We start from the raw sequence: 507,146 nt of genomic DNA, 5'->3' as shown, positions 1-507,146 counted from the left end.
ATTTCCTAGAATAGTTAGCTGGGTGGAGGCCCGCTGAGTTAATAACTAAACCCAACCCTCAAGTCTATTGGCAAAGGGCATGTTTAAGCTTAATGACTCTGTATCCACCCGTAAAGATAAAGCCGGCTTTGATATCCTGCTCAGTTGATGGGGAAGAGGAACGTGACTCATTAGGCACCTGGGACGCTGATTGAGTGGCCTCCACTGGAAATATTTTGAAAGGCGAGTTGAAGCACTAAATCAGCTTTTAGGAGACTGCACCACGTCAAGCCTGAGGCAGATGATGATTCAAGAAATAGAACTTATAAAAAGAGAGAAAATCTTGTGTAAGACAAACATAATCTTTGCAATTAGGAACATGTGAGTCAAGAGTTATGCTGGCTTAGAAAAAGAAAGACTAGATACCTCCGCAACTTTAGAATGTTTCCTACCTGTGTTCTTCAGTGACCTCAGCTAAGTAAAGCACGTAGCCCAGTGTCCGGCTGGCACATAGTGTCACTCAAATATGTTTCTTCCCTTCATCTCTTATCTTTTCTCTTTATTTTACTTTTTTTTAAGAGAAATAGTACTTTAAGATGATATAGCTTCATGTAAGTTCATATTTCTAGGACACATGTTTCTAGTATCTAAAGTCTAGTTCTCTCTGTTGGTTTTACTGTTAACAATAACCAAACATGACAGCAAATTTAGTCATCTGTATCGAATTTCTGCCGCATGGTCCAGAATTATTTGGGGAAACATTTTGGAAGGAAGACTGTTAGCTCGCTTTGGTATACTTACTATGATTTTGCCAAAAAACCCTGTACATATAGCCAGAATCTGAATCTTAAAATATCACTGGTAATTTCATGTAGGTACTCATTTTTGAATGTTAAACAGCCAGCATTGATATTTTAAATTTGGAACCCATCTTCGTAGTTCTTTCCCTGAGAAAATAAATGATGCTCTGAAATATTAGCAAATTAGAGCAAATTTTCAGCTCTCTCACAATAAATTATTCCACAGACTAGAAAAAAGTGATTCCAGAAGTACCATTAAAAATCATTGCATTCTGTACCAGGATGACAAACACCCTCACACGTAAAACCAAATGAATGTGATGAATGAACAGTCTAAAATATTCAAGTGCTCCTTTTCAACTCCACCCGGTCACCTAGTTCACCTTTACCTAATGTGTGCAGGTATTGATTCTATAAATTTAGGACGTCATTAAACTTAAGTGTGTGAAATAACCTCAAAATAATTTTTGTCAATAACATTTAATCATACATCTCTCACTTAATGATATTTTACCAAAGTTTTTCTTTTATAGAATATGCTAATATCACTATCTGCTAGAGCGAAAAATCAGTAGAAATAATCATGAGGATTTGCTTGACTGAGTATATATAGAATTTTGACAGGCTGGGTTTGTTTTGTCTTGTTTTGCTTTGCTTTGCTGTATTTTGTGTTTTTTAAGACAATTTTTGTTGGAGCAGTTTTACGCTAAAATTGAGTGGAAGGTACAGAGATTTCCTATAGACCCATAGATTTCCCATAAACACAAGCATAACCTCCCCCATTATCAACATCCCCCACCAGAGTGGTACATTTTTTACCAAGGATGAACCTCTATTGACACACCATAATTACCATAGTCCGTAGTTTACCTAAGAGTTCATTCTCAGTATTGTACATTCAAGGGGTTTAGACAAACTGGTCACAACACACATCCATCATTATAGTATCACACAGCCAGCCCTGGGGGTCTAGTGGTTAAGATTCTGCCCTCTCACCACGGTGGCTGGGGTTCACTTCTCCATCAGGAAACCACACCATGTGTCTGTCGGTTGTCACGCTGTGGTGGCTGTGTGTTGCTGGAATGGTGAAAGCTCTGCCACAGGGATTTCAAATACCAGCAGGGTCCCCCATGGTAGACAGGTTTCAGTGGGGCTTCCAGACTAGACAGACTAGGAAGAAAGACCCGGCCACCCACTTCCAAAAAAAACTGGCCATGAAAACTCTATGAATAGAGGTGGAACATTGTCTGATAGAGTGCTGGAAGGTGAGAGGATGGTGGAAAAAGACCAGGAAGCGTTCTGCTCTGCTTTACGCAGGGGTGCTAGGAGTCAGAATCAACTCAATGGCACTAACAACAAATAGTATCATACAGAGTATTTTCACAGCCTTAAAAGTCCTCTGTGCTCCAGCTATTTTTCTCCCCACTGTCAACCACTGATCCTTTTATTATCTCCATAATTTTGCCTTTTCCAGAATGTTGTATAGTTGGAATCATACAATATGTAGTCTTCTCAGTAGGCTACAACTTTTTTTTCATTATTTTAAATCTTTATTTTAAAATTACATCAGGTGAAAAGTATACAATTCTATTTTCTAAGTTCTTAGATTTTTCCACATTGCGATTCTCCAGATTCCAGTGTATTTCCTGTTATGAGATTATTCAAAGTACATTCTTCTTCTGTTAGGCAGCTAAAAAGTGTGTATTATTATTATTTCTTTACTGTGGTCATAATACATTATAACATTGTGAAATTTCAGTTGTACGTTAATATTTGTCAGACACCATGTAAGTGTGCCCCTTCACCCCTTATGCCCACACTCCACCCCCATTCCCCCTGGTAACCACTAAATTGTTCTCTTTGTCTGTAAGTTTGTTTATATTCCACACATGAGTGAAATCATATGGTGTTTGTCTATCTCTGTCTGGCTTATTTCGCTTAACATAACACCCTCAAGGTCCATCCACGTTGTTGCAAATGGGACTATTTTGTATTTTTTTTATGTCTGAGTAGTATTGTGTTGTATATATATACACCACATTTTCTTTATCCAATCATCAGTCAATGAGCACTTGGGTTGCTTCCACATCTTGGCTATTGTGAGTAATGCTGCAGTGAACATAGGGGTGCATAAGTTTCTTTGAATTGTTGATTTCGAGTTCTGTGGATAAATACCCAGTAGTGGGATAGGTGGGTCATATGGTAGTTCTCTTTTTAATTTTTTGAGAACTCTCCATACTGTTTTCCACAGTGGCTGCACCAGTTTGCAGTCCCACCAGAAGTGGATGAGGGTTCCCTTTTCTCCACATCCGTTCCAACATTTGTCGTTTTTTGTCTTGGTGATTATAGCCATTCTAATGGGCACAAGATGACATCTCAGTGTGGTTTTGATTTGCATTTCCCTGATGATTGATGCTGAGCATCTTTCCATGTGCCTGTTGTTCACAGGCTGGATTTTAACTCTCTTGAGAATCCACTTTCTTATTCCAACTCACTCCCTTTCCCCACGCCCCTCTGCTCCAACACACACCCACTGGGGCAAGTTCCACTTCAACAGATACAACCTTGTTGGGCCAGTCTGTCTACAGACAGGATGTAGCTTGTAAGAAGGAGAAGGACTGAGTGCCAGAAGAATGAGGCTGCCAGCTGAGGTGCAAGTCAGCCTCTCCCCTTTGCTTTGTTACCCAGGGTACGCAGAAGTAGGCCACCGTAACTCAGGAGCATGAGGAGCTGTGATTGACACCAGGCTCTTTGTAAGGCAGTAGGGAGAATGCAGGATGCAGGGTCATTGAAGGACAGGAGGGGCTCCCAAAAGGAGGAGAAAAGAGCCCAAAAAGTGGTTTGAAGACTTCAAAAATCTGGCAGCTTCTTCTTACCTAGGGGCAGAGTGGGTGAGTGTGCATCCATGGGTGTGTGTGTGAGTGTGTATACAGGAAGAAACCGGCATTGTGAAATATCCCCAAGCACCCCTGGTCAGCCTGCCTCTCTTTGAAAACAACAATAAAAATCAAACTACTTTGAATAATCTCATAACAGGAAATACACTGGAATCTGGAGAATAGCAATGTGGAAAAATCTAAGAACTTAGAACAATAGAAGCTAAATAATTTATTAAAATAGTATGCATAATGGAAGTTGAGGATAAATAGAAAGGAAGTTGTGGCATCCAGTTGAGTTTACTACGCACTGAGCAAGGTAATGAAAGCAACTAAGAGTCAACCATTTGCCAGGTTTTCAAGTGTATCAATAGGACTTTAATACTTTCACCTTGAGATATAATTGTAACATGTTCTTTTTGCATTGCAACTTCCTTAAATTCAAATAATAGTAGTAAAGAACTGACAAAAGATTAACTGCATAGGTTTCAGAAAAGCAAAAGTGCTGGTAATTAGAAAAATCTAACTAGTAAAGATGAATGGGTTATTGTAGAATAAGACACATATGTTGTATTTCACTTTAGTTAAATTAGAGCAAGTTTATCCTACTATTATGAATGGAGGTGTCATGTGTGTGGCTGCTTATTAGAGAGCCACTGGCTTTTTGTGATACCATCTCTACTAAGAACACAATTCTTAAAATCATTTATACCCACATCTAACCTAGACGATTCTGGGAGGAGGATGTGGAAAGTCAGAATACACCACACAAGCAAACCATGATGAAAGGTGTTAAGGAACAACGCTCGTTCCCATAACTTCTAACTGGTTTATTCTTTCACATCAATCTCATTTCAAGACCTCTATTTCCCGTTTCTCCCTTTAGACACAGAACGCCTCGGTTGTCTTATCACGAACTCTTTCTCCCTTGGCCTTTGACCTTTTTTCATTGACCTGCTTTGTTTTGAGACAGAAAGTCAAAGAAGGGAGGAAGTGGGGAGAAGGCACTTGAAGACATGCTGCTGCTGGAAGCATATTTCATCTAGTTTCCAGTTTTCCTGGTGGAAGCCCCCGCCGGTCACTTGTGCTCCCTCCAGAGTCAGTGGAAGTGCATGAGAAACGAGAGCCCGGTGGCAGCTCTTCAGAGACTCATTGTTCAGAGTTCGTTCATTCTGGAGAACTGGCCTTACAAATTTTGTTTATAAAATGCACCTTCCTATTCTTTTTTTTTTTTTTTTAAAGATTTTATTTTTTTCCTTTTTCTCCCCAAAGCCCCCCGGTACATAGTTGTATATTCTTCGTTGTGGGTCCTTTTAGTTGTGGCATGTGGGATGCTGCCTCAGCGTGGTTTGATGAGCAGTGCCATGTCCGTGCCCAGGATTCGAACTGATGAAACACTGGGCCACCTGCAGCGGAGTGCACGAACTTAACCACTCGGCCACGGGGCCAGCCCCCACCTTCCTATTCTTATATTAATTCTTTCCTTGTCACTTTTCCTCATTCTCACTTTTCTTGTTTGCCTCAGTTTGATTCATTATTCTTCAGTAATTTGTCTTGTCCCTCAATCACTGACCCATTTTTTCACTTTTTTTTAAGGTATGATTTTTGTTGAGGAAGATTGGCCCTGAGCTAACATCTGTTGCCAATCTTCCTCTTTTTTTTTTCTCCCCAAAGCCCCAGTGCATAGTTGTATATCCTAGTTGTAAGTCATTCCAGTTCTTCTAGTGGGATGCCGCCACAACATGGCTTGATGAGTGGTGTGTAGGTCCGCGCCCAGGATCTAAATGGGAGAACCCTGGGCCACTGAAACAGAGCATGCTAACATAACCACTGGGCCACGGGGCCAGCCCCAACATGTTTTTTATATTGACGATTGCCTCCTTGGAAAGAGGAAAGGTAATGTTTCTGTCTATTAAGGAACTTTACTATGAATCCTGTGCCATAATGTTGTTTTGTGAAATGGTTGAAGTATTTAATAAATTATATCCTCAAAATGATCATTGAAAAGATTACCTATTTACCTATTTACACACCTATTTTCACCCAAAACACCTTACAACAAACTACTGAATGCTAAAATTGAACAAAAATGCATTAATCTACGTGAACTACTTGAAATAACTAATTCTAAAATATCCGGTAGCGCTACTCTATGAAGGTTTTAAATCGCTCAAGTGGAGGATAAAAAATCCTCCAGACTTTTATACTAAGGATGAAAACTCAGGTACGAGGCTGATGTTTCTGTAACCAATCCTTGTACTTTATATAGCGTTATATATATTCAGTTATGGAATCTTTTAGAAAGAAAGGATATTAAAACCATAATCTTTCCTTTCCCAATGACTACCTTACACGGTAATCAGCATATTCAAGCTTCCTTCTCATTAGTTTAAAAAAATTCTAGGAAATATTTTCATTGTATGCTATGAGAGGTTCTATTATAAGATTAAAATCCTTTCTGTAAACAATAGGCACATGAGTCAGGGACAGGTATTTTGTGTCATAACCTAGCGCTACACTGCCAGATAAATCTTGAAATGGACTACATTTCATTATTTTCTACTTTGTTTTATGGTAAAAGCAGCCATGTTATAAATTTTGAATGCCACGTCTTACCTCAAATTCTCCATCCCGAATCTACCTAACCATCAGGTTCCTACATCCAGAATACTGGAAACGTTGCTGGGAAAAAAATTCTGCAAAGACATTTTGTTTACTTGTAATACTATAGTTTATACTTTTCATTCAATGTCTGCTGGGTCCTCAACATGGCTGTTCTTTTGAGAACGGACACCTCTGGCTGCCCTCCTACGCTACCTGTTCCTTACCCTTACTGCTGTACCCACTTCCCACAGGTGGCCTTGCTCTTACTTTATAGACAGAATCCAGGCACCAGGTTGGAACTCTTTCTAGCCTTATCAACTGCAATCTACAAACTTACCTGCATCTTCACACCTCCTTACAGTTTTCGTTCCCTCTCAGTGAGAGGAGCGTCCTCCTTTGGATGAAGGCTAGCCCATTCATCGGTGCTCCTCCTGCAGGCTCTCCTTGTGCCTTTGCCCCATGTCTATCCTCTCCCTCTTCTCGATTTTCCACTGGTCCCTCATCACAGCCCTTAGTCCTCTGCCCACCCCATTAATAAGGATGTGCCACAGGTCCGTTCTCACCCCATTTTTTCTCTCACGTGCACATCACAAAGGAGATCTTGCCCACAGCCACAGCTTCAAGCTCCCATTAAGGACATCTCTACCTGCCTTAGCCCTGACTGGTTTGCTGCTCGAGGTGCCCACAGGACATCTCTACCTATCTGCCCAAAGATACTCAATCTTAAAGTGTTCAAAATGAATCCTTTACAATTGGGAAAATTTTTATAATCTTCTCTTCTGTATCCTCCTCAATAATGCATGGCACTATGATCATCCAATCTTGAAACCTAGGAATCATTTTTGTCTCTTCCCTCTCTGACTCTCCCACCTTCAGAAAATTATGAAGCTCTGTTGAATTTAATAATAGCTAATAGTGCTTAATATGGGCCAGGCATTTTTCTAAGAGGGTTAAATGTATCGTCTCATTTAATCTTCAGAGTCACTGTATGATATGGGTGGCTATTATTATCTCCATTTTAAAGCTAAGAAAACTGAGGCACAGAGAGACAAAATAACTTTCTAGGTCACAGTGTAATAAATGATAGGGCTGGATCTAAACCTAGGCAGTTTAACTGCAGAGCTGACCTTTTAGCAACCACGCTATGCTGCCTTCCAACGTTAGGATCCTAAATCTCCTTTGAATTTATTTCCTCCTATTCTTTCTCATTTAGGCTGACTCAGTTCATGTGCTTCCTTATTTCTTGCCTGTGTAACTTACTGCAACTTCCTGACCCAAATCCATTTTCTAGGAATGTCTGATCAATCAGCCCTAATCAAATTTTCTGGAGTGTTGGCTAAGCTCTGTCCTTGGTGTGCATAGATTTGAATCTTTATTTCAGGAATATTTGCTCAATTATATACTTGATTTTTTCCCATTCCACATGTTCTTTTCTTCCAGAACAGTGACTATTGCATGGTGTCCATATTTGCCATCTTCTTATAGTTTTATCTCTTTGTTCCTTTCCATTTCATGTTGTTTTTCCTCAAGCCTGTCCTCTTGGTCCCTGACTACTCTTTTACCCATTTCTGTTTCACCTTTGATAGATTCTAATGAGAAGCTCACCTCTGTAACAATTTCATTTTGTTCTTCAAGACATTCATGAGCTCCGTAAGCTCACTCCTCATCTCTTGTTCTCTCTTCATCTCTTTTTTGATTTCTTCTTGGTCTTTCAGGCTCATTTTTTCAGGAGGGACAACTTGCTTTAAGTTTCTTTGAATCTTGGGAGAACTATTTGTTTGAAATTGACCCATTTTTCTAGGAAAGGTCTTAAAATCCTGTGTTCTTCATTTGACTTGTTTTGTTTCTTGCCTCTGTATTTTCCTTCAATATCTATGTTTCCTCCAGGGAAATGGAGGTATCAGAAAAAATAAAAGATGAATACAGGTGATAGCTTCTGAAATTAAAAAACAAGTGTACACAAGAAGTTTTGAGAGACAATTTTATAAATCCCTACTCTTTCTCCTTTAACAAACCAAGGGCTCCACCTGGATGACCTAGCACATAGACTTCTCAGATAGCATAGAAAGGATACCCTTTCAGCCAATGGGAGCAAAAATTTTTATAATTTATAAGCAGGAGGCTTGCTTTCCAATAGTAGAAAGAAGTTGTGATATAGGGAAAGTCAGAGAAAAGGTTGCCTGTTTTCCAGCATGGACAAGTGAGGGGTGGGGTAGGGAAGAGATTCAGGATGCAGTGTCCTAACTTCACATGCATTAATTAAACAAGGGTGACAAAGAGGTGACACACCAGGGGTCTCTTGCCTCTGTTTCCTACTCAGGATCCTGGGTGAAGCTTACCTCTCTGACCCCCTGCAGAAATCTGGGCTATGGCTGCACCAGCCTGGGCTCAGCAGGATCCCTAGTTAGAGGCTTTTGGGTTTAGTTTCCCTGTTGTTTTAATTTGTGTCCCTTCAGAGGCAGACCGGAGGAAAGGATTTGGGTAGAGGAAGATTTATTTGGGACATGTTACCTGGGAACAGCAATAGGTTAGTGGAGAAGTGAAATGTAAGGAAAGAACGCCAATAAAAGTGTTGTGCTGGAGAAACCCAGTAGTCTTCCTCCCACAGAGGGAAAAATCCAGTTCTCCCTTCTCCTGTGTGTTCCCTTTACTGCTCACACAGAACACTTCCCTTTCAACACTTTGGGTCACCGAATGTATTGGGGGTTTTCTACACACCAGGCAATCCTCCATGATACAGCTGGGTGTCCGACAATTTAACTCAATTCTGACGCTATGTACCTGGAGATGGTGTCAGATCCCACAGGTTAAGGGCTCAGTCCCACAAGACTACCTCCCTAGCCCCTAGATACACGTAGACTTCAGACGTCAGTTGCAAGCCCAGGTTGTCACCTGTGCTTCTGACCAGCTGACTACAGAGCCAAGGTTCCAATGACCCCTCCATGGGTTTGATTAATTTGCTAGAGCTGCTCACAGAACTCAGGGAAACACTTATGTTTACCACTTTATTAAAGGATCTGATGAAGGCTACAGATGAACATCCAGATGAGGAGATACATTGAGTGAGGTCTAGGAGGTTAGGCGCAGGAGTCCCCATGGAGTTGGCGTACGTCACCCTCCAGATGTGGATGTGTTTGCCTCCCTGGAAGCTCCCTGAACCCCATACTATTGTGAGTTTTAAGGAGTCTTCCTCACATAGGCATGATCAATCTTTAACTCCGTTTTCATCCCTTCTGCCTTCTCAAGAGAGTGGGGGGCAGGGCTGAAAATTCCAAGCTTCTAATCACGGCTTCATCTTTCTGGTGACCAGCCCTCTGGAATATCCAGGAGCCCACCCAGAGTTGCCTCATTAGAACAAAAGACATTTCTGTCACCCAGGAAATTACAAGGGTTTCAGGAGCCCTGGGTCAGGAACCAGACGCAGAGACTAACATATATTTTCTGTTATCTCACAGATGTGCTGTCTAACAAGTTACCATGTGGGCAGTGGGAGTCTAAGCTTGCTGAGCGCTCTGAGGAATAGTTGAGAACAGGTACCTCAGGTTATCCTGCACCAGAGGTGAAGGAACCGGAGTGCTTATCCACTCTCTCCCAGACAGTCATTGGGTGAGGGCTGCTCCCAAAGGGCATGAATTCCTTGGCATTTCCAGCCTGTCGTGTATTTAGACTGAGTAGCCACTGGTGACCAGAGAAAGCCTTCAGGCAAAATGTCAAGGCTTTGGCAGGTGGAAGTCAGGCTGGTGCTCATGGAGATGGGAGTGTGAGGGAACATCGGGTGGGCACTGACAGCATCTCACACACCTGGGCTTGTTTCAGCTCCCAGGTGGCAAGGATGCTGACTCTGCATGGCATCCTGGTGGTTAGGCTCTGCGACGTCTCAGCAGAGGCAGAGAGAGGACCAAACAGAGACTTGGGGGCCTGCAGCCAGGAGGGACAGAGAAGAGGCTGTGTCAGCATTGCCTGAGCCAGAAGAAAGAAGCAGAATTAGTGGGGTTTTTTTTTGTTTTTTCTTCCCAAATTCCCCCAGTACATAGTTGTATATTTTAGTTGTGTGTCCTAGTTGTGACATGTGGGACGCCATCTCAACATGGCCTGATGAGCGGTACCATGTCCGCACCCAGGATCCGAACCAGCGAAACCCAGGGCTGCCAAAGTGGAGCGTGCAAACTTAACCACTCAGCCAGGGGGCTGGCCCCCAAGAAGCAGAACTTAAAAGCCATTTAGTGTTACATCGCAGCTCAGTTATGCTGAACGTATGTAATTTTAGAATTTCCATCTATACCAAGTCTGGTCTCTTTTGAAGCCTCCAGTTTTTGATAGTAGAAAAAAATTAATATTTTAGGCCTATTACATTGAAAACTTACTTAGCCCTATAACCTGAACAGTCCTTCCAGGTAAAGTTCAGTCCCATGGAAGACATGCTCAGGTCTTTGGTAGCTTCCATTCCCACATCTCCTAGCTGTGACTCCTCCGCAGGTGGAGTCTCGGTACCTGGAGAGAACGGTGTGCCTTCCTTGACCTCCTAAAGGTGGAAGAGTCGAGGTCCTCAGGTGTGGCATCCTCTGCATCCTCTGGTCTTAGGGTGCTACCTTTTATATCTGTGTAGGATTTAGCTAAGAGATTTAGTTCATTTGACCACAATCCCACTTATGAAATTCTTTGCTGTGTTTGCACACACTGGTGAATATTTGTTATCTGTTCATTATTTCTTCCCCTCTTCTCTGGCAACAAAGCCCCTGGTCCTCTGGCCGCATAAGTGGTCACATGACTCAATCAGAGTGCTTTCCCCGAGGGTCACAGTGATGATTCATCTAAGGAATGGTCTTGTAACTAGTCTGGCCTAAGCAGAGTCCCTATCAGGATTTTTCCATCTGGAGCTGAGAAGAAATTGGAAGGAAGTGAATCTGGAACTACTGGCAATAGTGTCGTTTCCTTGGTGGAGAAGCGGTTCTGAGAATGAGACCAGCATTCGTTGGGAAGGAGAAATGAGAGCTAGAGACAAAGCCTTGATGAAATTCAATTTCTGCTTCCAATCACGCCAAGGCCAACTCTGCCTTTCCCCCTTCCACAGTTTGGTTATGTGGGCCAGCCATTTCTCCTTTCAGAGTTTGCCTCTAATACTTGTCACCAAGAGAACCTACAAGGGAAAGTTACTGTTGTTGCTTTATTTGTAACTGAATAAGTGGAAATGAAAAGTAAATTCAGACATTCAAGAATGTAAACTCATTCAACAACCTGGGAAAAACAATTTGGCATTATCTGCTAAAGCTAAAGGTGTAAACACCCAGCATCTAGGAATTCCGCTCCTAGACGTGCACTAATAAAAACCTTTTGACATGGGCACCAAGAGACATGTCTAAGAATGTTTACAGCATCATTTTTTGTAATAGAAAAAAAAACTCAAACTGGAAACAACCCAAATGTCTTCTGGATGATTATAAGGATGGATGTTTTATGTTTTTTTTTCATACAATTGAATATACAACACTGAAAATGAATGAAATACAGATACAGATACATTTATCGTATCTAAATCTAAAAAATATAATGCTAAATAAAGGAAATTTATTGAAGACTATTACTACATGATTTAACTTATATAATGCTTAAAAACATGTGAAACAAAACAATATGCATAATTATATATACCGCATACATGTGGTAAAACTGCAAAGAAAAGCATAGAGTGAAATCCATGAAATTCAGGAGAGTGTTTTCCTCTCACGGGGGAGAAAGGGATCAAAGGTTTTGGTTGTGTTCTATTTGTTAAGTTTTGAGGGTACATGGCTGTTTATTATTCTTCTTTAAATTATACATATAAAATTATGCTCACTTGTTTGTATGATTTATTTTATTAATGAATATCTAATGAATTAATTTTGAAGTAGCATATTAATAAGTTATGCCTATTTTCTGACTTCAGATAATAAATCACAGGAAATTAGAAAAATTTTAAGAATTTAGTTGCATGGGAACAGTTGTCACTAACTCTGACACCAAATTGTTTTTATTTTGTTTCTAGTTATTATACAACTTAAAACAAGTGGTACAACACACATTGGACATACTATCCAAAGCCATCTTATCTGGGTGTCAAAATAAAGCTAGTCAATTCAAACAGTGGAGTGACAAACCTCAGCCATCGATTATACTTTCACCCTCCAATGTCTTGGTTAAAGTTTTAGTGTAGTCTCTGGCTAAACATACTTAAAGCAAAACTAATGCAGGGACATTTCCAAAGTGGCAAGAAGACAACTTTTGCCCTGTGAACCCAGAAAATTACTCATCTTCCCCTTTAGGACATACATTGTGTCTCCATATGCAGTTGGGAACCATAGAAACTATGGCTGAACACGTTGGAACAAGCAAACACAACTATGTTTAAGACCATGGTGATGTTGGCTATACTAGCACTCAACTAGTGAGTCATATGGAATTAGACAGGCCATATATTTAGTGTCGAATGGATCCTGGCAACCTCTGCTCAAGTGCCTTTCAATTAAACATCACAGCGCCTCCAGGGGGTGAGACCTCTGGACGGGTTCATAGATAAATATTTGCATGAACCTGCTGCACGGCTGTAGTCTCTTATCTCAACTGTCCATGCAGAGAGACAACTGAAACAGCTGTAATAGGAATGCCTACTGTCTGACCCTTCAGACGTTAGCCACTAAATTTGTCTTTTAAAAAATCTTTTAAAATTTTTATTGTGATATACAACATACATACATAGCCATGCATAAAACACAAAAATAGACAATTATTTTGAAGTGACCCCAAAGTAACCATACCCAGGTCAAGCAATAGAGCATCCCAGCATCCCAGAAGCCCTGTGTCCCTTCCTCCTGGCAACCCTGCTGTACCCTTTAGAGAGACCCACTATCCCGGTGTTTTTGTTAATTCCTTCTTTGCTTTCTAGTTTCGCTTCCTGACTGTGCATTCCCAGGCAATACAGGTTAGTGGTGCCTGTTTTAATCTTTAGGAAGGAGTCACAGCGCTCATGTTACTGAGTCTTACTTCTTTTGCTCAACATTATACTCCATTATCTCCATCTGGGTTATTATACGTAGATGTTCTCTTAAGACTCCTAAATCTTTATTTCCTCTCTCTGCTGTGCTCTCTGATTTCCACAGCACCCTAGTGCTGAGAAGTATCATTAATTCTACTTTGGTATGTAGGTAATTGTGTATGTAACTTGTACTGTATTGTATATGTAATGGTCCTCCCATCATATAATACTATTTTTAAAAATTATAACATATATTGAGTATCCGCCATGTGCTAGGACTGCAGGAAGCACTGTTCATGTAATATTGCTATGCTCAAGACAATTCTGGATAGTACGTAGGTTTAACATACTGTTGTTATAGATAAGAAACTGAAGTTCAGAAAGATTAAGTTCAGTGCGTAGCCTTCCTGAGATTTAGTTATCAGGAGCACAAATCTTGTTTTCATTTTTTTATGGTTTTAGTCACATTAAGTGAGTAAATGAGTAAACTTCCATTTCACAGTAGTTTTTGTCTCTCTCTCCAGGCTCTTGGCGCTTTGCCTTAATGTCGCATTGGTGTTTGCATCGTTTGTACTCCCCTCTGGTGAGAGTCTTTCTTCAACTATTCACGCAGTGGTGACTTCCTTCTGGTCTATGGCACCGACAGAGTGCTGTCTGTGAACTTGCCTTCACGGGAGTCCTAGGGAGGTGGCCGCCGCTATTGTCAGGACCCAGGAGGAGGGCAGTCTAACCCGGCGGGGTGTCAGGGCGGGAAGCGCACAGACCTGAGAGTTAGGCTACATCACTTCTGCACTCGATTGTCATTCTCTATGGGGCTCAGTTTCATCATGCGTAAGTGAGGGAGTTGGTGGGTAATTTTCAAACTGGAGTTCAAGGACCATCCTGAATTCTTGTTTTAAATGCAGATGTTTGGACCTCATGAATACCTTCCAGCGTGGGAATTCGTATGTTTAACACAATGCCCAAGTGATTCTGATGCTCACCATGAGTGAGAGCCAATGAAACAAGTGATCGCCCAAGTCTCGTCTGATTTTAAAACTCTGGGATAGAGTTTGAACTTTTGGTACCTTAGTATCTTTCATCAGAGTTGAGTGCCTACTTATTTCAGAGAGTTGTGTTTGCTTTCATTAACAAAAATAAACACAAAGGCGTTAAAATTTAAGATGCTAAATAAATACTAGCTATCATCACTATGAGTAAACAACAACAGAGGTCTAGGGTACTAGTCATCAAAACAGCTTGGGACACTTTGATGTTCATAAACTGAAAAAAAGTGACTGCCCAGTGGAATTGTATCCATATCATCAAGAGCTATTAATACATAGCAGGAAAGGGCAGCATCGCCTGTCCAAAGGACGCAGCAGCATCAATATGATTGACAATGGGCAACACACAGAGTGGCCAAAGTCTTATTAGGAAAACTAAATAGTTGTTTATACTCTCAAAACAATTTTAAAAGTCAGCTTATTTAATTATGAAATATGCTAAATATATCACCCAACAGATTGGAGACAATCTGTTGTCTGCTTTATTTTTACTTTGATATTGCATTCCTTACATATTTTGCAAATTTTTGTGTGACTACTTTGATGGGATAAAAAAATCTCCTTTTATTATTTAATACTTTCCTGGGGCTATTCTTTATATTCTGAGAAATGGAGTCACCCAATTAATTGCTCTCATTTTTTGTGTTTTCTTTCTCACTGGGAATAGCCAAGCTGAAATTTTGTAACAGTTGTGCCCTTTCCCACCCAACATACTCTGCAATGCTTCTCAAACCCATCGCCCAGCCAAGGGGCTCACTCGTCAGGGAGAAGATCACCAACCAGGGATTCTTGGTTGGGGCGCTGCCCTCGAGGGAGGTGACAACAGCATCTCCAGGGGGTGCGTGATTTCTAAAAGCTCCCCAGGTTTTTTTTTTCTGATGCTTCAGTTGCAAAGCTGTGTCCAAAATCTGTCAAATAGCAACTGTTCATATATTTAATAGTAGGCTAGAAACCTTTGATAGAGGAATTGATCTGCTGCTGCAAAAGCAAGACATTACTATTTGAAGTAAGTAAGAAAGTTCAGTATCAAAAGTATATAAATGCACAGTCTGGAATGATACTATTTTCAAAATCATATGGTCATTGACCTCTACATTAATATAGACATTGTTATTTATTTTCCTTTTTTCTTGTTTTTTTTTTTTTTTAGTGAGGAAGAGTGACCCTGAGCTAACATCTGTTGCCAATCTTCCTCCATTTTGTATGTGGCTTGCCACCACAGCATGGCTTGATGAGTAGTGTGTAGGTCTGCTCCCAGGATCCAAACCTGCAAACATGGGGCTGCTGCCACAGCAGTGCGTGAACTTAACCACCATGCCACTGTGCTGGCCCATGTTATTTATTTTCTTTACCAGTTTCCCCTTGTCTTTCCCCCTCCCCTTCTTTCTAGCCCTCTGAGGTAAAATACATACAGTTGTTTAGTAATTATCCTCACTTTCTCCTCCTCCCCCTTCTTTTTCATGGGAGGCTTGGAAATTAATGTGATCCTTGAAGGCCGGGTGGGGTTGATTACCTAAGGAAAGGCAGATGGGGTATCAGTCAGGAGGAGGAGCTCAGTGGCTTGGAATGTAAGGACAGTGAGAAGTCCATCTTGGCTGAAGCAGGGGAGCAGGTGGTTAGAGGATGTACAGGGAGGGTCAGCTGGTCAAACGTCAGATGTCAGGCTGAAGAGGGAGTAAGAGAGAATGAGGAACCACAGAGGTTTTTTCAGTGAAGACTCTCACGAGGTAACTGGTGTTCTAGATTAATCTGGCAGCAGGATGGGGTATGGCTAGGAGACAGGAACAAGCAGAAGCAGGGAGAGTAACTGGGAGGATTGGAAGCAGATCAGAGAGTGACAAGGCTTGACAAGCAAACAAGGAAGGGAGAGGTGGGTCAGTCTTGAGAAGAGTTTGAAGGAACTATCAACCAGACATGTTTGCTGATTGGATGGAGAGAACAAGGAAGAAGAACTAGACTCAAGGTCTTCAGCCAGGGGTGCGTCCCTTGACCGTGCCTCCTGCACAAGCTGCCATGTTATTTCTTTTCTTAACTTCCAAACGTCTTAAAGAGTTATGCTCACTTATCATCTCTGCAATCTTACTTCTGCCCCCATCACTCCACCGAAATGGTCCTGGCAAAGATCGCCGATGAGTTAACTGGTAAATGGAGTGGCCTCTTTTCAGTCTTCATTCTCTTAGCCCACTCTGGGGCATTTGGGAATGATGACCTGTCTCTCATTCTAAAAATATTTGTTTCCATTGGCTTTTATAATATTGTATTTATTTGACTCTCTCCCCACACTTTTGATTACTTTTCAGAATCTTTTCATGCCTCCTCTTGCTCTGTCAATGCCTTAGATATTGTGGGTCTCCAGAATTTCATTCTTAATCTTCCTGTCACTTCATTCCCAGAACCATCCACACCAATTCCAAATTCTAACTTATCAACTTTTATAACTTCCCTTGTCGTCTACAGCAAATCCCAAAGTTACAGTGTATGCCCATTCCTCAGTAGCAAGACAGAAATCTGAAATTTTCTGAGCACTCAGATTCAAGAGGATTGATCCATATCAGTTAGACTCATGGCATTCATGTAAATATAACTTTGAGCCAATTCATTAATTTACAATGAGAAGCATAACTATCGAGCATGTTTTAAAGTTCACGATCACTAGTGTGGGAACTCACTTCTTCCATGGGAAGCTGCATTATAATCAGGTTGTTCGCTGAGTGTGGAATTAGTGCAAGAAGACTGAGGTGGGTGATTCTAAGGCTGTTGCCACCAAGCCAAGGGAGCCTGATGCATCTTAAGGACACGTGCCAAACAGAAGGGCAGACTGTGAAAACAGCCAACATTTTGCCTATGTGGAGCAATTCTAGAGACAAAGTAGAAAAGCCATTTTCCCCATTTTCTAGACTGCAGAGCCCACTATGTCCCTCCCGTTTGGTCCCACATCCTTTCTCTACAGACATGATACTTGAATGTCTCAGGCTTTTTTAGTTGTGATTATAAGTGTAGTCGTTGTGATTGCAAAGTTTCTGATAGATGCCCCTGCCTGCCCCAGCCCCCCTCAAGAACTTCCAAGAATGCTCACTTGGGTTCGTGTATCAGCCTCGGTCATCCCCCTCTGCCGTAACCAGCTGTATCCTTCAAACCTTGGTATTTCCAAAGAGGAGCAGCTCCAATTTGGAATTCTGCTGCCCAGGTATTGATGGAGTTGCACATCTACCACCAATGACTACAGTCACCGTCCTTTCTTGCCTGAAGTATAGCATCTTAAAGGTCTCCTTTAGTCCACTCTTACCCTCCTATAATCGCTTCTCCATATAGCAGCAGAGTAATTGTTCAAAATCATGTCCGATCATGTCATCCCTTTGCCCAACACCTTCTAATGGCTTCCCACCTCACTCAGAGAAAGGCTCATCTCTGTTATTCTCTCCCTGGATGACTCTGCTCCAGCCACGCTGGCCTCCTTGCTGTTCTGTGAACACACCAGGCAACCCCCACCTTGGAGCTTTACTCCAGCTGTTTCCTCGGCCTGGTGTTCTCGTCCCCTCCTCTCTTGTTGGCCTTCCCTGCTCACCATATTTAAAGCAACAACCCTCCTCTCTATCTCTCTTCCCTGCTTTATTTTTCTTCCCAGCACTTATAACATTTAACCCGTTGTATATTTGTTTATTTGTCTATCATCTGCATCCCACCACGAGATGATTAACTCCACAAGGGCCGTGGTTTGTCTCTTTGTTCCCTGCTGCATCCCCATGAGGGTGGAGACCGTGCAGGTTCTGCCTGTGGTGGTGCTCCATAGCGTTTGTGCAATAAATGCATACGAAGTCTTTGCCTTCACTCTTTTCATGGAGATGCAGACATTTAAAAGTAATCGTAGGAGAGGTATTTGTCTTTACGTCATTTTTTAGGAGGAAAACTTGCTAAGGCAAGAGAGAAAGTATTTCTTTTTGGTTCCTGTATTAGTCAGGGTTCTCCAGAGAAAAAGAACCAATAGAATGTGTGTGTGTATATAGATACATAGATACAGATCTATCTATATATCTATATCTGTATCTTTATCTCTCTCTCTCTATAAATATCTGTCTCTCTCTCTTTCTCTCTCTCTCTACATGTCTCTCTCTCTCACTTTATCTATATCCTTGTCTATCTATCTATCTATCTATCTATCAATCTCTCGAGAGATTTGAAGGAATTGGCTCAGGTGATTCTGGGGGCTGGCAAGTCTAAATATGCAGGGTAGGCCAGCAGGCTGAAAACCCAGGTAAGGGTCAATATTGTAGCTTGAGTCCACATGAGACTGCAGACAGAATTATCTCATCTCTTCTTCTGGGAACCTCAGTCTGTTTTCTCTGAAGGCCATCAACTGATTTGATAAGGCCCACCCACATTATGGAGGATAATCTGCTTAACTCTAAGTCTACTGATTTAAATGTTAATACCATCTAAAAAATCCCTCCGCAGTAATATCCAGACTGGCCCTTGACCGAATATCTGGGTGCCATGGCCCAGCCAAGTTAGCACATAAAATGAACCATCACAGTTCCTCACTCCTGGCTTTTCTCGTTCCCGCATCCACCTGGGATCTACTGAGAGAGAACCATTGTTCACCCAGCCGAATATTGTTGGTAGTTCCTGTTGAACCTTGTGTTTGCTTTTATTTTTCTGTGTCAACAGAAAATGTATTCATTTACTAGTTACTAGTTTATTAATTACTAACTTGCTCCTACCTTAGCTCACCCAGTCTTTTCTGATCAAAAGCTTGTTATGGTTCCAAGAGCAATGAATTCTTAACTCACAGAGTCTTATAAACCATCTTTGATACAGATTACTTTTTGCGAGGATAGACTTTTAAAATACACATAAACAAAACTTTAAAAATATGTTCAAAATTATTTCACCAAAAGCTATCTGAGGTTTAAAAACAACAACAAAAAAGTATTTTGGACGTGAACTGAAAGCAAAGATTTATTTTATACTCTACTATTTGCTGTCCAAGGTTTCAATAATATACTTTTATTTTCTGAAAGACTGTTCATCTCATGATTATTCTTGAAAACTGCTTGTATCTGATGGCTATTGGTTGATTATAAACTCTTTCGATTATAGCCCAGCAGATGCCAGGGTCAGGGGTTCGATTCCCATGTTGTCTGATTTGCCCCACTTTGGGGTCACAGCACCACTCTGAGGCCGCGTCTGGCCATTGTGCAAATGCATCGTTTGGGCCCACAGAACGCTGTGTAAAAGAATGGATGATGCGTGCAAAGCTGAAAATCAGCTGGAAGTCCACCACCCTATTATCAGTGACTCAGTAGCGGACACAAAAGCACACTGAAAAAAAGGGTGCTTTTAAAAATTGGTGTCTTCAATTATTTATTTGTGCTTTTCTCTGCAAAAACAGAAGAAAAGAATTCCAAGGGAAATTTCCTTTTATATTCCGTCTCCTAGACATTCTGAAGATTTCTCTAACATTTCATGTACTTTTTCAGAGCGACCTTTTTCCTCATGAAAGTCACGCTTTCTCAGATTTTCCTTCTGAACACCTTCAGTGACGTAGGCAAGACATTTGTAAGGTACATGGAAATAAACATGACTTTATCTTGTGCTTCTAGAACATTTTTAGATTAGGTGCTTCTGGAAAGCTTTGAGATATCTGGCACAGAAGTAAGTACATTTCTCACTGTTCTTTTTTCTTATCTTTTCTTTTTTAAACAGTGTTTTGAAATCGTATTAATATTCTGATAAATGGTTGGGGACATTTTTGGTTTGATGTTGGAAATTTCAGGCACTTGTTGTATACCTTAAGGTGGTTTGAAAGGGGTGATTAAGAAATGAAAAGGCGGATAATGATTTGGTATTTCAAGGTGAGGTTGCGTTCTTCACAGCAATTCTTAGAACAGATCCCTGTCATTCATCATTTCCTGTTTGTTCCACGCTAACTTATTGCGAGAGAAGCACCTCAGACTTTCAGGGGTTGAAGCGGGGGTCCCTTATCAGTTCTGCCACTTCAGCTAATCTCATACCAATTTTCTGACAAGGACGTGTTTTCAGGTTTTCTCAAGTTTGAATGAAAAAGAGCTCAGAACAGTTCGTCTTTCGTTGAGACCTGAAGCTCTCATGGATTCAGCACTCTCTATTTCCTGCAGCTTGCCCGTTTAGCGGTGTTTGGGTAGATCTGATCCTGTCCCACGTCAGTGAAACTACTGACTGTGTGGACTTGCAGACGTTTTGCATCCCAACTTGGCGGCGTGAATGGAAGACTTCAGCCGTGATTTCCGTAGGTTCACAGGTTGGCAAACTGGGCAACATTACAGCCTTGTCTTTTGCTACTATTCGCACAGTTTAGCACAGTTTCTGATGAAGTTTTTTCTTCTTTCATTTTCAAGTCTTTCTTCATATTTTCCTCAAATAATTAAAAAATATGTTTACTTATGTAAACAACTCATGAACATACTCTTGTGAAAAACCACATTCAGACATTTTAGCTAACGCCACATTCCTGTGACCTCTCTGGTTCCCTGACGGCTTCTCCAGAGGTCATCGCTGCTGTCGTCATTGGTGTGTCTCCTCGTAGCTCTTTCTTTATGAATTTATGTCCACATCTGTACAGGATGGACACACTGAGGAATATAGGATGTGTGGGAATATACGGCTAAAAAATGTATCACACTGTCCTTGCTTCTAGTTTAGATCTTTTGGTGCCCAGAATATGTATTATTTGGGTTTTGCTTCACTTGGTTAAATTTGTCTGTGGACTTCGTCACATTCCGGACTTCCCTTTCCTTATCAGGTTCCCACACGTTTCTAGCGAGAGCCCTTCATATTTTCCTCGTATTTGGGCGCCATGATATAGCACATTGTGATCACTCGCTTGTAACACTCATACACCGCATCTTATCGCCAAACATATTCTAATCTCAGCTAGCAAATTAGGGCTGGATCAAACAAAATTGGCCAGGAAAACGTATTTTCTTGCAGTTTTCACTCTTGGTTTGGTGACCTTCATAGAAGTTTTGAGTGGCACGGAATATTAGTTAGGGATTTTTGGAAAAAATAGTTGTAACTTTTAACCTTCTTCCCTTTCCTGGAGTCACAGAGGCTTTATGACCTTGGCAGTCATCGCCATCTTGAAAGACTCACACTCTGATGCAGAATCATTGTTTCCTTGAAATGGAAAAGAGAGGTCAGTTGGTCAGCAATGTCTACCGGTGGCCACCCTCCAGCCAAGCCTTGCAGTAGACTTGTTCCTTGTAAAGGTTATGTTAAAGCCCAGTTTGCAAACGGCATCATATTTTAAACCTAGTAGGGAAGCGTCTCCACCAGCAATTCTGGTTGCGAGATACCCACCCAGACCATGGGATTCTTGAATTCTGAGTCTGTGCGCCCTCTCCTGTCTGCTTTCTGATCTGCCACTTTCTCCTGCCTTTATGTTGGTCTTGCCTTGCCGTCCCCGGCCCCAGCCAGCCACTCACAGTTTCTTCTCCCCCATAAGTGCAGCATGTACTGCTTTATTTTGCTGTGGCTTGGATTCAAGTTCTTTCTGCACAAGCTGTTGGGTCTAGAACCTAACACAAGTGGACTCTCTTTGTCTTTGATCTAGCAATCCTTTGATCTGCCAATAAATTAGCCAGCCATGGGCAACCTTGGTCCAATCACGGTGTCTTGGGGGTGGGGAATGAAATTACATGGTACAAACATGGATATCTGGGCTGGTTGCTTGGGTGGGATTCTAGGTAAAGGCACTTTGCAGAGATAGGCTGTGGATGGGCAGGTACCCTCAGACATGTCTGCCACTAGGGGCACACACAACTGTTAAATGAAAAGCCTTCTGATGAATATGGCAAGATTGTTGATTTTTTTCTTTTTTCTTGGAACAATATTCCGTACTAGTGCATTTGTACGATAAACTATGTATCATTACGAGCAGAGGCATGGTGTGATTAAAATTGTTGGAATGCACAATCTGATATGGTGATGGTACAATTCTCCAGAGGAAGAAAGAAGGAAACAGCGTTTTTCTTTTCTTTTAATTTCAATCCTGCGAGGAAATTTACATTTTGTCTTCTGTTTTACAAAAATACAAGTATGAATTACATTTTACAATTTAAGACCTTATTTCATGAATTTAGCATTTTTCTTTCTGGTGCCTGTGTATCTGATGCTTCAGCAAGGTCTCGTGGTTCTACTTCTGAACATACCCTGAAGCTAACCACTTCTACCGTATCCACTGGCCGTATTATTTCTTTGCTGAAAATCCTCTGATGTCAACTCGCTGCAGTCAGACTAATACACAAACTCCTTACCACGTGGCAAGAGCCTCCAGGATCACCCCTCATCCCACCAGACTCCATCTCGTCAGGCTCTCGCTTCCATCACTAGGTTCCATCCCCTGGAGCTGCTCTTCTTCCCCCAACAGCTGAGCTTATTCTCATCTCCATGTATTGTCACCTGCTTTGTTTGCTCCCTCTGCCTGGAGCTCTCTTTTCCCAGATCTTGACATAATAGGCTTCTTGTCATCTGTTTTGGCGTAAGTGCAAATGTCGCCTTCACATGGAGACCTTTTCTGACTCCCTGAGCCAAGCAGCTCCTCCCCCACAAATCTCTATTTTATCTTCCTTTTGGTTTTGGATTTTCTTCATAGCTTTTTTCACCATCACAAAGAGCTTATTTTGTTTTTAGGGACCTATATTTCTTACTCGTGTCTAGTCTATCCACTACCAGGAAGGGCTATGAGTGCAGGAATTTCGTATTGTTTATCGATGCTTCTTCAGTGCCTAGGATAACGTCTAGTATATAATCACTCTCTATATATTGCTGAAGGAATAAACAAAAGGAAGAACAAATGAATGGCTGTGTCATCTGTCACATTCTGTTACGTTTCTCACAGTTATATGTGTATTTCTATTAAGATATTGAGGGGAGCACATATTTTGAAATAGGAAGTCTTATATGTCCCTGGTCCTCCTCAGTGTTACCATTAAAAATCTAAATCCTGTCTATTTGTCTATAGACACATGTATTAAACGTTCATTGGGAACTTTAATACAATCACTGCTATCTCCAGAGGATGTAATAAAGAGGCCAGCAAAATTGTCCTTGGGGTCAGGCAGATCTGGGTTTGAGTCCGAGTTCAGTAGCTTACTAACTGTCACTTCAGGCCAGCGGCACGGCAGGTGTGAATGCCTGGTACACTGCTCAGTGATGGGTGTCAGTTGCTGTCCTCATTACATGGTACGTCACTTTTATTAAGTAAGGGTATAAGGCATTTATGTGTCCTCTGCAGTTTCTACCAGCAGAGTGGGTTCGAGTTTGAGAAACAGCACTCATGATAACTTTTTTAAAATGTCACGCAAATTTGACCATTTAGTCAGATCCTGTTTTAGTATAGGTAGTCTTCTAAACAAGTTGCTAGTTGGTAACAATTTTTATCAAGAGGCAAAATAAATAGATAGAAATAAGAATTTAGTGAATTTAACAGCATCATGTCTTATAAAATTTGACAGTTTTATAATTCGTAAGTAAAATGTACAAAGTCAAAATGAAGGTAGAGATGCACAAACAGGTTTTTGAAAAAAAATAAACAGGTTTGTATGTTTATTCATTAATTTATCAATTTTTTTTGGTGTCTGTTAAGGCTAAGCCTAGCGCTATTTTGAAATCACAAACTCACTTGAAAAGTATAAACGAATAACCTTTGTCTGTTTGAGCCTCAGTAAAGCATCTGTAGCAACAACTCTTAATTTTACTTTCAAACACGGACAAATTATTTAAGATATAATATGCTACTTGGACCAAGACAATTCAACAGTTGGACGATAATAGTCTTTTCAACAAGTGGTGCTGGGACAGCTGGGGATCCACCTGCAAAAGGATGAAGTTGGCTCCTCCTTCACACAAACGAAAGTTCATTCAAAATGGATAATTGAATGTAAGCGCTACAACTATCAAACTCCTAGGAAAAAACGTAGGAATAGATCTTTGTGAACTTGAGTTAAATGATGGTTTCTCAGATATGACACCAAAAGCAAAAGTGACAAAACTAAAAAAGGAAAATTAAACTACATTAAAAAAAAACTTTTGAGTTGCAAAGGATACCTTTAAGAAAGTGAAATGACAACCCTCAATATGGGAAAAATATTTGCAAACCATAATCAGACAAGAGACTTATATCCAGAAATATATAGTGAACTCATTGAACTCAATAATAAAAAGACAAATAACCCAATTACAAATGGGTAAAGAATTTGAATAGATATTTCTCTAAAGAAAATATACAAATGGCCAATAAGCACATGAATAGATGCTTATCATCATTCTGCATTAGGGGAATACAAATAAAATACCACTTCACACACTCCAGGATGGCTATAAAAACAAACAAGCAGACAACCTCCAGAAAATAGCATTGGAACACTTGTGCGTTGCTGGTGGGAATGTAAAATGGTGCAGCCGCTGTGGAAAACAGTTTGGCAGTTCCCCCAAAAGTTAAACAGAATCGTGTGATCCAGCAATTCCACTCCTAGGTATATACCCCAAAATTTGAAAACAGAGATTCAAATAGATAATAGCCAAAAGGTGGAAACAACCCAAATGTCCATCAACTGATGAATGAAGAAAATGCGGTATACATGTTGGTTATATAATAACACCAAAGTGGTATACTAAGTATTATACATTTTCAGCCATAAAAAGGAATAAACTTCTGATACATGCTACGGCATGGATGAACCCTGAAAACATTATGCTAAGTGCATGAACCCAGTCACAAAAGACCACATATTGAGATTCCCTTTGTGTGAAATATCCAGAACAGACAAATCCATAGAAACACAAGTATATTAGTGCTTGCTGAGGGGGTGATAGACGGGATGGGTACCAACAGCCAATGGGTTCAGGTTTTTTTAAAGGAGACAGATGTTCTAAAATTAGATTGTGGTGATGGTTGTACAACTTTGTGACTATACTCGAAAATATTGAATTGTACACTTTAAATGGTTGAATTGTATGGCATGTGAATTTTATCTCAATAAAGCAGTTAAAAAATGTTGTTTGGAGTGAAAATTACCATTGGGATTTATAAATAAGGGGCCACATTTAAAGGCATTTAAATTGCTCAATATGCCACCAGATGGTTTCAGTTTAAGTTCAACTGATTTATGAATCTGTAAGTATATGGTATATGTTCCTAATAGTGCGTACACACCTATATGTGTTCATTCCAAAGTGAGTAGAGGGGAAAACCATGGGTTTTAACTTCTATTGTTCTCCATTATTGCTATTCTGTTGTAACACTTATCATAGGGAAAAATAGACAAATTTCAGGGAAAACATTTTTGTCTTTCACCACCAGTTTTCTTCCCTACTCCCACGTGTGCCAAATCGCAAAATTCTAGTAACCTAAATTTTCATATGGGAAAACTAAATCTGATGTAAGGAAAAACCCTGTCTTAATTTTTATTTTCTTCTTTGAGCCCAAGTATTAAAAGCTGTTTTTTCTCTATGTCTATCATTCCCATAAGGGTTTTGTGTTTTGTATTATTTTGTTTAAACCACTTTTAGGCCAAAACTGACTCTCCCAGTCTCTGCCACCTGGTGGCATATTGAAGAATCGGTACCTACACACTCGGCTCGAAATGTGCAAATGTTGGTAGATGTCCAAGAAATGTTAAGAACCATCAGCAAATTAGTGACTAATCTTTATGTTTACTCTTTAATTCAAAGCACTGAACTATGTGTTTGCTTACATTTTTATGACTCTATAGGGCTTTTCTTTTTATGTTGACTGCCTGAAATGCAAAACCTGGGGATTCAGGACATATTAATTTATTACGAGTTTTGAACCACTTACAACTGAAGGAGACTGGATTTCACGGAAACATGTCTATTTTCAGTGTAAACAGAAATAATTGAAGAATTGGCTAATTTTTGTCAGTACTATTACCTATATTCAATCTTAAGTTCTGATATACACACATAGTAAACGTTGGTTATATTCACTGTTTTAAGTTAAACTTTAATTGATTGAATATATTTTCCCCCACTTGTGCATGGTGACGAATCTCTATATCAGGGGTTATTAATATAATGGATGAAATTATGTCTGTCACGTCGGAAGGAAAGAATAGGAAGACTCACTCGTTAGAATATGTAAAATGCAGTCTTGGTGATTTTATCTACTGACAACATTGTAATGAAGCTATTTTAAAGCCATTTTATAATAAGCATATTACATTACTCATAGTAAGTTACGCTTATTTCAGAGCGATCTACTTTTATAAAATTGGCAGTATAAAATTTGATTTGGATCAGCTATTCAATGACAGAAAAATACTTCTTTATTAAAAGTAGAAAATGGCCAAGGTTAGTTTAAAAGGTAAAATAAAGTATAATTATTTAAAATAGAAATGAGGTGATTTGTCTGCATCGTGAATTCTTTCTGGCTCACTTCTGGGTAAAAGTTAATTTACTTTTAGAAAAGGCACGTCAGACATGTAGGCAACATATTCAGTAATAACTTGGGTAGGGATTTTAATAAATCCTGCTTCCAGTTACTCAGCTGCAGCATTTATATTCAAATGAACCCAAATCTTATTATTATGGATGAATTTAGAGAGGACAAGCTTAGAACTTAATCCCCAATTGATTATGCAATTTGGAACAGACACTGGCAGGCTGTGAATCTTTCCATCCCTCTAGATAATAGAATAATTACTGTGTGTGTTTGTAAATTGTGGAGTTGTTCATTCTTGATAGGGTGGCACAGGGGAGGGGCGCAGAGGCTGGTGAAAACAGCATGGCTACTGCGTCCTCTTTTTGCCTAAATGCCATTGATTAAGTGGTGCCATGTTCTGCTATTGCTAATATTTTTCGCAATCCTAAAACCACAGATGGCTAGAGTTTTAGGACTGGAAGGGAACTTAAAGAAGTTGCCAATTCTGGCCCCCGTATTTCTGGGCCCAGCAGCATTGGGGAGGAAGAGACAATCTTTTTTTTGTTGGCAAACCCCACTTCAGGGCTACATGAACTGGGGTGGGGGCTGCCATGGCAAACCCTTTGCCAAGCCCACAACAAGCCCACACTGAGACAATGCTCCGATTGCCCCTATTATCTTGGTTCATGTACATATCTGCCTGCTCTTTGGGTGTGACAAGACATCATTTTTCCAGTTTTGAAGAATTTCCAGCAGAAGTTTGCTGGACACCCACATGGGAAGTAGCATTTTAATTTTCCCAGAAAGATCTACATGATTTGCCCCTGAGGGGTCTGGATCTTACACTCTGGTCATTTGAATGCCAGGGCCAGACAGCCAGCTAAACTGTTAACTCCAGCCCAAAAGTCTGTATAAATAAGGATTGTGGAAAGAAAAGAGTGAACAATGTGGGAGTGTAGAGAAAAGAAAATGTTAGGTCTTGTAGTGGAAACCTGTAACTTCCCTTGAGGCTGTTGCTTGAAAGTTTGTAAGGGGGTGATTTTCCCTTAGGAGTGAATATATGAGAAAGAAGCAGGTGTCCTCGAATTGTCTCTTTGAAGATGCCCATTATTAATAAGAAAGAAGAGGAAATTCAGGAGAGGACTTACAGTTGTCAACAGAGAAGTTATGAAAGAATCCAGGAGAGAGAGTTGTCTCTGAAGCCAAACCAGGGTACAAAGCAGGGAGAGTCGTCATCACTTCCCAGAAACACGCAGAAGCCAGAAGGGAAAGAACAGAGAATAACCGGTTTTGAGCAAGAGAAGATTCTGGTGACCTTGGATTCTTGTCCAAAGGATGGGGCCACCAGAGTCGTTATCCCTTGATGACAGAAGGGGGCAGCAGAGGGCTACCAGGGTGGCCTGGGGGACTCAGTCACTTTAGGAGATGAACGCACAGGAGCAGCTGGAAGGAGAGCCAGAAGGCCTCCCAGTGATGGAGACAGAAGCGCCGGCCAGGCTGACGAAGAGGTTCAGGGCAGTAGAGGAAGTGCCAGCACGATTCTCTAGCCCTGGAATGCCTTTCCTTAAAGGCCCGTTCAAATACCCTCTTTGGCTTGGCCGGGCCACGAATGGCTCAGGTCCTAAGAGGGACACCAGCCTGTGGGGCTTTATCCAGAGCCCACTGTCCACATTTAGCCACACTAAGAGCACAGTGCCAGTGGTAATATCAGTCGTGGCAAGTGAGCCTCTGCCTGTCCACTGGCTGCTCACGAATGTCACCAGCTTCTACAGAGGCTCCTCTCGATACTCAGCGCTGTCTCCAGGTGTCACACTCGACACTGATTTCTGCATGACTGTTGCTGAACTTCCCTCCGCCAGATCTCAACCTAATTTCAGAAGCAAGGCTGGACAATTTAAGTGCTCCAAAAAGAATCCCTCTGTTCGTTCTGGCCAATGCTTCTGTCACACTTGTCTCTGAAAGTGTGATGGACATCACCACTGTCGGGACCAAGGTCAAGTGCAAGCTAGTGAGCCGAGGCAGGGAGGGGCAGGCTAGTGCTACTGGGCTGGGAAGGTGGGGTTTAGTCCTTTATATTCTTCCACAAAGGGCAGCGCTCGTTAGCGAGATAGATAAACTATTTTGCTGTGTCTGCCGTAAATGAGCAGCCCTGGCTCAACCGTTGATGAAGGCAGAAGGAAGTTGAAGGCTCATAGGTGGTGGTTGGTTGTTGTTGATGGATTCACTGGTGCTTACTGAGGTCAACTGGTAGTGGTATGTTTGAACCAGCTCGTATTGACTCCTGAGAGCCGGCTGTCAGCATCTCAATTCTATCACGTTGATAGCTTGAAATTGGCCATGAAGGGAATATTTACACCAGAAATAGGAAAACACTACAAATGAGCTTCCTGCTTCCCGCCCTGAAGGCTGGTTGTTTAACATTTCCCTACGCACCACTCACTGGTGATGCTGGGTCCTGGTTCTGGTATGGGCAGAAATGATAGGGTAACCTCACCCTCTTCATATCTTGTCTACTGTTTTTCTTATTAGCGTCTCCAAAGCTACTCCATCTTATAATCTACGAAAGTGAAAGATGACCATCTTCCCACCTACCTTCTGACTCTGTGGTAATTGGATGGCTTTTTTCTGAATGTCCTTGTTCCAAAATGAGGCCAAATGGTTTGGATCAGGTAGTAGAGATGGCTGTGTGTGGCGTATGAGCAACATCAAACATAGCTTGGACCAGCAGACAAGAAATGCATGTTCACTTGGCCATCAGTTAGCTTGGATGAGACAAATATCCTCCCCAGACCTGAGTTTCTTCATCTGTAAGATAAAGGGGCTTGTTCCAGCAAACTCTTTTATTCCTGCTCTAACATTCTCAGTTATAAATCTAATTTTCTTTTGGAACGTCAAGGATCTACATACCTAGAGAGGGTTATCAGTCACCATCTCTAAATAATTTTTGCCCCAAGCTTCTGTTTGTACTAACCCACGTTTGTTCCCCCAAACATGCTGTGTCAAGTCTCTGGGCCTTTCCATTTGCTGTTCCCTTTTGTGGAATGTCCTGCCTTCCCCTCTGTCCATCTGACAAAATCCTGCCCCTCTTTGCAAGGTCAGCGTTCGTGTGACGGCCATGGTGCAGCCTCATGGACTCTCTCAGCACACTGCAGTGCCCCATTTTGCTGTTTTGCAGAGTCTGGCAGCGCTCTCCCACTGGCACAGCTGGAGGCTGCGTGGTGAGGTACCCGGCTGCATGTGGGGGCAGCCAGTGTCTCTACTGGCTCCATTCTCTCCTGTTGATCCTCCTGAGCTCATTTGTTCCATTTAGCTTGGCTGAGCTTGGGTCTCTGCTACTGCTTGTCACTTCTCTGCCCACCACTTGATGCGGTAGAGGAGCCCTCTGGACATTGCTCCCATCCCCCTTTTGTTCCTGACCCCTCAGGGCCATTTCTTGTGCCACTCTCACACCTGGCTCTAATTCCTGAAATACCCAGCCTGGTCACAGACCTAATTCCACACCTGCCTGAGAGGGGAGTTCTGATAAGAGCTTGGACATTCTTCCAGGAAGAAATTGCTCTTTCATCCATCTGTCTTCTGTGCCCATGATCGTGTCTGGGCCATGGAGGTGCTCAGTGAATGGTGGTTGAGTGAATGCACAGATGAATGAATAGGGTGAGAACTAACCCAGCAGGAGATCTGACTTAGGGGTGACTAGGGAAATTCAGCCGTGATGTGATCTCACCTCTTGAATGCTGGTCATTGAGCTTGGATTTTACCCTACAGTTTGGTGATTCTCAAGCATTGTTAGGGCCTCAAGGAAGATACAAAAAGACTGGATATTTTTACCAGCAAAATAACGCACAGCATATAAAAGTTTGCACAGAACTTCAAAAATCCCCTTGAAGCCCATCCATGAATGCCATGTAAATACACCTTCTTGTACACAAGGGCGCTGAAGGTGTTAAAGTCTGGGGATGACATGACGAAGGTGATGCTTTGAGGCGGTGTGCAGGATGCACTGGGAGACTGGAACCCGAAGAGCTAGAGGGTCTGGGTATGAAGAGATGAGGGCAGGACCAGAGTGTGATACCGTGTGAGTGGGAGAAATGGGCAGACATGAGAGACGTTGGAAAGGAGGGATAGAGGGCTTGCTTGTCGGTGGTACGGAGGAACCAACTCAGTTATTCTGTGCTCCTAACAAAGATCCCTGAAGAAAGTAAAGGCTGACCTATTGATGAGACAAGGGACAAATCATCATTCCTTGTTTTTAAAGAGTGACACTGACACACGTTAAATGAATTAACATTTCCAAATCTATTGACTCATCTGTTGGGAACAGTAAGTTTGTGCGCCCAGTTATCCACTAACCTGGCCATGATTGGTTTAGGAATTTAGTGGGAGAAAGCGGAACTAGGAGGAAGGGGTATCTTACAACTTACCCAAAGTTTAGAATTGGCACCTTTCCCTCCCTCCCTGCCTTTCTTCTTCTTTTATATAAAGCAGAACACACTTTTCTGCAAATTACATTTTTCCAACTAGTTATTATTTCAAATAAATATACCTTTTTCTTCTGTTTGGTGCTCAGTTCAAACAGAATACCTTCCCGTGAAACCTGCGCACAGTGCTGTTGTCCTTCTGTTGAGTTCAGGCTGGTAAACTCTCTCGTACCTCAGCAATTCACAGCCTTAACTTATGATATTGCTAGCATGCATGGAGTGTGAGTAACTGCCTGGAAATGCACTAAACGCATGTAAGATTTAGAAGAGATCAGGCTTAGCGTAAATTAAGAATAGGTATTAAGTGTGGTCTGTGGGAATAAAGTTGAATAAATTTAAGTGTGTGAGAGAAGATTAATGCAGGCTCAGTCATTTGGAAATCCCTTTGATTACACCTGTATCAGAAGATGGGCAAAGTGGTGCATTTTGCTGTTATTAGGTTTTCTGCAACTTTTAATCATTTCCCCTCTAATTTCTGACTTTCCTTTGCTCTTGTCTCTGAGCAAACACTCTTTCCAAGACTTAGCTCTTCCTCAGTGTCTTTAACCTTAGTCCTTCATTTCCCTCATGAAAGTGGATCTGTCTGCTGTCTCCTTGCTTCTTACATCACCATTATCTATCTGTATTGGCTACTTCTCACCTGTGTACAAACAAGCTTGAGTGGGCTCAGATGGGCTTGCTACCGCCTCATGCATCATCCTACATTCCTCCTTCCTCTCACGGTAAGAACCAGTGTAGCCTACCCTTCTTTGCCTCACCTTCCAGTCTATCTTTGCATTAATTAGGATGCGTGAAGGTTGTGCTGTGATAACAAACTAATGCCAAATTCTCAGTGGTGTAGCAAAACAGTGATGTCTGTCCCTTCACATCAAAGCCTGATGCAGGCTGGGTGGGCAGTTTCTCTCCCAGTGGCAACCCAGAGACCTAGCCTACGTCCAGCTCAACACTGCCATGTTAGAGTTGAGTCCTTGGTTTCCAGCCACATGGCCAAGGGAGAGGGTATGTGCAGAAGGTACACTTGATTTTCACTGCCCAGACCAGAGAAGACACCTCATCTCCCCGTATGCTCCATTGGCGAGAACTGGTTATATTCCCCCACTTTGATGCAAGAGGGCTGGGATACGTTGAGCAGCACGTGGGTAGTCAATGAGCACTAACGGTCTCCACTCTATCCCCAACTCCTCAATAGCACCTTTCTGTTCCCACCTCTTGGAAGGTGTGAAAGGGCAGGTAGTGACCTGGGTACATTCCATGACCTTCAGGCTGCGTTGGGCCTGTGCTTTGGAAGGCAAGATTGTGAATAGTAAATCCAACATCCCATTTTAAATTTTCAACTGGCCTGCACTGGATTGGGTTTTTTAATATTCAGGGTGACCAGAAAGCTACGGGATCTGCCTGAGATGCTGTTAAGGGTCAGGAAAGGGAGATTGGACAAAGCATATGTAAAAGCAATGACTGGAGAAAAAACAAAACTGTTTAATGTTTGCACCTTATGGGGTTCAAGACCTTCCAATATAGAACCTGAGTTTAGTTTAGAGAATAATATCATTAGATATAAATAAAACTATGCAACATTTTATGGTTAAATCTAAGCTGCATGAAAAACCCAAAAGCTAATCAAGTTACTCTTCTGTATTTTAATAAGCTTAAACAATGACTTTACTTCAGTTTAGATAACAGAAAATGGTAATTAATCACATTTTAAATTAAATTCAAAGACAGATCTTCTAAAAACAATTGAAGTTTGGTGAACGCCTTTCTGCTAAGAGTGCTGTGAAACTCTCCTAATTAGATGAGTGTGTTTAATTACCCTGGAGAATTCCAGCGAGCGTGCACCAGCCTGAATTATAAAGTCCATCACGTCCATACACAGTGAATGCCCTTAACGTCCTCGCAATGACCTCCCGAGTGGGGTTTTCAAATTCTCATAGATTCTCATACACGTTTTTAGCTTCAAGGGACTTTAGCATGAATTATGATTCAATGACAGAGTTTAATTAATAATGTATGTCCATGGATAATTAAAAAGGACTCTTCCTTTATGGAAAAAATACTTTAGGTGTGAAGAAAGTGTCTCAGATAATGTCCAGAGGGCCGGAACGTGCCTCATACATCATCTCCACTCTCTTCTTTCTTAAGCCATCCCACTGCGATCTACTTTGTCTTTAAAGACCTCTATATATTTCTTAAAGCCCAGCCAACTATGTTTTACAATTTTTCTTACTTATTAGTACTTATTTGTATGAATTCTTTTTTTTTACTGGGGAAGATTTTCCCTGAGCTAACATCTGTTGCCAATCTTTCTCTTTTTTGTTTCCCCCTCCCAGAGCCCCGGCACATAGTTGTAGATTCTAGTTGTAAGTCCTTCTAGTTCTTCTATGTGGACCACCACCACAGCATGGCTGCTGACAGACGGGCAGTGTGGTTCCACAACTGGGAACTGAACCCGGGCCACCAAAGTGGTGAGAATGCCAAACTTTAACCACTAGGCCATCAGGGCTGGCTCTGTATGGATTCTTTATATGTGAATAATTTCAAGTCCTTTTCCCCTATGGAACACAGCCTTTATTTGCTATGAAATACCCAATTGTTGGGATCTAAAATAATGTTGGGACTGTAAAGATATGTATCACATGATTTTAAAATTGAAAGGGCCCTACTGGGACATCTAATTTTACCACCTAATTTTGAAGAGTCTAAAGAACTCTGCAAGTTCAGTTCACTAGTGGCAGAGTTGGGACTCAACTGATTTTCAGGCAGGTCTTTGTACCTTTTGTAACAATTTCTCCATTGTGTGTACCTCTTTGTGTGGAGTGGTTGGAGTGGATGGAAAGGCTGATTTAGGGTCTAGGCAAGCAAGATTAATAGTAATAACTAAAAAGTACTCTGGGCAAATTTCATAGAGGATACAGACAAAACAAAATCCAAATTATTGTTTGTAATTATACACTAATTTATTTGATTATTTAATTAATATTGGTCTGACCCACTAAATTGTAAACTCTGAGACAGCAGTAATTAGATTTTAAATTATATTTTGATAACAGGCCTATGGTTTATGGTTGTCCTTTTTTTAAAGAGATATTTGTTTTGGCAATTTAAATTTCTCTTTAAGTATTTTCTCTCATATTATATTAGAAGTCCCACAGATGATTTCCAAAGTCTGAATTTTGTGAATTTTATAAACTCTTCTTTTTCATGAAGTCATCCTTTAAAGTGATTGCTGAACTTTACATCTATTTCTAAATGTCATCAGAAGAGCCACATCTTAATATGCTTTGAATTTTTGATATTGTTCTAAAGGACCTTTTTACTGCAATCCTTGTTAAGTGCATCACTTTAAAGTAGACAAGTGGATCAATGAGGCATCTTACACATTGAGCGAATACTGATGAAACCGTCCATCGATGTCTGTTATTGATGGCTCTTTCAGCCTGCAGTTGGTCCAGTTCTGGAGTTTACGAGTTAACTGAAGATATCACCACAGATGAATTATAGACCTTTTCTTTATTTGTTTTCAATTATAAAAGAACACAATATATTCTCATATAAAAGTTAAATAAAATAGCAGTTACAGAGAAAAACTAAAATTCTTCCTTAATAATTACATTAGTTTGCTCAATCTGCCATGCAAAATACCATAGACTGGGCTGCTTAAACAACAGAAATGAGTTTTCTCAAGGTTCTGGAGGCTGGAAGTCTGAGATCAGGTGCCAGCACGGCTGGGTTCTGATGAGAGCTCTCTTCCAGGCGTGAAGACGGCCCTTCTCGCTGTGTGCTCATATGCGAGAGAGCAAGCTCTCAAAGGACTCTTTTTGTAAGCACGCTAATCCCATTGAGAGGGCCCCACTGTCATGACCTCATCTAAACCCCATTACCTCCCAAAGCTCCATCTCCAAATACTCTCATAGTGCAGCTTCCGGCTTCAACCTAGGAATTTTCAGTGGATACAATTCAGTCCACAGCACTAATATTGATGAACATTTGCATAGCGCTTACTAATTTATATAACGCGTATTATGTGTCAAGATCCTCCTAAGCAACACTTGCTCACATATACACATTTTACAGATGAGGAAACAGGGGGAACCGGAGAAAACACACTGCTAAGAAGTGGCAGGGCTGGGATTTGGATTAGGAGGTTTACCATGGAGTCCGTGCCGGTAAACACCACTCCACAAGATTCTCTAAGCCCTTACTTTTTCCATATAACCCTCCCCAGGGATAACTGCCAACAGGTGGTGTGAATTCTTCTAAGCCCATTTATAGACCACTTTTGTCTTTGTGTTTTTGATCACTGGGCTCATGGGGAGAGTAGTGTTGTAGCATGTGGCTTGCAGAACAGGACATGCTAAGCACGCTTGGCTGCTCTCCCCCAACCCCTCATCTCATTGATGCCTACCAGTCCTTCAGATTTGCACCAAGCAGCACTTCGTCATGGAAGCCTCCCTGACTCCCCACCCCTGTGATTCTAGAGGAAGAAAGTGAGGTCCAGAGAGGTCAATGGATTGCCAAGAGGCTACCCAGCTATTTGGCATCAGAGCTAGGACTACAATTTGTGCCTCTTGATTTAGCTGAGGGCCCTCTTTCAGCACATTGCTTGGATTTCCTGGAGCTCAACTCACCACTTATGACTCAAGGGAGAAATTCGTAAGAGTACTACAGTCTTGTGATTTGGCTAATTATGCAGAAGCACGTTTTAGATCATGAATCTGTAAACTGATTCTTCTTTTAAAAAGCAGCAGCAGAATAATACAGAACATTCCAGCTTCCAGCACAAATAAATGTTTGAAATTATTTCTGTGAAAGACAAAACCATTTAAAATGATTTTTTGTTTACAAGTTACATGAAGGTACGGAGGCATTATTACTACGCTATTAGAAAAGCAGACGGGATCAAATTTTTATAATTTAAGTCTAACTGCGTAAGTGAATATGTATTAGTTGACTGTTGTTACCAGCAAATTATCACCAACGCAGCAGTTTAAACCAACGTAAGTGTATTATCTGACAGTTATGTAGCTCACATGTCCAGCGGGCTCAGCTAGTTTCTCTGCTCTGGGTACCACAGGCTGAAATCTAAGTGCCGGTCACCCTCAGGATCTTACCTGGAGGCTCCAAAGGAGAATCCACGTCCAGGCTCATTCAGGTTGTTGGCAGAATTCGGTTCCGCGTCCTCATAGCGCTAAATTCCTCATTTCCTCGCTGGCTGTTTGCTAGGGCTGTCCTCTGCTTCCAGAGGCTGCCTGCATTCCCGGCCTGTGGCCTTCTTTCTCCATCTTTAAAGCCAGCAACAGTAGGTCCCGTCTTTCTCATACTTCCCTCCCTGACCTCCCCTTTTGTCTCATTGTTCCTGCCTCCTTTTCTGCTGCATCTTTCTGATTAACTCTTCCATTTTCCTCTCCTACTTTTAAGCACCTTGCTTAATAATATATTGGCCCCAGCTGAATAATCCGGGATAATATTGCTATTTTAATGCCATCCCCATAACCACATTGACAAGTGATTAGACTTTCTGTTTTGCCACATAAAGTAACATTGTTCAGGAAATTAGGGCACGGAAATCTTTGGGAGCTCATTACTCTGCTTATCACAGTCCACTTTAGGCCCTCAAAATTCATGCCCATCCCGCATATCAAAAGACAGTCGTCTCATCCCAGATCCCCAAAGATCTCATCCCACAACAGCATGAACTTCAATTCAAAAATCTCATCAAAGTTCCATCACCTCTAAAGCCCGGATCTAATCACCTAATTCATCTAAATCAGGTGTGAGTGGAACTCTGGGTATAATCCTTCTTGGGGCACAATTTTTCTCACAAAAACTGTGAAACTAAAGAAACAATTTATTTGTTCCAAACACGCAATGATGTGACAGGTATTGGATAACAGTTATAGACGTTCTGGTTCAAAAGGGAGAACATGGAAGGATGGAAGGAGTTGCTGGTGCCAAGCGATTTTGAAATCCAGTCGTGCAAACTCCATTAGATTTCAAGGTTTGGGAAGAAAAATCCTCTGTGGTTCTTGGCTACACCCTCTGGACTCTGGGTCCCTTCCTCTGAATCATGCTTCCTGTTTCTTGGAAGGTAGCACATGTTTGCAGCTGAGCAGTTTTATCAGCCTGTTTTCCGCAGGTAGAATTGTGGGGGTTTGATAGCCTCCTTCATTTCATACTCTCTGCCTCTTCCACTCCTAGCAGGCTGTGTTTCTGTGGTCATCATGTTCTCAAGAATGCATCACGAGTTTGCCACGTATGCAGTGGGGATTCATCTTGTGCACAGATCTTTCCCAGATAATCTCGTCTCTGTTTACGGCTTCTGTTGATATGGCTGAAGGGATCCATGAATCATACCTTTAGTCTCTTCAATAGCCCTTTGTGCAGCTGAATATTCTGACCTTTTGAGCTTTCTAAGGTGTTAGCAAAAGGTTTTACAGACATACCTGGGCTTTTCCTCCGTATCATGTCTTCCTCACAGGAGGGTCTCTTCAAAGCCAGCAAGGGTGGGTCAAGCCCTCCTCAGGTTTTGAATCTCTCTGATCTCCCCCTCTGCCTCTTTTGTTTTCTGCCACATCTCTCTGACTGACCATAGCCAGAAAAATTTCTCTACTTTTAAGAGCACACCTTCAGAATCCAAGATAATCTCCCTATTTAAGGATTCGTAACCTTAATCATGCTTTCAAAGTCTCTTTTTCCTTGTAACATAACATTCACAGTTTCTGGGGATTAATTAGCATGTGGACATATTTGGGATATCATTATTCTTCCTACCACAGATTATAATCCCACACACCTATCAAGTCACGGTCAGAATAAGAGAGGGGAGCTGGAAACTGAAGAGAAAAATAGCTCCTGGGAGCCAAAGGAAAGTGGAAAGCACTCGGAGTCTTATGGACCTCAGGTCTCAGAGTAGCTACATAGGCTGGTGGCTTGGAGCGCTGAGCAATCGCTTGGAAGCCTGACAAACCCAGAAAAGCCTTTCTGGTTTGAACCAGGAAGGTAAGCTTAGGAGCAAGGAAGCCCAAGTAGAAAAAAAATTGCCTCCATCTGTAGCCATCATGAACAAGTCTGATCAGGAGTTTGACAGTATGAGAGTCAAGGGGTATGGTGGCCTCATGGACCAACACTGAACTCTGCTCTTTTACGTTAACTAAGTGTTTTAATTTAGTTCTGTGGTAAGAGTCCTAGCATGCTTGTCTCATACTGCAGATATTTTCACGAATGCAAGGCTTGGGTGGATAATAAACAGGGAACATCAAATTCCTTGATATGATTTCCTTGGAGAACTCCTGTTGGGGTGTTTGATGGACCTTTACCCGGTCGGAACAGAGTCATAACAGCTACAGTCACGGAACAGTGTGGTAACGGCATCTCTATTTTTTCCTGCAGTAGAATTATTCATCTGGATCATGGGTCACGCTCCCTCTAAGCAGGCGGCTCTATAGGAGTAGCAGATATCCACAAGCAAATCATATTAAGATGGGCTGTGAGACTGAAATAAGAAACTTCTGAATCCTAGAAGAGTGTGCAGGAATCTATTTAAGGACTCTGCCATTTCCGTCTGCTGTAATTTAAATTACATTGCCAGTGTGACGTTTAAACGGTCTCGTGCTAGAAAATCAATCAGAGAACCTCATTCATTTCAGTTTGCTTTTCTGCACTGTTGGCTCGCGAGTACAGATGTATGATGAGAAGCGTATTGAGCTCAGCCCACAGGTCACGGTTTCAAGGCTCTCGGAACTAAGACTGACCTCAGTGTGCTCATCCTCCACTCCCTGCCCTGGAGGCCTGCTTTCTAAACGGGACGCCTTCCAAATCCCTTCCACAGGGGCAAATGAAAGCAACTGAGAGTTTGAAACAAGCCAGCATCTAGTAGTTCACACAATATGTTTAATGAGGAAGCTAAATATTAAATTATAATTTTATTCTAATTGTCAAGAGTTTGGACTTAGGCCACAGTAATAACTGGAAGATTTCTCTTTTTTTTTTGGTGGTGAAATGAAGACTGTGGTCTGGTAGTAAAGCTCCACATGTGCGTGTGCGTGTGCGTGTGCGTGCACGTGCGCGTGCGCGTGTGCCTGTGCGTGTGCCTGTGCGTGTGCGTGTGCCTGTGCGTGTGCGTGTGCGTGCGCGTGTGCGTGTGTGTGTGTGCGTGTGCGTGTGCGTATTGGCTATTTTCCCTGTTTAATGTCTTTCTCAAAGCTGTGGTACTTAGTACTCGTGTGTGCTGGTGCTTACTTCCTGGAGCACTGTGTTTGAAGTCCACTCCTGAACACCATTTAGTCCTGTGTGAGTCACTGTTCTTCACGATCCATGATCGCCTGGGACAGCGTGGACCCGGGCGGGGGCGTGGGAGAGAGTTTGTCTTTTGGCTTACCTAGATTTACGCCCATCTAGTTTTATTTCTTCTTATTGTTCCGTGGGGTGGCGTCCCTACATTTCCTACCCTATGTCACAGATAGAATAGTCTGGTTTTACTCTAAGATGAAGGAATTTAAGGCACGGGCCTCAGAGATTTAAGAATTGTGACCTCCGTTTAGGACTTTGTTGGTGTCAAACAGTCTCACCTGGTGCCACTTGTCATCTGCTTCTCAGCCTGTGGCAGGGACCTCTCCAGTTGTCCCCTAGGTACCTCGGCTCACAGCTCACGTGGGCTGAGGGGCAGGAACCAGAGGCAACTGGAGAGAACAAGAAGGTGCTGACAGATTTTTAAAGTTATTTGCAGAATGATGTGAGAGGCGACCTTTTCTCATACGTGCTCACCCACCCACCCCACCACAGAAACCTTCAGTCAGTTCTATTAATCATGTGAATGTTCTCTAGGAGTGGGCCTTTTATTTTTGGTGGAAATTGATGAAAGGTTTGTATCTTCTGTCCAAATTGAAGTAGAGATACATTCATGGATGCAAGAACCAAAAAGCAGAGGAGGCCTTGAGAATAGAATCAGCTGAAAATCAGCAAAGTCCTACGAAGGGCTTTGGACTTGCACAGACCAGGCAATTTCATGTAGAACTCAGGGAATGGGGAGACCCCAGTTCCTGTCTGCATCATGCTTGTTAACACAATAAAGTGTTTAAACGTCGCCATCAAAACCTTTGCATCACATGTAGGTGTTAGTTGAAAGTTGAGATCAATAGAAGCATTATCTCTTGCAAAAGGACACAGCACAAACGAGATCTTTGCCTTCTTGACAGAGACTTCCAGATCCGATATTCCAATCTGGGAGGACTTGGAAAAACCAGATTGGGGTCGTCTTCTGGGATCTCTAAACCTAATTCCAACCTTCATACCATTTCTTCCTTCCTACTCTTACTGCAGCCTGTACCTGAAAATTACACAAAGCCAAAGGAGCTTTCCTGACAGAGGTGGACCACTGATGACAGCTCGCTCCCACTGACGGGGGGCTGGCTGCTGGGCAGCCACGTGGAGGATGATGCACCCACCAGTCTTTGATATCACCTTGGCTATTTCCCAAACTGTGGTCAACGTAGTCCAAAATATTCCAGGAAATCTGCCGTTCCAAAACTGAAAGCTTGCTGTCTCTTCAGGATCTGTGACCACACATCTGGGAGCAAGGGGTCTGCTCCTTATTTGCGCTTGGGCAACTGTACAGGGAAAAGTTGTTTTAAATATGAAGGGGGTTCTGAGTTTTTAATTTCTCACTGAAAGAAAAGCTTTTTGATCCTTGCCCTGACCTACTTAGACCCTACCAAGCAGACATTGCTGGACAAACAAGAGCCTTCCTGTCTACTGCGAGAGCCAGAAAAATGATGCGAAGAGCACACCAGGTCCATTTATAACATAAAACTGTTTAAGCCGCACCTAGGAGCATTCCAATTGCGAGTTTTCAGACTTCGTGTATTTCTGTAACATTTGAAGAAAGATGGTGGAAATTTCCCTGAACTCTTAAATTTTAGATATTTTATCATTTGGTACTGTATTTAAGATATAAATAGAGAGAGAGTTATTAAGTGTGTGAGAGTTACTGGTTTACTTGAATATCACGTTAAGAAATCTTTTGAAATGTGTAAAGCTGCAGCTATAAACATGCTGCTTAAGAGCTGGATATGTCATTGATGGGCCTGCACATCTTGAAATAACTGGAAACAGGATTTCCTGAATGATATATTTGTTATACCTAACTTTCCTCTGCTGCCAGGTACTGAAAATAAGGAAAGAAAAACACGGTACTAAGAAAGACGGGGTGAATATATATCATATATATAAATATATATGTATAAATTATATATATATATTTTTTGCTAACAAGGGTGCAACTAAGAAAAAGAGAAGTTGGCAGACTGTGCTAAGATGAATTTCGTGTGTTTTTTGAATCTTGGTGGAATCACTCTGGGTTTGAAGTCCTAAATTTTGATGGTGAACAAATTTGATTTGGCTCAATATTTATTGGCTCACCTAGCATAAATTGTTATAACTTCACCCTGTTTTCTCCAGTATTTTTCTCCAGTATTTCCTAGAAGTTAAAAAAAATTTCCCTTGCTAAAATATTGCTTTAATAATAACTTAATAGTAAGATCTAACATGTATTGAGTGCGTCCATGTGATGGGCACGTGCTAAGCACTTTAATGCATCATTTCATTTAATCTCAGAACAACTCTGTGCAGTAGTGTCATTAACCCTGTTTTGCAGATGAAATTATTCAGGTTCTGTGAGGTTAGGTAACTTGACCACAAAGCTAGTAAATTGTGGAATGGTATATAATGATAATCGCTAAGATTTGTGTAGTAAATAATGTAACACATTAAATCTTCACATAAGCCCAACGATGAGGGAAAGAAGAGTGACAGAGAATAAGTAGTGAAGCCAGAGGTGGACCTTGTCAGTTCGACCGCAACTCTGAGTATTAAGTGTTTGCTATGAGTGTTAGGTTATAAAGATGTGCTGTCCAGTATGGTAGCCACTAGCCACATGTCACAATTCAAACTTAAATTAACATTTTTTAAAAAGTTCAGCTCTTTCGTCATGCACTAGCTACATTCAAGTGCTCAACAGCCTCACACGGCTGGTGGCTACCATATTGGACAGTGCCGACTACAGCACACTTCCATCATCTCAGAAAGTTCTATTGAACGGTGCTGCTCCAGAGGCGCTATGCCAGTGTTTTCCTGATGAAATTTTAGTGAAATAATGTGGACTTCAGGAAGAGATTTGGGAAACACTTGCGTTTTATTGCCAACACATGAACTAATCATCATTTGAGGTGGACTAATTTTACTGATGGCTCATCTAATTAATTTTATTTTTATTCTTTTTATCACAAATTCCCTGGGAGGAAAGTTTCTGATTTTGTCCCTAAATTCTGGAAATTTTGGATCCTTATTTTGGATCTGTCGTTCCCTTGTCATGGGTTACACAACTTCTAGTAAATTTCCATTTGGGAATATTATGTGGCAAAAAGATTTTCAAGGAAACAAGAGGTGCAAGAGAGTATTAAAAATCTACTCTAGAAGTTGGAATTCTTCCGATATATAAATTTACGTGTTCCTTAGCTAAGAAGAATACTGCTGTTGAAATAAACCATTTCATTCTATTTAGTCATTTGAAACATCTCGTCTTTTCTGAATGGCATATGTTGCTCTATTTTAATGCTGTTTCAAGAATAATCAAGAAGAAATATCCTTACGTTGAATATCTTTGTATTTTCATGTGTATCTAAGTTGAGTTCTTCTCCCCTCGTTTCCTGTATTTAAAATAATTAAATAAGAGGAGAAAATGAAGCTTACTGCCTAAACGCTGACATTCTGGGTACCTGTTGGAATTATTCCAACTTATGAAGGAGTTCAGAATGATAATTTCAGAACTTATTGGATGCATTTCAGATGGAGACCTATTTCTATGGTAACATATTAGGTTTACAGACTGAAAGACTATTACAAACAGCATTAACTAAAATTGCACATGCACAGGATGACTCCCCTCCTTCTCTAGAAAACTCATTGAAAGAAAAAACAAAGCTAGGGCAGACTGAACCCACTCCCAGTTGCCTGTAACCATTCTCTAGTCACCTATAGGTTGTCCTACCCAGCCCTAGAAATAATCAATTTCACAGACAGTATGTGCTATCTGAGGGGAGGGGTTTCCTTATCAGGGCAGTGCTGGAGTCCCAGTACTAGTTAGGTAAGGAAGTGATTACTGGCAGGTTACTTGTGGGAGCCTCTTGCCAGGCGGCATCAGCTAGGCACATGAGTCAGAGGTGAATCTAAGATCTGGGGCTGGGAGTGAGTAGTTCAGGCACCGGAGGAAACAAAACAAGATTGAAAAGAAGGACTAGACTCAACATGGAGAAACCACTGGGGAGCAGCAGGGAAAAAATGGGGTAATTTGGGCCTGGGGTGGTGAATGTAGAGTCTCTGAGGAGGATAGTGCTGTGCTGTGCTAAGCTGCAAGTGGAGATCTTTAAGGAAAGGACCATGAGCTTTATCTAGTGTGGAGTTTTAGGTCCTGGCCAGTGTTGAGAAATAATTCTCCATGAGTCTCTTAAATTTCTCTACATCTTATGAGCAGAGGCATTGACTCTCTTTATTCCAGATTATATTCTCAAGGATGATGGTATAGTGAACAGCCTTGGAAGACAGAGACGGCGTCTCTATCCGGAGTAAGGGTCGGGTTCATTTATGCTTCGGTGTAATGAATATGTCTCCCTCTAGGATAAGGTCTGACAGGCTTACTGGCCATTGGGAAAGATTTGGGTTTCCTAAGTTCTCTGCAACACGCCCCACTACACGTGCAGGTGTTACCTGGCCTTCTTCACATCACCCTGTGGGAACCGGGGCCCAGGCAACCAGCACAAATGCTCATACTCTGGCTACAGCTAACTGTCCTTTGTCTCTGACCCAGGAATCTTTTGTCTTCTGCCACCACCTCTGAATCTGTGAGAGCCTATCTTGTTAGCTTGCAAGTAGGGTAAAATTCTGAGCCCCTCACAGTCTTCAACAGTCAGTATGGTTTGGCAATGATCTTCATCTTCCTCAGCTTGAGCCCAGAAATACTGTAAAAGATACTGTTATTACCCGATGCGTCCATAAACCCTGGGCCTCAGCTTCCTTATGCTGTCCTCACTGTCGGGAGGTGCAAGGGTGAGAAGAGCCTGTGACTGTTTTGACTAGGATCCTGGAATCTCTTGCCGCCCTGTTTCCCAATATCTCTAGTGTAAACGATGGAAAGAGAGAATCTGTAGTTACCCATATGTGTTGACTTGCACTGGATTTTGTGTTTACCAATAGCATCTAGTTTTAATCTTTTTGTCATGGTTGTATTTATGTAGAAGCACTATATAATAATTTTGTCATTTTGTTTAGATTGCTTAATTTTTATCACTAGTGGTCTCTATTATCTCACGTGGACACTGACACCTACCTTGAATTGGATTTGCGTTTCCCCCTCTTCCTTAGATTTGGCTGCTGTGACCTGCTATTCAGTACATATTGTATGGCTTGCCTGGGTGTGACATCGTGTTTGATGAGCCCCTCTTAGGAGATTGTTATGACCCAACTAATATGCAGGATATGGAGAAGATATTTATGTCACAACTGGGAAATATTAGAATTTTAATTATAATGTGAAAGGAAAAAATTATTAATTCTAAAACTATTTCTTGTTTTGTACTCTTGCAGAGGATCAAAAAAATAGATGTGGGGGGCAGGCCCCGTGGCCTAGTGGTTAAGTTCAGCATGCTCCACTTCAGTGGAGCCTGGGTTCAGTTCCCAGGCACAGATCTACAGCACTTGTCAGTGACTGTGCTGTGGTGGCAACTCACATACAAAACAGAGGAAATTGGTACAGATGTTAGCTCGGGGCAAATCTTCCTCAAGCAAAAAGAGGGAGATCGACAACACATGTTAGCTCAAGGCGAATGTTCCTCAGCAAAAGAAAATAGATGTGACTTACATTTTGCCGTTAGCAGGTCTAAGATGCTTTTGTGACTCTTTCCACCTGGTTTTGACTTGTTATTGGTGAGAATTCCAAGACACTTGAGCCAGGATTCTTCCAGATCACCTCCTCACCTACCTCGCGCCATTACAGCTTCACACAATGTCTAAGTTTCTAGGGGAAAAAAAGATGTGTGTAAAAATTTCTACCAAATGGAAACTGTAAAAGATGACTTCCCTTCTCAACAACTAGCTTGAGAGTTATTTCTGTTCTCTTCACATTCAAGTTCCTATGTAATGATGGGACCTTTTCAAAAATACACAAATTAGTGGTTTTAATTTGCAATTTCATTCACACTACAGAAGTATGGGAATTCTAATGGCACTGGCAATTAACATGTCCATTTGTGCCCAGTCTTGTCTTGCTAATATATAATGATTGGTGTGGAAAAGAGCAGAGCATAGGTCAATGGAGACATGACCTATAATTTCTAATCACGCATGTCTGGTGGCTTGCACTGAATTTGTAGTTAGAAACAGCACAGAGCTCTAATCCTTTGAATTGAATTTTTAAGCAAAAGCACTATTTAACTATTTTAGAGGTTTTTCTGTTTTTATGGCTTAGTTTGTATCACTATTCAAAATGTCCATCTGTTCTTCTTGAGTACCGAGAATAAAGTGAAGTTTGCGTGTTGCTTATTCGTGCTGCTAATGAAGTAGAATATAACTAAAGAAGGAAAACATCTGCATATTTAGCAGCCAAATAAAAAAAATGCAGTGCAACCACCAAGACTCTCAGGAGCTTGCAGGCATTACAGTTATAAAATTTGTTTTGCTTTTCTTTCAGGTCATTCTCTTCCATTTTTTTCCTTTGATAGCACAGAGGAAGCAGTTATAAAGATTTTTTAAAAGATCTGGCAACGCTGTTAGATGATGCTAAATCCCTATAGTACCTAATTTAAAGTAAAAGTAACCACGCCCCTTTCTCCTACTCCCGATTCTTTATGTTTCTCAGCAGCTGGGTGAGGAGTTCCCCGCTCTGACTCTTCACGCCCACAGAGCCGAGCATACGTGCTGTGACAGCCTGTCGCAGTCGGTTTGGGCTGCTATAAAAATCAGCATAGACTGAGTGGCTTACAAACAGCAGAAATGCATTCCTACAGTTCGGGAGGCTGGGAAGGCCAAGATCCAGGCACTGCAGACTTGGCGTCTGGTGAGAGCCCTATTCCTGGTTCATAGACGATTGTCTTCTTGCTGTGTCCTCACATGACGGAAGAGACAAGAGAGCTCTCTGGGGTCTCTCTTAGAAGGGCGCTAATCTCGTTCCTGAGGGCTCCACCCTCCTGACTTAATCACCTTCCAAAGGCCCCACCTCTGAACTCTAACACACTGGAGATTAGAATTTCAACATATGAATTTTGAGGCCCCAAAATTCAGCAATAGCAGAGTCCATTTAATGACGAATAAGTTCAAAGGAAGTCATCCTTGCCACCAGGAACTTCTGCACGTCTCTTAGAGAATAATCTGCAGAGGCAAAGTTACATCCACACACTCTACCATGGCCAGTTGGTAAAAGCTGCCCAGGAACACTTGATCCATTTCTGATAGAGTATAACATAACGGTGAACTCTCGTTTCCATGCCAGCATAAAGGCTATCCAGGTTTTCCTCAGTAAAAGATCTTTACAGCTCTGAAATATGCTATGTCCAGAACTTCTCTGAGAAAAACATATCCTAGAAATGGATGGAAATGATATCCTAAAGACATTTTATTAAACTGCTCTGGAAGATGTCAGTAGTGTTGGTAAACCACAATATTGGACTTTGGAAACAACTGAGACCCTGACAATTTTAGGGTTGATTGTTGATTCTGCCACTTGTAATTCTGATCGTCTGGCCACATTTAAGAGTATTTAAAACTTTTTTAAGTTGTTGAACAACACTAAGATGGCATGACGTAAGAGCAGGCATTTAAAAAACAATCAGTTAAAGGTCAGCACCAGTCTGCCTGTGTGCTCTTCTACTAAGAGATTCACCTGGGGACCCTGCCATTAGCTGTCACGCATCGTCAAGACTCACTCTTAGTAACACTGAAGGAAGTCAATTTCTTTTCTCCATGCGTAGCTACTGGAAGGAAATCTCCTTTGACAGGCACTTTCCCAAAGATCCAGCAGGAGGGGACAGATAATAGGACTGACGCGTAGAGAGAAATTAGGAGTATACAAGAATCTCAAGTAAAAAGCTGCAGACATGAATTGCTTTAGGAATATCCTTGCAATTACGGTAGTCCAAAAATATGTGCTGATTTAACTTAGATTTAAATATATGCTGAGAACAAATCCGCAGAGTTAAGATTTAAATTATAAATCAAGAGTTTCTTGCTTCTTTTAGACAGTTCTTAAATAACAGCTTTATGATCCTGTTTTTCTTTGTAAGCATATAGGATAAATCAAAATGCAAAAATTTAAGCAACAAATCATATTTACACTTGACATTATTATTCACTCCAAGGAGAAATAATTAGGAAGAAATTATTTCACGCATATGAATAGAAAATTCTTTCTGCCTAAGGCCATAACTATTTTATTTGAATACATGGGAGGATGTTATAAAGAATCTCACGCATTTGACTTTGGGCAATTTTAATCCATCAATTAGCTGCTGGTTGTCTTTTTTTATGCCCTGTATTTGATTGAATTCATATAGATTCTGACATTTTGTTTGTTATTCCATTCTTCCGCTGTATTTTATTGCTTAGTTTTGCTTTAACTCTTATAAAATCTGCTCTGTGTGGGTCTCTTAAAATTTATTATGGTTGATGGATTCCAGAATGCAGGAGGCAGAGAGTAAAATAGACTGAGCGCAGGCTTTGAAGTCAGACAGGCCTAGGCCTGGACCTCAGCTCTACCCCTCACTACCAGGGGGGTCTTGGAAAGGTTGCTTGATTTATCAGAGCCTCGATTTCTTTGTATTATAATATTGGGACAATGGTAATTATCCTGCACAGTCGTTGGGAGGGTTGCAGATGTTACATACAAAGCACGGTAGTAGCTCTTACATCCTGGCAGGTTGCATCAATCCGTTTTCTTCTGCACGTATTGCTTCCCATCGGCAGGAAAGCACACCTGGCCTGAAGGATGGGTCCAACAGCTTGAAGTCTACTCAGACTGGACTCTGATTCTGGGTGTTTGTAGGGTAACCAACCATCCCTGTTTCCTTGGGCCTGGGGTGGCTCCCAGCACACCAGACTTTCAGGGCTAAAACTGGGGAAATCCTGGGCGAGCCGGGATGAGCCAGTCCTCCTAGATGCCTTGTCTGTATGTTAGTGAGAATGAAATGTGGACTCTCTGCAAAGACAATGTGTGTGTGTTTGTGAGACATGAACCTCAGCCTAGAGGTTTTATAAGACAAAGAACCACTCAAACTGAGTGTCACGAGAATTGTGTCTCACTGCCCTCCTTGTATTGCAGGAAAACAGTTCTCGCACTTTGAGGAAAGGGTCTCAATCTAGTTGCCTACCCTGAAAATTAAACCAACCAGGAATTAAAAGTAACTGCAAACACGGCCAAGCAATTGAGTAGAGACCACTGATGCAGCGAGCGCGTAATTACAACTTTGAAGCATGATTTATCTCGGTTGATGCCTCTAAATTGGGACGTGATTCTTCAGTTTTCAATAATAATTGACAGGTGAAAGTTTTCGTTATTTTAAACATGAACATACTATGTTTAGATGACCTATGCATTGATCTCTTACATACTTGGAAACTAGGACTTGAAGCAAGGAACGGCTTTCTGTATCCCAAGGCTCCCCACGTATCCTGCTGTTCAAGGCCAGAGTCATACAATCTCTTTGACTAGAGATTTCTTTGAAGTGCTATGTCTTGTCCTAATTATTTTCAACAGAATATGCTTCTTTTGCTTTCTTGGCTCAGAGTCTTATTAGCGTGTAAGATAATTTTCCCTCCCAGATGACTTTGCTACCTCCTGGGCAAGTTGAGTGATGCCACATGCAGCTGGTGTAAAGATAACTAGGTCAGGCTGCTTGGTTGGGCCCGTGAGAAGCCCAGGGAGTGCTGTTTTAGTTTAATATTTGTGCGCCTGTTTGTAGGAAAAGAAGACATAATTTGGTAAATAGGTTTGATTCTCTTTTAACCTCAGATACAATCTTCATCTCAATTAAAAAGAAACTAGATCTAGAGTGTATTCCAAGATCCAGTGAGGATGCATATGTGTTCAGCCACCCCTGAAGTTTTTAGGTTTGGGAACTGGCTCTATACCGCTGGTCCTCAACCTGGCTGCTCGTTAGACTCGCTGGAGGTGGGGGTAGAGGTTGGGAGGGTGGGGTGGAGGAGGGAATTAAGAAATACTGAGGCCCAGGCAGGCGTCCATACAAGACCAATTAAATCTGAATCTCTGTGGGTGGATCTGAGCATCTGAATTTTTAGGAAGATCCCCACGTGATTCTAAGAGGCTCTTTCTAACAGCTGTAATGTCTCTTACGGATCCAAAAATTCAGAGGACAAGTAGTCCCAGAATGTCAGGCATGGTGTGGCAGCTTTGAGAGAATCACACTGAGCGGAGAACTCACATTCTATTTGAGGGGGTTCTCTTTCCACTCTCCTCTTGGAACCCCTCTTCCCCGTGCTTCCAGGGAGGTGCACACCTATAACATGTCCTTCTTTAGTGAGTGTGCACAATGCAGGTCCGCCGGAGGTCCACCGTATGCAGACAGGCCCGACGCTTATGTCCTCTCCCCGTGGGACTGTCTTCTTCCCAGACGAAGCCCTCCTGGGCTGGCGATGGGACTCAGAGCGGGAAGCTGCGCATGTAGGCTTCCTTCCTTGAACTTTTAACGTATGGTATGAGGACCTAGGGGACGGTTCTCGTAGGAATGAAGAGAAACATGAACTTCAGGGACGGGTTTGCCAATCGGGAAGGAGGAAAAAGGAAGGAACACAAAAATATAGAAAAAGAGCCGCTTTTGCTTTCTCTTCCCTAAATAAACAACAGCAGCAATCACACCACCACCGCCAAGCAAACGACATTAAAAACCTACAATTTGAAGGAAAGCTAAATTACTTTAAGATTGAATGTAGAAGACTACAATATAATGTATAACTCACCTTAGCCTGTGAAAATGGCAAGGAAACAAAAATGACAGTATGCTCAAATGATTACCTGGATACCAGGCCCGCTGCAGGGGAAAGGCTGAGAATCCCAATGGGGGAAAATTAAGCGCCATCAGCGGAGCAATCCGCCGTCTGGCTGGCCCAGAGGAGCATCTCTATTTTCTAAGGTCTGTAAGTAGTGGTGGGGGAGACAGGATAACGGAAGGGGGAGAGAAGAAAAGGAAAAAGACAATAATATAGGGGAGTCAGTACACGGAAAGCTAAACTTGGGGCAATACTGACGAGGTCCTGGGTTTGGTTTGGTTTAATTTTATTCCCTTTAAAAGACACACACACACGCGTGTGCACACACACACACACACACCCCCAGGTGCTGGATGGTGAGGGGAAAGGAGAAATAAGGCACCCCTCCTACTCTCAGGGAGCTAACTGTCTTATTGGAAAGCTTATTTTTACATAGAAGAAATATAGAATGATTTAAAGACAATATAAATCACCAAAGTGATTGCCTGTTTTCCTGTTTAATTTCCTGATTATAAAGATGATAATGCCTATTGTAGAGCAGTTAGGAGTTAAAGAAAAATGTAATGAGGAAAACACTGGTGGTCTCATCCCTGAGCTCTTCCTCTGTCGAGTTCTGCACTGGCTCCTTGCCCTCAAACGTGGGCCGCCCTCCACCCTCTGTCCCCGCATTGCCGCAGCGGGGATGGCCTTGCCCACCCTCACAGTGGCCGCGTGATCAGATGACTCAATATAGGTCAAATGCTTAGAACAGCACCAGCATGTAATAAACACCACACAATTGTTATTTTTAAAAATGATTTTAAGACAAACAAATAAACAAACAAGCTTTTGCTAGATCCTGTTGTCCTCCAACGGCTGCCTTGGCTTCTCCCTCTCTTGTCTCCTGACCTCCACTGACGCTCGTCTCTTCTCTTCCACTGTGGTTAGCTCTCCGCTGCAGCCGTGCAGAAACATAATCCACCCCCAGTCTCTCACTGGGGTGCTTTCTCAGCTCAGCTGAATCTCCACTTCTTCCCAGCATCCATCTGCCTTACAGGGTTGGTCAATCTGATGCCAGATCTGGTCCTTTTCACATCTTCTGGAAATAAAAATAACAGTCTTTGGAAACGGATCCTAAGCTCTGACACCTGTCAAGCTCGATCCTTGAGCATCTGGGCCTGAGTCTTCTTGTCTGTTTATCCACCCAGACCTGTTACAGTGTTTATCATCATCTACCTTGTATTGACATTGTTGCTGTGCGTCTGACTTCTCCCCAGACAGGTGACAGTGACCCATAATGTTTATTTTGTATCTCGAAAGCCTGTTTCATGAATATTTGTCAAGTTGAGTTGAAGTCCTAAGGTGTTACTCAAGGCACTTACTATTTACCACCGTGTGTTTTAATTACTAAAGTATTTGTCTTCACTCCTCTACTGCATTTTAAGGTCTTTTGAGTTGATAATTTGCCTTCTTCAATTTTGATTACTCGGCTTTTTTCAAACCTGGGTCCTGCATATAAGGGGTGCTTCCTAAATACTTCTGAAATAAAAGCACTTTGTGCTTTGCACGTGGATTAGCTCACTGAGTCTCAGAGTAAGCCTCCAAGCGACATCCCCGTTTGGCAGAAAGGAAGCTGTTTCAGTGATGTCACAGGACTACCGACAGGACACATGGTGGGGGACCGAGGAAGAGCTTGAGTCCAGGTCTTCCAATCTTAGATGCTCCTGCTTTCTCTACTATACTCTTCTGCTTGTGAAACGGAATGTCACGTCATTTCATTAAATGACTTTTCCTATGAGTGAGGAGAATGGAGACCATCTGCCTGGAGGGACGGGGACTTCGAGGAAGGGGTGCTTGCTGAAGAAGGCCTCGGAAGTGTGCCCTGGGTGGGGCGCGCAGTGTGGTAGGTGAGAGACGAATGGTGTTTTGGAAGATGTAGCACATGAAGAGAAAGGTTACATTTTATATTAAATATAATATTTTATATTAAAATATTATATATAATTTATATAATATTTTATAGTAAAACTGGCATCGCTATTTCTCAGCAGTACTTAGGTCTGGCAGAAAGCGAAACCTTAACTTTTTAAAGGAAACACATGAATCGCAACTATGCAAATTATAGTTGAATTTGTCTCCGGTGTAACTCTGGTCACAGAGCAACAGGAATGAATGTGGTGGGCTCTGTAGGCAACACAGCAAAACCCCGAGGCTTTTTATAATCTTTCAATTTCTTTAAAAAAGCCTTTTTAAGGTTATTTATAATCCAACGAGGGTCACCTAACTTGGTGGATTTTTTCTTTTTAAATAGCTGCTCACAAGAACACGTCAAGGGTCTCTTATTTAGCCTCCAGATATAACACTGAAGTTATTTATTTCTTGCCTTCTGTATTTATAGTGTGTATTTGTGGACAACTTTATTATGGTACAAATCTGTAGCCAAATGTCATTTCCCAATATTGTACAAGAGACAGAGTTCTACTTGTTACTCCTATGATTCTTATAATAACAGTTTACAGTATTAACATTTTCTGGCTTTCCATGGTGTCCTCTCAGATAAGAGAGCTTAGAAGAACATCTACAGTGATGAAAGCCTGTGGGGCTGCAGTTTCTCTACATCAGCTTCTGAAGGCAACCCCATGTAGCGAGTTGTCCTTGTTGAGGCCGATAATTCTAGGTCATTTATTCTTTATTGCTTCTTTACTATTTTGTTCCGCTTGACTGAATGGGTTTTAGGAAATACACCACGGGCATGCCGATTCCCATTTGAGTTTCTCCAGATACACTCTGCCTCTTTCTGCCTCCCTTCTGAGCTCCTCTGGAGAGCTCATCTCACCATTCAGAGCAACTTCCATTGCAAATCTCTCCCCTGCACACAACACGTCTCCCACTCTTGGCTCTGTGCCTTCATTCTTGTAGCCTGAAGCCATCACTGAGTATGTACCCAGGATTCTCTTGGACCTCTATTTTTTTAAGTAATGTGTATCTTTATTTACCGATCAGCTTTCCCCCAAGGAAATGAAGGCATTGCCAGCTGCTGATGCCATCGACCCTTCCTAGCAGCTCACTTTAGTCAAGCTTAGTAGCCTCTTATTAGTATTAATGGAAGAAATGAATCGTAACGTCAGTGGCAGTATAAAGACCTCTTGCCTCTCTTCCCTTGCTGCTGGCCTCAGGGCACCTGGTGTTCCTGTGTCTTGACGGAATCCCCAAACTGAGAACCCTTTGCAGACAACAAAAATGTTCTATTAGAACTGTGCCACTCCACAACTGAAACCCTTCTTTCTACGTTTTCCACTGTAGCAAATGGATTGCAGATTCGTTTTTCAGTGACAGAACATTAATGCGGTAGGCAGCCGAATATAAGATAGTCTCAAACATTGTCAGACCCATTATTTATTTATTTGCCAAACGCAGTTTAATGACACTAATGTGCTCAAGCCCTAGGTTACCTGTGACACACAAATAATGTTTTCACAAAGCTAAGTTGTGTCTTAACATCATTAAACACACTCCGTGCATTTTCACGCCTCTGAGGTTTTGCTCATTGTTCCAACTGCCTTGTAACCCTTTCTGCCCTTCTCTGCTTGGAAAATACCATTCATTCCTCAAAGTCAAGGTCAAATGTCACTTGCTCTGTGAAATGCTTTTGAATCCTCCTGGACAATACCAGTTTCTCTGCCTTTCTGTCTCCAGAATGCTTGTTTATGGTTCTACTTATTTTCTTTGGGGGTCCTTTTAGGCCAAAGTGTGCTTCACAGTTTTGGGGTGTGGGTATGTGTGTGTGCATACGTTGTGTCCGTCTTTGGGAGCAGATAGGCATCACTTGGCTCTGAAAATTTCCTTAGTGCCCAGCAATGTGCTCTAAATATGGCGTTGGTTGAAGTTTGGCTACTGAGAGACATACAATGTGATGACTGCAGCCGGTGAGAAAGTGTGGGAGGGATTATAAATCCTCGAGGTCCCTAACTTGCGGGAGTTTAGAACCTGAGACAAATTTTGATACGGATAGAACCACAGGAAAATATATAAAAGACTTTTCCTACCACTCTTTGTAGCTTTTAGCAAAGCTCCAGTAAGGTAAACCTTTGGCCACAGCTCGCTCAATTAGGGCACCAAGTCGGTGACCAGTACAACGGGAAAATCTTATCAACTCTCTCTTTTTTTTATTATATAAGTTTCAGGTGTATGATATTATAATTCAACATCTGTATGCGCTGCAAAGTGATCACCTCCAAAAATCTAGCTATCATCTATCACCCTATAATTGACTCCCTTCATCCCTTCTGCCCACCCCTTCAACCCCCTTCCCTTCTGGTAACCACTGATCTGTACTCTGTATCTGTGAGTTTGTTTCTGTTTTGTTTGTTTGTTTTTTCATTTGTTTTTTTTTAGATTCCACATATGAGTGAAATCATGTGGGGTTTGTCTTTCTTCTTCTGAGTTATTTCATTTAGCATGATACCCTCAAGCTCCATCCGTGTTGCTGCAAATGACAAGATTTCATTCTTTTCATGGCTGCATAGTATTCCATCACACACATATACACACCACATCTTCTTTATTCATTACTTCATCAATGCACACTTAAGTTGTTTCCATATCTTGGCTACTGTGAATAATGCTGCAGTGAACATATAGGGGTGCATGCATCTTTCCAAATTAGTGTTTTTGTATTCTCCAGATAAATACTCTTTCAGGAGTTCTTCAGCTTGATAGTTTAAGAAGAAAAGAAAATAATAATGAAGGATTAGATGCACAGTGAAATGGAAAATGTACTTAAGCACATCATGCATTGTGTGTGTGTGTGTACTCAGAAACGATAATTATGGGAAGAACATTGGCTTTGGTGTCAGATAAATCCAAGCTTAGTTTGGCCTGTCACTAAGGAGTTTCTCTTAGTGAGTTCTCTAACGTCTTTGAGCCTCACTTTCCTCAACTGTAAAATGGCAATAATAACAGTCATGAGGATTAAAGGGCATAACTTCTTTAAGTAGGAAGCACAGTTCCTGGCATGGTGGAGGAGTGGGCCTCTCCCATTTCCTTCTTATATCGCACTTCTAGAAAAGGTCCCAGAAACCCTGGTGGAGCCGTTGGCCATGACAGACGGGGATGATAGCAGCAGTCCTGGTCCTGAGCGTCCGTCACCATCCTGGCACTCCCTGTCCACTTTTGCACCCTTGCTGGTCCACCCTGGACTGCTCGCTGCCTGGGACCCCTGGGTGCTGTAATGGTGGGGCCCTTGCGGCCTGTCGAGGCTCTGCCTTCAGTCCTGAAGAACACAGGGTCTCTCTCACCTGCCCACGGGTCACCGTGACGCCGTTCCTGGCGTTAACTGTGGTTTCAGGGATGTTTGAAGTGCAGGAGTGGTGGCAGGCAGGACTCCCCTGGGGCTGCCCTTTGGTGCCTCTGGAATGTCCACACACGCCTCTCTGCTCTGTGGTCAGTCGGTGGCTGTGAGTTCACAGCCCCACAGGGCTTTGGGTGAGAACAAGGACGTCTTTCAAAAACCACAAGCTGCTGGAAGAGCCTCCCCCACTTACTCAGATGTTTCTTTCTCTACAGTTGTTTTCTCTTTCGAGGTTACAGCAGTCAGAATTAAAAGCTGTAGCCTTGACTCCAAGGCAGAGTTCTTCCTCCCGGGGTCTGCGGTCCATTCCATGCGTGCTGGATGATTGCATTTAAGTTTTCTGAAAGAAAATGCGCAAGTCCTCTGAGTGATGTCTATCACGGAAGTTGTAAAACTGTGCCGAGTGTGACCACAGCTTGTGCCTAGAAATGGACTGAAGAAAACATCCTAAAACGTTCACAGCGAGTTGTCCCACTGAGTGATTCCTTTTTTCTACGTCTATATTTCTACTTTTCTGTAATGTTCCCATATTATTTCTAAAATGAAGAAGCCGGTTTTATATCCATGTAAGCATCTTGTTCACAGTGCTTGCTTGTTCCACAGTGATTGGTGGAGTCGCCTGATCTTGTGTCTGTTCAAGCCTCAGTCAACAACCTGGGAGGCCTCTTCCGTCACCAAGTCACCGTGAACTCACACGGCCCTCCTGCCTCTTCCTCTAAGCTCCTTCACCAGGAGAACTGATGGTCACATCTACCTTGTTGGACTGTCATGAGGTACAAATAGGATGGTGATGATAAACGTTCTTGAAGAACCACAGAGCATCGTGAAAGAGAAGGTATGACTGTGGGTGAGGTGAGCGTCAAGGGCTTGTTAAGGGCAGCTTTGCGGGAGGGAGAATCGTGCGAGTAGCAAACGACCAGAGATGTGAGTGTGGACGGAGGAGCGGGCTTCCGATTGGCTGGCCTCCAGAGCTGCAGGGGGGTCTTCCCACTAGCTGTATGTTGCCTAAGGGTTTCCCGCCTCCAGCACAGAGACCTTCTTCACCTGTAAGGAGATCTGAACGAGCCACCACTTCCTGCAGCAGAATGGGACAGAGCGGGAGAGTTAAGTAGGGGAGAGCGCAGCATAATAGCAAAAAAATGTGTCGCTGAACTTCATTGCGCTCCAGGCACCATTTTAAGCTCTATTTTAAGCATTCATTTTAATTCTTGACGTATGCCTATAACATGGCTACCTTTATTATTCATGTTTACAGATGAGGAAACTGAGTCACAGGGAGGTCAATTACCTCTCTGGGGTCTCCCGGCTAGAAAGTGATGGTGCTGAGATTTGAACCTAAGCAGTCTGGAGAGTCCACACTCCTAACCAGGGGATTTCTCTGTTTAGTTAGAAGGCTCAAATGGGCGGGGGCCTGGGAGGACGGAGGGAATGGCTCACCTACCAGGGAGAGGTAAATTTAGTCGTTCATTTTGTGTCTTTCTTCTTCAATAGACTTTCATGAACAATCAGAGTGCATTGTGTTTGCACATTTATTCTGAGAGCAACCCTAAAATGGAATCAATTATGATGCTTCAATATTGCATAAGGAATAGGGAAAATAACCAAGAATGGAATATTTTCTTAAAATCAAAATTATCTGGAAATCAAATTCTAGTCTGACTCCTTAACTTAGGTTTCGAATTTCAGGATTACACTGCCACCTAGTGCAGACAAACATTTTCGCAGAGTGTGAAAGCTAGTGAATGCACATAAAATTTCACAGGATGCAACATAAACAATGTTTATTTAAGGGTTCTTTCATAAAACAGAAAGAGCGATTTCAGAATTACAGATCTCTATCTATGTGTTTTTTTGCTGAGGAAGATTTGCCCTGAGCTAACATCTGTTGTCAATCTTCCTTTTTTTAAAGCGAGCTGCCACCACAGCATGGCTGCTGACAGGCGAGTGGTGAAGTTCTGAGCCCAGGATCTGAACCTGGACTGCCAAAGTGGAGTGTGCCAAACTTAACCACTAGGCCACTGGGGCTGGCCTCTATGCTTTAATGGTAAAGGGTAACATGGAATTCAGGAACACACTTTAGATTTCTTGCTTGATAAATGAGCATAGCGCAGAGAGAAGACTTGGGTTTCTGTACTTCATTCTGCTGAGTAAATTTCTTGATACATGTCTAGTAAGGAAATTAGTACAATTTTTTCATGAGCACAAAAGTTCCCAGTGGGTCTTATGCGTTCAGCTAATAATTATTTAAAAAATTTATGCAGCAAATACTTAACACGTACACTCTGAAGGTCAGTATCTGTTGTAACAAAGGAGGGGGAGCCTAACGGAGTAGAAAACGTGAGCTTTGTGAGCCGTGGTTCTCGCTGGACCAGCAGCCCAGCGTCGCCTGGGGGCTTGTTGGAAAGGTGAGTTCTCAGACCCGCCGGGATCTCCTGAATCAGACTCTGGGGCTGGAGTCCAGTGACGTTTTTAACAAGTCGTTCAGATGATTCTGACGCAGTGTGGGAAGCACTGACAGAGAAGACGTCCTTCCAGGAGGGGAGAAGCAGGCTGAGGGGTCACACGAGGTTAATCAGAAGAAGGGGAGGCTCAGGACGCCAAGGGCTGCTGCAGACTGACGCTCCACCCACGAAGCAGCGCTCCCGGCGGCAGCTCCTGGAAGCTCCTGGTTTCCGTGCAGGGGAATGGATTCCTGTCTTCCGTGGGGAAATGGAAATGGTCACATTTTAGGAGAAGCAAAAGTGATGCACTGAAAAGCCTGGGGATGGGGTTTATCTTAAATACACATTCTTCTATTAATGGTCTGTGGTGTGAACACATTTGTTTGTGAGTGATTCCAGAGAGAAATGGCTACTGTCATGGGCTCTATTTGCTTGCTTTATACGATTAGGCTACAATTACAAGTATAGGACCAAAATAAGCAGATTCAAAGTAGAGCTTTGATTGTGCTGAAATGTCTTTGCAGTAAAACTGAACCCAATGCAAAACTGGGGGTGTCCTAGATTTAGCAGCTCTCTCTTAATCAGCCTCCCAGCCGGAGATCTCCGGGATAAATTTCTGCCTCGAGCTGTGGCTAATTTGCAGCATCCTCACACAGCTGATATGTGTCACTAGGAACTTTGGGTCTTTTATTTCTAAAGGTAAGATAGACAGAAGAAAGCTTAAAACTCCATATTATTACAAAGCTAATTTTTAAAGTGCCTCTTTGTTTTAATCTATAAAATCTATAAATATGAGAGTCATGCCATGTTTAATTAACACAAGTTTATGGCAATTTCACTTAAAAAGAATATTTTCTAAAGACTATAGTTGCGTTAAAACCAAGGAACTTGCCCCACTATTCTGTGAGTTTTATGGCGCCTCCCAACCGTTGTGCCCCGTATCAGGAAACAAGAGAAAATATACCTCTTTGCATTTCTAGAACCTACTGCATTTTAATCCAATATTTTTAAAATCATGGGTTGCAACCCATTAGCTGGTCCTGAAATCAAGTTATTGAGATGGCCACCATCACTAAAAAATGAAATAGGACAAAACAGAAAGTAGAGAGCGCCACCTTCAAGTGGGTAAGTGTTGTCTTCTGAAACTGTGTTTTGTGTACGTATCTGTATTGATCAAATCCAGTCGCTCCATCTCTCCAGCAACTTCACATGCACCTTTCTGAACACACTTCTAGAGAAGTCCTCCGTGCCCTCAGCCCCTTCACCCAGTTCCCATAACAGCCAGAATAAAGTCCAAATTCTTTCACGGGTTTCAAGATCCTCCCTCATGTTCCTTCCATTTATTGTTTCAGAAAACGACATCACCATCTACTCAGGTGCTCAAGCTCAAAGCCAGGTAGTTCTGCTGGCCCCACCCCTTTTGTGGTCCACCCTGCCGGCTGATCTTTCTTCTTCATTCTTGCCGGGGTCTAGTCAACAGGTACCGCCTCAGAGGAGCTCCCTGACCCCTCCGTCTGGATCAGCCTCCAAACCTACCCCTGCCTTTCTCTAGCACATGTTGCCCTCTTTTGTATTTTTTAGTAACAGTTCCAACTGAAATTATCTTGTTTGTTCTGGCAAATGTATCTGGTATTGCTCTCCCCACCAGCGTGGCAGAGACCTGGTCTTTCTCTGTCCTGTCTCCGTGCTGACATCAGTTCAGGGCTTCTGGTAGAAGAGTCACCAATAACTATTGACCCAGTGAAAACGTTCCTGAACTAAACTCGTGCTTCCTGAAATATTCTCTTCTACCTTTTTGTCATGGTGCCTGCTGTTTCCTCTGCCCAAAGGGCACCATATCCACTTGTTCCCTTGGCAGGCTCCTATTCATCCTTTAAGATTGCACCTGCTCTATAAAAAACTTCCCGATGCCCCTGGACTGAGCTCATCCTTGTTCTCTTGAAGCTACAGCCCCTTTCGCTCACCAAATGCCGTTGTTTTCATACTGGATTTCCCTGCTGGGCTGTGAGCTTCCCCAGGGCAAGGCTGTGGGCACTCATGCTTTCTGTCTCCTCAACTCCTCACATGTAATTCATCCATACAGTTATTCAGTAAATGTTTGTTGATTGAGTAAACAAATGTAAGAAAGCAGATGATCAAGAAAGATGATTATTTGTGATGATGTTCTCTGATTTCAACTATAAGCAAACAAAATTCTAGATTTAAGGAAAGGGAAAGATAAGTCTGTGTGGATGCCATATAGAGCAGTGTTGGGGGGAGGGAGGGAGTAAAGAGGATGAGAGCATAATTATTCTGTATAAAATAGGTCTATTCATAACACGGACCATTTTAAACTTCAAGCTGTCTGAGCGCATTTACAATCCGATACAGCCGACAGGTTTCATTTCCTCACGGTTTTTAGGAGCAGACGGTGAGGTGAAGTGAGGGAACAGCGTGAACGCTGAGAAAGCTCATGTGCCCGTGGTTCCAGGTGTGGCCTGGCCCGGCCAGGACCGTGGGGGTCCGCCCGGCTCCCAGTGAGAGTCTGAGATCCTATGAGGAAATGTAATAGAAAGCGGGGGTGGAAAGAAGAGGAAAAATGTCCTGAAATATATGTATATATAAATGAAATTTATATATAAATATGTGTGTAATAAAAATATCTTGTTTTCCCTGGATTTGCGTTTTCTCTTAATAGAGCTGTTACCTGCTCTTCACCATCTTAAATAAAACTCACCAGCTGGAAAGAAGCCAAACCACTTACAAGCAAACCTATTTTCTTTGCTATCCTTTTATCTTTTCCTAAAAGGCCCCCCTCACTTGCCTTCAGATGCCAGCTCTAGAGGGTTCTTTAAAGTGGGAGGGAGAGGGGGCAAAAGCAGAGGTGAGATCTCTAAACCACCTAACTGTGTAGGAAAATCGGCCTCTCTTCTTTCTTCCCAGAGTAAGTAGTAGGAGAGGGTCCACATTGCCCAGGGAGCTTCAGGAGAGGGGCCCCTCTGGCAACGCCCTTGCCCTGCGGGGCTGGGGCTGGCTCACCCTGCTTGGTTTCAGGGTGGCAGGGAGGACCCAGCTGCACGGTTTCTTCTCTGAATCCCGTTGTTAAAGGTTCAGTTGTTTGGGCTAATAGACGGCTCCACTTAAATAAGCCCTGGTCCACTCACAAGCACAGCCCGGCTGTGATTGTGTAATTCTGTGACTCAGCCAAAACGGCTGCCCTAGGGAATCGTAATTTCGAGAGATGGAAGAATGACAGGGCCTTGCAGATCCCTGGTGATGTAGGGAATTGGATGACCCCATGCCAGGGGGAGACTGGTCTTGATTAGAAAAGGAGTGACCAGCAGACGGTCTGGACGCCCAGGTTCACCCGGGTCACAGCTCATCAGGGGAAACTCTCCAGCCAGCCGAGGGAGGCAGAAGAAAGGATTTTTTTATTTTTAAGAAACAATCAAAAAATAAGAAAGAATAGTTTATTTTATAATTAAATAAAAAATTAATTTTAAAATTAAAGAAATTTCAGAGGAGCAAAACTGCTTTACCCTAGATACCGTGACTTAAAACTGTTGGATCTTCTAGAGGCCGACCCGGTGGCTGAGTGGTTAAGTTCACACGCTCCACTATGGTGGCCCAGGGTTTCACCGGTTCAGATCCTGGGTGTGGATGTGGCACCGCTCATCAAGCCATACTGAGGCGGCGTCCCATATGCCACAACTAGAAAGACCCACAACTAAGAATATACAACTATGTACCAGGGGCGCTTTGGGGAGAAAAAGGAAAAATACAACCTTTAAAAAAAAAGATCCTGAAGGTCCGTGTTCTCAGACTGGACACTCATGTCCCCCAAGATGGGGCCAGGAGCAGCCCATCCGGGGTGGGTGGGGTGGGGGCTTTCTCTCTCTGCTTAGGTTCTGGAGGGAGGGCGGGTGGGTAGGTGGGACATGGGGCTGACAAAGTCTCTTTCTGCAAGTCTATGCTCCTAGCTTGCTCTCGACCTGCTTATGGAGAATAATATACTGCTTTTTGCCAAGGCTATTCCACTTGGCTCTGGTAATTATAGAGTTTATGAAGAAAGAAGAGCTAGGGAGCTTGATTTTACATTTTATAAGATTTCCAGCCACGAGGTAGAGAGCTAACATGAGCAATTATCTGTGCAAATGTGGACAAGTTACAAGTCACTTCGTTTTCTGAGCCTCAGGTTTCTCATCTACAGAACAGCAGCGATTTTAGTCTTATTTTATAGTGTTGTAATCATATGCCACTCGTCCTCCAGCATTTTCAACCGAGGGCACGTAGTGAGTGTTGGCTGTAGAGAGGATAACGAGGGGAGTAACGGCTATTCTCCTGAGCCAGGCACAGACTCTCCGCTTTGCTATCTTGTTTAATTCTCAAAACAATTGTTTAAAATAACTATTTTCAACCCGTTCTGCAGTTAAGGCAACTGAGTTACAGGCATATTTTAATTTGCCCAAGGACACACAGCTAGCAAGCTTCAGAACAAGTGAGGATTCAAACCTAGGCTGGCTGGGCCCCGAGGCTCCACGAGTCCCACGTCTCTGCCGCCCAGCGAGCCCCTTGTCACCTCAGTCCTCTCAAAGCTTCCTCTGTGCTCCTATAGCCGTTCTCAAAGCTTCCTCTGTGCTCCTATAGCAGCCAGCCTGGGCTTTTGCGGTGAATTTCTCCACATCCTGATTTTTTTTTTCCTTTCAGCAAACTTCCCTCTGCTAGTCCCTCCTTCGGTGTAACCTCGTTGGCTTTGAGGACACGCCCCTGGAAGGCCTGGACTTGCAGGGCCACCTCTCCCCACCCTTCCCTCTGCTTCGGTTAAAGTGTCACCAGATGCCTCTGGTTCACTCCCTTTGCTTTTAGCCCTCACAGGGGCCAGAAGGACCAAGGCTGGGCCCAGAACTCATCAGTCCTGGGGTGGCAGTGAAGGGGTCTTGTGGGGGCACTGACTCCCCTACAACCCCTTCTTTGTTGGGTCTGTTGGCAACAAAAGAAAACAGATTTGGAGAATGAAGAACTTCTGGTAAGACCTTGACACTGGAAGGAGTGGCGGGAAGACTGGGCTGGGGGCGCTCAGAACCAAGAGTCTGTGTTTTTGCAGAGGTGATAGGATGAGGAGGTGAGGGGAGAGGTGAGGGAAGAGACACAGAGAGGGAGAGAGAGACAGATGAGAGAGGGAGACAGGAAAGAGCAAGCTTGAGAGACAGAGACAGAGAAAGGGGGAGAAAGAGACATCGCCTGAAATGGAGAAGCAGAAAAATGAAGATGGAAGAAAACAGAGACAAGGACATAGGTACAGACACAGTGATAGGTAGATACAGAGAATGTGAGATAGAGAAGCAACAATCTCATGATTGTTTTAGAGTGGGAGCTGAAAGCGTGAGAATTCGTTAAATCTCTCAAGAAGATTTCAAAGTCAAAATGGAAAAAATAGACTATTCTGAGATTTGATCACCTGCATCAATTAGGTTTACCACATTTAAAAATATTAAAGTTGTCCCTGTCTGGAGGGACTCCTGTTTGAGTCATTTTTCTTTTCTCCTCTTCAGGAAACTTCCGGTTTTCTTCTTTGTATGCAGTTTCCTGGGTCCCCGGGCACGTGCGGCTGTCAAGCGTCGCCCAAGTAAGGGCTACAGTTTCTCGATTGTGAAGTATGACTTCTTCCCAGAAAGGACCAGGCAGGGCTGTGGCTGAGTGAGGGTGCAGAGGCCCCCGTGGTCCTTCACACCCTCCTCTTCCATCCTCTTTGGCCGCAGGTGCAGCCTATGTGATGAACGCTGGGTACGGAGAAGAAGTCCTGGCTGTGATCAGAGTTGGCTGGAAAGACAGTGTGTGTGCTCCAGTGCCTAGCACAGTGCCCACCTGGTTCAGGTGGTGATGGGTAGAGTTGCATGGATGGATGGATGGATGCACAGAAGCCAATAATATGGGGTCAGGGGAGGTGTAAAGAGTTTGTTCGATGTACTGGGATGCTGGGCGAAAGCTTTGTAACTAGGAAATGCTTTTCCTGAGGTCTAGGAAGTCTCTGCGGGAAGGGGAGTCTCAGCAGGGCGCTGGAGTTGGACTGTTACAAGAAGCCTTCTGTAGTGGTGAAGAAATGTTCCCTTCCTACAACTTTTCACTTGTGCAAGGAGCACCCAATTTCATTCCATAATTTCTCATCGAGTTGAGGGTTGAATTCCTCAGGATTCTTTTCTTCTTCTCGTTACTCTTCCCCATTTTAGGATGCTAGCCATAGTCTAGTTGGGACCCTTATTTGATCTCTTGGAATAAACTTATTAAATTAAAAGCATCCTTTATATTTTACTTAGGGTGAGTGAATCCCAAGAGTCCCCCGAACCCCTTCTGTATTTGACACAGATTCCTAAGAACGCCAATCTCCAGAAGTCCCACTGAACTGGCTCAAGGCTGGCTCTGGATTCTCTTAGGAATTCTAAAACTTGTGGTGTCTAAGGAATATTTTCTAGCCCAAACCACCAGAAGTTTTCCAAGCAGACTTCTGACACTGTGCCATTCAGAACATTGTGCAGCTCTGGTTCCAAAAGGAAAAAATTCCTAACTTCCCCCAAAGGAATGCTTCCTGGGCACAAATTATTTGTGCCTTGCCTTACTTCCAAGATGAGTCGAAGATGAGTGAATTATAATCATAAAGTCATAGAGTTAAAGCCAAATACACGACTTAAAAGCAAACAGTTTGGTGTAATACTGTACTCTAAATGGTTGCTCAGCTCTTCTTATTGAAATGTCCCCGCGATCCCTGTAGGAGATGAGGTAGGATGACACTCTCTCTCTTTTGCAGGGTTCCCTGTCAATTCAAATTCTAATGGTGAAAATGAACTCTGTCCAAAGGTCAGGATTGGCCAAGATGATTTACCAGGTGAGTAGCAGTGTATCATATGGAAAATGCCTGCTTTCTACAAACCCAGCTGATACATTCTTTTATTGGGGAAGGTTGTGGACAGGGGAAAAACCAATCTCACTGTGAACTTTTTATTTTGTGTTCCCTTTCTGTAGGGTTTGACCTGATTTCTCAGTTCCAGGTTGATAAAGCAGCATCCAGTAGAGCGATCCAGAGGATCGTGGGATCAACTGCATTACAAGTGGCTTACAAACTGGGAAATAATGTAGACTTCAGGATTCCAACGAGGTAACGTAAAAACTTCTACCTAATTCCGTGCCTCGAATGTATCTTAAAAAATGAAAAGATACCCAATGTTAGAAAATCTTCTCATGCTCACTGTTTCTTGGATCATGATTTTGTTTAAAGATGAAGGAATGTATTTACCTATCTATCTTTAGTGCCTGAATATGTGAATGCTCCTCATGTTTTCAGTATGTAATTTACTTTCCATTCCAGGAAAAAAAATCACTGAGACCATTATATATTGATTCAAGACATGTTCTTATTACTTTGCTCTCTGTTTTTCTATAATTTGTCTGGTTTTGACTGAAAGGACCCTCTGTGAAATGCGCCAGAGGTTAAGCATAAATTTACCAAGGAACCACGGAGTGGCTAGAAGGCTCACAATGGTGCTGTTCAAGCTTCCTGGTGCTGAAATGGAACCACACATCCAGTGCTTGGGCTCCTGGCAGGAAACGAACAAAAGTAAAACTAGAATAATGATAACAGAAACAACGGCAGTGGTGATAATTTAAAAAATTCTCCACTTCATTTATCTTTCTTTGGAACTAAGGCTTTTACTCCTTAGGTTATTTGCAACTGAGGTGCTTTAGTGCACATGCAAGGGTCGAGTCATGCTGTTATGAACCAGCTCCAGGGTTTCAATTTTATATCACCTAAATACCTGATATGTGATTATTATGGTTACCGTATATTTTAGTGCACTGCAAAGAAAATAGAATTAAGATTTCTTTGGTAGATGAACAAAAAAATTAGGACATTGATAGAAATTAAGGTGTAAAGATAAATAATGATTAAATAGGAAAGTAATTGGTCAAATTAGAATATTCTGATATAGTGCCAGACTGCAGATAGGAATTCATGTTTTGAACATACTGTATTTTATAAAACAATAATAGTGCACTATATAAGCTCTTTTTATAAGTTTACTAATTAACATTACATCTCATCCTCATCATACTACTGTGGTGGGGACGTTATCATCCATGTTTTATAGAGGAGGACTCTGAGGCCGGAAAGTGGAAGTGACTTGCACAGGGTCACAGGGTTGGGAGGCGCTGGGAGGACTGAAGCCTAGGTAGAATGGCTTCAGAGGCTGCGCTTCTGACCCCTATTCGGTACCAACCCTAAAAACCCTTCACTTGGAAAGACTAAAGGTGTGATAACAGCTGTTGAAGTTTTTTTTGCTTATATTTTCTTTTCACGTACAGAAGTCCTAGTTGTGTTCTTAAATAATCTTTAAAAACCTTTCATTTTTTCTTTAATAAAATAATTAAACATGACGCAAGACTTCCAATGCTGACATAATTATCTCTTCTATAATTTAAGGTACAATCTGGACTGTCATTAACTCTAAATTCAGAGAGCGATCAACTTGAGGCCACAGCCTCCCTATCTCCTGCTCTGCTTTGTGGCTGTTCTTCTCTAAGCGCCTAGAGCTATCACTTAATATTTTCCACAGGCTACAACCAATGTCCCTTATCCTCTGTTTCCTTGACTCTCTGCCCCTACGAAGACTAAAAGCTCCTGTTTTACTGGCAAGGCTTATTAAGAGATGAAGAAAGAAGGAAGGAGGAAGTAGAAGATAGAAATAAAAAGTGAAGGAGGAGAGTCGGAGGGCTGAGACAGATGGAGTCCCAAATAGGAAATAAAGTCTACTCTTGGGAAAGTTACTGAAGCTATCTTTGCTTCAGTTCCCTCAGTTTAAAATTAGGAATAATAATAACTATGTTACGGAGTTATCCTGAGGGGTAAGTGTTAATAAGTGGAGAGGGCTTGAATCGAGCCTGGTACATGGTGGTTTTAGATAAGTGTTCACTCTAAGTAGCGGAGAGAGTGCATTCAGATGGGGTCTTTCTCCTTAGCGGAGTCTTTCTTTTCAAGCTGCCCTCCAAGTGTTACTCCTTCAAAAGCCAAGTGGCAAGAAAGGCAGAGACTTGGATTGTCTCAGACCACTCAGGGAGCTGACTGTCTTGGTTTAAAGGGAATTTCTATGCTGGAGAATATAGGCTCCAAGGGGTGAAAAGAAACCATGAACGGGATCTTCATGAGGGTGGAAAGAAGAGTATGGCACGTGGAGCTAACGTGATAGAGTTGCAATTTATCCTTGTTTATCTTTTCAATTTTTTTGAAAGACTATAAGACAATTTTTTGCTGCTTTTTATTCTTTATTTTAGGCATAATAGTTTCAAATTCTCAACTCATACTTACAAACACGTTGTGTTTGTTTGCCTAACAAATGCAATCGTTAGCTTTTCTTTGGGCTAAGGTCATAAGCAAATCTTTCAAGGTCTAAAGAGTTCTTATCTTTTATTCAAACCCTTATGGTTCTCCTTTTAAGGTACTCTGTGCAGACTGTAACATAATGAAATAGATCATTTATAGATCTAGCTTCTTTTTAAATTATGTATGCTGTCAAGTTTACTTATCGATGTGCACAGCATATTGCAAGAACAGAATCTCAGGTATTCCAAACAGACAATGGGACTGACTGTTCTATAAATCAGACTTCTGAGGACTTTTAAATGGTCTTAGGTATATACAAACACACATATATTTTATTAATTTCAACACCAAAAGGAATTTTCTCCTCTTACCATATTGACATGCTGTATTAGCCTAGTTTCAAAGATAAATAACATGATAACCTTGATTATACCTGTATACACACACACATACATTATCTTCATGTATATGGAGAAAGAGAGACAGATGGATACCCTTGTTTTAACAATATGTCTGTAAATGAGTTGTTCTTCTAGCAACTTCAACCACCACCCCATTTTTGAAAAAGTTTTTGACATTGTATAAACAAGTCAGAGAGAAATGGGGACATTATGTCCTATCCTACTTCCACATAATCTCTGCTCATTTAGAGGGAAAGACTGGACGAAGCACAAATTGGGAGAGATTCCTCAGTTAACCACATGACGTCTTTGCAAAGAGTCACTTAAGCAAGTTACTGAGATTTCTAGAATAAAAACAAAATAGATTTGTTTTTTCTAGGGACTGATGAAATTCTACAGGACTGCTCAGTATATCTGTAAACAAATATATAGGCAACATAGATTTTAAAAAACCTAGAAAAAGAATGCTTTAAAGAAGGGAAGAAGGCAAAACACTGGGATTTATCTTCCTTCTATGAAAACCTCACATCTCCACAACAACCATCTTGGATAAAAAAGATGAATAAATTCTTTGAGCATCTGGTTAAATCCAGATCATTAATTAAAAAGAATATTCTAAGGAATCTATTCATAATTTAAAGGAATACTTGTCAAATTCCACCATTGAGTAAAACTTTAAAACTTATCTTGTAGCTCCAAATTAATTGAGGTCAGTTAAATGAGATGCATAAACTTGCAAGAGGTTTTATAATTATACAATAGGCAATATATTATACTGTCATTAATGAACAGGATTTCTTTTCTAGAGGTGATTCTGGTGTCTGTGTATTCTGGAAAATCTGAAGTCAAAGAAAATATGACAAACAGCATCTATATTGAAAACACGTAAAAATAGATGTGGCAGACATTTCCATTCTGGGAAAATAGTTCTTGTATCATTTTTTCTTCTTTAGCTCCAAACAGAATCTTTTAAAATGTACGTGTTAAAATTCTCCCATACACTTAACAGACATAAAAGATATTTAGTGAATTGAAAACTTTGCAATGAGTATAGTACACATCATCAGTGATCATTAAAAATGTGTAGTGACAAAGGAATTCACCCAGTATTATACATAAAAACGAAAATTTGAAAATAATGGCTGAAAGAAGTACCTTGATGATGTAAGTACTCAGATAAAAAGTTTCACATTTTTTATTTTTATAAAACTAACAAAGCAATGAAATTTGTTGACATAATTGACCCATTTTATTGAAGGTTTACAAAAATATTTGCAGTGAAAAAATATATGTTCCTTTATGTTATTATAAGGGATGGTAAAGTTTTATAGTTAAAGTCAAAGTAAAGATAGAAAATCTTAGCAAGTTAAGTAGTTTCCCTTATTGCTAAACAATCTTGGATCAAAGGAATTTTTTAGGTTAGAAATTCTTGACCCCTCTAATATGGTTTAGTGTAATTGGCAGCAACACATCGGCCAATGCAATCACTGTATGTGCTGTTTGTTTTAGTTATAACAGATTAAATCAGCATCCACTTAGATATTTCTTCTTGCCTTTCTCTTCTTCACTCCTCACAAGAAGGGGGCTATATAACAGGAATTTGACCTGAAGGAAGGTTATTTGGGACTTTGGGTCCTGGTCCATAACCGTTCTCAGAAATGTCAAATTTCGTTATTTAGCAAACAATTTGCATCCAGTTTTCCTAGCATTTCTTCCTTACTTCGGCATTTTTCTATACTTAGAAGGAGAAAAGTACAAGGATGTAACCTTCAAGCTGCTGGAAAATGATGTTTACATTTAACATGTCCTGACTTTTTGAAACGTCCATCTTCAGCCCTCAGCAGCTTGACTTCCGCAGAAGAAGATCCAGGCAGTTGCTGCATCTGCAGCTCAGTTCCCACGTAGACTGGAGACACCTTAGGGACAGCGATGGTCTCATGCTGCCATTTAGCAGTAAAGGAAGGCAGTAAAGGAAGGCAGCAACGAGCCAGACCTGGTTGTCAGATTGAGGAACAACTCGGTCAGAGCAGGGTATTAAGAACTGGTCACCTTTCCTTTGTCACACCTCCAGTGACAAACAACCAGCTGGTACATTAACATCACACTTTGAACTCTCTGCAAAAGATGAACATTCTCAGTGGGAAGAAGCTTCTCAAATCTGCACGGTCACTGATTCTCAAAATGCTTGTGTGGGTCTCAAATATAATTTGAAGGGGAATACCAAGCAATTATGGAAATAGCAAATAATCCTAACATGTTACATTAAAATAAAAAATTTAAAAGCTGATTTAATTAAATGGTTTCATAAACTAGCGGAGCTGATTTGGATTCCACATGATCTCTTTTTTTTCATTTGTGGAACAAGTGTTGCCAAGAACTTTGCAGGAATGTGTTTTTTGGCTGAGATGGAATTGCTGAATAGTAGCTCTTTAGGTAGCATAAATAGTAATATTGTTGCAATTAGGTGGCATAGGGAACTCTCCCCAGCCATGAGGGAAGGTTTTTTTTTGGATGTGTATTTTAAGATGAAGCGTTAATGTACATGAATGATTGGACTTCTGTGAGGGTGTTTATGAACATCATGAAAGAACAAATAGTGCATAGTTTTTCACACTGTAGCCTTTCTCTAGGTCTAGAATCTAAAATAGCATAAGAAGGGAATACGGTAATATGCATGGGTACAGAAAACAAGATTTAATTTACTGTTTTAAATTTTACTCAGGCATTTATATCCCAGTGGATTGCCTGAAGAATACTCCTTTCTAACTACTTTTCGGATGACTGGGAGCACACTTAAAAAGAACTGGAGCATTTGGCAGATTCAGGATTCCTCAGGGAAGGAGCAAGTTGGCGTGAAGATTAATGGCCAAACGAAATCTGTCTCATTTTCCTACAAGGGATTGGATGGAAGTCTCCAAACCGCAGCCTTTTCGAATTTGCCCTCCTTGTTTGACTCCCAGTGGCATAAGCTCATGATTGGCGTGGAGAGGAGTAGTGCTACTCTCTTTGTTGACTGCAACAAAATTGAGTCCTTACCCATCAAGCCGAGAGGCCCAATCGACATCAACGGCTTTGCTGTGCTGGGAAAACTCGCAGATAATCCTCAAGTTTCTGTTCCAGTAAGTATAAAACCATACACTGTGGTAGATTAAAATAAAACCAGATCGCTAAAAATTAATACTTCAGACATCTTTGATAATCATTGAATGTCTTAAATAATGAGCAGTTATTCATTTTTTAAATTCATTCATGCACTTTTTCAAAGAGCCTCTAGTGCCTGTTTTGAGCATAGCATATACCAGATGGAATGGGGAATCAGAGGAAGCTGAGTAGATGGCTCCTGGTCTTGAGGAGCTTAAAGTCTACTTGGAAGGTGCTACACGTCTGCCTAGAGCATCCAGAATTCTTCTGAGGCCACTTAAAAGAAATCTATCCTGGTGTGGTACATATTGTATGTACATCACTAATGAGAATGTATGAGGTAGGGTTGCGATGGGTGGTAGATTCAGTTAGTCAAGAACCCCATGCTTTGTGGAAGCAATGCACCTTGAAATGGAAGGATTTGAATTGGCAAAAGAAGAGAAGAAAGTGTATTCTAGGAAGGGGCATTAAAGGAAAAAGAAGTAGAGAATGAGTAGGCCACATCCAAAGGTCTGGAGACTGGCTGGTTTGGATGAAATGCGTATGTGTGTACATGTGCCCGTGAGGGGCTGGGGGTGAGGGATGCCAATCAGTGTAAGAGACGAAGTTAGCAAGCCATACGCTGTTTGATTAACAAGAATGAAAATTATATGGATAGCACAATATTTATTTGTTAAGAAGTACATAGGTCTTGCATGGCATACTATAAAAGGAAAGGAATTTAGAGTTCTGTGCATGATTCTACTGTGAAGATCCAAGGATACAAAGGTAAGGAATTATATAATGACACAATAATTATGTGAACTAATACCATATAGTTCTACCATTTTGAATTGGTAAACTTTCACTGAACAATCCTTTAGAAGGAGATTTTATAATATTATGACAGGAATTTTGAAGATATATCTTAGAGGACAAGTATTCTTTTGGGAGAAACTAAAGAATTTAGAGCTCAATAAACTACTGATGCTTCTCTCTCTCTCTCTCTCGTATGGAGGTGTTAAATTCTAGTCACAAAGCTCATATCATGGAGTGTAGCAGGGGTGATACAATGATTTTGAATGGTTTCTGTGCATTTCTCCAAAGAGAAAAAGGTTATCAGACATCTCAGTAATGGAATTGTTCAAATAACTTATGTTCAAGGGAAGAATTGTGATTAGTGTGAAGGGTAGTGTGAAATTTCTATATTCTGTGATGGACAGGAAGCAATTTGTAACTGCCACATCACTGCCTTGGCTTGTAGAACTTGAGAAAGTATTTCTTCAAGTAATGAGTTATCACACCTCAAGTGGCTGGGTTAGAAAGCCAATGCGCCATCTTGAAATTTTGTGCAGCAAGATCTTTGCAGTGGCACTGGAGTGGTTTTCAGACAACACTGAACTTCTGCAACACATGTCATTTCTGGACCACAGGTGAGAGGGAGGAGACCCTAGGGTACCTCCTCACTGTGATGAACGTCAATCAAGTGCTTGTAAAACTGATTATTAATTCATTGGCCTTGAAAAACATTTCAAGTCATGATAATTCTGAATTCTAGGATGCTATTAAATTGTCTGATTGACAGAATGGTAAAGTCTCAATATTACTCCATTATATTATAACCTAGCCAATAATATTATAGCTAATCATAGGTTTTCTGCTTTGCGCTGTCTCACATCACAGTGGAGACCAGTTGGGGCCAGTTATCTTCTATTTTATTCTGCCACATGCAGGAATGCCACAAAGAACATGGCAGCTGGTGTTAATTTTGCTTCTGGTCCACCAAGGAGCTTTTCAAAGCCAATGCGCTGTTTGCTGTTGTTAGTGCCATCCTATCAACTCTGACTTCTAGTGCCCCGGTGCACAGCAGAGTGGAACCCCGCCTCATCTTTTTGTGCCATCCTTTCACCTTCTGCTGCTGTATCATAAGATGCTCTGCTGCTATTCATAGGGTTTTCATGGCCAATTTTTCCGGAAGTGGGTGGCCAGGTCCTTCTTCCTAGTCTGTCTTAGTCTGGAAGCTCTGCTGAAACCTGTCCATCATGAGTGACCCTGCCTGTATTTGAAATCCTGGTGGCTGAGCCTTCAGCATCACAGCAATACGTAGCCGCCCCACTATGATAACCGATAGATGAGTAGAGTGGTTCCTTGACCAGAAGTGACCCCGGGCCATGGCAGTAAGAGCACAGAATCTTAACCATGGGACCACCAGGGCTGGCTCAGTATGCTGTAGCCAATGTTAACACATTTGAAACAGGCATGGAGAAGTTTTGTCCTTTATACTGAATTTTGACTTCACCAAAAGGGAGCATGAAAGAGGCTCGAGCCTCGTTAAAGTTCCAGATTTGATGATGTGGTGGTGGTCTTAGTGACAATAACTGAAATAGATCAAGGTGATAGGCCAAAAAAAATCCTACTTACATCCAAGGACTGACAGTGACAATGTCAAAGTCAAACTTGTCACCAAAACGTATTCCTCAATTTTCACCCTGTATAAGATGAAGTAGAAAATTCTATGTAAGTAAAGCTCATATATGCTTTTTTAGTATCTTAATACCTTTAATATGCCAACTGAAAGTCTTTAAAATACTTTCATTCCCGTTAACTTACTTGATCCTTCCAACAATTTTGACAGCAACCACAGACAGGATTGTCTCCATGTTTCGGTGGAAGAAGTGACCTCACATAGGTTTCTTGGCTTGTAAGAAACAGTGTTAGGCATACAATTTCTAACCTGTGTTATTTTATGCTATGCCAACTAACTTTCCTTTGAGAAAGACCAAAAAAACCCCCTGTATAACCCCATATTTTTCCTTATAAAGCATCTCATCATTCTCATTTTGGAAGGTATTTGCAACTTGCATAGATTTTTCAGAATTTACCTTGCAAGACAAACAAAATACATGCTTCTTTTTAAAAAAAGAAGGAAGATTGTACAGTATAAAACATGTCCTCAGACGTTAACCCTACTTATTTATTCATTTAGTACACTTTCATTTTGTGCCTATGTGCTGGGTAGACAGAGTCAGATAAGTTACAGATCTTGTCCTCTTCAGGCCAGTCTGCTGAGGGTGACGGTTAAGGGAGGGAAACAGTGACAAGATGGGAGGATCAGGGCTGTGACAGCGAGGGGGCCTCACGGGGAAAGCTCCTCACTCAGGTCAGGGCTGTGAAGCCTACGAGGGGAGTTCAAGGAGGCTCCTGAAGGAGATGATGCCTGAGAGGAACGTGGGGGCTGAGTAAGACTGGTCCAGGGGAAGATGAGGCCGGTGTTCTGGGCGAAGGGACTCTCATTTGGGAGTCCCCATGCATGTCAGTTCTCCCCTTTTCAAGCTTTATTAGCCTTCCCACGCTGCTCCTTACTTTTCTGGACTAAAAATAGTCCAATACCCATACAAGTCCCCAGACAGAGCTAAGGGCCCACAAGTTGTCCCTACGCCCTCGTTTTTATTTTATGGCCTATAATCGTCTCGCCAGTTTTTGGCGAAATCTGAAGTTGCTGGCAATTACCGAAGACCAACAGTGACTCCTGTCCCTTGGCAGACTTAGAGAGTGACGAATCGTGGTATCCATGTGTCCTGGGAGGTAGAAGACGTTCGCTAATAGGGCTCCCTTGTCTTGATTTAGAGACAGAAAATATTCAACATTACTCTCTGAGAAATTTTACATTAAAATGTGGTGTGCCAATAGCATGAAAACAATAAGGAACAGTTTATGTTTTCAATTTTTCTTAATGAAATTAGATTCATTCTAATCTTTGACACTCTACATTAATTGAGTACTTTTTTCAGGATCAACACTTGCTTTTCTTTAGTAAATAAATCAAAAGCAAACGTTCCTTCTAAGGGTATTAACAGAGGTCAAAAGGTAGCCCTTGGAACTGCATAATGAAAAGTGCACCAGAAAACAGCATTTGATGGAGCACTAATGCTGAGAGACTCATTTATATGGTGCTTGTTTGTGATTTCCCCCATCCATCTTATCTTTCCTCTCTTTTTCTTTTCTGAACTGGAGAAGGAAACCAATCTGAAGAGGTTTTCATATGTCTTGCAACAGAGCTGCTCACGTGGTCTACAGCTCAAGCACCTTCTCATCCTTCATAGTTATTTAGTGGGCTCAGAGCATTTTATATTTTTTCCCAATGTACTGCTGTAATACATTGTTAGTTTGATTTTAAAGCAATAAATCCCATATTTCCTATTCTCCTTTGTGCCCATGTTTTAAGATGGAGCCATTTATCCCACTGTGGAGCTCAGTTCTCTGGCAGCAAACCATAAAAACATGCTATTTTATGCCGGGTTCTTTACGGTGTGTTGTTTGTGTGACCGCCTCCGAGAGTTGTTTGGTACAGCTCCGTCAGAAAACAAAGCTAGTCCTTCTTCCTTTTCAGGGATGTACACTAGGAGTTTGGGCTTGTTTGACAGAAGATAAAAGTTTATGTGGCTTTACAAATACATGATTCAACACCCCCTCCTACTTTTTTTTTTACCTACGCATATTCCAAACAAACCAATATGCAACATGATGAATCAGACAGATATAATACCTTTAAAAGTATATTTCAAATGTGTTGCTCTATGTCACTTTCGTTAAATTCAGAGAAAATTTGAGAGCAAATAGAAAGAACTGACAAAACTGGTGATGGAGAAGCTCTCTGTCCTTTTCTCTAACCCATAGAATTAAGCCATACTAACCTCCAAATGTAAAAGTAGTCAAAGTTTCATGAGTGATACCATAGGAAAAATCAGTTACGAGGTTGTGATTAATATTATTTCAATGTTTGAGAAATATTGTAGGAAAGTTATGTTTTTAGTCGCTTAAGAAATGCATAACATCTAAACTGTTAAGTTTGCTTATTAAGTTGTTTTTGACAAGTGCTTTTTACAAATACTCTTTCTCTTGGAAGTATTAAATAAATACAAAAGAAATGGTAGTGTTATCTGCACATACCCATAGGAGATACTTTTTATAGTACTTTGGTGTGATTTGATCAGAATCTTGTTGAACGCTGACTGTCCAAACAAGTTTTTGGAGATAAACTCTAGCCTGCTGCATTGTAGGCCACCTCAACAACACCAGCTGGATTTTCCGCTAGGTGGCCATGAAACGAGAACACATGAGAAACGGCTGCTAGCACAGGAGAAGGCGGGGCTGAGGGAAGGGACTCTGCGTAACTGAAAAAAAACTAAATGATGGTCAAACTTGCTTTTAATGGGAAATTAAAAACACTACAATATTTTATTGGCCTTGGCTGCACCCATACTGTAGCAATTTAAAAAAATCAGGGCGATTAGTGTTTCTATATTTGTCAAAATGTATATGGGGGCGCTAAGATCTTAGAGAAATCCTTGTTATGCAGACCGGGTGGCTGTAAGGCAAGATATGAATTCAGCGGTGTTTTTCCTTCTCTTTATGTTCATCTCTGTATGGCTGGTTTCTGTGGTTACAATGTGGTGTCAGTAGAATCACGGGCTTTCAAAGCTGGAGGAAACTTTGAGTATACATAGTTTAAACCTCTCAGTTTTCATGTGAAGAAATTGAAACCCAGACAGGGAAAGGGGCTTACTCCAAGTCATAATCAAACCAGAAGGCAAATACTATCAATTCTTTCTTTGCTGTATTTCTTATCCATCTCTATGTAGTCATTCATTAACATTCAGTAGCTATTTATTAAATATCAGCTTGGTTATAGTCAGAAATTAAATCTTGAATGGAGCTTACATTTGCTCTGGGGAGAGCAGACAGGCACAAATGCACAAATGAGTAAATGTGTAGTATAGAATGCTGAGTGGCCATAAACACTATGGAGAAGAATAAAGCAGGAAGTCAGAGTGCCTGGGGAGGGGGCAGCATTGAGAAAAGTCATTTTAGCAGAAACCTGAAAGAGCTGAGGGAATTAGCACGTGGCTATCTCGGGGAGGAGGATTCCGGGAAGAGGGAACATCAAGTGAGAAGAGGCTGGTGTTGGTGTTGTCTGCCATGTTTGAGGAGAGCTTGGAGGCCAGTGTGGCTGGAATGAGGCAGAGAGAAGCAGGCAAGAGGCTGGAGAGGTAATGTAACAGAGTGAGGGAGGGGAGACCCCATGCTGTGTGAGATGGAAAGATATCAGATGGTTCTGGATAGATGAGCAACTTGTTCTCATCTGTGGCTGCTGTTCTGACAATATACTGCAGGGGAAGAAAAGGACAGAGCACTTAGGGACATCTTAAGAGGAGATCTTAGGAGGCTACTGCAGTAATCCCAGCAGGGATGGTCTTGATTTGGAACAGAATGGTAGAGAAGGAGGTGGTGCAAAATGGTCAGATCCTGATATATTTTGAGGGTTAAGCAAATGAGGTTTTAAGTGTAAGAGAGAAAGAAGAATCAAAGATGACATTGATATTTTTTGGTGTGAGTCATTGGAAGTAGAGAGTTGCCATTCATTGAGATGGGAAAGGGTCTAGGAAGAGCGGTGACTTAGACATCTAAGTGAAGATGCTGAGCAGGCAGTTAGATATGCTCTGGAGTTCAAGAGACAGGTCCAGCTGGGAATAGAACTCTGAGAGTTGTCAATGCATATATAGTATTAAAAGCCATGAAACAAGATGAAATAACTGAGAGATGAGTGTAATAGAGAAGTCCTAGAACTGAGCCCTGAAACAACCAACATTTAGAAGTTGCCGAGATGAGGATCATTCAGACAAAGAGACTAAGAAGAGCAGTTTGTGGTGCAGGAGAGAGCCAGGAGATTGTGGTACTCTGAAAGTCAAGGGAAATAGTATGTCAAGGAGGAGGGTATGGTCAACTCACTCGAATGCTGGAGATAGGTCAAATAAGATGCTGACTGAGAGTTGACCACTGGATTTACAAACCATGAGGGTGATCTTGAGAAAAGACCCATTGGAGTGCTGGGAGTGAAAGCCCAGTTGGAAAGGTTCAAGAGAGAATGGAAGGGAGAGGAATTGGAGGTGATGAACATAGACAACTCTACTGAGTTTTGGATGAAGAGGAGAGAACACAGGATGGCAGCTGAAGGGGCATATGGCATGAGACGAAGAGTTCTTTTTTTAAGTTGGCAGATAACTCAGGACGCCTCACCGTTGTTCAACGTGTGACACTTCTCGATGATCTATTTCAGTAGCCTCCTTCTGCGTCAAGAGATTAGGCGTTTGTTACCGCATGAATCTCCTTGAAACGCCATTTGAAATTACGCCACCTTCCCTCATCCCTATCCCTGTTGCAGAAAAACCTTTGAAAACAACTCAATAGTTATCAACCCAATAATATTCAAATGCCTTAGCTTGGAATTCAAGGTGAAAAAACTCTGGTGTCTATTCTTTGCCACAGTGAATCTGATCTCTTCTTTATACATCTCTTTCCACCCTTGTACCTTGTTGTTGTCACTTCCTCTCGTCGCAACTCTATCCTTTATCCTCTCCATCTCTGCTTTTGAAAATCTTAAATGTGCTTCAGGGCTATACTCACACGTTAGGTGTTATATGGTCTCCTTGTTGGTGACCTCAACCAGAAATATATCTTGCTCAGCTCAGCGGCTATGGTATATGTTGTTGAAAGCATTTTTCAGCTTAGATACTGTCCCGTATACTAAACATTTTTGTGTCTTCCATAGTATCTATCTCAAAGCACCTGAATGTGTTATGTAAAGATGTGTTGAATAGAGAGATGAGTAAATGACTGCATGCTGGGTCTGCTGACTCCCAGCCTCCTGCTCTCCCTTTCACCATCTACCTCCGCTTTTGCTGTGGTTCAGATGAGTGTCACCTACTCACATTTAACACATTCCCAGCGCTATGTCTGGAACTGCATGGCTTAGTCTACATAGAGTTGGGGTAATTTCGGATTTTGAGACAGCTCAGAGCCTCCTGCTCAGCAACCGGGAAGCTTCACTTAGACGACGTCCCTTTTAATGGTAGAAACCAACAAGCCATCATAAACTGAAAAGAAGGAGGAGATCTGTGAATTCAAGTATTTCTTTAAATCTTTGTTGCCACTGAGTAGACAAAAGCTTAATGAAACATCTCTTCTGTTAAAGAATTTATCTTTGAAGAGCTAGTTTTTAAGCATTTTATACTTGTAAAATTTAATCATGGTCCAGTTTGCAAAAAATCAAGCCTTGAGTCATTCTCATTAATATTGAGCCAAGTTCCATAGTTTGTCATTAGAATTCTCTCTCTGAAGGAGAAGATAGTTGTTTGCTATTAGCTTTTGTTTAGTTCTTATGAAGGGCTTAAATACCTTATTAGTTTTTCCCAACAACCTAGTAAAATAAGTAGAAATCATTAGTCCTGTTAAAAGAGTAGAGAGTTGGGGCTAAAATTCCTTGTTTTAATGTGTTGTCAGCTAGATACTACTCCAGCTTAGAGGAGGCAGTCACAACTTAGTGTCCCATAGGAAAGAACTGGATAATGCCAAATCTGGGCGGAGGTAAGGCATCTTACACTCACACAACTCACTTCTCCTTGAGACAATGGACAAGTATTTTATGTTGAGAAGAATGGATTGTGCCAGGGTCTTTTATGTTCTGTTTAATAGGTTTAAGAAAACCTTTTTACTTTTTATTTCTCTACTTGAATTTTTCTCAAGTCTCACAAACTGTAAGCTTATTGTGGGGAGGAGAACATCTTTGATTTCCCTAGAATGTTTCCTTAGTCCTTGGCTTCTATTAGGACTTCAAAAATGTTCACTGAAGGACCAAATTAAAATATTTGTCACGTATATTTTGTCAGTAGGTATTCAAAGAGAAGAATGATTCCAGGTATGAAAATGAGAAATATGTGGAAATCAGCATTTTAGATATATAATGAAAGCGACTTTTACCAAAGAACTTTGCCAATCTTCCTTCAAAATAATTAACATGCAGATTGGAATTCATATTGCACGCCAAAGAATGGTTGTTGTATAGATAATTATTAGTGCATCGGTGGTGTTGATGTGGATGCACAGATGTGTTCTGAAACCTCTGATCTATGTAGGACTCTGAACAACCCAGCCTGTATTCACAGATGAATTACATTTCATCTCCACATTATCCTGTACCACAACTGCATCGCACACAAACAGGTGCACCAATTTATCCAGAGAGAACTACATTTTTGAGAAAAAAGCTTAATGAATTACTCTGTATTTTCAATAAGTAACTTTAATGAACTTTCTAAATTAAGGATGTAATTTTACTGGTTAGCCATATAATTAAAGTTTTTCAAGGGGATTAAGGTATGAATTATTTTTGAGAATCAAAATATCACATGCATACAACGCACGCCTAGTGTGAGTTACCAATTCACAAAGGACTTAGTGAATATAATTATATGAGTGGTCTTTATTATTCTGAAAGTTAGGGTGGGGGGGACATCTTTTCTTATTCTGATAAAACTTTAATCTGATCGTTGAGGAAAAAGAATTATAATTCTCTTTCTTATGTGATATTTTATCATACAAAAGAATATGTAACTGCATATAGAAACAGCTGTTAGTTTTTGGAGGAACTCTAGAAATTTTGCTTCTGGATGTATTTCTATAACAAACATACAAATAGGAAAAGTTTTGAATTCTTATGAAAGTTCTAAAGTTTTCCAGTAGATGTTGGAAACAAGCTTACACAGCTTTAATTTCTAGATCTCTCTTCTTTTCTATCCATCTTTAATACAAATGTTCAATCATCAAATGCCTTGGTTACCTGATTAGAAAACCATGATTCATTCGCAGACAGGATGTGCTCCTCAGGGAGGCTGAGCGGTGTAGAAGAGAAAGCTCTTATTTCAGAGTCAGGCACATTTGGAATGCCAGCTCTGCCATTTAGTAGCTGTGTGGCCTGTGGAAGACGACTTAACCTCTCTGCCCCACGTGACCCTTGTGGGACCCGCCTTGGAGTCGTTTGCGGCTGTTCTGGGTAGTTAGGAGTTATTCAGGAGAAGGTTGTACCATTCTTTATCTTCCTTTTAAAATTTCCACTGCAGTTTAGAACAAAACCAAAATAAAATCCTTCCCAAGCAAACAAGATTACTCTGATAAAAATAAAGTGTTTGATTAAAGCGGTTTCCTTAACTACAAGACACTGTGCGGTTTGGAAAGCAGCTCTTTTGCAGGATGTCCGTGTATTATTGTTATGCCTTGAATATGCAGATGAGCATGATTTTCATCCAATTCATGGATTACTTTCCATCTTAAATATGTCTTGATTTAGGTGCTCACTTTCTTTTCATCCCACTTAATTCATTTTTCCAGATGTCCACATTTTCTGGGGAACAGCATGGTAGGGTTGAGAGAAACAAGAAAAATGGGGAAGGAGGAGAACTCCAGCACAGGGAGAATGATGTGAGAAGCGGTGCCGACTTGGGAATGTGAAAGCTGCGTGTCTTATTTCACCCCTTTATAAAATGGAAACCCCCTTTTGTTTAACTTTCCCTTCCTTTCTGGGTAGAAGGGCAGGACTTTATCCTTCATCCTCTCCAAACCTGATCTTCCGTCCAGTAACCTCCAACTCTGGGTGTTTCTGTAACAATGGAAAAAATGTGCCTAACGATTCTGGATCCATCAGATCTCGAGTCCATTTGGCAGGTGGGATGGAGTGCAAATCAGGACTGGATGAAAGAGGAGAGACTGCCCTACGTTAAGTTACATTCCATTTAGATTACATTCCATTTAGATTTGGGACCTGGATACTTAACTAGACATTTGCATAATTCCAGGAGAATCAATTGACCAAGAAATATGGATCTGACTTGAAATGCCTAGCAAGGAGCTTCCTGATTGAGAGGGGCGCAGCTTCCTGTGGGTACCCAGTGGTTTCTGACCTGGTTGCCCTAGGCTTTCAGAGTCAGACCTGGCCATTCTTCCTTGGTGCTGTTTCTTTCCTGGTCTCTCTTCTTTCTCCTGTAACACCTGCTGAGATGTAGGAAGTTGTCAGGATACATTCAAATTTCAAGTGTCTAGAAATTTTATATCTCTTCAAGCAATGAATAAGACTATACAAAATTCGAATATTTTTTGTTATCTTTTTTTCCCCTGAGTCCTAGATTTCTCTCATTCCCTCCACTTCTGGACCTTCCTACTTCCATTGTAAGCTGTGACCCCTCCATAGAGAATGTCTTCTCCAGCATGCATATTCCTTCCGGGACCAGGTTGTCTTCCCTCTGCTTTATTCTTGGCTGCCTCTGTCTCTAATCTTCTCCCATGTAAACTCAGCACATACTCCCTCTGGGGAGTTCAGTGGGCCTGGGTTCCAATCCAGACTCAGACACTTACTGGCTTGTGACTACGGCAGGTCCTTGTTCTCTCTGAGCCTCACTTTAACAGAATCTACCTCTTGAGCTTGTGGTGAGGATGGAAATAGAAAGAACCAGTGGTCTGTTTCCTGTCTAAGGACATCTACGTCCCACCATCAGACGAACATGGGAAGGGCTTCCAGCCCATTTCCATTGGGAAAATTTGTATTCAAGGAGCAAGAGTCCTGGTCTGCTGAGATCAACCAGTTCGAGTTGGTCTCCGGTCACTTAACAATTGGACCACACTAACAAACTCATCTCTTTTTCAAACGACCTGCCTCTGTCCTCCAAAAGAACCTGAACTGACTGTCTGCTGTCTTTCTCCAGTTTGAACTTCAGTGGATGCTGATCCACTGTGACCCACTGCGACCCAGGAGAGAAACGTGCCATGAGCTGCCAGCCAGGATAACGGTGAGTCCCTTGACCACCTGCAAAGGCCACTTTCACCCAGTTTACCTCTCTCCACTTCCCAAATTCCTCACTTCTCCACTGTCTTCCTCTAAAGAATCCAGACTTTGCTGTATGGACCAGACAGATCTTAAGGAAAGACAGGTCCCACCCACGGCCTGGCGGGTGGAAACCACCTCAGGGAGTCTGGCTCTACCTTTGGCAGCCTACGACCCTCGCTAACTTCTCTCCAAGAACGCGGGCGGCCTGGTCGCCGCCCGCAGCGGCACACAGGCCACCTGGGGGGCTCTGAGGACAGCGAGAGGCCTCCGGGGGCGAATGGGGCGGTTGCAGAGCCCCGCGGAGGGGCCGCGGGGAAAGGGTTAAGGGGGACTGTTGTCATTCTATCCGTCCTCCAGGCCCGCCAGCTCTCCTCCAATCCCCAGGACCCTCTGCAGGGCCATTCATAAACAGCAGGAACGTGCGCCTCCCCGCCCGGCACCTCCGCCGCCCCGAGCCCGGGGGCGCTCTTGCGGGGAGAAGGGCGCTGCGCGCGGCGGCGGCCGGCGGGGATTCGTCCGGGGTGGCGGGCATGGCCTGGGCGGCGCGGGGCCTCGGGGCCCTGGGGCTGCGGCTGCTGCTGTCCGGGCTCTGCTTGTGCGCCGCTCAAGTAAGTTTTCCGGGCGTTCAGGGGGGCGCCTCTCACTCTCTCCCCATCTTTTCTTCTCCAGACAACTGACCAGGTGAGCTGGGCCGAAGAGCGTTTGCATTTTTCAAGCGCGCACGAGGAAAGGTGGGAGCGGCCGCGGGCAAGGCGCCGAGCATCCTCCGGGCCGCGCGCCCCCTCCAGCCTTGAGCACCTGCGGCGAGTGCGGTGGGAGTTGGGCCTAGACGACCTCTGGGTCCGGGAGAGGGCGCCCCCCGTCCCGGGGATGGGGCTCTAACACGGCAGGCTCAAGCGCTGAAGGCCAGCGGGCTCCGCACCCGGGTGTCACTTTTAGCCGCGTTGCTTCTTGCTGCCCCCCACCCGGTCCCAGCCCGGAGGCCTGGCTGGAGAGCGCGGGATCCAGGCCGGCGGCGCTCTCGGCTCTCCCGCTGCCCAGCCCGCGGTGGCCCCGCGCCCCGCGTCCTGCCGGTGGTGCCCGCGGCGGGGATGGGAGCGCGCGGCCCGGCCTCCACCCCCGCGCCTCCCAGGAACTTCCCCCGGGCGCGGCGCCCCGTCCCTCCCGCGGACCCGACCGGCGGAGCTCGAGCCCAGCGCGGTGTGAGGTTTCACGTACAAAGACCCCATTGTAACCCGTCTGGTCATTCGAGTTTAGAAAAACAAAGTTTCCCTGATGAAAGAAGCTTTTTTCTTTCTTTTCTTCTTTTTAATTCAGAAGGGGGAAAAAAGCCCCACATTCCCTAAGCAACGTGCTCATACTGTCAGACGCCAGCATTCCCTCTAGTACCATCTGAGCTTAGCTGTTTGCAAGCGATAAAAGGACTCACGCCCAGGGTCAGTCTGAAATTGGGGGTAGTTCTGAAGCGAGGTGCAAAGGCCTTGTGCAAGACAGTCCTGCAGGCGGATCTGCGAGGCCGGGCTCGCGGGGCTTCGCGGCTCTTCCGCCCCACGCCCCCCACCCACCGCCCAGTCTTTCCCTCAAGAGACTCCCTCCGATTTCTACTGGACACAGAAAGATTTACAAACGATCCTGTACTTGATCTGACGTGGAGCGCCTCCACTCTCAGCAGTCCCATTTTGGTCAAGACACTGACCCGCAATTACTGATTAGATCGCGGGAGGCATTGAAGGACCACCATTTTCATCACTGAGCCCCTTTTGTAAAGAGGTGTTAGGCCCCTTCGTGCACTCCTCTTTGGTTCAGTGCTGGAGAGCTGAGGCCCGGTGACCCCTCCCCACCTGGGGCCCGGATCCGCTCGGACCCCACAGTTCCGCCCCAATCTGAATGTGGTCGGGCCAGGTGAGCCTCCTGAGTTGGCGCCCTCGCGGGGCGGAGGTGGGGGGCCTCGAACCTTGCGCCTGGTTCCTTGTCGTTGGCCAGCGGCGCCGCTAACCCCTGTGTGTGCTGTTCTTAGCAGATAGGCCCCCCGGGCGAGCAGGGGCCCCCGGGGCCCCCGGGCCCCCCTGGAGTTCCAGGCATCGACGGCATCGACGTAAGTGTCCCTCTTCAGGGCCGGTCCACCAGCCCGGCCTTTCCTGCCCTCCCTCCGGCGGCCTGGGTGGGTTTTTGGAGAGGGCCAGATGCCCCCACCCAAGGCGGGGTTGGACTTGGGCTAGAGTTGGGGTGGATCTTGGAAACGGGGTTTTTGGAGGGGGAGGTGGACGTGTCCTGTCCCTGAGCGCACCATTCAGACCTGTCCCTGGTCGCCCTGAGTGGGAACACGCGTGGGATTCTCCGAGTGGCCCCAGCGCCTCGTATTCACGGATGCTCTTGCCTTTTCTCCTGCCTCCAGGGTGACCGAGGTCCGAAGGGTCCCCCGGGCCCCCCGGTAAGTTGGTCAACGCGTCCCCTCTCCCTTCCTTTAGACGTGGTTTGCAGCCACGTGCGTCCGAAGGGTCTCAACTTGGAGCCTTTTTCCTCCCACTCAGGGTCCACCTGGAGAGCCGGGAAAGCCAGGAGCTCCGGGCAGGCCGGGCACGCCGGGCGCCGACGTGAGTAGGCGGGGTGCCGGGGCGCGCGTGTGTGCGCGCGAGCATGTGTGTGTGTGTGTGTGTGTGTGTGAGAGAGAGAGAGAGAGAGAGAGAGAGAGAAAGGGAAGGTGAGGGGAAGGAAGAGGAGAGGAGAGGAAAGGAGGGGGGCGGGAGGGAGAGACAGATACGTGGTGCGGGCGGGGCCGGCGCAGCTGAAAGAGGGCTGTGGCCCCGGACTTGGCCTCGCGCTCCGGGCGCGGCGCGGCGGCGGCAGCTTGTTCAGAGGGGCCCGGGAGGGTGGGGATGCGTCGCGGCCTCCCGGGGAGAGCACCAGCGCGCATCTCCTCCTCTCAGAGAACAGTAGTGGGTGCCAGTTCCCGCCTCCAGCGGCCCACCCCTGCTCACCCGTGGACTCAGCCCCACCACGGGAACAGGGCGCTCGAGGAGGAGGACCCTGCGGGCCTCTGCTGGGGCTTTGCAGCAGGTAGTCTCTGCGCTTGCCCTTTCATGGACACTCTAGATTAATTCAGAAAAAGAACTTGCAGGCAGAGGCTGGGGCAGAGTGCTCCTAAATCCCGAGGAAGAGAGCAAAGAAAGATGCGCTCGAGGGGAGGGCCCGAATGAGCTGGGATGTGTGGGGCGGGGCGGGGGCGGGGAGACGGCCCGCACCCGTCCAACAGGACATTCACAACTACTTCGCTCTCTTTCCACGGCGTTTTCTCGGTTGGCATCGCTGACAGAAAACAGCTGGCTAGGGTTGCTTGAAGGTCGGGAACCAGCATCCTTTCCGGATTCCCTTGCACTGCGCCCCACCCTCCCCCGCCAGCTGAGGGAAGCTCTGAGGCTGAGTTGTATGTTAAATCTAACACAAAATAATATTTCTTCAGAGTAAAATGACTTCAGGACTCTTAGCTTCTCCTCTCTCCATGCGTTAGACTAATGCTTATTGAGGTCCCACTGCAGGCCAGTCCTTGACTCTGTCGCTGGGATGCAAAGTGAAGTGAGACTGACGTCTGTCCTCAGAGAACGTGCGGGGGTGCCTCCCTCAAGTTAGCGCTTTGTGTGGCCTCCAAAAACGGAAGACTTTTCTAAATCAAAGAAAGCACCTGAAAACCTGTCATTATAATTTCCAAGAAATTTTGTCTGGAGTTTAAGACAGATCCTTCATTTTGAGAAAAAAAATATGGCTACATTGAGGCAGCCTTGATGGCCTAGTTAAAGCTCAGTGCTCTCAGGGCTTTGGCGGCCCTGTTTGTTTCCCGGTGGTGGAACCACACCACCAGTCTGTCAGTAGCCATGCTGTGGCAGGGGCTCACATAGAACAACTAGAAGGACTTACAGCTAGAATATACAATTATGCACTGGGGATTAGGGGAGGACAACAAAAGGAGGAAGATTGGCAACAGATACCAGCTCAGGGTGAATCTTTGCCCCAAAAAAGTGAGATTTTGGTGGTTATTCAGATGTGCTTTCTTTATCAAGATGCCCATAATGAGGGTACTTGTCTATACTATTAATGCTTTAGGAGAGAGACTCTGTTTCAAGAGCCCCTAGTCTGAGCTTCTTACATATGCACAGTGGCAGTGCATGAGGCCCCCCAAGGACTGATTTTGGATAATACAAACTGAATATCACACTAATGTGTGTATAATACAAACTGAAATTATGTAACTTGTTGGCTGTCAAGCTCTTTGAAACACTGTGAATTCCTTGAAACTGTCAGACCATAATAAAAAAGTCTGATAAATACAAGGCTGTTAAACTAGTTGCCCAATATATTGGGCATTTATTTCTGCATTCCTTTGAAATCTGACCTGCCTTTTGTTTGGTGTGAAAAGAAAATTTGTGATTAAATTATTATTATTATTGATTTTTGTGGTGGCTGAAGCATGAACCAGTCGCCTGAAGTCTTGTCTAGCTGTTGAGCTGCAATAATTTCAGACAGAGGGCTAGACTTATCTGCGCCTCAGTTTAATAGTGATTTGCAGCAGGCTCAACAAATTATTCTTTATGTTTTACCGTAAGGTCATAAAGATGATGTCTAGTTTTGCTTTATAATTTCTCTACTTATACAGAAATTTTGGATAAACAAATGAAAGTGCTTCAAAATCTTTAGAAGTACAATGCAAATAACAATTACAAGCAGGTTTTTTTGTTGTTGGTGGTGGTGGCAGTACCATGATGCAGAACAAACCAGATTTCCAAAGTTAAAACTGTGAAAGAGCGAGGCTTCTGAAGTCATAGAGCTCTGACCCTGAAGGTTCCCAGGGAAAACCGGTGAGGGCATTGACCCAGTCTCCTGGGATTGCAAAGGAAAGCAAGAGAAAATGAAAAAGAGAAGGGAAGAAGAGAAAAAAGTAAGAAATCCACGTATGTGCCAGTATTTTAGGCATTTCCTAGAACTAAGCAAAAAATTTGCATTTTTTCTTAACCACAGTCACAAACATTATTTCCTTTAACCTTACAATAACCTGGAAAGCTGGTTTGGCTAGTGTTATTCTCCACAGATAAGGGAACTGAATAATTATGAGGACGAGTAGTTTCTTCAGGGACCCAGAGTTTTTAGTCGCTAAGAGTGAAAGAAACCAAATTTCTTGATTTTTAGACTCTCTCTCCAGATAGATTTGCCTCTTGCGGGTACAAATGAGGTTCTTAAATAGATGCATAATTGGAGAAAATAGGGAGAAAAAGAGTGATAGTGGATTTTTAGCATCTGAATTATCAACCAAGAAAAATGATATGGATAATTCAATGGATAGTAAAAATAATTTATAATAGATATTTTACAATTGTTTGTAAATATTGGTATGGTTCATATTCCCCACCTTTTGGAATGGAGCCACCTGGGACTTAGATTCTGAGCTGAAAAGTTTTCTTACTCCACTCTTGGGCTCATTTGACATTTTAAACAAATCTTTTCCCTTAAATTGAGACTAGACATTGGGACTAATGAAATGTCAGTGACTAGTTCAGAGTTTGTCCCTGGATATAGGGGCGCTCAGGAAGTAGGAAAGCGTCAATAATCTTTTCTTGGTCGGTGGACCTTCAACTTCCAGCCTCTGTCTTCTGCTCTTTGGTTCATTGCACAGCTGTACTTTTTCGTAATGTTGACAAATTAATCAGTTGATGTTTGGAAGAATCTGAAAGGAGCACAGTTTAAAGGTAATTATCCTGAGTTAACTGGATTTTTGGCAGGAAAGGAAAAAGAGTCATGGCAGCTATGCTGGTAGAGTTATGTCTTGAGTCTCAGGAGCCGCGTGGTTGGAATGCTGGAAGGAAATCACTGTTGAGGGCTGGCATGAAAGTTCAGGCACAGTCAGCTTCAATCTCAGCCCAAATAGAGCTTTATCTTCATGAACACCCACATGGAAGCAATTCTTTCTGCCACTGGTAATATTTCCCTGTGTCATTTCTTTGACAAATAAGAGCTAATGCAAATTGGAGTTGTGTGTGCGTGTACGTAAGTGTAAATGTGGAAGATTACATATACATGTGTATGTGTAATCTCTCCTTTCCTGCTAAGACTTTAGTTTAAGTTTTAAGGTTCTTTTCCCTTATAGACTTGTAAAATCAGAGAAGTCGGAGCTTTGTTATAACCTTGCACCCAAAGGACAGTTGTGTTATTACCATCCACAATATCAATAGAGATATACTTATAGGCCCTATTTGCTGTGATGTGCTCAGTGAGCTCTGTAAAACAGTATTTTGTTCATTCTTATAGCATCTGTCTAGGATAGGCAGAAGAGGAATTAGAATTAAATATAGGAATTATAGTTAAACCATGCCACTTTTTCCGGGAATGAGGTTAGAGCATCCTCTGAAGGTATACAACTATTATCTCTGGCTGACGCTATATGATTAGGATAGTGAGTTGTTAAGAAATTTTTCTGGGGGCCGGCCTGGTGGCATAGTGGTTAAGTTCATCTGCTCTGGATTAGCGGCTGGGGCTTGGCGGATCCCTGGTGTGGACCTAGCACTGCTGTTCAAGCCGCGCTGTGGCAGCATCCCACGTAAAGTAGAGGAAGACTGGCACAGATGTTAGCTCAGCAACAATCTTCCTCCAGCAAAAAGAGGAAGATTAGCAACAGATGTTAGGTCAGGGCCAGTCTTCCTCACACACACAAAATTATTCTGAGGGGCCAGCCCCATCGCCGAGCGGTGAAGTTTGCATGCTCTGCTTTGGGGGCCCCAGGTTTCGCCGGTTTGGATCCTGGGCACGGGCATGGCACTGCTCGTCAAACCATGCTGAGACAGCGTCCCACATAGCACAACCAGAAGGACCTACAACGAAAATATAACTATGTACTGGGGGACTTTGGGGAGAAGAAGAAGAAGAAGAAGAAGAAGAAAAAGACGGTTGACAACAGATGATAACTCAGCAGTTTTAAAAAAAATCATTCTGAAAGTTGAGTGTAAGTGGAAATAGTCAGGCATTGAAAAAATGTGAGGGGCCCTGAAGTACAGTGCCCGTGGTTAATATCTAGGTTTGTTGTTTGTTTGTTTATTTGCAGGGCTCCTTCTGAATGAGGTTCTAAGCTCCCAGAGGGCAGGAAACATGTCTTATAGTTCTTGTGAACTCTTCACAGCATCCGGAGCATGCTGACCATATAATGATGACAAGAATAGGAACAGCTCGCATTTATTCAGGGCCCACTGTGCCAGGCACTGTTGTAAGCACTTTGTGTGTAATATCCCATTTAATCTTCAAGATCACCATATGAAGCAGATATTAATGTTATTCCTATTTTATAGGTCAGGAGACAGAGCACAATACAGTTAGGCAACTTGTCCATGGCTGCACAGCTAAGTGGCAGAGTAGGGATTTGAACCAAAATGAAGATGATGTGGAGGGACAAGTGTAACACCCCCCGACCTAGCAGGCCAACCTAACTGCATTCACTGGTGGTGCATAGAGCGGGTGTCAGATGCCAGGGGAACTGCAGGATTGTAACAGGCTCGCAGGCCTTGTCCTCAAGTGGCTTAAGCTTCTCTACATGACAATTTCATTGCAGAGCTCACTGTAGCATCTGCAGCAGAATGTATTTTCAGTTTAATTCAAAGAGCTTCTGCGTGACAGACATAGTCTGTCATGTCTTATGGGAGACACTTTAAAGAAGTGGGCTGGGAGCAGCCTCCAGGTTCTCCGACCATTTACTTGGTTCTGCCTAATTATTATGCAGCTGAAATTCCACCCTATTTAGTAGCTACTGTCCTCCACTCATGTCAGTCATTCCAGGCACAGGTTGAAGACGCTTAGTTGGCTGCATGTGTGAAAACCGAGCAGGTTAGTCTTGGAGGGTATGTATGTGACATGGGATTTAGAGATTCCTTTACTCAAACATGTAGTGAGGTTTATAAACTCTGTGTGCCATGCACACCTCCAGCGATGCTCCTGGGTGAGTGGTTGGTTTGCTGAAATACAAAAGCCAACAGGCTACAGGTGCTTAGTACTAAGATGTTGGGGCTTGTTCCCAAATTAAAGCCTTGTAATTAGTCTAGGGTGATTGAAAATCAAAGACAGTCTGTCAAAAATTCTATTGTGTGTGTTTAATAATTTCCTTCTTTGGTAAATTTCCAGTAATTAACATTTTAAACTCATTTTTTCCTACTTCCTTTGATTCGCTCTTTGGAGTTATGAGGGAAATTAATTGATGCAGAGAAATGTAAAAATGTTGGCCAATAAAGTAGTTTTCTATAAAAATTCCATGAAAGCATTTTATTGGTATTTATCCAGACTATGACCAATTAAATAAAGATTTCAGTAATCCATTTTTGAGTAGGGCTTTTGTATTTTCAAGCAATCCCTCCCTTGATTAATATAATTTGAGTCTTTTTCAAAATCTTGATAATAGAAGTTTTATGAGATATTTGTGTTTGTATATGTATATGTACACATATATACAGATACATATATTTATCTTTAGGAAGCTGTAGTTTCATGATTCCAGTTTAAGTGACAACATCTAAAAGTGTCAAAGAGTAAAGAAAAAGTTAGAAAATAAAAATGCATCCTCACTAAATATGGAAATTCAGTGTATATGTAGTGCTGTCATGCTTCAGTATCTATTTTATGTTGAGGATGATGACAAAATAAGTACTGATAGGGAAAATGAGGTGTTTGGAAGATATGCTTTAGTACTACACATGGGAGTTATGAATGTATTTTATAGTAGTTGGCTTAAATTCTACATATTGAGTGGCACACGTGAAAATATATACTTAATTATCACAATTTTTACTAAGGAAAATACCATAGCAACATGCATGTTCTCAACATTTCAACTTTAAAGTTAATGTTCTTCAGTAAGCAATTGTCACAGGAAGAAGATGGTCAGGGGGCTTTAGGTGGCTATAAGGCAATGATGAGATTGATTACCTTTAATTCCTATTGAAGAAACATTTTACTAGAGAGATATAGAGACATTTAGTACTTTTATTTTATAAATGAAGTCAAGAAGGTACAGAAACCTGGGTAAGTGGCAGAGCCAAGACCTGTTGTCCCATCAAACTCGGCTATTAGAACTCTGTAATTGTTATATTGCGTTTTTTCAAAGCAGAGACAAAAAATACTAATTGAACTCAGTGATAAAACAATGCAGTTAGCAGGAAATTAGCAATATGATAAAATTTATCAACAGAAAGTAACTAACAGGCAGATCTCATGTTAAACATGATCTTTGAGTAAGAATATAGAAAGGTATTTCTTTATAAGTATTTACATCATACATAGGTAACCATCCTGTACATAATTAATAAATAAAATTGAATTATCCATTGAGTGGTTTGCCCAGGGATGCTGTAATAGTTCTAACACCATCTTGCTTTGTTAGGGATTAACAGGACCTGACGGATCCCCTGGCTCTGTTGGACCAAGAGGACAAAAAGTAAGTTCGCCACCTGTATTAATTGCTGGCATTAATTAGATGCTGAAGTATACTCTAATTGTAGTGTTTGCAAATCAACTAACAGATTAATTGTGAAGCAGTCGAAATACACTTGTTCAACTAAAATTGTGTTTTAGTTAAATTAAATTAAAACACCAAGATGGAGTGTTCTAATTATCTCAGTTATTTATGCAATTTGCATATTTACATATTCATGCTACAAAAAGCCAAGTACAATGAAGTTATTTTTATTTTTAGGGAGAACCTGGTGTTCCTGGATCTCGTGGATTTCCAGTAAGTAAATATAAAGTGACAGAATTGAAAAATCTCCTCTCTTTAGGTAAAACTCTGCCTTTGTGAAATTTTTAACGCAGTTTTCTACATAATACACACTGTGAAGGAGTTTATGACTTATCTGGTATGGTCAGCATTCCGACTATGAGTAGAATAACTTTAGAGAAATTTGAATGTCAGTATAAAATGCATGTCTGTTTGCAGGTGGTATTTCCCTACAGATAACGCCTCCTCCCTCATTGATAGAAAACCTTTCTTGCATAACAACAGCAAATCTAAGTAGACCACGGCATCATACCGCTTTCTTCACAACTGGTTGCATCTCTGATGAAATATCAGCCATCAGATGGTATTGCCTGTCTGATTCCCTGGCCAGTCTTTTCCTGCGATGCACACTCTAGCAGATTTGTGTATTTCTATCTCTAAGAAGACGAGGTTCTCAGGCTAGTTTTCCTTTCTATTTTGCTCTTCATTCCTCTTTTGTTCTTGTCATTAATCTGTATTTTTCTCCTTGTTTTCTTTGCTTTCTTTGCCATATTTCAGCATCTGTTGACTTTTCCATTATAAGCCTATTTTCAGAAGTGAATAGCTTGCTGGCATTTCTCCCATATTTTTCAACTCAGAGCTCAATATCTTATAAGATGACTTTTTTTTTATTTAGTGAAATTTATCAAACATCTAGGTTTCTGATAATGAAATAACTTATTAATTACTTTGGTATTTTCAAGCATAAGACTTATTTCCCCGAATTGATCTACATATTGAAATGTTCACATGGGGTAATTTTTCAAAGAATGTCTTGAAAAAGTCCCGCTTATCATTTAAACATGCTGCTTATGTGAAATTCTTGCTTGTTTTGTCTGCCTAAATAATTAGAAATAATAATATTATCAGAGGGTATACACTGATTCCACTGGATGCTTTGCATATAGATATTAGAAATAGTCTGGAATGACAAGCTAAATGAATATGGTGTCAGAGAGAGCTGTGAATAAGGCTCTTCAAGCCAGTGCAGGAGAGAAAAGAGGACTGAAGAACCCCAAGGGGGGAGAATGAAACTGGAAAGCAGCGAGAGAAAGGGGTTCAAGGCAGCCGATGTTCACTTCATTAAGTTCAAAAACATATAGTCAGGGTTTATTATATAATAGGCCCTGTGCTAGGAATTGAGGACAGGAGGATGAATAAGATGTGGGTTTAGTCCTTGGTTATATGCACTTTGGTGTTGCTAAAGAATGGGCAGTGTAAAGGAGAGGGAGACGGAATGACTGGCTTTGACGTCAAATCCAGCATGAAATGAGGATCCCATCCTAGGTCATTTCAGGAGTGACGCCATTTTATTGTCAGTAGCTACTGGATTTGGTGTCTGGAAATACAGCCCTACTTGTCAAAGGAGGTGTGTTTTTGACTCTTTTTCTCCCCTGTCCCTCTGTGCTGAGTGTTTGTTTGGGGAACTTCCAAACATCACACTATAAATTGTAAAGCAGTGTATTGTATTGTTTCAATGTAGGTTTTTTATAAAACACAACAAATAAAAAACTCAAACTGTCAGTTCTTGATATATCTCTGTGAGTGATAGCAAGTTCTCCTGAGGGCAAGCATGGATGGCTTCTTCACTTTGATTTTCTTGAAAAAAAGAAATTTGGAAAAAATATTCCTGGTTAGCTTGGGCATCAAAGGAATATCTGAGGAGCTGAAACAAGCTTCTGCTACCTTTAAAAGCAGAGCCAGATTTGCTTGTCTTACTCAGTGCTTTCTTTAGAATGAGCATCATGTATTTATTTAGAGATAGATATATAATTTGTTTTTGAACTGGATGATGCCTGTGTCGATATCTATACTACGTAACACTTTTTATTTTACTCTTTTAGGGCCGTGGCATTCCTGGACCCCCTGTAAGTACCATCTCTTGTTTTATTTTTAAAGTCTATATAAATGGCCTATTCCTCAGATCTCAACCTTACTCTCCAGCTAGCACTCTACCCAGTCGTGTTTATAGTGTCCTACCTACGTGATCTTAGGTGGCTCCTATGACAGCACTCCTATTCTGATAAACAGAATATTTTATTAATTTAAGAAATTTCTGTTCCATTTTAAGTAATTAAAATTTGGTCAAATGAGTTATTGTCTCATTTGGAAAACAAAGCTAGCATAGATACATACTTCTAAGTTGGTTGTTTATCGTATTTTATATCATTTGTGGTAGATTGTAAAAACATCCATCCATTACCATGTGCTTTTGATTTGTTGACTTTAGGGTCCCCCTGGGGCAGCAGGACTCCCTGGAGAGCTTGGCCGCGTTGGGCCCGCGGTGAGTACCGCAGTGCATTTGGATAGGCGTTTGTGGTTTGACAGAAGATGTTACTATGGAAGGCAGATGGCCCTAACTGCATGTTTTCTCTGCAAATCCAAGAAATGGCAGATGAGTTTCATTCTAGTTCATATTATTGATGGGATCAGGGATCATAATGGTGCCTCGTTTTGCTAGAGTGATTTTAATTTTTTTCCCAAAGTTTTCAGCTAAGCTTTTCTTCTCACCTTCCAGAATTAGTGATCAAGTCAGGAAGTGTCACCTCCATTTTACAGACTCTGAGCCAGGACTGGGGTCCAGTGTCTTGTATTAGACTCTCTGCATGAAATTAAAGTGAACAGCCTAGATTAGTACCACGTATATTCATGTTAGGACTGTCGAATCATAATCGAGCCAACCGGAACTTAACCTCAGGCAATAAAGAGCTAAACTTCATTGAAGAAATTGCTGGTAGTAAGTGCTTCATGTGAATATTCAATAAATTTTTCAAAAGTGTTGAAATAGTGACGTCATGTGAAGAATAGGTAATTGTAAACTCATTGAGAGTAGGAGCCACGTATTATATACCTTCTTGCTCCTCTAGACACGCTGTTTGACAAATTCATTTCCTGAACAAGTGAAAGAATGTGAAATGATTGTTAAATTAATTCTAAGATGCTTTTGACTTCTTGTGGCAGAACATGAAGAAGGAAAACGTATGCCAGGAGTAAGCTCTGGGTGTTCAGACTAGGTGGAATCCATTTTCTTCGAACGGCTTGTCTGGACTTAGCATCTTTGCTGTTTCCTCCCACTGGCGAGAGAGTCCAGTGGCTGACGGAGGGATGGCTGTGGGCGCGCAGCGCGCCGCCGGAGGTCCCTTCCAGCCCAGCGCAGGCTGCGTGCCGCCTTCTTTTGCTGCCTTTAGCTGGATGGTCCTAGTGGCATGGGCTGTGCCAGTTCCCCTGGAAATCAACTAGGAAAATATGGCGTGTTTCCAGTTTGTTCTCGGAGGAGATACAGTGATCATTCTATAGAGAAGAATTGGCGTCACTCTTTCCCCATCTCCCTCTGCCTTTGGTCAGACTGGAAGTCCTTTATGCTTCTGGTTTTGTGGAGCTAATTGGATTACGGGCCACCCTTCGATTTTGGTGGCAGGTCTATGCATGGCTGAGCTCTGTAGGGTTTCTAGCAACATCTTCCTTTCATGCCTCACCAGTTTTAGGTACTGTGTTTTGACATGTGTATAACCAGTGTTCACAATTTTCAAATAACTTAGGGTGACCCTGGGAAAAGAGGACCACCGGGCCCCCCTGGCCCCCCAGGACCCAGCGTAAGTTATTTTCAGCTTGAACTTCTCTGTGTCTGAGAGTCGGGATTAAAGAAACCTAAGAACCAAAAATGGAAGTACCTGTTAATCAAGCCATTGTCCTAAAATTCCAAAATGGCTACCAATTTTTTCCCCCATTCAGAGAGTGGGTCTTTTTAGGCCAGAAAAGTAGAGGCATCATAATAACTTAAAAGGTGAATTCACAGGGACTGGCTTACTCATAGTATTTGAAGTCCTTTGAACTTGTGATTTCCGAAATGCTCAAAACTTGGGTGTATAAAAGGAATATTTTCAAATGAACTAGTTTTTACAAAGAAGTTACACAGTAAGCAATTTAAAAAATAAGAGTTTAAGTAGGAGATAATTCATATTTTAAATTCATGATTCAGAGTTCCCCATTTTTTCTGTTCGGCCTCTCATTTCATCTGCCTCTGCAAGAAATAATCTGTGATTTAGGGTTCTCCAAAAAGAATATGCCCATGAGTCAAGTTTTTAGGATATTAGCATATTATATGCTGCTATTTGTTCCTTAAATGTTATTAAAAAAATATATTTATTATGTTTTACCCAATGAACTTTCTATTATTGGTAGGTTTGAATTAAGCTTTGAACTATATTCTTAGCTTTAATATCCTCTTTACTTTAGGGAACAATTGGCTTTCATGATGGCGATCCATTGGTAAGATGACTTCCTTTGAAAAAAGTACAGTTTTAAGTCAAAGACCGTGTAATCTTCAGATGAATTCTCTTTAAAATGATCTCTCTGGGATATGTGTCTTTCTGTGTTTTACTTTACTCAGATGGCAGAGTGATCTGTAGCACCGGGGGACTGGTGCTTGTGTACACTCAGACTGAAATGGATTTTCTTTATAGGAATATCTTTGTTTTTCCACAATCTTTTTACTTTATGACTAAGGCATGCTTTTCACCAGAGCACTGCAATTTTAGAAGATAGAAATCAAGTCACTCCCTTTGAGCCTTGTTTTACTTACAGACTAATATTCAGATGAGTGGTAAACAGCACTAGATGCAATTTTGGCCCGGTTGATGAGGCATGTGACCCTCGGGACAGAACTGTTCCATGCAGCGGGAGGGGACAGGGATCAGGTGGTGGCACAATGGGTTGCCTAGAAGCATTTTATTTCTTTGACAAATTAAATCTTAAATAAATATGGCAAAATACTAACATTTGTTAAATGCGGGCGGTGGATACATGGGGAAAGGTTTCGTTATATTCTTTTTACTTTTCTGTAAACTAGGAATATATCCAAGTTAAAAAATGAAATAAAAAAAGAGATAGTTAATGAATACAATTGCATTGGGGTTCTGTGGCTGGAATCCCTGAAAAACATAACATTTTATCATAAAGTGGAGGCTCTAGCTTGTGCACTCTCTCTCTCTCTCTCTGGCAGTGTCCCAATTCCTGTCCACCTGGTCGCTCAGGATATCCAGGCATACCAGGCATGCGGGTAAGTGAACAATTTCAGAATTTTATTTTCTAGAGTGTTATCCATGGAGAAAATAGAGCCTTTCCTTTAAACACTGGCCTTCCTGGTGCAGAGACCCCATGTTGATGGATTAGGCAAGTCTGTGTTGGCTTCGTCTGTGGCTTCGTCTGTGGTCCCTATTCAGTCCTAGAAATTCCAGCTGGTGCCCGTGACGAGTCCTTCCCCCGAGATCCAGATGTTTGATTAGACAGGGCTTCTGTTGTTCTGGGAAGAAAAACCAACAAAATGTATCGGATTGAGAGACTGTAGAACACCAGACTAAGGTTCAGAGGTTTGCCTCCTATGAGGGGAAACGCCAGGAGATTGTGCACATAATGTGTGTGAGTGAAACTGTTTTAGCTAAAAAAAAAGTTGGAAAAACTGTGCAGAATAGGTCAGAAAAGAAGCTTTCCAAAAGTTTTTTTCTTGCTCTGCCATCATAATTACTTCAAAATTTCCCATAAAAATAAAATAAATAAACACCAAGTGCTGGGGCTAAATGGCTTTCTCTCTCTCGTCTGAGTCTGAAGTGATTTTGAAAAATTCCAGACCAGTGGAGTCCTGCTGTGATCTGAAAGGCCCCACCCCCACGGCATGGTTTTCCAATTATGGTTTTCTCTAACGTTAGTTTTGGTGAATTCCTACAACTGCAGAAGACTTGGGCTTAGATTGGTGTCTTATTTCTCACAAAGACTTGCAGTCTTGGAACAAGAAGGGCTTTGAGGGTGAAAGCTCTGATGGATTTAATTCTGGAATTGCCCGTTTCACATCGGCCTCATGTTTCTGCCCAAAGCACACCTGTGCTTGGGACAGGTGGCCTGATAGGAAAAGAAAGGAGTCTTCTTCTCGTGCTGTGCAGCCTTCACGGACTACCCTTTGTATGTTTCCCTTTGTACTTGAAACCGCGTGCGAGAAGAGGCAGGACGGTGTGCATCTGGGGAACCACTTCTTCCACCAGCCCTTCTTCCACCTCGGGGGAGGGGATGGGTGTCGAGGAGGCAGAGCAGCCTGCAGAGAGCAGGGGGTAGATAGCCAGTTGAACTGGGTCAGGACTGTCACCTCCAGAAAGGAAGTTACCGATGCTGGAGAAGACTGAATGCTCTCAGCACAACTGGGAGAGGGAGTTTGGGATGGAGTGAACTAGGGATCAGCAGGCAGTGAGTCATGTTGCTGAACCAGATAGTGAGCTCTTATTATTCTAGAACTGTGTTTTTCTATTAACTAAAACTGGTATTTGTCATATACAGCACTCATGTTAATGCACATGGCATTATTAAGGTCATTTGAGGCAGTCATTTCCTTTGTGACATAACCTTTTTCTTAGCAGCACATGGACACAGATTTAGGGAAGCGAGATGACTTTATGAGCCTTCTGACCACTTTCTGTGCCAAACCCAATACAATTTATTTGTTTGTTTTTGCATTTGTTAGGGTCATAAGGGGGCTAAAGGAGAAATTGGAGAACCTGGAAGACAAGGTCACAAGGTAAGGAAAAGGAACATTTAGTGGGTAAATTGTGATTAGGAAGTGGTGGTCACTTTCATTTTAAGGAATTCTAAGGAATAATAAAGCACGATATTTTACCCTTCCTTTTCAAAGGATGATTGACAAGTTCCCCACAGATGCACCAATATTCTGAGCAAGCATAATAGCCTAATGTTGCTCAGTTACAAAAGCACAAAGAAGCACCACACATCTTATTCTTTCCTGTGCTGCTTTCCTCTTCAAATCCATCACACTCAGCCCTTTTCTTTGATGCTTTTAATAGTCAAATGTTATTCAGCTAGTCTTTCCACTCCACTAAACAAGATTTTATGACAAGTGTAAAATTTTATGACAAGTTTTGCTTAGACTAGCAAACAGAGAAGTTGGTAATTGGCTGACAGCTTCTCATCTCAAGTTCTGAAATAATTGATCTGTTTGTTTCTGGCCTCATTTCCATATAACTTAGATTTTGAGGAGTCTGGAAGTTAGCGATAGAACTTATGTTATTATCTGGGTAGAATTATGAAATCCATAGCATGACTTGCACTGGGGCTGGCATGTCTGCAGAGAAGCCAAGGCTGAAATGTAGAGCTGGGTGACCTGTTTGCCCCTTTTTCATCCACTAGGGTAAATAACCTTTAAGCATCTAAGAACTTGACTTCTCTTAGAGTAGAATTTTTGTCCCTGTTAATTCTATAATATTTTACAAAGTCAGACTGTTCTTATTAATGTGGGTCCTCTAGACTGTGTCGACTATGTCCTTCCGTACCTTTATGGGGTAGTGGCAGAAGGTCACTCTTTTTCTTTGGAAGTCAAGAGCTGGAGAGGCAATTCATTAATATGTTCAGGCACTAATATCCTTGAACTCCTTAGCTAAAATCAGTCTGTTGAACAACCTCAGATAATCAGGATAAAAAGCCTATTCTCTGTACCCTATTACAGTTTGGACATTTATCTTAAAATTCTTTTATTACTTAGGCTCTGAATAATTAAGGCATTTTATTTATCTAAAACAAAACGGCTGTGTTCTTGATGTCAAATTGGAGAAAATTAAAAAAAAATTTAGTATTTTGGAAATTTTTCTGCATTCCTCCATTGAATCTTAAAACTTGTAATTTAAAAAATTCAGTAAATATTTATTAAGTACCTGTTTGTGCGAGGGTTTATCCTAAGTGCTAGGGGCACAGAAGTGAAAAAAAAAAAAAGAAGTCCAATTACAGGGGACTGGCTACATTAGATATCACATGTCCATATAATAGAATATTATCTAACCTCAAAACATAGATGTGTGAGAATATTAAATTACACCAAAAAGCTATTCGTGAGGTAGTGGGTGCAGGAAAGCAGATGTCGTTGACTTCTGTGTCTTTTGGTGTCATGCATCCTTCCTCTTTCTTTGGAACTTTTTCAGGAACTTTCACTCCCTCATCCCATGGGATTTGTGGATGGAGCCGTCAGTCAGAGTATCTCTCCCCTCTTCCCATGGAACTTATATTTTTGATATCTATACAAGTTAGTTATTTGGACTAAGTTTAGTTTGGTCTTCAGTTAGGAGCTTGCAAATATTTTTAGTGTGTCAGGTAATGGGCCAAAATTTTCACTGGAAGTTGTTGAAAACTCCTTCAATTTATTTCATGTTTATGTCACTTAAAAGTTTCAGTGGTGCCTTTGAAAGTGACATAAGAAGATGGGATGACAACAGCTCATTGAAGAATGAGCCTCCAAAGGGCTAGTAGATGCACTGACCTGTGAACTGAAAGCAGAATGATGAGGCACGAAGAGCCTGGAAGGCCTGAAGTTTGCATTCTGGTTCACAATTCTGCCTTGAATTTGCTCTACAAATTAATGGAGATTTAAAAAATTATTTATGAATCGTCAAAATCTTTCAGTAAAACGGTAATAAGTTGCTACTCCTGAATGTGTCCTTTAACTTCATGGCTATTGATTATTTGTGTGCTATTCATCTGCTGGTGAAATATTTAAATCAATTATATTACTCAAGTTTTATCAAGAATCTATGGGAAAATACCCCAAATCCTGCTAATGAAAACTTCAGTGGACATATCCATCACTGTTGGTTTGTTTGTCAGGTAGGGAAATGCAAAGAGCATTTAATTAGACACATGTGTTGATTACCCCATGAACTAGCTTCCCATTGAGACTGCCTCTCCCCACTGTCAATCATATGTTCTTATGGGATACAATCTGAATATAATTATGAGACTAAAACCACTATCTAAGACTCCCATAATTAATTCAAAAATCAAGTATAAATAATTTAGGCAAAACCTAGCTTTTGCATTATATGCCAAAATGTTCTATACTAATACTGCTGTTAAATTTTCTGTATTTCCTTTTGTGTTTGTGCGTGTGTGTAAATCTATAAATGTAAGATATAGTTTGTGGAGCAAGAACATGGGCAAATTGAAACATGTAATAAACAATAGAAGTGGGGGCCAGCCTGGTGGTGCAGCGGTTAAGTTTGCACATTCCGCTTCTCCGCGGCCTGGGCTTCGCCGGTTCGGATCCCGGGTGTGGACATGGCACTGCTTGGCACGCCATGCTATGGTAGGCATCCCACATATAAAGTGGAGGAAGATGTGCATGGATGTTAGCTCAGGGCCAGTCTTCCTCAGCAAAAAGTGGAGGATTGGCAGTAGTTTGCTCAGGGCTAATCTTCCTCAAAAAAAAAAGAAAAGCCCAATAGAAGTGGATTTTTATCTAATATTGTGTATATAATATTAAAAATGAGGAATTTTTCTTATGATTAATTTCACAATTTAAGATCTCCTTGGGGCCGGCCGTGTGGCGGAGTGGTTAAGTTCCCGCACTCTGCTACAGCAGCCCAGGGTTTCGGTGGTTCGGAGCCTGGGCACAGACATGGCATTGCACTTCAGACCACGTTGAGGTGGCGTCCCACAAGCCACAACTAGAAGGACCTGCAACTAAGATAGACAACTATGTACCGGGAGGATTTCGGGAGATAAAGCAGAAAAAAAAAAAAAAGATCTCCTTTAACGCAGGAGGTGCATGGCAGTATATCTATTGTAAAAAGTAAAAACCTTGTCAGAGGGAAAATAACTTTTTTCAGAGTCAATAAAGTCATCTTCCTGTAAGAAACAGCAGTTGGATCTTTTTAGAATATACTAACATTTTAAAGTATATCAGAGGTATAAAATTAATATCAAAAAGTCAAAACAATAATTAGTTGGAAAACATAATGGAAGAAGATTCCATTGGCGATAGCTACCAAATAGTCAAAATTCCTTAGAACAAACTTAAGAAATGTTCAAGACGGATGTGAAGAAAAAAGCAAAACTTTATTGGTGGAAAGAAAAAGAATAGATTTGACTAAATAAGAAGATACACTGAGTTCCAAGATAGAAAGATTCAATATTGTAAAGATTCTAATTCTCACCATATTAGTCTATTAATTTAATGCTGTCTTAACACAAAGCAAGTGGTACTTTTGTGAAGATCTGAACAGCAATTCTAAAGTTCATCTGGAAGACGAAACGTTTATGAAAAACTGAAAAATAAGAGTAACCATAGATGAAAAATAAAGGTGAAAGAATTCTCTCTACCTGAGATTAAAATGTATTATAAAATTTCAATGATTAAAATGTTGCGGTATTGGCAACATCACACAACAGATCAGTAGAGCAGAATAGGAAGCCTATAGACAATATGTTTAACAATTTAGTAAATGTTAAAGATGAATTTTCCAACCTGTGTGGAGAGAATCTGTTATTCAGTAAATGATATTGGAACAACTGGCCAATTACCAGGAAAAAATAAAAAGATGGATTTCGACCTTGTATTTTACATCAAAATAAATGACTGATAATTAAAGATTTCTGTGTAAGAAATTAAACTATAAAACTTCTAGAAGAATGAATGAATATTTGTATATTTTTGGGGTGGAGAAAGCTTTTCTATAAGTGACATCAAAGGTATAAGCTATGAAAGGAAAGACTGATGTGAACACATTTAAAAAATTTATACAATCCAAAAATTATAATAAGTTAAAAATGAAAATCATGATTAAATAATATTGCAGTTATGGAAAAGTCTCCACAGTGTGATCATATTTTCCTAATAATACACACCTTACAGCACACACACACACTTGGTGCATGAATGTGGACATACTCGCTCCCTCTCTCCCTGTCTGTCCCTCTTTCCCTTCACCCCCTTTTCTTTAGAAAAGCATCTAAAATGTTACCTGTATTTATCATTGGAAGATGGGATTTCGCTGACTTTATTGTATTCTTCTCTGTATTTTTGGAATGTCCTACAATCAATGTGGATTACTCGTGTAAAATAACTTAAGGAGATGTACTACAATAATCCGGGGATGTCAAATGAATCTAAAGGGGGCTGAGTAAGACCGAGCTTATTTCTTGTTCATTTGCTAGAATGACATTTGTGTGCTTTTCTGTGCTTTTCAGGGTGAAGAAGGTGACCAGGGAGAACCGGGAGAAGCCGGAGCTCAAGGACCTCCAGTAAAGTCTTTTAAAAAGATATTGAACTAGGATATGCAAATAGTCTTTTTTCATGAATTTTGGAATATCTTCTACTCAGTATTTGGATTAACATCATATCCTCTATTTTTCCACCAAGCCAGCATTGGGAGATTACTATTTTTTCAAAAGACGAAAGGGTCCCCATTGTACATTCAAGCACTGTTTTAACAGAAAAAGTTTACCTATAATTACAAACATTCGATTACTGGATTTCAGGCCTAGGCAGTCTGAAAGCAAGGACTGAACACAGGAGGAAGACGTGTCTTTTATGCTCTGTGGTGCTATCACATGATATAGTGAGAAAAGTTCTTGCACCCTGAGCATGCAGAAGGTATACCATCCCCTGGATTTAACGTAGCTTATGCCAGCATGTCATCATTATAACCAGAACATTTGTAATTGCTCAGGGTTATGTCTTTTAAGAAAAAATTGGTCCCTTGTGCTTTGGCAGATTGCTGCAATAATATGCACAGTAGGGTAATTGGGGGCACCGACATACTTAGATTGAAAATGTTTTTTAAATCAGAATTTCCACTATTTTTGTATATTTAAGTGGAATTTTTCACTTTTTTTCTTGTCATAACACATAATAACAATTGTGGAAATAATAATTTCGGAATATTCATTGACCATTGCAATGATGCTAGCCAAGGTATGGACTACATCAACGACAAGCTCAGGTCCTAGTCTCAGAAACTAAAGAGTAGGGAAGACCACTGCGGGCCTACCCTTTCTTCTTTGCTTTTCCCTGCACAACTGACCTTTCACAAAGGGTTCAAGAAGGTGTGCAGACTAGTGCTAACCTGGAGCTCCAGGGAAATCAAGCTAAAGGAAACGAGTCAGAGACTCTGTAAGAAATGGCCTCTGCTTTGAAGCCTCGTGAGAACTTTAAGGGAATCTGGGGGAGTTTGAGGTGTTTGTTCAGAAGCTTGCCTTCCCTGAGCCTTTGCTATGAGACAATAAGGAGATGGACTCGTTTCACAGGTGGGAGATAGAGATAAATAGTGTAAGAGACATAAGCTTTTTTCGATCTGACGAAAATTTGGTAGGAGCTTCAAGTTATTTTAAAAGCCATTCCCGAAGATCCTCTGTCAGGATTTTGCAGGCAGCATTTAACAAAATGTGTTTTTATGGATTAAGGATCTTTGATGGGTGCCACATGGGTCAAGTGGTCCGCTGGGGGATGTTGTTGGTGCTTGCTGACCTTCTGGTGTTTGGGAGTGGATATGTTAAAATGTTTCTGTAAAATTCACAGATTTTCACTTTTTAAATGTTCATCTATAAAGTAATGCACAGATTTTTTTAAAAATATGCTTTTTGGAACGTCTATACACAAACTCTGTTCTTCAAAGTAGTCACATAGAGGGACAATATGTGTCATTCTATGTCACTGCTACTGACTCGAGTATTTTTGGAATTCTTTCTGTAGAATTACCTTCAGAAAGAGCAGTTTTAATCTGATATGGCCACCTCCCACTTTATGTCTTAAGAGGCTATCCTATGCTGGATCATCTTGCACATTTGTATTTCAGGTCATTCCTAACTGATCTACACAGAATTTGTGACTAACACTTCAGTACTGAAAGGGAGCCTAGAAATCACACCCCACGCCCTCGTTGTTGGGATCACCCACTCCTGAGCTTGAGATGGGCTGAGATCTGCTGCCCTGGGCTGGAACTCAGAATGCCTTTATCACAGAAACGATGTGATGAATAGTGACTGCAAGTCTAGAGTGGAGACTTCAGTTCCATTTATAGGTCATAGCTTTCGTGGGCTAGTCTGGGAACCTGAAGGCCTTTGGTGGCATACATTGGCAGGGGGCAATTATTCCAAGGTTTAAAATCACAACCGTGTTATGCGTAACCAAGTTACAAACCATGAAGCAGGTGGGAATGGCAGTTTATTCTGCCTGTGAGTTAAAAGATAGGTCAAGCACATTACCATTATTCACTTATGCTATGATATTTACTTTTTTGTCATCAGTAACTGTTCCAACTCCAGGCTTGTGCAAGTGTTCAGAATTTTAAAGAAAGGTTTACCATCAGGATAATTCTCCTTGGATTTTTCTTTCTAAACTAGAACAGTTTGTCTATACAAGGTCACTCTTTCCTAGTGTTGCCTTTGGTCTTGAGAACATCCTTCTTCTGGATGAACCTGTGTGATGAGATAAACGAATGTGCCCTTCCGCTAAAATAGTTCACTTGTCTTTTTCATGTTTCCAGGGAGCTCAAGGACTGAGAGGCATCACCGGCGTAGCTGGAGCCAAAGGAGAAAAAGTAAGATGATGATGATACAATATCAAAATGTCAGAATATTTAAACTTTTGGCCATTTAAAAATATCTTCTTATTGTCAGGACCATCACTTTTTATTTTTTTATTTGGTTCTTGGTAGATGTTTGTATAACATTTCTGTTATAAACATAGGTGATAGAAATGAGTGGTATGCGTGATACTTGTCCAATATTATATGTGTTAAATTATCTCCAGTAAATAGGAGTAAGCAGGGCAGTTTTTGTCATTATCAATAGTTGAAACTGATAGCACTGTCGCAAGACCTGGAGAGCAAGGGAAATGCAGGGGAGGGTGGAAGGGAGACGTGAGGGAAGGCAGGGTGCCCCGAGGACGCCAGGGATGTCTGTGGCTCTCCTGCTTGCTGAACACTGAGCTCTGCCCACAAGGGATCACACGCTTGTGGTCGGAGTTCATCAATCTGTCCTTATCCTGGTCTCAGAGACCAGATTCTCCTAGCATTTCCATAGCAAGGCACACTGCGAGATGCTGAGGAGACTCAAGGAGGAATAAAGATTTCAGCAAGTTTGTTATTTATTGGGAGAAACGAATACGTAGATAGTTAATAACTACAATACAACAAGAGAGACATAAACTTGAGGGCAAGTGGTATGAGGGGTGAAGACGGAGAGGCTAGTCTTGATAGGGGAACTGGGAGGGCCCGTGACGGAGGCGGCATCGGAAGGGTGCCAGGCCCAGAAGGATGAGGTGTTGCTGTTGGTGGAGGATGGGGGCCCGGGGACGCTGGGCTGAGAGAATATGCTGAGCGAAAATGCTGGCGAGCTGGATGTTGGTGACGTGCTGTGTGTGTAGGCGGTGGCTGACTTCTCTATCAGATTTTAAGAAAATGGTTGTCACTTCTTAGAAAGCATGTTAGCAAAGCCAATTTGTAGGCCCCAGAAAATAAAAAAAGCACTTTTGCCCACCCTCTCTTCCGACCTTCACCTCGTTCTGCAGAACCTCTCTGGCTGGTTTGTGTTGTTCCGCATGGAAGCACAGAGCCTGTTATTAACAATCACACGAGAGCAGCTTGACGTTGTAGGCGCTCAGTAAATGAAATTAAACCTCTTTTTAAAAGAGATGCGTGGTTTTGTTCACAAAATAATTCCTTCAATTTCATTATTTTCCAGCCTCTTTCTCTGTCTCTCCTAGGTATTCTCATTCTGCCTGCCTTTCTATTCCGTTTCCTCTGGAATATTTCTTTTCTAAAAACACCATCTTTTAAAAACCATATTTCATATTTCCTTATTCATATTACCTTAACTAACATTCTGTGAGCATCTCTTCTGTTATAAAATAATGAACCCAAGTTATTTTAAAGTTGCTCATACTTAGCCCTTTTTGTTTTTCTGGGTTTAGATTGTCTCCTAAAAAAGACGACTCCTCATTTTGAACCCAATTACTGTTCTTGATTTGCTCTTTATTTCAGGTATTTTTCTACTTGGTATTTTTTCAAAATTTCTCATTTCCTCTGATTTCTGTCAAATTGCTTTCAATATTAAAAAAGAAAGTCTGCTCGTGAACTCAGACCCATGGAGTGGTTACCTAGTAACAGCAGTTTGGGTCCGAGCTCTGCTGAACAGCAATGAGAGAGAGAGAGCGAGCATCAAAGCCCTTCCTATAATGCGGAGGCCACTCAGTCTCACAACACGAGGTGAATGATGAATTCAAGGTCTTTTTCAGGCCTTCCGAACCCCTTCCTCCATGCTGAACGAGGAATGCCTTCTGCTCTCTCCTAGTTTTTAGGGATCAAATAATTTTAGGGCTTGGGGGTGCCTCTGCTTCAGTTGTGTTTTGTCTTTGATTCTGCCTGTGTCTGAATCTTTTATCAAAAGCTTTCCAATTTTTAATTCTTACTACAGATGCTGTCCGCCTGGTTTTCTCGACCTGACATCTATCCACTACTCTTCACTGTTTTCCATTTGTTTCCTCATCTCCCATCTCACTCCTGCTCATGAGGAGGTGGCCCTTTCATTGAGTTGCCCTTCTGCCTTCTCATTCACTGGGTAGATGAGAAAATGATTTAAAGAAGGGGGTTGTATTTTGTCGTGTAATATATGTAGAGAGCACTGAAAAAACACCATGGTTTTGTTTTAAAATCACATTTTGATTCTTATAACAAAAATAAGGAGGTGATATGTATGATATGTAACCAAGTCAGAGATAATAGACAGATCTATAAAGCTCCGTAGTTCTTATGCCATCGCTTAGTAGGGTGAATCTGTTGTTGAGAAAATAGATCGATTGCTTTATGCAAACTGAACATAATATCTATCCAGGATGAAAGAGGGGATGCTCAAATCATTGTAATGCATTCTTCCCAATCATGTGGCTGGACTTCTGGTTCTAGATCTCAGTGGAAATCCAGGGTCCCAGAAGCAGCCCCGCAGCTGCGGCAGCAGCAGAGTCCATGGCAGCCATTCTTTCAGGGCTCCGCTGTCTTTACCATTAATGAATTCCCACGGGAATCCTGAGAACCTGGAGGGTTCTATAGGTTTATCAAGCTCTCTAGATAGGTTTTTCTTTCATGTCAGCAATCAGGAATAGATGCAGAGTTAGATTAAAATATCCAGAGTGTTGTCAAAGATTGGATGTAAGTACTTTTGGTGGGATGAGAAGATGTAAACTAGTGTTTTCATATCTGAGGGGTCTCATTAAATACTCCTCGGGGGTCACTGATGAATTGAGCAAACATGAAACCTCCTTTTTATCTGGCTGTTAAAGTTCTTTAGAGAGACTGATGTGCACTTTCACATACATGACTGATCTCCGTTTCACGTCTTTGTCTTGTTTTTGGCAGGGCGCTCGAGGCTTCGATGGGGAACCTGGGCCTCAGGGCCTTCCTGGTGCACCTGTAAGTAGTTTTCCTTCCACGAGATGCAGTGATAGCTTTCTAGCAATAATCAATGATAGAGTTTTTGCTACACACATATGTGTGCAAGTGTCTTTTACATGTGAATAATTAAAATGGAAAAGTGGGCAATAGTTTTTATATTTATTTAAAAAATTTTTAATTAAGACAAGTGTTTCTTTCTTGGGTACAGAGAAATGTTTTTCTGACTTGATGTGCATTTTGTTTTTCTCATAGGTGAAGTCAAAATTGCTAAGTTTTTCTATTTGCTGTGTTTTCCTTTTGTTTCGGTGGCCAGCTTGCTTAGAGTCACAGTAATGATCTCATTTCAAGCTTTCGGGCAGTTCTAGCCTCCTCTTTTTCTAGGATTTCTGATCTCAGTTTTCCATATTCTGACTGCCATTATACACGTGTCATTATTGTAGGCTGCCTCACGCCTTTTCTGGAAGTAAATAAGCTAAAAACCCATTAATTAATAATCATCTATACCACATAAAAAGTAGAAAACGTAAAAGTGAGACAGATTTTCCAACTATCAAGGTGCTGTGGTCCAGTAGGAAAGATGGAATGTAACTGAACGATGCATTATAAGACCAGGCCCCAGAGTGAATGGTAGGTGCCCACGCATGTGGACCTTAGAGGAAGGTGGTCTGGAGAGCCATTCAGGTGGGAAAGACAGCAGGGTACAGGTGAGGAGGAGCGCTGTTGGAGGGGATGGGGGCGTGTGCTGTCAGAGGACTGTCACTGCCTGGCGTGGAAAGTTTTTGCTGAGAAGATGAAATTGAACAGAAAAGGCAGAACCACACTATGGAGAGTTTTTAATGCCAATCTGAGCAATTTGAACTGGTCTAGTAGCTACAGGAAGCCATTTGAGGTTTTATATTAGTTGAAAATTCAACAAAAGCCATATTTTAGGAAGACACATCCTCTCAACTGTTATCACCTATGCCATATAACAACATTAGCTGGATAATTTTGACAGAAGCCATTATTATTGACTGAGGAATTAAATAGTATGGACAAAAGATTGGCATGCAATCCCAACCTCAACCCATGATGATAGCCAACGAGGTCAGTTCATATGTAGACCTAGTTACTGATGTCCAGGTTATCTGCAGTATGGACCTTCATTTTATTATACCCACACATCGAAGGAGCACAGAAGCAGTGTGCACTTAGAATGAAATCAAAAGATGTGTAAGCCTCAGTTATTCCTATGGCAATATCAATTATGAAGACAATAGAATTTTTATAAAGAGATTTCTTGAGCTAGACATCGGTGATGGAGCAGAGCCATTGGGATGGAAGAGCAATAGTAAGTAATGTGGATGGTGTTGTATCATTTCAAAAGTCTATCAATAAGTAACTTTTGCTTATGTTAACAAAATGTTATGTCACACAGGGTGACCAAGGACAGCGAGGGCCTCCAGGGGAAGCAGGTCCCAAGGGAGAGAGGGTGAGTTCAGATTAATCACTACAAGCATGTGCTTTTCAGTGTCACCTGCTGATTACGCTCATTGCCTTGTCCTGAGTATTGTGATAATTGAGCGTGGATGTCTGTCCTTTCCCTTCTGCCCTGCAGGGGGCTCCAGGTTCTAGAGGGATTCCTGGCCTCCCGGGGTCCAAAGGAGACACGGTATGTCCTCAGCTGTAGTCATCAAGGACATTTTTCAAAGTGATTATTAACTTGTAATAAAACTTCAGAAAATAACGAAGGGAAGAAGAATGTGGCCGTCCCTCAGAGACAGCGTTTCTTTGTGTGTCTTTAGGGCTTGCCCGGTGTGGATGGCCGTGACGGGATTCCTGGGATGCCGGGAACGAAGGTACCATGGGCTTTAGTCCAGCAGCCAGTGGGGCGTCCTTGCCTGGCCAGCCACGCATGGCATTTCCATTACCACGTTCCTGCAAGATTTATTTAGCTGGTTTTGGCTTTTTTATTCCTTTTAATTTTTTAATCAAGTGTCAATTCAAAATACTTATTAGAATAGTATGTTTGCTTGGTTCCAGGAAATCAATAAAATTGCCCCCTTGATGAAAGTAGACTGAAGGAAACTGTGTATTTTGATAGACTGTATGTCCTCAGTCCTCTCCCACCCCCTGCCCTGAACAGGGTTACATCATAAAAGTGCGTGTAAGGTCAGATGTGGGGGGAATCCTTTTACTTAGAAGGTCTGTGTTCTTCCTTTTCTTAAAAACGATACTGCCGTTCCCATGGGTTCAATGATGCGATGAAAACCTTTTTTTCAGGGTGAGCCAGGGAAACCTGGGCCTCCTGGTGACGTGGGACTGCAGGGGTTACCTGTGAGTATCTGATTCTCTCAGTGTTCATTGGTTTATATGCATGTTTTGAAGATACGAATTTTGGGGAGAAACATATTAAGTGTTTCATATTAACATATCATGTATTCTTGGCTCTTTGGAGGCAAAAGTTTCAAGTTAATAAGGGATCTTGGTAATATTGAGGACTGGCCTCCAGTTTAGTATATCCAACACTTTAAAAATGATCAGTTAGGGAACATTAAGACTCTCGATAGTACTGAATCTTGGTTAGATGTAGCACTTTCCTGCCATTCTGTTTTTCTACTTAAAGCTTAGCGTTTTCGATGGGTCCTCATTTTGTTATTCTGAACATGAAATCATGCCGATTAGAACTCCTGTTGACCTGAAAATGGTACTGGATTCTGATTTGGAAGTTCATCCCTAAGGACAACTTTAGTTTAGAGGTGGGATTTGCTTCAAGAGTGCTCCAACTTGAGCCAGATACAGTGAAGCACTCCCTCCTAAACTGTGGACAGCTCTGTAACTGACTGCAGAGTTGGGAACTAGAAGTCTCCCTCACACTAAAACTTTGAGGTTGTCACATGCCCTCAGCCCCTTGGCAGAGTGCAGTGGGCCTGGCATCTCACAGATTCTCAGACGAGTGATTAAACCCACGGCCGTGTGCATTCTTTCAGGGCGTGCCTGGAATTCCTGGTGCAAAGGGTGTTGCCGGTGAAAAGGTAAAAGATGAAAACTTTTAAATTTATACTTTTCTTCATTTCCTTATAATTTGATTAATATATTTTATTTATAATTTTTAATATTTCTAGCCTGCCTTTTATTTTCTATTTGACCCTAAGGAGAAATCAAAAAGGCTTTAAGGCCTCAGATGCTAATTTCTTTCTCAGCTCCGGAAAGAATACTTTGACAAAGTATTGCTGATTCAACTTCCTTCTTGAAAATGTCTTCCTTGGCCGGTATCAAACAGAGAAAGTTTTATTATTTTTTACCACTTAAAGTAAGGAATATATTAATAAACCGTAGAAATTATGTCAGTGAATATTAAGATGATTTAGCTTAAACAAAAAGATATTAGGCATTGCGTTCTCATACTGATCAATCAGTGCTTATATTCTAGTAATTAAAAACAGTAGGTGGAAGAAAAAATTAAAGGGATACAATATAGCTTTACTTTAAATAAAATGGACAAACTGCGAATAGTGTAGACACTGGTCACTATTAGGTTACATGGCTACAGCCCTCCAATCACAGTGACCCACAGCATCCTGAGCTGGGACAGTCTCGAATAAGTGGATGGCGGAGTTGGCATCCCCAGACACTGCTTTCCCTGCAGCTCACTGACAGGGTTTTCTCAACAGCACATCCCCCTATTTCCCCATGTTGACCTGATTCTTTATAATTTTATTAGTGTCAATGTCAAGTAAAAGGGCTCAAAGAAGGGTATTGGAGGTGGAAATGGTAAAGGAATGACATATATAATTGATATTGTGAAGAAAGAAAAATCCTCTCACATTCTCGTCTGGCTAAAGACCTTCATTTTTTGACATTTTTGACACCTTTTACTACTTCTGGGAATAACAAAACAGTGTCCTGAATCTGAAGGACTTTGATACATCCGCCAAGAGAGAGACTCTACATCCTCCCAAATTCTCCAAGGGAAGTCAGGAAACTAATGCTTTTAAATGTGAGAGATGCCCAGTCTGGGTCAGACAGGTTCGTGGTTGTGTTTACTTGCTGCGTGAATTACTTTCAACGTCGCATTTCACCTTCAGGGCAACACAGGTGCTCCCGGGAAGCCTGGCCAGTTGGGGAATTCAGGCAAACCGGTAAGATGCCGTTTTGCCTTTTCATAAGTTATAACCTTTGTAGTCACTAAGCAAAGGATTAGGGAGTAACTTCTTCTCTCCCTGCTTCCTCATGACAGGGCCAACAGGGGCCACCAGGAGAGGTGGGACCCCGAGGACCCCGAGGTCTTCCTGTGAGTATGGATTCTCTGTAGAACTTCTCCCGAGGGCCTTCTTGGGGCTTGCTGGGTGGGCCTCTGTTCATTCATCCCTGCGTGAATGCCCTCTGATGTTTGAGTGTGTGCTCATCTAGACAATGAAACAGGGGCTGCTGTTTAGATATACAGTAGGTTTTTTTTTTCCAGAAAGTGGAAGCAGAAATGAAGTATTGAAAAAAAGCATGATGACACATTCTGCTCTCATCCCATGTTGAAGGAAATATTTTAGTGTGATAACAACAACTTTATTAAGATATAACTTGTCCTATATAATTTACCCATTATAGTGTACAATTCGTTGATTTTTAGTATATTCACAGAATTGTGCAACCATCACTACAGCCAATTTCAGAATATTTTGATCACCCAAAGAAGAAACTCTGTATCCACTTGCAGCCATTCAACATTTCCCCCAGCCCCTCAGCCCTAGGCAACCACTTGCCCACTTCACATCCCTATAGATTTGCCTGTTCTGGAAATTTCATATAATGGAATCATACAATATGTGGATTTTTCTTGTGTTATGATTGGCTTCTCTCACTCAGTGGAATGTTTCAAGTTTCATCTATGCTGTGCCATATATCAGTACTTCATTCCTTTTCATTGCCAAATAATATTCCATTGTGTGGATACACCATATTTTATTCATCCATTCATCAAATGGACATTTGAGTCGTTCTCACTTTTTTACTGTTGTGAATGATGCTGCCATGAGCATTTTTGTACAAATTTTTGTGTGGACATATGTTTTTATTTCTCTTGAGCACATACCTAGGAGTGGAATTGCGGCATCGTATGGTAACTCTGTTTAACCTTTTGAGAAAGTGCCAGGCTTCTTTTAGTATGAGTTTGTAAAAGTGTCTACTTTCCAGCAAATATGGCAATATGTTTCCTCTTTAGATATAGTTGAATCCTTAGAGAGAAACTGCTTAGGAAATTAAACATTTTGCACTTAAATTTAACTTTCAAACATTCTCCATGGCCTTCAGTTTACATTCTTATTTTCAAAGTCTGCTGGGTGAAAAGAACTCCAAGTTAACAGAGAAGCATTTCCAAATATCATTGTTACTTCTTTCAAAGCATTTCTTAGGCGCGCTGAATGAGGATTCTCATGCTTGAGGAAAGTGAACTATTCCAGGTGTCTTACAGAGTGGAGAGCGGAGTTGTTCCACTTCTCTCAGATGTTTGTCAACTGACCGCTACCAGGTGGTTTCCAGAAGTTTATCTGCAGCCAAAGAAACTAGCTACTGTTCCTCATTATGCTCCTTGCCCACTCCCCCCTCACTTACTCTTTTCTTCTCTCTTACTCGAAGGCAGGCTGTGAATTTCTAATTAAAATACTTTTCTTCAGTTGACTGTCAAAGCAATGAGGTTGTAGCTGGATCACGTTTCTAAGACAGTGAAGATGCTACATGACCAGTCCAGGAAGATTTAACAGTGCGGGAGAGGGCTCTGGAACTTTGAGAATGTTTACTATCACGTCTGGTATTCACTTCATAGAAAGAGCAGAAAACTGAGTATTGTTGAAGGAGCGCTGACTGAGCACCTGCTGTATGCCATGTCACACAAAGGATGACGCGGGTGGAGAGGGCTTGACCATCACCAGTTAAGTGCCATGGGATGTGTAATGGAACAGACTAGAGGCAGAACCACAGAAAGAGATGGAGGGCATTTAATTCTCTTATGTGAGGGGGGGCAAATGGGAGGAAGTTATGCCTGCACAGGTTTTGAGCCTGATGTAGGTTTTCAGTTTTGAATTTCTGTAAGAGTCCAAATTCTTCCATTGCTCCTATCACTGAGGCTCAAAGCCTTGGTGCTTTTCTTCCATCGTATTTCCTGCCTCAGGAGGACCTGTTGAGTCTACAGCCATCTTTTCAAGGTCTCTTACATTTGATCTTTTTCTATGCCCTCTCCTGCCTCCTTGGCTGTTGCCTGCAGTGGGCTCCTGGTTTGCGTTCCCAGCTCCAGTCTTTTCTTCCCCTACCAGTGTCACCCAACAGGGGACGCTGGTGTGTTGGTTGGGACAGTTCTTTGTTCTCTACAACTCTCACACATTGCAGGGTGTCCAGCACCTATAAGCTCTGTCCTGGAGCGCCAGTTGTGTCCCCACAGTCAGGTGACAAGCAAAAACGTCTAACACAGTTCCAAAGGCCTGGGGAATGGCAGTGCTCCTGGTCTGCACGCTCTGCCATATTCTTTTTTCCAAAGTACAGCTTCTATCATCGCTTCTCTTCTCCATTTAAAAATCTTTGGTGGATCTCCATTGACAATAAAAGAAAGTCCAAAATATTAAATTGTCTGTTTACCCCCTTGTTTTGCTTCCCACTTCTGCCTTGCTCAGAGCCTGTATTCAAGTCAAGCCAGACTCCATGCTAATTCCCAGATGCTCTCTGCTCTCCTCAGCCTGCCTGGTTTCTCTTGTTATATCTTCATTTACACAGCTTTCCTCGCCACGTCTCTGACTCAACATCCCATGTGCTCTCTTAGATGTGATCAAAATGTCAATTCTACAATGAAACCATCTCTGACCCTGCCCCAAACCCCAGGTAGAAGTGGTCTCTCCTTATTCTGAACCCCGTAACCCTTGACCCCTTTTGGCTTCTTTTGGCCCCATGTGGAAACTGCTGGGTCTGATCCGCCTTTGTGATTCTGCATCTCTTTACTCAAGGGCCGCTGTAAGGTAGTGATCAGTAAATATTTCTTGAAATGAACTGGAGGTAAAATAAATCCTGCTATGCTGCTTATGTTGGAAATAATTGACTTCTCACCTACTATAAATTTTTCAGAAAAATGTCAGGAGAGGTTATAAATATTATAGTTCTGCATCAGAGTTTTAACACCAAATCTACTTACTGAAAGAAACATTTGTTTTTTCATTTTCTGTCATTAATTTCAGTTTCATAGCTAAGTTTACACATTTTCAACTCTTCCTCATGAGTTTGATCAGTTTTTCCTGCAAATCACAAATCGAGAAGCTGAGTAGAAGGGATAAAAACCTATTTCTAATGTGTCCTACTAATGGGCTAATTGGAGCAAGTCTTTGAAATTAAGTGGTATTGCCCCTTTCCCCACTGTTGTTCCATCAACTTTTGCCAACACCACAGCAAAGATGATTGGGGTTTTTTAGCACTCTCAGTGATGACACAGGAGCACGTACCTTTACCACTTGGACGATGCTTCTGGCTTTTTCCATCATGCTCTGCTGGGGTTATACCCGGGTCTGGGTGACTCTTGGTTTAGAGCAGGCAAGTGGCTGGGGCCTCGGGATTGGGCTGCCATGCTGTGGCTCCTGGTCCACTTCCCTCTCCCAGGCTTCTCAGAACTTGCTAGAGCTTTTGCTGAGTGGGTTGTATTTGCTCTGCCCTCGTGGTTCTGACTGGGGTGAGTGCCGTGCTGTCTGCCTCCAGTGTTCTGAAGCTGACATGCTCCTGGAGCACAGAGCCTGTCTCACTCTCTTCAAGGTGCCCACTGCCAACCAAAACCCTCAGGCACAGACGTTCCCACATGGGGTGTTGTTGAATGATCTAAGCTGCCTTCATACCCCACCCAGGCCCTGGAATGTTACCCCTGTCATCGATAATTTGTGAAGCAGCCATTAGTGATGGTTATGTTTTAGACGGGTTTTGATCTGCTTCTGTGCTTGAGGGAATATGTAAACCTACACTAGAGAGAAATACAAACCATATCATGCTGTAAAAGTGAATAGAGTTTTAAAATAACTTTGTGGCAAACCTAAAAATTATCATGTAGCAGGACTAATATGATCTTCTAATGTTAATATGAAAATGAGATTGTAAAGGCAACGCTCTATAGAAATCATAATTAATCTTCCAGGTTGATCAGCATCCTTTATGCCAGAGACAGGTACTTAGTGTATAATACAGACTAAGTATAGCGATTTATCATTTCCCACTTTTAAAATTCGCAAGGTACTAGGATAGTGTTCGTTCTTTGGCTAGTTACCATTTTGTGTAAACAGGCAAATACAACCACCATCACAATCTAGGGCACAATGGAATAAAATCCACTTTCTTTGTAAAATAATTATGACAACAGAACTATAATGAAATTGATTTTTTCTATGATATTTTAAAAGTCTAATAGTTCCATTTAAAAGGGAGACTTCCAAATTGAATTATTTGTCTGTATTTTTTGAAGTGAGTTTCACAAAGCAGCTTCCGGTACTTGTTTATAAAGAATGTGCCTTCTTGGTGATCAATGGTCTTGACAGAAACAAGGACTTCAGACTTGTTTTTCCAAGCGCAACTTGTGCTTTTAAAGAGAATTGGGATATTTGAAAGGCAGAGAACATTTAGTTAAACATTTGATTAAAAAACATGACTTTGATTTCTTTAGTCCTTTGAAATAAATAATAACTAACACTTCTATAGTTCTCAGTATGATCCAGACACTGTGCTAAGTATTTTGTGAATCGATTCAGTTCTCTCAGAAGCCCTGAGATAGGTACTGTTTTTATCCCCATTTTATACATGAGGAAACTGAGGCACAGAGGGGTTAAGTTGGGTGCCCGCAGTTAGCTCATGCACAGCAGAGCCAGGCTTCAGAGCTGGCAATGGGGCTGGGTGTCCGCACCCTCATTCTGCCCTCCTGAGGCCCTGACAGTTCAAGTCAAGGCTCCACAGGATGGTTTTTATTTGAAGTTAGCTTGCCAAATTCCAATGGTATAGACATATTTAGCAATTTTTAAATTTTAATATTTATGGAGCTTTTATAGGGAGCATTTAACAAAAATCTAAGTAAAGCTGGTGAAAACAAACCAACACAACATAAGCCCAGATTCTTGGGTCATGCCCCAGATCTACAGAATCAGAATCTGGGAGAGAGGGGTGGACCATGGAGGGAGAATGGGGAGATGGAGTAGCGGAAGAGATCCAGTGATACGTATTTCTAAAACACTCCTTGGGGATTCTGCCGCACAGCCAGAGCGGGGAATCACTGGTGGAGGGTCTGCCTCTCCTTTTACAACCTTGACTGGCTTCCTGACTAGGGATGAACGGGCAGGTGTGTCTGAACATGTTGGAGAGACAGGTGATGATGGTACAGAGCAGCCAAGAGAAAACAGAGCCTCTGTCCTTGCGTTTTTAATGGTCGGATTTTGCCTTTTTTCTGGTGCCTTCCAATTCTCTTGTTGAAAATCATAACTCCTGTTGTCATGGGTTTGTCAATATTAGCACTGGGCGGAATAGCCATTTTTCTACCAGCCGCCCTCACCCACGTCTGAGGATGTGGTTATCACCACAGCTGTTGAAACCCGGGAGACTTGTGATTTATTTAGCACCCCGTGGTTAGCAGGTCACGGTTAATTGCTCCCTCCAGAATGTGTTCAGTTTAATTTACGTTTTTAGAGATTCCTATTTATATCTTGATTATTCCTGTTCATCTTAATTGCAGGTGAAATTGCAGAACTTAGAGAAGAATGTGCATGTTTTTAGAATACATAGAAATACGCAGAAGAATGGCCATCAGAAAATCTTGCCCTAGCACTTTGTTCGTGGCTATTTGGTCATTGTTGGGAAAATAAACATTACCTTTTTTCACACTGAGAAGATTTCTATAGAAATACCTAAGTTTAGAAGAGCCAAGCATTTATAGGATCGAAGTGAAATAAAAATGAGGAGCCACATGCTCTTCACTGCAGTAACGGAGGAGTAAATGGCCACAGCTTCCCCCATCCCTCCCCCGTCCCGCCATCCCTCCCCCGTCCCGCATGAGTCGGGCTCTCATAGTACAGAAGCTCAGCAGAGCAGGCGGACTGTACTAGGGTCCTGAGCCCTTCATATGTTTTATCAGGGGCCTGCCAGTGGCTGGAAAATATTTATGAACTGAATAATAAGAGCTCATGAAGGATAGAGGAAATAAGATTCTAGCAGAGAAAATCTTTGTCTTTGACTGGAAAGATAATTAATCTCTCCAAAAATAAATGAAAGGTTATATAGTCCTTTATTTTAATTTAGCCCTTTGGTTTGTGGAAGAGAGAAAAAGTACCTTACTCATCTTTATTTTGCATGAGATGGCATAATGGTTCATTTATTTAGAAGGGAATGCTTGAGGTTGTGTCAAGATTATTTTTCCCACCAATGGTGACTAATTGTTCTGTGAATTAAAGTCACGTTAGCCTGATGACATTTATGATCTCAGTCATGATGCAGTTCAGAAAATATTTGAACATTCCATCAGAGCAGATATAGTAAAGAAAATCTGAGGCCGGCCTGGTGGCGTAGTGGTTAAGTTTGTGCCCTCTGGTTTGGTGGCCCGGGGTTTGCTGGTTTGGATCCTGGGTGCAGACCCACACATCACTCATCAAGCCATGCTGTGGCAGCATCCCACATAGAAGACCTAGAAGGATGTACAACTAGGATACACAACTATGTACTGGGGCTTTGGGGAGGAAAAAAAGAAGGGAAGATTGGCAACAGATATTAGCTCAGGGCCAATCTTCCTCACCAAAAACCATTAAAAAAAGAGGATCTGTCTTGAACTCTAAGTGCTGGGCCAAATTAATGGGGTGGAACCCCATCTTTATATTTATAAATGGATAGAAAACTCTATCGCAGAGGTTGGCTTTCATCTAGACTTACATCTTTCCAGCATCCATCCTCATGGGGTGCTGCTTCTGCCTTCCAAGCTGCTCACTAGGGTTAAGGAGCAATGTATTGTCCAAACTCATACACTACATGGGTTGCTTATGTAAACATTTTTGAAATGTATTTAAAAACATTTGGTTTAAATCACCTAGAAGTCATGTGAAAGCACGCCAAGAAATTACAGCTCATAGCTAGAGACTTGTAATGTGGCAAACGTTTCTTAATCCTGTAGAGAAATTGAAAATTCAGAAGGTTTGTGGATCTTGACACCTGGTTCAACTTATAGACAAATGAGTAGCGTAGGAATCAGATCAGGATGATCTTCTCAGAAACATTTATGAATATTAAGCATTAATATGAAGTTGTGTCATTTTAAAGAAAAATGCACTCAAAAGACTACTTTCATTTTTATATACATTGTCGAGGAAATGTGATTATTTATCCCATAACCTCAGAGTTCAGCTTAGTTGAACATGCGTTAGAAAGAAAACAAGCTTATATCAGACTGCATAAAACTGTACAAAGTTCTTGGGGAAAGAAATCGAAGATTTGTGTGTCTCCCTTTTCAAAGGGCTTAAGAGTTTCAAATAAAAAATTGAAATTGGCTCACAAGATGAAATTAGAATGTTGCTTTTGGCGTAACGTCATTATAAATTGTGCTTTCCAAATTCTATTTAATCTTTGAAGACATGCTTAGAACAAGAATGAGTAGAACAAAGAATTTTTTTATCTCAGAAGCTTTATAAATTCCTGCTATGTATGTCTTTTTGAAGTTGCAGTAGTAATTTAAGGGCAAATGTCTCTGTCCTGTGTCTCTTTTTTCACTCCTGAAGTTCAACATCGTTTGCCAGATGTTGCTTTCAAGTTTCCTGTAGACCTGAAATTTACTCTTGAGTTTTAGGCATTATGTGAAATTCAAAATTAACAAACCTTCATCACCTCAAGAACACCTAGTGTGTATGAGAGGATAACACACGTACGCAGATAACTGTAAATAAGTTCAATGCTTAAAATTACTACTTGCCGCATCATCTGGATACTGTTTCTATCTAGGGGTCTGGACTCATGATGAACAGCATTAGAGTGCTCGCTGCACGATGAACACGGAGGGGGCTCAGGCCCCCTATGCAAGGGTCTCTGCCTGCAGTTGAGGACGGGGAGAATGCTCTGATGACTTTTATATTTAAGCAAAACCCAGGGAGAATGTTATTTTGTTGACATAGTGCTTAAGCATTTGAGTGTTGGCGAACTGTCCAGGTGACAGTCAGGTGTGTGTTTTTCCAGGGCAGCCGAGGAGAAATAGGACCAGTCGGACCCCCAGGCCCACCAGGTAAACTGGTAAGTAATATCTCCAGTCTCCAGCACTTTCTGGGCTTCATGCAAAGCGCGGTGAATTTTAAAAAATAAGCAAGGAGAGGAAAACAGCTTACAAAGGGCAATTTAATCATCTTTACTTGACTTCTATTGTGAGGTGAATGTGTGAAAATGTAAATATGGAATTTCAGATTACACCGGGGGGACCCTCAGAGCGTATTTTAATCCGTGTGGTCTGTAGCGTGCATTTTAAAGCCGGCAGAGACGCGAATGGCTGCGTTTCGCCTCTGGTTGTTCTTGGAACCGGACAGAGCTGTGCGTGAATGCTGCCTTTCACTTCTGCAAACACAAGCGCTTGTTTACGCAGCCGGAGCAGCTGACCGTCCGCGGCAGGGGCTCCGCTGAAAGGGCCGCTGTTGGGAAGGACCGCGCTCGCGACGGGAAGGGGGCTGCTCCCGGGGAGGGTGGGAGGGCAGAGCTAGGCCGACCGCGGAGTCCACACACCCAGGGCTTGTGTGCCGTGGCTGCTGCAGTAACCGTCATTCTGGGGACTCGTGTTTGCTTTTCAGGGTTCTCTCGGTAGCCCTGGCCTCCCCGGCTTGCCTGGCCCCCCTGGACTGCCTGGGATGAGAGGTGACAGGGTAAGGTATCTACTCCTCCAGGAAGTCCCTCATCTGGAAGGGTGATTTCTACTGCGTGGAGAAACCAAGCTCGCTTTTGGCCCAATGGAGAATTTTTCTAGAATTTATCATAGAGTGCTATCAAGAAAGGTATTTTAAAATACTGAGAGTTGAGATTAAGAAGCAAAAAATCTATTAATATTACTAATTTTTCGGAAAGAAAAAAACCCCGAGAAAAGCAAATATTCAAGTTACAGTCACTCATCCTATAGTTCTAAATTTACATTCCTACTAGTCAGATTTTATGTGGATGTGATCAGAGAGAGCCCCAAATTGCCAGCGATGTTTGGACCCTTGTCAGTTTCTCCATCTCTTACCTGACTCTTGGTAGGTGGGGAGGCAGGGAGTTCTCTTCCAGCACATTATTCTTACTTGTGCTTATCCTCTAGTCCGACAAGGGGAGTTGGTTCATTTGAAATTATACAGTTAAAAATCCCAAAATACTGACAAAGCCTTATATCTTGTTCATTACAGGGTGTAGTCGGTGAACCTGGTCCAAAGGGTGAGCAGGTGGGTGGCATCATTTGAATCCTGCGAATTGTGGCGTTTGACATGCATTAATGCGCCTCGCCAGCTGGAGGCGCTGGCTGGTCTGTGGGTGTCAGGGACACGGTGGAGGCTAGCAGCTTTTCTCAATATGCTCCCTAGTGAGTGACACCTAGTTTAGTCGGTCTATGGCCTTATCTACTATTTTAAGAAGCTGGCGCTAATGATGCCTCTGCCTCCAGGACTCACATTGTCCTTCCCTTGAAAAGAGTGGCCCTGTCTCTCTCATTCACCGGGTTGGTTTACTCGTGTCTGATGGAGCCTTCCATAGCCACATCGTGATGTTTTAAGTTTTTCTTTCTCAAGACCTCAGCAAATAAACTATGCATGTGAATTCAACTTAGTCCTTTCTCTGAGTTCCTTTTTCTACTGTGAGTGCCCTTTTTCAAGGATTACCTAATTATAAAATTGCTGGATGCATGCATTAATTCTTAACCTTAGCAGAAACTCAGCCTTGCCTTCTGGCTTTTCTCTGGACTGTTTCTGATTTGGACTGACAGCTAGCCTGGAAAGCCATGGAGAGCATTTCCTATTTCTGCACAGTCCTGGGAGCGCTGTGGGCGCTTGTGAATGTGTGTCAATGTTGACTGGTTAAAATTGAGCTAAGAGGCTACAAATTTTAAAATGTGATTTTTAATCTTAATTTTTAGGGTGCCTCTGGTGAAGAAGGTGAAACAGGAGAAAGGGGTGAACTTGTAAGTTTTTTTTTCCTGGTTAATCTTGGAGCCTTACCAGTTTGGAACTGTATTAGAAACACAAATTATTTCTTTTCTCTGACACTGTTATCCTCATTGCCTGCTTTAAAGGCAAGATGTTTCTCATATAAACTAACAGATGACTCCCCAATGTTACAGCCAAGGTCAGGTAAAGCAGAGGGGACATACCCCAAAATTGATAGGCCTGGCCTTGAATGTTGGGAGAACAAAGTGTTCCCTTATAGATGGCGAATTTTCTTGTGGCCTTACATCTAGACATTCACGCTGATTCTTACATGACTAGAAAGTCTAAGAAGAGTGCATCTCATGGAAACGAAATTAGAATTTTATTCTAGTTGGAAAGCTGTGGCTCACAGTGTGCCCGTGGGCATTCTCTCTGGTCTAAAACCTTCCCAACAAAGGACTCCATCTCCAGAAGATGCTGCTAAGTCTGCAGGCAGCAGGAAGAATGGGAGAGGCCATCTTTACTGCAGAACTGCTCCAGCCATCTGCTGGCTCTCCCCAAGGTTTCGACGCAATCCGACAGGACCAGCGTGGAAACCGATGTCTGCTGCTTTGGGGTGGGGAGGAGAAATTTCTCATGAGATGGTTTCAGGGAGCTTTTAGTGCAGGAAGAAATTCTGGTAATGTTTTATTCAGATTTTCAGGATTTAGAGTTACTATAAGTGTAACATCTGAATTAGGCAAAGCTTCCTAACTATTAAGTAAATTTTTAAAAAAGATTATTTCAATTTACTTTCTGTTAAAATTAGTCATTTTATGGGCTAAGAGCATGTTTTGAATCATTCTGCTTTGTAGTGGAGATGAACTGATATGCTAAAACTTGAGCTGAATTCATGTCTAGAATTAGTGGTGGGAGATTTTCAGGTTTTTTTCTAAGCATAAAAACATGCATATTTGGTCGCATAAACTTTTGAGGGATGAGTTTTAAAATATGGTTAGAGTTTCATAATGAAGTCATCAGGTTTAAATTCTGTTATATTTCATTACAGCATGATAGTTTAATATCTTCCTATTTACATATTTTAATTGTTATCCCCTAGCATTTTAGATCTGGATGGAGCCTTAGAAAGCTCTGATTCAACCCTCTTATTTCACAGAGAAGTTAGCCAAGGGCTGGAAGGTCACAGGGCTCACACAGGGTCACAAAGTTAACTAGCAGAACTAGGACTAGAAACCAAAGTTCTAGAACCTACTGGGTTTTTTTTTTTTTTTTTTTTTTTACGGTGCTAGGGTTTGTTTGTTCATGGTTTTCTATAGATTTCAGCAGCCCAATAACCTTTTAAATGTTTTTAGTAAACTTTCAAATGTGAATACATTGTTCTAATATAATTTTGTTTTATTGATTTAGGGAGATATAGGATTACCCGGCCCAAAGGGATCTGTAAGTATAATGAACAGTAATGGTATAAAAAATAAAAACATCAGTAAAGCTCTAGAAAATGCAGTGCTTTGCTTTACAAAATCATTCTAAAATTCAATTCTTAAAGGACTTACCTTCAAAGAAATTAATGACTAAATTTATTCTTTAAGTTATAGATTAATCCATTCCCAGGGAAAAAACCTCACAACAGTGTAAATGGATCTGCCTTTTGAACTAACCACTCTAAAGGACTTTTTTTCATATTATAGGAGGCTCAGTGAGTATGACATGGTAATTTCTTCCACAAATGGGTCATTTTAAAAGAACTGACTCATGCTTTGTGGGCACATGAGTATAAGCACATGTCATTGGCAGTTATACCACTGCCATTATTTCAGTGATTTTCTTAATCTCGTGTGTGTTCTAGGTGGGAAAGTAAGATAAGGGCATACTGCACAAGAAAATAGAGAATTATTAGAGCTCGAAGATGATCATCTCATTCAATTCATCATCTTACCGAAACTAAACTGATGTCCTTAGAGAAGAGATGTATTTAGAATTATAGAACCAATTATAGCAAACCTGGGATGATTTTCTCATTTGAAAGGAATGCCCATCTAATAGAATAAGGAATTTAAGATAGTAGAAGGAGAAAAGATGAAGCTCAGACCTCCATCTCAAATGCCACTACCACCAGCTTCCAGTTACTCTCTCAGTCCATCCTATTTCTGGAATCTCCCTCACGCCTCTCTGTCGCTGTCCAGCATATCCTCGTGGCATCCAAAGTAATCTCGATAAAAAGATAAAGCCCACTATTTATCCATTCTATGCTTAAAACCCTTCAAGAATGATATTTTATAGACTAAAATCAGACTTTTAGCAAAGTATACAAAGCCTTCGATGAAGAGGTCTCCGCCTCTCCAGCCTCATCTCCTGCCTGTAGAACTCCCTCTGTCTGCCATTTTTCTTGCTTGGCTGGCTGCTCTGTAACGCCCTGTGCTGTTCTAGCCTGGAGCATGGTTCCTCTTGCCTTAGAGTAGCCACCTCTATGTAAGCATTCAGCGCATCCTCAGCCCAACTTTCTCCAGGAGGACCCACCCAGACTTGGTTACAGTGCGCGGGCTCCTCACACACCAGTGAGATGGAAATTGTTACATTGTATTAACTTACCTATCTACAGAGGCCTCTAAACACCATGTGGCAGTCTCAAGCTCAAGTAACATCTTTATGCCTGAGAATCTTTGACAGAATGGTTTAAGATTGAGAAAAACGTAAAGAGTAAACATTGATAGAATTTGGTCATAGAAGTCCTACTTTACTATCCAGAAATAATCAGTAATGTTCAATGATAAGAATTCAAGCTATAAAAGAAAACAGTGAATGAACAATGCAGTGGTCAAAATGAGTTAATTTCATTTAAATTTGGTTACAATACTAGAAATTAGCTCTTGATTTATCACCCCTCCCTTTCTACCCCTGTTTTCTCTGATGCAGCCCAGGTAATCCTGATGAAATTGCAGGGTACTGTCCCAGAATCAGGAGAAATAGTTACTAACAGAAGGACTTTCTCTCTCCTTGGTGATTTCAGCAGACAGACTTGATGAGCCGGTGAAGTCTGTGCCAATTTCTGCTACAGTGTCCCATTCCTCAGTGAAGGAGTCCTTTCCCAAAGAACAGGGCCCTTCAGAGGGCCTGCCATGTTGGCCCTTGATCTCTTCATCAGAAAAGTCCTGTCGCTCGTTCTAGAAATTTTCCAGACGTTGCCAGCAACATCATGCACTCTGATTGATCTCCTTTGTTTTCTGCCAGTTCTGAAGTGCATTTCTGACTTCGTTCAGAAGATGTCACAGTTCTGCACCCCAGAATTCCCCAGCCTTCCATAGACATCTAGCTCTCCCTGCTGACACTCTTTCAGGAAGTTGTTTAAGCCGTAATTTCTTCATAGAAGCAATTTGGGCAGGTTGACTTAGATGAGTATCAACGTTTTGCATAAAGAGAGATTGGGAAAGCGCCCTGGCTGAGCCTCGCTTAGCTGTGTCTAGTGAAAGCATTGCTTCATCCCCTTCTTCCCTTCAGTTTAGAGCACGTTTGGAAGAGTTGGCTCTTTCTAGATGGATGAAAAGAAGCAGCATTGGGCTGCTTCGTGAGCCTTCCAGTCCTGCACACCAGCACCCCTGGCGCCGCCCGTCCTTTCATCTTCTCATTCTTATTCTGTAAACAGCAGTACGTTGTAACTACTGTGCCACAGATGCCACCGCAGGTGGTTCAGCAAAAAGTGAATTAATTTAGTCTCTTTTAAAAGCAGTTATTGTAGATGAAGACTTTTAAAAATGCCTTTAGTGGCTTGCTTTCAGGAAAAAAAAAATCTAACTGGTATATGCTTTTGTGCTAAGGAAACAGTTTATTTTTAACCTTTTCAATATTTAGATTTTTAACTTCCTCAATACTTAGATAAATGGTGGACTCACTCTTTTTGTTCCAGTATTTTAAATGCATTAATTTTAAAGACAGCATTTTAAATGTACCATTTTAACTGTATTCATTTAGTTTATCTTAGTATTTTACAGTTCCTGGATACATCTGCCTTCCTCAAATTCTCCAAAGAATGTTATAAAAGCTAAATAACCTATACTCTTGGAAATATCTTTATTTTATGTTTTCTTCATTGATGATATGCAAAGCAACGTGTCTTGTATGGACTCGGTGGCCTTTTTGTAGCCAGAAAAAGTTAACAAGTCTTATTCAAAACTAACTTGCTCTTAGGAAGTAGCTTAAAGTATGACAGATGTGGTTTTAAAAATGTGCTATTCCAGTTAACGTTTTGAAGTAATAACCAAAAAGAAAGAGTATTTACAAGTTTACTAGAACTGGAATTCTCAGAGACCCAGTCGTTGGGTGGCATCTGTGTCTTTACCCTGAGGATTTGTAACCCCTGAATGTAGCTTCTTAGCAGACAGAATGTCAGTAAACCGGGAGTTTCATGTGAGAGCTTGTGTTAATGTTAAGCAGACGCTGTCTGTGTTACCCTGGGTGTTACAATGTGTCGTTTTATTCTAGGCGGGTAACCCTGGGGAGCCTGGCTCGAGGGGGCCTGAAGGAAGTCGGGGGCTTCCTGGAGAGGAAGGACCAAGAGGACCTCCCGGACCGAGAGGCGTGCAGGGAGAACAGGGCGCCACCGGCCTGCCCGGTGTCCAGGGCCCTCCAGTGAGTGGTGGGCAGCCCTGGGGTTTCCCTTTGGAGACTCCATCCCATGGCAGCTGGGGGTGGGGCTGACGGTGAGGGGGCAGCCGGGCTGGACCAGACAGCAACTCCTCAGCAGCAGGGGCCAGCTCTCCTGCAAAGCCAGCCGCCGGGTCCTTGCTGAGCCTGTCAGTTTAGGAGGTACAATGTCCTCTTTGTGGTTCCGTGTGTGAACTGTCTGTCTTCTCTTCTGTCCCAGGGTAGAGCTCCAACAGACCAGCACATCAAGCAGGTTTGCATGAGAGTGATGCAAGGTGAATAACGCACAGTGGCTTGACTTGCTGTATGCTTGAAAGGGGGAGATTTTGCATAATAGTAATGTCAATTCTGTTGTATCCAGTTTGTTGCCATCCACAATAACTCAGAGCCTCAAAGAAAAATATTACCTTTCTGTCTTTGCCTGGATTTTCTTTTTTTTTTTTTTCCCAAGGGGGTTAATTTACAAGAAGGTACACACACATGCACACACAGACTCACATACAGCTTTTTTCTCCCTTTGGAACACAAATTCTCGGGATCTTTCCCTCCTTAACATCCTACACACAGTGGATCCCTGGCACTGACCTCGAATCTCTCTGTAGACTGTATGAGAAGGAAAGGAGGGACTCTGTGCCCAGAGGAAGCAAAAGGACATTCTCTCTACTCGTGAACCGCAAATGTAGAAAATCAATAGCTAGTATTTTACCAAAATGGTGATATATTTTCACATTTGTTAACCTTTATCTAAATTCGCCTGTAGCTATGACGATTGCTAGTTGTCATAGCCATTTTGGAATCGATCTAGTTCTGAAACCACACAGTCACGGAGGATGTGTGAAAACACCGTATCACTGAGTAGAACCTGTAACGGGGCCTTCTAACAAATAATTGTCTTAGTCTGGTCGGAATTGATTCTATCATGAAGAAATACTCTTCTTCTGTATGTTCAGGAGATAGTATAGTTTGTCTAGTAGACTTGCAAGGCTTTTCATAATGAAATTGTCACCTCTATATTTGAAAATTAATATTGCAGACGTTTTGTCTTGAAAGGCTATTTCAATTTTAGATGTTACATATCTGGAAAATTGATTTTATGCTAACTCTTACTTACATAAGGCAAACTCAGACTACTCGCATTTAAACAATTTAAAAATGTTGGTTAGAAATGTGCTTTCAATTCATATTCTTCTCCACACCCTAAAGCTTTAAAAAATATTACACTAGACTATTTCCTTAGAGTATTTTAATGGGAAAGTTTTCTTGTTCTCCATGGTTTTAGTGGATGGTTCTTAATCTATTTACTGGTTCTTGAAAAAGCCCACACAGTTATTAATTTTTAAGTCAGACTGTGACCATTCCCAAGAAGCAGGCTATTTTTAATGCCTGTTGTCTATTCCAAGCATGAAAAAACTTTTGAGAGGAGAATTTATAAGAAGTCACGAATCCTCAGGATATTTCAGGTTACTTATTCAAACTAAAAATGTGAGGCTAGGTCTCAAATGGTGTGTCAGTACTAATTCTGGGCAACGTCCTTGGCTTTTAAAAAGCTTCTGGACATCCACTTCTACCTGTGTTAAGAAACTCATTTTCTTCCTGTTCTGGGTTTTCAGCCAGGAAGCCAGGATTCAGGTGGCGCACTCATCCTTTTAGAACACCGCTGACCCCTAAGCCCTGCTCTCTGAGGTTTTTATCCCCCACCCCTTGTCTCACAACAGCAGGACCAAATATTTCCAGGGAGAGCTGAGTGCACAGCACCAGTGAGCTTCCTGGCAGAAAGCCCACAGAAATAGGATCCATTTTATTCATTGCTCACCACCAATTCTGAAACTCTGGTGACACATTTAGAAAAAAGGCACTTGAAATACCTCTCTTTTCATTTAAATTACTTTCATGTTTCTGACTTTTCTGGACCATTTTGTTTATTATCTTTTAGAGCATCTTGCTGAGATGGCTGCTAGTCTCAAGCATCCAGACTCCGGGGCCTCTGGCCTCCCTGGCAGGCCTGGTCCCCCGGGTCCCCCTGGACCCCCTGGAGAGAATGGTTTCCCAGGCCAGATGGGACCTCGTGGCCTCCCAGGCATTAAAGGGCCCCCCGGCGCTCTAGGTTTGAAGGGACCTAAAGGTAAGTCATTTTGCCCAGGTGGAGCCAAGGAACACGCACTGTCCTTTTTCAGATGCATTCGCGTGTCCTGCCAAGCTCCAAATATCCCGTGAGATGAGAAGGTGCATTGTTCTCTTTAACAGCGGTCGTTGTAAAGATTAGAAAACTGTTATAGGATATGCTCTTGACCGTGCTGTATGACCACAGTAGACCATACTAGAATCAAGGTTCCTTGACTTTTAGTACTGATCTTTTTCAGTTACACTCTGCCTCAGTCACAGTTCAAAATAAACTTGACAGGATCTGGTAAAGGATCACTCAGCTATTTTCTTTTTGAGACCCTAAAATCATTGTAGAGCTCTTCTAAGATGATAACCAAGCTTAGAATGTTTGTATCGTTACTTGAACTAAGTCAGATTTGTTAGCATGACGTAAGAAAAATTACTTCATGAATGGAAGCTGCATCCCTCTTCTTTTAAAAAGTGACACTGGATATTTAGTTTTGGTGGGCTTTTTTTGGCTCTGAAATATAATGTAACTTTATTCCTTCCTTAACATGTGAGAGGGAGAGTTTGTTTCCTCCCTTTTATTTAAAGCGTATCTGGCCTTTGCGTCCAGTGTTTTGCAGAACAATAGGATTGTGAGTGGGGTGGGTCTTCAGCAGGACTTGCGGAAGGACTGTTTGCTGCAGATGGCGTGGGTAGTTGGGGCGAGTCAGTATGTCAGCCTGGGGCTGTGTGTCCCGGGTAATTTACAGAGAGGACTGAGTAGAGTGAGGAGTCTGTATCCTGATGAGTGACTGACAGCTCTCTGGGGAACTTCAGAAAGACGCAGCATCACGAACACGAGAGGGAGTTTTATTTTTTAAACGGTGGTGCTCCAATTAGGGATAAACATTGTGGTGTGAAGGTCAGAGGGCAGGCAAGCTGCCTTTCTGGATCTCTAAATGAATTGCTGATGCATTTGGCTGACTACGCTCTCAGCTGGAACAATTTTGTTAATTATATTTGATTTTTTTCCTTTTTTTTTGGCATGTGCAGAGCTGCATGTTAAAAAACAAGCCGTAATTGGGGCCTCTTGTAAGCTTGGCACAATTTCAAGGTTTTCAGAGGCCAGATGAAGTCAAATACGGGGAGAGCTCAGAGTTCATCTTGAGGAGAACTGGATATTTTCTCTGAAAGAGGCACACAGCCACTCACGTCTGTCCTGCTTTCAGCTACTAGTTCAGGAATCGTTTCATAGGCTCGCTCTGTGGTTAGTCACCATTTGCTTTGTAAACCGTTTCTCAGACACTCTGCTGCCTCGGGCAGGTTGTTGGGCTCAAGCCCACTCCAGGCTTTCCTGAGCTCACTCCAGAGCAGCATTTCCAACACAGTGGGCCCTGGAGCATCAGTGTCGTCCGGGACCGTCTGAGGCGTGCAGATGCTCCAGTCCCCAGACTCACTGAATGGGAAGCCTGGAGGCGGCCCAGTGCTCTGTGCTCTGCCCAGCCTGCCGGGGGTTAGGACATAGCTCATGTGCTGGTGTAGAGCACCCGCCCATCTTCCCATTGGAAAGGAGCACCTTGCATGGGCTATCGAAATCATAGCCCTCATTTTTGGCTAAAAGGAAGTCCCTTTATTTGGGGCAGAGCTTAGCTTTGAGTTAGTAAGAGAACTCTCTTGAAGCCCCATTTTATTCTCCGAGAAACAAAAATGTCTGTCTACTTGCTATGCCAGGAGAGTGCCTACAGCTGCGTTTCTCAGCCTGGGCTGCTCTCCGGAATCACCTGAGGGGCTTCAGAACTCTCCAGGTCCGGGTCCCCTTCCCAGAGATTCTGACTTAACGGGTCTCAGCGTCAGGCTTTAAAAATATTCCCCAGGTGACTTTCATTTGCACCCAGGGCTGGGAACCACTGGGAACCAGGTGACTGTTCCGGGCGTTCTGGGACGCCCTTGCAGATGGAACAGCGGCTGGTGGGGTAGCAGAGGAACCTTATTTTGAAGGGAAGAAAAATGTATTTCTATATTTGGAAGCTGGATGATGTCTCTACACTGAGTTCATTCATCAAGATAGTTTGATCGTATGAGGGACTTCCCCTAATTTTCTACAGTATTTATGGCATAGTCTAGAATCTAGACGTGATAGAGTCCTTTTCTTTTTTCTAAAGGGCTTTGTCTCCCCACCCTCCCCTATCCCTGTCTTGTCATGGGGTTCTTTTAAAGCAGCATCTTCTCTCAGTTTTACTTCTGATCACTTTTTAAGAATTTGGGGTGTGGGCAGAAAGGAGTGATCAGATTTTCTTTATCCATCAACGCTGTCACACATTTGGAAATACGTGATTCTAGGTGACTTGACTCACCTTTCTTGTCCCACCACATGCGTTAACAGTGGTATTTAATAGAAAACAGATAGAGTTCTCCTTTCCAAAGGTTTTAGATCAAATTTTCCCTGAGAATAAACACCCCACCATTTGAAATTTAAATGTTTAGCCAATTAGAGAAGGAATGTGTTTTGTTGTCCCCTGTGGCCTTTTTTCATGCCTAATAAAGAAGGATCTGTCATATAGTCACTTTGAGAGTCTTTTTCCAGAGAAATTGCTACATAAATAACAAACAAATAAGTTTTACTAAAGCTTTTAACAGTTCAGGCTATGTCTTAATCAAATCACTGTTTTCCTCCTAAAAAAAATTACTCTGAAAAACACAGTGGAACGTTTTCAGTAGGAGCTAGTAGAAATGCCCCTCAAATCACACTCAAAGCTTAAGTCATAATTATTTTTGTTTTTCATTGACATGTTTTATACAGTATCACACAAATGTGTTAGGGCCAAGGCCCATGCTGCGTGTCATTTTATGTGCTTACTCAAGCAGAAACGTGAGAGGCATCGAACTGGCTCGATGCTCACTTTGCTTAGCATTGCTAGTCTTTCATGTCAGAAACACTGTTTTTAAATATTCAGGGTTTGGATTAATTTTAAGTCCCTTTGAATAAGGCTGCATATCCTTTTAGATATTTTAGTGTGAGTCGAATAGACGTGTCAATATATAAATGTACGCTTGAGAAAGTACACATGTCATAACTGTGACCAACACCTTTTAAATAGTAATCTGTTCACAGGGAGATGGAACATCAGTTACAGCTTTCAAATAAACGAAATAAATAGCAACTATGGAGCAATGAGAATTTCTTGAGTTTTAGCTACTTCATTCATAATGAGCTGGTTTTCTACTCAAACTGCATATTTTCCTTCATGCCTTATCTAAAGCCTATTTTACAAGCTTTTTATGTGTACCTTGTGACTCCTTGTGTATGTGTATTATGTGTGTTTTGTATTCATGTGTCCACAAAGGCGGACCTTTAGTTCCTTGAGCTGGTTTTTGTGCATCTTAAAAGAAGACGTGAGCAGGGTTTGGAGAAGTGGCTTAACCTTGGCGATCCAGGGAACCGGCTGCGGGCACGGTCTGCTGTGGAGCAGCCTGTGGCTTCATCTTGGAGCCCGTCGGAAATGTGTTTTTCTATGACCGATAACCAGAGGACAGCATGACAACTAAGACAGCCCTCTTATTCCTTGCAGCCAGCATTTCCAAGCTGGTGTGGCTTCACGCTGAAATGTGTGTAACTTTCACCGTTAGTGTGAAAGTTGCATTTTAATTTACAATCTTCGTCTCATAGCTTCAGAAAATATGGCACATTTAAAGATTCTCTCTCATTGCCAGCCTCCAGAATTACAGAGATATGGCATTTAAATTGCTAAGTTAACAGGAGTGCTGAAGCCGTTAGTTTTCAAAATGCTAATTGTCCTATCTTCCTAATACAGCAAGGCCACATTGATGATGAGCTTAAAGAAACCAGCTTACATGCATATGAGTTCACCCGGAACTCTGTATCCGTATACAGTATTTTATATAGATTTAAATTCTTCCGAAAATGTAGTTGATTCATCATAAAAATATTCATACAAGGACATTCATAGCTAAAATCAAAATATGGTGGCTATTTAAACATTCACTTCACAATTAGAGATTTCTGACTGACTAATGTGCGTTGTACGGGTAGTTTTCCTATTTTAGTTGCATACATGTCTTTGTTTTTTAGACGATAAACTTGACTCCATATTAAATGAGGTTTGGCTGATGGGGATGTTTGGAAAAAATGATTTTGTATAGAATTTGTTGTAAAATCATGGCACCTTCTAAAAGTGTAATGAGATAATGATGGGATACTGTGCTAATGGGGTAGGGGAATTGAGCCTCCTGCTAGAGCAGCTAACTAAGGAGGGGCCGCGTTGTTAATGAGGCTGCGGTTCCGGGTTTGGTCTCTGCAGGGGCCAAGATAATTAAGGCAACTTTGTTCCATGGCTGCTGAATCCCCAAGTTCAATCAACTGTCTTGCAAATTCACATGGTTGGTTGTAATCCAAAGCATATTCCCCATAAATAATGAGTCAGTAGTGAAATGTGGGCACTTTTGACAGCACACTTCAGATTTTGAAAATTCATTAATTTATTTTTGGTAGTACTAAATTTACATTGTTCAAGAATTTGAAAATGTATAAAAAGATATTTGATGACGGGTTTCTCTCCCCGTCGGTCTCCCATCTGCCCAGCTTCCTTTGTTCTTCCCGTTAGGTGATCGCTGTTGCTAATGTCTTACGTATGCGTGCTAGTGATGATGTACAGGAATATATGCATATATGTTTTCCGGACATCCTTTACAAAATGAAATCACATCGTCCTTTAGTAAGCGCTCTGGACCTTGCTTTTTTCCCTTAACAATATGTCTTGGAAAAGAGACAATACGTCCTTTCAAAGAGAGTCCTGGTTCTCCACAGCTGCATAGTATTCCGTTCTGTAGATGCACCATGAGGTATTTAACCCTTTAATGGACACTTAGATTGTTTCCAGTCTTCTGCCGTTACGTCAAGGCTGCAGTGAAAACGTTGTCTACATTTCACTTTTGTATAATTATCAACATCAGCTCTATATGTCTAGGATAAATTCCTAGAAGCAGAATTGCTGGGTAAAATGGTACTTCCATTTGTAATTTTGATAGGTATTGTCTAATTGCCCTCCAAGAGACTGTAACAATTTAGTCTTATCCGCAATATACAATAGTGTATTTTTCCACAGACTTGCTGGCATATGTTTAATTAAACTCTGGAATTTTTGCTGATCTTCTAGGTTAAAATAGCATCCTGTTATTCTTAATTTATACTAATTTTGTTTTGAGAGTGAAGTCAGGAAAGCCGCTTTTATTTCCCTTTAGTGACTTTCTTGCTCATGCTTTCTGCTTATTTGTTATTGTCATTGGCCTTTTTGTATTGATTTGAGTAACTCTTCGTATTTTGAATCATACGACAAAGGCCGACTCAAATCTGAGGTTATAAAATAATTCTCTTTTGTTTTCTTCTGATTTTTAAATTACATTTAATATTTTATCCATTTGTAATTCATCCTGGATTATGGTGTGAGGAATAGATCCAACTTTTTTTTCCAGTTGGCTACCCACTTTTTAACTAACACTATTTATTGAATTATTCAACTTTTTCTCACTTTAAGGTGCCACCTTTATTACAAACCAAACTCCTATATGTATTGGGCCTGTTTTGGGGTCTTCTATTCTGTTTTACTGGTCTGTCCATTCATGTCCCAAGTACCACAACGTTTTCACTGGTTTAGTATCTGGTAGGGTTAATTCTTTTCATGTTGCTTTTTCTTTTGGAGTGTTTATGGCTACTCTGGGTTATGTATTTTTCTATACAAACTTCAGAATCACCTCTTTGGCTAAAAAAATATGTATTTTTATTGGGATCATGATGAAAATTCGGCTTAGGGAGAACTGACAACTTTTTATGATGATGTTCCATCTAAAAATATTTTCAAGTCTTTGTATCCTTTAGAAATGTTGATTTTTTTTCATATTGGATTTGTGTATTTCTGATTAAAGTTATTCCTAGCTATTTAATATTTTAATTCCTATGATAAATGAGATCTGTTTTTACTACATCTTATTACTGGTTCTTGTTCGTATATATGAAAATTACTGATTTCCATATATTAATTTCTTACCTTGCTATTTTACTGAATTCTCTTATTGTTTGTAGCAGATTTTGAGTTGATTTTCTAGGGTTTAAGATATATACTCATATCACTTGAAAATGGGGATGCTTTTAACTCCTCAAACCAAATGATAAATGATAGCGCTGGAGTGGGCATCTTCCTAATGTTCTGACTATGGTGGAACTGCCTCTCGTGTCCCCCTTAGGCATGATGCCACCTTTGGGTAGAGGTGGTGTCTTATTTCATGGTAAGAGGGTAGCCATGATTCTTATTTTATTGAATGTTTATCAGGAATGCATGTTCAGTTTTTTCAAATGTCTTTTCAGCATCCATGGATATGATCACTTGATTTTTCCCCTTAGATCTGTTAGTATAATTAACTTGATTTCTGCCCTGCTACATGCTTACTACAACCTAGTTTGTAGCAACTTCATGACCTTTTGGTTTCTAAATTTTGGCTTTGGTTAAAGCTTAAAAATATGGAACTTTATTCTAATAGATATACAGAAAAATAACATTTCTCTACTGAAATGCAGGTGACTTGGGAGAAAGAGGGGAACGTGGCCCTCCAGGAAGGGGTCCAAAAGGTCTTCCCGGAGCTACGGGTCTCCCAGGTAAGCGTGTGGTGTATGTGCGGGACGAGGTGGAGGAGTCGGTAGAAGCGGGTAGTCTGAATTGGGTAACATTTAAAGAATTCCTCTTTGTTTACTTAAGCATATTAAGTGATACTCAATAATGGCTGGCATTGATTTTTCAAGGCCAACTTCCGTGAAGAGTTAAATGATCTATAAATCATGTCTGTATCTTTTGTGAGAAAATAAGTATCAGGACTTGAATATTAATTTCTTGAATAAGTAGATGCTTTAAAAAAATTGTGTCAAGGTCCAGCCACAGTGCACTTGTTATAAAGTTCTGAAGGAATGGGGCCCTATCCATTTCCAGCCCCACTGATAGTTTCCTGTTTATTTTTTTTAACTGAAAAGTCAGAGCAACAGGAAAATTAATCCAAGTTTACAAACTATTCATGTTGCACAGGGAGTAACTGGAATTTTATTTTAAAAGCTCCTGTTGCAGACATGCTGACCTTCCAGAAACCCATATCCCCCAAAATAAACCTGAACATTCCTGCTCGGCCCCATGGATACACGCACAAACCACAAAGCGCAGCTGCGTCGGCTGAGCGACAAAGGAGCCTGTGTGTGGAGAGCCTGGGTTCCCTCACTGGGCCTCTCTTCTCTCCACACACTGGTCCTCTGTCGCTGGAATCGGGCTGCAGCAGCCTCTCCACCGGGCACTGACTTACAGCCCAGACGCAGAAGCCGCAGGCAGGGCCGCGAGCCAGGCCTGCTCAGAGCAGGAAAGATGTGCAGCCTCCCAGCAGCTTCTCTTAGAGCTGCTGAGGCGGTGGCTGGGGAGCTCCCGCGCCCTGGAGCTGAGGAGAGGGGATTCGAGGGGTCGTTCAGGAAGGGGGTGTACACGCATTTCCCAGTGAATTTGGAAAACTTGGTTAAGGGAAAATTAGAAAAAGAAATGATCATCTTCTGATTCTGCCAGAGGCTTACATATTCAATCATGGCTATAATTGCAGCTCCAAACATCATTGCTTTCTAATTATCCATTTCATTGCTCTTGGGGATTGCTTTCTCATTAAATATTTTTTAAAAAAAATATGAATACATTTGGAGATAGCTCAAACACTGCATTTCTAAAACTGTGATCCATGGGCCTGTCAAGATGTTTTCACAAACTGATAAATTTTTATGATTGGAAAAGGAAAGAATATCTGGTTGGAGCTAAAGGGAACCAAGAGAGGAAGATTTTAGCATATGGTGAAGTCTGGAGTCACTGATGGATGTTCAGAAAAGAAAAAAACAAAACAGACCTTACTGAGTGCTTTTCTCCTTTATAAATGGTAGCAGTAGGAGGTTTTAGAGCTGATAAAATATCATCATTACAATTTACTTAATTATCTCTATACCTATAGGATAGCCTTACAATTTCTCTTCCACCCATTTTGTTGACAAATCACTTAACATCGACTTGCACTATGGGCAACATTTTCCTTTATCAAAAATCGATAATGGTGTCTGGGGACTCTTATTTGCAAAAAATCTGTTGATAAACCACATTATAAGTTTAAAAATGGGAAGATGGCAGAGGACCCGCTGTGTGTGTGCAGAGTCCCAGGCCGCCACCAGGAGCGCATCACCGCCCACGGGCAGCCCTCGGAGCTGCCGCATCTGCCCTGAGCCAGGAGAGTGACAGTGCTCCGCCCGCCCAGGGGCTCTGCTGATTTGCTTTTAGGATGTCAGACAAACAGGTCCAGGCAGAATGGCAAGGTAGGACAAGCGCACCAGTGGCAGCTCTACCTGGCCCTCATCTTGTCTCCCTTGTGAAAATTGAAAATTTAGAAAAATACATATTATAGCTGGTCTTGCCTTTAATACTTCAATCTGATTTGTTAAAAATGTTATGGGCTCCCTTCTCAGGACAACGAAACCCTGCCCTGTGCTTTTTCTTTCTGCCTCCTGCCCGTCCTTGCCCCTCCATTCCTGGTACCACTCTGAAGTCTGCTCTTTCTTTTTCTGTCCTCTGGTTACATTTTTTTTTTTTTTAAAGATTGGCACCTGAGCTAACAACTGTTGCCAATCTTCTTTTTTTTTTTTTCCTGCTTTTTCTCCCTAAATCCCCCAAGTACATAGTTGTATATTTCAGTTGTGGGTCCTTCTAGTTGTGGTCTCTGGTTACATTTTAATTGAGAGGATAGTTGACATTATTGAGGGAAAAATCTGAGCTCCACATTATTTTTTAAAAGTTTAGGCTACCTTTCCAGAAGGTGCGATTTCTCAGTGCTGCAGCTCTGGGCGCAGGTGCGCGGTCGTCTCCCTCTCTGAGGGCCCGCGGGCGCTTTGCTGCTCAGCTCGCAGGCTCCTGTCCGCACTGCGAATATGCGCAGCCAGTGATTTCTCGAATCAATCAAGTCCCTGAACAGGAGCTTTTGGGTCATTCCTCCCCTAGAGCCAGTTTCTCTGAAAGTGGGCTATTTTGAGTGTGGAGTACACAATTCAGGCATCCTGGCTCAAATCTTGACTCTGTCACTTACCAGCTTTGTGACATTGGGGAAGTTACTGAATTGCTCTGTGCCTCAGTTTCCCTATTTATAAAATAGTGATAGTAATATCTCCCTGATAGTGTCCGAGAATTAAAAGAAAATGGATGTAAAGTGCTCAGGACAGTTTCTGGCCATGGTAGGTGCTCAAGAAATTTAGGTTATCAATGCTGTTATTAATGTAACAAATCCACTTCTGCTTTTGAGGTGAAGGAAGGAGAGATGGGGGCAAAGCTGGACCCTGGTTGCGCCCTCGCAGCATTTTCCTCCTGCTCTGGGTCAGCAGGAATATGTTGTTCCCCCTAGAGTCAGCAGTGCCCCCTGCACCTCAGACCTCCCCTTCCAGAACGTCTGCTTTACTTCTGATCACAGATGCCAGTCCTGGTTGGCAGCGAATCATTCTACTGGCTCATTGTCCTCTGACAGGTGGACCAGGTTTAATTTCCCTGGTTGAGCTGAGAATGTGATTTCTGGTCTCTCACAAACCTAACAGTTATAGGATTTTAGGAGCCAGAGGAAACTTCAATAGGACTTTGTGCAGGAATGTGTCCAGAACCTTCTAGATAAATATACATCTTACCTGAAAGCAAGATCCTGCAGAACAGGATATTCTTCAACCTTCTTTGTTGTAGCTATGGTTGGATTTGAGACTCAAATTCTCCCTAATAGAAAAAGTCCATTTGATCATCCTTCTTGGTGCTGACATATCTATTTGAAAAATGTAACGAATACCTCCTTGTTTACCAGCTATCGGAGGTCCTTTGTTCTTCCTGGACAGTTTCAGTTCTCGCTCCCCCGTATCTCTCAGTCCATTCAGTGTTGAGCATCATGTGGCCCCTTGGGGTTGCCATACTGAGTTCCCTAATCTGGGCGGAAGGTGACTGTTACAGCCATTCCGTTGGCTGTCATTTGGCTGAAGTGCTCTATTGTGGAAAATGCACACAGAAAACATCAGTTTGCTTCTCACAGCCAGAGCAGGGGGCGGGTGTTGAAGGGGCCGGGGAGAGCCCTGCTCCCCCATTGCTGTCGGCTCCCCTGCTCACAGCGCTTCCTTTGCTTCTCTGCAGGACGGGGCAGTAACCAGGCCTGCTGCAGAGTCACGCAGGGGATCTGTGTATGTGTTAATACTTGCAGAACTCAGACTGGTGCCTGGCACATGACAAACCTCCTGCAAATTTAGCTGTTGTGATGATCGTCATTCCTCTTTTTATATTTGGGAAAATACAGACTTACAAGGTCCCTGGCCCTGACAAAGTCTCTCAGGAAATAAGTGATCGAGGCAAATCTTCATGCTTCCTGAGTCCTAGTTCACGTAGTGGACAAGATGATGGGCTGGCTGTCCAGAGTAGGATTCATTTGTCCTTGCCACCCAGCCATCTGACTTTGGCAGTTGCTTGATTGGGTTGTCTCCAGAAGAGTTACTCTTTGTGCTGCTGCCGCCACGCTTGCCCATTTGGGACCAGTTCCTTTGTACTCTGAGGATTTTGAGGAAAAATATTTAATAATGGGTCCTGACTTCCTCTTTGTGGATTCAGACTCACGAGGGAAAGGAGTAAGTTAAATGAGGAGTCGTGTGTGGCCCCAGGAGGGTGACTTGTGAGCTAAGATGCTTCCCTTCTTGGACGTGCAGGGCAGAGCCAGCTTTGCGCTGGGCCACGCTAGGCCACTGGGCTAGGCAGGTGTCTTGTGCAAAACCTGCATACAAGTGGCCTTTGTTTGTGAATATTGAGTGGAAAAAACTCCCCAAAACAAACGGCACACTCAGCTTAGGCTTCAGTTTAACAGTAGTCATTTATCCTATTTCCATTACTATTCCATTGCTGCTATTTTATTTGGCTGTGGGGATCTTATGTAAACCAGCCTCTTTACACCAATTCCTGAAACATATATGCTTTGTCAAACACCACCAGAGTCAGCTCAGCATAAGGAAATATAAGAAAGTCCCCAGACATACAGTGGATAAACTGTCACAAACCCTATACAATGCTGAGAATCATTTGCTGGTTTTATTTTTTTAAGTCTGCACGCACAGTCCCTCTCATTCTGCAGCAGGTATTAAATCCTTCTGAATGTGCCCATGGGGACTGGCCTCCTTTGATGTAACATGACTCCCCTCTAGTGTTTGCACAGAGAATGACAGACATTCATTTTTAAAAATCATGAACTGTGTGGCGATAGTATATATATTTTTTTAAGGTACAGTTTTTGGAGAGGAAGAGTGGCCCTGAGCTAATATCTGTTCCAATCTTCCTCTTTTCTTTTCCTCCCCAAAGCCCCAGTACATAGCTGCATATCCTGGTTGCAAGTCATTCTAGTTCTTCTATGGGGACATCACCACACCATAGCTTGATAAGTGGTGCATAGGTCTGTGCCCAGGATCCGAACCCGTGGACCCTGGGCCACTTGTCCACGGGGCCGGCCCCTTGGCAATAATATTTTTATACATCCTCGAAATTGCAGAAAACAGTGTGGTCATTAGGCGGTTAGTATGGCTAACCCACTGTGAGGCCGACAAAGCAGAGTGAGAACGCTTTGGATCCGTGCCTTCTCTTCTTGTTCAGAGTTGAAAGTAGTTTATAGGTGTTTGCTGACACAGCTGCTGGACTTCTTGAATCACCTGGACTGTGACAGTGTTACCCCAAACTAGGCTCCCACAGAATAATTGTGGGGCACCTTTGAGAGCAAGTGCCCAGGTCAGGGCTCCCGGAAGCTGACGGTCTGCCACGTGGAGGTTCTCTGGCCGTGTCTGCAGGACAAACCCTCAGGAAAATGTCTTTAGTTTCCTATGGCAGTTAGAGCTCCACAAGAACTGAGACTAACTCTTGGCAATTGTGCCTCTTTCTACAAAGAACACCACCAGCACAACACATGCACACACCCTCAGCAGAGTTAGCAAATCAACGGGTGTGGAGATACAGTTAGACTGGAGTGTGGTAAAGGGCCCTCGTTTCTAACTCCACCACTGTCTGGCTATGTGACTATGGACAATTATTTAGCTTTCCTAACTTTCAGTTTACACTTGAGGAAAACAGGATCAATGATGAGCATAGCGCATGGTGCACGGCAAAGTGGAAGCATTTTCTAAGTATTGGTGATGATGATGATGGTGGTGGTGATGATGATGGTGATGATGATGACGATGATGACTTCACCCAAAACTCCAGTGGGTAGATTGTTGCGTTTGCCAAAGGGAGAATTGGGTGAGATGTACTTTACTTAAAATAAATCAGGGGTAGACAGGATGGCTTCACCAACTGTTTCCTCAAAGGCTGAGCAGGAATCTGGAAGAAATGCAGCCAGTGACAGAACCTCTCCTGGAGCGGGTAGAAATGGGGAACTAAACATGAACATCTAGAAAGCTTTCCTCTGCTTCTAACATTGTTTGTGTATTAGAGAATAAATTCCGTTAAGTTCAAGATTTTAGGCAGGAGGCTGGCTCTACAAAGGTTAAATAAAAATTTGAATTAGTTGCTAACACTGAAAATTGAGAGAGGTTTATTTAAAAACTCAGCTTCCTAGCTTCCTTTGGGGGTCATCAGAGGTTCTGGCGGCCCGTGTTCCCTCCCAGCAGCTATTGGTGGAGCTGAGCGTCCACTCTCCAGGTCAGCACAGGCCTTGGTCCTCCCTGTGTCTCCCTGACATGGACGTGGGACATCAGGAGCCGATTTTCATTACTCTTGTGCTGTCAGTTTTCTTCTAGTAAAGACAGCAGGGAATTTCTTAATCCAGGGCCGTTTTTTCTTACTACATTAGGGGTCAGCAAACTTTTTCTGTAAAGGGCCAGATTTGTTGGCTGTGAGGGCCGTGTGGTCTCTTTTGCAGTTACTCAACTCTGTGCTTGTGGTGCAAAAGCAGCCATAGGCCATATAAACCAGTGACGGTGGCTATGTCCTGATAAGCTATCTACAGAAGCAGGGGTTGCCCGTGGGCTCCGGTTGGCCCACCTGATCTCTATTAACTGCCTCTCTCCTGTGGTCTTTCGGTTTGTGGCCTCTCCTTGGGGCATTTTCTCCTCCTAATCTTGATTTGATTTTGTTAAGGCAGACCTGGTGTGTCTCAGTGGGGACATTGCTGCTGATAAGGTGCGTGAACATTACCTCTTATATGTATTTATATCTGGCCTATCTTTTACACCTTAGAAAATCAACCTTTATCAGCCCCCAGGGTCAGCAGATCTGACTCGGCTCTGCCCAAGGCAGGATTCTGCCAGCGCCCTGTCTACAAGTGCAGTGGGTTAGGGAGAAGCTTTCTCCGGGGACTCGTCTTTAGAGGAAAACACACAGACATCTCAGTATAGTCGAACGAAAGCTTATGGGATACATGAGGGATAAAGCCTTGAGATGGATAGAGTCAACGATAATCATTCTCTTAAAACTTACTGTTGTTTTATCCTATGATTTGAGTGGATCTAATTGTAAACATAACAGGAAAAATGAGATGTTATACGTCAAATGGGATCTCTAACCTACCTTCCTTCTAAAAGTATGTGAGGTATATGTGCTAAGACCACTTGATAAGACCAGACCACTATAATAAGACCAATGAAAGACATCTGTAAGAAGACCACTAAATTAGGAAAAGAAAACTAAAAACCGCTGAGAAAGAAGGAAAGGGGCCCACCCTGAGCAGGTGTGTAATTGGACATGTGGACCTGGCTGTCACCTTTTTGGCTGAAAGGCCCAGTTAAGATGGCTGAGATGGAATGAGGGTCTCTGTAAACTACATTATCCTGGCAAATACAATTTGTTTTACACTGATTTCTTATCGCCACCCTTGCAGTAATGTATGAAAGCACTGCTGGTGTGATGGGGTCAACTGTCAGCAGAAATTCCTCTTTGGTCGGGGGTTCCATGTTCCATTGAGGGGACCAAACAACCTCTGAACGTGACACAAGGATGAAATGTCGCCGGGGAGCTTAAGCCATGGTGAAGTTCATGGAGGGGTCAGCCCCTGATGAGAAGAACACCATGGACCTTTGTAGGGCACATTGCACAGTCTCCTAAAAGACCTTAATCAATGATAGCCTCATAATTGTAATGATAGCCCCCATTTGTCTGGTGCTTCCAGGCATGGAATTTAATTACAAGGCAGGCAGTATCCCACGTTGTAGATGAAGAAACTGAGAGATTAGCGACTTGCTGGTGTCACCTATTCGTAAATGGAAGAGCTAGAACTTACAGCCAGCTGTCTGTCTCCAAAACCCTTTCCTTCTAACCACTGAGCCACACTGCTCCCTGTCCAGAGACTGATCACCTATTACAACTAGGGGACAATCCTACCAGAGTGCTGTCCAAAAGAAATAGAATGTGAGCCACGAATGTGAGTTGGGTGTATAGTTTTAAATCTGCTAGTAGCCACGTTAAAAACATTAAAAGAATAAGGTGAAATTAATTTTAAGAATATATTTAACCCACTGTGTCCAGAATATTATTTCATCATGTAATAAATACAAAAATTATTAGTGTGAAAATTTTGAATATTTCATTGTCTTCCAAGTTCAGGTGTGTTTTCCACTCGCAGTTCACCCCAGTTTGACTTCGACACATTTTAGTGCTCAGTAGACGTACATGGCTAGAGGCTACCATATTGGGCAGCTCAGCTCTACCGACGGAAATGTGGGTTAGAGATGCTGAGGTCTCCTTCACTTTTTATTGCTAAGAAACCCAAGTCCACTGAAGAAATTTTATCATCATCATCACCCATCATTTCACATGTGCCATCTTTTGTGTGTTTCAGGTGACCCAGGTCCTGCCAGCTATGGGAGGAATGGCCGGGATGGTGAGCGAGGCCCCCCAGGGGTGGCAGGAATTCCTGGTGTCCCTGGTCCCCCAGGACCTCCTGGCCCTCCTGGTTTCTGCGAGCCAGCCTCCTGCACCTTGCAGGCTGGTCAGCGAGCATTCAGCAAAGGGCCCAGTAAGTGAAAGGCTGCCTGGCTGTCTGCATAAACCACGCCTGGCAAGGGAGCTTGAGGAGAATCACCGCCCAAAGCTGAGGCAAATGACTACCATGCATCACCTTCACTGTCATTACCCAAGTCCTACTTGACAATCAGATTTAGAACAATGGTGCTACTCGATAAATCCTCATTGCTTTCCCTTGGAGGGGAGAGAGCAGAATCGGTGGTTAAAATAAAATGAACAAAAACCCTCCCTTTAAATAAATGTATAATCCTGTTCCCAGGACCTTGAACTTTGGTGTGTTATACATAAGTGATACAGTGTGGGCCTCTGTGCCAATAAACAAAACAACTGTTTGGTTTATCTCAGTTGAAGTAGTTATTTTCATTCTTATTTAGATGTTGTCCTCAACTGTATAGAGGGTTCCCAGACTAGTTATGGGGAAACCCCACTACAGTCAATAGAATTGGTGCTTCGTGCTCCCTCAGGAAAGCACACCGAGTGACTGCGTACATCACGTGCTGGTTTGTGTAGTCAGCCGGAATTTTTGTTGAATTGTACTGTATGCCAAACCTGTTAATACTTTAAGCTCTTCTATGTGAAAACAAAGAAGGAATTTTAATATCCTGCCATGCGTTTTATTGACAAGATTATTTATTTTAAAGGTTTGAGGTGACATCTCTGTACCAAAGAAGAAATAAATACGGTTTCTTAATCTCTTGCATGTTTTCTTATAAATAATCATGTTCAATGAAAAGAAGCTTGTTTAGATTAGTGTTTAGTAAACACTGAGCTTGTTTAGATACATTTAAAAAATTTTAAATTCCTGGTATCTCTACAGGCATATGTTTATAATATTAGTGCTGTTTTCTGCAGAGAAATTAAAATGCCCCTTCTGTTCCCCAGAGGGTGTAACTATGACAGAAGTTCTTTGTGTGGATGTGTGAGGTGGTGGGGGAGAGCTTCACGGACATTTTTGAAATTCTGATGAAAGCTGTGGGCCCATATCCCAGAAAAACACACAAATGCATGTGTGCCAATGTGTCTGCAGACTGCTTCAGAGCCTTCGTGGTCCCCGAGTCTGGCCTTGCTTGGTCTCTAGGTGAGGAACCACTGCTTTCGTTTGAGTGGTTGGTTCGCTCCTTCCTCTTCCCAGCTTCACTGCTGCAGCCATGGTTTCTGTTTCACCATTTTCCTTAGACGTTCTGTAAAGACAGCTCAGCTAAGGCCCTGCCTTCTTGTCAATAATGTAGGTATTGCCTGAGCACTCAAGCAGTTTATTACTATTTACATGGTCACATTGGCTTGTTGTTTCATCAACAGCTATATAAACTATCGATCAGACTTAACAGACTCATTTTATGTCACAGTGCATATGAGTGACTTGTCCTGGGGCAGAGCACAGTGCTCAAAACAATCAATATCCTCAGTTAGTTTATAGAACTCGATTTTCTCAAGTTGGGGGTGGAGGGGGGTGAGCTCTAACTGGATTTTTGATATCAGCTTTTTTTCTCGTATGTACTTTCTATCCATTAAAAAATTTTAGCCCTGTTTGTTTGGCTAAATCAATTATTATGTAATCTGTATTTGGATTTCTTGAAAACTGCTTACAGCATCTAGTTCTGTGCTGCTGGCATGGACTGTGCTTAAGGAGAAAGATCCCAACCTGGCCACACAGCTCAGTGCCATTTACGCAGACTGAGAAGGATGCTCTTCCTTCACGTGCAGTACATCATTTTTCGAATTAGAGATATGTGTTCTAGCTACTTAAAATGATCTTTATATAAATGGCAAACTTTTGCAGGTACTGTGACGTATAACCAAATAAATGCAAAGAAACTGCCTTGTCTTTTCACCAAAGTGATTTTATTTTAACTGGTGTGACATAACCAAATACAACAAAAGGAAAACTAGATAACCAAATAAATACATTTCTCAGTTCTATAATATCATATTCATAAGAAAATTAAAAAAAATAAAATTTCAAAGAACAGTTAACTGTTTTACAAATGATATATAAAAGGCTGTACAACAAGCCCCATAGATACCATAAGCAATGTTGGAAACAACCACTTACAAATAGATTAATGCAAAACTACCACATTCCAAATGGTGGGAACAATCCACTATAAATTCAGTTAAGTGAAATAGTTTACAGAATCATTAAATACTTGACTGAGATATTGCAAAGAAAAGTGCCAGCAAATTCTCTCCATGAAAGAGAGTTGATAAATATTGAATAAGACCAAAATCGCTCTCTCTAGCAAAGTAGAAATCTCCAAAACCTCTCTGAGATGTTGTTAAAGTTGGATCCAGCGTCACCTACAGCACTTGCCGAACGAGGAGAGTGCGAGTAGTTACGGTTGGTTAGAAACTGGCTTGTTACTCAAGGGCAAATGGTTTCTGATTTATTCCTAGTTAGTGCTTCCTTGGCATTTTGAGATGATTTTCAGCCCAAGTGTCTGACAGGTTGGTTAAGAACTCAGGCGATCACCTCCCAGTCTGACCGAGCACATGCCGTCACGGGCATGGTCGGGATGACTGACATCTGTCCTGCACAAGGGTGTGAATGAGCAGTCCTACCTGTTATGTGACCGATGGATTTACAGACACTTTATCTTTCAAGCTGACTAAACGGATGTTGCTGTTCTTTAGCATCATGAGTCAGATCTGATTTATTTGCACCCGGACAGAAGCTTAGTATAAACCCTTGCTGTAGAAGATCACCTCTGATCGGATTATTTAGTTTTTTGGCTATTGCAGTGTCTCAACGTATAATATTTCTGAGTTTAAAAATAAACCGCTATTGCAGGAAGGCCACTAGAAACACATACAATCATACCAATATCAGGAAAGTTTCTATTAAACATTTCCTTGTGGCCCTGGAAAAATGAATGAAAAAGCAATACTAGGAAAAAAACCCTAGCAAACCAGTAATTTTGCTGTTTACAAATGGGCAATGGACATAAATGATTTTACATACCGTTTTTTTAAAAAGAATATTTATGATCAATAAATATAGATCAAGTCCTTTTTTTAATAGAGTGAAATAACTACTTTTCAGTTGTGTATTTAGTCTATTTTAGTGAGTTTCTGATCTAGGCTGTGGCAGTATTGAGTGCATATGGCTCAGTACCTGTTAGGTTAAAATTGGTTAACATAATGATGTATGACCATCAATAGAGGTGCTCAGATGCTCTTCAGTGATCAGCTAGAGGAAGTGTAACATTGCATAACATGCCAGATCTGGTTACCAAAGAGAGAGTGCTGACTGATAGTATTTTTAGTCTTAACAAACGGCAATCTACAACATGCCTTCACATCATGCCCTTGACTCCAAGTTTCTAAGAATAAGAGAGAAGACATGAGGGAAATTGGCTCCAAGAAACTCACTTTCTTTTTAAGATTTATTTGAATTTGTCTTTGACCTCCAAGTTGAAAATGTGTGTGTGAAAGACATAAGAATATTTCTTAGAGAGCCCCTATGTAATTTACTGTATCTATATTGTAAGGGGACCTGAAGATGAGAACAGTTAAGAACTATGTAAATCATTTCCCTAAGTCAACATATAAATCCACTGGCATATTCAGATGTAATTAATTTCTGTTAAGGAAACATGCCATATGTCTAAGTTCTTATTGCCTACTGTCTTATGACTAACGATGGAACAGCTTAGATTTATGAGAGAAGTTAACTGTGATATCTCTGATCTTGCCCAGGCCCCTCTACAGCAAGAAGTCTCAAATGATTTTAGTGAGATCACTCCGTGGGATAAAAGTCACAAAGGGCCACCTGTTCTCTGACTTTTGTTTCTTATAATTCTCATCCAAAACCATTAGACTGGGCTTTTTATGAGTTGCCAGGGAGATGGGTTATAAACCTAATTATTCTGAGCGAAGCATGGATTCGTGTAACAAACAAAAGTATAATTACCAGCACAGTATAAACACGAACCCTGCAACAGACTGGTCTACAGGTTTCTTGAGCCTCGGTGTGGCTCCTGCACAGCATGTGAGTAATTTTGGAGCATCCCGTGGTTGAGACCTAGCAGGATGGAACTGAAGCATGGAGCTTCAGCCACAAGAAGATACAGTGTTAATAACTGCACCTTCGAATTCCCTGGTTTAGAGTCAAATCCTTTATTGCTGGATAAGTGACACGCTCATTATGCGTAATGAACATATAGGAATCAAGACCTCAAGGCATTATAAATCCACGTGGGATTTAGAATAAAACTAGTGCCATTCCACTTAACATGAGTATGTTGTATTAATTGAATAGTTTGATGAGGTATGATAAAGAACAAACAAGATGGGGGAAAATGCACCCTGTTATTTTTAAAATAAATAGTTATAAAATATGCCATAAAACAATCTGAATTTAAATATATTAAGACTGTGAAAAACATTTATCCCTAAAATATACGTTAAATAACATAGCAAAATAAAAAGTTGCCATTAGCATCCTTACATTCGTAAGCTTGTGTGGTTAAATAACACACACCCCTCTGATAAACTTAAATCTTACTGAACTACCCCCTAAGTTTAGTGAAATCCCCTACTTTATTAGTATTCGCTTTTGACAAATTCTGGAAGCAAATAGCTAACTCCTTGAGCTGTACCACACATCTTTCACTATTGGATCTGAACATGAAATCTTTTCCATTTAGATTTTCTTAGACTTTGGTTTTACAAGCCTGCCTTATCTTTGAGGTGAATTTTTGCTGTTCTGGGCCTACTTGTCTGAATGAGTTTCCTCTGTGCTCATGAGGTTCAATTAATTTAACTAAACTGACCAGTTACGCTGGCATGATTTTGTTGAGTAAGATGTCTGTGTTATAGCGCCAGCTACCCCACACAATAGAACTGCAGATGTCTACATGTCCTGTTTCCCGAGACTCCCAGTGTTTATGCAAATTTAATGTAATTAATGCACCTTTACCTGCCAACTAATAAATGAAAACAGTTCACTGGGTAAGTCACTTTGAAGTACGCAGCATAAAAGATCAAACTCCTTTTCTGCATCGCTTCCCCTTAGAAGCCTGTGTAATCTCTGGGAGGAAATGGTACAGAAGTGGGTACACTCCTCAGCTGGAGTATTCGGAAGGAACCCTGGGGAACAGCAACAAGAATACTGAGTGTCTGAGAAGGCGGGCATGGAGAATGTGAAAAACAATTTAAGAACAAGGGCAATGAACGAATCTGCAAGACTTTTCTGAGAATTCATTGAAAAAACTTAAGCACGTAACTTCACCAGAAATTCTCAGTCTCAGGATATTATTACCAATGCCAGGAAAATTAAAATGGTATTTTGAAAAATAGCATTTCTTATCTTACTCTTGTAAATAGTGATATATTTCTAGAAAAATATAAATGTTATACAAATCTAACTGTATAATTTTAAGTACCATGGACAATATGGAGATTTAGACATTGTGTAGTTTTAAAAATGGTCTACTTCTTGTGATAAGCTAAATACCTTTTACTTATCTGTCAAGAGTCTCTATCCTCTCTAAAAGGGAGGATGACTACTTAGGTGTTTTCACAGTAATCAGTGAACTACGAGTGTAGTATGCAAACTAACATTACAAAGAGTAAATTTTCGAGTTAACTAGGTATATAAATCCACCAAAAAAATAAAATGGAAACAGCCAACAAATCAAGGGGTATTGTGCCTGCTTCATAAAGGTACTCAAAATGAGGAAAAACAGAAATTAACAAAAAATTAACAAAACATAAGTTAACAAGAAATTATTTACAAAAGTGAAAAAAAAAAAACTAAGTGCAAAGGTGAGGGTGTGATTTAGTTGTCCACTAACTGTTTCTAGCCTGGTGTTTCTCAAGTCAGCTCAGTTCTTCTGATTCAAACTGCTCTACACACCATCTTGTGGACAAGAGGAGGTATATCATAGTTCTCAACAGACGAGAAGGACCGAAGAAAAGCTGCATCTAACTGAACTCCTAAAACATATTCATAAAGAATTATTTTATAATCCAAATATCAAATGACATCTTTTGCAGACAAGATATCTTAAGATAATTACTGAAGTTCTATAATATAAGTGACTAAAATTTTAAAGTTTCAACAATGTCATGAAATATAGAAATAAGCATATAGGATTACTTTAAAGTCATTAACTAAATTACTTTGATTACAAGGTGAAAAATTTCAAAGGTTAAGACTCGCCGTGTTTCTGTTACGGTTAGGGAAAACTGGTTAATGTCTTCAGTAGGAAGGAACAAAGAACAAACTCATGAATTAGTCTTCCATTTGTCTTTAGATTCCAGAGGCCATAAATACTCATTGAGGTCATATCTTATTCTTTGCACAGAAAGAATTCTATCTGAAAGTGTTAGCTGATCTCGGTATAAAATGTTAGACTGGAATTCAAACGTATAGGGCAAACACAATTTTAATTATTAATTATCATCAGGGCCCCAAACTATTTTATATTTTAAACACTTATGTTGTCTGGAATCCAAACAAGAGATAATTCAGGAAATTTGATAATTATTCTCGCCTGCTGTGGACATCACTGACATATGTGTGAAACTAAACAAATGCTTCAGAACGGAATAAAATGGTACAAGAGGATTGGCACCACTGAGTAATTTAGGGGGAAATTTCCCACCCTATTTTGGGGCTTAATAATGCACTTTCTTTTTATTAAAGGAATTAGGCCACTGTCAAATCTCCACTTTATTTGGTGTTGTATTAGCTGTACCAGGCTCTCTTGTTGCTTTCTGTTGCATATCATGTGCACAGAGGTGAGGCAAGAACGAGCGGTAGAGGGCAAATTTCCCAGTAGGGTGAGGGGGCTCATTGAATGTGGACACAGCCCCGCTTCTCTAGTTCTGCCAAGGGTGGCTTTAGTCACATGTGTCAGCCATGAAAAGCGAGCTTGAATCAGTGTGACAGCTCTACTTTGTAATATGCATCACATAACATTATATTTCCCCTCTCTCCTTAAATCTCCTGAATGAGTCCTAATTCTTGAAACAGGAATAAACCAGTCCAGCATTAATGGAATTCAGAAAAAGAAAGGTTCCTAAATATACAATTTGTAAGAAAGGATGCATGACATAGTCTTTGGAATAAACGTGAACAGAATTTATAAAACAAGAGAGTGAACTGAGTCTTTTTATACATATGAAAGGATTAACCCAAAGAAAACAAAGAAAAATATGTTGATGATCATCAGCAAAAAAGTGCATAAAAACATTAAAATGGTAAAATAAATACTTCTGGATTAGCAAAGAGGCAAAAGGGTAAACAACCTACTAATTAATATGAAAAAATAATCTTTGAAAACATATAAAATGTTTTGTTTTATGACAAATTCAAGTAAATTAATGAGTAGCAGATGAATAGTAAGCTTTCAGAAAATTTAACAAATTAAAGTTTGACAAATTAAAAGCTCAAGATATACACATAGCACCAGATTTTAGATTTCTGTACATTTTTTTGGGATAAATTATCATTTCACTAAGAAAATGCATATGTATATTCCAATTGTGTAAGTCTAAAACACAGCACCATTGTAGGTATTGCACAGGAAAGACAATGAAGAAGAAAATCAATTTAAAGTTAAAAACACTTGAAATAAATAAAATAACCTTGGAAAACAAAATAAATAAACTTAGAATTGAAATATACAGCATAATTCCATACGAAACAACTAAAAGGTTGCATGTATGCACAGCCATATAGACAGTACCTGACCAGCAGTTCATTATCTAATAATGAAAACCAGTTCAAATTGTGGGTGCGTTTGCAAAGAGCCCGCCGGAATCCAGGCGCGCTCCCTGCACCACTCCATTCACAGCTTTTTCCAAGGTCAGTGGGTTGCCTTTCTAAACTCATTTTTAATCAACAGATAGAAGCCAGCACCCTAGTCTGATTCAGCCAAATTGGAATCTGCACTGCTTCTTGAAGAGGTCTGGCCTCCCCATTTCTGTCATGGGAGGGCTCTGGGTGGCACGTTCTCAGCATCTGTGGGACCCGCTACTTAGATTTCAGCAACATCCTCACGCCCAACGTTCTAGAATGTCAGTTATTTTCAACCAACAGTTTCTCAAAATAATGTACAGCTAGGCAATAAAAATACCATGTAGTGATTTGGTTGGCCATCCCTGTATCTTCGTTCTCTGGTGGAGGACACTGCCTTCAGCGCCTGCTGTTTCCCTTGAAGTGGAGGTCATCTTGGGCCTGAGTGCTAGCTGCATCTTCCGTGCCATGGCTTCCTCTGCTGCCCTGTCCCTATGGCCACAGCTTCTGGAGAAACACTCTTCTCCGTAAGAGCCCTTGGGCTTCACCTTGTCCACATGCATCTGCTGACACCACACATTCATCTTTCAGAGCAGGAGGGTTTCTTTTCCAGTCGCTGCACATCCATCCTGTGTTCTGATGACCAGCTCTTATCTTAGTTTGAGAGTGATGAGGTCAGAAGGTAACGGATACCAGGGCCCAAAGACCTCACGAGGCCATTTGAGCTTCAAAAGTACCACTCCCCTGGGTGCCTTCACCACCAAACACCTCTTAGGGAAAACAGCTCTGTTTCCCAATGAGAAGCTCAGCGAAGGGATCACAGCGCTGGGTTCTTCTTCCGGAACTCGTGTGCTGTCAGACTTCATGCTCCCTTTGCACACGGTTTGCGTTCGCACCAGCACTGATTGCTTTGAGTTGAGCTCCTTATGCAGAATTAACAAAATCATGTCAGGAGTTGGCTATGGTGGGTTTTGGGCTCCGTGATAAAGAGCCTCCTGGGTTTTTTCCAAAATAAATGTTATGAAGTGAAGCTTTTATTGCCTGTTTCTAAGTAGGATGGATCTAGGATGGTATGAGAATTCTTGAGCTATAAAAAAGTAGTCAGAAAACATTCCGCTGGTGCAATGCACTCTATCAAAAAACTTGATGAAATTTTTAGCAATGATAGTAAATTTAAACACCAAGAAAATTTCAATATGTCTGAAACTTTAAAATTAAGAAATCAAAGGCCAAATACAAGTTGATGAGACTACGAAATGTACGTCACCATGAGCCTACTAAATCACAAGTTGTAATTTCCTTCAGAAGAAGAACTAACAAGATTTGCTTGTGTACTTCATAGAAAACTCTGAACAAAAATCATAGTAATGGTGAAGCAAAATATATGGAATGAATTTGGGAAAAGTCTAAAAATGCTCATATTGCAATTACTATAGGATTAGGATTTCAATTGCTTTTAATGTCTGGCCTACACCAGAAAAAAACCCAAAAACCAAAAATCAACGCCCTCACATCATGAGGGGCTGACAGTATTAAGACAGCTCCAGCTCCAGTGGTCAGGAGATATGACAGGAATCGTCTTCCTCAGGTGTGTTATTTCCCACCTGTCCGCTGACGGGCATGAGACACGGGATAGAGGCAATCTTCTGGGTTACATCGTCCACTAGGTCCTGGGGGGCCCTGAGGCCCTGGGGCCCCTGGTGAGCCTGGCAAACCCGGAGCTAATGAAATAAAAGACCCCATCAGAAGGCAGATCACATATGGCTCTTCCTCCCTCACTCCAACCAACAACTGTGGCAACACCTAAGGGCCACAGGGGAGAAGGCCTGGTTCCTGCTTTTAGAGGCTTGCTCGTGTCATGAAGATAACATCACCATTACCTGAGGTCCCAGGAAGGCCCGGGCTCCCTGGAAGCCCAATGCCAGGTTCCCCTCTTTCTCCCTTCTGTCCTCGGTAGCCTAAGTGAGAGACACATAAAAAGAGAGACACAAAAGTAAGAGTGTTATACGGCAATGCACACATGCAAGAACTACGCTCTTAGCCTGTGACATTTCTGTAATTCCTGCTTAACATGAAGAGTATATCAGTTGTTTTGCATTAGCACATATTAAACTTACATATCAACCAGATCAGGTGCAATAGGCAATGAGGATCTTAGAAATATGCCACTACTATAAAAAGTTACAAGTTGAACTCTTGACAGGGACATTTTTGGCACTGAAAATGATACCTAAATAACTCAGTCATTTATATCTTCTTTCAGATAGTTATGACAAGGTGTGCGAGCTCTCTTCCATGTGAATTCTAACTGGAGGGTGGGTACAGACTAAATATAAGAGGTATACTGAAAGAATTCTGCTTAACGTGAGCACAAGATAATATGACAACAAGAACCTGGACCTCAGTCCAAGAATTAAAGGGAATGAAAGGAACAGAAACTCATGATTTCAGTAAATGACAGTAGGTGTGTGAATATACGTGAATGCACCCATCTCAGGAGTCAGTCAAGGACAAATCCGGTCTTTGTTCAAATCACTGACTATAACAACTTTATATCCTCTCTAAGTAAAGTTAAAACAGCGACCCCATGTTTTAACATGGTGGTTTGTAACTCCAAAGGACCGGGAGCTTCAACAATGCTAGAAAGCAAGAGGAGACTGAGGGTCCTTCCAAACTCACTTCCCCAGTTTAAGATGCTTTAACCAAAATGAATTAGGTTTAAGATCTGTATCCACTTTAAGAAAAAATCATTCTCATTCTTGACTATGCTTGTTGTTGCCTGAGCCAGAGCAATTTGTGCCTCTGGGAGCCCTTATCCCTGCTTCAAGAAGCATAGAACACTTCCATCTGTGTTTTATATACTAGCACCCGTGTTAAGACTTCACTTGAAGAAAAGGTTCTGTGGCTGGAAGAGCTTCCCAGCGATGGTAAATAGAGCTTTAATTTCCAACTTTTTCACACTTAAATAGCAGCCTAATGATTGCTCCTAGTCCCGAATGAACAGAGCAGTCACACAGAATCATGCAGACACACAGCAAGGATAACTGGTAGGAGAGCATCTCAGTAGGAAGTGGTAGGTCCTGACTTAGTGGTGTCTTTTATGAAGCTGTGTTACTGCAGCAGAACAGGAGAGGAGGCGAAAGCTTAATACTCTCTCTGAACAGTACGTAAGACAAATTATTCCCCATTATTGTTGATAATTAGACATCAGTTCTGAGGTTACCATCCTCAGATTTGACTTGACCATACACTGTACACATTATTATCCAAATGACATTAGCAATGTAATCACCACACAGTTACTTCTTGGCTTTGGAGGTGTGACCTGACCATAAATGTGAAAACAGTGGGAAAAACAACATGCATTTGGGAAATATTTAGATGTGCACACTGGAAATACATCCAGGGGAATATTTTCACACATTTCTATCTGAAAACTATGTTACAGATATTCAGTACAATCCCACACCCCAGAGAGAACTGTGGCCTGGCCACGCGGAACAATACCCTAAGTGGATGCACATTCCAGTTTGCAATATTATGGGGATCCCTTTTATAGGAGTGGCTTTCACTTAACACAGGTTAACAACAAGGAAAAACGTTTGTACTGAGGGTCATTTGAAAGCACCCTTCCAAAGCCACTGTTTAAATCTTTCTGTAAAATAACATGTATTACGTGAGGTCTACTTGATAGTTCATCTAGCTTCCGTGGTTACGCAAAGATTGTAAAGTTGACCCTCAAGCTATCGCAGTGAGCGCTTAAGATCACAGGCTAAAAAATTAAGAAGGAAGAAAAATAACTAAAGATACATGAACTCTGATTAACAAGAGGTTTAACAAGACTAACACAATTCCCAGTGAAGAACATATTTGCTAAAACCTTCATATTTAAATTCAGCTCTCAGGTTTTAATATAACGCAAAAATATATTATTCCGCATGGATTTCAGTGCCTAGGTATCACAAAACAAGAAACAATAATTTGTATACCTGTATGGTAGGGTAACATTTAAACTTCTGTCAAATGCAGTAATTTATTTGTACAGATCTCTCAGTGCGTTGGGTTAATAACTACCTACTATTAGTAGATACAGCTGTTGAACTGCACAAGCACACGAGAACTTTCTCTCAAATTTCCTAATAAAGACCCCAGCTCATTTCCTAGGAAGGCCGCCATAAAGCCATAGGGTCTCATTTTATAATTGTTTCACAGAAAAACTCAGCCAGGAATGCTAACAAAGTCATGAACAGCTTTCCCATTTCCTAGGATTAAGCTTTTCATCCCTTTAGGGTAGGCCTCGTCTGAAGTTTGGAAAAGGCTGGAAGGCTGGTCTGGCAAGTTGTTGGGCTTTCCAGTTCCACCTGCTAATTGACAGCAGGGCCCTTCAGTCACTTTGACACACACACGCACCCCATTTCCTACGGTTCCTGCTGCTAACAAATTTGAAGGTCAAATCTACATCAGTCACACGAGCTACCCTATAGGCCACTGGCTTATGAATAACAGAAGGTTTCCTTCACTATAAACCAATGACAGCTAAACTTTAAAAGTTTAAAGGTAAGAACAACCATTCCCTATATTGTTCTTCCAAAACTGACAACGGCACCCTGGAGGGCTGCATGCTTTCTCCTAGGAACTCCACACCCACGTGGCGTGTGGGGTCCTTTCTGAAACGGATGGGGCTTTCAAAGGCGGTGTCCGTTCTTCAGGGTTTTCACCAGGGTGGAGAATCAGCTGTCTTTGGAAAAAGTTTAAACGAAGTTCTTTCTCGTGAAACTCGCCAAAGAGGCTAAGTCTGTTAGGAGAACGCGCCTCTCTTATTCCTACATGGGAACCCAGCTGGATCAGGCTCCTGAGGGTGCTCTGGTCCTGATGTGGCACATTCTCCCTCACCCCGCAGCACGAACACTCAGGCCAACACCGCAGACCCGTGGAGGGAAGGGGGCACCCCCAGCGAAGGGCCCCTTAGCACACGGTTGGGAGGCAATGGTCAGAGACCCAAAGGATGGTTAAAATTGAAACCTGTCTGGAAAGGCTTTTGAATTTAAAGAAGACATCAACAGTCACCTCTTTGGGGCATTTAGGAAAAATGCAAACGAGGTGACCCAACTCAGAATCATACTGGTCTCTTCTCGCTGCAAAGAGGTCAGGGTCCCCGAGATCTGGTGATCAGAATCTGGGCAGGCGCAGGGCTTCCCTTTCCGCCTGAACCATGTGCTTCCCATAGTCTCATGTCACCTTTCTCCTTGCTCTCTGCGTCTCCTGTTTCTCGGAACAAGCACAGGAAACTTGTGAGACCCTTTAAATTTTTGTCCTTCCCTAAAGATAGAAAGATAAGAAAGCACTTATTCTATAGCGCATCCTTATAACCAAACCACTTCATTTCAAATGAAAGTGGATATTTTTCCTGAAAAAAAGGTCTCAGAAATTTCAGAAGAGCCACGATCACGCAGAATCCATGCATGGGCCGCCACCCCGCGCCATGCTCCATGCTCGGCCTCTGTTTCCCTTCCCTGCTGTATCCTCACTTCAGCCTCCTCTCAGACTCAGTCACTGTGTCGTGGTGAGGACCAACAACCAACAGCAGCTGAGGTTTGCATGGTCACTCAGGTAAAAGTTTTATACGCGTTTCTTCTTTCCTTTTCGGAAAAACTTTTAAATCTAGCGAAGCAAAGCTTTGAAGTTACATGAGAACTTCATCTTCCGAGCACTTCATGTCTACTTATCTTCCAGAGGAAAGCCCTTCCATCCTTTGTGAACTCCTGGGGAGGCACCAAAGACCACCCAGCAGACCCGCATTTTATTTTTTATAGTAAGATTTCTTCGTGCCTTTAGACAGGATTATCAGTACAGCATCACTACGGGCCAATATTCCTTAAAGACAAGTCCCATATTTTGCAAGTTTTATTTTTCTGCTGCATTTCTGGCATTTAACAAATACTGAAAAGGAGATATCCTGTGAAAGTTGAGGAGACACCTCACTGAGTTACAGGCAAGATATGTCTGTTGTCAGAGACCCTCTGGTGGGACGAAAGCTTCGTCAATTTTACTAAAAGTTGGTTTGAAAAAAGTTAGAAATTTTATAGGAAAGACTTTGAAATTCAAGAATTGCCTCCAAAAGTCCTAACAGCTTCTGCTTTCTACTTCCTACTTATAGAAGTAATTTATAAGATGTCCTCGCAGAGTAAGTGAAACCCATGAAATCCTGCGCAAAACGGAAAGGAAATTGAGAGGTGAACAGAAGCCTTGTTTCCAAAGCTTCAGGAACACTGTTGACTCCGCATTGCCTCTGATGGAGACCTTCCAGATGGCCTCCTGACCCGGGAAGCGAGCCCGGAGACAGGCGTTTGCAGGGACAGGTGACTCCAGGTCCAGAACCCTTTTCCTGGATACCCTGACTTTCCATTGCTCCTGTCCTCAGACTGCGGCTGGATGACGCTTCTGTCCAGGGTTTCTCCTCTTGGTGTTAAGAGTCCTGGGTCTTCTCGTGGCTGGAGGCCTCGCGTCTTCAGTTGGGCTTTCCCGCTCTTCGTGCAGGCTCATGGACTCTGATCCCAGAACAGAGCCGACTAGTGAAAGACGATGACTAACCACCCTCTACACAACCGAGTACAAGCAGAAGGCCAACCCGATTCTACGCCTTTTCTTCCTCCTATCTGCCAAACCTCTGTGATCTCCAGGGAAGGGAGAATAAATTGCTGTTTAGGTGAACAGAGAGATCTGCCCGTTGTTGTTCTACCCTCTGCTCACTAACCACAAGCATTGTCCGTCTCCGTCGCAAGTTAGGACCCTGACAGACCCTGTGACTGGGGACAGTTGTTGCTCTTCAGGTGAGGGAGGGCGCAGAGGTCACTTTGGGGCACTTCCAATGGCAAACGAGGCTTGAGGTTACAGAGAAGCTGTAGGAAGGAAAGTGCAGTTGGGAGAGAAAATTCATTCTCTGCATGTATGGCATTTTGGACTATATTCCTGTGTAATTTTGGTGTTAACTTTCTCTTTTTCTCGTCTATACAAGCTTTTGATTATTTCAAGGAGGGCCCTTGAGTTCTTCTGTGGTAACACATGAAAAGCAGTTTCCCTGGTCTTACCTTTCACGTATGTGCTCACTGGATTTACTGTTTCCTTGTGGGAATTGTGAACCTTCCAAACCAGGGTCTCCTTGGCCCCGTTGCTGACTGCTAGGCATATTCCTAGAGAATGGCCTTGCCAGCTTATTTCCTCAAGCTATACTAAGATCACGTCTCTTGTCAAGCTGACATCAGTAGAACAACATTTTTGGTAATTTAAGTAAAGTCTTGCTTTAAAAGTTTTAGAAACATTTGAGAAATACTCAAAAATTAAAAAATTACCATCCACAAGCTCCGTTTGAAGGAGAAAGATTCTAAAATTTCTAAAAAATATATTTTGGGCTCATATCACTACTTACAGTAATGTCTCAAGACTTTTTCCTCAGTTTATTTAAGATGCTAAGATGGTGATTCTTGTTCTACTTACATCAATAGGGAGGCATAAACAACTCTGGGATTCCCAGATAATAGTGATATATAAGCACATATTATTGCTGTCATTACTGTAACAAATATTATTATTAAAATACATTTAGATTAGTAGATAATTATCAGCTTTAAATTTGAAAGGGTAATAGTTAAAAACCTGCTTCTAGAATGTCAAATATTAACGAGATATTCTATAACAAATCATTTTATGTATACGTATATATACTTATATACATATTTATTTATTTCTTGCCTTACCTAGGATTAGCAGGTTATAAATACTGAGCGTTAAAGAACTGGTAAACAAATACTATACTTGAAGACTTACCTTGGGGTCCGGGGTCTCCTGGTGGCCCAGGTAACCCATCCTTTCCTGGTGGCCCAGGTCTCCCATGAGCCTGAGCGGCCAACATTGCTGCGGGTAGCTTGAGCTGGGACAGGAACACAGCCATCCTCTCTTCATTGATGAAAGAGAACACAAAATATCATGTTATGGAAATACTTTTTTGTCAAAAATTTCCAAATATTTTTTACCTGAAATCCAACAAAAAAGCTATTTGGTTTTCAATTTAAGCACATCTAATTTACCAACTGGTCTAAATGCTGAGAGAGTTTTCTTGATTGGTCAAATAAAATGGGTCACACAGAGTTATATGAACACAGATGCAGACCAGCCCTATTGATCACAGGGTCTGAGAATTTTCAGCACCTCAGAGATGCAGCCGACCTAGTGGACAGAGCAATACCCTAGAAGCATATGAACCCCTGGTGATAACATGTGGAGAGGATTTACATTCACAGTAAAAAATGGTTTCAATAAGAAATTTAAGCCACTTTCTAGCAATGTTGTGAATGGTGGTGTGGTGATTTAAAATATGTTCACAAATTCTCTGACACTTCCTTCCAAATGGAATTAAGTGGAGCCTAAATTCTTTTTTTTTAAAAATAAAGATTGGCCCTGAGCTAACATCTGTTGCCAATCTTCTTTTTTTTCTTCTTCTTCTTCTCCTCAAAGCCCCCAGTACATAGTTGTATATTCTGGTTTTAGGTCCTTCTGGCCCTGCTATGTGGGATGCCACCTCAGCATGGCCTGATAGCAGTGCCATGTCTGTGCCCAGGATCTGAACCAATGAAATCCTGGGCTGCCAAAGCAGAGCGTGCAAACTTAACCACTTAGCCACGGGGCTGGCCCCCAAAATCCCCTATTCTTGAGTGTGGCTGGACTTACTTTTCATTTCTAACGAATAGAAAAAAATCAGAATTGACAGTGTGCAACTAGGGAGACTAAGTCGTAAAAGGCATCATGGGTTCCTGGCTGCCCTCTCTCTTAGACTGCTCATTCTGGAGGAAGCCAGCTGCCAGTAGTGCAGACACTCAAGTAGTCCAATGGAGAGACCCACACGGGGACGCACCGAAGCCACCTGCCACAGCCATGTGAGTGAACCTGGAAGCGCACTTCCAGCCCCAGTCGAGCCTTCAGATGACTCCAGCTCTGGCTGTCATCCTGGCTGCAGCCTCCCTAAAGACCTTGAGCCAGAACCACACAACTAAGCGACAAGTCCCTGACCCGCAGAAAGTGTGAGATAACAAACGTGGTCGTTTTAAGCCACTGGAGTTTTGAGGGACTTTCGTATGCAGCAACAGATTACTCATACAGCACGTGACCCTTCACATCCTTGAACAAAACTGCATTATTAATAGAGAGGTTTACTTGTCGAAAAGATGGTCATTGGTTTCATATCCATTATGATTTCACTGTTTAATTTCAATACTGGGCAAATATTGTCCTTCGTCAACAACTCATTTTTGCTTTTTAAAGAAAATGTCTTATTATACACCCTCAATAGTATTTATGTTTTTCTGGTTCGATTTTCAGTTAGTCTGTCCCAGTTTTCAGCCAAGGTTTTAGTAGGAAGAATGTCTAATTTGACCAAAGAAAAAATTCAGCATTGGTGCGGGTGGGCACGCCCTCACTGAGTTCCAGTTGTAGACAGAGAGAACACAACAAAAAGTTTCTCTACATTTCCGTGGACCTGAAGAAAACGCTGAAACTAAGAATACATAAGTTACGGGCAGTTGATAAATTATCCAGGACATCTAAAAATGTCAAAAAAATTTTTTGTAAGTGTTGAGTGATGTGACCTTTATGAATTGAATACTTCCCAAATAAGCAATGCTGCCTTCTCAAGGAACATAGCATTGTCACTTGCCCTTTTCTTCATCCCCCAAACTGCCTGGAGCCCAGCACTCTCTGTCTGGGACCTAAAGAAAGAGTCTGGGAGGGAACAGAGGACTGTTTAAGAGGCCTCCTCAAGGTGAGCTCGGTCGTCAGGCCATGAGAATATCTTCATAGGTGGCATGCAACTATTAATACCTAGAGACTTATTACTAAGTCAACAATGCTTTTGGACAAAAGTGAGTAGACATTATAGAACATTGGTGTATTAACAACTCATGAAATTTAAAGGATCTGGAAAATGAGGAGTTCAAGGAAATGTAAATATGAAAATATAAATAAGAATTTTCATGGGGCTGGCCCTGTGGCCGAGCGGTTAAGTTCGTGTGCTCTGCTTCAGCGGCCCAGGGTTTTGCTGGTTTGGATCCTGGGCGTGGACACGGCACCGCTCATCAGGCCACGCTTCCGTGGTGGGAGTTGGGGAGAAAAAGCAAAAAGAAAAAAAGATTGGCAACAGTTGTTAGCTCAGGAGTCAATCTTAAAAAAAAAGAATTTTCACTCAAATAAATTCCTAAACAAGACATATTATTAACTAAGTTAAATATTCTCTGTAAGTGCCCTACGTTGGGCATTTTATCCTTTCTGCATTAAAGTGCTCTTGTTCAGGAATCATGAAGAGAGCCTGAAAGAGATGATCATTTCAATAAGAACTAGTATCCACGTCTTATAAGCCCCATATACTGTAAAGATTATCTGCTAGTAAGCTTTATTTTATGACTAGAAATCTGTATATAATATAATTGTAAGACATTCCTTCTCAGAATTCCTTTTTTGAATAATCATTCCAGGATTACACACATTATTATAGAATTCTTGGTTATTAATTCCATATAGGCCGTGGTTCAGTTAAATTTTACCTCAAAAGCATGTTCAATATTTTACCACTCTGTGGAATTAATTTTGGTTAAGTCATTAATGCAAATTCACCTAAAGTCTGTTATAAATATGCTATACCATGGATTTTTTTATTTAAACGTGCATGGTGTTTATATTTTGTATATCTCACATTTAACAAATCTAATAACTAGATATATATAACACATAACTAGATTTAAAATAGAAAACTCGAAGAAGCCATCTCCTTTCCATGACAAAAAAAATTAACCACACTGTTTCATTTTTCTTCTTTTCCCATATTTTTCTTCAAAAAGCAAATTCAAATAATTTCATCTGTAAAACTAACAATTTTTCAAGGATACATTCAGTGTGTAATAAGAAATAAATCTTAAATTTGAAAAATTCAGCATAGGTTTGGTGCAGACAAGTCTTTCAGAAAATGTTCTTACTCATTAAATTAGTGTTTATTTTGCAAGTAAGGACCAAAGGAGACAACATTCTAGAAACTATAGCTCAGTTAGAAAAGACAGAGGCCCAATCGTAAAGACCATATTAAGAATTGCTTCAATTTTCTCCAGTCTTTCCACTCACTTTAGTTCATTTAGTTGAACTGTAAAGGCACATTTCACTTAAACGGATATGTATGTTTTACAAATTTCTGATAAAGAGCAAATTACTCCCGAGCGAAATTCTATTTTTCAATGAGCTTTCAATAAAAAATTTGTTTAAAAAAATGTAGTCCATACACTGCTTAAGAAAGTAAAATAAATTTTTTTCAAATGGAATTATTAAGGGAAAAGCCCCAATAAACGTGGAGTATTAGCTGTAGTTGTCACAAGAGTGATCGCCCTCCACTCACCCTCTCAAATCACAAAGCAAGCAGACTGAAAACATTCCAACATCCACAGGGCCAGGATCTCCGGCTGCAGACTGATTGACAGTCATGGTGGGAGACCAATGGGGATCTTATGAATCATCGCTAAGAGTGATAGTAAATCACTGCCCTTCCAGTAAAACTTACTACCTGACTGTCCACCTGCCACATGTTTGGTTGATGTTAATACATTTGTTTCCAGTAACAATAGATAAAATAAATTTGCAATTAATGTATAGTTACAATTTTGCAAATCATCACACTGAATGTAGATATAACACCTTTATTACATTAAATTATAAACTGGGTTTTTTATGAACAAATATGAACTTCAGTGATCACAGTTTGAAACTTTGCATACTATTTGTGGCTTTGCACTTAAAAGAGAAATATATATTTCAGTACAATTTTCCTTAATTTGAGACATATCTCTTCAAATACCTTTAATGTCTAAATGCAAATATTCACAGTACTGATTTTTCCTCTTTAATATATGGATTGAATTTACAGGTGATTTGCTTGGGTGATTTTTAATATTTTGAGTAAAAATAGAATATTCTTTTAAATAATTACATCTAGCTGTACATTATCTAGCTTCAAGATACACTCAGAAATAGTCATTTAGCATAAGGGTAATTACTTCTTCTGAACCCTGCTCTAATGGTCTGTAATTTAAAATAAAATGTTTCTGAGCCTCTAAATGATTTGTAAAGACCTGTATTCTTAATTGCCTTTCCTCTATTTTTAGGGATCTTTGGTCAATTAAACTGTTTTTGGCTATGCTTTCGAATGAGGCAGGAAATTGAAGAGTTCGATAGGAGCTTGCATAACCAAACACACACGTTCCGCCTGCCAAGGCAAACCCACAGCAGTCATTCTGACAAATAAGACCAACGGCTTGCCTTCTTTGGAGAATGGGCTCGTTAATATAATGCAGACATTAATATTAAAGTGATGAAAAACTATATCACACAGAGAAGGAAGGGACATTCAGATGTCATCTGGCCCATGTCCACCTTCTATTTCACAGATAGAATTTGTAAATATTTTCAAAGAGAGAAATTCATCTTTTTCTCCTAATGCCCATTCAAAGGCGTAATTGCCCTTTTTCTTGGTACAGCTTCAACTTATTTTCTTTTGTTAGCCCATTATGGAAACAGAGTCAGTAATGAGTGCTTCCTTTGGGAAATCAGTCATATATTTGATAGTATTGTTACCTCAGCCTTCAGGTTAAATAACCTTTACTCACAGGTTTGGTAATTTGTTTTGTAAATCACTTTTTGGTTCCACTATTCCAGGACTTTTCAAACCTCTATTAAATATGGAAGCCAAAATTAGATACAGTTCTCTCCCAAGGGGCAAAAATATAAGAATAATTTCCTTTTGTATCTTAATTACTTTCTAGTTCATTTTAACCGTCAACTCAACAGAATCATTTGGTGGATTCATATTCCTTTTGCGGTAATCGTGGCCCAAAGGTTCTTACTGCTCCCTTTATCTCTGGCTCAACCCTCTGCCAGCTTTGTAAGCATGTTGTTTTGAAATGTTATTGTGGGTACAGATGGTGGATTGAACACACGCGTGTGCTCTGACTCCCTCCTGAATCCGTGTAACACAACAGTAAGATAGCTTTAAAGGCATAACACCACAAGAATGGGCAGAATATGAAAGGAGGAAACAGAACACAGTTTGGGAGGCTGAGAACCAGATAGCCGAGCGACAGGTGACGTAACAGACTCAGGAAAGCCAACCCTACGCTAGAAGAGAAACAACCTGGTCCAAACCACAACATCCTGCAAAGTCTCAGAATTGCAGTACAAGTTACACTGGAAGTGGAGATGGAGGGGGGACCTGAAGTGAGAATTGGTTGAAAAAGTCATCTCGGGAATCCCTGTCTCTGTTCTATACAGCTAGCAGTGGCCCCACGCAAGCCCAGCGAAGCCTGCAGGTTTATTAGCTGAGAAGCGTAATTAGATCGTCTCTGCACTGGGGGCCCCGGACTCCACTGAGTCTCAGGCTTCCCTCTGAAAACAAGGAGAATAAACAAGCATTTACACGCTCGGAGCTGAGGCCAGGCCCTAGTCTCCTACTTCGCTCCCCAAATGCTGGCAGCCAGGCAGGAAATGGAAGTGTTTCCTCTGGGGAAATCTGGCCAAAATAAGAGGAAAGACTTAAAGACACTGAAACTGAGGGTCTTTCAAGTAAAAAGCACAGCTAGACCACCCGACAGTGAAGCTTACAGTTGGCAAGCCCCACCATTCACTCACAACCGCCCATCAGTTTTTAGCACCCACTCTTTTGTATCAGCAGACAGCCAAGGATTGTTGGCCCTGAGGAAATCCTATAAGTTGAACGACAGACCAAAACAAAGAAGCAGAACCAAGCAAACTGGAAGAAATGGAGACTGCACTGTGGAAAATATTTTGAAAAATTATATTTCTATCTTCAATACGTGTATTTATCAGATGATGTGTATATATACAAATATGTATACACATATATAAATATAAAGTAATATCTTAGTTGTAAAGATCCAAGTGAAAATATTGCAACCTTTAAACCAGAGAACAGGATGATACATATTCACACATGTTCACACACATGTCTATGAAACACATGTAGGAAAAATGGAGAAAACATAGGTAGAGGGGCTTTCCCAAACATTAGAAATCTGGAGGCAGAAATATTCTTCAGGGACACTTAGCCCTAACCTTCCTTCTCTCCCACAGTTGCAGGTTTGGTCTTGTTGGTTCCAAGTTTGTCTCAAGAACTGAGAGAGCCGGATGTGTGTCCACATTCCTGCACAGGTTGGTAAATTCCTCCTGCACGGTGATGTAATGCCGAGCATAGGAGGGTGATGTTATAGCAAGAATGAAGCTTCTCAGATCTGGCAAGATCCTAACTTGTGTGGGCAGCATCACTGGCAGCTGCAAAGCCCTCACAAAGCCAAAAGAAGCCAAGCTGAGACACATGGCATCTGTCCCCACTCTGTGTGGCCACCTTGCTTGCAAAAGGATTTGACCTGTTGGCCAATCAAATTAGGAATTTAATCTAACTTTAGATTGGGTGTATGCTTGTGCATTGCAATCCACCAGAAGCCCAGACTTGTGGTTGGTGGGAAAACACCTTCCTCACCATGGCTAGGTTTGGGATGGGGCATCAGGATGCTGACGGAGGGCTTGGGTGGCCTGGGGAATAGCCTCTGTGGGAGGTGCTGTATCAGTGGGGTCACCTGGGAATCCCCAAAGGGAGTTGGAAAGCTCCAGGAGGAGAGCCCAAGTTTTGGGTCCTGGTCCAGCTCTAACTAGAGGAGCCAGTGTGGACCCCTCGGGTGATAAAGTGGGGCAGGATCTCCTGAGGACCCCCTCGAGCCCCCGCTGGAAGTCCATGATGTGATGAGTGGAGACACCCGCTCCTGAGGCCGTGGATGTGCAGAGGTGAACGGCACAGAGACGAGCATCAGTTGCCGCTGACCCAGCTCTCCTGTGAAACGGCTGAGAAAAGGAGAAGCACGTGGGTGCAGCTCTTCACGGTGAGTGTTTCAACACATGGAATTTAACCTTTGCTTTTACAGAGAATGCTTTCTGAAAAGGAGAACTGTGACCTTGGCGCTCTAGGATTCGTGAAAATGGAGCTTTTCTTTTTTCTTTTTTGTAAATGGTGTTCAGAAGCCATGGAAAAGTGACTTGTAAATGGAAAATTGAATGGACTGAATTGGAATAATCTTGGGACAAATGGACTAAAGTGCTAAATACTAAATTCTGGCTATCAGGTACAATTTTGTTTGGGAAAAGACAGTCTTGCTGGACTGGTGCCAGCAGAGATAAAAGGAGAAGAGTATCAATTCGAAGTCTCAGACTCTAGAAACCTCAGGAAAAAAAATCTCCTTGTGGCTACTTTAGAATATTGCCTTGAGGTCAAGACATCTGTGTCTTCTGAGGGAGCACTGGCCACTCATCTGGACCTGGCCAGGCTGGAAGAGACGGAGAGAGGCAGTAGGAGAGATGGGGGTGCAACCAGAGGAGACCTGGGAGGACTCCGCACCCGCCAGCTTCCTGGCAGGCAGGGAGCAACTCCAAGAGGGAAAGTTGGGGCAGGAGTGCAGAAAGGGAGCTCACAGACTTAGAGGAGGTGCCAAGAAAGTACAAGCCACGGGGCCTGCCCCAAGACAGGTGGAGAGCACCCGATTCCTCAGGAGGCAGAGAGCCGTTCACGGAAAAACCACAGAATGGCCTGGGAGCGGGCAGCACGGAGCCTTCTGCAGGTGGAAGGAGCCAAGTTCTCCCTGCTGAATGCACAGGGCAGGCCACCAGGGCCATGCCTTCATCCAGTGTCCACTGGGCTTTCAAAATGAACACTTCCCATGTCTCAACACATCATATTTTTCTGATAGCGCTTGGTTCTATTTTCTGGTATTCTTAACCAGCCTTAAAAAGTTAGACTAATTAACTAGTGAACTATTTAATATACGTTTTTATCTAAAGTCTTTTAAGGAATTGAAGGTCAACATTAAGCTGCCTGAGATAAAAGATAATTGACCCTGGAGCCCATGGAAATTAAGAGATACAAGGGAATTTTAGATTGCAATTCAAAGACAGAAATTTGCTGGCATTTCCCTTTTGGTGATTGTGGTCTGTTAGGCTGTGGATGCTCTCTGAGGTCCTGGATGTCCTGTGTCCAGGGCTGGCTCCATGGACAGGCACCTGTGCAGTCACTCAGGGCCCCAGGCTCGGAAGGCCCTACGCTCCGTATAATGTTCTGCTGTGGCTGTTTCATAATTCGTGATCTTTTTTGAAGAAGGGCACCTGCATTTCCACTTTGCATTGAGTCCTGCAAATCAGCTGGCCCTGCCTCTGCCTCTATAGTCTTCAGTGGCTCCTGGAGAGCTCAAAGTGCCTTTTCCTTTTTCAGACACTTGGTGCTTGAGGCACACTTGTTGAGGGCGAATGTTTGTATTGCAAAGTGTGGAGCCTATTCCATGATGCTTGATTCAAAGGTCAAAAAACAAAAAGAAAAGGAGGTTTCTAAATTTAAGGGCAACATTAAAACTATAAAGAAAAGACTGATAGCTCAAAAAAAAGAGTGGAAAATTGTATTAATAAATTATCATGTCAGAGCGAATAAAGACACTTAGTAGACAGCAAGGTAAATTGAAATCAACACCATAAACTTTTATGAATTTTTAGAGAAACACCTTTTTCTATTTTATCACTGAAGTGCTAAAAGTCCCTGTGTCACTCTGCTCTACCTCCAGTGCTCATGTGAAATAAGATAATGTGCACTCAGGCACTGAGATTTGGGTCTCTAATACTAATTACTGCTTAAAACAATCAGAGCTTCTTGGAGAGCTGCTAATTCTGTGCTTGCGGTAGAAGGATTCACAATGAACTTGGGGTACCTTGTAACCTCACTCCTTGCAAAATTCAACAAAGTAGTAAAGAAGGACGCTCTGGGGGCTGGCCCCATGGCTGAGTGGTTAAGTTCGTGCGCTCCGCTGCAGGTGGCCCAGTATTTCATTGGTTTGAATCCTGGGCACGGACATGGCACTGCTCATCAAACCACGCTGAGGCGGCGTCCCACATGCCACAACTAGAAGGACCCACAACGAAGAATATACAACTATGTACCAGGGGGCTTTGGGGAGAAAAAGGAAAAATATAAAATCTTACAAAAAAAAAAAAAAAAAGAAGGACGCTCTGCAAAAGAAGGGAACCATGATAGCCAATGTGGATTTATTTTCTGAAGACAAATAATTCTCACTTTGTTCAGTTCATAGCTGAGGGGAGTGATCTTGATGCTAGCAAGTCGTTTGACAAAATCATGCGTTATCCTTGTGAACAGATAAAGAAAGGTAGAGTGGATTTGATGACAACTCTAAGGACTCAGAGCTCACTAAAACATTAGGTCAATAGACTCTTTACGGGGGGAGGAGGAACACAATGGCATTTAGAAAGGCCTACTCCTTCACTCTTGGCTCTTTTTGATTCAACATTTCGATCAATCATTAGAATGATGACATGCTTATAAAACTTGGAGATGACACAAAGTTAGGATGGTCAGCCAACTCGCCCTACAACACAACATTCCACAAGGTAGGGACAACATATGAATACGAATCACTTGAAATTTAGTAAGGAGAAACATAAAATCACACAGTTGGACTTTAAAAATAGACACAGTGTATAATGAAAAACACCTAATTTTACCAAGTTTATGTAAGGAAGATCCAAGGTGGTTAGTCAAGAATCAACAGAGTGAGATGGATGCTTTTCTAAAGGATGGAATGCCGTCTTTGGCTGCATGGTTGAGGTGTCTATATCGGGGTCAGAGAACTTTCTCTGAAAAGGGTCAGAGTAAGCATTTCTGGCTTTGCAGGCTGAGTGGTCCCTGTCACAGCTGCTTAGTCCTCTTCCCTTGCATGAAAGCAGCCAGAGAAAATGCAGAAAGGAATGAGTGTGACTGAGCTACAAAAAACTTTACTTATGGACACAAATTTGAATTTCAGATCATTTCACACGTCATGAAATATTCTTTTGACTTTAAAAAACCATTTAAAGATGTATCCTCTGCCCCCCAAAAAGTAAAAACCATTCTCAGCTTGTGGGCCATACAAAAACAGGTGGCGGGCGGATTTGGCCGGTGGGCCATAGTTTGCTGGCCCTGGTCTCGATCAAAAGACACTGTCCTCAGCCCTGGTCAAAGTACTCCTGGATGAATGAGGGTCACTGAACGATTTAGTATCTCTCAAGGGTGATGATGGGGGAGGAGCTGGATACACTGACTCCATGGAAGAGAAAGCCCCACGGATGCTGAAAGATACTCGAAGGGCTGTCGCGGGAATAGAGCAAGACCCTTGACCTGTGCTATTTAGCGGACCAGGAGGGACGAGAGGAAGCTACAAGGAGGCAGATTTAACTCAGCGTGGGAAGAATTTTCTACCCAACAGAGCTGCTCCATCATAAAATGGGTTGCCTCTCAAGGTTGCCGTGGCACAACCATCTTTTGAGCTTGCTGCTGAAGGAATTCTCCAACCTGCACAGGAGGTGGGAATCGGCGAAAAATTCAGAAATGTTTATCAAGCAAATCTAACCTTCAAAAATCCTTAGAACCTCTTGATTAATATACTTCTTTATTTCTTCAAATGAAACTGCATCAGCCTAAAGAAGGAGAAAAGAAATCTCTGTTAAAATGGAGCACAGCATGGATGAATCAAGAATAGAAATACCGGGTTGGGCTGCACCCCTGAACTTCCAGAGAGGTGCATCTATCAAGCAAAATGCTTTGGCAATTCAGTATATCAGGCAATAAATATCTTTTGTTCTGATCAAATTTGAGGAAGAAGCTGAAGTGCATAATTGCTGTAAAATCTATGGGCTGGAGTCATGGCCAGCGATATGAGCATGTTTCCTGGTCAGCGGAGAGACATGGCTTCACACGGTTAGGACAGACATTTCCTACGACTTCGTGCTCTGAAGTCATGGAATTTGAACAGTCTGATCATCATGTTAATATCCCAGGAACAATTTAACTTCTAACCAATCCCTGGACGCTGGTAAAGCCAACATCTAACTGAAATATCTTCAAAGGAAGAGGACTCCACGTGTGCTGGATTATTCTTTAAAACATTTTACGCATGGGATACAGCTTACTAAGCTTTACCTGTTTCATGGTAAAGTTTATTCTGTAACTTACACATCGCAAGCACATATGTTTAAAGCAATTTTTTTTTTTGATAGAAAATGCTGTGGGACATGGTAAAGGGAAGGAGGTGATGTTAGTTGAGATTTTAATCCCTTGACAAACAAATATGCATGAGTTTGACAAAGAACCTAACATTTGTAATAGTAATTTTTTACTATAGCACCTTGGTATTTGTAGAAGGGAGCGATTATTTTTCATGATGGTTAGGGTTTCAAAGTATTTTGTGACTCTTCTCTGTATGTGGTGGTTTCTAGCCAGGGGCACATGTGTGGCATTAACGACAACATGATGGGCTCAGAAAGGGAGGATTTCTGTAGGATGGAATATTTCCAAGAGTGCCCTATTTCAACATTTTATTTTCACTGTGTATGGGACAAATGAACTTAATTAATGCATCTAATACCAATCACTGACACAGCGCTAAGAGCTTGTTATACAGGCGTTATTCAAGCAGAGCTCAGGGAGAGCTGGTGAAAGTGAAGAAGTGTGAAGATTGTGGGAATGCCCAATTCGTCCCTACATCTGGCGTTGGCTGATTATCTGAGGACGGCATGCCCTTAGCTCCCCGACCTCACTCCAGGATGCCCTTCCTCACACGGACGTTTTCAGGTTAAGCTCTTCTGTGGAATGGTCATCCACCATGCCCCCTGAGGACAGTAATAAAGATACACCTTCCTTAACCAACACTCTTTCTTGGCCCAACTGGTTTCCTCTTCAAAGCACTACTCAGGGCAGACTTGCTCTGACATTCAATGAAACGGAGTTTTCCCATGAAACAGACACTGGTGTTTCCTGTGTTGGGTAAGGAGACATTACAGATAGTATTTAAAAACATGGCTTTGGAGTCCGTCAGACCTGGGTCTGACCCAGGAACTAACTGTCACCTGGGACAAGCCGGCTCTCAGTTTCTGCACCTGCAGCAGTAAGATGCAAAGGTTACCCATCCTCCCAGGTTAGTTGTGAGCACCCAGTGAGGGGAGGTATGTCAGGGCTTAGTGGAGGGTCTGAAATAAATGACAGCTGTTGCTACCCTCTCAGAGCCACTTTAGGTTCATCGTATTTATTTTGAAAGGATTACGATTGCTTTCATGGTAAAAGGGCTGTGTGTCAATACCAGCCAGGAGCTCCTGGAGCTCTCAGCGCCACTTACCAGAGAGCCGGGGGCACCTGGATCGCCGGGAGGGCCTTGGTGCCCGGGGGATCCCGTGGAGCCTTTGCTTCCTGGTGGCCCCACAGGCCCTATGGCCCCCTTCACGCCTGGAAGGCCTGGTTTTCCCCGTTCGCCTTGTGGGCCTCTGTCTCCTGGGATTCCCTGATCACCCTGTTAGGGAAAAAATTAATCATAAAGAATGATGTCTTCTAAAACCACATTAGCTGTGGGTGACAGCAAAGGCTGTGGATTCATACTGGCACCTACCAGCTGTGGGACCTTGGGTAAGTGAATTAAACTCTCTGTGCCCTAGCTTCCTCTCCATGAAGTGAGGATGTCAACAGTATCCACTAAGTAGAGGATGCTGAGAAATGAATAAGGTAACTCAAGAAAGGGCTCAGAACAACGCCTGGCACGCTGGAAGCACTCAACGAAAAGTCAGTTACGGTGTTAGCTGTACTCACTGCCAGTCTAGAATGACGACACTTTAGAAAGTGCACAGCAGCTGTCACTCCAGGCCCGGGTCTCCTTTGCAATGATAAAGCAAGATTGCCAAGAGGACTTTATCCCCGAGATTTTTCACTCAGGAAAACTTCAGGACGCTTGAAATTGCTCCTAAATCAGGTGCTTTTCTTTTTTTCTGCTTTATCCTGTATGTTGGACTTTATTAGACTCTGTGGGTTGGTTTCTGTGCTGTGTTTTATGTGTGGTGTGTGTGTATGCATGCACACACGCTGTGCCCTAAAGATACACAACTCAGGGAGGTGAGAAAGGAGAGCTGTGAAGAGGATCAAAGCAGGTAATTGGGGAGGAGAGTCGTCACTGTGGTCATTTGCTCAAGAACATAAATGAACTATGAGAGAATTCGTCGAGTAACGTGCCATAATAAATCAGGTGTAAGATTATATTAGATATGCCTGAATCTGATAAGAAGCTTCTTTAATGCTGATTTTATCCTGCAAGGTGTCTATTACTGTGTTTGTGCCTGAGAGGATAGGAGAGAGAGAGATCATGGGAGGGGTGTCAGTCATAGATACTTCAAATGTCCGGTTCCACAACTCCAGGAGGTAATGCTCACACCAAACAAGTGGCATGGTGCATTGAGGCTGCCCTGTACTTCACTGTATTATTCTTTTATTTGTGACTACTCAGCAAAAGGAGAAACTCTCCCTTGATTTAAAAATAATGAAAACGAAGAAACGATTTATGGAGATTTATTTGATCATGGAATGAAGAGTCTGTACAAAGAAGCCATGTAGAAAGAAGAAAAAAGCAGATGGATATAATTTCAGTGCTACTGTCTTAGTTATAAAAGTGATCTGCACACAAGTGTATCAACCCCGCTCACATGTGGAGAAATATCTCAGATGACTAAAATTTAAAAAAGGAAATAAAAGAAATATTAGCACACTTTGATACTCTGATCATGTGCAAAATAAACAACAGTCTTTAACATATGAAAATTATTTTATAATTTAGGCACAAGGATGTCCATTAAAATGATGTTTATTATTATGAAAATTGAAAAGAACCTAAATACTCAGAAAAGGGAGACTGGAAAGTGAAACAAGGTATCTGAAAGCAGTGGCATAACACAGCCACTAACAGGTAGATTGAGATCTATGTTACTGACATGGAAAGATGGTCATTATGTGTCGTTGGGCGAAAAAAGTTATTTACGGGACAGTATGAACCCATTTCTTGAAAAGCATGTATTCATTTGCAGTGATACATTAAACATATGTGTGTATTATGTATAAGAGTGAGAGAGATGGAAATATATCCAAATATCAAAAGTATTTATCTCTGTGTGGTGTGATAAGGTAGACTATTTTCTTTTTTTATTTAAATGATCTCTATTTTCATATTTACTTCAGTTATCATGGATTATTCCTGTAATAATAAGTAAAAATTAGCAAACTAAACACCAGTACACAAACACACATGTTCATGTGCACACACACATACCCCAGCAGCCCTTTCTAGAATTCCACGGAGTAAAAATGTTTAAGCAGCCTGTTGTAGTGGAATGGCTCTAATTCTAATAGAAAACGTTAAGTTTCCTTAAAGAAAATAATGGGAAGTTGCAATAATGATATCAACAACATGAACAATTCCAATAAAAGCGTCCACCATAAGCGGCATTGCTGGTACCTTCACATGTTCAGTCCCTCTTTCCATTTCTCTACCCCGCACACTACCCCCTTCCTCAGTTTAATATTCCACCGGGTCAAGGGTTCTCAACCAGGGCAGCTTTGCTCACCAAGACATATTTGTATATTTGTTGATGTCTAGAGACCTTTTTGGTTGTCACAATTGGAAGGAGGTGGTACTAGGGTATCAGTGGGTAGAGGCCAGGGATGCTGCTAAATATCCTACAATACACAGGACAGGCACCTACAAAGCATTATCTGCCCCCAAATATCAACAGTGCTGAGGTTGAGAAACTCTAAGTGAAAAGAACATGGGTGATAATTAGAGTAGGGATATGTGTCTGAGACAGGAGGGTGACAAAAGCTTTCCAAACTGGAATAGCAAAACACACTTAGCTGTGTATACAAGGCCAACCATACAGGTGTACCTGTCACATGACCTGCTTCTGGGCCCTTTAATTGTCATGTTTTATGCCTAGCAGAGACCTTGGATCACACACATCGTATCCATTTTATAGTGGGAGATTTGTAGGGTTCCACATACATAATTGTGCAACTGAAATGCTGGGACCATTGAACAGACAGACTGAAACAGCAACCACAATAGCAATATACGTACACGTTCTCCTTTGGGGCCTCTGTCTCCAGGCTTACCCATGATGCCCTGAAAAACAGATGTCAACACTAAAAACCACTGCTTGTCACCATTTCCCATCAACCTGATTGATAGTGTTCTGGGTGCGGTTTTGCACTGGAAGACTTATTTTAAGAGGTATTTTCCATACCTGGGCACCTGGTAATCCATCTTTTCCATTTATTCCCTATAAAGACAAAAATGATTAATATTTCTACTTCTGCATTAACGACAGAACAAAGGGGTGAAATTTTAAGGACTTAATCATATTTCTACTGAGATTTCGGTGAGGCAGTGCAGTGAAGTGGAAAACACCAGGCAGCCCTGAGTTCAAATTCTAACTTGGGCATTTACTAGCCCCGTTTACTTAACCTTAACAGCACCAGCTTCTTCATTTATAAAGTGAGGGTGAAACAATGGCCTTAAAAGTAAGGATTTAGTGAAATAACAGAAAATGCATAGCCCACTGTAAATAGTCACTAGGGTTATTTTCCTTACTTATTCTATTAGGTACATTCTGAGAAATGAGAAAGCGCCCCATGGTGCCAGGTGGCTGGTATATGGCATTTATTGTTACCTTCTAACATGTTTTCCAGCACAGAGTCATTCTCAGTAAATGGTCCCAGTTGCTGCTGGGGAAATTTCATAACATGGCCAGAGCATGGTCGTACTACGAAATAAACTGTCAGCTGGAGAACAATTGTTATTTTTCAGTTGGAAAATAGGAAAGGAAAGTAAGAAATCTGTGATCATGGTTTTTGAAAGTATTAAATAGTGGCTTTTTATTAGAAAACAGAAAGTTTCCTGCATGTTACAAGGCAGTTCTGGAGGTGGTAATAAAGCTTGGAGATTTATAAGCCCAGGAGAGCTATTGGCTGGGAGGTGTAAGACAGAAAACACCTGGAGCGAAATCGGACCCCGGAGTCCCAGGCAGATGTGTTTTTGAGATTTGATTTGAAGAGGGAGACCAAGAGGAGGAAAACAATTTTGTAGCCAGCAGGCAACTGCATGGATGTGCTCTCTGAAAAGCCCAGGAGACTCCGATTGTGCTGGAACGGACTCCAGGAGGATGGAACTGCTGACAACGCATGTTCTCACAGCTGTAAATTACACTGAAAACCGTCACAGCTGATAACCCAACCAAAGTCCCCCAGCATCTCTGAAACATCCTGGGAATTATAGAGAGAACTTTAACTAAGAACCTGTTACCTGAGGTGTACGGTTCAAAGAACTTATTACATCCAGAAACACAAGCAGAAAGATAAAGCTGATTAAGGAGAGGACGTGAAAGAACCAACTGTGTCACTTGAATAAAAGAAGACATATCGAGTGTAAAAAAGTAACTCACGTTTTTGGTAACAATATAAGAAAAGAAATAACCCTATAGTCTTTTTTTTTTTTTTTATCTCTAGTAATTCGCTAAAGACACGTGTGCTCTCTTTTGTGTATGAATGTGTTACTAACTTGCTTTCCGTAGGGGAGAACTGCTTTCAGAGATCTTTACAATAACCTGTACGTGTTTGCTCTTCTTCCCTCTCGTCTCACTTATCTGGAAGAACCTCACTCCTGGGTATAAACAACTTTCTGTGGACTGTACATCTGCATCTGAGCAGCTGACTGTGGTTGAAGAAAAGTCCTTGCTCACTGCTCCAACCTAACGTTCCACGGTAGACCGCAAGCAGCCCTCTGCACCACCAGCCACTGTCCTGTGTCTCCTTCTCTCTGAAAGTACTCTTGCACCTGTTTTCCCGTCTCCTCAAACCTCCAGCATCAGCACCCCACTCCTCACGCTCAGCTGATGACTTTGATTCTTCTTTCACTGAGAAAATGAACAGGAGAGAACCACCGCACCTTGCCTCCACCGGGTCAACCAAGCCACACACGCTTGCACTCCGACTTCCGCCTCCCTCCCTCTTGTTAGGAAGGAAGAACTGCCCTGCTGCTCGTTAGAACCAAGTTCCACTGCGAGTGGAATACCAGGCTTCCCTCCTTCCTCAAACTTATAGCTTCTTTCTTGTACTATCAAAATTTCCCCTCTCAATTGGATCCTTCTTCTCAAGATACTAACATGCTGTAATCTCTCCCACTGAAGACCTCCGCATTTCTCAATCCAGTGGGGAATCACCAGCTCCCATGTTATTTATCTGTTTCTCACTCCTTTCTCTTAAAACACTTAGTTCCTTGACATCTGGAAACCTCATTGACCTGATTTTCATCGTATTCCATTGGCTGCACCTTCTCTGTCTTGTTGCTGGGTCTTCTTCCTAACAGTTCAAGTGCTCTCCTCCCTTTCTTATCCACAGTGACTCCATCTCATCCAGGTTCTGGCTTAAATACCCAAACCATCCTCTCCAGTCCTGGCCCCTGCATTAATTTCAGACGCTTGTCCCCTGCTTACTTGACATTTCCACTTGCATATTTACTAGAGCTTCAAGATGAACATGTCCAAAACAGAGAACTCTTGGTTTCCCCTCCCCAGCCCACCTATCTCCAGTCTTTCCCATCTCACCAAAAGCACCACTCACGCATAATTGCTCAGAACCCAAATCCCAGCTTTGATTTGTCTCTCCCTCACACTCCACATCTGCTCCATCGGCAGGTCTTGTTGGATGTCCCTTCAACATGCATCCTAAATTCTCCTATTCTCATGGCCTCCCTGCTCCCACCACCATCTCCTCTCCTGGGGGTTGTGGCGGTGCCTCCTCACTGTTCTGTCTGCTTTCACCCTGTGCGCCACGGTCTGCTCTCCACACAACAGGAAGGCTGATCCTTTAAAGTGCAGTCCAGCCCTTCTCCTTCCCCGCTACAAACGCCCCAATGGATTTCCATCAGGCTTCAAATGACATCCAAACTCTGTTCACAGCTCAGAAGTTCCTCGTGCCTGGCCACTGCCGACCTCCCCCTCACCATCCTTCCCCTCTTCTTTAGCTTAGTTCATTCTTTCTTGACTTCATGCCTTTTGCTGTTCCTACAACACACCAGGCTCTAGAGCCATTTCCTTTTCTTGAAACAAGAAACCCTGACCTCCTCATCACTTGATCTCTCACTTCATGCAGGATTTGCTCAAATGGCATGCCCTTTTTGATGGCCTTATTTATTTATTTATTTATTTATTTATGTGAGGAAGATTGGCCCTGGGCTAACATGTGCTGCTGTTGCCAATCTTCCTTCTTTTGCTTGAGGAAGATTGTCACTGAGCTAATATCTGTGCCAATCTTCCTCTATTTTATGTGGGATGTCTCCACAGTGTGGCTTGATGAGTGGTGCTAGGTCTGCACCCGGGATCCAAACCTATGAACCCCCAGCCGTGAAGCAGAGAGCACAAACTTAACAACTAAGCCACCGGGCCGGCCCTTGATGGCCCTATTTAAGTGCTATCTAGACTTTACCCTGCTCAGATCTTCTTCTACCTGAAATTGTGTGTTTGTTTGTTGTCTGTGTCCCTACACTAGAATGTAAACCCTAGGAGTTGCTGGGACCCAGAACAGTGCCTGGCAGGTAGTAGGTACTGAGAAATACTTGGTGAATGAACACGTTCCTTTTTGCATAATGCCCTGGGAGCCCAATGGCGAGCAGTTACCAGGTGGCTTACAGGGGCTGGGAATGGGGCGTTGGTAAGAGGAGGTAAAGGGGAGGAAGCGGATGAAACCAGTATTCACCGAGCACCTCCCAGGGCCAGGCCCTGGAGATGCTCACCATATGGCTTATTACTTAAGTGACTCACAATACGCTTTGAGTCATAATCCAAAGCCAGGTCTTTCTGACTCCTAAAGTGCAGATCTTTCCCATTTTCTCAGTTGCCTTCTCTGGGGGGATGGCAGCCAGGGAATACACTGACCCTGAAGGTTTCACAGAGACACTAACCAGCCGCGCGAACTCCGTGTTGCTCGTTCACTTGCAGCCCCGTTCTCCTCATAGCACTGCCTTCCCCCACACACACAGTAAATACACAAGCCAAGGGAGCAGTGACCCTCTATAAAGAATAAACCTGAGACTGGGGCATGTCTTCTTCATCTTTGTAGCCCCTCCCCCAGGGCCCAGCACATCCTTGGCAAACAGCAGGGACCAGACGAACAGGTGCCAAATCTAACTGAATTAGTAGGAATGATTGTTACAACATCACATCAATACAATGTATCAGTAGCCAAGAGCTCTTTCAGGACCCAGGGGATAATATATTCGGCAGCAGCAATTTATGAAGGTGTCAGAACAAGGCTCACAGATAAAGAAGGGAATCTGAGACAAAAGCTTTTGCTTTAGTTTTTAGCTTAACACCAAGCGTTATATCTGTGAGTCTTCAGCTTCTTTACATTTTAGGAGGTGATAGGCCATTATATTTTTTAACTCCAGTGAGAACATTAGACTTAAGAAATAATGAGTCTAATTTCCTGATACTTAAAACAAAAAAAATCTCACCTTTCTCACCACTGTTTAAGACATAAAGATCCCTCACAGACATTCAGTGAGAAGCATACCCCAAAAAATCGATTTGCAGAATCTGCTCCTACTTGCTTGGAAACTACTTATTCAAATCTCAGATTTTCTGAGGAGATAAGGGAAGAGATAATACTTAGAATACTTCTCAAACTGGCAAATTTTAAATGGTAAAAAGTACTTACTGGCTTTCCTGAGGGTCCTTCTGGTCCAGGGAAACCTACATCTCCAACAGGTCCTCTCTCACCCTGTAGACACAGCCACAGACAAACATTAAGTGCCAAGAAAATCTTCAAAACTGCACACGGTACAACACAAGTACAACTGTTATGTAAGTAACTGGCAACTCACCGGTTCCCCTGGAGCTCCTGGGGGCCCGGGGGTTCCAGGTTTTCCCTGGGAAGTGAAATCAAGGAGAAATATTAGGAGTCTAATTACTGAATGATGCCACATGCTCCTCCCTCCCCCCTACCCACCCCGTGAGTTTATTGTGCTCCCAGGGCTGTCTCTCTACACTGAAATGACCTTCCTAATGGGACAGAGTCCAGGGGACCCATACTTGATTCTGCGGCTCTGAGGTGCAGACTGGAGTGCTGTTCTCTGAAGGCACATATGCGTGTGTGGTGGGGGTGGGAGGGGAGGACAATAGTTTTGAAAATGTGAAACAATGTATCCTCATTTCTGGAAGTCCCTCTTGTGCCCATTGGCACCTCTTCTTTAGTTTGGGGGGTGGGAGGGCACAGGGGGTCAAAGAGGTCCTGCCTAGACTTGGAGTTTCATAAGAGGGTTTTTATGTTCATAGTAAGATAGGCTGAAAAAAGTTTGTTTGATTTGAAAAGCAGTGTTTTGTTGAAAGGGAGAGGACAAGGTTGACCTGTTCCAATACACATCAATAGATGTGTCCTTGAGGACTGACCACAGGGAAATCCCGGGGTCAAGAGACCACAGGGAGGGACAAGAGAGGAAGATGGACCAGCAGAGACTGCAGGTGGGGAAGCGCTGAAGGTTCCAGACCAGGCTGAGAGACATTGCCTTTGAGAAGGAACCACCTCCTATTCCCCGGACCTCACATGGTGGGGAAGACAAGCCACATGGGGTAGGTTGGGGCTGAGATCAGAGAAACCCCAGGGGGTTGCCAGGGAAGCTGAAAAGGAAGAGCTTCTTCCCACTTGCTGTTCAGAATTCTGGGAGGAGCCTCCCTCACAGGATCAGATATGGTGAGCGGAGACCCAGGCGGACACGGGCCTGAGAGGGCTCCCTGGCTCCCTGGCTGCCTGCAGGTGCGAGAGGGAGCTCCTGAGGCTCCTGTGTGCCTGAGGTGGGGGGTGTGCTGGAGCTGAGAGGGCAATGTCCACAGGGTCTTGGTTGGGGGCCACAGGGGTGCAGAGTGCCTGGGCCCTGAGATCTGAGACGAAGGATCAGGACACTGACAGCAGGTAGCAGCAATCCCACAAGTCAGGTAGAAGCAGGAGAAGCTAGGGGAGGAGGCTGACCAGAGGCCCCGCCCACTGCCAGCCCTTACAGACTCCTCTAGACCCCACGCCATCCTGGGAGGAAGGGAGAGAAAGAAGCCCTGGAGAACCCTGGAGGGCCTGCATATACTGGAGAGGGATAGATTGCCGAGGGAGAGCACGATGGGGTCCCTTTGGTACTCAGCAGAGTGACCACGATGCACCTGAGCAGGAGGGGCTCAACCCTGTTGCAACCAGAACAACCATCTTAAATTTTTTATTGTGGTAAAATACACATAACATAAATCTACCATTTTTGCCATTTTTAAGTGTACAATTCAGTGGCATTAAACACATTCACACTGTTGTGTAACCATCACCACTGTTTTGAAAATCTTTTAACTATTTTACTTTCTGAGCCAGAGTAAGGTCCAGTTATAAAAAATTAAGCTGCATTTTCAATTACACAGTTACATGTTGGCAGTGTGCAACATTTTTACCCCTTCTCTATTTCTGTAATGTCAGCTAATCCTCTTAATTATGAGATAGGAAAACTGCATTTTAGGCAAATGTATCAGCTCTTAGACATCCAAATAGGTGGCAGGCAAGCCCCTTATTCCAATCACGCTGCATCCTTCAAAAATGTCTTCGGAATTCTTCATTTGGATTGCCTTTTAACCTATCATCTTTTAAATACTTTGATGGTTGCCAATATTTTTTCTTCGAAAGTACACTTAATTTAGGGCAATAGCCAAAAGTAATGTGTAGTCACTCCTGGGTGAATACAGTGGGAATTACGCTTCATTATATGACATGGAAACAAAAACAGGGTTTGAGTATTGGGCGGCCGGTTGTACCGGGACTCAGGGCAATTCTGGAAACAGAGTTGCAAATATGTTTGGAAGAAGGGTAGTAAGTGAGGGAAAGGGAGGAAGGGAATTAACTGTGAGCCAACTTCCAAGAGGGATACTTTCTTGTATAAAAAATTCTGAAGCGCTTGCTAAAGAAAATATTTTCTTGTTACCTTTAAAATAATACTAATATTTAACTTGAGCTAGAGTAGCTAAATAAAGGGATCTCATCCGCTATAAAGAATGGTTTCTATGGACTACGGATGGGTGTTTATTTTTTGTTATTAGATTCAGCAACTGAACAGAGTGAAGTAGAGCGGCTACTGGCCTTTTCAGGGATGGGGCTGGTGGGGGGTGGCAGGTGGCTCTGGCTGGTGCTGGGTGTCAGTAGATGTCAGTGGGTAATGGGTGGTGACGGTAGGCTCCTTTCTTATATTTCTCACGTTCCTGTGATTCAAGCAGGTGGTTTCTATCGACTCTCCTATCCTGGGCCTACCCTGCAGGGGCACCCAGCAAGAGGATAAATGGGCTGGTATTCGTAAAGCATGGCCACAAAATTTTAATTAGAGCATCATGAATGAATTTCAGAACGATCCCTCAGGCTCAGAGAAATGATTTCAACCTTTCCTGGAGCACTTCCTATTCATCTGAAAAGACCTCGATGAGATTAAAGCATTTGACACAAGAGAGCAACAAAAATGATTGCGAGGCTTGGAGGGCTAGTTTACGAGGAGACATTAGCAGCGATAAAGCTCTGCTAATAGCACGGGGCTGAGGGAGAACTCAGGCCGACTGCGGCCTCATACAAAGAACCTGAAGTACAAGCCTGACGGTGAGAACTTTGTGTCTTGAGGATTGAGAAACCTTGAAATATGACAAGAATAGAGAAACAAAACAAGCTTTTCAAAGCTGTGCTCGTATATCAGTGCATCGTCACAAGCACCGCTTCCCAGGTAAGTGGGGGGTCTCAGGAGCCGAACGCCTCAGGAGTCACAGTGTGCTCCCCACGCGGGTTTACTGGGGAGACAGAAGCGTTTACCTGCAAAGTAACGTGAGATAAAACGGACTCACCGATATCCCGGCTATTCCTGGGGGCCCTGCTGGGCCTCGGTCTCCCTGTTGGGATTTAAAAAACATTGCTACTTATAATGATATCTATAAAATCTTTACCTATAAAATTAATGCTCAAATAATCATTTGGATTTGGTAAAGTTTTTCTTTGGAATTAATAAGCATTATCAATATCAGCTGGTGTGAAGCTAGAGGGTAGATAGGGAAATAATAAAATGAGCAGCCATTTGAACCTGTTTACAGCTTTCTTCATAAAACTAAAGCAATCTTAATGAAAACAAGAATTCATGTTATCATTTCTGTGACCTATTTTTAACAGGACTCCATACATACCTATAGCTAAAATTAGTCAATGTTTTTATTACACATATTCAGAAGTAATTCATTACCAGCACTACAAAGACTAAGCACGTTGAATGTCTTCTGACAAGCTTTTCCTGTAGTTGTCTCATTGGATGTGCTGCTAGAAAACAGTGATTTAGAACAAGGGACTTCACAGTTCTCCTCGGGAGGCCCAACAGAAGATCCCTGGAATTGCTCTGAATGGTAGAGTGACTCAACTCTTTCCAAAAGCAATATGGTGTTTTCAGCCAAAGCTGACAATGCTAAAAATACTCATGATCATATACAGGACAATAAAATGGCACTTTTTGTGGAGCAGAACCTGCATTAAAAAACTTCATGACTTCACTCAGGGACGTAAAAGAAGACTTGATTAAATGGAGAGAACGTTTCATTCTTGGAGGGTGAGGCAATGTTGTAAAAGTGTCATTGCTACCCAAACTAATTCATAAATTTAGTGCGATTCTTACGAAATTGCAGCTTGATCAAAGATATTACATTTCACCTAGGATAATAAATAAATGAAAGGATAAAAGAAAAAAATTAAAAGAAGGATAATAAAGGGATTAGCAATACCAATATTTAACTATGTAATAAAGCTATAACAATGAGAATAATGGAATATTGGCAGACGGTTAAGCAGTACATCAGTGCTATATGACGGAAACCTCCGAAACAGACCAACACTTATAATAGGGTTTTAGTAAAGAAAAGGGTATATTATTCAACAAATAGTGCTAATAATTGAATAATTTCTTTGAAAAAAATTTGATTCCTCCTTATATTATACTCCATGTAAATTCCATATAGATTAAGTAAAAAATAAAGTATGAAGCATAAAAGAACCAGAAGAAAATATGTGACTCTCTGATTCTGATTGAGAATAAGAATAAAAGTCATTTAGTGCATAAAAGCAAAACAGGAAATGATAAAGAGAAATAGTTTTATATTTGACTACATTAAATTTATATTTACATATACAGTAAGATTAACATAAAATGAAAGGCAAAGACCAAGTAGGACAAAAACGCCAACATATAAGATAGAAGGAATGTCTTTAATATAGAAAGCAAATTTACAGTCAAATAGAAAAAGAACTAATAGAAAAGTGGGCGAATGATTTAAACAGGTAATTCTTGTCAGTTTCACTCTGCTCCTTTTAAATTAGGAGATTTTTACCCTTGAAATGAATAACAGGAACTTTTTATTCAATGGAAAATTTGCATATCTGATAAAGATGGACGTTAAGAGGCCTTCTCTCTGACAAGACAATCCTTCCAACGTTCGGGTCTCTCAGTTCTTCGGACTACTCTCCTCTGGTGATCAGCCACCTATTTCCATAGTTATACCTGAGACCTTGTCAATAACAGTGACTGCATCCTCTCCATAATCTCGTGCATTCCAGCCCTGGACCACTATCTTCCCTGTTCTAACTCACTTCATTGAGTACCTTGGACTCCCCAAAACTTTTCTGCCACCAAGACCTCCAGCCCATTGATGCTACAAATTTTTCATTATCCTTCCCTCCCTGGATGGCCTCTCTCCCTTGCTTAATGAGTTTAACTCCCACGGTCAGTGGTTGTAATGACTCCCTTGTGTACACATGCCACTGACTCTCTTGCCCCATTCTTGCTTCTAGCACTCACTTGTCGAAATGGGAACCTTGCTTAAACTAACTCACCTCCTATTCTGTGCCTTTACCTGTCTGAACATGGCTGGAGAAGATCTCGCTGACTGGTCTCACTTCTTGACCATGAACCTCAAGCAGGCCCCTAGGCCTCACACTCTGTGGTCCCTGGAGGGGTCCTCTCTCCTAGAAGTCCTTCTCCTTAAATTCCTAGCCTCTTCTCCCCACCTCACTCTCAAATGATGGCCTTGCTTCCTCCATCTCTGAGAAGATTTAAGCGACCAGAAAAGAACTTCTATAGACTGTAACCAATTACTCTTCCCACATATCAGCCTCTGCACCCATCTTCTGTTTTCCCACTTGTTACCATAGATAGATCCAGGCTCCTCTCTGAAGCCAAACCCTCCGTTTATGCACTAGGTCCCCTTCCCTCTGAGCTTCTTAAGGACATCACTCCAGCAATTCTCCCCTCTCCTCCTATATCATCATTCCCCTTCCCCTTTCTACTGGATTATTCCTTTAGCATACACACATTCTGATATTTCTATGGTCTTAAAATCCACTTTAACTAGGCTTCCTACTTCCTCCAGCAGCCACTGGCCCATTTCTTTGCTTTCCTTTGCAGCAAAACTCCTTGAGCATTATTTATACTGTATTTGCTGTCTCTAATTTTTTTTTCTCATTCTCTCTTAAACCCATTCAAGTCTAGCAGTTGCTCCTACCAATATAGTGAAATTGTAATAATTTATTTGGTGATAGCTGACCTCTATATTGCTAAATCCACTGGTCAATACTTGGCCATCCTACTTGACCCCATCCCCATCATACTTGACCTATTTGCAGTGTTTGAGACAGGTGATCACTCTCTTCTCCCTGACATATTATCTTCACCTGTCTTCCAGGACACCAAGTTTTCCTCCTACCTCCCTGGTCACTTCACCTGTCTCCCTTGCTCTTTCCTCCTTTTCTTCCTGATCTCTGAATGTTGGAGGGCCTCAGGGCTCAGTCCTTGATCTTCTTCTCTTTTTCAAAAATCTACTGTCACTCTCTGGGTGACCTTATTCAGTCTCCTGACTTTAAGACAACATCTATATTTTTATGACAACCAAATTTACATCTCCACTTAGATTCCTTTTTCAAACTCGACACAGACTGCCTATGCAATATGTCCACTTTGTTGTCTAACAGATACTTCCAAATTTCACCTCACGTCCAAAAATAACTCCTGATCATCCTCACCCTAAATAGGCTCTGCCTATAGCTTTCCTCATTTCAGTTGATGACCACCCCATTATGCCAGTTGCTCAGGTCAAACAACTTGGTGTCACCCTTGACTTTATTCTCTCATACCCACATCCAACCATTCAGAAAATCCTATTGGGAACTAGGAGTTGTTGACTATATCTGATAAGGGGCTAATATCCAAAATATACAAAGAACTCATAAAACTCAATAGCAAAAACCAAGCCATCTGATTAAAAAATGGACAGAAGATCTGAATAGACATTTTTCCCAAGAAGACATACAGATGGCCAACAGCTACGTGAAAAGATGCTCAACATCATTAATCATCAGGGAAATGCAAATCAAAACCACAATAAGATCACCCCACACCTGTTAGGATGGCTATTGTAAAAAATAGAAGAAATAACAAGTGTTGGTGAGGATATGGAGGAAGGAGAACCCTGGTACACTGTTTGTGGGAATGTTAATTGGTATAGCCACTATGGAAGACAGCAGGAAGATTCCTCAAAAAATTAAAAATAGAACATCTGTATGATCTAGCAATCCCAATTCTGGGTATTTATCTGAAGAAAACAAAAACACTAACTCCAAAAGATACATGTACTTCCATGTTTACTGCAGCATTATTCACAATAGACAAGATATGGAAACAACGTAAATGTCCATTGATGAATGAATGGATAAAGAAATTGCGGTAAACATAGATACAATGGAATATTATTCTGCCACAAAAAAGAATGAAAGCTTGCCATTTGTGACAATATAGATGGAACTTGAGGGAATTATGCTGAATGAAATAAGTCGGAGAAAAAACAAATACCATATGATCTCTCTTACAAGTGGAATCTAAAAAAAGGAAAAAACCAAGCTCACAGATACAGAGAACATATTGGTGGTTGCTAGAGGTTGGGGGAGCAGGGGAAAAGCAGGGGGTAGAGAGATGGGTGAACTTTTTTTTTATTAGTTTAAATTTTTAAAAATGGACATAATGCTAATAAGAAGTGGTGGTCACCCCAACTGTGAGAGTTGTAACAGGATTGGTGAGAAGTCGCCGACCTCTAGATAGATCGAGCAGGTGAGATCCAGGGGAAGGTAACGATTAAGCTCAGGTGGGTGGTAGAGGAAAAGGAAAGTGAGGATTGTTACCTAGTGTTCTGAACTGACATACAAGGTCAGCAGTGATAGTCGTCAAAGATAGGGAACAACTGAATACGTAAAACAAGCTGTAATAAAGTGTGGGTAGGGAGGTGGAAGGTGAGGAGCTTGGACAACTACACTCTGAGGCATAAGTGGTCTGTTCAGGGGAAACACCCGAGCAGCTTAGTGAACACAGGTCTAGAATTCAAGGGTGAAATCTCAGCTAGAGATAGACATCTGGGACTCATCAGCATGAGATCATCACTGAAGCCACTCCCTGGAGAGAACACAGGGTGAGAAAGAAGGAGAAGTAGATTTCGGAGGATTAGCAACATTTAACGGCTGGGCTAAGGAAAAAAAATATAAAATCCTATTGGTTCTACCTTCTCAATATATCCAGAATCTAGCTACTTCCTTCTGCCTCCCTGTTTCTGCTCTGATCTGAGCTGACATAATTCCCACCTGCATTGTGGGAACTGTCTTCACACTGGCTTCTCCATTTCTACCTTCTCCTCAGGCTGTAGGCCCTGACACTCTTGCACTCAGAAACCACTCCTGGCTCCGTACTTTACTCAGAGTCAAAGATAAAGTCCCTACAATGGCCAATAAGCCTCTTTCTTAGCACTTAAACTCTGTGTGGTCAAGGAGCAGTTTATTTACTTCTTTCTTTATTTTTTTAACACATCAGGAACAAGATGAGCCTACGATCCCATGTTTGGATATCATGGAAAGTCAAGTTGCTCTACAAGTGTTCAATTGCTTCCTCTCAGTGTCTGCTCTTACCTGGCTGCAGAACCCCCACCAAAGTGCCTGTAGACTGGCTGGTCCTGTCCTGGCCACACTGAACCCCGCTCTGTACGACCACAGGCTGGGGCTGCTCCTCACCTCCACCTGCCTCTCCCCTCACCTCCCACCACTCTCCCCACAGGCATGCCCCTGCTCTCCTTGCATGTGGCTGGAGCGCTCATGTCTCAGGGCATTTAGACCTGCTGTGGCTTCCTTTTTTCTTTTTTTGGTACATATTTAAGGTGTACAACTTGATGATTTGATATATGTATACAGTGTAAAGTAACCCCCACAATCCAGCTGGTTAACATCTCCATCACCTCACAGAGCCACCATATTGTTTTCTTAGCAAATTTCAAGTGTACAGCACAGTCACCTTCCATCTCCAGATCCAATGAGGGGCTGGGCTAACTCCCCTTCACCTCTTTCAGTTCTTTGCTCAGATCTTGCCTTCTCAGGCCCCCTTTTTAAAATCACCACCCTGCCTTCCCTGGTGCTCCTTAACCTGCTCTACTTTTTCTTTCTTTCTTTCCATAGCACTTAACAATATTAGTTATTAATGTTTATTCTTTTAGTTTCTGTATCCCATTCCTAGAAAATCAGTTCCAGGAGGGCAGTGATTTTTGTTCTTTTGTTCCTTTCTGGATACCCAAACCTAAGCCAGTTCCTGGACTAACTGAAGGTGCTCAGTAAACAATTTTGAATGTCGAATCAGTGAACGCATTTCTAACCTCTGTACTTACCTTTATACCTGGAAATCCTTCTAGTCCTGGCAACCCCATTGCACCAGGTTCTCCCTGTTAAAAACAAACATAAGAAATGCAGGAGCAACGATCAAAAGGTTTTTAAGCACTGGTTTCCAAAGCAAAGATATTTTTTGCCCAAAAAAATACCCCCTCAAGCATTGACAGGTAATGTAGCAAGCAAATGGTATGCTCTATTTTCAAGCATCTGTATTCTTGCATTCGGCATTTGAAAACAGTTTGAGAATCAAGCTATTCCCTGGAGAAGTATGAGTGTATTTTCTGGTTAATTGTTTTTATTCTGATTAAGAATCTAATCAGAATGAATCCCTCTGGTCAGTGACAAGTCCAATTTCAATAAGAATCAGAAGGAAAGGCTGGGTTTTAATAAAGTTTGCCAATTGGTGAGGTGCCTGGGGCTGCTAGAATCCCAGAGAAAATGGCTAAACTCTTTAAGAGTAGCTGAAGATGGACTCTCAAAGCAAAGACCTCATCCCTCCCTGCTTTCTGCAGCTAGACGGAATTGTGTGGTTCAGAGAACGGCCCAGGAGCAGCCTGTCCGCTGATTCTGAAAGCTACTGCTCAAGCCGATGGGTCCCTGAGAGGAGACGGGTAAACATTCCATTTTTAACAATCTTTTACATATTCTAGTGTATGGGCCCAGGCTAACTGGGGCCGATAGGTCCCCAAGGAACACATTAGGAAAGCCAGGGTGATGGAAGCTGCCAACCTTGAGCAGATAAACATTAGGGCTTTTAAATCAAGACAGAAAACGTGGGTAGTTGTTGGATATCTACTTGTTAATGAATTATCATTAATATTAATGTTAACTGCAAATATTTTCTTAGGACACTGGACGCTTTCAACATAATCACATAGAAAAGGGAGCATCCCAATTTCATCAGTAAATGTATTTCTGCATGCATAATTCTAATCTGCTTCAAAAATATCACAAACACTCTGCCATTGTTATTTATGATATTGTCCTTATTACAGAATACTTAATGAACAAGCGTATGAATTGATACTTTTTATGCTTCAGAAATCTTTTTAAATGTCCACTAATACGTAAACTGTCAATCAGAAAAACAAAGATGTTCAGATTCTGTTTGACACAACGCTCTGTGAAGGAGGTCCTGGGTTACTCACAGGAAACAAGCTCTGTGATCCTCTCTGTTTACATTCTCAACAATCCTTGGAACAGAGGAAGGTGCTCAAGCAACCAATCAATATTTGTTTGAAAGTAGCTAATAATTAAACATTTAATTGAAAGCCACTTATGAATTGAATACCAAAGGAATGAAATGGAGCACTTTGGAAGATAATAAATTCAATTAAGGGTAATTTTCATCAATAAAGGTTTACTGAACAGATTAGAAACAGTGGTGGAGATCCAGCGTCATGGGAATCGAAGGATGCTGGAAGAGTAAACCTCCCGCACCCCCCTCATCATGACTTTTCCATTTTGTACTCTGTGACCTCTAATTCTACCATGCTGGCTTATTTCTATGGTATGGGGCGTTATTTCTCCACACTGGGCAAGTGGTGGGAAACGGAGTAGCATTTTGGTGCTGACAGAGAGCCCAAAAGAATAACTTCAAAGTTTTATCTAAGATAAACCTGAAGGTTCACACAGTATTTAATTTCATGGTTCTACATTTCTGGTTTGTGCTTCATCCACTTAACTCACATCTCTAAACTCAAGGAACGTCCTTCAGTTGGTTTTTATTCTTCATGTTTTGTGGCAGCTAAGAAATTTGAAGCCTAATGTCTTCAAATTCAACTCAAATCTGTCTACATTTTTGTTGTCATTCATTTCCCAGTCCAAGTGAATTATAATTCACCCTTTACTAGGATGCTTTTTTAAAAGGTTTCTCATCTTCATCTGCAGTTATTAATGAAAACACTTGAATATTTCAGAGGGTCAGTGAGAAGTCTGGGTGCCCCTGTGTGACCCAGGGGGATGTGTTGTGTGTAAGTGTGTGCAGGAGCAAACTTTTATCAACAGGATGACAGCAAACTGAAATCAGAATGAGGGATATGGCTGGTGACACCACATCAAGAAAGGGCACCACGTGTAACAAAACAAAGGATACCTCTGAGTGACATATTTGGGGTTCAGAAAGTGCTATTAGTGGGCTGAAATCATGCTTTTGGGGGGAAAACAAATTGACTTTTAATACATATTGCCCAACAACAAAAGATAAGCTCTTTAATGCATCTCCTCTGAAAATATATTTAGATGTAAAAGATTACTTTTTATGGCTTGTTGCTTTGCTCCTTTAAAATGTATTCATCTAGTTTCACCAAATTGTACTGCCATGAAAGGGCCTTAAATTTTGTCACACGGCAGTGGAAAGTGGCATGAAAGTTTATTTCAGTTTCAGGCACATCTGAGTTTCAAGTACATACACAAAGGTTAAGAGGGTGTACAAATAAAATACGAAGGCTGGGGCATATGCTTGAAAAGGACACGACAGGAAAAATTGCCAAGGAAAAAAGGGAATCTAATTGAACTTGGCAGAGTTTTACAGTGAAGCTCCATGGTTGAGAGGGATGCTTGAGAACAATTATCATCACTTGGGCGGCTGGAGGACATGATCTCTTTCCGCGCTGAGTGTTAATCTCGTGGTATATTACTCCTAATAAGCAGGTTTACAACAGCACACCACATCTCCTACGGAATAATTGCCTGAGACATTCAAAGCAAATAAACAGTCCCTTTCTTTTTTTTGTAGGGTTGATGGCAGATGTACTAAGGGATTTCTTCCCAGTAAGTATTTCTCTTCCACAATCTAGTTAACGTTGAATGAATCATCAAAGTAGACCTATCAGAAGAAAGTGTCCCATTTATCAGGAGCTTTTAATGTGCCTTCCTCCATCACAGGGGGATTTTTAAGACACACAAATCAAAGAGACAAACGTCAAGGGTAGTGACAACATCAGGACTGATGCATCTTAAAAATGAAGAGCCTGCTGCTGGCATTTCTTTGGTGGCCTGCCTGCCGCCTCCAGCATGTTAACTGACAAACATCTAAGATGGCAGAGCATCTCTGCCGGATGCTGTTCTTTCAAACTTTAATCAAGACATTTTCTAAATGACACAAAACACGCGAAGGTACCTACCGCTGGGCCAGGATCGCCTTTTGGACCCTATAAGAAAACATGGGAGGTCATTTTTAAAATAACAACTGAAGCAAACTTACAGAATATGAAAGATTTTTTCCAAACAATTTGTATATTTGCTTTAATGCACATAAAAATATTTGCAAGTTTCGTTTTGCTACATTTAGATTTGAAGAATAAGATGAGGCAACATAACTTGCTGGATCTCCTATGACAGTGATTGCCTGAACACTGACTAAGTTCTTAGACTTACAATGCTAACAGTGACACCGCTATGAAGAATGCTATTTCCCATTATTTTGGCTGTGTATATTTTCTCAGTTTTATTATAATTGATTCCATTTATTTCCTCCTACATAAAATTTTGGTTATATTTGTAACAAGTATTTTTCAGTGTACTCAGGAGTTGTTTTTTTTTTTTGTGGCTGTTCAGCTAAGGGATGAAAACATGCCTGGTGATAAACAAGTGTACTCACAGCGGGGCCGGGTGGCCCTGGATAACTGGGAACATTCACACCTCCCTTCAAAAAAAAGAAAAAAGGTGAGAAGAATTTATAGTCATTCATAACTGAAAAATGATTTTACATAATTATAGAAGTAAATACCTGGATTTTATATAAATTGCTCATTCCATTTCCTTCACTGAATGGTACACCCTTAGGAAAGAAGTGAGGCATAGAATTATTCCTTCAAGTTAATAGTTAGTATCTCCACCTTTTCTCTTTTTACCAAATGATATTCTTCCCATTCTATGTTAGAAAGTGGGTTTAATACTATAAGTAAAATAATACAGTGTTTCCATTTTTGGCTTTTCAAAAGCAAATGCAGAGGCAAAAATGAAAAGGAGCATGAGCTACACCTGGACGCACAGACGCTCTCAGTGGATGCAACAATGTCCAGGGTTGACAGATGAGACACTAATGCATTCAGGGGAAAATAGGATTTACTCATTAAAATTCAGCTTCTGAATTGCCAATTTATGCTAACTGTTTACAGCCTGCTGGCCTGTGAGCTACAACACGGCAGTGCTGATGAAGACGTGACTGGGTAACGATTTTTTTCCCACAGTCTCTTCATACTAAACAGAAAATCAGAGTAAATGGAGGAGATGAGGTTACTCACAACCTGTGTGGATGTTTCTATAAAACATATTCTTCACAACAACAGGGAACAAGAACTTCCTAATAAAATTGACCTGTGGATGGAAAGTCCCAGAGTAGCTAACACTTAAGGAGAACTCATTGGAGAGTCTTTAAAACTCATAACATTTTGGCAATCAGGAAAAATCTGCATATGAAAATTTTAGTTAGGATCTTTTATCCTTCTTTTAAAAAATTCCCTTAGAGTCAATAATCTGCATTTTCCTCCTTGTGATTTCCACATTTCAGTTGCAAAATTGAAGGAGCCATCATTTCACTGTTTTGGGGACAATAGTGGCCAGTGGTGCTTGGTGAACGTGATTTGCACGCATCTTCCAAACACTAGTGATGGAAGGAAAGACATTCCATTCGTTGGCTCCTTTGTTGTTCCCCCCATTCATCTGATGATTGCTGAATGTCTACTATATTTTAGTGTGCTGAGTCCTAGAGAGATGAAGGGTGAGTTTGTCTGAGATTCCCAGGGGAGATTTCCCAGCCAAGACAACATGTAATCTGTCTGGAAGAATACATGATTTTGGAGAATTCAGGGGGAAGAGGAAGATTTCTTAAGCCCATTGTAATACATAGGTCCCTTTTGTGAGCTCTTGTTATATTTTGCTGTTCTGTTCGCTGGGGAGAGAGTGCATTATAGGATTTGAGCCCCAAATACTTTCTGCCCTGTTTCCTTGTCAAGGGAGAAGGTAAGTAAACAAAATGAAGAACAGGTTTAGGAAAACAGAATGCAAATCTCTTCATTTATGTGTGCAAAGCATGCAATGCACACTGACTAAGAACATATCTTCCTTGTCTTTAGAAAGTCACAGGCAAATTCTGCCCCTTCTTGTGGGAGTTTGGCTTCTTCAACTCTTCCTATGAGGCAGGGTGGAAAAGAACATGTGGCCTGAACGGGAGCTCTGCTGCGATTTGATTGTGGCCCCACATGAGGGCAGACTTGCCACAGAGAGAGGCAGCCATCCTGTCTGCAGCCTAGAAAGTGCACACCTGTCTCGATGGTGAGCGTGGAAACGTCCACGGCTCTCATACATTTCATTCACTGGCTGCTACAGAAACAGAATCTCCTTGCCTCTCAGACATCATGGATGGTAATGAACACACATAGCGTAATACCGACTTCTGTACCAACTCCCATTGCAGGAAAGGATCTCTTTTTAAAGCCTCTTTCTTTTCTGTGAATGAGCTCATTGAGGTTAAACGCCTTTCCCAGGGCCCCCCAGGCAGGAAGTGAAAGGAGGGGTGGGAGCAGGGAACAAACCCAGGTGTCCTGAGTCCACGGTAGGGAGGCCACAGTACGCTCAGATTTGCACATGGGGCTGAGCTAAAGGGGAGAAACCAGGCCTCCCCAAAGCTCCATCCACTGTCATTCATATTTACACCTGAGACGCAGATGACTTGTATCTTTGAGAACGTCTAGACAGAGTCTGACCCCTGAGATATAAAAGTCTTAAGTAGACGTGTGAATTTAAGTTTTAATCCTGAAGCAACTCACGGGTGGTCCGGGTGGTCCAGGTCTCCCAGGGGGTCCCTCGCTGCCCTGCAAGGGATATACAGACCAAAATCAATGGCGTGGACATTTCCACCCTGGGTTTATGGAGCAGATTGTGCTTGCTCAGAGAGCCGTATTCTGAAATCAATATGACCTGTTGTTTTGCTTCTGCCTTGCAGAGTCTTACTCACCTTGGCGCTCTCCTAACCTGGGGAAATACACTTCTAGACCACAGGAAGGATAAATGCCTTCTCTCACGCCCATTCAGATTCTCACCGTGTGAGCCCAGGGACGAGGCTTATTTCTAGACAGAGCCAGACAACCCACGCGATCATGTCTTGGATTCAAGTGCAGCCGGGGACTCTCTCCCCACGTGGGGGCGCAGAGCAGAGTCCCTGCCAGCAGGGGCAGGCTCTGGGGTACGGCTCTCTCCGTCAGCCCCTCACTTTTCCCCTCACTGCCACCATTTTCATCTTTTGGGAACTAGAGGGTGCACCCACATATCTTGATCAGAGTAGAAAATCACAACCTGTGTGGCGTCTGCAGGAGGAGAAACTTCTTTCCCTTCCTCAGTTAATATTAGATGTTACAGCCCTGTCAGGCAGGTCCGCTGGACAGAAATGTTCTACGCAATTTAAATGGGCTCAGATGTGCTGCCGACAGGCAAGGCAGACTGAAAATGGAATTTGTGAAAATGAATTCAAGTTGAAAGTTGACAAACGGATTTCACTTTCACTTTCATAAAACATAGACTGCTTATCGGTCCATAGTAAGCAGATGGACTATAGTCTCGTTGGTGCCTTAACCACTTCTTCCTGTAACTGCTTTTCCTTTAGAATAACAGCCTCATAAAATTTTTTAAGTCCCTCAAACTCAGGGGCAATGGCAAGAAATGGTTAATTAATGAAAAATCCAGAGAGAGTAAAATTCCTACTTACAGTACCCAAGAATTTTGAGGGATTTCAGTCCATTTCCACAAATTTGATGAAAGATTTCACTCCAATCTCCCCATTTTTTTTCAGTAACAAGAGAAAGTACCAAAAAAACCTTTCTGTTTATATCTTTATCAATAAAAATAAACCGTACAGTGTTCTTGCAGTGTAGATGCCTGAGAATGAGTGACAACGAGCATATTGTCTTTTTGCAAACGGCTTTGATGGTGCCTTTGCTCTCAGACATGTCACATTCTGCTGACTGCTGGCAGTGTCCCTCAGAGAATTATGTCATAGTTCTCACGAACTATGAGAGGACAACAAACAAGGAAAAATATGTGCCTATTGAAAAGACTTTTTTTTCCCCTGGCACAATTAAATGTCATATTTTCATCCTTGATTGTGCCCCAAAGCTCATCTCAGTGTGGAATGCCCATTAACTTCAAAAGGCAGATCTCTGACTGAATGATTTCCATAGAGAACAGACAAAAAAGGCTGGTGGGGTCGGGCAAGGTCCTCGGGACACCATCAGAAAAAAATGTGCTGAGACTATCTAGAATAAGCACATTGCTGCCTTTCAAAGTTTTCAGGGTTCCTTTGCTCCTTCGGGCCATCATGCCCCACTTTGACGAGCCTGGGTGGCAGCTGCTCATCACCGAGCAGCTCAGTGGACTCTCGATACTTATTTCTGCAACCTGAAGAGCTAGCTTTATTTCTCTCATTTGCTGCCTCTGTCTGCACTCACACCATGGGGCCAGTTGAGATCCTACATCAGGTGAACATGTAGGGCCCTGCTGTCTTCCTGTTTGAGACCCTCTTGCTGCTGGTCCTCCCTTCTGACCACAGCAACTCATCTGTCCAATCAACCAGACTCCCCAGGAAACAAGTTGTCCTTGTTCCTGAGTGAATTTCCCCCGTGATCCTCAAAGCACAGAACTTCCAGATTTTTCTCAGCAAGCCCGTCATTTATGGAATCCTGGTCCTGCCAGCCAGCATGCTGTCTGGAGCCTTGGCACCTGTGGCTGGATCTCCCCGATGCAAACCACCTTACCTGTGGCTGTCCAGGAGGCTTCCCCACCCACCCCTTTCTTCCACAGAGCTAGTTGCCTAGGACCCTGCATCCAGCTTGGATTCTGCTCCACGGCATCAGTGCTCTAGTCGTCCGTCCCCTAAAAGCACATCTCCCGTATTCAGACGAGTTGCTGGACCCACGTCCTTCCAAGCCCACTAGCAGAATAGCTATTCCTGGACATCATTCTTACTTTCAGGAATTTTGATTTTACGGATTTCCCTGCAAATGGTCGCACCCTGCCCCTACCCTAAGTCCCAGTTCGGACAGGGAGTGAGGCTTTTCCTGTGTACCTTGTCACCCTTTGCTCCCACAGGACCAGGATGTCCAGTTCTTCCCAACAAGCCCTGTAAAACACAAAACTAAGTTTGTTATGGAAACAACAACTAAATGAGCACAGGGTATTGAAGTTGGTTGCTAAAAGTGATAGATTTTGAAGGTCATTTGATCCTAATTAAATCAGTCCTACAAGCTTCTATTTCTTCGGGCTGATACAGCAGCTGCGTCCTGCTGATAAGCCCCTGGAAGGGTAAAATCTGTATTCATGGTCGCTTTTTCACCTTGGCCAACCACGTTTAATGACCTTCATTAGAACCTTTTGATACACTTAAGAATTTAGCCTTGCTGTTTAAATGGCAATTTACATAATATTATGCCTTCCTAAATGAGCTATAATTCTGGTAGTGATCAACATTTTAAATACTTCAAGACACAGCAGAATTAACAATGTGCACCTTGAGTTATGCGCTCTGCATTTTACCAACGGAAGATAAAATTCAATTTTAATTCTTCTTTGAGAAAAGAGTTAGCCATAAAATTTTCATGGTTCCTTTCACAACTCTTTCTCTTGACTTTTAATTTTAGTGGACAATTGAAAGCCAGGTTTGTTCTACATAACTGTGGTAAAAGCACACATGGTAAAATTTTAATTATGACAAACCCATGATTCAAAACATTAAGGAACAGGATTACATTCCTCCTCGTGTAGTGAATACTATCTGCTTGGCAGCTCTGAGGAGTGGAGGGTTGGAGAAGGTGAGCCTTGAGTTGGGTTGCCAGATTTAGCAAATAAAAATCGAGTATTGGGGACAAACTTATGCTAAAAAATTATTTATTCATATGAAATTCAAATTTAACGGCATGTCCTGTATTTTAACTGGCAACCCTAAACTTGAGCTCCACTTTAATAAGACATTGGTTTTAGCCATTGGGAAAAAAAAAGATTCTGTTTTAGGAAAATGGGATAACGAAAACCAACAACCATGACACTGTGTCTGAGGGACAGAGAAAAAAAGTGCTGACTAAAGTAGAGGGTATTTAAATTCATCAACAGGAATAGAAATAAATGGAATCTGATAATCCTGGGCCCATTTTCTCCCTCTAGAAAATAAATTCTTAGTTTATGGTACCAAAGAATGTAACGGTGTAACCATCTGAATCTCTCTCCCAAAGGTTCATGCCAAAAAATTATAACTAAAAAATAGAACGCTCTTTACACCCAACTCCCATTCCAATAGACGAGCTCAATTACACACTGCTCTGGTCCAGTAGAATTCTGATGACAAGTCTCCACGACCCTCAGCAGCCTTAAGTGATAATAAATTAAAATATGAGATGCGGGATGTTACTTTTCTGGGCAACAGGTGGATAATCTCCATAGAGGCACAGAGGACAGAATGAGGAACGTCACCTCATCTTGCATCATCTCAACAGATACGAACCGTGAGTGGAACAGTTTTAGCAAATACTTACAGGGGGTCCAGTTGGACCTGGAGCACCTGTAATGCCTGGAATTCCTTGAAGACCCTAGAAGAGATAGTTCCTACCATAAAATCGGTTATATTGTTGGAAATAAAGCCTTTTAGTTAATCAAATATTTTGACTACTGAAAATTAAACATCTATATTAGCTAAGCAAGAAACATGATATATGTCACATACAAAAACCCCTCTTAAAGGATAGTGAGCTACAATGCTGTGACACAGACTCTGTAACATAATTTAATGTGTTTGGTGGTTCACAGAGGATTTCTGATCTCACAGAGCCACCCCACCAACAGCAGCATCACTGAGAATCTGCATGGCTAAAGCATGGAGCTACAATTTCAGATCGTCAGAGTACCATCCAAGAAATATATGATTACACTAATGCTCCATTCAGCTGGAGGAAAAAGGGAATATGTTTCATGATATAATATTTAGTTTAGCTGGCCAGTTTGTTATAAGAAGAAATTTGGCTCACGGCAAATTTAAATTTAGAACCCTTTAATGGCTTAAGCATAAAAGTGAATGGCTATCCCCTCCCTCCTCTCTTTGGGTTTGTAGAATAACGCTAACTATACCGGATAGGGTTTAAGATGCTGATAATCTATATATTCAAAGAAGAACCGGCAAGTATAACTGGTAACTTGTGTCATTAATTTTTTTCCTTTACCAAGTGTGTCAACAACAGAATATTAGCTAAATAAATAACATAAAATCCATAATATGAAATATTTTGCAACTAATAAAATCATGTTTCAGCAAACTATTGGATAACACGGAAAAATAAAAGTTACAAAAGATACATAGAGTAAGGTCCAAATTATTAAAAAATTATAAATACACTTCATAAAAGATAAGAATGATAGAGGTTCATAGTGCCCTATCTGGAAACTTTAGTGTCAGATGTGTTTCAGAATTCTGCATTTTTCGATCTTTTCTAAAGGTGACACGGTGCCTATACTAGATATTGTGTCACCCTCTCAGTGGCACCTGAGGCAGCACCCTCTAAAGACATAAATAGTTGTGTAGCAAAACACATGATACTCTCACCAAACGGGATAAATAGATAGACCTGCTCCATACGAGTTCAAGTCAGATTTTGCTGCCCAATGAATTTGCTGCAAACTTGGCAAAAATTTCCAGTGTTTTCAAAGGTTTTTGAGCTTTGGAACCGTGGATGGGGGGTTGTGGACCATCATGCTACTATTACCAACAGTCCCCCCTTAACAGTGCAAATAGAGGTAACTGATCATTTTAGTGCTTTTGTATATGTCCCAAATTTTCTATAATGAACTCAGATGGCTTCTATAATCAGAAAAATAAACTTATAAACGCTCTTTTGTTGTTTCAGATAACCATATGCTGTATCAAGTTCTAGATTGAATGGTTCTCCTGTTTCAGGATTTAATTTTGTTTACTAAGTAATCTTTCTATATTGACAAGCCATTCATTGTTATAATAAAATTACTTTATTTTTTACTGTGATGAAATATGTATTTTTATACATATTATAAATATTAGGTGAAGAGACCATGGTGAAATTACTGCCTATTTATTTATGAGAGCTCTATGGGACCAAGGCTCTATGGGACCAAGGCTCTATAGGACCAATGTTCTATATAACCCAGGCTCTATAGGACCAAGTTTCTTTGCATCAATGAGATCAAGAACTAAGCCCTGTCAGACCTGTCCATCTAATGCCAAATGGGATCATATGCTACTTCATGTTTTTTCATGTGATATGATGTGCAGAAACACTGAACAGAATCTCCTTGAACATGCTGAAATTCCTCAAATAGTAAGGACCAAGGGCAAAGTCTTATGTATGCTTGTGTTAAAGACTGTGGACATATTCTTTCTTCAAGATGACGTCATCCTCACTGACAATGCTGTGGTGTGTATGTGTGCACATGCACTGTACACGTTACCATGTCTTATTGAATCTTTTTATTCCCCCACCATTAACTTGGTTATGGATTTATAAGTGTAAAGGAAACAAATTTCCTTTGGGAATGGCATCTCTAAATGTCTGGAGATTATAAACGCTATACCACAAATTGCTTTATCTCAAAATACCCACATCTCCATAAAATTCTCTCTCTATGTACATGTATAAGATATGTTTGTCCATATGTAGTCTTTCTTTGCTACTTTTAGTCTCAACATTGAATCAGTCTAGAGATGCTGAGTGAGTCTTTAGATAGTCTAATTTATAAGCTTGGGACTCATTAACCTTTGATGTCCACATTAAACTTTGAAATAAACCTCAGTCCATAAATAAAAAAAAAAGTCACCCTCAGCAGTCTTTCTCTGAACAAGCTGAAATTTTGTAGTGAGGGTAAAAGTTACTACGGATGCATAAAGGGCAATAAGATAATTTTAGAAGACAAGATAGCCATTAAAGAAGACAAATACATATTAAAGAGGAGGATGGTCAATTTAGCATATAGTGCCAAACTAAAACACAAATTAAAATTTATTGCACAGATAGTCAGGGATCATTCGAGCTAAGTTCTTTCCCTGCTCTGATATTTTGATTTTGCAAGTCTTAGCTCAGTTGCAACTAAGAATATTTATTTTTCCATTGCTATAATTTATGGCTGACAATATTTTTCATGTCCCATTTATCAATTATTATCCTGAAATATTGCAGGAAGATCCTCATTCCAAGCAAGAATTCCCTCTAACTATGAGAGGCGAGTCTGGGTTCTTCAGCATCTTACAGGTTGCTACTTTGAGTTGTAAAACATGTTGCAAAAAATGTAGAGGATAACATCACATTTCTAAGAGCAATGAGCAACAGGCAGGTCCTCTCTCTAAGTTCCCAAAGGGATTAAACTGAAGACATTATAGAAGTCCTCAGAGATGGTGCTCCTTGTATCTGTTTACCAAGAGTAGAACAGACATTTGAGATTTTGTTCAATTAGATCTCATGTACATATCAAAATAGTATGGTTGATTGGCCAGTTGGAAATGCATATGTTCTTGGTCAAAGATTCATTTGCTTAAATACATCAGCAAATAGTAATTTCAGGTGGTCCAGGTAGCAGACAAGATGATATTCACTCCTTCCCACTGTCTGAGAGGGAGAAGCTGCATCGCGCCATTCCCCACAAAAGGCCAACTGAGCTAGTGGGCCCTTCAGGCTTATTCATATCATCCATGTGATCTGAAGAAACAACTGAAGAATCTCCCTCTGAACTTGCTGGAAATCCCCACATAACAAGAGTTCTGTGCAAAATTTTGGGTATGCTGTGTTAAAGAATCCATAAAGAGCACACTAAAATAGCGGAAGGATAAAAACGATGGATTTCAGTTCACTAAGAGAGCAAAGTATCCCATAGAATCAATAAAAATTAACTTCTAATACATTTAACTTGGAGTCACTTATAAAAAAACCTGAAGTCCAATTATTTCCTGATTTTTTGTTATTATCGTCTCAATTGCCTCTAAAATTTCTCTCTTGAATCTGGGCAGTTAAAAGCTGTTAGACTATTAAAATCAGATACTGTGCTTGTACTTTATTGAAATTTCTGTGGAGTGTGAAAAAGCAAAATTTCTATAACTCATTTATTGTGAAAATAAAACACCTTTACTGTTTTATTTATGGATGAAAATGTTGTATTTCTTTGTTCTTTGATTATTAACTTGGAAAGAAAACAAGCCAATCTTCATGATTTTCTAGAATAGAATCAATAGTAGTTAAAAAAAATAACACATGATAATTTATAACGCAAGATATAATTCCAACTAAAAGATTTTCTCCTTGATACTGTCATGATTTTCTGCACTAACTTCAAGGTTAATATATGCCAGATGGCTTACTTACTTTCATTAAGAATTATTAGTATCAAAACTGTTTAAACTAACAACAATTTGTCATCCTAATTGGTTTTTCTAAGAGTTAAGGTGAATTATGCAGGAAAAGAATGATACCCTCAGCATCAGCATGGCTTAGAGTCAGAAAGTTGTACCAATGTCTCAAAAGTACATTTGATTTTGAACCTTAGCCCGGGGTTGGCAGCTGATCTAAGCTAGTCCAATCAGATCCTTCCGATTTTTTTTTGTTTTGTTTTTCTCTCCATAGTTTGAAAGTTGAGCAGAGACACAGACAAGCCAAGGTCACGAAGCTGCGCCATGTTACAGCAGGGGCCCAGCGGAGTTCTACTGAGGTCTGGAGCTGCCCTCATCCCTAGGCTGGATTGGATAGAATTGAAGGCTATTCCTTCAGTTCTGCTAGCCACCTTGGGAATCTTTCTGTAAACCTCTCCTTCCTCCAGCCCCTTGCTTCTATCGTGAGAAAGCTGGAACTGCTTTCTACTACGTAAAAACAGAAACTCAGTAACTGACACGTTAACTTTGTCTCAAAAGTTGTCTGGTGTCTTCGTCTCAAAAACTGCACCACTGATAATAAACATCAACATATTATTCAAAATGGGTTAACACTTGAAAAAACCTACTTAAGTCTCTGTTTTTATATGTTTTAGCGCTGAACACTGGTGTGCTTCCCCTGTTGAGCCACTAAAGAGAACCGATAGGACGATATCATCCGAGAAGCCCCTTTTACCTCGTCGCCTTTCTCCCCAGGCATCCCAGGGTAGCCCCGCTCTCCTTTGCTGCCCTAAAAAAGACAATAAATTCAGCGAGTACGCGCGACCATTTTGTCATCTTTCAAAACAACGAAAATCTCTCTTCTCAGGACACTTGGGGCGTGACATTTGGACAGAGTCAGAAAACAAATAAATGACATTTGCAAATGGCTTTTACACCACTTTTCCAAAATATTTTTAGAAAAAATAGTGTATTACAAAACGGATTTCCTTTTATCACACTGAACTGAAGGTCGCACAGAGGAGAGTGGAGGAGAGATTTCCTTACCTTTGGTCCTTCTCTGCCTGGGATTCCTGGAGGACCACGGGGCCCTGCGTCCACCTAGAGGACAGAGCAGCAACAGGTGAGAGAAGGCACCTGGGTGACCGATGGGCCCCCAGCACCGGCCGCCTGCCTACCTTCCGGGCCGCGGAGTCGTACTTCCCAGGCTCTCCAGCGTCTCCTTCTTCTCCTTTGTTGCTTTTCAGCCCAGGGACGCTGGTGTGGCAGTTGCCACAGAAGTTCTAAGGAGTATAAAGATAAGGTTCCTGAGAGATTCACCAAAGTCATCTAAAACAGGTGAGGTTTAAAAGACCTGAAGTTCTACTCAAACCTTGGTCAGAGATGAGCCATATGGCATCGCTGTGTCACTCTGCTTTCAGAAACCTGATTTGTCCAACTTGAAAAGACTTCTTTTTATGAGGTCAAACTATTTATGAAGCTGATCAATGATCTTTGTTTATGATATTGGTGAGCTTCTATTGTAAAAATGTGTCTATGATGACATTTAACTTGAAAATTCCAAATAAATAAGGAAAAGATACATAAGAATGCAGACTGAGTTTCAGCTGCTTACTAGCAAGTTTCAAAAAGGAGGTAATACAGTCTGGAATAACCAGCAAGATTACAGAGCTGGTACAGCCAATAGCATGAATCATCAGAAGAGAAAGAACAAGCTGTGAAGGAAGGATTTCTTCTTTTGAGAGCAAAATTAGTTGGAGGGCCCTATACACAGTTATTAACATTTTATTTCTCGGTGGAAGCACCCGTGTGGGAAATAATTACTTCAGTGACTTGGCCAGGCTTCTGTGTCAAATCCAAGTGCAGGGAGAAAATCTAAGTGGAATTACCTTTCCATTGCCTTCTCTGTAACCTTTAGTCGATCTGGAATGGCTTGAATTTAAGTGTCTGAGCTCACAAGATAAACTTCTTACCACAGAGATAAAGAAAAAGTGTCTTGAAAAGCCCTATAAAGGCTTATTTTTAAGTAAATCATTACAATAAGAATATGATCAGGAAAGGCATGGATTAGGGACCATGGAGTGGGCGAGATGGTTTAATTTGAACAGTCGACAGAAGGGGAGATAGTATAAGCCTCTATTCTTCCATCCTTTTCACCCAGGGGAAGAATCCTTAAGCAGGAAAAGGGAACTGAAGCTGGCTACTGGTGAGAGGTTAGCAGGAAAGCCCACGGCTGTTCAAGTTCAGTGCTTTTCACACAGTGAGTATCACCATAAGTCTGACTTCCAAGAATGCTCCTTGAAAGACTAATTTTGTATGATATTGAAAAGGTTCTGAGGCAATTTGTCTGCAAAATGCTGGGTTTAAGAGTTCTCTTCACAGGGTCCTTCTTAGAGTTGGAATATGTAAGAGTGCTGGAATGTGCATATTTCCCAAACCAGTTTTACCACTAGGATCATTTCACAGAGCTAATGGGTTGGTAGGGGAGTTAAAAAAATACACATAGAATTGTAGAAACCATCACTTATAATATCTGAAAAACTGTGAACATAGAGAGATGCCTGAGGACCTAAGAGAACCAAATAGGTTTCCATACTTCAAAAAGTGTAAAGAAGATGAATTATTGTGTCTGTAGACATGTAAATGTGGCATATCAATATGGAGCAAAACTTTGTCATGTCAATATATACCAACATTTTAGAATGGATTATTCTTTTTGTTTTTAAATATTTATTATTTATTTATTTTTATTTTTTGAGGAAGATTAGCCCTGAGCTAACTACTGCCAATCCTCCTCTTTTTGCTGAGGAAGCCTGGCCCTGAGCTAACATCCATGCCCATCTTCCTCTACTTTATATGTGGGATGCCTACCACAGCATGGCTTTTGCCAAGCGGCGCCATGTCCACACCCGGGATCCGAACTGGCGAACCCCGGGCCGCCGAAAAGCGGAACGTGAGAACTTAACTGCTGCGCCATCAATTGATTGTTTCAAGAAGACATTAAAAATGGTAATCATTAGGAATCGATAGAATGTTCTAAGAGCCATTTCAAACTGGCCTCATTTTCTTTAGGTTAGGGTTACCAGAATGGTAAATTAAGGGAAACTGGACTTCACTGAAGCTCTTGAAGAAGAAGTGTTAAGATTTTCTTATGGAGAGAACAAATATGCGTCAATTATTAGCCAACGCACAATCTCATTCAGAGAGGGATTGATGCACAGATCAACCTAGAGAAAAGTTTGGAAGGGATATCATTTGGGTCTGGAATTATGTCAGTTCTTTTCAACACTTTAATCAAAGATATTTTTGAAAACAGAAAGCAGGAGGATCAAGTTTGCTAAAGACTCAAGACAGAGAGAAAGTCAATGTGTTGGGTAACAGGACAAGGATTTAAAGACATCACTAGGTTGGTCATAGATCCAATCCCCAATCTAAATTCCTGTATTTCGATTTTGCTTTGGAAACGACATGCTTCCCCTCCTGTTGAATACAGCGTGTTGGGGGCCTGCCCACCTCTCGCTAGTCGGTTCTCCTGGAACTCAGAACCTCCGTGAGATGACGGGGGGATGGGAACAGCGGCTGGGCGCGTTCCTTAGAGAGATGCTGCCCTGGTGAAACCACCAATTACCTCCTTCTGAGACCCGGAGCCCCGGCCCCATCACCCTGTCAGAGGCTCTTCATAATCTTCTTGTCTGTTCTGTGAGCCCCTGCATGCTCTGTTGGGACTCACTTCTGCTTAAGTGTAAGTTTTTGATCCTTAGAGTAAAGAATCCTAATAATTCTGGAATGAAATAACGCCTACAATCCTGCCATTTCCAACACTACTGCCCTTGTAAAGAACCTGAGACTTAAGGTCTGAGGACCCGTGTTTCTGTGTTAATGTCATACTTAACTAGCTGTGTGGCTCTGAGCAAGTTACCTAACTGCTCGGAACTTCAGTCCCTCATGTACAGGATGGGGAAAGCACCGCAGCCCAAACGCACAGAGTCACTGTGAGGATTCAGTGAGATTATGCAGCGCGTTGCCCTGCACGGAACTGTAGCTCAATAAACATGAGATCTTTCTGAAACCCTCATGAATATTCCCCTCCAACTTCTAAGAAAATGTTGGCTTTTGCAGGTCTTAAAAACCTCTAATATCTTTTACTTTCATATTCATATTTACATTTATATTTATTCTCAGAACTTTAATCACTTAACAAATACATATTAGAATTCTTGAGTCTTTTGAATTCAATTCCACAAATATTCCTACCTGCCCGCTATTATGCAACTCATTGCACAAAGCATCGGGCTAAATGCTAGGAATATAAGATAAACCACATACACACGCCTACAGCCTGAGGGGGGGTGTGTGTGCACACACATATATGCCGTCCATTCACAGACAAGACACTTAAAGTTTGAGTATAAAGTAAAGGCGCAGGTTTTTATCTGGGTTCGTTCAATCTTAGCATACCATGAAGAAACATGCAAACACACAACCTCACAGGTGTACCATTATTATTCTCAACCATCTGTTTTACAAATAAAATATAGGGAAATATTAGAGAAAAAAATGGTAGCAAGATTAATTTGCTATGAGATGGATAATAGGGGAAGATAATGTTTACTTAGCAGGGTAACAGGTGTTAGGCCAATTGTTGGCTCTGGAATTTTGTAGCTCACTTTGTAAAGTCCCGTGACGTCAAAGTCAGCTTTGTAAGCCAGCTGTTTATTGAGCAGCGCTGGTTTTCATCCTGGGACTGGCCAGGGCAGATACAATGAGAAGGATTGGGTTTCACAGTGGTGAGCCAGGGGCAGTAAACACCCGTTAAGAGAAAGCTCTTTCTCCAGAGAGAATAACTGATTGCAGGGAGTCAGTGACCCGTCCTTCCCTGCAGCTCATCCTAGAACTGCCCCCTGCCCCCACCCCTCCACACCCCAAATGAGAGGAGAGAAAGAAGAGAGGGCAGGGACCAGTATAAACTGCACAAGACATGTGCAGATACACGTTCCTTTTTCTATCTTAAAGATGTTTTGCCATTTAAAAATTGAAGTTTGGTTTGGGGCTAAGCAATCAACTCAATTTCTGGTAAAGATTTCCTGTCTGCTTTTTCCTGGAAATTAACACATAATTTCTGACATAGCAACAGAGTACCTTAAGCAAAGCGCCGATGTCTCCCAAGAGGGGCAGCGCAATCTGCGATTAGGGAGAAAAACCAAATACTTAACATTTATGCACATGATACGATGCATACATACAATACAAGGGGGATATTTTTCCTCAAAATGCCAGGCCAGCTGAGATTTGTCTTAGAGCCTCACTTTCAGAATGGTTGGCCTAACATTATGTTTCAGATCAAGAAATGGACACATGAGACTGACAGAGTTTATAAATATTTGCTATTCCTCTCCTGTGAACACACAAACACACGCATATTGCTGTTTTGATTTTGCGGCTCTACTTTTATCTTCTCAGGACATGGTGACCTCTATGCCAACCCTAGTATATTGGTTTTAAATAATACGTAAAGGTAAATCATTTATTCGAAGGGAACCACTTCTCTGTCAAGCAAATTATCAGACTGCTGAGAAATATGAAAAGTACAGGATGAGTTTACCTTCAAGTTATTTCTCTTAAGTTCAAAAGAGCCTGTAGGTGCTGACGTGACGGGTGAGGTGCAAACCTAGGGAACCGGGGCAGTGTTTCGGCCTCGTGTCTTAAAAGGTCGTTCAGAGACACTGTCAACCCAAGGAATGCCTTACATACAAGATTCCCGGACGCTGCCCACAGGATTCACTCAGCGATGGAGTGAAAGCAGGGCCGTTTTGAAACACGCCCCTGCCCGTGGCTTATAGGGACACAGAAGGCCCAGACCGGGTGGGAGGTGGAGGATTTGTGAGGGTGAGAACTGAGAGGCCAGATTTGGGTTTTACTATACAAAATTCTTCATACAATGTCATGTACCATATGGCCTCTCAAGTCATAAGTGCTGATTCTTACGCTATTTAATGGGATCTCACTGTCGCACAAAGCAAGGTTCAACCTAAAATAAAACTTTGGGACACACATTTAGCGCCTAAACCCGTTTTTTAAAGAGCTGACTCAAGCCAGTTTTTGTAATTTAATTACATCAGCGTTTTCAAGGCACAGAATCAAGGGCTATGGACCTTACTGTAGGCAACCTACCTACAAAACTTCATCCAGAACAATGAAATTCATTTGGCCGTTAGCATGAGAAAGGATAGAAATTGTGGCTATATATTTTAAGTCAATTTTCCATGGGATTGAGACATTATACGCCAAGGCTCAGCCCGGGGCATAATTGTACACTGAATTCTACCCTTAGGAAATAAGGATTCATCACACACACAAAAATGCTGACACAGCTGGAATTTTTTTCCTCTACAAAATAATGGGGATAAACAAAATCGCCAAGCAGTCACTAAGAATTCTAATTAGCCTGGGCAGCAAAACTTGCTCGGTAGGCTGTTGGCTTCTGGGTGCATTAAAGATGCATAGATCAAGCTTAGTCTGTCGACATACCGGGTCACCTGGGGGGCCTGGCAGGCCTGGCTTTCCATCCCTCCCTGGAGCTCCCTGAAAACAGAAGCATTGTGTTCAAATCTTTGCACATCGGCACAGGTGCAGATTAAAATGGGGGTGGGGGTAGGTAGAGATGGTCCTTACATCATTCCCGGGGGTCCCTGGAGCTCCTGGCAACCCAGGGAGACCTCGAGGACCCTGGAAAAGGGGGAAATAGTTACTTATGAGGACAGTCTTTCGATAATTTCCTCCAAGAAAGCAAGCTGGATTTGCTGTGCCAAATAACCTGGCGAAATAGATTACCTGAATCCCTGGCTCTCCAGCTGGTCCTTGGGAGCCCTGAGTAGAAAGAGATTCAAGGATGAGAATCCTGGCAGGAATGTCCACAAACTACCCAAGTGGGATAAAGAGCTGAGTATTGTAATTCACTTTAGTGGCACAACAGGGCTTGCCACCACGCACACCCTGAGAACACCCTGCAACGTCAACCACGACTTTCGGGTGGCAGGTGAGCCCTGCAGCAGATGCCTGTTGCTGGAAACATCAACGTGACTCTGCTCAGGTACCTGGGATGTGCCTCTCATGACCATTATCTGTCCCTGCCCCTTCACGAGCACACAGACAGCACATCCCAATTCTATCTGTTCAGAAACTGACCACCTGGGTAACTGGCTCAGGGTTCCTTTCCGTTTGGCTTTCTACTTTTTCTGTTTGAAGAAATTGCTAAAACCAGTATTCACTGACAGGAATAGGAAGTAAACATCAGTCAGTCACTCTTTGCTACTTTAGAAGCTTGGGATGTGGGTAACAAAACGGGGCTGGGAGCCAATCAGTGAACCTAAGGTTGTAGCTCTGTCCCTGTTACACAGCCACGGAGCCCCAACTGCAGCGGCCAGCCGGTCTCCCAGCAGCTGCCTTCACTAACTGCTCCAGACTTTTCCTTTCTAGTTTTTGAAATAAATGCTCATATCATTCGTATTGTCAAAGCTACTTTTTGCTCCCTTTCTATTTATACTGTCCTTCAGTTATTTCCTAAAAAGGTTTTTTGCTTTACCTTCTTCCCTCCTCTAATAATTTCCTGATCTAATTTTTACCTCATTTCATCTCCCATCTCCAGTGTCTTTTATATTCTTGATTCTGGAAAATCAAATACCCGTCCACACAACATGCCCAATCACCACTGACACCTTCTTTTAAGTGTCATGATAATTTCATGACAAGGCCAACTTCCCAATCAACGTCATTAAAATAACCACGTATTTCCACTTCTCTTGTCCCAAAGTCTTTTATGTTTCTTTGTACTAAATAAGAAAATTTATCTCTCATTGCCATTTAGTCAACAAGTGTGTACATGTGGTCATTATTATCAGGCACTGTTCTAGGCTCTGTCCTAATAGCTAAAACAGATCAAAAAACTGTCCATTATTTGTTTCAACCATTCAAAACACCTTCTATTCTCTCTTCTTTAAGACATCACCTAGAGATTTTTATACCATCTCGTGAAATACTAACTTCTTACTGTATCCCGCTTAAAAACAAATAGTAATACATAACAACCTGATATTAGGTATGCTTATACTCTTGTATTGTACAAACATGTGTTTGTACTTTTAACATATAGAATAGGGGCATAAAGGGTTGAATAACTGCTCTGATCCCACAGTCAGTGCAGGTGTGATGAGCGTCTGTAAGTGATGGACCAGTGAGCACCCTCTCTGCTAGGTGGTGTCACCTCAGTGCCCACTGATTCTCCCCCTCTGACGATTATTAATGTGCATTTCCTCCCCTGACCTTTTTACTCTTTTCTCCTTATTCAAATTTGTCACTGGATTTTGTTTCACAATGTTGGAATCAACAGGGTTTCAAGATTCGATGGAATTTCACTTACCGTTCGGCCAGGAATTCCTACCCCTGGAGGGCCAGCCTCACCTGGGGACCCATGGACACCGGGCAGGCCTCTCTCGCCCTGTGCAATGAGATGCTTCTGTTAGTGCAAGGCTCAAGGGACACACAGTTGCTGACTATATTAATGATTAATTATTTAAACATTTCTGTGGTGTTTTTGTACCTTTGGCCCACGTGGACCAGGCGCTCCAGGATTTCCGTCTAATCCCTAGAAAGACAAAAGGGAGGCAAATACATTTCTTTTTCTAAAAAGGTTAAGAACATCTTAGAATTCATTCAAAAATGTTTCATTGCTCTTCCTCTTACTTTAATACGCCTTTTTTTTTGCATAAGAATAAGGAACAGGGAATACAAATTGCAATGGGTTATAAATTTTATATAGTTACTTTAAAATATGTTTTTAATCTTTAAAATGAGGCATCTGATATTGAGAATTATTTTATCATTATTAATTAATACAAAAGGTCAAAGGGGATGAGAAAAAAGGGTATATGAGACTGGCATGTTGATTATTTAGATTTTCCAGATAATCCAGTTTTCTACGTCCTGGGAATAGCCCAGGCCACAAGGATATTCTGCAGATGGCTGCCTATGGCCGTATCGGCAGAGCCTCTGGAAGGGAAACTTCGGGCAGTTCTGTTTCAAGACGGTGTCCTCAGATGGCTCGTGGTTTAAAACCAGTGCCTCTTACTCGGCTCCGTAGATCCATAAAGAATCCACGCAGAAGATTCCGCGGGGCCTAAGTCTTCCAAATCGCATGTAAAATGGTGTGCGTAGGTGCATTTTCTTCAGAAGAGAGCCCTTTGCTTGCACCAAATTTCCAAAGATGTTAGATCTCTGATCTAAATAAGACGAGTATTTCTTTTTCTGCAAAGCTAAACTTATACTTGTGATCTGCAACCAGGAACACGTAGACTGTAATCAATGACCTTTCAGGCGAAAGATTTGTAAAAGAGCTGGTACTTACTGGTTCGCCAGGCAGGCTGTTCCCTGGAGGCCCAGCCTCACCTTTCGGACCTGGAAGCCCGGGAGGGCCCACAATCCCACCTGGATCTCCCTGGGGAAAACAAGGCAAGACCCTCACTTCATTGCTAAGTCCAAGGTAGGAGGCGAGGAGGCAGTAGTTCGCGTTGTTTCAAGTTGTCATCACAGCCAGTCGAACTTCATTCTCCCTTCATTCAATCATTCATTCATTCATTCGCTCATTCAACAATGTTTACTGAGAGCCTAACTCAGGCCAGCACTGTTCTAGTTACCCTAAACGCTTTGAGACTCTGCAGCGAGTTACATTTCCATAAGGTTAGCAGCATCACAAATCATATGCACATGTATAAATATATGCACAAAAGGGCACATCTATTCATAAAGTTCTTTAGATGATCTTCATGTTTTCTTATTTCCCAATAATGGTCCAGTATTAATATACTATTTCCACGTAGACCTCAAGAAACAGGTCCTGACAGATTAAGAGACTTCTCGGGTCTATACTACAGTTGAGCAGAGCCTGAAGCCCACTTTCCGAGTGCTGAGATCTTCATGTCTACCTCAGTTCCTTTGGTCACGTTGTGTTTCTATGACAGAACTGGGGCTGCCACGATGCGCAACTGCAGGGGGTGCCATCCACACTGTGGTTTATGGGATTGTCCGTCCCCCACGCAGTCCTGGCTGCCTGTCCTGGCCTGTCACTCCTCCATGCCCTATGACCCTCTGTCTCTCATCCTACCGCTACCTAATACATGAAAGAGTAAAATGGAAACTATACCTTTTCTCCTTTGATGCCTTGTTTTCCCGGGATACCGTGGTCTCCTGGCAATCCCTAGAAAATTCAGAATTAAAGGAAAAGAGCCATTAGAATAACACTTGTATCTGTGGGTCTTTGTCCGCAGAATGGAATTTTAATATACAAACTATATGGGGAAGCGTTGATTTTGGCCTATTAGGGAAAAACATTAGTGTAAATATGTGGCTTGTTGTCTCAAGTGAAGCGACGTAGATATAATGGGAAAGAAACTAAATCAAGGAGAATTGAACCCAATGCCCCATCCATATCATTGCCAGGAAGGGGTGGAAGGATGGTGGTTGGTAGAATCACGATTCAGGACAGTGGAGTAGACAGGAAAACAGGCTTTTATGATGTTCTGGCAACAGTGGCTCCTTCCCTTTGGATTTTATTCTCTTTTTTAGCTCCAGCTACTATCACTTAATCTCATTTCTTGGGCATCTTTTGGCTCCTTCTGTGCAGCTGGAATTGTCTTTCTTTTTGTAAGATCTCTCCAGGACGTACACCTGCGGGGCCTCACTAAGTGGCTTAGAGGGAGCAACAAAAAGCTTTGCTCTATGAACCAAATGCTCAAAGTACCAAGGAGACCAAGTGCACTGAAAGACAGACCGCTGGAGGCTAAGTCAGGGGGCTTGGAGAACAGAGCAAGAGGTCAGGGAGCTGCTCCCGAGAGGACGGGAACAGGAGAGATTCTAACAGTTGCATAGAGGGTTCCTGAATTGTGGCCGGACAGAAATTAGTCTCCAAGAAGCTATGGCCAAGCATTTTTCTTGTTTTGCTCATGTGGACTGACGGTGAGTCTTAGCTCCCAAGTTGTCAAACAGCTAGGAAGGTTGTCCAAGGGACAAAAGGCTGGCCTAGGGGATAGAGAGAGAAGTGCATTTAAAGGGTGTGAGGGTGTGTGTGTGGGTGGAGGGTGGATGGGAGGAGTGAGTCCACTAAAACTAGGTTATAATACAACCTGAGGACCTTTCTCCAATTGCATTATAGAAATATTTTCAAACAAAAGACCTGCTCTTCTTGGAGGCTCTTTCAAGAAAGCAACAAGAGAAGCTGTGCAAGTGTCTTTCTTGGATAGAGAATTGAACCAAAAGGCAAAGCCTTGCTTTCTCTCTCGGTTTTCCTCATTTGTTTTGATGTTTTCATTCTCCTCTACCATTAGCACATCACTGACAAGCATGTCCAGGATGATTATTTACTTAACTTGAGTTCCAAAGGCTGATTTGTAAGGCTGATGTCCAAAAGGACATCACATGACTATATGAAGGTACTAGCTTCCCAGTAGCTCCTGACATCAGGTGTGGTCAGTTTTAGTTATAGAGATGATCCATGTCTCTGGAATTGTGGTATAACTCAGTCCCATGAACAGATGTTACACTCTTTAAAACACGTCTCAGTCTCAATTTAATTTTCAAATATCAATGACACCTGTATCTACTATACATACAATGTCTCCTGGTGGTCCTCTGGGTCCCATAGAACCTGCAGGTCCTTGCTGACCCTAAAACAGAAGTGATACGTGCTTTAACTTTGCTAAAAAATAGAATGTATCCGAATACATGTAAAACGTGCTGCGAACTTTATATGAGAAAGATTGGCTTTCCACCACCCTACCTTCTCTGTTATAATACTGAAATGTGTTTTGGGCTTACAAACGTAGTTTCAAGATGTTATCATTTAAATGGGTCTCTTCTCACCAGCAGGTGAGGCCTGGAGCGCATCACGTTAATCTCGCCTGCACCTCCCCACAGCTGGTCTTTCTCGGGACACTCCTGTGGAATCCCACGTGGGGAACTCAAGCATCTCAGGGCTGCATAATATGGGCTTAGAAATTGAATCCCGAATCCTGCTCACTTTAAGAACAGAGCTCAGGGTCACAGATCTAGCTCACATTGTTTACTCTCAAAGCTTTTAGGGATGCTATTGTGAATATGCTCTGAAAAAGACTTTAAAATTCCTATTGTGAACTAAAAGGCAGTTACTATGTGTGTAATAAATGCAGCCAATGGGGGAAACATCACCATGGAAACATGAAGTCTCTGAGAACACTTGTGAAGAAAATGGGTGGCACCCCAGAGCACCTGGTTTTACCTAAAAATGGCTATAACTTCAAAATCATTTCCTAATTCATCTCAGTTATTTCTTCCATACCTTTAGTCCTGGGCTTCCTGATAAACCGGGGGGACCAGGATCTCCAGGTTCACCCTAAACACACCGGTGGGAAGGAAAGTGAAACGGTTGCTTTCGTTTTCAGTGTCATTTGGTTGGAAATGCAATTCAAGGAAGTTCAGGAGCTTACCTTTATTCCCTGTGATCCAACTATCCCAGGTTCTCCCTGTAAGTAAAATAATCACCATATATGTAACGCTTAAGTTCAGATGGCGATGAGCAACTCTAATACTTGAATTCATTTGAATTTCCACTAATTAAAATACAACAAAGGGGGTAATTATGGAAGACATGATGAAGTCAAGGAGGGTTCATTCTAAAACATGATTTAAAATACTTATTGCTAATAAACAATAATTTCTTATTTTCTTTCTGCTTTCTAACAGTTTTTTCTCTAGCATCACTTCTGACACTAATCACCACGTTTGATTAGCAATCACTGCATTCTCTGCTTAGCTGGCATGGTTAGGATTTGCTGCCAGCTGATCTTACATCTCAGAGTATTAAGACTTTAGATGAGACGGGAAAGAAAGAGTAGAGCTGAAGTTTCTATGTCATGGGAATTCCACCTAACAGGTACAGTGATCCCCCTTATTTGAGGTTTTGCTTTCCAGGGTTTCAGTTACTTGCAGTCAACCGCAGCCTGAAAATATCAAATGGAAAATGCCAGAAATAATTCATAAGTAGCATGATGAAATCTTGTGCCATCCAGCTCCATCCTCCCGGGATGTGGCTCATCTCTTTGTCCAGCAGATCCACGCTGTACACCCCACCCGCCCAGGAGTCACTTAACAGCCATCTTGGTTATCAGATCGACTGTCATAGTATTGCAGTGCTTGTGTTCAAGTCACCCTTATTTTCCTTAATAATGGCCCCAAAGCACAAGAGCAGTGATGTTGGCAATTCAGATATGCCAAAGAGAAGCCTAAAATGCTTCCTTTAAGTGAAAAGGTGAAATTTCTAAAGAAAAGAAAAAAAATTCTATGCTGAGGTTGCTAAGATCTATGGTAACTTATTATAGTATATTGTTATAATTGTCCTATTATGTTATTGCTGTAAATCTCTTATTGTGTCTAATTTATAAGTTAAACTTTATCACAGGTACGTATAGAAAAAACCTAGTATATATAGGGTTCAGTACTGTCCATAGTTTCAGGCATCCACTGGGGATCTTGGAACATATTCCCTGAGGACAAGGGGGGATGACTGTATATGTATTTCATGAAAAAAAAAACAGAAAAAAATTAAATTATACAAAAGAGGACAATATTGGCTATAATGAGTCTGTCTTTCTTATTTTTCATGACTTATTATTGACCCTTTTGATAAAATCATCCTGTTCGACAAATCCAATTTGTATTTTTAACAGAATTTTTGAAAAAACTGTACTTTGTATTTTAATTTTGTATTTTAGATATCCTAAGGGGATATTTTTCCTAATATTCAGATTCAATTACTGATAGTAATTGGTTAAAGAAAAGATATACTACCCAAACCAAATGTTAAACATCATCACATAACACAACTTAACAAGGTTAACGTTTATCAAAATAAAAGAGTCAAAATTCATGGAGGAAAAGTACAATGATCAGGGAGCTTATTTTATCAAATCTGTTGGACTCCACAGTAAACACAGCAGAATCAGATCAGAAGAAATTAGCAAAGCAGAAACCCGCGCAGAGCGATAAAGCATCTACTTACTCTGTCTCCCTTTTCACCTTTGAGGAAAGGTTCCCCCTAGGAAAATGGGTAGAAACAGAATCAATTATAAACACTTTTGGAAATAAACTCTCCAAACTGGGTGTGGACGTATCCTGCAGGACAGACTCAGACAGACCTCCATCGCAAACAAGCCTCTCAAATGATGCAGAACGCCACAAGTCTGCCTGGGCAGCTTAAAGGGAGCACGTGAGACCTAACTCAAAAACTCTTGCTTATTCCCAAATGAACAATGTTAATCACTCAAATGCTCTCTGGAGAATCCTGAGTGGTTGACAAATTAGAACGTTGCCCGGGGCCAAAGCTTCCTTTGCACAGATTACGTAGATCATCACACAGGCAGAACGGGTGTGAGGACAACAGAGAGACAGGTGGAGGACATTCACTTGATCCTCCCCATTAGTTAAGCTGGCGTTTAAAAGTAGTCAGAGTTTAAATTAGTGCCTAAAAACTCAGTATTATTCTTTTGGAAATATTTTACTAAATTTATTTTTATTTTAATGAAAATGACATGAAGGGGTTAGTTACTGGGTGAATAACAGTGCAAGTCTGTGAAACCTATAATGTTATTGTTGGGTTTAGGTATGAAGGCCCTGGGGAGAGACACAAGCTTTGAAGGGCTGTCTTTATAAGCAAAACTCTCCCCACTGTCACTGTGTAACACTAACACCACAACTCAACCTTAACACACACACACACACACACACACACAGGCTGTCTCTTTTCAGCGTCTGTTCTTGAAGTCACATGTACACGATCTCATTTAATCTTCCCAGCAGTTCTGAGGGGAAGATATTGTCCCATTTCAAGCACGAGGAAAGAGACTCAGAAAGGTTCTGAGTAATTTGGAGTTATTTCCCCTAAAATAGCATCCACCCACTTTATGTTTCCTTGTTGATCTTGGCTATAAACTCTGTGAATGTAGGGACATAATCCATCTTGACCATCATAGGCTCTCCGGTGTACATTGTTGGTGCCCAATAAAAGTTTATTAAATTGGAGAATTTAAAGTCATACAGATAGAACAATAATAGCTAACAGATTGAATTCATACAATGTATCAAGCACTGTTCTAATCACTTGATGCATATTAACATAGTTACTCCTCACGTGTCAGTGGGGTAGGTGCTATTAGTATAGCCACTTACAGATGAGGAAACTGAGGCACAGAGAAGTTAAGCAATTTCCCCAAGGTCACATAGCCAGTAAGAGGCTGTTCAGGATTTAAACCCAGGAGGCCTGACTTCAATCTTAGGTTTTGCTTGCTCAGTCTGTTTGATTTGATTTGCAATTTGATTTATTTATTATTTGAATAGAGTGAATTGACAATAAGATGGAAACCATAAATTTAAAAAAAATTTATTTTGCTTATGAAAATCAAGAGAAAGTGTGAGAGCCATTACGGTGGACAGCACTACTCTCCAAGGCCCGCTTAGGGGCTGCCGTTCTCTGGAACAAATCCCTGACGGGGGGTGAGTGTTCCTAAGGGAAGCCCCAGGCTCGCACTGCCCCGCCTGTGCCAGCGACTCTGCTCGCTTGTCTCCCTCATTTCCAGCTGCCGCAGTTACGTGGGCCCCGTAGCCAGCCCTGTGGTGGAAGTAAGCAGAAGTGACATGTGTGCTTGCAGCCTGAGTCCAAGAAGCCCACTCATGGTTCTGCAGCCCCGCTTCCTCTGCAGTGGTGACTGAGAAGGTCGCGTACACCAGACAGCATCGCTGCCTGGTGGGAACTGAGCGTAGTCTGGGGCACAACACCCCCTCCTCCCACCGAATCAGGCTGGGCATGCGGCTTGAGCCAGGAGACTCTCCTTTGGGTTGATCTCAGGGTTCATTTGTTACTCAGCATCACCTAGCCCACTCTGACTAATGTGCCCCACAGCTTGCCAACATGATTAAATCTTATTACTGGTTAGTTTCTACACATGAGATCTGCGCTTTATTTATATTCTTGCTTTTCAGTCTTGTTTCTAAAATATCTACTTGATTTTTAAGGTATTAGAAAAACCAAGAAGGGAAAATAACTTCAGAAACTGTACTAAGAGCAGCTATTTGAGCAGATAGATAACTGTTTCTAATTTTTTGGATAAATTAGCCCCACTCTTTTGACATATTGATTTTATTATTCATTTTAGCTATGATGTTTAGTTATAGCAGGGCAGCTTAGTGATTTTTTAAACTCTAGACTCAGCCTACCGAGGTCTGATTCATGGCTCCAATACTTACTTGCTGTGTGAGCTTAGGCAAGTTACTTAACCTCTCTGTGCCTCAGTTTCCTCATCTGGAGAATGAGGTGAAAGTAGCCTATCTTATATGGTTTTTTTTTTTTTTTTTTTTGCTGAGGACGATTTTCCCTGAGCTAATATCTGTGCCAATCTTCCTCTATTTTGCACGTGGGTCGCTGCCACAGCATGGCTGCTGACGAGTGGTGTAGGTCTGCGGTGTAGGTCCATGCCCAGGAACTGAACCTGGGCTGCAAAAGTGGGGTGTGCCGAACTTAACCACTAGGCCACGGGACCAGCCCCTCATGTTTTTTTTAATGGATTAAGTAAGTTGATACTCGTCAAGGACTTAGTGCCTCGCATAGAGCACTTGCTCAAATGTCTGATTGACCCTTGTTTGCCACACAGGGCAACAAACGTGTGTGGAATTGGGCTAATTAGGAAAAGGATTTTTGAGCCTATTTTGGGGTATTTTTCCTCTGCCTCAAAGCTAAAATACTTACAGATTCTCCCTTTTGACCTTTAGGGCCAATGGACCCCGGAAATCCTGGTTGTCCAGTTTCACCCTTTCAAGAAAAAGCAGAAGAGAGATGTGACGTGAGGTGGGACGGGTGCTGCTGTGGCCATCAGATTCAGAGAGGTGGCCGTGCCCCCTCCAACCTCGAACTCATCTGTCACGTCTAAGAGACAATGGAAGTTCTGAATCCACTTAGACTATTTGCATAATAAGGTGTTGATGCGTTTGTCCGCACTTCACAAAGCCTTTAGGTCTTTTAGGATCCATAATATCCATTATGATATTTAGAATTAATATGAAACAAAAGTTAATTCTTTTTCAAGGAAAGAACATCAAGAGGAGAAAAAACTATAATTTTGCTCTGCCATGCAGAAAAAAAAGAATTTTTGTGATCTGGAAGACATCACGCTGTTTAACTGACACAATCATCCAGACACATTTTATTTCAGACACCTCTTTTTTCCAGGTTGGGGGAGATGGAGGAGTGAGGAGCCACATGAAGAGAGATGAGTCTCGTTGCTGTTTCCAGCATTGACACTGCGCTTGAATGAACGACTGCGGACGGAAGGCATTCTGGCCAACGTGGTACCAGACAGCAGCAGCTTAGAAACATCTAAGATGTTCTGGTCAAAAGTCTTGAAGAGAATTTGTATGTGACTTGTAAAGAGCATTTTGAGAAAACGCAATTTTAGAAATGATACTTATAGAAAGGAAATATATCATTAACCAGTTTCAGAGGAGTCCCAGCATTGCGCTTCTTTTTCACATTTAGCAAGATCCCTGAATAGCACATAATAGTTAAATCAAATGTAGCCACTAAAACTTATGCAACGTTGGGATGTTTTTCCAACCTCAAGAGCATCTTTGAAAACAATGTTAACCATTGCATTTCTGGGCATATACCTTTCTTGCCTATCATGTCTATTTTTATTCAAAAACAAAGAAACAAACATAAATTCGAGTGTGTCAAACCTCCAAGCACCTGAAATAAAATAGAACAATTTGTAATCAAAGAAGAAATCTTCTCTATTTCCCCTTCTATTCCTGCTCCAGAAGGGGCCTCTCTCATGAATTTAGTACTTATCTTTCCAGTCTATATTTTTGTACTTTTACTGTATATGTAGAATCAACAATATATTATTCCAGATATTTAAAACAAATTCCATAAATAGCTTTATCGTGTGTGTAACACTCTGTGACTTTTTTTCCACTCAATGTTGTTTTTAATATCCATCTCTATTGATACAAATAGGTCCAGTTCATTCACTGTACCTGCTGGACAGCCTTCTGCAACGTTAATGCAGCAGGGTTAGTCCACGCCTCGGCAAGGCGCATCTGGATTGTCTCCAGCTTCTCTCTGTTATAAACAAGGCTGCCCCAAACATCTCTATACCTGTCCCCTTGTGTGGGAGTTTAACTGTTTATTTTGCAGCCTCAAACAACAGTCTACCCAAAATACTTCAAGTACAAATTATACATAATCATAAAAACGTTGGCTCATTTCTACATTTCTATCCCAATCAGTGTCTTGTGATTTTTAGACAAGAGGAAGAGGGAGCTTGTCATATGTAATGGAGAGACAAGATCACGTTTTTATTAAGAAGTCTTCTAGATTTGTGGAATATATTTTGTAAATTTAATCTTGATTTTATTAATATTTGCCCTTCTAAAATCTAAGCATCTAGTGTCCCATCACTCACATACTTACCGCACTGCAGGAAAAGCCATTTTTTTCCTAGAGATAATAAATTCTATCCAAAGTAAGAAGAGGCAGAAACTGGTGGATACATTTAAGGGAGGATGGCTGTTGGTTTGAAAGAGGAAACAGACAAGTGGCCTTGTACGAGTGTTAGAGTATGCAGCGTGCCCTTGCTGTTACCCGTCTGGTAAGGTGCCAAATCACAGTGCGCAGACGCGAAGGGAAAATATGCCTAGTACTTAGACTCATCCGCACAAAATAAAAGTAGAAATCAGGCAAGGGGTCTAGAAATTACCATAAAAATCACATCTGCCCAGTACCAAAGGCCAAGGGGAGGGGAACGGACCCAGAGGACGAGGAATTATGTCCACAGCTGTGATGTACTTGCACCGATGTGACCAGGTCTCCCCTGAAATGCAGAGGAAGGACCCGACAGAGGCCTCGGTCCACCTCTCTGAGTGGTATTTGGGTGTGACCGGGCCTGGAGGAAATCTTAGGAACCAGTTCCCTCACATAAAATTCTGCAAACAAAAGCATTTTATACCTGAATCTTAGACACACATGGAGTTGTTTTACATGTTTAAGATGGATGTTCAGTGATTAGTCACTGAACATGTGTGTTGAAAGACAAGTGATGAATTTACTCAGGATCAGGAAAGGCTGTCTTTCAACTTGACACGTTCAAAGCCATTTGAAAGGCCTGGTGCTGCTGAAGCTCCATCTTCTCCCTCTGACAGTCAGCCCCAAAAGACACCTGTTAATTTCGCAGGAGTCCTAAGATATTCTGCTACCTTACTCCACTGTCCCTGTAAAGGAGCAGTTCTCCTCAAGCAGCTTGCAAGCACAGCATCCCTCGGCCACGTCCTGTCAGTCTCAGGCAACTACAGAGCAGAGAGCATCACTTCTGTACTGGCAGACGGAGCCGGTGGTGCTGTGGTCTCTGGTGCCATCACTGCCATTTATGTGTTGAAATTGTACTTCTGGTGAAATCTTTTATGCTACAACATAAATTGAGTTGCTTCTCTGTTATAATTATGGTTAGAAATGCAAAGTTGAGCAAGACCAGGTGTGAAGGATGGTAACTATAAATTAATACTGAAAAGATAAATGAGACCTCAGGAGAAGAAAGAAAGTTTGGAGTGGACGAATAGAAGAGAATAAATCTTTGGTGAGGGCTTAATGTGTGTCAGGTATTGTCCTTTGGGTAAGTTCATCTCATCTCAGTTGATTTTAATGCTACCATCAATTCTTTGTGTGGATAGGAGTAGGCCCATTTCACAGATGAGGAAACTGATGCTCAGGGAGATGAAGCAGCCTTCCCAAGGAGACGCAGCTGGTAATGCCACAATCAACTTAACGGTGCGATCAACTGTTGACCCCAAAACCCATGCTCTTTCCCCCACTCAATGGTTTCTACTCTGGCTGCCTGTTAGAATCCTCTGAAGCACTTTTAAACAATAGTGATATGCACTCCACTCCAGATCAATCAGAGATACGGGCTCCGCCCCAAATCAGAGTCTCTGGGGATGAGCTTGAGCATGGTGTTTTCTAAAAGCTTTCTAGGCAATTCCAGTGTGCACCCAGGGTTCAGAACCACCCGGGTCCACCACAGGCATAAGCAAAGGTCTGTGGGAGCAGCTTGCAGGAGCTTAAAATTCTCACAACAGCAACCCATGAACAGCGTTGTAAGTTAAAAGACAAACGTACTGATTCAGAACAGAAACTAAGTGGATGGGGACAGGCAGAGGTGATGTCACTCTTCCAGCAAGTGCTATGCTTGTGTTTGTTAGTTTATTTTATGCATTATTTATAGGCAGAGTCTTTCTCCTGTTAATTACAATTCTTACAAATCATTTCATATGTACATTTATCTCAGCTACTGCATCAAGCGCCCTGTAGACTCTTGCAGACTGTTTCTTTGGGTGGGAGGAGGGAACAGTTATGCCACTGGCTATTTCTAATTCCACTTAAGATTCTGAAGCAATTAGAAAAGATTTGGAGCAATAGAAAAAGTCCTTAGAGTTTGAAATACACCTGTTTTACAGAATCAAATTTCTCATCATTGAGGTCTTAAGAATTCCAAAGTAACAAATGTTTCCTAATGAACACAGCAAGACAGAAGCCAGCTGTTTTGTTTCAAGAAATGAATCATCGCTTAAATACTTTAAAAGTGTCACAACTCTATTCTTTGCTCAGCTGTCCTATGTGACAAGCTTTGTGGCTTTCTTTTTCTTTTTTTTCCCACCTTAGTCTGCATGCATCCAGCAGTAATTGCTTAAAATGTAATATGTTCGTTATGTGGTGTGGGAATTCTGTAAGCTATTTGGTTACAGGAAACAATGCTAACGTACTGGCAATACAATCTAAGACACATAATTGACTTATTACTGCTGTATGATCAAATTTTTTTGATGTCTTTCAAAGAATGTCAAGGTTTTTATTTATTGATATATTGCAGAAAATTTCATTTCCAATGGTCAGTCTATAAGAAGCTCCTAGCTTCTGTTGAGACATTTCTAGCAGTATTTTCTAGCGATAGATGTATGTTCTTTTGAATAGATTGGCTGCACTGATTTATAACACACAGAAGTCATATTTTCTTGGATTTGTGTTGAAATACCCTGCCCTCAATCAAGAGAATTTTTACTGGGTGAGTGAATGAAGGTAGCACACAGAGGCCACATTCCCTCAGAGTATTTTCAGACCTAGTCATCTCTGTCTGCAGATTCAACATCCAGGGCTTTTCCCTGACAATGGTGCATTCACACTGAATCCAAGGTCATCACAATTTCAGAACCAAACCCGAGTGAAACACCTTTGTGAGCGGGCAAGTGATTCTGTCATCTCCACAGCTAAGACAATTAAACCTGTCAACGGTGACAGGGAGAATGCAATGGAAATTCATCAGTGTTTTAATTTCAAAACTGTTTTAAATAATTATTTGGTTAAACCATGGCCGTACCTTATAAAAACCCTACCAAAAAAATGCTTCATGACAGCTTATGTTTGGGCACTTAAGACACAAAGGGGTCTTCAGTTTGTCTTTGTCACCTGTACGGATTCATGGAACATCTGATTATCGACCAAAGCCTGTGTCCTGGTTTCACTACCCTGTTACAGCTCTTTCCCCTGAGAGTGCCCCTTCCTCGCAGCCAACTGCTACTCCGCAGTCTTCCCCGGGGAGCAGACTCCAGCCCTGCTGTGTGGTCAGGAGGTGGTGGAGGCCGTGCCCACTGCAGCCTGCTGGCCTCCCCAGTGGGTGAAGCCTGGGTGACAGCAGGACTGCCCCTGACGTGCGGATACGAGGGTTGGTGTAAAACCCTGGACATTTCTCTTCACTTTGAAAATCTGATTACCTTCTCTCCTTTTGGGCCACCAGCTCCATGTTCACCAAAGTCTCCCTAAGTAAACATAAAACAAAATAAAAAAATTCACTTATTTTTAACACATTCAGTCCCTACTTTAAAAATATCCTCAGATAATAGTACTGTAACAGCTTTTTATGGATACCATTTTAATCGCTTTTGCCTCTCTCACCTTCTGTTAGATATTCCTGAAAAACTCCAACTTTGGAGACCCTATCTATCTTCCCTGTGACTTTGCCCACCAGAGATGATTCTGGAGAAATATCACACCTCCAGGGGCAAATGGTCACCACTCCAAATGAATGCCTGGCCACCTTGTTTGGTCCCCAACCACACCACTGAAAGGGCTTTCTAAGGTGACTAACGATATCCTTGTTGCCCAGTATAATGGACATGCCATTAAGTGACCACTTGGCTGTGCTTCCACTCCCTTGACTTGTCTGATACCTCACTCTCCCGGTTTCTTCCTCTCTCTCTGACCTCTCCTCCTCCTCCCTCACCCAGCTGGTAAAGGTCAGACCTCCTCAGGACTCTGTCCAGGCTCTCTTCTCTCATGACTCAACATTTGCTCCAGCCTCTCTTCTCTACTCCTGTGGTTTAGGCATCATCCACACAAAGACATGATTATAAACTCAGCATACCTCTCCCCTCTGAGTTTTGACCCATACATCTAATTTTCCATTTGCTGTATTCACTTGTAAATTTTAGAAGAAATTCACATTCAACGAGTTCAAAACTGAATTTAAAAATACAAGTACACACACATATGAAAGAGAAAGATGAGAGAATTATATCACACTGTTAACATTCGTTAGTCCAGAAGTGGGAGAATGATAATTAACTTCTTCCTAATACATCTCTGCAGTTTGACTTCGTAAATTGATGGTCATATCATTTTACAATTGAAAAACATCAAGGAAAGAGAAAATCTGAACTCATCCTCTGCCTTCCACAGAACTTGCCCTTCTTCAGTCTGGGTGTCGTTGTTAACACCGCTCTCCTCCTTAAACCTCAAGAACACACAGCCATCCAGTCTGGTGGTCTCTGTCCACAAGATCTCTTCTCTTTACCCTGCCCACCTTTGCTCTGGGCAGCCAGCATCCTGTCACGCCAGGATCATTGTGGTAGCTCCTAATTGGCCCTTTAATATCCACTCTCACTCCCCAACAAACGTACATTCTCTACACAAGGTCAGAGAGATCTCTTCAGAAGACAGTCTGACCTCCCCTCTTCAAAGACTTAACAAAGGGGCCGGCCTGGTGGCGCAGCAGTTAAGTTCGCACGTTCTGCTTCAGCAGCCCGGGGTTCCCCGGTTCGGATCCCCGGTACGGATGTGGCACCACTTGGCAAGCCATACTGTAGTAGGCGTCCCACATATAAAGTAGAGGAAGATGGGCATGATGTTAGCTCAGGGCCAGTCTTCCTCAGCTAAAAGAGGAGGATTGGTGGCAGATGTTAGCTCAGGGCTAATCTTCCTCAAAAAGAAAACCAAAAAAAAAAAAAAAACCCCTTAAGAAAGCCATTGAAATCCCGATGACCTGAACCCACTGCCCTCTCCAGCGTCACCCTGGCCACTCTTCTCCCTGAGAAGTTCCAGCTCTAATGGCCGCTCAGCTCCTCTGAAGGGCCCAGATGCTTAGTTCACCCTCTTGGCCCCCAGCCTGTCCTCACCTCTCGTCTGGTGGGCAGCCACTCCCGGAGCCTCCTGTGTGTCTCCGGACAGGTTCCCCTCCCAGACCTCCTCACTGGACACTGTATTTTTCCTTCATAATACTTATTAACACTTTTATTTTTGTGTTTGTTTAAAAAGTTTTGCACCTCTCACATTAGAAAGTAAGTTCCACGATGACCTGGAATGGAATGCCGCCCCTGCCTGGCATAGCACCTCACATATGGGAAGCATTCAATACGTATTTGTTGAATAAATAAACCAATAATTCTAATTTATGCGTTTTTCCCATTAAAGTTTTTTTTTGATAAAAATACACATTATAAAAAATTAAAAATACGGAAACATTTAAACAACAAAATTACACAGAGGTACCCACTCACATCACTGTTGCCATGGTTTAACATTTTAACTGTGTGTTCATGTTACTCATGCTCCTCCAATTAAAAATAAGTAGTTTATAACTGCTGTTACTATTGGTTTTGTGCCAGATATTCTCTCATTTTTCCTACTTACCTTTGATCTGAGATGTCCAAATTGAAAATAAAAATTATACTCTCAAAATCCTGGGCTATAAATTATTGCAAGGACGTATTTGAAAATGAGGTATGAAACTCTAACACACATACACAAGGAATCAGCAGTTACAAAACAGTAGGTTTCTTGGATGCAGCCTGCACAGAAGCAGGTAAGTTTTAGGCCTTTCCTGAACTGCTGTCGCTTTGCACATGGTGCCAATCTGTGCACAGCCCGTCGGCATCTCTCCCTGGCTGTACTTGTGCCAGGACACTTTCGGGGAAGCTGGAACGCGCTGTGGTCTGAGCTGTGAGTTGTTCAGAGATGATCTTGGACTGGGAGGCCCCATGCTCTCGGCTTGCAGAGCGAGCAGCACCCGAAGTGCGTCTGCCAAGAGCGTGCCACAGCGGACCACCTTGGTTAGAGCCCCTCCCCGTCTCACTCCCAACAACCCGCAGGGTGCCAGAGATGCTGTGGTTGGGACCAAGGAATGCCTCTGCAGCACCAAGCCATATTATTCTGTCCATAGACTCTATTGTTCTAGGGTCCTGATTTTCTGGCGGCTTTCACACCCAGAAAAACAGCAGCGCCGTTTACTGCCCAGCAGAGCACCACATGGTTGCTTCACTCAATAGCTGGGCCAGGAAATCCACCTACTCCAGGATCCTCAGTGGCCTCTGGAGGGGCTCTCCACCTTAGGCTAACAATGCTCAAGGCAGATTTGAACTTGAACTTCAGTAGCGTTTATTTACTGACGGGTGAGATTCTCTTCTCGGCTTTCTCCAACCTCATTGCACCAAACGATTACTTGGCTGTACAGAAATGACAAGACATAGTCCTTGTGTTTCTGGAAGCTGGCATTCTGCCTCAGATGTTATTCTAATTTCACTAGGTCATTTTGTACCTTGGCGCCACATTATTTGAATGGGTTCTTAGAACTTCTTTGAGTAAATATCATAGTTTTACAGTTTTGAATGCGTTTATTTAGAGGTTCCTGTAGTGAAGTGGCGAGGGTTGTGGTGTGGGGGGTGCCAGTCGGCCTGCCCTCTTCAAGAATTCTGGGATGTCAGACAAGTCCTTTGTTCCCTTGTGGGAAATGGTGAACGGAGCTGTGGGACCGACAGTGAGGCAGTTGGTAAGACTCCAGCTGCCCTCATTACCCTGGAGACTGGAGACGGTATTCTCTGGAAAGAAGGGAATGTACCTGGACACGTGTAGGCTGAACCATAGGAGATGGCCATTTTTGTGGGCTCCAAAGAGTCAGATATCAGCAATTTCCTGTGGCTCAATCTAATAAAAGAGACCAAGGACATGAACGCCCTCCCAGGACATGGGGCCATTAAAAATCCTCCAGTTTAGCCCCTGGGGAACTTGATGTAAAATACTAACCATAAAGGGACATAAAGCTGGAAAAATCAGGTTATCTATTATGGCTTGAATTGCGTCCCCCTCAATTCATATGATGACATCCTAACCCCCAGTACTTCCGAATGTGACTTTATTTAGAAATAAGATCTTCATAGATGTAATTAGTTAAGTTGAAGTCATAATGGAGTAGTGGACCCCTAATTCAATATGACCATGTCCTTATAAAACTGTTTGGACACAGAGACACCCACACAGGAAGAATGCCGTGCAAATACCGGAGATCTGCTACTATGAGACAGAAACTACCAGAAGCCAGAAGGGAGGCCTGGAGCACACCCTCCCTGGTGCTTCGGAGAGCACACGGCCCTGCCAACACCTTCGTCTTGGACTCCGGGCTTCACAGCTGTGAGACAATGAATTTCTGCTGTTTAAGCCACTCAGTTTGTGGGACTGCGCTCCAGAAGCCCTAGCAAGTTAAAACATACTCTGTGGCCTAAGAGGGCTGTTCTCTCTTGAAAACAAGACCTACGGCTGGCTCTCAGTCCACCTCTCGGTTACCTGCAGGGAAGCATTTCACCAGCCCCAAGTGTGGCGGAGCACGGACGGTGGGGGACCCAGGAGAATTTCAGGGTTCTCTGCAATAAAACCATGATCCTCAAACCCATATGTTTGTGCCTAAGTCCATGATGTTCCCCAAAGCCAGTGGATCCTGGGGCACAAAGGGTGAGAGATAGGATGTTAGCACTTAAATTTTATTTCTGAATCTTCCGGGCCCAGCAGGTTTTCCCCTAGCGTCTCCAGAGATGCCTTCGATTACTGCGCCCTCCTCGGGCGTAACTCACTGCTGGAAAGACCTTGAATATTTGATTTGAGAGAAAGGTTTGCTGCCCTTTCTAGTCTGCAGATATTAAAATGAAGTTATGACTTGATACTTGAAAGGAAGAATAGATTATTTTGCTAGCAAATTGGTTTTTGCATCAACAGTTTGGAGACGGGAACACTGGAACTGGCTGCTGCGAGGCAGAGCTCTGGGCTCCAACGGCTGAGACTGATTCTCTGCAGATGCACCTGGTGAGGCGATGGAAGATGAGACAAGCAGGCATTTTCAATGCAGATCTTTAAAAACAGCATCAGGTGTAAAATCCGCCAGTACTTGGCCTCCACAGATAACATTTTTTTTTTTCCCATCTACACCGTTGTAAGGGGCTCTGGAGCTGCCAGCCTTAGCAGTTGACAGAGCCAATGAAGTTTTTACTAAAATCCCCTGAGACATTGCAGAGCAGCTTGCTGGATCGTGAGTGGATCTTCCTTAAGGGGAAGAACAGGCTCCTCATTGTTGCCTCCCAGCAAAGGCTCTTGCAGAACGGGAGCAGCTGTTTTGCAAATTATTTTGTGATGGAGAGGGAAATCTTCCACCTTTTGTTCTTTGCCTCCTCGAGTGGGCAGGCAACAGGACATGTGAACACACTCCAGTAGTCTTCCCGACCTAGCCCCTTAGTCTCTCGTTCCTCCCCTCCTTTCTTTCTTCCCCATGCCCATTTTGATCTGTGCAGTGAGGGGAGAGGGCTGCATATGCCTGAGCTCGCCCTCTGATGACATGAGGAAAATTGTAGGGGAAAAATCCATACAGTTTTCCTGTACGATTGTGCAGGGGCCAAGTTCCTTTGCCTTTGAGGATTCCTGGGGCGAGGCAAGGAGCCCAGGGTTCTCTTAGTTTAGGACTTTAGGACTGCTGGGGACGTGTGCTCCATGGGCAGCTGCTTCAGCAGAAGCCAGGCTGCAGGACCACTGAGCTGCTGCCAGCTGAGTCCCTGAAGTCCAGGATCGAGCGCAGACATTGCATCAATCAATGCCAATTTGAAGGGGAAGATTATTTTAACCTTGGAATGTCACTTTATATGTCTCAATACATGGTCCATTATTTACTCTCCAGCAAAGTCTCACTCAGGCCCCCCTCTCTGTGCACATTTGCAACAGCCGGGCCATCAGGCAGCCATGAATTGCAAAATGAAACAACCTCAGTATCCAAAAATAGATGGGGTGGGGAGGTGGGAGGACATCACCAAGTGAAAACAAGCACTTTACACCCTTGGCTCTTTCCTTTGTGAAGCTGAGGGTGTGGAGGAGGTGTTCATAACCCAGAAACGTTGGTCAGTACGTCCTGGGAAGGTGGGCCCGGCTCCTCCATCCACCTGGTGGGACCTCAGTGTAACAGCTCTAACTCCCCTCAGAAGGAACAGAGAAAAGGCTTTGGGAAGTTACCTTCCATTAATTCCCAGGTGGGTCTAAAGCCTTCTGGTGCTAAATGGTTACAATGCACCATTTGGGGAAGAAAAGCTATGGTCTCTGCCTTTTGACCAGCTGTGCTGCAGCTCTGAAGTTCTGTCTCGAGCTCCCGTGGGTAGACTCCCTGTGAACCTCAATCCTCCCAGGCTCTGGAGGTCAGAAGGAGGCTGCAGTTCCCTCAGGAGAGTCAACAGCTGGGTTCAAAGTACAAACTTGATACTAGCAAGACTCTCCACTCACCTGCTCCGGTCAGCCCTCAGTTTTTGGAAATACAACCTTAAAGTTTAAAAATTTACATTTTTACATTTTCAACTTTAGACTCTAAAATATAAATGCTCCATATATCTTCATTTAAAGGGGAACTGACTTATCGGCAAGATAAACTATATATAGTAGCAGTGTTGGGAGACCTGTAAATATATGAGCTTTAAAGCTTTGGCGAGGAATAGCAAATATTTAAGTAGCTAAGTAGCAACTTGGCAAATTTTATACCAAGGGTGACAGTAATGTAGTGTGTTAAGTTTTTCTAGCTGACACTGTGACATCAGAGCCAACTCATTCTCATTATTTGGAAGCATTCATGATAAATCCTATTTTGTAACAGTAGATGTCCTTATAGAAAAGCATTGTATTCTAGTTGATTGATTTTAGATATGCTTTGTTCACTTTTGTTTCACTTGTGCCAAGCCCTAATGTTTTGAAAAATCTAGTATAGATCTATTCGGAAAATGTTTATAAAGAATCATAAAATATACCCCAGACATTCTTCCTAATATAATACTCCCTGGAAAATCTAAGTAAATGAGAAAACTTAAGATAGGATACTTTGGAAGTGTAACAAACTTCTCACACATTTGACTTTAAATTTATCCACCGCAAATGATCTGGGTCTTTATGCTGACCTAATCTGAAAGAAGAATTGGGATTTTTAATTAATTTGCTTGTCATTTAACAAACACTTTTCTGAGCAACTGCTATCTTCAAGGGCTCTGTGACACAGAGTGTCTCTTGGGAATTTCTAAACAGAGAGGAATAATAGTACTTCGAGGAATTGATAGGAAGGGAAAGCAAGAACATAGAGGAAAGACACGCAAGGGAGCGTCTCCGACTTTTTCTGTGTTGTGTGCAATTACTCAGGCCGTATCAATGACAAGCTGTTACCTACACACGGGACCCTGTGGACAGAATGCCTTGACTGAGAGATCAGACCCCAGGTATTTGGTATTGACCGACGGCTCCATCAATGGTCTCACTTAGGTCTCTGAGTCTCACTTCACTGCCAACGTCCATTCCGCTCCCTCTGCTCTGCTTCCTTGGAGAATGGGGAGCAAAACTGTTTTCCTGTTGTCTCTCAGATGCTTCCATGTTGGTATTCCGTCCATCCGAACTATAATTTAAAAACCTTGGGGAGGTTAAAAGTGGCTCCTCCCTGGAAGGTGGGGACTCCGGGTCTTGACCTGTGGTAGGTAAATGCTTGCCTGAGAGTTCAGTGCAGCACCAACTGGTTCCCATCAGAAATCCAGCACTACTGTGCGACCCAGAGCTTCAAAGCAGCACATAATCTCTGCCCTCAGAGAAACTAGATATGTGACATTATCCATGGTGAAACACGATTTTTGCATTAATTTTTTGCATGAAATTTTGCAAACTTTGAAGTAAATTTTTTTTTTATTTCTAAGAATAATGTCCTGGTACTGTAAAAAGATGCCGAGCAATGCCGAGCAAAATACTTTTTTTGAAACATATTTTCAGTATGGAAAGTTGTTAAGTGTATGTGATTATGTTTTAAAGTCTGAGGAGTTAGGAATTAATGTTTATTTTTTTCAAAAATACAATCATACAAAAATCTATGTGTATAGAAGATGTGAAAAAAAGAAGCCAAACCTTGTTATAAAATCCACCCAGAGTCTGCTGTACTCCTTGCATTCCAGGAGGTCCCTGTATCAGAAACAAACCAAAGATAAATATGTGCACATTTACCAACAACAATGTGGTTTTAAATAATGTATCTAAGAATTCTTGAAATCTTATGGTTCAGAAAAAGGAAGAGTCTGTTTAGTCAAACATTCTAATTAATAGAATTACAGGGGCATTAACTTATCAGGTTCCTAAAAGTACTTGTAGGTCAAATCCTGCATGAATCCCGCGAGGTCCTAAGTGGGAACGTGTAGCATTTACCAGGTCAGCCATCAGCATACTCTTTATTACAAGGAATTGTTCCCTAAAACTCCTCCTGGGAGGAGGTCGTAGCTTCAGTTTGTTTTCGACACTTCTCACAAGGCTTTGATCAATGTATTAGAGAAATGCGTGCCCATGTGTTAACTTAGAAAATATGGGAAAACATACTTTTTCTGTTGTATTGCTCTTTGAATTAGTTGGGTGAAAATGGGCTGCCCATGGACTTTCAGGCCTGAAAAAGACGTCTACTCTAAATCCTCAGAGTTAAGACAATTAAATGCTCCTGGTTCTCAGTTGACGTGGAAATACTCACTAAGCACTGCGCTGAGCTTTGAGTAGATAGCTAAGAAGACATTTGTCTGTCCCTAAAACTTCCAGGAAGAGAAGATGAGAAGAGTTTTCTGAGTTTTTCAGGGATTACATTTTGGGGAGAAGGCCATAAGAAAATATAAAACTTGGCATTATTTTAAATCAAGTAGCTCAAGCCAAGAGAGAGTCAGCTATCTCAGAAAAGAGATTGCATATTTCATCTGGACCTTGAAAAGCCCCTAGGAGGAGAGAAAATATTACAGAGGCAAAGTTCTTTACATTTTGCCTCAGAAGATAGGACAAAGAAAACTATAATTGAGCAAACCAAACATTACTGTTAAACAAAGATGATTTTTTTAAAAGGAGAATGAAAGCCTTGAACAGTGAGGAAAAATTTTAAGGAACGACTGCTACCTGCACCCACTGATACAGGTAACATCCCAGGTGTACTGAAACAATTAACGTTGCTTAACATTTATAACCAGTATTTCCTATGAACGGCTTGTGACTGAAGATCTCCTCTAATACGAAACCCCCACGTTGTGCCCACAAAGGCAGAGAACACAAAGATGCAGTGACGGATCCTGGAAGCAGGCTGGTATAACTCTTGAGAAAATAATAGGCCTCACGAGAAATGGCACTGACTATGATTGGAAAGACAAACGATGCTGTTACCTTGCTGAAATAAAAGCAGAGCTAATGTCAGAAAGGAATTCTCCTGGTGTTATACATTTTTCATGTTCTTTTCCTATCAGCCAGCTTTGTGTAAAGTATTCTAGGTCAGTTAGATGAAGTAGTGAGGAAAGCAATCATTGCATTGGGGGTTGCTGCACAAAGTTTCTAGCCAAGAAGATGCAAGTCAGAAACTCAGTGTTGGAACTCAGGAGTCACAAGATTCCATACACATTGATCCTTCTGCAACTATACAATTAGGCAAGGAGAAATTTTAGATAGCAGATGTAGTAGCATCAGCAGGTGGCTGAGGGGTATATGCATAGTAGGCATTTGGTGAACGGTGAATTCGTGTTGCTAACAAGGCCAATCAGATCAAAGAAGAGTGATGTGGTGGGTAAATTTAGCTTCACACACATTCATCCTAGTTAAAAGTGGGAGTCTTAATAATTAAGGCTCCCAAATATAGCAGAATAGTTAATAGTACAGTCTCTCAAACAGAGCAGAAGAATCAATCAGATAATAATAGCAAACATTCATATAGTATTTGCTGTGGGCCAGGCATTATACCAGGGGTTCTCTATGGATTAACTCATTTAATCCCTACAGTAACACCATGTGGTGGGTACCATCACTTCCAATTCAAAAATGCAGAAAAGTGAGGGTTAGAAATTATTAACTGGCCCAAGCGCTTACTGCTGGGAAGTGGCAGGGCTAATACTTAACGTAGGCAGCCTGGGCCCAAACTAGTTCTCATCTACTCCACTGTCTTCACTTAAAAGCAGACTTTCACCCTAAAATAATCTTTGCAGTAATTTTATCATCATGCTGACCGCGCCCTGAGAACACTGGGTGGTTGCTCTCTCACGTTCTATTCACTATACTGAAATTCAAAAAAATCAGCAAAACTTGACCTTGGCAGTTGTTATGAGCCAGCACTGAGCCTGGTGCAGGAGCGGGGGAAACGCGCACTTTGTCTTTAGGCGTGGTCCCACCGTGCCACTGAGAGGGGTCTTTCTGTCTTCCTTGCATCTCCCATCTGTCTTCATATATTCTCTCAACCCATGAGAGGGAGATTACACCTGAATATTCCACAAAATTCCCCACAGTCCACAACTCTACTCAAAAGGAAGCTTATCTTTGTTTGCCGAGGTTGGGCGAGCAGGTGATCAGAGGACATAGAAGTGGGAGCCTTCCCAAGTGTCTGGAAGGCATGAGGGAAGGGCAGCAGGAGAGGGAGCCGTGTGGGGGCTGCAGGGCACCGAGCAGGGAGCCGTGGGGAGGAGCACAGTCAAGACAACATTATGGTGCTAATTTTTCTAAACATTGGGCGAGAATTGGGTCTGATCTTTTACAAACTGGCTATCTGCCTGCAGCATACAGCTCTACTCCATAAACACAGAATATATTCCTCATCCGGAATCCTGATCTCACTGTTGAGGATACACTGGGGGTGGGGTAGGAGAGCTCATTGCGCCTCGTCTAAAACAACAGCAGGAACACAGCTCACTGAACATAGCCAGCAGCCAACAGCAGAGTTTGAACAATATCATCCAGATAGCCACAAGATTAATTGGCCGATAAAAGGTACTTCCACATTTTCATATGTTCTGTTCTTGCCATAAAATGTCATATCCACAAAGTGGTGTTCCAAATGGGGTCAATCCCAAGTTTTAGGCTCTACTGCTTAATCTGCTGATGAGCATTTATGATGACATCTTCTTTCTTGCTCTTCCAGTCACGGTGATACTCTGGGTAGCACAAATTTCAAGTTTAATGTAACAGAAATTTACAGCTAACAGCCCACCTGCAGGTCATCCTTTAAACCAGCTCTCCCAGAGGGCTGAAGAAACCCTGCAGTGACTGGCAGGAGACACTGTGTTGAGTCCTCGGGCAGTCTACCTCCTCACTGACTCCTTGGGTTGTTCTAAGACTGTCAGAAAGACACAACCTCAATCAACGTGGGGATAGTGACCACAGAGAAATGCTGTGCATATAAATGCCAAGAGCAACTCTGTTCACTGTTAGAAAAGCTATATAGACCGTAGGGTCTTGGAATTGGTGGCTGTCCTGTAGCCATATCCTCAGGAGACGTGCTCTTTTTCTATTCTGGTGCAAAGCATGGCTGGAGAAGATGCAAGGAGTCATCTGTTTGCAAGTTTAGCAAGAGCTGTCAGTCTTGTAGACTATCCTATCAATCAATTCTGAGGAAGGAGAAGTTAAAGACTTGCGGTGAGTGACAGGTCTCCTGGCACCACGCAGTGTTAGTGGATGCTCCAGGGCACTTGAGAGGTCACTTTCTCTGAGGTTTGCATTTATAAGGACTCATCAAGGAGATGCTTAGACGACCCAGGCCAAGTGGAGAAGAGAGGCCAGCTCTGGAGGGCACGTCAGCCTTGGCTAATGCTCTCAGGAGCTTTACTAGGAAAACCAATGGAAGGTTTGTGAAAAGAAAAAACATCTCATTATCTTGCTCATGAGAGTGACCTGCAACATAGCTATACAGAAATTGTGGCCATACAGTGGCTATGTTTTACGCAGCTCTGCTTCACCCTATTTGTACTGGGTTGGGAGACATAGGGTATCTGGGTCCATGTGATGAGTACAAAATCATAGAGCAGCTTTCAATGCTCATAACTCCAGCGAGACACACCTGTTCAGAACCCAACTTCACGCGCGTGTACTTGTCTGCAAGGTCTATAAAGCTGGTGTGGGTAGAGATCCTGACTTTGGTTCCTACCGCAAAGAACCACGCTGGGTGTGGCGAAGTGACACAAAGCTACATTCAGTTTGGGAGCATGTACTCCCAGCAATAGTTTAAAGCAGTTAAAAAGATTATTTTTTGGCTAAAAGCTTGCTAGAGGTGAAAACAGGAATATTGTGTCGTCTGCCACTCCTGTCATCAGAAGCATAGCGTGAAAATGAGGAGCTGTTTGCATTATCATCCCCTTAGTAGATGTCAGTTTTTGCTGCAGATTTCCAAAGTTTAAAAGATGGGAAGAGTTCTGTGCTAAAACCCACACGTCTTCAGTCCTGTTCTTGGCTGCATTTTGGCTTTTGAGCACGGTCATGTAGTACACTTGGCTGGAAGAGCTCTGCTTTTGCCTTTGCCCCTTCCCTCGGCTCTGCTGTGAGCTCTCTGCGCAAGTCACAGCTCGGGAGCTTTGAGTCAGCTTTGGCACACCTAGATATTCTGAATCGAGACCCCTATGGCTCCTCAGTGCTCTGCTCTCTCTCTGACCCCCCTCCTGGACTGCTCTCCTTCTCCCTTTTCTCTAAAAGCGTCTCTAGTTCTTCATAACTGCTGACCAGGCGCCCTCAGCCATCTGGGTGCCACTCACCCCCAGGCACCAGCTCTTCACTCTCGTATTAGGAGGAGCTCCTTCCAGGACTCACAAATACTATTTTCAGGTTATTCACAGCTGCCTTCTGGCCCTGTGGGTTTCCAACCAACTTCAGTAACAACATTTGAAAGACCAAAAACCTCTGTGAAGAAAGTTGTACTAATCAACTCTCTTCCAAACATGAGAAAAAATAGCTTGGCTATGAGAACAGATAGAAAATTTGTTATTGGAAAGCCATTTGGGCTAATTTTTAAGAAACACTTCCAATTTTCTAATGGCTAGTAGAAAAGGCAGAGATAAACAATTATTTTTCCCTTGGTATTAAAGAAAATATCACTAGGAAGCCTAAACTCAGTCACAGGAATGGTAAGATGAAGCATTCTAACATACAGCAATCGTTGGAAAATCTACTGTCAGAATGAGTTTTTCTCTTATATTTATTTCCATCTATAACATGATGTGTGACTTGGTAAAGCACATTTTCACTGACCGTGTGGTTCGTGTCTATGTCCGTCTTCTCAACTAGGATGAAACCTCCTTGAAGACAAGGAGTTCCGTCTTTATCTTATGATAGCACAGGACGTGGTACATAGTACTTTCACCCTCCCTCTGAAGGTTTGCTGAATTATTTAGTAGGAATTTAGTAGTCCCATTACTTTTACAGGAAAGTTTTGAGGGGAAAGCCAGTTTTGTGCTTGTTGGTTTTGGTTTCAGTTAGAAACGGAGGCACAGCAAGTGGAGGTCTTGCTGCTTCAAACTCAAGGCAGACAGGCCCGCAGATCTAGGTTCATCCGAGAATCTGGCTACGGAATTGAAAACAAAGCTCCTCCCTCCAGGGAAGGAGGAAAGAGCTTATGGATGGATTTTTGACCAGAATCACAAGATGGAAAGTTGTATCCGAACTCTGAGAGAAAAATCAATAATACTCCTTACATAGAAAGTATTTGGGAAATCGATTCTTTTTCCTTTTAAACATAGATCCTTTTGTCTTAAATATTTGCTCCAAATGAAATTTTTTTCATTATCTGTTGGGATTTAATTATGTAATAGTTAAACAGCTATAATTTTATAGTGAACTATTTTTCTGAGAATGCTTCTGCTACAAATTTTTAGCGACTAAGGAGATACCCAAACTCCCACCCCTACCACCCCCAAATTGGTGAAACTCTCAAACTGCAAAATATGATTTCTGAAGCCAGCAGGAGACTCACTGAACGTTTATACTATGTTTACATTTCAACATGGAGACCTCAAGCTCTCCTTTTTGGAATTACAATGGGAAGGTGGGCCAGACAGCATGAATCATGTGAAATTTAAGGTTCCTGGGAAGGAACTCTTGTTCCTGAAAATATCTCACCCACTTTCTGGTTTATGCCTAAAACTTCATAACGAAAGTTTGCTTTATTTGATGCTGGGTTTTATCACCTGCTCGAAGGCATGTGGTCCTGGGACAGGGAATCCTAACTCTTCCTGCTTAGACAGCTCAGGATGACCCGATGTGTGTTTTCCTTATATTTTCTTGGGTGGCAGGGTGATGTGATTGCAAAACACGTGATCTTATTTGATTCTCATAATCACTGAGTGAGGTGGGTGTTATTGTGTTCTCCATGCGATGTGGAAAAATTGAGAGATTTCTCCCCAAATCACACAGTAAACCAATGGTAGAACCAAGTCTAAGAGTTGTCTCACTCTACAGCAGTCGTAGGAATTATTAACTAAATACTTCCTGAGAGCAAGCTGGATGGGATGGAAAAGGAGAATAGTGAGGGGACAGGGCTAGAGGGGGGACAGGAGAGGGAAGGGGCACAGAAAAGGGAGGAGGACGACCCTCAAGATGCTTCTTTGCCCAGACCACCGACAGGCCCCGGGTTCTCGCTTTCTGGCACGTGAGTCTGAGAAATGGAGCTATGTCTCTGCGTCGAGTCTTCAGGTAACTTTGATTGTAAGAGGTGGGACTCGAATAGGAATAAACTCAGGGAAGACTTGGGTTTCAGCAAATCAGAAGGACGTATTTCATTCATTTGACCAATACACAAAAGTGCAGACCTCATCCTCAAATAGATGTTTTCAAGTGTGTTTGTTTACATTGAAAATTGAATCTAACAAGTTTTTCTGGAGGATGAATATAACAATGGATGTATTTAGGTCAACATTCTTAGATGGATGAATTTCCCTATAAAGACTGGAGCAGAGGAAATAGAAAGGAAGGGAGCAAAGCATATAGAAGAAAAGTTACACAGGGATGATAATGAAAGAATCAGGACAGGTATCAACCCTTTTGCAGTAGAAATGGCAGGCCACGGACTAAATCCTAGGAAAGAAAGACAAAAATAATGAGCAGATGGCAGAGAATGATAAAATGGGCTAATGATAATAATATTCATAGATAATGATAGTTACCCTTTGAAAGCAGCAACTGTGTGGCAGGAACATATATTACTGCGTTTTCCTCTTAGAGCAATCCACTGAGGCCGGCATTATCCTTATTTTACACAAAACAAAAGGTCAACTGTCTTACCCAAGGTCATACAACCAGTAGACAAGAGCAGGGTTTCAGCCCAGGTCAGCCTGACCCAAAAGCTTTGATCTTTAACCTTTCCCTTTATCTGCCTCACAGTGAGAGGGATGACAGACAGTGAAATAAAATATCAACCATCTTAAAGCTGGTTAAAAAAAATCAAACAAGACAGTCACCTCTAAGAGCTCACAGGACCCCTCAATGAGACACAGAATCATAAGGGCCAAGCAAAGAGAGCTCTGGGATGTGGGCAGATTTGGAGGAAAGAACAGATCAAGAGGAAAGTGGCCAGAATGGGAGGAGGGCAAGGATAAGAGACAGGAACCACACGCAGACAGAGAGAAATGGAAAAACCATGGAGGGTTTAGATTAGAGAGACCTAAGGGGAGAGAGATTTCTGAGAGGAACAGGGAAGAAGTGGGCTTTCCTGATCAGCATCTTAAATAACATTTGAAGTTCAAGGGACACCAAATGAAGGATAAAGAGCCTTAGCATTTATGAGATGGTGGGAGAAAACTTAAAATAAAAACGGCCAAAGCAGGTGGAAAAAGACAAGCTAACCAAGACAGTAATATTGCCTGGGGATAATTTCGATGGGCTGCAATTCCTATGAGCATGGAATTGTAGTGAACAGTCATGGGAAATTGGTCCCACTTAGTAGAGAAGATGAAAGACCCTTCAAATAAGACTGCGACAGTGCCATTGTGTTTGTTGTGGAGGAGAGATGTGTGTATCAGCATTCTGGGCATCTGAAGGATTTAAGTGACATAACAACAGGCTAGTTCAAGCATTCATCAAAGATATCTTTTGGGACTTTTTCTAAAAACAGTGATGGCAGTTCTGTTGGAAGCCAGCAGCCACGCACTCCTTCTTGGTACATCTCTGAGAAATCCTGAGCAGCACTGTGATCCATGATCTTCTCCTGTCTCAGCTAATCCCCCTGACAGTGGCATATGCCTGCGCCGGACTGGAAAGATTGACGGCTCCTCGACGTCTCAGTCTAAGACACTGCCAGCGTCCCTGGTTCAGAAGGTCAGAAGCAGTGCGATTAACAGGTGAGGGATTGCAGCAAAGGCAGCTTCCGGATCTCGAAGGAGAATTTTTCACATCTGCCACGTTGGACATTTTTCAAACCCATCCCTCTGTGTATTCCAGGAAGTGCTCACTTGAGCCGGGCTTGCGTCTTCTGGCCTGCATACTGAGCTGTGTAATTGAGGGAACTCAAGCATAGGCAGTTTACAGTTGTATGAATAAGCAAAGTACTCAATATGTGACCTGATTGTTTTCCAAAATGGCACAGTCTCTAGTTTTACTTGTCCTTTTGGAACAGAAGTGGGAGGATGAGACTATGACTGTGAACACATGCAATGGGTATAATTAACCCATTTTATAGAAGCAGATTTTCTAAATTATGTTATGAAGCTCATAAGTTTTTAACACTCTATTTCCCAAGGGAGAAAACAATCATTTTTAAATGAACATATTTTCCCTGATACCAAGAACAAATCCATCTAATTGGTATAAAGCCCACTGCATTATTGATAGAGGGACATTTCTGACTGATTTCCATGGCATGATGGCTAGGGAAAAAACAATTCCTCCCCTAGTGCTGTCATTCTGCTTATCTATCCATAAAATGTTCCATACTCGTCTCTCCCCAGTATGTCCTACAAAAGGAGAAATAGTATTCCTCAGCTTTCTGCAATATCGAGAGCAGCAGGAATCCTTTAAGCGCCCTGCTGCCCCACGGAAGCAGCATCATTGACCCTGCACAAGGGGAGAAGAGCCACAGGGGCATGAAAACTACCAAGGATAGGGGTGTGGGAAGCCAACTGTTTGTATCCAGTGGCGTCCCCAACAGCTCCCCACCAACAAAACCTACACCTGAGGAACAGCTGTGCCGCCACCCCCTTGTCTGACCTCAGGAATCTCTCAATGTGCCACCCAACCCAGGAGGGAAGCTGGCTTCCACAGCCCGCACCTATCAACGCTCCGAGTTTCCCTTTACTGTAATTAAGTGATAGCATTCACTCTGCTGAAAAGTGCTGGTAGGATGGCAACGCTTCCCGTGCAGAGAAAACGCGATTTCCAAGGCACACTGCTGGGACTTAAGATAACCAGGCTGATGGCACTGGCTTCTACACTGCTTTACATAGAGGCCAGGAGCACATGCAAAGTAAAATTGAGTAGTTGCGGACATTCTGCACAGAAGCAAGATGAGCAATCTGTAGGTTTTATTTTGGGGTGATTGTAGTCTCCACTTTCAACTCGAATGTGTGACATCAAGGTTTCCCTTTGATCTATCAGTTGTGCCAATGATAAATCTGCAGATAACAATTCTTGGCTCTACTGAACCCCCTGGTTACAGAGGCTACACTCAGGGAAGCTCTAGGAAAAAAATACTTAATGACTTCATTTTTAAAACACTTAGCCCCAGTCTACGAAGGATTTCAGGCAAAGGAGAAGACACTGACACTCTGGGCCAGTAAAGAAGTAATTAGTGATATTAACCTCTGCTAATCCCATAGGATGGTTTTCGTATTTCTTAAAATAAACTTAGAATATGTCAAGCATGCTGAAAAGTATAGAAAATAAAATGATGAGTCCACAATCCAACGTTGTCAAATCCTCGCCATTTGCCATATTTGTTTCAGATCTTTTTACTTTTTAACGAAATTACAGACAGATCTGAAGCCTCTTCAAGTCTTATTTTCTACCAAATTTCCTTCCATGTTTCAGGTCCCCCAGAGAACACTGAGAACTCATTGTTTCTCTAGTCACATAATTTATTTAGTCTTTCCTCTGATCAAAAGCAGTTGGAGCTGTGCAGAGAAAACCGACTGCATGGATCCAGCTAAGCCGCTCACTTCCCAAGGCCCAGAGTTTTCTTACTGTTAAAATGGAGAGAATTTTTTCTTGCCTACCTCACCAAGTTATATGCTGGTAAAATTAAATACTGGGTGGAGATGCTTTTGGGAAGTCTATCATCAAACACAAACGATAAGATTATTTAGCTTCCTGAATATCTTCTCAATGGCCAATCAGATTTATTAAAACCTTAATGTTTACCCACCACAAAGAAATAGTGATTAATCCATGCACTGGCCCAACTAATGACAACTTTGGTTGAAATCAAGGATTTCAAGTATTCTGTCCCATCCTTGCTGTACACGAGGCAGGGAGATTCAGATGTCTTCACAGCTGGTTTCAACAGCGGGATCCCAGATGAAAAAAGGAGTCAATGGCTATAAGAAGATAAAAAGTCCTTTTCCTCCAGAGTGTAGTTATAATTAGTAAAAAGACTTAGGATGTCAGAAAGTGCCTAATAATTTCCCTGTTCTTAAGGAGAGAAGAGGAGAAGTAATTGGGGAATCGAACCCAAGTACTAGTTTCCAGATTCTCTGCCTGCTCCCCCAGCTGCCTCTCCTGCACGACTCCATGTTCCGAGACGACACGAGGTGACACTGGAATTTTAGCAATGTTGGCAACTGCCGTTTTGTCTGGGACCATGACCCGAGTGGGGGACAAGTGGCAATAAAAATGATTAACTGGCCATGTCTCCATTTTGTAGGTCTTATGCGTCTTTATTTTTAAATCTGAGGAAGTCATCTTATTTTTATTAAGAAATGAAATCTCTGTTCCCATTGACTCAGATAAATGGTTAGACTCATTTTCTTGGAAGATGTTATCATCATAGTACCCGCCCTTTAGTCATTTAACAGAGCAGAGTCTAAGATTCTTTGCTGAAAGGAGAACTAAGAAACATGACAAAACCTGATCTGGTCAAGGCTTCCAGGAGGGATGCTGAGAATACAAACTGGATTCCCAGTGAGACACAATGAGCCCAAAACGCATGTAGGTATCTTAACAAGAGATAGAATGTTTTAATCCAACATGTTTTGTCATCCACCTTATTCAGAGGTCCAAAATGTGTCTGGGGCACTAACTTATTTTAGAGGTGCGCCTCGCTACAGGCTGAAAGCAAAAACTTTGCACCTTGAGTTCTCTGTGTAGTAGACAACATTGGAGACGGAAGACAGAAAAGCTGGGGATAGTGTTGGATAACAGGGTGCAGGCGGAGCAAGACATTAGCTCTGTGGTGCTTTGAGAGCGTATGTTTTCATTGTTAGAGCTGTTCATCCAACCCAACCACAGCCTATCGGACAGGAAGCGTCAGGTCTAGCTGTGGGGAGACAGAAAAGACTGACTCACCTCCATCTTTAATGAAAAATGTGATATCCACTGGATTCAGGCAAGACTGAAATTAAACGGGCTACTATCAAAGTTTTGTCGGTTTTCTTGTTTTCTCTCCGCAAACAAGTCTATTCCCTGTCTACGCGAAGTCTAAAAATGATGTTCTAAAAATGGTGTTACCTTTAGAATTATCAGTGGGAATAATAATTTCACCACATCAAAATAAAAAAATCTAACCACTTACATAAAAACACACATACTAGTACTTTCAAAATGGAGATGTGATGAGTTGATTATTTTCCTCACCACTTATAGCCCCCTCCCCACAATACTTCCGCTCTCAGAGGCCCTACATAACAAAAGCCACTCAGCTCCAAAATCTTTCCTGGCACTATTCTTCTCCTAGCTCCTTTATGCTTATTGAATACCTCAAGCTCTTTCCCACCTCAGGCCCTTTGCATGTCCTGGTATTTCCGGTTGGGCAGTTCTTGCTCTAGCCCTCACATGGCTAGCTCCTTCTCAGGTAATGTTGCATAGATGCTCAGAGATGTCACCTGGAGCGCTCTGGCTAGAGTAACAACCCTTCCTTCTAAATCACTCTTACATTACCCAGTTTATTCCCCTATGGCACCTCATCCTAGACTGAAACAGTTTTGTCTATGGAATGGCTTATTAACCATTGTTCCCCACCCCCACACAACAGAGGGTGGTTACTGGAGGGAGAGACCTTGTCGGCAGTTTGTTTGTTGCTATGCTTTTTTAATCCGCTGTGTACTCTGTGTTTGTAACAGTGATTAGCAACATGGTAGATGGTCAGTAAGCATTTGTCGAATGAGTGAATTCAATTTCAGACCCTACGTTTACTCTGCTGCCTGTAGATCCTGCTGTACAGACATCACCTTTAGGCTCTACCTTCTCCTACACTGAAGTTACAGCTGAGACAGAAATGACATGGTTGTGTGCCTTTTAAATCAGACTGTTGAAAGAAGCAGCATAAATCCCACTGGAGTCAGCTCCCACATAACTAGCCCTGTGGAGTTTCGTCAGCACTTCACAATAGACGGGCATCTTAGAGACCCACGAGCTCAGGGCTTTCACTTCAGGAGATCGTCAAGTTGGCGCTGAAAACGACTGCTGATGAAATAGCATCTGAACTTAAAATTCAGGATAAGCAGAAAATACAACAAATTCCTGGAAATAAATCTTAAAAATCATGTAGATTTATCACTAAGCCTCAAGGACTGAAAAAATGTCCCTCCCTTGGACATCCTCCAAAGAGCTGTGGAGAGTCCTATGCCCAGAGCTTTTCCAGTGGAAACAGTAGAGGGAGCCGCTGCCCCACGTTACACATTTCTTGAATTTCCGTTTTCACGTAAATTGCTATGCACTGAAATATGACACATTTCAGCCCACTGCTCAATTCTCTACTGCAATAATAAAACAATGCACAAAAACAATACCAGGGAAAAAATAAAAGGAAATCAAGAGCTCTCCTGTAATAGAAAGAAATAATAACACATATTAAAATCAATGTGGTTTTTAATAAATGCCTTGACAGTGATGATGAATGAGGAGTAAAGCTAATGTCAAATGGGTGGGCTGACGCATACTTTCTTCAATGGCTCATTAGTTAAATTCTCCTGCTTTTCCTCCTGCTCTGCCTCATTTCCAGCTGCCTTCCTCTTTTCTAAAGGAACTAAAACCGAGAATACTTTCAAATAAACTACGGCATTTCAAATCTTGAGACTTTCCAAGTCTCATTATCACAACACAAGGCCACTATGTTCCATTGGTTATCTTACTTAGATAACCAGAAGGCTTTAAAGAAAGAGAAATTTTTATTAGAAGGTGAGGATAGTAGCTGAGATTTAGAGAATATCCCAACTAATAAAATGTGACAGCTCAGATTATGGATGAACAAGTCCCAGGAGCACGGAAGAGGCTGTAAATCAGAGGAGAGAAAACACCACTGAATACTTAGATGCGGCTGTTATTGTTGCCTGATTGTGAACAACTCTGTATCTCTTCCTGAGTACACTTACATAGCTAGGATAAGTATTCCATATGCAGAGCATGAGATCTCCCATTTTACTAATTCATTGAAAGACATTCAAATTTTTGTTAACTGGATTTGGGGAAATTTGTAAAAGGAAGAAAATATGTTAGTTCAATTATGGATTCAAGATGATCTCTTCTATCCACAATACTGTACGTGTGAATGGATGTCCAGAACAGTAGTAATGGATCTAAGTTACACTTAGATAGAGCTTTACATTTATAAGAAAGTTCTTTCACTTACACGGCATTTAATCTTCCCAGTAACTGTGGGAAGTAGATGAGGCAGGTACTTTCACTGCAAATTTACAGAGAAGGAAAGTGAGACACGGACATGTCAAGTGAACTGTTGGAGGACAGGCCAGTGAGGAGAAGGATTAGGTTGCTCAGTCTTCTCACACCACCCCTCTGTCTGAGGTACTATAGTGCCGGGAATTACCATGGAAACATCAGACCAGGTTCTGCCTATGATGGTTAAGTAAGGCTGATCCTAGTCAAACTGTAAACCAGGAGCTGGTCGTTCACACCTGTGAGCTGGTAGAGTAAAGGTGGGTTTGGGGGTCAGTTCCTGGCTCCCCCACTTATACCTGTGTGATCTCGGGCAGACTACTGCATGTTACTAAGCATCCTCTACACGGTTACAAAATGAGGATAACTTCTCCTTCTCACAACAGCTGTGACGGTACCTGAGGTAGAGGCAGTGGAGTACCTGGGGCACACTACTGCCATCATGAACCCTCCCTACCCATCCCTCTCCTCCGAACTGTTGCCTCGGGGGCTGGCGGGATTTCCTTCCCCACGGAGATGCTGAGTGCTCTCGTGCTTCCTCTCTGAAGAGCATCTCTCAGTCACAACCTTGGAGGATTTGCAGGTACTATCAATCCAAGACATCTCTACTTAACGGTTTCCCTCAGCGAAGAACATTCACTCAAGACAAGACGGCAGATGCTACTTGGGGGAATTTGGGAGCTTTTCCTTTGTGTAGGTGAGATCGGCTCTGATTGTTAGGAAATCTGACCCAATATTTTATTAAAAAACAAAACCAGTTTTGTTCATCACAAAGGGATGTGACTGGTTCTGTTAACCAGTTTAATTGCTACTCAATTACAAGCATCCCAATTAAGATATAATTTCATTATATGTAGATTACATGTGGGTAAATTTCAACTAAAGATTTCCCCCAAAGAGAGGAAAAAATGCTATTGAATATGGGAGCTAAATTGGAGGAACATGTATGACTTTGATGAAACACTGATTCATAAAGACAATTTAATAACATTAGTTCAATAGATCTACTTTTAGTAAATATTCCATTTTTTTCCCTAGGAAATACACTCTTTCATGAGGAAAAAATTTATCCTTCCATAAATAAATATATATTTTGCGTATACTTACACACACAAAATGGAAAGTTGTGGGAGATTGTTCTTTGTAAACAACTTATCTTTTCGGTACAAATGTTTCTTAAGAAAGTGAGAAAATATAAATTTGGCTTCAGAATAAAGAATCACAAGCAGAAGGAGTCAAACAATTAAAAGATTTTCATCAATCCTTCTGTCTGATTTAGGGAACATCTCTAAAGCACTGAAGGGAAGAGATTTTCTCGGAGAAACTGAGTAAAATATGCTGTTATCAAAGGATTCAAGCCTCCTGATAACGCCTATTCCTTGTTCTTCTCAATCCCTCTAATCAGAATAAAATTTTTCCCCTTAATTTTTCTAGAGGTTAATTGGTCACACATATATGCTAAAATAATACAAACCATTCACTCATTTGAAGGAAATTATGTTATTTGATTACTGTTTGATGAGAGATAAAATTAATATTTTTAAATGTTCCACATTGTAAGAAATTCCAACATGTGCTTTAGGAATCTCACATGCCAGCCAACCACTGTCTCCCCATCTCAGGCTGGCTTTAGCCCCACTGATGTTTCCTTCTTTCTCTTATTACCTTCCTTCCTGCTGCGAAGCAGGGTTCATCTCACATAGATTACAATGTTGAAAAAGACAAACAAATGAAAAACACCAACATTTTGATCTAAAAATGTCCATAGGTAAAGGGAGATGTCTCTTAAGCTATCTAAATTGTAATAAAATACAAATAGCTCCATGGGACCGCCAAAACGATGAAAGATGCTCTGTCGATACTGTAAAAACAGTAGATACTGTGACAGCGGCAGGAATCTTGCCCACTCTCCACATGTCGACTCCACTGTGCCACGGGAGTGACCTGCGACGAAATCCTGCCATGGACTCTCCATTTAGAACTCTTCACAGATTTTCGTAGCGTAGCTGGACTTGTGGGGCTTCACACATCATCTGCCAGGACCCCCAGGCTTGACTTGTCAGCGCTGTGTCAGAAGGGCCTGGTCTGCCGGCCCCACTCCCCGCTGGTTCAGTACTCTCTGCTCTCTGCTTTCATTCTGCCTGCTTTCCTGACAGCACTCCGTAGCCTGCTTCCTCCTTCCTCTCTATTTACTTTACTGGACAACCTGCTCAACCTTTTTTTTAACAGCTTTATTGAGGTAAAATTGATATACAAAGAGCTGCATATATTTAACGTGTGCAATTTGATGGGTATGGACACAGGCAAACACCATGACACCATCACCACCATCAAGGTAACTGACATATCCCTTAGTGTATCGTGTGTGTGTGTGGTAAGAACACCTACCCTGAGATCTACCCTCTTAACACATTTTGAAGTGCACAGTATTGTGTTGTTAACTATGGGCCCCATGTTGCACAGTAGATCTCTAGAACTCACTCATCTTGCATAACTGAAGTTTACACTCATTGAATAACAACCCCCCACCCGCTTCCGCAGGCCCTGGCATCCACTATTGTGTTCTCTGCTTCTATGAGTTTGGCTATTTTAGCAATCCTAGATAAGCGGAATCGTGCAGTCTTTGTGCTTCTGTGACTGGCTTATTTCACTTGGCACAATGCCCTCCAGCTCATCCATGTTGTTGTACCTGGCAGGAATTCCTTCTTTTTTTAATGCTCAACCTTTATGTTTCAGTGTCACTTCCTGAAGGAAACCACCCCAACACCGTCTCTTCTAAATTCTCTTCCTCTGTTCACAGTTCTGTGAACTAAACTTGAATTCCCAGAGGGCGAGGACAATATCTTTATTCATTTTTGCAAGCCTAGCTCCTCACGGAGTGTTAGCACAGAGCAGGCCTTAAATAAATGCTTGTGAAATTGTTAAATAATGTGAATTAGGAGCAGTTTAATTTTTAAAATAAGCTCATTTTCTTAAAATGTTAGTTAATATGATCTTGAAAGGACTGATTTTTGAAGAACTCTGCTCATTTCTAGCCATTTGGGAAACAATAGTCCTCATGCTAAAGCACATTACATTTAGAATAATTAAACATGAAGGAGACCGAAAAATGTGGGGAGCTGGTTGTTTTACCTTCCTTTTCATTGCTGCCCCTAACTTGTTCCCGTCAGTATGAGCGGGTGCTCTGTAGGACATCTGCAGTGGGCTGGGACGCTCCTCATCAATGCCACCTGCCACGTGAACAACTTCAAAATTCCAAAAGCTGGTGCAAACTGCACCCCAAGATAAAGTTTTGATAATACTTGTAGTAGAGAAGAGATACTTTAGTTAACTAGAGGAGTTATCCCAGAATAAAAAAGATGAAGAGTTTCCATAAACCACAATCCTTAAACAGAAAATGAGCTGATGCTATAGTCTAATACTTTCCCTTTTTAAACAAAAGCTGGCCTATGAATAGAAACCTTCTTTTGTATAGACTTTTTCCCCTTATTTTTGTAGTCTCACAAATTGGCATTTTATTATATTACAAAAGAGAATAAACCACTTTTCTTTTAAAAACCATGTCCTCAGTATTTAATGAATACTGTGTAACAGACCCACAGCTAGGTTTAAATTCTAAATCTAACACTTGAAATAAAATAAGTACCTCTTTCCCCCAAAGACTCAGGCAATAGATCAAAACCTGTGGAATTGAATATTATAAATTCTTTCATATAGTCACATATTTCTTAATCTTCTAAATTCTTCAGTAAACTCATTTGATCTATAGTTGAGAACTCGTTCCAGGATTTGCTGTAATCCTCTTCTCTCCTAGACATTTGGCAAGCTTGTCATAAAGGCCTTCATCATTCAAATTCCTCCTTTGAGACAACCATTATCCTGCCTTGAAAGCGGCATCATACATTTAGAAAACTACATGATGGTCTAGTCTTGCCTGTTAGCATTCACTAGCCTTTCTTCTTTACAGCACAAGACAGTTATTGAAAATCCTACAATGTGTTCTCTGGTTTTTCTCTGCCAGAAAATTTGGAATAAACATCAACAAAACTCATTCCTTTAAAGACTGGGTTTCAGAATGCCCAATTTATGTGTCTTTTTCCCCCACTTCATAATATCAGTTGACACCAGTACATTTCTAAGAGAGCGATTCACTTGAATGGCTAAAGTGGATGGAATGAGATCAACCATGGGACAGCAATCATGTGCATTTTTGGCTTATGACCACACCCTAAGTGAGTCCCAAGGTGCTAGGTCTGGAGTCCTCTGGTGGTGGTTCTGGTCTTTAGAAAGACATACGTTTGGGTCTTCATTTTCTCATCTACAAAATATGTTCATTCGTTTACTCATTTATTAAATCATTAATAATCACATGCTATATGCCAGAAACTGTGCTAGGCAATGATGACAAAATAGAGGTTCAAAAATAAATTCACAGTGCCATGGGCAGACGGGTAAGGCACAGAACAGTTAGGGAAAACTTGCTGTATCTGTAGGAGGCATGAGATTATAGGACCACGGAGGGTGGCGCCTCACGTGCTGGGAGCACTGGCGGAGGCCGTGTGGAAGAACCAAGGTCTGAGCTGAGTCATGCAGAGAGAGGAAAGCCTCCCTGGGCCTCCCAGAGAACATCCCCAAGCACGGCATCTTGAGATAGCAAAGGAAGATACACTAAGATCACAAGAGAAGGAGGAGCACAGGCAGGACGGGGCCAAGAACAAAGAGCCTAGAATGGTATGCAGAAGATGTGGAAGCCATCTTGAAGGAAAAAGAAGCCAGTAAAGCCAAACAGCTACTCTTTCAAGCTGAAGAGTCACATGGTCAGAGTCCTCTATAACTGTTACTTATAGATGGTAGAGGCAATGAGACCAGCTCTGAGATGGCTACAAAAATATAGATACAAATTGACAAGGGCTAAACTAAGGCCATGGCAATGAGGAAAGAGAAGAGGAAGTGGACTTGTGAGCTACTGGGATGTAGAAGTGATATGATTTAGGAACTATGTGGATGTGGAGGATGAGGGAGAGAACAAAATTCTAGCATTATTTTTTGAGTTTAGTTTTGGACGTGCTACTTCTGTAGTATGTACGTAGGAGACCTCCAAGTGGAGCTGCTGAGCAGGCCGTGGACGGAAGAGGCTAGAACTCAGGAGGGAGGTCTGGGTTGGAATAAAAGACTGAGAATCTCTAATCCAAGCAAACATGTAGATAGGGGAAGAAGGAACATTGTTAATGAAGGAGACAGAAAAGGATGGCCCCAGACGGAGGAGAAAAAAGCCATGTCACTAAACCAAGAGAACAGAGTTTCAAGGAGAGCAGACAACAGTGTAAATTCCTGTAGAGCAGTGAAATAAGATCAAGCCTGAACAGTGCCCGGGGAAGCTCCTACCTCGGAGATCATTGGTCACCACAGACGGTGCAGTGTCTGTGGAGGAGCTTGGACACAAACCAGACTCTAGTGGGTTGAAGAGTTAGCAAAACCGTAAGAAATGGATATGTTTTCTAGAGGGTTGGGGCAAAGGAAAAGACCAGCTAACTGGCTGGAAGATCTTTACAGCTCTCTTTAGCCACAATGTCCTGTGAATTCTGCTGACAAAACAGTCGTATCCCGAAGAGTGGGCCTACTTCCCCAGATGACTAGCTTACTACCAGCCTGTTAGGAAACTGAGCAGTTGGAGTCAGGTAGGTTCAGAACAGGACTCATGTGTTTGGAGTCTTGGCTTGGTGCTCACGTTACACCGGCGTTCCTGCCGGTGTAATAAAGAAGTGGGTGAGGTGTGTGGACAGCTAGCAGCCTCCCTTACCTCTTGGTTTGTGTGGTGGAGGGAGGTGCAGGGAATACAGCCATTTTAAACAGTAGAAAGACGGAAATTATTATCCCCAGGGGAGTAAAATAACCCTTAGATAAACATACAGAAATAAAGAGAGACTCGTAAAAAAGGAACAGTGATCTTATTGTTTACTCACAGGTGGTCCTGGGGGCCCTGGTTTTCCTGGAGGACCTGGTTTTCCTCGTCTTCCCTTGAAACCAGAGAGAAACAAACAATAAATACTGTGATTCCATTTTATTTTAAGAGGAGGCAATATCAAATGGCAATTTTAAAGACAACAAAAATTAACAAAAAGTTGAAAAACAATTCCCAGTCCACATGACCTTTAAATATCAATAAAATCTAAGAGCTATGGGCCAAATCTTAACCAAGTGAGAAAAATCATTCCTGGAATGAATAAATCTAGAATAAATACAATTAGCAGCCCTTTAAATCCTGTCTAGCCTGATACTTGAGTAAAGTAACATAAAGTATCTGAAAGATGTCTACTACTGGCAATTTTTCCAATGATGTGTGGTTTCAGATGCAACAATACACACATTTGTCATCTTAAATTGGTGTTTCTCAGGGTGATCTGAATGCTAATTTTATAGCAGTTACCTGAGGGTGAGATTGGGTGTTAAAAATGCATATTCCTGGCCTCCATCCTAGACTTACTGGTTTAGAATCTCCAGGGAAGAGAGCTATGAATCTACATTTTTAAAACCATTTCATGTAATTCTTATGCTCATTAAAGTTTGAGAAGCACTTCCCTGAGCCATATAAAGCACGTTAACTAGCTCTTTTCTTCCCGTTGGATGGTTAAGCTGTTTTATAAGTGAACTAAAATATATACTCCTTGCTCACTAATCTTCATTATTGCAACTGAATGGTAACTCTCCCAAGTTCACAACTGGCTAAATTCCAATTGCAAGAGTTAGAAAAATAAGACTGTGCTAACATCTCCAAGTAACTGTGTATCTAACATCGTTTAAAGAGCAGTTATTTATTATAAACTTATTTCGTTAATATTTTTCCCCCTCTAATAGAAGGAAGCAGGGTTAGGTATCGGAAGCACACATTTTGAATGAGAAGCATTTCTGAGCAGGTTTTCTAAACTCAATCACTCTATTTCATTGCTACTAATAACTTTATTACCATATTGGTAGTAATATTAATACCTATCAAGGCTTGTTGCTATTGAAATAGTGAAAGTATTGGATTGACCTTTCAATGCTTTTTTGGGAGAGTTGTAAGCTTAAACACAGAAAAGCCCATTACATTCACTAATTTTCTTGCTCTGAAAGTGTCAGGCACTTGCTTGATCTCTCTGGTTTTCATCTGGGTTTGGAGTCGGGTAGGAGTCCAATGCCAGCTGAACCAGCAGGCAAGCTTTGGGAGGTAAGCAAGCACATACTACATTGCGTTTGGGTGGGAAATGGACCATTGCTGCTGAAGGCAAGTTAAGTGCACACCATCAAGACTTTGCACAAAAACAGCTTCTGCTTTCACAAATAATCCTAGCTAATATCTACAGAACAGATTTTTAAAAATTTTATTAAAAACAGACATATAATTAGTGGTGTTTTCATGCACCATCTGTGTTAGAGATCTGAACCTTGGAGTTCCCTTTAGGGATGGTAAGACTGGAATGAATATATAAATTAATATTCTGCAAGCCTAATAAAAGTTATACACAAGTATGTTGTTTTCTAGTTTTGCAGTTGATACATTCTGAAAATCAACATATTAGATCTTTTAGTAAATATAAGTCAATTAGACCCTGAGGATTAATCAACGGTAAAAAGTTTACTTTGAAAGTGGAAGTGGTGTAATTTATTAATTCACAAGAGCACAAAGAAACAAAATCAATGGCATTGAAGCAGGTGGTTGGTTCTTTCCTTTAGGCTGAGGTAAGTTAAAACCATAAGATCAACTTTTGTGCGTATTGTTCTTTCTTTAAAGGATATTGTATATATTTGGGCAGGAAGTGGGGGAAATGAGGCTGACTATTGATCAACCTTTATCACAGAGTTAATGTTTAAGACAAACCAAATGTCAAATATTGGAACATAACATTGGCAAATCAAGTTGAGGAGTCAAAGGCAGTCACATTTCATATGGTACGGGCAAGCATCCAAATTCTTGCCTTTCACTGCTGATTGACACGCTCGTTTAGGTGAGCCTTGCAGTGTCAGGTGTACTGATGTGTGTGCTGGAAGTGTGCAGCGGAATGCTGATTGCGTTGGCATCCTTGCTAAGGGTATATCTGCAGGTAAAGTACTTTTAGGATTGTTAAATTATTGGAACATATTGTGTGCAGATAACTTCAGCTGGCACGTATTTTCAGTTTAAACATGGTTTCTAGGCTTGAGTTTCTAGTAACACCCTAATGATCTAATGATTTCACCCATTTGAATAAGCTTTTACTATGTGCTTTACAAGCAACAGTCACCATTGTCTTAGCCACACCGCCATATGTACCTTAAGTATATCTGGACTCAGGACTTTCTCTTCAGTCCTAAGTGTTGATGACCTGGAGAGGGAGCTCCGACAGGATGGAGCAGAGGGTGAATGGATGAAAATCAGGAGTGGAGGCTCCAGAACGTAAGGGGCCACAGTTTCTATCAGTGTGGTAGTTCCAGTCCACTCCCACACATCACCTCTCTTCCCTCCAAGGAGCCCCAGGAATTACCTCCCCAATCTTCCTTCCCCCCATTCAAGGCCCCCAGCTGCACCAGATACTGTCTCACATTCTCCGATTCCTCCAAAAGATCTTTTCCCTTTCACTTAAAAGCATTAAGGAAAGGTAAAAGCCTACCTAAGAGACAACAGCAGATTTTTGGTAGGATGAATTTTATTATTCAAGTCAGGATAATTTGAGGAATATTTTATTATTAACAATTACGCCAAGACAAGAGGCAGAAATCACAACTCTCATCCCAGGACTAAAACTAGATTCTTTCATTTTCTCTGAGGAAAGCGCAGTCTGTGAATCTTGATTCTGTCCTCGCAGGGCTCCGGGGAATGATATGAAGACACCTGGGCCATGAGGGGCAGGGGATGTGGATGGTGGTCCAGGGGTCCCTGGGGCTTCCCGGGGGAGGAAGCGTCACACAGGTGCTTCTCCTCTTCTGTCTCCTTTCATTTCAGTGCCTTCAGTGCAGGGCTCCCTCTGGATCCACTGTAAGGTGAGACCAAAAGTGGGGACTTGGATGTGGCTGGGGAGAAAAATCCTGGCAGATAACAGACAGATGCTGAACTGGGATTGCTTTCCTGCTTAGGAAGCCTCTTCCCAGGTGGCCATTTTTTCACAAGCAACTCTGATAACCTGGAGTCTGGCTGAATCTCCAAATGGATGAGACCTGCTGTTCCAGCATAATTACAAGTGGGCTAATCCAACACTTCTCTGAAAACCGGAGAATAAAGCACAAAACATAGATTTACCATGTCACGTTGCCCTGGAAACCTCAAAGTGCTCAACACGTAAGTTTCTCATTCAGCAATAGTGTAAAGGTTACTAGACGGCAGTTCAGCTATTTGTCTAACGGGTTTAAGCCAGTGGCGCTCAAACCTGATGGTGCATCAGCATCGTTGGGAGGCTGATTAAAACAGTGCTGTTCCACTTGCAGAGTTTCTGACTCAGCAGGTCTGGAGTGGGGCCTCAAAATTTGCATTTCCAACAAGTTCCCAGCCATGCTGATACCACTGGCCTGGAGACCACACTTCAAGAACCTCTGCTCAAATCTCAAGCTCTTATTTCACAGTTAAAGTCAGGCAATCCTGTAGAGCCCCTAATGTCTTGTAAACCTTGTAGCTCAGAACAAAAGAGCTCAACTGGCTTCGTAATCATGTGGAAATTTGAGAATAAAAAGCCCATGGTCAAGTTCAGGAGCACTAGGGGACAGCCTGGTGGGGTAGTGGTTAAGTTTGCTCACTCTGCTTTGGCGGCTGGGGGTTCATCAGTCAGATCCTGGGCACAGACCTGTATACCACTCATCAAGCCATGCTGTGGTGGCATCCTACACAGAAGAAGTAGAGGGACTTACAACTAGGATATACAACTATGTACTGGGGCTTTGGGGAGGAAAAAAAAAAAGAGAAAGATTGGCAACAGATGTTACCTTAGGGCCAATCTTCCTCACCAAAAAGAAAAAAAAATGTTGTTCAGGAGGACCTAAACTGGATCTAGCTTTTTCTCTCATGGGAAATTTTTGTGTCAAGATTTCATTGCTGCAAAATTGGTACTTATACTCTGCAACAGGTTTGTTAAGGATTAAAAAAAGAGATCATATGTACAATTCCTACCACACACACCCATTAGGATGGCTATTTTCAAAAAACAGAAAATAAGTGTTGGTGAGGATATGGAGAAACTGAAACACTTGTGCAGTGTTGGTGAGATTGTAAAATGGTGCAACTGCTTTGGAAAACACTCTTCAGGTTCTTAAAAAACTTAAAAGTAGAACTACCATACGATCCAGAAATCCCACTTCTAGGTACACTATCCAAAAGAATTTAAAGTAGGGTCATGAAGAGATATCTGCACGCCCATGTTCACAACGGCACTGTTCAGATAGGCAAGAGGTGGAACCAATCCAAATGTCAATTAACAGATAAATGGATAAACAAAATGTAGTATACACATACAATGGAATATTACCTAGCCTTAAAAAAGGGAAAAATATGCTAACATGCTACAACATGGATGATCTTTGATGACACTATGCTAATGGAAATAAGCATAGTGAAACAAGTCACTACAAGATAAATACTGTATGATTCCACTTATATGAGGTACTTAGAGTGGTCCAATTTATAGAAACAGAAAGCAGAATGGTGACTACCAGGGGCTGGGGAGCGAGGACAAGGGGGAGCTGTTGTTTAATGGGTGTAGAGTTTTGGTTTTGTAAGATGAAAAGGTTCTGGAAATGTGTTTCACAATGAGTGAATATACTTGATACCACTGAACTTGAAAATGGTTAAGCTGATAGATTTTATGTTGTGTGTTTTTTATCGCAACTAAAACAACAACACTCTTACCACAATGTCCAATATCTGGTGATAGCAAATGTTAGTGCCTTTCCTTCCTGGCCTTCTACCATCCTCTATCCAATTCTCCATTTTTTTCATTTAAAAATGTTTGAGAATAAATCAAGAAAACCTTCTAAAATATGTACTGTGCATCAGTTAAAAAATGTAGCAACTCAACTATATATATGGAATTTTTGCATCTAAAATAACAATCAAGACGCTCATTAAGAGTAGAAACAGAAAAAATAAATCATGGGTCATTCACCCAATGGAAAACTATATAGTCATGAAAATGAACAGAGTACAACTCCATGCACCAATATGGATGAATCCTGCAAACATAATGTTGATCAATTTACATGAGGAATAAAAACAGGCGAAACTGATCTATGCTGTTGGAAGTTGTAATAGGTGAACGAGCAGGAGTGGGGAGAGTCTGAAAGAGAGCATGAGAGGGCTTTGTGGGGTTGGCAATGCGATGTTCTGTTTCCTGAAACTGTGTGCTGGTTATGTGGGTGTGCTGTTTGTGAAAAGTCATCAAGCTGTGTCCACTTTTCTGAATGTACATTATGTTTCAACAAAAATTTCAAGAAATGAAGCCAGGAGATTTCCACAATGGAATGGTTTTATTTGAATTATATGATGACTTCACCCATCTGCATTTGCTGTGTGCAAGGCCACAGAGGGTCACTATTGTAAGGAAGAAAGAAAAACCCGAGGCTATTTAAATGAATGACATCTATAAATTTTCAACAGTAAAAGTAACTCGATGCTTCCAGGATGACTTGCAGTATGAGAGCACGTGTGTCTTAAATTAGCCCCTTGATTTATAAACACTTGGCCCTCTTGCAGCGTTAAGAAGGGAAGAATGCCAATAATGGACCACTGGTACTTATCTGACAGATGGTTTTTGTTTCTGATGAGGAGGAGGATGATGAAGACAAGGTTATAGCAGTACTCGGACTTAAATAAAGGTTGGTATGCAGACCCCAAACCCACAGAGGAGACATGTGTGTAAGTAGTCTCTCTAAATGCCAGGTCTCGCTAATACAGCTGGCTCCTCTCAAACATTTCCCTGTTCCCGTGTGTGTATTTAGCACACTCTTAGGCATCAGCTCAGCCTGAACAAGGCATCAAGGAAATGTCAAGGAAGAGGAGACAGGGCTTGACTGGCACCCACAACTGTGAAGGAGGTGTGAATTACACAGGAAAACATTGCCCAACTATCTGGGAAGTTTAGATTTCTTTTTTTACATTGTGAACGGAAGTAAGATTTATAATTGATGTTGTAAAAAGTTACCACATTTTGAGATCAATGATACATGAAAAAGTGGGAATGGAATACTTTCGTGAGCAATGCATAATAGCTTAAGTGCATTTTATTTCTTAACAGACATTTACAAATACATCTATGACAGCAACAACACTAGTCATAATGGTCTCATTATTTCAGGGAGCAGACAAGTGGCTCTCGTAAGGACATGGGGAGAGGACGTAATCCCGCATGAACAAACGATCTGAAATAGGTTTAGAGCTGAGGAAAGCTCCATATTACGATGCTCTTCTCAACACTGCCTTCCTCAGGTAGGTTGGCATCTTAAAGTTTCTAAATCATTCCACAATTTCCCCATCTCTCTGTCCCTTTCCTTTCTTTTCCTTCGATAGTCTCTGCCGGTAACTAATGTGGCTTTTCAAAACAAGTTAGAAGTTGTGAAATTATTATCTAAACCCCGGCAGCTACAATTGAATAAATGATAACTCTTCATCAAAACATTGGGCTGGGCCAAACGGCCTGGTCCATTGTCAGTAACGCTACAGTCACAGTTTAGGATTCCTGTTAAGTTATCATGTTGATACTAATTTGGTCATGAAAATAAGTATATCAAGGTCCTACCTCTTAACTCCTTCTGACTGGATGTACCCAACCATCAACATTTCCTCTTGTGCCCTGAGCTGTCTATGTTACACTAGGAAGCAGAAGAAAGATCTATGACTAATGATTATGAAAATGGCTACCATTTATCAAATGCTTGACATGGTCCAGGCATTGAGTGCTAAGCACTAACTTACATTATTTCATTTAATTCTTTCAGAATTACTGTGGGTGGGTGGTGCTGTTCCCTTCTTACAGAGAAAGAAAGGTTAAACATCTAGCTCCAAATCACTCCCCCCTTAACTCATGGGGCCAAAACTTAAATCCAAGTGTATCTGATCCTAAGACCCATAATCCTTGGGTGTAAGGTTTCCTTGCTGGGTATCCCCATCATTCACAATTTAGGTTACTTTGCTGCTGTATTTGCCGAGGTTCTCTTGTTTTCTCCCAACCAAACCAGATTTTTAAATGTCCCATTTGCAGACTGTTTTGGAATTTGGGTCTTCCTAGTTCTTGCTTGCTTACCCTGCCTCAGAATCCACCCTGCCTTCTGCAGGCCTGCCAACACACCAACCACATCCTTCCATTTAGATCTCTCTGGACTCCTGATTTCCTTGCCAAGCAGCAACTTTCTCAGTCCCAATTTCTGGCTCTATTTTCTCTGCCCACCACTGCCAGTCTCTGCCAAGACACTCGATTGGTCTCGGTATCATGGATCATGGGTGGAGCAGCAGTGGGACGCGGCTAAACAATTTCTTCAACATGCTGTGATGTATTTTAGCATCCTTATGCCACATTAAGAGAGTGGCTGCTGGAAGTGCAGTGTGGAATGTTCTTTCCTGCATATTGGGAAATTCACAGCAAGCATGCTCCCAGACTGGAGAAGGGGAGTCAGGGTTCCCACACTGCCTTCCTTGTCTGAGAATTATGCCACCAGCCTTGCACTTCTCCAAGCACAACAAATGCAGAATTTTATCTTTCATTTTTATTAAGGAAATGTTATATTTTTAGATTTAGAGTAGATAAACTCAACATGCAGAGGGACAAATAATAAATCGACAGTGTCTTATTTCACAGAAATGTTAAAAGGAAAACAACGTGTTGAGGCCTCTCCACAAACTTCAGACGGGTCAGAGTCTGGGCCAGTGCACCATGAACAAACACAGACTTCCCAGCCAGCATCGGACAGAGGAATCACGAATGACATTTTATATCTTGATTTCAACTAAGTAAAGTCACAGAGGATATTATTTTCAGCATTTTTGAGTTACCTACCTTAAAAGATGAAATGTACCCCGAAGGGGTGGAATTTTAGAACTGCATTTTCAATGTGAAGGGTGAACTGAGTAGCACCGAATAAATTCATAGGAACACACTTTGCGGTTATGCAATAACTGCCTGGTGAATGAAGGGAATTCCAGAGGACCCGTAAGACGAAACTAGAAAGGTCACTCAATTTTGAAACGAAAGAATTTTCAGTGCATAATTCTCAATTCATCAAGGTGAATTTAATGGATTAAATTGCATTTGGATATTTAAATGCTGACTCCAGAATCAAAACGATGAGTAAATTTATTCAGCAAAAATTGACTGCTTTTTGCGTACTGTCCTGGGGGAAATACATTAAGTTGACTAAAACCTGGATATTGCCTTCAGGGAAGAAGAGGACGGACAGTCCGTCTCGAATCTATCTATCCAAAGACTTGGACAGACTAGTTCATTTGGTTATGTAGACTAATTCATTTGGTTACGTAGATAGTTCATTTGGTCACGTAGACTAATTCATTTGGTCACCTAGACTTCTTCATTTGGTTAGGCAGACTTCTTCATTTGGTTATAGGTAAGCTCAGGAATTCCAGGGAAGGAAAATGAGAATTAAGTCCCTTCCTAAACTGATTGTCATCCCTCTTAATAAATCTCGTCAGCCTTCCCTTTGGCGGGGGACAGTGGGGTCACCAGGATGGAAGGAATGTGGGCAGAGGAAGCCATCTGCATACCCTCAGCAACAAGATGGGGCAGCAAACCCTGAAAAGTCCCCTCCAACAGGAACAGCTTCCCTGGACTTCTGCTCTGACAGATGTGTGCGTCCTTTTCGATCTTTTTCTCCTCTGACACTCATCACCAACCTTTCAAGCAAGTATGTTTGGAAGGCATTTCCCAGCCCAACACTCCTTGTTCTTGCATGATTGACTTAAGTATTGGGAAGATGCCTTGATGACCTTCAAACACTAGACCCTTGGGGACATGCCATTATTTGTATACAAATATAAAAATACTGGGTATATTTTTTCTTGACTTGAATACTACTTTTATGTCCTTATGAAACCAGTAAATAGTCACTGATGATTAGGTAGGTAGTAACTAAAGTTATTTTCGCAATTACTAATTATAGCTTTTAGTTGTTCACCCGACCATTGTTAACTATGCTGCTTAGGCAATATACGACCCAACTCTGACTAGGTTCCTATAGATAACATCTCCCTGGCACCTGGGTCACCACAGTAACAGGTGTTTGAGCTGCTTTTCAGGAATTAGGACCCCTTGTCCAGTTCTAGTTAGTTGAGATCACCAACTCATCAACTGGGCCTGAGCAAACTCTTGACAAGTGACCTTTTTGACGTCAAGAAGTTAAAACTCCACCCTCAGATCATGGTAACACTGCCATTTTGTGAAGATGCTTTCTATGAAGAGGCAAGAAGTCTGACTATGCTTGCACAGATCATCAATTATTTCACCTCTCCTCACCTGCAATCATCTATCCCCACACTTCAGACCACCTTGCCCCCTTCCCCATAAATATCCCTGAGTCCCCATTTTCGAGGAGGCAGATCCGAGACTCATTCTCCTGTTTCCTCACTTGCCTGCCTTGTGATTAAATTCTCTCTCTGCCGCAATCTTGTTGTCTCGGTGATTGGCTTTCTGGGCGGTGGGCAAAAATGAACAGGGTTCAGTAACACTTAAACCTAACATCCCAGGTCACTTTGAACTGTGAGTGGGTAAAAGTAATTCTGAGTCTGTCCTCATCAATCTTCCTTCGCACAGAGTCTCCTTCAGCTCCAACCTTTTCTCGGAACAAGGTCAGGGTGTCCTGGGAAACCTGGTGCCTCAGTTGGTCTTGCCAGCCCGACTGTTGGTCCTTTGCTGGATTCTGCTTATGTTCTCCTTTGACTCTGCTGAGCCCTCTAGGGAACTATGCTCTATCCTCTAGAAACTCCAGCTACATCTCATTCTTAGCATCCTGCTACATGTAGTATGTGCATACATACATACATATAAATGCATACATGAGACCTAACCGACTCGGCTTTCTCGATTAGACAGAACTTCCAATATAACTTTTAAACTCATCATTTGTTCACCTGATACCTCTTCACTCTGTTTTTGTAGGACATTTCCCCACTCTCAGCTGGCATGTGCCAGATTCACTCACTAATTAATTTAACAAATATTTAATGAGTCCCTTCTATAGGCCAGACCCTTTTCTATGCTCTGCAAATACCGTGAACTCTGTCCTTGCAGAGCTTATACTCCAATGGGGACAATAATAGTAATAGATAACACATGGTCCTTGATCCTCTGCCATAAACTATTCTAAGCAATTTACACCCATTTATTCATTAAGTCTTCAACATATCTTTGAGATATCTCCATTTTTACAGATGAGACAACTGAGTGACAAAGCAACTTGCCTAAGGTCACATGGCTAGTGAGCAGCAGAGCTGGGCCTTGAATCCAGGCAACCTGATTGTCTCACCTCTGATCATTACCTCTATGTTGCACCCTCACTGCATATCTGATAACTAAACACATAAAGATGTGAAGTTTGGATAGCAAGAAGAATTACAAAAACATAAAGCAGGGTAAAGGGATATGGAGTTATACCGGGAGGTGTGCAGTTTTAGATAGAAAAATCAGGGGCGTGCTCAGCAGACACCTGAGCCAAGTGAGTCCCGGGGCCACGCAAGGTCTGAGAAAGAACATCCAGCAGAGGGAACAACAAGAACAAAGCCCTGAGAACGGCTTGTTCAAGCAAGAAACAAGCAGAGCAAGTGAGTGGGTGGGTGGTAGGCAGGCCAGACTCTGCTAGCCTTGCAGATTGGGGTGAGGGTTCTGAACTTCATTTTCATGATTGTGACGGGAACCCATTGGAAGTTTCGTCTTAAGAAGGTCATATAACAGAGTTTGATCTGAGGACCTGCCTATGCAGATAGCAGCCAGGAAGGTAAGACCGCCGTAACCTCATTTCATACAGAGGCTCAGTAGAACCGATTTTAGGTTATCTGGTTTAGATCACTTATAGCAACATTTCCTTCTATTTGTGCAGATAATCAGGAGTTGATTATCTGTACAGCATTTTGTGAGGTTATTTAATGTGTCAGCTTGGCTGGGCCACAGTCCCCAGGTATTTGAGCAAACATTATTCCGGATGTTTCTGTGAAGATGTGTTTTGGATGAGAGTAATATTTAAATTGATGGACTCTGAGTACAGCAGATTACCCTCCCCAGTGCGGGTGGGTCTCATCCAATCTGTTGAAGGTCTGAATAGAACAAAGACTGAACTTGTCCAGGCAAGAAGGAATTCTGCCAGAAGATGCCTTTGGACTCCAACTGCAGCTCTTCAGCTTGTCTCCTGCCTGCCTGCTCTACAGATTTTGGATGTACCAAGCCTTCAGCATTGCATGAGCCGATCCCTTAAGATAAGTCTCTCTCCTTCTCTCTGTATACACATCCTGTTGGTTTTGTTTCTCTGGAGAACCCTGACTAATACACATTTCCATTTACACGTACAAAATACTTTTTATCTTCTATTAACATTTTATGTTACTAAATATAAGTCTATTATTTTCTGATATTTACCCAGTCCATTGTTTTCAACTGGAAAAAGATATATAAGGAAGTGAAATCTATTTCATCCTTTACTGCAAGCTACAGTTTTAAGATAGAGAAAGCTGCGTTGTGTATGTAGTCCTACAAGACTCATACGAGAATATTAATAATTTAATGAACTTGTACTCAAGGGGAAAAAATGTTCTTGAAACACGTCAGGATGAATTTTCAAGGGAAAGACCTAATTAGCAGTGTCTGAAGCAACTGTCATCACATTTAGAAAACAAGAACTAGTCCCTGTGGACAGAATGGTAAGTTGAATTTTAAAGCTTTAACTACTCCAGTTAATATGCATGATTAATGAGCAATATGTCAGTTGGCTGGCCTAACTCAAGTAAAAGACCTTACAGGAAAAAAAAAGAGTGTGTAAATTAATACACAGAAATATGCAAATATAGTTTATAATCTCTTCTATATTATGATCAACCAATCACTGAGAGTCCTCACTGGGGAATAATGCCAGTTTGAACATCTTTTAAAATATAGAATCAAAGCTACAAAGATGCCCTAAATTAACAGATGACCAAAGTTCCCAATGACTTTACAAATGAGAGCTCTGGGAGGTTAATGAAAGGAAAAAAGCCCTCAATGCTGGATCATGGCTGAGAAACCCAAAGCCAGGGAAAGGTACAAACTTATATGTCATTGTCTTTTTCTTACACATAATAAAGTATTTTTATCTGATGATTATTTGGGGAAGATCACATTGAAGAAACAAGATTTAAGGCCGTTCAAAGGAGAGAACACGTGGAGGGGGTTCTACTTCATATCAAGACCTCCAGAGGCAAAGAGAAAAATCCAATCACTTGTATATGTGATTGTAAAATTATTTGGTAATATCTGTGTGCTCATTTGGATGCTGGGGTCCTGAAGACAGAATCTTAATTTAAATCCTTCAGAAACATCAAGAACTAAAACTACAAGAGCTAACGTTGGAAACCATCAAAATTACAGACTTGTTTGCTACCTAAATGAGAAATCAACTGCCCGAGAGGAGCACAAATGAGTGGGAAAATACACAGATCATATCAGTGATGAGCATTTGTGCGTTTATTAAGTGCTTACTACATGCTGAGTATTGGAGATTGAAGAGAAACCCTTCAGGTGCTTATAGTCCAGAATTAGAATATTTCTCTTCCTCCCTCTGTAACAGTGCTCCCCACAGACACACACAAAATTAGGGCTGCTTAAAGAGACCCAAGAAAAGAAAGCAGCAGTGCATCATCGCATTAAACTGTTCATACACGGCCCTGCATGGTTAGAGCAGCATTATTTCTATTTGGCATACTCTAAATATGTGGTGTACTTGTCCACAGTCATGTTCTATATTATGCGAAGGGATGTATTCAGTTGAGGTGAATATGGATTCTCATTTATATATTTATGACAAAAATAATTGATCACTGGCTTAACAACAAAAACAGAGAGGAAAAGTGTGTGTAGTATTGAGAAGCGAGAGACCTGGCCATTAGTACCTTTTCTTGTATCTATTAGCTGAACAAACCTGACCATGTCACATAATCTCTTGGCCCTAGCGGTTTCCGCTAAAAAAAGGAAGGAACAAAACATACCTGCTAAAAACAGTGGGCTGGAATACACGAACCCCTCAGACGTATTACTTTAAGAGAACATCTAAGTTCAGAGCTTTCTGTGATCTTCTCCCCATTATTAGACTACAAACGCCTTGAAGGTGGGCATGGTGCCTGGCATCAAGCAGGTTCTCCATAAATGCCGACCCATTCTTCTGTATGGAAGGTTCCAAGCTTTCCAGGAGAGGTCAGATGACACGTGAGCATGGAGAAGGTAGTTGAACAGACACAGTGGTAGTGAATCAATTACATTCTTGGCAAATACCAAGGAAAAATATATCCCAAATACTCATTCTGAAATTTAGCATTATTGACATTAACCTACTGGCCTAAAAAAGAGCCTTCTGTAGAATGTGCCGTCTGATACCAGCATGTCAACATGGCCAACTTATAAGTAAGACATGTCCACAGAGGGGCCTGCCCGGGGGCATAGTGGTTAAGTTCGTGTGCTCTGCTATGGCATCCCAGGGTTTGCCAGTTCAGATCCTGGGCACAGACCTATGCACCGCTTATAAAGCCGTGCTGTGGCAGGCATCTCACACATAAAATAGAGGAAGATGGGCATAGATGTTAGCTCAGGGCCAATCTTCCTCAGGAAAAAAGAGGAGGATTGGTGGCAGATGTTAGCTCACGGCTGGTCTTTCTCAAAAAAAAAAAAAAAGAAATTTGAAAGAAAAAAAAGCAGTCTGCAGAAATGTTTTTTGAATAGTGGTAATATCAGTCATCAGCTATCTTGTTCTCTTCTTGGAACATTGGTAAGGATTGGCAAGATGGCTGGCAGGGTTAGAACTGAAGTTTTCGAATGCAAATAGAGTTTTGCCTAAGGAGGTGGTATCCACAGCTGTGGCCCAGTCTTGAAATGAAATGAATATTCTAGATTGTGCAAGGACACCCTAGGGCCCTTACTCAGAGTAAAAGCTGCACTCCTTACACTGGCCTGCAGGGTGCTGCTCCAAAGGGTCCCATAGACTCTCTACTCCCTTCTCGTTCCCTCACACCGTTCCAGCCACAGCAGCCTCCTGTGGTTCCTTGAAATTTCCTCCTCAGGCCTTTGCACTTGCTACTTCCCCCAGATTCCCATAGAGCCTGCTCCCTCACCTTTCAGATCTGTGCTCACAGGTCCTCTTTACAGCATTGCGTTCTCTGACTTGCTCACAACATTTCCTATCCCCTCCCCCTGCTTTCTAACTCTTGTTTGCTTGTGTCACCATTGACCAGCCTAACACTTATTTTGTCACTTTCTGTCTCTGCAATAGATTATAAGCTCTATGAGGGCAGAGGTTTTTGTCTACTGCAGAAGTTGGCAAAATTTTCCTGTAAAGAGTAAGATAGTAAATATTTTAATCTGTCACAATAGTCAACTCTGTTGTTACAGAGCAGCCATAGACAATATGTAAGCAAAGGAGCATGGATGTGTTTCGATAAAACTTTATTTACAAAAACAGGTGGTGGGCCAGATTTGGCCTAGGGGCTGTATTTTGTTGACTTCCAGTCTGTTGTTTGCATTGCTCTATCTTCAGTGTCTACAGTGGTGCCTGGCAAATAGGTGCTCAATCATTGTTCTTACTTTCGGACTGAGCTAACAATTAAAATGGAATTAAGTGTAACTCTTTGAAAAGGTACTAGACAAATGAGGAATCTGGAGTAATGAGGAAAACAGTGTGATCTCATGCATCACTATACTTTTTGACAAGGATCAACACCAAAACTGTGGGATGAATTATGTCTTGAAAGTTCTTTAGGATCTGGTGGTACTTTTATTGGTGTTTTGGTTAATGTTGTTGTAGAGAATATAAGACAAAACCTTCACAAGTACTTTGAAATTATTTTGCTGAGAAATTTGAAAAATGTAGATATATCAAAAGAGGAACATAACAATGATTATTTTTCAACGGCACAGAATTAACAACTGGTAATATTTTGCAATATTTTCTTCAAACCTTTTTTACAATAAATTAATTTTACAGATTAAATGGAAGTCCTCTCCCCTGAGTTTGATGTCGTCCTGCTGGGCCATGTACTCTTGAAAAAAATTATTTATATATGTATGTATATGTAAATATATATATGAATAAAAAAGAAGTGTCAAGTATTTTGAAATTTGTAAAAATTATTTTTGTATGTATCCTTTAACAAATTTTTTCATACTCAATACTATATTTTTAAGATCTATCCTTGTTGGGAGTGTGTATGTGTGTGTGTGTGTGTAGATAACATTTATAAATGAAAATATTTCCAAAGTAGGAAAATACAGAAGTACCAAAAGGGCAAGACTATTTATTATATTATCAGGCAAAGTCTCAACTGATTTTTCATTTTTCTATACTGGGATCTAGTGTCGCTCAAGTCTTTCACCAAGACAAGAACTAACGACCCTAGGAACCCAGGAATTCAGCACCATTTTGTTTTTCTCTGCTAGAAAAGTTTTATCCTGTAAAATGTTAATTCAATTATTAACATACGGGAGGTGTTGCAATAGGCTAATTCACTTTCAGTATTTCAATCTATGCAGCTAAATTTTAAAACGACTAACTGGGGATCATAAGGGACTTCCAGTTACACAAAACATTAGTGGTCTCTCTGACAGCACAGTAATGGCAAATATTTTTAAACGGAGTTTAAAATGTAAACTGAGCAAGCTGAAATTAAACCTGGGTTTTACTGATCTGAAGTATCAGTTTCTTAGGGCTTTGAAGTGCAATATCTGTTTTCAATAAGCTAGATATATGGCGACCTTAAAAAAGCCTTCTGTCATATTTCATAACATCAAGGAATGGAAGGAGAAAGGATGAAAATCCTTATGAAACATTTGCAGTCCATAAAACATTTCAAAAAACACTTTGTCAACCTGTGTTATAAATAGTTTAGTCCTGATGTGCTGCTGGATTTTACAAGCGTAAAATCTCTGTATGATAAGAAAGAGAGGAACCTCTCAAAACTGTTCTGGAATACCATCAGAAGCACAAATATTTGAGGGGAATCAATTACAGTAAAGCTTTATTCATCTGGCAGTTTATTAAATGGGAAAGACCACCAAATGGCACTTTCAAGCTCCCATAGGATAGTGCTAACTGAGTTTGCCGACCCAGGAGACGGGGCCACCAGCTAGCTGATAACGTGCTTTTGTGCTAAGGAGAAAGGCGCCCTTCCTGCTGGTGGCTGCAACCCTACACTGCACAGACAGTTGTTAGAGGGTCACAGGCTGCATTTCAGCCTCCAAGCACCTGTTGACGGGTCACACTTCTTCAGGGCAACTATGCTAGGTGACAAATCCAGAAAAGTCTCTGGGATTCTAAAAGAAGCACTAAATGTTTTCCATGGTTTTAGTGCTAGTGAATTTTATTGTGCTCAAAACTGGGAAATTAATATTGTAACTATGATATCATAATTAGCAGTTATTGAGCACCTGCTGTATGATAGGCCCTGTACTCGCTACTTTACATATTTATTTTTCTAATCATCACTTCAGGCCAGGCATCAGTAGCATTGTTTCTGTTGTATAACTGAAGAAACAGGCTCAGAGAGGCTGGGTAGCAAGCCTTGGGTCACAGAGCTGGGGCTCACCCAGGAGTATGCATGACTCCAGAAACTGTGACCTTTGAAGGTTTCTGTTGGTGAAGTGATGCAGAGGTTAGTATTTTAAAAATAAAAAGTTCAAGGAACCAGATCTCCATACAAGGCACGAACCCATCAAATGATGAATGGCCCTCCTTCCATTGGCAAGGTTTGTGGCTTGCTCTGGCTCCCACCAGCCGGGCCACTCTTCAGCAGGAGAAGCACCTCCACCCACTAGCCAGCATTCATGCGCACAAGTTGTCGTCAGGGGAGAGAAGGAAAGTGGAAGCGGGTAGCAGGGCACGACTCAAGGCAGCCCCCAGACAGAGAGGGCGCTGGGCAGAGACAAACAGGAAGAGAAGCTTCTGTACCAGGATTAGGTGTGGTCTCTGACTTCCCTCTTTTTCTCTACGTTGGTTAAACTGTTTTGTATATTCTATAGTATCCATCTAATTCTTAAAAAATGAAATCTGATTGTGATCCACTAAGTTGATTTCTGACCCGCTAACGAATCATGACTCAGTTTAAGAACCATGGCTATCGTAGGACCAGAATTTGGCAATAGAGTTGGGTTAGAACCTGGCTCTAACAAGTTCTTGCTCTGTGACCCCGAACGAGTCACTCTAACTTCCTTAAGCCTCAGTGTCCTCATCTGAAAAGTGGAGAGAACAATCCTTAACATAGAAGGATGTTGTGAGTAGCCAAGATAATACAGAATTACCATACATGTTATTTTTATTGCTATAATATTGCATATGTCATTGTTATTGGTATAATATAGCACCTACAACTGATGAGATGGTCTAAAGTTTTCAGTTTTGTGATCAAGTCAGCTTTAGCCATGCCCAAATTAGGCATGTTCCTCTCACCCAAAGAAAGCTAGTCTGCATGAGCTAAGCTGGGCTCTAAAATTAGTTCTCTTCACAGACCCCCACCTGGACGCCTTCTCTTTTGCCTGTCTATACACCGACACCCACTACACTGTGTAAAAGGGATCCTCAAATCTTAAAAAGTAAGCCAGACTACTGTTCACATTTTACCCATTAACTTCCATTTGATCTTCTTCCCAGGGAGAAAAGAGAGGAAAAGAACTTTCTTCTTTGAATATTTTTCAGATTCAATTTACAAATTGAGTCTTTTAGCCTCTCTAGTTGTCTTGACCTGCATGCAGACTCCAGGAAAACTGATTTAGGCAAAGCCAGGAACAAAGCAGGGCAGGCATTAAAACATGTCACCCTTACTTTATACAGAACGTGGTTGCCTACATCCCAAGAACTCACTGCATATTTTAAGAATTAATTCTTAGAGTTGACCTGGCTAAGTGCACATTTCTCTTAATTACTACAAATTTAAACTATTTGTAAAAGCTTGACTAGTAACACTTAAATAAAAGGAATTCTTTCTGCTGGTGATAAAGTTTTTGTCGTTATGGTTTTAGCCTACAGTCAATGTAACTCATTAACTCAATTCTCCTCTAACTCTATGCGGAGGACTAGTTTTTAAAATTTCCAGTTTGCTGTGGACCAGTACTTTTCTAAAATATAACAAAGCCGAATTACTAGAAAAAAATGAAATAAAGAAATACAAAGTATAAGTCCCAATGCTTGTTAATTCAATAGACATAAAATTATACTTTAATAAATATAATCAAACAAACATACCAGAGGAAAAAAGGAAAAAATTACAAAACTGTATACATTGTTGCAAGTGGGCACGCATGCTGGTAAAGATTCACTGTTATGCTTGGAACACTGTCGTTTTGCAATTATAATGAAACATAAAGTTACGAGGGAAATGGTGATTCCCCATATTAAGTACCCATATACACTCTCTGAACAAATGAACACTATTATATCAGTATGTAAAGTTTTTAATGAAAAAACTGAGCTTGCTTTGTGCTCCTGAATACATCCAACCTAAGTTGAACTGAGAACACTGCTGTGGGGATAACTTTTATTTATGGTTCTTCATTATTTTGTTTAACAACATTCAGTGGAAAAATCAACTTAACAGAGGTATGTTGAGGGGCATGGAATAAGAGATTTCACACTGGCTTCAGCAAACTCAGAAAATATTCTTTATAACTTTTATAAAAATTGGAGTAAACGATGCTGTATTTTCAAAATTCATCTTCAATCTGTCATTAGTAGCCAGCTCCAGCCATCTACTTTACAAATTTTTGTTTAATTTAAATTATCTTTCAGTTAAAAATTAATTTGGCATCCTGGAATTCCTGTATATGAATCTTATTTTTATGAAAACTAAAATTCAAAAGGTTCTATCAAATTTTGACAACATCTGGTGACAATTTTTACTGATGCAGAATATCAAGATCATCACTTATTTCTTTGATAATTGTAGTAAAACTATGGCAATATATTGCAGAAACTTCAGTTTTTGCTCTTCATTTTTTTTTCATTGAAAAACACACTGCATTCCTTCTTTGCATGCAAGTATTGATATTATTAAAAATACTGAAGATTTCAGGCAAACAAGCAAGCCAGTCTGTCAAATTGTCCAAATTACATTTTTAGAAAGGTGAGAAGAAACTGGTTTCTCCCTCCCCCATCCTCCCCCTCCCCCTCAGTCCATGGGAACCACCATTCTAGTCTCTGTCCTATGAGTTCAGCTTTTTTAGATTCCACATATAAGTGAGATCATACAGTATTTGTCTTTCTCTGTCTGACTTGTCTCACTCAGAATAATGCTCTCAAGGTCCATTCATTCATGTTGTCGCAAACAGCAGAATTTCCTTCTTTCTCACGACTGAATAATATTCTGTTCTGTTTCTATACCACATCTTCTTTATCCATCATCTGTTGCTAGGTACTTAGGTTGTTCCCATATCCTGGCTATTGTGAGTAATGCTGCAATGAATGTGGGGTGCAGGTATCTCTTCAAGATCCTGTTTTCATTTCCTTTGGGTAAACTTCCAGAAGTGGGACTGCCGGATCAAGTGGTGGATCTATTTTTAATTTCTTGAGGAACCTCCATACTATCTTCCATAGTGGCTGCCCCAATTTAAATTCCCACCAACAGTGCACAAGGGTTCCCTTTTCTCCACATCTTCGCCAACATTTATCTTTTGTATTTTTGATGATAGCCATTCTAACAGGCGTGAGGTGATGTCTCGTTGTGGTTTTGATTTGCCTTTCCCTGATGTTTAGTGATGTTGAGTCAGTGGTTTCTTAACTTGCAGAAACAATGAGTTGATTCTGTAATTCCAATGTTCTTGACAAAACTTTTCTCCTCAATAACCATCGTACCTCAGTATGCAATAATTGCTTTGACCATTTTCCATACAGTCTCAAAATAAAAAAAAGTCTCAAATTTTACACTTGGCATATTAATCTTTACAGATTCATAATTCTGCCCATGTCATGAACCTGTTGTTTGATTCAGATGACATTTCTCTGTTAGCAGACTTTCCTGATGAAGAAGCAGTGTGTTGGCTCCTGAATCAGGGGAAGTGCTCCAGAACATGTCCCTGTCACCATCAGAACATATTCCTACACAAAAGCTGAGCCCCAAGCCGCATTAGCTGGCGATGTAATCCCTCACAGTTTCTACCGCTCAGAGCTGGTTATATTTGTTGGCAAAGAAGCTGAAGAAAAATATTCCTCTTTAAATCACCATCATCTACAATGGCACACATACCAAACAAATTGCCACAGGAGCATTACCTGTGCATTTGTCAAGATGCAGAGAAAATACATTGCTAGCTTTATTTGTCCTTTGAGTTGGTACTAGCTAGTTTTTTTTTAATATGTCAAGCAATGGAATCTTTGCCACATACTCACTCAATATTTCAAAGCAAATATTTTTGATGTCATCTTTCACTAACGCCTCAGCAATTGTGTGTTTGTTTTTTAGTCTCAGCAATCTAAAGCACTACTTTATTTTTTTTTTTTTTGTGCTGAGGAAGTTTTGCCCTGAGATAACACCTGTGCCAATCTTCCTCTAGTTTATACATGGGTTGCTGTCACAGCACGGCTGATGAGTGGTATAGGTCCATGCCTAGGAACCAAACCTGAGAACCCGGGCTGCCAATGTGGAGTGCACTGAACCCAACCACCAGGCCACAGGGCCGGCCCCTGTACTACTTTATAAGACATCTCCATGGCACTGATGTTTAAATATGAAGTATTGAACATTTGCTTCAATTGGCTTTTGAAGTCAATGTTCATTCTTTCAAAATTCTTTTGGTTTTGGATTTTTTATGTTTTGTGTGTAAATGTTGCTTATGTTTTGACGGTTTCATCGCTTCATTAGCCAATCCAGCTCTGCAAATAAGATGCTGTGATTTAATACTTCACCAGCAATTAACTGAACTCAGGACATGAGAGACCATACTTCCCAGCAAAACTGGTATCAGTTCTTTTGATCTTCATTTCTTTGCAATCACTTCCACGGCCACAGGTTAGTTTATTTCTGCTGAAAATATATGTCAAAAAATCCCATGAAACTTGTTTTACCATTAATTAGTTAGGGTTAAAAATAAATAATGCAAATTTTATTTCCAAACTTGATTAAAAACTAAAATAATTTAAAGTACTAATTTATAAAAACAAATGATTACATTTTCCCAGATCTTTGTGGATTACGGTTGACAAGCTAACTTTAAAATGCCACATGTTGAGATGCAGGCCTGCTGGTCATGAGCTACAGGCAGCCAGTGCTGTGACTCTCCCTGTGAGTTCACCAACTCACCAACTCATTTATAGCCCATTCTTCTGAGGAGCCCAGTAATTATGTGCTCAGGTCACACAGCAATACTAAATTGTTATAAAAGTTTCTAGACACATATTTTCCATTTCTGTGCTGATCATGGTCTGGTAACAGTTTGTCTGAGCGCCATGCTTGAATAGCATCATACTACAAGCTCCTGTGGTTTATTAACTCCTATCTCTTTTATGAGGACAATCCTCTCAATTGTTCTACTTCCTTTTAAATTCTTTTAACACGGTGGATAGTGGTCTGTGCTTTAATAGAAAGAAAATTCAGGGCTGGTTATGAGGAAAACACAGATAGGTAGGGTCTGTTTTCTCTGACTTTGTCCTCTTTCCCTCTCTCTCCATCATGTAGTTGTACTAGCAATGTCGTAGGCACAGCATCCACGGGTCTCCTTCTACCGGCTGACTCCTCCCTACCTAATTAACCATTACTCTTAGAGTTGGTTTAGCTTATTCCAATGTCTCTAGAAAGTGATGATGCTGAAATTTTTATAATAGAATCAAACTGAGGTTGATGAAGTAAAATAATTCTAAGTCATAGAATATTTTCCAAGAGTGTCCTAATTTGATTTTTCAAGGGAAGTATACAAAACTTTCAAAATCTGAATATGAACAGTAATAAGATCTGGCAGTTTCATAGATTTATTCATCTTTTAATTGTGTTATTGCTAGAAAATGTGTCTAATTGTTGGAAATGATGTGGCAGAAAAAGAAAGCAGATAAATTGTTTGTTCTTAAGAAAACCCATTATAGGTAATTAGATTTGAAATTCAGCAGCAGGATAGAAAAAAGGAGTATGGAGGTGGAGCATGAAGGAGATAATTAGAAATGCTGTACCTTTTCAGAGTAAAAGATTAAAAATGAAAGCCTCATCCCACTAAATGCTGTAGGGATTTCACCGATTTCATTTTTTGCTTCATTTTTTTCTTATACTAGAAATTATCTAATAAAGGTATATTAGACACACTCGAGTCATGCGATTTGGACAAAATAAAAAAGAAAGGGAATAGTGCACCATTTTCTATATTAAATTAGAAGTGGAACTTCTTCTGAATTAGCAATTTTTATGTCATCTCTGTTTTACTTTGAAAAGGTTTTTATCTCTATGGCAACAACTGCAAAGAAATACACCATGTTCATTTCCATCAGTTTCCAGTGAAAAAGACTTTAAGCCCAGAGTAAGCTAGTAGTATAGTATACAAAAATTTATAACTATAACCACACAAGGATTTATTGATAAAAAGACACAGGCAGGACTACTGATGTGGTACACCAGTCCCTGCACATTCCCCGGCTTGGGAATTATACTTAATTAGCAAGCTTCAGAAATTGTATATCATTTGAGAAAAAAAATAAATGACAGTTTACAGAATGTGTACAGGGATACAAAAAGTGAAAACTGCTGAAAGCAATAAAGATAAGAATAGTTTAATTTTGGCAATATTTTACTCTGACATCATTTACATTATACCAATAAAACAAAGTTTTCCAAGAAGTTAGAATTGTATTCTAGCAAAATGGATTTATAAAACAAAATAAATGAATCCAGACAAATGGCTGATGATAGAAATGCTCTTCTAAGATACCACCCGTAATTTACAAAGGAAAAGAGGCATAGACAGAAGGAGTGAAATGAAGTGCCTACATTTTCACCAACTGGTTGAAGAATCCAGCAAAACTCTGAAATTGCAATAATAGACCCTTTCTTCTCTCTGTGCCCCGACCCCTCTCCCCTTTCAGTGTGGCTTCCTCTGCTTCTGTTTCTCTCTGGTCCTACTTGACTGGTTCGTGAAGGAAGAAAATAGTAGCTACGAATTTCAGTGGCCTGAACACTATGAACAATCTTGAAACCAATGCCTCTTAAACAGTAAGAGTTTTATGAAATTATACTACACAGAAAAGTTCTTTCTGTATGAGATGAATATGCATAAACCTTGATTCCTTCTTTGCCCTGCCCACACTCCCCCCAGCCCATGTGTCCTCAAGGTTGGAGGTGCTGACCCATATTTATTCTTGGACCTTATCTTTCAACCTCCTCTGCTACTTCTGGATGAGTTATTATTATAAATAATAATATATGTTGCTTGCAACTTCAGTTTCTCCCTATTCATTAACTTCCTTGCCTCAGTTTGAAAACACATTCAATTACAAAAAAAAAAAAAAACATTTCCTTGACCTCTCCAAATGTGATCTTATCCATCTCTCTACCTCAGCTTTGAAAAGAATAGTCCAGAATCCTCTGACATTCTCAATACCTACTACACTCCCAAGACCCGTGAAACGTCACATCCGCCTCTGCCCAGCGCAGCCACTCAGAAGCAGCCTCGTTCAAGATCACCGGTGGCTTTTCCTCAGCATCCATCCTCCCTGATGCCTCTGAAGCATTTCTAATCAGTTGACTACCCCCTCCCTTGCAGAACTTTTCTCCTAATCTATTTCTCTATACTTTTAACTCTCTCTTTCGCCTCCCCAACCACCCCTCTATAGGTTTATCCTAATCTCAAGCTCTGCCCTTAGTTCTTTTCTTTCCACAGTCTCTCCCTGGCCACCCTACCCACTCTGGTGGCTTCAGTGATGACGCATAAATTGATGACCTCCTATTGACAAACTCTGTCCTCTCCCTTATGCTGTCAATCTGGGCTTTCAGGAGCTGATGCTTTTCCATTTGCAGAGCCTTTGAGCAGCTCTAATGCTTTGGTTTCAAACTGACTCATCTCCAAAAGAATCTTTTCCTCCAGTGTTTTCTACTTTGGTTACAGGCACCATCTCCACTTCAGAGTTGATGCTTCAGTAATCACAAGCAGAAAAAAAAAATCCCATCTTAGATTCTGCTTTTAAGGAAACCTGACCTGAGCCAACTTCTTTGGTACCCCACACGGAACAGGCCCTCAACTGGTTCTTGAGGAAATACACAGGCTCTCAGATCGCTGAGAGAGGAGGTGTTCATTCAAATGTAGTTGCTTCCCTCAATACAGGTGTTTTCATTTATTTTCTTCTTTTTCCTACTTTCTAATAATTAGCTCTTGTCCTTTCCTCTTAGTCTAGGATTTTGGTTTAATTGCATTTATAAGACTCTCAAATTCTTTTGAAGATAAACTATAAACATTATCGAATAAGTGCACAATTGAAATGTTTAATTTAAATTTAAACACAGTTTAAATGTATGCTATTGAAATTTTTCTGCAAAAGATTTGGAACATTGTAGAAAACATATGGCTGGTGGAGAGTGTGACATGTCAGCCTTCAGTGTGGCAGAAAAGCATAGATGTTTCCTTCATGGTATTTTGCTCTTTTCGTTATATTTTCTAAGGTTAATTTTCTTAAGGCATTATTATTATTGAATAAAAATATATTATCATTATTGAACACATATAATTATGTGTGTTTATATTATTGAATTTTTTGTGCATTTAAGCATTAAATATACTTTTAGATATTCTTTTTCGTGGTCCCATAGACACATTGTTAATATCTCTGACAATACAAATACAAATAACAGTCTTACTGGTGTTCGAGGTTTGCATTGTTTAGTGATTTAAGAACCACAAATGACAAAAAAATATAGTGGTCACAGCATATGTTGTGTACAGTCATGAATTTAAAAAACACAACGATACACACAGATTTATAGACATACATATATGTACATGTTTTTGCTGAACATAGTAAAAATGTCAAATGTATTTATAACTATTCATGAAAAAAATCCAAGTAAAAGTTTACTGGTTTTTAAAGAACATTAGAAAAAGTAGGTTCTAAGCTACTTCTGCAGAATTCGAGATCTCCTTAAATACCACTATACCAAGAAATTTAGAAATGAGTATCATAAAATACATCCCATAAAAGAGAAATTTCCAACTTTTCTTAGAATTGTTGCATCATATTTATTTTGCAATAGCTCCATTCTCCCCTGAGAATTTAAATATAACATATTGGAAGAAACTAAAGTGCTATAAAGTTAGATTCGCTTTGAGAATTTTGTGCTATCACCTAAGTTAACTCAAAATAGTATGGAGTTTTACAAAGTGAGGTCTTGTGTCATTTATTAGAAACATAATTTGCTGGCTTTCAAACTCATTAGGCCATAAAAATGTTTCATGTTCCAAATGTTTTGCATTTATGAAAACTTGTAAGTTTATACTTCCCAAATTGATTAATAACTTGTGATTAATTCTTGGTTTTGGCAGCCACTACATATACATTCACTGTGTCTGAAATGGATAAATGACTTTGTACTTGACATTTACAATGGTAAATGTACCAAATAGCTACTAATGTGTTCAGCGCGATGTTCTGAATAAAGATGCAGATGCAGGAGTATTAGCATATCGCCACTTTGGCAGAAAGTGCCTTCTCCTTTCCCGTTCTTTTTAAGTGTTTCTGTGGCTAAGTTAGTAACATTTATAAGAGTCTTTCGTGGAACCAGAATGCACCTGTCACCAGAGTGCATTCAAAGTGCTTCTGGCTTAACCCCGTAATACACCTGACAGCTAACTGGTGATGAAACAGATAAATTTAGGTTAGAATCTTGAGTGACTGCCTGAAATCTCAAATTAATCCAACCCCACAGCTGGAAGAACAGCTCTGACTCCCTCCCCAGTTCCCCGCTGACCAGGCGATGCTGGTACCCAGCTGCTGGTGCAGGATACACGGGGCCTGGGGACAGAATGTGCACCCTTTACAATGTGTGGAAACCACAGAAGGACCAACTGCATCTATCTACGTTTGTCCCTTATGAGGTGTGGCCCTAACTAGAAAAATAAAGTGGCTTTGATTAAATTCTCAATATTCTCCCTTTTAAAGACATGCAAATCTGGATTTTGGTATAAGACCACAAACCAGACAATGGATGCTTCTTATACAGAAGAGTTAAATAGATGAGCAGCCCTGCAGCCTTGGAGAATGGTGAATATTTTTGGACTTTATTTGTGGACTGGAACGACACTACAGTTCCCTTTCTGCTCTAAAGTGTGACAATTTGATGTCCCTGAAATGGGCCCCCCCTCCAGGCCCATCCGTCTGAAGTGGCTCCAGGCCTCAGGGACTGGGCGTCTCCAGTTGGAAGGAGTCCCCATGAATGGCGTGATTCTTCCACAGCTGAGACCAGCTCTTGGTCTCGTCACATAAATAAGCCATTCAGAGTCAGCATCCTATTTGAAAAATATGAGACATTTCCTCTTTACTAATTCAAATAACAGAGACGGCTTATAAAGCTATTCTGTTACAAAACAAATAGTGTCATTTGACCCTTCATTTAAATGAATAAGCACCTGAGTTCCTTGTGGTTTAATGATCTATGCAAGTGTTATTGGAAGAAAATCGTTGCTTACAATCTCTTTTTCTCGTTACAGCCTTCCCAGGACACCACGTGTCTTCTGCTCCAAGTGCACTGCGAACACTCACTAACTAGGGTGGCGTTTACCACGATGGACCACAGGCAACTGTCCTTAACCAGCTGCGATGTTTAACTTCACCTGAGGGAAGGCCTGTTCTCACCAAGTCTGGCCTGCACGTCCTCCTGTGTTTCTTTTTCACCTGATTCTACTTAGACTGAGCTAGGCGTTGCCTCTCACATCTGAGTCCTGTGATTTCTCTCTCCTCCTGGTCAGAGCGTGAGGCAGAGCGGAGGATCCCTGTCCTCGCTACACAGTTACTCCCTTGAGGGCGTTTGTTTGACCCTAACCTGTATCAGCTGTTTCCCTTCTCCCTGCCTTACTCCAGCCTTCAGAAACTGTATTTGATGCAGCTTCAGGGGACACCATGCGAGAGTAGCAGGAGTATGGGGGGCAGAACAACAGGAGACTGTGAAGTATGAGTTGTCAGATAAAACAGACTGTGTCTCTCCTTGAGCTTTGTTTTCAAAGTTCTCTGAGATTCTCATTCCACACCTTGAGGGGCATCTAACGGACAAGAACCCGGAAATCCTACTAAGAAATCTCACAAGAACGAAATCAGACCTTATGATGGGAAACAGTTGATGGTGAAGTCACATGCTTACCGATAAATCACATGCTCCTGGGACCTCAGCAGTTAGGACAAGCACAGGAAGGTGATTTGCAAAGGACTGAAGGATATGCTTCTGCTCTGAGGGAAGTGTCATATGACAAAGGGAAGGAGCCTATCGTGCAATTCTTATACTCTACACGGATTTCTTACTTAATCACTGACAGGGAATAAAATGATGAAAGCATTTAGATGACTTTATATTTACTTTTTTACACACACATACAACATGTAGCACCCAAAGCACATAAAAAAAGAACTGAATAGTCGGACGACAAGTGTGCATAATATGTGCATGTGACATATGATGACAAAGATACTTAAAGTGTTTGAATGCTCTACATTCTTAGTAGAAACAATACTTTGTACAAAGAGAATAAAAATGCAAAATAAACCATCACATGATTTATTATATGGTAGAAATAATACTACAGTATATTTTTCTCCTGGGGTGGCTAATTTAACCCAACAAGAGTTTTATCAATTATATAACCTTGGCCTTTTATAGCTGTTAATTTTAGTGGTCTCATAGGCAAACCGGGGATAACTAGATAATCCTAAATGATAAGTGAGCTTCTAGAATGACAGCATGTAAAGGCAAAGCCAGCAATTTCAGGAAGCAATAGCGAGGTTCTGCAGAGTCTCCCACAAGCTCTGAAAACTGGAATGCAAGATAGATGCAGATTTGATCATTTTTATCCCCTGAATCTCACTGGTTTTGTAAATTCAAGTAAGTTGTTGAGAAAGTTTTGCATAGCTCTTGGGATCTGAACAGGGTACACGATTTCCCAGTTACCCATCTAGAAATGTCAGATGGGATCAAAGACGGTATCCTTGTAAACCCTCAAGGTTTCCTCAAGGAGGCATCCTTAAGAAATTTCACAGGAGGCAAATAGAAAAGATGCCATCTGATTACCAGGAAGTTGAAAATGTGCAATAAACATGAACCTCTAGTTGTAGAATGCAGAACCTCGAAAACGTTATTTACAACACGTATATTTACACATTTTTATGTGGATCCAAGCAAAACAGATACTTCTCCCCATATTTATATTCTATCTAGGACCAGAGTCAATACTATTATTTAAAATAATTGGTTGGCTTTTTCCAATTATTTCCAACACAAATTCTTGGTACAAAGACACCAGCCATAGCTTCAGTGAGTGAGCAGAACTATGAGTACACTCACTTGCATTTAAAGATCAATGTCACGGTTTTAATATGTAAAGATAAGAAGACAATCTTTTATTTCCCTCTCATCTTAATGTGCAACTAACCAAATCACTTCCTGAAGCTGAAAATTCGTCGATATTCCTTCTTTTCTTTGTAAGCCTCCTTCCCAAAATTCAGGCCCACGTGAAATAACTTAATTTCAACTACACACCCTTGTTAGTTGTTTCCACCAGGGCCTGAACTCGTTCCATTGGAACCGCGGTCATCCTAACGCTGTGAAGTTAGCGGTGGGGAATAAGCTGTCCCAGGGAAGAACAGATTTTTTTTTACTGTAGAGGGAGGTGGTTTGACCTGCTTTACTGGCTGACTGTGTTCTAGGAAGCTTTCACTGAACATGTCTAGACTATAGAGGCAAAATTTCACTTGGAAATTATACCAGCCCCGTGAAAACAAATGAGCTTAAGTAAAATTTTGCTGAGATGAGTCCTGTAGGATGTGCTGATCTCAGAGGAGCAGTGATTTTTGATGTCTTTTTTCCTGTGAGATCGATAGAACTCAGGAATTATTAGAACATAACTTGTTACTTGCATTGTCCTAGGGAAAGCATATAAACCAGTTTGGAAACAAACGAGCCAAAAGGAAAACAAGGTGTTTTTCCGTGAACACCTTGGTGAATTTATACACAATCGGCACAATTTATTCACAAAACAAACACTGAGCCCTCAGCCACTCCACAATGAGGGCTCCAATTCTCATCACTGCTTCTCTACAGAAAAGGACAGAATCAACTCCACATTTGCAAATTTTTTTAGATACTTAACCTTACTATGAAGCTGCATCACACTGGGCCTCATAAAGCTTCTGGGGCATTAGATTATGAGCCTGAACATCCAGATAAAGTAAGAATTCAGGTAAAAGTTAAATAAAATGATGGGGCTGGCCTGGTGGTATCATGGTTAAGTTTGCACATTCCACTTCAGCAGCCTGGGGTTTGCAGGTTCAGATCCCAGGCACAGACCTACACACCACTCATCAAGCCACGCTGTGGTGGCATCCCACATAGAATAGAAGAATATTGGTATGGATATTAACTCAGTGACAACCTTTCTCAAGCAAAAACAGAAAGATTGGCAACAGATGTTAGCGCAGGGCCAATCTTCGTCAGCAAAAAAAAAAGGGGGAGGTTAAAGAAAATGGCTTCACTGGAGTGGTAGGGACAGCAGTCATTTCACCTTAGTTTTTCTTGACCAATTAGACATTCTCCTTAATCAAATCCTAATACTCTGAAGTTAGATACTTGCCTTTCCTTCTACAAACAGCTTCAGATCACCAGGCTGGGCTGAGAATTATGACAACAGCTAACACCTATGTGGCCTGCTCTTCATAACAACCTGGTGGGGCAGGGATTATTAGAATTTCCATTTTCTAAATGAGAAAACTGAGGCTCAGAGAGACTGAGGAACTTACCCAAGATCACAAGCTAACAAGGGGTAAAGCTGGGATTTAAATTCAGGAAGTCTGGCCCAGAGCTTATGCTACAACTTCCACGTTACACCCCACGCTGCTTGGACCCTAGAAGCCAGCAGACATGCTGCCTGCCTGGTCCTCCCCTGCTCTTGCCGGACTGACTGACCATCAGATTCCCACCTGGTTGAGGAAACACAACTCAGCTCCTTTGCCATCAAGTTGGGTCTGGTGCAAAGGGACACATCCTGATGGGGTGAGGGCTCAGTCGGCCCAGGATCTCTGTGCTGTTCAGACGCAAGGAATCCTGACCCCAGACACCGGCTTCAAAGCCAGCTCGAAGCAAATACTTCAAGGGAAAGTAAAATGTGCACAAAAATGTTGGCAGGAGGCAATTAGAGAGGACTTGCCTGGAGGGCAAAAAGAAAGCACAGGCCGAGGCTGAGAGGCTAAACTGAGAGCAAGACAGATGGGCAAATTGTAAGGAATTTAGAACATAAAATTTCTGTTTAGGATCCAGCAACAGAGTGCAAGAGGGAGGTGTCGTTTTGGTCCAATCAGACAAATTTCTGTTTGGGACAGTAAGTAGCTGATTTACCAATAAATGGTTTTTAAGACTCCTAGAGCGATTTCTTTAAAAAAGGCGTGGGAGTTTATGTCAATCTTGAGATTCTTCAGGCATGCACTTGATGTGACCATAAAGGAGAAATCCAGGGTTCCCTTAAAATAATAATTATTTTTTATGTTTTGGGAGATTCTATTAGGAATATTGGACAATCCTATAAGAAATCTATATCTTAGAGGGAATTTTTATAAATGCCAGTTCTTTTGAGATGTTTCATGTAAACATCTATGAACATGGTGAGCGGTCTGAAACACTCCACTTTTCACTGAGGTACTTTTCCGGGCTTCCATCCAGTTCCTGTCCTTATCCCTCCACCAGACTCCCCACTGCCGCCTCCTCTGCCTCACAGTTCACCTCTAATTCCCTCACACCTTTCCTCGTAACTTTTGTTTCCAACATTCTCCCAACTATTCAACTATAACTGGCACCACTTCAAGCCACCTCTCCTCTTATCCAACATCTCTCCCCTGACTTTGTCTCGAATTGGAATCCTGTTGAACCCTCTGTGCATCTAGAAACTCTCTTCTGTTGACTTCTTGCCCTGCAGTGTCTTGGGCCCCCTCTTGGCCTCCTTTGTCCTCGTCAGGGGCTGACAGCCTCTCGGCCTCCAGGTAGCTGCTGTTCCCCTGATGCTCTCTGATGCATTCTCATCGTGGCTCAGGGTCAAAACTCAACATTAGTTGGATTTTTAAATTTGTGTTAATCTATAAAGGATGCGAGACTCAAAAATGGGCTAGCCAAATGTTTTGCTTATGGGACTCCAAAAAGACAACAAAGTAAAAAAAAAAAAAAAGCACCTTAATTGCATATAAGCAATTCAAAGAATAAAACTAAGAGATTAAGAAAAAAAAAGCCTGCAAAGCTCAGATATTTAGTGCTACCACACATTGTTGAGGTTAAGAGCAGCTTTTAAGTTCAAGAACCACACTACTCCTATATTTTATTAAATGAACCCTTTATAATCTAAGATTTAGCAGCTTAAAAGACAATGAAAAGAATAAAGTCAACTAACAAAAATTTCAAACACAAGTTTGGAGTGGTACTTGGAAAAAAATAATGTCCTTAATGTATTTATAGAAAACTCTACACAAAGGGTTAAACAGAAAAATAAAAGGAATTTATCAATCAAAATCCTTATGCCTTAGTAAAAATAACAGTAGTAATATTAACATGTTTCTATAATGTTTAGTATTTTTCAAAGTATGTTTACATGTGACACCAAGTATGACACTTGCCCTAATTGTGAGCTGTTGGTAGAGTAGAAGCTACTATCTATTTAGTCATTGAGGAAAAGCAACAAGTCAATGATTTGTCTAAAATTAAATGTCCTGCTTTCCTTAAAGATACTATGCCTAGGAGCAAGGTGCTGAAGATTCGCCATGTATTTGTTTTCATTGCAATAAACTTAATGATAGGCAATTCCTTCCTGGTCAGACACCTGTAATCAAACTATCAGCATTTTCTTGACAACGTGTCAATAAAAAGAATTTTAAATTCATAGATTTTTCTATTGTTTCTATTGCAAACTTCAACAAAATGGAAAAATTACTGGTCTTGGCTTTCAGTATGCGCTATGTATGTATGTGTGTATGTGTACACACACGCGCGCGCGTTTACATGTCTAAAAGAGCGGAGTGCTACCAAACTCTTGAGCAGAGAAGCAACGGTGGCACTAAGATGGACCTAAACGTAAATGTGTAAGAATGCTCATTTCTTAAACTAAGTTTCTTCTTTCAAGTAGATTATAAAGCAGAACAAATCACTGAGCATATTTGGAAGTAATCATTTGTAAATGTGGATAACATCAATAATATCTGCTCTAGCCGCTGTCCTCGATAAATATGTCATTTCTGAAAGAGCAGAAGTAATAATGACAAACCATGCCTAACTGCATCTTTAAAATTCTATTACATTCTTGAGCTTCTGACACTATGTTACTCTTGAAAGGAATAAAATAAGAGTAATATAAAATTATCTGGACTATACATATTTATAAACGGAGTAAATTTGCATAACATAGTGGTTGAACTTTACAATTTGAATACAGTCCTCCATAATTATCATGAGGAATACATAAGTTTAATTTATTCTTTAACTTACCTTCTTCTGAAATGTAAGCTTTGATAGGGTACAGTTTCAATTTGAAGCATTATTATTTTTAAAAGCCTCATTTGAATATCTTTTCATTTTAGCTGGTCTGACAAAGGCTCTCATAATTATCTTACAAGCCAAATTAAGAAATGTGCATGGAAAGGAGTTGGAATTCAAATGGATTTGCACATGATTTGATGTTCGTGCCCCAAGAAAATCCATGGGAGCCTTTGCCAGCGTTGCACAGAGTTGTCAGGCCCTGTTCGATTTCAGCATTTATTAACGATGTGAACGAAGGCTTAGAGCGCAGGCTTATCAAATTTTAAGGTGACATGAAGCTGGGAGTTATTTCACTGGGAAAAAAACACAACAGAAGGGCATTAGGGACTAAAATCCAGAAGATGAAATTTAACAACGACAAGGACCAATTTCTACTCTGTGATTCAAAGAGACAAGCACCAGCAACAGGATGGGTGAAGATGTGGCTTGGCAGGAGTTTTCACTAAAATAAAAGACGAGCATTGAATCGACCACATGTCAGTACAAGTCAAAAGTGTGACATCATCCTACACTTAGAAATCTGTCAGGAGGATAGATCTCATGTTAAATGTTCTTACCACACAAGATTTAAAAAAGAGAAGGAGCTCTGCCACAGGGGGAAGAACTCAGATGTGATGCCCTTGACTTAACCTCATCCACCTCGCTCCATAATTTCCATGTCAAACCACCTAGGGAGTATAAGTTTTTTTGGAGTTGAAACTAAAAATCTGTTTATTATTATTATTTTTCTACATTAAATTATAGTTAATTAAAAATTGTATATATTTAAGGCATACAACTTGATGATCTGATGTGCATTGTGAAACAATCACCACAATCAAGCTGATTAACACATCTGTCACCTTGCACATAGTTACCTTTGTGTGTGTGTGAATGGTGATTTTAAGATCTACCTTTTTATCAAATTTCAAGTATACAACACCATATTAACTACAGTCTCATTGCTTTACATTACATCTCCAGAACTTATTTATCTTGCATAACTAAAACTTTGTACTCCTTGACCAACATCTCCCACTCCTTGACCATACCCCCAGCCCCGGGTAACCACCATTCTACTCTCTGTTTCTATGAATTTGACATTTTTGGATTCCACATATAAGTAAGAGTATGCAGTGTTTGTCTTTCTGTGTCTGGCTTATTTCACTTAGCATAATGTCCCCTAGGTTCATCAGTGTTATCACAAATGGCAGAATTTGGTTCTTTTTTAAGGCTGAATTATATTCCATTTTGGGTGTGTGTGTGTGTGTGTATGTGTGTGTGTGATCACATTTTCTTTGCCCAATCATCTGTCAATGGACATTTAGGTTGTTTCTACATCATGAAAGTGAAGATATCTCTTCAAAATACTGATGTCATTTCCTTTGGATGTATACCCAGAAGTGAGATTGCTGGCTCATAGATAAGTTCTATTTTTAACTTTCTGAGGAACTTTCATGCTATTTTCCGTAACAGCGGCACTAATTTATATTCCAACCAACAGCGCACAAGGTGTCACTTTTCTCTACTACTTTTCCAACATTTGTTATCTCTTGTCTTTCTTATAATAGCCATTCTAACAGGTGTGAGGAGATATCTCATTATGGTTTGATTTGATGATTAGTGATGTTGAGCACCTTCTCAGGTATATACTTGTTGGCCATTTGTATATCTTCTTGAAATGCGTATTAAGGTCTTTTGCCCATTTTTAAATTGGGTTATTGTTTTTTTTGCTATTGAGTTGCATGAGTTCCTTATATATTTTGGATGTTAACTAGGGGTATAATTTACCACTCAGTTTCAAGAAGGGGTAGTTATTAGAAGGAAAATGTTCCCTGGATGCTGAAGACAGAAATTAATTCAGAAACATGGTCCTAGATGCGATAGACATCTTGCCCATCACTATGAGAATATAGAATAAGAAGCTTGGAAATTAACTTCACCAGGTCATTTCATCTAGTCCACTGCCCCCAGTGGGTTAAATGCTTAAGGCAGCCTCGAAAGCACAGATCTAGGGAGGTAATATTTTAACTTTTCCCTGAGACTATTTAAAACTTTGATCAGTTGGGCTGATGAAGTCTTGGATAGAGAGTGGCTGGAGAGCTGCAGGAGAGACTACAATTGGACACATAGGTGTTGAGAGTAGAACCCCAACATGACTACTTTGTAAATAGTTTAAAAATCTCAGCATAGCTCCACTTTCTAGCAATGTGTCCTATCCAAGTTGCTTAAAAACCTCAGTTTCTCTATGAGGACAACAGTAGAACCCACCTCATAGAGCCATTGTAAGGAATAAACGAAATAATAAATATGAAGCCTTCAGAACATTATACGTAGTCCATAAATGTTACCCATTATTCACGAAGCATTTCCTTTAATTTCTTAGGCATCAAAGCTTATGAAGCCCTTTTGTGTTCACCGAATCAGCCACTGGGAATAAAAACTGGACATAGAATTTTTTTAACTGAACAAAGTTGGATATCATCCAGTCCAGTTTTTCCAAATCAAAGCTTAATTGTAACACCCCAAGACAATAATTAAAAACAGAGCTGCTCTAGCAGAAGGAGTTAGTTAAAAAAAAAAGTGTGACTTCACACACAGAAACATTGGCTCAGTCTGAGGCCGCAATAGAAGTATTTGTCTCTGGTGCAGGGCATACGTGCTGCGCTTACCCTGCCCTGAATAAGACCACACATGTCTGTCCCCACCTGACACCTCCTGAGGGTCCACGAGTGTTTTCTGGGAAAGACCATCAGCATGCTAGGGGGTCAGGAATCCACATAAGAGGAATGGTTAAGAGCACTGGGACTTTATTAACCTGATAAAAGGTAAACCTGGGTGAAATACACCATTCGTCCTCAAATATTTGAAAAACTCTTCTGTATGTGAGGCAACAGACTATTTGCCACAGGGTACAATGGGGAATAAAAATTAAAAATGACTGAAAAACAGATTTTGGGTTACTATCCTGGGACAGCAAAATAGAACATGGGATCTAGAGGCAGAAACCCCAGATCCAAGTCCTGGCCCTACTTTTTCCCAGCTTTTGTACTTTAGGCAAGTCACCTAAACTCTGAGTCACACACTCCTCATCTATAAGGTAACAGAAGTCAACAACAACGATCATATGAGAAGGCACATAGAAAATGTTTTGAGACTTTAAAATGATTTGAAAATAGCAATAAGCCACAAGAATGGGGTGCCCCAGTGCTCACAGTGGTCAAACGAAGCTGACCAGCTGTCACCACAGGGCTCCTCTTACTGGATGGGAAGACTGACTGGACCAGAGGCAGAAGGGAATTGCCATTCTCCCAACTGCAAGTACAGGTTCTTCACTTACCACGAATGTGTTTTACCTCAAAGGCAGTAAATAGTAATGAAAGGACAGTTAGAAAGAGTCACTCATGACAATAATTTCAATTGGCTAAAGAATGTAAATATCCACAATCTTTATAGAATTCGTGAATGGGCTGGAATTCCACCAAGAAACTCATCAACTTAACTCTGCAAAGATCAGCTTAACTCAAACTCCCAAATATCACGAAAGTGCCGCAGATCAAATTACGGTCAATTCATTTCACCCAAACTCTCTCTCCACATTTGTGCTGCCAATCTTGAAAATACATGGAATTTTCTGGATTGTAAAAGCTCAGTCAAAATCTCAAATTTCAGTCTTTGGATAGTTGATACTCTCCTTATGCCCATCTGCTTGCTGTATTTTAGTTTCATTTTTATTCGTGTTCAGAAATAAGTCATCCCAGAGTCAGTGACGCCTGCAGTTGCTTCAAGCTGACTTACCCTCTGACCCTCTTTTCCAGGTGGACCTCGGGGGCCTTGGATCCCCAGGGAATCCTAAGAGGAGAAAAGGACACATGTTAACAGACCATTTCCGGTACACCTGCCTCAACGGAGAATGCTGTGAAAATTAATACCTACTTTATTGATTAAACAAAACTCTTAAAGTGATTTGAGCTCTTGCAAGGTTAGACTACGTAATATATTAATAACGATGAATTTGTCCTTCTTTGACTGGTTTATCTTTGTCATTAACTCCAGAAGAGAAAACAGGCAATTCCAAACCAGGCATGAGGCCCAAAGTTCACTGCCAGTGAAGACTCCCATGTGATCAGAACCACATTTCACCAAACTACCATAAATAAATGGTAACCATATTTGCAAGCAAAAAAATTGCCTCTTCCTATATTTAAACGTTATAAATACAACTACATTTTTGGTCAAGAGTAGCTCTGTAAGTATCTTCTAAGAAAACACGTGGTTATGACGTTGGCTTCAAAGTATTTCTATTCATAACACTTCATTTTTAGTACCATAGACTTTAGTTAATACTTTCTCATAACATTGTCAAGTGGTAGAGAAAATCATTTTTTCAGATCATAAAAAAGGCCCAGGAAATCCCACACGTTGTTACTCTGGAAGTGGTCTCCTGATTCCCACAGATAGCTACTATTACACAGGAATTCTGATTCACCATGACGCTCACAGTGAAGATATTGCTGGTTTCAAAAAGCCTTTGGCAGTTCCTGCGAAGCTGTTGCCTCTCTGAAAGCTGCTTCTTGGTCTCTCCTGCTGCCTCCCCCTTCCCTGTTCAACTTTCAAAAGTGAGGGGGATTTAGGCTCGTTTTCTTCCCACTCTATATAACTCAAGAAATCCATACAACCTCCTCCTCACACTCATGCTAGAAATCTAGACTTCATCCCCCATACCTTCTTCTCTCAAATTTGTTTTTCACATCCTGTTACCAAGTCTAGTTGATGTATCTCCAAAATATATTTGGATCCATCGATTTCTCTCCCTTTCTGCTGCTTCCGTTCTTGCTTCTTGCCTGCTCGTCTGTAAGAGCTTCCCAGCTGACGCTGGACACAGACCCACCATTCTCCACATCACAGCCAGACTGATCTTGAGAAAGCCCAGCCTGGCGCTCCCTGATTTTCCCCAGGGAGAGTGGACGCCTGGCTTCAGTCTACATTGCCTTGTACTTGTCCTTCAAGTGCTGCTCACAAGTTTACTTAATTGCTTATTCCTGTAATGATCCATTTCTCTCACCAGGCTCTAAGGGCAACAGTAGAATCTGTGTCTTATTCGTCATGGTATGTGCCTATGAATGTTTGAGTGAAAAAAATCTTACTGGGAAATCAAGTCATTCTAATAAAAGTTTTTGGGTAAAAACAGTAATTTTCAAAGGGTTTTACAAATATTTATGATTAACTGATCATATATTAAATGCCTTAAATGGTTTGGGATAAATGAGAAATCTAGTAATACATATTCAAACAAATCTGAATTCACCTTCGTTCCAGAATAAACATTCTTCTGCTATCTAATTTAAAAATTATTAGGATTCCTTTTTGTTTTTTTTTTAAAGATTTTTGTTTTTATTTTTTCCTTTTTCTCCCCAAAGCCCCCCCGGTACATAGTTGTATATTCTTCGTTGTGGGTCCTTCTAGTTGTGGCATGTGGGACGCTGCCTCAGCGTGGTTTGATGAGCAGTGCCATGTCCACGCCCAGGATTGGAACCAACGAAACACTGGGCCGCCTGCAGCGAAGCGCGCGAACTTAACCACTCGGCCACGGGGCCAGCCCCCCATTAGGATTCCTTTTTATAATATGACTTTTTTCTTTAAAATTCATGGCTACCTTTAAACTAAAACAGCAGATGTGCTTGTCATGACCTATAAATACTTATTATGCATATATTAATTTTTCTTTTTTCATAGAAACTAAATTTTCATAAATGCCATAACATGCACAATTTCACCATCTAATTTTGTTTTGAATATAAAAAAGTGATAGATATATTTTAATTTTTCATTCAGATTGCTTTCTCTTAATTAAAGTTATTAGAATTTAGCATAAATTATCGTAACTAATTTTCAAAAAGCATTAGTACAAAGAATCACCAATCCTCAGTGTCCCCCCAGATCTTTTGGACTCCTTCACAAAACACTAATAAAATGTATATATTTACTACTTTCATTTCTTTTATCTACTTTTGGAACATTTTAATGTTATAGTGTTATAGGGACATGTGGAGCCTATATTTTATTGATTTAGGCAGGAATAAAAAGCAGGGAATGAAAAAAGTGGTCAGTTCTGTTTGTTATTATAAAAAACACATAACAAAGGAAAGTTGGGTAATTAGGCCAACTTTAGGATGGTAAATTCCTAATGTGTACAATAAAAACAAATGTTGAAATCCAAATATACCAAGTATTAATTACAACAGAACTACAGGGAGTTGTATCATTTTTTATAAGACTGACAGTCTTGGCTCTAGATGAAACTCTTCCCTCTCAGCCTTAGGAAACTATTACCGTTTCACGAATGGTCAAACTCTATATAACATTTTTGATATCCATCCAAATGCTGACAGCTCTTTCAGTGTTTTTAAACACGAGCTACTAAAACATCCACACACCAAACATTCATCAAGGGAGCACAATAAATTCTGAGCAACAGACAATGAAAATTCCACTCCCTTTACTAGTTGGAGAAGTTACAGGACAAAACCCTACATGATGCTAAAGTACTAAATTTGATTTGGAATGTATTCAATGGATTAAAAAAATATTTATGAGAACCTTTTGTGTGTGAAGTCCAAATAGCAAGATATGGTACACTCACATACATAAACCCACTAGTGTGCCTGCTGGATATTTGTGATTCTGAATCCCGCCTCCCCCCAACCTTTGCTAAGTTTAGGACCCAATTAGAAATTTGATTAAAAGATTGGAAAATTATTTTTATTCTCCAATTGATTATTCACTATTTGAATTATTCATGGCCAACTTTTTTCTTTGTTTTTGAGGAAGATTCGCCCTGAGCTAACACCTGTGCCAATTATTCCTCTATTTTATGTGGGACACCATCACAGCATGGCTTGGTGAGTGGTGCTAGGTCTTCACCTGGGATCTGAACCTGCAAACCCCAGGCCGCTGAAGCAGAATGCACAAACTTAACCACTACACCACTGGGCCGGCCACCTATCCATGACCAATTTTTAATTCTAGACACGTTGCATTACTGCTCAGAATATTCTTGAACTGTATTTATTGAATATTAGTTGACATTTACAAAGGAAAATATCAATATTGTCATTAGTAAAGCATGGGTCAACTGTAGAAAAATCATATTTTTCCCAAAATAAGAAGTTAAAATTTGGGGATGATTCATTATTTATGATTATCCAGCTCACTACACCTCCCATTTGGTAAAGTCAAACAATGGATTTACTTGTCACTTACCATGAACATTACAGATACGCCTAAGCTCTGACCTACTTGAATCACACTTGGCAGAGCTCAGCATTCGTCTCAGAATCCCTCCCAGAGTTCTTTCCTACTCTGGCCTTGTAAATGCCATTTTGTGTGTACTTTACTGATCTTCTTAGTTGACTATGAGTTCTAGAGGACAGAGGGTCATTTTTTCTATCCTCTAACACACTTACAGAAGAGATCAATAAACAGTAAATTGGATCAGAAGAAAGAAAACGCTGGGTGCGGGGTGGGCGAGAGGGGTAGAGGGGAACATATATATGGTGACAGATAAAAGTTAGGCTACTGATAGTGAGCATAATGCAGTCTATACAGAAAATGATAAATAATAATGTACACCTGAAATTACACAATGTTATAAACCATTATGACCTCAACAAAATAATTAAAAAAACCATTCTGGAACAGAATACTACTGGGTGGTGGTGGGAAACAGGTTTCTGCTCTACATGTAATCATATTTATTTTCAAAACTTGGACTTGCACTTAAAACCACGTTGGAGAGCCTTCAGCCTTGTCTGTATTCCTCATCTAAAGCGACCGTTCCATTCTCTGATATCTAAGAGGAAAATCGTCTTACAATTCATTTAAGAATTGATCATTTACCACCTATGACATATCTCTAGTATGAAACTTATTCAAATCTTTGACCACTACTTGACATTTGACAGATTTATGTCATTTTTCTAGTTAGAAAATGATATCTTAAGTATCTTTGTGCACACAGCATATTTGCATAATCTGTGCATTATTTTCTTCTTTGATTTAATTTACTGAATAATAATGCCTATCCATTTTTTCTACTTTTTCCATCTATTTAGTCTGCTATGAAAATAACTGTAAGTCGGGTTATTCCTAAAATTTCACAAACCTAAGATTTATTGATTTTCAGAAAGAGAAGCTTGAGAACGTCCTTAGGATATTTGTGATATAAACATCTGCATATGTCTGTCAAGTATTCATTTACTATTTTGAGTGGAATTTTGGACATTAAAAATGTTGACAAGAAAGGAATTCATAAGGATGTTACCTCTTTTGGCTAGGACGAAATATGCAAAAATATCCAAGCCCGCGACACCATTTCAAGTTCCAGTGGATAGCTATGACAGTGTGTTGCATTTCACACAGCTCTCTCTGGACAATCTGCTGATTATTTAAGAGAGGCTAGAGCTTATCATCATGGAAGCCCATGTAAATATTTAACTGGGAAATTACTGAGAATTAACTGGTTCAGAACAGAATTTTGAAGTGTTTAACAAATACAGCAGATGTTTAGTCAAGTTAATAGGGTAGATTAATTGCATTTGAACACACTTTGATTTGCGAAAAGAGGCAAGATATATTCATAACTTCTCAATTAAAGGAAGAAGCTGAAGTAAAAAGGGAAAGTTTCATTTTAAAGTATTATTTGCACACCCTTGCCAAGAATGCTGCAGAACATGTGAAACCCAAAACCCACTTCAACAAAAATGTTATGCAAGTAACTGTATTGTAAGTGTTATGATTATTGCTTTAGAATATGCTTCATAGACTTGAAACATAAGACTAAACAAAATCTGCATAAATTCTCAAAATACCACTAGGGCATTTTCTGTGTTTCAAATAGAGTGTACAAAATTAAAATGGAAAACAGAGTCTACCTGTCTTTATAGAAAATTTCATGCCTTTACTATGAGAACAACGGGAACAAATTTTATAAGTTGGAGACATCAGCATGAAAGACAAAAATCAAATAAGCAAAAATATAAGAGACCTATAGTCCAGTCATGGGAAGCAATTTTCATATTAGTTCTGAAAAGCGCCATTTGAGAGTGCTTGTGTTAACAAATTAAAAGAGTTACCAGTTTTATGTTATTTCATAGAATTATCATGATACAATAAAGAAATTCCCTTAGGGTGCCTAAATATTCAGAAAAGAATTCTACGTTATATATAAAAAGCCTATTATTTTATCATGAGCAGTTGTCACCGCACACGAGGAAAGAGATGTCTTTGAAATAAAGAACAATAGAATCTCTTCCACATACTAAACAAAGCTCTTACAAACCGTTCCAGTAACACTGACAAGAGAAGAGTAAGAAGAGTGACACTAGGAAAGAAAATGCTGTGAAATATTTGTGTGGACAGGAATGTTTCGATCATTATCAGTTACAGTAAACAGGTTCCATAACTGGAAGGACAATTTTATCCCACCTTTGACAATTTAAAAAATAGGGGTCATCTGTAGTGCTTCCAAAACTTAACAATTTCATTCGAAAGCCATGGCAGCATTTTAGACATGAGACATAATGAATTATGATCGTTCCGTGTGGTTGCAGGAACGAATTTTAATAATAATCTTTTTCTATGTTTTCTGAACTCAGAAATCACATCATTTTATTATATAGATTCTGAAATAGCTTGTCCTCAGTCACTATTGATTCAGCCAAAAAACCTAGAAATAGTATAAATTAAGTAATAGAACATATTGTCTGTGAATCCAGAAGGCTGTGGGACATCTGTACTTTCCACAAACTTTCCTCTCACTTTGCCCCCCTTTTGAGACTTTCCACTGGGTAAGCTGCACACATTCTCAGTTCCTTTCCACTGTGCATATCATCCAGCACAATGGATTTCATTTAGTAGGTATTGAGTGGGTGAATGACCAGTAAAAAGAGTCTGATTCTTTACACTTCGCTTGGTACTTCTGCTTTAGTGAGAATATTAATTGCCATAGCTACAGAAATTCCAATTTAGAAACTTATATTCTTCATCCACAAATCCCACTTGATACCAAAATAATTTAAGTTACTCTTTATTCTTATGTGGTAGTATTGCAAAATAGATGCTATACTTATGTGGAGGAGTTGCCCTTCATTAGAGGAAGAAATATGACCTGCCTTCTTTAACTTATCTCACACTGATGAGGATTAAGTACTTTTTGAAAACACAACATGAACTGAAAAGATTAAAGTATCTATGCAAACCATTTATTAATAAGAAGTAGAACCAATCAAGTTATTTAAAGTGCCCAAATCATTTAAAATAATATAGTTTCATATTTGGTAATTATTCGTGATTCACTTTCATTTATTTGTCTTAAGCAATTTCATATTTTGGTAATTTCATATTTATAATTATTCTTGACTATGAAAAACTTTATGTAGATTCGCTTTATTTTGGCCCTAACATAATACATGAAATGGTTTGATTTCAGTTAACTCAAGGCTCTGATGACAAGTAAAAAATTGGTAGGCCATGGTCTGTCAAATCCATTTGTATCATCTGTCTTAATGATTTATGTGAGCGAGAATAGGATTGATTCAGTTTTAATGATTATTCTGATCATAGTAACAGTCTGCATTTTCGGATTAGCTTTGCCATAGGTCAGTGGCCACATAGAGACACGTTTCCACTACAGAAAGAGGGGATAATCTATACATAGGTTGTTTTTAAATGTCTTTCAATGGCTTCTGAATAGTAGCCAACATGACAGAAATGTAATTCCAAACCTAAAATCATCAGTAACTTTTGCACTTGGGCTATGTGCCATAAGTGATTAGATTAAAGGAAACAATCTAGTAATTTTAGGATTAAAACGTAAATCATTACTGAGATATTCACATACCACAAGAAAGACCTAGGTATTTGATGCAGATAACTGTGAAGATGGTTTACACAAGTAAGTTGCAATTGAGTAAGGTGGTGAAAACCAAACTTCTAAGAGGAGAAAATGCTCCATGTTGTAATAAAGGAATTTTTAAAAATATCAAAAACATATTGAAGTACTTTTCTCTTTTTAACTTCTTACTACTGGCCTCCCTGCTTTTTGCCAGAGGCGTCCATTTTCCTCAGGAGGATTAAGATCATAATAGCATAAGTGTAAAGACAATGGAAAAGTCAATGTTCAACTTTTGTTATCCAGGAAAGGATTGTTGAGTTCACACAAGATAGTCGCGTGGAAGCTAGGCTCTATCAATAGAAGAGTGTTTCTGAGCATCAAGTACCTCATCACCACATCTCAGGAGATGTTCTCACAGATCCTGAAGTTTAACCATGAATCGCATGGCACAGAGGAGGAAGCAGTTAAGTGCGGTTCTAGCCAATCAGAAAGGGGATGTCAAAAATGTCCTTCCCTTCTGTTTCCTTGATGAAGAGCTTCAAGAGAAGAAGGATGAATCAGTCAGACATCAGAATTCTTGCTTTCCCTCTTTTTGGGAAAGCAGAAGGAACAAGAATTCATAAGACATTAAATTTCTCGGTAGCAACACTGACGCTGGAAGACAATGGAGCAGACCTTTCATAATTCTGGTAGGAACAATTTTCAACCTAGAATTCTCTACCAAGACAAACTACCAACCAAGTGTGAGAGTAAAATAAAAACCTTTTTAGACATGTAAAATCTCAGAAAATTTACCTCCCTTTCACATTTTCTTAATAATTTGCTTGAAGATGTGTTCACATAAATGAAAGAATAAAACCAAGAAAGGAGATGATGACGGAAAGACGCTGCACCGGAATCAACCCAGAGGAAAAATAAGGGGAGTCACAGAACGAGAATTTTGTAGTTGGCCTAGAAAGCTGCTAGCCAAGCATGGAGCAAAAGGTCTGAATGAGACTCCCCCAAAAGAAGAGACTCTATGAGAGCATTTAAAAAATACGGAGCATAATTACAGGGAAAACAGAAAGACGATTAGAGACACCAGAAAAACAAAAAAATAAACAATAACAACAAAGCTATTGAGAAAGAAAGAAAAACTACACCACTTGGCTCTGCAAGAACCAATATTCACACAGTCATAAAAATGTGGACACTTTATATTTTTTAAATGAAAATAATACTATAACTCTACTAACCATTCACCTATGACTGAGCATCTGATTTTTTCCATTCTGTTACTATTTCAAACAACGCTGAAATAAATAGCCTTTCATGTGCATAATTCCACAAATGAGTGAGAGTATCTGTAGCTATATTTTCTGGGTCAATGCAAATTTGAAATTTTGACAGACAGCATCAAATTTCCTCCATAGAGATTGTATTCAGATATACTTCCCTCCGAATGTACAGCTGTGTTTCTCTACATTTTTGCCCACATGCTGTATTATGAAACTTCCTGAACTTTGCCAATCTCTTTATTTATTATGGTAAGAATACTTAACATGAGGTGTACCCTCTCAAGAAATTTTCAATTGCACAATAGAGTATTGTTAACTATTGGCACAATCTTGTACAGCAGATCTCCAGAACTTATTAATTTTGTATAACTGAAACTTTACACCCGTTGAACAGCAGCTCCCCAATTTCCCCTACCCCCAGTTCCTGGCCACTACCATTCTACTCTCTATTTTGTTTCTTTAATTTATTTTTTGAGGAAGATTAGCCCTGAGCTAACGTCTGCCATCAATCCTCCTCTTTTTGCTGAGGAAGACTGGCCCTGAGTTAACATCCATGCCAGTCTTCCTCTACTTTTGATGTGGGATGCCTGCCACAGCTTGACAAGTGGTGTGTAGGTCCACACTCGGAATCCAAACTGGAGAACCCTGGGCTGCCAAAGCGGAACGTGAGAACTTAACCACTGCCCCACTGGGCCGGCCCCTCTACTGTCTGTTTTAACGAATTTGACTATTTTAGATACCTCATCTAAGTGGAATCATACAGTGTTTGTCCTTCTGTGACTGGCTTATTTCACTTAGCTAATGTCCTCCAGTTTCATTCATATTGTTGCATAGGGCAAGACTTCCTTCTTTTTTAAGGTTGAGTCATATTCCATAGTGTATACACACCACATTTTTCAATCCGTTCACCTGTTCATAGACATTTAGGTTGTTTCCATATCTTTGCTATTTTGTCATAAGGAAAAGATGCTCAATATCACTAATCATCAGGGAAATACAAGTCAAAACCACAATGAAATATCACTTCTTGCCTGTTAGGATGGATACTTAAAAAAAAAGAGAGATAAATGTTACCAGGATGTGGAAAAATAGGAATCCTTGTACACTGTTGATGGGAATGTAAAAAGACATAGCCACTGTGAAAAACAGCATGGAAGTTACTCAAAAAAATTAAAAATAGAACTACCATATAGTCTAGAAATCCCATTTCTAAGGTATTTATCCAAAAAAATTGAGATCATTGCCAACATTGTAAGTGAAAACTAGTATCTCAAGGCCATTTTAGTTTATATTTCTCTTATTATAAGTGAATTTAGATGTCTTTTTACATGTTTAAGAGCTGTCTATGTTTTCTTTGTAAACTCTGTTTACATCCTCACTCAATGTTTTAAAACTGGGTTGTTTTTCTTTTTTAAATTGATTTGTAGGAATTCATCTATATTTTAGGAAATCTGGTCCTTTGTTATGATATGAGTTGCAAATATTTTTCCCCAGCTGGCCATTTGACTTTATAATTTTTTTTTTTTTTTGCCATACAGGAATTATTTGTGAAAGTGGTCAAATTTGCTAATTTTTTTCATTTTTACTTTCTAGGCTTTTTGATATTTTTGTAAAAAGTTATTCTTTATTAATTATCTTTCAAATCTTCTGCATTTTCCCTAGGTCTGGTTTACTTCTCCACCTTTAAAATTGTGACCCATCTGATATTTTTATTGGCATAGAAGTGACGAAGGGATCCAACTGTGTGTTTTTCCAAATGCCCTATAATTACCCCAAATTCATTTATTGAAATATGATATTTATTATTATGACCCTTTCAGTTCTGTTTGTTTTTTGACTATGTAAATTTTGTGGTTGTGGTTAGTGCCATGGAGTGGATTCCGACCCCTAGTGCCCTGTGCACAGCAGAGCGGACCTGCCTGGTCTTTCTGCACCATCCTCTCACCTTCCTGCGCTCTACGGGACAATGCTCTGCTGCTATTCACAGGGTCTTCGTGGCCAACGTTTTTGGAAGTGGGTGGCTGGGTCCTTCTTCCTAGTCTGTCTAGTCTGGAAGCTCTGCTGAAAACTGTCCACCATGGGGGACCCCGCTGGTATTTGAAATCCCAGTGGCATAGCTTCCAGCATCACAGCAACGTGCAGCCACCACAGTGTGACAACCGACAGATGGGTGGCATGGTTCCCTGACTGGGACGCGAACCCCAGGCTGTGGTGGTGAGTGCTGAGTCTTAACCACTAGAGCACCAGGGTTGGCTGTGTAAATGGACCGCTTTGAAAAGTATTAACATTTTTATTTAAAACGCTAAATAAGTTAAGGCAAATAAATTGACTTTCAAAGTTCACTTATTGAATGCAGATTCAAATTTAGCATTTGAAAAGCAAGGAATTGCCTTCACTTTTTTTTTTTTTTTTTTTTTTTTTTTTAAAGATTTTATTTTTTCCTTTTTCTCCCCAAAGCCCCCCAGTACATAGTTGTGTATTCTCCGTTGTGGGTTCCTCCAGTTGTGGCATGTGGGACGCCGCCCCAGCGTGGCCCGATGAGCAGTGCCATGTCCGTGCCCAGGATTCGAACTAACGAAACACTGGGCCGCCAGCTGCGGAGTGCGCGAACTTAACCACTCGGCCACGGGGCCAGCCCCTGCCTTCACTTTTTTACCTGGCAACTTACCCTAAAGTATACAGCAGATAAATTGCCATTACTTTTAACAGAAGCTGCTCTCAAATTGTAATAATTTGTCACTAATTTGGTTATCACAATGGCTCTTATTATCATGCAAAATATTTTTTATCATCGCTTTATCTTTAGATTCAACTAATCCTTGTTGGTGGCTGAACCAAGGAGGTGGCCTTGACAGAGTGAACAAGCCTTGTTAATTCTGCAGAACATCTGAAACAATGCCAGGTGGCTGCTTAAATACTGAATGGTTAATTCTTAATTCCCTAAATCAGTGAGAACTCTCTATAAATTAAGAATTACTATAAGGAGCATTTCGGTAATGTGTACAACAACTAAAGGCCAAAGTAGTTGTATTGTCTATTTATTGGCTTTTTGTGGATGTTAAGTGAGAAAATGTATGCTAGCAGTTTTTATATTGACAAAAAAGACCAATCCTTGAAAATTAGAATTCTGAGAGTTAGTTAAAAACATCTGAGAGTTCCCTCCATTTGGGGGTTGATTATGTTGCAGGTCAATGGACAAAGTAGTCTAGATACAAATATTTCTTTAAACACAACCTTCCAGAAACAGGGTCAACCATTCACTCTACACGATCACAGCTATTTCACAGACTGATGAAGTAAGGCTGTGTCAGTGTGATTTCAATTCCGTGCAAGCAGCATTAATGAGGTTGGTCACAGGATGTTATTCCTGTATCACTTTTCCATCTCCTGGGTTGGTAACACGATAACCAGAGTCTGATGCTATCAATGCCAGTAACAAACCCCTTAATTTTAAACTACCAATCGAACACTAGAAAGCGGGCATGAAAGTAGATTACAATTAATGTCTTCCTAATATTTCAATGAAACAGAGCAATCAGAAAGTTATTTTGAAGCTTCTGAAAAAGAGTGACTAGTGTGTTAAGTGAACAGATCAAGATAGTTTGAGAGTCAGTGTACAATCTAAAGTGTAAGAAGCAAACAGACGGTAGCGAATAAAGGTCGGCGCCAACAGCATGTACAGACTCTCATATGTTCACAGAACCAAACAGACGCCCTGATGGACATGTCATCATCATTTCAACAAATCCCCTGGTGACCTCCACGCACTCACAATAATAAATTAGGAAGAGGACAGAGAACTGACATTCACTGTGCACCTGCTGCTGTGTCAGGAATTCCACCAGTCACTTTACACAGTGTTTACTTAATTCCAACAACTCTAAGAAATAGACGAGACAACAAACTTCTTAAAGATAACACTGCAAATAAGCGGGGGACCTGAGCTCTACGCTCAAGTCTATCTGACCCCAAAATGCTTCCACTTCTGATACACTCTACTTTCACTTCCAAAGAAATATGTGGAGTATGAGATTTAGCTGAATATGTGTCATCTTAATCCGTAAATGAGGTTTCAGGTGAATCTTATCGGATTTAAGACACAGGATCACCCTCGACATTTTTACACACGAAGATATTAAACTTTCCAGATAAATTATATTAGGGAACTAGTAAGTGTTTGTGAAGTAGGACAGCGCTCTACAAGAAATGGAATGGAAAATCCACAGCACAGACTGAAGGGAAGAGAAGCAAAGCCCCAGAGGCAGCTGAGGATTGGAGGTGCTCAGCAGCTGAATGAGGCAGCAACACGGTTAGCAGGCGTGGCACATAAAACAGCAACCACCTACTAGGATTTGTTGAAAAAGGGATACAAAAAACTGCACGAGAGCTGTTGTTGGAGACAAGTCTCCACGAACCTTTTGCATTTCTACTTGTCTTGTGAGAGAGTCTCTAACTGCTCCATGTTCTGAACTATCTTTTCACCCTTCAGGTGGTGGCCCAAACGGGGCCTAAAGGATTAAACTTAACTCTGGCTCAGCCACATAGGTGCTCTTATTGGCTTGACATGGTCCTAGATGAGCAAGATAATGGCCACTTGGTTTAGTCCACCGCTCACTCAGCACCCTTATGCCAGCCCACTTGGCTGAAGCAGGGGACAAAACGGGTCCCTATAAGTTTTATAAAAAATGTCCACAATCTTGTTCATGTACTTGGGTTGACGCCTCCAGGCAAGGGGAAAGGTTAATTCAGAAACTTAAGGAGAAAACGATGTGGCTTTCTAAGGCAAACTTGGATGATTTATGGGATTTGTTCAGCGCTTGGGTCTCGGATCCCAGGGAACATGGTTGAGATCAATACTATAGGCTGGCCTCATCTCCTTGCTTGGAGTCCTGTTAATGGTAGCCCTCATTAAGTGCCATGTGAGACAAATTGAACATAGTTGGTCCCAGCCTCTGTGGGCAGGTTAATCAGAGTGGTTGATGGAGTGACACGCTCATAGGAAAATTTGCCAGAAGCCAAGACAGTGTAGAAAAGAGGAGTGGATGCTGGCCGGAGACCACGGGTCTTTCCATGGGTCTGTCAGGTTTCTGCATGTCTCCTGAGGGAGGTACTAATTGCCCTTTGTTCTGGACTATCTTTTTAAGGATGTTTATAGAGGACAACAAAGACCAGATTTACTTATTGTTCAGAATATTAAAGTTAACGTTCCTCTACAGCAAAGGCAGTTTCTTTGCAGTCCGTTATAAAGGTTTGAGTTCCCTAACCTTGGACTTCCTCAGTCATGACACAGACCTAGTGCGCATATAGTACCTGCCAGGGCTGTTCCTGAGTCGTGGTGGCAAGAGGGACCAGAGTGACCAGAGGCTCGTGCTGCCTGCCCCGCTGAGGAACAGCTCCATGAGTAATACCCTCATGAGTAATACTCCCACAAGAAATACCCCCATGAGAAACACCCCCATGGGTAATATCCCCGTGAGTAATACTCCCATGAGTAATTCCACCTCTGTCCCTGGCTCAGGAGCCACCTGTCCTCTTCCAGGATCTAAGAAACCGTGGCAGGCTAAACTCTTACCCTGCAAGTGGGGTAAAATACTGCACACTGGGAAGTCAAACCCTTCCTCTATGTTGGGAATATATCTGACTCAACTAAACTATTCTTTACATTTAATCTCTATCCTTTTAAAATAATGTGATGAAATAGAGAGGGTTTGAAGGAAAAAATATTAAAGGGGAACACATTAGATCATACGAGGCTAGATAAATTAGAATTCCTTAACAAATGTAAAAGAGAAAATAACAGAATTTTGGAGTTGGAGATGACCTTTAAAATCTTCTGCTTTGACTCTTAAATATTAGTAGGTGACATGCCCAAGGTAAAACAAAGGAAGAAATTAAAATAGTCGCATATTTCAGGATAGATTCTGGTTTCTTGACCTTACATCCAGTGTTGCTTTAACTAATTCTCAAAAGATGATTTTAATAACGAATTAAAATATATAAAGCCTCTGTTCGTTTCTGCAGCATATCGAACAGAAGGTAGGATTCTCCAGTTAAGGAGAAATTCCCCAGTTACCCACAAATAACAAGACTCAAACTGATAACAAATAACCTGGGGTAGTCGGCAATGTCAGGATTGCCACTGCCAAAAATTTTCAATATGGAAGAAGATGTCTACCTGCCCTAAATTAATTAGCTTTGGTAGCTAGAAAGAGGGGATCTGCTGTCCATTATGATGTTCAAGTGAGTCATTTTATCTTTTCCTATAGATATTTTCACAGTAAGATTTGGTGACATTTATTTTGACAGCATGTTCATCAGTGAAAAATATTTGTTTTCTTTACGTATGAAGAAGAAATATTTATTGAGCACCTACACTGCATCAAGTGCTTTCAGTGTCTGGGGATGTGGTCGTTCCTAAGACAGACAAGGTTGCTGTCCTCAGGGAGGTCGGACTAGAGGCAAACGAGAAAATGCCACAGTTCAGTTTACATGGGACAGCCTCCTCAAGGTGAAAGAATTCTACCCATAAAGACCCCGGGGTTAAACAAAAGTTCTCTGAACATTTCTCAGCAATTATCTCATAAGGCCCTCAGTCCTATTGATATTCACTTCTATTGGTATTTTTGCCACTGAATAATAGCATACAACAAAATTAACATAATAATAACACCAGCTAAAAGTTAAATAGTTCTTATTAGGAGCTAATCATCATTAAAAAAATTTACATACACTAATTAATTTAATCATCACTATAAAACTATGCAATAAGAAACATTATTATCACATTTTATAGAGACTAGGGCACAGAAACTTCAGAGGCACAGTCAGGTTTACACCCAGGCAATCTGGATCCAAGGTCTACATAACCCCTAAGCTACGAGGCATGAATTTTCGGTTTGTTCGAACCAGTGGAATGGTTCATTGGAATGAATACAATTCAAGTCCTGTTAGAGACCAATCATTTTTGAGTTCCATTTCATAGATCAATTCTAGCACCCCAATTTTTCTAAATGCTTAAAGTAGAATTGAATTAAACTAATTTCTGTGTGAATTTATGACTTAAATATACATGTTTCTGCATGCAATTTTTTAAGAAGCTTACCCATTTTATAATTTTCTAATGGCATGGAGATAGATTTTAATGTATTTTTCTAGATTGCTGAGTATCTCAACAAGAAATAAAATTGCTCTTTCATGAGAGTCCCAAGTGCCAATGTATAGCACTTTCAGGAAAGAAAGTTTCACTGTTGAGTTTTAAAGTGCATAATCTAGAATTCTGATGAAAACAATTTGAAATGTCTTTTGAAACAGAAGGAAACTGTGAACAGAAGGGCAGAAGGAGCTCTTCTCAAGTCACTGGTCTAATGAAAGACACATAAATCTCCTCCCTGTCAAATGAGCCAACAGAGGTTTTTCAAAAACATAAATCTTCTCTGAGGCGAAACATAAATCTTTCTAGAGCCTTAAGCATCAACCCCCCCCTATATTTCTGCCCAGAACTGATAAAAACAGCTTTATAGGATAGAAATACTTCTATTTTAATCAAGTAATTCATTTATGTAAGTCTTCTGCCCACAAATTAAAAAAGGATTGATTTGTAAAGATATTTCAACTGTTTTCTTTCTGCTGGCCCACCAGTACCCTGAGAATCCTAATATTGAGCTGGATCATCAGTTTCAGAAAGTTAACAATGAATTAAACGTGAATTATTCAACTTTTTAAGTCAAAAGTACTAATTTGAATTGAGGCAATTCATAGAAAGGCCATTATAAATAACTCAGATTTTGATATGTGAGGAATTTAAAATAATCTTAAATTGCCTGTTAATTACAGGCAATTATGCTGTAATTAAAAGTTCTGCTTTATGGGCTTTTAACAAGAACTTAAACATTTCATTCACTTAAAAATAGATGGTTATAGTTCCTGAAAAAAAGCATTATTTCGTAGTTGAGTCTGTGACTTAAATGTATTTAAAGCAAACAACTTTAAATTACAGCATAAGTATTCTAGTAAAAAAATTATTTTCTCTGAAATAACTGAACGCTTTTGTGTAGCGCCAATATAGCTACAGTTGTACAAATACTTGCAGACCATTTATAAACTAATTGCAAATGATTACTTTAAAAGTGATCAACTTTAACTGCTGGTTATTTTTTCTTAAACCAAATAGGTTCTGAGAAGGCAGTGACAATGGACAATGAGCATGGTTTATCTCTGTGGCCCCGGTACCTACACAGCATCCAACACACAGTCAGCATTCAAATAAGAGAGCAGGTAAAAAGGAGGGAGGGAAGGAGGGAAGGGACCACATCATCTACTGAACTGATCCTTTTTGTATCTTATACACATTAATTTAGAGAAAAACTTGTGCCCAGGCTTCTCTCAGTGAATACTACACGATCTCTTGAGCATTAGAGCCATCTGTTAATTTGCGTGTCATTTGATTTATAAACGACCAGCTGAGATTTTCTCTCAGTTGCTTATAGTATTTACGGTAGTTTTCACAGGGTGAAATCTGTGCTTCCTCTCTGTGCCTAATTCACTTAAGCTGGATTTATCTGGGCCCCAAGGAACTGGCATTTAAAGTATCATTTAGTAAGCATGTCCAAGACACTTCTGCTGTTGACTGACTTAACCTTTGGCTTCTGTGTAAACATTTAGTGCCATCTGGACGAGTATGTAATAACTCCCCACAGGATCAGGGCCAGAGCAACACACTCATTTTCCTGGGAACTAAAATTAGCGGATATATGACATGAAATAGCCCTGTTCTACCTTCCCTCACCTGTCTCTTCTGACATGACATGCAAAGGCAGAAAAGAATAGAGGGAAGGAGCAGAGGCACTAGCCAACCGCCTCGTCTCAATAAGAGTCCCTGCCTTGAGTCTGAAGCTGCAGTTAAGGATTTCAGCAAAACTTACTGTAAAAACAGCAGCATATTATCTAGTTGAGGAGAGTCTGGTAAAGCTAAGTCAGGGTACAGAACATACACAACAATTTTAAGAAATTATATCTAATGACATACTAAATTTAAATCAAATTAAGATTTTAATTACAACTGACAAAGAACCAAAGAATTTGCTCTTATTACACCTGTATATTTAAATGTAAAACTTTATATCTAATATGTAAAGAAAAAGCTAGTGTAAAATGCCATAATTCAAATAACACGAATAAAATATGAAATATTTACCTTTAATAGAGGATTTTTATGTCAAAATATTCATGATTTCAGAATAATTTATCAGAATCTACCTTTAACATAAATTGTCATTATGATCTTAGATAAATTTTATTTTGATCCATAAAATTTGGATGTTTTATAATAAGTTTTCCTATTCAGTGTTGGTTTTAGCTAACATCAATAAGTATTGGCTTTGTAAATTATAAATATCAACAGAGGAGACATTTTGAATTCATCAATAACTCATTTTTTTCTCCTAGCTTTTTTGGAATATAATTGACATATAACATTGTATAAATTTAAGGCATAAAAGCTGATGATTTGATACACATATATACTGAAACAGTTACCGCAATAAAGGTAGTTAACACGTCCATCACCTCACATAAATAGCTTTTTTTGTGAGGAAGACTGGCCCTGAGCTAACATCCGTGCCCATGTTCCTCTATTTTATGGGGGACGCCTGCCACAGCACGGCTTGACAAGCAATGCGTCAGTCCGCTCCCAGGATCCGAACGAGCAAAACCCGGGCCACCGAAGTGAAATGTGTGAACTTAATTGCTGCACCACGGGGCCAGCCCCACATAAATAGCTTTTCTTGTGTGTGTGGTGATAATATTTAAGATATAGTCTCTTAGCAACTTTCAAGCATGTAATACAGTGTTGTTAACTATAGTCACCACGCTGTACATTAGGTCTTCAGAACTCATAAGTGGAAGTTTGTAATCTTTGACCAACATCTCCCCATTTTCCCACCCTCCATCCCTGGAAACCACCATTCTACTCTCTGTTTCTATGAATTCGGCCTTTTTAGATTCTGCATATAAGTGAGAACATACAGTATTTGTCTTTCTGACTTATTTCACTTAATATAATGTACTCAAGTTCCATTCATGCTGTTGCAAATGGCAGATTTCCTTCTTTTTATGGCTGAGTAATTGTTCTTTGTCCATTCACCCATCAGAGGACACTCCAGTTGTTTCCACATCCTGGCTATTGTAAATCGTGCTGCAGTGAACATGGAAAGTGGGTATCCCTTTGAGATTCCGTTTTCACTTCCTTTGGATATATACCCACAAGTGGGATTGCTAGATCATATGGTAAGTTTTATTTTTAATTTTTAGGGGAACTTCCATACTTGTTTTCCATAGTGGGTGCACCAATTTCATTGCCACCTACAGTGCACAAGGGTTGCCTTTATTCCACATCCTCGCCAACACTTATTATTTTTTGCCTTTTGGATAATAGCCATTCTAGCAGGTGTGAGGTGACATCTCATTGTGGTTTTGATTTGCGTTTCCCTGATGATTAGTGAAGTTGAGCACCATTTCATGTACCTGTTGGCCATTTGTATGTCTTCTCTGAAAAAACATCTATTCAAGTCCTTTGTTTATTTTTAGACGTGATTGTTTGATTTTATTTTTTGCTTCTGAGTTAAATGAGCTCCTTACCTATTTTGGAAATTAACCCCTTATGAGATAGCTGGTTTGCAAACATTTCCTCCCATTCCATGGTTGGGTTTTCATCTTGTTGACTGTTTATTTTTCTGTGCAGAAACTTTCGAGTTTGATGTAGTGTCACTTGTTTATTTTTGCTTTTGTTGCTTGTGCGTATGGTGTCATAGCCAAAAAAATCATCGCCAAGACCAATGTCAAGTAGATTTTCCTTATGTTTTCTTCTAGGAGTTTTATAGTTTCAGCTCTTACATTTAAGTCTTGAATCCATTTCAAGTTAATTTTTGTGAGTGGTGTAAGATAGGGGTCCAATTCATTCTTTTGCATGTGATTATCCAGTTTTCCCAACACCATTCACTGAAGAGACTGCCTTTTCTCCATTGAGCATATCTGGCTTCCTTGTCAAATATTATTTGACTGTATATGCATGGTTTATTTCTGGGCTCCCAATTCTGTTCCAGTTGTCTATGTGTCTATCTTTATGACAGTACCATGTTGTTTTGATTAATACAGCTTCGTAATATAGCTTGAAATCAGGAAGTGTAATGCTGCCCACTTTGCTCTTTCTTAGGATTGCTTTGGCTATTTAGGGGCGTCAGTGTTACCACACAAATTTTAGGATTGTTTTTTCTATTTCTGCAAAAAGTCCTATTAGAATTTTGATAGAGAATGCATTGAATCTATAGATGGCTTTGGGTAGTGTGAACATTTTAACAATATTAATTATTCTAATCCATGAAGGCAGGATATCTTTCTATTTATTTGTGATTTCCTCAATTTCTTTCACTAAAGTCTCATAGTTCAATTCATTCCTAGAATGTTATTATTGTTTATGCCTTTCTGAATAGGATTGTTGTCTTTACTTGGTTTTCGGATATTTCGTCAGTGTTTAGAAATGCAATAGATTTATGTATGTTGATTTTACATCCTGCAGCTTTACTGAATTTGTTTATTAGTTCTAACAGCTTTTTGGTGATGTCTTTAGGATTTTCTATATATAGGATCACGTCAACTGCAAATAGAGACAATTTTACTTCTTTCTTTCTGATTTGGATGCCTTTTCTTTCTTTTTCTTCCCTGATTGCTCTGGGTAGGGCTCCCAGCACTATGTTGAATAGCAGTGGTGAAGGTAGGCCCCTTGTCTTGTTCCTGATCTTAGAGGAAAGGCTTTCAACCTTCCACCACTGAGTATGATCTTAGCTGTGGGCTTGTCATATATGTCTTTTATTATGGTGAGGTATGTGCCCTCTATACCCAATTTGTTGAGAGTTTTTATCACGAAAGGATGTAAATTTTGTCAAATGCTTTTTTTGTATCTATTGAGATGATCATATGATTTTTATCTTTCATTCTATTAATATAATATATCACATTTATTGATTTTTGTATGTTGAACCATCATTGCATCCCAGGCATCATGATGCATAATCCTTTTAATATGCTGTTGAATTAGATTTTCTAGTATTTTGTTGAAAATTCTTGCATCGATATTCATCAGGAATATTGGTCTGTACTTTTCTTGCAGTGTCCTTATCTGGCTTTGGTATCAGGGTAATGCTGGCCTTGCATAATGAGTTTGGGAGTGTTCCCTCCTCTTAAATTTTTTGGAAGAGTTTGAGAAGGATTGGCATTAATTCTTCTTTCAACGTTTCGTGGAATTCACCAGTGAAACCATCTGGTCCTGGGCTTTTCTCTGTGGGGAGTTTTTGGATGGAAGTTCCCTACTATTATTGTATTGTTGTCTATTTCTCCATTCAAATATGTTAGTATTTGCTTAATATATTTAGGTGCTCTGATGTTGGCACATATCTATCTACAATCTATATCCTCTTGATGAATTGACCTTTTTATCATTGTATAATGACCTTTGTCTCTTATTAGTGTTTTGACTTAAAGTGTAATTTTCTGATATACATATAACTACCCCTTCTCTCTTTTGGTTTCCATTTCCATGAAATATATTTTTTCATCACTTTATTTTCAATCTATGTGTGCCCTTATAGCAATAGTAAGTCTCTCGTAGGAAGGATGTTGTTGGGTCTTTTTTAAAAAAATCCATTTAGCCACTCTATGCCTTTTGATTGGAAAATTTAGTGCATTCACATTTAAAGTAATTATTGATAGGTAACGACTTACTAATGCCATCTTATTAATTGTTTTCTGGCTGTTTCGTTGTTCTCTTGTTCCTTTCTTCATGTCTTACTGTCTTCTTTTGTGAATTAATGATTTTTAAATAGTTGTGTGTTTTGCTTCCCTTCTCTTTATCTTTTGCAAATCTCCTGTAGGTTTTTACTGTGAGGTTATCACAAGACTTACATGAGACATCTTATAGATATAACAGTCTATTTTATGCTGACAACAATTTAACTTTGATTACACACAAAAATGCTACCTTTCTTCTGAAACTCCATCCACATTTCATGTATTTGATATCATAATTTACCTCTTTTTACATTGTGCACTCATTGACAAATTATTGTAGCTATAGTTATTTTTAATACTTTTGTCCTTTAACCTTTATACTGGAGTTAAATTGTTAACACATCACTATCTTGCAGTATTAGAGTATTCTGAAATTGATTACACTTTACCAGTGTGTTTTATACTTACATATGTCTTCATGTTATTAATTAGTGTCCTTTCATTTCAGCTTGAAGAACTCTTTTGGCATTTCTTGTAAGGCAGGTCTCGTGGTGATGAACTCACTCAGCTTTTGTTTGTTCGGGAAAAACTTTTTCTCTTCTTTATTTCTGAAAAACAGCTCTGCTGGGTTAAGTATTCTTGGTCGGCTTGGTTTTTTCTTTCAGCACTTTGATTATGTCATCCCACTTACTCCTGGCCTGCAAAGTGTCTGCTGAGAAGTCCGCATATTGCCTTACGGAAGTTCCCTTGTATGTGAAGAATTTTTCTCTCTTGCTGCTTTTAAAACCCCGCTTTTGTCTTTGATTTTAGACAGTTTTATTGTAATGTGTCATGGAGAATCTCATCAGGGGTTGAAATTTTGGGGGAGCTGAGAACTTAGTGAACCTGGATGCCCTAATCTGTCTCCAGCTTTGGGAATTTCTCAAGTCATTATTTCTTTAAATAAGCTTTCTGTCTGTTTCTCTCTCTCTTTTCCTTCTGGGATCCAATAATGCATAGATTGTTTCTGTTAACGATATCCCATAGGTCAGGAAGCCTTTCTTTACTTTTTTCACCCTTTTTTCTTTGTTCTCCTATGACTGGATAATTTCAAAACACCTGTCTTCTACTTCACAGATTTTTTTCTTCTGCTTGATCCAGTCTGCTGTTGAAGCTCTCTATTATATTTTTCATTTCATTCCTTGTATTGTTTAGCTCCAGAATTTCTGTTTGGTTCTTTTTTGTGATTCCTATCTCAGTGTTAAACTTCTCATATTGTTCATGTATTGTTTTCCTGATTTCATTGAATTGTCTTTCTGTATTTTCTTGTAGTTCACTGAGCTTCCTTAAAAAATTATTTTGAATTCTTTATCAGGCAAATTAGAGATCTCCTTTTCTTTGGGGTCACTTACTTGAAACTTACTGTGTTCCTTTGGTGGTGTCATGTTTCCTTGATTTTTAATACTTCTTGAAATCTGGTATTGCTGTTTTCACATTTGAAGAAGCAGTCATCTCCTACAGTCTTTACTGGCTGGTTTTGGGTGTGAAATACCTTCCATTAACCCTGTTAGGGATTCTGAGGCTTTCTCAGACCTTTTCTTGGATATGCATGCTCCACACTTCTTGTTCTCTCTTATGGGGGAGTTCTTAAGGTTGTATGCCTTCTCTCAATATTCCATAGCCAAGATGGATGCTGACAGCCTTGCTTTTGTTTTACTTAGGGTGGTGATGAATGCTCAGTTATGTGTTGTTTTCCCAATCCCACAGAGTTGGGCCAGCTTTCTATGGGTGCTCACTAGTTATCTGCAAAGGCTCCCTCTTGCTGCCGTAGGAAGCATGTACACCTTGCTGGCACAATGTGTAGATGAGGTGCATTGGGGGTGCCTGTGGGCCACTGGGGGAGGCTTAGAGGTGAGGAATCCCCAGTAGCTTGTGGGCAAGCTCCCTGATGGAGTCCATGATGCAGTCAGTAGGATCTGCATTCCTTTGATGCCTCCAAGAGCCCTCCTGTTGTTCTCCTAGTAACTCTCCACACCCCAATCACATGGAATACCTCCATACTCTGCATGGGGCAAGAAGGAAGTGGGTTTCTTTCGCAGCATCCTGCACAGCTGCGGAAGCTGGGTGCTCACTCACATGCTCTCCCTTTCCCCAGCAGGAGAAATCACAGAACAAGAAGGTCTCTCTTGGCACTGAGCTATGCTGCCTTGGGGAAGGGGTGATGCATGTAAATTGACACTGTTCCTCTTACCCTCTTCAGTGCATCCAGTCTCAGACTTCTTTGCTCCAGTGGTGTGGCAGAACTTCTCTGCTGGACTCCTGGATTTCCACAAAGGCTTTCTGGTCCATGGGTGGTTGTTTGAATTGGTATTATTTAGAGGAAAGATGGGAGAAAACTATTATTCTGCCATGATGATGATGTCCAGTAACTAACTTGTTAAGTGTCATTGTGACATTCATTCCAGGTATGGTGGCGACCAAGGAACTTTTGGAAAAATGTGATTTGATGACATTTTTTAAACTGCAATTTTCAAAAGTTAGTATCTATATGCAAAATGTTTTTATAAGAAAATTATTATTTTGTTGTTAATAAGCCAGTTGCTTAGAGAATTTCATCTAGAATCATGGTACTATTTACTTTATTTGGCTTGATTTGTGCTCTTGAAAGAAAAAACCCCAAATTTTTTAGAAGTATTTTTCATTTCTATGGATTAAAATGCCAAATTTTACCTTCTAGGAGTAAAACAAAGTGCTAAGAAATGGGTAAATAAATCAAGCAGGCTATGGTAAAATCTAAAACTGACAATCAAAGACTTCTATTTTGATCTATACTTTTTTTTATCACAATAAAGTCACAAGAACCATACATTTATTCTATTTGCCCAGCACTCTGCTTTTTAAAAAATTAAATATTGGACAATTTTCTAGAAAACAGACTTAAGTAAACTTCAATAAACAAATGACTTTGAAAAACTAAAACTGGAATAAGCAGCACAAAAATTATGACAAAAAAGACATTAATCCAAATGGTTTCAACAAAATCATTATGTAAGAGCTAATCCTTATCTTATACAATCTTTTTAAGAGAAAGTGAATAAACTGAATTAGTAAGGCTAACACAACAAGGATTAAAAGAACTACAAAGTCAATATTTATTAAGCATCATTTTTTTCTTGAGGACCTCTCTATGTTTGGAATTCAACAGTGAACAAACACAAAGAATCTTGCCCTCATGGGGTTAGTATTCAAATATAGAGGAAGATTGACAACAAACAGTAAACATAATAAATAGGCATTTTAAATGATATATTAGAAAGTGGAAGTGATATGAAGAAAAGAAAAAATGGAGCATGTAATGGGGATTAGAAATTCCAAGTGTTGTAATTTTTTTTTTTAAAGATTTTATTTTTTCCTTTTTCTCCCCAAAGCCCCCCGGTACATAGTTGTATATTCTTAGTTGTGGGTCCTTCCAGTTGTGACACGTGGGACGCTGCCTCAGCGTGGTCTGATGAGCAGTGCCATGTCCGCGCCCAGGATTCGAACCAACGAAACACTGGGCTGCCTGCAGCGGAGCGTGCGAACCCAACCACTCGGCCACGGGGCCAGCCCCCAAGTGTTGTAATTTTAAACAGGGTGGTCCAGTCTGGTCATCATTGAGAAAGTGACGTTTAGCAGAAACTTGAAGGAGGTAGCCAGACACATAGTAGGGTAGGCAGAAAAAAATGGCAAATGAAAACCCCATGAGGTGAGAGTGCACCAGGCAGGCTTGAGGAACTGCAAGGAGGCCACCATTGTGGTGTGAAGCTAGCAAGAAGGAGAAGAATAGGAGATGAAGTCAGAAACGCGGTGAGAGTTGAATCCTGTAAGACTCTGTAGGCCACTGTTTGGAATCTGGTTTCTACTCTAAATCCAATGGGGAGACATTGGAGATTTTGAACAGAAGCATGAGAAGGAACAGTCTGGCTTCTGTGTTTAGGAAAAACTCAAAGAGAACAAGGGGAGAAGTAGGGAGGCTATTAATTGACTACTGAGATAATCTAGGGATGCATGAGGGTAATAGAACTGAGTGGCAGCAGTAGAAATGTAAGAATCCAGTCAGATTCTGATATACACTGAGGGTGAGGCCAATAGAATAAATGAAAGAATTTGTAAGGCTAACTCACTTATGCTTACAAATGCAAAATTTCTAAGTAAATTATAAGTATAAAAAAATATATCATAGGAAGGCCTAGTATCTTCTCTTGGATTGACATATCCACAAATAACAACTATAAACTCCAGACAAAATATAAAAACAACTACCTGAGTCACTGCAAACTCAACAAAAGCAGGCAGATACTGGAGGGGAGTTGACATTTGGTAAAATGAAACAGCATGTGGTCAGTCTCCTGTTTTAAGACATTTCGCCTGAGAGCAGGCCACACTTGGGTCATGCGTGGCTATATGGAAAGCCACAATCTTGCTGGACTGAGAAATCAGAGGACAGAATTTAGGGGGAAACTCTGGAAAGCAAAGCAGGGTGCAGAAGCAAAATTCTGAAAAGAGAAAAGTAGGCCCCAATTCTGTGTATAAACTTTGCCCAAACCGCTGGCTGACCCCTAACCACACATGTGCAGTGTAGACTCCAAGTGACCCAGCTCAAGTGACAAGAACAAAACCGGGATTTTAGCAGGTGTCAAGTTTGTAATGTGTGTTCAGCTAAGTTAACTCCTGGCTTTAAAAACGTATTAATGTTCTTCAGAGAAACATAACAGAACTCAGAGTTTCTATAACATATCATTCACAGTGTCTAAAATGCAATTTGAAATTACTTGACAGAGAAGTAAGCATTAAAACATAAACCGCTCTAAAGGGAAAAGACAGTCAACAGAGACCAACTTGACATTACGCAGATGATTAAAGTATCAGACAAAGATGTTAAAGCATCGATTCAAACTATTCTCAAGGACATGAAGAAAAATATGGCTCCTAGGGAATGAAAAGATAGAAAATGTCAGCAAAGAAATAGACAATATTATATAGCATCTGAAATGAAAAATTCAAAGGATGGGCTTAACAGCAGAATAGAAACGAGCAAAGAATGAGTAAGCTTGAAAATAGTTCACCAGAAATGATCCATTCCCAAGAAAAGAGAACTAGATGGAAAACAAGTGAACAGAGTTTTGTGGACATGTGGGAAAATATTTCTAAAACGTCTAACATATACATAATTGGAGTCCCAGAAGGAGAGGAGAGAAATAAAGGGGCAGAAAATGTATTTGATGAAATAACGGACAAAAATATCCCAAATTAGCTGAAAGACATAACTTTACAGATTCAAGAAACTCAGGAAACCATAAGCAGGACAAATTTAAAGGTAAACACCCTTACATGCATCATTATCAAACTGCTAAAAGCCAAAGATAAAAATAAAAATTTTGAAAACAGCCAGAGAAAAATGACATATTGCAAACAGGGAACAATTACTGGAATGACTCTTGACTTCTCATCAGAAATAAAGGAAGCCAGAAGACAGGGAAAACACTTTTAACTGCTGAGAGAAAAAAGAGACTGACAAACCAGAATTCCTTATCCTTCATGAATGAGGTAAAGATGTCCATCATGACCAGGTAGGGTTTATCCTAGGACAGCAAGGATGGTTCACACTCAGAAAATGTATAAGGTGGTTACCACACTGAGATATTGAAGGAGAAGGAATATATGAGTACTTCAACAGATGCATAAAAATACTACTACTATATAAGATTCAACAGCTGGTCCAGATAAAACTCTTGCAAAACTAGAAACAGAACGAAAATTTCCTTAACCAAAAACCCCCACAAAATACAGCTAGTTCATATTTAATGTAAAACTTCAGACACTCATATAGAAAAAGGCTAATGCCACCATCTTCTTCATGTGAGATTATCTAACCCCAAATAAAGCAAACCAATAACAAGAAAGATCATGTAATATGAAACTTCAGAGCCTTCACAGCGAAGTCATGGACCAGACTAGGATAATAATCATAATCCCTATGTAACAAGACCAGGAAAAGAAATAGGAAATAAACATTTTGGAAAAAGAGAGACACATTGTTATAATTGGAGGCTAATCTGGTTATCTACATAGTAAAGATAAGAGAATCTATTGACAGACTATTAGAACTAATGTGGTGGTTTAGCAGAGTTGTGGATAAAGGTCAATATATAAAAATAAACATCATGAGGGAGGAATGTATTTTTTTACCTTATGGAAAGCCAGCTGGCCCAATATCATTTTTTGAATGGTCTACCCTTCCCCCACTGGTTTATATAGTTTCCTTGATCACATTCCAAGGCCCCATATGTGCTTAGATCTGATTCTGGGCTTTTTGTGTATTAAACACCGAAATGTCTACTAATGCCAAATATTGTTGAGGTGGGGATGATATAGGATGTCTCGTAAACTGCTGACTATACTGAATAGCCTCTTCAGAGAGTGATCAGACAGTGTCCTGTTAAACTGTAAAAGGGAATACTCGCTTACCTAATACCTTCACTTCTAGGTTTATAATCTAGAAAAACATACATGCATGTGCATTAGAGACAGGCACACATACCCTCGTTGTACATTGTTACTGAAAGAAAAAACAGGAAAAAATCCAGATGTTCATCAATTTAAAAATGCCTAGGGGTATGGTCATGTAGTGAAAGACCATAGAGCAGTTAAAAAGAACAAATCTGATCTACAAGATCAGTTTTGATGCATCTCAAAATCAGTATGATAGGGAAAAAATTTTGCAAATATTTATGCATGAGGATACCATTTATGTTAATGAAAAACGCACAGAATATTTAACTGCATATCTATGGGGTAAATGTGTAGTAATACTAACCTCATCATGAATATAGTAGCTCCCTCAGGGTGAAAAGAAAGCAAACCAGCACCTAATAATATTTTTGTTTGTTTAAAAAATCTGAAGCAAATGTTACAAAATATTAACATTTGTTTAGTTTGGATAACAAATACATATAATTTATTATATCATGCAGTAGGCATTAAACAGTCTCTAAGTAATTTTGAATTTGAATTTGGTATTTTGAGATAGAGGTCCCGGTCGGCTAGTCCCCAGAAAGCGCTAATGTCTTACACTGAGCCACGTCACGCATTCTCATTACCCATCCAATCTCTGGTAGGCACTTGATTTCTTAAACTCTGGCTCGGAGATAAAAGGAAGTTGGATTTTAAAAATTTAATTACTGTAATAGTTTAGGACATCTCCTTGGTATTTCTTTATTGTTTCCTGCCCTAGATTTAAATAGGGCATGCAGTAGAAGTTAGGAGCTGAGGTTTTACAAAAAATCCAGTTAAAAAATGGGCAAAGGACCTGAATAGACATTTTTTTCCAAAGAAGATATTCAAATGGCCACCAGCTAGATGAACAGGTGTTCAAAATCACTAATCATCAGGGAAATGAAAATCAAAACCACAATGAGATATCAACTCACACCTGTCAGAATGGCTAACATCAAAAAGACGAGAGATAAGAGTTGGTGAGGATGTGGAGAAAAAGGAACCCTTGTGCACTGTTGGTGGGCATGCAAACTGGTGCAGCCACTATGGAAAACAGTATGGAGGTTCCTCAAGAAATTAAAAATAGAAATACCTTACAATCCAGCAGTCCCACTTCTGGTATTTATCCAAAGGAAATCAAACTACCATCTCGAAGCAATAACTGCTCTCTTATGTTCATTCCACCATTATTCACAATAGCCAGCACATGAAAACAATCAAAGTGTCCATCGATGAATGAAAGTAATTTATTTATTTAGTGATATATTTAATTACTTATTACATTTATTCGTTCATTCATTTATTTATTCAGCCACAAAAAGAAGGAAATTCTGCCATTTGTGACAACATGAATGAAACTTGAGGGCCTTATGCTAAGTGAAATAAGCCAGACAGAAAGACATTGTATGATCTCACCTATACACGGAATCCAAAAAAACCCAAATTCATAAAAACAGAGAACAGATTTCCGGGGGTGGGAGGTGGGGGAAAAGGGTGAAGGTGATAAAAGATAAGAACTTCTATTTATCGAATGAATAAATTCTGGGGATGTTATGCACAGCATGGTGACTTATAGTTAACAATACTGTCTATATATTCGAAAGTTGCTAAGAGAGTAGATTTGAAAAGTTCTCATCACACATACAAAAATTTGTAACTACGTGAGGTGATGTGTTAACTAACCATATTGTAGTAATCATTTTGTAACATATATATATATATATATACATATATATGATAAATTCACTACGTTGTATACCTTAAACTTATACAATGTTATATGTCAATTATATCTCAATAAAGCTGGAAAAAATAAAATAATGGAATGAGACTTCTTTAAATAAAATTATACTCAAATGTAAAAAAAAGCAGCTTAGGCTTTAGATTCAAACAGGTGTTTGAATATGAGCTCTGTCACTTAGCACCTCTGTAACCTCAGGCAAATTACTTACACTTTCCCATCCTCAGTTCCCTCTCCTGCTCTGTGGTCATACTCATTTTCTATCTCACAGGGATCCTTAGGGAATGATTTAAATAACACATAGTGAGCACTTGATAAATGTCTGCCATTTAATATTGTCATTATCATTACTTCCAATATAACAAGATGTGTCATTTTTAAAAAATGGCTATCACTTTGACATATAAAAAAGGATATGGAAAGAATGATTAGCTAATTAGTTTAAATCAGGTAAAATAATCATATTTATTTCTTTAGAGCATTAAAATTGCATTTGTTGTAAACTAGTATAATAGCTTACTATGTTTACACAATAGTTAATTTAGTACTAAACTAATTAGTGAATTTGGTATCATCCAAAAAGAGGCTGAAAAGAAATCAAAGTGATCTGATTAAATTTTTTATTTTCAACCAGCTGTGTTTGCTGAAAATATGCCTAGCAAGAGACACATGGAAGTGGGTTTATGGTGGCAAACACAGATTTCCCTTCTTTCTCTCTTTTTTTTTGTGTGTAATTCAACCACATTCTCACCTTTTGAGATGAAAGGAGTTTCAACCTCCTTACCATATCTCCAGAGGACAATTTGTAAAAAGAAGCATTTAGGGAAGATTCTCGGGCACTGTTTTATCAACTACTTTCCAGACCTTCCACTTAGGGATCATAGAACTGTTCTTGAATTTATTCCTTAATCTTTTGTTGTTGGAAAGGCTGTAAATTAAAGGAAGTAAGTGGGAAGATTCACAAGTTTATTAACATTGTACCAAAAAGTATCATTCCATTTTTTTCTGAGTCAAGTAGACTGACAGGATATTTAAAGGGTAAATGCTGTAAGTGACAGTTAATGCCATAATGATTAACCTCTATGAAGTTTTTACAGGCTCCAGATTTCTCTTTTCTTCCTCCCTTCTTTCCTTCTTTCCTCCCTTCCTTCTTTATTTCTCCCCATCCTCCTTCTTTTTAGCTATTTTTTTTTGTCTGAGGCAGTTCTGTCCATATGATTGCGAACATGAATCTATAGACGGATTCAAATGCTATCAAAGGGATTCACTTGTGACATTCTAAATGGGATCTCATTTCTGCAAATAGCAAAGGAGTGGAGTGCACACTGCAGCTCCATTTTGGTTGGCTTTCTCAGTAAGAGGTTCCCCGTATGTTGGAGAGTGAGGAGGCGCTGGTCACTGGCAATGAGAACACTTGGAGTCGGTGGGACAGCGAAAGGTGGAAGAAGGAGTGAGAGCTGTTGTGTTGAATTTAATTAATGAAGCTGCGTCTAGGACTCTGGTCTGTGCTTCACTGACACCATTTCCACAACTTTACCTTTCCTTCCTCCTTCTATACTTGGCCTCTCTTACTCCTGACCCATCTCCTCCACTGAGACCCGATTATTCCAGCCAGTTATAAGACAAAGTATAAATGAGAAACAAAGTACCATTTAATGAAAATAGATGGATAGTTTTATGTATTGGATTTTTTTAATGCAATGGTTCTATGTGATTTTTAAAATTTAAAATATTAGCCAAAGCATGGTCATCCACAGGGACATGAAAATAAGGATTAACACAACCCTCCACAAAAATGTTGTGCACAAAAAAGCATTGCCCTGCATGAGGACACTCAATGTTTCAGCGTGCTCAACTACTATTTCTCTCAATTTCTTATTGAGCAAAATACAAATAAAAGTAAAATAAATATACTGTGCATGTTTTGGAGGGAAAAACGTGTTCAGCTTTTTTTCCTCATTTATTCAGGGCAGTTCGGGTCTGCCTGCTTAGATGTCTCTGGAACTCTGTGTACTAGAGTTGCTAACGCCTGTGGTCCTGCTCAAGAAAGGACTGTTGACGGCCTTGCTGGTGGGTTGTAAATGTGGAGATAGATGTTCATCCTCTATAACCCAGTAATTAGGTACCAAATCACAAGTATTAATAGAGAATCTGGCATTTCCTGGAAGCTTCCGAAAGTAATCAGGTTGTGTGTTTTTGATACAAATACTGATGCAATGAGTAATTCTAAAATGTTTGCTCAAGCTGTGAAAGAGGAAGCTGTGGCGAAAAGTATTCGACACGCTTTCAGAGTATTAGTTCTCAATCTTGGCTGCACATTGGAATTGTTTGGGAAAAATTTAAGACAACTCTTGCCTGGATCCTACCCCAGAGATTCTGACTTGGTTGGTTTATGGGGCAGCCTGGGAACAGGAGTTTTTAAAGCATCTCAGGTGATTCTAATGTGCAGTGCAGGTGGAGAACCACTGCCCCATGGAAGGAGGCAGCGCGTCTGCAGCCAGCTGGGGAATATTGGGTACCGAGCCTGGGACTCCAAGTGTGGTCCGAGGAGCAGTAGACTCCACAGCCTCTAGTTACAAGTGCAGACTCTCGGGCCCTCACATCAGACTTATGGAATAAAAATTGCATTTGAACAGGACCCCTGAATGTTCCAGTGCACGTTAAATTTTGAGAAACATTAAGGCACCTGAGCCCACAGGAGTCCTTGAGGGGCTGTGTTAGGGTTGTAATTAAGAGAAACTTCCTAGCCCTAATCTCCTCCACTTAGCCAAGAAGGCTTCAGTTTTAATTTAGCTTTACTCATGTGCCTCCCTAATGGAAAGAAGTATTTCTTTATTACCATGCATTAAGTTGGATTTCAGATGAAAGCCAGACTTCTTCAAAAGTCTAAAAGAATTTTCTGAGTAGGAAAAAGCTTCTTCCAATATAGTGCCCATAAACAGTGGCTTTCAACTCCAGTTGCATATTACAACTACCTGGAGAGCTTTCTAAACACGCTGCTTCCCCATCAGCTCTACTGAGTTATAATTTCTGGGGGTGGAGGCCCACATTGGCATGTTTTAAAGCTCTCCATGGAGTGAGTGTGCAGCTGGCTTTAAGAACCACTAAGGATGAACTCTAAGTTCATTGACTGCTATATATTGGTGCCTCATTTAATCCAAATATAGTGGTGTAAGTCATTTTGGCTCCCTTGTAGATTGTTATCAATCACTTCATTAAAATGTATCAACCTGGATTGTAAGAACAATGAAATATTTAGTGCATGGTAACTTGATATCGCCTTCAGTTTACCCCTACTGCATAGTTAACCATTGATTACATTAATAAAGTAATGACAAGCATATAAATAGAAATACCTAAATAATATTAGTATTTTACTTTATGAAATAAAACATTTCATTTCACAATCTCTTTGCCTTGTCATATCTTTAGACAAGCATAAAAATTGGCTTGCACTCCTGGGTACCAGCCAGCCGCGTAGTGCAAAGAGACATCACTATGGTGCAACTTGGCAGGAAGACATCAGCTGTCATTAAAAATCCACAAAACAGATAGAGTGCAATACAATCTTCTGGTTGAGGGGCTGAAATTGCCTATCAGGTGAAATGATACACATGGATGGCATTTTTGTCTTCAAACACAAGTTGAAAACGACGAGGAAACCAGACAACTCAGTGGAGTAGTGGAGCACATAACTTAGCTGAAGAATGAGAAACATGTGACTTAACGAACATGAGCTGGCTTGCCTCTAAATCACTGCCAAATCATTTTTAAAATAAACTCCACAAAGTATGAAACATGGAATAGTGCGCAGTTAAAACCTCCTCTCGAATAAATAGTTTTTATTTCCATCTTGAAAATAAAAGCTTCAAGCACAGAATTCCACTGCAAATTCAATTTGGCTCTTCCTAAGTCGGTCATCTGTTTGGTTCCTTAGATTTTCCACTTATGAAGAGGCATGTGTCCTTGAAGTAAGCTTTGCAAAGATTATTTGTGTAAGGCATTATTAGCGTCTTGTTCAGAATGACATTTTCAAGTGCAAAGATAAACGTAAACGCTATCGAAGCCACACACCTCTGACAGCCCCGTGCTGGCCTGTTGGGAAGAGCTCCATCCAGATACCAGAAGACATCCTTAAACCACCTGACCTTCTGTGGCCAGGACAGGTCTTTGAAACTGATGATTTAGATTCTTAACTTATGTCATTAGATAACAACATAAAATTCAAGAGACCTCGGGCTAGAAATAATCCTATTTAAAAACCTTTCCTCTTTTCCATTAGGCTTAGAGTCAGTCTTAGATCAAATCTTAAGGTAAATGAGAATCCTCAATGGCCTATGAAGAAAATCTATAACAGTAAATTGTATCTAAATATAAAAGCATTATATATTTATGATTAAATGCTTAATAAATGATGAACTATTTAATTGAGAACAATCCAATTATTCGCACATCACAGACTTTTCTCATAAATCTGTTACTGAAATTTTGCCATTTTATTATTTGCAGATCCTAGAAGCAAATCATGTAGGGATAAACAGTGGTCTTGGGCAGGTTTGGGGGGAATGCAAGAATCAGCTGAAATAGGGTGCTGTTTTTAACCCATTGGGTATATGGCTAATTTTGTTCTTTTATAGTTTTTAGAGTAAGTAGAAGTGTCTCTACTTCCATGAACTTTAAACGTCACATTAAGAAGGTATAATCAAGCATTTCAGGGGCAAAATTAGGAACCATACGGAAGGTAGAGGAAATTGCTCAGGCTAGGTGCTGCCTCCGGACTTTGCTGGTAACTCCAGGTATGACCTCAGGTGAAACAGTTCACTGCTGTGGGCAGATACCCCATCTTTCCAATCTGGAGGTTTGGCTAGATCTACTCTAAGGTCACTTTCGATTCTCAAAATACCCTATGGCTTAATTCTGGTTTAGTCATGACATAATGTGAATAATAAACAGGATAACATATTCCAATTTTGAATTTTGATTTCAAGAATACTTACAGTTAAGGCTGGTGGTCCTGGGGGTCCCGTATCTCCCTAAAATAGATTTTAAAAAGCTGCAATTACCAATAGTCCCTTTTTGCACGTATGATTTATAAATATTCTGAGTGGCTAGAAGCAATATCTAGATAAATCTTGAAGGAAAGAAAAATAGAATTTTATCTTGAAAGAAGTCTCTGCACAACAAAAAATGTCTCGTGTGCTTTTAGCTTTCATGACATAAATATCACCTTGAGCACACCCATGCTTTTTGCAGCAGCAGAACTTGCTTTGAAAAGCTAAAATAATCTAATTTCTATTCTTTTGTCTACTAATCCAAAATTAGAAAGAATATCTCTTCCAACATGGTTACTTGCCAGTGGAGCAGCTGGGAAATGTTACAACGATGGATAATTTTTCTGACAAAGTTAGAACGAGGATCAGCAGAAATAATAAGTGGGTCTCCCCACTTCACGCCTTCCAGCTGCAAGAAGCGGTCCCATTGTCTCTTCTAAAGCTCTGCTGAGTTGGCATTGCACTTGCCATCAACTGTAAGAGGCTTTGCCTATATTTATGCATTTTTAAATATTAACATTGCTTTGCTGACCTATGTGAATACGAATTACCAGGTGATTATATTGACAAACTATTCAAAATCTTTAAAAAATGATTCATCTAAAAGTTCACTATTTTCCAGTTTATAAATACGTCACCTGTATGCTTGACTGCATCAGCACCCCTCTTTATTTCATAAGAACTCAGTTACGAAGACCAAGCATCTCTGCTATGATCCTTGTTTAAGGGGACATCATGGAGACCACACACTGTGTGTGGGGCACGGGGAGGCTGCATTCTTGTGCTCAGGCTTTCTCTTTTCTCATCTCATACAGTCACCTCAGAAGTTAAGACTTAGCATTGTATAATCATTATTTTTGGGAAACAATTGAATAAAAATAACCGATAGTTGTTAAGGAACATTGATGTAGCTTAAATCAGTCCCCGAGGGCTGATGTGCGAGACCAGCTTTAACATGGAGGTCGATACATAAGCATCCACTTTGGATTAAATATGTGGATGCTGTAAATACCTGAAGGATTTCTAAATGCGCTGAGAATAGAAACAAAATACAGTGCCGAACATCCACACGTTCAAGTTTCATCACAACTCTTGCTTTTACTATTTCTTAATTCTCTTTTCAAGGTTGTTGCCAATTATAAAATGGCATACAAGAAAAGGTGGCAGGAAATGGAGCATTTAGACGAAGACTGAGGTTCAAAGTTAGCCTCCCTCCCCCGAAAGGCCACCTGCTTCACCATCAGGGTAGCACCTCAGTGCTACTGGCAGGGTCCCTGACACGGGACACAGCTGCTAATTTAGTGATGGAATACCTCACGCTGTTAAGCAAGGGAGAGAAAAGGGGAATCTTAAAAACACAAATTAATGTCGACCAGCAATTGTGCATTGAGTCTCTTCAAACTTATTAGATGAACCAAAAGGCTTTTCGTGTTCAGATGCTTTTAACGTAACAGCCTTTGGTTAATTTTAACACAATCCACTTTTGGCAGTTAAACAGTATTAATGCAAAGTCACTGCATAGGTTCTCAAAGTTTTCTTCAGAAAAGATTGGCACTTTCCTGAGTGAATACAATACCTTTTCTCCTTTCGGGCCAGGTGGACCACGAGGACCCAAGTCACCTTTCAAACCCTGTGCAAAGAATAAAACCACTGTGATTTCTATATACACTTCAGAGAATGCTTCAATTCCCAACAAGTCACTTGTCACAAGATAAATCATAATTTACTGGATTCCCAAACCCATTCTTCAGTGCATAGGATAGAGACAACCGGCACTAACATGCTAAGTGACATCTGTGCTGTGGAGGGTACAGACACACTCCGTCAGCGCGAGGCCTCAATACTGCATATTTGTGCAACTTTGCTTCCTGCTCAAATTACATTAATTCACCATCTGGGAGAACATCATTTAGATCTATATGGGCTTTTAAGTATCCACTTTGGATTAAATATGTGGATGCTGTAAATACCTCTGATTTAGCATTGATTTGGCCTTTATAAAGCTTGCCAAAAAAATTCAAGATTTAAATTAAAGACATTTTTACATCTCCATCAAGAAATCTAATTGTGGGGGAAAAGGAACGAAGGATGCATTCTTCTCCTATGACTCATAAAGCTGGAGCTAAAATGTAAGCTGTTCCTGTTTTGAAGTATGTTTTAGTTCTCTAATTCCTGTCTTTTTTTCTACCTGGATTTGTAAAGATATCAAAATGAAACTATATAAGACATAGGTAGCATATCAGATGACTATATTCATGAATCTTCTGGACTCTCGAGTGTTGGGGTGGATATTTAGTTGATCTGACTCAGAAGTGACAGCTTTCAGCAATATCCTGATAGATTTCACTGAGGAGGTCAGTTCCACACTGAATGTGTTCACAGTGTAAGAAAGCTGGACAGACACATCATGGCCGTATGGTAAACAGGAATAAAGAGCTTTCCTCATCCTTTTTAACACATTGGAGGAAGGAAGAACAATAATGGAAAAAAGGAATATTCTGAAGCCACACGATGCACAGTAAACCTGGGGTCTCACTGTTCCTAGCTGACGGTCCCAGCTATTCCTGCTCTGACATTTTGTGGCAAATAAACAATGCCAAATGCCTCCCCTATAGCTACTCCATATAGAAGCCAATGATGAATTTAAAGGAACAAAAGAAAACTGGATATTTAAAATAATCTTGTTGCAGGGAGTACATGAAAACTGTAGTCTTTAAGAAAAAATTTAATGGGTGAAAACAGCACCTAATTCGCAAAAAACCTTTGTAGTTGCATAAATAGCTTCATGGATAAAGTTCATAGCTTTGTTTCTTCTATCATTACTTTGGAGCAGTTATAGAATTAGGATGAGTGAAAATTATATCTGAGATGTGATATTCTCCTACTATTTGAAATACCTATTCCTTCCCAAATCAAGCAACACATACTCTATTTGTACAAGCCTCTGAAGTAAAACTTGGGACCAGCATGTTCTGAACACTTGGGCGAAGAAAACCGCCATTTCTGTGAATAGACTTTATTCTTAATTCACTCACCCATTCATCCATTTATTCAGTAAAGACTTATTATATACCTTGTGTGCAGTCACATTTCCAACCTTCAGACTTGCAGCATCACTACAGTAGCCATGTGCCACATGTAGCTTTCGAGTTCTTGAAATGTCACTAGTCTGAGTTGAGATGCATTGTGCGTGTAAAATCCCATTGGGTTTTCCATATTTAGTACAAAAAAGAGTGTAAAATAGCCCCTTAATAATTTTTATATTGATTATATATTGAAATGATAACATTTGTGATATAGGATTAAATAAAATATATTATTCAAATTAGTTTCACCTGTTTCTTTTTACCTTTCTTAATGTGTCTACTAGAAAATGTAATATATTTACATTTGTTATGAATTTGTAATACTATATTTAAAAATATAATACATACATATAATATTACATATTATATAATGCATATAACATATAATAGTTATACTAGATAGCACTATTTAGAGATACAAAAAAGAACAAGAAGTTGACAAAGGCTCTCCTTTACCAGACTTTAGTCGGGCTCCTCTGAGCTGTCTTCTTTACTAGGCCTCAGCCTTGGTACCCCTTCTGTCCTGTCTTTGGTCTGCCTAACCCAGTTTTAGCAAGAATCTCGTTAATTCAGTTTAGAGAGAACCATCCCCACCCACCCCACCCTTGACATCTGATCAATCCCTCATCCTCAACTTTTGAGGTTTAAGTCTTTGGCCTGTCTTCTGAGAGAATCCTGTTAAGTCATTTTAGCAGGAATCCCTCTATCCCTGATATCTGCTCTTAGTAATTTTCCACCCACTGACACCTTCATTCTGTTCATTAGCTAGATATCCCCACGTGCCCTTGTTGCCTTCCCAGTTGAGCTCAATCTCTCTCCCCTACTTCAATACTCCAATTGCAATAGTCTTGAATAAAAAGTCTTCCTTACTGCTTTAACAAGTGTCAGAATAATTTTTTCCTTAACAAAGTCAAGATTCTTGCCCTTATGGAACTCATGCTATAAGAGGAGGTGGCTGATGACAAACAGGTCAACAGGGTGAATATTATGAGGGCAAAGGGGGAAAGCTGCTACTCCATTGGGGGGGCCGGAAACAGCCTCTGTGTGGAGGTGACATTTGTGGTTTTATAGGACCAACCATGTGATGATCCTGGGAAGAATGTTGGGGGTAGAGGGAAACGCAAGCACAAAAGCCTGCAGGTGAAAGGAGTGAGCGTCCTGAGCTGCAGATGAGGAGCAGGGGATGAAGTCAAGGTGAGCAAGGGGTCACGGCACATAGAGAATTGTAGGCCACGGGAAGAAGGATGGGTTTTGTTCTAAGCGCAGTGAGAAGCTACTCAGTGTTTTAGCAGGGAAATACAGGATGTGACTGTCTGCTCCCCACCCTCCCAAGTCACTTTGGCTACAATGTAAAGATAGATTGTACTCAGCAAAAGTGGAAGCAGAACAGGGGCTATCACAGCTTCCAGGCTAGAAGGCAAGATGGCGGGACCACGGGTGACAGTGGACATGGAGAGAAGGGGTTGGAATTGGCACATAGAAGGCAGGACCTGCAGATATGCTGGAAATGAAGACAGGGAATGGAAGCATCAAGGTGATCTGCACTTCGCTTAAGTAAGTGGCTAGGAGGCTATGCTGTTTACCGAGCTGAAAATTTATTAAAAAGAGATTTTCTATCTTCTTGCTGGTGTAACACTATCCAGAGAAAAGACAAACATGAAGAAAGAAATGGCTGAGAAGGGCATCAAGTACTCATTTATTCAACAAGCCTTATTGAACAGCTACCAACATGCAAGACTAAACCCCCTATGCCTATGAACAGATAAACATGAAAACATTATTTTTAAAAATGGAAAGGAATATTAAGCAGGAAACATTATTATAATAATAATAGTTATTATTATTATATTATTCAGGAAAATGGCTAACTCCGGGGTGGGCATGGGATGACACTGAGCTCTGGATCCACTGGTTTTCCAGTTATTACTATGACATAATCATCACATACGTTACCTGTGACAAAAATATTATTTTAGACATAAAATAATATATTAAAAATTGTCAACATTCCTGCCTGACTAACCCTAACTGCAACTTCTGGGGAAGAGAGTTATGGCAATTGAATCAGTTAATTATCACCACAGTCAGGAAGGTGGAAGGAGGATAATGCAATCAGTTACGACTCAGTGTGAATATTGAGCACTATCGTAGATGCACACAGCAGTTCCAGAGATGCCTAATTCCACTGGAAGTGCTCAAGACTTCCGGGATGTGGATTTCAGGAGAGTCAGGAAAGGAATGGCATTTTACACCCAATCTTGGGTAAGTTATTTAAGCTTCCCTATAAAAAAGGTATAAATAATAGTTATCTTGAAGGGTTGTTCTGAGAATCGTACGTCGTAAAAACACTTAGCACATGGTAGGAACTTAATGTTGCTTTTACTTTTCAAGTCCAAGTCTAAGGGATCACTAATAATTCATTCTGTTCAGTGTTGTACTCAGTTTGATGGATATGGAACAACTGTGCTTTAATTCACATAGGATAAACTGCATTGAGAAGCACTGCATTTGCCAAGCTTCCACTTTTATGGCCACTGAAGTAGGACCATGTAACTCATGTCCTCCTGTGATAAAGTGCAATGTTGTTAAGGCCAGGGCACCATAATGGGCTCTGAGAAACAGATCAGTAATGCCTCTTCAAGTGTAGTTTTTCTCCTCATGTCACACTGGTGCTGCTATCAATGGTTATTCAGTACTGGGGAGAAAAAGACACAGAACTCACCATAAAGCATGAAGAATTAAACGGAACAGACTCTGAATTTCATATTGAATAAGATAGGCATTTACTATAAAGGTTCTCAATAAAATTCACGTATATAAAGATTCTCAAAAGCACAGTAGTTGATTCTGCATGTTATACGGAGACAAGAACCCTTATGAAAGGTGAAGGACAGTATTACAATTAGAATTATAAAAGCAGGTAGACTATGAAATTAATTTTTATTGGAAGACCTACTACTCATGGTATGTAGCATCTTTAAAAATCAGAACATGATACGAAGTAATGTTATTTGTTAAAAATTTTTAAGTCATCAGTCAACTCTTTGCCCCGACTTCCACTGACTGCATCATATTCCTTAGCAGTGGCACCAGCTGTCGCCAGCTATCTCAGCTCTGTGATTTCAATGCTTTTGTATTCAGTATTTCAGATTGCATTAGTATAAGGAGATTAACATGATTATTTTAGGAACATCAGATGCTGTAATTCTGATAAGGGATGTTTGAAAGACAATAATAAAGATGCAGAGGAAGAGACTAAACTGAATGATTGAAATCTACTTTTCTAAGATTACATAACCCCACAAAAACAAACAAATGAAAAGATATTTCTATTTGAGATAAATGTTTTATTCAACCCAGTTTCTAATAATAGCAAATGTTTATATTGCTCTTACTGCATACAAGACGTTGTTCTAAATGCTTTATATATGATAACTCCTTTCATCCTCAAAAAAAAAAAAAGAAGCCTTGAGATAAGTGTTATTAATATTATCATCCCATTGTGCAAATGAAGAAACTGAGGCAGAGAGAATAAGTCATGTACCAAGTAGGATGCCAGGTAGGCAGAGGCAGAGCCAGATGTGAGCCAGGCAGTCTGCCTCCGAAGGCCACATTAACAACTTTATAAGACTCCCTCTCAAGTCCATTCTGAGATGTCATCGTTGAATGTGTCTCATATTAGGTCACAACCAAAATCACTTAATTATAAACTAGGATGTGTGTAAAGCTAAGGTCTTGCATTTTGAAGGCTAAATTCTAGCAATTCAATTTTTTTACAATTTCAATCTGGTTTATTTATTTATTTATTATGCATCATTTAGACTGTAAGGGAAATAGGAACATGTGTTTAGCTCAATACTCTAATACTTTGGAGATCAATCCAAAGTTTATTCACACACACACACTGCCAAGGATGCATTTAGAAAGATATCAGAGTCCTTTGTTTTTTTTGGCCTAATGATTAAGAGCTGCTACTGGCATTTAGCTGTTGACCTTCAAGGATGCTAAACACTCTGCTCTTGCAAGACAGCCCCACAGGACAAAGAATTTGTCTTGCCCAAAACACCAACAGTGTCCCGTTAAGGAAGACTGAACTGCCGCATATGGCCCTTTAAATCAGGTTTACACTTGCCACAGTGAGCTTGCCCATTTTGTGGGAAAGCTGAAATGGAAGAAATTATTAAAAGATACATTTACATCAAACTATATGTAATATCCGAAAATAAAGACTATTAAAAAGGCTTTTGAATTCATTCAGTAGGGATATTAAATTCTTCCAATTTTCTCTGACTTGGAAACTAGCCAGAGGGAGCTGGTCCATTGAGTTTATTCCCCCTGCATTCTAACAGGATGTTTCTGAAGTTATAATCCCATCACAGCTTGACTTTAATTCAGATCGAAACAGCTATTCTAGAACCTTCATTCCCTAAGAACGTGGACCTTTGCGGACCGAAAGTCAGAGCGAACCTTCATAATCGCTCAGTGATTTTAGTGGGCAGTCAGTTTATTTGAGCATTGACAAACAGGCAATGGCAAGTGTGGCATGATTTAGAGGGAAAATAGACTTTTCAGTCAAACATGTAGAATTAAAGGCTGATTTTACCATTTTCTAAAAGAAAGTTGCTTTATTTCCCAATCTTTATTTCTTGCCTCTGAAAACAGGGATGGTACCACCCGCTACGCTCGCCAGCCCATAAAGCTGGGGTACGGATTGAATTTCAAACTCCCTGTGAAAAGTTTCTGAACTATAACACAATATTAACACATCACCACCAAGAATGAAATAATCGAGCATTTGTCCATTTTCCTCGGACTTAAAGTCATTCTAGTGATAGGAGAGGGAAAAAGGACACCTTTCAATACTTTCTCTGATTTCTCCTTAGTCATGACTCCTGAATATCTTTGGCAAAACTAAGGAAAGGAAAATAGTATCATCTACACATCATAAAGTAACGAAGTGAGAGAAGTTAATGTTTGTCATGGTTTATCATGTACCTAATGAGATACATTAGACAGTGATGGTGCTAAAGAAATTACACCTGCAACTGGGGGCATGTGAAGGGCTCTTCAAGATCCTTGTCGGAGAGGAGAGGTCACCCTGCCCACTGGGCCATGGGCTCTCTCAGCGAGGTGGCCTTGTTCAGACTTGGAGCTCATGCCATGGCTGCCCGAGCATCTGGGCATGTAGCAGGCACTCCGCCGCATGTGTGCATCAATCAATTAATTCTAAAAAGCCACATCACCTTACTGTCAGACAACATGAGAAAAATTTCCAAATTTATAAGCTAATGTGAACCTACTTTGGGTTCCAACCCTTCAAATCTCCTTCCAGTTTTAGCCAAGTGTTTGGATAAATCCTCCCTCTCTTTCAATTCTAATATTATCATAATGAACTTCTAAAAATCTTTGTTTTGCTCCTCCATCTCAGAGAGCCACAGACATGCAGCTTGGTTATCTTTGGCAACGTTGTCATTAACCTTGTTCAGCCCCCATGCGTTTATCACAAGACAATATCCTTCCCAGGATGAACGGTCCAAATCTTGGGCTATTTTGAGTTTCTACCGCCATAAAGTGCCAAATTACGTATGTTTGACCTCTGCAATATCACTATCTGTGCACGCACTCCTTTCTCTCTCTGTTATCCCAGTTTAGACTCTAATTTCTTATATTTTAGACTATTATAATAATCTCAGTTTTTTTAAATGAAAATTTAGTAAATAATTACTGGGAACTTATTCACTCTAAACATTTACTAAGAACTAGAGATTCCAAGAAATGGTCTTTGATCTCACAAAGAGCATGCTAGAAAGAGCAAAAACACAGGCGAAGGCCCAAATTCTATCCCTTTTATAGAACACACTGGGCCCGCCTGCCTGTGTGCAGAGGGGAGGGCAAGCCCCTCACACCCAGCCCCCCGCCACCTGGCTCCAGCTGGGCTCCTCTCTCCTTTCCCTACATTGCCCTACATCGAGCGGGAATTCCAAACACCTGAACAAAGGCTTTAGATGGCATAATGATTTTCAAGTTCGTAATCTTACTAATCTCTTCGTGTAAAATGACAGGACATTATAGTGATGGGGACTTCAGAATCTATTCTATTACTTTACAGACTCTGAGAAGTGATTTTCTCAACTAGTGACAGACCTAGGACACAACCGGGTTCGGGCTTTCCCCTCCAGAACTCTTACCCCTACAGCAGGTACCTCGGGACTGGGGTAGGGAGGTGAATCAGATGCTCTATTTCAGTGTAGGGCCAACAGCTGTGACACGCAGCGTCCTGACGTACCAAAGGAGGTAGAGAAGATGCAGACTCCTCCAGCTACAAGCCACTGATGGTAGCTCATTCTTTGGCATAGAAAATCACCTCATAGGTGAGAGGAACAAGAATGAAGGTCATATTCAAGACACGACTGGGGCTTCTTAGGAAGAGAGTAAAGTCGTCGGGTCAGAGTACCAAGCCAGTGTTAACTCCGGGGACATTTCTCTTTTGGAGCCCCCGCCCCCTCAGGTATCCCTCTTACGTGGTCCACAGGCTCCAGGGACCACATGATCAGCATCTCTTCCCACTGTAACGATTGACTGCAAACAAGATGGGCTTCATAACAGCTCCAGGACATCAGGGAACCAAATCTGGCCTCCTCATTCTTTTATCCATAAATCAGGTAGTGTGGCCCTTCAGAACCTTTCTAAAACATTTTTACGAAAGTGAAAAAAGGAAACTGTGGAAAAAAATAATTCTCATCATAGACACTTCCCCCAGTAAAGTTAGCCAATGGTGAGTTTGACCTGAAGTAAGAGCAATCTGCATTTCAGAGGAAAACCAGATTTGGGCTATCCTTCAAATTTCATCATAAGAACTGGAAGCTCCAGAGGGATAATGTTCTAGTGAGAAGAGGAGGAGATGCTAGGACTTGAGGCTGTTCCTGGGGATGGCATCCCAGGATGCCATCTGCAACCCTGAGGTTGAAGAACTGAGCAGTGGCAGGTGAGCAACACGCAGACACAGGTCTCCCTTCCATGCCTAGGATCCCACCTTCACAGTGCCCTCAGTGGACAGAGATCTGGGCTAAGATGAAAAGGAGCCCTGAGTAAGAGCACAGGCCACAGGAGAATGCACGTAAGAAGAAAAAAGACAGAGAAAGGAAGAGGGGAAAGATGCAAGCCAGAAACAGCAAGGACGGAAGGACTGCTAAGGATGAACGCAAGTATGAAATAGACAAGATGTATAAAACTAAGGAACCACTTGTAACAAAACTAACAACCCTGGGCCTCTCCGGAGCCCCTCCTTGACTCCTGATGCACTGGTGGTGTCCAGTTCTCCCAAGGATAGCAGAATCTTAGCAGTGCCAGAAAGTCAGCATATTTCAGGGGCAAAATGTAAACAGAATGTTAGAAAAAAAGAGTTAGGCTTACGTCTTGTCCATTAATGCCAGCCAACCCTGGATCTCCTTTTTCTCCTTGTTCGCCCTAGAAAGAGACAATTATATGATGAAAAATGTTACATTTGAAAACCTTTACTAAGAAAAAATGAGTTACATTGTTTGGGTATTTATAACAACATGATTACTTTGCTAATCCCTTGAAAGAAATATTTATTAAAAAAACAATTCTGAGGGCTAAAACCAAAGAGAAGGTTAAAGGCTCAAAGAAAAGCTGCATAAAAATGATTAAAAGGATAGAAATAGAAGAAGGGTTATTTATTTTCTTCTATAAGCAACAAAGAATTTTCCTGAGGGCAATTCGGCAATATACGTCAAGGGTCTTAAATCTGTTCATTTCATTTGGCCCAGTGATTTTTGCTTCTGAGAATGTATCCTAAGGAAATAATTAGAGATGAAAAGTTTTAAGGCACTAAGATGTAGAGTGGGATGCTAGTTATAGTAGTAAGAAAAAGAGAAACATCCTAAATGTCAATAATAGGAAACCGGTTAAATAAAATATGGCACATAGACACAATGGAATATGATGCAGCCATTAAAATCATGTTTATGAATTTTATTTTATACTATAGGAAAGCTCTCATGATGTAAAAAGTAAGACACAAGTAATGGATTAAGAAATTTAGTGAGTGTTAATTAATACCTATTTTGGTTAATTTAAAGTGACAAATGTTCAAAATGGCCACTAATACCATTGCTGATGACACATACTCATAGTGACATATATATTCACTTGATTACCTTCTGAAAGGTATATACTTTTATTAGTGCACCCTGCATATCTGTAGTATTAATTCAAAAAATTTTTTAAAAATGCCTGTCTACCTATCCATCTACCTGCCTACCTGCGTATTCATCCACCTATGGGTCTTAGAAACAACAGAGGAAGAAAACAAATCAGAACAATAAAAGTGGTTAATCTATGCATTTTGTGATTATGGATGATTTTTTCCCCCTTCATTATACTCCTCAGTGTTTTTCAGTTTTTTAAAGCAATAAACATATATTATCTGTATAATTAGTAAAGTGCTTAAAAATAAAAGAATATGTTATGTATAGAAAAACTCGTCCAAGTCTATCACATATCACTCTGTGTGTGTGTGTGTGTGCGTGTGTGTGTGTGTAGTAACAATAATAATTCTCTCTGCTTTGAGCCACCCGGGTGATTTTATTTTCTTCTTTATGTATTCTGTTGTTCTTTTTTTTTCTGCAATGAACATTATTTTTCATTTTTAGTTTTTGGTGAGGAAGATTGGCCCTGAGATAACATCTGTTGCTAATCTTCCCCTTTTGCTTGAGGAAGATTGTTCCTGAGCTAACATCTGTGCCAATTTTCCTCTACTTTTTGTATATGGGACACTACCACAGCATGGTTTGATAAGCGATGTGCAGGTCTGCACCTGGGATCCAAACCTGTGAACCTCGGGATGCTGAAGTGGAGAGGGTGGACTCAACCACTATGCTACTAGGCTGGCCCCTGAACATTATTTTTATTTGCAAAAAAAAAAAAAAATTTAAAGAGGGGCCAGCCTTGTGGCCAAGTGCTTAAGTTCACACTCTCCCATTCGGTGGCCCAGAGTTTTGCAAATTCGGATCCTGGCCACAGACATGGCACCACTCATCAGGCCATGCTGAGGTGGCCTCCCACACAGCACAACCAGAAGGACCTACAACTAGAATATACAACTATGTACTGGGGGGCTTTGGGGAGAAGGAGAAGAAAAAATTTTAAAAAAGATCAGCAACAGATGTTAGCTCAGGTGTTGATCGTTAAAAAAAAATTAAAGAAAAGGAAGCACCGGATTTTAAGAGATAATACATTAAATATTCTACAAACAGAAATACACATGTACAGTCCCAATCATCTAATTTACTATATTGAAAACACAGGGAATGAAGTAAAAATAACTTGAGTACTGGAATATAAAAAATATATATAACATAAAGGACAAGCAAAAGCACATATGAACACATTCAGTGAAACAGATTCAAGTTAGAATGAAACTGAAGATTTCAAACTGAAAATGGGCAGGTAAGGAAACCCCCCAAAGCTGTGCTGTCCAATATGGCAGCCACCAGCCACACGGGGCTATTTAAATAAATCTGAAATTCAGTTATTCAGTTGCCCTAGTCACAACTCAAGCGCTCAGCAGTGCCTACTATGTTGGACTGTGCACACGACAATATTTCCATCCTCACAGAAAACTCCATTGGACATGCTGATCTAAAGGATGTCAGATATGACAGAAAGCAAAATAAGAGTGAAGGGGCTCAGAAAAACACAGAAGAAAATGTCTATCTAGTAACAGGATCCGAAACAACACGGTGTCTAGATGTTGACACAAAATGTGTTCAGCACAAGTTAATAGAATGAATAGAAATTTTTGACATAAGAAGACAAATATAATTCCATGGATATCATTGCTGGCTTTCAGAATGTAACTAAAAATGAGTACAGTCTCTATTCAAAATTAATGGTTCTCACAGACAGAAAAAATAAGCAACTCTAAAGACTAAAAAGATATGTGCCTCCAGGGAAATCTGCGAGCTTGACAATGATACTAAAAGTTAAATAATAATAGCACATAGAGAACAGAGGTGACACCCTGCTGGGGTTTATGCTGCAGAGCAAGAGGGTAAGAGCTGGCAGATGGCTAAGGAGGAAACGCTCTGTTCAACGTGATCACTGGCAAAATCTGCAATGGATTTTAAAAAGCATAATTTTTAATATAAAAAGTAAGTGTGACTGTGATCAAATACGGTTTATAAAAAAGTCATTTACTTTATTATTATCATGGTTACCAAACCCTTCTATAATGTGTACTATGTGCCAAGCACTGCTTTCAGCATCTTGCAATTCTATGACAATCTAGGACAAAGACATGAGTACTACTCTCTCTTTACAGATGAGGGAACTGAAGACAGAGAGGTTAAGTAACTTGCTCAAGGTCACACAACTTATAAGGGGTAGAACTCTGATTCAGTCCGGGCAGTATGGCCCCAGGTTCTGTGCTCTAAAACTATTAAGATAATTTGTTTTTGAAACAGACCAGGAATAACTGAAAACACAATGTATCTAGATTTCTGCAAAGAAGGAGGCAAAGTCTCTGATAGTGCCCCTCAGAGCAGAAAATGGAAACTTGGGCCAGGTACTATTACTGTTGATGAGTATAAAACTGGCAGATGCATGGTATCCAATGGCGCTCACTCACTCTCCTTCCTTTCCCCCTTCCCTCTCTCTCTCTCTCTCTCTCTCTCTCTCCTCCAATCAAGGTCTCTTAATCTAGGCATTATTGACAGTTCCTCGTTTTGGGGGCTGTCCTGTACATTGTAGGACGTTCAGCATCATCCTGGCCTCTACTCACTATAGGCCAGTAGCCAGCCTTTCCCCCACCCCCCTACCCTCAATTCTGACAAATAAAAATGTCTCCAGATATTGCCAAATATCCCATAGAGGGTGAAACTGGCTCAAGTTGGGAACCACTAATATAGTGTATACTTTGAGTATACGTGTAACAGATTTATTATGTGAAATGTTACAACAGACTGAAACAATATGCTATAATAAACAACATAGACTTTATTAGAAATAATGTGCAATTTTGCATTTAAGTTAATTCTGGATGGCTTAGACAACCCACTTAAAAATATTAAAAGAACAGAAGAAAATATAAGTGAGCATAGCTCAGAGCTCATGGTGAGTAAGGTGTCTCTAAGTATGGAACTAAAAAAAGAAATTCGTGATAGAAAAAAATAATATATTTGACAAAATATTAATTATAAACTTGTAAGACAAAAATATTATAAGCTAAACTAAAAGGCAAATAACAAAATGGGAAAACATATCATATGGTGGCCTAATAGTTAACATCATTAATATGCAGAGTTTTTATCATTCATAAGGAAAAGAACAATATCTCACTGGTAATTGAGCATAAGACAAATCAGGCAGTTCACCACAAGGAAAGCAAAAGAAATGCTGGGTGACACTTAACAATGTTTTAACTGGTCTCATTAGTTCTTCAGGTCATCTGTTGGGACTAGGTGAGCTCTAAGTTGTCTCCATTGTAAATTTAATCATCCTCTGAAAAGAGCAGTGGGAGTTCTATATCCAGACAGGGGAAAAAAAGATATTCAAGGGTTGCATACTTAATAAATCCCAAACAAAAGAAATCTGACAATAGTAACCAGCTGTTCCTTCTTTCTCTATTGAGAAGAAAATGAGTAAAAACAAAACTACAGCATTAAAGATTTAAGCTAGAATGAAAGAAAACTTATTTGACGTGAAGTTGTTAGAGAGTAAATGCAGTTAGATTGTTTTTCAGTTTTTGGATAAGTTCAAAAGCAAAAAGAGATTTAAAAAAAAAAACCAGCAGAACATCTCTGGAAACTTCTTTGAAAATACAATAAATCATTCTAGTCTGATGGGAACTTAAAACCAATCCCAACCAAAGGAAAGAGGATAAATGGGAATTAGATTACATTTAAAATTTTTCCAATTCCTATCCTTTCATAAAACTAATTTTAAAGCCAGACCAAAAGTTAAAGTCGTTCCAAACAAAACTGCAGTACTTTGGCATCCAAAACATTACACTCAGGTAAGTAAGGAAACCTTTTTATGGAGTTTGAATTAATCCATTATCATCCACAATACAGGTAGTTATTAGCATGAGCAATATTTCAATAGATACCAGCAGTAATATACTAGCTTCTGTTCCATACACCCTACTATACGCCAGAGTCGGTGCTAAGCACTTTACATAGTAAGGATTCATTTAATGCTAGCGGTAACCCTCCAAGATGGGCCTTCTCATCTCCATTTACTGACGACATGTCAACAGCTCAGAGGACACATCTAATTTTCACATCTTCAAGGAACTCCTATTATCCTAATTATCTTGTAGGGACTTAACAAACCCCAACGTATTAACTTTTTCATTTACGGATGGTCCTTTTAGTGTCATGTCTAGGAATTTATTTATAAACTTATTTATAAACAAATGGATAAATATAACCATAATGGATAATGTGGGAGATATGGATTGAAATTCTTTGACATGAATATCTAATTGTTCCAATAGTTTTGTTGAAAAAAACTATTCATTATCTGCTGAATTGTTTCTGTACCTCTGTTGAAAATAAGTTGCCCACACATATGTGGAGTTATTTCTGGACTCTGTTCTTTCCAATGCTGTTGTGTATCCTTATTCTAATACTGTACTTTCTTGATTATCTTTATAACAAATGTTGAAATCAGGCAGTATTAGTCCTCCTGTTCTTTTTTTTTTTCAAAGTTGTTTTGGCTATACCAGGTCATTTGTATTTCCATATGACTTTTAGGTCACATTTAATGTAATTATTGGTATAGTGTATATCCATGTACAAAAAATGAACTTTGGTCCATAAATCACACACTGTATGAAAATTAACTCAAATGGATTTTAGACTCAAATGTAAAATCCAAAACTATAAAATTTCTAGAGTAAACATAGAAGAAACCTTTTGTGGCTTTGGGCTAGACGAAGTTTCTAGTTTGTTATTTGATTCCTACATGTCGTATGTCTTTTTCATTACTTTATTTCTTTACTGCCTTCAATTTGTTCAAAAAATACTTTTAGCACACAATTTTAGTTTTCTATTATGAGTACTTAGCTTTTTTTAAAGATTTTTAAAAAGTGGTTGCTCTAGCACTAACAAATATGCATCTTTAACTTATCACAATCTATTCCAGTTAATACTGACAATTTCAGTAAACTACAGCAACTTTGCTCCAATTTTCCTCCATTCCCCTCCCCTTCTGTGTGCTATTATTGTCGCATGTATTAAATCCATATGTTATAAACCTAACAGGACAGTGTTATAGTTTTGCTTTAAAAATATGATTTTAAAGAAATTAACAAACGAAAAGAGAATACAAGTGTATATATTTATGTATCTAAATATGAATATATAGACACCTATATATACGAATATCTGTATCTATACCTATCTATCTACAGAATTTTTTACACTGACCCATGAATTTACAGTTTCCAGTGTTTTCCATTTCTTCCCATGGATCCAAGTTACTGTCTAGTGTCATTGATTTTCAGCCTGAAGGATTTCCTTTAGTAACTCATGCAGCTCAAGACTGCTGGCAAAGAATTCATTTTATTTTTTGTTATTTAGGAGTGTCTTTCTCTTTGCCTCGATATGTGAAAGACAGTTTCACAGGGTATAGAATTATTAACAATTCTTAGAATTATTAACTCTAGAAAGTAACAATTTCTTTCTAAATATCTCATTCTGTTGTCTTCTGGTCTCCATGGTTTCTGAAGAGACATTGGCCATTATTCCTCCTGTGGTTTCATGAACACAACGAATTGCTTTTCTCTTAGTGATTTTGAGACTTACTGTTTGTCTTTGGTTCTTAGCAGTTTGACTATGATGTTTCTAGATGTGGCTTTCTTTGTGTTTATCGTACTCAGGACTTACTGAGCTTCTCAGATATATAGATTAATATTTTTGATCAAACGTGGGAAGTTTTTGGTTCTTGTTTCTGTCTTGTTTATTTTTCTCCCCTCGGCCTGGGACTCCCATTACATAAACTGGCTGCCTTAGAATCACTCCTATGTCCAAATAGCTTAGTTGTCATCCCATGGTGTGGACAGAAATTATGTTTTAGCAACTCAAGTCCATAAGGCTACCACCTTTTCTGATCAGTCAGTTTGGATTGGAGAAGGCATTCAATGTTGCCACTCTTTCTCAAGTCTTCTTTGGTTTTGCTGGGCTTATTCAGATTTTCCCTGCATGTGCACATAGTTTCTCACTCAGTCTTCTACCCTATATATGTATTTTATGTTATATATTTAATCAGTGCACACTTTTAACAAAATAAATTTAGTATGGGGACTATCTTATTTGTATTATTCTCTGGTCAATGGGCATGAAAGTAAATCTACTCAATGTAGGAGACCAGAAACAATTAGAACACATTCCTTTTGTGAATTTTTAAAGTTTAAAGGTTTCAAATAAATTTATTATATAGTTAATTTTTCAGTAATTTAAGCCATTAAATATCTTGTTTTCTATCCACTATTAAGAATCAATAAGTTAAGGAATATAATTTTAAGTAAAGCCCTTTTGCCTAAATGTTATAAATCTGAAAATTAAAAAATACATATAGAGTATACTATTAATCCACATAGATAGATTAATTAACCAAAGGAAGTTACAAAAAGAACTTTTCTTTTCCTAATAAGAAATTCTTTTCTAAATTAAAGTTCTCTGTGACTTGGCATTACTGTAACATAGTTTACAATAGAGACTAATTTAGTGCTGTTGTTTTTATTGATGATGATGATAAAGAAGTGACTAACTGACTGTGTTTCTGGCAGCTAAATACATACTGAGAAACATGCTAGATTTTCAAAACCTGCCAAGCCAGAGCTTAAGGTTCTAATTGTGATCTAGTGAACGGAGTCTGCCATGTGGAAACAGGGGCTCAGACTAATTACATATTTGTCTTTACAACTGTGTGAATCTATAACTCTTTCCATTATTGGCTTTTTGAATTCTTAACTGATAAAAGCAAATAAGTTCTACACCTACCTAATTAGTATTGTTGCAATGCTGAGAAAAAAGGATTTATATGGAAGGTGCAAAATTATGAATTACATTCACCCAGATTCTTTTTAAATGATGACTTCATAAGACCACAAGGATGGACTGAGATAAAGGCTGAGATGACCTTGTATTCAGAGACCAATACCCCTGATTTTTACAGTCTCAAAGAGATTTCGTCTGGATAAACTTATTTGTGATATCACAAATTGTTTGAAATTCTTTTATCTAAATGGATTAGAGCCAAGGTTACTCGCCTAATTGCATTTGTAACATAAATCTAATTAAGTTATCTCTCCAAAGGGGAGAAAGAACTTAATCTAACAAAATTACTTCCACAAAATCAGATTTTATCAATTTATTTTAGTAACTAAAAATGCAGATATATTAATAATTATAGAGTCTAAATTTAATTTGGTTCATATTTCGTATACGAAGAGCAAATCCTCTTTCAAGAAACTCTTTCACTGGTGTATCACCAACCATTACCAAGATCTACTTGACGGTTTATTACTTCGAAGAATTTCAAGCATAAAAATGTTAGTATAACCCAAGAGTTTAGATGGTTCTTGGAGTTCAAAATAGCAAGAACAGGTCTTTGCTTCGATTTGCTGACTAAGTGATGGCATAATCCTGGTTCAACAAACGCATGGTTTTACGTATGCTCAAGCCATCCATTATGAAGCTTCCCTCATTTGGCTACCCAGTTAGCTTGGCCAATTGCTACAGCAGGAAGACCACCCGTTTGCCATTTGTATGGAGTCTAGAATTCAAGACTCCCTTCTAGAAAGTTAGATCTTTGGGAAATCTGTTAGGCAGCAGTCTTTCACATTTGCTAATGTAGTCTCAGAATTCTCAGGCTCCTTAAAAACTGATCTTGTGGTACAGGGACAAAGGAGACATTCAAAGAACTGTTGCCAGCGATTTGACAGATACTAACACATGGTGGGAAAGTAATGCATCCGTAGAAATGCTCCCAATGTGCCATGTTGGCAAGATGGCTTGCCACAGCCCACCCTTGCCACTTGGCCTAAAACTGTGGTCATTACATTAGGAATGACAGATAAAACGATGCACGTTATTTTCAGATTAGCTGAGGGTGGGTGGGGGAGGGGGGAGAGAATTTGATTTTAAAAAAGAGAAAGGCAACATAGCAGGAATAAATCCTGGTAATATGATATTCCAAGAAGTACCTCTTTGGGGAAGTCAGGCTAAGGTGATGTCTGAGAGGATGGACAGAGCATGGGTAGGGCAAAGTAGGATGGGAGACGAGCCACGGTAGGCCCATTCCTCAAAAATCATTAGGTTGGTCTGCCTCTTCTCACATGTGCTTAGGCAGAGGCACACAGTAGGTCTACCACAAATGTCTCTTGAATGAAATATCACCAGAAAGAATTATGCGTAAAATAATGGCATTTTAAATGACAGTCTCAGGCTGATTTGGAACCCGTGCCACATCTAGAGTGAATTCTCAAAACCACCAAATCATCTGTGTACTAGTGTGAACATTTCCAAATTGCAGCAATGTCTGCAAGAATATTTCAGGCTCTTTTCAAAATTCTTCATTTCATTGCATTTTGCTGATGAGGAAAGGAGATGAAACTGTACACTCATCTGGGAGAGACAATTCAGTCTGTTGCAGCTGCTGCCTGGGGATCCAGTGAGAAGGACAGATCTGGAAGAAACCCTCCACACTTACCACGGGCAGATTTCGCAAGGTCCAGTGCCTCACTGTGCCCATGGCCGTCTCTGACTTGTTCTCTGGCTGACCAGGATGCGTGGACTAGAGAGTCTCCTTCTATGCTTGTTTTGGCATTAACTCTTCTATAAACTTTTCTATGAGGTCTCACTCAGAGTCAGCAAGGTACAAAGAGCAAGGAGCAAAGAGTGTAACATCAGTAACGTCACCTTTCTGAGCTTCAGTTTACTTATCAATAAACTTGGCCTGATAATATCATCTATCTCGGCATTATTTTGAGCTGCTGCCTGTGAGAGGTGTTTACAAACTGCCCATAAATGTTACTTATTTTTGTTAAAATCAAAATATGTAATGAGTTAATGTAAAATTATCAAAACAATAATTGTACTGTGGTTATATAAGAGAATATCCCTATTCCTAGAAAATATACAATGAAGTATTTAGAGGTAAAAAGCTGTGATTTAAGTATACAATGAAGTATTTAGAGGTAAAAAGCTGTGATTTAAGTAACATTTTCAAGTCATATGGAAAAAATTATATATATGTTTGTATATGTATATATAGAGAGAGAGAGCACAAATGATCTTCCATATGAGGCAATGGATAAGGTGTTTTCTGTACTACTTTTGTTTTTATAACTTTTGCTGATATTATTATAATTTGTGGCTTAATTTTTCTCCTTGAACTTTGATGAGGAAAACTTGCAATTATACATGCAAGACGAGAAAATATTTTAAACTACCTTAGAATCTCAAGCTTCATAATAAGAAATATTATTCCCATTAAGTTCTTGAAAGACTTAAACAATTAAAAGTCTACTTTACAGTAGTATTAAGTAATCAAAGAAACTGATCACATGACAATCTGTGTCAGGCCTTATGCCAAGCGCTGGGGATGTAGAGACTCAACGTCGCTGTTTGGGGAAGACCAGCCTCTGCTAATTGACTCAGGAGGGCTCAATTGTGAGAGCCACAGGGGTCAGTGGTGAGGTAAGTACTATGAGCAGGTGTGGTCAGGAGGCCTTCGTGTTGGAGGTGGAAACTAAGTTAGGCCTTGAAGTATGATTAGGACTTAAATAATGTGCAGGAGCCTGGAAATTGTATCCTAACAGAGGAGAGGAAGGCATCAAAGATGACTGGCTCATGTCAAAGAGACACAGAGGCTATCTAGAAGAGGTTCCTCATGACCAAGAATGGGACAATCTGAGGGTCAATAAGGATACTACAACAGATCAAAAGAGGCTCACAATATCAAAAAACAAACAAATGAAGTAAAACAATTGGTAACCATGGATACTAGAAGATACTAGAGAATCTGTTCATTATTTTGAAAAATGGTTTATCAATGGAAAGAAGCAAGCATTTAGCAGGTCTTTCCTTTGTGAACCACACCACTGGGTAATCGGAGAGCAGCTGAGGGAAGTTCCTCCCTATAGAAATATTCCAGCTAGTAAATATAGAGGGGATGATAAAATTAAAATACCGCCATTTTGCAACCCTGAATGAATTAACGGGTGTAGGTTTGATGATCAATGCTGCTATCATCACAGAAAGACAGATTTCCAGACATGATGTCACTTCTGACAGGAGGGCAGCACCCCGCTTATGAAGTAGTCTCACCAAACACATTGTACCTAAATCTGATATAACTACCTATTTGAAGGAAAACCCAGAGGAGAGGGGAAGACATCAAATTACACCATGGACATGTAATCAGCAAATCCAAACTGGACAATTCTTCAAGACAAACAATCCAGCTTCTTTAACAAATAATATAGTGAAAACAAAAAATAAAATGACAGATTGAGGGGAAATCACAGATTAATCAACTCTTAAAGCACAGCAACCAACTGGAATGTGGGAGCTTACTGGGATCCTGACTAAGGCAATTGTTAAGAAAAATTATGACTTTTATGATGTTATTGGAAATCTGAACACCAAATGACTATTTAATGACATTAAGAAACTGTTGTTAAAAGTGTAATTGTGTGGGGCTGGCCTGGTGGCAGAGTGGTTAAGTTTGCATGCTCTGCTTCAGTGGCCCAGGGTTCACTGGTTTGGACCCTGGGCAAAGACCTACATACCACTCATCAAGCGACGCTGTGGTGGCATCCCACATAAAAGAACTAGAATGACCCACAACTAGGATATACAACTACGTACTGGGGCTTTGGGGAGGGAATAAAAGGAGGAAGATTGGCAACAGATGTTAGCTCAGGGCCAATCTTCCTCCCCAAATAAAAAGCATAAAAAAGAAGTTTAAGTGTGATAATGGTAGTTAGGTAAGAAAAGTTCTTGTCATTAGAGACACATACTAAACTGTTAATAGATGGAGCATTTGCTGTCTGGCATCGCCTCCAGATCATACAGCATGGCGTCTAGCTGAAACAAGATTGGCCACGAGGTGAAGCCAGCTGACACGTAGATAAGGGTTCATTATCCTCTTTTATGTACTTTTGTGTTTGTTGAAACTGTCCTTAATAACTTCTGTAATATGCCTGAGTACAGGTTCTTTATTTTACATAAAGATAAGTGAAGTGCATTTTTCATGCCTAAAAATATAGAGACATGCTGTTTAAACATATTCATAATTAAACTTTGTGATGCTTATATAAGAATTTGCTTAATAGGGTAAAGCCCTAGAAATGAAGACAGAAGTTCCTCCTTCACAACTGATGTCCAGCATTTATGTGAGATCTTATAGGCTTGAGACACTCTTCTCATCCCCCTCACCCTGCGCCACAGGTCAGGTCCTCCTATTTTCCCACTTTCTAAAGGAGAAACTGAGGGCGGGAAAGCTGAAGTGGCCCCACACAGCTAACAGGCGGCAGAGCCAGGCTGTGAACCCAGGCAGCCCTGTTCGAGGGCTCAGGCTCTTGCACTTTAGTGTCTATCTAGTCCTGTACTTAATTACTGGGCAAGTTCCCAGGTTTTAGGCAGGATCTAGATCCAAAGAAATGGGGGAAGGCTGTTCCAGAAGAAGAGAATCATCAAAGCAAAGGCACAAATATAAGGACCAGCATGGTCCCCAGTTCGGGTAAAGCACAGGGTTCTGAACACAAGAAGTGCTATGGGATGAAGCTGGAAAGTCAGACCAGATTAGGCTGTGAAAGACCATGCAGGGCAAGGGAGGGGTGTCAGGACATCCTCCTGCAGCACTGGGCAGGCACTGACTCTGAGCAGAAGATTGACACTGTAATTTTTGGAGCTTGATGGAGCTAGACATGCTGGACAAATTGTTGGGAGAAGAGAGACAAGCTGTAGGAATTCAGTTCAGAGGCGACTGCAGCCATCTGGGCAAAGCAAGGAAGGCTGGAGCTGAGGGTGATGGCGTGGGAACCAAAAAGAAGGGCAGCTACGAGACACGAGATGCAACAGAAGCAAAAGACAAGACAGAAATAAGAGTTAACAAAAATTAGAGGTTTGGGGCCTAGGCAAAGCTTAGGGGGATAGTAATGTCATCACCACAAATAGAAAAAAGCAAATGCAGGAAGAGGAGCAGAGCAAGAGGACAGAGAAAAGGCGTGGTTATAGACACACTGAACTGAAGGAGTAGACACAACCCCCAGGACGACTGGTCTAGTGGGGAGTTGGGTAAAGTGGACCAACCCCAGGAGACACAGGAGTGGGATACAGATGTGGGAACCATCCTTCTGAGAAGTGATGGCTGAACTGACAAGACAAGCTGAGACTGCCGAGGGAAAGGGAGGTAGTTCGGTTTGAATCTCCAGCAGTATTGCGAGTCTCTTAATATCTAGATGTTATTTTCTGTTTCTTTTTCATTCCTCCAGAGCATCCAGCACAGAACTCAGTAGAGCCTCTTGTCTGATTCATGAAGAGATATAAGAGGTGCTAGGAGGCTTCTCATAAGCAGTGTTCTGATCTCCCAAGTGATCCCAGTACAGCATTTATTTATTGTGAAGAAGTTTTATTTTCTTACTGTCTCATCTGGGAACCAACTAAACGGGAAAGGCCAGGTCTCGGGAGCAAACTGGCCTGGGGAACTGAGGACCCTTTTCAAGAACGCAGCATGCAGTCCTCCTTCAGACTGAGCTATGTTCATCTTCTGTGTTACTTCTCTATTACTCAGCGGTGGTAGCATCATGATTCACTTTTGAACTGTCCATTGGTCCAGGCAACAGAAGAAGCAGAGGCAATGAGGTACACGCTCTGACCTGCTTCTGACCTCATCAACCACCGATGAAGAAGGCTGCAGTTAATGGAGAACGAAGCTACAGGAATGGGGAGAGAAATCTGTGACAACTCTGCACTTTTGCACATTTAAATCATTTCTGATTTAAGTTTATAAACTTCCTCAAAAACTAAAATAAAATTCTGTTTCTTACTGCGAGGTCAATAGCCTTTTTTAGGCCAATAACCATTTTTGAGTCTTTTCCCGAGGTATATAAGTCAGATATTTAAAACTTTGTGGATCCACATAATTATCTTTTTTACTTACTCAGTTTATTCCTCCCATGTCAGAACTCAATGTTCATACTTAATTTCAAACTTTTCCCATTTTCCTGTTACTGCAACCTCGGGCTGAGAAAGCCCACTACTTGACTGGATTTTATAGGGCATTTTTATGGCGTTAACATACCATCTATTCCAGTAGGGGCTCTCTACAGAAGAAGGAAGAATGTTAGTCAGAGGGCTCCTATGTAAGCACAGCTGGGAATCCTTTCCAACCATCCAGGACCAACCCCACAAGGCAGCTGAGCACAGCTGGGAGAAGCGTGTTAGATCCGAGTCTTGGAAGCCAGTGAATGGAAGAGCTATGATGCCAATGGCAGTGCTTATGTCTCAGCTTTTAGAGAACTTCACAAGCACATAAGCATCTCCGGATGATTCTCTGTGTTACAACCACTTGGCTGTTTGTGAAGCCAGCAACCAGGCCATCCTTTCAAGGGCTTGACTCCATCAGGGTGAGATTTGTTTTAAATCTATTTCAACCATCAGAGCTGACACTTCCCAGTAGCAAATGAAGAATTTCCCTTGGATGGAATTTCCGTGGACAGGTTTGTAGATTAAAATAACCGCTGCTCTCAAATCTTAGTTGCTGTGCAAGAATCTCTGAGGGAGTTGATTAAAATGCAAATTCCCAAAGTACGTGCCTGGACTTCTGATCCGGCAGATCTGGGGTGGGTCTGAGGAACAGGTCCCTTAACACCCAGGAGATTCTGATGGAGGTGGTCTGCAGACCACAGCTACTAAAAACATTGGACGTAATTTGTTCTTAAGGCTTTTCATCAGAGTATATCCATTGCTAATTAACAGTTCATAACCTCAGCTTAAACTGAAACACACATACCCTCACGTTTCTGACACATGAAAGGATTTTTTAATACTCAGTAATCTGTAAGTCATTAAAAACTTTTACTGCCAGCTATTCTTTTTAATTCACACTTCTCTATTGTATGTTATTTGAAACTAAAAATAGTGAAATTAATTGTAAAATTTGCTTTCTTCCTGACTTAGTAGACCGTCTTACTGAAAAAAAATTTACTTCTCTATTTTTGTTTCTCTTAACTAAGCAAGACAAACATACCGAAGCTCTAGGCTACTAGACAAACTCTCTAGGTAGAATACGACATGAAGAGAATAGGTGTTTTAACAAAGCCCTGATCAGAGCTTTCCAAAGACCCTAATGGGCCCACTGGAGTTGTTATAATCTGTTAAATTCAACTTATGTACGTGGAAAGTCCTTAAGCATGCATTTTATGATAATATGCTTTTTAAGGTGTCCCCTGATATAAATTACACGCACTACTACACCATAATGGCTATTAACTCAGTAAAATTAATAACATGCATTTTTAAATGGCCTAATCTTTTGAGGAATCCCAGGAGAGACTTTTTTGAGTGACATTTTTGAAATGAGGGAAATTTTTACAATTTTGTGGACAAGAAAATGAATGTTTAAGGAAATTTTGAAGATGTTCAGTAATGGTGACGGGAACTCAGTTTCCAGGGTCCTTGTCTCTACTTTCCACTCTCTATATTCACTTCCGAGTGGTCCTGTTTTTCTGGTTAAGCTCTCTCTCCAAGAGACCTAAATGCACAGTCTTTGAGTCTTCTCTCATCCTTTGCTGCTTTTCTAATGGTGCTGAACTCACACGGGACCATGGGACTCTGGATGTTAGTAGGGGTGTTTCCACTCAGAGAACGAGTAAAGAAATGATGCCTCCATGTTTGGCTTTAGTTGTTCTCCACTGAGTCACTTAGAGTCTCTTCCACTGAGCACCAGAACCTGGCTACAAGTGGAATCATTAAGCTAAAGATTCCAAAACCATCCCACACAACAAAGCTCAGGTTAAATACAATTCTTAACCTTGTACTATAAAAATTTCAATAGTGAGGAATTCATTTTCAAGTATTACAATGCCCAAGGAAATACTCTCTTCCCTAAGAGATGTGTTGTGAGGTCTACTTTGCGTTCTGACCCCAAGCCCTAGGGAGGGAGGCTTTTTGTTCTACCCAAATTCAACCTAAAAAAGTAATTTCCTTCAAGTGCTATCAGCTCTTAAACGAAGCCCTTAAATTACACATTGTTTGTCATATTTGCATTAATTCCTTCTTTAAAGTGAAGAATATTATCACTCTCCTATGGAAAAGGTTTTAGGCTGATCTCAGACAACTCCAGAGCAACACTCACTACTCAACTACAATAGACCATTGGCTAAAATGTCCCCAAGGAAACAAAGAATGTCCCAAGAACTATAAACCGAACTAAATTGTTATTAAAGCCCAAAGTGAAGAAAATTGGAGGGAATCTCCATTACTCTTCATTTATATTTTTCATGAATTTTTTGAGAAGAAACCACTAGAAGACAAACATGAGCCAACCAAGAGAACACAGAAACTGTAGGGAGAGGCCTGACAGTGGATGCAGATTCCATTCATCTGTGGGACTAAAAGAAAAAAGAAAAATTAAGGATTGTGGTTAAAGGACAAAATGCAAATATTATAAATACTGAAAAATGTTGAAAGTATATATCTAACAAAAATTAGAAGAAAGGAGAGAAAAAGAGAGAGGAAATATGGATATAATAATTCCTTTATCTTTTGTGGTGAGCTGTTAGAAGATTGTGTTCAAAGCCAATAAACTAGAGAGAGAAGGATGGAAGTGGAAATACCTTAACTCTGCCATTCTAGAGAAGGAAATCAATAGATACTGAGTGGAAAGACAGAGAATATAGTTTATTTTATGAATATAAGCACTGGAACAAAAGAGTTCCAAGTTTTAAGGAGAAACACAAAACAAAGCAATTAAACAAAACAAAGTAATTAAACCCCAAATTTAAAATCTTTCACAAAGAAACTTCCAGATCTTGTTGGCTTTTCTGGTGAATTCTTAGAAATCCTTAGGAATAAGACAAATATTACACATACTCCTTTAGAGAACAGAAGAAGAGGTCACAGTTTTAAACTTATTTTATGAGCCCAGCATAACTCTGATACCAAAATCTGACAAGGAAATTACAAGAAAAGAATCTCTCAAATTTTTCATAAGCACAGATGCAAAAATCTTTAAAAAAGGATATTAGTTGATTGAATCCAATGACAATCAAAAAGGGATAATACAACACAAACAAATGAGTCTTATTCTAGGAATCTAAGTCTGGTTTAACATTTAAAAATCAAGCAGGGGCTGGGCCTGTGGCTGAGTGGTTAAGTTCGCACACTCCACTTCTGCGGTCCAGGGTTTTACCGGTTCAGATCCTGGGCGCAGATATGCCACCGCTCATTAGGCCATGCTGAGATGGCGTCCCACACAATACAACTAGAAGGACCCACAACTAAAAAAATATACAACTATGTACTGCAGGGATTTGGGGAGAAACAGAAAAAAGATTAGCAACAGTTGTTAGCTCAGGTGCCAATCTTTAAGAAAAAAAAAATCAAGAAATGTAATTCACCACATTAATAAAAAAGAAGGAAAATCATATTATCATCTCACCAGCTTCAGAAAAAGCATTTTTTAAATTAAATATAGAATAGGCATTCGGGGGAAACTCAGAAAACTATATTCTTAATGTCCTTATTTTGATAAGGCGTCTCTATAAAAACCTAAAGCATACTTAATAATAAAATATTGAATTCTTCCTCCCTGAATTTGGAAAAAAGACAAGGATGTCCATTATAACCACTCTATTCACTATTGTACTGAAAGTCTAGCCAGTGCAGAAAAAGAAATCCGAGCAATAAGGACTGGAAAGGGAGAAGTAGAAGTATTTATTCACAAATGACACAATAATCTACAAATTATTAGAATTAATTGGTTAATTAAGCAAGGTTGCTGGACACAAGGTCAATAAATAAAACTCAATGTACTTCAATATTCTAGCAGCAAACAATTGGAAGTTAAATATCTAAAATTACTTAAAATAGCTTTAAAAACACTAAATATATGGTAATAAATCTAACAAAAATTACTTAAGAACCCTAGAGTGAAAATTAAATTACTAAGAGACAATTTCTCCCAAACAATCTGTAGAGCAAAAGAAAACTCATTCAAAATCTCAGCAGGTTGTACGTGTGTGAGTGTGTTGACTTGAACATTAATACGGAGACGCCAAGTCCTGGGACACCCAAGACCATCTTAATGAGCAAAGTTGACGGACTTTCACCACTGCTATTTTCAGTACAATAACTGCTATAAAATGTCAGTAATTTAGGTAGTGCTGTATTGATACAAGTGTAGACAAACAGACCAGTGGATCAGAACAGAGAATCCTTCCTCCCTCCCACCTCTTCTTTCCTTGTATATTTTCATTTTTATTCTTGTTAAATTGCTCCTGTTCTGCCTGATCCTGCCATTATCATTGTCACAATCCTGGTTCAACTTCATTTACGTATTATTGTAGCAGTTACCTAGCTGATTTTCCTATCTTTAATCCATCTTCTTGCTTCTTAAAATTAAAAAATCATCTAAAACATACACAAATCTTACATAAAGTCCTAAATGTGATCACATAAAATACACATTTTAGTACAAATTTTAAAATTTTTGAATGAAATATTTGATACATGCTCAAGAATATATGTATCTGGGAATGTATTTAATATAATATATGAATATATATATTTTTATGAATATAAAATTTAATAAATGTAATAAAATCTATAAATATAACAAAGATAAAATTTATAAATATATTTCCTAGATACAAAATATTTTTAAATATAAAGAATATATATAATGAAATGTAAATTATGAAGTATAACAATGAAACATACTCTCCTTCCCTCCCTTTTTTGTTTTTACCCCCTCTCTGGATGCCAGATCTTTGTTATCAACTTTGTAAGCATCCTTCTAAATATTTTCTCCAAACTCATATAATCGTAACTAGATACAAACACACACACACAAAATATAGATTTCGTCTTTTTTTCCTTTAAAAACTGGTTATATTATACACATTTTCCTGCATTTTTATTTTCTCCCCCAACATCATCTTCTGTAAGTTAATTTAGATTACCCAGTACCATCCTAATTTATTCTCTTCCATAGTTCCACAATACTCTATGATATGGATGGGCCATAATTTGTTCAAGTGCTTTCCTGTCCATGATTATTCACTGTTTCCAGTTTTCTGTCGTGACAAATTACGCTGCAATAAACACCATTATATGCATGTGATATACTTTACATAGATCAGAGTCTCCAGAATGGATTGCTAGGTAAAGAGATTATGCTTTAAAAAAAATTTTCAAATAGATGTTGCCAAATTGCTTTCCAAAAGAGGCTGTAGCTCTAACATACCACTAGCAATGTATGAGAATGCCTTGTCCTCGAACCACATCCAGCAACAGGTGCCAGGGTGATGGTGTAGGTCACAGCTCATAATTGCTTTAAATTGCATATCTCTGCCTACCAGGGAATCTGAGCCTTGTATATGTTTGTTAATATTTTGGGTTTGCTCTTTAGTAAACTACCTATTCATACATTTTGCTCACTTTAAATGATTAAATTATTCATCTTTACCCATCGATTTTTAAAAACTCTCTGAAAAGTACAAATGTTAACTGATTGTCTGTTAATTACATTTTAATATTGCCAGAACTATCAGTTTCAAGTTGATGCTGATTATGGCCCTCTACCACTGAACTGTTTGATTTTTACATGTCTAATACATCTGTCTTTTACTTTATAGTCCCTGGATTTAAAATCTTGGTTAGATATGCTCTTGTCCCTAGATTGTACAAATACAAAATGTTTATTGCTTTGTTTTGATTTTTATATAAATCTTTTGTCCATCTGGAATTTATCTTTGTATAGGTATAAGATATTTTTCATATGGATAGAATCAGTGCTATCAGCACATCTATGGAATAATCCATCCTTTCCCATTGAACTGAAATACAAAATTTATAAAATTCTCATAAATTCAGGGATCGATTTCCAGATTCTTAATTTTGTTCTACCTATCTTTATACTACATAATACAATATTTATGTTGTTATGGTGACTTTATAGAATGTTATAATGTCTGGTAAAGAAAGTCCATCCTTACCATTGCTCTTTCTCAAAAAATTTTTGACTCTTTTCAGGTATTTATTTGTCCATATAAACTTTAAGCAATTTTATCCAACTTCAAAACAAATTTTAAAGCATGTCAGAAAATCTATTTGCATTCCATTAAATTTACATATTAACTCTGAATTACTGAATTTCTTATATTGTAACTTTTAAGAAGATGGTATGTACATTCATTTAGGTCTTGCTTCTTATGCTTTGATTTTTTTTTGTATATACCCTGTTCCTTTCTTATTCGAATTTTCCCAAAATTCTTATTGCTTTCACCATTTATATTAATAGAATATTTCCTACTGACATTTCTAGGTGTTAGTGACTAAGATAAAGAAAATCTATTGTTTTTTCAATATTTCTCTAGTATCTAAACAATTACCCAAATTCTATCAATTAAAAAAAATTTCCTACCAAAGTCTCTCAGGTTTTCTACCTATACACGTAGAATTTAATAAAAATGTACAGGCTTATCTCTTTTTTCCCATGCACCTAAGTTATTTAATTTTCTCGTGACATAGACGATTTTACCTCTTGAAGTCTAAATTTTGCTTGTTTAATTTCTAGTATAGCTTTGCCTTTTTTAAAGAATAATATTTGCTGTTGAGTTTCAGTAAAAATATTTAATCAATTTCTATTTTACTTGGAGATTTTATCATGAATGATTACTGCATATTATCAAAAGCTTCATCATCTATCTATATGATCATCTAACTTTCATGCTTCAATGGGTTGACGTGGTATCAGGTTGATAGAATTCCTTAGCTTGAATCACCCTTGACTTCCTAGTATTGATGTTTATTATGCTGGATTGTTGAATTCCACTTGCTAATATTTTATTTTTAAAATGTTATCTATATTCATAAATAAAATTTGGTTACAGTTTTCATTTAATTTTTTACTATGCTGACTTCCTGGAAGCTTTCCATCTTTTCTTTGGTTTAGAACAGTTTAAATAACATTGGCTTGATAAAACCCTGCTGAAAAACCCCATTAGTCTTGGTCCTTTATTCAGTGGTACATCTTGAACTGTCTCACCAATGCCTTCCACAGTAAGCAGTGAAGTCATATTTTCCAGTTATTTGTGGTTAATTTTTTACATTTTTTGGAGGAAATCATCCATTTTTCTAGATTATCAATTTTTTTTCTTTAGAATTTCACATAGCAGTCTCTCAGAATTCTTTTAGTCCACACACTATCTGTGGTCGAATTTATATTTATAAATTTCTTTCTTATTTCCAATTTGCCTCATTTCTATTTTCCATTTTCTGCTTCTTGAACAGAATTTTATTTACTTATTTTATGGGCCATTTTATTAAACCAGATTTTGGATTCATTTACCCTTTTTACAATTTTTTAAATTTTCTGTTTTATCAATTTTAGTGATTATATTTATTAATTCCCTTCTACTATTTTATTTTGGTTTATGCGTTGCTCTTTCTATTTTGTATAAGATAGAAACTTATTTCCTTTATTTTTATATTTCCTCCTTTATAACAAGTTTTGCACTATCTATTTTCACCCTCAGTATAACTTTTTTATGTTTCATATATTTTGGTATAAAGTATTTTTTGTTTATCAATTTCTATGAACTTCCCTTTTCATTTACTCTGGTTCAAGGGGTATATTTAGGAGTGTTCTTCATTTCTTAGTTTTTTATTATGTCTTGCAAAGGAATGTGCCTTGCAAAATATCTGCTTTTTGAATTAATTTTTTTGATAATGAATCACAAATTTTTCTAAATATTCCATGAACACACAAAATTAATAATCTATTGGATAACTGTCCCCCTCTCTGTCATATAGATATATCTATAGACATATGGAGAGAGAGAGAGTAATCAACCTAAATGAATGCAGCTACAGCAAAAGCTGCAGGTGCCAGATCAAATTATACCTGAAACTTATTACTCCTCTTCTCAAGGACCAAAAGAGGGAATGACAGCAGCAAGGCCCACTGTTGACTCACATACTGATCAGAGGTGACACATAGAGAATCCCTGAGATTCCTGTGACAATTTCAGGAGGGAGATAACAAGAAAAGACTGGACATCTGGCTAGTAAATTATTGGAATTTAGATCAGTAAGTATGGGTTCTTTTGTAAATATGACCATGGCTATTTATTAGAAGTAAAACCAGGAATTCACTCCTTACACTTTATGATCAAATGCTAAATTTTGTTTGACTCATAAAAGAAGTGGTTATGTCTCACGCTTTTTCTTTTCTTTTCTTTCTTTAATCAAAGAAAGGATAAAATAATTAGATTAAGTTGCCTTAGGACCTTAACTAACAGAATAAACCTACACTAGAAGTCAAGTTCTTTTTCCACCTTAGACTAAAGTTTTCAGTTGCTATAAATTGCAACAATAAAGAAAATAGAGAGCTTCAGAAATTCCTGGGAAGTACCAAGCAAAATCCTTAACTACAGTCCTATTTAAGCCAGCGTGAGTCTTTGGAAGGATGTTAGCCTTTCTAGTCTTTCCTCTGGAGACTTCAGATGGGTCTTCTAGTGGGAAGATTCTTCCAGAAGTATCAATGTCCCCTAACATACTGATTGCTTGTCTGGGGGTCAGGTGGGGCCCCTACTCAGGCAGAATGAGCTCAACAAGTCATCACCTGAAGGCTTGGAGGGAAGCTCTTGATGCTATTTCCTGGCAATTCTCCTGGTTGGGGGTTCTGCCCGAAGCTGTGCTTCAGTCAGTTTTTTCAAAGTTCTTCTTTCCTTTTTTCCCTTTGGCGGTCACTGCTTTTCATTCTGTTACACAGTGCACTTCGTCTAGTTCCCTATACATCTTGTACTTTGTCCCACTCTGTGCTTTTGAATGAATGAGTTCATTTGCCTCTTCCTTGTTCTGGAGAACTCCTATCCAGGTTTCAAGACTCACTGATGAATCCTCACCCACCTCACTTCCCTCAGCCAGCCAAAGTTATGTACTCTCTCCTCTTCCTTCCCACAGCATCCTGCACAAACCATCAAACACTTCATACATGCTCTTTGAAACAATGTTTTGTCTTTTTCATCTCTGTTACCACAGTGTTCAACACAGTATCTGGTATACAGCAGGTAATAAGTGATCAAATAAATGGATAATTGAACAAACAAATGTGTTCTTAAACCTGGAGTGTGTTTTGAAGAGAACTTCAGTATCATGTTGGGTTATAGTCAGCATCACGCTGCTTTGAAAAGAAGTTGAAGGGCTTTAATTCACTGATTTCTAGCTAATCACCCTTGAGACCAAGACAGACATTAAGAAAGGAGAGGACAGATTAAGGACAGATAACGAAGAGCTCATGGAAATTAGTCACTGACATGAATTTCTGAGAATCCTGGAGAAAGAAAGGCCTAGATCCAATGTTTCCTCATTTAAAAAATATATGTGAGTAATAAGGAAGCTGGATATTGATCCCTAGCAAAATTCCAGAATTAATTATTAAACAAATTGGTTTTAAGATATTAGTAAAGAATAAGATGGTTATCAAGAGAGCATATCGTGTCAAAAAACAAAAATCATGCAAACGTTACGAGATTGGTTTATTTAATCCAGTAAGACATTTAACAAAATTTCTTAGGACATGTTGGATAAACGTGGGTTAAATTGCAGTGAGGTAAGTGAAAAAGTCATTAAATAAAAGTACTCATTTTAACTTCATTTGTGCTTAGTTGTCCCCTAGAAAGAGGACTCCAGTGGTGCACCACAGAGCTGTGCTCCAGGCCTTGTCTTATTCAATATTTATAGCAGTTATTCAAAGATCCAGAATTTATGTATACAAAATTCATGGCTGTTACAAAAGCTGAGAAAAGTGACTATTGTAATAGATGTCAGAATCAAGAGTTAAAGGTTGACAAGTAGGAACTAGAGGCTAAAAACCCCTAAATAAAAGTCACCATATATAAATGTAAATGCTTACATTTGTTCAAGAAAACTGCCAGATAGTAGTATAGACCCTTTATATTTTGAGACTCATTCTAGCTCTAAACGTTCCTGATTCTAGAAGGCATCCAGGCTAGTCCTCTCCTTCCACAGATGAAGACTCTGAAACAGCTATGCAATCAGCTCGAGTGGAGCCAGGACTGGTCTCAGCTCTACGAAATCCAAGTTCCTTCACTCATACGCTGCCTGTAGGATTCACTGCTCCAAACACACCAGGAGAACTTGTCCATTAGTGAACATCAACGCACTGACAAGCTGTGGCATCACCAAATGAAGGCCACGGGGAATATGAGGAACCTAGAAACCAGGATCTATGAAGCACAATGGAGTAACCTCAAATACTAACATGCAACTATTCAGGAGAATAGCTATCTTCAACTTTCCAAAAGCTTGTCAGTCACTTGGAAGAAGAAATAACCTGAGAATCCATTCTTCCAAAGGGTTAGACTGGAATAAATTGGTCAAAATAAGAGGGAATAGATTTTTTAATTAAAGAACTTAGAAGCATCTGTTATTAGCATTAATGAGCAGAGCCTGGATGACCACCCATCAAAATCTGAACAGTGGAAGAGAGTCAACTTGGATGACCTCCTAGGCTCCCTCTACCCTAAGAAAGAAACTGGATTTGACCTGAGACTCTCGGTGCTGTTGTGTGACACAGCCCTGTGATTTTTAGCGAGACATCACTCCATGAGTCATATGTGCACACAAGCAACCCTCAAGTGGGAGGGAGGATCAGTGAGCCCCTGGAATCCAGCCAGCGGGCAAAGCCAGCTGCATTGCCACGCTCCTCCCCGGGGCCAGACAAGTGTCGGTCCTTAAAAGAACATTCCACAAAAGGTTTGCCCAAAGCATTAATGTTTTACCATTTTGTCTGTATTTTTGGTCTGTTAGTATAATTATCAGCAGAACATGAAGAACAACAAGGAAAAATGTAGAAAAGACAAAGCAAATGTTAATTGCTTTCTGTATCTTGTTTCATTCAACCTCAAATGCTATTAGAAGACATCGTTGATGAGGAGTTACTTACGTGGCTTAAAGGGGATTGTGAAGATTAGCAAGGAAAAATAAGAACCAAGGACAATTTCTGTAAGATATTAAACTAAGAAGCAATAGATGATCATAAGCCAGGACCATAACTTGTCACACAGACAGTCACTGCATGACGTCCACTTGGAACAGCAGGCACACTGACACCTCTGCTTTCTGTGCAGTGGAATCCTGCTATTTCAGGCTGGTGGGGCACACTTGTTCAGCAATTATTACACAGCGAATTGCTTTTACATTGAATGTGAAAGAAGTTCACATGCCAGTGGCTTCTAAATAAAAATAATGCACCTGTCGTCTAATATTTGGTGACATTCAATCAATTATCTTCCTACCATCTGGAGTGCACCTCCAACAAAGAGATTTGGCTAATATATTTATTAACTGAGATTTAGTGAAAACAAATAGAAATGATAAATACATGATGATTATGTTAAACAGAAGCAATTGCTAGATAAATTTTTAAATCATTTCATTTAAAAAAAAATCACATCTTTTTTATACACTACAAACTCTGTCACCAAATGTGAGGGTGGCCTTTGCCTTACTGTTAGTTTAAAAACCAGTCTGACTCAGGAAGGCTCAGGCGTGAGGGGAGAACTGCCTCATACGTCTTTTCCTTGTTTGGGGCACAGAAAATACTCTGGAGTCACCTGTTCATGAATCCATCTATTTATACTAAAAATTCTCTTCCCTTCTCAGAGCTGCTGGAAAGAAAAATTGATAGAAAGTAACCTGAAGAGGGAATCAGGCCTGGATGGGATGAAAGCAAAACAGGTAAGAAAGACAGCAGTGGGTGGCACGATCAGCGAGAAGTCGAGGAAAAGAGCCGGCGGGTGAGGGCAGGGAGCTGTCTGTGGGGTCAGAAGACCTGAGAAAGGGGGAAAAGGGACTAGCACACAGGAGAAGAAACCTGAGACACTGCAGGGCCTGCAGTGAAGAAACAGGGTGGTTGGGATAAAGGTCAAAATAAAAGCAAAATGGAGACAAATCGTAAACCAGCCTTTTAGAATGTTCAGCCCTGATAAATGAGAAACTACCAAAAGTCCATTTGTCAATCAGTATACAAATGAGGGTCATGCCTTTCTTACTTATCTCTCATTACGTGCCCCCAAATTTCCATATTTCTTTGTCTTTAAATTACATAAAATTTACTGAATAAATTTCCTTAACAAAACCAACCTAAGGTCACTGTGATCAGTAGTTTCAAAATTTCACTATAACTGCAACTGAAAATTATGACACATAATCAACAGACGACCTCTAAAACAACTACTGAATTAAAAAGATAGGATAACATTTGGTATTAAAATCACTGATTTACTTTGTTTTATAGAATAAGGAGCTATAAGAATATAGAATCGTGCCTACAAAAAGGCGATGTGTTTCATGAATAATGAAAAATGGAAATGTGTTCACCAATTTCTTCTCTGCTCATTTTGGTATACTATCAAGTCTGTTAATGTTTTTATAAGTATTTTTTTTGAAACACAATTCCAAGGGTCATCCATGTAAACTGAATTTTGATCTCTAACTCTATGTCACAAATTCAATAGCAGGAGTCCGAAAAAGTAGGATTGATACTGAGTTGAATGAATCAAAATCGTAATTACTGGGGCTGGCCCCGTGGCCGAGTGGTTAAGTTCGCGCGCTCCGCTGCAGGCGGCCCAGTGTTTTGTCGGTTCGAATCCTGGGCGCGGACATCGCACTGCTCATCAAACCACGCTGAGGCAGCATCCCACATGCCACAACTAGAAGGACCCACAACGAAGAATATACAACTATGTACCGGGGGGCTTTGGGGAGAAAAAGGAAAAAAATAAAATTTAAAAAAAAAAATCGTAATTATCAAAGATTATTCAACCCTGTCTATGCTACTCTCCTCCAGTACTGAATTAATTAATTGAATTCTTCTCATACCAGGCATTACTTTGAGTGTTGGAGATAAAGACATCAACAGACAGATGTGGTCCCTGCTCTCAAGAAGCTTCTGTTCTACTGCAGAAACAGAAAAAAACACTCCTGGCAGTGACTCTATCATTCTAAATTGTGGTAAGTCCTGTAAAGGTGAGTGTAGAGTTAAAGGAATAATAAGAAATTGTAACAAAAAGAACTGATTTTGATTGGAGTGTCAAGGAAGCCTCCTCTGAGAAAACGACTTTGAAGATGTGAGAAATGGACAGAGGTTAGCTGAGCGAAGGGAGAAAGTGTTCCCAGCAGTGAGGACACGAGTGGGCAGTTCTGAGGCGGAAGAGAACTCGCTGAGTTCAAAGAACTGAAGAAAGGTGGTGTGGCTGGAGCAGAAGGAGAAGAGGGGAGTGTGGGGAGAGAGGAATTCAGAGGCAATTTTGGGCCATGCTGTGCAGGAATTTGCAGGATATGTTAGGGATTTCGGATTTTAATGTAATGGGAAATAACTAATTGCTTTAAGCACAAGAGCCGTATGATTAATTTTATAAAGATCTATCTCTCTATAACTTGGTTATAGTAAATAGTAAATTACAAAATTAATTATAGTAATTACTAATGACAGTAATTATAAAACTAATTATACTAATTACTAATTATAGTAGTCATAAAACTAATTATAATTCATTTTGTAAAGATCCATCTCTCTATCCTTATTATTCCACCAAAATTACCTTTGCCAGAGTCACTAGTGACCTACAGGGACAATCTTACATGCTCATCCAAGGAGGCAGTGAGTTAGAGCCCTGGCATTCCTTCTTAATTTTTCACCTTCTGCATCTGTTTCCTCATCTACAGAATGGGGATAATAAGGGCAGAGAGTTGTCAAGAGGATTAAATGAGGCAGTTCACACAGACTCAGGGAAGAAAAATGCTTGTATGTAGTAAATGTTCAATAAGCGTTAGCTACTGACACTATTATCTTATTTGACTTCTAAGCAACATTTTGAACATTTAAACACTCACTTTCTTCTACTTGATAACTCATTCTACTGATTTCCCCTGTAGATCTCTGGATGCCTCTTCCTCTACTCAACTTGTAAATGTCTGTTTCTCAACTCACAGCCACAGGCCTTCTACCTCCAACCTCTCTCCTTATGCAATCCCACCCACTCCCATTGCCACGTGCTCACCACCCCTGTTCGTAACATAGTACAGACTTTTCCTGAACTCCAGGCTCAGATCTAATTAGATGCCTTGCACTCATCTCAAATTTGTGGTATAAACCCCCATGCACATTTGTTCTTCTTACAAAGTGCAATGGCCAGAAACAATTTCTGTCATCACCTTCTTTATCACCCCCACATCACCGAAATTGGTTGATGCTTTCTCCAAATTACATCTCAAATCTATGCACTTCTCTCAGTCTCCACAAAAATCACCAGCGACAGTCAGACCTTGCTTGACGACTGCAGAGGTCTCCTAAGCAGCCATCCTGTATCCATCACCAACCCTTTCCATCCTGTATCTATCACCAATCCACAGCAAGACATGAAACATGAAGAGAATTACAACAAGTGGGATGAGGAAGCCAAAATAATCATGTGTATTTCCTATGACACTATCATATATATCCCATTGCTTTCAATGGAAAAACTAATAGAATTAATAAAGTTAGCAATCAGAATCAGTAAGAGAATTTGGTAAAGTAATCAGATACTAAATAAAGACACAAAACTCAAGAGCTTTTCCATATATCAGCAATATTTGCAGCCCTCTGGCTCTCCTCCCACACCCCCTCTTGAAACTCTCACACCTCTCTGTAAGTCGGCTAAGCTGGCTGCAGGGCTTTCCAGACACAGGTGATCCAACCAGAGGTGAGTCGACTAGATTCTCTATACTCAGTGTGGACAGGAGACCCAGTGATCGCAGTTCGCCATTAGCATTGGTCTTACAAAGGCAAGCCAACTGGGGGACAAGGCTGCCATTTTGGAGGGGCCATTTTATACTAAGTTTCCCAAAGAGCAAGGAGAGTCAGGCTGTCAGACAGCAATAGAACAGGGCAGTTTCACAGAAAAGATCGCTCACGCAGCCAGAGAAGAAAAGGGAGCGTGCAGTAGCATCTTGGTTCTTGAAGGCTTTTTAGTGTCTGATTCCAATGTCTCTGAGGCTCAGACACCCTCTGCTATATCCCAAATCTATACATATATTTAACATAAAACCAATCAAAATATCAATGACATTTATTTTTTAGAACTAGGAGAATTGATATTAAGTTCATAAGGAAGACAAAAATAAAAGCAAACTCTTTTTCAACATCTTACTATGTGCCAGGCACTGATTAGAATCCTTTGCATGATGATACCATTTAAGTTTTACACAAACCCAATAAAAGAGGTACCATTATTATTCCCAGTTCAGGGATGAGGAAATCAAAGAGTGGGTAACTATCCAAGTTTAAGCATTTGGCAAGTAGCACTACAAATGGCTAAAAATATGTGAGAAAATATTTTAAAAGAAAAGTAATGAAATTGTACTTCCAGTGCTAGATGCTAAAATATGTTATAAAAACTAAAATAATTAAAATAATGTGCAGCAATGAAGTAATTAGCAGACAGAATACACAACCTTCAAATAATCTTAATATCTAGGAATGAGTATGTGCCAAAGAAGGCACCATGAACAAACGTATAAGGACATTATCAAACGTGATATTGAGGGAAAAGTCGAGTTTCATCATCTTAGAATAGTCAACAAAATAAATTTAGGTGGAAGAAAGGGTTACAATGTGTAAAAACAAAACACAAGCAATCAGAATAGACAGATGTAAGATGTAAGAAGAGACAATGTCAGCTGAGCACAGGAAGAAGAAAATATGAGTGAGTATTTAACTGCTTTCCTGAAAGTATAGGATCTCAAAACAGAAGTAATTTCAAAACAAAGAAAGACCAATTGCCAACCAAGAAATTTAGAATTTCTGTGTATCAATAACAACAAACATTAAAGGCAAACCTTAAGGCGGGAATAATATTTATGACATATATGGCATACGACTGTTATCTTGTGTGTGTGTGCAAACATCTAATGTGATATAGCTAAAGTACAAGAAAGTTTAAAGGAAAATAATATTTTTTGATAAAAAATTTGTGAACATGTAAAAAGTGTAACACTCAAAGCTAATGAGAGTAGAAAAGGATGCAACCACTACTTGTGAATGTGTAAACTGATTTCAAATAAAAGACTTTGGGGAAAGTAATTTGAGTATATGTATCAAGAATCTTAAAAATTTCCATAGTCATCAACCCAATAATCCTAATTCTAGGAATCTAGTTTAAAGGAAGAACAAGAGATGTGTTTAAAGATGCTTGCCAAAGTATGATAATTCTGCCTTATGCGTACTAACTAAAACAAATTAAAAAAAAGAGAAACAAAAACAAATAGGAAAGACTTAAATTTCTAACAAGGAAATGGTCACATAAAATATTATATATCCATATAGTGAAATATTATGTGATCATTAAAAATAATACTTTAAAAGACTATTTCATATTCAAATTAAATAGACTATGAAGTATTACAGACCTCGATGGCTATTTTCCTCTTTTCCATGTCTCTCTCTCTTTTTCAACTATTTTAGCTTTTCTATAACTGCTATTAAAAATGCAGCAACAGAGGGTTAAACATATTTCATATAATGTAGTTATTCACCAGCACTGGAAAGAATTCAGAAAATGACACCCAATCAGCAAAGACTAACGTTAAGCCTCCAGCTCGGCTGTGGGATTGCCATTACACTTCCCAATTGCCTGACACCACAGCTAATTGAAAGTTGGCATGGTTACTCCCATGCCAATTGGTATTGGGCACAGATAAATTGCTGTGATTTTTGAAATCACAGTTATTATTTTACTCCACCTGTTCTGTTCATTTTTCAAGTCAGCTGTCAAATCAAACAAGTAAGTCCTTCTCAAAAGCTGTAGAAGTTTTACGTGTTACCAGGGTAAATGAAACAACTGTATAACACACTGATGTCTGTAGAATTCTACACGGTGAACCAACAGAGAGCCCATAGGAAGTAAGGTGCCACGTCGACAGTTGTTTTAGAGCGCTGGTGGGAAAGCGCTATATTTGTAATAACAATGTTTAACATTCTTGCATTAGTTTTGAATACTAGGCATAATTGCCAAGAAAGCTTTAATAGTGAAATCCTAAAAATACATTTCAACTCTGGCCTGCTTTTTCCAGTTGTTCTGGTCTCAGTTTTACTTTAGCTAAAATTAATAAGCACATGAAACTACGTAAAAATACTAAATCACTTCTTGGTTTAATTATTTGATGCACTGTATTTCTCTATTCCCATTCTAATTAAGAAGCTCATTTTTCTATAATATTTTCCTATTAAAAATAAAGCATCTCTGCTTTCAAATATGAAAAAATCTTTTGACAGTCTCCAAGTCCTACTATGTAAACATAACTTTCAGAATTATACTGCAGGTCATGGGAGAAGGAGAAGAAAGAAGAGAAGTTACTAAATTTATTCAACCTTTTTACCCTGAAGTAGAGTTTATTTTATTAAAATGAGAAAATTTCATATCATTTGTGTTCAGTTTGTTACAGAAATGGCCCCATTTTTCACCCTGCCACCTATCCATCCCCCCGGCAATGGGACCCTGCAGCATATAGCATGAAGAGGTGGCATCTATCTCCCACCCTTCAACCTGGGCTGGGTTTCAACTTGCTTTGGCCAACCTAACATGGCAGAGGAGATGGCAGCTAGTTTCGAGCTGGGGGCCTCGAGAGGCCTCATAGGCTTCTGCTTGCTCTCTTTGGACCCCTGCCTTTCCCTTGAGAACAACACCAGGACAATTGCTGGAGGATGAGAGAGCATTTAGAGTACACATGTTGCCTATCTGAGTCCAACCTAGACTAGCCACCCTCAGCCAAGGCGTCAGCTGAGAAGAGATACATGAGCCAACTCGGACAAGATCAGCTGAGACCAAAGAATCCTGAACCAAGTCCAGTCTAAATTGCTAAGCCACAGAATCATGAGCTAATAGATGAATGTTGTTTTAAGCCACTAAGTTTTGGGGTGATTTATTACACACCAGCAGCTAACTAATATATCTTCTTGTCTCTTGTTTACTTATTTAGAAGGAAAATTAAGAATTATTACTAGGCAAACAAAAAAATTAGAAATAATTATATCTAATCTATTTTTCTTGAAAAAATCAATATTTTAAATATTTTTCATATTTTGGCTGTTGGGGATATTAACATTTATTGAGCACCTTTCACTTATGAGGTACTTATTATTTAACTCCTACAACAATACCATGAGGTAGAAATTATCTTTATTTTATGGAAAATGAGACTGCAGTGAAAAGAGAAGGAGCACGTCCAGATTCTCACAGCTGGCGAGGCACAGCTGGATTGGAACTGGGACACAGGAATACGAGAATCCATTTATTCCATCCTCGGTCGCCATCAGTTCCACAAGGAACTGTCAAGTCTCGGCTCTCTTTGGAGTCGTACTTCAGAAACTGGAAATCCATTTCCTGCTGAATGACCTAGATGCTGCCTTCAGAATGTTCTGAAGAATAGTTTATGCATATTGTAGAGACTTACCCACTTGGGCTTTTTCTCATTCTCTAGCAAATTTTAAATGGCCCAAATATCACAGCTACTTTCACTCTCAACTCTAGTTCATGTGCAATTACCATAACAACAATAGAATGAAAAACTGACTAATGTAAAGTGAAAATATTTTCCAGTGTAAAACGTCTTGAATTATTTGAAGCCATAGTTGTTGTTCCTAGTAGTACACGATTACTATTGATTGCCTGATTGACTATAATCTCATGATATTTAATGCTAGAAGTCAATATTTTAGTTATTTACTGGCAGGTGAAATCATTTGTGGTACTAGTATAAAAATAGACAACTTCTAACTTTGTTATGAATTAAGCATGAAATTTAAATCAATCTATGAGAAATCAATAAAATAGTACTGAATAAATTTCACATCAGGCTCATCAGCCTAGAATTTATGTATCAGGACTGTGTAGGATACGTCACAGATGCTGACACATATTTAAAACTGAAAACAAAAAGCAACAGAATAACAGGAAATGGATTCAGTGCTGCTCTTCAACGTGCACTTGACTAGAAACCAAAATGAATGATGAAGCGATGAAATGGATGGGTAAGGACCTTTCTCTTTCCTCCTCCCACATCTTCCAGAGTGACCAGCAAAGGCGAAGGCTGCCCACCACATGTGAGGTCAACACTGAGCCTAAACAGATTTTACTTCAGGCTGGCCCATGAAAATCTGAATTATGTCACTGGAAAGTCACCTGGTGTTGATTGCTTATGGAAGAAGCACAAAGGACTGGATGCATGGCTTCATTATAAATAACCCCAGAAAGTACTGGAGTAATAAAGTATACTTGCACTCTAACCTAAGTTATAATAAACATTTTAACAATTTATTCATTTAAATATCACATTTTATACAGAATTCTACAATAATATGTGGTTAAATTAGTCAAATAAGAATAGGTATTAGGGGGATGTTTTTCCAGTGGATCTGTCAGGTAAAAATATTTGAAACAGCTATAAAACCAGAGTAATCAATATCTAATATAATTTTCTGCTTTAAAGATCTTATATGTCATTTCAAGACCCAGAAAACACTCTTAACAAGACAACAAGAATCACAAGTCAGTGGAACCTTACAACAACCAGTTTTCTAAAGTTTTACGAGAGGAATTAAAGCAGGATCCAAGTGTATTTGTTAGTTTTGTGGTAGCGCTTATTGTTATTAGTCTAACTCAGAGTGGAAGAAAAGATCAGTAATGAAGATCACAGTAGGTAACGCCCATAAGTGTAAACAAGCATTAGTCAGAACGTGCTTAACCGTGAACTCTCGGCTACAGAATTCATCAAGCGTTGGCACTGTCCACACCTCCTTGAGCTGTGTGGTTCATGAAGAAGGACTCATTTTATTGTTCTTTTTTCTTTTCACTAAACTTAAGAGATCTTCAAGAGGCCAAATCATTTTAATTCCCCAAATGGAAAAGTTCCACACTAGCTGAAACCTCTTAGACCCTTGTCAGGATTCACTACCACATGTGCCCATGTTAACTTAAATGTCACTCTTGAATGGACCAAAACTGACCTCCTTTCAGCTAGAAAATGTAGGAAAAATGTCAGGAAAAGTGTGGCATGAGTAGCAGTTGCCACTGGATGTTTCTCTCTCACAATCAAATGATATTTAACAATAGAGTTCAGCAGAATCAAGTTTAATGCCGAGGAAATAAATTTTTAAATTAGTCAGGGCGTGAATGACAACATAAAAGACTGGCAATTTTAAAAGCAAACTGAATTACATGATTTGAAGCGATTACTTAAAAAGAACGGATGCTATAACCAAGCAGATGCTTACATTTGCTTTTCTCTTTTCTGCTGCTTTTCATAAATGTAACCAAGTAACATTCCTTTTTCACAAAGAGCTAAAGTAAAACCTGGGCTCAGGGTTCAGGAGCGAAGGTCACCTCAATGAACTCCTGCTAGATGGCCTCCATCTAAGGTGATGTGTGACGTTCAGAGTTCAGTTCATGCTTGTACACTTGGTCGTATAACAACGGTTTGGCTGCCCCATCGCTCAGAAGGCTGACGGTTTGGAGACAACTGTCACCTCAAGAGTGGACTCTCCATTTTGTTCACTACTAGGACAGTAACGCTGGAGGAACTGAGGAAAATCCCCCGAGGAAGGGATATTTAAGGCCACTACTATAGAAACAGAGGAGCCAGAATGGAGCCCTCCTCCCTCCGGCCTCATGAGAGATGCTGTTGGAGTGATGCTCGCCTGACTCTGCCCGCCAGGAATGGAGCACTGGGATGGGGGCATTCCTGTCATCTAAAGGATAAACCAGAGCATGGTACACCTGAAAATAGCTGTCTTCTGGGAGAGTCCTGCCAGCTAAGTATCTAATTTTTGAGAGAACAAATGACCCCTTCAAGTAATTTTCATCTCAGGACTGACTTCGCTGGACTGTGTTTGCTCAGGTAATAGATGAGTTTCTGGCCTACATTGCTATAGATCAGGAATACACCTTCAAATGAGGACCCCTATCCTTGTTCAGGTTTCATGGGTTCTTCTCTGGACTAAGGACAGCATGTCTGACATTTGAGGAACCACTTGGTCAGTCTGGTCTAAGAGCTAAGCTGGCCTAAATGCTAGTTTTCTAGCCATATATCACCTGAAAATTATCACATAGTATTTTCTCTTTGACAGTTGATCAACTTCCTTTGTTGATCAGTAGCCATATGCCCTTGGTAGATATGACAACTCTGAACAACGCCTGAATTATTTTATTTTGCAACTAGTGAATGTGTCACTTGAAACAGTCAAATTTTAAAGACAGTGAAGGCCACAAAAAGGTAACTAAAGAAGAAAGGTAGGTCTTATTGTAATTAAGTACCCAGTTTTCCACAAAGAATTGACATTCCAATTACATTGTCTTGTTCAGGAAAAAATTATGTTCTATGCAGTCCAAGATCTCATGCTGGTGTCACACAAAAGTGAGTGCTACATGTACTTTTCCTGTTTAACTCTAATCTAGAAACAAAAAGTGTCTAATCTAGAAACAAAAAGATGACCTCAATTATTTATCTTATGGAAAAATACACATGGTCATAGATCAGAATACACAGCATGTAACACTGAAAAACCCCAAATATTTGATATATGGTAAGTAATCATCAAAGCCAGAAGATTTTTTTTTAACACAAAGGTTATTATGTCAATATTACATTTGACTATAAACCATTTGAATTGTAATTCTCAAGACTGTCTACTATTTGATGCTTTATTTCTTCCTGATATCTCAATCATTCTCCATAAATATTTTCACCTTACATTAAAATTGACTATTTGAAGGCAACAGTTAATAGATATGAGGAATTAGAAGGAAAATCTTTGAAGCCAAATATACTGAACGTTTTTCTATATCTCACAGCCTGTGTGGGGGATCAGAATGGGCCACCCTGAAAAGTGTCTCTTTGGCTTGATTAATTTTAAGAAAAAAAGACTCTGAAAGAAACTTTGACATAACCCTCTCCCCTGCAATGGCCTAAAAGAATTTAAAACAGAATGGCCTGCTCCAGGAAGGAGCTAATACCTTAAGATGACTGTAAGGTCAGGTGAAATGTGTCTCCCAGGTCACATTGTCTGTAGTTGGCCCATTCACATTTCCGTGTCCACGTAAATTGCCTTCCTCCCCTCTGAAATCCCAGACCAACCCCCTCAACATCCTCCTTTGTCTTTAGCTGAGGAGGGTATTTAAGACGAGAGCCTCTGCCATTTTGGTGAGTTGCTCAGTTTTCCTGAGTCTCTCTCATGTAGACATGTTATAAAGCTTTGTTTGATTTTCTCCTGTTATTCTGTCTCATGTCAATTTAATTCATAGCCTGGCCAGAAGGACCCAGAGTGGGTAGAGGAAATGTCTTCCTCCCCTACACCTGTGAAAATATATTTATTACCGAGCAATATCAACTATATATATAAAATATCAAAATAACCACTGAGATATTAGTGAGATGGTGACTTGAAGTTACAGAGAAATATATCTGTTTTCCTTGCTTATTCTCACTTATTTCTACAGGTAAAGTCCCATTAATAAAACAGGAATAGGCGTAAATAAAGCATTTATTTAAAGGCATGGCCTTGTGATGACTGTTATTCTAAAGCAAAAATATTCAAGAGATTCCTAAAAAGAGAGATCCACTTTCAAAAAGTAGACATCACTTGATGGAGTTCTCCTCAATTATATGATTGCTATACGGCTCTCCTTTTTTCTCCCTCACAGTTTTATGAGAAAAAGTAATTGGCAAGTAGCTTACAACACATGTAATCTGTCTGATAATTATAATAGATGCTCATTGTGTCTATAAATACTCAATGATCACTGCCCAGACTAACTGCAGGCACCACAGTCTAATTGGAGATGCTCCCTCCCCTTCCCGCCCCCCTCTCGCCCTCCAATTACAGGACATTTCAAGAAACAAAGGAATGATACTCTGTTTGTTCTATTTAAAAGTAAAACTAGACTTATGAATTGCAGAAGGGTTCAAATGATTGTCTGGCAGGAAATTTTGGATGCTGAGGCACTTCTATTCTCTGTACTTTCAGCAGAAAGCTGACAATTTGTAAAACAATGGTTGCTTGAACATTGCCTTAACTGCTTCTCTCGCTCCAGTCTGCAGCCCTCTCCACACAGCATTCAGTCTCTGCCTCTGAGACTGGTAACCAGTAACCCTGCGGGGCTGAAGGCATTCACTATAACTAGATCTGGGATATTGCACAGTCCTTGTGGTCTTCCCTACTTCTTGCCTCTATCTTTCAAACCATCCCTTTATTAAGCTCTTTCAAACTATTCTGAGTGTGCCATCTCTTTTCTATTGGACCCTGACAATTTACAGTTAGTTCTTTTTATTTGTTTCCTCGGGAAAAATTCCACTGATACACCAGGTGTACATACAAACACAGCATTTATTTAAAGACTTGGAAACAGTGTATCAATGATGTTATAACACAAAACCATAATGCTCAATAAATGTTCGAATCATTTATATATCAATGGAATGTATTTAACTAGAAATATCTAGATATAACTACCATTCAATCAAATTTTGAAATATTTCTGACAATCATCAAGATATTGTCTACCTTAAGTGAAGCAGATATTTTAAATTATTTCTACAAATTTATTAAATTGCTTATGTGGAAAGCATAAAACAAGTTAGATATTCCACCTCAAAATATTTTCAAGAACACAATTTATTTTTACAGACGTGTATGTAAAGAGAAATATTTACCTTTTCACCGATTGCTCCTTTGCTGCCTTCTAAACCTTGCTCTCCCTGTGGAAGAGGAATATGAGATGTAAAGAGATAGGCACACAACTTTTCACACGTTATTAATAATAATAATGATGTTTCCAATAATGAAAAAATCAGTAGTTATAAATAAAAACCATTTCTAATATGTAAACTCCAAACCAGTATTAAGTTACATAAAATTTATATATTCCTAAATACTAAAGGAACAACTTTCTAGGGTACAAGCGACATCACTACTTCCAATGCAATTCAGTCTTCATCAACCTGAATTCCTCTGTATACAGCATCTTTCTCATAGGTGTTTTGAGAGTTGAAGGCATCGAGACAGTGCCTGGCATAGACTAAGTTAGCCATTATTGTCATTATTCCTATTCCTACTTATTTCACCAGATCCAGTAGGAACACCCTCTCAGGCTGACTTCTGTAGAACACCGTTCCAGCGAGAGCTGTGTGATGAACGAGTTCAGGCTGGAACCCCAGGGTTCTGGCTCCAGCTCTGACACCAGCACCATGCCCCTCACCACCCAGATCTCCCGCCGCTCAGTCACAGAAAGCGGACTGGCTCTCAAGCACCATATTTATTCCAAAAGGTTTAAGTTCTCTGTTCTTCAACTAAACTGTCTCTGATTTGATAAGCTTATTTTCCCACTTAATTCTGTACAGATACTTATAGTACTGATGTTTCATTCATACAGTCAACAAATATTCATTGAACACCAAACATATGTCAGGCGCTCGCGACAACGTAGTCAGCAGGTGAGTGTGGGGGATGGGGCATACTCACTCCTCCGCCCAAAAGGAACCCTGGGTCAACATTCCCTGAGTGCACTGAGACGGGGGAAGGGTGCCTTATCTCTAGGTTTTCCTGTAATGCTTCAACAAGGGGACGCTTAATATAATTAAAATTCATATGTTAGAAAAAAATGCCAGCTTTTTACTATATGCAGAGTCTTTGTGCATATATCATATATAATGTATATAATCAAATACATGTGTATGCGTATATGTACACACACACATGATTAAATAATTATTTCTGCTTCATCTACCCTCAAAAAAGCTACCAGGAAAGAAAATAGGTTAGTATTTGGGTATATTTGCCACTGAATGCATGGTCTTTTTTCCTACCGTTTTTCCTAAAATATAGGCTTTAACTGATCTGTTAATTCGAGCTGATATTGAAGCTGCTAAACGCCCCCAGTACATCAGCCACAATGTCAGCATGATGCAGCCACCACAAACAGCTGCTGGAAAGTCCAAAGCTATTTCCCAGCAGATAAATCTGCACATCCCTTGGCTTGCAACTCGACTCGCAGATGCAGCACATCCTGTGTCAATGGGTTTTGTCTAGAATTGCTGTGAAAACATTCAGAAGCTTGCCATTTCATCACTGCCAGTTCCATCTTATTATCTTTATCAAGCCAAGTAAAGGAAGTATTTTCAAAAGCTGTAACTATATATAAGTGCATATCTTTTTTCATGGTAATTTTTAGCTACAGAGAAAAACCTGGAAGCAATAGTAACTTCTGGCATCTTGTTGTTAAGACCTGTAAAACTTCTCCAGAGCATGGATATGACACGCTTGCCTCTGGCAGGCATCTAATCTTGCATCATAAAGCTCTCCCCTGTGGGGGGATTATCTGGGTGGTATGGTGACAGCTGGCCCCACCTGAAGTGGCTCCCCAGCCCTCCAGGAAACGAGTAGACCAGTCTCTGTGTTTCCAGCAATGCTGCCACATACAGTCACACTCCTTCCCAGGAGGAGAAGGCCGCCCTTGGACAGTAAAAGGGTACAGACGAAGTTCCCCTTGGTAAAGACAAAGACACTAGGCACAGAAAGAAGCAACCTAGTCACTGTACAAATCCTTATTTATTATGAATTAGTCATTCTGAAAGAAAGATATTTTTGGAAGAGATTAGTTGTACCATCTCTGCAACATTCAATATTTTCTGTCATTATAACTGTTATGTTTAACCCAATCTGGGATTAAAAGAAGGATAAACAAGAAATAACAATATACAGTCAAAGAGAGTAAAAACCACTCCATTCTTCAATTTAGACTCTGATTCATGGCAGAGAAAACATTTCCAGAGCAGCTCTGTGCACTCCCACGGCCCCCGGAAGTACGGCTGCTGACTTCTCTGGAGAAGCACCTTGCCCAAGCTCTCGGACGGAGCCCCCTCCTTGAGTGGTCCCTTTGGGAAGGGATTGCTTCCAGGGGTTCTCTTTGGAAAGACTGGTTAGTGGCTTTCTAAAGAGTCTTTTAGGGAATTCAGTTTCATTAAATACATTTTCTGAATCTTCACCATATTATGTGCGAATTCAATTTTCAAGATGTTAAAATTCTTAATGTATGTGAAACATTCAAAACCTCTTTACCTTTTGACCAGGTAAGCCTGGAGCTCCATGTAAACCATTTTCACCCTAAAAGAAGCACACAGAATAAATTTTATTATCCATAAAAAACAAACGAATAAAGACATTTTTGCAGTCTTTAAGAACTCGCTGTGCCGAATGTCAGTCAGGCGCAGGGCTTCCTGCTGACCCCGTCCTCCCACACCTGCAGCTTTAGGACTTCAACTTAAGAATAAGGAAACGGACGCTCTGAGAGGTTCAGTAACAGGCTCAAGGTTGCCCACCCAACCAGTAGCATTACCTGGGATTTGAGTTGAGGGCTGTCTAACTCCACGGCCCATGGTGCCCCACATGCTATGTAGTACCCTACTGCATTTTCTCTTTTTCAAACCCCTGGGCAATGTTAAAGTCTGACTTAGGCTTTTTATGGGCAGGCACTGTTCTTACAACAAACCTATTGGGTAGATACTATTATAACCACCTTATTACAGATAGGAGATAGAGCTGGTATTGTTCAAACTCACTCACTTCAGCTCTGTGCCCTAACCACCTCCCTACACTGTCTTATGGAAAAGATTTAATTCTGGCTATAAGTGACCTTATCTAAAAAGTGAATATATATGCATATAATATATATATATATATGAGCATGCTGACTTTCTTGCTCATGTCTGTTGGTTGCCTTTAAATCAATTTTGAAGACTTAATGCCATTTTCCTCGAAACAATTACTTAGGAGAATTTTTAGTTCATCTGGTTCCTATCTTGGAGAGAAAGGTTTTCAGCAGATGCTCATTGGTTTCCACTACTGTACTTCACAGGTCATCGCTTTGACAAGCCTGGTTTGTAAACAGCACACCCACTAGAAGGAAATACTCTTGGGAGGGTGTGCATATTCTCAGTGGAGTCTTAGGAACTTAGCTACTTATAGGAATTGACTTAAGCTTCTGAGTTTCCAGATTTAGACAGCTCAAAATAATTGACAATTCTATGGGCCTCCTTTATTTCTAGCAAACATTTATAATTCATTCGTAAGACAACAGTTTTTTAAGCATTACCTAGAATGAAGTTAGATATCATTTCTCAGAACTTTTAAATAAAATTCAAATATGTAAAGAAAAAATCAATTCTTCAAAATTTAAAATAGCAACAATATATTTTGTCTAAATCTAAAGAGATTTTTATTATTTTATTAACAAACACATTTTGGAAAGTTTTCGTCATTTTTGCTGGAGGTGTACATGCACACATACTATTTTAAAGATGAAGGCTGTTCTTAAATTATCTATGTATTCCACAGTATAACCATCATCATCACGGAACACACTAAACACTAAAAGCAAAACTTTGCTGCTGAATGTAATTGTGTTGAAGCATCAATGAAATGCAACATACTCATCTACGTAATAAATATATTTCTGTGACTTTAAAAAATTGTTATAGTTCGAGACCTCAGGCATCCCACAAATGTATTAGAAACTTCCCATTTCATCTGGTAAAGTGAGAGTAAAAGCACATTAAGTATTTGACACCAGGGAACATTCTGTGCAAATTGAGCTTCTGTTACTCATCACAGAAGTATGTCCACTTGTCCATAGGAGCAGAATTATTTTCATCGGTTGGTCCAATATAATGTTTTCTATCATATTACAAGTGACACACGATAACGAGATGTGGCGTGTAATCCAGTAAAGCACACTGATACAGTGTACATGCCAAAAATACTTTTTGGAAAAAAAAAAGTAGTGACAGCACCTCTTTCTCTTTTTCTTTGTTCACAGCCCACTCCCATGCAGTATGTGCTCCACACACTGGCACTTTTAAAGTCCCACCTCGGGCTAGGTCAGAAACGCTGTTAATGGGTACCAAAAATCTCTAAAGCTATGATATGAAGACTGTTTCACTCTCTAGTGGACACAGCTTTCACGATTATTGTAAATAAAATGTTATGTTTTCCTATGGCCAGTGCTAATTGGTCCCCGCTCTTTCCTGCCTAAGAATTTGTTTTGTAAACATAATTCTAAACCCCAAGATAACTAGCAGACACTACTGATTACTCTCACAGGAAATGAGTCAGCTCCACGCAACACACCAAGCTGTGGGAGATTTGGAGATTTTGAGCGGACTCTTTCGAAACTGAAAGTTTGTAACTTTGGTATTCAGAAACCCATTTATCTACTTCTCACTGATTTTCTAGAAGTTATCACAGATAACCTACTTAGAAACTTATAATCATTTAAAATCATTTGTCATTTTTCCAGTCCCTGAAGGATAAATTAGCCTATTTGTTTTTGTCTCTATCTTAAAAAAAAAAAGAAAACAATTTATTAAGCAGCATAAAAATTAAAGAAGAAAATAGTCTCAAAGAGCAAAATTTTATTTGATTAGTGAATGATACTGTTTCTATCAGCACTTTCTCCCAAACCTAATTTTAACGTGAACAGAACGAGTCTTTCTTTACGCTCCCTCAATCGCAGGGTCAAACCTTTCACGCCCCATGCAGCTTCGGGGCAAACTGCCTTCCAGCTACCACACAAACGCCTGCCTAGAATTACTGGAGGGCAGGCATTAGTTGCTTTTCCTGAACTTTTTTTAACATCTGTTGCCAATTCTTTTTTTTTTTTTTTCTTCTCCTCCCCAAAGCCCCCCAGTACATAGTTGTATATTCTAGTTGTAGGTCCCTCTGGTTGTACTGTGTGGGACGCCACCTCAGCATGGCCTAATGAGTGGTGCCATGTCCGCCCCCAGGATCCGAACCGGCGAAACTCCAGGCTACCGAACCAGAGCGCAAGAACTTAACCCCTGGGCCACAGGGCCAGTCCCGTCCTGAACTTCTTGCTCTCCTTCTTTCCTCTCAGTCTCAGCACAAGGAAGGAATAAAAAGCTTCTCCTTTGGCTTCCAATCAATATTTTAGCCCATTATGGAAAGAAAATTACAATCAATGTTTCCCATGGTTTCCATAAAACTTTCAAACCTTGTTTCTGAGGCATATACTTTCTATTACAGGTTTATCCATCAAAGGGCCTTTCCTGTGATACATTCAACCTGCAGACGGGCAAATGAATGAGTCTGTGTATGGGCAAATGAATGAGTCTGTGTAATATCAAGCAGGGCAACATCTAACATTGCTGCTGATACATCGTTGCCATGTTATTGCTTGTATTGTATTGTATTGTATTGTATTGCATTGCATTATGTATTGTAAGACATAGCATGTCTTCAACTTTACAGAGCAATCCAGAGTACCCTTTCCAGAATTCAAAGTAACATTTTTGAGAAGGTTTTGGAAAAAATTAGTGATTTAGGGCCAGCTGGTGGCTTTCTGAAAAACTAATTGAAGGATTTCATTTAACTTCCTTTTTATTTATTTATTTTTTAATTTTAATTTTCTTTGGTGAGGAAGATTATCCCTGAGCTGACATCTGTGCCAATCTTCCCCTATTTCGTATGCGGGTTACCACCACAGCATGGCTTGATGAGCACTGTGTAGGTCCAAGCCCAGGAATGGAACATGCAAACCGCAGGCTGTGGAAGTGGAACATGCAAATTTACTACACCACCGGGCTGGCTCCTCACCTCCTTTTTATTACTGTACATTTCCCTGAAATAAGTACAGCTGGACATACGAAAAAAAAGATTAGTTTTCCTGAGTCCTTTGACATTGGAATCAATGTCTTCTCTTATGTAGGAAAATACACATTGTCTGGAGGACGCTGAATGGAATCACGCTCCTCAGGGCTACAGTTGGCAAACCTGGTGCCAACGAGACCAAGCAAAGGAAGGCAGACTAAGCAGGTAAATGAAAATTTGCTAATAACTAGACCTAAGCACTGAAAACACAAAGTTCTATGCTATGTTCTAATGATTTTTTTCTTTAAAAAGTTAGCATTTAGCCTTTGATTAAAAAGTCTGAGATCATATTATAACAATGTTTGCATATTAAAACGTTCAATTTGACCAATCATTTCACTTAGAGCATGTTTTCCAGGAACATGATCTTCTGTATGAACTGAATGTACTCTTGGAAATACAGCAATATTTCCCCACTAATTAATTCATGTTCATTAAGAGAAAATTTACTTAAATTGAATGTGGGGTGAAATAGCTGGAGAAACACCTGAGGTGGGATGCCAGAATTCTAGCATGAAAACTGATGCAAGAGGCAGCTAAAAGTAAATCTGAGTTTGATTTTGTGTATCACTAACTTGACCTCTGCATTTCTGACTACAGCCCTGCTTTATGCAGGCAGTAATCTTCAGAAATGGAATTTTTGTATGGTTCTTAAATTGTTGGCACTCAATTAAATATTTCAGGAAAAAATAAAATATAGATCTCCTATTTTTTCAGATATCCCATCTAGTCTGAGTCCTTTTATTCTGGGCAGGAGTATTTTTTCCATCTATTTTCTGGGACTTCATTCCAAGAAATAAATTGTCAAGTTAAAAAAATATATACTGCATAGGGTTTAAAACTTCAAACTTTTGAATTCTTTGTATTCGCTGGATCTTTAATGCAGCTAATACATGGGGATATATTATCACTTTTATGCTCAGGATAAGGCAAATATAAAACATTCTTAATCATAAAATGAACAATACCCTATTGTTACTTATTCTTATGGGTCCTTTCAAAGAGGGGAAAACCAGCCCACCAAAGGTCATACCTGGTGGATCCATGTCTGAATCATAGTATTGTACATATGGGGAGTTAGAAGCAGCTGAACCCAGCGTCTACTCTCTCAAAAACTACTGACCTGAGTGTGTGGGGACACAGTACATGCAGGTGCAGATACCCAGAAAGCAAGCAGGATGGGTATTCTTAAACAGAAGGACATGTGTAAATTCATATACTTATGTCCACCATCTCCACCACAGAATGTGTTGAGGTGCTGATTCTACTGAAAGCTTCTTAAAATCAGGCACTTTTGCTGCTTAATTTGCTTTGTGGAGAGTAAAATGAAACAATTCTCTATGTGGATACTGAAACAATGCTTTCTGAACCCAAATTAACCCTCCCCAAATTACTACCTATTGGTCTCATTTCACACGGGAAAAAATATCTAATGGGTCTTGTATATGACATCCCTTTGTGTCACGATCAAACCTATTCAGTAAACCAATCATTTTTCAAATGACAGGTCAGAGTCCCTTAATATCATAGTTACTGTTCTCTGGGCACCCACTGGTCAGCCAATATGTCTTTTAAAATGTGGCATTCAGAATTCAACACACCACTCCAGAAATGGTCTCACTCCCACAGAATAGAGAGCAGGACTGTCATACACACACTCACACACACACACACACACCTCATTCTGGACACTATACAGTACATCTACTAATACCACTTGCTTTTTTAAAGTTAGATTGTTCATGTATACGTTGAGCTTCTAGTCAACTACAACCATAAAGTCTTCCTTTCAAAAGGAATACATTTTATAAGCCTTTTTCAAATTAATTGAATGCAAATTATACTGAGTTATTCAAATAAAAAGTAAAAAACAAATAATTCTGAACCGATTTGGAGAGGGAAACGTTTCTTTCCATCTACAGTGAAGTTAGGGAGCTGAGCCTTGGCCAATGTTGTATAATCCATTAAAAAATTTGGGCTTCTATATAATTGTGATGATTTTCTTAAAATGGATCTGTCAAGAACAAATGTTTGGGCTTTTCACTTTATTGTGAGACTACCTGTAAGACAGTCTTTAAGTAAACTTGAAGCTTCATAAAAGTACTAGAAAATAGAAGAGGTTTAATGTGTATCATCTACTGAAATATCTGAAGTAGAGTAAGTGACATCTGAATCAAGTATTCTAACAAGGGAAAGATGATTTAAGATATAAAGAGAAGGACAGTGTCATCGGTAAGCTCCTAATTGAGCACAGTGAGATACCAGTAACTGCAAACTATTTCCTGTCTGAAGTATTCCTCGTGATGAGTAATTTATAGTCCTGCTCCATATCAATTACTTCTACTGGAGCTGAAAGGCACTAAGTCATTGGTTACTTATCTTTAGCCCTGAAGTAAATGGTTGTGAAGATACGGAGAAAGAACATGCCTTAGCAATGCTGTAAGAATGTCAGGAGATTTTCAAACCTAGTTCAGAGAAAAAGAAGTTTGATGCCAGAGAGAGAAGGGAGAGGACAATTTCTCCCAGAGAAAGGGAAGCAATTCTGAAGCTGTAAATAGTTCTCTCTATTATATTTTATTCCAGGAAGCAACATCTGTGAGCTCTGCCAGGTAGATGAGAGATTCTGCTGTCCTCCCGTCTCCCTGAAGTACGCCTTTGAAAAAAGGACAGAAGATGTGCACTGAAGCATCGCTGCCAGGGGGCTCTTCCCAATCCTTCCTAGCACAGCTTCCTAACAATCATCCTCTATTTCTCTTCTCTATTGGCCCGGGGCTAAGTCCCCCTGAGTTCCGAACAACTCAACAAATGTTTATCCAGAACCAAGCTGGTGCCATATGCTGGACCAGGTGCCGGGCTTCCAGCAATGAGAGAGATACCAAGTCTTTGTTCTCCAGGAGCTTATGCTGGGGACAAAGGCACAAACTACCTTGGGAATGCGAATAACGTGCTATGTGGGGAGAGCGAAGGGGCCATTAATTCTGCCTGGTGGCCAGGAGGACTTCATGAAAAAGATGCAATTTTTCTTGAGCTTTGAATTTGGTAATCCGTGAAAATGCAGGGATGGTGGGAGGGAAGAAAGACACCAATTGTCTGTAATCATCCTCTCGAATCTTCTACTCTTTCCTAACAGGTTCCTTCAGTCCCTTACACTGGCTCTGGCTATCCCTCACTTGGCTAAATGCTCCTTTAGACAGAGCCGCTTTAAGAAAACTTCAATATTTGAAACTGTAGATGTCTTTAAATTCACTGTTGAGTATCTCAGCAACCTACACCAAGAATAAAATAATCAGACACTAAGCTATGCAAAGGAACAGAGTGTGTGTGATCTTTTTATGGCAATATTTTAATATTTATGTGCTAGATTCTCATAGTGAATTAAACCAAATAGGAACATTAGCAGACTAGGTTCTTGAAATCTGGCTAACTGTTGAGCAAATAAAAGTCAAGTGCCTGGTGCCAAATCCATTGCATGTGTTGGGCTTGTCATCCATCTGTTGTGTTCTCTGCCAACTGCTCGACTTGGGGTACGAGTGGAAGGCATTAGAAGGGAACAAGAAACCATTAAGAAATAAAATCAAGTGCAGAGGGAGCAGGTTTCTTTTCTTTTCCTGTCCTTCTATTACCTCTGTCCTTCTCATTTTCCTGCTCATTTTCGTGCTGTATTGTATCAATCTACTGCCCACAGATAAGGTGATTAAATGAGACTTACTCCCTGTAAAGGCAGTCATTTTTTCACTGATAATTCAAGTATCATTCTTGTAACTTTAGTAAGTGGAGCCGACAAGTAGGTTGATAAAACTGTTTTCTTTGTGGTCATTTTTTCTGTGAATATTGGTTATGAGAAAAAGTTCAATCCTATATCCAGATTTGACGTTACCTTCATTCATTGCAGAATATTCTGAAATATAGGCGTATAGAAGTGATTCTTTGTTTAAGAGGTATTTTCTCTAACATATAGCTCATACGTTTTTTAAAAATAAATCTTGACAATTTCATAGTAAGGAACTGTCCCATTGTTAGGAAAAAGCTGGGTTGTCCATTTTTTTCTTCGCATGTAGTGTTTTGATTCCTACAATAAATTGTCACAAGTATTTTAATATTTTTTTAAACTTGGGAGGAACTCTGAAGTTAATCTTAATTCTGAATTTCAATGGAAAATTAGATGAAACTGGATAACACAGAGAGAAAGTCGACTCACAAAACAAAATTATCCAGCTTTTCAATAAACGCCTGTAAGTTTCTGAGTCCCCGAGGCATTAATGCTACATCTGGACCAGGACTGGAGGAGAGTTCATTATAATTCACAACAGCTACCAGCTTTGTCTGCACTTTCATAAACTGTTGCAGCATCTGCCTTGATTTCCTGAAGCTACAGTCTTCTCATAAAACATCTTTTTAAGGGAAAATTGAGATTTAAAGATCATAGTCATTTCATTTTCCAACAGAAAAGAAATACAAAGACTGTTAGGGAATGACGGATCTTCCCAGTTCAGTTTCAGCCCTCTGCAGAGACTGAGGGCTTCAGAGGTTATGGAGAAAAGCCCCGTCACACCAAGCACCTCATAAAGAGAGTAGTCAGCCCAGCTGTTTTTAAGACATGCAACTTGGCAACTCTCTCATTGTGTTATCAGATATACTTCCTAAGTGCCTTAATGCATATGGCTTCTTACCTCTAAAAGTTCAATTTTTTTTTAATAAAGTGACAGTACTAAGTCAAACACTTTTTGATCAAGTGAATTTATGATATTCAATATATATATGATATCGATATTATATATGATATTATATATATAATTATATATATACACATATATATATACACACACACATATATATATACACACATATATATCAAAAGCTCATTTGGTGGAGAACATAAAGAGAGAAGTTTCCAAGTTAGGTGTTGAGGTACAGTTAATCTGGAGAGTGCGGCCGTGATTGACCTGCCTGGAGGTGGGTGTGCAGGACAGATAAGGGTCTCCAGAGAGTCAGGTGTGGAAAGTTTGAAAGTATATTTCAAATACAATTTTAAATTTGAAAACCAAACAAAATAAAACCATATTGTTTTCATCATGCTTATTTCAGAAGGTGAAGCTAGACAAAATCTTTCCATTTGGTGAAAAAACATATGATGATGCTTGTTAATAGGTGGATGCCATTTTCCGAGGAATGGGAGAGTCAGACTATCTAAGGTTAGGCAGACTTTAGAAAGGGTCCATAGATCTAAAGAGAAGGCACAGAGCCCTCCCTGGAGCAGTAGGCAGCCCTGTGCAGTTTCCTCTCTAGGCTGCAGGCAAAGAATTTAAGACCTAATTCAGAACTGTCTGTGCAAAGGAAATCTGGACCCTTGAGGGGCCATTCACATGATGTAACATGATCACGGTGCAAGAACTATGCATTCCTAGGGGATAAAGATTCAAACCCTGACTCCACTATTTGTTAACTATGAAACTTTGGCAATGTTTTTATTCTCTCTAGATCTCAGTTTCTTAAGCTGTGAAGTAGGATGAATCCTACCTCATAGAGATATGGTGAGGAATGAATGAAATAATGTAAAGAAGTCTCTTGATAGCATTTGGCACATAGTAATTATTGGGTAAGTGGCTGCTATTATTATTATTGTAAAAGTTTATACTCATAAACAATTCATTTAAGTAGAAAATTCATTGGTTTGCTAACATTCAGTTTGTTGTTAGAGGTCAAAATTATCTAAAATATGTGACTTTTAAAATTTCTACTAGATATATTTTGAATAAATAATATAAATTCCTTCAAATGAGTTTTAATTTAGTTTCATAGTAAGTCAGAGTTTAGAAAAATAGAATCATTAAACTGTTTTCTTTAAAATTATATCTATTGTTTACCAAATATTTATATATCAGGCACTGAGCTGGCACTTTCATGAATAATCTCATTTAATCTTTAAGACAAAACTAGAAGTAGGTACAATATAATTCCGATTTTATGAAGGAGAAAACTTAGAAGGAACCAAGAGACATGCCCCAAATTACACAGAGTGAGTTTTTGAGCTGGGATTCCAACCCAGGCACCTAACTCTGAGTACTCGCTATTTGAAGGGTACAATAATGAAGGCTACCGTTTACCGCATTCTGACTCCATGAGAAGGAAAATTAAGTGTGTACGAAAAGTTTTCCCATTAAAATAACATCAGGACAAACTTTAAGTAATTCAGCAGACACAAAAATTGGTTTTAGCATAAATTAGCCTCTATATGTATTCAATTTTTACTATAGTATTATTAGGATTAAGATTATTGGAAAATAATTATTCCTATTTTTAAAAATATCCCCACTTCTCAAAAAACATATCTGACACATGACATACGTACGTGAAATAGAGAATGAGGCCATTTTTCTTTTGAAATGCTCAGGTGATGAAGGCAAGGACTCTTGGAGGGTTACGTCTGGAGGTAACCCAGTGAGCAGGACTTGCTCCCAGTGTTCAAATCCTCATCTCCTTTTCCCCTGCACACCACAAGGCTGCGAGTTGTGAGTGCATGCATGCATCTGTGTGTCTGCATGTGTGCGTGTGTGCACATGCCGGTGTGGGATCTTGTGCATAAAGTTACTCACTTCTCTCGAAAACTGGACCATCCAATTTACTCATTTTGACTGAGAGTGGCTTCTGTCCAACCAAGCTTACCAGAAGTCACCAGTGACTAATAACTAACAACACTTGCTATATAGAAGAGATTTCCCTATACGAACCCAGAGCAGAAATATAGCAAATCTCTTAGGCAAAATCCTAGCTGTGGGAACAAATGTAGAGGGACAGTGATTTTTCGGCAGTGTGTGGGCAGGGAGGCTGTATCTGTCAGGTCCGAATGCCTCGTGCAAGTCTGAAGGCGGCGATGAGTGTTACAATCACACAAGAACATAACTAAATGCTACGGTTCTTAACCCTCGAAGTCTCCACGACTCCATATTCCATAAACTGATTTCATAATATAGCGTTGTTGACTGAACCATTTTTCTCCTGGGCCTAAGAAAAAAATGCCACCTCAGTAAACTAATAATTTGTTTGTTTGACTCAAAGGAATTTACTGTTGTCACCTAGCCAAACTTCAAAGTGTAGGTTTGTCTTAGAATAATGGGATTTATATGCAAATCTCTTAATTTATTACTGTATCACATTAGTTGTAAGTATAAAGTGCAGCTAATATACAAATTCTATTCTACACTGCTCAGAATGTGCTTTACTCCATTAATATAAATCAGTTTTCTAGTTTAAATATTAACCCTTAAAAAGTAAAAAAACTTAACTTTCAGAATATTATACCTGAGATACATGTTCTATCGCACTTTGCATATGCTCTTGTTCCAAGTGAGACAATTCATCTTTTTTTTTTGTTTTATCTTCTGACAGAACTCTTAAATACTTCTAATTCTAAGAAAAAGAACCCCACAAAGCATTACAAATGCTGAGAAGCAGAATCAAAGTGAAGCTTGGGGTTGCTGCACGAAGACCCTGAGAGGAGTGTGAGTTGCATAAAGCCCACTGTGGGTGTCAGAGCCCTGAGGACACACTGCACTCCAAGAACTAATCATTTTTCTTTGGAAACTTACCCAGGAAATTCAATCAAATTATTCTCATCATAAAACGACGGAAGTACTTTCCCCCAAACATAAGTGCTCATCTTTACAACTATAATTTAAAAATTTTGAAATTTTAAAAATTAAAAAAATTTGATATATCTTCATTGGAGTCAAATATTTAAAACTTATTAACCGTGCCATCAGATATCAATAGCTTTCTTGTTGTTTTAATTTTGTATATATTCATTAGAGTTGTTTTAAATAAATGGTAACCTGTGGATTATCAGAGTGAGAAAGACACACCTGAGGTGACGTTTCTTCACTTATGAATGTACATCCCTTTAAGAGCTAAATGAAGCGACAAGTTAGAAGCAGACCTGGCACCACCAGTGACTGTGACCTTGAGGAGAGGATGTGGTCAAAAACTCAGTGATTCTACAGAAACTGGGAGGGTATTAGCCACCAAGGAGGGTCTCTGACTGAAACCAGGATGTAGGAGCTCACGTGGCCTGAGCCCACGTCCAGCACCACCGGAAGCTGCCCCAATTCTCTCACTGTCTGTAACGCTACTGACTCAGGTAGATTAGACCCAAAGAAAACTGCTTGAGCAAACTTGCACCAGTTTTAGAACAGCCCAGATACACCTTCTCCTCTAGCACGTCAGCTTTCAATTTCCCTGGAAACGGTGTCTTCACATAGACCCTGGAGCTCACTGAGTTTGTGAGACTCTCTCCAGCACCATTTGACAAGACGGGCCCCAAGGGCTGAGGTTCCCAGTTCCCAGAATTACGAGCTCCAATTGGCTTATTCCTTTATAGTCGCTGAACTTTTACTTTAAGTGGAGCGTAGGATGAATCACCACACACAATTCTTTCTACAAACCTGGGCTTCTAAGAAAAGAAACAGAAACTTTAATTCTGAGTGGTGCTTGTCTCAGCAGCCCTGTGTCCTGCTCCAGTTCCTTCACTCTGTCCCAAATGCCCTCTCTTTTCAAAGAAACTCTATTTTTTTTTAGAGAATTTCTTGATGTGTCCATTGAACTTTCTAGCCTGTGCTTTCTTATCTCACCATGCTTGACTAGGGTGGATCTGGTCAACTTTTGATGGGGTCAAGCCTGTTGATTGTTTCATCTAGTCCTTGTGTTGAAGCCAGGCTGTTGACAGCACCTTTCCAGGACCCCCGTCCACAGCCAATCAGAAGCAGTTCATACCTGCTTTTCACAAATAGGATCCAAGAGATGTCTCTTTGGAGAATGGAAATTAATGGTATTTTACACTACTCTTAGTAAATTCTGGTTTAAAATATTCTAGGGTAATTTTATCCTGCTTTCCCATAATTCATCGTGTAAATGTATATAAATCTTACTCTACATCCCACAATAAAGAAGTCCAATGATCTATTTTACAGTCCAAGTACTCCAGTGATTCTGTATTTGGCTTAAAAAATAAAAGTTTTCTACACCTCAGCCCCAAAGACAAACACAGACTCAGAGTGAAGGGATGGAAGACAATACCCCAAGCTAATAATGAACAAAAGAAAGCAGGTGTCGCTATACTAATATCAGACAAAGTAGACTTCAAAGCAAAACAGATAAAGAAAGACAAAGAGGGACAGCATATAATGATAAAAGGGACTCTCCACCAAGAAGACATAACACTTATAAATATACACGCACCCAACACAGGAGCACCAAAATTTGTAAAGCAACTCTTAACAGAACTAAAAGAAGACATCAACAACAATACAATAATAACAGGGGACCTCAACACCCCATTAACACCAGTGGATAGAACATCCAGACAGAAAATCAACAAGGAAATTATAGAATTAAATGAAAAATTAGACCAGATGGACTTAATAGATATATATAGAACACTTCATCCAAAAACAGCAGGCTACACATTCTTCTCAAGTGCGCATGGAACATTCTCAAGAATAGATCATATTTTGGGAAACAAAGTAAGCATCAATAAATACAAGAGAGTTGAAATAATATCAAGCATCTTTTCTGATCATAATGCTGTGAAACTAGAAATCAACTACAAGAATAAAGCAGAGAAAGGTGCAAAAATGTGGAGACTAAACAACACGCTACTGAACAAACAATGGATTATTGAAGTAATTAAAGAAGAAATCAAATATTATCTGGAGACAAATGAAAATGAGAACACATCATACCAAATCATTTGGGATGCAGCAAAAGCAGTCCTAAGAGGGAAATTCATTGCAATACAGGCTCACCTCACTAAACAAGAAAAAGCTCACATAAGCAACCTCAAACGACACCTAACAGAATTAGAAAAAGAAGAACAAACAAAGCAGAGAGTCAGTAGAAGGAGGGAAATAATAAAAATAAGAGCAGAAATAAACGATATTGAAACAAAAAAAGACAGTAGAAAGGATCAATGAAACAAAGAGTTGGTTCTTCGAAAAAATTAACAAAATCGGCAAACCCTTAGCCAGACTCACCAAGAAAAAAAGAGAGAAATCTCAAATAAATAAAATTAGGAATGAGAGAGGAGAAATCATAACAGATACCAAAGAAATACAAGGGATCATAAGAGAATACTATGAAAAACTATATGCCAACAAATTGAACAACCTAGAAGAAATGGACAAATTCCTGGACTCTTACAATCTCCCCAAACTGAACCAGGAAGAAATGGAGAATCTGAATAGGTCAATCACAAGTAAGGAAATAGAAATGGTAATCAAAAACCTCCCCCAAAATAAGAGTCCAGGACCAGACGGCTTCTCTGGAGAATTCTACCAAACATTCAAAGAAGATTTAATACCTTTCCTTCTCAAATTATTCCAGAAAATTGAGGAAGATGGAGTACTCCCTAACACATTCTATGAAGCCAACATCACTCTGATCCCCAAACCTGACAAGGACAACACAAAGAAGGAGAACTACAAGCCGATATCACTGATGAACATACATGCAAAAATCCTCAACAAAATTCTGGCAAACCGAATGCAGCAATACATCAAAAAGATTATACACCATGATCAAGTGGGATTTATACCAGGGACACGGGGATGGTTCAACATCTGCAAGTCAATCAACGTGATACACTACATTAACAAAATGAGAAACAAAAACCACATGATCATCTCAATAGATGCAGAGAAAGCATTCGACAATATCCAACACCCATTTATGATAAAAACCCTTAATAAAATGGGTATAGAAGGAAAGTACCTCAACATAATAAAGGCCATATATGACAAACCCATAGCCAACATCATACTCAATGGACAAAAACTGAAAGCCATCCCTCTGAGGACAGGAACAAGACAAGGGTGCCCACTTTCACCACTCCTATTCAACATAGTACTGGAGGTGTTGGCCGGAGCAATTCGACAGGAAAAAGAAATAAAAGGAATCCAAATATGCAATGAAGAAGTAAAACTCTCGCTGTTTGCAGACGACATGATCTTATATATAGAAAACCCAAAAGAATCCATAGGAAAACTACTAGAAACAATCAACAGCTACAGCAAAGTTGCAGGGTATAAAATCAATATACATAAATCAGTAAAATTTCTATACACTAACAATGAACCAACAGAAAAAGAACTCAAGAACTCAATCCCATTCACAATCGCAACGAAAAGAATAAAATACCTTGGGATAAATTTAACCAAGGAAGTGAAAGATTTATACAATGAAAACTACAAGACTTTCTTGAAAGAAATTGATGATGACATAAAGAGATGGAAAGACATTCCATGCACATGGATTGGAAGAATAAACATAGTTAAAATGTCCATACTACCTAAAGCAATCTACAGATTCAACGCTATCCCAATCAGAATCCCAAGGACATTCTTTACAGAAATTGAACAAAGAATCCTAAAATTCATATGGGGCAGCAAAAGACCGCGAATTGCTAAAGCAATCCTGAGTAAGAAAAACAAAGCCGGAGGCATCACAATCCCCGATTTCAAAACATACTACAAAGCTACAGTGATCAAAACAGCATGGTACTGGTACAAAAACAGATGCACAGATCAATGGAACAGAATTGAAAGCCCAGAAATAAAACAACACATCTATGGACAGCTAATCTTTGACAAAGGAGCTGAGGGCCTACAATGGAGGAAAGAAAGTCTCTTCAACAAATGGTGCTGGGAAAACTGGACAGCCACATGTAAAAGAATGAAAATTGACCATTCATTTTCACCATTCACAAAAATAAACTCAAAGTGGATCAAAGACCTAAAGATTAGGCCTGAGACAATAAGTCTTCTAGAAGAGAATATAGGCAGTACACTCTTTGACATCAGTTTCAAAAGAATCTTTTTGGACACTATAACTCCTCAGATGAGGGAAACAATAGAAAGAATAAACAAATGGGACTTCATCAGACTAAAGAGCTTCTTCAAGGCAAGGGAAAACAGGATTGAAACAAAAAAATAGCCCACTAATTGGGAAAAAATATTTACAAGCTACTTATCCGACAAAGGATTAATCTCCATAATATACAAAGAACTCACACAGCTTAGCAACAAAAAAACAAACAACCCGATCAAAAAATGGGCAGAGGACATGAACAGACATTTCTCCAAAGAAGATATAAGTATGGCCAAGAGACACATGAAAAGATGTTCATCATCACTAATCATCAGGGAAATGCAAATCAAAACTACACTAAGATATCACCTTATACCCGTTAGATTGGCAAAAATATCCAAAACCAAGAGTGACAAATGTTGGAGAGGTTGGGGAGAAAAAGGAACCCTCATACACTGTTGGTGGGAATGCAAACTAGTGCAGCCACTATGGAAAACAGTATGGAGATTTCTCAAAAAGTTAAAAATAGAAATACCCTGTGACCCAGCCATCCCACTACTGGGTACCTATCCTAAGAACCTGAAATCAGCAATCCCAAGAGTCCCATGCACCCCTATGTTCATCACAGCATTATTTACAATAGCCAAGATGTGGAACCAACCTAAATGCCCAGAAGCTGATGATTGGATAAAGAAGATATGGTATATATACAAAATGGAATACTACTAAGCCATAAAAAAGGACCAAATTGTTCCATTCGCATCAACATGGATGGACCTTGAGGGTATTATGTTAAGTGAAATAAGCCAGACAGAGAAAGACGAACTCTATATGACTCCACTTATAGGTGGAAGTTAACATATAGACAAGGAGAACCGATCGGTGGTTACCAGGGAAAAGGGGGGGTGGGGGGAGGGCACAAAGGGGGAAGTGGTGTACCCACAACATGACTAACAATAATGTACAACTGAAATCTCACAAGGTTGTAATCTATCATAATCTTAATAAAAAAAATAAAAAATAAATAAAAGTTTCCTATATTCAAAGTACTTTGAAAAACCCCGATGATCTGAAATGTAAACGATCAGATTGTTAGGACCTATTTTAGGAAGAGATTGGTGGAATAAATGTATAAAGCAAATCTGGAGTGGTGCAATCTCTTTAGGAGTCAGGTGAGCGAGGAGTATTCTCCACTAAAAAAACAGGAATCTTAAAGGAATCATACATTTGAACAAGTGCTTGGAGGAACTTATTTATGACGAAGAGTCTTCAATGAATGTCTTCAGCAAGCTCAAGCAAGAGGAGAGCAGCCCAAATCAACATTAGCTCACAGCAAGATATCATCGTTCAGCAAAGTTGGTCGGACTTTACTGAATCTAACATTTATACTACTCTAGGAGTAAAGAATTTGCATATCAGGCTGAATAATGTCTAGAAGAAAAAAAGCAGCATCAGTGAAGCGGTCAGATACCAGAGACACATGTAAGAAGGAGTCTAAACACATCTGTCTAAAAACTTCTGAACCTCCTACCACTTCTGCTTTGGTCACTCCTGTGACAGCTTGAGGTTAGTAAGCACAAGGGTCGTGGCCTTGTAGATAACGAGGTACACGGGCTCACATGATAATTAGCGCAGCCAGAGCAGCCACAGAAACTTACTGTAAGCTGACGTTAGTGAAGAAGAGAACGTTCTTAGCATAACATGTGAAACTTTAATAATTCAGCAATTTAAGTTACTTACACGTATATATACATATATAGTGAAAAATAAGACAAGGTAATTGCGGTTTAATTTACAAACATAACCATTTTTCAAAGTTTCTATAAAAACCGAACTTGAATGAGACTGAACTGCAACACTAATTTCTCAAGAGTGAATTCGTTATTTAGAATCATCTCTACAGTATCAGAGAAGACAATACAAAAATCAACCATTTTATGATAAATACTATATAGCATTTTACTGATGTATTGACATATATTCCTTGTATTTTTATTTATAATATCTCACGTAGAACTATATTTTTAAATGTTTCTTTAATTTATGTCTACAGTGAAATATGCATTAAAAGATACTACACCATCCGTGGAATAGTGACATTAAGAAGCCTTGGGCCTCTTGGAAGAGTGGCCAGTGTTCTGGAGCAGGGGTCAGAGAGCTTTTCTGCAAAGGGCCAGACAGTAAATATTTTAGAGGTTGCGGGCCATGTGATCTCTGCCACAAGTACTAATGTTGCCGCATAGCACAAAAGCAGCCCTAGACAATATGAAAACAAACGAGTGTGGTTGCGTTCCAGTACAACTTCATTTACAAAATCCTCCAGTGGGAGATTTTGGCAGCCCTCCTGCAGGGCCACAGCCACCAACCCCTGGACTATCAGACTTGTCCTGCCTATTTTCCCTTCCTAGCTGATGCAACCTTATAAAACAGCCACAAAGTTTAAACAAATAGCAAATCAACATACCTTTACTCCAGGAACTCCGGGAGCACCAAATTCACCTTTAATACCAGCTGCACCCTAGAATATAGAAACGCTCATTAGGAGATTTTTTCAAATGTGTATTAATTGCTAATGTTGCCAGAGAGCAGCTACCATTTCACAGATGAGTGGCTTTCGCTTGCACCAAAGTTGGCACCTTAAGTTCCTTCCTCATACTGTCCACAAGTCGTTAAACTATACTTTTTACAATTAACAAATTATCAAAAAATTAATGATTAATACACACTAAACTGCTAATCGAAACTAAAACTAGACATTCTCCACACAGACATGTGTAATTCAGCTTTGTCATTTCTTTTATATTTATCAGAGGTAAGGAATGATTTTATTGCTGTTACCTCAACTGATCCTTGATGCTTTCAATTCAAATAAGTCATGAAATTTCAGACTGTAATGTACCCATATGTGCTTCATTTAGTGTGCCTGACCTTCCATTACATCCTCCAGGAAAATCCCCAAATCTGGATCAATCCAATTGTCAGCTTCTCTGCTCTCCCACCTAAACTGGAAAAATCTGCTCAATGAAGCCGATGCATTACCCATCTCTGTCTTTATGGCTCTGTCACAAATCAGTCTAATAAATTTATCCTTGAAACAGTGGAAAACAATATAGATTTTTTTCTTTTATTTTTAAATTTTATTTAATTATTTTCTAATATAAACTTTTTGAATGAGTTTCTCTATCACTAATGCTTGATAGAGATTAAGAAATACATTAGAATTTTATGAGTAACATAATGCCATTATTACACTGATATTATATATTAATTTCAGGTTTAAGGCACACAAGTAAACTTCAGGTTCCTACAGATTAAACGAGATTATGTTAGATTGGGTAAAATTGATACAAAAACAAAAAAGATCTGCCAATTAATCCAATATGTTCAATATCGGATTAGAAAAGATGAAGAAATAGTCTTTATTTCTTATACTGACATAGACAAAAAGTCAAAAGCATAATATTAAATCTTACTTCTGTGAGGTTATTATTAAGGGAAGATATTCTTTCTTTTAAAAAAATTATGAACATACTTTGATTCAATTCCTTTTATATTGGTGTGACGTGGCTACAGAATGGGAACATGAGTAATGTCATACTGGAAAGAAAGTAAAGGGAAACTCACCAGTCACCTGTGGGCTAAAATATTAGACGCCTCAGAACGGAGGGTCCATATGGAAGATGAAAGGGTGGGCAGCACACAGGAAGCAACACCAAAGTCTTTGAGTACCGAGTCAAGTAAGTTAACTCACTCCATTTTAAATTGCTTTGATTTTCTCGAAAAGTCTATCAGCAAGGCAATCATTTGACAAAGACTACACTTTTGAGGAAATTAATTAGATATGAGGAAGATAATAATACAAAAATAAACTAGAAAATTGTTCCCAAAATAGAGCTCAGATCACACTCCCCCTTAGTTCCAGAAACACTAGAATTGAGCTGCTCTTTTACAAAAACTCTGAAAGAATTTCAAGTTTAAAGTGGGTGAGGGTATTAGCCGGGGTCTTAAAGAACCGAGAAAGCAAGGCGGTTGCTAAGTAATTAGGTTGCTAACTATACTTGCTAAGAAAAGAGAATTTAAAAATTCAGAAAATTATAATAATTGAGTCTGAATGAAAGGAAATGATTAATTATTATTTCAAATACTGTCATCCACAATTGAGTCTTGGACAAAGGGCATAGTTAGAACAGTCTGATCAGGTGCCCTGATTTAGAATACTGATCACATCTAGGTGTTCAAATATGAGCGGCGGTTGAATCTGAAATCATCTCACTCCATGAGACAGGGTCATCATCTTTATGAAAAAAAAAAGCAGTAAATCAGATCAATGAAGCATTGCAGTGTGGATGAGAAAAAAAGCAAATAAAGATAAATATTAAATCATACCAAAACTTGGGGCTTTTTCCCAAATATTTCTGATTCCTCATTAACTGATTGGCAATATCAAGCTAAAAATAATCAGCTCACTATATGAAAAAGACTTTTGTTTTTTTAAAGGAAAAAGTGTAGCAGAACAACAGCGAATACCATAATAGTCCTTATGATTTAGCTTATCCATCTCTTTCTTTGCAAACTGACTCTTTGCCCTACTTGGCAGGGTCCCCTGGGCAACTGGGAACAGAATTTATAGGTTCTAGAAACAGCCGAGGGAATGACTTAGACTTTCCTTGAGGTACAGTGTTCATTCATTCATTCGACATATTTTTAGCTCCTATTATAAGCTATTCTATATATGGTGCTCACACAACTCATATTCGGGGGGGGGGGATAAGTAGATGCATAATGATAGCATGTCAGGTGACAATAAAAACGCTAAGAAAAGAAAGAAGATAGAGATGGGACGAAGGGATGCTTTTTATAAAGAAATGTCAGAGCAAGCCTTTCTATTTTAAAGTGATTTCTGAGCAAGAGCCTAAAGGATGTGAAGGAGAGCCAAGTGCATACTGAAGAACATTCGAGCTGTATGTAACCTGGTGCAAAGGCCTTGAGGCAGGAGGGAACAGAGGAGAGGGCAGGAGACGTGGGGAGTGCGGAGTGGGGCAGGGAGACCTCTACAATTTATGTGAAGCTTTGGTGTTTATCTGGAGGGAGACAGGAAGCCACTGGTGGATTCTGACCCAGGTGGGACAGGATTTACTTACATGATTATTCAGAGTATTCGTCTAATTCATAGAATATGGGCATAAGTAAAAGCAACATTTGGTCTTTATAAAGCTGCTACAGATCACGGTAAGGATTTGCAAAACTCAACTTTAGAAATATTGTAACAAGTAATACATAATTTGGAAGGAGATTTGGAAATTGCAATCTCAAAACTTTTCTCATTTTATCTCATTGAGCCAAAAGTAAAATGCACCAAGGTATTAGTAACATAAAGCACGTCATTAATGAGAAAAAGTAAATTATAATTGTTTCTGGATGGTTCTTTTTTTTTGAGGAAGACTAGCCCTGAGCTAACATCTGCTGCCAATCCTCCTCTTTTTGCTGAGGAAGACTGGCCCTCAGCTAACATCCGTGCCAATCTTCCTCTATTTTTTAGGTGGAACACCTACTACAGCATGGCTTGACAAGCAGTGCATAGATCCGTGCCCAGGATCTGAACCGGAGAACCCCAGGCTGTGGAAGCGGAACATGAGAACTTAATAGCTGCACCACCGGGCTGGCCCCTCTGGATGGTTCTTAATCAACATTATCTAAGCATAACAATGCAAGGAATCTCCTCCTCAAAAACCACTACACGACATCCAGGAAAAGTCTTATCAAAGAATATTCGGAACAAAAGGTAGATTTGAATGAAATTTTTAAATTCTTGAGTGACTTTTCGAAAAAATTATCAATAAATTATTAATATTTACTACTAGTAGCATATAATAATGACTCAAGATTTTCATATACTAAAGCATTTAATCAACGGAAAATTCTAAGAGATTATCTCACAAATGAAGATTTATTTGTTTTTGGTCAAGTTACATATGAAACTAAACTGAACCTAAAAGGATTATCTCCACCGCTCCTTCAACAATTACACTGTGGCTAGGAAAGCAGAGGAAACATATATTTGTCAAGTACCTATTATGTGCCAGTTTCCAGTACTAAGTGTTTTATATACATTTTATTGTATTCCTTCTTCACAGTGAACCACTGAGTAGCTGTTATTAAGGATCATTTTCAAAGCAAGTAAGAGGTGGACAGAATCCAATCCCAAATACTTCAGGCACTAAAGTGGTACTCCTTCTAGCACAGAGTCTTACCTCCCCTAAATATCCTTCCTTGTCTTATAAGACCCAAAGGAAAACCTTGAGAACAACATCTGGTCCCCTTAGTAACACTGCACTTCTGATCACAAAATTAACGATTCAATACGCCTTACAGCAAAATGACTTTCTATCTCCATGCTATCCAGGCACTATTTCGTGCACCTGCTCTAACAATGAAAATTATATACCAGACTTAAACACAGAGGAAGCCACCTTTATTTATTGCACATTAAAGTTGCTGGATCACATAGTACAATAGGAACAGGAACAGACTCATCATCAATTCCTTAAAAGGAGACAACACATCCATACTTATTACAAGTGCCAGGAAAGCTAAACACATTCATGGCCACGGTCATCGAAGTCTTATTTATGTGGCAAGAGTTATGCTGGTGTAAGCAGATGCTGGTGCATGTACTGAAAAACTAAAGGAAGTACACTGATATATTATTTGTTTTGTTTTGTAGATTATCAACTTATTTTATCCCAGTGTTTTTGCCTTGCCACTAAAATGTCCCACCACTATGAGTTTTGTGTTGTCTGGAAGTTAAAACAAATGTTAATATTTTTTAAATATATCATAAATGGGAAGTTATGTAATGCACTATAACTCTAAGACACATTTTTGTATATTTTATAGATTTGGCATACTATAAATTTGCTAAGAAGTATCATTTTTACTAGTTCCTTCCTAGTTCTTTTCTACTGGTTTTAATTCCTACAGAGGGAGGCAAGGCTACTTGGACAAATCATCACTAGATTACAAACTCAGTGAGAGCAAGCCCTGTACTTTCTCATTATGCTATCGCTCCAGCATTTAGCACCCTTTTTGTTACAATAAGAGGAACTCCGTAAATAGTTGTGGATGAATGAACAAAAGAAAAATTGCATATTTAGATGTTAAAATGGGAGACATTTACTTATGATTAAAGAGTATGAAGGAAAGATGAGTCTTTAAAAAACATATGCTCTAACAAGGGTGACTCAGTACTTAATCTTTTAAAATCATTTAAAGGTGATTTAACGATTTTCTTAACATTTACCTAGTACTTTTCTTTTTTGTTTTTTTAAAGATTGGCTCCTGAGCTAATCTTCTTTTTTTTTTTCTTCTTCTTCTTCTTCTCCCCAAAGCCCCCCAGTACATAGTTGCATATTCTAGCTGTAGGTCCCTCTGGTTGTCCTATGTGGGACTCCACCTTAGCGTGGCCTGATGAGCAGTGCTAGGTCTGTGCCTAGGATCCAAACTGGTGAAACCCTGGGCCGCCAAAGTGCAGCACACAAACTTAACCACTCAGCGATGGGGTTGGCCCCTACTTAATACTTTTCTTAATAATTAGGACCATACTTCTGATGAATAAATGTTTTTTTAAAGGGACAGGGATGTTTTAAAAGTATTTTACCCCTTCTGAAACCAACATGTGAAATGTCATCCTGTGTCAGTAATCTTAAACTTATAGAATTGGTATGTCAAAGAGCAGGAAAGTCAAGTGAAGAAACATTAATATGTACCACATCACAGTCACCAACAACTAAGCCACATATGCCTTTTCAAAGCACTTTTGTGTCAACTTTATGATGTAGGTAGAGCTGAGGGAAAGGAAGCATAGAGAGACTGGGTGGCCTGGCCAAGTTCACACTGCCAATTAAGCTGACAAGAGCTGGGATTAATCTGGAGATCTTTCTACTCTCTGAGTCCTCTTAATTAAGTTGCCTTGGGCACATCATTTTACCCCTGCATGGTTCTCTCAGTTGCAAAACGAGGATAGAAATATTAGGTTGATGTGCTTTATGCATTTATAATGATTAAAAAAAGATATTACAAGTAGAAGTACTATGTTCAAAGAACAGATAAATAATACTGAAGAGCTTTTAAAATAGAGAGCAGCCTTCAAAATGCATGGTGGTTAAGAGAAGGACACCAGAGTCAACAGGCCTGGATTCAGACCCCAGCTTGACCACTTACCATCTGATCTTGGCAATAATTTAATCTCCCAAAGCTTCAGCTTTGTATAATAGTAATACTAATTCCTAACAAGAAGAGTTGCGAGGATCAAAAAGATAACATATCTAAATCACACTTCCCGGTGCCTGGCACAAGGTAAGCACTCACTAAATATTAGCTATTGCTATCATGATTTATATGTTCAGTTCAACTGGAGTAGTCCTTAGAACTCGATATTGTTTAATTATCTTAAATTTTCATATAATGATATTGAAAGCAAAGCTATCCCAAATAATGTGACTTAAAGGGCAAAAATAAATGCTCCATCCTACCTCAAAAATCTCTTCTCCACCACCTACTAAGGTGCCCAAAGTTCCCACGGAAGCTACCATGGGCAAACCTTTCTTTGGGAGTCAAATGACTATGAGTAGCTTTGTCGAAGCTTGCTGTGCAACTTTGAGGTATCAATCATTGCTCAGACACCAGTCTCCCACCTTTTAAAATAAGGAGTCCAACTAGATTATGTAGCTAATTTAGAACCATGGACTCCCAAGTTAAGGTGTGAAAGGAAGTTAACTCTATTTCACAATGGAAAGAACCAAAGAAATAATCAACTCCTAACCTTAGCACAATTAATTTACTTAGTTAACTAGTAAAACATGGCACTAAAGAATGCGAACAGGACACTTAAGTTTGGATGACGTGAGGGAGAACTCCAGGTAAATCTCTCAGCATGAGATATTGCCTAGAATTAGACCTCAGAGGTCCAGATCACTCGCCGTCTGCTCCACGACACTCTATCCACGGTCTCCCCAGACCATTCTCACCGGACATCTGCAACTCTCCTATACCTAACAAGTATGGCCCGGTAATGTCCTCTGTCTCCTTTCAGATGTATAATCCATGACAATAGAGAATGCATCCTAGTCTTTCTATCCCATATAACACCTAGCAATATGCTTTACACAGAGATGTTCAGTAAAGCGAGATATTTAAATAAAGGGTAAGGAGCTAAGGAAGAATTTTCAGTGGGGACCCATCAACAGGCAAGAGAAACCAGCCACAAGAAAAGAAAATTACAGGCCAATATCCCTGATGAACATAGATATAAAAGCCCTCAACAAAATATTAGCAAAATGAATTCAATAGTACATTAAAAGCATTGTATACCACAATCAGAACATTACATCCAAAAGCAACAGAATACACATTCTTCTCAAGTGCACATGAAATATTTTCCAGGATAGATCGTACGTTGGGCCACAAAACAAGTCTTAATAAATTTAAGAGGACTGAAATCATATCAAGCATCTTTTCTGACCATGTGGCATGAAACTAAAAATTAATAACATGAAGAAACCTGGAAAATTCACAAATATGTGGAGATTAAACAAGATACTGCTGAACATAGTGATGAAAGGTTAAAAACTTTTCCTCTAAGATCAGGAATAAGACAGGGATGCCCACTTTTGCCACTTTTATTCAACACAGGACTGGAAGTTCTAACTAGAGCAATTAGGCAACAAAAAGAAAAATAAGGCATCCAAATTGGAAAGGAAGAAATAAAACTGTCACTATCTGCAGATGACGATATATGTAGAAAACCCTAAAATACTCCATCAAAAAACTGTTAGAACTAATAAACGAATTTGGTAAAGTTGCAGGATACAAAATCAATATGCAAAAATTTGTTGTGTTTCTATAATGAACTATCAAAAAGAGAAATAAAGAGAACAATCCCATTTACAATTGCATCCAAAAGAATAAAATACCCAGGAACAAATTTAACCAAGGAAGTGAAAGACTTGTACACTGAAAATTGCAAGACATTAATGAAAGAAATGGAAGACACAAATAAATGGAAAGATATTCCATGCTCATGGATTGGAAGAATCAATATTGTTAAAATGTCCATATTACTCAAAGCCATCTACAGATTCAGTGAAATCCCTGTCAAAATGCCAATGGTATTTTTCAAAGAAATAGGACAAATAATCCTAAACTTTGGTATGAAACCACAAAAAAACCTCGAATAGCCAAAGCAGTGTTGAGAAAGAACAAAGCTGGAGGCATCGAGTTCCCTGATTTCAAATTGTATGACAAAGCTATAGTAATTAAAACAATGCGGTATTGGCACAAGAACAGACACATAGATCAATGGAACAGAACAGAGTCCAGAAGTAAACCCTCACATATATGGACAATTTATTTACAGCAAAGGAGCCAAGAATATACAATGGGGAAAGGACAGTCTCTTCAACTAATGGTGTTGAGGAAACCTGACAGCCACATGCAAAAGAATGAAGCTTGACCGCTATCTAACTCCATACACAAAAATAAACTCAAAATGGATTAAAGATTTGAATGTAAGACCTGAAACCATTAAACTCCTAGAAGAAAACATAGGCAGTACGCTCCTTGATGTAGGTCTTGGTGATGATTTTTTGAATCTGATACCAAAACCAAAAGCAACGAAAACAAATAAGTGAGACTATGTTAAACTGAAAAACACAGCAAAAGAAACCATCAACAAAACGAAAAGGCAACCTACTGAATGGAAGTTGCCTAGAATGGAAGAATTTGCAAATCGTATATCAGATAAGGGCTAATATGGGAATAGTTCATTTTATTGCATTTTGCTCTAGTGCCCTTCACAGATACTGTGTTTTTTAGAAGACCCTCTACCGCCAAAAAGATTATGACTCACTGAAGGCTCAGATGATTGTTAGCGTTGTTTTGCAATAAAGTATTTTTTGGTTAAGGTATCTATGTTGTTTTTTTTTAGATATAAGCGATTGCACACTCAATAGACTACAGTATAGTGTAAACATAACTTTTATATTCACTGGAAAACCAAAATCTTTGTGTGACTTTGCTTTATTATGCTATTCACTTTAATGCAGTGGCCTGGAAGTGAACCCACAATATTTCCAAGGTATGCCTGTATCCAAAATATATAAAGAACTCACACAACTCAATAGCAAAACAGAAAATCCAATTAAAAAATGGGCAGAAGATCTGAATAGACATTTTTCCAAAGAAGACATACAGTAGGCCAAGTACATGAAAAGATGCTCAACATCATTAATCATCAGGGAAATGAAATCAAAACCACAATGAGATCACCTCATACCTGTCAGAATGGTTATTATCAAAAAGACAAACAATAACAAGTGTTGGTGAGGATGTAGAGAAAAGGGAATTCTTGTACACTGTTAGTGGGAATACAAATTGGTGCACTTTTGAAAACAGTGTGGAGGTTCCTCAAAAAATTAAAAATAGAACTACCATATGATCCAGCCATTCTTCTTTTGGTTATTTATCCAAAAAAAAAATGAAAAAACTAACTTGTAAAGATATATGCACCCCCATGTTCATTACAGCATTATATACAACAGCCAAGATATGACAACAACCTAAGTGCCATGGAAGGATGAATGGATAAAGAAATTGTGAGAGATATATAATATATCATATATATATATAATATACATATGTAATTCAACCATGAAAAAAGAATGAAATCTTGCCATTTGCAAACATGGATGGCTCTCAAGGGCATTATGCTAAGTGAAAGGTCAGACAGAGAAAGGCAAATACCATACAACCACTCTTATATGTGGAATCTAAAAAAACGCTCCAAAATCAGAAAACAACCAAGCTCCCAGATACAGGGAACAGATTGGCGGTTGCCAGAGGCCAGGGTTGGGGGTAGAAGAAATGGGTAAAGGAGGTATGAATTTATTAGAAGTTAAATAATAAATAAATAAATGGTAGGGAGCTAAGGGAGAATCTTCAGTGGGGACCCCTCGGCAGACAAGAGAAACAGGAGTTCATCAAGGAATTGGAGAAGAGAGTGTTAAGGAAGGCTAGGGCACAAATAAAAAATAAACATTCTTGCTTCACAGTTTTGCTTACGGTTTGCTTACAAGTACAAAGATTTGGGTTTCCAAATCTTTTCAAATTTTAGGCCAGCCTTCTAAAAGGAACTCAAAAGCAGACTTGGGCGCTGATGTAGTTTTCTGTAAGTCAGTGTTCAGCATTTAAATACAGCCCTTGATGGCCTTTAACAGAAATGTGTACTTGTATGGGCATAGGAAAATGAGACGCACGCATTAAAAAAGTCGCTTTTGAACCAATTCGATTTCATTCCAACAGTGTTGGGTGGTCTTACCGGTTCTCCTTTATCCCCTTTCTGACCAGGTGAACCTGGAGCTCCCGGGAATCCTGCTTCTCCCTGAGCAAAAATGAATTTCTGTGTTACCAAACGTTCTGTCACATTGAGCTAAAGACAAATAGTTTATAACTATGAAGTTGATAACAGTAAGATGAAGTTTTGCCCTCCTCTGAGCTGATGCTAGTCCGTCCTCTGGAATGCCCTTCTCCCCTTGTTCTTGAGGCTCCCTACTCTCCCTCTGCCAAATGCCATTTAGCATCATCTCCTCCACGAGAACTTCCACAGCCTGGGACACATGCTGCTTCTCTATGGCCCCCACGTACCTTGTCCTTGCCCTTCTCGTGGAGCTTCCTATATGGTACCGGTCGCCAGAGGAAACATAAGGTTCCTCTAGACTTTCACCTCACCCCCATGTCCCCTCCTGCAGCCGGGAGAAAAGTGGTCCCAGGATGTGTTAAGTCCAAGTGCATGTATCAAGTCACAGTGCTAGGGGACACTCTGCTCTAACTGGGGCAAGTTTTCCTTTCCTCCTTCCTTTCCTCAGGTTTGGACATAGAGGAAAGCCATCAAGAGATCACTCAGCCTGCTCTTAGCACAGCCTCATGACTGCCATTAACGTCCACAAAAGCAGTCACGGAGGTCCGTGGCCCAGCCTCCACGACCAAGGGATCATATTGGTACAAGGGGAGCAAGTTCTCTGAGCAATAGCAGAGCCCCACTGCATATCCCCATGCAGCTCACGGTGGAGGGAGACAGCTGGTTGGATATGTGGGGATAGTGGACGCACAGTCTGCACACAACAAAGAAATACTGCGTAGAGTAATGTGTGTGTGTTGAAGAGTGGGTACCGTGTTCCCTCAACTGTGAATTCCCAGAGCTGAAGCCGATTCCTGGCACATGTTAAGTACTCAGTACTTGTCAATGGCAGGTAGTTCCTCCCTTCGCCTTCCTATTCATTCTAATGCCCACCCTGGAAAGAGGGCCAGATGGCCTCAGAACTATCCAGGATATCCTATCTCCAGCTCCCTTCTGTTAACCCACCCCAGGGACTGAGTGGCTTGTGAGTTTGATTCAACCAGCACTAAAGAGCGAGAGTCACATTCAGGGGTAGCAAGGGTAGACGAAAACCACCGTACCTTGTGTGGAATGCACTGGCACTGGGCTTTAAGTCCCTGTTTTGCTGGCAGATATATAGACATTTTACCGGCATGAGCAGGTACTGATGACGATGTGGTACTTTCAAAGCCATCCTGCTCTGGACACTAAAATCCAAAAAGAGGCTTTAGGAAATGGAATCAATTCCAAACATTCCGACACTCCAAATACTGGCTCCTGCTGAGCTAGGGCCGACCGGGGTTACCCGCAAGAACTGCCTTCTAATTAACCAAAAGTTGACACGAGTATATGGAGGTTTATAACGCCTTTGCTCCCTCACTAGGCCCCCCGTGTGTCTTATTACACTGACAACACACTAGAAATGGAGAAACTGCTGGTTTTGGTGAGAAATTCTAAAGCTATTATAGGTGAATTTATGACAAGTATAGTAATATTAAACATTTATAATAATTGTGTCGTTACAATAAAGTAATTTATAAGTGACATCTGTATATGTGTTTGGAAACAAACTTTCAAAGAACGTAATTTGAACTTATAAAACACAGTTTACTTCAACAAGATGATTGTAAAGCCATGTAAAATTAGAAAATAAATTCTTTTTAACTCTAAGATGGTATATATTTAAAGTACATCTTATTTCAGTCCATTGTCCTTTAAAGTTATTAAAAAGTCTCCACCGTAACAGACAAATGATGAATTTTATACTTATCCAGTGAGTTCAGAACATGTGGGACGACATGCAGTGGAATTTGGTTACAAAGCAATAAACTTTTTTCTCTCAAAAAATAAATCCAGATGGAGAGTCTAAAGAGGATAAAGGCATCCTTTCCTCTCAGCATCATTCACCAGGCTCCTCACCATGGTTTGTAGCTCTGAATTTGCAATCTCATGCATTTGCAACTCAGGGAAAGGGGTCACACATTACTTTGTAAACTACAAACATATATGCATGGAAGGACATTGTCAGGATACAGAACTAAAAGATCATCATTTATTGTGGTGGTTATTTATTGTGGGGAGATCATGGTTGATATTTGCTTTTTTCTTTGAATTTGACCATATTTTCTAAGTTTTCTATAAAAAATATAAATAACTTTTAAAGTAAAAATATTTGACAACAACAACAAAAACTGCAAGAAAAATAGCACCGGAAGCACCGTGACTGGTTTCCTGTCTTCACCACTGGTTCTATCACATCGACTTCCTCCAGATTTAATAATCAGCTATTTAGTTATCTTAGCACATTTCCCAGTCCATAAGTCTAAAAATCACATTCGAATAAAATACAATTAACAAAAAACAGCCCATTATTCTCATCTGACTGTACGATTTCCCAGCCAGTTCCTGCCCATGGGTTTCCAGTCAGATAACTAAGACCAAGTGAGAGTCCACAATTTTGCTCCAGATAACTGATTCGCTGTATTAAATTGGGGATTTAAATGACTTTAAAAGTAGGTCTCAAGCTTCACTATGAAACTGTCCACACGCTCCATAAGGTGCCTTAAGGGAACATAAAATGTACAAGCACAGACTCCTCTCATCGTACAACCTCTGGTTTTGGTTTGGCACATTTGCAGTTAATTGACCCTCAAAATTTTAATCATATTTCTTCTTTATTTTCAACAAATGTTGCTAATTTCCTCCTTCTGTTCATATTTGTTCTCTGTTCTCTCTCTGTCTATAATCATGAAACTTGACTGCTTCAGAAACAGAAAATCTAATTAATAGAAGCAAAGAAGTATTTTTACGGATTATCTTGAATAAATTTCACCTTTGAAATATGCTATAAAATATTAATAACAAAAATATGTCTGGTTTTAAATTCTAGGAAAAAATTAGATTTTTAAGCAAGTACGTTAAAATTTTCTGAATTCAACACATTTTTCAAGAAAAAAAACAGTTGGTGTCAAAATTATAGCAGGTGCACTTAAATGGCTTTTATCTAATTATTTATCTTCCAAACTATATATCCCGACTTGTAAAACATAGCACATTTCTGTTTTCTCTTGATCATTAACAGAATGGGGATGTCTCTCCAAATAATTATCAACAGGAAAATCAACAGTCTTTCGTTGTTTTTTTCCATAGTTTGAGATGAATTCCTACCTTATCTTCTCCTCTTTAAAACTAACTCCTAAATAACCTTCCTAAAACATGATTAAAATTTTATTTCATAATTTGTGAGGTCATGTCACTGCTTTTAATTTCCCAAACCACTCCATCAAATCTAAAACCTGTACTTCCTTAAACAGTTTTCTCATAATTCAAGTAGAAAATATCTATCATGTGATGACACAGAGTAGTGACTATTGGTCAAGAATATAATATTTAGATACATCAAAACATCATGATGTTACTTTTCAATCAGGGAAAATTATTATTTTAAGAGCTCTTACATCAAAAAAGTGTAACTAAAAAAAAAAACTTTTGGAGAATTAACATGTTCAAGACTTAAATGTGTGGCTCCAGGAAGTCTAGGTATTTCAAGCCTGTAGACTGGCATTCTAAGTTATCTTTCTAGATATTTATAGAAAGGTATTTGGCTGACTTTCATTTTACTTGGAATGAGAGCCATAAACTGAGTTGGAGATATGCTTTATGAAACCAAGTTACATAAGCAAAACTTATAAATTTGAAAGACTTAGCTATGCTTTGAGTCAGCTGGTCACTTTATTATTCTGCTTCCCACAGTGAGTGATAGAAGTTAAAAACATTTTTGAGCTATTAAACTATTGATAAAATTTCCATATAATTTTCTATGGTAAGTGTAGAGCTTCTGGGAAATCTAAGCTACAAAGAAAAACATTTTCACCTTTTACTTTTACTTTTCATATGTTCTATTTGTAAGACCTTTTGGAATTAGTCCCTTTAAAACCCTTTTTTGTCCCATCTTTCTCCTTCAGTAGTTGATAAGTCAACAAACCAAGAAACAACATTTTGACTACTATTCTACAAAAAAAGTGCTAAGAATAAAAAAGAAGAATATAAAAGTATAACTCCCCTCAATGTGTTTAAAATGTGGCAGAATAAATTAAAAACAAATACAACTATATCCAATATATAAGATGCCACATATGACATCACAATGAGAGATACAGAAAGTATTGAATTCAGTAATTTTTTTTGAATGGAAGATTAGTACAAGAAAGTAACAGTTGTGTAGTTAGGCTGGGAATATTAAGAATGAGCGGCTAAGGGGCCAGTCCAGTGGCCTAGTGGTGGGGTTCATGCACTCAGTTTCGGTGGCCCAGGATTTGCTGGTTCAGATCCCAGGCACAGACCTACACACTGCTCATCAAGCCATGCTGTGGTGGCATCCCACGTATAAAATAGAGGAAGATTGCTGCAGATGTTAGCTCAGTGATAATCTTCCTCAGCAAAAAAAGGATGATTGGCAACAGATGTTAGCTCAGGGCCAATCTTCTTCATCAAAAAAAAAAGAAGAAGAAGAAGAAGAATGAGAGGCTAAGAAACTGGATTTCCATTGTTTCCAACAGGGAGTGACCAAAGGCTTTGAGAAAGAGATGAACAGAGGACAGGGAACATGCCTTGTTCGTGTCTGTTAGCCTTCTTCCTTAGCACAATGTCTAGAAGATCAATGTTGTTGACTAGTAAATGTTTAGTGGAAGAAAGTAAATGAATACACAAAGCAGTGATTCAGAGACATACTGTGGTCATGCTAGAAAGGAAAAGGACTGGTGACAGGTAAGGCAGCTGACACAGTACCACCACAGTCTGGGCATGAATGGTAAAGGCAAGCCACAGTAATAACAGGGACAAGGAAGATGCAGATGGAAAATCTATCACCAAGGAAAACTATCCAGGATGGGTGACAGGCTGGAAGAGGGAAATGAGGGAGAATGTGGTCTGATCACAGACTGAAAACTCCTGTAACGGGAAAATGATAGTGCTACTGTCAGAACCTAGCTTAGGGAGAAACGCGTAAATTCTCTTTGACCATGTTGAGTCCAAGCGAGGAAACATCCTTCCCGAAGTTCAGGACGACACACTGGGATTAAAATTGTGAGAAGGAACTACGGGAGAGCACTAAGAGGGGTCTCTTACTTGGAACAAATCACTCTCCTGGCTTCACCAGAAGATACTCAGGGCTGCCCTCCCTTCGGACTCTACGGACCAGGCAACTGAAAGATGACAGGCGTTCCATGCTCTTCACAGGCCGGAAAACGAACTTACCTTCGTCCCCGGCATTCTGCAACACGCTTCCTGAGCTATGAAGTCTGAGCTACAGTAGATTTTCAGTTGGTGAAGTTCAATCTATTAAAAAATTAGTAATAAGACACATCATTAGTTTTTCGGAGAATCACATTGAGGCACTTAAGAACTATGATCATTTAACTGGAAAGAAAAAAAAAGAAGCTATATAAACAAATTACTAGTAGACATGTTTAATGTTTTTATTCAATTTAGGACTCATGATTTTATGAACCATTTGAGAAATAGGCTCAGTTATTGAGATAAATCAACATATAAAGAAAATCAGGTAATGGGAGCAAAGGCAAACCTGGGCTAGTTATTTCAAACAATAAAAAAGAAGTATTCAATAAAAAAAGAGGTACTGTCACGCACTACAATAAAGTGTGCCCACAAAATGAGGAATATTTCAAAGTAAAAATTTCTGGAGAAAAAGTGAGTCAAAGGTGTGAGCACCTGATAGAAAGGCTTTATCCGTGGTTCCAGGCCTCCTATTTGAGGCACCAAGCCAGATGCTCACTTACCAATAAGAAAAAGAAATGGTATTTAGTTTTTATCTATTTTTCATGGAATCTCTCCAACACCTATGGATTTTATATTATATTGGCATAGTCCTGAGCAAGACTCACAATCTTTTCACAAAAATAACTGATTCTTTCTATTTACTCAGCAGATTCACATTTTTTTGGCATGTGGACATGAAATTAAAAGTTCAAGGAAAGTGCAATCATGCTTTTACACGCAAGATCACCCACCACAAAAGAGAAAGAAAATGGTACAGACTATTGGGAAAATTTCCCTATGATAGATGCGTAAAGAGGCTATTTTAAATTAGTTTGTGGTTGCAAATTTAATAAGTAACCGTATGATGGCATGACACAGAACACAGGTCAGGAGCAACCTCTTCCCTCCCATCCTCCTCCCCACCTTTCTCTCTCTCTCTGCCTCTCTGCACCTCTTTCTCTGTCTCCCAATGTAACAGAGCTGGATCATGCATTACTTAGGTCAGTAAGCACTTCCTATAGAAGAACTCTACTGTAATATCATAATGACTAATCCTGCAACAGAAATAGAAAACAGACATCTGCTTTAGTTCTGAATACCTACTCCAACACTAAAAAAGCAAAAAAGGAGGAAAAAAAGCTGCAACTATTAGTCACACTGAGATGAACAAAATCAATTCAGCCCATAGGAAGCATTAAAAACTCCAGACACTTTGTGGATACATGAGCAGCCTAAGATTTGCACCCAATGCAAAATTCTGAGACAAAACGAAACTTGATTTCTTTTCTATAACTTTTTGCAAGGTTATTGAAGCTAACTTTTATTTATAAAGTTTAAATATACTGTCTCACACAGTCTAATGAGACACCAGGCAGAACATACTCATTACGTAGAATGAAGAATGGGGACTCCAAATAATTAATATTCTTAACTAAAACTTATTTATCATCATCATTGTTATCAAAATAGCCAATAAATACTGGAATTCTATTATGTACCATCCACTGTGCTAGGCCCTTCATATGAATTATTTTACTTAACTGAAGATAGATGATCAATTTTTAACGAAGTAGAACCTCATCAAGTACCCACGACATTGAAAGTACACTCAGCCCCATCTAATTATGCCTCTGTTCTTCAGCAGTTACTTTAGATTCCTTCACTGACACAACAGTTTAGAAGGAAAATGTTTAGGGCTAAGTCTTTACTGACCCTTGTCACACAGGATGTGTTTGTTTAAAAAAAAAAAATCCTTTGAGAGGAAGATGGGCACAGATGTTAGCTCAGGGCCAGTCTTCTTCAGCAAAAAGAGGAGGATTGGCAGCAGATGTTAGCTCAGAGCTAATCTTCCTCAGAAGAAAGAAACAACAAGCAAAAATCCTTTGTATCAATTTTGTCACCTATCTCTTTCTCACAAAGCACATGGGTGGTATATGTAAAATAAAACCCAAGCACTAGAATTTTTTTCAATATCATACATTCTGAATAAATAAAACATTTTCACATTATAACAGATCTTGAACCACAGAGCTTGTAAGGAGGTAATGAAAAATTAATCTACTTCAAGTTTTAGTAGGACCAAGAATCTTTTAAAAATAAAATATATATTTTATTTGTTTGCTTAACTAAAACAGTGTCCATCTCCTAAAAAAGCTGCATCATTGTGTGATGGCTTTATTTTTATCCTAAATGAACTGATTCCACATTAAACTATGAAACTACTGTAAACCTATAATTTTACATTATGCCTTTTGATAAGGGCACACCCAATATTCTTCAGCCTCAGGTTCTGGGATTAATTCTTTCCCTGGGCGAGAAGTTAATGAGAGCCTGGACACAATACTCCACCTTCAGAGGGTGGGCTCTGAGCCTGGACCCTGCTCTTGCAATGACTTGCTCTCGTTGCCGTCTCTTCCCGAAAGGTCATGAATCTGTCTCTGTGTGCTCCTTGTTCTTCCAGTGCCTCTGGAACCAGAATCCACTTTGCTCTCACTAGTCCCATAAGAGACCAGATTCCAGTCCCGACCTCGGGGACCTGCAGCAGCTACGACCGCTACTCCCTGCTTCCATTGCTAGGACGCCCTGAAACTGACTTCCTGTCTGCCTACACTCCATCTTCTGCTGGAGGTTTCACCTCTGATGTTCTGGCTGCTGGTCTCCACTTCCTCCCTTGTCTTTGGAAAGACCTTCCTGAAAGGTCTGTCCAGGCCTGTTGTAGTTACAATGAATACTGTTATTATTATTGGCAGCCACCATTTACTGATAGAGACTGTAATCCTCCCATTAGCCTTCAAGATCTTTGAGAGCAGGAGTAGCAGGCTTTTCGTATTTTGGTTTTCTTGCCACTCTCTTATGCCAGGGTTGATGGCATGTCCGGCCCTGAGTAAATAAATGAATTTATAGAGAACTGATCACACACTAGGCGCCAAGGGACATACTCTATACAATTATACCTGGTAACTCTACCAACATTATTTTATAATTGAGGATACCGAAACTCAGATAAATGAACAGTTTACAAGATAAATTAGCAGATCATAACATTAAATAGATGGGCTTAGACTTACAACCACAACTCTCTGATCCTCAAGCCAGCTCGCTCTCCGGACGTCCTGGTGTCTTGTCTGTAGGACCAGCTGCTCCTGCTCTAACCTATTCTGGGGACCAGCACTGAGCCCTAGTCCTGACATTCTCCCTGATTTGTTCCCTGTCTCTAAGAGAAGACAGTGTAAAAATAATTGTTCATTGAATATGTATACAATATATGTAATATCTATCCATCTATCATCTATCTATTATTTATCTATGTATGATTTCTTCCACAGGGACCTTTAGAAATAATATGCTGGTCAGATATGTATTTGCCCATAATTGTATGTTTGAAATAAAACTAAACTGTTAAATGTTTTGTGTTAAAAGCATTAGCAATTCCTATTGGTGACGTGAATTCAGATTATGTTTATGAATTTTCCCATCATTCTACCCACAGGGAAACGTGAAGTCATCAAATTTAGATATGTCACTTTTTAAATATTATAGACCTTGTTTTCTAGGGAAATTAACAATAAATCTATATCATCTGAGCATCCAATGTAATTTTTAAAGGACTTTTTCATCTGAAGGGGTTCTAGTGGGCAACTGCTCTCACCTTAGTGACCTACTGATACAACTAGTGGTGGTGTTTCAGTGCAACAGAACCCTAAAAGCCATTATCAGCTTATGAAAAATAGTGTGCAATGCAAAAAAATTGTGATTCTGAGGATGAATAGTCTATTGTTCTCAAATGAAAGCATCAGATAATCTGGAACCATTTAATTTCAAGTTCATCTTTTTCCAGTCCTTTCTATTCAAAATATATGTGCTTAGACCAAGCTTACTTTTTGTCTCATATTTTCAATTTTTACCAAAATTTGATTTTAATAACCTTATTTTTTAAGGCATGATCTATTTCTTTTAAATTCAGGCCAAACAAAATGGGTGAAAATAGATAGAAGATAATATATGTGAAAATACAGTTGGAAATTCATACACAGCTATGTTTCACGTATCTGATGGCAAATTAATTCAAATAGCTGATGGCAAATTAATTTAAACAGTAATTAACATTAATTGAGAAAGAAACATATTACATAACAATTAAAGGAAGAAAGTTTTAATAAGATGTTTCGTTTTAATTTAGAAATTTTACTAGTTCTCTTTCACAACCAACATCAGAACTCACGTCCACAGGCTTGCCGTCTGAGGCACGAGCAGCGATAACAGTCCTCCCACGGAAATCCACAGCGTCCTTTTCATCGGTTTGCCGGCTTGCAATTAAAGTACAATCCATATAGAGTGAAACGCCCCTGGACTGCACTCCGATGCCAAGCTTATGCCACTGACGATCAAACAAGAGACGGAGTTCTCGATTTTTAAAAATGTAGTTCAACACATCTCCCTCAGCAGCTCGGAACATAAATTCCACCACCTTCTTTCCACCATCAACGACTACAGAAACCTGCAAAAATGCAAATTATTTTTAAATATTTTAAAATCATGTTCAAAATTATTAAAGATCACAAATAAAAACCCAAGATGCCTGTTAGTATAACTGAGGCACTTAGTAAAATGTTCTAGAGAACACCTGTGCCCACCAGGTTTGTTACCATAAAAGAACAGCAAATATCCAGCTACAAAAAATGGCTTAAATATGGGACATTCTGGTGAATATAATATGCTCCTTTCTTGAGAGAACATCTAAGAGCCTATATGTGTGCGTGAGTGTGTGTGTGTGTGTGTCTAAGTATATGTATAATTCTGTATGAGTAATTCAAGAATCCAATGTTACTAATTTAAAAAGAATAAGAATGCGATCACTTCCCTTAGCATGGAAACTGAGATCAACGTCTTTAACCTTTGATGATTTGCATGGTGCAGAGAAAATGCATTTCACAGAAGACCTACTCTTTCAGTTCAGTTCATCTTCCCATCATAAAATTGTAACTGTATTAACCGATTAAAAGACCAGTGAAGATGAAAAACATTTCAATGGATTTGTGTAGAATTAAACACAAATGTATGGTGCTGATAAGTAACACTGAGGTTCATGTCCCTCCCTAGAGTATCTGCACCCTGCCTTTCTGCCCCAATGCCATCTCTTCCACAAGTATTGCTGGATTCCTGCTCTCCTGTGCCCCATTTTGGGGAGCTGTCCTTTCTGTGTTCCCACAGTCGCCACCCAACTCCGAGCCTTCCTCTGCACTGCATCTTCCCACTGGGATGATGTTCTATTATGTTGTTCTGGATGACACCCCCTTCGCCTTAGGCACCCTGACAGGAGGAATCATGCTTTCTAAATCTCTTATCTTTGTCACTAATGATCATAAAGCACGTGTTCAATAAATTTTTGTTGATAGAATCAATATTTATATTTCACCTCTTAATTCACTAAGGATTTTCAGATGAAACAATGAACAGCTTTAAAAATAACATAATATCAGAAATGATAGGAGATAAGTTAGTGAGGAGGACTTAGTGTCAATTAAGCAGTTGTGAAGGAAGGGCAATTTGAACGTCTTTAAACAAAAGATGAATCTAGAAGTAAAAAAACCCCAAAAATGTAATCTTGTCTCACCCACCAGGTTCTCGTATTATAGATCTCAGCAAGACCATCCTAACTAGGAGAATACTTGGATTTCCCTGTCAGTGATTCCTCTAAAAGACAGAATATTCCGATACCAGATCTGCTGCCAAATTGGTACACACAGTTCCAAGATTCACTTTTCCTAATCACACAAGAGAAAACCAGTCAGCACGACTCCATGGTTCCTCACCTGTGGCATATTCTCCTGGTCTAGAATCTGCCACAGAAACCACCGTTCCTTCTTGGTGCTTCTTCGTACACGAAACGTGGCTGCTATGGCGTACTCCTCAGGAAGGCCTTTGGGAAAGATCTTACTGTGGGAGGAAAACAGAGAACTTCTGTGGGAAAACTGAAGATGGCAAAGGAGGAAAACCCAGGCATGAGGTTCTACATAACACACTATTTCCGTCATATTTTTCTCAATGAATTTAAAATTCATCATGCACTTTACAGTAATCTCCCTAATGGATATATGGAAGCAGCCAAGCCTACATTACCTATGGAATTTTTATCCTTGTTCTTTCTCTTTTCAAAATTTTCTGGTAAAGCTTGGGGTGTGTAAAAGCAAGCGAGTAGGTTACAGCCTATGTTGTGATATTTCCTCACCCAACAAGAAGCTCCAGCAGAGTCTCTGAATTTGCTGTGCTCTGGCAAGCGGTGGAGGTTTACAGAGGAGAGAAATAGAACCCCTGGGCTTTGTAGGTAGAAAGAAGTACAGAGCATTTCAAAGAAAACTGCTAACAACTAAATATATATTTTCCAAAGAAGAAGTTTTATCATATTAAACTCTTGAAAATGAGCTCCTAACATTGATTTCATGGTACCAATTTAAAACTGACACTAAGTACAACAAAGAGGTTTTAGCTTACTCTTCATTCCTACAGAAAATAAAACGAGCAAATTCTTTCTAGGCAGCAGAAAGAAGCCAAAAGACAGTCCAATTATCCTTCTGCCTCAATCTTGTTTCAAAATACTGTGTCACTGGATCCATGAAGAAACTCAGGGAAAAAATTTCACAGTGAACATAGCTCACATTTAGACTTTCTTTGGAAAACAAGGAGAAATACACTCCTCCAAGGTGACTTTTAAATTTATCTGTATTGTATGTCAAAACTCTGGAAGGCTGGAATCTTGCTTTTCTTTTAAAAAAATCATAAGGAGTAGTAGGTAAGAATTCTCATAAGGATTCACATAGCCAGAAGCTGTTTATATAGATAAGACACAACACACTGAGATGATAACTACTAACTTCAAATATTACACTAAGGTCGACTGAAACTGACAACCAACTGTCATGGAGAATTCTGAAATGTGACTTGTACCTTTTGGTAGAGACAAAGTCACATGTGGTAATGGAAATCAGGAAAAAATATGAAAAACCTGTGCTGTCCTTGCTTGCTTAAACACACACACATGTATTTATGTATATATATGTATGCATGTGTGTGTGTGTGTATATATAGCCTAGTTTTATCTTCTTCTTTGAGAATATATTAAAAATAGAGACAACCAACTTTATTGCCTCTATATTATCATATCCCCTCCTAAGAGAGTAAGGCATTAGCAAATCATTTGTTTTCCATCCCTCAAAATAAAAGAAACCTTCTAAAATGGAATTTCCTCTGGAAAGTCACCAGTATTAAATCAAATTTTACAATGACCATTACTGTACTGGTTTAAGAAATGTTGTTCATTAAAAACAACAACGGGGCTGTGATGCCTGCCATTTCTCTTTGGGACCACCTATGAACCTGAAAGTTGGGCACAGGTAGTGGCAAGAGATGACACCAAAACATCGACTTCCAAATAGAAATTTTGAACTAGTAACTGCATCAAACTCCCTTTTCAAAGGAAATCCCAACCCACACGTAGGTGCCCCTCACATGCAGTAATAACTGTGTCTCCACCTTGCTCCCAACTTCCTCCACTTTTATCCTCTCTCCACCTTGATGCTTTTAGGATTGTGTTTGCATCCCAAGGGGTCTGGAATTTGACAATGCCATTTCCTGGGGATTTTCTTCCATTCACTGTATTGAGCCCATCTTTTGTTTAATTTATTTTTTTAGGAAGATTAGCCCTGAGCTAACTGCTGCCAATCCTCCTCTTTTTGCTGAGGAAGCCTGGCCCTGAGCTAACATCCATGCCCATCTTCCTCTACTTTATACGTGGGACGCCTGCCACAGCATGCCTTGCCAAGCGGTGAACCCTGGGGCCACAGAAGCAGAACGGATATTAATGATCTGATTTTCTCAACCTCTCTCTTATATTTTTCTATATCCTTATTTATTCTACTTTCTGGGATATTTCCCTGATTTATTTTCCAATCCTTCTATTCAACATGAAGTTTTGTCATTTTTTTAATTTCTAAGATTCTCTTTTGTTATCTTTTTCAAAATATCCTGCATTCGGGATAAATCTCTGATGTTATCTATTAGGTGGGCTTTTATTTTTTTATTATTATTATTTTTTATTTTTTTCGGGGGAAGATTCTCCCTAAGCTAACATCTGTTGACAATATTCCTCCTTTTTTTTCTTCTCTTCCCTGCAGCCCCCAACTGCCTTGCAAAACCCAAGTACATAATTGCGTATAGTTGGTAAGTTCTGGTTTTTCTATGCGTGCTGCTGCCACAGCATGGCTACTGAGAGACAAGCAGTGTGGTTCCACGCCCAGGAGCCAAATCTGGGCAACGGAAGCAGAGTGCACCTAACTTTAACCACTACGCCATCAGGGCTGCCTCTAGGTGAGCTTTTAAACGTTTTTCCCTGAATCCTGGAACGTCTCATTTCATCCAGGTTGGCTTTTCCCGTTTGAAGGTTTGGGGTCTCTCTTCCATCTTGGAAGCTATACTCTAATTTTTGGTTTAATTTATAGTCTGTACATATTTAAGAATGAAGCACTTGCAAGCTTTATGTACACTGGCACAGTGTGTGTCAACAAACAAGCTTCCTCTACAGCAGGTCAGCTGGCAGATTTCACTGAGAGTCCCTGAGCTGCTAATGTGGGGAGCTTACTTCCTGAGCAGCATTCAGTTTTCCCAGAGAAGAATCCTCTGTCCCACGTGGTAAGAGCACTCACCTGGCTGCAGGCTGTCTAGAGCAGGGTGGGTGTGCCGGGGTCGCACAGTTTGGTCTAGATTTTTACTTTATCCCTCTGTTTCTGGAACCGGGCCTCCTTCCTGTCTTTGTCTTCCGCTTGCCCCTGGTCTGCAGGCTCTCTGGCCCAATTTCTCTCAATAATAAACCTCTTGCCTCTTCTCTGGTTAGATGAGGAAAGAGGAGGTAACCGGGGGCCTCATTTTCACTACACACACACCCCCCACAGCTTCTGCAGAAGCTGGTTCCCCCTGCTGATGAGTCTCTCAGGGTGCGGTGAGGGAACGGGCCCACACCTCACAGTGCGCCCCGTCCTGCAACAGGTCGGTTCTCCCTTCTTCCCATCTGTCGAGGGGATCATCAGTCTTCCCACTGCTTTCTGTCGCTGACGATGTACTGTTGCTTCAACTCCCCTTCTACAGTCATTTTTGCATTTTAGAGGGTGTAATACTCCTTTTAAACCTTCAATCTCTCCCTCTGCAATGGCCCTTTTATCTTGGTTTACAAATATATGCAAGTCTTCCCCCCACTATAAAACAAACAGACAAAACTTCCTCCAACCTATACTGTTATATTACCATCCCGTCTACCCACCAAACTTCTTAAATGAATACTCTGAATAGCTACATCGTCCCTATCCGCTCCACCCTTAACCCTCCTGCATTCTAAAAGCATTCCAGTCGGCTGCTCCACTGGCCTCATTCCCCTGAATCCTTCCGAAGAGGGTTTTTTCCTAAAGATTGGCACCTGAGCTAACAGCTGTTGCCAATCTTTTTTTTCTCTTTTCTTCTCCCCAAAGCCCCCCAGTACATAGTTGTGTATTCTAGCTGCAGGTCCTTCTAGCTGTACTGTGTGGGACGCTGCCTCAGCACGGCCTGATGAGCGATGTCATGTCTGTGCCCAGGATCCAAACCAGCAAGACTCTGGGCTGCCGAAGTGAAGCGCGCGAACTTAACCATTCTGCCACAGGGCCGGCCCCCTTCTGAAGGTTTTTAACACTTAAGATATCCTTTCTTCATTGATATAAGCCAAGAGCCACAACTACATGGCTATAGGGCCCAGCCGGGACACTAGAATGTAGCTTCCTTAGTTTCTTTTTCTATCCCATTCACCTTCTTGTTCCTGGCATCTAGAAGAGTGCCTGCACAAGACAGGTACTCAATAAATATTATTAAAGGAAACAATTAATGAATTGAATTCAGATATAAGCAATCAAAATTTTAAAAAAACCACCAACACAGGCCCTCTCAATCTAGCTTTGGTTTTTCCATCTTGGATAGAAATGTTCATATAAGAAAGTTTCACTCTCTTAAGACTTCTACAGGAAAAACAAATAGAGTAAGCAAGTTAATAACAGCAACTAACACTCATCTTCATGTGGGGGACACATGTGTGGACTGAGGGAAACTGAGAGCCCAGCCACTCCACAGGGGCAGCTGCTATCCAGCTCCAGCCAACTGTTACCATATGCGAACGTGGGTCCAGTGTTGCCAGATCATCCCATTTTTCAAGAGAAGCCAAATACCCAGATTTTTTTTATCTGAAAAGTTTAGAGTTTTAATTTTGGCAATTAATTCAGATTTTTCATAAACACTATCCAGACCAACACTGTGCAAACCAAATAAAAACAGCAATCGCTAGTTGGCCATCTTGGATCTACGCAAAGGTTTGCTAAGCACCCATCATGTGTAAAGCACTCTGAGGCTTACAAAGATGGAAAAAGAAAGGTTTCTGCCCTAATTGTTTCTAAAAATCGGTTGGGAGAAGGAAAACATCGACAGAAAATATAAGGAAGTGATATAAATTGGAAGAGAGTAGGGAAATATAGTGCACGGCCAAAATTAGAACTCAAGGTTGTTAATTGAAAACCTAGGGGTAGAAATGGGACTGCTTATAAAATCCTATAACAGCAGGCTGGTTTCAGTCCTTTTAAACTTAGTGAGACTATGGCCTAACTCATGGCCTATTCTGGAGAATGTTCCATGTGCACCTGAGAAGAATGTGTATTCTGCTGCTGTTGGGTAGGATGTTCTACAGCCTCTTACGTCTCATTGGTTTATAGATTTGTTCAAGTCTTCTATTTCCGTATCGATCTTCTGTCTAATGTACTATCAGTTTTGAAAATGGGGTACTGAAGTCTCCAACAATTATCGTTGAATTGTCTATGTCTTCCTTCAATTGTGTCAGTTTTTGCTTCACGAATTTGGGGGCTTTATTGTTGGGTGCATATGTGTTTATAATTGTTATATTGTCGTGATGGATGGACACTCTTATTTTCAAAATGCCCTTCCTTGTCTCTTCTAACAGCTTTTCCTTAAAGCATATTTTGTCTGGTACTAGTGCTATGGACTGAATTTTGTCTCCTCAAAATTCCTATGTTGAACCCCTAGTCCCCAATGTGACGGCATTTGAAGATGGGACCTTTGGGAAGTAATTAGGTTTACTGAGGTCCTGAGAGAAGGGTCCTCATGATGGGATTAGTGCCCTCATAAGAAGAGACCCTCTCCCTTTCTTTCTCTCCATCTCTCTCTCTTTGCCATTTGAGGACACAGAATGAAGGTGGATATCTGTAAGTCAGTAAAAAGGGCCCCTTAGCAGAACCAGACCATGCTGGCACCCTGCTCTCAGACTTCTATCCCCCAGAACTGTGAGAAATAAATTTCTGTTGCTTAAGCCACCCAGTCTATGGTATCTTGTTGTGGCCGCCCAAGCTGACTAAGACAATTGTGTAGCCACTCAAGGTCTCTCTTAATTTCTGTTTTCATGATATATCTTTCTCCTCTTACTTTTAATGAATCCTTTGTACTTTCACTTTAAATCTAATGTGTATCTCTTTTTGAGAGCACCTAGTTGAACCACATTTTCTTTTTTTAAAATCCATTCAGTAAGTCTTTGTCTTTTTATTTAAGCGTTTAATATTTAAATTTAATATAATTACAGCTGAGGTAGGATTTATGTTTGCTATTTTCCTATTATTTCCTATGCCCCCAGTAATTCAAATACCAGCAGGGTCACCCATGGTGGGCAGGTTTCAGAGGAGCTCCTAGGCTAAGACAGACTGGGAAGAAGGACCCAGCCACTCACTTCCAAAAAAATTGGCCATGAAAACTCTATAAATAGTAGTGGAGCATGTCTGATATGGTGCCAGAAGGTGAGAGGATGGTGCAAAAGGACCAGTCAGGGTTCCACTCTGCTGTACACAGGGTTTCTAGGAGTCAGAATCAACTTGATGGAACAATAAAAATTTTCTTATTTGTTTTCTACACATCTTATGTCCTTTTTAGTTTCTCTATTCCTCCATCACTGCCTTCTTTTGTGTTAAACAGATATTGTCTAGTGTGCTATTTTAATTCCCTTGTTTCTTTTACTATATTTTTTGAGTTATTTTCCTGGTAGTTGCCCTGCAGATTGAACATCTTAAATTTACAACAATCTAGTTCTGATTGATACCAATTTAATTTCAATAGTATATAAAAATATTGCTCCTATATAACAGTTTCCTCTTCCTCCCTTTATGCTATTATTGTCATACAAACTGTTATCTGTAGGCTTTATATGTCCATCAACATAGATTTATAATTACTGCTCTATTTATTTATTTGTTTCTTTATACAACTGTATTTTAAATCTGATAAAAGAATGAAAAAGTTACAAACAAAACACATTTATTCCGTCTTTTATATTTATCTATGTCATTAACTTTATCAGTGCTCTTTATTTCTTTGTGTGGATTTGAATCACTTTCTAGTTTCCTTTCATTCAGCGTGAAGGGATTTCTTTAGTATTTCTTGTAAGGCAGATTTGCAAGTGATGAATTCTCTCAGTCTTTATCTAGAAATGTCCTAGCTTCAGTTTTATTTTTAAAGGATAGTTTTGCTGGAGGGAGACTCCTTGATTGTCATCCTTTTTCCGTTAGAACTTTGACTATGTCACCCCACTGCCTTCTGGCCTCCATGGTTTCTGATGAGAAGTCAGCTTAATCTTATTGAGAACTCCTTATGCATGATGAACCACTTCTCTCTTGACACTATCAAGATCCTCTCTGGTTTTGGCAGTAATAGATCACTGGATCTCTTTGAGTTTATCCTACTTGGTGAAGTTTGTTGAGCTTCTTAAATGTACAGATTAATGGCTTTCATCAAACTCAGGAAGTTTTCAGCAATTATTTCTTCAAATAGTCTTCCTTTCCCTTTCCTTTCCTCCTCTCCTTCTGAGACTTCTATCATGCTTGGCAGTATCACACAGGTCTCTGAGGCTGTGTTCATTTTTCTTCATTCCTTTTTTTTTTTTCCTTAGTCTTAATTGACTTATCGAGTTTTCTGATTCTTTCTTTTGCCACCTCAAATCTGCTCTTGAGCCCTCTTACAAATTTTTCACTTCAATGATCACAGTTTTCAACTCCAAGATTTTGGTTTGCTTCTTCTTAATAATTCCCACCTATTTATTGGTGTTCTCTATTTGGTGAGATATCATTTTTATACACTCCTTTAGTTCATTAGATGGTTTCCTTTAGTTATTTGAACATATTTTAAATAGCCAATTTAAAGTTTTTGCCAAGTAATTTCAATATCTAAGTTTCCTCAGGAACAGTTTCTATTAACTGCTTTTTTCTCTGTGTGTGGGTCATACTTTGTTTCTTTGCATATATTGTAATTTTTTAATTGAGAAATAAATATTTTAAATAATATAATGTGGCAACTCTGGGAATCATTTCATTCCCAACCCATCAGAGGTTTGCTGTTGTTGCTCTTTGTTATTTTTGTTGTCATTGTTGTTGCTGCTATTTGCTTGCGTAGTCACTTTCCTGAACTAATTTTGTAAAGTGTGCATTCGTTATCATGTGTGACCACTGGAGTCTCTGCTCAGTTAGTTTAGTGGTCAGCTAATGATTGAACTGTTAAGTGGCTTTGACCTACAAGCATCCTGCCTCTGCTGAGGACTATTTGTGCATGTTGGAGAATGTCTTCAATGCTCAGGCAGGCAGTTTACAACTCTCCTTAGCCTTCACTTTATGCTTGCTCAGAGCTTCAAAGTTGGCCAGAGCTATAAGCGTTAAGGCCTTTTCAGATGTTTCCTGAGTTTCTCCAAAGCCCTGTGTATAGACATATATGTCTGGATTCCCACAAGTAGGTTGGAGCTCTCTAATGCTCTATGGACATCTCCTTCCCCATATTTTCTTTCAAAAAATTTTTGGTCATCTTCTCATTTGCCCCAGTTGTAACTGCTGTCTTGGGCAGCTGCATTATTAAACAATTGCTATTGATTATTTTCAACAAATGCCAGGGGGAAAAGGCTGTTCTTACTGACAGAGCTCTGGGTCAGGTCAAATAAAAACAAGCCCTGTGAGTAAGGGTTTCCAAGGAACTACCAGTCAGGTAAAATGATGACAGTTGTCTGGGAATGGGGCTTTTATTGACCTGCAAACCCATTCTTCCTCCTCCAATGGCTGGTAGGCTGCTAGTTTGCACTGGTGATTATGCAGCTGTTAGTTTTCAAATCTATCATTGTCTTGAGGAGAGAGGGATGTGAACAGGACAAATTAAAATGCCACAAAGCTTGCTATTCACACCAAGAGTTAGTGTTTTTCTTCAACAAACACTTATTAGATTGTTGTAAGCCCTCAGTTAATTTCCAGAGTTCTGAAAATATTTATTTTGACCACTTTTACCTGTGTTCTCATTGCTTTTATGGATGGGTACATTTTCTGAGCGCCTTACTTGGTTACTCCTGCTGACATAATCAGTAATATCTGCTTGGACCTTCGAGTTCAGCTGAGCTGCAAGCTTCAAGCAGCCCAAGGAGTGCCCTGAGTGAATGGCTCATGAAGTAGACCCATGTAGATGAATCCTGTTCATATTTTTGACTCACAAAATCATGAGAAATAATCAATTGTTGTAAACCACTAAGTCTTTCAAAGGTTTGCTCCAAAGCAAAAAAAAAAAAAAAAACACACACAAACACCTTTCTCCTCACTTTCTACTTAGGATTAAAGTCATATAGGCAACTGTCACATCTCTTCATGAGATTACAAGCTCTTTAAAGGCAAGGACAGCATTTAATTCATCTTTGTATCACCCACAAAGCCAAAATTCAGTCAACAGGGCACATTGTACCTATACATTAAAAGAATGAGTGATCTGGCAAATGAAATAGATGAAGACATACTTAATTTTGACGAGTCTTTAATACTTCATAAATAAAACTAAATATAATTATTTTTCAATAATTTAAAATCTAATGCAAAAATTGAGAATATTTTATATCTCATGAAAGGTTTCTTCTGTGACAAAAATAATTAAACAAAATACTATTAATATCGATAATGTTAATAGGGGCTGGCCCTGCGGTCGAGTGGTTAAGTTCGCGCACTCTGCTGCAGGCGGCCCAGTGTTTTGTTGGTTCGAATTCTGGGCGCAGACATGGCACTGCTCATCAAACCATGCTGAGGCAGCGTCCCACATACCACAACCAGAAGGACCCACAACAAAGAATATACAACTATGTACTAGGGGGCTTTGGGAAGAAAAAGGAAAAAAATAAAATCTTTAAAAAAATAAATAATAATGTTAATATATAAAGAATATAATCCTAAAATAATACATTGAAATAAATTATGTTTAAAGAAAAATTTATTTTTTCTTAGCCTAGGTTTATAATGGATGAAAATCCTTATAATTACTATATTTCCCTTTCAGAGATTTGTATTCTGCTTTCAAGGTCAAAAATGATTTTGCTTGCCAAGATTATAATTTTCAAAAAAAAAAAGTTCTGTGTTTTAAAAAGTAACATACTACAAAATACATCTACTTGTACATATCATGTTTTTTGTTTATACCACACAAGCACAAAGACCTAATGTGATGCAGAATAATTTCTCTGGGTCTTGCCAAAGTTTCTATTATGGAAGAGGCCATATTGGATTACTGGTCTGTTACCAGAGAGATATAATGACAGCTTGCTATGTCTAAGATTCCATGCTTGAATATTTTTGAATGGAGCGTAATTTCCTATAAGAAATTCTATCCATTGCTTATTCAGTGATACTCCCATTAAGAAAAATATTGTTGATCCTTACTTGCTGAACTCATTCATACATATATTCGGCTGGAAATTCTCAATGAGATATTTTCTACCTTCCTTCCATTTTATACACCTTGTATCTAGTTCAGTGCTGTAAATGGAAAATTCATCCACATAAATTAACATTAACCTACATGTGAAGAGCTCAGAGTTTAGTGAAATTTAAGTGTAATTAATCTTTTATTTTCCATTGTCTACTTTTCTTCACATTAATGAAATCACCTAAATATTCATGGACAGGTGGGAGGAGAGGTATACCAAATTAATGAAATGTTCAATCTAAAATCAATTTTTTAAAAATGTGACTAAGTAAAAGTCATAGAGAACCAACTAAAGTAGTTCCAAATTATCCAAGGGTGACAAAGGAAACTTACTGCCTGTGGGGTTCTCTTTACCCCAGCCCCTGAGAGGGCTAATTCCAGATATAGTCTGGAGTGTCTCTGAAGCTTCATAATTCACATATTTTAGACTCTTTTGAACTTGCAATTTATTTCAATGTTGAAAAAATCTGAAATGTAGTTTCACCTGCTCTCTGATGTTCTCTATGTATAGCAGCCCTCTGTTCAACCACATAGTGGAAGGAAAATCCATTAAACTGTAGGGGAAGTGGCAGAGGATCAAAAGTGGAGTTCCAGATAGTGACCAGCTAGGGCAGAAGGCAGTGTCCAGATCTGAGAAGCAGGAGCAGCAAGACTTTGACCCCAAAACAAAATTGATTTCATAAAGGCCTTAATATTACAATGTTTCCCTCTTGGTGTTAAAATTAAGAGAGATTTTTATTTTCTTCTTTATATTTTACCTACTTTCTCAACTTTTGCAATGAGCATAAACTGTATTCATGATCATCTTTTTAAAAAAACAGTATGATTTTCAGTTTAGGAAAAAATAATCCTAAGCTTTAAAATGACCTATAAATTCATTTTGCAAAACAGAGATGAAGACGAGTTAAGCTAACAAGTATTACTTTTGCTATTATGGGAGGTAAAAAAATAAGTTACAAAAGTTTATAATTCCCAACCTATAGCCTTCATAATGAGTAAGTCACTGAGGCACTAACAGAATATGAAAGAAACTTCAAATGAAAATACACTTTTCTCAATATTTTCTCCATATTCTTCAAACGGAACATCTAATTACAAAGTACTAGTATCTGTATTTGTGGAGTTGGATCAAAATTAATATCTTACTAACTATGAGGGAATTCACTGTATAGGACTTCAAGAATGGGTTGTATTTGTCTAAACAGCATATTAACTACATTCTGTAGATCTTCTTTCCCACTTGATTGATGAAAAGTCCTTTTCTGGTCAGAATTAATTTAAAGTCATTAGGAAATACAAACAAAATTATGATCTTTAAAAAGTATCTGTGTTACAAGGAAGACCTTAGCATGGGAAGGAGGAAGCAGTTAATCACTCTGTGTATGTATAATTGTTATTAAACAGGATTCAACACCCACTGTCTTTGCATATGTGGTATGATCTCAGAGATACCGACATTCTCTCTAACCATGTAGTACTTTCACTGACAAGCCAAAACATCTAATACTCTGCTATTAGAGCTTTGTTCCTCTCTGGAAAATACTTGTGTTTATAAAACACAAGCTCTGTTACCATTAAAATAGTCCCTAGAAACCAATCACACATTACCAACAAATTGTCTAATAATTAATTCTCATCTTAGAAAGCATAGAACAGGGTTCTATAGGGATTGTTATAAAGCGAGGAAGTTTGAATGAGGAAGGCATAGAGAGGGAGGAACAAATCCAGAGCAGGAAGTGCCCCTGAGTTAGCCAGACCAAGATGACGTGCCATTGTCATGAGCCCTAGGCAGCAAAAGTGTCACCTTAAGGCAATGGGAGTTTGAGAGGAAAGTTCCAAAAAGAAGGAGGTGATGCCAAAGGGGAGATGCAACCAAGATAAACCTTGACTACTTCCCTCGCCCGTGCTGTGGACTCCCATACCTAAGTCCCTTCTTGGGCATCTTCACTTGGATACTAAAGTCATCTCTAATTAAATAACTGAAATTGAACTTCTTTTTTTAATTAATCTTCTCTTTATTTTTTTTTTGAAGATTTTATTTTTTCCTTTTTCTACCCAAAGCCCCCCAGTACATAGTTGTATATTCTTCGTTGTGGGTCCTTCTAGTTGTGGCATATGGGACGCTGCCTCAGCGTGGTTTGATGAGCAGTGCCATGTCCACGGCCAGGATTCGAGCCAACGAAACACTGGGCCGCCTGCAGCGGAGCGCGCGAACTTAACCACTCGGCCACGGGGCCAGCCCCTGAAATTGAACTTTTTGTTTCCTACCAAACACGTCCCTTTACAAGGATTCCACATCTCAATGAAACACATGGCCATTCACCCAGGTGCTCCAGCCAAATACCTAAAACACAGTCTCGATTCTTGCCTTTCCTTTATCATCCTCCACCCCATCCAACCCATTGGCAAGTCTTACTGCTCCAACCACCAAAACAGATCCTGACTGTGTCCACTTCTCTTCAGCTCCACTATCCCTGGTCCAAGCTGCCTCCATCTCTACCAGGACTCCTGTCATTGTGTCCTGATTGATCTCTCTTTCCTTCCCTTAAAGTCTAGTCGCATACAGCAGCTAGAATGAGCTTTTAAAAAGTAAATCAGACCAACCCTTACTTATAACCTTTCCACAGTGCCCATGGTTCCAGAATAAAATGCACACGCCTGATCTCAGCTCACAGGCCTTCTTCCTCTGACCCTGTCCTCCTCTGAAACGCCATCCCCTCTTCCAGTCTCTATGTGGCTCCAGTCACAATGACCTGAATTTAGCTCCTTGAATACACCAGGCTTGTTGAGGTCTTAGGCCTTGTACCTCCTGTTTCCTCTCTTGGGACGGCCATTCCCAGGTGTCTTAGATGCTTCTCCTCACTACTCAGGTGTCAGCTCTAATGTCCCTTCCTCTGAAAAGTCTATGGTTGTCCTTACCTCAGTTACTATGTAACACATTGCCTTGTTTTATCTTCTTCATAGGCTTATAACTACCCAACTTTTAAAATAAATGGATGGGTTTACACCTGTGTTGCCTGTCTCAACCACTAGAATGTGATTTCCATGACAACAAGGGCCAGACTTGTTGCTCTAAATCAAGCATCTAGACCAGTACCTGGCATGTAGGAACCCATAAAATGTGGCTCCAATCATGGACAATCCATAATGATGCCTAGGCCCAGTCCTAGTAGGTGCCACACGGTGTATTCAGTATAAAGTCTATGTTAGTTTGCACAATGCCTTAAAGTCAAGGCCTTATGAGACTGTGTGACATCACATTACACAGGGAAACAGCAGAAGGAGAAACCAAGCCTTATGTGATTCTGAAGGAGCTTAATCAAAAAGTTAGACACAAAACAAGTCCAGGCACAAACACAATCAGTATTCTTACTTTCAAAAGGAAGTTTAAAATCTCTACAGGCTATAGCAATACAGAACAGCTGCTCTAAGAGGATTTCAGGGAAAGTGTCCTCCAGCAGATGTTTTCCAGTCCTTGGAAGTGTTTCAGTTATAAGAAAGCACACAGACGAGTTTCCTGTAGTTCTACACTCCTAAAGCTGAAAGAAATCCTAGTAGTAATTTAGATTAACCATCTCACTTCATAGATGAGAAACTAAAGCCACAGAAGTTAAACAACGATCCCTCCCCCAACAACTCTGCCAGACAGAGGCCAGGACGGGACTTGAACCCGGAACTCCTAATTCCAAGGTCAATTTTTTCCGGTATATCAAGTTGCTTGCATCCTCTGGGTTAAGAATAAAATATCCCTCATCCTTACTGACCCGAGTTAAAACTAATGTTTTGGGACTATAAGGAAGGAAAAAACCCTCTATTTTTCTAAGTAGTGGTCAGGGTCGGGGGGATGTAAATAAATACAAAATATTAATTTCAAGTAAGAAATAAAATCTTTACAACCATTCTATACTATTAACAACAACAATAAATCATATTTTGGACTCTGAGCAAAGTATTCCTTATGACATTTGCACATCCTAGGTGACCAGTAGCCCTGAGGGGTAGATTATTACAGTTCCTTCCCCTAATGATATTTTGAGCACAAAACAGGAAGTATCACAAACCACACAGTAATATCTTTAAAATAGGGAGACTGTCTGTTGGGTTTTAGGAAAGATATGCATGCTACAGAAGGTAATAACCAATTAGGAACATTTTCTCTATATTCCTTACAGAGCACTTCTCAGAAAAATTAAGATTTTTCACCAAGCATCTCTTTAAAAACACTGCAATTTTCAGGAAGTAGTGGAAATTATGAGAACAGTAGACGTACTAATAAGCATGTAATGTGAAGAAAAGTATGGAGTGTTCGGAAAAAAAGTGCCTCTATGTTTATCCCACTGGTAATAAATGATGTATTGGGATTCTAATGCCTTAGGAAGAACATAAAGAGAATGGTAACCAACTGAAAAGACAAGTAATTCCTTAAAGCGTGAAAATAATGATCATAAATGTGACTATTTCAAATGATTATGGAAAGAAGAGAACTTTCAGCACTGGTCCTACATTAATTTTTTCCTGGCACAGGGATCAGGGAAAGCTTCCATTGCCCTTATCCTGAGGTGTGAAATCAATGCCTAACATAGCTATACACAAAGCTAACTGAATGAAGGTGAAGGATCTGGTCCTCCAGGGACAGAGGGATGTCAACTGAACAAATAACGGGCATTCCCGGCTGTCCAGTTGATGCGGAACCAATAAGAACCGCCTTAAGAGGACACGCTCTCCTCTTTCATGCTCCCTTCCAGATAGGGAGCACTGCAAGAGGAGCAAAGCCAGGGAAAATCACAAAGCTGCAAAAATAATTCACTCTTTTAAAGTACATGAAGCATTTCCTGATAAAGCTGGTTTACAGGGACATGGAATCAGGAGCACATCTCATTCACTCTCCACGTTAGGCCCTGGTGGTTTGCTGTCAAGAAAAATAAAAACCATAAGGAGGCTCATAGGTTTCTTTACTTCTTAGCGTATTTAGTAATTGGTAATTTCATTGAACAGCAAGTTCAACTGGATTTATTTGTTCAGTATTCCTAAAAGAACCATACTTTGTAATGTGGCAAGTAACATCTCTGTCTTGTACGGAAGAAATAAAGGACCAAACCAAAGCTCAGACTAACGGGATTAGGACGAAAGACCAAGACCGTCAGTTCTTTTTGTCTTTTACCAAGTAAATAACAAGGTATGAGAGGTAAGGAGCAAAATGTAAAGAAGAAAAAACAGGTTAACAAACATTCACAATTTCACAATTCACTGCTCATAAACCAAAAAGAAAGAGGACATAATCATTCTAGAGAGATTTCATTTTGTAAACGGTGTTCCAAAAATCAAGTGCAACACACACTTAGACAGCAAACTCTTCAAAAAGTTTAGATCCTAATACAATGGTTCCAGAGGAACTTCTTCAACCAGCTCACAGCACAAGCCTTGACGCAAAGCTCTTTCTCAAAAGTGCTATTTTGGTAGAGCTGAAGTGAGTTTTCCAGATCATATTTAGCAAGACCAACCTTTATTTATTTTTTTGCTTTTAAAATGAAACGGCTAAATGGAAAAAGATCTATTTTTAAATATCCAGAACTGGCTTCCAAATTAATTCTTCCATTCTAAATAAGCGTGAGGCAGAGTTTACGAAGAACTTCCGTATTTACAAGTATCTCTGGGGCCTTTGACTGGCTGAATATCTTCCAGGAAGAGAAATACGATACAAGTTACATTTCCTGGGAGCGCAGCGAGAGACGCTTGGAGTTTATCATAAGTCATTTCTCTCCCAGCTGACACCCACCATCACCTGTCACATTACGAGCAATCTGGCCAGGAGGGCCTGGAGCGTTTGTCTGAAATGCCTTCCACCCAGGCTGGGTGATGAGGTTTGAGTTCCACAGCCACAGAGACTCTGAAATCTTAGCCTTTTTGTGTTTGCAGAGGGGATTCAGACAGACGGGTTGTTAATGGGAAACAAAGCTTGGATGACTCTCTAACAATCTTAGGCCTGTCATGGCTAGCACTTGCTCATTGTGACGTTGTAAATGACTTCCCACTTACAGGAAAGGGAAGGAAATGAGAAGGAAAACAACCCTCCTTCTAGATGACATTCAGATAACAAAAATCAAGGATAATGAGAGAAGCTGCTCTTCAGAAAGACTTTGAAGGCAGGTTTTTCAGGTGTCCCCCACCCAAAATAGATAAAACAAATCCTGAGTCAAACCCAACCCCATTCCCAAGAGGTCCTCTGAATTCTGAAGCGTCCTTCCTGAGTCTGGATGCTTGGCTTCTGCTCGGGATCAGTCCGGGAGTCCCAGAGCTACGGAAAGCTGTGATTTCCCAGGGGCACGTACTCAGGTGTTTCTTCTAGCATGTAATGCTGTTGCTCCCACACCTTCACGTTTCTTAAACACCTTTGTTGAGGTATAATTGATATACTCTGGTTTCTCTTCAGACTGTGAAATCTTTCACCTTTTACTTTACTTTTCTTATCTGAATAGAGTTCAAGCCCCTTAGTACACAAGGCCTTTCAGAAAAGCACCTCAGCATCCTCCATTCCCCAGATACTCTCCCTGCCTGTGTTCACTAGCCACACGGGATTTCTCACCATTCTCCAGATTGTCTCGATCTTTAAAACCACCATGATACTCCCTCTGACTACCACACACTGGCCCCCTGGCTTGCCTGGCAAATCCATACTTATCCTTCAAGGCTCTGCTTTGCACATCTGCTATGAAGCTTTTCCTCCTTCCTTCACAATGGCTTCATGTCTTCTTCCAGAGTCTGTCATGCATAATATCTAAAGATTGCTACCACCGTCCATAATAACTAATTGCTGATATATCTGTCTTCCCAGACAGAAATAGCTTGACAGCAGGAACGGCATCTTAATTTCTCCTTAAATCCTCAGTGCCTGGCATATAGTGAGTATTCAGTATTATATGAGAATTGAATGAAACACTTTGTTAGAATGTCTTCTTTCACTGGCATCAAAGCTGAACTTAGAAATAATAGCGACAACAGATCATAAAATATTTTTTTCTATATAGCTCTTGGAAGCAAAGGGAATTTAATATTCTTATCATGGGTGAATTAGAAGAGATAGGCAACATGAAGATAATAAAAAGTGTTGCCTAGTATCCATATCCACAAGCTTCTGAGCCCCACAGAAGAAAGGATGCCAAGAGTTGATTGAATTGTATTCATTAGATACACTGTGAGGCTCCGTACCCAAGCAGTACTGCCTTGGGGTCCAGGGGACAGTTAGAGGGAGGATCATTGAACCCATGTCACCACCCTTCAAAGTGCACCCCCCCCCCCAACCCTGCCCTCAACACACACACTCAGCCATAAGCCACAGGGCAACTCTGGCACCTGAGGGCTGAGGATAAGCAGCCACGAGTTGAGATTGACTGGGTCCCAATCGAGCAGCATTTTCATGGAAGGGACTCACAGTAAAGGCAGGAGTGACATGTGTTGACAAGGAGGTTAGAACAAAAGAACATACTTGCTCCTGAACATGAGCACATGTGTAACGCTCTTGGTTCCTCCCAGAAATAACAAGAGTAGCCTTTAAGAGGGAGCTGGGGTTCTACAGTTGTGCAGGTAGAGAGTAGGAATCATAACAATTTAGGCACCAATGTTAATGTGACATCATTTAAACCCCACATACCAACGAGGCCTTGGAACAGTTAGATTATCTGAGCCAGAATGAGGTCAGCATTATATAGAAAGTATTTAAAATGTGTATTGGATCACAAAAAAAGAAGGAAATCTGCCTAAGGACATCAGAAAGGGCTGTGTTTAGAAGGTAGGATGTGTACTAAGCTTTCTAGGATATGCAGACTCCAAATGGCAGAATGGTGGACAGAATATGACAGAGAGAAATGGGGACGCAAAGGCAGTTCAGGGCAACACTTGGGTCGTCGGCATTGGAGACAGGTCAGAGGTCACCAGTAACTTTGAAAGAGAAATTTCTATAGTGTTTACGCAGTCCTAGTCAGATATGAGTGGGTTAAGGGATATGTGAGGAAGTAAGAATGGTCAGTAACATTATCCCTTTGAGAAGTTTGGAGTGAGAGGGACTGTCAAGGGGAAAATGCTTCCAGAACAGGGGAGGATTAAGCACATATTTGTAGACCAAGAGGCCAAGATACTGTGGAGAGCGGCACTGAAAACAGAAGAGCCAAGGGGATCACGGTGGATCTGGGTCTTAGAGGGGGCTGGAAGAGGAGATTAGGAGCACAAGTGAAGGGGTTGACTTTGGAAAAGAGGAGGGTGCCTCCAGAGAGCACAGCTGGAGCAGAGAAAGTCTGAGGTAGAGAACGGAAGTTGAGAAGGCCCATACACGAGGAATAACTCGGGTACAAAACATCTGGCCGACTCAATCTCATATTCAACCAACCAGATGTTAATTCCACACGGCACTATCACGCATGTCCATGTTAATTAAAATTTTCACCAAACCTGTGATTGCTTTCAAATTGCATAGATATAGCCAGGGTGAGATGAATTATTAAAAACAATTATTTGAATACATCATTTTTTCAGTTTAAAATTATAAAAATTTCACCTAATCTGGGACCAATGTGTTTCAGGAAGCATAAGTGCTGACTAATATGAGGCAATGGACAAGGAGTACCAAGCTCGTGAGAGTCACATAAAATAACATGAGAGGCTTTTGGCTACTGTGCTTATTTTCTGATTAGCCTTTGTAGGTAATTTGAAAGAATGGAAATGATAAATTAATGACTTATTAGCTGACACAATGATTCCTCCTTGATTGACACACATTTTAAAGTTTATCATTGAAATCCCAGTTGTATCTTACTACCTGATATCTGAGAATGAGGATTAGACTATCCAAAGGTATATTACAAAGTATGGAGTCATAACAATCTACCAAAAAAATCTGCAGAGTTGCTATAAAGTTATTCTTAGGTACTAGCACAATAAAACATCACGCCTTACTACAGTCCATTCTCTGGCTAATTCATAAATTCAAGGTCATGTTTAAATTTAGGTTTACAACCATTATAAAAGCAATACATTTACAACCACTAAAGGTTAATAACTAATTAATCCTCACAGCATTTTTATAGGCCTTATTTGGTTAAAGATGACTGAAGTATGTGCTGCCACGCTTTCTTTCTTTTGTGTGCTCTGAACCCGCAGTGCGCACTCCACAGGTACACACATACAACCTCCACCCAGGCTAACGCTCTGCGGCTGCTTAGAAGACTTGATTCGTTGGATAAAAAGTTGAGCAAAGAAGGAAAAAATCTAATATATAATCCAACAGTAGAAACAGATTAGTCAATGCCTGTCAAATGGGCCCAAGTAATTACCAAAGTAGGACACCTTAATTTTACTACTTTGTGATGACATTTGCATTATTATGACTCCTCCTAAGTAGTACATTTAACTGGTACTCACTACTCTCAAGATAAATGGCATAAGGACATTTTAACATAAGATAATTTACATGTAATTAGTCGCAATAAAATAGAAAATAAACTCCAGAGATCTGCTGTATAACATTGTACTTATAGTCAACAATAATATATTGCACACAAAAATTTATAAAAATAGTAGATATGTTAAATGAGCTTTCCAAAATAAAATTGATATGAATGTTGTAGAACCTGTATACATATGATCAATTACTGATAGTGTTTACTTTTCCCCAAACAATATTGAATTATATGAAATCTGAAGGAGGAAAATCACAACTTACTTAAATTTAGTGATGATAAAATTAAATGTTTCCAAAACTGGGGAATGGAAATACTAAACTGATAATATTTCATATTCCAATTTGTTATTGGAATATATTGACATTCCTGAATTTTCTAGAAAAAAGTAAGAGAGGTTCTTGTGATGGAGAAGTAAATATTTCCCTTCATTCTTAAAATCTGTACAATGATACTCTTAAAATTCTCTTCCATCAAATATATACAATTTGGCTAAATTGTATGATTTAAAGAATTCAGTCATTGTGAACCTATCAGGCTTTTCTTTTCATCTTAAGAATTTATGACTTAATGACTCCCCTCAAATTTTGGTACGCCAAACTAGGAATGATGTGTAACCATCGGTCAATCTCATATAAACAGCTGGACAACTTTTTAACCAAGTCACATTTCCTTATATAGGAAATTCCCATCTACAAAATGATAAAATGCCCCAAATGAAAACCCAAGGGATGCATAAATAGTCATTCTCTATAGTTTAATGGAATTGTCTAGTAATCCTCCCAAAATGTTCAGCAATTAGGAGCTTCAGTATCAGAGTTCTGAACATAATTTTGAGCCTCAGAATTTAACCAGTTTTGAGAACTTGGAGAGGTCCCAAAGAAGAGCAGTAAAAATAAACCATGGGTTAGAAAACTGGCCCTTATGAAGGAAGGAATGAAAATATTGACCATCAGCCTTATGTGTGGTGCATAGGGAAGTCTAGCCTTTACGGGAGAAGGCTAGGAGTTGAGTCCCATGGCGTGTGCTTGAATGATGGAAAGCAATACAGCCCAGTGGGTCAAGGCAAGAGAGAAAGAGGCATGGCTTTTCCTTGCTCTGTGTATCTCTCCAGCAGGCTCCAGGAAGGTAAGACTAGACTCATATTTTTTCACCAGTGTAAACCCAGAGCCTAATACAGTACCCAGTCCAGAGTAAGCTCAATAAATGCTTGTTGAATAAAGACTAGATTGCATTCATTTCAGTGACTTATTGAAAGCTAACTTTTATTCACCCTTAGCAGAACAGAAATATTTGGGGAACCTCTAAAACACTTATATAGTAAGCTACAACTTTTATTTGTAATTGCTACAAGTTTTAGTGAAAACAAAACCAGCGGCCAACCAGGTAGCATGGTGATTAAGTTCAGTGTGCTCCACTTTGGTGGCCTGGGGTTAGCAGGTTCACACCCCCAGTGTGGATTTACACCACCCATCCAGCCATGCTGTGGTGGCATCCCACATACAAAATAGAAGAAGATTGGCACAGATGTTAGCTGAGGGCCATGCTTCCTCACCAAAAACAAAACCAAACTTTAAAATGATAATTTCTAATGTTACTGAAGTCATTGGGTAATATGAAGAATAGATGGATGAAACAATGATGGGACATAATTAGGAGTCTACAGCAAGATCTTTTAAAATGAACTGGTAATTCTACTTTGGAAAATCAATCTTATGGAAATAATCCTAAACATAGAGAAAAACAACTGTCCTTTACAGCACAGCGTTATTTGTAACAGTAAAGACCTGGAGGCCATGTGAAGATCCCTGTAGAAAGGCATGCCCAGGGGAGAGTCATTCAACAGCAGCAAAGACAAGGTGCAGATCAGGCTGCAATACACATAGTAGCTTTGCTGTATTTAGGACGATTTCCAGGGGAACTGCTAAGGTCAAGAGCACTTGAAAAACTCCTAAAACATACTGCACATCTTCCAAATAAATAATTTGGAGGTTCCTAGTTGCTGAGGATTCTTATGTCTATAAAAACATAAAATGCAAATGAAAGTATCTTCTACCAGCTCCTTTTTTCCCTGTAAAGCTGTGAAACCAAATAGCCTTTGCTTGCAGAAAGCAACCGCCAATTTAATGAAAGAGACAGGGCAAGAGGACTCCTCTTCACTGGAGATTTATTTACTTGTAACAAAAGCTAAGGGGACCATATCTGTCAATTACGCCACTGTGTCTAGCTACAACATCCAAGTTCATAAAATCTTATTAAAGTTAATCTGTGTAGATTGGTTTTTCACACTAGCCTAATTTCCCCCATTCTTAGGAACTGTTCCAGTTGCAAAAGCCACCAGCTCACGGGAATCATCCTAAATCAAAGAGGCTACAGACTTGAAACACACGTGAGCCCTCCCTCCCTCTTTCTCCTCATGGTCACAGCACTCTACTCTCCTGAACCCAATATGGCCTCCCAATCCTTCTGCATCTGGAGAGCCAGCAGCTGTCAATCACACAACCTGAGAGATAAGGCTTTTCACCATCCTTGAATCCAAAAATAAGTCAGGAAATCCACTTCCCTGGTACATTGAAAATTGATTGATTTCCCCACTGGCCAGTCAAAATAAGGGTGAATTGCTCCTTCAGAATCAAGAGTGAGTAGAAATTCAACATTCATCAGCTCTTCGAAAATATTCAACTACTAAAACATTTTTATTTAAAACATGTTTCTGTAGAAGCAACTAATGAAAGATAAGGACTATGTTATACCAAGAAAATAAGATGCTCCATAATATGTACAGTTTGTGTATATTTCTCTCAAAACATCACTGTTTGCCCTGATCCTTGCCAAAACACAATTTAAAGATCATCAGAGTGTGATCATCTGGGATATAGCCCTCAATATGTATAGAAATAATGAATTATTTCTTTCACATAACCAGAGATACTTGTAGATACAAGAAGCCAAGGGAATTTCCTCTAAAAAGATAATTCTAGAAAACTAGGTAGCATGCCACCCAGAATTGTTTAAAGTCCCCAAATACTTAACATTTGCTATCCCAAAGAATACTGAAAAATGGGTATGAAATACAACCAAACATATAAAGCTCCTCGGATATTCCCTGAGCCCATGCCATGTTTAAGTATACAACAATGTGGATTCGGAGGGCCCTTGCAAGAGCAGCCTTTGGGATCCCCACATCAAGCCAGGCTCAAGGCACTAAGTATGCCCAGTAGATATCTGACCAACACTCTTATTAGATTTCTCCCTCATAAATCTCATCTGGAAAATGCCAGAACAATAAAAACAAGCTCAGGCACAGAAAGAATCCCATTTTCCATATAAAATAGTATCTGCCTTTTCCCATGCTGATTCTGCAAGGCAGCTTATTTACAAATATATAAATAGCTGCAACTTTCCTCCAGTCTCATTGAAAAATCAAAATGGCACCATGCAAGGTTTCCTAGCGTACGTGGCTCCATGAGTGAAATGTGAGTGGCGACGAGCCAACCGACTTGACACTCGCTAGTCAGCTTGTCCAGATACCCTCCAGTTTCCTGTAGTGGAGGTACCAGGGTTCTGCCACACAGAGCTGAAGAATTCACTTACACTGATTGCCCAGGGATTGCAGAGCGACTTAGAGCCAAAGGTCAGAAAATAAATTTCAAGTCATACCTAATATTTATTATCACACATATGCAAAGGAGAACAGCATTGCCTAAACGTGGCAGCAAGTTTTCCAATGTAGCTACTTAATATTAGCTAAGTCTTCTTACATACAGGCTCAACGAATTTAGAATGATTTTACCCCAATCCTTTAGCCACCTGGTCAGAATTACACAGGTTTAAATCATCAGGAAGAGGGCAGGAGAGACAATGCATTGCAATTTTTGGAACAGAACTTATTGCCTTTCTTAAATTCATTAATTGAAGTTATCTACTAGTAGTTAAGAAACATCTACACCAATAAATACATGAACTATCTATGCGATACATATTGACTCTTCCTTACTGCATATGAACACCCAAAATGGACCCACTGTGCCCTGAGTGTTCAATGTCTGTATGTGAAGCACTAACAGCCCTGAGACAGGATAGGTCTGCACAGCTCCACCAGACAAGCTCCCACTCCATCCCCAATATCCACTCTCTTCCTAACACGCTCACTTCTCGCTGAGTGAGAGTGAGCAGTTTACTTTTGAGGAATCATATGGTTAAACTAAAAGTGCCTAAACTATCACAAAATAGAAGATTTAAAGAAATTTTTCTCAAGGAAAAAGTGAGTTAGGAACCTATTCATACAGAGCAGCTGAGGATAGGTAATGAGACGATTAAGGCTGTTTCCCTTTGAGAACTCAAATGCTGAGATTCGCAACAACCCCCGGCTGGTAACTCGAATATCAGGCTACCCATCAGGAAGTGAAAACATTCATATATGTTCTCACATGAAAACATGTGTGCTGCGTATTAAACCAAACAGCATTCCGATGCTTTTTGCATTGCAGTTATTCATACACTGGAATGTTCACCTTGGGCTCAAAGACTAAACAGCAAGACCGTATGTACTGTACTTGCCTTCCCGATGACTCAGGCTTTCTGATCACTCTTTACCATCCCTAATCACATACAGCCACATGGGGCATTACGATTGCCGACAGGGTTGCTGACCAACTGTCAGTATTTAAATGGCAAGTGATTCTTTTTTTTTAATCTCAGGTTTATCAGTAGAAAAAAGACAGTAAAAATAATAAAGGAAACCTTTGGTAAATCTGTTTTGAAATGAAATGCGTATCAGGGCCAAAAAACCCCCCTGAAAAACAGTTTTTATTTACTATTTACTCTCTAATGAATTCCTAAGGGCTAAGTTCTTTCACTTTAATTTATCAGAAAGCATATCCACAGGCACGAAGCAGGCAGAAATAAATACAATGAAAATCAATCTTTTGTCTCTAAGGCTACATTGTGTCTTGTGTCTTCAAGTTCCCATCTAAAATCTAATTTGGGTTATGCTTACTTTAAACATAAACACTATTTCTTCAAAAATGTACTTAATTACTATTCTCTAAAGATTATGCCTCTATCTGTATGTGTAAATAGTATTCACACCATAGAACGAGATCAGGTTGCAAAGATTACATACAACAAATACACAAACAGCCCATTTACCACAACATTCAAGTGAGTATAAACTACTGAGGAGATTTTTTAGTTTTTAAATAAATTATTTGGAATCCCCTTAGAAAATAGTTTCTACATTACTATTTTACTAAATTGCTATTTTACTAATAATGCTGCTATAGTATTATTAAAATATAAAGAGAAATGATTATTTTACTTACATGGTATCTCTAATAAGAAGTGAATTTCCCAATTTGAAACAAGTGTGATCCCCTTCACAAAACACACGCCTCAGGGAAAAGCTCTCTCCCACATCAAAGCCTGTGAAACATGACAAATGATTCAATCCAGCAGTTTTAATAAATTTGCTAAACTCACCGAGATAGTGATTTTTCACTAGGATTTTTTGTTGTCTTTATCTATGGACAGATTTATTTCAAATAAAATGCTGTTCTTTGGGACCAGCAAAATTCCTTGATTTCATTTTTCTCCTTTTAGGATATAGGAGGATGAAATATGTTTCAAAAGACTCCAATATTAATTTGCTTTGACCCAGGAATTATCCTAAGCAAACAATCAGAGTAGTTCATTGTAGCAGCTCTGATAGCTAAAGATAGAAAATTAGTTAAATAAAAAATATTACAGCCATTCAATTGAAATCCAAGCAGCCTTTAAAAAAAACCGTGCTTTAGAAGAATATATGTTGATATGGGGAAATGCTTGGATTTCAAATGCAATACATGTATTATGATTATGTGTGCATGTGTGGGGTTGGGGGGCTGGGGGTGGGGAAGTGAGAGAGAGAACGGAGGATGAAAGGAAGAAAGGGAAATAAAGATAGGAAGGTTACACCAAAATAGGAATCATGACTATATTTGGGTAGTGAGATCTTCTTTCTCATAAATTTTCTTTTTTAAAAATTTATGGACAATGGACATGACTTTTACAATTTTAAATAACTTTTTTCTCCAAGAACTTGAGTCGTTGTTGGTCTTGGCTTAAACGATACAGAACTCTGGTCTCAGCATGTTTTCTACATCACCCATCTTCTTTGTTTCTAATTGTTTATATTGATGTTATCATCAAATTACAACATGAAAGAATCAGCTACAATATATAGTGCATGTTTGGTGATAATTTTTTACAAAATGCTTCTTAGTAAAGGATTATAATGCTTACCTGAAACTTCAAGTTCATCTCTGTTGTCTTGTGTAAACTGACGTCCCTCTGTTCTCAGTATAGGGCATTGTTTTTCTATTAAAAAAAAAAAGCATTGAGGATTTGCACTACATTTTCTATCATTTTTTTCAAATAAATTTGAATTACAGTACAATCAGAAACAAGACAAAATGGAAATAAATTAAGCCACCTTATTAAATATCTACAGAATGAGGATGAGAATATTACCCACCTCACAGTGTGTGTGGAGGATTACACTTGTTTATGTGTGTGAGGTGCTTAGCACAGTGCCTGGACACAGCGAATGCGCGTTAACATTAGCTATTATTATTGTAATCACTCTTATTCTAGCATTCTAATCCACAATACGATGGCATTTGGAGGCGGCCTTTGGGAGGTAATCACCTTCAGATGAGGTCACAGGAGTGGAGCCCCATGATGGGACTGCTGTCCTATGAGGGCATGGAGAGCCCCTTTTCTCTCTCTGCCATGTGAGGACACCAGTAAGAGCCCTCCCTGGAACTTGGCCATGCTGGCACCCTGCGCTTGGACTTCCCAGCTGCCTGAACTGTGTAAAATAAATGTTTGTTGTTGAAGCCACTTGGCTTATGGCACTCTTGTTAGAGCAGCCCGAACTAAGGCAGCCGCACAGAAGGAAGTTATTAAAATAAAATTAAAAGGCAAAAAGTGAAGACCTCTGCCATACAAAAATGGCCTATACTGAAAAAAATGAAATAAAATCATAAAGGAAATATTAATTATGTGTGAAGGCACTTAATTATATTCAAAGAAATAAAATATAAATTTGCTCTCCACTCAGGTGAACTTACATGTTCAATCCTAACACAACACACTAATGCAGTAGTATACACGCATACACTAATGTTTGATTATCTGGGGTATGTTTAATCCAACTGAGGCTAGATTCTAGGAATGTAACAGTCAGTTCAGACAAAATTGCAGCCAAATTTTAGAATATGCCATGGTAACTGTGTAAGTGGAGAGATCTCAAAATAAATTGATTAAATATTTTGGCTTGCAATCACAACCTTAATTCTCTACATCTAAAATTCATGTTTGGGCTTCATGACCTAAAAGTTTAATACAGAGGGGACATAAACTGCATAAAACCAAACTGTCTCCTGTTCTGAGAAGGTGGGAACTACACCAGATTCTCCAGGTCAACCGCTGGGCAACTCAGGCCCTCGTTTCACAAACGAACCACAGACTTCAGGGGCCGTGACAGGGCATCATCTGAATGCATTTAACCAGGAGAATTGAGCAGATTCTAAAGAGCGCTACTACTCAGATTTAAAAGCCACTATACACGTAAATGAAATTATAGCATGGAAAAACTTTAGGGACAACTTAGCTCCTTCGGAAACTCCTATCTCAGAGATCTTAACATGATTGCAGGTCCTAAATAATAGTAAGATTGGACATTTTCTAAACATTACCAACGTTTTATCTGAATTCATAGTCATTGTTACAAAAACCAAGCATCTCATCAAGATCTCTGCACTGAATAGCAGAGAACATCGTTGAGAGGAATTCAAGTCCTATGTTACTGAAGGCTAACCAAGGATTTAGACAGGAAGACTCAACATTGTTAAGAAGCCAATTCTCACTTTTACCTCTAGATTCAGTGTGATAACAAGTAAAATCCCAACATGTGCGTGTATGTGAAAACTGACAAGCTGAGTCTCAAATTTATATGGATCTCTAAAATACTAGAATAGCTAAGGCAAAATTGAAGAACAAGCTGGAGAACTCACACTATCAGATACCAGAAATTTTTATAATTTGATGCTGGTGCACATAAAGATAAACAGATCAATGGAACAGAGCAGAGAGTCCCAGAACAGACCTGTTCACATCTGGTCTCCGGATTTACCGCAAAAGGGCCACTGCAATTCAGTGGCAAAAGGGGGTCTTTTCAATAAACAGTTCTGGGTCAACTGGATCTCCACAGAGAAAAATACACAACCTCAACCCTTACCTCACACCACGCAAGGAATTGGAGATGACCTCAGACCTCAGCGTGAAAGGTAGAACAATAAAGGACCACAGAAAAATGTGAAATCTTCATGAACTTGAGGTAGCAAAGCTTTCTTAAAAGAGATACAGAAAGCACTAATTATAAAAGATTGATGAATTGGACTTCATTAAAATTAAAATCTTTATTAATCAAAAGGCAACATTAAAAGAGTGAAAAGGTAAGCCACAGACCAGGAGCCACAGACTACGGCACTGCATATATCCAATAAAGTATCATATCCAGAATATACAAAGAACTCTCACAAATCAATAAGAAAAAGATGGAAAACCTTATTTTGAAAATACTCAAAAAATGTACGCACTTCAGAAAAGAGAATATTCAAATTGGCAACCCGCAAATGGAAAGGTGCTCAACATCATTAGTAATCAGAGAAATTCAAAGTAAAACCACAATGAGATACCACCAAATGGATGAAAATTGAAGAACTGACAGCACCAAGTGTTGATGAGGACGTGGAGCAAGGAGAACTCTCCTGCGTTGCTTGTGGGAGCGGAAATCGGTACAATCACTTTAGAAAACTGTTTGGCATCATTTACTAACGTTAAATATACATGAACCCTATGACCTGGGAATGCAATGACCCAAGAGAAATGAGTACAAAAAATGAGTGTAAATGGCCCTTTAGAAGAGAATATTCATTATGGTATTACTCATATTAGTCGAAAACTGGAAACAACCCAAATGTTCATTGACAAGAGAATAAATGCATAAATTGTGGGATATACAATGAAAAACCATGGCAATAAAAAAAGAAGGAACTACTGATACATGCAACAACCTGGACGAATCTCACAGAGATAATATTAAGTGGAAAAAATACCATTCCCCAAAAAACACATACTGCATAATTCTTATATGAAATTCAAGGGGTTGTACAACTAATCTATGTCAAAGTACTGGTTACTTTGGTAGGGTGTCAACTGGGAGCAGACACAGGAAAGCCTTCTGGGCTTTGGAGATGTTCTATATTTTGATCTGGGGTGGTAGTTACACAGGTATATAAACACATATGTAAAAATTCATTGCACTGTGCATCTAAGATTTGTTGACCTTAACGTGTAATACCTCAATAAAATGAGGAAAACAGTATGTCTATGAGAAAATAAGCTAAAAGTGATATTTGCAAAACAAATCAAAATCACATCAAACTTTCATAATGACTTTGAACAACTAAACGACTGTAATTAATGAGATTAAATTCTTCACAACAGTTGATGACTGGCAAAGCACATCTTCAGACGGCGGAAAGGGACTTCCCACTATGACACTTTCGTAACGAGGGGAAGGTATGCTGGCCTACTGCCAAGCTGGAAACAGTATATATCTCATTTAAATTCTTCCAGGGACTTAGTGAATATATGATGTCAAAGCAATAAACCTGTCTCTTTGATATGAATGGAATGCAACATTTCCAATGATATTTATGAAAGTATTTCTCCACTAAAGTGTTTAGTTTATGAAAATCAAATACAGCTTCATCTCTTTAGAATTTGTGCTTTGTTATGAAAAAGTGAGCAGAACCAATGAGAATTAAATGGTAACTCCTTGGAAGTGAGATTCAAGGCAGTCATCTGAACACATGAGCCTTAGGGATCCATCACCTTAAAACAGCAAGGCAGCAGAAGTGAACACAGGCTGGACATGCTCACTTCTCTAAGTATTGGCACATACAACTGAACATGAAGTAAAGCACGCTTTTTGAGTAAATGTACATTATCTTGAAGAACTACTGGTAGTTCAAACATCCAAGTTCAAACATCCAAACATCCTGTCAGGTGGACAGAGGAGAATCTACAGCAGTGTCACTTCAGAGGCTCTTGGAATGTTCCAGAATCGCAAACTTCACCACAGAAGATGCACTACTTAGGGACCCTTCATCAACAGGCCTTCTGAAAACCAAATGCATATGTTTTTGACAAACTCACGCTAAGATGTCGTTAGTGATTGTCAGACCCACTTCCCTCCTGACTCGGCTTGAGGGACCCTGGCAGCATCCAGGGCTGGAAGGAGGTTGAAAGGGGGCAAAGGAGGCAGAAAGGAAGGCTGATAGGTCAGATGCGGGTCAATTATCTGGATTTTATCTAGATAGCCTCAAAAACTACGTACTTTTCAAAAGATTTTTACCCTTCTCTCCCTCTAAAAATCAGAATCCTGAGGCCCTAAGAACAAATCATTCAAGAGGCCCATGTGAGTGTCTGTAAATCCCAGAGCCAGTGGATGGCAGAGCTGAAAGAAAGCCCAAGGTTCCTATGGTCCAACTTATTTTTCTCTGCTTTGAACATTATGTCTCAAAACCATATTCTAAACAAAATAATAGAGTACCTGTGAAATGCTCCTGATTCTGTAGTAGAAATGCATTTTGTTCCCACTCTCAGTCTGAAACATGCGCTTTAAAAAACTCGCCTTTCCCCTCGATCTCTAAATCCTGCTCTTTTCTTACCTGCTCACTTGCCCTCCTGTTGGACTGCTAAGCACTCTAGCCTGGAGATTAGATGCCATGTCTTCTGAAACATATTTGTCCTATCACAGTGCTGGTATTCTCTATACTCACTCATAGAAAGGACTGTGGATTAACAGAGTAATTACTGAAGGCATGTTGAATTCCCCCCTTCTCCTCTCAAAAAGCTAAGAAGCCCAGACCAGTCAGCATCTATAATTTAACTTTTCGTTGTTTCAACTGATTTAATACAGACAAGATTTGTGAGTGTTGCTGATGCTCATACTGAAAATGGACCCATCACTCTCTGTGGCCACAGAGGCCTCCGGCCTTAGGAAAAGCCAGGAGGTGAGGTCATTCCTTGTGCGCTACAGACACAAGGGGAAAATTAAAATTAGAGGCATCATGAAAAATAAATGTGAACGTGTTTTATTATCCTCTTTACAGTTTGTTGAGGGCTCTTAGTACGACCTGAGCTATTTATATACAACTTCACCGATGGCAGGGAAAGAAAATGTATTATTTGTCTACTGGAGATACCATTTTTATTTTAACTTTGCTAAAGTGTACACATTTCCACACATTTGAACTTAAATAACAATGTATTAAGAATACTACTGTATTACAATATCCAGTTAACTCTGAATTAAGCTTGTTGAGAGGCCTTTGGGGCAGATTTGTTACTGAAAGGTATAAATCTACAAGCCTACCCATTCACATAATACCTGGGAGGAGCCCCAGAGGGCAGGGGCTGACCATCCCCCAGAGGTCTCCCAGGGCAGTGTGTGTGGCTTTGGTGAATTTACGAGTCCAAGGCATAGCCTTGACCATGATGGCTTAGAGATCACACAGAGCACAGAGCCACTTTTCAGTAGCCTGTGCGCCTCACCTCCCCCTCCTCCTCATTGGACTCCAGTCTTGGGCCTTTCTTTCACACGCAGAGCACGCCCCTGCCTCAGGGCCTTAGCATGTGCTGCTTTCCAGGTATTCACACGCCTCCCTCTCTCACTGCCTTCCTGTCTCTGCTTAAGCGTCAGGCACGAGGGCAGCCTTCCCTGACCACGCTCTGTGATCAAACCACCGCTCCTGCCTCCACATCGTGTAGGTTGCCAAATACAGCAAATAATATCACTAGATGCCCAATTAACTTTGAAAGTCAGATAAATAATAAGAATGTTTTCAGTATTAGCATATCCCCTGCAATGTTTGGAACATATTTATACTACAAAGTACTCCTTCTTCATCTGACCACCCTCTGTGACTGGGTGCCCCGTATTTCATGTTGCAAGCCTACTCGCATGTCCAGGATCTGTGAGGCCAGACGTGATGGCAGCTCGTACTAAAGAGGGGACAGTGGAGACGGAAGAAAGGGGAAGAACTGGTACAAGGATCACCAGGACGTGACAGTTGACTGAATGTAGGGAGGAGGGAGGGGGCGGCTCAGCTGAGCAGAAGCGGAGTTTACTGAAACGATCCACGAGGGGAAGAAAACGATTTAACAAGGAGTAAATTCATCGGCGGTGAGAGAGGAGGAGTTAGAAATGTTCCCTTTGAGGTGCCATCAAGAAATTCAAATGGGGGAGTCACTGAATAGACAGAAAGGTGGGTAGGAAAGAGAGGCCCAGGCTCCTGGGGGTAAATCTGGGAGTGACTGGCAGAGCAATCATATGGAAAGCCACAGGGATGGGTGAGGTCACACAAGGAGTGAGACGAGAAGAGAGGAGGGGCTGGGACCAGCTCCCAGGAAGGGGCAACAGTCCTCGTCTCTGTCAGTTCTTCCTATTTCTTCGTATCCTTGGGAGTATACATAATCTATTACGGAATTATTATTACCCGTAAAATCCCAATTAAAATCTGTCTAGTTTCGTAGACATTCTGTTCACCACTCTCTCTTTTCTAACCTGCATTAAGAAGCATTGTTTTCTTCACCTTTAGTGACAGACTCACGACACAGCACTTGCGTCAAGAGGACGGGTGGGAAGATGAAGAGCAGCAGTTTGCCACAGATACACAACGGGTTTGCCTTCCTTTCAGAAATGGGTCAAAATAAGGGAATTTCAGAGTTTTGCATTTTTTTTTAAAAGCTAAAACAGACTTCCTATTGGACAGAGGGGGAGCACGGCTTCTCATTGCATTGTCACCAGAGGCCGTCTGGCCCCTGTACACGGCATATTTGACAGTGCCTCCAATAGGACTAGAAAGCATCCTGGGCTTGGGGAACAGCATTGGTTAACAAAAATCGGTAAAGTACATTGGACCAGAATATAACAAAACTAATATGGAAAAGTGACCAAGCAAGACAAAAAGGGAACACAGCTATTTTAACAGAGAGGTCACAGAAGCTCCCCTCCTTATTTTTTATCGGAAGCTGGTCCCCTAAAGAAGAACACCTGGTCAGGAACGACAGCCCTTATTTAATAACTGCGAGGCTTCTCTCCACTTTCAAAACTGAGGAGCCATACAGGACGCGCGTCAGGAGTCAGATGCTTACGTGGTGCCATATGAAACTCGAGGAATCCTTAAAAACACAAAATAAAACTCTCTACAGTTTTTACGACAACATACTCTCTGCTCTGAATTTCAGAGCGCAGTGTTTGTCAATGAGTAAAAGCCAAATTTCAGAAGAATGGTTTTTTCTTATAATTAATAGAAAACTAGGTTAAAAGGGTTTATGCGTATAGTTTGGGGCCTAAGTTTACAATCAATTCAATCTATTCACGTAACTTGAAACTCTACCACAAGTAAAAGAAAAATTATGATTTAAATGGCATTCTATCATTTCTCTCTTTGTTTAGTCTGGGGTTTTTTGCTGCTTTTCCTTACTCAGGTTTTCTCCTTTTTATTACTTTTGATGATAATTCAGTACTTTTGTCTTAGATCAGATTAAGGAAAGTAGAGGAAAAAGGGGAACCTTTAATTATTTGATACATAAGCTTTCATCACAGAGGAAAGTCAGGTAACTGATTAAAGAGAGTTTTGAGATGATCTACACGACCCTCATTTTTTAAAACAATTCTCTCCCCACCCTCTTTCAACAACCAAGCTGACACTGCCACATTCAAATGGAAGTTCAGCTTCGGTATGAAAATATGCAAATATGCCTTATCTCATAATTCCAACATGTAGTAACATTGATGAAAGGATATGAAATAACTGAATTCTTAATAACTCCAAGATTTTAAAATTCAAGTTGTTACTGAATCTCTCCATATTACTCTTGAATTCTGTCCCAACTAGGATAATATTCCAAGTAATCATTAAACAGACCATAGAGGCAAAGTAAAGCAATTAAAACACTCCAATTTATCCTTTGTCTATTTAGGTTTAACAGTAGACTATTGACAACTTCACAGACTCCAGAGTTGAAACCCTAGCCTCTCTCTCAGATTTGTTATATTTTATTTTTAGATGTAATCACTTCCCTCCGGTAAATGGTTAGTGACCACACTCGCAGGTCTGCACATGAGGAAACTAAAAAGGGAACCTTGCCCTGTGAATCAGACACAGTCAAGTGCCTGTCCTGGCGTGCCCAGCGTGTCATATTCTTCAATAATCCTTGTGACAGCACTGCGCTGACATGTTTAATTAATGCCACCGATACTTGAAGTTAAGCAATTTCCATGACACGATCGGTTTGTGTTGCTTCAGGAGCACCTTCTACCAAATGGCACGATAAAAGTCAACTCTGAATTTTGTCCTTTATTAATTTCCCTTCGTGCCTTACGTGACATGAATCTTGTTAGTGTTCAGATTAATTTTGAATTCACACTCAGGCGATTTTTCAGAAAGATGAATTTGGTAAATTGGACCAGTATATATGCATTTTGGTAGTCCTACACACAATACGACCTGATTAAAGAATTGAGATGTCAAAGCTACAAAAGCAAAACATCCAGGGGAATCCCAAGATAGGGAAGTTCAGTTACGCAGGATGACTAAGCTCGAGATCTTCCGTGCGGCGCTGCGCCCAGATTGACAACACGGTGCGTTACACACTGGGGGATCTGTCAGCAGCGTAGATCACATCAAGTGTTCTCATCACAGTAAAAACAAAAAAGAGTTACTAAAGGCAAAAAATAACAAAGAAAATAAGTAAAATAAAAGGAACCTGGTGGCATAAGATGCAAGACAACTAGCTGAGAAAATAAAAGAAAAAGAAATGTCAGTTAATTATCCCCAAGGTGAGATTTCCCCAAGCGTGTTCCTCAGACACGCTGCATTAGATTCACCTGGGGGCTTGCTAAAGACGTAGCTGACTGGACCCCACCGGCCTGCCCTCATCGCGGCATCTCTGAGAGTGAAACTGGGGAATCAATCCCCAGATCATTCTTGCTCGCACTGAGACTGGAAAACCATTCATGTAGCTCCTTCAGATGATCCCTATCATCGAGACCATGCATTATGCACGGCATGTGCCTAAAAACTGTCTTACTTAAGCAAAGATTCATTTTCCTTTCTAGCCAAAAACATCCTATCCTCTTAGATTAAGCGGGAAAAGGCATTACCTACCATGTCCCTTAAAAACAAGAGAAGTGAAGAAATTAGGAAGAGCAGCAATATTATCAGAATAAACCCCTGCCCGAAGCATTTCTTTTTGCCATGAGGTACTCCTGACTTTTATTTCTCACTAAAGAAAGTGTTCCCCTCAAAAGTACGACAGCCACAGGATGTCATCTATACAATGGTAGAATATTCAAACCGTCACATGAATTCTTTCAGGAAATGTACTCCTGCCAAACTAGTAAGAAATCATAAACACAAAACCTTCTGAGAGACTAAGATGTGTTATATCTTTATAGGAGACTGGTTTTATTTTATGAGCATTTTAAACTCAAAATTCTCTATTAGAGTGTGTTTATACCTGTTTAGCAAAAATTAGTAAAGCCATATTCAAAAGGATAAGCACAATAAAACTCACAGTCTCAGAATACATCATCACATGTGACCATCGTCAGAAGACGTCACATGGAACCCTTTGCACCGAAGGAGGGTCGAAGTTCCTCCCTGCTCAGCAAACGGCTTCTTCACTGTGTCTGGTCAACTCTGAATGTGACGTACACCTAGACCAGTAACTCACGCTACTCAATGTTCAAGAAAAGTCCTCCAAATTAGCCGCATAATCATTTTCAAAAATAAGAGGTGGAAATAAATGTTTCAAATTGCTTTCAAGCCCTTTGGAAATATTTATGAGGTTGATAAATTTAACAACTGCAAGTAAATATTATCTATTTAGTTCAAAAAACACTCCACCGACTGTTAATCTTTTGTTCGCCTCATCTGAGATCCTATAAAACTTACATGTAATTAAGCTGGATTCCCTTTTAAATCTCCTATTCTCCTTTTCACTTTTCCCTAATTAAGATTAGATATGTCCCTGGTTAATCCTAATTAGGGATATGTTTCCATACTTATAAGTTGAATAACTTGAATAATTCATAACTTAAAGAGGAAAGGGAGAAATATACACACAAAGAGATGCACACACATATATTTATATTTGTGAATATCAGTGAGAGAAATGAAAGGCTATGTAGACTAATATGCATATAAAAAAGGAGGTGATTTTAGAAATTCTCAATGTGCGATGTGAAGGTCACTGGGAGAAAACGGTGAATTATTATTTATTTTGTACTAGTCTATTTAATCTATGCCTCTTCAACCTTAACCAGACTTATTTTAATGATTTTTTCCAAATAATTTACAGAGTGCAAATAACATTTGGTGACAGGACAAAGAGGTGGCCTGGATACCTTGCTTGTCCCTGACCGTCACGGCAGCGGAAGCCGGGAGCAGGAGCACTGCCACCCAGAGCCAGAGCTTCAAACAGCCAGAGTGCCTCATGGTACCTCGAGACCATGTGAACGAGTGGCCACAGACCTGCAAAGAAACAAAATATCTGAATTGAGCTTTTTGTACACAGTCCTCGCCATCATTATCTCCAGAAAATCCTCATCACCAAAAAGAAAGCAATAGATTTTTACATTACATATAATTATATAATTGGATATATGATTACATATTAATTATATATAACATGTCAATATATACCTTAATGTGCATGAAAGAGCTCTGAAAATATTTTCAGATTAGTTCCCAGTTAATTATCAGTGTCAACACAGCCTCTTATAACTTAAATTTTCTCTTCTTTTAAACGCTTTTTTTTAAAGCCACATCACTTACAATGATTTGTATGTATTTTTTTAAAATTCACAGTAAAACAGAAATATCATAAAATTTACCATCTTCACCATTTTTAAGTGTGCAGTTCAGTGGCATTAAGTATATTCACGTTGTTGTGTAATCATCACCACTGCCAATAACTCTTCTCATCTTGCAAAACTGAAACTCTGTACCCATTAAACAATAACCCCCATTTCTCCAACCCTCAGTCTCTGGCAACCACCATCCTACTTTGTGTCTCTATGAATTGAGTACCCCAGGTACCTCATATAAGTGAAATCATACAGTATTTGTCCTTTTGTGACTTTATTTAATTTAGCATAATGTCCTCAAGATTCATCCATGTTGCAGCATGTCAGAATTTCCTTCCTTTCTTTTTTTTTTCTGAAGAAGATTCACTCCAAGCTAACGTCTGTTGCCAAACTTCCTCTTTTTTTTGTTTGAGAAAGATTAGCCCTGAGCTAACATCTATGCCAATCTTCTTCTACTTTGTATGTGGGTCACCGCCACAGCATGGCTGATGAGTGGTATAGGTCCACATCTGGGATCTGAACCCACAAACCCAGGCTGCCAAAGCAGAGTGTGCCAAACTTGACCACTACACCACAGGGCTGGCTCCTCCTTCCTTTTTAAGGGTGAATAATATTCCACTATATGTGTAGACCATATTTTTTTTTGCCCATTTATCCATTGACAGACACTTGGGTTGCTCCCATCTTTTAGCTATTGTGAATAATGCTGCTCTGAACATGAATGTACAAATATCTGTTCAAGTCAGTGCTTTCAATTATCTTGGACGCATACCCAGAAATGGAATTTCTGGATCATATGATAATTCTATTTCTAATTTTTGGAGGAACTTCCATACTGTTTTCCATAGCAGCCGCATCATTTTACATTCCCACCAACAAAAGCATAACAGTTCCAATTTCTCCACATCCTCATCAATATTATTTTCTGTTTTTGTTATTTTAGAGCAGCCATCCTAATGAGTGTGAGATGGTATTTCACTGTGGTTTTGATTTGCATTTCTCTAAGGATTAGGGATGTTGAGCATCTTTTCATGTGATTATTAGCCATTTGTATATTTTCTTTGGAGAAATGTCTATTTAAATTCTTTGCCCATTCTTTAATCTGGTTGTTTGTTTTCTTGTTGTTGAGTTACATGAGTTCTTTATATATTCTGGATATTAACTCCTTATCAGATGTATGATTTGCAAATATTTTCTTCCATGTTGGGAGTTGCCTTTTCACTCTATCGGTTGTGTCCTTTGCTGCACAAAAGTTTTTGATTTTTAGGTAGTCTAATTTATCTATTTTTTTTCTTTTGTTGCCTGTTCTTTTGGTGTCATATACAATTATTTATATTTTTAAAATATAAACTTATTATTCACAATTCTACTTTTTCTGCTGAATATTAGTTTTACATATTTTGGCTTAACCAACATCATTACATTTTCTATAAACTTAACTATGTTGTTACTGGTTTGAATAATTGCTGCTACTAGAGTGATTACTGCACAAGTGACAAGTAACCTTTCCTTCTATTTAAAGAGAAAAATGGATGTATGCAATGCCTGCCTCACCTGAGCCTGCCCTGGGCATCGTATTTCATATTAATGTATTACTCCCATGATCGTTTGTCTTTCTGAACGTGGGCTACTACTCTACAGGTATTACAATAAAAGATTTAGCAAATAGAATCCTCGTAATGAAAAACTTAAACATTACCTTAATTTACTATAATGAAGTAACCAACATGGAAATTGATTGCAAGTAAAAATATAGTGGCTCCCTCAGCGTATTTGACAACTGTGGTATTATTAGAATAGCTATTCTAAGAGCTCTAAATATGCAAATATTATTATAGTTTTTATTTGCTATCATTCAAAGTTTACTCAAGAGTCAAATATAAAAGAATCCACCATATCAATGCCTAAATGTTGTCAATAGACATTCTTAGAAAAAAACTAAAGCTATCATCTTTGGTATTCTGCGTGTGCCAAATACCCTAAGATTAGTATTTTAAAACTAATTCAAGATTTTAGATATTTCTGGATGAATAGCTGGAAGCAGCAATTGCAATATTAAAACCGTATGTGCAGTTCTAAACATCAAACAGCTGGTTTTATGCCTTATTTCTTTTGAACTCTCTCATCTAGATAAAGCCCTAATCCTCATATGACTTTGCAAACTTATCCTACCTATTATGTCAAGTCAGTTGGTAACTGTTAAAACAATTAACTCTATTTCAAATTAATGAACTCACAAATATTGATCTAACTTTCAGAGAGATCCTCGGTTGTCTGCATTTTTACCCAAAGTGATCTTTATTATTTGATAAATTAGCAGGGTAGTTTAGTCGTTAAAACCAAGGGTTCATGTCTGGGCTCTGCTCCTTATGAACAAGTTATGCAACTTTCCTAAGCCTTCATTTATTCACTTGAAATTGGGACTAATAGTAGCAATAAATTATTTAATACCTGGAAAGAGTGTAGTAGAGGGTCTTGAACACAGTAAGTGTTCAAAAACAGTACCTATTATAATTGTTTGATCTGCATATTCATAAATAATAATTAGTAAAAATTCACAATTATATTTATCTCCTCACCTGAGGTTGATATTGATATTTGCAGAATAGAGAAGTGCCAAAGCATCCTAGAAATATATGTTCACTGAAGCTTTGGTCCCTGTTACAGCAACAAAGAACCAGAGAGTGATATGCCATAAGTACATGAATTCAACCTTGACGTCTTCTATCTCTTTGAGCCACTCAGAGGATGATAGCACTTAACTCCAAGCTCACTTATCCAGAACGTTTGAAGAATAAGATGTTATGGTTAGTCGACTAAACGTTCCAGTTAGCAAAGAACTGCCATTCCACCACTCCACTGAAATGTCTCTAGCCAAGTTCAGCAAGAACTTGAAAGAATCCTTTTCTCTCCCCGTCTAATTCAACTCCCAGTGGCATTTCCAGTAGCTAACCACTCCCTCCTTCTTGAAACCTTCACTCTCATTGGCTTTCCTGCCTTCACACTCCCTGGGATTTCTTTCTAAACCCCCTTCTCAGATCTGTTTTCCACCTGATTTCTAGTTGGGATCTGTGGCCCTCCTCTCCTATCTCTTTATGATGTCTCCCTATGTGATTTCGCCATTCTCTTGGCTTTAAATGAAATCTGTCAGACGGTGGATCTAAAATTTACACTCCAGTCCAGTCCTCTTCTCTGAACTTTAGACTTTGTATCCAGCCCCCTACTCAATATTCCCTGTTAGATGTCACACTAGCATCTATATCTTAATACAAATTAAATGCTTGATTCTTAACCACAACTTGTTCTTCTCATGCTCCTCCCAGTCTCAATAAACAGCACCCATTAAAATGCTCAAACCAGAAACCTAAGCACCACATTGATTCTTCTGTCTTCCTCATCACCATCTCCCACATCCAAACCATCAACAAGTCATCTCAGGGTTGCCCCAAACACATCTCAAATCCCTCGATTGCTCCCCACTCCCCTGCCGGTAAGGATATGAAAAATATTGGTCACACATGGCCTCATTTTCTGAAACAGAATTTCTTTTAAATATGGCATTTTATTTTAATGCTTATAATAACCTGAGAGGCAGGCATGCCTGCCCCTAATATGAGCAGGGTGTAGGGCAAGAGATCCACAGACCAAGTCTAAATGTGTGAAAGTTAAAAATAAAGCTAATAAAACTGATAAGAAAGATATGTTTTCTCCTTTTATCTTGACAAATATACCCTCATAAAGATCTGAAAGCCCAGGTCAAGTTTAGAATTGAACACAGCAGGCTCAAACAGATGAACTGGCTTCTGGCCTGGACTAAAGCTCGTCCCTCATTTTTTTCCATTCCTAGCTCCATCTGTACCAGGAGGGGCTTCACTCACACATATTGGAACATTCTAATCAATCTAAGCTCCATCCACAGCACCTGCAAACAGCCCCTCCTTGACCACCCCCTTTAGCCTACGAGTGTTCACACCAGTAGCTTGGTCTGTCCCTGTGAAGATGGGCTCAAGGAAGAGGGCCACCAGATCCTGTAGGAAGACTAAGGATCATTCAGTCAGGGAATTTCAGGATCCTGGGTAAACTTAGAAGCTTGGGCTTTGGGTGGGCAGGTTCCCTTACCTCTGTGGACTCCCAACCCTAAGAGCAAGCACATATCTAGAGCAAGACCATATGGGGCCTTCTCAACTGTAGGGCCCACAGCAGGGACCCTCCAGCCAGGGCCTAAAGATGGTACCAAAGACAGGTATCAGGTTCCTATCCCACAGGTATGAGACTTTAAAGCTCATAGAAAAGATCCAGAGCCTGGGATTCAAGTCCAGGTCTGTTTGACTAAAAAGCTTTGCTGTTACACCGTGATGCTTACTATCAGAATGTGGGACAGACCTATCACATTCTATACACTTCCTTTTCGATTTTCAGTTATTCTCTATCAAGATTCTATCCAGATGCCAGACAGTTCTTTCCAAGCACTACAAAATACCAAAGTCATAATTGTGAGTATGCCCAGCACTGGCAGTCTTGAGCAGACAACTCTGCTGGAGCCTATGAACCCTCTAAAATCACCCAGACAGACCTGCCTGTAACTGATTTCCCATTGCCATGACAACAAAGAGAGAGTGGCTGCCTGAAGGCCTGGCTCTGACCTCTACCTCTAGCCAATTATTCTCACCATCCTGGACCAACTGGAATAGTTTTGGGGACTGGTTGGGGTAAGGGAATAAAAAAATGTCACTGTCTCTCAACTTCCTTTATCAAGCTCTTGAAATCCTATACGGTAACTATCAAAACTAAAGATATTTGAATTAGGACAGGAATTTTTAAAAATTCCTTATTAATCTGTATTTGTGTACAGAAAGCACAAAAATGTCAGAAAGGAACATTGGGAAACCTTAATCTTTCATTCCATCAGTAGGATGAGGTTCCTGCTCTGTGCCTTTGGGGATACAGCAGTCTCTGGGGTACAGCAGTGAGCCAAACAGGAGTCCCTGGTGGCACTCTGGCCAGGGAGAACAGAAGTAAACAAACAAACACATAGATTGTCTTTGAGAGACAGAGACTAAGAAGTAAAGGAGAGCAGAAGAAGTAGCTAGAATGATGGAATGTAGGCTTGCAGAGATGGTCAGGGTTCTCTCAGCACAAGCTTGTGAGCAAACCAAACCAAATCTGCCTATGGAATATGAATAAGTTTACTGTTATGCCATCTAACATTTCATAATGCTCATTTTGCATCTTTGAAATCTGGCATTAGATAAAGGGTCAGAGCATTAGATCTAGTACCGAAATAGAAAATAAGATGAAAAAGACAAGTGAAAGAAGAAGAGAAAATAGAAAGGGAATACTGGTTCTCTTTATGTAGGCTGTACAATGAGCAACACAGCATTTCAACTTTCAAAAAAGTAGGTTTGATTTGTTAAGTGACTGAAAGAACCCATGTTTTCAGAGCATTCATTACAAAGAGAAGTGCTGGGTGACTGGGTAGGGGGTCAATTTTTAAATCAAACCTTCCTGACTTCCCTCCAGTATGCCTCTGCATAACTCCACCAAGAAAATCTGGCCATACTGTTATGAAGAGACACATCTTGTAAATAAGTAAAACAACAGGTGTTACACATCTGTTCTTTAACCAATCTTTAGACTCTATCTTTAGTGAAGCTATACTAGAGTCTAGGAACTACCGGAGAAAATCAGTTGAAAAGTCATTGCCACAGAGTTAAAAATCCAAGCCAATAACAGGACAAATATCCCCAGAGTTTAGGACTAGATCTAGCATTATTGCATAATTTTATCATTGACTGTAGTAATGAAAATGAAATTAGCTTGCAGAAGTCTCTTGCAGCTTAGGCAGGGTTTCTGCCCTTGTTATATTCTACAGAAACCTCTCGACCTTCATATTTTAAGAATAGGCATCATCATTAACTTAAGAACCCAAGTCAGAAATTTCAAAATCATCTTCCATTCACTCTTCAATCCCCATATCAAATCTCTATCATAGCCTAATCTACTCTTACAATGTCTTTTGAATCCATACCAACTCTCTCCCCCTCACAAGAATTGCCTTAGTTTGTGTCCTTCTCATTTCTAATCTGGAAAAGTGTAATCGACTCCTCCCTACACTGCTTTCCTGCAGTCTTCTTCCCTTAATTCCATCTCCCTACTGCTTTAGAATTCTATTTCTGAAACAAAGACCTAACCACTTTAGTGTTCTGCCTTACTAAAGTCTCCCAGTGGCTTTTCATTGCCCACTCCTAAGGAAGGTACTCCAGTTTCTTCTAGAGTGGGGCCTCAACTCATAGGAGTCTGATGTCCTGTCCTACTACCTCCTTCCAAACAAACTCTGCTCCATCAACAATTCTCAAAACATGCCAGGTTTCTGCACATGCTGTTTTGGCTGTTGGAATGTCCTTCCAGTTCTCTCTCCATCTGGTGAACACTTACTCTGCCTTCCACATGCAGTTCAAAGGCCATGTCCTCTATGAAGTCTGCGGAACCCACAGAGTTCATTACTCACTGCCTTGGGATCCCACAGAGCTTCAGCACCACCTCTGCTTCAGCATGGTCTATATTGCGTTGCAATAACATGTGTGCATTTTGTCTCCTCTCCCTATTGAACAATTGTGGAGAAAAAATATTGGGTCTTATCATCTGGGTTTTGCTTAAGCTTGGCATTTAGCAGGTACTCATTTGATCAATTTGTAGGGTGAATAGTCTAAAGCAATACAATTGGACTAAAATTAAACAAATGAAAGGCTGGAACTGTTAAGTAATATATACAGATATGGACTTAACATTTATAGAAGGATTTGAATGAAGTATTATAGAGAAATACAGGAAAAAATCCTAAAAGAAGGCTCAGTGAACATAATTTCAGTTATTTAGTGAGACCAAAAAATAAAAAAAAATACTATTGAAGCTTCTCTCTTGCTTCACAGAAAATATTCCCTGGTTCTTAATGTTTTTGCTCCTCTAAAACTGATCGACTCCAACACATTCTCAAAGTTCCATGTTATTTCTCCTGTCACTTCCAAACTAGTGCCCACTTTCCAGGGCTCTCTACCTTCGAGTTCCCTTGAGCATGCCGAACAGACTCTCCCCACGCTCAGCTACTTATCCTATTGACTTGCCCCTCTGAACCATAGTTGTCGCCATCAGCTTTTTTGATACTATTCTCAATTTCAGCCATCACTACTGACCTACATTCTTTTGGATTTCAATTCGTTAGCTCTATTTCCACAGATATATCTATATCAATGATCCAGTGCCACTTAAAATGTTAAATATATATGTGCATTTTTCGCCAATCTATCAACTTTTCTTAATTTTTCCATTTGAAGGGCTCTGCTAGCTTTCTGATCTAAGAATCTTACAATGTAACGATTATCTTTGATTCCTCTCAAAGAGAGAGATCACATCCTTTGGGCTTCACAGCCCCTGCATCGATAAGACAGGCCTATTACTCCAGTCTTGCATTCACCATCTTCATATCAATTTCCAAACTCAATAGACAATGCCCTCACCTGATTATCTCACCATTGGCCTTGAAAATAACCCCCTAAAGAGCCCCTGCCTCTTGCCTCTCCTTTCCAGTCTCTCCTTGGCAGGTGCGATCTGCTCTCCTCATCTCAGGTTTCGCCCCAGCTTGGATTCTCATCTCAGCAGGCACATGACCGCTCACTCCCACCTCTAAGGCTTCACACACGCATTCCTTCTGGCTGGAATGCCCTCCCTCTTGCTCTCTTCTGCTAAGCCTCGTTATTCTCTGCCTCTTTAAGATACATGTCCTCAATGTAGCCTGCCTCAAATAATCCAACTCCAGTCCCATTCATTCTCTTTTTTCCAGCATCCTTTCCAGGTTATATATTAGCATCTCTCCAGCCCTGCTAGTCTACAGTCCTGTTTATTTTTCATTCTTCCTTTGAATTTGTATTTATGAGGCCAGTTAGCCATAGAAGCATGGTTTCTATCCCCATATCTTCTCCTGCCTCTAAAACTATCCACTCTGTGTCCCCACTGGGCATTTCTGCCTGCTGGAAAAATGAACTAAAATTGCAGCAGGAGAAATTCAGCTGGAGGACCAGAAAGTAGATGGAACTTTTCCATATCTGTAGACTACCACAGGCTCCCATCTGTTTTAGATGGTCTCCTTGGATGGCAAATCAAATAGAGAGATAACATCCCCGTTGTGACAGTAACCCCATTTGATTTTCTTTCACCCTTGTGCTCTTTCTCTGACCTGTTCACAGCAGGCTCGGGCTCACTCCCTGCTCTGCTGCGGCCCCTTTCCCCTCCTTTCCCAGGAAGCCCCACTTGGATGCCTTACCAGCTTGAGAGATCAGGCTGGACAGATACCTCCTGGAAGCGCCTGCCAGTTACTTTCTCCACTTTCTATCCCCAGGGAGAGAATGAATTTTCCAGCCCTGGGAAGCACCCTCCCCTTTTCCACCCCGAAGGGAGAGATTCCTCGTTAGAGATTCCCGACGGCAGTACTCAGGAAAAGGCTTTTAGGGACATTTTGCACCATCTGGACACCTAAACACCTCAGCCCCCTTGGCAGGCACACAGCAAGGGCCTCTACTTGGAGAGGGTCCTGCAGTTTTCTCCCCACGCACGAGCAAGGAGATGCTGAGACCACACATCTGTGCAGTCTGAAAAGTCTCTTACAGAATGACAGTAGCGCCTGATGTGGGCAGACTAAGGAGCACCATTGCTCTCCCCTCTTTTCTGTCGGGATGGGGGTGGGGGTGCCCTGAAGCGGTTTTATTTCGTCCCTTCTATTACCAGGCAGATATAAACTCCTGTTGAGTGTCCAGACCCCCCCCCCCCTTGCCATCCTGATTCTCCTCAGACTTCTCCTCCAAGCAGATGGGACCCAGGAGTCCTGCAATGAGGGTGGAAAGAGGCAGCACCACTATCTCCCTCACCCTTCCATTTCCCACCCTCAGGCTGCGGCTCCTCACCACTCTGCGGCAGCTCCTGGATGGTTCAGCTAGAACTCCACGCATTTCCAGGGTTCCACTCTGTTTTACCCCCAGCCCACTGTGCCCCGAGGCTGGCCTGTGTTCCGGTCCCCTGCTCCTCTGCACCCTGTCACTAGTCGGTGCCTCCCTGAGCCCCTGGGGCCCCTGCCGCCCGGCCTGGGCCCCAGCCCCTCGCCCCCCGACATTCCGCACGTCCCCTCCGTAACCTCCGCGGGGCCGGTCTCGGACGAGCTGCGTGCCGCCGGCGGCGGCGCCTTGGTTCCGGGCCAGCAAACTTCTCCGGGACCCCGCAGCGCCCGGGCGCGCGCCGCCGCCGCCTCCTTCTCCTCCGCCTCCTCGGGGCCGCGGGGGCGCGGGCGCGCGGGCGGCGGGGAGCGGGGCCGCGTGCCTCCAGCGCCGGGACCTTCCCGCGGGGACCGCGGGGACCACGGCGGGGACCACGGCGGGGACCACGGCGGGGACGCTGGGTCCGGCGGCGCGCGCGCTGCGCGGTGACCGAGGAGCCGGGCCGGCCGCTCCGGACGAGCCGGGCTGGGGGACCGGAGCCCGGGGTCCCCGCCGCGCCGCCCCGAAGCCGCCCTCGGGAGAAAGACCCGCATATCCGAATAGGTAACCCGGCCGCGCGTCGCCCGGTTTTCACCCCTGAACGGCCTCCTCGCTTCCCGGGTCACGTCTCCAGATATACCGAAAATTCAGATCTAACCGCATGGGTGTATACTGAGTTTGTTTTGCGCTTTTTCCCCCGGATATGTTTCTCTCCTGCCTTTGGCGTCTGTTCTCCCCGCATCAGCAGCGCTCACAGTTCCGCTGCGCAGACACACCGAGCGAGAAGCCCCCAGGAGCAAAGTCTAAGCATAACCGCATTAGGCGACCGTACGCGCATCCACGACACTATACGGAGCATACGGAAGCGGCCGTGACGGGCCAAACGTTTTGGTCCCATCTGCAGCTACCTCTGGGAATGCGTAATTGCAGGTGTGCACCAAAACCTCTTCCCGTGGGTGGCACAGTTTTTCCATTTTCTTGAAAAGCAGATGCACGCAAATGCCCAGAGACAAGAGCAGATGACAGGGACCCGGCGTGTGGGCGCAGCTTACCTCCGGCGTGGGCCGAGCCGCTCGCAGCGCGGGGGTCCCGGCAGGGCTGCGGCGCCGCCGACGAGTGGCCCGCGAGCGCCCGGCGAGTGGGAAGGGGACGCATCTCTGCCCTTATTAGTCTCTCCCGGTGTGACCCTCCCACTCCGCAGGACAGGACTCGGCCAACTCGCGCACAGGTTTTCCTTAATTACCACAGCGTCGCCTCGGAGCTGGGAGGATGCCTCTCGGGTTTGCGTTGTTAACAGCTTCGCGGACGGAACGCAGGCGAGATGCGGGTGCCTGGAGCTTCTCACTTCTGGTTATGAAGACGTGTCTTCAAAGTGTTGTGCCTGGTATTCATTCACAGGGAGATAATCGGCTTTTTAACACGCGCTAAAAAAAGGGTATCGTTTATGTGTCATTTTTCACTTCTGTGTTAGGAGTTTATGTCAAGGTAGTTAATGGAGAAAGGCTGCCCGCCTCCCAATCTAAGACGCTCATGTGTACAGTAGGTTCGCGTGGCTTGGTTTGTCTCACAGTCCACAAAAGCATTTTGTGATTTTAAATATAATTTCTTTCCATGGATTGCTCCTACAAATGCTGGGTTTTGAACTCCTGGGATCCCTTCGAACATGCAAAGGTCATATTTTTCTGCAGATCTCTGTGTAGGTATACATATGTGTATGTGTGTGTAGAGAAAGCATATATATATATTTACACACATAGAAATATATAGTAGGTATATACACATATATAGTATCTATGTATATTTGTAGGTGTATATACATATTGTTTGTGTGTGTATATATATGTGCGTGTATATATATATGAAAGAAAATAAAACCATTATAGAATTCAGAAAAGTAAGCCAGGCATTAGATAAATTGGTTTAAACATTTTTAGTTCACTATTGCCATAGTTGGGGAAATAGGATAAATTATATTAATGATTGATAATGGTGAAAATCATTAAGCTTAAAAGATACCATAAACCATAGAAATATGCTTCACATATGAGGCCTCACAGATCAGGAAGTAAGTAAAATCAGGTTGGCAAAAAATAAAAATGTTAGGGAAAATTTTAGGCAATTGCTCGTTTCCACTTCATTGAAGGGGAACTATTCAAGAGTCAACTGGTCTTCTCCATCTGTCTTTTGTCGTAATCAAAATACCTGTCTGTCATTTCAGAGTCTTTCATCTATAGTGATGCAAACCATGTTTATATGTCGGGGTTTGAAACTCCTGACGTGTTTCCGCCTTGCGTGACTTTCATCAGGACCTCTGGGCTGACTGTGGGAAGGCCAGGAGGGAGCTGGAGAGGAGGCAGGATGCTCGGTGCCTGTTTGAACAACAGGACTCCCAAACCTTCACCAGACTTCCGTGGTCATTCTCTAATTTTTTTACAATATTACCCCATTTGAATCTTTTTTCTAAGTAATAATACTTTACCTTTTAATTGCTAGTGAGTTGAAATGAAAGCATCCAGGCTTTATTTCTCCAATAGACTGTTAAATTCACCTTATTTACATTTAATTGGTACTATTTAAGGCTCTTGAGCTACCTAACAGGAAGCCCGAAATTTTTGCCTCCAATCTGTGTTTTAATACGAGTAATTCAACTTCATTTTAGCCTTATTTTTGTAGAAATTTTAATAATTTCATAATCTTTAAGATGTTTTTGAAAGTACCAAACACTGGTATATTTTTGTTTCAGTCTGCAGTTGCTCCTTTTCCTACTCACAACACTGAACTAAACAAGAGTTTGGAAGAAAGCGAGAAATGAATAAATGAAATTTGAAATTATTATTATCTATTGCTTACTTTGTTCTTGGAGACACCAACATTGCCCGATCAATAAATATTCCTGTGTTTTTCTTTCAGGAAAGGGTCCAAATCTGGGCTGGTTTTATGATCACACACTATTATATCCCTGGCTTTGTCCTTTATCTAATTCTTTTCATTGAATTTCAAAGTGACTTCAAGTAGAAAGAGCCCCTAACCAAGTGCCTTTTATTTATCTAACTAAGTACAATTATAAATGATCAGTATTCCACTTGCTTCTGAAGCCACCGCTGGTGAACGAACCTTTGAAAATACGAGAGGCATCTGACAGGACTTTGAATTCCCGCAAAGAGATTGTGGAGCTTCTAACACCTGGTTTAGCTGTATGCGTGTGTGACTTAAAAAAATTAAAAAGCTTTCAAAAACAAACTGCTCTCGATATTATGCCCTATGGAAGACACGCTTAACTACTTTTATGCCATATGAGGGATAAATTCCATTTAATGCATTAAAAAATACTGTTCTGTATTTGTAATGCCATGCTTCCATAATTTAAATGATTTAAAATGAACATTGCACCATATTTTGATAATTGCCCCATAATAAATTTGAAGAATGTGTTCTTTCTAAGCCTCACTTCACAATCTCTTCTGTTTTAACATGGCTATTTCTTTTTCCTTTTCTTCTTTTTTCTGTACTTCTGTACTCCCAGCCACATTGCTTTGCTTTTTGCCTTTTGTAATTTCTTTCACTTTTCTTCCCCTTCATAGTTTCCATTTTCCAAGAAGAAAGAATTTCAGCATTGCCCCCAGCTAACTTCTTAGTTACCAAGCCATAAGAGTGTTCATTCTTTATTGAATTTGCGGGGCCCAGCCATACAGGACTCCCATACATGCCTGGGAAACACATCGGGGCGTCCACAGTGCATGAACAGACGTCCTGTTGACTGGGGTGACCAGCTCTGACTTGTGGCTTGCATGCACTTCCCCTTCTATTGCTTTTTAAGCCAGGCCTGCATATGATAGTCTTAAGGGGAAAGGAAAGTAGTTGTATTAGGTCTAAATTAAATTGTCAAAGTAAGTTAGGGCATTTTTAAATTTTAAATGCTACTTTTACCATTGTTTCTGAAAATAATTCTCCTCCAAGAGAAAATAATATTCCGCTGGTGGTTGTTACGTGTACTTCCATTCCTGGAAGACACTCCAGCTCCTGACACTGACTCAGCTTAGAAACGAGAGGAGGAGGTGACCGGCGATGGGACTTTCACTGACTATTTCCTGGACTCCCTTCTGAGGGATCGGTGACTCTGAGAGGAAATGTGGTGAAGACAAAGGCTGGAGTGGGGCAGATGTTTATTAACACACACCCAGCTAGCAAAAATCATTTTTCAAAAAATGAGAGAGAGAAATATCCCTATAGAAAAAGAGGGAAAATGTGAAAAGCCAATTCACAAAGGAAATACAAACGGTCATTAAACACATGGAAAAGTGTTTAATTAAGTTAGTATTCAAAGAAATGCACATTTATAAAGGAATGATTTTTCCCCTACCCGTTTTGCCAGGATTAATATTAGTGATAACACACAGCGTTGGCATAAATGAGGAACATTCTCAACATCTCTGGAAGGAGCACAAAACAGTTCAGTCTTTCTAAAGGGCAAATTAGCCAAGTGTACTAAAAGCTTTAAAAAACGCACATAGAGTCTGCTTCATCAACTCCTCTGAAACAGGAACTGGGGCCATTTCTGAGTTAAGATTATGGGAGATGTTGATTTTTTCCTTTTGCTTATCTGTAAAAGATAAGGTTTCTCCACTGAACATGTCTTACTATTGTAATAAAAATATAACAGACATGAACAAGTGTGGTTTTATGTCTCCAATAAATTAGTGAGGCAGTGGTGTTAAGAGAGCCGAGAAATTCGCCCTTCAAGGACTCTTTTCAATCATTCCCAGCAGGACTCTTCCAGGTAAAAATTAGTCTGTAACTTAAAACATTTAAACTTAGTCTAGTGATTTCACCAGGAAGCGGATATTAATCAGGCTGCTCCTTCATTCAACACGTGTTTTTGGATAGATGCCTCTTAAGCAGGCACTGCAGCATCCACACAGAGGCTGAACGTGGCCCGCCTCCTGGGGTTGACCGTGCCTGCGGATGTAACAGTAACACGAAGTGGAAATACGAAGTAGAGGTAAAATGCTGGAAGAGTTCAAAGGAGACGGGAGCTGTTCATGTGGAAGGGTCAGGCTCAGAAAACTTCAGTGAAGAAAACACATTTTTGTCAGTCTAAATAAACATTCTCACAAATCATAGCATCATAGGACTGGCAGGGGCATTGTAACTAAATAATGATTTGTGAAATGCTGAGTTTACTGTTTCCATAGTGAATATTTGTTGAACGAACCCGCAGCGAACAAGCCCACTTCTCTCCTTACTCTGATGAGGAACGTGAAGTGAAGCTTCTTGTTTCCTGCTGAGCCAGCCCCTTTCCTGGCCGCGAAGCCCTGAGCAGTGGCCCTCAGTCTCCTCCTTCTCCGGTCCCCTACATGTACACTGTGCCACAACCAGATTCCCTCCTTGCAACACAGAACGATCACGTCCCATGCCTTCGCCACACTCTCATTCGTGTTGCTGCCTCCAAATGAAGCTCCAAGTGGCTGTTAAATTCTGCCAGTCATTCAAGGCTTGTGTCAGGTGTCATCTGTCACATGATTCAGTCTCTGGCCTCCTCCCACCAGATTCCGCCCCCCCCCCCACCTCTGCACGCAGAGCAATGTGCACTTCTTCAATGACAATCTCTGTTCCTCTACCTGTTTCACAGACATTTCTGTATTTGGCCCTCTGACTTGGTTGTAAATTCTGTGAGGACTAGAATTGCGTCTTCTCGTTTTTAATAATACCCAGAGCACCTTATATAATACATTACCTGTTCCTAATATAATCTTCAAATATTTCTTGAAATGAGCCCTGTAGAGGTTAAGTGACTGAGGACATACAATTTTCTAATGACAAAGTACAGACTGAACCTCAGAGTTTGTATGGAAAAGTGGTAGGCTCGCTTTGGTGCTATGTCTAAGGGAGTTAAATGACTATACTGCTAAAAGAACAATCACAGGACAGCTTGTTCTCACCTACAAGAGGCTCCCAGACTCTGAGGACAGCAACACGTCAAGACAAGATCGGTATTAGTTGAAAATGTCCTGGTCATCCTTTTCCAAACCTAAGGCAAATTTTCATTATTGAAAATTAGAACACAACTCTGTTTAATCTCTTATTATTCTTAGAACATGAAAAATGACCTCTAAGTAAACTTTTCTAACTCCTGAATGTTTATAAATAACCAATCCTATGTAAAAAATAATTTGAAAATAATAATTCAGTGTTGGCACATCATAAGTGATTAGTTAGCTAGTACATTACGTCACATTTATGCCTATAAAATTGTGATTATTTTCATTCTAATCTCTTTTTGGAATATTTATTTTCAACTTAGAACTCATTTAGCTTATTCTATGATTTTCATGGAACTGTTAAAAAAAATTGCCATGTGCTAGGCACAGTGCTAAGTGCTTTACGTATTTCGTCTTTTTAAAATCCTTCAACAACCGTACTGTCCCATTTGTACAGCTTAGGACCAAGGCTGTGACCCACCCCTGGCAGAGCCGGGATTTGCACCCGAGTCTGTCCAGTGCCTCGTCCAGGCTTTCGTCCACATGCTCTTGTCTTCAATCACTTTTTCAACGAACATCTGCAAGATCTGTTCGCAACCCTACCTCCCCCTGCAGACAGGCTCGCTGTGCTCAAGGGAGTGCAGAGGCTGCAGAGTGACATGGCAACAAATGTAATTTCCCTTACAAGATAAGGTGAAAAGAAACAAACCTGTAAGTCTGTTTAAGAGAGGAATCAGTTTTAATTAAGAGAAAAGCATGTACTAAATTAGTGGGAGCTACAGTTATTCTATTTATTCAGATGCTGTGCTGCAGCATGCTTTAGTCTGTGCCGACTTGAAAGAAAACAATCCCAAGACAGCAAAGGAGGCGAAGCGTGTGCTTAGCTGACTCTTCCACCAAGGCGAGGACGACAAATTCGACCAGACTCTGTTCTCCATCAGAGCTGACAGATTCGCCTGTTTTTCTGATATTCAGGGACATTCTTGATGTCAAATTATTTTGCCATAAACCCATTTTTACTCATCTTAAATGTAAACTTCTATGTTTATAAAACCCCTTTCAAGTAATTATGAGAAGTCATAAAACATAGCTAGAGAAGGAAATAATGATAGTTCCTAAGTCTATACTTACTTTTAAGCACTTTGGAGGTTAACCAAAAACTCCAGAATATTTCTTCATTTCCTATTTAGAGCAGTTCTTCATTTTTCATAAAAATCTCAGAATAACTTTGAGTGCTTTGCTAGCCATGTTAAAACCCATGACCTTTTCTCTAAAGACCTGCTTGCACTGGCTGCCAGACAGACCCTCTCATGCTAGGACTGTCCCCCACCATGGCCACTGCTCAGCTGTAATGCTGTGGTCCCATCACTCGGTTGGGTCCCATCCATTGGGATGCTGGCTACATCAAGAGCCACGTGCCATCTGAAGCAGAGGAAGGATCTGTTTTCTCCATCAAGGTCCATCTAACGGTGGTGGTTTCTGTCAGCATGACAATCTCACAGTAAGTGACACTCACGGTTTTCTCAGGCAGTGTTCAGCTTCTTTACTCCATGTGTCATAAGCTATTGCTGCATAATATCCTGCCCCCAAACTCTGAACTGAATGCAATAATCATTTAATTTTGCTCCTGAGTCTGCTGATTGAAGTTAATCCGGTCTGGGCTGGGTTTGGCTGATCTCAGCTGGGTTCTCTCCCGTGTCTGCCATCAGCTGGCAGGTCAGAGAAGACTGGCTGGTAGTAAGGTGGCTCGGTTGGGATAAGTCATCTCTCCTCCAAGTGATCTCTCCTCCTTCAACAGGCTAGGCTGATCCAGGAGATCACAGGGGTTCAGGACAGAGTGGAGCCCACAGGCCTCTCGAGTTCAGGCTCAGGACTTGCACACTGGCACTTCTACCACATTCTATTGGCCAAAGCAAGTCACAGGGCAGGTCAGAGTCAAAGCTCTGTCCCTTGACGGGAGAAGTTTCAAAGGCACATTGCAAAGAGTGCAGATATAAGATGGTGAATAAGCGGGGCCACTGGCATTTTCCACGAAGGGCGTCTTCATTCAGCCTCCACCAGCGGTATGTCCCACATCCTCTTCTGGATACCTGATGCCTCTAGAACTGCCACTAAGCCACTGCCAGTGCAGCCACAGGTCCTGTCCCTCAGCTAATTCTAGCCTTCTCACTCGAGATGATGGAAACTCACAAGATCCTTCACTTCACTCTCTCCAGAGGTGTAGAGATCTGTGGTGTGTGCATGCCTCCCCTCTCCTTCTTAGAAACCTAGCCTGGAGTTTCCAAATGCCCCGCTCGTGCAGGGGAATCTGGCAGGCTTCCCGCCTTCAGAAATCTCAAGGGGAGAAGAGAATCTTGTCACCAGTCTCACCACACCTTGGAGGAGATGGATCCAGCACCCCAATGGGTGGGGAAGGACTTGCAGCTCTTCAGTTTTCTCTCTTCCAGAAGAACCCCTCTTGATTTCGCAGCCCCCATTGCTTTGCTGGTGATAACGACTACCTGGCCAGGTGAGCCCTCTTCAGACCATGAGGGGCCTGGGAAGCGAAGGTACCAGAAACTTTCTCCTTCTGCACCTGGCCTTTAGGAATTTGGCATCTTTTTTGTTTTTTTAATTATTTGCTCTCTTTATAATAATGTGGAGGTGATGTGATAAAAAATTACTAGGAGAAGGTGCAAGGGACAACTTTTGATGAGACAGCTGATAGCCATAGGCCTCTCTAGGGTGGTGGATACTAGAAACATAAACCCAACAAGGAGCCAGCACTGCGAGGTCGGAGGAAGGGAGCAGCGGGTGCAGAGGGTCCAGGCTGGCCGAGCTGGGTCTGTTCAGTGAACATGGAACGGCCTTCACACCTGCAGGGGTGAGCAAACAGCGTGAGGTGAGCGACGACAGAGTCCAAGGACAGAGCCCTGGTAAAACGTTCCTATTTTATCCACTAAAAGTGGGAAAATGCTGGAGGGTTTGAGCAGGGGAACATGAACCGGTTTTTGTTTTAAAGAGATCTCTCTGGCTTCTTTGTGGAGAACGGATTGCAGCAAGGCAAGAGTGGAGAGAGAGAGGCCAGATCTGAGGCTGTTGTCTAAGGGCAAGTGGTGATGGTGGCCACGGTGAAGGTGGTGGTTGTAGATGGAAAGAAGTCAACAAATTGAAGAAACGTTTTAGAGGAGGACTTGACGAGAATTTCCACAGGGCTGGAGGAAGGGGCTGAGGGAACCGAAGCACGGAACAAGCCTACATCTCAGGGACACAAGAGAGCTTGGAAACCATTTGGACTAATCATGTTTCTATGCTCATTCAATCAATGAAAATTAAAGTAAAAGCTGCTTTGTGTTCAAATGCTCATCCTTGAGGGAAAAGGGAGAACTTCCTCTCTGAATGCTAAACAAGCCCATGGGTTGCCTTTTGTGTTGGAGTGCCAAGGATGGGCGAAAGCCCTCCTCCATCACATTGTGGGGGGGTGGGGGACAGAAGGGGTGACCTTGAGTCACATGAGCTTCTCCCAGATTAAACAGACTCGAGCAGCAAGTTCTGCAAATGAAATCAGACTTTTCCCACAGAAGGGACGATACTAATAGCTCTTTTGGGTTCTTGGACCTGAAGTTGAGTTGCTATGGCCCTGGATGACTGCTGTACCACCACCTTGGATAAATTGAAGCAAGCAGAGGAAGAGACAGTGGGGAAAGAGGGAAGGGGCTCCAGAGGGAGAACATAAGTAAGGACTTGTCTGCCTTTCATGAATCATTATTATACTTATGGACGCAGAGACACTTACAGAAACACAGAAAGGAAAGGGAAAATTAAACCCTGCATTGCAGAGTGTTTTATGGACTTGGTGAAATAAATCAAACCTAAAAATTCTGTGTTGATCTAATGTTTAGGTTCCTTTTAGACTTTTAAGCTCCTTACATAAGACTTGGCAAAACACAATTCTAATAATCTAGTGATTTAAATCTTGAATCTGGGTTTTTTTTTTAGTTATATAAAGACCACGTACACTCACATAATTCCCTGAGAAAGCAGGGAGGTTAACTGAGCAGCGGTGGAGGCCTGTGCCGATGCGCAACCCAGCACCTTCAGTTGTCGGAGGTCTGGGTCTGCGTCAAGGACGGGGACTCCTACCATGCTGGGTTGCAATCAGCGAAAAAAAATAGTAGGATTCAATTTCCTAAGATTTCTTCCTTTCTTTGCTAATCCTTTAATATTTTGGATGCTGTGGGTTTATTTTGGGAAAAGAGAAGGAGATAACAGCTTTGTTATAAAAATCTGATACTCATGTAATATTTTTTTAATATTGGTGTCCCACTAGTTTTCATATGAACAAGACTGAATTTAAAGTGGAAAATTATTCATATTTTAAAATCATACATATACACACACGGAAGCCTAATTTTGAAGTTATTTACAAACAGCAAGAGGTATTCTTAAATGATCAAAAGTAAATCAATTCTTAGGCCTTTCTGTGTCTTTTGCCTGAAACTTTCCAAGGGTGTGGCCTCAGGGAGAAAGCTCTGGGACAGCTCTTGCCTCTGAGACAAAGAACCTTTACACTTGATTGGATACTGAGGGGTTTAAATAGGGTGGCCAGATCATTTATTTCCAAGCAGCACACTTTCACGAGTCAAAGGAGACTCTAGAATGTTAGACCAGGACAACAGGCGTAAAGGCCATGTGATGCCCTAGATTGAAAGCACAACAGAGGGGAAGGGCCTGGTGCAGTGATCTTTCTATTCAGGACTTAGGTCCAGGAATCAGATTGGGACCTAAGGGATTATGGGTCAATGAAAGCCCCTGATCGCTGCTCCAGGATTGTAAGCTTTCACACAAGTTTTGTTCATTTGCCAACTTGTCTCCAGGACCTACGCCTCCCTCAGTGCCTGGGCTGCTGTCCTGTTTGCCTCACCATTCTAAAATAACTCTCGGGATGCTCACGGGAGTCAATGTGCTTCTCTAAGCGCCTTTACCAGAACGTGACTTGTGCACTAAGCAAAACTGAGTCCCTTGCTGTAACACCTGTTTGCTGCGTATTTAAGTGAATGTTATGGTTCCTAGTACTGCTGTCCAAGTTCTTCATGGTTTATATTGGCACCTATATAAGTGACTTAATTAGTGTCACAGGTATCTTTTAAAAAGAAATTAAAAACCTCAATCCTATATTATGTCATCACATGCTGCGTAAAAATAGCAGACTTTTAAAATGAATGCATGTGTGCATGTCTGTGTGTTTGTCAGAGAGTGTTGAATGCATCGTTGGGCTTAAAGAATGCTCATAAAGACAGTGTGCTATAAAAAAAATTGAGTGGCATGAACAAGAGAGAGCAAACGCGATCTAATACTAAGGAGGGAACATGCCCAAACTGACTTCTTATGAAAAGGGGCGTTTATAAGTTGCAGCTAGCTCTGGTTAATATCTCAGTAATTTACGAGGTTGGAGTGTTTGGCTTTGTATTTTATTTGGATATGCAAGAGAAAAGAGAATCTTTCTTCACCAAATAATCAAGAGGTTTTAATGGCACAGAGCTTTATACACATAGGATACACACACGACATACATGTAGATAAACACACACTATATATGCAGACAGATACACACACTAATATAACAAATACTTGTTGAATTTCTTGCACTGTTTTCACTTCTTGGGAAACAACTATTAGCAGGACAGACAAGATTCCACGTTCCTTACATGAATTGTGATGGAAAAGTTAATTGAGATGGAGATAGCTCCAAATATTTCCATGAATACTTCTGATTTAACCAGTTGCAGATATGGATAAGGATTCTTCTAGATGACAGGAACACACAGCAATTTTGTCATGTGCCAATGTGACATTCTAATTGGAAGATTGAATTTAATTTCTGTGAATAATTATCTCCTAAAGGCTGAGAAGAGTTGAATACCTCCTGAGAATGCTTCCTTATTATGCATTCAACATTCATTTATTCAACAAATATTTATTGAGTTCTATCATGTGCCAGGCACTGTTGAGGTCATTGAGATACAAAAGAGAACAAAATGAATTTTCTTCCCTCAGAGAGCTTGTATCCCAAGGAAGAGATGGATAGTAACTCAGAATATGCAAGTAATATACAGTATGTCTGATAGTGATTAGTGCAATGGAGGAAAACGATGCAAGGAAGGAGAGAGTGCCAGGGTGGATGCTGAGGGAAAGGCGGGCCGGGGGCTACTCTTCTATATGGAGTGGTGAGAGGCCTCCCTGGGAAGGAAACATATGACAGAAACCTGAAAGAAGAGAGAGAGAGAACTATGGAGACACCTGGGGGAAGAATACTTCAGGCAGAAGGAAAAGTTAGTGTGAAAGTCCTGAGTTAGGCGTGTGCTTAACATATTCGACCACCACAAATGCCATCTTCAAGCCATGTGTGTAAAAGAGGATTTCTGAAATGACTTTCCTGAAATTCTTTTTAAATTTATTTTTTGGCAAATGATACAACATCCACTCGCTGAAGTGTCATTCAAAGGAGAATTTATAAAACATGAAGCAAGAACATGTATTCCAATTGTGGAAATCCTTATATGTTTAGTTACAAGACAAGCGAAAAAATTTGCTGGCCCCCCTGCTATGTGAAGGAGAAACATATTCTGTTTCTCTTCTGTATGTGTGTGTAACTATGTATATGTAATACGTGTATTTGTATTTTTCAAAAGTCTATTCCTAACATGTGAAGAATCCAGCCCTGTCTCAAATTATATAAAAGCTTTAAAAATTCTCTACTCGCTGACAGTTGGGTTACGGATTGGTGGGGAGATATTGGATATTTTCTTACAAGGTTAAGGAAAACCACCAAAGAAGAGGAAAAAAATAAAACCTCAGAAGCAAAGAATATTTCTCTCTTTTCTACATGTTAATTTGTATCTGCATCTACCTATCTAGGTTTATAGATTTTTAATTGCACATAAAAAGACATTTTTTCTGCCCTTATGTTTAAAACCTCAGGCATCACAGAGAAATAATTAAAAGATTTGGAGTCAGACGGACCTGAGTTTGAATACCATCTCTGCCACTTTCAGGTAGGGAACCTAATCTCACTCTAAATGCCCACCTCACAGAGAAACTGTGAGTATTATCTGAGATAATGTATATGGAACATTCAGAACAATAATATGTAATAAATGCTGAATAGCACATAGTAATTATGAGTTCTTAACTGCCCCCTGTTTTTTAAGTTTTTATGTTTAGCCACTCACCATTTCCTCTTAATCCTTCAACAGAAAGGCCATGAGTTCTCTCCCTTTATCTGTATTTCTAATATAGTTAACTAAGTTACTCATTTTTTCCCTCAACCAGCACTTATTGAGCACATGCCCTGCACCAGGTACTGTACTTGGAGACAAAGAGACCAGTGAAAAAGATAGAGAATTGCTGTTAAGATTTCAGTCTAAGTAGTACTGCCTTGAATACTAAATTTAGATGAACTATCCCCTCAGTATCCAGGCACAGTGTCAAACATTGAAGATATTTCAAAACAGCCATAGACTTAGTCTTGCAGAATTACAAAAGAACCTAGAGATAATCCTGTATAAACCCCTTACTTTTAAATGAAAGTTTGTGGCTAAGCATGGCTCAATATTGTAAAGTGATGCTTCAAGTAGTTTGAACAAAGTAATTTTGTTTATCACAATAACAGATCATTTTATTTGGTAGATGAGGAACAGTGACATAAGGACTTTATATTTTCCAAGCTAGAAAGGTCATTAGAATCAGAGGTGGGACTAGAAGATATTGGAGTTAAATGATGGGAACTTTAACATAACTGTGAATAACATGTTCAAGAAATTAGATGAAAAGATGGAGAATTTTTAACAGAAACTTAATTATATCAAAAGTAATCAAGTAGAAATTCTAGAAGTAAAAAAAAAAAATCCCCACAATAATTGAACTTAACTCAATAAATGAGTTTCACAGTAAATTAGACACAGTAGAAGAGAATATTGGTGAAACTGGAAGAAAAAGTCAGTAGACATAACCAGATGGAAGTATGAAGACCAATTAATAGAAAATATCCAGATAGTCATCTGGAGAAAATGAAATATCTAACATATGTGTAATTAGAGTCCCTGAAGGAGAGGATATAGAGAATAGGTTGACAGTATATTTGAAGAGATAAAGGCCAACATTTTTCTAAGATTGATGCAAGACATGAACCTACAGATTCAAGAAATGCTGTAAAACCAAACAGGGTAAATGTAAAGAAAATTACATCTATGAACATCATACTAAAGCTGCAGAAAATTAAAAGCATTTAGAGGAAAAAAAGAGACAATTTCAAATGAGCAACATAAGATTTACAGCTTACTTCCTCAAAGAAATAATGCAAGACAGAGGCAATGGAATAAAATCTTTACCGTATTGAAAGGAAATAACTGCCAATCTAAAATTCCAGACCCGAAACTTATCCTTTAAGCCAAAGAGAAAATAAAAGCATATTCAGACAACAAACGTGAGATATTTCATCACCAACACATCCTAACAGAAAATACTAAAGGATGTTTTTCAGACCAAAGGAAAATAATCCCAGATGGCAGCACAAAAATTCAGGAAAGAAGGAAAATCAATGGAAAAGATAAACAAGTGGATAAAGCTAAATAGATTTTGACTGACAGAACCAAATGTAATGTATTTCTGAGTTTAAAATATATGTATAATTAAATACATATATATATCACAAAAGGAGGAGGGAGGTAAATGAAGTGTTCAAAGTTCATTGAATTGTTTGGGAGGTAGTAAAAGGACTAGATTTTACGAGACCTTAATAGCTTAAGTATTCATGTGGTAATTGCTAGGATAGCCAATGAAAAAGTAGCAAATGAACACATAATAAGTGTAATAACAAAGGAGAAATAGAATTTAGAAATACTTGATTTATCTAAAGGAGGCAAGAGAAGAATAAAGCATATACGGATTAGAAATAAATAAATAGAACTCTCATTTTTCATAGACAACATAATTGAATGGTAGGAAATTCAAAATCAATTTTATATACTACTAGAATTAACAAGTGAATTCAGCAATGTTGCTGATCTGTATATAAACATTATTTGTATTCCTATACTGGCAATGTAGAATTATAAAATGAAATTTTCTTTTTTAAAAACTATTTAAGATAGCAATAAAACATAAAATGCAAAGGAATAATTTTCATAAGGTTGTGCAACTTCTGTACAGAAAACTATAAAACACTATAGAGGTCATTTTAAATACCTAGATAAATGGAGGTATATACCATGTTTATGATTTGGTAAATTTGCTATTGTGAAGATATCAGTTTCCCACAAATTAATATGTTTCAATGTTATCTCAATCAAAATCTCAGTAGTTATTTTTTAACTATGGATCTGTCAACAAGCATACTCCAAAATGCATATAGAAATTCAAAGAACCAAAGCAGTCTTGAAAAAGATGGTGAAAGTTGGACATATACTTCCAAATATCAAGATTCATTGTAAAACTACAGTAATTAAGACCATGAGGTATGGATGGAAAGACAAATAGACCAGAACACAGGATCTAGAGACACACTCACCTATAAATGATTTATGTCAACAGCAGCACGCAGGGTGGTGGAGGAGGAGAGACTCAAAGCATGATTTCAATACATGAGGAGGAAGCGACTCCTACATGACACTGTATTTTTTAAAAAAATCAAACCACAACTGGATTATAGATCTAAATGTAAACATAAAAATAAAACTTCTAGAAGATAATATGGCAAAATATACTCATTATCTGATGATAAGCAAACATTTTAAAATAGAACAAACAAAAAATATGCTAATCAAAAATTGAGTGAAATTTGCTTTATATTTAATGTAACTTTTCATTTTTTAATTAATTTTATCTTTCTAATTAGATTCTCTATATCTTTTACTACACCATGATTTGCACAAAATAGGTTGTTAAAAGTTTTGTTGGGTGTTTATTATTTAATCTCTTGTTTTTGTTCAATGACTTTTTCTTTTTTTCTACGACTTTTCCATAACTCATGAAATATTTTAAGCACGTAATAAACTTTTTAAATGCATGATTCATATTCTTGTTTATAAACTAACCCTCCAAATAGTAATGCTCCATTTCCATATAATCTTTGTAACAACATTTCCAAAGAAATATAAAACTAAATCTCTCTTTATGCTCATTATATATAAACCATAGATTACAGAATTTTAGGGTTTGAAAGACTTGAATGAAAGGATGGTGGATGATGTCTTTAGTGAAGAAAACCAGAGTCCAGAGATGGCCAGTTCTGTCCCCACATCACTAACATGGCTAATTTCATGGCCAAGAGAGAAGCCAGGGGTCCTCACACTCAGAATGGTGCAATCTTTCTTTATCATTTTAGCCACCAATAAAAATTCCTAACTACCTTGTGGGTATTTGGAAAAACGGAAAATAATGCCTATTTCCACCATTCTGACATACTTCTGTTTTTCTTTTAAATGTACATTTGTCATTAGATATAATAATACATATTATAGGGGCTGGCCCCGTGGCCGAGTGGTTAAGTTCGCGCGCTCTGCTGCAGGCGGCCCAGTGTTTCGTTGGTTCGAATCCTGGGCGCAGACATGGCACTGCTCATCAGACCACGCTGAGGCAGCGTCCCACATGCCACAACTATAAGAATCCACAACGAAGAATACACAACTATGTACCGGGGGGCGTTGGGGAGAAAAAGGAAAAAATAAAATCTTAAAAAAAAAAAAATAATAATACATATTATATAAAATCTTAACATACATAAAATCTTGAAGTGGATTTTTTTCTATAAGCCTGAAAACCAACATTTAGTTTGGGTTTTGATGACTTGTGTTTATCATGCCTGCATAATATTCCAGCCGTTGGGTGTAGTTAATCTTTCTCCTACTTTGGAATGTTTAAGTAGTTTCCTCTTTTTTACTACCAAAAACCATGTTGAACATATTTGTGAATCTACAGTTTTCCACACTTGAGTTTACTTCCTTAAGTCATGTTCCCCCAAATTTCTACCTTCTTATGACTCTTGATATATACTGTTAAATTACTTTTAAAAAGTTTACGTCACCAGCAATATACAACATGCTATTGAAATAGTGTGAAAGGGTCCTTTTTCATTTATATAAATCATTCACATGATTTATCTTTAGTTACTGAAAATAAAACATTTTCCACGTTTCTTTTTGTTTTTCCTCTTTTGTAAATTTTATGTTCATATTCTTTTACTATGAAAAGATATAGTTTAATGGTTTTTTACCCTCTGTATTATCTATCTGTTGATTGATCGATTTATCTTCTATAAGTAGAATATTAATCCTGTATCTGTTATATTTGCTAAAAATTTTTTACTTCCTTCTTTAGCCTCTACAACTATTTCCATTACAAGATGATCTAGTTATAAAAAATTGTAGTCTTTACTAAATCTACCTAGAAGAATAGATAACTAATCACTCTTATGCTTAGTAGATTTTCCTTCTTTTTCTTATTTTAGACAATGATCTGAAAGTGCTTTTGAGTATTTCTTTTCATTGTGAAGGTACATTTTTCAGCTGTGTCATAGTTTAGTTCATGAGGCTCAAGTTCAACCTTATATGATTTTAACATCACACAGAGATCTCAGGTAGACATCTATGGGTAAATTAACTGGCCCCTTGCTATGGCCAATAGCATAAATTTACACTCAAAGCTCCTTCATTTTTATGTGCATCAGGATTGCAGATTTATATATATCACGATTTGGATGTTCACAGAGTGTGACTTCATTTGTCTATAGCTGATCCAGTCTTCATGACCCCCCACCACTTGCTTACTAGAAAGTGGGGTTGAAATACTAAATTTAGCCCAATCTGACTCAAATATTAGTCAATCCAATGATCTGGACAGACCACTTTAGGGTAATCCTAAAGTAATCCTGTGACAATGTCTCCTCTCCCTCTATTTCTCTTCAACATGGCGTTTGGATGTGTGGAGAGAAGTGTAAATCACGTCGTGGCATTGGGGAAGTGAGGTAATGCCCGCCTCACGCTGGGCCTTGGCTGTGGACTGACTGACCAACCACAAAATTTGGTTGTCATTTTAAAAACCAGTACAGCATGAGCACTAAGAATAGAGATGCTGGCTATAAACAACCAGTGCAGTCATACCACGCCTGCCGGATGAATCACAGCTCCACACCGGCTGCTGGTGTCTGGTGCTAGCAAACCCCTTGTCTATCCCATCTCAGCTTCGTCAGGATCCATGGACTCCTTCCCACCGACTAGGTGTCCCCACTCGGGCACTGCAGATCCCATCCTCCCTCTCACTCTCCAGTTCTCTGCACGAACCCCTGGACAAAGGGGGCAGGCTTCCCTCTAGGACATAATCTCTTTCTTCCAGAGAGGGCAGCTCCCCTCCCCGATCTCTTTGCCTGGAATTATTAATAGTGAACTTCATGTTGGGAGAGAAAAACCAGCTTTCCAAAGGGAAAAAATTTGGAATTCGTTTCTAAAGTATATTATACTTGAATCATATGCAATGATAAAATAGGAAGAGGGATGTCATAGGAGTACTAGAATAACAAGACAATGTATGCTGTCGAATAATGAATTAAGGTACTTATCCTTCTTTCCTTCATGTCGATCTGAGGGAACAATTCCTTCATCTCGGTCTGATCCAAGACAATTCCTTGTAAGCTTGCTTCCAAAGGCTCTATCCGTCCTTCATTCTGATACCATAAAAATCAAGAAGAACCTACATTCTTAATGCTAGTCATTTAAAACTCAAATAGAGTATCACATGCGGAAAAGATGATGAGCACTAGAAGTCACGTAGCAGTAAGTAGACTGAAACGACCTGCATTTGAGAGCAAGGTAGACATTTATAGTTTCTTTTACTGCTCAATATCTTTTTTCTGGTAACAGCAGATGGGTTTCCTTTTAGGAACCAGCTCTTCACTTCCAGTCTACGGAGCTGGACTGGAGCTGACAATAGCTCTCTGATCCAGGAATGGGCATGCAAACTAGCCCTTACAATAAATATATTCCACTTCTTTGCTTCAAGGACACACGCATGATCCAAGTCATCCAACGGTACTTAGTGCTGGGACTTTATAGGAAGTATTCAGAAGAGAACCCACTTCCCCCTGGAAGAGTTAGCAGTAAACCTACAATTTCTAGAGACCGCCTTAGGTAGATGGCTTGCTTGAAGAGCACAACCAACACAAAGCAAATTAAAGCTGGGAAGTGAAAGAGCAATCTCTTGCATCTGAATTTAGCCATCCCTGAAGTGGGACCTAACCCTTGAGTTTTCCAAGATGTTAGTCACTGAGTTTCCTTTTTTGTTTTAGATAACTTGAATTTAAATTTTTATCACTTGCAAATAAAAAACTGATGAATAATATAGAGTATAACGTTTCTACTGTATACCACACCATTGCCAAGAGTTTACCTGCCTCCTTCATAGTTTATTTAGATCCTTTCCAGAGGATTAAATTTAGAATTATGGAGAAATATTTATTTTTTACTTTTTTGTGAGGAAGATTTGCCCTGAGCTAACATCCATTGCTTATCCTCCTCTCTTTTTGCTTGAGGAAGATTAGCCCTGAGCTAACATCTGTACCAATCTTCCTCTGCTCTATATGTGGGATGCCTTCACAGCGTGGCTGATGAGTGGAGTAGGTCCCCATCCAGGATCCGAACCCGCCAACCTTGGGTCACCGAAGTGGAGCATACAGAACTTTAATCGCTGGGCCACAGGGTCGGCTCCTAGATTTATGGAGAAACATTTTATGTGTCATTGATCCATGTAAGAGAAATAGAGTTTCTGTTTATTCTATCTCAAGAGATATTATTGTAATTGGGGCAAGAATAGTGCTTTGCAGATTGTGCATATATAACAATTTAAAAAGACACAAACCAAACAAGAAAAAAGCAAGCAATAACAATTTGACTAGAAATTACATATTAACCTCTGCTGGCCATCTCAAATGCCAAAAGGCAATAATTTTTTGCTACTTCAAACATAAATGCAAGTCTAAGGATAGAAATTCCAACATTAGCAGAATAATCGACTACAGAAGTTTGAATATGGTGGTAAAATGTGAATTACATTTGAAGTATATGATGGCAGGCTGACAGATGACTTGAAAGCCTTTAGTAATATTTGCTTACAAATTATTTAAAAATTTTATTCTAGAGCATTTTTACATATTCCTAGAAAATTATGGGCCAATTTATTACTTTTAACAGCAGCAACAGCTTTAGCCATTATGAAAACTGCCTTTGTCTAGATTAGGATTTTTATAAATTCTGCAAATGTAAAGATCTTTCATTTTCAATAATTCACCCACAAAGACATGTGGGGCATCCAGATCATAGATATTACTACCAGAAAAATGTCAGGGCTCTGGAGCATCTCAGAGATAATTATATTTATCTTAAAAATATACCAGACTTTCTACTTTGGGGGTTTGTTTCTGGAGGGGACAAGGGGAATAGCCTAATTGTATCTTTACCAAAATTTTTTCACAGGCTCCACTGCCTCCGCCACGTAACTGTAGCGCACACGTTATGTACAGAACCATGCACACTCTGTTTTCAAAGTTAGACATCCTAGGTCTGTCTCAGCATCTGCCTTGTGCATCACGATTCTGAGTAGCTTCATTAGGAACAAAAATAGAAAGCTTTCATAGTTCCTATTGCTATCTATATTTTTGAAAGATAACAAAAGAAATGAAAATTTTAATAAAGTGGAGACAAAGTATGCTATCATCACAATTTTAATGTGAGAAAACTAGCTAGCATTACAAAAATAAACCAAGTTTGGAAATCAGCCTTTTATTATTTCAGGTATATATATATATATATATATATATATATATATATATATATATATGCTTGGACTAAACACTGAGTGTCTGAATTCATTAAGAAAGCAACACACTGCTCTCTTTTTACTCCCTGTAATTCAGTCAGCAATGCAAGATAAAAAATAGCCTCATATCTTTCTTTAGCCAAAACTGACTGTCAAAGTTGGAACTTCCTTTTCAAGACTAATTGGTATAACCAACCATTAGTGACTTATAAGTTATACTCTGCTGAAGCAGCAAAATTAGTACCATCAGATTTTAAGCTTTCTTTAAAAAATAATTTAGAAAATATATTAAAATACAGCATTTTTATTTTTATGGGATGTTTTTTGTGTTAAACATTATCCTGAAACTTTTGATAAAAATAAATCCATCCTATTGGTGTTTATTCAAACTAAAATGTTAAATGAAAGAAAACATTTCAAGTAAAACTTGTTTCTTCGCCCACACTTTTAGCATGAGTGTGAAGTGAAAGTCTTTATCTGTTTGTCTGAAATGTTGTTGACAGCATGTTTTCTAGTCTACTGAAATTTTTCTGATGCACCCCAAGCCTCTTTGGCTTACCGGAACTATCTGGCAATGCACAAGGAGCACGGATCTGGGAATCCCCCAACACCACATGACCACCCTCCACATACACACCCTCTTGGCATTGTGTTTAATCTCTTCTGTAATGTTATCTCATCCTTTTCACTTTGTTGTATAAGAACCACTTTGAGAGCAAACCATCAGTTTTTTATCTTGCATTCTCAATATTTTGTATTCCCAGGTCTATTTGAATATTTGTTAGAGGAGTGAATAGGAAGCTAGGAAGCAGAACAAAGACTGAAGAGTCCAGGTTTACCCTCTTGGCTCTGTCACTTAGATGTCAATGACATTGGACAAATTGTCTAAGCTCTCCGGGTCGCAGCTTCCCAAACTGTAAAGTGACAGAGTCGGACTAGATGGGATCTGAGCTGTTCCAGACCTAAAGTCCTAAGGACCCCTGAGAGGGCTGCAGCCAAGCAGACCTCTTTGGGGCAAACGCTCCTAAGACATAAACCCTATTCTAATGTTTCATAGCTGTCTGAATATATGACACCCTGAACTTAATATCTCTTTTCTATCCTATTTAAAATCCATTAATATCCTCTATAATATATTTTATCCACATCTATGTAATGTCAGTAACAAATAAATGTGATATGGTTGTGAGCTCCGGGAAAGCAGATTCCATTCAGGTTTCCACATCCCTAATGTCTCCCTTAGTGATTGCAGATAACATGGATTCAACACCTTTATTGAGTAAGTGATAAAGAATGCTGATCTTTAACATTCTTTCTTACCTATTTCATAGTGTTTTAACTTCTTCCCATTTTCCTTTTTCGGTTGATATTGATTCCAAGTATACAAACGTCCTGCATGCTGAATCCATATCTCTATTTGTAATATAAAATTTTAAAATTTAAATGCGGATAATTATTGACTCATGAGCCTTGCAAATAATCATCATCCACTTTCCTAAATCAAGCATACCAACCTAGGGTGAATAATTATATTTGGGTACAGACTTCTTGCTTTAGCATAACCGAGCCTACACACATCTGCTGCTCACAGAAGAAAATATAGAAAATGATTAAAAATAAGAGTAAAGAAGTCAAGAAAAACCAATCTGGGAAGACATTCAAGCAAGAGAATTTAGACCACATTGGCAATTTTCTTTTAAGATGGAAAGGCATAAAAAGACATGTATGGTGAAGAGAAAAAGATACTATAGAAAAAAATTGTCTCTGAGAGAGAATATGAAAAAACATTTCTCAAGTTTAACCCTAGAAATCTAGGCAAATATTTCTGTTGGAAATGGCTGCCTTAGCACAGTTTTTTCCATATTTCTTTTCATGTATCAAAGCAACAAGAGGAAGTGAAAATGTTTTGCACTAATTAGTGGACAATGATTTGCAATGCCTCTAAACACTGGTCCTCAGTTAGAATGGAAAAAACATATTAGGATGTCCCATTAATGGAATTACTGCCTAACTGAAAAAAGAGTGAGCTAGAAAGCTAAGAGAAACAAGAACTTTCAGGGTACATGGAGAAGCTTAAAGCACATGACCTCAAAAATCAAGGGTGTGGAAGGATGATAATGCTTTGGACATGCTGAAAACCTGAGATAGCACAGGAGGTAGTTCTGTGAATAGCAGATTGAAATGTCAGTAATTGAGAGCCTGGCTGGTGTTAGAGTCGTCGAGAGAGAGTGGAAGGAACCCCACATATTAACGACAAATGGATGCACAGCCTGCTTACTTTACGGAAATAGACACAAACACACAGGAGAAATCGGAAAGAATTCATCTCAGTAAAAATAGGTGGCAACACAATAGAGAGTTTTAGAGCACAACGTCACCAAAATGCTCTTGTGGAAAGACCTTAGATCTGATGGGAATTTAGAGGACCTGGTTGTGAGAGTCTCAGCCCAAAACCAAAATCACTGAGTCACCACAGGCCATTTATTTGTTGTCTAGGATCACTCAGTAGTATCCATTTCAGGTTTCATTTACTCGGTTCTGAGCCACGACCAGCCAAGAGAGGGAGGGATGAGAAAGGGGACACACAGATGAGGATGAGTGAGATCTGACTTTGCCCCCAGGGAGCTTAGATTCTAAAGGAACAGACAAAGGTGACAAGGGCTTTCTGGTTCAGAGTAGAGAGATATGAGTGTTCACTAGCCCCTGTGAGTCTTGAATAAAGAAACAATTAATTCACCCATCAGGGAACAGAAGAGAAATGTTAAAATGCTTAAAAATACGGGATAAGCAAAGGCTGAGAAGTAACACAGTGCACAGTCGTTTCAGGGGCTGGAGAGCAGACTGATGTCAAGAGAAGTGTAGGGAGTGGAGCAGATGAGTCTGGAAAGTTGTTAGAGGTCAGCCCTTACAACAAACATCATGCTTTAGTCTTCTGGCAAAGGATGGCAGCTACAAAATTTTTTGCAATATGTGTAATCTGACCTACCCATTAATCGCTAAACTATTTTTCAAAATTGACTATTTCAACAGCTAAATATGCATCTCTAGCTATTTCAAAGGCCATTTAAATAACTGTTACTCCATTTTAAAACTGAAAGGTAATACAGCACATTGTTTAAGGACAAGCTCTAGAGTCAGACTGACCTGGGTTCACATTGCATGCCTGCCTCTTACTAGCTCTATGACTTGGGTGTGTTACTTAATCCTCTGTGTCTCTGTTTCTTCACCTGTAAAATGCATGTGCATGGCGTATAGCAATCATTCCATAAGGTAGGGTGTGTGAAAGGAAAGACAATGACCATTGCAATGATTATGAGAGAGAGAAGGAATAACAAATGTTATGTGCAAGTAAAAAAACTGTTGGAACTAATTAACAAATTTAATGACATTGCAGGATAGAAAATCAACATACAGAAATCAATTGGATTTCTATGAACTAACAATGAAATATCTGAAAAGAAATAAAGAAAACTATCTTGTTCACCATAGCATCAAAAACAATAAAATACTTAACAATAAATTTAACCAAGGAGGTGAAAGATTTGTACAATGAAAACTACAAGACTCGGGTGAAAGAAATTGAAGAAGACACAAACAAATGGAAAGATATTCTATGTTCATGAATTGGAAGAATTAACATTGTTAAAATGTTCATCTCCTCAAAGCCATCCTATAGATTCAATGCAATCCCTATCAAAATTCCGAGGGCATTTTTCACAGAAATAAAACAAATAATCCTAAAACTTATATGGAACCACAAAAGACCCCAGATAAGCTAAGCAATCCTGAGAAAGAACAAGAAAGTTGGAGGCATTGCATTTCCTGATTTCAAACTATACTGCAAAGCTATAGTAATTAAAACAGTATGATACTGGCCTAAAAATAGACACATAGAACAATGGAAGAGAATAGAGTCCAGAAGTAAACTCCCACATTTACAGTCAACTAATATTTGACAAGGGAACCATGAATATTCAATGGGGAAAAGGACAGTCTCTTCAACAAATGGCATTGGGAAAACGGGATAATCACATGCAGAAAAATGAAATTGAACCCCTATTTTATACCATGCACAAAAATGAACTTGAAATGGATTAAAGACTTAAACATAAGATCTGATACCATAAAACTCAGAAAAGAAAACAGGGAAGAAGCTCCTTGACACTGGTCTTGGCCGTGATTTTTAATTATGACACCAAAAGCACAAGCAACAAAAGCAAAAATCAACAAGTGGGACTACATTGAACTGAAAAGCTTCTGCACAGCAAAAGAAATAAACAACAAAATGAAAAGGGAACCTATGGAATGGGAGAAAATATTTGCAAATCATATATCCAATAAGGGGTTAATATCCAAAATACATAAAGAACTCATACAACTCAATAACAAAAAAACAAACAATCCTATTAAAAAACGGGCAGAGGAACTGAATAGACGTTTTTCCAAAGAAGACATCCAAATGGCCAACAGGTCCGTGAAAAGATGGTCAGTATCACCAATTGTCACAGAATGCAAATCAAAACCATAATGATATATCATTAATTTTTATTGTTTGTAACATCCTGATTTTTAAAAATCTACTTTCCCATCAAGAAAAGCAAAAGATCAGGAACCTAAATATATACCACTTAGTTATTAATATAAATTTGGATCAAGAGCAAGCAAGTAAATAAATAGCCCTATTTGTGTGCATGAGAGCAGTGGTTCTTGAAGTGTGGCCCCTAAAGCCGCAGCAACAGCATCATTTGGACCTTGTTAGAAGGCAAACTCCCTTGCCCCACCTAGACTCACGAAACAGAAGCTCTGGGATGCGTCCAGCTCTGGGTGGTTTAGCCAGCTCTCTGGGCAATTCTGATACACACTAACATTTGAAAACCACTGCACTACAGTCAAGGTTTTGCTCCATCTTGTAAGGAGTCTCTCTACAGATACTCAGGGAGAGGAATCTCCTCCCTTTCACTGCAAAAGGTTATGCAGCCCACTGTAATTTGGGTAGGCAGAACTTTGTGAGTTGAGAACCATCCTTGTGCTCCAATGATGCCAGTCAGGTAATGATGGCCAATATATTTACATATCATCCTCCCCAGGAGATGGGCAATTTTTCAAATGTGCATATACTTTTGGTCATGGATGTTCTTTTTAAGTTCTCAGCTAAATTCATTATAGTGCCAAACAGAACTCGAAATTTGTTCTGGGGATAAAAAAAATTTTAATGTAAAATAAGTCCGTAAAGGAAATAGAGGGGGCCAGCCTGGTGGTGCAGCAGTTAAGTCCGCATGTTTTGCTTTTTGGCGGCCCGGGGTTTGCCAGTTCAGATCCCGGGTGCAGACATGGCACCACTTGGCAAGCCATGCTGTGGTAGGTATCCCACATAGAAAGTGGAGAAGATGGGCGTGGATGTTAGCTCAGGGCCAGTCTTCCTCAGCAAAAAGAGGAGGATTGGCAGCAAATGTTAGCTCAAGGCTAATCTTCCTAAAAAGGAAAACAAAAACAAAAATGAAAATTGAATGACTACAATGAAAAAAGCTCCCTAAAAGTCAGCAAAAGCAACTAACTTTAAAAATCTCTCTTGCCTCTTAAATCTTAAAACCCAAGTGGAATTCACTGGCTGGAAGATACTGAAGTGAATCGCTCTGTGAGAATGAAGAAATTATACCACATTTATATAGCTAAGAATAGAACCAGCAGTTACAGCACCTACGATAAAATTCCAAGGACTATAAATCTTTATCCTTTACGGTGGACTGCTGGGAGTAGGAATAGAGTCTACTATGATTTGTACTTTTACTAGTTCTGAGATTCTGAGGGTCTTTTCTTTTCACTCCTTATACCCACCTCGCCCAAATTCATTATGGCTTTTGGAGGATACGTTCCACAGTGGAAACACACCATATGAGCATGATCTAGTAACAAATATTCCTTATTAACACATATTACCAAATCCAGCTTCTTGTGAAAAAAAATTGAGTCCAAATCCTAAGTGTTTCAGAGCACAACGCAGCAGGAAGGGGAAGAAAATGCAGTCAGCCATGAACGTGGATTGAGGTGTTTCATCAGCCTGGTGGTCCTGGTGGGCTCTGCCGAGAGGCACCACGATCACCAAACACAAGAGCCCAGCAGCATGTGCGTGGGCTGGCTCTCCACAGACAACGGGCAGCACGGCAGTGTTCCGCAAATACAGCGAGGGAGGGAGGCTTTCTCTGAGGCCGTTTATTAAGAGCCCGTAAGCTCCATCCACAGAGAAAATAAGTGCTGAAGAGAGACAACGATCTGGATAGACTGGGCAATAAAAGTTTAACTTTTAAAAGTTATTTCAGCCTTTATTATCTCCTTTGGTTGTTTATATCGATCAGATTCACTGGATAATCACCCAATTTCCCAGGCAGCTTTGAGTTATAAATGGACAAAAGCTGTTTACCCAGGGCAAAAATAAATGAGTTTTTCCACTGTGTGACCGACCTCGGAATACAGAATGGGAGTTGATCGGAACTAAATGTCCTAAAAAACTCGATGTAACAGTATGGTTGAAGGTGCAGTGATGCAGGAGTGGAGATGATGCCAAAATATCTAACGAGAGATTTTCATCTAAAGAGAAAAATGAGTCTCTTTGTGACTTTTAAGTTTTAAGATTGTGGAATCTGAATGGAAAAGATTTTTTTAGAATTTTCACTATAAACCTCTTAAATTTCCTAGTAGGCAACTTGGAAAGCCAGTCTTGATGAGAAGACGATATTTAAAAACAAAGACAGGAGCAGAATTAGAGTTGACTCATGATAATGTGAATAGACCCATGACCCACGGTTAACTTGTATTTCCTGCTCTTGACCTTCTGATCTCCACTCCTTCACCACCTAAAGGAAATTCCGGAGAGGAAGGCAGTTAACGGGAGGGAGAGCGGCTGTCAGCACGTACTCTGATTCCGTCTGTGGATGACCAGCTTGTATTTACCTCTTACTCAGCTGGAATGTGCCTCAGCAAAACAATGTATGTGCACTTCATTTCTGACCCCAACCTCTCCTTTGCCATCCTGGTCAACTTTGACTCCTTACAGATTACAAAGAGGCAGGACACGTTTTATCCCATTAAACCCTAACGACCCCTCTGTGAGGTGCCAGCCTCCCAGGTCCCACACACAGTGAGGAAGGCAGAGCTCACCTTCAGTCTACGGCCAGGTTCTACCACTTGCTGGCTGTGGGAGTTTGAGAAGTCACTTACCCTCTTTGTGCCTCAGTTTACTCATCTGTAAAATAGTAACAAAAACAAAAATAGTAACAATAACCCTCAAAGTGTGGTTGTGAAGTTTAAGTTAGTTCATACAGGTAAAGTGCTCAGAGCCGTGCCTGACACACAACAGGAGCTGAAGAAATAGGAGCCGTTTGCCCTCAGTTCAGGGGTAGACCCAGTTCTGAATCCCAGTTCCACAGGGCTAAGTTAGCTCTGCGCTCTGGGAAAATCTCTTTACTTATCTGATCTTTGGTTTCTTCATGGGTACCTTGGAATTTAAAAATAAAAAATAAAATAAAAAAAACCCTCACAGAGGTATCATGAAGATTTAAAGGGATAAAATAGTCAAGGCTCTTTGTAATCTGTAAGGACCACACATTGACCAGCACGGTTGAGAAGTTTTGGCGTCAGAAATCAAATGTACGTGTGTGATGCTAACTCAGCTCGATTGTGCTCACTGACTCTGATTCTGGGAGTGCCTTCCAGGTTGGTCTGGTAATAAGTGACGGTAAAATTGATCCTAACCCGTCAGGCTAGCAAAATTGCATCTACTGTGGAAAAGGAAAATATTAAAAATTGCACCCCTGGCAAAAGTCACACATTGACGACAGCTTTTTATCTCAGTTTGAGCTTCATTCCCAGTTACGTGATAATACTGTACCCAAATGTTGAGAAAAGCTAATGAAATACTACAAAATGTCAACTGTAAAATTAATTTTAGTGGGACAAATTGGAGAAGTGGAAAAGAGAGGTTGGTTGGGAGTAAGGCCATCCTAATAATTAGCCATAAGAAAAGGTCTCACTGAGCATGACCAAGGTCACATAGAGGTCAACTGCTAAGGTTCTGAATTATCATGAATCAGAAAGTGAATTATATTCAGAAATCAGTGGAGAAACTAAAGACTTTCAGCTATGCAGCAGAGCAACAATGGGTTACACTTTGATCACAACACTGTCCTCAAGTCTCCAAAAACATGGCAATGGTGACAAGCCAGGCAGAAGTGGGTGAAAGTTGAGGGGGGAGGGCACACAGCTTGACAGCTGGTGAAGGGGCAATTTTAAGGGTCCTCATGTAGATACAGATTTCTTATAAACCAGGATGGAAATGAAAGTCTCATCCTGAGGCCAGCGGAAGTTCTTCACATGGTAAGTGATTTCCCTAGGATTGTGTCCAGACAAATGCATCCATGGCTGGACTTGGCAGTAGCTGGACAGGTTGTTGTTCCACAGTCCTTGTGGTCAGAGGCCTTGACTCAGTGTCCAGGCCTGGCTTGCACGTAGTCATCAGTAAATAAATGTGCAATGAATAGATCATTATACATGCCTTACCCAGTAATTTATTAAGAACATAAAGGAAGAAATCATGGCTTCCATTTCTTTATATTCTTTATAGTGTATATGGCATGATAAACATAATTGTAGATAATCGTTAAAATTTAATTGGAAGAGTTTTATTTGTATTCTAGAAGAATTACTTTTTGGTCATAACATATGTGGTTGATGCTCCTTGACTAGCAAAATTGTGAAACAAGATAGCGTCTATCAATTATAAGAAATAAAGCAAAGATACATGAGTTGATCATTTTCCTGTGCTTAAGTTTTATCTTAAAACAGACATTTATTATCAAGGGACTTACATTCTTATCTGGCATTCGAGCTTGGAAATTTCACTTTCTATTCACAATGCAACAGAGTTGGCTATTATATTAAATGAGATTATATATAGGATTGTATATCGTACTGTATTACCCTGGAATTTTGGCATGCTCACTGTGGACAAACACTAGGAAAGAGACAATGACCAGTTTTCTTGGATGGCTTAATCAGAGTAGTAGAAAACCCCATTGGTTGGACTGTAATTAGTCTTTGGGTGGTGAACATGATGTAACCCACACAGAACATGTTACGACGTACACCTGAAAGTTAAATAATGTTATAAACCAATGTTACTGCAATAAAAACAGATTAAGTTTAAAAAAAAGAAAAGAAAGCCCTATTGGTTATGGAATTAGACAGAGTTGTGGCCACATCCTTAATCTGCCACTTACCGACCTTGGGGCATCGGTTCACCTGCGTGCCAGACCCTCACGTGTAAAAGAAAGGTCGTTCATTCACACATCCTTTGATTGCCTCAAAAAATAAACAAGGGCCTGCCGGGTGGCGCAGCGGTTAAGGGCGCACATTCTGCTTCCGAGGCCAGTGGTTCGCCGGTTCGGATCCCGGGTCCAGACATGGCACCGCTTGACAAGCCATGCTGTGGTAGGCGTCCCACATATAAAGAAGAGAAAGATGGGCACGGATGTTAGCTCAGGGCCGGTCTTCCTCTGCAAAATGAGGAGGATTGGCAGCAGATGTTAGCGCAGGGCTGATCTTCCTCAATAAATAAATAAATAAAATAAGGGAATATACATCAAGTGCTTAAATCAGTGCCTGGCACATAGAATACGCTTATCTGTGAGCTTCTCCTAGTCCTCTTTCTTCTGTTCTTCTATCAAGATGTCCTCAAAGTGGAGGACAGGGGACGATGGGGTTATTCAGGGAAGGGAGCCCAGACCACTGTGATGGTGGAAGGAACGGCAACAGCCAGGTCTCATTCCTGCTCTTCTACCTCCTTCCCATTCGTGGGTTGAGTCCTCCTGCCCACACCTTCTCATCTTGTTGGGTCAGGTGACTAGCCAGTCTCGGTAGGGCGAAGACTGGAGTGTAAATTCTAGCCAAGGGTGTGACTAGCTGTGTAACATCGCATATTCAGCTTAAGTATTACTCTAGGACTTAGTGTCTTTATCCAACACTACTATGCCTGATAACGTTACAGGTGGTGAAAACGGGCTAAGAAGTAGTGCAAGGAACAACTCAGGCAATAAAGGGAGAAAGCTCGCCTCCCACTCCCTGAAAGGGTCTCTTGAAGGAAGAGGAAAGGGGTCAAATCTGGGACTCCTCCGTCACTGAGCCCTTCGCTCCCCCTGCGCGAACGCTCCTTGGCTGGAGCGCCGACGACTGCAGAGCGCCATCTGCTTCTGGCCACTGGAACTGCAGCGGAGTCTTCCGATTGCCTGAGCGGGGGAAGCGAATCCTTAGAGGGCGACTACTAAATTCCAGATTAATTTAGAATTATTAAGATTTAGAATTCTTAAATTTAGATTCTGAAATGTAAATTTATTAGAATTCTAAAATTTAGAATTATTAGAATTCTAAATTACAGACGTTGAGTGAGTCCCTATTTCCTCAGAAAAAAAGCATGCTTTGTAACACCTGCTGTTCACTTGACATATTAGAGTTTCTTATGAAAAACAAATGATCCACAGGTAACTACGAGATACAAAACATCATAATATGAAAGATTTATGTACTTTTAAGACAATGTCAGCGCCTCTGTTATGAACTTTTTTCCCCAGAGTTTATGGATCAGCTGCATAAATTTAAATTAACTGTTGTCTTGGTGTATAATGAACTCGTGTATTCTAGAAACAAACAAATTTTTGATAAAATCAGTATTTTACAAAAAGAACAAGATTTCACTTAACCCAACAGTTTTAATTTTAAAAGTACATTTTAATCGTGAATGAAAAATTAAGTTACAGTTCTCTGGAAAATATTTTAAAACAGAGAATGCTCTTGCTGTCTTCACTTTTCGGTGGGTTAGAGGTTACATTATATATTTCAACTAATAATATATACTACCGTTTTGGGTCAACCTAAGCACTCCTCCAGTGGGTTTATTGTGCATATGTAACCAGTTAGAAATAATTCAGGGGGAGGGCAAAAGGGGTAATTAGGCTCACATGTGAGGTGATGCACTATAATTAGTCCTTGTGTGGTGAACATGATGTAATCTACACAGAATTCAAAATATATTACCATGTACTTCTGAAAGCTATGTAATGTTATAATCCAATGTTACTGCAATAAAACAAAGAAATAAAAAGAACCCCAAAAACATCCATGCTAAATATGTATTTTATATCATTAAAAAAAGAAATAATTGAAAGAAGAGGAATAAAATTTTTACGAGAAGGATTTTTTAAAGAGTGAGAATACAGGTTGATGCAGTTAATATGAAATCCATTTATAAAGAGACACTCTGTGCATGGCAACTCACCGTGCTGTTCCTGTTAGATATCTACAGAAGCTTTTAAAATATTCATTAGCTACCATAAGGAAAATCACCTGTAGTCTGACGAAAATCTTTCCAGAGGTTCAGATAGAAAAAAAATTACGTCATCACTGCTTCAAAATCATACTACTTTGAATTTATATAGCATTGTGGTATCCCAAAACACTTAATAAATCACTCATTTAAAGAGGAAGGGTCATCTCTGACAGAACAGCCGCCTTTACACGAGAGACCCTGTAACCTGTATCTTTTGTATTTTTCAGTTATTCTGTCTATAATTGATTAAACTTCTGGGACATCATTTGTTGTTGTTGTAGTTAAAAATGTGTTTGTTAGTTCAGGAAAATATGTAGCTACCTGATGCCAGGATTCAGTGCGTATGGGGAGAAGCAAGCCTCTCAGAAGCCGAAACGCAGTCAGGGCGAGGTGAGCCTGACGAGAGGCAAGGTACGCCGCCTTCAGTGCAGCCACGTCCACGGAGCCCTCAGGAACAGGATCCACGCCTCCTGCCCAGCCACACACTGCTCTGAAGAGGATTCAACACTCGGTCAGTTAGTCTTAAATTATCACCTTTATTCAGGTGCCAACCCTTCCAAATCATATCGTATTGTTAGTTTCCATAGAAACCATATTTCCAATCATCCAATTCTTCTCCCATATATTGCTTAGGGTTCTAATGCAAAGCAAGTATTGCTGAATTAGTTTTGGGTAAAAAAAACTACACATATCAGACAATCAAGAAGTAAATTCGGGGGCAGGGAGCAGGTAGGAAGAAAGTGGTCAAATTGCTGGCTTTCCAGATAAGACAAAACTCTCTCAGTTTTTTGGGGTTTATTTTTTTTTTTGAGGAAGATTAGCCCTGAGCTAACATCTGCTGCCAATCCTCCTCTTTTTGCTGAGGAAGACTGGCCCTGAGCTAACATCTGTGCCTATCTTCCTCTACTTTATATGTGGGACACCTGCCACAACATGGCTTGACAAGCGGTCCACACCCGGGATCCGAACCAGTGAACCCTGGGCTGCCGAAGCAGAGTGTGCAAACTTAATCACTGTGGCACTGGGCTGGCCCCTCTCTCAGTTTTAGTAAGGGACAAAATATGGAATCATCAAGTTTATCAAAATTAAATTAGAATGTTTTGGACATCTGAATGAAATTAGCAAATATAGTTATGTTTTCATTTTCAAATTAGTTTTTGGTACTCAAAGCAAATATTTGAAATGTCAAGGACTAAAACTGTTTGTCAACCAATTTACAAATGTGAACATATATCTTAACTTTGCAAAGAATTATCCAATATATTATTTTTGAAAATATAATTTAATTTGTAAATATTCTTTTTTCCAAAATAGAATTGCTCTCATCTCATGTTTTTTCACAATTCAGGAACCATCTTTCAATATATAACTCTATAAAGATTATTATTTAAAGTTTTTTTCATATAGATAGGAAATTCAAAAATAATACACGAACTATACTATAGTACACCTGAGTAATGAGTGCTCCAAAAGTGTGTTTCTCAGAATCAGTAGAAATATGAAAATTAAAGAAAAAAGTCTTCTATAGGGGATTTGGAAAGAAATTCTAATCTTCATGGAGCGGCTGCAGCAGTTGGCAATAAGACAAGAAGGCTGCATCAACAGGGAAGCGAACGCACGAACACAGGGAACTTCGACCAGTTATCCAGAATTGTTTCTCTTGGGATCATGATGAGTGAGCTTACAACATCTGACCAGAAAGAGTCCTAAAACAAGCAGCGTGTTTTGGGGACTTCTTCCTTTTGCTTTGTATTTTGTAAGTTGGATTATGTTCCTGTTATTGCTGGAAGGAGTTTTTCTCTAATCCTCAATTTCTCCTGGCACAGCAACTTTTTATTAGGAAAAATGTCAATTAATTGGCAATGATATCTTGAAACTAATGGTGTTCCATGATAAACGTGTGAATTTTATAATGATATGACCATTCAAGTCTTTAATTCTATGGAGATGAAAATAGGAAGGAAGAATTGGCTAAAGTGCAGAGTTGAAAGAGGTGCAGTGGCCAACCTGAGCAGCAAGTCACAGCTGACAGAGTGGGTGGGGTGCTGGCACAGGAGGGTGAGATATATCATCTCACATCTTTTTTTGTGTGTGTGAGGAAGATTGGCCCTGAACTAACATCTGTTGACAATCTTCCTCGTTTTGCTTGAGGAAGATTGTTGCTGAGCTAACATCTGTGCCAATCTTCCTCGTTTTTGTATGTGGGATGCCGCCACAGCATGTCTTGATGAGCGGTGCATAGGTCTGTGCCTGGGATCCGAACCTATGAACCCCAGGCCATTAAAGCAGAACACATGAACTTAACCATTACACCACTGGTCTGGCCCCATCTCACATCTTTTGAGACATACGACAGCCCCATAGCTGTGGCATCAGTTAAATGAAAAATAAACCCAAAACATTGAGGTTAATGGAAAAAGTCAAGTCTATCAAGTGAAATTTAATTCTCCCTTGGTTTATCTTCCCCCTGCATCTATTGGAATGTTCAGTGGTTCCAGAATATTAGGCTGACCTAACAGTGACAAAAAGATTGATCAAATTCCTACATCTTCTCTATGATATTTTTGATCCATTCCTCTACCATTTTAAAACTATTTAGAGTCCATATTTTCTCCTGTTATAAATTTATACAACAGATGGAGTTTTCTGTTAATTATTGGATTAGACATAAATTATTCAAAATTAATATATATACTAACGTACACTATTAAAGAATGAGACGGCTTACAGTTCTTTGTGTGCCACAGTATAAACTGAAGATAGCATAGTGAACATTTTTCTTCTTTTTGGCGGTCCCAACAGGAATTCTTTTTCCATGTTTGGGGAATTCCCACCGCATGAGACTGAACCCTCCTCCCACTATAAAAGCTGAAAATATGAGATACTGTCTTTCCCAACAAAGTGTACAGTCGGGAGGCAGCAGAGTTTTCACCAGACCGTTTCCGTGGTATGATTTAGTCGCTTGTATGGCCTTGAAGAACCTGCGTGAGTTACCCAGGATCTGCTTAAGAAAATCGTTTTCTGCTTAAATCAAGCAGAGTTAGTTTCGTTCGCTGAATGACAGAGCGAATGAAGAGGTCTGGTTGCAGACCACAATCCCTCGTGGGGAAGGAGGGCCTGGATGGAACTGACAGCAGTGAAAATCCAGCTTATCTTAATTGATAGAACTTCGGGCACTCACAGTATCAAGTTATTTACTAGGTTGCTTGAGATGAAATACCCCTTGAAGATGAGGCTTTGAGGAATTAAGTGGCCAATCCCCTGGAGCACTATGAAGGGCTTGAAGCATTAAAGGACTATCAGGAGGGAGGGTTATTTGTAATAGCACCATAAAGTTTATACGTAAAGAGAATGACAAGGTCAAAGCAGATGGCCAAGGATAGCTCTGCTCCACATTTATGGAGCAAATTTATGCATTTGCCTGGATTTGTTCCCGGGCCATACATTTTCCTCAAGGAAATTCACAGCGGATGGTGACTAACAGAGCACTAATATCAACTAAAGTCAACTCCTTTCACAGAATGTTTGACTTGAATTTTACATTATTTTCCCGTATATTGGAAAGAGGCAAACACCGTTAAACGATAACTAAATCCAACATAGACGAAGAAGTAAGAAAACATCGAACTCTTGAATGTGTTCAAATATCCAGGTCCAGATAAGCACATTGTGTCATCAGTTAGGCAGGTTAAGCCATAAGGCAGGTTTCAGTCCTTGAAAATGCAGGGTGGGTAAAGATAGGAACGAGTGAGTAGAAACCTAAACACAAGTAGACAGGATCTGAAGACTGGAGGAAGCCAACCAGACTGCTAAGAGTTGCCCCAGTGAGAGGAGCATGTGTTCAAAGTAGGCTCGAGCAACACTCGAGCAAGCATTGATAGCAGACAATTTAATTTCAAATGCAAGGTTAAGTAGTGAGGGAACCTAGTTAGCCATCCAATTCAGAAGTTCGCAGAATCCACTCGTTGACATTCCCTAGGGAAGGAGGACTTACCGGTGATTAACTGAGTCAATGAAGCCTCAACCACTGGCTTGGGTTCAAGTTCACGTCTCCAGGGGCTGTATTAATTAAGACAACACGAGAACTAAGGCTTAATATGAAGGTAGGAACCCAGCCTGATAATCCAGACCTAGACAGAAGCTGAGAGGGGAATAGAGGATTTGCTCCTCCCACAGGTGACTGACTGCACAGCGGTCTCCATCTGAGCGGCACAGGAGCTAAGGCAGCACAATCGGATTCCCAATACAGGAAACAAAGCTGTTTCCCAGATTCCCTGTCTCGACTGTAAAAACCGACTTCAGGACGTAGATTGATACTGATTTTAAAAATTGTGTGGCATCAAGATGACTGAAGAAAACAAGGATTGAAAAACGACCTCAGAGATAAATCGTGGAGATTTTGTCACCATATTTTAGAGACCACAGGAAAGGGAGTGCTGCAGAAGAACAGAGATGAGGAAACATAGCCTCACTTTTCAAAAAAGAAAAAGAGGTGAATCGTTTGAACATTTTAAAAGTCGATTAAAAAATACAGGCATCAAGAGAATGGAAAGACAAGCCAGAGATTGGGAGAAAATATTTGTAAAAGACACATCTGATAAAGAACTGTTATTCAAAATATACAGGTAATTCTTAAAACTCAGCAATACGAAAACAAACAACCCAGTTAAAAAACAGGCCCAAGTCCTTAACAGACTCCTCACCAAAGAAGATAGACAGATGGCAAAAAGCGTATGAAAATATGGTTCACATCATATGTCATCAGGGAAATGCAAATGAAAACAACCATGAGATGGGGCTGACCCAGCGGCGTAGTGGTTGAGTTCGCACACTCTGCTTCAGCGGCCCAGGGTTCACAGGTTCAGATCCTAGGCATGGACCTATGCACCACTCATCAAGCCATGCAGTGGCAACATCCCAAATATAAAAAATAGAGGAATATTAGCAACAGGTGTTAGCTCAAGGCCCATCTTCCTTACCAAAAATAAAATAAAATAAAAATAAGACAACCATGAGATACCACTATACACCTATTAGAATGACTAAAATCCAGAACGTGGTGAGGATGTGGGACACCAGAAACTCTCATTCATTGCTGGTGGGAGTGCAAAATGGTGCCGCTGCTTTGGAAGACAGTTTGGCAGCATCTCACAAAACTAAACGTACTCTTACCATCCAATCCAGCAATTGTATGCCTTGGGATTTACCCAAAGGAATTGAAAACTTTTGTCCACACGAAAACTTGCTTTATTCATAATTTTCAAAACTTGGAAGCAACCAAGACGTCCTTCAGAAGGTGAATGGATAAACTGTGATACATCTAGACAATGGAATATTACCCAGCACTAAAAGGGAAAGAGTTATCAAGCTGTGAAAAGACAAGAAAGAAACTTAAGTGCACGTTAGTAAGTGAAAGAAGCCAATCTGAAAAGGCTGTATGATTCCAACGACCTGACATTCTGGAAAAGGTAAACCTTTGGAGATAGTAAAAAGATGAGAAGTTGAGGCGGGGAAGGGATGAATAGGTGGCACACAGAGGGTTTTTTGGGCAGTGGACATCCTGTGTATGATACATAATGATGCATGCATGTCACATCATAGAATGGACAACACCAAGAGTGAACTCTAGTATGAACTATGGACTTTGCATGATAACGATGTGTCGATATACGTTCATCACTTATAACGCATATAGCACTCTGTTGGGGGATGTTGATAATAGAGGAGACCATTCATGTGTGAGGACAGGGGGTTATATGGGAAATCTCTGTACCTTTCCCTCAATTTTGCTGTGAACCTAAAATTGCTCCCAAAAAAAGTCTTAATCAAAACTTTTTTAGGGGCCTGCTCGGTGGCGCAGCAGTTAAGCTGACATGTTCTGCTTCAGCAGCCTGGGGTTCACTGGTTTGGATCCCGGGTGTGGACATGGCATTGCGTGGCAAGCCATGCGGCTTATAAAGTAAAGGAAGATGGACATGGATGTTAGCTCAGGGCCAGTCTTCTCAGAAAAAAGAGGAGGATTGGCAGATGTTAGCTCAGGGCTAATCTTCCTTGGAAAATGAAACAACTTTTAAAAAATAAATCTTGAAAAAAATACAGGTATACTTTGCTTCCTGGAAGAGAAAGTCCATTTGGATCATTAAGTAGAGTAATCATGAACTTTGGGAAAATAATGTAGTACATACTAAATGAATTGATGAGTCACTTAGGTAAGATATGCCAAGATAATAGCATTTCCTTTTTTAAAAAATATCATTTCTAGACTGGTGGTAGATAAAGTAAAAACCAAATGTGTTGTGTACCTTGAATTGAGGCAAAGCATTTGATTCAAACCTTTCTTGATAGTCCCATGGAAAAGACGGTGAAACAGTACTTGAGTAATAGTGTAGATATTTACAGTATAAATTGCCTGGAAAGATGTTACACATTGGATATGAAGTTAAAATTTATTTTTTTCTGACTATGAAATATCCTCAAATATTAAGGATATTAATTATTTTTTACAGAAATGTAACCTCGGCCAGGAAGCCTAAGATGGAGTTAATGCAAAGAATTTAAAAGTACGTATAATCATCAAATAACTTCAGATTTTCCCATTTCATCATAATTTTCACGTCTTCCACAGTTACCTCAGTTAAGCGGGCTTTGATGGAGAGAATCAGATAGAACTGAGATTTTTATCTTGTGTTGGCTGCATTTCCGGGCACGCTTGCATTCTCTTTGTTAGGTGTGTTATAATGGATAACTCTTTTTCCAACATCCCGAAATTTCTCCTCTGAAAACAGGACCACCTGGAGAACATTCTGCTTTCTCTTCCCATGAGTTCTGATAAGAATGGACTTTGATGGCACTTTCTCTGCTCCTGTGGGTGGCTTTTGTGACCCGGTTTCTCCTCTTGCTTTGATATGTGGACGTTCATCCTGAGCAGTACACTGGGAATGCAGAATCTTTGATAAATGGGGCATTCTGAAGCTTTTACTGGGCTAACGATGGTTCATGAAGACAGGTAGAAATCACAAATGCTGAATGGAACTCCCAAAGTTCCCCGCTAGTCTTTCCGATCAGAGCCCACCTGCTCGTCAGGAACGTGGGTGGGATCCTGAACTGGCCAGAGCTGCCTCATAGTCAGGGATCTCGTCCAGAGACTCCGTTTAGGTGCTGGGCTGTGCCTGCTGGGGGCATCGTGAGGCCATTCAGTTTCACAGGTCTCTGTGAGACGCGCTGATCCATGCTTTCTGCAACCCTAGGCTCCCAGGATGGATACAGCTTTTAAAGTGCAGCTCTCCTCTTAGGTGTCTGTTTTTCTGTTGGCCACATCTGACTATTTTTCTGCCCATTCATTTGTTCCTCTTGGGTCCAAGCCCCTAAAAGGTAGGCCTTCCCCAAGGAACTGTCTTTGTCTCCTTTTTACTACTGACCAACCCTCTGCTTGGATGACCTTATCTGGTCTCCTGTCTCCTACCGTCTCCTCTATGGGAATGAACCCCAGCTCCCATTTCTAGCCCTGTCCTCTTTCCTAATCTCCAAATTTACAGTTTGAATTGCCTGAGGAGCTTGACAGAGCATCCAGCTTAACATTTTCAAAAGTTAGTCTTTACTCCCATACTCTCACTTCTCTGAAATAAAAGAGAGATCTGGCTTTTCCAATTTTTGAAAAAAAAAATTTTTAATGACATCACTAATACTCTATTCGCATTGATTAAACATGAAAGCTCAAGTTTTTGTTGTACTCCCTTGTCATAGACTATGTTGCCTCCCATAATCTGTTTAACTTTTAAAATGACACATACGTCTGCCCCTCTTGCTCATTCTAAAGCTGCTCGCTAGTTCAGGCCCATTTTGCTTAGGCTATTGCAGTCGTTTTCCACGGGAACCACCACCTCCACGGCTGGCTAAATTCTGTTTCAACGTTGGTTTTTAAAGTGCACGGATAATCATGTTAATTTCCTACTTATTATCCCGAATGCCTCCCCATAGTTTACAAACTCACTATAAAATCCTTTCAGACAACTGGACAGCGCCCCCTCCTCCTAACTTTGACTTCATCTTCCACCATATGTAAGAGGCGAGTGAGGGAGGACTCTGTACCACTGACATCGGAATCCCTGTGGGACTGTTAAAATTTGTGTTTCTGGGACATGTCTGCACAATGAAGCCAAACGCCTAAGAGTAGAGGTGTGGAATTTTCAGGTTAAAAATGTTCCTGTCTACTCTAAAGTTTTAGAAGCATCATCAAATTCAGATTAAAGAAACTCCTTGTCGATGGCTAACTATGCACTGTGCATTCCTGCCTCTTTTCCTTTGTTCATATTCTGCCCTCTTTCTAGAATGCCCTCTTCCTTCGAATCTCTACCTAATTAAATTCTGTCCATTCTTTGAGAAGAGCACAGGCTCACTGTGGGTGAGCGGTCAGCAGATACACCGAGTGTGTGAGAAGTGCACAGGCTCACGGCAGGTGAGCAGCTCAGCAGGTACACCTAGTGTGTGAGAAGTGCACAGGCTCACGGCGGGTGAGCAGGTCAGCACGTATATTTATTGTAGGTCCAGAAACATGTCTTTCTTTCTTGGCAAGTTCCTCAACTTCTTTATGTCATAATTTCTTTAACATCTAAGAGATCATTTTGGAGCAAGTGATTCCTAAAGTAGTATTTATCTCCTAAATTATTATTCTTATTTTTATTTCTCTTTTCATGCCTATCACAATCTGCCTAATGTTGTTATTTCTATACTTGTCTTTTCACCTTTCAGCTCTAAGGATCTTAGGAGTACAAACTCCACACTTCTTTGCAACATACTTGCCACACAGGTGTGTTTCAATCAATAACTGATTCATTGAATTCATTTAAAGAGGTAAACAGATGTGTAACTTTTCCTGTACTTTGTATCCTGGCTTTTCCTGCCCTGACTATAATAATTGAGGCATATGTACTTCATTTATTTTAATAAATCTGAGATTCCTTCAAAAAATTAAATTTTTTAATATTTGTCAATTAAGTACTACAGTTTTTTGGCATTTTTGTTGTATTAACATAAAAGAATGTGAAGTGTGAGACGTGAAAATCAATAACCCATCGGAAGAAGGGACATTTTTAAGTTCCCTGCAGGAGCACATTGATCATTCAGTGTCCTTAGTAGCTCCTCCAGATGCTTAATAGGCCAACTCCAGGGCAATGTTATCAAAGAAAAAGCTTTATTTGAGAGAAGTGTAACCTGTGAGTTAATTACACTGAGCTCTGAAAAGCAAAAATGCCAAAAGAGATTACATTTTATTCTTAAGTATTTTAAGAAATGTGTCTGAAATTTCGCCTGCAGATTAGGAGGCTGTCAAGAGATTTGCCTACTTCAGGATACTGCAGATATAGGCTCCGAAGATGAGTAAACATTTCCGCTGGAGTAATTCAAGAGAGAATTAAATAAATAAGCTGTAGCAGGAAGAATGATGGTTAGATACCAGGAGGAACTTGATAGCACTATGAAGTCTAATTTATAAAGTCTTAGAAATAATATTAGGAAAAGGAAGTAGGTAGGCTCTTCCTAGAAGATGAAAAGATTGCTATCTTTTTAGTTTGGTTTATGCAAAGGGGTCAAAAGCACATCCCACCAATGCCATGTGTCCAGATATAATGAGGGCTTTTTAGGGGAACTGGCAGATAAAGAAGTAGTTGAGAGCACACAGACCACTGCGCTCTCAGGATCCCACGGCTTAGGCCAGACATTGTTTGCTTGTACCATGCCTAACTGTCCAGACGAGACTCCTCCTCAATTGTCTATACCTTATAGGATAGAAGGTCAGGGGACATCTATAGGACCATGTAACAGTGGAAGCTCCTGTTGAAGCCGGCGGCCCTCTTAGCTAGGAGTGCCTCTGAACCCAGTGGCCGGGATCAGCTTCTTCTTCAGCTGTCTGCCTCTGGCTGCAGAACCCGCTGTGTGGTAAGCCACTGCAGGGGGAGGAAAAAACCCTCTAGGACTAGTCAGTTTGTCTCTCATCAGTGAGGGCCCTGGCTCTTGGGGATTCATTAAATCTACACACGTCTGTCAGCTCCATTGGCTCCAGGTCGTGGCGTTTTCCACGGTGTCCTTGGGAGTATGGCGTTCTGCAGCATTCTGGGAGGAAGGCATCATTTCAGATCCTGTGACAGACATCCAGCGCCAGCCCAAATGTAGTCCACTACACTCACCTCTCTCACTGATTAAAACCAGAAACTCTGGACAAAATGTAAAAAGAAACTACGTGAATAGCAAGCAGATTGAGGAAAAAAGTCAAAATTTGAAGAATGGCTGTACAGCGGAGGTAAGTTTCCTGGTTTTCTTCTTTATCTTTTGTTTTTTTTTTTTAAGCTCCTTTAGCTCCTAGTTTTGATTCAGGGGTGGGCAGAGTCAGGTGGAAGCAAAACTAAAAACTCCAACAGAAACCACCTTTCTACCCCGAGGGACAGAAAAGTGGGTCCCTGTGAGGCAGAGTATGGGGAAAATCCCTATTTTTTTCTCTCGTTTTTTTTCTCCAGCCCTCCTGAGACCAGCACCAGCTGTAGAACTGAATTCCCATGACTGTGGAATCTGTGATAATGAAGAACTTCGCATCGCCATGAAGGGACATGGGTGTGCTGATGGCAGGCACCTAACACCCTGAGAATTTGGGCGGAGGAACTAGGAAAATGGCAAAAGGCCACCTGCTGTGTAAAGAACAGAGGGTGGAAACCCGGTTACTTTTTCTCTCTCTGTTTTCTTGAAACTTCACAATGAGGGGACACTCAACACAGAACCGTACAACAGCATGGGGACTAAAACTCTGAGAGAACACAATTTTTTGGCTGGAGGAGCCAGGGGTGTCTGGGAGCCAGAGAATGTGGGACCCATTCCAGAGAGTAGAGAGCTAACCTGACATCATTTGCAGGCTCTGTCCCAAACTGAGCCACACAGACCATAGCCAAGGCAAAAGAGCAAAGGCTTTGAGAACTAAATTGTGAAACAAACCACCATCTGTGTCCCTGACTAACCTCTGAGGGGCTCACACGTGGGCAGACACAAAGAGCACAGCCCAAACCCTGCAACTGAGCCAGCATTGTTCAGGACGACAGGCAGCTTCCTGGGTGCAATCTGAAACCTTACATGGAGGGTGAGGAGAGACTGGAGAAAGAGCAGACCCACCCGAATGGGCAGGCCGCAGGTGTAATAAGCAGGAAACTTCCTCAGAGGCTTGTCTTGGGTGCCACAAGACGAGCAGGTCTCCACCCTCGCCAGCCAAATCTTAAAAGTTTACATCGAGGCCTACACAGGGTTCCCTCACATATTCAGTCCAGATGGTCTCAACACCTAACTCTCTGAACGCCGGGTCCTTGAAGCAGCTCCTACTGTGGGAACAGTGGGCAGAATGGACATTCCATGGACAGGGGAGCGGGGAGGAGCTTCAGATTGCCCAGGTCCAGCTGGAGGGTGTGACTGGTGGTCGTGGTCATGGTCACGACCTCTCAATGATCTCCTCCAATAATACAGAAGACGAGTCAGAACTTTGATCGCCCGTGAAAACAAACAAAAATCAACACTCTCCAGAGAATTCTAACAGGATCCAAAGTTCCCCAACACATGTTCAAAAGATCAAGGATAAAATGCAAAACTATGTGACATATCAAAAATGTGATGAATTTTGAAGGGAAAAGACAGTCAGGTGGAAACTCCACGGTGATCCAAGTGCAGACTGGAACAATTATAACCATCCTCACTGAGGTCAAGTGGACGCTCGAGGTGAATGGAAAGCTGCAAGTTAGAATCTGGGATAATTTGGTGGGTGTTCCCTGTTTTAGCAAGATACATATTTTGGGTAGTTGTCATGTTCTGCACATGTCCACTGAGTCTAGTGTGTTAACTGCATTCTTTAAACCTTCTGGACCCTGACGGATTTTTTTGCCTGCATTGCATATCAATTTCTTAGAGAGAGTCCATGATTTTTGATACTGTGTATATCTCCTTGTGATTCTGCCAATGTTTGACTTATAAATTTTAAACTCTGTTATGGAGTGTATGCAAATTTAATATTTGATGTCATATTTAGAAATTGAACATTTATCATTATGAAGTTACTCTCTTTGTCCCTAGTAAATATTTTGGAATTAAAGTCTATCTTTTATATTAATATACAATACTAATCATATTAAATATATATTAGTGTATATTATGCATATTAAATATATAATATAACTAGCTCTCTTATTTAGAATCTGCCTGTTGAAAGTTTTTTCCTCCATTTTTCACTTTACACCTATCTGTGTCTTTACATATATATAGTAAAGACCATATAACTAGAATTTTTAAAACATTTGTCTTCTACTGAAGCATGTGGCCCATGTACATATAATGTAAATACTGGTCCAGTTGAGCTTTAATCTTCCACCTTATTTTCTGCTTTTTTTTGTGGCCTGGTCCATGTTTCTTTTCTCTTGTTCTTTTTGAATTGATTATTTTTAGCATTTTACTTTTTCATTACTAGTTTGAAAACTATATACTCTGTCTTTTCTTTTTAAGGTTACCCTAGAAATTACAAAATGAATTACTTCTCAAAGTTTAACGTTAATATTTTTATTCTCTTTGCAAAAATATCAAGATCTGACAATACTTTAATTACATTTATCAGATATTTGAGCCTTCCTCTAACATAACTGATACTGTTATGTGTTCACATAGTCACATGTACTACTCCAGTAGACAATTTGTATTTTTTAAAAACTATTTCATAATTATGAACTATATCATACATAGATAAGTATATGTCACATATAAGTACATTTAGAAAGTGATAATAAAATGAACACGCAAACATCACTGAGCCTATGAAATAAAGCTTTGAAAGTCTGTTGAAGCTTCCTGTGCATCACCCCTCACAACAGCCTCTGTTTTCCACAACAGAGGAAACCACCATTTTTACGTTTATTGTGCCTTTGCTTTCTTGGTAGCTTCATCACATTTGTATCCCTAAACAATACATTGCATAATTTTGCCCATTTCAATGTATTATGTTAATAGAATTATACTGTATGCATTCTCTGGTAACTTGCTTTTTTGCTCAACATTAATTTCTGAGATCTTTTCAAAGTGATGTGTGATGGTAGTTTATTTCCATCCCTGCATGTATTATTTCATCATAGAAATGCTCTATCTATGTGAGGGGAGAAACACTGAAGCTGTTTCCATCATTTTTGTTATTATTAAAAATTTCTGCTAAAACATCCTTGTGCGTGCCTTCTGGTGAACACGTGCAGGGATTTCTCTCAGGTACAAATCTAAAAGTTAAAATCCTGGGTCGTATGATATGTGCAAGTTCAACTTCGCACAATAATGCCATATTATTTCCCAGGATGGTCGTATTTCCCAAGACACCTCAAGAAGAGTTTTTGTTGCTTTACATCCTTCCCAACATTTCAGATTTTCAGCCTTTAAGATATTTTCCCACCCAGTAGATGTGAATAGTTTCTCAATTCTTGGTTTAATTTGTATTTCCCTGATTACTAAAGAGTTGGAGCATCCTGTCATCGATTATTACCCACATATACTATGTGGGTCTTTATACATTAAGATCAAAAATAGGCAAGTTAATGAATGGTGATAGAGGCCAGAATAATAATTACCATGTGATAAGGGGATGGGTAGTTGTTGATTGGTTGAGGCCATAAGGAAGCTTTTTCAGGTACCACGTGTTCTACAGCTTAATCTGGGTGGTGGTCACAAGGGGTACACTTAAGCAAAAATTCATCAACACATAAACTTAAAATTTGTGCACTGTGCTGTGTATGTCATACAGCAATAAAAAAGGAATAACTCTCAATGAAAGGGGGAAATGTAAATATAATTACAGAATTTCTAAAACAATAATAATGAAAACATTACATAAAAGAATCTTTGGTGTACAATTAAAATAGCAACTTGAGGCAAAAAATTATAATCTTAAAAACATATCATATAAAAATGAGTAATAAAGATGAAAGCAGAAATTAATGAAATGAAAAACAATGAAACTAATAAATAAATCAAAATATAAGTTCCTTAAAAATCAGAAAAATAGACAACATCAGGAACACAAAATAAAAATTACTAGGGGAGAGCCAGCCCTGGTGCCCTTGTGATTAAGTTTGGCATGCTCCACTTTGTGGGCCCAGGTTTGGTTCCCAGGCACAGACCTACACCACTTGTCTGTCAGTAGCCATGTTGTGGTGGCAGCTCACATACAAAAAGAGCTAACCAGATGTTAGCTCAGAATCTTCTGCAGCACAAAAAAAACAAAAAAAAATTACTAGGGGAAAACAACCACTGAAAGAGAGGAATTTAAAAAAAAGATGAGACTACTTTGCACAAACTTTTGCAAATAATTTTTAAAACACGAATTAAATGTGTAATTTTCTAGGAAAATGCAATTGGCCAGAATTGACAGCAGTTGATATAAAAAACTTTAACACACTACTCTCCATGGCATAGAAGAGTTGTTTATCAGTCTCCACTAAAGATAGACATATGTGTACCTTAAGATCAAGTTCTTGTAAAAGAACTATGTGCTAAGAAGACAAAAAACAACAAGTGTTGGAGAGGATGCACAGAAAAGGGAATCTCATCCTCTGCTGGTGGGAATGCAAACTGGTGTAGCCACTATGGAAAACAGTATGGAGATTTCTCAAAAAATTAAGAACAGAACTACCATACTATCCAGCTATTCCACTACTGGGTATTTAGCCAAAGAAGATAAAATCAATAATTCATGAAGATGTACGCACCTCTATGTTCGCTGCAGCATTATTCACAATAGCCAAGATGCGGAAGCAACCCAAGTGTCCATCAATGGATGAATGGATAAAGAAGATGTGGTATATATACACAATGGAACACTACTCAGCCACAAAAAAAGATAAAATTGTGCCATTGTGACAATATGGGTAGGTCTTGAGGGTATTATGCTGAGCAAAATGAGTCAGGCTGAGAAAGACAAATACTGTATGATTTCACTCATATGTGGAAGATAAACAGATACATAGATAAGGAGAACAGATTAGTGCTTACCAGAGGAGAAGCAAGTGGTAGGAGAGTGAAAGGGGTAAAGGGGCACATATATATAGTAACCGATAAAAACCAGACTGCTGGTTGTAAACACGATGCAGTCTACACAGACACTGAAATCTAGAGATGTACACCTGAAATTGACACAGTGTTATAAGCCAATTTGACCTCAAAAAAAATTTAAAAAAAAAAAAGAAAACTCTGAAAGACAAAAAAAAACCTATCTGCCAAAAATGTTTAGAAGTTTTTCATAAGGGAATTCTACAAAATCTTTGAAATCAATAATTGAGTGATATATTATTTCAGAACCTAGAAAAAAATGGAGAAAACTTACAAATTATTTTTATGAAGCAGGTATAAAATTAACAAATAGCCTTGGGCCAGCCCTGGTGGTGTAGTGGTTAAGTCTGGTGCACTCCGCTTCGGTGGCCCAGGTTCGGTTCCTGGGCACAGACCTACACCACTCATTGATGGCCATGCTGTGGCAGCGACCCACATACAAAATAGAGGAAGACTGGCACAGATGTTAGTGCAGGGTGAATCTCCTCAGCAAAAACCAAACAAACAAACAAAAAATAGCCTTGAAGTGTACACATGATAACCAGTTAGTTATATAATGTGAGAAAACACCCTATTTATAATAAAAAAAAAAAGATAAAAATATTTAGAAGCCAACAAGAACTATGCAAAACCTTATATAAGTAAAACTTTAAACATTCCTAAAATATATAATAGTAGACTTGAAACTTGAACACATAGAAACATGATATGTCTATATCATTACTAACAAGTTTTATTTTCTGAAGTCAAATTTAAGTCATAAATATTAAAATTTATATAGAATACAAAACTTGCAAGAATATTGAATGATCCTGCAAAAGGAGGTCAACAGGGCTGGATTAGTTGGCCAGAACTGCCGTAATGAGCTACCACACATTGGGCAGCTTAAACAACCGAGATTTCTTGTCTCTCAATTCTGGAGGCTGGAGGCCCAAAGTCGAGGTGTCAGCAGGGTGGGTTCTTCCTGAGGCTGTGAGGGAAGGCTCTGCTCCAGGCCTCTCTCCCTGCCCTGCAGATGGCTGGCTTCTCCCCATGTCTCTTCACATCATCTTCCCTCTATGCATGTCTCCGCAGCCAGATTTCCCATTACTAAGGACACCAGTCATAATGGGTTAGGACCTTCAATAATGACTTCATTTTAACTTGATACCTCTGTAAAGACCCCATCCCCAAATAAGGTCACATTCTAAGGTCCTGGGCATTAGGACTTCAACATGTAAATTTTAGGGAGACACAATTCAATCGATAACATGTGGAACTACCATTGCTGCTACCACTGTATGTTATTAAAATATATCACTGTGATACTGATATGAATAGACAGACCTATGTAACAGAATAGCAAGACCAGAAATAGACCCAAGGGCATAAGAAAATTTACCGTATGATAAAAGGTGGCATCTCAAATCACAAAGGAAGAAATGGTCTTTTTATTTAAATGACATTGGAACAACTGATGACCATTTGGAAAAAGATGAAACTGGACTTATATCTCACACCATGTACTAGCATAAACTACAAAAGGATCTGAGATAGAAATGAAAAAACCAAAACCATACAAATACTAGAGGAAAACATGGGTGAATTCTTCATAACCAGGGTCTGCAGAAAGTCTTTCTAATTGTGAATTTCAAAAAAAAATGACTGATTAATTCACTTACATAAAATTTTGTAAAATTTACTTGGCAAAAAAGCACAATAAGCAAGGTCAAAAGACGAATAACAGACAGGGAGAAAATTATTACACATATGTTATAATTTGGCTAATTTCCTAAAGATATAAAGAGTTTTTAAAAATCAGTGAGTATTAACTAAATTTATTGTAATAATCACTTCACAATGTATACATATATCAAATCATTATGTGGTACACCTAGAATTAATACGTTATATATCAATTATATCTCAATTTACAAAAGTCTATGGGGGAAAAAGTCCAAAACCAATAGAAAATGAGCACCAGAAAAACCTCAGAAAAAAATAGCAATGTCTCTAAACATAAAAAGAAGGCTTATCCCCAGTCATGCTAAGAGATGTTAATGAAAATTTTATTGAT

At 40.2% G+C, this 507,146-nt stretch overlaps 2 protein-coding genes and 1 long non-coding RNA gene across 8 annotated transcripts; 2 read left to right on the top strand and 1 right to left on the bottom strand.

Annotated features, from left to right (window-relative positions):
• Nucleotides 1-55,739: 55,739 nt before the first annotated feature.
• Nucleotides 55,740-60,678, top strand: LOC111769364 (uncharacterized). The gene is made up of 4 exons (XR_011430093.1): nt 55,740-56,096; nt 56,184-56,415; nt 59,002-59,146; nt 59,374-60,678. It is a non-coding gene; the product is annotated as an uncharacterized lncRNA (long non-coding RNA).
• A 2,303-nt stretch (nt 60,679-62,981) lies between these two features.
• On the top strand, nt 62,982-145,195 carry COL9A1 (collagen type IX alpha 1 chain). Of its 3 annotated transcripts, XM_070245774.1 has the most exons (37): nt 62,982-63,026; nt 63,553-63,626; nt 64,803-64,880; nt 65,018-65,150; nt 70,494-70,890; nt 82,483-82,591; nt 84,629-84,699; nt 85,000-85,035; nt 85,136-85,198; nt 92,008-92,061; nt 92,320-92,355; nt 94,224-94,247; nt 94,610-94,663; nt 95,919-95,972; nt 96,616-96,648; nt 97,382-97,438; nt 98,888-98,941; nt 103,393-103,446; nt 105,690-105,743; nt 108,558-108,611; nt 110,011-110,064; nt 110,191-110,244; nt 110,378-110,431; nt 110,856-110,909; nt 111,563-111,607; nt 112,661-112,714; nt 112,813-112,866; nt 120,780-120,833; nt 121,379-121,450; nt 121,964-121,999; nt 122,686-122,730; nt 124,103-124,135; nt 127,172-127,318; nt 127,554-127,608; nt 129,267-129,455; nt 136,011-136,088; nt 144,320-145,195. In XM_070245774.1, exons 1-37 carry the CDS (start codon nt 63,013-63,015, stop codon nt 144,502-144,504), a joined length of 2,766 nt encoding a protein of 921 aa, XP_070101875.1. In that variant the 5' UTR covers nt 62,982-63,012; the 3' UTR covers nt 144,505-145,195. The 3 variants fall into 3 exon arrangements, with proteins under 3 accessions (XP_070101875.1, XP_023480910.2, XP_023480911.2); XM_023625142.2 differs by lacking the exons at nt 62,982-63,026; nt 63,553-63,626; nt 64,803-64,880; ... (1 more) ...; nt 70,494-70,890; nt 82,483-82,591 and adding an exon at nt 83,034-83,212 and having other exon boundaries at nt 84,622-84,699; XM_023625143.2 differs by lacking the exons at nt 62,982-63,026; nt 63,553-63,626; nt 64,803-64,880; ... (1 more) ...; nt 70,494-70,890; nt 82,483-82,591 and adding an exon at nt 83,043-83,212 and having other exon boundaries at nt 84,625-84,699.
• A 1,129-nt stretch (nt 145,196-146,324) lies between these two features.
• COL19A1 (collagen type XIX alpha 1 chain) lies at nt 146,325-459,299 on the bottom strand. 4 transcript variants are annotated; one of them, XM_070245772.1, is made up of 53 exons: nt 458,391-458,585; nt 451,355-451,433; nt 448,314-448,440; nt 438,068-438,142; nt 437,110-437,209; nt 412,313-412,436; nt 410,722-410,997; nt 406,479-406,559; nt 402,305-402,430; nt 401,166-401,228; nt 391,257-391,310; nt 373,331-373,375; nt 370,927-370,971; nt 333,305-333,358; nt 324,382-324,435; nt 322,752-322,787; nt 288,348-288,401; nt 251,641-251,694; nt 232,004-232,057; nt 224,272-224,316; nt 219,203-219,265; nt 216,464-216,499; nt 214,893-214,928; nt 214,745-214,798; nt 214,041-214,094; nt 212,576-212,629; nt 211,781-211,870; nt 210,977-211,021; nt 210,797-210,874; nt 209,212-209,247; nt 209,053-209,106; nt 208,909-208,962; nt 207,520-207,561; nt 203,559-203,663; nt 203,428-203,481; nt 203,117-203,170; nt 198,539-198,592; nt 197,080-197,133; nt 194,789-194,833; nt 192,748-192,798; nt 192,619-192,663; nt 192,143-192,169; nt 189,017-189,070; nt 183,137-183,181; nt 180,115-180,159; nt 179,949-180,011; nt 175,481-175,516; nt 175,315-175,359; nt 172,543-172,713; nt 170,782-170,848; nt 160,073-160,201; nt 154,129-154,206; nt 146,325-153,969 (listed from the first exon to the last, which is right to left on the bottom strand). In XM_070245772.1, the coding sequence occupies exons 1-53, from the start codon at nt 458,456-458,458 to the stop codon at nt 153,842-153,844; spliced, it is 3,660 nt and encodes a 1,219-aa protein (XP_070101873.1). In that variant the 5' UTR covers nt 458,459-458,585; the 3' UTR covers nt 146,325-153,841. The 4 variants fall into 4 exon arrangements, with proteins under 4 accessions (XP_070101873.1, XP_070101874.1, XP_023480907.2 ...); XM_070245773.1 differs by lacking the exon at nt 458,391-458,585 and adding an exon at nt 457,957-458,098; XM_023625139.2 differs by lacking the exons at nt 451,355-451,433; nt 458,391-458,585 and adding an exon at nt 458,848-459,299.
• Nucleotides 459,300-507,146: the final 47,847 nt, after the last annotated feature.

Source organism: Equus caballus, chromosome 20, assembly GCF_041296265.1.
Source record: "Equus caballus isolate H_3958 breed thoroughbred chromosome 20, TB-T2T, whole genome shotgun sequence".
NCBI lineage: Eukaryota > Metazoa > Chordata > Mammalia > Perissodactyla > Equidae > Equus > Equus caballus.
Note: the sequence above shows the minus strand (reverse complement) of the source record. Positions and strands in the feature narration are given on the sequence as shown.

Excerpts from the sequence above, each read along its gene's own strand:
- COL19A1 (XM_070245771.1), bottom strand. The coding sequence starts at position 458,349 with ATGCGGGTCTTTCTCCCGAGGGCGGCTTCGGGGCGGCGCGGCGGGGAC. Across the intron at positions 448,441-457,956 it reads CCGAGACCGGCCCCGCGGAG|GTCTGTGGCCACTCGTTCAC; the intron begins GTTACGGAGGGG and ends GTTTCTTTGCAG. Across the intron at positions 207,562-208,908 it reads CAGGCCCCCCAGGTGACCCG|ATTGCGCTGCCCCTCTTGGG; the intron begins GTATGTCGACAG and ends CCCTAATCGCAG.
- COL9A1 (XM_070245774.1), top strand. Across the intron at positions 92,356-94,223 it reads CTGGATCTCGTGGATTTCCA|GGCCGTGGCATTCCTGGACC; the intron begins GTAAGTAAATAT and ends TTACTCTTTTAG. Across the intron at positions 112,867-120,779 it reads GAGGACCCCGAGGTCTTCCT|GGCAGCCGAGGAGAAATAGG; the intron begins GTGAGTATGGAT and ends GTGTTTTTCCAG.